This window comes from Emydura macquarii, unplaced genomic scaffold (assembly GCF_026122565.2).
Source record: "Emydura macquarii macquarii isolate MOO-44397 ecotype Brisbane River unplaced genomic scaffold, CSIRO-AGI_Emac_v2 contig_2636, whole genome shotgun sequence".
Taxonomy (NCBI): domain Eukaryota; kingdom Metazoa; phylum Chordata; order Testudines; family Chelidae; genus Emydura; species Emydura macquarii.
In genome coordinates, this window is record NW_027132773.1 from 37,507,897 (window position 1) to 37,991,739 (window position 483,843).

Genomic DNA, 483,843 nt, shown 5'->3' on the forward strand with positions numbered 1-483,843 from the left:
CGCCGATAAACCCTGCCGCCGCCGAATCCCCTTACCGCCGCCGATAAACCCTGCCGCCGCCGATTCCCCCCCCCCCGCCGCCGCCGCCGCCAAAAAACCCTGCCGCCGCCGCAAGTTCTATGCTCCCTGCCGCCGAAAACTGGGAAACGGCGGCAGGGTTTCGGCGGACAGCATTGATCCCTCCACGCAACCCCGTAATTTTACTGAGTCCTACTCGGGCCAGGTACAGTCAGGTGAAGCGGTACTTGACCCAACTGTACCTGACCCGAGTGGTACTCTGTAAAAAAAGGTTGAGAACCGCTGGGCTAGAATATAAAAAAGACTCAAATTTGATGTACACAAACCCTCACACTGCCTTTGAAAGGAATAAAAACTCCTGCATTCAGAGCAGAAGGATTGTCCCCACCAAGGGTATGTCTCCAGTGCACTGTAAACTCAGGTTTGCAGGACACGAGCTTGTGGACTCAGTGTTTCCAAGACTGTACTTGAGTGGCCAAACTGCATTGTAAACCTGGGCTTACAGTTGTTGGAGCTGGGTCTCGCTGAGTACATCTACACAGCAAGCAGACTCCCAAGGCAGTGAGTCAGAGCATGTGTAGGCTTGGGCCTTGAAGCCTGGGGTGGTGGGCTTCAGAGCCCAAACGTCTACACAGCTATTTTTAGCACTAGTCTGAGCCTGAGTCTGTAGACCCAGGCTCTGAGACTCACTGCTATGGCTTGCTTGCTATATAGATGTACCCATAGCTGTGCTAATGCATGCTTACTGTACATGTGCTACAGAGACCTTCTGACTCAGGTCTGTGACTTAGTTGTCTCCACACTGAAGTAATTATAGAGTTTAGTCACAGCAGGACTTTGGCACTGATCCAGGTCCTGAGTGCTTGCTAACCTAATTTGTGTGTGAATGGAAGGAGGATTTGGGCTCAGACCTGAGTCTGAGCCTGGTCTTAGTGTGTAATAAGCATCCTGACTGGCTGGCTATGGAAAGATTTAATGGAGGAGATGAAACTAAGTCAAAATCTGACTACTTGTAGAACACACTGCATGATCCAACTGCTTGCTAAAGCTTTCTCATTATAACCAGTCAAGAAAATAATAATAAAAAAGTAGAGCTTTCATGAACCCAGAAGAAATAAAGATCAGACTCCATTAGGCAGCCCTATACAGACAGCCACTATGCAGATCTAATTTAACTTGCTCAGTACAGAGATACTATGGTAAGGGCACACTAGAAATATATGAGAGATGCGATGGTCAGTCAGTTATGGATTACCATGGATCTGTTACACTCTCCACAGTGGCTCTCTGGGAACAATATCAGATGCATCTAACATTCACTGGAAGGGAAATAAACCGTGTTTAATTTAGAAATGTTTGAACACTATTTCAAAAACTGCATCATGTAGATGCAAAATATGCTACTCACTTTTAAGTTGTGTTAACTGAGAGTGTGGACAGGACTAAATAAATCCTTTCTGGCCTTGGCAAATGTCATCTTGCCCCTCCTCCCAATTCCGTTTCAAACACTGCTGCTAAGATCTTCTTCATCACTTGTCAAGCCAACTACTTTACTCCTCTCTTTGCCTGTCTCCACTTGTGCATCAGACACAAACTACTTTACTTGTCTTCACTTGTAAGCCCCTTCACAGCATACCTTCACTTTGTCTATCATCTTTTATTTGTTATCAAGCCACTGATCTTCATCTCTGCTTTGCCAGTGATGCCAGCCTTCTGTTCTATAAAGGTTCTTATATCATGTTCATCACTATAGTATATAGACCATTGAATGGATTGAAGCTAATGACTGAGACTGAACTTCATTCGATATTCCATGAGACGCCAGTGTAGGGAGCAGGGGACAGGTTTTGATATGTCTGTGGTAGCCAATGTTGCTGAAGAGACATGTGCAGTATTCTGCACCAGTTGGAGTTTTCTAAACACTGAAGGCTTCATGCCCAGGCATACTACATTGCTTTAGTCCAGCCAAGAGGTGACAAAAGGCGTGAATGAGGCCCAGTTATTGTTTGCCAGGGTCGGACAGAATCTCTTAGACAACCAGATATGGTAGAAAGTGTTACTCACAGATGCTGTTTTGTGGGAGCTTAGTGTCTGTGTGGAATGAAGGAGCACTCCTAAGCTACTAACTTGACCAATTGTGGGTATGTATTTTCAATCAAAGGCGCCAAAAGAGACTGCACTGTGGCTGCAAACTCCTCAAACTATTTTTCTCTGAGAAAATAATTGATAATAATCTTTTCCAATTCCAGTCATCTGTCATAATTTACTTTAGAACAATAACTTTAACAACTCTGTAGGAAAGATAAATGTAAAAAAAAAAAACTAGGTATATTACACAACATGAATTGCTACCAATCTTCACAGACTTCCTGTCAGGTACACAATATGAAACACAATGTGGAAGAAAGATCTCAAATGAGAATCACAAGAAAATTATCAGTCCATCACATTTAAAGTTATGCTGGATTAATTTCTATAGCATAAATAACATTTTCTGTTAGATCAGTTCCATGTTTTGGTGCATCTGAAATCTGGGGTATCCTTTGTAATGACAAAAAGCTTTTTTTTTCTGTCTTAATGTTAGTGTATCTTCAATTTTTCATGTCTCTCTTTTCAAATTCTTTGTCTCAGAGTTTTTTATGTTTATTTTCCTTTTCACATGTTAATATTTCTGCTGTCATACTTACTTTTCTTGTATTCGTTAAGGCCCAATTCCAGGGATCCAGTACCGAGCCCAGGACAAGCATCTGGGCTTAGGCACCCCATGGGGGATCAAAGGGAAAATCATCTCCCCAAAGTCATGAAGCTTTTAATATTATTCAAACCCTGAGAGTAGGACAACACAAAATGAGAATAAAAACCTTCTTAATCGTCTCAAATTGTCTTTATTTTTACTTCAAATGAGGCTTCTAGTTAAGTGGTGAATACAGGTCCATTTATTGTAATGGACAGAAATAAGAAGCTTCACTTCCAGGACTTTATTTCAGTAGATGAGGATATGTGGAAACTGGGCGATGAGCGGATGCCTCAGCCAGATTTCTCTCAGTTCCATTGAGGGAATAGGATAAAGTAAATGAGCTACCAGAGGCAGGGGCGGCTGTAGGGAAAATGGCGTCCCTGACGCCTCCCTGTTGCTCCTGGCCCCCATGGGCACACCCCATCATACTTGACACCCAGGGGCTCCCCATCCCTCCATGTCCGCTAACTCCCCAAGTGCTTAATTTTTATTGAAAGAGGTGCTGGGGCTCAGCCCCAGCAAGCCCTGGCACAAATTAAGCACTGGCTGGGTGGCTGGAGAGTGGCGGTTGCTGGCTAGGCACCCATCTCTGAAGGCAGTGCTGCCACCAGCAGCAGCGGAGAAGTAAGGGTTGCATGGTAGGAATATGGTATATTGCCACGCTTACTTTTGTGCTGCTGCTTCTGGTGGTACTGCCTTCAGAGCTGGGTGGCTGGAAGGCAGCAGCTGCTGGCTGACACCCAGCTTTAAAGGCAAAAAAACAGAGAACCGCTAAATTACAATAAATTTGTCACCCTATGTCACATCATGTGATTTGGGGGGCAAAAATTTCGATTTCAAAATGCTATACAGAACAACAGATCTTTCTGTACATTGTAAAAGACCACACTTCCTAGAGCTTGTCTCTTGTATCTGCTCTATCCAGCTGCTTTAATACAATGCCATGAGAAAGGATCATTTATAGATTGGCTTTCCTTCTTACTGGTCTGTTATTGCAAAATTAATATTTTAAAACAAAGAAACAGGATAAAGACTTATTTTACCTGTTTAGTTTTTGTATTTTTAATTTAAAAAAAAATGTAGGAGGTAAGTAATCCAAAACAGAAGTACACACTCTTTCACACATTCCAGTAAAATAGGATGGACACTGCATCATCTACTACAGGGATTTCCACTATCCATAGCTGTGGAATTGGAGTCTGGAGAGATTAAGGCTTAAAAAACACATTCACAATAACAAGTCAAACAGAATACAGAACACACAGCGCTTGCTTCTCCAAGGTTCTGTTGTTATAATTGTATAACTTAGCAACCACTTAGCAATTTCTAAGTTAGCTAAAAAATAAAAATCAATAATAAAAATATATAAACAAGTGCAAAAACATGGCCTAATTTGGACATACGTTGTCTGATATTTAACAGTCTTTACAAAAACAATAATTTGATTAGGCTAATCAATATTGAAAAAGTTGATTCCAGTGCTTATTCTGAACAAATTATCTTTATTAGACTACATGGATTCTACAATCTCCTTTGGTCACCTGTTCCAGTGCTTAACTATCCTTAGAGTTAGAAAGTTTTTCCTAATATCTAAGGTGAGTTGATTAGGGTTGGTCAGGTTTTTTTTCCACTCTTCTAGTGGAAAAGAGGAGTGGGGGAAAGTAAAAGAGAAAGGGAAAATTAAAAACCCCTGAAAATTTTAAACAAACATTTTTAAAAAATGAAATTAAAAATGTCATTAAAAATTCATTTAAAATGTTTGCATTGAAAAAATGTGAAATTTTTAAAACTAAATTACAACTGTTCATTTTCTTTAGGAAAATTTTTTCAACAAAACAAAATGAATTTTTGGCCAGGTATACAGGTGCTGTTTTGAAAAGTAATAGTGTGAGACTGCTTCAGGACAGCAGGAATTTTATGTATTGCCTTTCACCCATAGACCCACAGTTCTAATTCAATTCAGGACAGTAGTTGCTGAAAGTGGTTACTATTTGATGGTTGTTCAGTGGCCAGTGTGTAATTGGTTTGATGGTCTCAATCTAGTGCCCAATAAACAGACCTTCATGACACAGAAACGACTCTCACAACTATTAGTCTGGCTGGCAATCTCATCAGAGAAGTCAAGGACTCATTGAGCATAAAGACTCTTGAGGAAAGTTCTCTCCAACTCAGGGTGTGGCACATCAGCATGGCAGTATGGAGAAATCTCTCTGTCTTCTGTTCATAATGTACTTGAATTTTGGATAAAGAGAGGACCTCACTTTCACTGGGTGTCAATTCATCAACTTTCAAAAGACTTAAATTCACACAAAAAATATAAAAGGCAACTGTCAGGTTAAAAATCATGGCTAGAGTCATAACTAGTTGAAACTTGGAATTTCTGTTCCATGGAATGGTCTGACATTTAAAAAATGTATACATTCCAAATTGGAACAAAAAGTTGAAATTTTGAAATTTCCCATTAAATTAAATTTCCAAAAAAGTTTTATTTCAGGTCAATTTAAATGGTTTGGTTCAGTAAAATTGAAACAAAATGTTTAGTTTTGATTTGGACTTCTTTATTTTAATTTTATTTATTTTATTTTATTACTTTGTATATATTTTAAATGAGGGTATTGGTTTAGTAATTGATAATTTCCTGTTGTAACTGGTATAACATACTATATCATGACTTAATAGTCAAAATATTTCAATGTGTATATTATATAAAAATATAAAAGTCAAAACCATAAATCAAAACAAAATGTGCAACCATATCAAAATGAAACATTTCAACAAAGTTGAAACAAAATATTTTAATCTTATTGAAATAAATTGTTTTGATAATTTTTTATTAAAAAAATTGATGAAATCAGTATTTTCCCACTGAACATTTTATGTAGTCAAATCAATGTTTTCTGATAAAATCTGTTCTGTTGGAAAATTTCGATGATCTCTATTCATGCTCCCAAGTCAACTCAGGTTTACACTAGCTTCCCAAACACAGGGCCCCTGGGACAGAAAATCCACTGGTTACATTAGAGAGGAGTACAGTGGCAGGTGGGAATATAAAGCTTTTCTGGGATGGAGACATAGACAGGGAATGTTCTGAACCCATCTCTTCTAGTGATGCTTCTGCAGAGCCCTAAGCACGAGCTAAAGCTGTCCACATAAATTGGAAAAACCTAAGAGGGGAGAGCAGCAGTAACACCACCTGCCATTCCTCAATGTGAATCCCTTGGGGCACAGAGAACTAGGCTGATGATGTGTAATTTACACGTCTTTGCATCAGCTGCTATCAATTGACCTGATATTTTTCACTTATATAACTAATGATGTAACCCCAGAATCTGACATTACTGCAGTCAGCCATTTTGTGTGTTCAGCCATCGCTAGTTAAAAGCCAAATACCACATAGCTAGGAATAATTTTAGGACCCTGAGACGCAAGGCCAAACAGCTGTAGTTTGCGGTTTTGCTAATTGGAATGGGAGGAGGGGGAAAGAGTTAACAGACCATGAGAATGGAAGAGAATAAGTGGATGGTGATCTTGGATTTGTGTACCTCTAACATATAAGTTTATTATGGCTAGAAATACAAGGAATGTTTTGCTGATAACTAGCAATTTGCTGAATTTGCTGAAGCTAGGAGAACTGGTGACCCACTAGGGGTTACTATGAGTTATGTGTTTTGTGAGAGTTAACTATAAAAGATTAAGTAAAAGTAAGTCGGAGCAGTCAGAGGAATTAGGTCTGGCTGCCCACAACCTGGCTATAACAGATGTTCCCAAAACATTTAAAAAATGAACAACTTCTGATTTTTAAAACTCTCATCTCTCCAAAAAAGCCCATTGGCCAAATATTCTGCAACTTAAACAAAAAAAATCTTCAGAGAATACAGCAAACATGAGACATTTCAGGCGGAGATTTTTTTTTTTATTTTTATTTTTAGGAAGTTAGAGAAGTATGACCCTGATCTTCAAAGGTATTTAGACACCTAAGTCCCATTGAAATCAAGGGGAGTTAGGCTCCTGAATACCTCTTTAAGATCTGGGCCTCAGATGCCATAGTGATGCATGTGGCTTAAGAACCCATGCAGAGAGAGATGAAATTAAGTAGAATCTTAACTACGGAGTCTATGGTGGCTCCATAATATACATTTTCTTCTCATTCCTTTTCTTCCCTTCATTCTGTTTCTTGATTTTAAAAAGTTTTATTTGCGCTTTCTAGTTTTCCTTACAACATTTTAGAGTTACATAGTATTGTGGAGAAATCCTGGCTCCAATAAAGTCAAGAGCAAAACTCCCATTGACTTACAGGGAACAAGATCCGGCCATAATCATGATGGCGCATCTCTAAAGATGTTAACAGAAGCATTGTTAGAAATGAGAGGGACGCTGTCAAAGATTTGACAGACATAAAACTGAACCAGGTTATGACAAAACTCACAGTCTTTCAAAATAAGAACTGCCATACAAATAAATCTCATCTGGGCCACCCAACAACACTACATAAAGTGTGGGTGCAACTTGGCTGGCTGCGCTGTTGTGACTGCATCAGTCTGCCTTAAGCTAGGTTCTAACACAAGCTAACAGCATTATATGGTCTGCTTTAAAGAACATGGTTCTAAATTTTGAATGTCTGTTATGAGACTAGAAATTCTATCTGTAATACACAAAGACAGCTGTATTTTAAAGCCCTCAAAATCCATGTGTAGTCCTCAAGTGAATCAGAGAAATAATTTTCTGAACATGCAACTCCCTATCTCCAGGAGGCTCTATTATGTCAGTAATGGATAAGAATTAAATAGCCATCCCTTGATGTAACACATCAAACATACCATCCACAACTGTGAAAGCTTCCTACTAGATCAGAAATTGTAATGTGGTGAGCCAAAAGACCCAAAATATCCAGAGATACTAAATTCGCTAAACGATTCATAAAAATAGCTGATATTAAATTAAATTAAATAGTTTTGCCTAAAAAAAAGCTCTGTTGCTATTTCACTTTCAAAATATTTGTGGCACAATGGCAAAAACAGTGAATTGAATTTAGACATTGCAAAGAGAATGTAATGAAAAATAAATGAGATTGTCTAAACTTGGTACAATTGAAAAATTATTATCCTAAAGTTATTATCCTGTGATTTCTCCTACATCTCTAAATCAAAATTAAGATATAAAATAAAATATTCCTGATCTATTTCAAAATAAACTTCAGGCTATTTCTTATTTTATAGAAAAAGTCATTTGTTCTTGGAAAGTACAGAACAGGAGTCTGATAACACAGTTAAGCTAGTTATTCTAGGCACCCAGCTTGCCAGAGATGGAAAATAAAAACTAATTTTTGGAGGTAAATTGCCACCTTCTCAGATTCAGCGAAAATAAGTCAATCCAGAGACTGCTCCAAACAACATAAAATAATATATACTCCTGTCTGTTCTGAGTTTTGTATATTATAGCAATTCAAGCTCACAAGTACAATTTTCAAAAACACCTAAGTGACCTAAGTTCCTACATCCCAGTTTCAAAAGTGACTCAGGCACTTAGGGCTAAATCTTTAGAGGCACCTAAATATGCAGATAGGCACCTAGTGTGATTTTCAAAAATGCCTATCTGTATCTTTAGGTCTCTAAATACCTTTAAAATCTGGCCCTATGGGTCTAAAATCATTATTTTAAATGGGACTTAGGCTTGTTTTTGAAAATGTTCCCATATCTTCCTAAAGGAAAACCACATAGAAAAGAAATAAGATCAGCCCCTTGTAAAAACTACAGAAATGCTGTACAGAAGGCCAGTGCAAATTCTCTCTAAACTATTAACTAAGAACCAAACTGGCTTTAACAAAGAGGAAAATGGCAGATACTACTAAGAGAGCTTTGTGAATATTTCACTAATTCCAGACATTCTCAAGTACCTAGAACAGTTGATTGCTTACACTTGGCATTTTTCAATTTCAAATAAGGCTGAGGATTATGGTTTAGAAAGACGGCAAATACATAAGCACAAGGATGCAGAGATGAAGTTGCTCCTAAAAAAACAATTTCTGGACTGATACCAAGTACAAAACTTGTAGGTCAAGGGATAATTGTCTTGTAAAGTAGCAAGACAGTGACAATAGGATCTTAAAATGAAGGTACTATCACAATCCTCCTACTTATAGGAAGGAGTAGCTATAATTAAAAGAGGAAATGTAAGGATGGAACTACCATCAACTTTTGAGTGTTTAAATATATGTGGTGAATTGCTGACATATACAAACAGTGATTATTTCTTTAACTGGAGGACAGGCCTACAAAGCCCACACAAAGGAATCACTAGAGAAAGGGGAAATTAAAGATATGTCTCTTTAGAATATGAGGGGGGAAATCTGAAATATCTATATTGAGTTTTACTGTCTTCAGAGAAGTGATTGAAAAATTTGATCATTGTTAAAATTCAACTGTTTGTTTTCTAAAAACACAATATCCAACAAATCTATTGCAATCCTAACAAATCCAGTCTCTCACAGTGACCTAGGTAGTCTAGAGCCACTGCAGTATGTTGTCCCATGGAGGATCAGAGTTAGTCCTAGACCATCAAGGACTAGTAACACTGCAGACATAGATACATAAGCCATAAGGTAGGTGTTTTTCATATAAAGAGTAGCACCTATGGAGACTGAACCAGCCTTTTCAGAGAAATGAAGGGAAGGTCATTGTTGCACGAGGCCTTTGATACAGGGAGGAGCAAAGGAGGAAATCTGACTTACACTTACAAGCCATGACTGCTTTCCCTAGAAAAAGGCATGTTATGAAACCTTTGAAAGTTTCTGTCCCTTGTTTAAGGTATATCTGCATTACAGACTTAATTCAGGCTCTTTCCCAGGTTTTACCCCAACTCTCCTATCATCCATACATAAAACCTTTTACCCTGGTTTATATGTAGTTTGAGCTACTGATTTATTCTAGCTAGGATTTAACTAGTAACTCTGACAATCTTATTCAAAGCTGGGATGACAAGCTTATCATGAATAAATCCATCTCTATGTAATGAACACTCTTTATAACTATATTATATTGGTACTAGCATTACAGCAGTGTCACTAATTGTATATTCCTCATTTTCTGGGTGCCCAGCCTGAGACCCTTCAGCCTGATTTGCAGATGTGCTGGGCTTTCACAGCTGCAGCTGATGTCATTGGGAGCTGTGCTTGAACATATACAGTGCTTTATAATGCAAAGTACTCTGAATAATCAGGTCCTTGGTGTCTCCGATTGGGCACTCAACATCAGCAGGTACGTTTGACTTTAATCTCTCTGTACCTCAGTTCCTCATCTGTAAACTGGGGATAATACCCCATCACCTCACAGGAGCTTTGTGAAGATAAATTAATTAACACTTGTGAAGCACTCCTCTCCAGCTCCTAATTCCAGCCTTTCCTCTTCACTCCGCTCCCAGTCTCTTTGCCCAAGCAATCCCAGCCTTCTTCCCCACTTGCCCAGCCAGTCCCAGTTTCTGTCCTCCCACTTCCAGTACCAGTCTTATCAGCCTCCCTGTCCCAATCTATTCCTGTCCCTCACTTCAGTCTGGCTTTTGTGCTTTTTGCATTCAGATGAGAGCTTCCTCCTTCAGGCTGCCCGCAGGGGAAGGTCACTGAGGGTACCGAAGAGGCAAGCTTCCTGCTCTCAGCTCTGATACGCAACCCTTCCTTGGCCCAGAGCAGCCATTATAGGGAATTTCAGGGAAAGTCCTTCTGAACCTCCCTACTCCTGGGCTGAAGATGCTCAGTTGCTGTGTAGAGATGATGCATGCAGTCTGGTCAATACAAGGAGCTTTGAGGAGATGGAGCGTGCTCAGTGAGGATGGCATCTTTGGACAGTTTATCTGTTATCCTCCAGCAAGTTTCTACTGAGCATGTGAGAACTGTGGTTTTTCAAAGGCTTTTAAATTTGGCCATATTTCGGCAGATTTTCACAGGGACCGCAAAAGGCACATCCCTGACACAAAGGCCACCCTCCCGCCAAATTTCAAGTCCCCATACTACAGCATAGGGGCACCTGAGCTTTTTAAAAAGAAGGGCTCAATAATCTCTTAACATGGTCAAAACAACACATTTTTCTCTATCCTGGTTCTCAGAAATGGCTGAAATTTTCCAAAAAATTCAGCCTGAGGCAGACTTCTCTTATGGGAAATTTCCTTTCCAAGCAGTTTCCGTTACACCAAGTTATAAGCAATTGAAAACACAGTCTTATAATGGAAAGCATAGAACTACCTTAAGGCAATGCTAGCAGCCCTGCCTATACTATGCATGAAAACCCATTTAAGTTTAATTCTATGCATACTATAGCTATGAAAGATAAAACCATTATTTTGCAATACAATTACTTTTACAGAAGCAGACAATTGTCATATGACCTCAGAGCTAGTTTTTTAGTGTAGAAATAGAACTAGCTTGGCTTGTTAGCCAGCCAGTATTAATAACTCTTTGCAGCCTTTATAGAGAGCACTTATGAACTCAGTCAATTTCACAGAACTGCATAAAGATCAATTATCCACCTCCAGGCATTTAAAATTCCCTGTACGCCTACTGGAAATTCCACAACATCAAACAACACTGAAAACATTTAAAACAGTCAGTTGTATTTTAATCACGACCAGAAGCATAGAGGAGTGAACCATTCCATTTTCTGTTTGTACAGTTGTTTCTTACAGATAAATATAGTGAGTGTTATTCTTCAATTTTGATTTAGTATAGTTTTACATCCCCTTTGACTTACTTTGTCCTTGTGCAGATGACTATATAAGGTGCAAAACAATGAAGGTGAGGAAATATGTGCATACTCTTGGCTTCATAACTGAAAAGTCCTGTTACTGACACTGCTTTTTAAAAGTGTAAATATTGAAACTATGGCTTCACTGCAAAATTTTACCCAGGAACAGGAACCCAGGTATAGGCATCTGGGTTAGCCAAGGCCAACTGTGAGAATCCACAATGCAGAGATGCACTTAAGTCATACTTGTGTAGCTCTATCCACACTGGCACTTCAGTATCCCTGGTGTAGTGCTAGGATTTTAGGGGGCATATCCCAGAATTCTTAGTGCCTCATTAGCTGCTCTGATCTGAATGCAAAAAGCACAAAAGCAAGACTGAAGTGAGAGATGGGAATAGATTGGGACAGGGAGGCTGATACTTCAGTGGAAGACTGGTACTGGAAGTGGGGTGACAGAAACTGGGACTGGCTGGGCAAGAAGGCTGGGGTTGCTTGGGCAAAGAGACTGGGAGCCAGGTGAGGAGGAAAGGCTAGAATTAGGAGCTGGAAAGGAGTGCTTCACAAGTGTTAATTAATTTATCTTCACAAAGTTCCTGTGAGGTGATGGGGTATTATCCCCAGTTTACAGATGAGGAACTGAGGTACAGAGAGATTAAAGTCAAACGTACCTGCTGATATTGGGTGCCCAATCGGAGACACTAAGGACCTGATTATTCAGAGTACTTTGCATTATAAAGCACTGTATATGTTCAAGCACAGCTCCCAATGACATCAGCTGCAGCTGTGAAAGCCCAGCACATCTGCAAATCAGGCTGAAGGGTCTCAGGTTGGGCACCCAGAAAATGAGGAATATACAATTAGTGAACACCTCTGAAAAAATTGATTTAAGTAATTTGATGAGCATCACACAGGATCTCTGTTTTAGGTGCAGGGATAGAATCCAGTTTGCTCGGGCAGCATTCAACTGCCTTAAACATGAGACCCTTCTTTCTCTTCTGCAATCCGCTGACTCACTCACTTTACTCAGCCAGCTTCTGCAGCTAATGAAGCAGGATTCCTGTAGACAACATCCTGCTTTACTGCACAGTCCTGATTCATCCCCAGAGCAGGCCTGGCCTGTGCACTGAATAAGGCAGGTGTCTCATGGAGAAAAATCGTATGTGATCATGTAATTAAAGACTATATCATAATGCATATGCATGAAGGGGCTGAATTAATGTTGCATGGGCAATCTTAATTCTGGTATTTCCTAAATGCTGAGTGCTTGGCTTTACTTAATGTTCTTTTAGTTTTCTGTGTAATCTACGTAAAGTGTGCATGTACGTATATGTATGTATATATAATGCAATCATTCATTTACATTTGGGTAAAAATACATATGTGGCTTCTTCCCTCCCTGGATATGTTCATGTAACTCCAGTTGATGTTAACAAGAATTGTGCATGTTCATCTGTGAGAAACTAGATTATCTACAGCTCCAATCCTGCAAATGGGAGATATCCCCTGAAGATACCACAGTGGAGAACAAGCCTGTTGCTCCTTCCTGAATAAGTCAGAGGGTCCCACTGCATGCATGCATCTGTGCATGCATACATACACACATACTCAATCCCACCGCTTCTTCACAAAATTGGTCTAGGATTTTTTTAAAAATATTTTGTGCTTCCCATAGTTTGTTTCTGTCACGGCCTATGCCAAATCTTGCAATGATACAATGAAGGCAGATCTACATCACTGCTTAAGTCAATCTCACTTACACCACTAGGGAGTGAGAAAAAGACACCCCTCCCACCACCGAGTGACACAAATTACACGGACCTAAGCGCTATCCACACTGGCACTATGTTGGCAGGAAACACACTCCTCCAACATAGCTTCTGCCTCTCGTAGAGGTGGAGTAATTATGTCGACCAGAGAGCGCTTTCTCGTCTGCATACAGCGTCTTCACCAGATGCAATACATCATCACCCTGGGTTTGTACCAGTGAACTACAGCAATATAGCTATGCTAGGTGCATAGAGAAGTCCTTATTTTGGTGTGTGAATGGGAGCTGAGCTCTCTTGAAATCTAATCCTAATGGTCTGCATCAACTTCAGTGATTTTTTTAAATTCATCTTTTAAGTTTAGGACACGTTTTTCAGGACCACTGACATCTTTTGCCCTGTCTCATTCACCCAGTAGCCTTTGTCCACAATGAAGGATACTCTTACCTTGTGAGTATTTATGCCTTAAACGCTGTACTTTAATCTACCTTTGATATTTACTATTACGTACCTGCTTTCACATACAGCATTTACAAAACTCTCTCTATTTCTATTTTTCTTTGTCTAATTGTTTCCTTCCACTAATAATTATCATACTACTTAGTACTTTGTAGATCTTTCTCTGCCATTATTATTACTATTTACATGGTGAGTTGCATTTTAAGAGCTCTTTACAAACCTTAATAATCCTCACAACACTCCTGTGATGTGGATACATTTTATTATCCCCATTTTACAGATGAAGAAAATGAGTCACAGACAAGTCATGAAACTTGCATAAAGGAACATAGTGAATCAGTAGTAGAGCCAGGATTTGAGCTCAGGAGTCCCTGGCTTTCTGGTTTAGTATACAGAATTCCAGCTAGCCACATTTTTCTCAACTTGCAACACTTAGATGGCAAATTTCTGTTTCTAATTTGTAATTTGAACATATGGGTGCATTGCTCCTCTTAATGTTAATTGAAGTAACACATGTGCATTGAAGGGCCAACAAACCCTTTAGCTTTGATTGCAAACCTAAATAATTACTACAGCTTAATGCTTCCTATTTCCATATTTGTTATCTGTTTGTTATCAAAATTAAGCTGAGAATTTTCCTCTCTCTGGTTTGTTTACATACTATATAAGCATGCAGACTTGTAGCTTGAGAAAAGCATGTTAAAAGAACAAGAAATTGATAGACACGTCAGCAAACAGAAGTATCATACTATTAAGACACAAGGGAAATGAAAGAAAAGGAGACACACAACATGGAGGAGGAGAGAGAGTTGGACTTACAAGTTAATAAGATCCCTGATTTATTTAGGAGGCTCCTTTTCTGTGCATTGTCTCTTTCCTTCCTCCACCCCTATTTTCTTTCTTCCTCACCCCCCTGTGTTTCTTTCCTATTCTTGTTAGTTCCATTCTATGCAATAGCAGCAGTGTGTGACATTGGCTAATATCCTGATCTTGAGTGCTAGGCCTGTTTGGTTCCCATATACATGATGGATCCTTGAAAGGCCTCCCCCTCTCCAGAGAAGGACCAAGAAAAAGCACAGGGATCAACTGATTCAGGAGACAACAAATGAAAAAAACAGAAATGGGACTGAGGGTCATGGGTTTATAAGCAGAGTTCCGGGGAAAGGGAGGAGAATTAAGCAGACAGCCCCAGACAGCACCCACTGCTCCTCAAAGGAGCCCAAGGATCTAGTGGACACCACCCAGAAGAACTCTGCTTGGAGACGTGACTAAGAAGGGAATGGAAATAGGCCTCATAGTCGCAGAGCATGCCCCCATCCAGCTGCTTCCTGCTGGTACAGTGGATGGCCATCCTGGCCAGTGCTAGGAGGAAGTTGATGAGGAGATCCAATGACTTTGTGTGTGGTTCATAGATCAAGACGTCAGTTATTTTCATAGAGGATGCTACTGCACACTGAGGAAAAACAGCACTGAAATCAATTGGTACATAAATTAGAATTCTGGGGCAAAAAGCTTCTAACATTCCTTTGCTCAAGTACGAGTCTTGTAATATCCTCAGAAAGGAAGTAGACAGAGCAAATTTACAAAGCTACTACTAGATTTTTTTCCTTCCATAAAAAATTTACTCCAGCTTATATCCAAGTAACTGAAATCTCCCTGTGTAAGTCAACTATGTCAAGGTTAGATGAAAAGAAAGCAACCCAGACATTTTGGGTTGTCCTAACTGTATAACAAACAGATAAAAATGCATCTCATGGCTTATGTCTATCTCCTTCCTCCTCCTGTATCCATACAAATAGACAAATGACTACAGCCCCATGAAATTTTTAATGTTTTAAAATATTTTTTTGTTTTATTTAGAGGGAATTTAATTTTATTGTATTGTATTGCAGGAGGCTGGGGGGAGGGGAGGTTGAGTCTTGCTCCTGGGCTTTGGGAGGGCTCGGGGAGCTTGGGTCTTGCCCCTCTGGTGAGGTCCGGGTGTGGGTTGCAGAGAGAGCCCGCCCAGCACTCATCATGTAGTGGTGGCTGCTGACCTCCAGGGTTATGCCTGGCTCCCCGCTCCAGCTCCAAGCATGCAACCTGGCACAGATAGTCACAGTGCTGCCCTCTCAAATTTGGCCTGATCTCTCCCCACACCAATATGATGAAAGGGCAGCGAGGCCAAACCTGAGTGGTGCTGTGACCCCAGGCACTAAGTCACAATGCGTGTAATAGACAGCAGGGCACAGTCCTGGAGGACAGGAGCTGCTGCTGCAGAGTAAGTTTTTTGTTTTATTTGACATTTGCAAAATACATGGGTCTCTAAGAATAACTCTTACCTGCTATTGTCGCTTCTAACTGTGTAAGTTATACCATCTGAGCCTCGCAACTCCACTCCCCAAAATGAATCAGCTCCTAGACCATCCCTCAGGAAAAACAGACACCTGCTGCAGATATCCTCTCACATTCCATTGTTCTGAATTTGGTTATTTTAATAAACCTCTTATTTCTGTCTTCATGTCTTCAGTTTGTTTTCATTTTTGACCACATCATTTAATTTTAAAGAGACAATTTAAGCTATATCAAAATAGTATGTTTACTCCAGAATAAGAGTGCCCACACACAGAGTTGCACCGAAATAACAAAAGGAGTGAGTTAAAATTAATGTAGTTACTTTGGCACAAGTTTGTGCGTAGAGCCGTCATAAAAGAAATTCTTACTATCACCTTTCTTTATTGTCTGCAACTGAGTCCATTATATGTAGTCACCTTTCTCTCAATCGCTTTTAAACCTATGCCCTGATCCTGTAAACACTTAAGTACATTAGGTGGGATCCACAAAAGTACTTACCGGTAGGCACCAAGTCCCATTTGCAGGCACCTAAGTTCTATTTTTAGGTGCTACTATGATCCACAAAACTCCCGTTTGGCCGCCGCCTACCCCTGTAAGCTCCTAAAGCTGCTTGACGCATAAGTTTTCAGAGTAAAAGTTTCCTAGGTGCCTACATTTCTGTCTTTGAGCATGTGCAATGCTGTCCCACTCTAGGTACCTGGATGCCTGTCTCCTGACTAAGCTCCAAAGCAATCTATTAACCAGGGGAAAATATAAGCATTCGGCTGCCTAAGTTGCATGTGGGGCTGATCTGGAAGGTGTGCTCAGAGGCTGTCTAACTCCACACAAAACAGCCTTGAAGCTGGGGAGAGGAGGATCTTCCTTATAATATTTAGCTCAGTGGTTAGGGTACTCACCTGGGAGATGGGGAACCCTGCTTTGCCTGAGGTGAAGGGACTTGAACAGGGCTCTGTCACCTCTCACATTGGTACCCTAGCCACTAGGCTATGGGATACTCTGATAGGGGGTGCCCTTGAGCTGTCCTTTTGAACTTGTTCCACTTTAAGTAAATAATTGAATAATTAAATATTAATTAGAAAAAGTGTTTGAATGACTCTATAATCCAGTGGTTAAAGCACTCACCTGAGAGGTGCAGATCCTTGTTCAAATCCCTCCTCATTAGGCAGAGAGGGTACTTGAATGGGAGGGGGGGGGGGGGAGTCTCCCACATCTTGCATGAGTATCCCAACCACCAGACTAAAGATTACAGGGAAAGTCCTCCTCCTTCCTTACCCCCTAGCTGTTTTGTGTGGAGTTAGGAAGCTTCTGAGCATGCTTATGGGATTGGGTTTGGGCCTGCATAAGATTTAGGCACCCAAACACCTATTTTCCCCTAGTTCATGAATCACAAGCAGAGGTTCCGCACTTACCTGCAGCTTGGACAAAGCAGCCAAACTCTGAGAAAGGGGCAGGGTTTAGCACACATCCTCCTTACCAACATCTCCCATTGGCTGCATTAGGTGGCTTCTTACTTAGCATGTTGGCTGTGTGAATTGCATTTTGTAAAGGTGTCTAGGCTCCTAACTCAGGCTTTGTGGGTTGCAGTGTTGGGCCTGTGATTTTCTAGGTGCCTTAAAGTTAAGAGTTATGCACTGAGCATTGCAACACCCAATTCTCTTTGTGGATTTGGGCCATCCTGGGCCATCATAATTTTACTCATATGAGCAGTTTTCTTAACTTGAGTGGAACTACTTACATGAGTAAAATTTTGCACAAGCTTAATTGTTTGCAACATGTAGGGCATATCATCATCCTTCCATATTTAGCCATGATTGCCATTAATTTACCTACTAATATAGTTAAGTTCACATCATACGCCTCTGTGTACATGCATAGATTTAGAGTTCTCCCATTTATTTAGTTATATTTCTGTGTGAGTATATTATACTCATCCTTTGTATTGATAAATTGTATAATTGTATAACAGTATGAAATATACTCAAGAGACCAAATAATAATGTCAGTGAGGTTTATTGCTATAAGCCAATAATAATATAGTACAGGAAAAAGGTTCTCTAGACACCAGTCTCCAGGAAGCTGTCTTGTGCAACATTGTTATATTCATCTTACACAGAAGGTTTACTGTTTACAAGTAAAAGGTATTGTATATGTCATCTGAAACTAGAGTTAACCAATCAGCTTTCTATCTTGTTTTTCTGGTACCAAGCTATACCCCTTTGTGACACTCTGTGTCTGGAAACAACACCCAAGAAACCTCATATTCATCAATGTCATATAATTATGATATGTTCTGTGCAAAGTATGCCTTGTGTGGTATTATTTAAATAATCTTGATCTGCTGAACATTAATATCTTGTTGGATTGTATGTGTTATCATAATATGTGACGTTATAAAATATTGCCAAAATGCTATTAGGACATGTTGCAAGGTGGGAAACTCCCACAAATAGCCTTTCAGGTACAACAATGAAGAAGCCAGACATGCTAATGGACAATTAAGGAGAATCCACTCACCCAAACCCCATCACTAGAGACTTTATCAAGAAAGCATGTGCACAATGGAACGCTGACTGACCAATGAGGACGATCCACCAGGTCACAAGCACCAATTGTTCCAGCAAGCTGGAAAAGACTATAAAAGAAGGGAAGTGACATCATCGCTTGGTTTCACTTCTTCACAATGCAACATCTAAAGAAATGACTGAAAGACAAAAACTGGGGGAGGAGTGGTCCCAGGTTGCAAAGCAGGCAGCCTGTCTACTGAAGATCAGTAACTTTGCTTGTATCATCTCTCAGGGTGAGACATTTTTAGATTCAAATCCTGTCAGTCTGTAGATGTTAGACTGTGATCTTATTTTTGTTTTTTTTTGGTAACTACTTCTAGTCTCTTTACGCTTATCACTTACTATCACTTAAAATCTATTTTTCTGTAGTTAATAAACTTGTTTAATGTTTTATCTTAACCAGTGTGTTTTTGAGTGAAGTGTTCAGGCAATCTCAACTCAGATTAACAGGGGTGGGTGTATATTCTCCCCACACTGAAGGGGAGTGGACTCATTAATGAGCTTGTGCTAAACAATTCTTTGTCCAGTACAAAATGCTATAATCTCGGGGTGCATTCCTATATTGAAGAGCTTGGGATCTGTGGGGGTTACTAGCTGTCATCTCACTCTATGGTGGGTGCTGACTGGCTCAGACAGAATATTCATGTGACTCTCTTGGGTGTGTGGTGCCACCTGCTGTCGTATTGGGTGATAACAGGGTCTGGAGAGACTATGTATCATCAGCAAAAACACGGTGGAGGTCAACCCAAGCCACAAGGATAAGGAGGCTCAGCAGTATGCCAGATTCAAGCTGCAGCAGGCTGTACATCTGTGACACCTTGTTTTTTTGTTTTGAACATTTAAGCAGGGTCTGAATGAGCTGTCTCTGACATCTAGTGATACCCTGGTGGAAAGCCTTCATGAGCAGACCATGTTTGCATAGACATGCCTACTCTGCCTAGGTGCGCAGCATGCCTACTTCAGGAGCAGATCATGTTTGCACAGACATGCTTGCTCTGCCTATGTGCGCAGCATGGTGGAACTGCTTTGCCAAAATTATCAATTCTGGTTGGTTTTGGGTTACAAATCATTCTAGTATTTGAATGTAAGGGTAATAAAAAGTTGTTACCTTTATTGTACGAGTAAACTGAACCTCACTTGCTAAGCAGGAGGAAAGGATGCTAAATCCTACTGAAGATGAGTGGGTGGGGGCAGGTGTTCCAGTGTGGTCTCTGCCTGAAGAGTCCTAAATACTATTTGATATGCGTCTCTCCAGCATTTAATGATAGAGGTGATTAGGCTCAAATAAGAGTTCTTGTTTTCCAGTTGGTGATTCCTAGAGCTGTCATCATTACTGAGACTCTAGGGGCTAAGTTTTAGACCTAGTGTGGGAACAGTGAAAGGCAACACGTCAACTGCATTGGTATTGAGGTTCTCCACTACCTGCTGAAATCACTGAGAGCTAAAGTAAATGGTGGAACCTCAGAATGTGATGTTGCAACAATGGCCAGTGGCAGAGGCAGAAAGACAGTGGTAGCAGGGAGAGTGGCAGTGGGATGGCAGTAGTGGAGAGAGAGCAACGGCAGAGGTTGCCAGCAGTGGCAGAGCAAGTTGCAGAAGCATTGCTTAACGTCCCTGCAAGGGTGGGAGGTGAACTCTGTGAACGCATCTCTGAACTCTGAGGCTTTGCTAACTAGGGACAGCCAGCTATGAGTGGTGTGCAGTGAAGGGAATGGGGAATGATGTGTTAAAGGGACATTCATTCACTGGACTTTCCCATTGGTAGGTGGGAAACTGAGGCAAAGGACGCTGCCCAGCACACTGTGGGGTTTGCTGATGGTCACATACTTTTGAATGTGGTTGTGGCGTTTTCCCAAATTAATGCTTGGTTCCCTTTCCCTTTTAATAAATGTTCTCTTTTGTTATACACAGACTCTGGCCTCATCTGCACTACAAACTTTGTTCAACAGAAGCCACTTTATGTCGACTTTATAATGTATGTGTCTACACTACTGGATCCTTTTCGCCAATGTAACTTGCCTGTTATGTCAACTTAAGTACTCCACCTCTGTGAATGGTAATGATTCACCTGATCCTTGACTCGTTGTAGCATGCTTTGGAATTTGCTGGAGTCCCCAAGTCTTCGTGGTCATATCAGGATCATTGGTTTTTCTTGTTGTCTGAGTCCTGCATGGTCTCTTCCCACTACTTTAATAGGGTAATATTGTGACCAAGACCCTGGTAGGGTTGTAATGTCTTCTATCATGATATCTAGGCTGGAGATCACGTCCAGGGTGTGACCAGCTGTGTGGGTTGGACTAACGATGACCTGTGAAAGTCCTAGTGAGGCAGGTGAGGAGATGAATGTTGGGTGTACGTGCAGCCTCATCAGTATGAGTGTTGAAATCTCACAGGATGACAATTGTGGAGTATTTCATTACCATCACGGACAAGGTATCAGTGAACAACTTTATGAATCTTTTTGTCTGTGGTGGTCTGTAAATAAGCATAAAATCTATGTTGGCTTTGGTTCTGGCTTCTATTGTCAGATGAATGAATTAAAATGAAGTTGTCTTACCTGAAGCACATTTCTTGCTTTTCATATTTGCAGAGATGATGAGTGCAATGCCCACCTGCTTTCTTATCTTGTCTATGTCTGTGGTGTACTGAATATCCAGGGGAAGGTGTGAGATGGGCTAGCACTGGGTCTGCAGTGTCATCTAGCCAGGTCTCAGTGATGCACACTATATTAGATGCTTCATCACTGATGAGGTCCTGTATTGTTTGTTAGCGGCAGATCTTGCATTGATCAGCATCAACTTTAGTTATACAGAGCTGTCCCCCACAGCAACATCTGAATACTGAACCTTCAGTTCCACCACTTGATCTACCAGATTAACTACACTGGACTGTAACAGAGTAGGGTTTTTTTTTTTTTTTACATGAACCAGCCACTAGAGGATGTTGCATAACACTTTGAAACAATAGGTGACCTATGCACGAGTAGAAGAGTTGGTTGGCAAATATTTTTTTCCCCTCCCATGGAAAATGTTGGCAAAAAATAGAAAAACCAAAGTATTTAAATTCCACAGTGCCTGATGGGAGTTGTAGTCCAGATACCTCACTGTTCCCATTCTCCTCTATAGGCTGACTTCTTTGATCAGATTACAACTTCTATTACACACCATGGTCTCTTCTTTTGGGGTTCTTGTCCAGTTCTTGCTTCATGTGATATTCCAAGAGGGAAATGGGTGGTGTTTTTCTCTCCCTATTGTACCACCACAGATAAACTGGCAGCCGCCAGGAGGACCCTCTGTTCCTAGAAGTTCCTAGCTCAAGGTATGTGTGACTCATGCTGTGTTTGAGCTGTGTGTGGGGCATGGTGAATTGAGGGCTTTCACACTGTTGAGGGTTTGGGGAATGCTGCTAACTCAAGCCATAGTACACAAATCACACAGAGGAAATGGCAATTTTCAACAGTTTCTAAGTAGGTCAAATTTGAATAGAATTTCATCTTACTAGCAAAAGGCACCTCCCTGAACCCAGGGCTGCTCCCCTGCCAAAATCTAAGTCCTGCTGCAAGGAAAGGTGGTGTTAGAAGGGCTCCAAAAAAAGGGGGGGAGGGTTTGTACAAATATACATTGGATAGTGTTAGGCAATATGAACATGAGAGCACTGCTTAGAACTTGGTATAATATTAATGAGCAAGTGATTGAGAGAGGGAAAGGCCGGGGTCCAGTGGCCAGAGCCAGGACTCAAGCATAGTTTTTTCAGGCCCAGTACAAACTTGTAATATCAGCCCCCTCCCACATACATAATGGGGGGTTGCAGCCTGGGCCACTGGGCCCCAGTTAAGTGTACCCTTTCCCCCCACGTGGGGGCCTTGGCCAGATCCCCAGGTGAGGCAGTGGGAGAGCTGGGTCCTGTGCCTGGCTGTGAGCCGCTGGGGCAAGTAGCTGCCCCCCAGAGACCTGCCTTGTCTGTAAAGGAGCCTGAGGCAGGGCCTACCTCTTAGCACTGTACCTAGGGCTAAGGTACAGCGCCTAGCGCAAAGGGCCTCGAGCTTCGCGGGCCGCTGAGCGTCGCTGTTGGGACCCTGCGGAAGGTTGAGACACTAACGAAGCTAACCGGGAAGGGAGGGCGCTGGGGACCCGCGGGCTGGCCGGCACCTGCCCGCCCTCTCACCGCCCCTCCCCCTCTGTCCATCCGCCGGGCAGGCCCTGCGGGGGGGCGCGCCTGCGCGCTCGCTGGAGGGGGCCGGCGGCCGGGGCTGCCGCAGCTGTTGAGCTCGGTCGGTGCCCGGCGCTCGGCTCGGACCCGGCTCGGCTGGCGGGCGGCGGCGGCGGGGCAGAGCAGAGCAGAGCAGAGTAGAGCAGAGCCATGAGCTCCCGGAAAGGTACCGTCCCGGCCGGCTGCGGGAGCCCGGCCGCGGCACCGGCTCCTCGGAGGCCGGCTGAGGGAAGTGCCGCGCGCGCCCACTAACCTGTGCCCGTCTCTCCCCAGTGCTGGCTCTGCAGGCCCGGAGGCGGCGGCCCAAGCAGCCCGCGGCGGCCGGCAGGAGGGACAAGCACCCGCAGCAGCACAAAAAGTGAGTGCGCAGCCCCCCCCCCGTATCCCGCCGCGTCCCCATCCGTCCAGCATGGCCCCCCCGTATCCCGCTGCGACGGGACCTCCGGACCCCCCACATCCTTCCAGGGTAGCCTGCCCCCCGGAAACCCGCTGCTCGACATCTCTCCGGGACAGCCTCCGTCTCCCACGAGACTCTCCATATCTCTCCAGGACAGTCTGCTCCCCCCCCCACCGGACTCCCCGTATCCTGCCTGAACGGGGGACCCCCGGAGCCTCCCATATCCTGCCTGGACGGACCCACCGGGACCCCCACATTTCTCCCCTGGGATCGCCCATATTCCTTCAGGGTAGTCCTCCTCCAGCCCCCCATATCCTGTTGGATTAGTGCCTGGACTCCCCATATCGCCTGGGATGGGCTCTGTGGACCCCTACTTCTCTAGACAGCACCCTCAGGTCCCCATATATCCTACTGGGATACCCCCTATACCTTCGAGCAACCCCATATCTTTCCAGACAGCCCTCTCCCCTGAGCCACACTGTATTCTTCCAGGAGAACTTACCTGGTCCCCCCTATAGTACCCTGGAACCCTCCCATATTCTGCTGGGGTGAGCTCTTCCATATTCCACTGGGACAGACCCTCTGTTTTCCTGGGACAGCTTCCCTGGGATCCCCCAGTATCCTGCCAGGACAGATCTCCAGAGACACCCCCCCCAATATTCCTCTAGAACAGCCACTCTGAGAGCCTCCCATATCCTGCCTGGGCACACTTCTCCCTGCCTGGGTGCCCCCCACATATCACATAGGGAAGGATTCCCTCCTGGCCTGGAGGCCCCCCCTTCTTACTGGAACAGACCCCTGCTGGGGCACCCCCAATATCCTGCTGGGACAGATCTCCTTTGCCCCCACATCCCGCTGGAACATAGGGTACTCTGCCCATATAGCCCATTGGGTCAGGGTACCCTTCCCTGTGCCTCTATCCCTCATCCTGCTGGGACATGGCACCTGGCCAGTCCTTCATTCTTCCAAGGGAGATCCCTCCCATCCCTCTGAGACCTGCCTGGATAGACAGGACACTTCCCCACCCCCCAGTCCCTCCAAATTTCCTCTAGGACATACAAGGATAGGTGGTTTCTACCAGCACCAGCCATAATCCTCCCACTGGGATACCAGCCCCCCCATACTTCCCAGAGGACCCACTGGGATACTTACTTTCCCATTAATTCCTTCTAGCCTCGGGACCCATTAGAATATGTGCCCCCATCCACCTCTTCATATCACCCTCATATAACCCAGAACCCCATGTTTCTCCATAAAATCCCATCAAACACCCCATGTCTTTATTAGATTACTTTTTTGCCATGTTCTACATCTCCTCTCCCTCCCCTCTCCCCTGTACTGCTATATTTCCATGAGTCTCCTCCCAAGACCCTCCCTTTTTTTCCTGGATTTATGTAGAAAATTGTAAAGAAAAGGATTCAGTCATTTTGGTGCAGTTTTTTTCCTGCCCCTTCAGGGATGGATAAAAGCAGCAAAAGTTTAAAACTTCTGCTGATGGTGTTCTTTAGATGTTGATAGTAGCTGTGCATCCTCATCCTGTTCTGCTGCTGCTATGTTTCCAATGCTGTGTGAAAAAAATTTTCCTTTTAGCATTGTGCGTTGTCATATTAAACATTTTTTAATGTAAGAAACAAAGTTTTGTGGCATAGTTGTATGGTGTGGCTGTTCCATTATTTCCAAAAGCATTTTGAAAGGAAAATCAGTTTGTGATCATGTTATACAGATTTTGTATGGTTTTGTTTGTCACTTCAAAAACACAAATTTATCAGAAATGATTTGACATCATGTAGAAACTTAGTTAATTCTAGATTTTGTACATTTTAAAAAATGATTTTCATGAATCATTATCTGTTTAGGTGTAATAACCGCAAAGTGGAAACTCTAATTGCTGCTTCAGTAAAAAAATTACAATGATTAGTACGCTTTTGGTGAGTGCTGATTGACGTTGGTTGACTGAATGAATGAATGAATTAAATGACATTATGTTAAAACATACTTTTACCAAGCACAGAACTAGAATTTTTTTTAGCGTTAAATTGTTGGGCAAACTGGGTGCTGGTAGGTATGAGTATCCAATCAGTTGATGGCACAGTCAGTTGCTGGCCACTTGTCATACTGAGTTGGCATTTTCTGGTACAGTGCCCCAATCTATTCTGTTGCCTTGGGAAACAGTGGCTTTGCTACAGCAAACAGTGCTTTCATTTCTTGTCTACTGTGTATAATTTCTTGTCTCCTTAATTCTTTTATATGATCTAGTCCTTTTTCTCTGGCTTACTCTTTTGAGTAACAATATAACATCTTAAAGTAAAATTCTGAAAGATGTGTACTCTTTTGAACACTATTGTTTAGGCCCAAAATGTTGTTAGAGCTAGTATTAGATTTGATTTCAGGAAATAATATTAATAAATTGGGATCTTCACATTCCATTGCCTTGCTTTTAACTCAAGCACCACAGTATTGGGTACTGAGACTAATGGATGGATTTGGAATGCAAAAATTGCATATTTAAATCCAAGTGTGTGAGGTAAGGGAGTCATCAAAGCTGTTGATTGAACTCTGTGTGAAACAGTTCCTGTTGAACTGCAGGTCTATGTTACAAAGGGACTGAAATAATATCTTCAACAGATCTCCTTGTCTGCTTGTTTACTATTCTTTATTTCTCAGCTTTACAGAGCCAGCACAATTGTGGAAGAGAGAGCTGGGTTCTGTCTGGCTCACACATTCAACTGAATTATAAGGCCTTATCTACACAAAGATTTGCATTGGTTTAGTTAAACTGGTTCAGACCTCTGTGTGGACAGTCATATTTTGATTTAACATAAATCTTTTCCTAGCTGATTTTAGCTAAACCTACGTAAGCATGGTTTAAATGAAGAGTATCCACACAGGAGTTTTAACTAAATCCGTTTAAAATCACACCTTATATTAAACTGCTGCAATTCTATATATAGAAAAGCCTAGATTTTGTGCTTAATTGTACCTGGTACCCAATTACAGTTGATATTTCACACCTGTGATTGAAGAGGAAATTTAGTCTGCAGAATCTTGTAATGGTAATGCATAAACCTAAAAGAACATACACAAACTTTCAGAACCCAGTTTGTTTGTAGATCAGTCTTTTTTTACAGCATCTAACATTCTGGAGCTCAATCCTAATTGAGGCCCTTGTGCCCTGCTGTAATCCAAATGATGATGATGCTAATAGCTCCTTGCAGTGGTGAAGAAAACTTCCAGGGAAAAGAGAAGTGCCCAGATTTCCCTACTGTGCAAATATGAAATTAGGATGGCTGTTCTGGTGATGAAACTATCCAGACAACTAACATGCTTTTGGGCCTGTCTGCACTAACTATCCAGGTTCATATATTGGTGTCTATCTCTGTAATATTTTAATGCTTAGAAAAATGATCTTTTGCTGACGCTTGTCAACATTATGTTTTTTTCCTGTAGCGGACAAGTTTCTATGGATCACCTGGTGCCATTTAATATATTTATTCAGAATATGATATTGATATTAGCCATTGGGGACTTGTTAGCAAATTTCTTTAATAGCTAATTGTCTCCTGAGGAGGTAATTTGGATAGAGCTTGGTCATCAGGTGTCTAACTGAAGGACTGTTGTAGTCCTGCAATATACTAAGGACAAAATTTTCAAACTTTGGTGTTTAAAGTTAGCTCATTTGAATATGTGTGGATTTAAGTGTCTGACTTTAAGTACTTGTATTTGAAAATTTCAACAACTGTATGTAAACAAAAATGAGTGTATCCTGTAGTTGAATCTTTTCCCATGTATGTAGTATGTTTTTTATTTTGTTATTGAGAGAGGAGAACTATTGATGAGTGTATTAAGATTATAAAATAAAAAGTGAAGCTGAAACATGACTAATTTACACAGCCACTGCCCTCTGAAATTTTTCTTTTGAATGCTTGACACCCACTGGCCTAATGTTCATATTTCTGATGTGATGACTGTAATAAAACACATGGATACAAAAGTTGTTTGTGGAATCCATGCAGTGTACAGTAAATCTCATACTAAAAAGCAGCAAGTGTGTCTTGCACTTGGAATGTCTCATCCTAGGAAATCATTACAGGAATGCAACCATTGGTTTTCTGAAATAGGAAATGCTCCAGAAGCTGTAACATTTCATATAGAACCACTTTCAGGTAGGAGTGTTGGAACTAAATATTTTGAGTTAGGCATCAAGATGTGATGACTGTAATAAAATCTCTGAATTCCTTGATGAATGTCCAGTGCTTCCGTGATGAATTGTGAGATTTATTAGACTTATTAGGCTCAAAATAGTTAAATTAGTAAAGAGATATGCCGTGCAGAAAGTTAAATCTGAAGTAATTGTATTACATTTATGTAAAACTACATTGTTCTCAGTGGGACAGTTTATACAACTACAGGCTGGTTCAGCATAGGTCCACTAAAAACGCATTATTTTGGTTTGCCTTTGCAGGCATAGGGAAGTACAATTTACAGTTCTTTTCACATGCAGTTGGACTGGAGGATGAATCCATCATGGTGAATGGCAGGAGGCATTAGTGTACTGCAGTGGTGTATCTGATGTTTTGTTCTTATTTCTCTTTTTTATTCTATGCTGTTTTCTAAAAAAAAGTCTATAAAATAATGTAAACCACATGGCCAGGGTCTCGCTAAGGATTTTGAAAGGGGTGTCTCCCGTCCATCTATGATGCCTTCTTCTGCCTTTCCTCTCCAGAAGAGGACAACTGGAGTGGAAGCTATCGCCCTTCTCATTCATTTATTTTTTTCAGCTACAGCAAGGTTTCATGGAATGGGTTGAGGGTATCTCATAACCTGTGTTCAAATAAAATAAATCAGGTGGATAGTAATGGCAAGTTGTAACCATTGGACACTCAAGAACCACAGGCTGTGGAATGTGTAGTAGAAAAAATAAGGTGGTCAGTCTAGTTCTCTGCAATGCATCTTCCTGAATTCTTAATTTTTCTAATAGGTAAGACCTTTATATCTGGCCACATGCCAGTTTGCTTACTACAATATGAAAATATACTTTGTGATCACTTCAATAAAATTTACCTTAGCTTTTATGAGAAGAGGGTTAGATGGGGAGCAGAACTGTCTATGGCCTTACATAGATTATCAAGACAAAGCATAAAAACTGGATTCTAAAGGAGTCCCCACTACCAATAATAAATGTACCATACTGTGCACATTAGCTGCTCTACTGTATGACTAGGCTTGTCTCAGATAAAAGTTTCATGCCAAATTTCAGACATGTTGTGTCTGCTGATATTCTGGTGTGGGTTGGAGAGGCTGTTAGGCACAAAGTTTAGGCTGCCTAGTAAAGTGAGAGGCATAGCTGGAGAAGTGGATTGTTTCACCATTCTTCTACTATCAGAGTGGAGGAAAAGATCCAAGATACCTTTTTATGCTAATGACTTTCTCCATTGCCTCCTCCAGTGTCAATCTGCTGCTTCTATTTGAGGAGCACTAAACCTGAGACCTTTATGGTCTAGGCTGTAATTTGTAAGGAAAGCTGGCTTTTTGCATTGGTTTAAAAACCTATTTATCTTAGTTAAAAATATCCTTAACTTTTTGCATGAATACCATTTTTGGGTTTGGTCTCCGTTGGCTGAGGCAGTCAATGGCACAGGATGAAGTGATTTCTTTTACCTTCAACTAATGTCTCCTGGCATAGCAGTGGATGTTTCATGCCTCATGCAATGAACCCTGTACTATTAGCTAATCCAGCTTTGAGAAACATAAAGTAAACAGATTTTCACAATGGAGGAACAGATAATACCAAGTTTTCTGAACCTGTATGCACTGAAAAATACCGCTTATCATACTGACCAATACCAAATAAGGTTCCTGCAATCTTCCCTTCAGCCAGAAGAGATGGCCCTTATACCATGCTCCAAAAATAATTATTCATGATCTGTTAAACCAAATGGAGAGATTTTAGAGATAAGGGGTGTATAATTAAAATTGCCCTAATTCCACTATTTTATTAGTCTCTTGAACTGCCTTCAGTGTAGTAGGTACTAGGTGAATATGAAAGAAGGCATAATTCTTGTTCTGAAGGGCTTGTCATCTAAAAAGATACAGACAGTGGGGTTCACCATAAAGTAAAGTAGCCCAGGCCTATCAGAAGGAGCAGGTCAGCTGTATTGTAGTATAGAAGGAGAGACTGTTTTTTAGTCTTATAAAAATTGACTGAGGAGCTCTCTGGAAAATTAATGTTAATTTTAAATTAATTGTGAAAAACTGGGGCGGAAGGAAGCTGATGTCATGTCAATATTTAAAAAGGGCATACGGGATGATCAGGGTAATTATAGGTTGGTCAGCCTAACATTGATCCTGTGCAAAAGAATGGGACAGCTGTTATGGGACTCTGTTATTAAAAGATGGAAACATAATACCAGCTAGCCTGGTTTCATGGAAAATAGAAATGAACTCAACATTTATTTCCTCTTTTTGTACAAATCTCTATCATAATATTTCCCATGAGAATATTATTGGTTATAGCATTCAAAAGTGTGCTAAGATCTTCAAAGATATAAAGTAAGGCATGACTGCTCAGAGGACCTCACAAAAATACCAAATGTAAATGAAGGAGTGGGGAAAAAGATGTATCACTTTTTTTTATCCCTTTACCCCTGTTTTAATCCTGCTTAGCTTTCATCTTCTATATTTTTTTCTTGTACTATCATTTCAGTCATTATTTGTATTGCAGTAGTCTCTAGAGCCCACACTCAAGGTTGGGGCACCACTTTGCTAGACAATTTTTAAAAAATGTATACACTTCTCTATCCTTTCCCCACCCAACTTTAGTCCATATACTCGGTGTTCTATCCATTCCTAAATTTAATTTTTTATTTTACAATTGGCCTCAGCTTCCGTCCATTTCAACTGACTTACCCAGCTTCCTGTTCTCTCCACTGTTACTTTTCCCCACATCGCCTAGCCTCACTCTCTGGTTCCTCCCCATGGCTCTGCCAACAATCATCCCACTAGAAGTTCAAAGAGGAGTGACTTTGTTAATGTTGCTGGAGCACTGGTGTTGTGAACAACTGTGCTTGCCACTGCCTAAGCTGCTAAAGTGCCTCCATGGTGTCTGACCCCAACCACTGAGAGTAACTGTCCAGATGGTGTATGGAAGGTAAGGTAGAAGGGCAAGAATGGGCTAAAATATTATGTATGTTACTGTAACATTACTACATTACAATAATCTCTATGTACTGTTAAATGGCAAAACTGCGATCTGCCAAATTTTTGTCTGTTTGGGAAGACTGAGATTTTTAGACTAAATGTGTAGTTAAGATTAGTAAAAAGCACTCTATAAAAATAGTAACTTGTTACTGCATTGCATATTTTCTAAGCATTGCATAGACTTATCCAATAGCTGTCCTTGATAATAGTGGGAATCAGGTTGCTGGAACTCCATATGTTCATTAGAAAATGTAGCCCTAGGTTTTACTCATGCTTGTTGCTTTTCAGCACATAAATGGGCAAATTTTGATTTGGTACAGAAAAGGGATGACCAAACTGTCTCAGGAGCCGCATGTGGCGCTTTTACAGTTAAAGCACAGCTTGCAGAGCTCCCTGTGGCCTCTCTCCCCCTTTCTCTGCCTACCGGACTGGAGTGGGTAGCTTGGAGCTTCTGCCCTGCGGCAGAGGGTTTGGGCTAGAGCGGTGTTTCTCAAACTTTTCGATACCAGGGACCGGCTTTCTATACTGTGTCAGGAAGATCTCAGGCTTCCTCTACTATGTTAGAGAGATCTCAGGGACTGGTGCCGGTCCAGGGACTGGTTGCTGAGAAACACTGGGCTAGAGGATTCTGCCCAGCGGGGAGTAGGGTCTCGGGGGAGGGGGCAGGTGTCAGTAAGTTTGGCTATCGCAATATAAAAGTTCTGGATAAAGAACAAATGTGTTTCACTCAAGTGTCATGTTTGGCCTCACTTCTGAGAATCATATTTGGAGGGTGCCTGTAAAAAGCAAATATGAAAAAAAAATCACTAATTCTTGAGAAATCAAACTGCTTATTGACAGTGTAGCGTCAGTTTTTCTCATCTAAAAAAACTATCAGTAAAAACACGAACTTTTCTAAGATATAGGAGACTGAGTTTTTCTTTGTCCTCAGGGATAGGAAAATAACATTGACTTTAAACTATGGTATTGAGTGCCTCATTATCATTTTAGAATTCTGGCAGACAAGGCATTGACTATAGCCCAAGGTTGTTGAAGTCCTTGGTTTTGTTTTTGTTTGTTTTTTTGTTTGTAATCTTTCTGTTGTAGTTGCTGCAGTGATAGAAGTCAGAATTTGTACACCTAAAAAATCTGTATGTTAATTTGTAATATTGGACTCAGACTTTGAAAACTAGCAAACACAAATCTTAGTAAAAATTGTACCATATTAACAGTATATTCTGTTCATTGTTCAAAAGAGTTGCATCTCCCTTGTGCCATTTCTTGGAACAGTTGCCATTTTCACTTTTCCATTTCTCCCTTGGCCTTGACCTGACTAGTTTTAAGATGAAGTTAGATAAATTTATAAACAGGATTATATGACTGGTTTGTGTGCAATAGCAGCAGACTGGACTCCATTACCCAGGAGGTCTTTTCCAGTCCTATGTTCCTTTTCTATCTTTCTTCTCATCTCATCTTTTGTTCATACCTTTTGAAAACAGTTGAAAACAGGACAAGAATAGAAGCAGCAGTGGCCGCTATTTGCAGGATAGTCCACCAGGTGATGAGGCTATACAACGGCTATACAACGGGCCAGAAGTTGAATCTTCCAAGCAGGTTACAATCTGGGTGGAGAGTTGGACCTTCACACGGCCTTTAGCAGTGTTCTTATGAACAGTGGCAGACACAGAGGCAGCAGCAAGGACCACTTTAGCCAGCAGTTCCTTTGCTATTTGGGATTGCCATACCACCAAGGAAGTGTTGTCATTCCAGTGAAGATGCGGCCGGGCAAATGAATGTCACCCAGAGTGAAGGAGTCTGTAATCTATAGACACATGGAGGAGTTAGCTGGGACACTGTAGTGGGCCATAGTTGTAGAAGAAGAAGTATTCAAAGGGCAGAGGGTAGAACAAAAGCAAATAATATAGTCAGCAGTTTCTGTAGAACAGTCCGAAGTTGTTATGAGCATGCTGCCAGTGGGGGAGGGAGGCATAAAGCCAGAAAGTCCTATTCAATAGGCAGTGTTGTTAGACACATAACCAATAGATTTAAAATAAAAAGAGGAAGGAAAAACATGGGTGGGGATAACAAAAGGGTATGTAAGAAGAAAATCAAACGCGGGGGTGGAAGAGGCCTGAGGGGGCAGGGAGAAGGCAACAATCAACTGAAAAGATATATCTGCCAAGTTTGCAAGGGCAGAAGAAGAGAGGGTGTGGGAGTTCCTTAGACTGGAATATAGTCATATTGATCATAACATCGGAGGTTTTCTCAGTTGCTGTATAGAATCCATCCATGGCTGCATCAATAGCAGTGAAAGAGTATAATAAGCTAGCATTGGTGTATTTTAGGGCCGGGTAGTCTGTTTTTTAACCCAGGCATTGTAAGATCTATCCACATTGGCATTAAGTGAGTTTATCATGGAATTTTAGCTTCCAAATATTCATGCTCTGGTGACCAAGAGATGGGGTCTGAGGAGGCTTGGGTCCCTTTAAGAAGGTCATTGAGGGGTTGTGCTAAGGTGGAAAACAATGGGATATATTGTCTACAAAAGTTAAGGAGGCCCATTAACTTACATAATTCCCGAACTGTTGTCGACTGTGGGGCTGCAGCAGTTGCGATCCGGCGGTCTGAAGTGAGGGCTTTGGAGTCCTGGGAGACAACCCAGTTATTGAACCATAGGTAGAACTATTTGAGCTTTCTGAGGGTTGGCCTTTAAGCTTGCATTGGTTAAGGCCTGGAGCAGCATTTGGAGGGAAAGTAAGTGTCAGAGACAGTGGAGGAAGCAAGCAATAAATCATCAACATATTGGAAACAAGTAGAATTGGCAGACGCTCAGTCTACCGAAGAGAGGGCCTTTGCCATAACCTGGTGAAAGAGGGTGGGAGAATTATGATGTCCTTGGGGCAAACAAATCCAGCTGAACTGGGTGGGGCCAAAGGTAAACGCAAATCAGTGTAGTGACTCTGGATTTACGGGAAGGCTCCAAAAGCCGTTTGCAATGTCTAACACAGTGAAGATGCAGTAAGAATGATCAAGGACTGAAAGGGCGACTGATGGGTCAGCTATAATGGGGGCAAGTTTATCTGCATGGTGATTAACGGTGCGGTAGTCGATGGTAAGGCGCCATGAGCCATCAGGTTTTTTGAACTGGCCAGATAGGAGAGTTGGTAGGGGAGGAACAGGGAACAAGTATGCCTCATTGGTGTAAACTTGTTAGCTGAAAACAACCTCAAGCCTTACAATAGGGTGTTAATTTATACAGTTTCTGGTCATAAATGTAATAAGGTCCTAGCCTCTTTCTTTAGATGAGTATATCAATGGCTCATCAGTATGCTTTTTTTCCACTTTGTGTATTCAGAAATATTTTTAAGGCTAATGTGTAATTTTCTGAGAAATGCTCCAGAAATGGGTGAGAGAGATGCTCACATTGACATAATTTAGTAGTGTTTCACTTCAACAAAGTTTAGGCTCATGTATAGTGAATCTGAGTACTGGAACTGTCCAAAGTAAGTGTTTTTTGGAAATTTTATACTTTGACAGATTTATTGGTTTTATATGTGATTTATTTCATAATTGGTATTTACTTTTGTTATTCAGGACAGTGTCCCTCTGAATGGCCTCTTATTCCTCTTTATGTAAAATGTGTTGAAGGCAGACCAAATTAGGCTAAATTACTTACTTACAACAGCACTTGCTGTATAACAGTCATGTAAGCTCTTTTTCTGTTTCTTACAAAAGAATATACACCCCATAATAAGGGAGTAAACATATATATGGCAAATGCAGGAAACAGTATCAGCTAAAGTAAAATTTTCATAATGTGTTATGCTTTTTAAATATGGTAGAGAAAATTTTATTCTCAAAGCATAGATCTGCTTGTCTTTAGGAGCTTTAACATTTTTTCAATTACTCAGAATCTCAAATAGGGTTTCTTTCAAAGTAGTTTCACCTCTCTGTGATTCTTTGGGGTTATAGTATACACATCTACATTTCTCCTCCGCTGGGGCCCATGCTGTTAATTAAGGGCCAAATTCAGCCTTAAGATAACAGACAATGCATGTCACCAGACTTCCACCACTATTCCACTCTACTACAAATAATAGCTTATTGAGTCCAATATTTAAATCAGAATTGGCAGTAAAATTGTTGATTTATATTTTCCTCTAAATACAGAAAACCTTTAAAACTTAATTGCATTTGTATGCATGTATCAGAGGGAGAACATATTTATTTTTAGACTCATTCTGATATCTTAGCTCTACTCTCAGCATAATCTCTTTTATATATCAATGCTTAATTTGCACATTTTATATCTTCTAGACCACTGCTGATAAAATGAGAACATGATTTGAAAACTGGAATTGGAAAAAGTCAATGGGTCTGCTTTTATTTTCTGGTAACATTTTATTCAAGAAAATGCTCTACAACAGCGGTTCTCAACCGGTGGTTGGTGGTACTTACCGCAGGGCTGGGTGGTACGCGCGGCGCTGAATCCGCCGCTGCCGCCGGACGGGGCCTCCCACCCACCCTTGCGAAACTCTGCCGCCGAAAATGGGGAAACGGCGGAAGGGTTTCGGCGGCGGGCATTGTTTCCGCCACGAAACCCCGCCGCCCGTCTCTCCCCGCCGCCGCGAAACCCCGCTGGAAATCCCTCCCACCGCCGCCGCGAAACCCCGCCGCGAGTCCCCTCCCTTTTTTTTCCCGAGTGGTACTCGGGTCGGGTACAGTCGGGTCAAGTGGTACTTGACTTGACTGTACCTGGCCCGAGTGGTACTTGGGGAAAAAAAGGTTGAGAACCGCTGCTCTACAATGTATCACCCTATAAAGCAGAAATACAAGCAGTTTGATAAATGGTTTGAAAGGCTTCAGTGTAGCTTCATCCTTCTATCATGTGCAACTTCCTACAGAAATGCACCTCAAGGTTCCACAACTGATAACTATAACAGTGTCTTGGAGATTCTGCTTTTCTGTTCAGGGCTTCCATAAAATGGATTTATAGACTGCTCTTCCTTCTTTTGCCATCAGATAAAGCTCCAATCAGGATGAAGAAGCTTTTACCTCCCTCCCTCCTTCCGCAACATTCCTCCTTCTGGCTCACAAGTCTGTTCTCTTCTACAGAACCAGAAAACACAGATTTAAAATTTAAATCACTTAAAATTTAGATTGACTGTGGTACATCACTAAGGGGTGTGAAAAATTCACACTTAGCACCGTAGTTAAGCAGATCTAACCTCTGGTGTATCTGCAGCTAGGACAATAGAAGAATTCAGCACAGGGAGGTGGATCTACATTAGGAAAACCCCTCCCATTGAGGTAGGAAGCATCTAGGCATTATACCGGTAGAGCTGCAGTGCTTCAACTGTGCCACTGTGTCAAGCATAGTGTAGATATGCCCCAAGCAAGTTCCTGCTGTCAAGATGGCAACTCTTTCTGAGTGTGGGGGATGCCTATTTATGGAGCAGGGCTGATCTCCTCAATTGGCTGTCTGCTTCTACTCCTGCTTCCTGAACTAGTGCCTGGGAAGCAAAGTCTGCAATATACCTCTACTGAGTGGTTACTGAGTAGATGCTGCATGGAGACTGGGCTATACCACGGTCAAGCTTGGGCAGGTGCCGCATGGAGACTGGGCTGTACCAAGGTTGATTCTAAATTTTAAGCGTAGACCAGGACTCTGTGTTTTCTGGTTTTGTAGAAGAGAACAGATTTGTGAGCCAGAGTGAGGTAACAAAAACTAAACACAGACCCAATGTGTTAGTCAGAATTCCTTTTCCTGAGGTGCCTCCGTGGTGTGGTTTCTTAATTCAGACTTCCGCCAGGCCTTCTACAAGAAGGTAGTTCCTCCTCTCTCCTTTTTCCAAGCTGCTGCTGTTTCAGATAGCCACTTGATCCCATGGTTTCCTTGTCTCCTCTCCTGTCCTCACATCCTGCAATGGTTTTGTTCCAGTTCCTCTGCCCGTTCTGACTCTGTTTCCACAATTGCAATATTTCCTCCTAAGATATCAGGGCATGTCTTCCTCACTGCCATACCCTTGCTCTCTTATTAGTCTTGAAGGATATGTGTGCAGAACTAGTGTTTTCTCCCCTGCTCTTCTGAAGAAGAATGCTCCTCAGAGGGATCTGGCTGTCAACCAGTTGGCACTTAGATATCCTGGTGAGAGATGTGTTTGAAATACTGAAGAGATATGTAGCAAGACAGACTTCAAAGCCTTGACTGAACATCATCTCTGCTGTTAGTATCTTTAAAAATAAAAGTTAAGAGTGGAGAAGTTAAGAAAGGCAGGCCAATAATTTAAAGAGCCACTAGTAAAAGACGCAAAAATGAACAGCAAATTTATTTTTAAGTATATCAGAAGCAGGAAGCCTGCCAAACAATCAGTGGGGCCACTGGACAATTGAAGTGCTAAAGGAGTACTAAAAGAAGACAAGGCTGGTGTGGAAAAGTTAAATGAATTCTTTGCATCAGTCTTCACTGCAGAGGATGTGAGAGAGATTCCCTGACCCGAGCCATTCTTTTTAGGTGACAGATCTGAGGAACTGTCCCAGATAGAGGTGTCAGTAGAGGAGGGTTTGGAACAAATTGATAAATTAAACAGTAATATAACAAATCCCTAGGACTAGATGGTATTCACCCAAGATTTCTGAAGGAACTCAAATATGAACTGCAGAACTACTAACTATGTTATGTAATCTGTCACTTAAATCAGCTTCTGTACCAGATGACTGGTGGATAGCTAATGTAATGCTTATTTTTAGAAAAGGTTCCAGAGGCGATCCTGACTATTACAGGTGGGCAAGCCTGACATCAGTACTAGGCAAATTAGTTGAAACTATAGTCAGGAACAGAATTATCAGACACATAGAGGAATACAGTTTTTACAGTGGAGAGAAGTAAATAGTGGAGTCCCCCAAAAATCTGTGTTGGGACACGTGCCGTTCAACAGATTCATAAATGATTTTGAGAAATGGGTAAACAGCAAGGTAACAAAATTTGCAGATGATTCAGAATTACTTAAGATAGGTAAGTCCAAAGCTAATGTGAAGGGTTACAAAGGAATCTCACAAAATTGGCTGATTGGGCAAGAAAATGACAGATGAAATTCAATATTGATAAATGCAAAGTAAACACAAATGCAACTATACATACAAAGTGATGGGGTGTAAATTTGCTGTTACTATTCCAAAAAGAGATCTTTTAGTCATTGTGGATAGTTTTCTGAAAACATCATTCAATGTGCAGCCACAGAATGTTAGGAACCATTAGGAGAGGGATATATAATGATGCAAAATAGCATAATGCCACTATGTAAATCCATGTTATGCCTACACCTTAACTACTATATCCAGTTCTAGTTGCCCATTCTCAAAAAAGATATATTAGAAATGGAAAAAATACAGAGAGGGGAAACAAAAATGATTAGGGGTATGGAACAGCTTCCATATGAGGAGAGATTACAAAGACTGTGACTGTTCAGCCTTGAAAAGAGACAGCTAAGGCGTGGATATGATAGAGATCTATGAAATCATGAATGGTGTGGAGGAAGTGAATAAGGAAGTGGTATTTACTCCTTCACATAACACAAGAACTAGGGTTACCCAATGAAATTAAGAGGCAGCAGGTTTAAAACAAACATAAGGAAGTACTGCTTCACACAACGCACAATCAACCTGTGGAATACATTGCCAGGGGATGTTGTGAAGGCTAAAAGTATAAGTGGGTTAAAAAAATTAGATAAGTTCATGCAGGATAGGTTCATCAGTGGCTATTGGCCAAGATGGTCAGGGTCTCAACCCCATGCTGCAGGTGCTCCATAATCTCTGACTGCCAGAAGCTGGGCTTTGATGACAGATTGGATCACTTGATAAATTGCCCTGGTCTGTTAATTCCCTCTGAAGCATCTGGCTCTGGACACTGTTGGAAGGCAGAATACATGACTAGATGGACCATTGGTCTGATCCAGTATGGTCTATCTGATGTTTTTATGAAGTTACCACCATGTTGTACCATCTCAAATCCAGAAAGAAGCCAGAGCTCTCTTTCAATCAGTGTTGATATGCTGAAGATCATCATGGAATCCTGAGTGAAAACTTGATACCTGACCACATCTCCCTAGGAACATTGTGTTGGCTCCCTAAATATTGCCATGAGACTTACTTATGTTGTGTAGGGGGTAAGTTTGTCATTCAAGAAATCCATCTTAATGCAGAGTTCCATCTTTCTGAAGGATTCATATGACAGAAAATGAGAATCTTAGTTCAGGGGGAAAAAGAACATCTTGGCTATATTTCCCTTCAATGAAGCTTCGGCATTCTGGGGTCTAGATTCGATTCTACCCCTGCAATGTTCCACAATGCCCATCAGAGTAGGGGGGCTTGGGAAGTGATATTCCTGATGTGGAGTTTTCAATACAACAACTCCCTGTATTTAGTTACCTACGGTACTTTAAACTGAAGATGGACAAATGGAGACTGGTTCTAAACTCCTACATGAACTTAAAAAGGTGTTAACATTAGGGAAAAGATTGGGGTGGGTTAGCGTGCATTAGCTAATCCTCACCCAACCTCAGCTGCTTTTTCTAACCTAGACAAATTCTATTTGGGCTGCTTAATTGCTAAAATTAAGTGAGGATATTTCCTTTTTGAAAATAAAAATCAAGGAAATTAAATTAAAAAACCTACATTAATGCAGTTTCAGGTTGTGAATTTAAATGTGTGGTCGGGAATGAACTAGTTAAGTTTTTGTCTAATAAACCACTATTACTTGTGCTGATCTATAAGTTATTCATGTTAATTATTCATGTTACTATGAGAATCTTAACTTAATTTCCTGATACTATTTGAATGTTAAGTTAAGCTGCTATAAGTCTAAGATGGCATGATTGATTAAAGATTGGTTTTTGCAAAAAATTATTTTAGCATTATTTAGCTGTAATAACTTACACTTCTACAGCAACTATATCTGAAGGCCCTAAAACACCATTGAAAATTGAACATTTGAAAAATCGAATTTATTTTTCACTTTTATAGCTTACTATTTACTTTTTGCATTTCAGTCGTTTTGGATTAAACAAAACTAATACGACCTTGTGTTTCTATAGTCTTGATTGTGAGGATGTTGAAGTGGTTTAGAAATATTAATACATTAAGCCTCTAAACATCTTTTCTGAGTTAGAGTAAGTATTATTATCCTCATTGTACCAGTGAGGAAATCGAGGCACAGAGAGGTCATGGAGGAAGTATTTGAGAATGCTGGGATTAGTATACAGATGTCCCATGTCTTCACCAAAACCCATCCTCCTCAGTGAAATGTCACATGTTTGCCTTAATATCACCTTCTGGCTCACATGCACTTTAAAATGTTGCCATGTTTGGGTTGCAAATGCAGCAAAAGAATATTTAAAGGGACACAGTCAACTTGAAAATCAAATTTTTGTATGAAAAAAATTACACCCGCTATTAACTTCAGTAGCACCAAACACGTGACTGAAAAAAGTTAGCAAAAATTATCTTTAGTCTTGTCAGTTTGTCTATGCACTTAATAACACTTTGTGTATAGTCATTTTCATTGTCCTTCTGTATAGTCAGTCAATTTCTCCCTTAACATTAAGGTGAGAGGAAGAAAAACCTTAAACATTTTTTCCAGAATAAGTTACTTTAAAAAAATAATACAAGTTATCTTGCTTAATTAGGAAGTGGATTTTTTAAAATTAGTCCATTCAAGTTTACATTGTCCTTTTGAATCCAAATAAGCTCCTTATATTAGGATTAAAAACTATGGAACTATTACAATTGTTATCGTTTTGTAAATTAAACCTAAATTTTTAGCATTCTTGCTGATTCAGCCTGATGGTTTCTCTTTAACTATGGGACAAATAGAGAGAAATTACTTGATGTGCTGGTTTCTTCAGTTTTTCTTAGATTCAATTACCTTCATAGCCAGGTGGCTAAAGTAATGATTCCTTTCATGCCTAACAAATATATCTTTTGTGCATTTATAATCAATGCTATAATTAATGATCTTGCTTAAATGATGTAATTGGGTATTCTGTTAAATTATGGTTAAAGTTCTTGCAGTACATATTTCAGCTCAAGCTTGAAATGTCAATCACTAATAACTTATACATAAGAACATAGGTATTCCATTCCAGATCAAACCACTGGTCCATCCACTCCAGGATCCTGTCTCTGACAATGGCCAATGCCAGATTCTTTACTGGAAGATGCAAGAAATCCTGTAGTGAACAAATATGAAATAACCAGCCCATGGGAAAGTTTATGCCTAGCTTCCATCAGTTATATCTATCTGTACTTGCATGGCCTCTGTCACCATAGTATCTCAGCACTTCCTAAATATTTTAAAATAGAAATAACAATAACAGTTTTTTTTCTCAGCTTGTAGGGGAAATAGCTTTGAGTGGGTTATAGGAGTTTGCTTGCTTGCTTGTTTGTGGGTAGATGGATGTGTTTTGTGTGAAGAAATCAGGGTAATGGTTCACTTGTGACCTAAAGAATATTGGTTTATATCCCTTACCAACATTTATTTTATTCTATCTAGTGTAACTAATTCTCATTATCCATATAGATGGCTAAACCTTTTTGAATCCTGCTACACACTCTTGAACTCAGTGATATAGTGTAGTAGGTAGAGAGTTCCACAGATGGTTGAATTTAAAAAAAAAATCCTTTTATTAGTGTTAGTTTTTTCATTGACTGTTCTTATTGTCTTGTGGGGTGAAGTGGGGAGGGAAGTGCCTGGGGCTGGGAGTTAGGGAATACCAGTATACATTGGTCTCCAAGGGCTGCAGGACAAAGCTTTCTCTGCATATCCATATCTTTTTTCCATGCTCTTCCTTGTTAATTCTCTGGCCTTTTCTTTTTTTGTAAGAAGATCTTTCCTGTACCCTTTGTTCAAAGTCATCCTTTGGGATGCAGACATGAGCTCCCAAGACATTTCTTCTCTTTTTCTTCCCTGGAGATTTGTCAGGCATTCAGAGGATGATAACACACCTATCCATGGGGGCTATGGCACTTCAGGTGCAGGAGGTGAGAAGCAACATGGGCAGTTACTGTACTAATCCTAGTTTCCCTAGCAACAATGATGAATTTTGCTTTTTCCTCAGTTTTGGAATACCATGCCCATAGTCCCTTCCCAGTCTGTGGTGAATTTGAAGTTAAGACATTTTCCACCTTACTTCTCACTTTTATATGACCCCACTACTAATCCTGGGTTGATGGTGCACGGAGAATTTGGGTGGGGTGGGGGAAGAAAAGGGCTGGTTAATAACTAACTGTGTAGTTCTGCAGGTCACTGGTTGACTGGAGGGTTGGGAATCGAGGTGTAAGTGGGTGGTAGACAAATTAGTAAGTGTATGTGCATTCTGTCTTGTCCTTGGAGGATGTTACCCTGAGGTGTGTCATGAAGATTCAGAGAAGGGTCTCGTTCAAAAGACTAATGGGCAAACCAGCAAGATGTGCAGTGAAATTGTTCACCAGGATGTTGTTGTCCTCTCCTGACCAGAACTACTGAGGGAGTGGAATGACAACACTGCCTATATAGGTGGCCCTGAGAGGGATACATTGATTTTCAACATTTGTGCCACAATAGAGCACTATCTTTGACTTAAAATCTATGCTATACTCTTCTGATCAACCAAAAATGCACTGCAAAATATAGACTTCTGCAATACTTGTTCTGAATCCAAGGGGCAGTGGGAATTAAAGCTCTACCATGTTTATTTCTCTGATATATCAATTCCCCAACCATCGGCCAATCCAGCATCCCGCCCGCCCCATGTTCCTTCCCTCCCACTCCACTCTTTCCTTCTCACCCAAGCTGACAGGAGTTAAAAATCAAACACACTGGCATGTATGCATGTTTACTGAAATGGAAGATGCTTTTTCTCTTACTGTAGTATAAAAAAGTACTTTGTTTCACAGTTTGAGCAATGTCCTGAGTCTTTAGGTACCTTATCATTTTACGACGTATATTTCCCAATGCAAGAGATTACGAGGTATTCGTGGCTATTTTTAATCAGACTCTCATTCCTGTGCATGGATGCCATTTTGAGCATGAGGGTGGGGTGAGTGTCATAGCAACTCTCATGCTATCAGGAATGAGGGCCTGCAGCTGTGGCTGTCCAGTTATCAGGCAGCCAATGAATGCTCCTGGGCCACAGCAAAACCAGCTGATTGGGTAAGGCAGTCAAGTGGCTTGCTGTTAAGCCCAGCAGCTGCTCAATGCATATGCTTATGTATTCTCTGTTTCCCTATGCTCACTTCACTCCAAGTCCTGCATCCGGCTTTGCTCTAGTCTAGACCCTACCCTGCACATAGTCCTGCTTCTGCCTTCACTGACTCAGTAATCGGGTTTTGACCCTAGGCTCTGATCATAGGCATGCGTACGGGGTGTGCCGGGTGTGCCCAGGCACACGCCAATGCAGGGGTGTCCAACATACAGTCCGCGATCTGGCCCGCGAACTCTTTTTATCTGGCCCGTGAATCTTTTTGATGTGGCCCGGGGCGCCATCTTACTGTGTTGGAAGCCGATGCTGGAGTGTAGAGCTGCCGCCGAAAGAGTGGAGGGTGCGCAATTTCTCAGCGGACGGCAAGACACAGTGAGCTGCCGCCGAAAAAGAAGAAACTGTGAGATTTTGTGGTGGAGACTAGGACGTGGCGAGAGTTCCGCCGGTGGGTAATTCAGATGTGGCCCGCCAGTGGAATTGAGTTTGACACCCCCGATAAAGAATTAAAAAAAAAATTCCCTGCGTGCACACCCTAATGAAATGTGCTGCGCACACGTATGGCTCTGACTCTGTCTTAACCCTTGGCTTTGGCATCTGGATTGACTATGGTTCTGACCGTTGGCCCTCGTTCCTGGTTCATACTGTACCTTGACCTTTGGCTCTGGCATTTGGACTCTAACCACTAGGCATGACCACCTAGGATGCAGTCTCCTGGCACATCTGCCCAAGATGATGGTGGGCATCAAGTACTCAAAACAAAAGTTGTGTAATCCCCATGTACAGTTGTATTACAGAACATAATATTTACTGGAAGAGATTCCCTCTCCAGCACTATACTGCTAAGTTTAGGTTTAGTTAGGTTTTGGGAGCCATATCCCAAAAGACAGCAGTCTCTGTCTTTGGGTCTGCTTTGGGCTCTTGTTAGGGGAACAGATTCTGGCTTTCCAAGGAAATCTCCTCCTCATTGGCGGTCGGGTTCCTTAGTCTCTTGGGTGTCTTTGATGCTGTTCACAAAATACCAGGGTTTAGAGTGGCCTCCGTTGCAGAAATCCAGTCTGGTTTGTGATAGTAGGGGCAGATACTGGAAGCATTACTGGAGGTCTTGTTGCTGTTCTTGGGATTTTTTGTAATTCTGCTTGAACTCCTTTTGTTTGTTGCAGCACTGTCTCAGGAGTGACTCCTCTCTGTTTTTTGTTTTTTTGATATATGCTCCTATATGCATTCTAGTGGCAACTGTTAAGGCAGGACTGGATGGGCTTCTCTCAGCAGGTCTCAAGGAAATTCATGATCACTGCGGGGATCCATGTGGAAGCATGAGGCCTGGCTGCTATAATGCAGAGAAGGGTATGTGACTCCAGGAGTGTTTACTCACAAATGGGGTGCACCTGGCTTCAGATCATCATTTAAATGGAGGTGACATCTGGTCAGCATGACCCTGGAGGATTGGAGGGTACACAGGTAAACAGACAGGTCGATCCAGTTGTGAAGTGGATGATGATGTGATGGAGAAACCTCCTTTTTTAAAAATGTAAAGGTTGTTTGGAGCTGTTCAGGCAGTATTTGAGAAAAAACAACTTTCCTTGCCTACCTTGTTCTCTTTTTGCTGCTTACAGGTATAATTTTTTGTAAATTTCAGCTTGTATTAGCAGCCAGGGGAGGCAGCTGAGGCAGCACTTGCTGCAAAAGTCTTCTATGCTTAGAAGACCAGAAAGACTGGTATATTTTGGACTTTTAGCTCCCAAGAAGAGGGGTGTGTGTGGTGTAAACAAGCTTTTCCTCTAGCTCCCCACAAAAATAAATAAATATAATTCAGCCAGCCGGTCTGCTGCTGGGATGCTAGATATGAATCCCCTGGTACTTCCAAGAGACTCTGAAAAGCGTGCAGGAATTGGTGAGGTGAAGAGAATATTCTTTATTAGTGCCTCCAGTCCTTATTTGCCAGCTTCTTGAATGCGTCTTTTTGTGTTATAAAACACCAGCAGGCAGGGATTGTAAGCACTTGGGAACTTAAAACAGGCTGTGTTTCCTCTCCAGCCAACTGGATTGGATTCCCTTAAGTGGCCCAGAAGAGCTAGCACCTGGCCCTCACAGCAGTCTGAAATCCTCTGGGGACCACAGGGAGCTGATTTCCAATTTCCAGTAGGCTGACTGTAGAAGAGGTATGGATAACTTCTTTTATTCAGGGTGGAGGCTAAAGTTAAAAATAATATAATAGTTGTTGAATATTGCTTTAATGTGTAGTTTGTACCATGACTAAATTTGAGCGCTTTTAATAAAGTGATATAAACAAGCTTCTGTTTCAAACTCAGTGCTTTCTTTATTAATACAATGCCTATGCTTTTTTTAACTCCCCCTCTCCCTCCAAGACTACTGCTATAGGTATAATTTTGGATGGCACTTCTCCTTGTCCTCCAACCCTGGAGGGCTGCAATGGATCCTGAGGGGCTTTTTCCTCAGCTTTGCTGATCTAACTAAAGATTGAACTTTCCTCCACAGTAAATGCTTTTTCTTCCTTGTGACTGAAAACATAGTCAGAAATGGTGCCAAGGGGAATGGGTCTTGTTTCTGCCACTAGAAAGAAAAGAAGAAATGTCAAGGGACCAACTTATGAATTCATATGAAAATATAAAACTTAAAAAAAATAAAACAAAACTATTTGGTCTTTAACTTTGATATTCACTTTTAAAAAATGACTTCACAGATGGCACCTACAATGGTAAATAGTAGGAAAATACAAGACTTTTAGTTATGATGTAAATTGGTCTTGTCATGTCCTTTATAAATTCAAAGTCTTTGTTAAAGTGCTGATGGTCTGTGTGATGGCTTTTGGATTTATTTTCACATATAAAGTAGCTATATAGAACTCGATTAGAAAATTCGTGTTCATTCTCATAAGAAAACACCCTTTGTTTGAATCTGTCTTAATATACAAAGCACGAGAGGCTTTTATATTCAGAGTGGACAAAGCTATGTTGCATTGCATACTGAATAGTAATCTTTCTCTAGCAGAGAACTGAAACTGTACTTAAATAGCAAGTACACTGTATGGTTTTAAATACTTTATTTTTATTCTAGAAATAAATTCTATAAAGTTGGTCAAAGAAAATGATGAGACTTATATTTGGGCAGTAGAAGAAACACTGTTTAATATCTGAACTACTGGATGAAATGCTGGCTGTGGGTTTATTTGTGTCTGGTTTTCTACTTAACATGATTTTATTTAAGTGTGGTAGTAATGAAACCTGTAAATTGTTTATTCCTTTACGTGGAAACAAATATGGAAAACAGGAACAAAACGTAACTAAAATATCTGTTCTGTCAATCAGTCCCTACACAGATGGACGTTAAAAAGGGTTAATGGAGAGTGCCACCCAGTCTATGCAATCAGCTGTGTAACTAACACCACATAATTTTCTTGGTTACCAAGAGATACCAAATGTAGAGGTAATTTCATCTAAAGAGCAAACCGTGAAGTCAACAGAAACAATATTCTTTAGCTATAATTGTGTGTTGATGTGGATCAGAATAGGAAGGGCTGTTTGTAGGAGCAGCCAAAAGGCAAAACCTCATAAATATTAAATCATTTTATAATTTATTTTTACTCTTCAGTTATCTAACCAAATTGCCAGCAGAATGATGTTTAAATTGGTTCCTCTTTTTCATTGCATAAGCTCTCTCTCTCTCTCCCCATATTCTATCTTGTTTTTTGGAGAAGGGGTGTAAGATCTTCAGGGCAGGGACTGGTCAAGGTGGATTATCTATGGCAGTGGTTCTCAACCTTTCCAGATTACTGTACCCCTTTCAGGGATCAGATTTGTCTTGTGTACCTGTTTCACCTCACTTAAACTACTTGCTTACAAAATCAGACATACAAAGGCACAAAAGTGTCAAAGCGCACTATTACTGAAAAATTGCTTACTTTCTCATTTTGTCTGTAAGAATTTTTAGTTAGTACTGACGTGGCTGGCGCTTTTTATGTAGCCTGTTGTAAAACTAGGCAAATATCTACATGAGTTGATGTATCTCCTGGAAGATCTCTGCATACCCCAGTACCCTGGTTGAGAACCACTGATCTATGAATCTTGGCCCTAGGCTGCCAAGGAGTCCACTGCAGAATCAGCTTTGCAAGGTTTGCTGTTGATTACAGCTGTCTAATTGGTGATAGTTTGCACAAGCTGAATACAAAAAGCAGACTCCTCAGATGCCTGCCTACACTACAAGAAAGGCTGTGCTAAGAAATCGTTTTTTAAATTAGATTTTAATAATTTTTTCACCTAGTTCAGTTTTTGTCCCCAGCCTAGACAGAGGGTAATTCAGTATTGCCAACTTCAAGAGATTAAAAATCACAAATCGGACCCCACAAAATTATGAGATTAAAAAAAAAGATTATATTGTGTTTTTTAGGTTAGTCTCTTGATTTTTGTACTCCTTTTGCCCATCCCCAGGATGTGTGCATGTGACAATTGGTGTTGCCCACTCTCCCCCATGTACTGAATAAGGTGATTCTGACTCCTGTTGCGGGAGTTCTCACCCCCACATCTGCCTGTCTCCTGCCCAGGAATTAATCCTGTCCTCCAGTCCCTCATCAATTCTATCCCCATCCAACCCCCCTCAATTCAGTCCCCCTTCAATTCAGTTCACCAGCCTCCATCATCGCTACCCCATCAGTTCAGCCGCCTTATCCTATTGACCTCCACCACCATCCATTCACCCTCTCAGCACTCACCCCATCTCACCATCTCACCCCATGAATACAGCCCTCCGACCCCATCAGCCCCACCCTCCTCACTTCAACTCCCCCTATAGCTCCTAGAACATAGTCATTCCTCCCAGCCTCACTTCTGCTCTCTTAGGGTTCTTCACCCTCCCAGGCCTGAGGTGGCTACAGTGGGGTTCCCTCTCCCACTTCCCAGGATGGTGGGGGAGCAGCCACCTAGGGCTGTCAGTGGGAGCCCGGTCACGCCTCGGGCTGACAACTGGAGCCTGCGAAGGGGGCTCCTACTATTAGCCTCCTCTGTCCCCACCACATGGGGCTGACAGCGGGGGCCCTGGCTGCTTGGGGCTGACAGCGATTTCTAAGTAAAATTAAGCCTCGTGATTTTGGGGTAGAACTCTCAAATGTCAGGATTAAAATTAAATAATGGATACATTCGTGAGAGTTGGCATGTCTGGTAATGTTTTGAACATAATTCTGGAAATCCATTCAAGAGTGGGTTACTACCTAGCCTTAATCATTTTTTCATAATCATTTTGTGACATTATGCTTTATTCTGCCTGCCCACAGGAATAAGTCTTTTTACTTGGGAAGTGGAGAGTACTTCTTTAGGTTTAATAATTACATTTGTTATTTACGTTGTTCAGAACAGAAAGAACATTACAAAAAATGTTTGCATTCTGTAAAGCTAATGATGTTAGCATGATTGGTTATTAGAATGCTTAATAATGTTAAAATAAACCACCAGGTGGCAACATATAAATTTAAAAAAAAGTTCTTTCAAAAGGAACTACAACTCTATTGAATAATATGTGAAAGTAAAACAAAGTTTTGATTAAAAACACAAACAAACAGCTTTGCATCCAGGTTTTTTTAACTGTGATTAAGATAGTAGGCACTCTAAAAAATGGTATAGATGAAACTTAAAACTGGCTATATGCACTTCTACTTATGCACAGAGTATTTTAGATTTATTCTGTGTGTGAAAACATTTAATGGGTTTTAACCCATTCTTTTATGATGCTATTTGGTTTAGCCTGCTAGTTAAGAAAGAGTTAAACAACATACAGGTAAGCAAGTGGCTTAAAGACAAACACACTTTTTATAAGAGAAAAATTAAATGTTAATGAAAATATAAACACTTTAAAATCAGATGTTTGAAAAACCAGTTAATGTAAAAAATATATATATTTATTTAAATATCTCTAAGTAAATTATCCATAACTATTTAGGAACATATGCCTGATGCTACAAATACTTAATAGTGAATGTAGTGCTTACTACCATGTGTTCTGTCATTGAAGTCTGTGGGACTGCTCAGGTAGTAGGTGCTCCTGGATGATGATAGTTATGGTTCTGATCCTGCAGCAGTCATTGGCTGCTTAAATACTTAAATACACAGCACTCTTGAGAAGCAAGATCTGCAAAGTCAGATTCTATGTTTAGTGACTACAATGAAAGACATTCCTTTGTGTGCTGTAGTGGTATTTTTCTTTCTTTGCTTTTTCTTTGACAAAGAACAGAGAATACAGTTTAGATGCAGGGAATAATAACTAATTTAGCTGATACTGAATATGAACAAGAATAATTTTTTTTCTGTACTGAACATTTTTGTTGCATGTGTTTTAGTTCAGATTTTTTAATAAGGGCATTACCAGGTCGTTTTGGCCACAAATTAGGTTGCATTAAAAATAAATAAATACAAATGACAAAGCCTAATAGAAGTGTTTTCATTAAATACAAATTTAAAAGTTTTTAAATTAAATTTAAATATCTCTTATGTTGTTTACAACATAAATATTGCAACACTTTGCTACTGTAGGACAAAAAAGTGAAATTAGCTAACTGTTTTTATTATCTAGTATGAGTGAAATTCACAAAGTGAGCAAGTTGTACAAATGGTGGAAAATCACTGATACTGAATTTTAATACTTTAGTTATTTAAAGTGGTGATAGTAGTAAGAAATATAATGGCATTTTGTTTTTGTAGTGATTTGTAATCTTCCCATGTGTGTGTAACTTGCATAAGGAATGTTGAAAATCTGCCACTTTCCAAAATACTATATAAATAGATGTTTGTATAGAAGGAAAATTCTCTGAATTTTATAATCCTGGTGTCTGGTTATATAGCTGTCGGTTTTCATTACATTTAAGACAGATGTTACTAAGGAAAGCACCTGAATTTTTCTCAAACTTGTTCTGTACATATTAAAGCATTTTTTAATGTTTTTTACTCTGAATGTTGTGGAATAACAATAAAAACTCTGGTTAGAATAACAACTTCATATTTGTATTTTTCTCCTGATTATGGAAGGCTGACCCGTGTGAATTTAGACGTGTAAATGCAAGCAGGTAGCTATTTGTCTGTGATGTGATGAATAAATATGAGCCTAGATAAAGACAAATTTAAATAATGATAAAGGGAAGATGATTCCACAAAAGAAATCTTAAAGCTTAGGCTGCTAATACATTCATAACTTTGTACCATTGACTCAGTTATATAACTTAGTTGCTAATTAACATTTTTAGATGGGCTGTTTTGAGGCTTTGTGAAGAAATCACTGCGGTTTAACTTGTTCTTTTTGAACTGCATGTTTGACTTGATACATTTGATAGACTTGTCTCTGTTTAACACAGGTATGTTGTAGCATACATCCCAGAAAATTATGCACTGTTTGTGGTTTGCCTTTAGGAAAGGTATAAATAAAATGAATTCAGACTACTTCCATGATTATCATGAAGGTTTTCTCTTTCCTTCCTATCTGCAGAATGTAAAGCTAAAACAACATTTTATCTTGCTTGTTGAATAGAGAGAAAGTAATTGCAAAGCGCATGCTTTACTTAGGAATAGGAAGGAAACTCCAGACCCTTCATTACTGTGCCAGGCTTGCTATGAGAGATCCTTTCTCCTCCATGAAGTGTGTTTTGTTTTGACTGCACTCCTCCTTCCTGCACCTCTATATTACCTTTTAGTTTTGGTGGGGGTAGGAGCAGAGAGAGGATTCTTTAGAGTACATAGCTCGTTTGTCATCTGAAAGAGTGCTGTCAAGTTGGGAAGTTCTTGTATTTTCAGGCTAGGGTTTATTTAAATTCTTTGCTTATTTGCTCCCAGAGTTAGCAAAGGAAGAATCCACCTTCACGTTAACATGCGAAGGAAGTAGTGTTAGCTCTGCATGACGCTGGACTTTCCTATGAGTCTGATAGCAAGATACGGGCCAAGGATGGTTGTGGGTAACTACAGAATGTCTGCTATAGGTACATTTTGTAATTACTAGAGAGGAGTACTTGTCCCTTCAGAAGAGGGAGCAGTCCTTTTGACTGCATAGTCAAGAGAACTTGAAGAATTTCCACTGGACCAGAAGCCTTTCAAGCAATTTTTTTTCCTGGATAGGGCCTTATTGCAGACTTAACTTTCAGATGGAAAATAGATCTCTCCTGAGAAATCAGCAATACAGATTGGTGTGCTGTCAACACACTAACATTTTCTTTTAACTAAATCAATATAATATAATGATCAGTGAGATTGTGCAGTCTAAATGTTAACTTAATCTTAAAGGTGATCTGTCACCAAAAAAAAAAAAAAAAAAGGGGGATCCTTTGGGTCCTTTTTTTGCTTCTTTACAATATCTAAAGAAGGCACCTAAAGTATCCTCCTTCCTCAGACTTTTATCTGTTTTTTACAGAAAGTATCAGGAATGTCAAATTTGCTCTTCCTTTTGTTTTGTTTTGGATTTTTGAAGATGTTTGTGATCTTTAACCTCTTAATTGAAGAAGTGAGGATGTTAAATTGTTACCAACCGGCTTTTTAAAAAATCTAAAATGTCATTGTTAGACAGGTGTAAATAAAAAAGTTTTAAACTATCCACTCAGTTGCTCAATTTTCACTGCCTTGGCTCTTGTAATATCATAGTTTTAACAATTCCCTAGTCATTAGTCTTCTAATGTAGACATGACCTGAATTTCTACTGTATAAAACAAGGAAGCAGACCCCCTTTCCAACTTCCTCCTTTTCCCCCACTTCAGAGAAAACTACTCAGGCTTTTATTATGCATCATAAAGAGCAAAAGAGGACAAGTCCAATTTTTTTCCTGTACAGATCATTTTTATTTATTTTTAAAATATGATTCAAAATTGGAAGCCTGGGGGTGTTTTTTCAATTTCCTACTCTGCCACTTTATCACTGTGTGATCTTTGATAAATTACTTAAACCTGGTCAACACTTAAAAGTTAGTTCAGTCTAGGTGAGTTGCTCAAAGATGTGAAAAATTCACACTTCTGAGTGCTATAGTTAAGCCACTCTAACCCCTGGTATAGACATAGCTAGGTCGATGGAAGAATTTGACCTGGCTACTGCCACTCAGAGAGGCAGATGAACTGCAGCCACAGAACTACAGAGGCTGTAGTGCCTATAGTGCAGACGCGGCCTAAGGCCATATAAATGCTTCCTCCAGTGTCTTTATTGAGGTTAGGTCAACTTAAATACAGCACTCAGTGTTGTGAATTTTTCATACTTCTGAGTGATGTAGGTAGGTCATTCTAATTTTTAATGATAGACAAAGCCTTAATGCCTCTATCTCTGTTTCTTCTTCTGTAAAATGAGTTTGTAGTTTACCATTTTTTACATCCTTTTGACGTCTTCAGGTGAATGCATGGAGTGCAAAGCAATACCTTCAAACCACTGTACAAAAATTAATTAATCTTCAAACACACATGTGAGGGAGGTGAGTCTGTATTACTCCTCTTTTATAACACAGGAAACTGAAACAGAAGTTTCATGGTGTCACAGTTTGCTAATCGCAGAGCTGGAATTAGATTTAGGAATTCCTAGCTTCCTGCCTGTGCAGTCTGCTTGTCTGCTGTTAATTAAAACAGCCACCATCTTCTTGAACTTAAGCATCTTCAGAATGAAAAAATAAAGAGAAATAGTTGCATAGTAAAACAAACAAACAAACAAAACCTGACATGAGGATAAATATTGAACAGAGAAATAAAACAATCACATGAAATTCTTACCAGGGGAAGGTTTTTCTTGACATTTCCAATAGCTGCTTTAGATTTTTGTTGTTGTTTCTGCATTTATCCCTAATGTGTGAAATTGCAAGAGTAATTAAAAAGACAAGGAAAATGCTGGCATCTGGTAAAATGTGTAGAATAACCTATACATTCTTACTTCATTATTGTTGCAACTAAGATGGCAATAATTAGGAAAAAGAAATCTAATCCAGAATCTAGAACCTCTGTGTATCTTCTAGAACAGATGATGCAAAATAGGTGGTTATCTTTTAGTGAGACCTTGAATAACGAATGAGTAAGTAATTCTGTGTTTGTAAGAATAGATATTAAATTAACAGTATCTGAATCACCTTCATGCTATTTTGCTAGAATACTGACCTTTTACTTACCACCTCCCGCGGTTACCATCATAGTGACTTTATATAAACTTCCTTCTGACCCATCTTAGTACAGACCTTTAAACATACAATATCTGAATCCTTCATTTGTCCTCAGTTGATGCAGATTTTAAGTTTAAAATATTTGACCACATCATGCAGTTCATGTTAGAGCATAAACTACAGTATCTGGGCCAGTCTTTCTCACCCTGCAAGAATGTAGATTATATACATCCAGTAGTCAATCTCTTCATGCAGCCATCTTAATCGAAGAAAAGCTAAACTTGTTTTATAAGGTACTTGGGTACTTTGATACCTAGATAAAGATATCTTCTATCAATCAGGCTATGACTGAGCAGAAATCCTAAACCTACTATATCTATTCCCTTCCACATTGCTAGCTTTGTAGTGCAAATTGTGGCTTGAAAACCCAGTTATAATAAATCAGGTCATTAGGAAAATAAAGAATAGGCCAGGAATCTTTGGAAGAATATTTGAACTATAAATGGGCTAGTGATAGATACTTCAGGTGACTATTAAGCTAATTTTGTTGCAGACTTACATGGCCTATATATGCCAGCAGATGTGTGTCCAAAGTAAACTAGTCTTGAACTTTATTGCCTCCTTTTTTGAATTATATCTAAGAATGCTGTGCTGAAAAGGCTGATAGTTGAAAAGAAAATGTATTGTACTTACATATTGAAAGAATATTAAAATAACAGAGCAAGTACCTTATATAAAATGTTAATAAAGATATGCAGTCCTGGTAGGACAATGAAAATAAACAAAAGAATGCCAAGTTACAAAGTGCTCTAAAGTTGTAGAAAATTGTATTTGAGAAACAGTATGTGATCACGTAATTAAAGCTTACATTATAATGAATAAGCACAACAGGAAAAAATTTAGGTTATACATGTATCCTTTATAAAAGACTTAATTAAGTTAATATAATTAAGGATATATAATTATTGAACTAGCTCTCTCTGATATTTGTGATAAATTGTACTTATTTGGGGCTTATTTTTTTCTGAGCGTCATTTTGCATTACATGGCATCTTTAGATTTTAGAAGAATTATAAGGCACTTAGTTTATTTCCTCAATTTGTTTTTGAGTTTTTGCTTGATCCTCCCCCTCTCTTGCCCCCTCCCTCAGCTTTTTGATGAGGACACTTCATTATAGCAGAGCTAAAACTCTGTTACAGTTAAGGTTAAGACCAGCTTTCTGTTTAAAGATTGACTGTTCTAAGTGCTGTAAAATTAGTATTCTTAATCAGGTTGCCTTGAAATTCGATGTGCCTCATGGCAGTGTGAGGTATCCACTGATCCAAACTTGGGGCCATTTGACTAACAGTTCGTGAAATACAACCCCTAGAAAAAAAACAGAATCTCAAACACTCAAGGGTTACCCCCACAGAATGTATGGCACCAACGAGCCATTTGGGGGAAATCAAATTTAAACATTATTTGAAAGAGAATTTGCTTCTCCAGTTAGACATGCTATAAGGCTTAATGTACCTGTTCATGTGCCTGATGGATTACACTGAGGCATGGCTTACACTACAAAGTTAGGTTCATGTAAGTTGCTTGGCATCAACCTATTTGAGTATGTCTACACTCAAATTTGTCTCCGGCTGATGTGAGTGCCCTATTACAGCAACACAATAAATAAAATCTCCTCCCTGAATGGTGTGGAGCCATGGTCAACCAACTGAGATCTACGCAGTGCAACTGTAGACACTGTGCTACCTGTGTGAACCCTAATAGCCCTCTAGCAACTATCTCACAGTGCCCTATTTCCTGTGATAGTGACTACTCTGATCACAATTGTGAGCTTCACTGTCCTTGGGTCATGGAGACTGGAAACCAGCCACTTCCAGCTTCTTTTGAAATGTCTTTTCCTGACTGCCCAGCTTGGTGAGCACACCTAGCAGTATTCCCTTGTGTGCAACTGCCCAACAGACCATGCCTGCTCCACACCCTAACCATGCTCCTGCCTGGAATAAACAGGAAGTATTGGATCTCCTGAGCCTGTGGGGAGAAGAGATTGTGCAAACACAGCTATGGATCTGCTGGGGAAATGTGGATATTTACCAAAAGATTACATGGGGGATTCAGGCAAAGGGGTAACACAGGGATCATTAGCAATGTCGCATGAAAGCGAAGGAACTGTGGAAGGCATACCATAAGGTCAAGGAGGCTAACAATCAATCTGGTGTTGAGCTACAGACCTGCCACTTTTACAAGGTATGCTTGGTGGAAACCCTACCAGCACCCTGCAAACCACCATGGATACCTTAGAGCAACCTGAGACAGAATCCCCAGCTGTGAACAGCAAGGAAGGGAGAGAGTTGGAAGAGGCATGTTCCAGCCAGGCCATGAATGAGGGCCTGTTTGAGACTCTGCCACAGTCTAGCTTGTCCTACCAGCCAAGCAGGGATGAGCCTGATGAAGGGGAAGGAACTTGGGTAAGTGTGAGAGTGCATCTTTCCTTACAATGTTTAATTTTAAAGATGGTGCCTGCCCCATCCCCCAGTTAACAAGACACAGGTATTGACTTCTGATAGCTTTCCTCCTATGAGAAGAGGTACAACAAACAGAAGTAGAATTGGAATGTGTTTTTCATTCCCCTGTTGGGTTAGGTGGCGGGGAGGGAGGAAGGAGAGCATGCAGAGCAGTTTGTTTGTATCCTTGTATCTTCCTGAGAGATCTTGAAGAAATTTTCATGAAGGTCCTCTCCCTGATGTTTCTAGGGATGGCCACCTTATTTCTTTCTCTGTGGTAGGACACTTATCCATGCCACTGCATAATGAATTCTCTGGCACCCTTGCAGTAAACAGGCCAGTGGCATACAGGCCTGGGTGGCTTCAGGATGCCAGTAGCGACTATGCTTTCTGTGCCTTGATTACCCTCAGGAGAGCGAGATCAGGTGAAACCACCACCTGTGGAAAATAGTGCCAATATTCAGTGCTGTTGCCCTATAATCCCACCCATGGAATAGGGACCAAAATTGTATTGTACTGATGCAATTCCTTGTGGGCCATAATCTTGATGGCTGATACTGGAGAGCGGTGCTGTGCCGTGGCACTAAGAAGCTGAAGTGTCAAAATGCAAGTCTTATTAAAAAGTGTTTATGGGGAAAAGGAAAGGGATATCTGTAACATATCTTTCCCTTTCCACCGTGACTGTAAATCCAGTCATATATCTGTCTGTTTGTATCAGCAACTGCTGCCTTAGTGGCCTTGAGGGGTGCCACATCCAGACCTGCAGAACACCTGAACCTGATGTGGAGGATAGAGAAGAGGTCTAGGACAGACATGTTCAGTGAGATTGTGCAAGCCAGTTATGTATCGGACCATGAACAAAGGGCTTGGACATGATGGATTTTCTCAGGCAGCAAACCCAAATGGTGGAGACCCCCTAGTTGACCTACAGGCCCCAAAATCCTGAACTCTCCACTGTTTGCAATTCTTGTAGAACTCCATGCTAGCAGGTCCCTATACCTGCCCCCAGCACTTCATGTGGCATCATGGGCCACATCCTTATTCCTACAATTCCACACCAGGGGACAGCAAAGAAAACCCCTGCTTCACATAAACCAACTATGGTTTTCACAGGCTAGTGTATTTGTAGCCACAGGGGACTATATTTGTACACTCAAATGCACAGAAATGTTTGCTGCCTTTCCAATTTCAGTGTCCTAGTCCATTAATTTAATGTTTAAAGTTTGTATTGTGTTGCCTGTTTTTTTGCGCATTGTTTTTCTGCACTGTTTTTGCCCCTCAATATATTTCTATTTTTTGGAGAATAAAATTATCTTTATTAGTTCACAACAGGCATTGCAGAAAGCATAGGGTACTCAAACAACAAGCACCACATAACTCCTATACTCAGGAAAACAATACTATCTGTACATGAACAGCAGGCACTATGCAATTCCTAGCAGTGCCCAGAGCTCCAGGCCCAGAGAACCGTCAGTCCATCACAGAACATTATTGTGGCTGACTGTTAAAGTGCTCTTTTGAAGCCTAACTCAATTACATTGTTACCCGCACTCTAAGGCACCCTAACTTTGTCCCAGTCCGTAGGACTCTGGGGGAAGGCCACCTACCCTTACCCAGTTCACACTCTAGGCTGCAGGGTCACCCATTTGCAGTCCGTAGGGCTCCGGGCATAACCTGGTTAATTTAAGTACCCACCTTTTCCCAATTTGTAGGTCTCCAGGTGTAATTTTCTGCAGGCTTGCGGGGTCTTTTACCACTCCCAGTAAGGCAGACAAACTTCACCTGGAGACCAATCAGGATTAGATCATCTGGGGACTTTAGCTCCTGTAAAAACAGTTGGCAGGGTGTTGAGATCTGGCAGCTCTGATCGTGGGCTGTGTCCAGGGGTTAGGTTCCAAAGAACTTCTTTTTGGACCTCCGTTTATATAGTTGAAACTTGGGGTCCTGCTTAGCTATACTTTAACAAATCATTTAAAACTAAAATACTACAAAGCTTTGTTGATTTAAATATTGCATACTTAGTTATGCAACTGACAGAAACTATCAAAGAACCAGACAGAAATAATTCAGATAAACAATAGAGAAGCGGGTACCATAAAGACAAAATAAGAAGTGTAGATTTTAAAACCACAACTGTTGATAAGTGATTCTTTGCCACACAGAATGCTCACAAACAAAGTTTTCTTTAAACATCTTAAGATCTTTTTTTTATCTGGTAGTGGTAGGTACTATTAGGACAGTAGCATCTTCTTAACAGCCTGGTATTGCATTGTCTTGATGTAATTTTAGGAATGTGAAGTTGTGACTACATGCTTCTTAGCTGATGGCTACTGTCTCTCCTAATATGGATGCTACTGCTTAGCCAAAAAAACAAGGCTTCAGACATTACAGTCCCCTTCTTAATGACACTTTAACCAAAGCAGTCATTACTATTATAGGAATCCAGTACTCAGACCTGCTGAGCCTCGGCTTGCCTCCTGGGTATAGTTAACAAGGGCCTTATTTGACTTTGTGTGCCAGTTTCCTGTATTCTCCGAACAGTTCTTTACATCCAGCAAGCCAAAGCTTTTATGCTTACTAATAAAGCCAATTGGATTCCAATGATCACTGCAATAGGGTGAACCATTATATTTAGCATACCAGTTGCAGAAGGTGACCATCCTAATAGTATTTTCACCAAGACTGTTGTCCTGTGTCTGCAATAGTTTTCAGCACTGCATGATTTCTGGATTATCATGTTGTACTTCAATACGTATTTGCTTTTCTGTCTATGCAACATATTGTAAATGTGAATATAACATAGGATGGATTAACAGTATGCATGCACGCACATAAGTGATATACAAACTTCAGCTGCTAAACACCAATATAGCTTGCATCAACCAAAGTTTGTAGTGTAGACATGGCTTAAGATTGGGAGGACCTTCTTGTTTAAAGGATGACTTGTACTGCTCTAAAATCCATGTGTTTACACAGATTGCCTTGAAATTTATGCCTCCTAGATTGTATGTTAGGGTTAGTGATTCAAATAGAAAGTTATTGAATAACACATTGCTGAGATGCAGCCTCCCTGAAACAACAACATTTCATGAAGTTCACACGTTCTAGCAACTTTGAAGTTTGATATTCACTCTGGGCAAACATTTGAAAATGAACTGTGAACATTTGGGGAAAATCTGACTCCGTCAGAGGGGTGTGTGTGTGTTGTGTGTGTGTTAATTGGAGAAACAATCTGAGTACTGCAGAATATTTGGTAGGTGCTGAAACTGTTTTTAAAAAGGAAAATTACAGGAATGCTGCCTGGGAGGAATGAAGTGATTGGGGTGGAAGATCATTACCTTGCTGAAACCTGGGAAATAGCCACACTTACCTTTGAGCTGCAGACCGATTTCACTCCTAAGTGTCTACTTTAAGGTGCTTGTGCATCTGATTTCGCAAAGAATTTTACCATCTGTGGAAGGCATGTTAGCACCAGAGCAAGCTGGTTTTCACCATGGTCATAGTACATGTGATCAAGAGCTGCTGTTTACAATTTTCATCGAAAATGGATTCCAACATAAGCTGAAGACTGGTTCAGTTTTCCTTGACCTGACTGCTGCATACGATATGGTTTGGTACACAGGCCTTTTAGTGAAATTGTCTAGAACTATGCCAAGTTGACTTAGTATGTGCAATGGCTCTGTTTTTGAGAAATCACCATTTCTATATGCATATTGGTGATAGAAGAAGTGCTTGCTTGGAGGCACCAGAAGAACGGCCTTCCACAAGGATCAGTATTATCTCCAATGTTATTCAACTTATCTTCGAATGACCTACCATATACCAGATCTTGCAAGTTTATTTATGCAGATGACATATACCTCGGCACTCAGTAACAGTCCTTTGACTCACTTGAGAGTGTTCTGAATGCAGATATGGCGACTATGGCTGATTATGGTTGTTGTTGGTGCCTGATACCAAGTGGAAGCAATATTGTGTTGATTGTCTTCCACTTACATCATCCACAAGCAGGCAGAGAACTGAATATATTTCTCACTGGTTAGCAGATAAATCATAATTCACAGTTGGTCTATCTGGGAGTCACATTAGATAGAACTCTCTCATATCATGACCATCTTACAAAAATAGTGACTAAGGTCAAAACGTGCAATAACCTGCTTGAAAACCTATCTGGAACGACATGGGCTACTAATGCCCAAACGTTATGCACTTCGTCTTTGGCACTCTGTTATTCAGCAGCAGAGTACTGCACTCCAGTTTGGGCTCACTCATCTCACACAAAGATGATTGACGTACAACTAAATTCCACTGTGCGTATTATTTCAGGCACTCTTAAATCTTCTCCTTCACCATGGTTACGAGTTCTCTGCAATATTGCTCCGCCCAGTGTTTGAAGAGAGGAAAGTGTAGCAAAGCTCATGATGAAACTGCATGATATACTACATCTGCTGTTTAATTAAGACTTGTTTAATCCATCACATAGTTGGCTGCCCTTACAGCGTCCATTGTGGATAAGTTTACCGCGTGAGGGGTTTACAGTAGAGGATGCATGGAGAACTTCATAGTCTGCAGAGAAAGTGACAAATAATTATCTTGTCTCAGACCCTACTCAACATCAACCCAGTTTTCATTTACCACGAAGGCAATGGAGCCTTCTGAACCAGTTTCATACCAGACATGAATTTATGCTGCAGTGGAATTTCAGTGTTGTTTTAGAGACAGTCCCCTATGTTCATGTGGGCCTCCACACACCATGACACACATTGTTGAGGAATGCAATATGACTCAACTTCCTGGAGGTCTTCATGCCTTGAATACTGTTGATAAGAACTCTGTGTCTTGGCTTGGCCAGACCAGATTGCATAAACTAAATAAATAGTAAATATTGTGGGGGGAAGAAGGGTTTGACTCTGCAGCACGGGATAAGGGTATTATGGCGAGGGGGATGCATGGGAATGCATGGTGGGGGGGGGAAGAGGGATTAGGGGTTCAGGTAAGGGAGAGTGAGAGCGGAGGGTTGGAGAATGTGAGGGGTGTAGCAGAGGAAGTTGGGTGTTCAGGGTGTTCTTCCCTTCTGTCTGTGTACTAAGATCTAGGGGAGCCCTACCCTTCTGCAAGGGTCTGAACCCCACTCCCTACCTACTTTGTGTTTTGGGATCTGGGAAACCTTGCTCCTCTTGGTGTGTGAGAGCTTCTCTCGCTGCCCCTCCATGTGAGCTGGAATCCAGCGTGGGAGGACACAAGATAACTGATTTAAACATCTGAAATCCAGAAAATGAATAGTTACGGTACACATCACCCAGAGTGGTGTAGGGTGCGAGCTGGCCAGAGTGTGTGGGCGACTGTGTAGACCTGGGGGATGGCTGGGGAAGGCTGACTGAAGCAGGGGTAGGAGTCCCAGCTGGGGGTTGACACTGGGAGTGAGAGTCCCAGCTCAGTGTGCACCTTGGGCCACATAGCTGTTGCCTGTGATGTGTATACAGCAGCATAGGGAAGGAGACAGAAAGGAGCAATTTCTTGCATATTAATGGCTTAATGGGATGCTGGGGCAGGGGAGACACACACCAGTCTTCTGTCTTAAAGTAATTATAACCACCATGTAATAAAACTGTCAACACTTTGGGATGTAGACCATAGATAAGAGTTCTCTCAATGACCCTGTTAGCAGCTACATGTTGCGAACATTTCAAAAGACAGCCATTATCCCCCGTCCACTATAACAAAATGTGGAGGAGCGGGGAGGAGCATTTAGGAATCACATGACAACTGTGTCCTAGTGGAAAGAACTCTGACTGGGACTATTCCTAGCACTGCCACTGGCCTGCTGGGTGACATTGGGCAAGTCACTTCACCACTTTGTGCCTCAGTTTGCCATCTCTACAATAGGGATGATGATGTAAATTTCCTTGAGATCTACTGATGAAAAGCACTATATAAAACCTAGGTCTTTTACTTATTCTTAGCCACAGCAGCATATTTACTGCAAACCTAGGTGAGAATTACAGCTAAATGACCACTAATTCATACCAACAAACTTTTTTCTTTCTGTTCAGAGAAATTAGGAAAATAAATGTCACAAAATTTTGTTAAGATAGTATTAAGATTGCCCGGTGATAGCTAGAGCTGTGCCAGAAGCTTGAGTTTAGCCAAACTCAAACTTTTGAAAACCAGGAAATATAGAGTTAAAGTAAATGCCTACGCATCCTTAAGGTTGCCCTGTTTGAGTGATGCCCCAATACATTCATAACACACACACTGCCACCTAGCCTTTTCATTGTAATGGACTGATGCTCAAACATTGAGCCTGCTCCCCTTACTGAATACCACACTTGGAAAATTTACCAACCACGTTGCATCCTTTTACAGTGCTTTTATACTTAACGCAGGATATCACCTAAAACTATACTTTTTCCTATTCCTCATCAAATCCACAGTCTGCTGTCATATTCTACCTCACCACAGACGGTACCCATGTCAAGAATATCCAGTACCCTGCTACAGACACAACCTACATGATTCTGTGTTGAAATGATGCAGACTGGAACCTCAAGATATACATGCACCTCTTTCCTTTGACAACGAACGTGGGGGTTGGGGACGGGGACAGAATCAGATCTCCTTATATCACAATCACAGATCTTCCAAGCTGCTCCAACTTATTTCTCCACTATTCACTACAGCTCACCTAACACTAAATGCAGCTGGAGTGCAGGCAGATAATTTTCAGTGGCTATTGCCAGTTATGGGTGGCAGTGTTAAGGTTTTGCCATAACTCTGTATTTCCTGGTTTTTATAAGTTTGAGTTTTGTTAAACTTGATATTCTGGAAGGACACCAGTTATCAGTGGGCTACCTTAACTGTGTTAATGAAGCTTTTTGCCATTTGATTTCTTATAGTGGGACCTAGGAAGAAGTGGGCATCTGAGATGTCTATGTGATGGGGGTAAGTAAAACAATTTACTGGGCATGCCACTAGCAAGATTGAGGTTTCCATAGAATCAAGTTTAGTCTGCATCATATTTAGCACTCCCTCCTCATGAAGATCTAGTCTTCCAGTTGCATTTAATTCATATGATTTGGAGGAAGAGGTCCCATTGCATAATCTGTATAAACTGAATAAAATCATGAGGTATGTCTACACTTGTGATGACATGTAAAGTACAGACACTGCATGTCCAGTTAGCATGGTTATAAATAGTAGTGTAGACAGTGTGGCACGCTTATGTGAGTTGAGACAAGACATGCCAGACTTCTAGGTTACATACCCTATACGGCACTCCACATGCCCAAGCAGCGCCTTCCACATTTATACTATTTTTAGCAGCATAGTGTCCTGCTGCTGGGTGAAGGACTCCAGCAGCAGGGAAAGGCTCTGGCAAGCTCCCTGCTGCCACAGTCTTTCGCTACTGCATGTAGCTATGCACTGCAGTTTGGACTCAACCTGCGTTTTGCTGCAGCATGTGGCTACACATATCACGACGTGTATAGACAAGACCATGGATAGTAAATTTGATGCTGCGTTATCACAAGTGGGGAAACTTCAGGACTCCATGGAGTATATAGAAAAATTATTTATCTGCAATTAAACAATTAAATTAAAACAGTTGAAAAATGATGTAGACTATGATTAATTGGGAGAATGTTACTCAGATAGGTTGGAGTGTTGGAGCTGGCCCATAGTCATTTATTCGGGGGACACGTAGGAGCAGATAAGACCCTGGAACGAATCCTGAGGAGGTTTTACTGGCCGGGAATACAGGTGGGGGTCCAGTGCTACTGTGTCTCATGCTTGGAGTGCCAACTGCACAGTCCCCGGCCTCATTTGCGAGCCCCGTTAGTGCCCCTACCTGTTTGTTTGAGAGGATAGCTATGGATCTGGTAGGGCCACAAGAACAGTCGGCACGGGGCCACCGATGTGTGCTTGTCATTCTGGATTATGCCACACGGTACCCCAAAGCCATTCCACTAAGAAACCCCACATTCAAGGCAATCGTGAAGGAACTGCTCTAGGTTTTCGCTAGAGTGGGCACCCCTAAGAAAATCCTGACAGACCAAGGGACCCCCCTTTATGTCCAAACTAATGAAAGATCTATGTACCTTGCTCCACATCCAGGCCCTGCGGACCTCAGTATATCATCCACAAACCCTCAAGAGTATGATATAGAAGGTGGTGGCACAGGATGGGAAGGATTGGGATGCCCTGCTACCATACTTGATGTTTGCAATACAGGAGGTCCCCCAGGCATCTACTGGGTTCTATCCCTTCAAACTATTATATGGTCACCATCTGCAGGGTATATTAGATGTTGCCAAAAAGGATTGGGAGGAACAGCTCAACCCAGGGAAGAATGTCATTGGGCATGTGGCACAGATGCAGGAACAGATAGTCCAGGTGACTCCCATCGTGCAGGAACACCTGGAGAAAGTCCAGGAGGCCCAGCAGACCTACTACAACCGATGGACAAAGGCACGGAGGTTTCAGCCAGGAGAGCGGGTGATGGTGCTGGTGCCAACAGCAGAGAGCAAGCTCATGGCCAGTTGTCAGGGATTGTATGACATCGTGGAAGCCATTGGAGAGATAAACTATAAGGCAACTGGACCGCCGGATGCTGGTACCATGTCAACTTGCTGAAACCCTGGCAAGACCAGGAAGTGTACCTGGTCACCCAAGAAGCATCCCCCCAGACAAGCGTCCCACAGGGGAGGTGAGAATATCCCCCAAGCTAACCCCAGAACAGTGGACGGAAGTCATCAACATGGTCCAGCGAAACCGGGGTGTGTTCTCCAAGCAGCCCGGGTGTATGTCGGCAGTCCAACATCACATCATCACCAATCCTGAAGTGTGGGTGACGGTAAAGCCATACCGGATACCACAGGCCAAATGGGAAGAAATTAGGACAGAAGTAAGGACAGCCAGTGGTCCAGACCGATCGTCCTAGTCCCCAAGCCCGATGGCACCCTGAGGTTCTGTAATGATTTCAGGAAGTTAAATGAAATATCTAAATTTGATGCCTATTTGATCCCACGCATTGACGAGCTAGTGGATCAGTTGGGCAAGACTCGATACCTGACCACCTTGGACTTGACCAAGGGCTACTGGCAAATCCCCCTAGCCAAAATGCCAAAGAGAAAACCACCTTCTCCACACCCAATGGCCTGTTCCAATATACTGTCCTCCCCTTCAGACTCTATGGGGCCCCCACAACATTCCAGTGGCTGATGGATAAATTACTAAAACCCCATGCCAGGTATGCCGCCGCCTATCTGGATGATGTGGTCATCCATAGCCCTGACTGGGAAACGCACCTGGGGAAAGTAGAGGTGGTGCTAGACACACTCAGAAAAGCTGGCCTCACTGCAAATCTCCTCAAGTGCGCAATAGGGCTCGCCGAGGCCTAATACTTGGGATATGTAGTAGGAAGAGGCCTGGTAAAACCTCAGTGGGACAAGGTAGAGGCCATCCAGGCCTGGCCCCGACCGGTCCACAAGAATCAGGTCAGGGCATTCCTAGGAATAGGACTGAGATACTCCTCCAGGCACAGGGGTTTGAGTAAGGAAGCCCAGGCCAGGCGGCAAGGAAGCAGGGCCTGAGGAGCCATAAGGACAGAGGAGGAAAATTAGCCCAGGGGAAAGATTGCGGCCATGAATACGGTACCAGCAGCACATAGCTGCTACTCATAGGGCCCCTGGTCTGGGACCTGGAGGAGTGGGTGGGCCCAGGTCCCTACCCCCCCTTCCTGGGGAGACAGGATAACTGGTGACACCCTGGCCCACTACGAGAGGCAAAAGCGTGAGACCCACAAGGGCAAAGCTGGCTGTTTGCCACAGTTGTTACCGATTTTGGTGAGGCATACAACTACTTGTTATCCAAGATTCCAAATTCTTCAGCATCAGAAGAGTTTCAGGACTACTTAGAACAGACAGAAAACCTCTTACCTTCCTATATGTCAGGAGAAAGGTTTGTGCATATTGATTATATGGTTCAAATTTATGTTTTACAGTTGGAGTTCTGTTGCCAGTATTTTCCCCCTCTGTTTTTGGTGAACCAAATAACTTTTTCCATTCCAATTTAAATTTTTTTCCCCTTTGTCTTAATCTTCATGTATGTACATGTTTTGGCCACATTTTTGAAAGTCTGTTACTTAGTCTGTAATATTTAAAACACTTAATTAAGAATATTGCATGATAATAGTTAATTCTACATAATTATGACAAATGATCTGGTAAGGTGAAGGAAGATGAACACTTCAGCCCTTTGCTTGAATGGTGGGCATGAGGAAATCAGAAATAGTTGGGGTGGGGCCTAAAACTAAGACCGGTAGTTGGCAAATAAAATTACCTTCAAGGGAAATTTCCCTATATAATATTTTGTCTGACCTTCATGAAGGAAACACTTGGAAATAGTGTCCCTTATTAATCTTTTACTATTCTTAGGAATAAATTCACCACCAAATAAGGTGAAAGCTGGACAAAAAGAATAAGTGATAAAAAAGTCACTTTCAGAGTTGAGCAAAGAATATTTTTTAACCCCCTATCCTGTATAGAAACAGACTAAAAAACCACACAGGTGAAGTTTCATCACTTTTCATACTGAAAGTGCCCATTGTGCAGACTGTCTTATACTCCCAAAAAGATGATGAAAATATTGGAATGGCCTTTTTATCTCAAGAGTAAGTGCCCCCTTTTACTGTGTTTTCTTTTTATTTCTGGTTGTTAAGTTTTCACATTTTATTGATGAAATCAGGAATCTAGTAAGTTACGGAATGCAGTAGCTTCAGAACTGTCTAAGTTTAGCCTGAAATTGGTCTATGTTCTAATGGGTTTTATTTTCTGTGTAAATCAAGGGACAGGATTACATTGGATTTTGTTTCTAAAGATTGTTTTTACTTATACTGTGTGAATAAGAATGGATATCAGTTGGAAAATTCTCAGACTTTATTTTTGAGTCCCTGTGTGAAGAGAATTGAGGACTGTATTTGGCTGTTTGACTTTTGGTGAGATAAGAGCAGATTTATTCAATGTGATTTGCAGATGTGTGGGGTAGCAGGAACATACTGGTTTCAACTTGTTTATTATTTACGGCATTGTTGAAAAAATCTTTTAGTAGCATGGTTATCTTAATTTTAGTTTTGTTAAATGGAATTTAATACTGGCTTTTCATACAATAACTGGAAAAATAATTGCTTTTGGTCAGCAAAGGTGGAGATTTTGTAAAAGCACGTGCTCAGAGATTTATGACCTGGAGTTTGCTGTCTGGCTGCATCAGGGCTTTGAGCCAACTCTGCTGTGGATTTGCCTTACATTTATTTGAAAAGAAGCTGTACTGCTGTGGAGATTAACCTAGGGCTATGGTTGAGATGTGCTGTCTGGGAAAATAAAAAAATCCATAGAACTTTCATTACACTATCTTTGTATCTGGAACTTGTGTATGAGAGAGAACCACGTTGCTGTGGAGATCATTCTACGGCTGTGGCTAGGAAAACAAAAAATCTATAGAATCTGTCATTGCTCTATTTTTATATCTAGAACTTGATGAAGCAAGCTTTGGATATGACTATATAAACTATTATTTGACTATTAATTTAATATTGATTAATTTTGGTTCTTGGGTTTTAGAGATTTGAGTTTTCTGTCTTGGGTATTTCAGTTGTGCTGGTTAGCCAGCATGGCTGGCTCTGACTTTGTTGGATTGGCATTCTAGTGCTGTGTTTGCCATTTTTTGGTTACTGGGTTAATTTAACTGGGGGTCTGCAGTAATTACTAATTTTACATAGTTCTTTATTTGGGGTGGTATAACCACGTGATGGGATTGTAGAAATGAATATTATGAAGGGTATTATTATAGGCTTGAACATAGAAGTTTGTCAATTCATTATTCAAACATTCACATTTTTTAATATAATTTTGAAAAAGCCATTCTCTGAAAGTAGATTCCATAGATATGCAGCATAGAGGAAGGAGGTGGTAAATACTAAGTGTGGTAGGAATATTTCAAAGGATCATACTCGAAGCCTGGGTTATTTTGCCCTGGTGTCTCTTACAGTACAGCATTTGAAGTGACAGGTTTACAATATAATATGACAGCTCCAAATGGTACCATAGGACACTGCTTAATTTTAACGACAGAAGAACAATGAGAGGAAACTAACTTTAATTGTAATAAATTAGATTACTGAAGAGGTTGCTTAAGGCTTATTTAAAATATTGTCTATCAAGCTAATGGTAGAATATGGCTTATTAAATTTTTGTGGGTCAGATTTAGGAAAGGAAATTTTAAAACAGTGCATAATTTGAATGCAAGCTCTGATTTCTAACACTTGTCACTTTTGCTAGTGGAATTATAAAATTAAGAACTCTTCGTTTTTTTCACCATTGTGGTAATGATCAGAAAAAACAAGTCCTGGGTTGTCTATATTTATAGAGAAAAGGTCATATTGGCATCTTACAAGGAGCTAAAACATTGCATGTATGTCTAAAATATGAAATCAATGGATTATTCCATCACAAGCCTAGTTCTGGTTTAGCTATTTCATTATTTGATTGTGGTATTGCTGATACAGAACAAAAATCAAGCCTTTTGATAATTTTAGCAGATTCAGTACATAATAACTGATATGATTAGATTGTGTTTTATAATCTGGATGTTATTGTACTAATTTTGGCAGACTGTAGCTAGCAAACTTATTTGAATTTAGGCTTGAATAGTTACACTTTTTTCCTTAAGATTTCAATCAATAAGACAGTGTTTAATTGTGTGACACCTACATTTAATTTTAATTCAGATGCTTTAAATAGTTTGGTTTTTTGTTGCCTGTAATAAGTAATCTATATTAATAATATTTAGACTTTATGTAGTATTTTTTATATTTTATTATAGCATGTGTTCATCTGTAGATCTCAAAATCCTTTACAAAGGTCAGTAAGTGTCGTCATTTCCATTTAGCAGATAGGAAACTAAGGCACAAAGTGCTTAAGTGATATGCCAAAGGTCACTAGCACAAAACCAACTCTGTTAGGAACAAAATATCCATTTCCGTACCTGTCTAACACAAACATAAGCTAGTAGGACTCTTATAGAAAAATAGTCTTTTTTCTTACTTCCACACATCCCATTTGTGAAGTTTGACAAAGGTGTAAAATGAATCCTAGGATGCCTTCCTTTGCAAGGAATCTATCAGAACAGGAATCACATTTGCCAGGTTTTCCAAGGGAGACAAAAGGCTTTGATGTTCCTGAAATTTTAATTTTTTTAAAACCTTTTTGCAAATAACTTTTTTTGGCATCAAAGCAACACAACTTTCATAAAGAAGTGAAAAAGTGTCTCAGTTCCTGAATCAGGAGGTTCTATGTATGTGGGAGTGATCTGTGTCCAGCAGACATTCCTAGTTATCCCTCATCAGGAAAGCAACACATGACTGGACAAGCCAAGCTGATATATAAAAGATTCTTGTGTGGAGGCCTTAGATTGGAAAATGGTGGGTCAGATCTTTCTCAGACATTTTTAATTTATTTTTCAATATCCAGCTGAGGGTTATAATTTGTTTGAACAGTTGCATCTTTTACTTGCAATGGCAACAAAGGTAATTGAGAAGCAAGCCCACTCTGAGAATATGAATCTTTTGTATAAAAAATAAAGGCTTGTTTTGCCTGCATCATAATTTTGGATTATCCCTGCAGATTGTCCTGTAATGAGTCTATGAATAGGCCTGAGCTTCATCTGTGGTTTCAGGATCTGGGATTTTGACTGAGGCCATTTCTAATTTATACCAATTTTTATCCATGTATTACCAAGACAATGTATTTAATGTGGAGATAGTAGTCTAAAACACATTTTATTCCAGGAGCTGGCATTGTGATATGAAAGTCTGGATCTCATAAGAGGCTAATATACAGCCTAAAATAGTTTATGTAATTTAAATAGTAAAATAGCTTAAATGGAGGGGTTGAGGGCTATATTTGATTGGCATGTAATCTAATGCATGGGGTCTCAACTGATCAAATTTGGTTCTCTGCCCCTCCATCTATGGAGGAGTGGATGTGCCAAACCTGAGTCATTCTGCGACCATGTGGGACAGGTCACCATGCCAATTAAATTTGGCTCTCCACCCCTCTGTCTCCATCCATGGAGGGAGGGAGGGATGGATGTGCCTGAGTGCCCATGTGGGTTAGGCCGCATCATCTGGAGGAGAAAGGAGCCTCTATTGTGGAGATCATGTAATTTACTCAAATTCATGATTACTGTGAACATTATGACCTCTGCACGAAAATCATAGCCTTAAGAATGAGTAACTCTAGCCCTGATGGATTTCAGAGCATGTTTTTTATTTCTAAAATTTGAACCTGATAAGGGGGTTCCTAAGATGGGGGTGTTTAGGAGTCGGTAGGGGTCAGGGAGCATATTTAGATATTATGGGATCATCTTCTGTAATGAGGCCAGTTAGTCCAGGAACTGTATTTAAAACTTACTCAATTGGGCCTGGACATTGCCATAAGCTACAAACATGTAGCCCTTCAATATTGTGGCAAACAGCCGGCTCCACCCTAGTGGGTCTCATGCTCCTTCTGTTTGTAGTGGGCTAGGGCGTCTCCGGTCACCCCGTCTTCCCTGAGGAGGGGGTAGGGACCCGGGCCCACCCGCTTCTTCAGGTCCCAGCCCAGGGGCCCTCTGAGAAACAGCTGTGTGCTGCTGGCACCCTGTTTCCAGCTGCACACTCTTCCCTTGGGCTAATTTCCCCCCTCCTTCAATCCTTCTGGCTTCTTGAGCCTGGTACCTTCCTCCTGGCTGCTCCTCCACAGAACTCTGCACTCCAGTCTGCTCCTCTGCACAACTCAGCATTCCTATACTACACTACACTCCTCCTCGCTATTGTGCTGACTATTGGGAGCAGAGGGCTTTTATGAAGCACCTGGCTGGTCCTTAATTGGCCTCAGCTGCTCCTAATTGCCCCCTAATGGTTCTTAGTTAGTCAGCAGGGAACAGAGCCCTGAGCATTCTGCGGCTTACATATCTCCCACCCACTTCCTGTTTTGCAAATAGGACCACTCTCCTACTGCCCTCTGCCCTACCTATATCACAATATGAAAAGTTTATTTATAAGCTGGAGAGATGGATGCCAGGAGGAGAAATCAGTTTATCTATCTATTCACTTATTAATATGGTCCTATTGCAGAAAAGCTCAGCATTATATTAGTGAAGGGGAAGGTAAGTTCTGTGGACTGGAAAGATACCATGTCACAAATTGTACATGAGGACAGGTAGAACTTGGAGATCCTATGCTTTTAATAAAAAAGTCCATGAGTGGTAAATAGTATGATGTTAGCATTTCAAGTATTATACTTACTAGCATGTAGAACTGTAATAGCTTCTGTTTGTCTGACTTTGTGATGTGGTTTAATGTTTGCTAACTGTGAGTGAAATAATGTGTCTGAAACAAATTTAGCAAGCATAAATTTAACACAGATTTAAAAAACGTGTATGTTAAATGTATTTTACACTATCTGCATATTTTACTTCATTATGAATATTTATATTCAAATACAAAAGAGAGAAATCAAAATTGAAGGAAGCTTAATGTCAACAGTTTGGGAAAAAAGTTTTTGTTTCTGTGCAAAACACCAGTCCATATCCATTGGGTTATTTCTCCACCTTCTCTGCCATTTGGGCAGCCTCCAATGGTATATTCCTTTTAAATTATCTCTTTTGTCAAACAATCACCTCTTGATTAAATTTGTTAATTCAAGCCTTGTTTCATCAATGATGTTTGCACCACAGGCAGTTTTGTTGTTTATACTTTGATCCTCAATAAAAATAACTGTTCTGTTCAGTCATTTTCCTTATGTCAGATTGTTGCTAAAACAAAGGACATAATGTATGAATGGTGGCAGTAATACTGCAGCCATCTCAGGCTCCATTTCTTCAGCTTGCTATAGGGATGCAAAGCAAACATGCTTTCTAAAATACCTTCCTTTTAGGTTGAATTAATATGTTTATATGACATGAAACAGTGATCACAACTGTCTGATTTGCATATAGAATTTGCTTCAAAATTCAAAACTAATAATTTAAAAGTGAGTTAGGAACTGTTACTAATATTATTTATTTGTATTGTGATAGTGCCCAGAGGCCCCACTCAAAATCAGGGTCCCACTGTGATAGATGCTGTGCAGAAATGTAGACACAGTACTGTCCTGAAATGCTCACAGTTATAACACAGCACAGTGATTGCATTTATAGACCTTCTGTTATGTTGATTATGGCAACAGGATTGTCACTGTTGAAAATATAAGCTCTTGAGGGCAGGGAACATGAACTAATGTTTTGCAAATGTCTCCAGTGCATCCCAAACCTTGGAATAACTAGAGGTTTGGATATCCAAAAGTTTCAGATGTTTGGAGCTTCAGAGCTCCACAGGGCTGCAGTCTGTTAGTGCAACCACAGTGGACATAACTGGTAATCTGGAGTTTCTGTTTATTAGAGGTCAGTTAATCAGGGTTTATCTGTGTGTGTGTACATGTGTATATGTTTACACATTTTATTAAAAAATCTTTTGGCCAGATTTGCCCCATGTAACTTCACAGACTTTATTGAAGTTACACTAGTAATGAATTTGTCCCATGCTGTTAAGCAAAATCAGCTTTGTGTATTTTGGCATAAAATTTTTCCTTATATTTTAAATATTTTTTTATAATATACACTGACATCCTTGTGCTTTGTTTTCTTCCTTTTCTTTTCTCTTCCTTTCATTCACTTTTCTTTATTTATATACATTTCTTATAATTTTTGAAAATGTTCCTATTTGTTTTCTTTCTATCAATTTTTCTATAATAATTTTACTACTGTTTCTCTAGGGCCATTCTTTTTATTTTTGCTTCTTTGAGGTATAAATAGGGCTTCTATTTTGGGGGTTTATTAATATAATTTTGGGGGTTATTTTTAGCGATTTTTGAGTTGTACATAGATGTCCAAAAATCTAGGGGTTGGGGACTTTTTCTTTGTCTATACTGTAATAAGTAATGTCTTTGTAATGTTCTCCAGTATGCCATGCTATTACTGCTCTGGGTTGATAAGCCCTAAGGCAGTGGTTCCCAACCTTTTGGCTCGAGGGCCACAGATATCATTTTTACAACCCCGAAAAGCCAACAGTCTCTGCCAGCAGCCCTCCTCTCCCCCCCACTGCAGCCAGATGGAAGGAGTTCAGCAAAGAGGCAGCCTCCCTCCTTGCTGATCTCCTGTTTTTCTGGCTGTAGCAGGGAAACCACACCCGTCTTATAGCACTTATAGCCCTAGGCAGTGGCTCCCTTTTGCAGCCAGGGGAATGGGAGATCACTGCTCCTCTCCCTCTGGCTCCCGCAGGGACCCCAGCGCCTTGGGACCCAGGCAGAACACTTTGCAGTGCTCCCTGCTACAGCTCGGGGGAGGGGAGCGCTGATCTCCCCGTCCCCTTTGCTGCAGCAAAGAGCCTGCACCAGTCTTTCATCCCCACAGCAATGCGTTGGGCTTGGGTCCTTAGGGAGTGGCTCCCTATGCAGGCGGGCCACTTTAGAAAGCCTCCATGGGCCACAGGTTGGGAACTACTGCCCTAAGGCTTAGATACAAGTAACCATTTCCAGTGTTTTTCCATTATTTATTGGATAAACACCAATTTCATTTTTCTTTACATTTGAGCGTGTTTTATTGTGTTTATCAGTTAAAACAGAAAATCAGAAGCCCTAGGCATAAAGGAAGCTTGAAGGTTTTTTCACTCTTAGCCACTTCTCAGTTGCTTTTTTCCCTGTAGAAATATTAGGAATGTTAAGTCTTGTCTTCCTTTTCTTGTTGTCGAAGGACTGGTTTGATGACTCAGATATACATTGGGAGCTTTTCCAGCCCTTAATTAAAGGAGTGGAAGGAATCCTTAACAAAGCAAGTTTTTCTCCCAAATGTTGTATTTAAGGTAGGTATTAGGAAAACAACAACCACCAAACAAGGTTTTAAACAGCCTGAATAAAAGTCCCTCAGGTTTTGCTTCCTTGATGTTTATGATGTCATTCTACTGCTTCATTTGCCAGTCTTGAATATTCCAGGGTAGACAAAAATATACGTTTCAGATGTAATAATGAATTTTTTTTAAAGCTTGTTTTACACATGTCAAGATGCACAAAAGAGCTCAGCCTCCTTTTTTTTCTTTGCATTTTGTGTGCGCTTTTTTTATAAGGCCTCTAGAACATGAGGATTTGGGAGAGATGATAAGAGAGTGGCCACCTTACACTTCCAAAAACCTTTTCAGAAGCCCCCTTTCTTTTCTTCCCTCTTACCTCCAAAGCCCACTCACTTGCCCCTCTCTCTTTTCAATCCTTAACAAATGTCCCATGCTCTTGGTTCTTCCCTTAGAAGTTGCTGTCTACTATTCTCTCATCCTAGTTCCCCTTTCTCAATTCCCCACATTCTCTACCTATGTTTCCTCTTTCTATGTCCTCTGAAATGATCCACTCTTACTTCACCAGCACATCTTTTCTCCCATTCACTCTCTCTCTACCCACACAAGAGCATCTTATTCTCTCTCCTCCCTCTCCCTTAACCACTCCTGCACATTCTATTTTGTCCCCCATGTATCCCACACTGAGTCCACTTCACTTTCCCACCATTCTCTGAACTCTGTAGCGTCCATGTATCCCTACCCTTATTCTCAAATAAAGATTAGGTGTAAGAGAAAACTGTATTTATGAAGGAATTATTAGATTATTGTTCTAATTATTATTAGAAATTGTAGATGGGAATATGGGTACTGTTTGTAATTCCAAATAATACTAGCTTGTTGTTCTTGTATGTATGTAAATATTGGTTCTTCCAATAATTTTCTTGCTTCAGTTCTTTCCCTTTTTGATTACATATACATATAATCCATTACTGGTGCTAAATGTTGTAAATAGTTAGTATTTTTATATATTTTCCCTACTTGGTTAAAATAAAAATAGTAGTATTAAAAAAAACACATGTGAATTTTGTTTTATGTGACTGCCTTTGGAGCATGCAGCCTTCAGAGAAGAGGCAGCAGGGGATCTACCCTTCAGCCTTGTCTAGACAAGACTTTCTGATGCTGTTGTAACTTGAGTTAATTGATTGCCAACACATCATTTTTTTGACTGAAAATGTAAATATATGTTATGGGATGAAAATAGTGGGACTAGCTGAGAATAGTTCAGAAGATGTAATTTTTAGTGCTTTGTTATAATGTCTTTGATTTTACTTAAATTTGTTTCTGTAAATTAAAGTCTGCAACGCTTTTAAAAAATAAAATTCTATAAATATGGTATGAAAGATCACTTGTTGCACTGAGACCCATGCAATACCAACCACATCAGATAGGGAAGCAGCTGTAACTTTTGTGATAAAGTCATGCTTGAGAGCTATAAAAGGGTACTTTTTTTGTTTTGTTTTTTTGTTTCGGCATGTTTATTTCATTTACAAAATGGTACTTGAGGGCAGGTATGTCAGCCCTATGCTAAAGTTCCTTTTCCCTGCAGGCTAGGGAGAGGTTACTGCAGGGTAATTAGAAACACCTGAACCCAATCAAAGGCTACTCCAGACTTATTAAAAAGTGGCCTCTGCAAGAGAGAAGTCGGGGGAGAAAGACACAAGCTGCCAGAAGGCTTGTGGAAGCAGGAGGAGAGACTTCTCCATAGTAGGAGATAGTGCTTCTCCCCAGGATGGGAGCAGCAGAAGAAAAACCCAGGGACCAGCTTGGGAGAAAAAGGCTGATACTACTCTGACTTCAGGGTGATACAGCCCAGTCTACAGGTGCAGCGGAGGAGCCAGAGAAAGGTACTCCCTGGGATCTTGGTGATGTATTCTGACTGATTCACCCCCTCTCCTGGTGGGACAGAGGAGCATTCCACAGGCTCAACGCAAGGCCCTCTCCACACACGCTGACGGAGAGGCACTGAAGGGAGAAGCCAAGGACTCATCCAGGGTGGGGTAGATTTACCCCAGGTCCCTTCCGCCAGAGGAGACAGCCATCACCTGGCAAGACTGAGGGGATGCTTTGCCGCATGTGTAGTCAGGAGTGGGATTGCTTACAAGTGTGGAGAACCACCCCGTGGTAAGGTAAATCCACCCCAAAATGGATGACATAATAAAAGCCCTGGTGCAGGCCATTGCAGCCCAGCAAGAGGCTTCTTGGGTTCAGATTGCTGCCCAGCAAGAGTCAGTGCAACTCCAACAAAAATAGATCCTCTGTTGATAAGCCAGGCAGCCCAGGATTGAGCCATTCTGCAAGAGGCAGTGAACCAGCTTAAAGTCCTGACTGCTCTGTCCTGTGGCCATGATGGGGTGCATCCCCTGAGGGCCAATAGTTACCTGCAAAAGATGACGGTGGAGGATGATGTGGAAGCATACCTTCTCACCTTTGAAAGAACAGCCGTGCGGGAGGACTGGCCCCAAGATCAGTGGGCCAGCATCCTCGCCCCTTTCCTGTGCGGGGAGGCCCAAAAGGCCTACTATGACCTGACAGCTGAGGTTGCCTCAGATTACCCCCAGTTGAAGGCAGAGATCTTGGCAATGTCGGGGTGACGACAGCTATAAGGGCGCAGAGGTTCTACGAATGGAAGTACCGGGACAGCAGGTGCTGAGGTCACAGCTCTTCGACTTGTTGCCCATAACGTGGAAATGGCTGTGTCCCGAGGTCCACAGTGTGGAGAAGATCACAGAGATCCTAGTCTTGGACAGGTTTATGATGAGGCTGCCGCCAGACCTACGGGGGTGGGTTAGCCAAAATGACCCTTCCTCGTATGGCGATTTAGTTGCCTTTGTGGAGAGGTTGCTAGTGGCCAAGGATCTTTCTCGGGCTACTGGGGAAGAATGGCGCTGTAGCAAGAGGCTAGCCCCCGCCCCAAAGGCTTAGACTCCCAGTAGTTTCATCAAGTTGCAGGCTGAACATGCTGAAAGCGGAATGTTTAATTTCGTGCACAACTTGTTTTTTGATATCTTCAGACGTCTCACATATTCTGTGTTTCACAGTATCATTTGACATGGAAAATATATTAGGCTTTTTGGCAGTATTATTGCCAAGCATAAGTGACACAATATGTTTGCACGCTGGCAAAATAAGCTCCTCACCTATTGTATGCGGCGTTTTGGTATGGGTGATTCATAGTGACACAGCATAAGAGGCCTCCAAAGCTGAGGACGTTTGCTGTTGGAAACTTCCATCTGCATCAAGCCTGGCTTTCTTTGTTGCTTCTTTTGTGTTTCAAAAAATCCACGTTTTGATTTTTATGCTCAGGATGTCTAGTTTCAAGATGTCGCTGCAGTTTGCATGGTTTCATCAATTCAGCAGACAAAACTTCGCAACAAATGATGCATTGCGTTTTTTCAATACCAGAGCTAACAATGTCGGTAAAACCATGTTTTATGTAAAACTCCAGATACTTTTGGCTTTTAGCTGTTTTAACGGTAGAAGTCATTATTTTTAGGACAAAATATGCGCCTGTGTCTCTGACTGTTAAATAATAAAATACTTCTTCAAATCAAGCCTTCTAATGTTGTAATGTTGTTGTCTCAGTCCAGGACTCCCAGGGCTGGCCATAGGAAAAATGGTGCCTTGGGCAAACTTCTATTTTGGTGCCCTTTCTTTGAAGGCAGAGCAGGGCTGGCAGGGAGGTCAGTTAAAGCCCTGCACCTGGCCGGGCTACTGGCTCAATCACAGCCTCACCAGTGGCAGTCTGGGCTGCAGAAACTGATACCGGTCACAAACTCTGGCGGTAACCTGCAGCCAAGGTCAGGGCTTCCTGGGGTTGGGTCTTCTAACAACCTGCCTCGTGGTGGATGAGTTGGGGCTTCTGACCCAGATGGCGTCAGGGCTGATGAACCTCCCCAATCAGCCAGAGGTTGGGGCTGCTGCTGGTAACCCCAGTGCCGGAGAGGAGTTGGGACTGCAGACAGCCCTGTCACTGAGCTGTGGGTTGGGGCTGCTGCTGACAACACTGCCACCTGGCCGGAGGTCAGGGATGCTGGCAATCCCGTTTTCCAGCCGGGGCTCTCACACCCCCGCCGCCTGGCTGGGGTCTGATCTGCTGCTGGCAACCCTGCCTCCCAGCCAGGGCTCTCACAGCCTCGCTGCCCAGCCGGGGGTTGGGGCTGCTGAGAACCCACTGCCCAGCTGTGAGTAGGTGCTGCCGCTGACAACCCTGCTGCCTATTCAGGGCTGCTGGCTGCCCAGCTTCCTCCTCCTGTGTTTCTCCCCCTCCCTTTAGGGAAGGCAGGGTTTAAGTACACCTGGACTGGCCCTTCATTGAGTCCAGGTGTCCCTAATTGTCCTGCAACAATCTCTCCCTTGCTTGCAGGAACCAGGGCTTAAGGCATTCTTGGGCTCACACTCTGGCCCTGGTATGCCTTTTTGCAGCCCTCTGGTCTGACTTTATCACAGTATATAGATAGCGTTTTCGTTCCTATCATTGAAGGACTTCTTGTTCATGGGTTGGACGTGCCCCAATTCACAGACTTCAAACCTTGTGCCTCCTATGGCAAGCATGTGCCCGTGAGAGACCCGCATGCTAACTGCTTGAAGTGCCTGGAGGAATCTCACGTAAAGGACAAGTGCCAAATCTGTCAGGACTTCAAATCCTGCACAAAGAAGTACTGGGACATCAGGCTGAAGGCTATCCTCATGGAAGCTGCTCTCAGACCTTTCTCAGAGCCGAGTTGCTCTGATTCTGCACCGAGTATGTTGGCATCGGTGCAAAGTGTGCTACCAGCACTGAGCTCTTCTCGGCACTGTTCACCATCTCCAGTGCTGAGGAAGAAACATAAAAAACAGTGCATCGATAGGGTGCGCTTACAGGCAAAGAAAAGAGACAAATAGGGAGAGGGAATAAGATCCACACCAGGCCACTCTGTTACCCTGGAACCCACATCATCACTGTCAACTCCGCCAAGGGTTTCAAGTCCGGTGCGGGACTCTGCCAACTCTGGGTGGCCACCATAGTACCAGTGGTCTGGTGGTTTCATCAATGCCAGAAGCTTTTTAGGTGGCTAGAGACCTTCTCTCTTTGCCAGTCCCCCCCAGTCCAAACAAGGCACCTGGTGCCCATGGCCTCTAGGAGCAGGAAGGAGCAGGGAGCGCCGAGTACCTTCCCAGCACCAGGATCCCGGACACCTTCCAAGGGCAAGCCCCACTTGACTCCAGTGTCCCGATCACCAGTGTGCCCCTGGTTCCCTCTGCCCCCTCAAAAGGCTGGAAAGGCTCTACCCTCACATTCACGAACATGCACCCCCATGCTACTTAAATCTAGTCCTATCTAGGCTGACAGGACCTTCTTCGAGCCTTTACCTTCGTGCTCCTTCCTCCTTCTCTCTTGGAAGGTCACCTTCCTGGTGGCGATTATCTCAGCAGAAGGGTCTCTGAAATCAGGGCCCTTACATTAGAACCACCCTATATGGTATTCTTCAAGGAAAAGGTCCAGATGCACCCTTATCCAGCCTTCTTATCAAAGGCGGTGTCATAACAACCAGGACATCTTTCTGCTGGTCTTCTTCCCAAGTCACCTTTTATATTGAAAGGATTAAGTCCTTCTGCAAGTCCATGCAGCTCTTCCTCGCAATAGCTGAAATGATGAAAGGGCTACCGGTGTCATCCAAAAGAATCTCATCCTGGATAACTGCCTGTATCAGGGCTTGCTATGAGCAGGTGAATATCACGCCTCCGGTCATCATGACTGTCCATTCCCCAAGAGCCCAGACTCATCAACTGCATGTCTTGCAGTTAACCGATCGAGGACATTTGCACAGCTGTGACCTGTTTGTTGGTCCACACCTTTGTATCCCACTATCACCCAACAGGCCAGATTTGGAAGATCATTGATGCAATCACCACATACATGAGCCCGAGCCTGCCTCTGGGCTTACTGCTTGAGAGTCACCTAGCATGGAATGGACATGAGCAAATATTCAAAGAAGAAAAAAATGTTATTAATCTTTCGTAACTTGTTCTTCGAGATGTTGCTTATGTTCATTCTATTCCATGACCCACCCTCCTGCCCCTCTGTCGGAGTTATTGGTAAGAAGGAACTGAGAGGACACAGGGCTGGGGATGCCTCTTATGCTGGCGCATACACATGGAACTGCAGAGGGTGCAGCTCTATGAATACCACTAAGGGAAAAATCTCGGGCACAGGCACACCTAGTTACTAAAGGTTAGTAACTGTTTTTCTTTGAGATGTGTGGTCCCTATCTGTATTTCACTACTCACCCTCCATCCTCTTTGGTTTGGATCCTGTTGGATTTGCAGAACAGGAAAGGTGTCAATCTATATTGCCTGTTATACCCTTAGTTGGGAGCATTTGGAGAACTACTGCACATGTGCGGGCAAAAGGACACCGAAGAATTTCCAGATTTAGGCACATGATGAGCATATGGAATACAGATAGGGACCACACATCTCAAAGAACCTGTAGTTACATGTAAGTAACCTCCACTTCCCATGTAAAATTGATTAGTACTAGCAAAATCCCTAGTGGACTTTGTGGAGTGTCTGGTTCTTCTCCCTTTTCAAGGTTAAAATTCTATTTGGGGTAGGATGGGTTGTTTGATTGATTTGTTTGATAGGTTTAGGTCATTTTGTTTTGTGGGATTGTTTGTTTGTGTTTAGCAGTTACAGAGGTAACACAGCCAAATCACAGTGGTGAAGGAGTGAGGCAGAGTAGGAAAAGAAAAAAGAAAAAAAAAAGGGGGGGGGGAACAGGAGAGTCAGTAATTCTAACAAAGGACAGAGGAGGAGCTGAGAATGGGTTAGGAGATATATCTACAGGTAAGGAATGGGTTGAGAGGTCTGTATATGGTAGGGAGAGAGCTGAACACTATCTGGGATGTAGGGTTGTCATCTGTCTCAAAAACTGTAGGGCATACAGAATGAGAAATGTTCATCTGAAAGTTGTTACACTACATCAGGTAGGTTATCAAAAAGTATATGTACAAGTTTGCTTATTAATAGTAGGAAAGGTAGATTTTTGTTATCTGTGTATTTTATGGACTTCTCTCTTTCTCTCTCTCTTTAAAGGGACTGCTGCAAGAAATGATATGTCATTGGTTTCTCTCTTCCCCTTTATGTCAGGGCATCAGGCCCCAGTTTCCCAGATTTCTCAGAACTGGGGAACTCTTCCAGTGTATATCCAGAGAGAAATCCCCCATGGTCTTTCCCTAGTTTTGGTCTCCCCCTCTCTGACAGAGCACGCTGCCTCTTATAGGAAGCCACATGTGATGCTTGGTCATTGAATCCAATCAGCAGCCTTAACCCCAAGTACATCACCTGGGGGCAGATAACTAGGCACAAATGGGGCTGAGCCCAACTTCCCGTAAATGGCCAGTTCACCCTGTGACATTCCTATCTAGTGAATCTGTTCCTTTCTCTCTGAGAGGACCCAGAGGATAGTATTGAGTGTTTGCTTATCTGTTTCATGATCTGTCTCATGTGCACTATGACAGGGTTCTATTCTGTCACTCTTCCTTTCTGTGTGTACGTGAGGACATTTGGGTTGATGCAGTGTCATCTCTGCTTTATATCTCTGTTTTATTGGACTTGGATGGAGCAATGTATCAGCGTCCCCAGTACCTGATATGTGGGTCTTGAATAAGGCTTAACTGTCTGAAACTCAGTTCAGATATGATGTAATGACATTGAAATTGTGCTGGTAGATAGGGGAAATAAATTCTAGTTTGCAATTTAAGTTTTTTTATTGGATTCTCAGCTGTTTTTAGAGGTCCAGATCATGCTTTTTATCATTTATGCTTGGCCAGGAGATAGTGACCTTTTCTTTAGGATGTAGTCCTCACTATAGAATCCATGCCTTCTCTTTGTCACCTCCAGATTGGATTACAGCGGTGTACGCATCAGAACTATCTGAAAACCTTTGGTGAAAGCAGAAAACAGTTGCTTGTTTATTGAGCAGATCTTCTCTTGGAAAGTGCGTGTGTTACACCTATGCACCGTGATTAGGACTATACTCTATTTAATTTATAAATGTAATATAAGATTTTATTTTTGCCCAATGCAGCCAGAATGGTTTTGGGTTCTGAGTAGTTCAGAAATTGCATTTTGTGTCACAACCATTGAGCTCCATCAAAGCAATTGAACTAACAGCTCCTTCCATGAAATGGGAGGAAGGTAGAGGCAGGGCATTTCAATAAGGGTTGTTCACTTCTAGAATTTGCTTTCCCTGTTGTGTGTGGCAAATTTATCCTTTGTATTTGTGACACTGGGTGTATTAGGGGGACCATTTATGATACTATTTAACATCAATATTTCAAAATTACAATAATTCATATGAGATATGCCACATCAGGTACCGTTAGAAAGGTTATAGTTTGCTAAGGATGATATTGTTTATGTGTATGTGTCATGTGTGTTGGAAGTTATGGATATGTTTAATGTATCTGTATTTCAACTTGTGCTGTGTTTCTGGGCAACTCCCCAGACAGGATGGCTGCAGCACTAGCCTGTTTAATGGTCCATTAAGTAAACTCAGGTACAATGGGCCCAGGGGAAGAAGCCAGGGATACATTTGATGAGTCACCAGGACTTACTCATGTGACCCTTGACTCCATCTTATTTCTGTAAATTTCCACAAGTTGCATGGTAAAGACCAAGGAACAACAAAAGGCAGCCATGCCATATTCATTTTGTCTTCAGTCTTCAGTCAGTCTTCAGTCTTCACCTACCTCTGGATCAACTCATCTACAACTGAAGCTGTGAAACAAAGGTCTGAGACCTATCCAGGTACTGGATGTACACCTAGATGTACATATACAAGCCTGCAAACTCCACAATTCTACTGGAAACCTGATATATACGGACTTTCAAATCATTTGTATGTATCTGATTGCTTTAATCCTTGAACATTTCTCTTTTAGTTTGTTTCTTTCATTTTATAATAAACCTTTAGTTTTAGTTACTAAAGGATTGGCTGGCAGTGTGGTATTTTTGGGTAAGATCCAAACTTACATTGATCTGGTAATGTGGCTGATCCTTTGGGGTCAGGAGAACCTTTTTGGTAAAGAGCATAGAGTTTTAAATAACTTATCTCTTTACTGGACCTAGTGGCTGATTGGGAGCCAGAGAATGAAATGCAGTAAAGGGGGCTGTGTAATTTTTGTGTTTTAGTTTCTTGATAAGCAGTGTGGGGAATCAGAAGCACTGTTTGTGACTGGTTTGGAAGTCTGACTTCAGTGTCACCCACCAGTGCTGGGAGAATCTGCTCTTCTTTTACAGCCTGCCCTGACCTTGACATTTTCAGATAGCTACCCTAGGCACAGATGGGTCACAGTATTACGTTGCAATCCTTATCTGGTCTTTTAGACTATGTCTGGGAAGGTTAGTTGACTTGACAGTGCTTTTAACTTTTGACAGATGATGAGAAAGTTGCCAGATCTTCAACATCACCAATGAAAATCTGCATTTATGAGCAGCATATTCATAACACCGAAGGTATAGATATTCATTTATTAACAAAGTCCAAGCAGCTTTGAGGTTGTTGGTCACTGAAATAATCTTCTGTGGACCCAGTTCATTGATTATATTTTTTAACTGGTCAACAACATGTTGAGTTGTGTGGTGGTGCTCAGTTGTGCTTTGGAATGAGAAAAATATTGGTTGTGGGGTTGTTCCCATGAAATTGATGACTGAGAGACAAACTTAGAGCTAAATCAGGGTTGCTCGCTCAGCTGTCCCTCCGACAGAACTGCAGTAAGTCACCACTCAAGAATGCAGCAGCAGCCTATCCTAGAGTAGAACCTCCCCCAGAGTTGCAGATCAGTCTGTGCAAAAGCACTACCCAATCAAGAACCCTCCTGCTGCTTCACTGTCTATCAAACTCTCAAGAATCTCAGCCTGCTCTTGATCCTGTTCCTGACCCAGCCTTGCTCGAGCCCTGTTCCAGTCTTGTCCTTGTCCTACCTGACCTTGATCGAACTCTGTTACTGACACACCTCAGCTTTGCCTGCACTTTCTGACCCTCTCTGAACCCTCAGACTCTGACTTACCCGGCTTTGATCTTTGTCCTGTATCTGGATCCTGTGAACAATACTGACTTGGCTTGTCCCTGGACTCTGACCTCCCAGCTTTGACCCCTGACTTGCATGTGGACCCTGGCTCTGGTACTGATTCTGGCTTGACTACAGACTCTGATTTTGGTTCCTACCCTGGCCTGTCCCTGGATGTCTATTCCACTGATACCCTTGGCCCAGTCCTGACCCTATGTCAGCTTCAACCTCCGCTCCAATGACTACACCTGACCATGGGGCAGCATTTGACAATGATGCCCTCATTACAAGTATCTTGCCACCCATCAACCACTAGGGACATGTGAGGAGCTTGTGCAATAAGAACACCAACTCTTTTTCACATTGTCTGCTTCAGCATTCAGAAGACTTCCTGCAATTCATTTCCTACCTGATATTTTTTAAATTGGATGTAATTTATGAAAAAATATCTAGCATATAAGGATATTTTACTATAGGAAATGGTATATTTCTGGCATAAATGCCTCTAGCAAATGTACGTCAAGTTTGTTTTCTGGTCATCAGACATCTTAATTTGATGCACATCTGAAGGCTTTCAGGGAGTAGGAGTTTTCAGTGCTGAAGCAGATGGAGTAGCAGAATTCTTGTTAGAAGATGAAGAAATGAAATTAGCTTCGCTTTCATTGTCACTCATATCACTGTCCTCATCAAAAGACTCTGTGCTTCATGATGATGATGCCAAAGACAAAGTAGAAAGAGAATGCACAGAAGAAAACAAATTTTGATGCATACCAGTTTTCCCTTTCTTACTGTTTGACTGCAATAATCTACCTTTGACATCAGTGGGATATATATCTCAAGAATTCAATGAGTGTTTCTCCATTCTTTCTACATGTATCATGTATGTGGAAGAATAGAACTTGTCCTTAACTGTAACAGTTTTTCCATGCTCACGTCTAGCAAAAAATATTCATATAAATGATTTTTGTTGTCCTCTGCATAATTGATTATGTCATTAACGTCTTTCTGTTTCTGGAATGCTCTCTAGATTATAAGATATCTCTTATATTTTAGCCAACCAGTAGCACTTCAGTTCTATTTCTAACTGCTGTTGTGCCAGAAGATTCCAGCCAATCAAAATGTTTTCGGCCATGCTGCTCTATCTCTCCCAGGACCATTATAGACTGTTAGATCAGGGGCAGGGGCAGGGGGCAGGTGCCCCCTCCTCTCTGCAGCAAACACAATGGACTCATAAGCAGCAGCAGGAGCAGAGTAGGAAGGGAGGAGCCTCTATAAAGATATGATGTCACACCCCTCCATTAGCATAGAACTTTTTGTATTATCAGCAAGGTTTGGCTCTTTGTTATGAAGGGCATTTTTGTGGAGAGGGGAGGAGTAGGGGTTTATTTATGTGGGCATTTAATGTGGGTTGTTTGCTTTGTGGGGAGTTGGAGAAGTGTTAGGGGGAGTTTAATAGCTGGGAAAGTTTTGTTTGTTAAGGAAAAGACTTAGTGGCTGTGAATCTCTCCCCCACTCCCTTCTGAGTTAATTTCTATACATTTGTCTAGTCTCAGTTTAAACTGTAAGATCTTCTGGGCAGCAGCCATGTCTTTTAACTTGTTTAATGTGGTTTGTACATGCCATGTACACTGTCCGAGTGTACAAATATACACACACACGTACATACAGTGTTTGTTCTAGAATACTCCAGCCAATCAAGATGCTCAGCTTTCACTTAGTTTGCCTCTTTCCCAGCAGGTGGTATTAGCATATAGTAAAATGAGTGATGACATTTAAGTAGGCTTGCTAACAAATAGCACCATGCTACAGTCAAAAAGTAGGCTGCCAACTACATCAGGGCATTCTTGCTGGAATATTTGACAATATTCGACTGTGGTCAAAGAAATAGACAATCAATTGATTGGTCATTTGACATTATTTGACAGGTAAATAGACTGGCTCGGCAGGCCTACCTGTTAGTAATGTATTTATGTTAACTGCTGTGTATTTAATTGTTTCTTTCCAATTTGTTGTCTTTTAGAATTGCATTGGAAAGCTTGTTTGTTTTTCTAAGGTTTGTCTTAGAATGATGGCTGAGTAAGTGGTGGGAGAATTCTGGTTTGAGAAGGTTGAATAGCATAGCAGATGTGCATAATGACTTTAAAAATTGGTGGCATAAGTGGGTCTAGAATCTAAGTTTTTATTTAAAAAAGAAAATTCTTAGGCAGAGTTAATCTTCAAAGTGTGAACCACGTGAAAAAACACAGTGAAGTCAACGGGGCCGGATGCTATTCACCCGAGGGTGCTGAAGAAATCTCTAAACCACTGGCATTAATATTTACAATAATATTTACAAACTCATGGATGACAGGAGAGGTCCTGGAAGACTGAAGAAGGGCTAAAATAGTGCCTATCTTTAAAAAAGGGAAAAAGGAGGAGCTGGGGAACTATAGACCAGTCAGCCTGATTTCGATACCTGAGAAGCTGCTAGAGCAATGCGTAAAACATTCAATGTGCGAATACCTGGAGGATGAAAGGGTAATCACTAGCAGCCAGCATGGATTTACCAAGAACAAATCATGCCAAACCATCTTGATTTCCTTTTTTGGTAGGGTATCTGATTTGGTGGATAGGTGGAATGCGATGGACATAATATACCTGGACTTTAACAAGGCTTCTGACACCATTGCACATGACATTCTGATAAATAAGATCGAGAAATGCAGGCTCGACAGAACTACCATTAAGTGCATACATAATTGGTTAAAGAACTGCAAACAAACAGTAACTATTAATGGAATGATGTCAGATTGGAAGGAACACTGAAGTGGGATTCCACAGGGATCTGTTCTGGGTCTGGTGTTGTTTAACATCTTTATTAATTACCTGGGTGTAGGTATAGAGAGCATACTGATCAAGTTTGCAGATGACAAAAAGGCGGGGGAAGTGGGGGATTGCCAATACTTTGGAGAAGAGATCTAAGATTCAGAGGTATCTTGATAAATTGAAGAACTGGAAGAACTGAAGAACAAAATGAACTTGAACTGAACTTGAAAATGAACTGAAGAACAAAATGAAATTCAACAAAGACAAATGTAAGGTGTTACACTTAGGGAAGAAAGACAAAATTCACAAATACAGAATGGGGGATAACTGGTTTGGTATCAGCATTTCTGAGAAGGTCTGGGAGTTGTGGTGGATCACAACCTCAACAAGAATCAGCAATGCAATGCTGTGGCAAAAAAAAAAAAAAAAAAGCAAATGCAATTATAGATTTCATTAACAGGCATAGTATGCAAGTAACAGGAGGTGATAGTACAGCTCTACTAGGTGCTGGTTAGGCCTCAGTTGGAGTAGTGTGTCCAATTTTGGGCACCAATGTATAGAAAGAATGTAGAGAAACTGGAAAGGATCCAAAGGCAGAAGATGATCAAAGGGATGAAATGCAATCCATATGAGTTTGGAAAAGAGGACATTAAGGAGGGATATGATAGAGGTCTTCAGATATTTGAAAGGCTGTCATAAAAAAGATGGAGGAAAGTTGTTCTCTGTTGCCACAGAGGGTAGGACAAAAGGCAATGGGTTCAAACTACAGCATAGCAGATTTAGATTAAATTTCAGGAAAAACTTCCTAACTGTAAGAACAGTAGGACAATGGAACAGACTGCCTCGGGAGGTTATGGAAACTTCTTTACTGGAGGTTTTCAAAGGGGGGCTGGATAGCCATCTGTCTTGGGTGGTACAACAAATCCTGCATCTTGACAGGGGGTTAGACTAGATGACCCTTGCGGTCCCTTCTAAGCCTATGATTCTAAATCTCTGGACAGCTTGCGACAATAGCTCTGAGAGAAGCATGAACTGCTTCCATTCATCTCAAAGGGAGTCAATTCTGAAGCTCGATGATGTTAATTTAAGTTTTAACTTGGTTAAATAATTCATTAGTGATTATGTTAGCATGAACAAAGTGTTATTTCTGCTTACCTGTCATTGGACACAATGGCAGATATTGACGTATTTAATTGTCAGGTTTGCGGGTAGTGAGTTATTAATTTTGCATCCTCCTCCAGTTTTGTCACTTGCACATTTGTCCAAAAAGGAGAAGAAAAGAGTTATATGTCCTTCCCCAGTAAGGCTATGTCTACACTTAAAATGCTACTGCGGCATAGCTGCAGTGGTGCAGCTATGCTGTTGTAGCGCTTCAGTGTAGATGCTTGCTACAATGGTGGGGGGGATTCTCCCATCACTGTAGATGTACCACCTCCCCAAGAGGTGGTAGCTAGGTTGATGGAAGAATTCTTCTGTCAACCTAGTGCTGACTATACCAGGGGTTAGGTTTACTTAATTTTGCCTATCAGAGGTGTGGATTTTTCACACCTTGAGAGACATAGCTATGCCAATGTAACTTTTCAGTGTAGACCCAGCCCTAAGACTCTCCTGTCTTCTGCGTACAAAAATCACTTCTCATACTTACTTGGTGCCAAAGTCCCAACTGTCTCCCACTCAGCTGTCAAAATCTCTAGCTTTCTTTTCCTGCTCCCAACAATTTCTACAATAGTCTTTCATTTTCAATACTGACAGCATAAAATAGCATTTAATTTGGTATCAAAATAAAATAAAGAAAATGTGTATTAGAGATGAAAGTACTGTAAGGCGGGTGCACAACTGGTTGAAAAACTATATTCAAAGAGTAGTTTTCAATGGTTTGCCATCAAACTGTGAGGATGTATCTAGTGGGGTCCTACCTGGGGGTGGGGAGGTCTGTCCTGGGTTCAGTACTTTTCAATATTTTCATTAATCACTTGGATAATGGAGTAGAGAGTATATTTATAAAATTTGTGAATTACAACAATCTGGGAGGGATAGCTAGCACTTTGGATAATAGGAATAGAATTTAAATGACCTTGATGAATTGGAGAATTGGTCGAAATAAAAAAGATGAAATTCAAAGAGTGCAAAGCATGACCACTTAGGGAAAAAAATCAAATGCACAAACACAAAATGGGGAATAACTGGCTTGTTTGTTGTATGGCAGAAAGGGATCTGAGGATTACAGTGGATCACAAATTGAATATGAGCTAACAGTGTGGTGCAGTTGTGAAAAAGGCTAATATAATTTTGGTGTATATTACCTGGAATGTGGTATGTAAGATATAGGAGGTAACGGTTCTGCTCTGCTCAGCACTAGTGAGGCCACTGTTGGAGTAGTGTGTCCAGTTTTAAGTGCCACATTTTAAGACAAATGTGAACAAATTGGAGAAAATCCAGAGGAGTGCAACAAAAATGATAAAATGTTTAGAAAACCTGACCTATGAGGAAAGGTTAGAAAAACTGGGAATGTTTAGTGAATGAAAAGAAGTCTAAAGGGGGTTCTGATAACAGTCTTTAAATATGTTAAGGCCTGTTATAAAGAGAATGGTGATCAATTGTTCTCCCTGTCCACTGAAGGTAGGACAAGAAACAAGAAAGCTTAATCTGCTGTAAGAGAGATTTAGATTAGATATTAGGAAAAACTTTGAAATTATAAGGATAGTTAGGTTAGCCAGGGAGGTTGTGGAATCCCCATCATTGGAAGTTTTTAAGAACAGGTTAGACAAACTCTTGCCAAGGATGATCTTGGTATACTTGATACTGTCTCATTGTAGGGGGAAGGACTAGATGACTTCTTGAAGTCCCTTCCAGCTCCACTTTTCTATGATTCTGTGAAAATGAATAATACAAAGGATCCTGTCCTTATAGTACTTAAACTGGATCAGAGGGCAGAGGGATAATCAGTGAGGAGTGGGACTTGGGGGAGCAGTCTCATAGGAAGTGGCAGCTTGAATGTGGTCTATGCTTCAGAGATAACCAGGACAAGAGATTCTGAGGTGCTTCTAGAATCTGAGGTGAGTTTTATGTCAGTCACAGAAATTTCAGGTGAAATAGAATAGTTCATTATGTTTTTCCTTGGGTCAATGCAGAATTTTATTTTATTGTGTTCTCAAGTTCAGGAAAGATTTTAGGGTAAAATGGGATGGTTTGGGGAGAGATGCAAAAGACAGGTCCACATGATATAAATGAATCTTCGTGTGTGAAGGATGGGGAATGTACATCACGTCACACGTGCTGAATCCCATCACAGCAGCACCGCTGCATAAATTACTGCTTCTTAAGGATTTATGTAGAGCAGTGTTTCTCAACCTTTTTGATACCAGGGACTGGCTTCCTATACTGTGTCAGTTGCTGCGAAACACTGATGTAGAGTATTCATATAGAGTATTAGATGATATAGTTGGAGCAGTAGGTGAAGAGGTTTGCATTAATAGGTACCCTGTCCTATATTTGTTTTTAAGTGGATGAGCATTTGGGAACAGGTAGGGAGTTTTGAGCTAAGGGAAGGAGTAGATGTAGGAGCAGTTTGAGAGGGTGAAAGCAGATGAGAGAATTGGAGGAGTAGGGAAAAAAGAATAGTTGAGAGAACTGATGATAAAGCTTTCTGAGGCTGTCTTCACTGCCAAAAAAAGGTAGCTGATTTGCATTAGCAATCCCACTCTAAAGTCCTGATGGAGAAAAGGCACTGAAGTTTATTTTGTTATATCTAGTCGTGTTTACCTTGATGTATGTAGTTTCAGGCCTGGTCTACACTAAAAATTAGGCTGACCCAGTTACATCATTCAGGAGTGTGAAAAATCCACACCCTTGAGTGATGTAGTTAAACCAACTGAAAACCCAGTGTAGGCAGTATTAGGTCGATGGAAAAATGTTTCCATCGACATAGCTACTGCCCCTTGGGGAGGTGGATTACCAACATTGATGGCAGAGCTCCTCCCATTGGCATGCTAGCATCTACACTGAAGTGCTACAGCGGTGCAGCTGCAGCATTTCTAGGGTAGACAAGCCCATGCCATAGTAGGAGGGGGTATAGTGCTGACCTTGACTAGCTACATCAAGGTAAATCTACCAATGTATTGTTTCTGCTGGGAGTTTTACAATGAGGTAGCTAATTTAAGTTAGGCATCTCATTGTAAAAATGCACCTTTTTTGGCAACGAAGACATAATCTGAGTGTGAAACTGTTGGAGAGGCAACAGAGAGTGTGAGGATGTAGCAATGGGTATAAGGAATCACTAGGAAAGTTATAATTGGGATAAACATCTTATTAACTAATTTATGCAGTATGCCTGGTCAGGTCAAATCTAATTTAAATGGAGTTTACTGTGCACAATTGGTTAAATACTGTGGTTTCTTTTAGCTGTTTCTAGCTTCCATTGTGGGAAAACTAGGTAATTTAAGCTTGAAGTTATACTTGGTTTTATATATTAATACACAGAAAATATTCCCCCAGTGTTCTGAAATACCTAAACAGGCAGTTGAGCTTGATAGATGATTTTTAATATCAAATGAACACCCCAATACCAGCTCACCCCTAAACTATGCACAAGATTAATCTGAAAGTGTTTGTTTTTAAACTGGAAGATGATGTGCTTACTTTGATATGGTTATTTTTGTCTTACCTTTTTAGAATTTATAGTACTTAATTTTTTATAGTATTTACAGTACATTGCATATTTGATTTTTGTGATCAACATAATTTATAATACACTGTATACAAAAATCCTCCTATGTTAAAAGAACATGGTTGCAAAGTCAAGTAGTCAAAAGCTAGGAAATGCTGGAATTATGGTTGGGCATGCAGCATTGATTTGTCCCACGTATATGTATGCATCATAACATAGTCTTTAATTACTTGATCATGTATTTGTTTCCCTTGCAGGACTCCTGCCTCATTCAGTGAATGAGTAGTTATTTAATATTACCATTTAACCTACTCATTCAGTTTGTGGCCCCAGGTCTTACTTTCGATTGTGTGTTTTTATGGTGCTCTCACCCTTGTGTCTGAGTGCTTTACAAATATTATTTAATTTATCTTAACAACACCTCCGTAAGATTAAGTAGTAGTGTTATCCCCATTTTACAGCTGGGGAACTGAGCCACAGAGAAAGTCAGGTCAGAATTGTCATGTGTCCACTAATTTTGGGTGTCCAGCTTGAAATACTATAGCCTGATTTTTTTCAGTATACTTACTCTTTTTTTATAAAACTTTACATATTCAAAGCACAGCTCCAATTGACTTCAGTTGTAGTCATTGGCATTTCTGCAAATCTGGCATCTGGTGTCTCATGTTGGACACTCACAAAATAGAGAACACACAATTAGTAGACATCTGTGAACATTTTGGTTTAAGAGAATTATTCAGCATCACATAGAGACAGTGTGGCAGAGGAAGGGGTAGAATCCAGTTATCCACAGTGGCATTCAACTTCCTTAACCATAAGACCATCCTTTCTCTTCCTGCAGTCCCCTGCCTCAATCACTATATACCTTACAACTTTTGCAACAAATGAGTCAGTAGTCCTAAAGATAACAGCCTCCTTCACTACCCCACCATGATTCATTCCCAGAGCACCATCCATTTTGTGAGGGGAAAAAAGTATGTGACATAAGACTGTATTTTAAAGCACATGCATCTAAATAACAGGGACTAAATTAAGATGGTATGGGCAACCTTAATTCTGGTATTTTCTAACTTGAGTGCTTGAGTTTGTAATCTTAATGTTCTTTTAATGTGGATTTTTGACTGTCGTTTTCTAAGGTGTGGATTTTTGTTTTGTTTTTAAACACACTGGAAAAACAGAAATTCTATCATGTGGAACCATACTGATTCTCAACTTTAGTCATCAACAGATTTTGGACCTTTAGATCCATAGTTCAGACCTCTACCACTTGAGTTAACAAAGTGATAGTAGTAGATGGCTGTTGTCCTCTATGAGGACCAGCGACTAGAATGGATTCAGACACATGCTTTGCCAGTGGATTTCACTTCTGTTTGTTCACAACAGAAGGGTGTAGAGACTTAGGATTCCTGGGTTCAATTCCAGGTTCTGTAGGGAAGGATTCTCTAATGGTTATAGATCCTTCTGCCGCTGATTTCCCTCTCCCCCTGCCCAGACTGTCTCTGTTTCCTTCTGTTCCTGTCTGCCCCATTCCAGCTCCGGTCCCTAACTCCACTGGTTACTATCCCTCCTCCCTATGCTCCTATCCACGCTCCCTACACCTTGACTTCTGCCCTCCTCCATCTCTGCTTCTCTGTACCCCTGCACATTCCCCAGCTCTTGTGCTCCTGTGTATCCCAATGTCTGCTTCTTTCCCACCCAGCTTCTCCTTCCCACACTGCCTGCTCCTATCCGCCCCCCATCCCTCTTTTCCTCACTTCTATCCAACCATATGCTTCAGCTTCCCCCCACTCTGCTGCAGGTGGCTCCTGTCCCTCCAAAGTACATCTCATTTCTAATCCCTGCCACTTTAGTGACCCCTAATGGTTGGGAGAGGCAATATCAGGGAAAATCATGCTCAGTCCCTGAATCCCCACCATGGAGTATGCTCAGTTCAAACAGGAGGTTTGGAAAATTTCGCTACCAAATTCTAATAATCCTCTACTGAGCATGTGTGAACTGAGACTTTTTGGAGGCTTATAATTTAGTCAAATTTGCGTGATTTGGGGAGAGCAAAAGGCACATCCCTGACAGCAAGGTGACCCGTTCCCCCCACTGCCTGCTAAATTTCAAGCCCTTGCTTCAAAGCATGGAAATGCTAGAGCTTCTCAATGAAATGGTTGTAAGATTTTTTTTTAATATGGGAAAAACATGCTTTTTCTTTATCTCATGTTCAGAAATGGCTGAACCTTTTTTCTGCTGAAAGATTTTTTTTTAAAAAGCAGCACCTAAGGCAGACCCCTTGCATGGAAAATTTCAACCTGAACAGTTAAAATTTAGCAAAGTTATAAGCAATTGAAAACAGGGTCTTAGAATGGGAAGTGTCAGACAACATTATATATAGGTAGTGCTTCCAGCTCCACTATAATAGGATTTTAAAATTATAATCAATCAATTCTATTATCCTTTGGCTTTCATTTGAATAATTTAAATAACAGAGGTTCTGCCTACATGATACACATAGATTGTTTTAAAAATAAATTAAGATTATTTGGTTTTGGGATGGTCTCATGAAATACAAATCACAGATAGTATGGGGTTATTCCTTTCTTCTCCATCCTCCTCCTGTAGCAGCAGTAGTCTGTTAGTAAAATTGGTCTCGCTCTCAATATTTCTGTTCTAGATAGCATTGTAAGGTCATTTCTTTTAGGACAAGTGTTTTGTATCAGCCCAGCTCTGCTAATAGGTGTTGCTGTTCATTGGTTGTGAGCACTAGGAGGGGCAGTTAAGGCATTAGGAATGGAAAATTTAAATTTTGGCCTTCAGACTATCTTTGAGAGAGCACCCTGTAAACAATTTTAAATTAAGAAATCCAGACATTAGTATGTTCTGTTTATGATTTCTGATCCATATATTAAAATAGTGATTTAATGCTTCATGCTTTGTGAGAAAAATAATTCAAAGAGCCATATTTTTCAGGGCTTTAGAATTGAAGGTTCCTAAGGGTAGTAAATATGTTTAGGTAGCAAAGCTGCAGAATAATAAACTCCACAAACTATTTGTTTGATTTTTCTCAGAAGCTGGAATTTGTGCAGTGGTTTGTAATTCGTTATGTTAAGAATCATCTGGTAAACATGTTAGCTCAATCTCAAAAGAGGAACCACCCCTCTGCTTAAAAGAAATGGTACTTCCTGCTTTCATAAACAGTCATGTGCATAGTTTAGCAAGGCCTGATGCCTCTGGAGCTTTTTCCTTTAGAGCACCATTGAATGAATCAGTCTTTACAGAAGTACTGTGAATCTTGTGGCCTCATTCTGGACAAAAGGGATTAGGAAAAAATAATTTGATAATAAGACTTTGGAAAGCAAGGGCAGGCAATCTTGGTTGTGAATATTTTCTGATTTTTCCAGAAATCAAGCAGAAGATTGAGCTGCTGATGTCAGTTAACTCTGAGAAGTCGTCCTCTTCAGAAAGGTACAGCTACATCTCTTGCATGAACAATTAATGGTGTAGCATTGCAAGGAAGCAGCACAGGGCATTTTTTTTCTTGTCAAGTTTGCTAATATTGTTGATGTATTGCATGCTGGTTATTGTAATGTATTGAGTGAATCTGTGTTTTTAGTTAAGCTTTGTGTCTTTTTGCAAAGGGTTATTGATTTTTGTTTTTAATGAAGTCTAATCAGTGGCAGCATACAAATCATAATACAGCAGACTACAGATTTATATACACTATTGTTGCAGTCTGTGTTCTGGTTTTTGTTTTCACCCCAAAAGTATCTTGATTTCTAAATTCAGTTTAAAAAATTAGATTTTTTTGGTTTTGTATTAGAGGAAATCATTTTACAGTTACCGAGGTTACTGTGAAATTTAGGTTAGTAGAAAGTATAATTTGGTTAACCGTTAAATATCCTGTTACCTTGAAAGGGAGTTTCCTTTGCAAATAGCTTAGGAATTGCACACCCGCAAATTAGTTACATTCTGTAAGATAGATGTGATGCTTCTTCAAGTCTGTGCTAGGAAATGGAACAGTCACTGCATGCAGTAATAATGGTTCATGCCCGCAGGTAAGGACAAAATGACTCAGAAGTGTTTTTAAAGCAATTATTTTATCTGTCAATCAGATTATTATAATTATAAGTAGCAGTTTCATTTTAAATAGATATTTTTAATTATTAAATAAACATTGAGATATTTTACATGAAATGTCCTCTGAGTGACTATTTTGGTGCTTTTAATAACCAAACCTGCTCACTCCTGTTTTGCTGGAGATTTAATTTTAACAGAAACGTGTGTGTTAACAAAATTGTTTCAGCCAAGGACAACACCAGATCAATTCAAATAAAAATATTATTTGAATTAAATAATTTCATCTGTGTGCAGCAAAACATCTGAGTATTACATATTTTGGAAATGAGTTGCCATTCTAATGTTGCTCGTTGGCAAGAATTGTGTAATTATTAATTTAGTACATCTAAACAGGCTTTTTTAGCTGAAATGATGTTATCTAAAGTGTACTTGAATGAATGGTCGAATATAATAAAACATAATGGCAATGCACTGGAAACCTAAGTTAAGGGAACATAGGATACAAATAATTAAAAATGAGCAAGTGCTGTGCGGTGTGCATGGCTTTAAAAACAATATGAGCAGTTTAATTGGATTTATAAGTATAGTGAGGGAATACATGTGATAGTAAACCATGATATTGCTTTTCACTAGCTCTAGTATGACAAAATATCAGAGCAATGGGAGATACAGAAAATGGTGGGGGGAGTAGGTTGTTAAGTCACCTTTCCAAAATGGAGAAATGTAAGAAAAGCTTTGGGTTATTTTTGCAAGTATAAATTGAAACTCATGAAGAAAAGGCCTAAGATGTATAATGTTTTGTTTATCCACCCCCCTGCACCTTGATATTATATAAACTGTAAATGTTATGCCAATAAAATGGTGGGGGTGATAGGAGAGAGGATGATGGGGGTGAAAATAGTATAGGAAACAGTATTAACTGTGATTTTTAGGGTTTCTGTGGAGAATAGGGTGATGAAGTGGTGAATCCAGTTATAATATATTTTTAGCCTCTTGAATGGTATGATGAAACTGGTGGTTGATCAAAATATATTGTTGATCAAAATGTGTGTCAAAATACAGTATGAACATTCGGAAGAAATACAGTATGAACAGTTGATGGCAGAACAACATGAACCAGTTTCCCTAAAGAATAGTTATATTTGATTAGAAAAAGAGGAAAGGATTCTAAAGATGCATTTTATGCTCATGATCCATTAAACACACCCTTGATTTAAAAAAATAAAATGTGGCAAGTTTATAGTTCATAAAATTTCCTCATGGTCTTAAGTATTTTGAAGGCAAAAGAAAAATCTGAAGAGGTGAAGATAAGGATAAAAATTGGAGATTGTGTATGCACAGTAAACTTTCTCTAAAGTCTTCATAGAGATTTTTGAGTATTGTGAGGTACTACTTATATTTTAGTGATTTAAGTTGACATACATTAGTTACGCAGTTTATAGGGTCAGAAATCAGCAAAGAAAGGCTTTCACATAGTCTGTCAGATACAGTTTTTCATTATTATTATGAAATAATCACTCTCTTTTCCCCAAATTTAAAATATAGTGAATTTATTTGCTACACAGTAGGAAGCAATATTATCTATCCAATTAACTTTCAGATCCTTCCATGATCTTTAAAAAATACTGTTTAAAAAGCTGTTTGGTAAAAGAAATCTATATTCTCAAATGGGTGACATTAAACAATAAAAATAAGAGCATTTAAAGGGTTTGGAAACTCTATCTTTAACCTATTGTGCACAGGCATTGAATCTGTATATGGTATATACATAATGTTTACATGTAAATTTACTGTTTGGACACACATTCAGTGTTATGTTGTGTTTTGTTTCCAGTCTCACTTATGAACCTGGACTCCTGGTACTTTGAGCTGCCAGGTAGAAGATCTAAATTAGAGTCCCTGATTTGGTCCCATGTTTTCCAGGCCAGCAGGGGTTAAGAGACTATGCTTGCACTCTCAAGGGGAAGGAGGGCAAAGGTTAGGATTTGTGCATTGGCAAAACTACCCAGTGTGAGTGGAAGGGATGAGGCAGAGTTTGACTCTCTGCCTCTCTTCTCTTGGAAGAAGGTTTTTTAGTGTTTGCAGTTTCTACCTGAGGGAAAGGCATGTTATTTTTGTAAGATCAATATACTGTCCTGTCAGGCAGGAATAATCCTTAGTAGGAAAAAGGTTGGAATAAAAATGAAAAAAACTGCTGTGTTTTAAGAAGGCTCAGATTCTTAAAATACTGCTTTATGATTCTAGATTAGTTGCTGTCTCTCAACTTTTCCTTCTTTTTAAGAGGCCCTGATATGAAGCGAAACTAACAATGAAGTGAGATGATGGAGGCTTTAGGACAAGGAGGCCTCATGTTGCTTAGGAGGGCAACAACCTCAAAAAGGAAAGAAGTATGAGACACTTTTCCCCTATGAAATTCACTCAAAAATAATTGGAATTACTTAGTTGGATTTGGGGGGGGCTACTATATCAGCATTAAATTTTTGTGTGTGTATGATTTATTAAATATTTCATTTAGTAGACTCAATTAGATACACATTACAAATATAGGGTAGGGTTATAAGTGCCCCCAATAAAGGGAGATTTCAGCATATCCTCAGCGTTAACATGTATGTTTTTTTATTTTGCATGACTTCGAAGGACAGTCCTTCCTTAGGAGGAGATCATGTTAATGAGAAAACATATTACAAAATCATGTAATATTGGGAATAAGCTTACTTACTGTATCTCTTGCTGTATCCCTCTGCAGATACCCTAAGCCTGCATGTTCTTTGGCTATTCAATGGTGAATGCATGATGTTGCCAGCAGAGTTCATGATGCAGCCATTAGAGAGCTGGGACCTGTATTCATGGGGAGGGAGACTGTTTTTCAGAATCTGTAAAAGAAGGAAAACACCTCACATTCACATTGTAAATGTCCTGTCCCCCTTTTGTATTTTTTTGGTGCATTCAACATTTCAAGCGATAGCTGCACTTTTAAAAAAATGTGGATGTGTGCATGCTTATGTGTGTACCTGTATGTCTGTATACGAACCTATTGTGTAGAACTTTCAGAGGATGCCTGCAGACTATGCATTTTAGAGATAGAACAGTCAATTCGTCCACCTGTGTCATTTTACAGTCACTGAATATTCCCTAACAAATTTTACACACAGTTTATTAATCTATCTTGTAAATTAGAACAAAGTACTCAGTAAACTAGATTTTCAGCTGTGATTTCTGAATCCAGAATTCACAGTCTGTCTTCTCATTGATGTAGTTTGACAAAAGGTGTTATTGTCTAGCTAAAGGTCACTGACAAGGTTAATAGGTCTAAAATATTTAACCTGCTTTTTCCTTGTATCTTTTTGCAAAACTTTAAGTGTAGTTTACTTTTAAAATGAACTCGCACTTCAATGGTTTTATTTTGGTTTTTTAAAATATCAATATCAGGCCAGCTCTCATGAGCAGTCTTACAATAGCAAACAAGTGTATACGTATAATGGAGGGAAAAAAATTACTGTTCAGGTTCCAAGGTGTTTTATAAATAGCAGTGAGGGGAAAATATTTTCAAATCATAAAATACCTTGACAATGTCTTTTTTTAAATCCAAACGTGGAGTATTATTGATGGGGATTGTATAGGGACAGCTACTGGTTCTTTCTTGCTTTTTTATTTCCATTCAGTTTGTAGCCTTGAGCCTTTTTCACTGCTCTCTATTTTTGTAATTGATCTATTCAGAGCAAATGAAATGTATGCTTTTAATGCATTTACATTCTCACTAGATTGATCCAGCCCCAAGAATGTTATGAGGAAGAAAGAGAAGCAAGCAGGAAATCTAAAATAATGAAAAAGAAGGTGGAGGCCTAGTACTGTCTCTGTTTCCTTACTTAAGAAAAGAGCTTATGCATGTTGTTGCAAGATATGTTGTGAAAGGGGATGAGGATATTGTAGGGTTCTTTCATGAATAGCAACCAAGGTTTTTAAGGGTCCATCAAGTGAGTTGTGTTGTATACATGTACCCATTTCCCCCTTTATTCAGTATTGATGCAGCGTAGTGTCATTTGCTGATAACAAGTAGTAGGGCTATGACATACAAGTAGATAAATTAGTTTTAAGCAATATGCAGTTTACTATCTTTTGAATGACATGATATCAATATATGTGAGATATATATGTTTTGGAATAACTGCTAAATATTGGTGCATTACATGGTTATAACTATATTGTGGTTTTGTGACATCATAATAAGATTGAAGCTAGAATGATATATCATGTTCCTTGAATTGTTTCCTTTTAACTAGAGTAATAAACAAAAGTAAGTTTCTAATTGGTTTAGAGTCTAATTCAGAACAATTCTAATTAATTTTAAGAGCTCTTTGCTCTTCGCTGTGCTGCTTTTAACTTTCAGTTTTTATTAAAAATAAGTTGGGAGATTAACTTTTCCTTTTTTAAAACAGTGAACTGACATTGTTTAATAGTACTTCATGTTGGGTTGCTTGACATTTAGTGTAATTTTCACATTAAAACAATCAGCCTGTGATACCTTTCATATGCCAGATTTTTAATTTTATTTTAAGTGAAATTTGAAAGGGGTAGAGACATGAGCAGTTCTATTGTAATTTGCAGTTGCACCAATGTGGAAAAGCAGTGGAAATTGCATATTTGCATGGTAAAATAGTAATTTATTGATAAGGTGTTCTACCCATGAATTAAAAACTTTTTGGACATCACATCCATTGGCTGTAACTTAGAGTTGCTGGTCACTTGAGGACATAGTCCAAAATGCATTCTATATCGTGTTTTAAAAGGTAAACATTTCAAGGTTTTATTTTTTCCACTAAGGTCTTTTTTTTCTAACTGTGTTTTTGTCCTCAGTGACAGAATTTCACTTAATTTCTGATTCTTACTGAAATCTTTATCAGCTGTGACTTTAACATCAAAACTTATAATTTTAATATTTTTGCTGTAACTGTGTAAGGAGTGTTTTCATTAGCATCTTAGCTATTTGATCCTTGTTTGTATACCACTTTGTAGTTATTTTTTCCTTCTGATTTGAAATTCTTTTCTTTTTGAAAGGGCCTTCAGCGTAACTTTGTTGATGAGGTAGTTTCATTACAGGGGAGCACAATTTCTACATTCTGAGAAATACAAAGCACAGATAAGATGTTTGTTTGTATGTATAATTGGAGCCAAGATGACAGATCATCTTGGGGGAGATATTGGTGGCTTGTACAAGACTGTCCTTCATAAAGATTATTCTTCACTAGGAGCTAATGATGATCAATGATTGTGTGAAGGCAATTAATGATAGACATTTTTATAAATAGGTTGGAGGGAATGATTTGAATGGTGTAACTTTCCCTTCCCAATTCAAGTTAGATGTGTATCTGATTTATTCTTGTTACATTAAGGGGAAAAAATGTGGTTGGTAAATGAGGATTCGAGAACGTAGATACACTGTACATTTAACCTATTTTCATGAGTTGAAACTCTTAGCCTAATTACTGACTTAATCATGACTTCACTTAAATTTCTAAATATAAATTTCCAAACGAAGTTTAAGGGCGTACTCTCCTGCACATAGGCGTACATTGCTGAGTGCCCTGTAAAATCATTGCATTTGTGTGTGCATACTATATAAAGTTACTAATATTACAGGATAAATAATGCTGAGCTCTTGTATATCTGAGCACTATCAAACTACTTAAAAACAAATATACACACACGTTTGTGTACACACACATATATTCTATTATCCACACCCAATGATGTAATGTGGTGTAAAGCTTTTATTGGTGCGAGTTCGCAGTACATTACTCATGAGTAGCGAAACCACAAATAAACTAGGCAAGTCTTCCAAATAAGTGCTGATAAAACCTTTACATTGCTCCATATCATCATGTATTCTCTGTATATTATATATATGAAAGTACTATCTTAGAGAAATAGTGTGATGTCTCTCCTCTTGTGATGCTCATGTGCCTTATTTGCACTGAATCTCACTATAGGGTTCAGAAGAAGCCATAAAAAACCTCTAAATTTGACTTAAAATAGCCTTTCTGTACATAAAAATGTTGTGACCCTAAAGTTTATCGAAGAGCGAAGAATGAAGCGGTCTCTATTGCTCTCAAGCATGGTCTTCTCCTGCTTTTCCTGTGTTGTTATAGAGACAAGATGGGTCAGGTAATATCTTTTATTGGACCAACCTCTGTTGGTGAGACAAGCTTTTGAGCCACACAAGGTATGGACTACACAGCAAAGAGAAACCTGTGACTGGTGCGTGCCAGCCGACTTGGGCTTGCAGGGCTTGGGCTGTCAGGCTGTTTCATTCCTCTGTAGACCTCCAGGCTCAGGCTGGAGCCTGGACTCTAGGACCTTCCATCCCGCAAGGTCCTAGAGCCTGAGCTCAAGTTTGAACCCAGAAGTCTACACAGCAATGAAACAGCCCCGCAGCCTGAGCTCCATGAGCCCTAGTTGGCTGGCATGGGCCAGCTGTGGGTTTTTCTTTGCTGTGTGGACATACCCACAGAGCTCTACTTCAGGTCTAGGAAAAGAACTCCCAGCATCACAGCAAAATGCAAGGTGGAACAGATTGTTTAGCATAAATAGTTAGCCAAAATTGTAAGGGATCATTCAAGGTTGAGTGGCCGGCTGACACCTCTGCAGACATAGGACAAAAAAGAGAGGGTTATTGGATTACAGATTGTTGTAAATCCCATAAATCCAGTGTCTCTGTTCAGTCCATTATTTCCAGTGTCTAACAGAGTAATGAATTTAATGGGCCACTCTATCTTGCATGGTCTCTTACAATATATGCTAACTATTTATGCTAAACAATCTGTTCTACCTTGCATTTTGCTGTGATGCTGGGAGTTCGTTTCCTAGACCTGAAGAAGAGCTCCATTTGGTTCAAAATCTTGTCTCTATGACCAACAGAAGTTGGTCCAATAAAAGATATTACCTCACCCATCTTATTGCTCTAATAACCAGGCACCGAGACAGCTACAACTACATTGCCTTTGTTATGTTAGTACTGTTTAAAGCCCTCACTCTGATAGAAATAAGTTGCTAAAGACAGCCCTGGACAAAACTTCATTGGATGCTTTGTCAGACTCCTATCTAGCTCCCTCTGCTTTGCCTCCCGGCAAATAGCAACAAAAGTAATGACTGGAAGATATATGTGAATCAGATCTGGAAGTCATACAAGCCAGATAACTCACCTTCAGAATATATTGGGCAAGCTCTTTGGAGAACTTCTTATGAGAGTTCTCCAAGTTGCTGACTAGAAGAAATATCTTCCTTTTCTCAAGACCATTATTAATACAAAACCCTGTTTTTCTTCCTTGTCACATTCCCAAGGATCTTTGCCAAAGTGTTAATGACAGCAGCGGCTTTCAGATAGAAGAGGAATCACATCAGCTCCTTTCTTGTCAAAGTCCTGATTTGGATTTTTAAAGATCTACAATTAATGCAGGATACAAAATCCATGAACCTCTTACTACAAGTTTATGGTCTCCTGATAAGCTCCCAGAAGAGCCCGTTTATTCTGAAGTGTCGTACAATTTCATGTTAATCATAACCCCGGCTCAACTTATAAAGATATGTGTCTTTGGAAAGGAAGATGCAAGATTTTTTCACTAACCCATCCTATGCATACTCAACCTTCTTGCACATTCCAGACACACTCAAGCCTCCTGGGGATGTTTGTCTCACATTTATATTTCCTGACTTGGGCAAGGCCCAATACACAGTTACCACAGCAATTACTGCTATCTAGTTCTCCAAACACCTGCTTTTCCACTTGTCGCAAAATTTCTGTTCATCGAGCGGAGATCTTATTTCTAGAGTAGATACTTCCAAGGCGTGATTCAAGCAAGAATACCCCATCCTGGAATCAGATGTCAAAGTAACAGATGTCACACATTTCTGATGCGAAACCCATTCAACCCAACATATGGTACAGGGACATTGATATGTGTGGCAGGTATCCTGGAGCATAAATTGGTTGTCATTAAAGGCTATCAGTTTAGTCCTTCAAGCCCTGTAGAGAAAAGTGGAAAAAACCAGGATGTCTTGCTAATGACAGTCAATAGAATGGTTGTGGCCTATGTAAAGAAGCAATAGGATATCAAATTTCCCTTCTTTGAAAGAAAGCTATGTCTTTTCTAAGCTGGACTGAAAGTGCCCGACATCAGTCTGAACCCTGATTGTCAAGGGAGAACTCAGTTCCATGGCAAGGACAACGAGTAGGCAGAGAGCATATCCACAGAATGCACCAGTCATGGTTTAGCTACCTGACCTTTATGTTTGGAGTTCCAGGCTTGGATCTCTTAATTTCACAGGGGAACTGTAGGATAGTTATGAAATAAGATAACTTTAGTTCTGTAAACTTGGCTAAGAAAATAATATATTTGCTTTATGGCTTGCGGCTGGTAAGTAGAAAAAGGACCTAATCAGCAAGAAAGGCCGTGAGAATACTAAATTATAAGACCAGAATTTAGTGGCAAGGATGCATACATTAAAAAGTAACTAATAAAATAAAGGAAAGTTTTCTCTCAACGATAGGGGGCTGCAATAACAAGACAAAGAAAAACTATCTTGTAAGAAGCAAGCACAAGCCTTCCCACATATCAATGTTATCTTGAAAATGAGGCTCATGTGAAGTCAATGGCAATGGAAATAAAAAACAGTGGGTAAAGATAGGAAGGGGGAGGAGATCAGAAAAGAAGGCCTTGGAGAAAAGGATAGTATCAAGTATCAAGTATTCTCAAACTGAAATTTAGTGGAACATAGTGACTGGGTTTTAGCTGAAGCTAGCAATTATGTTGTTGAAAGGTATAAAGAAAGCCATGAATTTGAGGGTTTTTATCAGATCTGGCCCAATCATGCTGGGACCATGATGAAAGGACTCTTCTTTGGTCTGGTCCATTTGTAAGGATGAAACTGATCACATACTTATAAATATCTTGTATCGGATGGAGTAATGCTTATTAATTCGACTTTAGACGTGTGTAGTGCAATTGTATAGGCACCATTTGGATTTTGGATTTAATAAAGGAATTTATGATTAAGTTAATGTCTTGTGATGCCCTATGTTTTTAATATTCTTAAATAATAATTCCAACAGAATGACGACTATGAATGGATTTCAGTGATATTAACTTCAGTTGCTATGAATTCTCAGACACATCCAGGATAGCCATCTGACACAGTGACGTACCAAGGTGCGGGGGCAGAGGGGAGCACTGGCCCCCAAGCGCTGGCCTGTAGGGGCGGCACTTGGCTGGCCCTTCACGATGCGGTGAGTGCAGGAGGCTCTGAGGGGCACAGAGCTTCCTGTGCCCCCTACCCTCCACGAAGGGCTGTCCCAGAATGCACTTACCTGCTGCTCCAGCCCGGCGCCGGCTACATGGGGCGGTCTCACCCCCCGACCTGGAGGGCCCAGGCAGGTCTTTCACGACACATGGGGGAGCAGAGGGCGCGGTGCAGGAGTGGAAATGAGAGCAACCGCCCCTCAGTCTCCTGTGTCCTCCACCCATCCTGCAGAGCTGACCTGGTGCCTGCCCACCCCTCAGGTCGGTGGGTGAGGCTGCCCCATCTGAGCCGGTGCTGGGCTGCGGGGTTGGAGTGGCGGGTAAGTGCGGGGGAGGCGCACTGGGCTGGTCTTTCTCAACAGATGGGAGCTGGGGGTGCAGGAGTTTCTGAGGGGTGCCCCTCAGTGCCTTCCCCCACCTGCGTGTTGTGAGGGGCCAGCCCAGTCCCCCTCCCCAGGCTGGGGGAGTGAGGCTGCCCCATCCAAGCTGGCAAAGATCTGCGGGGCTGCAGCGGGAGAGGTGGGCGTTGCGCCAGGGAGGGAGGTGTGGCGCGGGAGAGCCAAGCCTGCATTTACACCCCCCTGCCTCATGCCCCCCCTGCAGGTACAGATCCCCTCCTCCCTGGGCAGTGGGGGGGCAGCGCTGGGACCCCTCCTGCCCTGCATGGGGGGGTGAGGCCTGGGGCGGGGTCACAAATGTAGGCTTGTTCCTCTGTATGCCACTGATCTGAAAGTCTCTGGAGCCTCTATAGGATTTTCCATTTAAAGAGAAACACAGTAACGAAGGGAAGTGGAAGGTGTAGTGGATACCTATGTGGTAGAATTTTTAGCTCAGCATAGTGGCAGTCCACTAAATGCTGCTGAGATTTTAAAGAATAAGAACCCATGGGCAGCCATGGAGTATATGTGGTACTTTCTTAAGTAATCCCAAGGCAAAGAAAGCCCAGATCAAGACAGCAGTTTTACAAGGACTGTATTTAGTCAGTACAGCCTTGCATGCTGTATTGATGAATGAATGCAAAGAGCATATAAGATAAATTTAAAGATGTTGAATTTTTCTCTAGACACCAGAAACAAGGAGCAGTTGCCCTGGATGCAGATTATCAATCCTAGCCAAGACTACTGTGTTCATTTTTACCAGGTATGCTCCTTTCTAGGGCTGTTAAAAGTTATTGTTGGGGTTTACCCAATCCAGCATCAACTGTGGTGTTGTGACTCAGTTTTCTCGTCTTGGGGTTCTCAAAAATTGCCCTGTGAAGCCTGTGTAAGTCAAGCACCCCTTTTGGGGGTTGGGTTGTTAAAAAATGTTCCCTTTTTTTGGCTCAACTGGTTAGCCAATATTCACGTTCTTGCCAGATTCTTCCTAATGGAAACAGAAACTAATTACATGAATCAGGAATTTCTTTGGTGCAGTCCTTTTTATTTGCAAAGAACATTCCCAGATTCCTGTTTCTCTGAATGCAGTATAAATAGCAGCAGATAGTGTCCTTGCTCACAGTTTCCAAGCCTGGCTTTTCAACAAGCCCTCTGCTAAAAATAAGCTCTGTCTCTCATCTTCTTCCTAGGGCGACACTCATGGCTGTGCGTGGCTTTCTGCAGTTTTCTGTTTCTCACACACAGTGGTGCAATCAACCAGTCCCTTAGCACCTGTGTTTTTACAGTTAGTCCCATTGAAATCCTTCTGCCCATAGCTTCAGTTTAGTGTTGTCATGTGGCCTGTTGCCTGGGGCAGTGGCTTCATATTGTTTCCAGCTATCATTATTGCATTGATGGGCATTTAATTGATCCTTCCGTTTAGTCTGAGAAGAAGGGTGAATAGCTTGCCCATCAGCTTTAATGAGGTCTGTCATTGTCTATAGATTAAAAGACCCACTTGATGGCAGCCGTTAACACTTTCCAGCATAACAGCAACATCACAGTTCAAATACTTTAAAACAGATCTTCCCCTAACTCCACAGTTTCTTCACTCAACACTTCTTTCCTCAAACCCAGGTCTTGTTGACTGCTGTTTCCTGAAGTCTTTTTCTCATAAGGCTCTTCCCCCTCACTATAAGTAGCTCCAGTTAGGCCTTTCCCCTTGGCTAATATGGAGAGTTTCTACTCCCCTTTGGTTTTAGGCCCCAGTTTGAGCAGGCTTTCTCTAGAGAATCTTCCTCTAGATCAGCGGTTCTCAACCTTTTTTTCCCCGAGTACCACTCGGGCCAGGTACAGTCAGATCAAGTACCACTTGACTTGACTGTACCCGACCCGAGTACCACTCGGGGAAAAAAAGGGGGGGACTTACGGCGGCGGGGAGGGATTTGCGGCGGCTTACATGGGGGGAACAATGCCCGCCGCTGAAACCCTTCTGCCGTTTGCCCATTTTCGGCGGCAAGGTTTCGCAAGGGCGGTTGGGAGGGCACTTCTGGCGGCGGATTCGGCGGCGCGGTACGGCTCGCGTACCACCCAGCCTTCTCGTAAGTGCGGTTGAGAACCGCTGTTCTAGATTGTTCCGACAGGTTAATGATCCCCGAGAGTCGATTAATGACTAAATGAATTGTATTATGAAACAACAAGAATAATATAGATTTTTAACTATTTCTAGACTAATACAATAGAATATGAAACAGACAATTACTTTACAATATAAACTGAATTTGAACTGACAATTAACTGCAAGACACAGAATGATTTTAAACAGACAGTTAACTGCCAGGTACAAACTAATTTTAAAAAGACAACAAACAGTTAACTGCAAGTTACAGACTGATAGGGAGACATGTAAACAGACAGCTAGCTGCGGAATACGGAGGAAGGAATGTAAAGCTGCAACACAGACTGACCGTTAACTCCTTACCATCCAGGCGAGAAGGGCACACAGCATAATAAACGTAAAAACTCGAACTCGTCCGGCTAACAGACGATTCGCGCTCGGAGGGGGGGGAGGGGACACGGGAGCGGGAGAGTCCGGACCAGGTGATCAGGCTGGTAGTTCGGGAAGGCTCTCAACCAGGGGCTTGGATAAGACCCCTTTTATGGGCTTCGTGCCAGCACCAGATTGGCCGGGGGATACTTGCAATAGGTTTAGTTTCCTGGTTGATGTTAGGTTTCGTTTCCCATTTATGACGTGGGAGCCGAAGGCACAGCCGATCGCATAGGCATACCCTAATAAGGTCAGGTCGTGGGTTGACTGTTAGCACCGAATGGGTGGGGGAGGGCGAGGGGTGGTCATGGCAGAATTGGTGCAGCGACATAGATCTTTCCTAATCCCTGGTCTTCCTCTCTTTCTGACAGCAGACTTCCTCTTATGGGAGTCCCTTCCCTGGGCTGCTATCATTTGATGCCTGATCATCTATCCAACCGCTAGCCTAAACCCAAATTCATCACCTTGGACTAGATAACTAGGTGCCTAGGCCAGTTCACCCTTTTATTATTATTTATTTGTATTACTGTAGTGCTTTGGAACCCCAGTCATAGACCAGGACCCCACTATGCTAGGTGCAGAACAAAAACATTCATTTTACAATCTAAGAATAATACAAGATACAACAGATGGATACAGAGAAACGAGAATTTGTGTAAACAATGCGACAGAATTAGTCAGCATAATAGGCAGTGGTCTCTGTACACGAGCATTCGTTGTTGTTGTTGTTTTTTTTTTTTTTTTTTTACATCATAGCAAAGATGAGCTTTGAGGAAGGATTTGAAGCTGAGTAATCAGGTAGCTTTGTGGATGTTCATATGGAGCATCTCCCAAGTCTGAGGGACAGCATGAGCGAAAGCATGAAGCTGCGTGTTTGAAAATTTGGCAAGTGGGAGATGGAAGCTGACTTCACAGGCTTTTTTTGAGGTGAGTCGATTGCGAATAAGAGATGATAGATAAGATGAGCATTGACCAGAAGAGCTTTGAAAGTGAATACAAATAACCTACATTTGATGTACTAGAGGAGGAACCAGTGGAGGGTTGCAAAGAGAGAGGCAACATGGTCAAAGCAATAGATTAAGAAAATGATCTTTGCAGCAGCATTCTGAATGGATATGAATGGGGCAAGATTGCATATGTGTAGATCAGAGAAAGATGTTGCAATAATTGAGATGATGAGAGTTTGGACAAAAATTTTAGCTGTGTGGATGGATAAGAAGGGCTGTATCTTGCAGATATGCAGAAAGAATCTGCAATATTTAGACGTAATATGGATGTGAGGACCCTAGAGAGAAGTCCAAGTTGAAGATAAAGCCCAGATTACAGGCTTGAGTGACAGGTAGGGTGACGATATTATCCGTAGTAATTGAGAAAGGAGATAGTAGGGAGGTCTTGGGGCAGTTGATTAGGAGTTCCAATTTAGCCATGTTGAGCTTGAGCTGACAGCTAGAAATCCATGGGGAGACAGGCTGAGATTTTAGTTTGGACAGGAGGAGACAGGTCTGGAGTAGAGAGGTAGATCTGTGAGTTGTCACCACAGAGATGGTGTTTGTGGGTGAGATTACCCAGAGATAAGGTGTATAGGGAGAAGAAATAGGGACAAAAGACAGAGCACCGTGGAACCCCATAGAAAGTTGGAAGGGAGTTGATGGGGATGCCCCAAAGGACATGCTGAAGGAGTGATTAGATAGTTAGGAGGAGAACTAGGAAAGGATAGAGTCATGGAAGCTAAGGGAGGACAAGATTTCAGAAGAGCATGATCAACTGTGTCAAAAGGCAGCTGACAGGTCAAGGAGGAGGAGGGGGAAGTACTGGATCTGAGCTTTGCTGGGATCCCCTTCAGTACCTTTTCCATTCAGCTTATCCAGAACACCTTATCCAGTTCTTCTGGGAGAGCACTTTATCCAGTTCTGTGGAATCCAAGAAATCAGTTCAACTCTGGACTTATCACTGCGGATTCTTTATTGGCATAAAATCAAACTACACTTGAGTTAATCAGGCTCAAATGTAGGGGCTGAGTACAGGGTATGTTACATATCCAGTGGACATAATCATGAATCAGCTTATATATACACTTACACTTAATACTATCGGTTGATACATCATATCAGACCCTTTGATTGGTCTGCTAATTTTTGTAACCAATCCCTGTATACAAGTTGCGAAATACGCTAGTAAGTAAAGCTGCATCTGCAAGCTTATCACACATTACTCTTTTTACTGTATCTTTATCTACTAACTACTTTATTTACTTCTGAGTTTATTCTTTGTCCATTGTGAACTTTGTTTCCTTACTTCTCTAGCAAGGGCTACAATCTTAATTAAGCCAATGTCATTGGAGACTTTGGCAAGAGCAGTTTTCAGTGAAATGCTGGGAGTGGAAGCTGGATTGGCAAGGATCTAAAATGGAATTGGAGTAGAGGAACTTCAAACAATGATTGTCGACAGTGTGTTCAGTGATCTTAGGGACGAAAGGGGGAGATGAAGTGGTAGTTGCAGAGGCAGCTCGGGTTAAGCTTGTTTTTTTTTTTAAAGATGGGAGAGTCTACAGCATGCTTGTATTGTGAGGGAAAGAGTCATTGGCGAGTTAGAGGTTAAGAAGATTAACGGAGAGGATGAGAGTGGGCATGAGGGAAACTTTTGCATCTGTGATGGGAGAAGGAACTGATAGATGTAGGAGGAGAAGGGAGAAGAGGAAGCAAGCTGAGAGGACGAGGAATATGTGACAATTTGGGAATCTGTTTGTATGACTTAAGAATTCTGTGTGAGATTTTGGACTCTCTGTATGTAACTGTGCCAGTCTGCAGAGGAGACTCTATTTTAGATGTGACGGTCTTTACTTTTTCCGTTAGCCCAACCTGGAGGGTAACAGGACGAAATTCCAAGGGGTAGTGATACAAGGCTGACAATAGAGGATCATTGACTTAAGTGCTCTCAGATTGAAATGTGATTGCTCTAAACAATGGGCCGATTCATCTCCCCTGATAAACCAGTTCTCCTTGGTAGGAGTTACCTGGTAAGAGATTGATCTAGGAGTCATCAAACAGAGGGACTAGAAAGTTATAAAAGTCAGGAGTTGATCTATTCAGGATCAGTAGGTGGACTGCAGGATTCCATTTCTTTGAAGGGGCAACAGACTGAGAGTCAATGCCCAGGAAATGTGCCAGAGCTGTCAAGCGAGGAAACAGCGCTGCAACCTACTGAGACTGAGGAAACTTAAAGCACATGGGGGATTCAGTGCCTGGATCTGCAGTCTGATGAGCCATTCTCAGTGGGAGCTTTACCAGATCTGTGACAGAAAATCTTCTTTTGGAGGAAACTGGTGTTTTTCTATGCAGAAAGAAAAGTGGAGGCAGAAGGAGCGCAGAGGGTTTGAGGAGTGAGTCAACAATGTTGAAAAGGCCGCTGGGATTGTGGGCATGGGCTTCAATTAAGTTGGAGAAGTAGAGTTGTTTAACAAGGAAAACGGCAGAATAGAAGAAGAAGAGACTGATTCAGTAGTGCAAGAAGTCAGTCTGGTTACAGGGTTTCAGACAGAGTCGCTTCACATCATGAGAGAAGGAGTGGAAGAAGCAGATGGGGAAGCCAGGGCTGGAGATAGGCAAGGCAGACCCTGTGACAAAAGGTTTCTGTTATCATGTGGGTTCCCTCCTAGTGCCATAAACTTTGATTTTCAGACTTAGTAATTCTAGCCACGCAACCGCCTTTTCATTTGCTTCTGCATAAATATCTTCTGACATAAGGACAACTGACTCATTCAGATCCAGGGAAGCAGCCAGGATGGTGGAAGGAGGCAGTTGGCAGAGAGACATTATTCTGATGCAGAAACAGTATATTCTTATATTAATGGAAAAATGTAGTGGCTCACAAGGTTGACGCCAATAATACTTAGTTATGCATCAGTGCAGTGGACAGGACTAGATGACCTATTGAGTAAATTAGGTGCTTGCTGCACCAAGATCAGCTAAAATCCCATATATTTTAGATTTCCTAAAGAATTTTTGTCTCATACTCAAAATAAGTATTTAATGTAAGAATGTCTTGGCCATCTCTATTATTATAAAAGTAAACAAACACGAATTTCTTTTAACTCTCAAATTAAAAGTATCTTCTCTATTAAATCTCGAAGCTCATGAAAACAGGGCAGTGGAAGCTTAACTTTGTTAACAAAATCTCAGTTTGCGATCCCTTTCATCGGTATCCTCCTACTACCTTTTCATCAAGAATTGCATTTTTAGTAGCAGTTAAACCCAAAAAATCTCTAAACTGGGAGCTCTGACAATGGAATCCCAGTTTTTCACTTTCCCTTCTGTGAAGATGGAAAGCTTTTATCCCCAAAGTAGGAACTGTGTTTTCATTTGCAAGTAATGGTCCTTTCTCCTCCTGTCTCAAGCCACTACATTTCAGGGAAGAGGAATGGTTTTTATTCAATGTGTACAGGGTTATTAAAAAATACCTAATCATTAAAGAAACATTAAAAAGTCCAGAGCCCTCTTTATTTTGTACTATCCAGCACTAAGTGCAAACAATGCATCAAAATCCTTGAGTTCCAGATGACTGAACTGTATATTAAAGAAGCTTGCAAAACTAAGGGCTTTACACCTGAGTCAGTCACAGCTCATTAAACCCGAGTAGTCTTCATTCTATGAGTACAAAAATCCTTTGCTTTCTTTGAAAAAATCTGCAAAGTGGCCACATGGTCATCCTTACACACAATTTCTAGACACTGTGTTAGATATTCAGGCCTCAGTGGATGCAGTCAAATAGATACTGTAAAAATTTCTCAGCAAAAATAAATCTAATTTTGTAAATAGACTTGAGACCCTTGGGGTTTCAATTTCTAGGTGGTGATTTCTGTGCTCTGAATGGCCAGGTTTGCCATTCTGCTGCTCCTTTGGTTAGAATCAATTCATTTCTTAATCTGGCTTTTTTGGGTTTCTTATACCTTCTGGAAATGCATCTCAGGAGATTGTGTTTTGGGAACCAATTTATGTAACATATTAAGTTTTTAAATTATATTTCAGCTCTGGAAGCAGTCTCATTTGGCAGTTTTTCTGGCTGGGTAGAGCCAAGGCAATTTGCTGTTTTTGAGAATTCTGGTCATATGTTCTAAACTGTAGCAGGAAACCCAGCTTTTGGAATCGGCTTTGCCACTTATGATTGAAATGACCATCTCAAATATTTGCCTATAAAATCTTTATATCACAGTACATTTCACTATCTTGTTTTATATGTGTATGTATATGTGTATATATTCTATCTAGTGCACCTTTCCATGCAGGAATTCAAAGTGTCCCATCAACATTAATCTTTATAACACCCTTGTGATGTAGCTAAATAGTAGTATCATCATTTTATATATGGGAAAACTGAGGTACAGAGACATTATGATTAATCTAAGATCACCTAGTACATGTGTGATAGAGCTGGGAATATACCTTGGGTCATCTGATTCTTATGCCTATGCTTTACCTATACCACTACCCTTTTTCTCAAATTTAAAAATACAACTATGTAAATTTATTAAGGTATGGTTTATATTATCATTTCTTAGGCCATTGAAAGGACTGGATTACTAATTATAATCTACCTTGGTATTTCAATGACATTCACAATGAAAGTACCATAAAGAAAAATTAAGAAAAATAGAGATCTCCATAATGGTTTCTGTTCTTCACCTGTCGTAGGTTCAGCAGCTTTGCTCACTGATTTTTAAAAATTTATTTTCTCCTTTCCTTCCTGTTGTAAATCCATGTCTTTAATTGTTACAGGAAGACTTTTTTGCAAAATTATAAAACTTATAAGATTGTTGTTGTGTAGCCTTTCTCATGAGTCTATTACCTAGCATATGCCAGCCAAACGATACAGAAATCATGCTTTTTCTGGACATTTCCCATCTTTGTTCACTGATAAGTATGTGGTTTAAATATCACTGTAGTGTTGATTTCTATGGAAACTGCTGTTGTGAGGTAACAGGCAAACTGTAACAAAGAGGTTTTTCACAATTAAGTAGATAAAAGCAACTGTCATATCTAAGTTTTCTATCTATTTTGTTATATTGAGCATATTGAAAATAATAGAAAATAAGGTGCACGTTAGCCATTACAAAAAATAGAGAATGCTCAACTCATTTAATAGACTTAGAGTACAGCCATGATAAATTTTGACATTTTAGCCATAATGTCTAAAAGATAGATACACTTTAAAATATATTTCGTGAAAAATATGTAATATCCATTTCACTTAGTCAATGTGCTACTTACTTATTTTCTTTAAGTAAAATTCTTGTTAGTAAAAGACCACTAATAATAATGCCATTGTTACTGTCATCTGAAATGATTTGGTACAGCTGGATGTGCCTTAATGCATGTTATAAATAAAGAATTTTCTATTTTTCTTTTGTTCCCTGTACTGGTTTCATAATTCTTAATTTTTTGAACTTTGGCATTATTCATACAGCTGTGTTTTGTGTCCTTGAAATTTCATCTAAGCATCAATGTGCAAAGGAATGGGGAGGGTTAAAGGAAAGAAATGTAGCTCATTCAGATAGTCCACTGTTTTAAAGTTAGTTAGAAGTAATAAATACTTTTTTATGGTAATCTAATGCAGTAGTTCTCAAACTTTTTGTATTGTTGACCTCTTTCACATAGCAAGCCTCTGAGCGAGACCCTGCCCCTAGCCCCCATGGGCTCCCAGCCCACCCTTTGCCTCTAACCCCTGTGGGCTCCCCACTCCTTTTGCCCCAACCCCTCAGGGCTACCTGTTTCACCCCTAACCCCTGCACTGTTCCCTCTTCACCCCTAACCCTTTTAACCCCCCTCCTGTGCCCACCTGGGGAAACAGACCTGCATGCACGGAGTGGCTGGTATTGCTGCTTGCTCCCTCCTTGAAAGCTGCTCCTCCACAGACCCCTGGGGGCAGGAGCAGGGGAGGGGGGGAGTGAGGAGCATCCAGCTCCCTGTATCCAGGTCACTTTCCCCACTTGGGCTGCCTAAGGGGAGGGAGAAAGCAGCGGCTCCTGATGCTTGCTAACAGTACTACCCAGGTGGGGAAAGTGACCTGGATGCAGGGAACCCTGGTGTTGCTTCTCACTCCCTCCCCCACAATCCCCTAGTGCGGAGGAACATTGTGGGGGGGAGGTGAGCAGTATCTGTGATTTGCCGCTCGCCCCCTTCCCCATGTTCCTCTGCCAGGAGGAAGCAGGGAGGCTCATAACCCGTGCCTGGCTGGGGCTCAAAGCTCATGACCCCCACATAACCATGTCGTGACCTCCTGAGGGGTCACGACCTCCAGTTTGAGAACCAATGCTCTAATGGGTTGCCAATAGTTTTTAGTTTACTTTTACATCTCAGAGATCCACATAATTCACAGTGGGGGAAAAAACTGATGATACCAAAAATTGGACCACCATTGTTATCTCCCTACTGCTTGTCCTCATCTATCTTTCTTCTCCTGTTAATCCTCCTTATTTGTGTTTCTTTACATCTGTCTTTCTATCTATTTGACAGCAGTCATGAAAGACTTGTAGTGCTCAAGAGAAGGAAGGTATTGCTGTATAGGTGTTGCTGGTTGTCCATTGCCTGACCTATATATTAAGGAAACATAACAAACAGCTAAGAATGAATGTGATTCTTACCATGTATAAATGATTTGGGGGAAATTGATGGGGTTATCATATTTTATGTGCTGATCTGGAGAAGTTAACTACAGAGTGCTGTCAAGAAACACTGGTGACTAAACAATAGTGTTGTTCATGTTATCTACAGCAAAGTTAATGTTGAGTTTCGAATTGGTGGTAAGACACTGAGCCAATAATTCTAACTGATAGAAATTTACACTTGGAATACATTGTTTTACACTCTACTAAAAATGCATAAATGGATAGCTCAGTGGTTTCATTGAATAAGGCGGAGGTCCCCAAACTGTGGGGTGCGCCTCTCAAGGGGGGCGGGGAGGAACATTTGGGGTCATGCAGTGGGTCCCAGGCCAGCCCCTACACGGTGGGGGGGGGAGGGCATGCCCACCCAGCCCTGTTCTGCTGCCCTAGCTCCTAGCCACAGCTCTGCTTCTGGCCCTATCCCCAGCTGCGACCCAGGCCTTGACCCCTGGCTCCCAGCCATGGCTCTGCTCCAGGCCATGGTCCCAACCCTGCCCTCAGGCTCTGACTGCAATCCAGCTGCAGCTCCACTCCTGGCCCCACTCCTGGCCCCACTCCTGGCCACAGACCCACCCACAGCTGCAGCCCTGGTCTCAGCCTCTGACTCCTGACCCAGCAGTGACTCCAGCCCCACTTCTGGCTCCCAACTGTGGCTGAGGCTAGAGGGGAGTGTGAACAGAAGGAGGAGCATGAGGTAAAAAGTTTGGGGGTCACTGGGTTAAGGGAGGAAGATATTGGTAAATCTTCTTCCAGAAAAATGATTTTATCAAGTGAAAATGTTGAAGGGTCTTCAGAAGTTGGCAATTAAAATTTTAAAATCTGAAGTGTGGGTGGAGACAGGATGGTATATAATAATGAGAGTTTTTCAGATTGCCCGTGGGCATTTTAATTGCTGTTGATAGCATTTAGTAGTCATTCAGTATGTGATTTGATCGTGACATGAAAGACTGCATGTACAATTAAGGTTTTACTGCTTGTACTAAGGATTGGCATGGTGGACTTCAGAGACTTAGGGTATGTTTACACTGCTGTGGCAGCAGACATTGCTGCAGTGGCATTGGTTGACTGGGTCTGTGTAGACCTGCTCAGTCGATCAAAGAGTGCTTTCCAGTTGATTCAATTATAGTCCACCTCTCCAAAAGTTGGAAGGCAGCATTGATAGGAGGGCATCTCCTGTTGATGCAGCGCCATGAAGATGCCACGGTATGTCAATGTAAGTACATTGACGGAAGATACACAAACTACATTATGTAACTTGCATATCTCCCATCGACCGTCACCACCAGAGTAGACCAGTCCTTAGAGAATATGATTCTCCACTTCAGGTTGGTACTTTCAGTGCTTTGGTACTTAAGACTATATTTAACTATGTGAAATGAAATAATGAAGGTAAAGTAGCTGTTAGCAACTGTTTGTAGATTTCCTTTATGCAAGCCAATAAAAGATTTTGAACTGTTTCCACAGAATATAATGGGAAATTGATTAGTTTAGAGAGAATGGTGAAATAGGTAGTGGTATTAAGATGGAGTGTTAAATATGTTCATGAGTCTGTTTGTTTATTTATATGTGCTTTTAGACCCCCACATTGATTTGACCTCAAAATGTCAAAAAGTAGTAATCTAAGCAAAGATACAAGTGGTGCAAATTTTAACAGATACTGTAGGTATAATTTAATATACATTTTTTCTAACTACGAAGAATGTTAGCATTAAATGAGAGAGAGAGAGTGTCTGTGAGGGTGTGGGTGTGAGGGTTTAAAAATAAATAACAGTGATAAATATCTTTGTAACTGACTTTTTTCCCTTGGAACATGATGCAAATGTAGCTTTAAACTAGATTTTGGTTACTGCTGCTCTGATATAATTGGCATAAATAGTTAATTTTAACAAATAAGCTAACTATTTAAGTTTATATTTAAAATTGTTGTGCTTATTTGGGATGATTTTCCAGTTTGAAGATTGAGAGTGCAATTTAAAAGAAAGTATATTTTTATATTAATTTTACACAACAAACAGTGTTTAAAACAAAATTAAAAAGGAAAACAAAATGAAAAATGACCTGAGGCTGAAACAAACTCATAAACCAACAAAATTAATATTTAAGGTTTAAACTCAGAGATTAGCTATTGTTAGGCACAGAAAGGCAATGAAAAGATGGCATCTAGGGGTACTTTGTACTTAATAAGCCTTTCAATTCACATTTAAGATCTCAGTGCTGGATGCACTTGTGCCATCCCATTAGGTTCCATGCAGGCATAGTACACTGCCTGCACACAGCAAATTCTGGGATTGGGCCTAAAATAATAAGGTGATCTGCATCCCTTACATGACTCTAGGAGAAGCCAAATTTGTTTTTTGTTTTAAAATTCGCCTTTTTTCTTCTGTGGTACATATATAGAGATATACAATATGCTCATATAAACATATAATTACCACACTATATACCCCCTATGCATTTTACTTTGTAAGCAGGTTTTTAATTTTAAATTAATTTAAATTGACATAAATATTGGAAATTAATGTGAAATTTCTATCGCGATTTTTGTTGAGTACATTTTTTTAAATTGTGCTCAACTGAGTATTGATTGGTATAGTTAAAAACATAATACACATGAATGTAATACTTTAGCTGGAATCTGTAAACAGATAACTAAGATGTAGTGATGTTATGATGTAATTAGGTTCAGTAATGATGTAAACATGGAGGGGGCAATATATTACACACAAAAGATGCTAATAGTGTTTTGTCCGTTTCAAAAGACTTTCTAAAGATTTAGTTTTTCTTAAGAACAAGTTACTTTGTAATGTTTTTTTCCATATAGAACATACCGTATACCTTGTGTTTCTTCAGTTCAGTATGATTAGTGAAAAGATATTGCATATGTACTTTCTAAAGAGAAGAGTCTTTTACATTTTCAGTCTCTGTATTTTGAAGAATAAGTTTGAATAATATAATATAAATGTTGTGGAAAATGTACCTTTTTCCCTTACTATAAAATGCATATATAACGGATTGTGAGTGTAGTGCATTAATTTTGAACTTAGCTGTTGATGGATAATTAGATGTGTAATGTTCTGAATTAAACAAAATGCATTAGTTTGTTACTACCTTTGTTTGAAGTGAAAGTGCCAGATTAAAATACGTATTTCCATGTTACTATCCTCACCCTCTAGGTACTGGATCATCTTGATATTGTCTGTCCAAGGAAAGCATGATGTTAGCTCCCTCTAGAACTCATCAGTGCTGTATTTGAATTGTCCTGAGGGCATTCTGCAGAACAACACAAGACATCACCTTCCCTCAGGGCCTGATTGAGTTGGCTCTGAAATGTTCATAGCTCCTGACAATCCCAAAACAAAGATCTCTGAAATGTTACCAGTATCAGAGTTAATTACTTAAAAGGACAAAAATTGACTAAAATGTACAAATGTAAGGAGGTTTAGAGGTAAGGATTATATTCCATACTTACTTTTAGTGCTCTGTTTATGTGGGTTTAAAAACAAAATTCTGTTATGATAGTGCCTAGAGGCCACAGTCGAGGCTGGACTCCATTATGTCAAGTCCTGAATAAAAGCCTAGAAAAAGACCCTGCTATGAAGATGTTACAGTTTAAATAGGCAAGACGACAGGTGTGAGGTAAAAAGTAAACAGAGATCAAATGATTTGATCAAGGACATACTGGGAATCTATGGCACATCTAGGGACTGAACCCATGTTTCCTGAGTCTCAGCTCAGTGCCACAACTGCACGATCATCTTTCCTCTGAAGTATGATGTTTTTAAATCGGTAAATTTTTATAAGTGAATTTTGGTGCTTGTGAAAAGTGCTGAATCACTGCACTAAATAGAAACTAAAATCCCTGAGTACAGGAACAGTACATGCTGGGTAATGGCATTGCATGCTTATCTAAAACACTGGTTCTCAAGATGGGGTCCACAGACCCCTACGAGTCCTCGAGCAGGTTTCAGGGGGTCAGCCATGCAGGGCTGGCGGTAGACTTGCTGAGGCCCATGCAGAAAGCTAAAGCCATAGCCCTGCTATGGTGGGGCTGAAGACAGAGCCCGAGCCCTGCTGCACCAGCTTGAGCAGTTTAGCTTTGCAGAGCGCCTGGGACCATGGGCTACTGCCCTGTTTGCCACTCTCTAATACCGGACCTGGCTGTTATGTGCAGAAAAACAGTTGTTATGGCACATGTGGGCTGTGGAGTTTTTATAGCATATTGGGGAGGTCTCAGAAAGAAAAAGGTTGAGGACTCCTGATCTAGACCACTCTGCCCATGTACCTCCCATCTAATATGAAGAGGTAAACAAGTAGCTCAGTTTCCATGTCCATTCAGTTGCTTGTTCCTCTGTGTACAAGGGTGCTAGTTATGTAGGTGCCTTTTCTGAGGAGGATGTATTTCTTCTAGAAAATTGACTGAGACTACTAGTTTAGATTGCATAAGGTATCAGCAGGTTCTCAGATGATAATGTTAGGTTGCTAGCCCATATTCCATGAGTTATCCAGTTCCTTTTCTTTTTGTTTATTGACAATAGTGTGCTTGTTTGGATTATTTAAAAAAAACTTAATTAAGAATTCCCTTGCAGTTGCTTTACGTTAAACTTAATAATACTTTATCATTGTTTTGTGGGGTTTTATTTTTATACTTCCCCGTTGTTATGATTACTGTTTGCAAACATTAAAACATTTTCTCTGAGCTAATCTTGTGAATTGTATTTTAGCACTTACAGAAAATAACTGGCAAAAAAGGAATGTGTTGATGGTTTAATTTTATATGCACTTCTAAATCCTGTCACTTATTGAACATATTTAATCATTGAATAATAAATGATAGGGTTGACAGAGACCCCCTTGGCCATTTAGTCCAAACTCTAGCATGGACAATGCATTTTCATTGTCAGTAGTTCTTCAAATGTTTTCTCTTAAACACTTCTAGTGACAAGTCCTTAACTTCTTTCATAGACAGATCATTCTATTGCCTTAACAATAGTGAGGTGTTTGAACTGTTTAGAGGCTATACCTGTGAATGACAGCCACTCTAAATGTGTCTGTTGTTTGGGGGAATCTCACGTCTCCCAGAAGTGCAATTTCTGCCAACCCCTCAAGTTGAGGGCAAGGAAGAGCAGGGAGATTAATCTCAGACAGTTAATGATAAAATGCTTACTTCTGAGTCAGGTCAAGAGATATCCTCCTGCCCGTACATCTGTCTCTGAAGAGACCCAGTGCTCCTTCCATCTTGGAACATGTTTCACTTAAAAAGGGGAAGTAATTGGACCCTTCTAAGAAGGCTGCCAGAAAGAGGAGTATGGACTCTAATCTGAAGGATCCTGCTCCAAAAAAGCTTGAGTCCCCTGCGAGTTCCATGGTCTCTAAAGCCTTGAGTTCTCGGCTCAGTACTGTTGAATTGAAGGACTCCTCTTCCCATACTCGTGGAGCTGGAAAGCCCTAGAGCTTGAGGGAGAGACATGGCTCCTTTTCTAGGGGAGCTCTTCCATTGGACAAGATTGAGGAAGATGAAGTTGGTCAGTCACTCTCTTCTATTTCAGTCCAGGGTTCCTCAGCATATCTTGTCAGGAACCCATTCTTTGACAGTCACAGAGAAGACCATGATTGTCATCGAGCTTGATGGAACCAACCCTGTATGCTATTCCCACTCTTATATGCCCCCGCCCCCTTTGACTACATTGGGCAGCTTACTGACAGCAATTCTCCAGAGCACCAGCACTGCCTCAAAGGGAGACTGGGGTTGTTCAGTCCTGTTCTCCCCAACTAGCCTTCCCCCCAGGAAGAGATGTGTGAGGAACAGGAGGTCAGGATGGATAAAGAGGCCACCCCTCAAACACCCATTTCATCCTTGTCTCCACAGGAATCAGTTATGCCTCTACTACCTTTAGAGGCTTACAGATTTTGCAATTTCAAGTCCTCATGAGGGTAGCTGACACTCTTCAAATTCCATTTGAAGAGGTCAGGGATTCACAACAAAAGCTTTTAGGTATCCTACAATTAGCAACGCTCTCCCATCAATGAGGCCCTCCTGGATCCAGCTAAGACTGAGTGGCAAACACCTGCTATTATTCAACAAATGTGTAAAAAGGGTTTACAAAATGTATTATGTTCCATTTAAGGACTCTGATTTCTTGTTCTCTTACCCCACACCTAACTCACGAAAGGTGGATGTGGTAAATGAGCAGGGCAGACAGTACTCCAGGTCTGCTCCTAATGACAAGGATGAAAAGAGACTGCATCTATTTGGACAGAAGTCCTATTCATCAGCAATCCTGCAGTTCAGGATTACAAACTATCAGGTGGTCATGGCCAAACACAATTTCACAAACTAGAATAGATTGACTGCCTTATTGAACACCTGCCACAGGAACATAGGGAGCAATTCCAGTCCATATTTCAGAGGGCCAATTATTGGCCAGGACCTCTCTTTAAGCATCCTAGGATGCTGCAGACACTGCTGCCATCAGCCATGTCCATTTCCATGGTGGTAGTTATATTCAGGGCACAATGGCCCTAGCTCTCTGGGTTTCCGAGAGAAGAACACTGTTGAGGATGTCCCCTTTGATGGTCGTAGGCTTTTCTTGGAGGTCACAGATGAGTCCTTGCATTCACTGAAGAACTGTAGAGCCACTTTATGTTTCCTGTGCATATATACACCTATAAATAAGAGAGAGTCCAGTAGGTCACAGACTGCCCAGAGATCATATAATACTCAGTTCTCTGGATTCCAGAAATCCACTGAACTCCCTCCTCCCTCCCCCCCCCCCATCCTCAATGATTACTCAACCATCTTCTAAGTAGAAATTTTGATGGGATTGTTGAGGGTTAAATCCTCCCACATTTCTGGTTTTACAGTTGCACCCATTTGCCCACTACCTTGTCTTTGGAGACCACCTTTCCCAGTTCCAACATGCCTGGAGATAGTTTACTACAGACAAGGGGTCCTAGAGGTAATAACATTGGGCTCTACCATCCATTTTACATCACGCCCTCCCATTTACTCCCCTTCCCTGTTCAGGGACCCCTTTGATGAGCTTGTATTAAGACAGGAGGAGCAATAGAGCCAATCCCTCCCCTTCACAGGTGAAGGGGTTTTACTCAAAGAATTTCCTCATGGATGAAGGGTAGAGACTGATCTTAGATCTAAGGCTTCTAAATAAGTTTGTAAATCTTCAGAAGTTCAGGATGGTGATTCTGGCAGCTATAATTCCTTCACTGGAGAAGGAGGATTGTTTTTTGACTCTCAACCTACAAGTTGTCTATTTCCATATAATGATACACCCTTTTCACAGGAAACATCTATGATTCAGTAAAGGCCAGAATAATTTCCCATACTAAGTTCTTCACTTTGGTCTCTCCTCGGCCCCAAGGATGTTCTCCAACGTCTTGGTGATCGTAGGTACTTACTTTTGACAGGAGGCAATTCTGGTCTTCCGGTACCTGAACAACTGGCTATTCAAGGGCCATTCTTCTTAATCAGTGCCGTCTTCCACCCAGATGGCTCTTGCTCTGTTTAAAGAGTTGGGTCTTCAGCTAAAGGTAAGGAAATGCACATTAACCCCTGTAAAGAAGATAGGATTTATAGGGGCTTCTCTGGACTCGTCAATAGCCAGGTCCTACCTTCCCTTACACAGGTTCATAACCTTCTCAGGTTTTGTATGTACAATTCAGGGGAATTATTGGACTGATATAAGGAACTGTCTTCAACTCCTGGGACACATGGCAGCTTGTACTTCCGTGACCAATCATGCAAGGCTGTGCCACCGCTGCTTTCAAGGTTGGCTCAGAATGACCTATTCTCCAGTCAGACACCTTGAACAGACTGGTGACGGTTCTTCTTCAAGTGAGAAACTCCCTGGATTGATTGAAAGAGCAACTCAACATCTGTGTGGGCATTCCCTTCTGTCACCCAACTTCATCACTAACTTTAGCAGCCTCGTTGTTGGGATGTGGAAGTCATCTCAATGCTTTCACGACTCAGGGCAGATGGACAACTCAGGAAATCAATCTCTACATTAATCTGTTGGAGCTCAGGACCGTCAGGAATGCCTGTCCATTTCCTGCCTTTCATCGGGGTATTCAGTCAGGGTCATGATGGATGTGTCCTGCATGTTCTATATCAACAAGCAGTGAGGCACAAGATTCCTGTTTCTGTGCACCAGAGCCATATTGGGAGTGTATGTCAGTGGGAAACTGAGTCACACATTCACCTAATTTAGGCATAATCAGTTTTGCCTTTGTTTAATATAATTTCAGACAGTTATTGTTTGAGATGTGTTGCACATGTCCATTCCATGACCCACCTTCCTGCCTCTTTGCATCGGAGCTGTCTGGCAAGAAGGATTGGAAGAAGTTCGGGTGCAGATGGGCCTTTTAAGCCAATGTGTAGTGATATTTGGCAGCAGAGGGTGCTCGAGCTGCCCTGATGGGTGCCATTGAGGGAAAATTTCCAACAACTCATGCACAGCAAGAGTGGAATGGACGTATGCAACACATCTCAAAGAACAACAATTTTTACTGAGTAGTAGGAAGAAGTGAGCCCATACAATTTAGCTGCAGAGATGGAACAAATTTTTCTATTTGGTGTTGTTGCCACTTCTTGTTTGGCTCTGTGCCTCTTTCCGTCTTCCTGAATTATCTGCTGAATCTGAAAAATATGGGGCTATCAATTATCTTCATTAGGATTCATTTGGCTACAACAACAGCCTTTCATTCAACTATAGAAGGGTTCTGCAAGTTTGCTCATCCTGTATCATCTAGGTTAATTAAGGGTTTAGAGAAGTTTTATCCCCAGACTTGAGACCCCACCCTGACCTGGGACCTGCTATTCAGTTATCTTATGAAACATCCATTTGAACCTTTGGCAACTTGTTCTCTAATCCATTTATCTATGAAGATGGTCTTTTAGTAACCATCACAATTGGGGAGATTGATGTCTTGATTGCAGATTCCTCCCCTTCCCGGTATTCAGTGATGAGTTTTCTTTACATTCACATAATAAATTCTTACCTAAGGTTCTCTTGGTTTTCCATCTTAACCAATCTATTCTTCTACTGCTGTTTTTCTTGAAGCCACATAACTCTGCAGGAGTCCTGTTTTCATACACTGGATGTTAGAAGGACACTGGTCTTCTTCTTGGATAGAACTAAGCAGTTTTGAGGGTTACCTATGCTGTTCATCAGCTTCACTGGTAGATCCAAGGGATCCAAAATTTCTGCCAGAGACTATTGAGATGGATATCTGGATGCATTGGTCACTTGTTATGAGATTGCAGGTATTGATCCTCCTCAAAAGGATGACAGTATTCTATGAGGTCACAAGCAATATCCACAGCATTGCTTAACAATGTCCTGGTGTCTGAGATATGTAGTACATACATTTTTGAAGCATTTTAATCCATGCCATCCGATCAGATGCAGTACTTGGTACTGCAGTATTATCTTCAATTCTGCACTCAGTTTTGAAGCTACCTCCTCCCTTTGTGGAAACTGCTTGGAAGTAACCTGAAGTGAAGCACCCATAGGGACATTACTCAAAGAAGAAGAAATTACCTTGTGCAGTAACTGCAGTTCTTTGAAATGTGTGTCCCTAGGGGTGCTCCACTACCTACCCTTCCTTCCCCTCTGTGGAGATGTTTGGGTGGAGAAGGAATTAAAGGTGGTTCGCCCGTGCATCCCTATATAGCTTCGGTGTCTAGCAGGAGGAGACGAAGGGTGCATGCGTGAGCTGAACAGGCATTGCTAATGGAAAAATCTCTGATCAGAGGCTCAAGAGGCACATGCACACCTGAAGTGGAGCACCTGTAGGGATACACATCTCGAAAAACTGCAGTTACTACACAAAGTGAGTAACGTCATCTTTCTGAAGACTGAAGAAGGCATCACTATTATCAGTTTATGCTTAGCTTTTTATTCTGAGACACTATTTATAACCATAAGGATCAGAAACGTCACTAAAAAAAGAAAAGTTCATATTCCTAACAAGTTGACGGCATTTAGATTCCCACTCTTATGCTGGAATGCAAGTGGACTTTTCAACCTTTATTTAGTCTTGCAGTTTAGTTACCTTTGTAATGTTTTAACTTGTGAAACATGCATATACCCCACACATTCACGTACACAGTGAAATCTCCATTTTTAGAAATGCAAATCTGCCAGAGGCAGAAACAAGACACTGGTAGCTCTATAAAAAACTCATATAAAATAATGGTGTATGCGCAATTAACACAACATACCTCTTGGTTGATCATGCATAGCAACAAATAGTTATTTGTGGAATGAGATAAAGTGTTTTTGGCTCTATTTGACACTGCAGCTTTTCTGGACAAATCTTAGAATGGAAAATTCCTCCAAACACTAACCCAACTTCCCAAACACTATTAAAAATACAGGAGCTACAGGGATTTCTGAATTGTACTGAAATATGGAAAATAACTTTACAATACATTTTCCCAATTCTGTGTCATTAGTACATCAGTTGAAAACTAGAGATCTAAATGCAACTCAAGTAATATTGAAAACATAAACATACTGATTGTAGATTAGAATAAAAATGTTAATGTTATTGTGCCCAAAAGCTATTTACGTAGAAGCAAAGATATATTATCTGTATTGCCTAAAAGAGGAGTACAAAACTAAGGCTGATAGATATAAAAAGACATCTGATCCAAAGCTTGCCTTACTAACCTCAGGTGACATCATAACCATAGTTGAAGGAGTCCTCATCAGAGATGGACAAAGGAGTACTTTCAGCTCAGCAGACCTCCAGAAAAGTGTGTCTCAGACATCTAGTCAGGATGGTCTTATTTATTTCCCCTTTAACAAAAAGATGATAAATTAAACACTTCAAAATTGCATTTTACAGATCTTCTTGCAAATAAGGAATGCCACTTTATTCAGTATCTTTATTAGGATGAAGATGATAGAGCCCTGCACGGATAAAAAGAACGTGGGTCTGCATCCAATCCACATCTGCCAGAATCAACTTTTAGCTGACCTGCCATCTGCAGTCTGTTTTTTATGTCTATCCTCACCACACCCACACCCCAAGGCCTCCAATCAGCTGTTTGGAGGCCAGTCCCTTCCCTTCTCCCCACTGATCAGCTGTTCCGCCGCCAAACAGCTGAATGGGTGGCCAGGAGGAGTGTGGGGGTGCCAAGCAGCTGATGGGTGGCCAGCCCCCACCCCCAGATCTCAAAGGCGGGGAAGCAGACAACCTGAGCAGAAAATTTGGCAACAGTCACGAGTGGAAATTACACAACACAGTCCTGGAAAACATTTTTCGTCACTGGTGTTACCCCACAATTGATCTATTTATGACAACGAAGAATCACAAATGCCATTACTTCTGCTCCAGAGCAGGTCTAGGTACATGTTCAAAGGGAAGCGCATTCCTCATCAACTGGAACACAGGTCTCCTGTACGCGTTTCCAACTATCCCCATGGTAGCCAAAACCATACAGAAAATACATAAGGACAATGCAAAGGTGATAATGGTAGCACCAGCATGGCCCAGGCAACCATGGTTCACTTGCCGATCCGCGCACCAATCGCTCTTCCACTAGTCAACGATCTCTTCTCCTAGGACAACAGAACCATATGCCATCAGCACCTGAAGAATTTATATCTCACAGCATGGTTCCTAACTGGTTCTGACAGGCTGAACTACAATGTTCGGAACCAGTATGGAATATTTAACTAAATAATAGAAAACTTGCCACAAGAGAAACACACTTTCAGAAATGGCGTAGATTCTCTTTATGGTGTCAACAGAAGCAGGTAAACACACTAACAGCATTAATCCCTACTATATTAGACTACCTCCTGGAAATAAAAAAATCTGGATTAGCAATTAGCTCAATTAAAGTACACCTAGCAACTCTCACCACCTTTCATGATCTCATAAATGATACCACAATTTTTACACATCCAATTGTCAAATGCTTCATGACTGGTATACAAAACGTGTACCCAAACATATGTTCTCCCATACATTGAGACCTCAGTTTAGTCCTCAGGACCATCATCAAGCCAGCATTCGAGCCTTTAGCAACTTGTTCATTAATGCACATGTACAGAAAGGTAGCATGTCTTGTCGCAATCATATCGACACACCATGTGACTGAACTCAGAGCACTTATGGCCCATCCACCGTATACAGTATTTCACAAAAATAAGGTGACGTTACAACCTCATCCTAAATTCCTTCCCAAAGTACGCTGGACGTCAGTTGAGCCATTGCGTTTTACTTAGAAAAACGAAACCTTTCAGGAAGTCTCCCAAACTTTTTGTATCAATTACAGAACGTTCCAAAGGCAACACCATATCCACCCAAAGACTTACAAAGTGGATTTCCGCCTGCATCCACACATGCTACACACAGTCAGGGATATCACCACCACAAAGGGTCAAGATGCTATTCAACCAGTTCAATCACTGCATCCACATCTTTCTTGCATAACGTTCTAATTACTGAAATATGCGAAGCAGCTACCTGGGCCTCGGCCTACACTTTCATAAAACACTATGCCATCGATCAGGCATCAAGACATTATGCAGCAATCGGACTATCAATACCCTCTTCCATTCAACCTAACAACTCCAAAGTTCCCTCCTCGAACTTAGGGCTCTGCTCGAGAATCACCTGGAGTGGAGCACCCATGGGGACACTACTCAAAGAAGAAGAGAAGGTGACTCACCTTATGCAGTAACTGAGGTTCTTTGAGATGTGTCCCCCTGTAGGTGCTCCATTACCCACCCTCCTTCCCCTCTACTTCGGAGTCAAACATTACGGCTCTACGGTAGAGAAGGACCAGAGGGGCTCAGGTTGCGCACACCAAATAGGGTGCCAGCGGGGCCAAAGGGCCTTGTGAGATATGGACGGTGCACGTGCAACCCAGATGGGTACTGCTGGCGAAATCTCCGATCGATGACGTGAGGATGCACCAACTCCTAGAGTGGAGCACCTACAGGGGCGGACACATCTCGAAGAACCTCAGTTATTGCATATGGTGAGTAGCCCATACTCACCAGCAACCATACACCCTACAAAAAATCCCACCCAGGGACCTATCCCTGCAATAAACCCCATTGCCAGCTCTGCCCACACATCGTCTCTAATGACATCATCACTGGTCCTAACCACATCAATCACACCATAAGGGACTCATTCACCTGCATATCCACTAATGTTATATATGCCATCATGTGCCAGCAATGCCCCTCTGCCATGTACATTGGCCAAACTGGACTATCACTACGCATAAGGATAAATGGACACAAATCAGACATAAAAAATAACATCCATAAACCAGTGGGAGAACACTTTAATTCCCCAGGGCATTCTGTCTCTGACCTGAAAGTTGCTGTACTTCTCCAAAAAAACCTCCAAAAACAGACTTCAAAGAGAAACTGCTGAATTAGAAATGATCTACAAACTTGACACATTCAAATTGGTTTAAACAGAGACTTGTAATGGCTATCTCACTACGGAAGGTAAATTACTGTGCTCACCCATTCTCACCTCCTACTCAATGGTTGTCATTAGGTCTTAAGTATCGGACTCCACCTCTCCCGTTGTTCTCAATGCACCTGGATACCTATAAGATACCTCTGTGTTACCTATTTTCTGTATTACTGCATCTGAAGAAGAGAGCTAAGTCTCTCGACAGCTTATGTTTACAAATATTAAATTTGTTAGTCTTTAAAGTGCCACAGAACTCTCATTGCCTCTCTTACATGTCTAATAAAAAAAAAAAAAAAAAAGCAGGAAAAATATTTAGAAGAAGATATCAAAATGAAAACTTCCAGACTTTTATACATTAAAAAGAACTTTTAAAAGGACATAGTCCTACTTTTTTTCTTTTGCGGACCACCTGTATGTTTGGCCACAAGAACCATCCCATGGCAAGCAAGTGCAAGATAGATTTCAAGGTGTATAGTATATAAATAGTGGTATCATATATAAGATAAAGACAGAGCAAAAAATGGAGACCACAAGAAACTGCAAAGCCTTTCAATATTTACTCACCTCTTTTACATACTGTATCAAGGTACAGAGTTTATTACATATTTTATTGCATATTTAATTTGTTTTTCAAGTGTTGGTCCCTACATGTATTCTACTGTGGGTACCTATGGGCTCCATGCACCTCATAACAGAGAATTCTAGTAGGTAGTGTCCATTGGTCCATGATTGAGCCCTTGTACTCCTCATTTTCTGTGCTGAGAATATAAGGGACAGTGCGGACTGACGCCTCACCAGTTCTATCTTATTGCTATGTGGCCTGAGATTGAATCTCCTATGTCTAGAACTGATTGTTTTTAGACGTTTATTCCTGTATACATTTCAAAGTTCTAATATAGTTAGTTGCTGTTGTTGGTAGTATTTATAAGTTCAGATAGTAGTTGGTTAGAATCCCCACTCTGGAGAATCCTACAATCCCCCTGGCTCAGGACTGAGATTATCTGGACTTCTGGGCTTTAAGCATTGCATCTCCTGTCCTTCCTCCTTTTTGGTCAGCATCGACCACCAGCACTGCTTCTACTGCCTCGGAAAAGCTCATGTTTCTGCTAAGTGCGGTATCTGACACTCCTTCCCTAGCCAAATGCAGCAGGTGCGAGAACTCTGACTCCAGAAGCACCTAATGGAATGTGCTAGGAGCCGTCAGTTAGATCCAGGCCAGAGAGACCCCCTGTACATCAGTCTGAGACATCAAGGAGCACACCTCCTACCTTGATATCCTTCTCAGGAGTGGGTATTCCTGCTTTATCTGGGCCTTTTATGAGAGTAAGAAGCACACTCATAAGCATAAAAACAGATCCCCTCTTTTATTTGCTAAGAGAAGGGCTCCATCCCCGACCTCATGCAGGTTGGGTGACTCTTTGCATGCAGGAGGTCTCCTGAGTCTTGTGGCTGTGATCAGAAGGTGCATAGGAGCAAGGCTCCTTCAGTACCGCTTCCCACGTCATCATAGACACTGACCACTGACATAAAACACCAGCAGTCGAAGGACTTTGAACTATTTGTACCATCATGACCATGCAGTTGGAGTCTTCTCCACTGGTGGTATACTCACAGCCCCATAAGGACCACTGACTGCTAAGAGTCCTTTTACTCTGACTCTAGTTGTGCAAGGTGATGAGATGCAGTCTCCTAAGCCTCCAGTATCCTACATCACTCTAGAGAATATTTGAATCCTCCTGGACCTGTTGTCTCCCCTTCTGTCAGAACTGACCCTCACCAAGGAGATTCTAACACCAGGGAGAAGCCCATCTCCCATTTCATCCACTAATCAATGATAGACAGCACCAATGATGGAACCAGATTCACCCTTCTCATCATTGGGAGAGTCGGAAGTACTGGTGGAACCATATTCCACTCCACCTGAGGGAGTTCAGACCAGATAGGGGATCAAGAGTCTTCTACTGTCCGCCTCATCTGTCCAATTGAAGGACCCTTTCCTCTCTACTAATGGTACCTGATGCCTTGACAACCACCACAACCTACTTTCACCCCCTCATATTGGCTTTATTGGGGGCCATGGAATCTATGAAATGGAATCAGAGTCTATGCAGTCCAACAGGGAGGCTTACCACTCCTCTGCAAAATGCCAGTTAGAGCCTTCCGAGCCTGTGGAGGAGGAAGATGAACTATATATGCTGGTACCATCAGTATTGACAGGTATATCATATTTCTTATCTGATGAGGTGGTTGCATCAGCCTTACTGTCTTCTGCGGATGACCACAGATAGTTCCAAGAACTGCTTCAAAGAATCCCCTTAGAGGAGGTCCAAGACTCATCACACAAACTTCTGGACATCCTCCAGCCTATGGGATCTAGCCAACTAGCACTCCCAGTGAACAAGGTCATGGTAGAACCAGCAGAAACTGAATAGCGCACACTGTCTGCCTATGCCCCTATCCCTAAAAGGGGAGAAAAGCGGTTCTTTGCCCCAGCTAAGGGAGCGGCGTTCTTGTTCTCCCATCCTGCCTTGAATTCCCAAGTTGTCGAAGCAGCCATGGAAAGGTCCAGACAACAGCACTGAAGGGCCATCCCCTGTGGATAAGGAGTCCAAGTGTTCAGAGCTTATGGGGAGAAAGATGTTTACTTTCCCCAGCTTCCAAATTTAGAATTTCCAACTATCAGGCCCTCCTGGCAAAATATGATCTTTTGAATTATTCTATGTTGTTGGACTTCACAGACAAATTACCCAGGAGGATAGGGATCATTTTCAAGCCCTTATTGATGAGGGCAGATTAGTGGCAACAACTTCATTACAAGATGCAGTTGACACTGCTGATACTGCTTAGCGATCCATGGTGACTGTCATAGTGATATGTCAGAAATCTTGGCCACAGTCTTTGGGGTTCCCTTGAGAGATACAGAACACTGTGCAAGACTTGCCTTTGATTAAATCAGTTTTCGAACAGAAGACAGATGAGTCTTTGCATTCACTAAAAGACTCCAGGGCAATCATCTACTCCCTGCGTATATATACCCCAGCCACAAAGAGGAAGTACCATAAGCAATCTGACAGGCCGAGACATTACCACATCCCTTTTATCACCGTGTTTTTATGAGCCACCTTGAAAACAGGAAAAGGTGCAAAAAATCGAGATACACTGCCCTATCCACCTCTGCTGCAACTACCCAGCCTCACCCTTTGACTTTTGACAGGACAATTAGGAGATGCAAACCAATGTTGATGCCATCTCTACCCAATTCGGAGATTCTCTGTGGTGCTCTCCTAGCACAATTTTCTCACAACTGGAGGGTGGTAATAACGGGCATGTGCGAGCTGGATGTCATTCATTTCAGATATACCAACAAGTGTCTCTACTCACCTCCTCAAAACCTCTTTCTCTGTTCCTCTCCCGGGATCACTCTCATGAAGAGATCCTTCTTCAAAAGGTAGAATCCCTTCTCCAGTGTGGAGCAGTAGAACTGATACCTCTTCAACGTCAAGGAACAGGGTTATATTCCAAATATTTTCTTGTCCCCCAAAAGACATGAGCATGGAGAGACCCATCCTCAACCAGCAGTGACTCAGGGTCTTTATTCATAAGCTAAAATTCTGCATGGTTACATTGGCATCAATAGTACCATCTTTAGAAAAAGACATGGTTCACCACTCTCAAATGTGAAAGACACATACTTTTATGTCGGTATTCATCCTTCCCACAGAAGATTTCTCAGGTTTGTGGTGGGTCCAAAGCACTGTCAATACAGAATATTCCAGTTCAGTCTAGCGACTGCACCCAGGGTCTTCACAAAAGTATTTTCTGAAGCAGCAGCACAACTCAGGTGGGGCAGTTTCACCATCTTCCCATATCTAGGTGACTGTCTTCTTACAGGCAGGACGTGTGCAAAATTCCTAGCATCGACCTCATCACTGCTCCATCTCCTATTATCCCTAGACTCTCTGTGAACAAGGAAATGTCTACTCTGACTTTGGCCCAGACTGTGGATTTAATAGGAGTGGCCAAGCCAAGCCCTGGGTCAAACTGATAGATCAGGTTATGCACAGTGCTTGGGCATCGATCTGAATTTGCCTTACTCTCCTGGGTTATATGTGTCATGTACTTACATAATGCCGTTTGCCAGACTCCACCTCCGCTGCCTGCAGGCTTGGCTTTGAACAATATATATACACTGAGTTAACATTGCATCAACACTGTCAAGACAATCACCATCAAGACATGGGTGTCTCTGACTTGGTGGAAAGTGTGCTTGGGCGTTCCTTTACTATTCCCCACATCCAAGAGGAAAATAATCACAGACAACTCTTTGTTAGTTGGGGCTCACATAGATGATCACACAGCACAAGGCACTTGGATGCTCTGGAAAACCAAGGTGCACATAAATATCTTGATACTCAGAGCAGTCCAAAAAGCATGCAGGGCATTCTTACCATTAATCCAATCTCAGCACATTCTCATAATGTCAGACAATATGACAACTGTATTCTACATAAACAGGGAGAAGCAAGATCCATTTCCTTGTGTATAGAAACAGTCAGTTTATGTGACTGGTGTATCAAGAACCATATCACCCTTTTTTACTAATAGCAGAAAGGACTCCCCACAAAAACGTTATTTAGCTAAGTGGAAGTGTCTCTCTATTGGTCCAGAAGCTCTGTATGACTTGAGACAATGGGTATTCCTGATATTTTGGTTTACCTCCTTACCCTCAAAACAAACAGGTTTTCCCTTAGCGATACAGGTTCTCTGGTGGCATTCAGTGTGCGTCACCCTCCAGTGGATAGCCACTCTGTCTTTATCTACCCAATCAACTCCCCTTTAAAGGACTTAATTAGAACTTTCCCACCAGTAATAAGACTAGCCTTTCAATGGGACCTTAATTTAGTACTTTGAACACTTACCAAGCCACCTTTAGAACCTTGGCTTATTTGTTCAGTGCTTCACCTGTCTATGAAGGTTGCCTTCCTGGTCATCACCACAGCTAGGTGAGTAGGTGAACTAGGTGCTCTAATGGCAGACCCCTCCACACACCTTACACAGTATTTAATGAGAAAATCTCACTACATCTGAAGTTCACCCCTAAAGTAGTTTGGAATTCCACATAAACCAGACTATCTACTTACCTATGTTCATCCTGAAGCCCCAAGCTTCCAGTATAGAGAAGATAATTCATTTCTTGACCTGAGATGAGCTTTGGTATTTTAGTTACAATGAACAAAACAGATCAGAAAGTCTAGGCTGTGTCTTGTCATAGCAGAATGAGACCAAAGTCAAGTTATTTCTTCCCAGAGGATCTCTGTCTATATCCTACTTTTGCAGGTGGCATACCTTCCTCCTCTACACTGGTTATGGACTCACTGTATGAAAGCATAGGCAGCCTCAGTAGCATCACTTCAAGAAGTATCTCTGCTTGATACTTGCAAGACAGCAACATGGAGTTCCACTCATACATTCACAAGATATTACACTTGGGTCCAAGTTTCCTCCACTGATACATCCTTTGGGACAGAGACTCTGCAACCATACTACCTGCATTCTTGCACCTTCCTCTTTGAGAACTGGTTGTCTCTCACCACAAGTGAAATATACATAGGGACCAACATTTGAAGGAGAAAGGAATGTTACTTTTACCCTTCATTACTGGAGTTCTTTGAGATGTGTGGTCCCTGTCTGTATTATACTACCTGCCCTCCTTCCCCTCTGCTTTGGCTTATCTCTGATTCACAGCAAGAGGCGGGAACTGGAGAGGCATTAGTCCTTGGCATGGAGGATAAGGAGAGCAAAGGCACAGGTGCAGATCAACACAGACACTACTTACTAGAATTGTTTGGGCTGAGATACATGGAGCACATGCCCACAGTGGAATACCCACAGTGGGATATAGATAGGGACCACAGATCTCTAAGAATTCCAGTTACAAAGGATAAGTAATTTCTGTTTTATTGCATTACTAACCGCATGCCTGTGCTATTGCGTGGGTGTAATTCATAAAGTCTTTTGAAGTGACGGTGACTGTTGGATGAAAATATTAGGCAACAAACATAGAATGAATATAAATGCAAAACAAAATTGTCAAATTGCAATGTACGCACATGTGACAATTTTGGCTCATATCACCTAACTCAAATATGCTCCCATCCTTCCTGGTTATTTGTTAAATTACTTACGATATTTCTCTATGTTTTCACAAAATGTTGAATCATAGATTTCATTAATTTTGAAAGCATATAAGCATTTTCATTTTGTGGCAGACATATGCTTGATTACTTGAGTATCTGACACCTCAGTTTTGAATTCAGCGTAAAACTTAATACCAAAGTATGTGTCGCCAATCTCGCTCTACCATCGTACCAATAACATACTTGTTGCTAAAGTATGATTCCACCATAGTTTGTCTTTGGACTTTAACTGCTTTCTATTTCTCTGCAGATGTTTATGCATGATAATTTCAGGTTAAAAAGTCAACCCTTAATGCACATAAAAATGCATGCCTCTCTGTTGCTGCTTATATGGAGACTTCACTTCCCATCTCCTCAACCCCTCAGCTGGGGAACTGCTGTCCATTTTCTGTTTCTGTCTTGACCCAGCAGCAACACTCCCTTGCCTCCTGCTGCCTGGAGTCATCTTCTGCCCAAGTCCCAGCAGCACCATTTCTCCAACTTCTCCCTCCCCTGCCTCTTGCTTCCCCAGTATCCGCTGTCTGCTATAGGGCCATACATAAAAGCAGGGATCAGTGTCAAGGCAGGTCTTCGTCCTCCGCCCCAGGGCTCTCACACAGAGCTCTGTCTGTGTGTCTGCCCTGAAAATCATGGAATCAGAAGAGCTTTTCACATTATTGCAACAGCTTCTCCTGCTGGCACCAATATCTTGCAACTTGTGATCAGTTCATGAGAGTTAACACTGCTGAACATTACCTTTCTCTGGCAGCTTGGAAGTGGCTCCCCTTACGTATCACTACCCCAAGGCTGCCATTCTATCCCCTCCATCTTGTACTCCCATCACTATCTTCTGCATTGTTCTCATGTTACCCTCCTTCAACCACTAAATCTGCCTCCTGATTCCCCCCAGTGCTCTGCTCCTCCTTATTCTACCCATCCACCTTTGGGGGTCTATGCTGCTGCTCACAGCCCCTGGGTGTTTTCTAGCCACCTGAACCAGAGAGGGGTAATCATTTTGGTTATGGGCATGGCATCGATCACATTGAAAACAGTGAGATGTGGCAGACAACTTTATTAATGGTAGCATCACTTCTTCTTTGAGTGCTTGCTCATGTCGATTCCATTCTAGGTGTGTGCACACCTCCATACACAGTTACTGGAATTTTTTTCTTCTTAGCAGTATCCGTACGGCTGATTCTGGTGCCCTCTGGAGTCCCACACACATGCCACGGTATATCGGGTGTCACCGGCCTTAGGCCCCCTCGGTTCCTTCTTTCCGCCCATGAAAGTTGCTGAAACTGTATTGCTTGCTATCGCAAGTGCTCCCATTGTTCTCTTAAGAAATGTTAACTAGATTTTGTTCTTTTGTTAGTTAAGTGTAGTCCATACAGGGACCTTTACCCTGGAGAGGGGCATGCCCTGGTCTCTGGGTGCCAAGCCCTGCATCTCCTGTATCAAGCCCTTCCCTCTTAGTGACCTCCACAACAGCTGTCTAAAGTGTCTGGAGGAGGTGCACAGGAAGGAGAAGTGTAAGATCTGTAAGACGTTCAGGCTGCGGACTCAAAAGGAGAGAGATATCCGCCTGAAGGCCTTACTGATGGAGGCAACTGTGAGACCAGCCTCCAAGCCATCCCGCTCTTCTTTGGTGCTGAGCATCGTATTGCACCCCCTGTGGCAGAGAAAACAGCGATCTGACAGGGGCCGCTCCCCTGCACTGACGAAGTCCAGGGATGCAGGGTCGAGCGTGGAACCCATACTGGACTGACCGGCTGAAGGACAACAGGAGAGGAACTCCCCACCCAGGAGTAAAAGCCCACTGAGAAAGCCACCTCCAACGCCTGGGAGTGGAAGGGAGCCTCTTCAGCTCACAGTGCCATTGACATAGGATGTGTTCTAGGCAGTGAGGGACCTGATGGCCCTGCCTTAGTGTCCTACTCCTAAACGTCTCCCAGTGCTGGCAAAAGAGAAGGCTCTGGTCTCGAGGGGGAAGCCCACGATGGGTCCTCCTCAATGGCTGCACTGCTCCCCTGATCAGAAGCATACATCCCTTTGGACCAAGTCGCCGCGCAGGAAGTCTTCATTGCAGCACAGATCCCCGAGGGTGCGTTCCCAGTCCCTATCTCCAGGGGGTTCCACGGTGGCCGAGTGCCATCAACAGAGGTGGTCTCCATTGCCAGCGCAGCACTGGTCTTGGGCACAGGCACTGAGGGCTTTGCATTCAGAGGGGCAGCACTGATCCCGCTCATCATCATGCAGGCGCTCGCTGGATGGGAGTCAGCACTGTTCCCGCTCCCCACCATGGCACAGAACCTGGTCGCTAGTGCGGGAATTCTCGCCTAGAGAGGATCAGTGATATCATAGGTCCACATCACTGAGGCACCTATCATCCACGGCACCGGTCCCACTCATCCTCCGGGTGCAGATCCTCGGCGACCTGGCACCATTCACAGGGATGGCACCGCCGGTCGCTGTCATCTCACTCCCCGATGCTGAGAGGTTTGTTGGTGCATCACAGGACTCGGGTGTTGAGGCACTGGTCCCCCTCTCTGTGGCACCACACTGCAGGAAGGGTGACAACTACTGTCCCCACATGGTCATTGGGCGGTGAGTCGTTTTCCTTGGGGGAGGACAGACAGGCTACCACTTGCTCTTGGCAGCACCACCTCTCAAAGACACAGGAGCAACGTCCCTGCCCTTCAGCTCCTGATTGGACTTAGGGCCAGTGGCTTGCGCAATGGCCGTATTGAGGACCCTGGGGGTTTCCGGTGGCCCCAGGACCATACTCTTACAGATCTTCTGGCAGGTAGTCAACGCCAGTAGCCCCAGAAGGGGCTCTCGATTTGGCATCAGGGGAGGATTCTGACCCCCAAGAGGAGGCGTCTGCATCAGCTCCCTGGCAGCAGGAGGGGATGCCACCACCTCCTGTGCCAGCTCAGTCTTCATCATCTTCCCCAGATGAAGCGGTCACATCAGGGTCGTCCATGCTTCTGGAGGATTTTCGGGCCCACCAGGAGCTCCTTAAGAGCATGGCCTCGAATTTAGGATTGGAGGCAGAGGAGCCCAAGGAGGCCTTGGACAACCTCTTTGATGTATTGGCAGCTGCGGCACTGGCCCTGGTTGCCCTGCCTGTACGTGAAGGGGTGCTTAAAGTGGTTAAAGCCCTGTGACAGACACCATCTTCCTTGCCACCAACGTCAAAGAGGGAGGGAAAAAAAGTACTATGTTCCTGCTAAGGACTTTGAATACTTGTTTACTCACCCTTCCCCGGGTTCTCTGGTAGTGGCGGCTGCCAGTGAGTGAGATAGGTAAGGCCATCCTAGCTTGACTCCCAAAAGTAAGGACAAGAAGCTGGACTTATTTGGGAGAGAAGTTTATTCAACGGCGAGCCTGCAATTTTGTATCGCAAATCAACAAGCGCTCCTGGGCAGGTATAATTACAATCTTTGGGACTCCCTCAAGCACTTTGGGGATGCCCTGTCCCAGGGGCAGCAATCTGACTTTGCCAGCATCCTGGAGGATGGTAGAATGGTGGCTAGAGCTGCTCTGCAAGCAACCTCTGATGCTGCGGGTTCAGCTGGGAGATCCATGGCCCTGGCTATCTGCATGCGTTGGTGCTCATGGTTGCAGTCTTCTGGTCTGTCCCAAGAAGTGCAGCAGTCCATACAGGACCTCCCCTTCGATGGGAGTGCTCTGTTTTCAGACCAGATCAACGCTAAGCTCCACGGTCTGAAGGATTCGAGGGCCATGCTGCATTCCTTGGGCTTTATACACCTGACGCCTCGAGGCGGCAGTTCTGTCCCCAACAGCAGCAGCTGCCAAGATACCAGCCTCCACGCTTTGCCCCCTACAGATGAAAGGACAAAGACAGACGTTTAGGAGGTGCCAATCAAGTGTGGCCTCCACTTCAGCTACCCAGCTGGGGCCTTTCAGGCGCTCGAATGGTCAGAGCCAATCCTTTTGAAGGTACGCCTGAGGATGGCATTCAAGTCTTGGAGCAGGATCCTCCTTTCCGTTCCTCAACTGACTCGCTCCCATCTTATCCGAATGGGCCAGAATAACATTGGACGATTGGGTCCTTGGCATCATCTCAGCAGGATATGTCTTGCAGGTTTCTTCCCCTCCTCCTCACAACCCTTTCTCTCCATCCCTCTTCAGGGACCACTCTCATGAGCAACTTCTTGTGAAGGAGGTGGAGATTCTTCTCAGTCTAGGGGCTATAGAGGAAGTTCCACCAGACATGGGGGGGAAGGGGTTTTACTCCTGGTACTTCCTCATCCCCAAGGTGAAAGGGAGTCTCAGGCCTATTCCTGACCTTCATCATCTCAACAAATATCTCAAGAGACTGAAGTTCCGCATAGTCTCCCTAGCCTCCATCATCCCTTCCTTGGATCCAGGAGACGGGTATGCCATCCTTGACCTAAAGGATGTGTACTTCCATATTGCAATCTTCCCTGGCCACAGACGTTTTCTCCGCTTTGTGGTGGCCTGTTCCCACTACCAGTTTATGGCTTTACCCTTTGGCCTCTCTTCTGCCCCGAGAATGTTTACAAAGTGCATGGCAGTGATGGCTGTGCACCTAAGGCACCAGGGTGTATAGATATACCCGTACCTGGATGACTGGCTGATTGAAGGCAGGTCCCAGTCTCAGGTCTGGAGCAGCCTAGACCTCATGTGTCACCTGTCACCATCTGGGTCTATTAATAAGCAAGCAAAAATCAATGTTAATGCCGGTACAGTGGATAGAGTTCATTGGAGTGGTTCTCAACTCCACTCAGGCCAAAACATCTCTACCCCATCCTCGCTTTGAAGCTGTGTCTTGGCATTATTACACGCCTCTGCAAGAGTCGCCTCGCAACAGCCAGAACTTCTCAGCTGCTGGGCCATATGGCGGCTTGCACGTAAATGGTGAAGTTCGCATGCCTAGAGCTCAGACCGTTCCAGTTGTGGCTGGCTTCGGTGTATTCCCCGAGCAGACACTCCCTGCACTGAGTGGTCATGGTTCCCCGCCACATCCTGTCCTCACTGAAATGGTGGCAAGACCCTTGCTCAGTACTGCAGGGTGTGCTGTTTGAGGAATTAGCCCCCTCAACCACTTTGGTGTCAGACGCTTCAGACTTGGGGTGGGGGGTCCATACCAGCCCCAACCACAGTACTCGGGATTTGGCTGCAAGAAGAGCAAAAGATGTACATTAATGTAAGAGAGCTATGCGTGATACGTCTAGCTTATGGGGTGTTTCTTCCCTTCATCTTGGGCAAGGTCTTGTCTGATGGACAATACTGCCGCAATGTACTATATCAACAAGTGGGGGCAGAGCTCGCTCGCCAGCCCTTTGCCGGGAGACAGTGTGTTTATGTAACTTTGCAGTGAGCCAGGACTTTTACCTCCTAGCCTCCCATCTCCCGGGCATCAAGAACCACGCAGCAGACCACCTCAGTGGGTCCTTCTTACCCTGCCACAAGTGGTCGTTCTACCCGAGGGTGGCCGGTATGATTTTCCAGAGGTGGGGTTATACTCAAGTGGACCTTTTTGCATCCAAGCTGAACAAGAAATGTCACCAGTTCTGTTCCATTCACGGGCTCGATTAGGGGTCGCTGTCTGATGCTTTTCTCTTACAGTGGATGGGAGTTCTGATGTACGCCTTCCCACCCATTCAGTTAATACACAGAGTCCTGTTGAAGATCAAAAGGGACAGGGTGAATATTATCCTGATAACACCGGCATGACCCACCAGCACTGGTTCAGCATGCTGCTGGAACTGTCAGTTGCCCCACATCTAGTGTTGCCCTGGTGGCACAATCTCCTCTCTCAGGACCAGCGTTGGCTCCTGCACCCAGATTTGGAGTCTCTGCATCTGACAGTATGGAGACTGTATGGCTGAACCCTGAAGAACAGGCATGTTTGTCACAGGTTCAGCAGATTCTGATGGGCAGCAGAAAGCCTTCCACTCAGGCATCATACCTTGTCTAGTGGAGAAGGTTCACCTGCTGGGCAGCGTCCCAAGAAATTTCTCCTTCTCTCTTCTCATTGGTTCAAGCTATTCTAGATTACTTACTGCACCTTAAATTTCAAGGCTTCGCTATTGCTTTGTTGAAGGTTCACCTGATGGCTATCTCAGCATTTCATCCTCTGAGAGATGGGAAAGTGTTTGTTTTTTCCCACCCTAAGACGGTTAGGTTCCTGAAAGGAGTAGAGAGGCTCTACCCTCAAGTTCAAGACCCGCTACCCCCTTGGGATCTGAACCTAGTTCTGTCCAGGCTCAAGGGGCTCTCCTTCGAGCCTTTGGCTACCTGTCCATTACTGTTGCTTTCCTGGAAGGTATCCTTCCTAGGAGCAATTATCTCAGCGAGAAGAGTTTCTGAGATTAGGGCACTTATCTCAGGACTGCCATACACGATCTTCTATAAGGGCAAGGTCCAGTTGCAGCTTCATCCTGCTCTCTTACCGAAGGTAGTGTCTCAATTTCACTACAATCAGGATATATTCCTCCGCATGGCTCGGAAAAGGAACGGAGGTGGCACACTCTTGATGTTAGGCGTGCCATAGCATTCTACACTGAACTCACTAAGTCATTCTGGAAGAACACGCAACTTTTTGTTGTGGTGGTGGATAGGATGAAAGGTTTACCTGTCGACTCCCATCAAATTTCTTCTTGGATAACTTCCTGCATCCAGTTGTTACGAGCAGGCAAATGTGCCTCTGCCAAGGGTTGTCACAGACCATTCCATCAGAACACAAATTTCTTCGGTGGCCTTTCTGGCGCAGGTACCTGTGCAGGACATCTGTAGGGCTGCTACGTGGTCATTGGTGCACACCTTCATGTCCCACTATGCCATCATTCAGCAGGTGCGGGACGATGCCAGCTTCAGCAGAGAGGTGCTGCAAATGATTCATCTGTTAACTCCGAACACGCCTCCAAGGTCCTGCTTGTGAGTCACCTAGAATAGAATTGACATGAGCAAGCACTCGAAGAAGAAAAGATGGTTACTTACCTTGTAAGTGTTTGTTCTTTGAGCTGTGTTGCTCATGTCCATTTCATTACCTGTCCCTGCTGTCAGAGTTGCTGGCAAGAAGGAACTGAGGGGGTGTAGGGCCGGTGGTGCCTGATATACCGTGGCATATGCATGAGACTCCAGAGACACCAGAGCCAGCCCTACGGATACTGCTAAGGGGAAAAAAATTCCGGTGCACAGAGGTTTACAGACACCTAAAATGGAATGGACACAAGCAACACATCTCAAAGAACAACAGTTACAAAGTAAGTAACTGTCTTTTCCACATAGACTAGGAAAATGGGGGCTACTTTGCTGGCTTCAGGCCCTTTGACAGCAGAGATGACTCATGCCAGCTGATAGTGGGGAAACACAATGTAAAGGGGGGGGGGGGAGCATGTGACCACGCCACATATCACCTCTGGCAGATGGACCCTGATCCCAGCACCTTCCCCAGAGATCCCCCTCTGTGCCCGGCTTGGGGCCACTGCATTCTCCCTGCCAGAGTTACCTGCGGGGGACGGGGACAACTCTGTCTTTCTTCTGCTGCGCCTCCCCCACTGGCACATTTCTGGCTCACTTTGCCCCTGTCCCCGGCAGCCGGGCCCAGGTGGTGTGTGGAAGGGGCATGCTGCCTCCCCAGCCGGGCTCTCTCACAGGCAACTGCTGTATTGCACAGAGGCAATGACCCTTAGTGGAGCCAGCTGGTATGAGAAGTGGCTCCATACTGCTTTCTTCACTTCCCGCCCGACTGCCAGGGGGAGGGGCCGAATGAGCTGGAAACATGGTGGGGGAGGAGAGGTGCAGCAGGAGGAGGACTGAGCCCTCCTCTCCCCTGCTGACAGGCTGAGCAGAGCAAACCCTGTATGGCAGCTTGGCGGTCACATAAATCTGGGGAAGGAGGGCAGGTGATCCCATGTGCCCCTCCCACACGTCACCTGATTGATAGTTGGGGTTGGTCCCGCTTTTAGCAGGAGGTTGGACTAGATGACCTCCTGAGGTGCCTACCAACCCTAATCTTCTATGATTCTATGATAGTAATAGAAGATGGTGGCCATTTTGAATCAGGGAAAATTCATGAGTTGAAAATGGTGATAACTTAAAAATTGGATGGCAACAGACTTAAAATCCCAGTGATGATTAATTTGGTGATATTCTAAACAAAAAGAGCTCTCAGTGATATTTGTAGCTTTTTCCATCGCTTCACACTGACTCCACAGACATTTCAGGCTTCAGGGTGACACACAAAGTGACAATCCTGGAATCTTATTATAAAGATGCAATATATTGGGTATGCTGCAGTAAACCTTTCTTTGTTTGCATGAGATTGCTTGACAACAAATGTTGAGAAAATGAGTTACTCAATAATCTTTCCTAAATCTGCTTGATACTTGACCAAACAGCCTAATATTGCAAGATAGCTATCGTGAATGGGATGAAAAAATCTTGGGTGCATTGGTGGTGTTGCCTTATTTTGAGAAGTGAAGAAATAGCCCTTATGGTCTTATTAATAATTTTAAAATATACCTAGATTTGTTTCCAGAGAGCCAGAAATTGAGAGAGAGATTATGAAATAAAATACTTGGAGTGGAATCCTTGTCCCAGCCTTTTATACCATGGGAAAAAGACAGATCGGTGTAAAGGGGCCCTAAAAGCCTTGTTTCAAGCTATTGAAGACTCCCCCAGCACAGGTGGAAGACAGCCTTAAGGACTTCCTTTTAAGCCCTGCTTTGGGGTCATACCAGGGACTGGATATCAAGATTTTTGTTCAGTGATTTGAAGGTAACAACATTTTAAGTGCTAAAGCTGCAGATTTGTGCTGTGCCTCTCAGAGGTGCATCACCAATTCACAGCTCAAGAGGATGGAGAATTAATGTGGCTATAAACTGAATCAGGGAAATCAAGTGACTTGCCCAAGAAATCTGTTGTAGAGCCCGGATTAGAATATGTAGCTCCTAGCTCACAGTCTTTTGGTAAATCCATTTAGTTTGATTTCATTGGCTGGTTCATCTTTTTTAATCATTGTCAGTTCTGAGAAGCAGAAATGTGCTTTAGCAGTATTGCATGCATAAGTATTGATTTAGAACCATCAATATTCTTAGTGCTGTCCTGGTGCTTACAATTTAGACTGGACAGACACGTACATTCAGATCCACAGAAATCCAGGGAATGGAAGGATCCAATCGAAGGCAGATTTTTTGTTCCATTATTTCTTTGTAGGGTTGTTGAAAGTCTTTCTGAAAGCATGTGAAAGGAATTTGAATGAAGATAGGTTGGTCATTTGGAGAAGATACTGTACTTGATGTTGAAGACAAACAGTAGCCAGAGAGAGGATTTGGACTGAAGAGTGATCCTGGGGGGGGAAGAAGAAAATTTTAGTAGCAATGTTTTGGACGGACATGGGAGAGCTGAACAAAGAAAACTAAGCTCTAGGTTAAAGTCATGATTTTCAGTTGTTCTAATCATGAAATTATTAATATCCTTTAAGATTAAACTGAATATTTAGCAGTTGCATCTTGCTCTCTAAATCTTTGGCCTCTGTTGCAGGTAATATGTTTTATAGCTACCATGTGCCTTGTTACTACTGATAAAATTTTTTAGAATCTGTTTCTATATTCATTGTAGGTGACTACTATTGCTACTGCCCTGTCTTTTTAGCATGCATATAACTAACTTCCAGGCTATTTCTAACATTGCCTATTTGCAGCAATTGCCAGCAGATGCAGCTTCCGGAACATCTAGGAATGATTGAACATTAGGGCAGTTTTTCAATGTGTTTTTCAACCAGCTTATACCAGTGATACCAGAATCTTGTAGGTCAACAGCAGTGTTCATCTGCCATTCTGCTGCTGTTGGATTTTGGAACCAGCCTCATAAAGGCAGATTTCAACCAACTCAGAGAAATAGTAGGCAAGGTCCCATGGAGAGACCAATTAGGAAGAAAAGGAGTCGAAGGGGGCTGGCAGTACCTAAAAGATATAAGACTAGAGGCTCAATATTAAGCTATTCCAATGAAGAGGAAAGATAAGAGCCACAGGAGGCCAGTGTGGCTGCACAACAAGCTTTTTAGCTATCTATAAAGGATACATACAGGAAATGGAAGAAGGAGCATGTCACCAAGGACATATATATGGGTACAGCATGAGCGTGTAGGGACAAAAATCAGGAAAGCCAAGGCAAAGTGAGTTACAGCTGGTAAGAAATATTTGCGACAACAAGAAAGGGTTCTATAAATATGTCAGACAAAAAAGAAAGAGCAGGGAAGGCATGGGTCTGCTGCTCAATGGAGAAGGTGAGCTGGTAATGGAAGATAATAGGAAGGCAGAGCTGTTCAGATGCCTACTTTGCTTTAGTCTTTACACAACTAATAATGTGTGCAGATGACGAGCGAAGTTATCATGGACAATAAAGGGATGTAGATCAGAATAAGTAAAGAACTATGTTAGAGTTCTCACTAATTTGAATGAATTCAAGTCAGCGGGGCCCGATGCTATGCCACAGGGTGCCGAAAGAATTAGCTGAAGAAATCTCGGACCCATTGGCAATAATAATTGCAAACTCATGGGTGATAGCAGAGGTCCCAGAATATTGGAGAAGGGCTAACATAGGGCCCATCTTTAATAAAGGGAAAAAGGAGGAGCCAGGGAACTATGGATCAGTCAGCCTGACTTCAATACCTGAGAAGCTACTATAGAATGTATAAAACATTCAATTTGTGAATACTGGGAGGATGAAGGGGTGATCACTAGCAGCCAGCTGTATTTACTAAGAACAAATCATGCCAAACCAACTTGATTTCCTTCTTTGACAGGATAACTGGTTTGGTGGATAGTGGGAAGGCGCAGGAAATAATATAACTGGACTTTAGCAAGGCTTTTGAAACAGTCTCACATGACATTCTGATAAGTAAGCTGGAGAAATACAGGGTTGGTGGAACAACCATTAAGTGGAAGAATAATTGGTTAAACAACCGCAAACAACACTATTAATGGACTGACGTCAGATTGGAAGGAGAACCGAAGTGGGGTTCCACAGGGATCTGTTCTGGGTCTGGTGTTATTTAACATCTTTATTTATGACCAGGATGTAGGAATAGAAAGCATACTAATCAAATTTGAAGATGAGACAAAGCTAGGGGGATTGTAAACATTTTGGAGAATAAAGCTAAAGTTCAAAGGGATCTTCATAAATTGGAGAATTGATCTATAAACAACAAATGAAATTCAGCAAAGACAAATGAAAGGTGCTACACTTAGGGAAGAAAAACAAAACAGAGAAATACAAAATGGGGGATAACTGTCTTGGCAGCAGCACTACCGAGAAAGATCTGGGACTTGTGGTGGATCAGAACCTCAACACAAGTCAACAATGCAATGCTGTTGCAAAAAAGCAAATGCAATTTTGGGTTTCATTAACAGAGGCATAGTATGCAAGTTTCAGGAGGTGATAGTACCACTCTGCCTAGTGCTGGTTAGCCTCAACTGGAGAACTGTGTCCAGTTTTGGTCTCCAGTGTATAGAAAAGAGGTAGAGAAACTGGAAAGGACCCAAACGTGAGTTACAAAGATGATCAAAGAGTTGGAATGCAAGCCATATGAACAAAGGCTGAAGGAACTGGGTATGTTTAGTTTGAAAAAGAGGAGATTAAGGGGGTGTAACCTGCACATTAGAGCACCCCACCTTTACCCCAATTGGTAGGACTCAAGGCATAACCTAGTTAAAGCACCCCCACCCTTTCCCCATCCATAGGGCTCCAGGGGAAAGGCACTTACCCTTACCCAATTCACACTCTTGAGCTCAGGGTCACCCATTCCCAGGCTGTCGGGCTCCGGGCGTAACCTGGTTAATTGAAGTACCCACTCTTTCCCAATTCGTAGGGCTCTGGACATAATTCTCAGGGGGTTTGCAGGATCTTTTATCAGTGAAGGAGCCTTACATAGTAATACCCTTATTCTCTATTAATTAACAATTACCAAAACAATACACATGCTAAACATACAGTGCTCACCACTTCCAAAACGGCAGACAGACTTCTGGTGGCCAATCAGGATTAGATCACCTGGGGACTCCAGTTTCTATAAATACAGTTGGCAGGGTGTTGAGGTCTGGCAGTTTTGATCTTGGGCTGTGTCCAGGAGTTAAGTTCCAAAGAACTTTCTTTTGGACCACAGTTTATACAGTTAAAACTTGGGTCCTGCTTAGCTGTACTTTATACAATCATTTGAAACTAAAGTACTACAACACACCAATTCTGCCCATTACGAAAGAGTTCTTTAACCAATCATATCCCAATCCTTAATTGATTTACATAGTGCACATTTAGTTATGCAACAGGCAGAACCAGAGAGAAATCATTCAGATAAACAGTAGAGAAGTGGGTACCATGAAGAGAAGTGATTCCTTTCTAGATAGAATGCTATCAAACAAAGTTTTCTTTAAGCATCTTAAGATCTGTTTCTTTGTCTTGTGCTAGTAGGTACTATTAGGACAGTATCATCTTCTTAACAGTCTGATACTACATTGTCTTGATATAATTTCAGGAATATGAAGATGTGACTACATGCTACTTAGCTTATGGCTGCTGTCTCCGCTAATATGGCTGCTACTGCTTAGCCCAAGAGCCAGGCTTAAGCTTAGCCAAAAAACAAGGCCTCAGACCGTATAGGGGGACATGATAGCAGTCTTCAAATAGTTGAAAGGTTGCTATAAAAAATATGGAGAAAAGTTGTTCACTCTTGCCACAGAGGGCAAGACAAGGGGCAATGGGCTGAAACTATAGCATAGCAGTTTTAGATTAAATCTCAGGAAAATCTTCCTAACTGTAAGAACAGTCAGACAATGGAACAAACTGTCTAGGGAAGTGTAGAAGCGTTGGCTCCGTGGGAGGCCACAGCGGCTTCCTACAGACAGGGAATAGCTCGCACTTGGCAAATAAGTAGTCCTAATAGTCCGTCCTTAGGCAGGGTGAGCAGAGGCGGATCGCTCAGGCCCTCAGGCAGGGCGAGCGAACAAGGAGTCTATGGCTCCAACCCTTAGGCAGGGTGAGCAGGCGGATCGCTCAGGCCCTCAGGCAGGGTGAGCGAACAAGGAGTCTATGGCTCCAACCCTTAGGCAGGGTGAGCAGAGGAGGCAACAGCTTCAGGTGGGGTCAGGAGAGCAATTCTTCTGGGGTGGCTAGGGAAAAGGGGAAGGGGAGGGGGACGCAGGCCCACCCGTCTCCACTGCGTCCCAGCCCAGGGCCCTAGCAGTGGCAGAAGCGGCTAGCACTGTGCCGGCGGGGCTCCCGCCGCAACACACCGGCAATACGGCGGCTTCAGCCACAGGCCATGGCTGTCCCTGGGCTACTTCTTCCCCACTGACCCTAGTACCTGTTGCCTCCGGGTCCCAAGGATGGTCCAGCTGGGGTAGCGTTATGAGTCCTTCCTCGTCGACCGGGGGCAAGGCAGGAAACTCCTCTTCAGGGGGCAGTTCCTCCAGGTCGTTGTAGGAGGGGAGCGGGTCGGCCTCGGGAAGCTCCTCCAAGTCCTGCCCCGCTGCAGGGAGGGGCTCGGCGGCCGGCAGTTCCTCCAAATCTGGCCCGGCCTCCGGGGGTGCCCGCCACTCGGGCTGCTCTGGGGTCTCAGCCCAGTCTGGTGGTCCCAGAGCACGGCCCCGGGGTCGGGGTAACTCGGCCCAGTCGTCCTGGCCGGGTTGCCTGGTCCAGCTCCTCGAGGTCCCTATCCAATCCCCGGGCCCAGATGGGGCCAGGGTTCGTCAGCAGCAGCTAGGCTCCGGCCTAGGCCGGCAGGGCAGCACATCTGTCTCTGCCGGCAGTCTGCCCTCTACTGAGCTCAGGGGCTGGGCTTTTGTATTTCCCCTTCCTGTTGGGGCTCCGCCCCGGGGCTGCCAATTGGTCTGGCCGGGTGGCCCTATCACGGCCCGGGTCCCCTGTTGCCGGGCAGACTCTGGGGCAGGGTGTGAGTGGGGCCAATCAGAGCTCTCGGGTCCTTCCCCAGGCTCTGGCTCCGTGGGAGGCCACAGCGGCTTCCTACAGGAAGTCATGGAAGCGTCTTCACTGGTAGTTTTAAAAAGAGACTGGATAGAGATCTGTCTTAGATGGTTTAAACACAACAAATCCTGCATCTTGGTAGGGGGTTATACTAGATTACCCTTACAGTCCCTGCTAACCCTGTGGTTCTATGATTCTATCTTAAATTCATTTTGTTTGGTCTGGGTTTATTCTGACAACCCTACTGTAAGAACCTCTGAAATTAGATATTTAAATGAGGCCCAATTCTCTTGATTTTGTATCAAATTTGTACACTAGGCTTGATTACAAATGTAAAATACTGTATTAGTCAGGGAGGACTGTAAGAAGAAAAATACTTTGGATAAATAATACTAGGAGCTTGTGTGTTTTTACTTTATAAAATGCCTCTTTCAGAGCTGAACAATCTTTTAAAATACTGAAAACATTAATTTTTTTTAAAATGTGGATTTTATGCATCTCACTTTTTCAGAGCAAGATTGAGAGGGCTTTAGTCAGACACTTTGGCAATATCAGGGGTGAAAATCCTGGCCTGATTGAAGTCAGTCAATTCCATATCCCTGTAAGCGTTTCTGGTTCCGCGGGAGGCCACAGCGGCTTCCTACAAACAGGGAATAGCTCGCGTTTGGCGAGTGAGTAATCCTACTAGTCCGCCCTTAGGCAGGGTGAGCAGCAGTTACTCGCTCCGGCCCCCGGTCAGGGCGGGCGAGCCAAGAGTCAGTGGCTCCAACCCCTAGGCGGGGTGAGCAGAGGCAGATCGCTCAGGCCCTCAGGCAGGGCGAGCGAACCAGGAGTCAGTTGCTCCAACCCTTAGGCAGGGTGAGCAGAGGCAGATCGCTCAGGCCCTCAGGCAGGGTGAGCGAACAAGGAGAGTTGCTCCAACCCATAGGCAGGGTGAGCAAAGGCAGATCGCTCAGGCCCTCAGGCAGGGTGAGCGAACAAGGAGTCAGTTGCTCCAACCCTTTAGGCAGGGTGAGCAAAGGCAGATCGCTCAGGCCCTCAGGCAGGGTGAACGAACCAGGAGTCAGTTGCTCCAACCCTTAGGCAGGGTGAGCAAAGGCAGATCGCTCAGGCCCTCAGGCAGGGTGAGCGAACAAGGAGTCAGTTGCTCCAACCCTTAGGCAGGGTGAGCAAAGGAGGCAACAGCTTCAGGCGGGGTCAGGAGAGCAATTCTCCTGGGGTGGCCAGGGAACGGGGGAAGGGGAGGGGGACGCAGGCCCACCCGTCTCCACTGCGTCCCAGCCCAGGGCCCTAGCAGTGGCAGAAGCGGCTGCCACTGTGCCGGCGGGGCTCCCGCCGCAACACACCGGCTATGATGCAGCTCCAGCCACAGGCCGTGGCTGTCCCTGGGCTACTTCCTCCCCACTGCCCCTAGTACCTGCTTCCTCCGTGGCACGGGGATAGTCCACCTGGTCTAATGCCGTCAGTCCTTCCTCGTCAATGGGGGGTAAGGCCGGAAGCTCCTCTTCCGGGGGCAACTCCTCCAGGTCGTTGGAGGTGGGGACTGGCTCGGCCTCGGGCAGCTCCTCCAAATCCTGTCCCACTGCAGGGAGGGGCTCGGCGGCCGGCAGCTCCTCCAAATCCGGCCCAGCCTCCGGGGGTGCTCGCCACTCGGACTGCTCGGGGGTTTCAGCCCAGCCCGGCGGCTCCCGAGCACGGCCCCGGGCTCGGGGTGGGGGTAACTCGGCCCAGTCGTCCTGGCCGGGTTGCCTTGTCCAGCTCCTTGAGGGCCCAATCCAATCCCCGGGCCCAGGTGGGGCCGGGGTTCGCCGTCGGCAGCTAGGCTCCGGCCTAGGCCTCTGCTGGCGGGGCAGCACGTCTGCCTCTGGCAACAGTCTGGGGCTTACTGAGCTCAGGAACCGGGCTTTTGTACTTCCCCTTCCTGTTGGGGCTCCGCCCAGGGGCTGCCAATTGGCCTGGCCGGGTGGCCCTATCACGGCCCGGGTCCCCTGTTGCCGGGCAGACTCCAGGGCAGGGTGTGGGTTGGACCAATCAGGGCTCTCGGGCCCTTCCCCAGGCTCTGGTTCCGTGGGAGGCCACAGCGGCTTCCTACAATCCCATTAAAGATTTTGCAGTGCGTTTTCATCACCATTTTACCCACTACTTCTTAGGGACCTTTTTAATGTAAACTTGCTACAAAAGGGATTGGATATTGTACAAAGTAAGGTGATAGAAGAGTTCCTTTAAAGTATATATAAGGAAGAGGTTCTACTCTTCTTTCTTACTTATTCTAAAAAAAGATAGTAGGAGTACATTTGGGATCTGTGAAAGCTAAAACAGTACATCAAAAGTTTCAGATTCCATAACTAGAGTCAAGTTATTTGAATCCAGGATTTATTTGTGACTCTTGACTTAAAAGATGTATATTTTCACATTTTAGTACAGCCAATTCAGAGAGAGTAATTTCTGCTCTGTGTGTGAAACAAGCAGCAGTGCAGAATTCTGCTGTTTGGTCTTCACATAGCTCCTCAGGGTCTATAATACCTGATTGTGGTAGCTGCACATGTTCATTAGGTCGGATATTCACAGGTACCCACATTTGGATAACAGGCGAATAGAAGATCAGTGTGCTCAAAAGATCACAAATTCACTTCAGATATGTGCTCACTAGTTTGGAAATTCTGGACTTTGAAAAAATGCACAAAAATCTTTGCCTTTTCTTAGGCAAGATTGGCTTTAGTCAGTTTAACTGAAAGTGCGTCTGCTAGCCATATTGTGCATCATTCTTTTATTGAAATGTGTACCATTTATCTGTCATTGAAAACTGCATTTTTAGCTGACATAACATCTGCTGGAAGACTCAGCTACACATTTTGAGAGCGCAATTTTTCATAAAGTGGTCCTTCTATCATCATCACAAAATTCCTATCTACCACTGTGGTTGTCATGGAATGTCATTTAAACTAATCAATTAACTGTCATCTTTCAAAAAATTCATAAATTAGCTGGGAGGATTGAGTCATTTGAGTCAGGAAATAATCTTTAAAAAAAATCTAGACTTTTCTGTGGCTTTTTGGAGGTAAGTCAGTAGGAGGGTGTATCTAAAGACTAAGTGAACTAGACTGCATTCACATGATTTGACTACTGTTCTTATTCAGGAAGGACTGAGGGCACATTCTTGTTGATTGAAAGCAGACTTGCAAATCTGTCACTGGTGTTCTAGTCGTAAGTTCCTGCAGCAGTCTTTTTTTATCTGGCATTCCATTTTAATGCTTGTTTTGGGAGAGCAGTTATGCAAAATGTGTTCTTTCTGTGAGTTGGACATCTGATTAATCTGTCCAAAGTGGGATCTGCAGAGGCAGTTCTTGTAAAAAGAAAGATTATTAGTCATTCACTGTTTTTTCAAATATATCGTCTCCATAGATCTACACTCTACTGCCCTAACCCCACCTTTTCCCATTTCCTAGGAGTCCTTTTTATTATTTTAAATTAGAGGAAAGGAATTAGAAATGCTTTGGTTCATGATACACTCTGTATCATTGGTTCTCAAGTTGGGGATAGCAACCCCTAGGGGTTCGTGACATGGTTATGTGGGGGTCACGAGCTGTGAGCCCTGACCCTGGCCAGGCATGGGGCTGTGAGCCTCCCTTCTTGAGGGAAAGAGAGAGTGGTGGGGGAAGGGGACAAGTGGTGATACAGATACTACTCACCTCCCCCCCCCAACCTACCTCTATGCCCCCCAGGGAACTGTGGAGGGGGAGGAGGGAGAGCAAGAAGCAACTCCAGGGCTCCCTGAATCCAAGTCACTTTCCCCACCTGGGCAGTGCTGTGAGGCAAGCATCAGGAGCTGCTGCCCTCTGCCTTCCCCTTACAGAGCCCAGGTGGGGAAAGTGACCTGGATGCAGGCAGCCTTGATGTTGTTCCTCGCTCCCCTTCTTACAGCCCCTTAGAGGTGCGTGGAGGAGCAGCGTTCGAGATGGGAAAAAGCAGCAATACCAGCCACGCCGTGCATGCGGGTCTGTTTCCTCAGGTGGGCGCAGGACGGGGTTGCAGGGGTTAGGGGTGAAGCAGGAGTGGGGAGCCCACGGGTTGGGGCGAAGGAGGAGTGGGGAGACTATGGAGGCCAGGGGCAGGCTCCCACAGTGGTGAGGGGGGTAGCATTCAGAGTTTTGCTATGTGACAGGGTCACCAATACAAAACGTTTGAGAACCATTGCTATATATATATATATTTAACCCCAAACTTTTGTCTCCAGAAGGGAGCACTCATCCACACCTGATGGTCACTTTTCTAGAAGGTTCTGAATCAGCAGTGGTTCAGCTTCACAGTGCAGACCTTCAAAGGCAGTACACCCTAAAAACATAGTTTTAAATAAGTAACTTTTCCCTTTCCAATGTGTTAATGTTGTTGATGAATCAGATGTGATTATTTGTTTAAATTAACCTCAGTGGAGCATGTATGAAATAAAAAATAAAATAAATTTGCGGTAAAATCTTTATGAACCTTTCCTAAACCTTTTTAGGTCTACTTGAGTGATCTAGGAATAACGCAATTTTAAAGTTGGGATACTGGATGGTTTTGGTACAATAGCATGAGATTCTTTCTGGAACTTTATTCGCAACGTTAGTCTAGGATTAATGTCCATCCTGTATGCAAACTTTTTGAATATTATAGTTGGGAAATCACATGGGACCATTTGCAAGACTTATGACAGCTTAGGCAGTATATCCATGTTTATAGAACTGATCCTTCCTATGAGAGAAGAGAGGAAGATTTTCCATCTCATTAATTTATCCTAAAAAAGATTGAAAATAATTTAACTGAAATAATTTCTTGAGAGGGGGTGATCAAGAGTTTGTTTTGATAGACAAACATCTGATTATTTTAGAATTTAAAATCTGTGCCTGTAAAACTGGTTTTTGGCAAATTTGACAAAAGTAAGATCTTCAGTTTATGCTTTCAGTCATGGAATCATCGGTTCAGTAGTTCAGCCTTGCAGAAGTTTTGCCAACTTTGGAAAAGAAATCTAGAAACTTCTCTTGCATATGCTGCTATTTTACTTCATTTTATTTCATTTTTGTGAGGGAAGAGAAATGTGTGGCGGCTGGCTTTGGGAAATTAGGACTGGCAAACTTCCATCATACCCTTATCTACGTCCCTGATGATGGTGAAAGAGCAGTAGAAAGTCACTTCCTAGTCTCCCAACTTGCACCTCTATTGGCCTGCTCTCCTTTTCCATGCATAAATCACTAAAGGAACACAGCTGTTTGCAGTCGGAAGTGGTTCCATGTGACAATCACACAAAATGTCAGATCAAAGAGCCAATTTTCAGTCATCTCAGGTGAGTTGATGAGTGGCCTTTTGCAAATTTACAACAATTAGCGCCTGTAAAGAGGCAAAATGGAATAACCATGTAAAGACAGCTTTATAGGGCTCATAAGAGATCCATTCACGTACAAACTAATGCACTGCAAGAACATTATGCATTAGCTTTAGTGAAAAATTATAATAATAATTGCATTCATGAGGCCAGGATGCATTTTCATGAGTGACAAACAGGTTTAAAAATTTGAATGTTTTTTCTTACCTTGGTTTTCTTTTGGATAATGTAACTTTTTTTTCAGGAGTGTGTGAGAGAGAGAAAGAGAGACATGGGGAACAAAGGCAGTAAAGCCTCTCTCCCCAGCATTGTGCAGCTCCATCTTTCAGTTTGTATCATTCTTCTATCTGAGATATACTTAATTAAATTGTGTTACATGGTAGTTGGCTGGTTCAGGGTTCACTACTGTGCATTTAGTTACCGCATATTGATCAGTCTGAGCTATATTTTCAGTCCCATGAAAGTCTACAGGCCACACACTGAACTTAGTGTTCAGGGAAAATATATTTTCCATTTTCCTAAATCTCAAGTTTTCAAAGACCCGTTAATGCCACATTTCTAATAAATATTTTGTGCTTCCAGTCGTCATAATAAGGAAGGTTCAATCCATAAGAAATGTTGACAACCAGCCATAAATAGCAGGCTTGCCTGCTTGGCTGTTTCTCTCTGTTAGTATTGGCCAGAAGTAGAAGTATTTAGTAAATAACTCTTGTTTTGCGTACCAACGTTCTGCTTTTGGAATCCATCTACTTTGAGTTGTTTTTCTCAGACCTCCATGCCTAGTACTAAGTGTTCTCCATTGGCTTGATTTAGCTGCAGGCTTCATTTTATTGCATGTTGCATTATCTCATACAGCTAGTTGTTTGCACATGTATTTTCATAATGTGCTTTATTTACTTGGGAGGCCAGAATTTAGAAATTTCATGTTACTTTGTGGTTTGACCAGCTATTTAATACTTTAAAAAAAAAATCTGTCTAGAGAATGAAACTGAACTGAGAAAAGCTCATAATTCATAAATAAAATGAACAGTATATTCTTTATTATGTAGAAACTACTGATCTTACCTATAAAATTATTTTTTGTGTATAAATCAAAAGCAATTCATCTGGTAGAACCACTTCAGTTATCTACTCAAAAATATGCATTAGTTTGATATACAAAGGTAATGATAATTTGATTTCCTTTTTGTATTCTAACTTTTAAATTTTAAAGTTTTCTGAATAAAATCTGTATGAAGTTTTAAAATGCTATATTTCAAAACAATAGTCGTAGTTTTGAGGCTTCTTTCTTCTCATAGCCTCTGCATCAGATATTCCATTTATTGACAGGACTTAGATATTCAGATCAGAAGCATAAAAACTCAAATGGGAAGGGCCATATGAAGTATCCTTTTCAGTATCCTCCGGCTCTGGAAAACTAGGTAGGTTCCAAAGAATTATTAGGCCTATAGCTTCCTGGCGTAGGCTCATTTATGAATGTTATAGTTAATTTGACATCTCCAGGTCTCCCGGGGCATAAATGGGAAAACATGACTTAAATAACTTCCCTTCTTTTGAAGTATATACTGTAAAACAGAAATTTCTAAAAATCATCAGGATGTGCTTTTCCTCTGGGGGCAACTTCATCATCATAGCATGGAATATTGGTTTTAAGGGCCATCTTTATATCAGCTTTCTTGAGTTCAAGTCGTGGATTGCCTTTTGAATTTACATTAATAAGTTAATGAAATTCTAAAGTAGAAAATCACTTGTGTATTTCAGATTATTATTAGGAACAGATAATCTTGATGTGTAATACAAAATAGATTTATAAAGGCAATTCCTGCCTCAGAGATCTTAAATCTGAAAGAGACATAGAGAAGGTGAGACACCCACAGGATGAATATAGTGGACAAAGGAGAGTTAGAAAAATGATTTGAAAAAATATTAACAAATAAAAACGAAATTAAAAATAATCATTGTATAAAGAAATCCTTAGTTATAATACTCTCAAATATTCTTTACTAACTTACCTTTTACTTTGATGTATTTTTAAAATATATGCAGTGTGTGTTAGCAGTTTGATATAAATACAAGAAATCCATTAAAAATACCCAGTTATGTTCCCAATTACTATATATCTGAGTAGCATCAACAGTATGCCACCTCTGTAATCTCTGTCCTGTTTTCCTAATCACCAGAGCAATACTAATAATATATATAAAGTATCAAGTGAAGGTTTACTCAGAAGAGTAATATAAGCAGTTTCAGTATTCATATTAGGAAGGAGAGAGAAAATCAATACATAATAGAACTAAATACCAACCACAATTATCGCATATAAAAAGATACTCTGTGTACTGTACATATAAAAACATTTAATAGTGAACAAAGGAAAAATACACAACACCTTAGCCCACGGTTCCAAAAAACATTTAAAATCTAAATAGTAGACACACGAGAAAACCACTCCATGAGATTTAATTGCAAATGGCTTTGTAACCTGCCAAAATCATTAACCTCCAAATAGTCAGTCATACCTAATCTTCCATATTCAAGAGCATGATATTTTGTACTTCCTAGTTAGAACACAATGTGGGAATTCTATACCTAATGAAGACAACTTAATCAACCATCAGTGATCTATTAAACTTGCACATTATCCAGCTGAACTTCCCTTTTATCAAAAGGAAGACTTACAAAGTAGCTTCAGAAAACAACCCAGTTTGACAGTATTCCATAACAGCAATATATCTTGAATATATGTCTAAAATATCTAACAAAAGGATATTAATAAAGAGAGAAAATATCACGCAAGAATAGAATCATTCCACAAATAGTTGATGGATGTCTTCAAGTCTGCTTCCATATTTTCTACATGTAAGCAGCAGACTTTTCAGTTTTCTGTGGCAAGTAACCTGCTGCCACATTCTTGATAAACTGCTAGATGAAGTATTGCTTACTTGGGTCTCAGGCCTTAAAAGTTTTTTGAAACAGACCAAAAGTCTATTGCTGCTTGATGGTTATGATCTATGGGGCAAAAAGGTGATCTTGTCATCAACAGGTTAAAGCTCGTTTTATCTTGTCATGAGTTCAGTGTAGCTGGATGACGAAGAGCTATGCTAAAATTGATGTCAAGTCTGAGAGTTGTGCAAAGTGTACATATTGCTTCTGTGGGTTGAGGGGAAAAAGTATTAAAAATAATGTACTCTTTGTACTGTTTGTGTTACTATTTGTATGTGTATTTATTGTTGCTTTGTGTGGGGCGGGTGTATTTTGGCATGTCTTTTTTTACTATGGTTGCACCCCTAATGCTGCTGTAAATCTTTTACATAGTCTTGAAAATTATTTTAAGAACTACATTTTTGCACTTAATTCTTACTGTAGACTGTTGCTGTGTTCTTCCTAAATGTAACTGACTGAATAAATTGACTTTGAGAGCATTCATGGTTCCCTAGGAACAGTGTTGTACTTGCTCAATTTTTAACTAACAATATCATCTGTTTTCAGTTCTATCAGTTTGAATCTACATACATAGCAGATGTTATTTTTTTAACTCCTGTTGACGTGGTTTTTATAATACGAATGCCGTAGGGTAACACTGATAATATATCATATAAACTCATGATATGTCAGCCCCATCGCACAATAGGCAAAACAAAAGTGGAACTGTGTAATATTATTCAGTTATTAAAATTGGTTGCCCCAAAGCGGAGAGACCTTTACAAATCTTGGTGGGAATTCAACGATCCGTCAACAAAACGAAGATATGTAGAAAGAACATGTGGTACTGTGGAACATTAAATTAAAAATCAAACCTGTAATAGTTACCAAGGATGAGGCAGACTTTTTTCTTTTATAGACTGGGTACATTTTCTATAAAATAAGATGGAGGAGGAATTTTTAGGGAAAAGTAGCTAAGCAAGTTATCTTTCATAATTTGAATGTGCTGAAACTAAAAAAAAAAAAAAAAAAAAAAAAAAGTTTACCAAACTGAATGTTGAATATTTCACCTTCTAAATTGGAGTTCAAAATGTAATTTGAAAAATTGGTAAATTTCTTTGATTTTGATTCTATTACAGAGTTACTGTATGTTGCGCACATTATTTAGTCAGTGATAATTTCACAGTTCCTACATGTGTCAACATACCCCATGCATTTACAGGCCCCAGTGCATGTCATTAAGTCATTTCTGCAGCTACAGCATTGTGATATGACTCCCTTTGACACATCCACAGGTAACAAATTTCTGCACAGTTGTCAGAGATTGGCTCCAGTGACATTGGCTTGGGTACCAGTTCTCCACTGTGATTAGTCCAACTCATATTCTCTGGAGAGGGTAGTGTGGGATTGTTGCAGTTTGCCTTTTTCCATACCATAGCTGGAATATGGGCTCTTTGTTGACAGAGCAATGCATCACTTTTTGGGGACAGTACTTCCGATGATCAATACTTGGTGAACAATGTCATCTGTGCCTTATTGCAGCTTTCCTCATCATTAGTTTAACTGTAAATGCCAATCTGCTCCCATGCACAAACCAGACATTATGTAATGGCAAAGGCACTGAATTCTAGATGAGTGATTAGGACATAATAAATGGAGTGAATTAAATATTAATTCATATATTGCAAAAATAGTAACTTACATGCAATTTAAATATTAGGTATTCCTACTAAAGTTCTTTAACACGGCTAACTTTTACGTTGCTCTTTATGCAAGTATAACTTTAATATTGCCACAGAAAGTTTCCCTTGATTCTCAATAGTAATAATTGCATGACCAAATATATCAAAACTATGGGTGGGAAATGCAGGAAATAAGTAGTGCAGGAAGAAAAGCTTAAAAAAAATCAGAACTATTCCTATTGAACAAGTACTTAAAGGGGAGAAAAAAGTTTTCTAAATAACTTTCATGTGTCTGAAATAACTAATAGCTGAGCCAAACTCTTCTGATTCATTGTTAACGCCTTCTTTGGTCCAAAAACTTGGGTGGAGATGATGAAAGCTATGATTGCTAATTATAATCCTTAACCTGGCAAGAAAAAAGTGGATTAAATTTAATTGCCAGTGTGTCTTTTTGTTTTTTTTCTTACCTACCCTAAATACTTTTCTTTTCGTTAGCAGAGTTAGAAAATGTTCAGGACGCAAAAGAACATAGTTTGCTTTTTAGAAGAGACGCTACTTTTTTGTGGTTCTTTAAAAATATCGTTCCAAAGATTAACTGCTCAGTAAAAGTATTGTGTTTGTGCGGCTTCTAGCACTTCGGGCTTCTACTTTTATTTGGAATTTTGGGTGCTACCACAGTACAAATAAATAGTCACATTAATGAGGGAAGCCCATCTTTTAAAAGTTTAATAATTTTCACTTCAAACAATGTTAGAAAATGAACCATGTTGGCATTGTATAAGTATGCTTCTTCCCTACACTGCCCCATCAGTATGCTTCTGCTCTGACCTATAGAGACCGCTGCCAGGCAGGTGGAGACAGTGAAATCATCAGAATAAACAGAGGCTTGAAAATGAACATCACTATCTTTCCTTCAGCCGTACCATCTTTTAACACAATTAGAGATTGTTGTGATGATAAAATGGAGTCAATTTAAGTCAGTTGGTAAGATGGTACCTTGCAATTCTGGAGGCAATACAACAGAAAAATGATTGCGAAGTCAGCTGTCCTGTCTAAACTTTGTAAGGAGATTTAAATGCAAAACAACATTTTAAATTTGAGATATTAACTCTCAAAATAAACATTCAGTTTTCATTTATGATGCCGGGACCCATTCAACTTGCTATGTTGTGTGTAATCATTGTAGCAGTCTTGATGCTTTACCAGAGGATCCTAAAATCTTCGTTATGGCCAGAAAAAATACATGTTTTGTCACTGTCTAGTATATAAAGATATCATTTTGTGCATTGCTTTATAAATATTACAATATCTTTGTAGAGAACTGAACAGAAGAGTTAACATAGTGTGTAAAGCTCCCACTTCTTACCTAACTGGTTTATTTTCAAACTTTGAATTATTTCAGTATGCATTTTCCAAGCATCCACATTTCATCAAGATACATTATTTATTCCCCTATTGAATTCAGTTGTAAACAATGTACTATTTTGAGAACAGTCTCTTCTCCGTACAGAAACTTATAAAGTTATGTTTTTTATATCAGTGGTTAAAGTTTCACTCTGCTGCTCTTTTGTAGGAGTCTTTACTTGAATAAATTGTTACCAGCTGAAAAATAAAAAAATACAAAAGTAAAAAATGAGAAAAGCCAGGTCTCCAACATAGTCATAAGAAATTAAACTAAAGCATGTTGGATTATGGAATTTAATAAATATATCCAAGTATTTTACATTGGTCTTGCAGTCACATTTTTAAATTCATATTCATTATACACATCATGTATCATAGAATGATTTCTACTGATTTAAAGTAATTTGTTGAATCAGCAAATATCAGTTTTAACTCCATAAACCATAGTTTCTCAACCTCTGGTACACATACCCGTGGGTGTACACAAGACGCAGGCAGGGGTTTGTGGCAAAAAACCCAGTGAAGGAAGGCGGGCAGCAGCCACCGGCTTCCCTCCCAGTTCCACCTTCTAGCTGGGAGGTAGATGGCAGCTGCCCCACTCCTGGGAAGCTGGGTGGCAGCTGCTGGACGCCAGGCGGCAGCTGCCCGGATCCCTCCTGGTCCCAGCTCCCAGGTGGGAGCCCGGCAGCAGCCTCCTGTGCCCTGGCTCTGAGCTGAGAGACAGTCTCCTGTACCGTGGCTTGAAGATGGGCAGCAGCTGCTTGCTGCCTGCCCACATCCCTGGGTCCCAGCCTGCATGGAAGCCTCCTTTGGCCCAGTTCAGATTGGGTGGCAGTCGCCCATCTCCTGGGCTGCAGCCAGATGGCAGCCACCTGTAACTTGCCCAGATAGCAGTTCCCCTCCCAGCTCAAAGCCCAGTGCCCAGAAAGCCAGATGGAGAGCCCAGCGACTTGCCTAGTCCTGGAGCCGGGCTCTTACCCACAGGTTTACTTGTCAGTTTCACTACTTTAGCTGAGCAGTGAAATTGATAACTATGACAGCCCCAGATTTTACCAGTATAAAAATTTTAAGAGGGGCCCACACAGTGTGATTTGCCCCAAGCCCACACCCCCTTAGACAACCACGGGGAGCGCTGCTATCCATTCTGGTTGGCCGTTAGAGCCTGCTTATCCCTCACAAGTTCCCACTTGTGTGAGGAGAACACCACGTGTCCCCGCCATCAGGCCATAGTGATTGGCTGGCATTGACCTTTGCTCGTATATGGAAGAAGGGGAGGAGGAAGGAGAGGAGAAACAGCAGGGGGTTTTGTGATCTGCCACAGCCACATAGCATTGCAGAACTGTCCTGCTTTACGAGAAATACAGTCATCCAGCAGTAAAGGAGAAAAAGATTGTATTTCTCAGAGTGAAAAATTGAGTGTTGGGGTAATTATTAAAATTTTCAGAAGTTAGGGGGTACTTGCTACTTAAAAGGTTGAGAAACACTGTCCTAAACAACCTATGCTATATTGGCTGATGAGATCCTGCTTCCTGTAACTGCCTTTAATACTGCTCTAGGTAGATAAATCAAGCTTGTGTGTTCTCTTCAAGAAAAATAACATAAATGGAAGTTTTTTTGGTGTTGCTCAATGGAATTTCCAAGTTTAAAAAATGGTTTTGCAAAAGTATATGATCTTTTTCAGGATGTTTTACAGCTACCATAGAAAATGTCTGCCAATACTGACTCAAGTGCAGTAATACATAACACTTTGAAACAATGTTTTCATATTTTAATCTCTTTACACCTATATACTTTAATTATGGAGTTGGGTCCATAATAGATAATTTTGTTTATATAAAGGCATTTCCTTTTAGGGTTATCGATTGATTTATTGATTCTCCATAGATAAACAGATTACAACAAAAGTACACTGTTAGGTTAGAAATCAAAGAATTAGAACTCTTGGGAGAGTCAGAGTTATACAAATAGAGCATCATAGCCTTCAGTGGTCAGCTCCTTGTTTTCCATGGAGATGAGAAGAGCATCATTATAGAGCTATAACTTCTGGGGCTATCGGTATTTAAATATATTCAATTCAATATTTTCATATTTAATGTATTCCTTACTAGCCATATGACCAAGTTCTTTTCACCAAACTCATGTGAGTAGTGCACTGAAGCTGTTGGGATTATTTATGTAAGGTGAGCATACCCACCATAGTCTCCTCTCTACTGTCTATCCGGAGGATGAGGGTTCTGTTTCATAGCAACTTTCAAACATTTTCTATTTGGTGGGTGGATGAGAGAAAGAGGCTGAGATTTTTGCACTCTATAGCCTGGTAATTAGGGTACTGGCTTGGATTGCAGGAGATCCAGATTCCAGTCTCTTTTCTCCTTGATTCAGAGTAGAATATTTCATCTCAGATCACTCTGAATCAGAGTGAGCAGGGACTTGAACCTTGATCTTCCAGGGCATTGCCTTAACCACCAAGCTATCAGAATATGGGAGTCTTTCTCAACAAAACTTCGCAATGCAAATGATGTCTAAGCCAAAGATGTCTCCATGAGTTGTTTCAGCATTGACTAAAATAGTTTGATAAGCACTAATGGTTGCTAGAGACAAGATTATATCTATCTATCTATATATTAAATAAAGTCTCTTATGGCATTCACTGTCCACAAATACTTTAGACAGGGATGAAAAACTCTTTATTATTCTAACCCATCTTTTTCAATTGTCCTTTAATTTAAATAATTTTGTTGGAACTGAAAATGTCTGTGCTTGGTCGTTACCTGGGGTGGGGAGAATTACTTTTTGAAAGTTTGAGTTAATTTTGCTTCTAGCCCTCAGTCCTGAGGCTGAAGCCTAGGCATGTCGATCCATTATACATAATATATTCAGAGGATAAGGATTACAGGTACATTTTTGTTTGTTTATAATTGCAGTGGTTTCTGTAGTCAGTTCACTTATAAAAAGAAAAGGGAGAGAGAAAAAGAACAAAATAAGAACTTAGATGTCATCTAATTAATTCACTGAGATTCCAGATAAGGCAAGTGCTATGTGTCAGAGTGGGAGGTCTTTCCTGTTCCAAGAATATCTTTAAGTTCTTATTGTGCTTTTTATCTGAGATAAAGCTTAGAGGTAGTCTCCCTCTCTAATGGTAAAAAAGTTCAATTTTGTCCTAATGAAGTGCAAAGCAAACCCAAGTTTATTCACCTGCACAGTGCTCCACTTGTCCATCTCTGTGACTGAAAATAAAACAGACAAGATTATAATAAGGTCCGCAAATATATATATTTTCAGTGCTATGGTTTTTTAGATTAATAATGTGAAGCTAATTTAGAGATCTGACAGAAACAAGATGAAAAACCTTTGAGCAAGCTTAATCAGACCTCAGGTCTCCAATAAATTTTAACAATCATAAGCCTAGTAAGTTTCTTCTGTTATATATTATATAAATATTGCTTAAACAATTTTTCTGCTTACATATGATGTACACTGACAGCTGGTGATGGCAGTAGAAACCACAGCCAGTTGCCATGGGAACATTATGAAGTACTGCAAGAAATGCAAATACTGCATGTACTGTGATCAGTTGGTGTATTATTCCTCCTATCTTTGTATATGTAAGAGATTCAGACCTACATTTTTAAACATAAAATGTATTGCAAGAGACATGGACATAACAATATTTTTAAAAGAATGTTGCAATAAATCATGGTATAGGAAAAGACAGATCTTTGTTGAGAGTAAAACTGAAAATTCAAGCTAATTGTTTCCATTAAAGATTAACCCTGATTCAGCCTCTAACATTATATAAGTAATAGCTAAATCAGAAATAATCTATCTGTAATTCAGCTTTACTGCTGTGTTTGCAGAGAAGTAGAAGTTATACTGTGTATTTCCAAATTTTAGAAATAAATTTTCATATATAGAAGCCTGAGTAAATTTTTCGTGAATGGGTATGAATAAGGACAGACCATTCATTGACTTCGCCTCCAACTTCATCTCCTATCCTTCCCAGCCTAGCTCTCACCCTCTCCACTCTGCTGAAATTGCACTCACTAATGTCTCTATGGATGTTTTTCTTGCAAAATTTTAGGGCCTTTATTCTGTCATTCTTCCTGAACTCTGATGTCTTATGGCAATTTCAATCATCCTTTTCTTCTTGACATTTTCATTGGGCTTTCAGTTTACTGTCATCTTGTTTTCATTCTATCTCTCTGACTGCTTCTTTGAGTGGGTCCCTCTCCTTTTTTCCACTGTGTGTGTATGGTGGTGGTGGACTTCCTCTTCACATATCCTTAACTCTGCCTTGCGGAGTTGGCAGTAGGCATGAGGACTAAACAAACCTCACATAATCCTAATAAAACCTGTCATTTTCTGTGTTGTGCTGTGCCCAGTACAATTCTTTACCATCATTCCTCTTCATACATTCTCATTTACACTCACTGTGCTAAAAATTAAGACGTAATAGCAACAGCTTGCCAGAACTTATGCTGCCAACTGAAGAGAAGTTAGAAGCTAGGAGTATCAGGAATATTTATTTTCTGGGCCGTCTTCCACATGCTCAGGAAGGATGCAATCCTATGATCTCTGTCAGGGACCTATTTGAGCATCGCTTGGAGGGTCAATTCCTTTTCCGCCAGTGATGGTTGCAGGCACTGCTTTCTCCCTTGTGATAGCAAGAGCCTTCATTCGTAGTTTGTCTTTGTTTGTTGTATATAGTTCTAATTAGTTTGTTAGTTAAGTAAGTTAGAATTAGTGGTCCCCTTAGGGATGTGTGCTCCAGGCGGGGCATGCCCCATTCCCCAGGCTTCAAGCTATGTTCCTTGTGTCATAAGCCCTTTCTACTAAACGACCCTTACAAGATTTGTCTGAAGTGTTTAGGAGAGACATGTCAGGGATAAGTGTAAAATTTGTAAGGACTTTTGACAATGAATCAAAAAGCCCTGTTGATGGAGGCAGCACTCAGACTGGCCTCCAAAATATCCCACTTGGAATTGATGCTGAGTACATCAGCATCGGTGTGCAGCACCCCACTGGCACTAAGCCCCTTGTAGTGCCCTTCGCCTTCGCTGGTGCCGAAGAAGTGCAAAAGAAGAGAGTGGACAATGAGCACTTCCCCATGCCAAAGGAAGATAAGAAGGTGGGGAAGGGCAGAAAACCCTTGTTGGGCCAATTGTTTGCAGAGGAGCAGCTAGAGATGACAATTCCCAGGGTTGAGAGCCCATTGAGAGAACCACCCCTGACTCCTGGGAGCAGAAGGGGGGCCCCTCCGCCACGTGATGCCGTCTACTTTGGAGGCATTTAAAGTGGCTAGGGACCTTATGGCCCTCCTAGTGCCACCTGCCCTGAGCACTTGGGTCTGAGTGACTAAGCTGGTAAAGGCACCCACCTCTGGGAGAAACTGGCAGTGGGACCGCCGCAGTGGCTATTTGAACGACACCATTCCCTGGAACCTCTGCACTGGTCTACAACACCTCCAGTTACCTACCCCGAGAAGAGAGTCCATGCACTCTTGATCCCAGTCTCTGGCTCCACAGTCACAATCTACAGTTCCAAGACGAGAGTCACTAGTCGCATACTGTCACTCCAGATCACCCCGATACCTATCATTTTCATCAAGGCACCGCTCACTGGAGGCATAGCATTTGGTTGCCAGATATCCGGCACATATCCTAGCACTGATCCCCAATGTCACACCACTTGCCGCTGTCTCGGACCACTCCCCACCTACACGGCACTTACACTTCCTCTGTGTGGCACCACTCTTCAGTCACACACTGGTCTCCACTTACACGGCACCACTCCAGGGATGCTCACCGGTGGTCACCCTCTCCGCAATACTGCTCTCCGGCACCCTATGGCATCAGGCAGGAAGAGGCACCGCCAGGGTCCCCAAGGGAGGATTACTCCTTGGATTCTGAAGGAGAGCCTACCCACCAGCCACAAAAACACAGCTCATTGAGTGCACCAATGTTGTGTGTTGGCCCTGTGGCAGGTTTCTAGCTGCAAGTCAATGGCCGACTCAATGGCCATATTGGAATCTCTGGGGGATGCCAGTGATGCTGGGGTTCATTTCCTACCAGTTGTCTGCAGCTGTGTCTGAGAAGTGGCCCATGGCTCTGATGGCCCCAATGAGGGATTTGGACCCAGAATCGGAACCCAGTGCCAACACCATTGACCCATTGGCCGAGGCAGTTCCAGTGGAGGAAGAGGAGGTACCACTCCCTCACCCCATTGCAAAGTCGTCCTCATTGTCACTGGACAAGGCTGTCGCTGGCCCAGGCCCCCAATGCCACCAGACGATTTCCGAGCCCATCAGGAACTCCTTAAAATGGTGGTCTCCAACTTGGGCCTGGAGGCTGTGGAGCCTACGGACCATCTGTTTGATATTTTGGCTGCCACAGCACCGGCTAGCATAATGCTCCCTGTTTATGATGGGGTGCTGAAGGTGGTCAAGGCCCTGTGTCAGACATCATTTTCCCTGCCACCAACTTCAAAATGGGCTGAAAATACTATGTCGTGGCTAAGGGCAATAAGTACTTGTTCTCGTACCCACCCCTGGGATCCCTGGTGGTGGCTGTGGTGAACAAAAGGGACAGGCAGGGTCAAACTAGCTTGACACCAAAAAATAAGGACGCAAAGAAACTGAATTCATTTGGAAGAAAGATCCATTCTGCAGCCAGTTTACAACTGAGGATCTCTAACCTGGGCAGATACAATTACAACATTTGGGCCTCAGTTACTAAATTCAAGGACTCCCTGCCTCAAGAAATTGGGCAGGAGTTTGTGTCCATTGTGAAGGAAGGGAAGGTGGTAGCTAGAGCCTCTCACCAGTCAGCACTGGACGCTTCTGATTCAGCATCCAGGTCAGTGGCCTCTTCAGGTTGATGAGGTGGTGCTCCTGGTTGCAGTCCTTGGGTCTGTCCCAGGATGTTGATGCAGGATCTTCCCTTCGAGAGCAATGGTCTGTTTTCAGAGCAAATGGACGCCAGGATTCATGGCCTGAAAGACTCTAGGCCCAGGGCCACGTTGCGCTCATGGGGATTGTATATCCCCCAGTATTCCTGGAGACAGTTCTGTCCCTCCCAACCTTCTGCCAGGTTCTCGGGCCAGTTGAAACAAGGGTTCTATAGCAGGAGAGACCAGACCAAAGAGTTTAAATACCATGGCACAAATCCTCCCTCCTCCATGTAAGGGAGCTCAAGACAGTATGTCTCACCTGCCAGGCGTTCCTTCCTTACTTGTTGGGCAGAGTGGTCCAAATCCTAACAGGCAACACTGCCGTGATGTTCTACATCAACAAGCAATGTGGGGTCCATTCATCAGCCTTGTGCCAAGAAGCCTTGTGGGACTTTTGCATGCAGAATGACATTCATATTGTCACTACCCACCTCCTGAGTGCCAGGAATGCACTGGCGGATCTCTTCAGCAGATCTTTCTCATCTCGCCACGAATGGTCTCTACACCTAGAGATTGCTGCTATGATCTTCCAAGGTGGGGAACTCCTCAAGTGGAGCTCACATCCTATTCCTGTTCACATCCAGGCAGAACAGTAAGTGCCACCGATTGGGCTCACTCCATAGGGGCTCACCAAGGACTTTCCATCCTGCGCCTTCTCTCATGGACAGGGGTACTACTCTACGTCTTCCGACCAATAACCTTGGCTCACCAGGTCTTTTGAAAATGAAGCGGAACAGGCCAACTATGATTCCCATAGCCCCTGCATCTCCATGACAGCACTGATTCAGTAAACTGCTGGAGCTATTGGCAGTACCCCCGTGGAATCTTCCACTTTGGCCGGACCTCTTCTCTCAGGATCATGGCTAGTTATTGCACCTGGACTTGACATCCCTTCCCTTGACAGCATAGCTACTGCGTGACTGAGTGCAGAAGAGTGGGGTTGCTCATTGCAAGTTCAGCAGATCCTGAAGGGCAGCAGAAAACCTTTCACCAGAGTGACATCTGGCCAAGTGGGAGGAGGTTTTCTGGTTGGGCCACAGACCATAACCTATCCCCCTTCCAGACCTCAGTTCAGGAAAATTAGGTTGGTAAAAATCCACACCCCTGAGCAATGCAGTTAAACCAAACTAACCCCCAGTATAGATAGTGCTAGGTCAACAGGACGATTCTTTGGGAGGTGGAGTATCTACGCCGATGGGAGAACCCCTCTCATCAGTATAGGTAGTGTCTTCTTCACTGAAGCGTTATAGTGGCACAGCTGCAGCAGTGCAGTTGTGCTGTTGCAGTATTTCAAGTGTAAACAATCCCACAGACACAACTCTGCTCTCCAAGGTGATGATTCACAAACATCTCTTCATACCAACTAATCTCAGCTTGTCTCTCTGACATCTTCTTTTGAATGGCTTACCACCCACGTACGTTTTACATGGCCAAAACTGAATTTTTTACTTTCCCTTCCACAGTTGCTCCATCTCTTCCCATCTCTGTCACTGTCAGCAATCATCCTTATTCTCATGTAGACCCACAATTTAGGAGGATTTTTTTATTCCTTTCTCTTTCTTACCCATATGTCCAGGCCATATCCAAATCCTGCTCCTTCTTTCCTCTTAAACATTTCAAAGATCTGTCCTTTTCTCTCCATTCCTACATCCCAATCTTTCTTTCAGGCCCTCATTATTTACCACTTTAACTACTGCAATATCCTTTCCTCTGGCCTGACAGATGCAGACCCGAAGAAAAGCTTGTCTCTTCCACCAACATAAATTGGTCCAATAAACACTGTTCTCTCACCCACCTTCTCTCACAAATACACACTTTTACTTCTTTCATTCCATAAGATGCAGCCACTACATTACATCGATCACGTCACTCCACTCTTGAATCCTTCCACTAACTCTCCTTCCGCTATTGCATCATGTTTAACCTAATTTAATCTGCTTCTCTTCACTTTTAAACTTTGTATCAGCCCCATCCTAGCATTTGGCCAATGTTTCCAATGTTGTTCATCCATTTGTCAGCTTCTTACACAGCCATCTCCATGTCTACTTCCAGGCAGTCCCCTGTGTATGAGTGACTTCCTTGAGCTCCTCTTCAAGGCCCCTACCTTGTTCATATATCAGTCCTTCTTGCAGACCCACTTTGGCAGGCTGCCCACAATGAAGCTAGTTGACTTATAATTAAAAACAAACATAAATAAATACAATCTGTATTTGTTGTTCCCTTCCTCTAAAACTCTGTCAAATTATAGTATTTTTACAAGTATCTGTCTTTACAACCAAAAATCTAAACGTTAAACAATTGTCTTGAGTCAGCATTATACTAGACAGTACTAGCACTGAAAGTTGTGTATTTGCTTCATTCATCTTAATAGAGCTAAAGGGAAGCTCTCCATTGTCACAGAACCTTAGAAATATAGGGCTGGAAGGGACTTGAAGAGGTCACATAGTCCATCCTCCTGCACTGAGACAGGATCAAGTATATCTAGACCATCCCTGACAGGTATTGTCTAACCTGTTCTTAAAACCTCCAATGATGGTGTTCCACAACCTCCCTTGGTAACTTATTCCAGTACATAAGTCTCCTTATAGAAAGAAAGTTTTTGCTCATTTCTAACCCAAATCTTCCCTGCTCCCTTTAGCCAGTTACTTCCTGTTCTACCTTCACGGGACATGGAGAAAAATTGATCATTGTCTTCTTTAGAACAGCCCTTAACACATTTGAAGACTGTTATAAGGTCCCCTAACAGTCTTCTTTTCTCAAGACTATACATGATCAGTTTTTTTAACCTTTCTTCATAGGTCATGTTTTAACCTATTATCGTTTTTGTTGCTCTCCTCTGGACTCTCTAATTTGTCCACATCTTTCTTAAAATGTGGCACCCAAAACTGAACACAACTTTCCAGCTGAGGTCTCACTTATGCCAAATACAGCGAAACTATTACCTCCTGTGTCTTACATTTGGTACTTATGGTAATATGCCCCAGAATTATATTGGTCTTTTTTGCAACTGCATCACATAGTAGATCACAAATTGAATATGAGTCAACAGTAATCCCCACATCCATTTCTGCAATACTAATGTGTAGCCAGTTATTCCCAATTTTGTACCTGTGCATTTGATTTTTTCCTTCTTAAGTGTAGTACTTTGCACTTGTGTTTATTGAATTGTATCTTGTTAATTTCAGACCAATTCTCCAATTTGTGAACATCATTTTGAATTGTAATCTTGTTCTCCAAAGTCCTCACAACCCCTCCCATTTTGATATCATTCACATATTTCATAAGCATATTCTCCATTCCATTATCCAAGTCATTAATGAAAATATTGAATAGTAATAGACCCAGTACAAATCACTGTGGGACCCTAGTAGGTACGTCCTCCCAGTTTGACAATGAACAATTGATACTACTCTTTGAGTATGGTTTTTCAACCAGTAATGCACTCAACTTGCAGCAAGTTCAGCTAGACCACATTTGCGTAGTTTGTTTATGAGAATGTGATGTGGGACTGTGTCAAAAGTCTTACTAAAATCAAGGTACATCATGTCTGCTTCTTCCCCTCCACCCTGTAGGCAGCAACCTTGTCAAATAAGGGAATTAGGTTGGTTTGGCATGACTTGTTGACAAATCTATGTTGGTTATTATTGATCATTCAGTTATTCTCTAGGTGCTTACAAATTGATTGTTTGATAATTTGTTCCATTGTTTTTCCAGGGATTGAAGTTAGGCTGACTGGTCTACAATTCTCTAGGTCCTCTTTGTTCCTCTTTTTAAGGATAGGTCCCTTGCGAAGTGTAATTCATTTTGTCCCTATTTGCTTGCACTATACCTTTGTTTCGTCTTTAGCAATTTGTCTCTTTCCACTTCTTGTAGGATTCCTTTTTGATTTTCAGGTTATTAAAAAAACCCTGATGCAGCCATATTGGTCTTTTGCTATTCTTCCTATCTTTTCTGCATATTGGAATAGTTTATTGTTGTGCCATTAATATTACCTTTTTGTGAAATTGCCAGCTCTCCTGAACTTCTTTTTCCTTTTCTTTTCTTTTCATGGGACCTTACCCTTCCAGTTTTCTGTTTGTTAAAGTCTGCTTTTTTAAAATCTGTTGCCCTTATTCTGCTCACTTCTTCCTTTCCTTAGGATCATTATTTCATTTCACTTTCATTCAGCTTGCCTTCTACTTTCATTGTGTTCATGTAAATAGTCTGAAAGTTGGAAAAGCAAGAAATCTTTTCAAGAAAAAAATACTATGGAAATTATTTGGCAAATAGGTTTTCTACTTACTGCTTCAGTAAGAGTAGCCTTGAAGGTCATTTAAAAATATTCAGCTAGTTCAGAGTGCAGCTATGTTTTTCTTTTGAATTGGATAAACCAGTAAGAATATATCACATTTGTGCTTTGTACCTGGCTGACAGTTTATTTCTAGGGTAAGTACTAGTTTTACTTCCAAACTATTTCTAAATTAGAAAAATTTTCTGTGTCTGACATTTGGGGATCAGAAATGGGTGCAGATGAACTGGAGCTGAAATATGATTTAGCCTCAAGTGTAGAAAAGACCTAGCTGCATTCCATCAAAGTTGTAGAAACCACGGTTAAAGCCTACACGTTGATTGACTGGTTTATAAAGAATATGTGTATATGTTTACATGTGTGGGAGTTTCCCTAACATGCACATATAACCTTAACTTTGTCATTTCCTCACTTCTAAGTCCTAAACTTTGCAACCTTATTGTTTTTTTAATGCAGTTTTTGTTATAAAATAGGCTATTTAACTTAATATCCAATAGTAATATTTATAGACTCAAAGATGTGTTCATATTTTGCATTCATAAAAATACTTTAAAAACTCATTATAAAGTTTGATATTTTGTATACATGTTTTTTTAACGCTTCACAAAACGCTTCATGAAAATGGAAAAATCTTAGCAAGTTTTGCTAGTGTGCTCCAGATTATTATTAGATGTTGATTATGTTTGTGATTTTTGTTTACTGTAAAGTTAATTAACATTTAAATTATTCTTATTTGGTTTGATCTTGGTGTTATCTAGTATTACAATTTATGAATCAGGATTTTTCTCTTTCCAATTTTTTTACCTTAATAGAAATTCTGAACAACTCAGTTGAAATCCTTATAGAATTATTCAGGAGGGAAAAAAAATCACATTTTTATTTCCTATAAGAAGTTCTAGAGCAGTTTACTTCTAATTCTTTAATTAAAAAAATCTAGTTCAAACATCCATGTGAAATGTTCATTCCAGTTCCTAGAAACCAAGTGTTCATATTCCAGTTGGTACTAATAGATGGCTCTAGATTTCACCCTTTTCCCCCAGTCACTGTACATAACAATGCCTGTTTATTATTTGTACATAGGCTGTTTGGTTGATAGCTTTCATCTGATTGCTGATTTGGTCTTCTCTGATCCCATTCCCCAAGCATGTACTTTTTTCCCCTGCCAGCCATGCACTCAACTTCTGGTGCATCCGAAATGTCCTCTCATTCCATGTTCCTAGCTAGAGTTTTCCTACAATAATCTGAGCAGATATTTCAAAGATTAAGTCAACATGGAGAATAAACAATTCTTTTTCACTTTGGGATGGTCATTTGAGGTCAAGGTTATATCCCACTGGTATGCCATTGGGGAAGGGGGACAGAAAATTACTCTGCTGTTGACTATGCTTGTTATTCATGAAATTCTACAATTTTCACTGTTTTCAGTCCCATTTTTATTAGGGTATGCACATTATTCTATAGTACATAAAAGGAGCCCAGGTTAATGATACTTTCCTCTCTGTATTACTCTGTCACTCAACATAACAGTTGTTTTAACATGTTTGCATTTAATTCACGTTTGTTCTATGCACAGGTAGTGCTCTAAGGGAAGTATCAGTATTTAACTATATATCTAAGTTAATATGATTTCCAGTTTCCACTTAAAACTGGACTAAAATCCCTGTGTTTTATACTTTGATTATTGAATTTAGTCTCCAGGTTTGACAGAATAATGTTTTAAAGGACAGTTGAGTTTTTTGGTAATGTTTTTACTAACTTTTGCAGAGGAAAATACTGTTTGATATTTTGCCTTTTTTTCCTGATACAAAACATAAAACTTTAATGCCAACAGCAAACATCAATTTTTGAAAAAACAAAATGCATCACTGTATTTCTTCATTACCTCACCTAAATAAAACCACTGGACACATTAAACATTAATTTCCCAAAATGAAACACCATTACAAATTATTTCTACTTAAAAAGAAATGATTGACTCCCTTAACAGACATCAAACACAGCACTTAACATAAGCACTATCTATGCTAGCTATCTCCTTCAGTGTGCACCAGTACAATATTGCCCACATCTAGAAAATCTCCATTTCTAAATATTCTTTATGGTCAAAATTAAACGTTTCATATTTTTTGTGAAGGTGGAGAGGAGGAAGCATGTGTGTGGTGAGTGGCTGATATGGATAAGATACAGTGAAGAAAGCAAAATCATATTTGTAGATTGCAAGGGACGGTTGAGGACTTAACTAATGAGTTCTTGGCTTTTTTATGATGTATTAGTGGAATATTCTCTTGAACAATCTTCACTGTTCTTAAGTGAAGTTTTTTTGTGATATATCCACTACAGGTGTATGTTTTCCTTCGTGGGCACCTGGTGCTTCATGATATATTACAACTAGTTTATTCCTCCTCCTCTTCCATACATGGTCTCCTCCTTCTCCTCTTTTTATTTATTTATTATTTATTTATTTATTTAAATCTCTTTCTAGCTTCACAATGTACTGGCAACAGGTGGAGATGTTCAAAGAAATGACTGCCTCAAACTCTTCAGTTTCTTGCCTCCACTTGGAGAAGTAGGAAGTTCCTTTAGGCCTCTTCTCTCTCTATATCTAGCCAGGAGCATTTTCCATTGTATTTTTTTTATTTTTCCCCCTCTTTTGGGCAACCTAGTAGGGAGAAGATTTCTGAAGAACATGAGTCCGCAGGAAACCAGTATTTGAGAAGAGAACTTGGTAGTGTATCTGACCCAGCAAAGATCAAAGGGGCTGCTGCACATGCCTAGCTATGCAGTAATGCAGTGCTTCCCTCACTGTGCCGCTGTGTCTGGAAAGCCTTTAGCAGTTTGGGGAAGAAATTCAGCAGCAGGACTACAAGCCAGAGATGCTTGGCACATTCCCCGTTCTGACTGTGATGAAATATGACATCCAGGAGTTTCTTGAAGAGTCTGGTATCTCAGTGGAAGGAAAAAACCCTGGCACAGGACCCTATCCTCTCAATCACCACCACCTCTTTGAGAGTCCCACAGTAAGCAGGTATTTTTGTCTTAGTTCCTTCAGGAAGGGCCTGAGCTGTCAGTATCTTGAGCTGCCAGCCCCTCAATAGTTTTGTTAGCCCCCTCTCCATCCAGGGTATCCTCATCAGAATGATGTTCTCTCAAAAATATCAGAGAGTCTTCCCACAGATTTAAGTTTCCTTTATTCCTCTGAATCAGTGAACAGGTAATGAAGGACAGCATTGCAAGTGTTAGTTCATGAGAAACAATATACCTTTTTGTGTTATAAGATTTTGTGGAAGTATTCCTTTTTATTCCTACCAGAAAGAGACTTTCTTTTGCCTGATACTGGTTATGTCTAGGCTGATTGATTGTGATGGTGTGCAAGGCCCATTTCTGTATTGAGTTCAGGCCTTTCTGATTGGGGTTGCTCCTCAGTGTTTTTCATTTTTCTAGAGGAAAGCTTGTCTCCATGTCCCAATTTGCCTTTGCCACCAATGTACATGCACTTTGCAACATTGAGAACCTACTGACAATTCCAGGCATTTTGCCCAATTCCTGGTTTTCTCACCAGTTCAGTGGTATCTCTTATAGTCAGTCTGTGACAGGAAGGTCAAAGATGACTTGTTGATAGTCCAGGCATATGAGATAATATCTGTACACACTGACCAGATATTTCAACTGAGTCCATTGGCTGTTTCATTTATTTTCAGAGGAGCACTTTAGTGCCCTCTCAGGGTCTTTCTTACTTCTATCAGACTTTCTTGGTTCTATTCCATTTGCATCAGGGAAGATTTCACAAGTTATATTAATTTTAGGAACTCCTCAAGTATTTGTCCTTTGGACACTCCAATCTGTGTAACATTTGTGGATGCTGAAACTGTTTTGTGATGATGATACACCTTCAAACTGTCCTATTTATCAGTGGAATTTCCAGAATCAGGAACCAGGTTATCTTTTGAACCATTGAGACAGTTCTGATAGGCTCCATTCTATTCAGGGCAAATGGTTGCCTTGAGAAACTAATCGATACAACTTACTACAGTTACAAACAGTTTAGAAGGTGGTTCTCTCTCTGTTCCTATGCTTCCCTCTGGATTTGGGGGCCATACATGAAAAGCAACAATATGACCTTCTTTGCATACTTGTACTTCCAGGCTGGAATGAGGAAGTAGAAGGTAAAAATCCTGTATGAATGAAAGGAAATTCTTTTGGTTCTGGAGTAGGAACTTTTGTTTGTTATTTATTAGGTATATTGTTTGTTTGCAGAAGAGCCTTTTGTATGCTGGGTATTTACCAATCCCTCATTAAGGACAGTGCACGCAATAAGGCAATTAATAATCAAGACAACATATATTTGAACAAAAGAGAACAGCCTGTAGGTCAGCTGAGTAAGCAGATGCCAACAGGACACATGAGAATGAGAACTCAATCATCAAGTCCTCAAGCAATTAATAGAAATTAGTGGTCAAAATATCCATAGTCTCACAGATTCTTACATTTGTCAATTCAGGATCCTTGAACTTCCTGGACTTGGAAGTGGGAAGCTTCTGTTCCAGGATCTTCAAACTTGCAGACTTACATTGCCTGAGGCTCTTGCCTTGGAGTGAAAGAGGTTTTACTTTTTGGAGCATGAATATTCAGGAGAGCTTGTGGATTTCATGTTCAAATCTAGAAATTATCAACTAATTGGAGCTTTTCAGGGAATTCAGAGAACTTGATCTTCATGGTGCTCTTGAAAAGACAAGAAAGCTAATTTTTATAATAACCATGGATATATTCGAGGTCCTTCTAGATGGACTCAGACCCAATGAAGAGCCTCTACATTCCTGAAGGTCGAAGTCTCAATGTTAGGCACCTTGTAGCACATTCTTTCTACTTCTAGCCCTTCTTTTGCAGCAGCCTCATACTTAATTCTTTAAAGACTTGTGTCTACAGAGATGCTGTCAGGAGACTAGTAGAATGATATATTTCAAATAATCCTTGAACTTTCTTTTATTAAATGTATGGAGGATATTCCTGTAACTTTTTATTAAATATTTTTTCCTGTTAGCAGTTAGATTGGCCAGGAGAGTTAATAAATTCAGGGGATTTATTCATCTGGAATCCGTGTACGCACTTTTTCCCTAGATGAGGTGATTCTCAGACCTGCACCAGAATTTTCTGTCTCTCAAAATTATTTTTACTTCAGCCAGTCTGTTTGCATTCCATGTGTACCAAGCCCTTCCACAACTAGGAGAATCAGATGCATAGTTTGGATATGATCAGGTCATTCAAATTTTGTTTACATAAAATTAAAAAAATTGGATGCAATTTCAGGATTAATTGAGAGACCTAAGAAAGGGTGCAAAGGCATCAATACCCACTATTTTCACATAGGTAAATACAGTAATTTTTCATTGTTCATTTTCATTTCAATTGTTCATAAAATATTTCCCTTCCTCTATGAGGGCTCATTCATTTAGGCACGTGGCCATGACGCATGCAAAATAGTGTTTCGTTCAGGTAATTTTGTTGTATGGCTGCCTGGTGCTCAGTGTATTCATCCATCACTTTAGAATATCTGTTTTGTCTTTGATATAATGTTTGGACAAAGAGTTCTGCAGTTTCTCTTGCTTTTCCTTTATTAAAACTCTTTATGTGGTATGGGAAGAAAGAAGAAAAGCAAAAAATTAGCAAACAAAAAATCCTCTCAAACAAAAGCCGTTTATCCTTTTGGTTAATTTTCCTGATGTTTAGTTTCTCATTTGTAAAGATTGGTTTTACTTCGCAATAATGGATCTTGGAGCACCAGTTGGCCACAAGAGAGAAGAGTAAAATTTACTTACCTATCCATAATTTTTTCTTCTCTGAAGTGGGCACCTGGTGCTCCATGAGACCCCACACAGGCCATCACCAAATTTTGCATTACATTCAAGCTGGAGAGGAAATACTTCAATCCTTTCTTTTTCCCTTTTTGAGCATTCCAAGAGAGAGAGAGAGATCTTGGGATCTGACTTTGCTGTAATTTTTCCTTTCTACTTTTTGTATAATAAATGTGTAAGATAAAGTATCCTGCCTGGAGATGTCTAATCTATTGTAAAGCTATTAAATAGAATTGATATTTTGTCATCTTAGCTTGGGCAGTTGATGAGGAAATGAAAAGGGGTCAGTTCTCCAAAGACCTCCACCTGCTGGCAAAATGTTGTAAAGACAGACAGTTTTTTATTTTTTAAAAAGAGGAATTTCCAGGCTTTGAAAGTTGAGGAGGAATAATCCAGTTGTAATGGACCATAGAGCACAGGGTGCCCCAGGTAGAAGGAAAAAATTACAAACAGGTAAGTACATTTTAGCATGTGTGTGTGTTAGATTCATATTTAGATGAATAGATGTTAGATTCATATTTGGGATGTTATAGAAGTGCAGTAATGTTAATAATCTTTAGTTGTTAGAAAGCTTATTACATTACATATGCTGTTTTTAAAAATATTAATTGAAGTTAGTATTTGTGCTTTTTGCTGTAATTTAAAACTTTAGCCCCTTGACCCTTTAATGCCAAAGGCATTTTAAAGTCCACTTAACAAATGTAAATTAAATCTTTTTAAAAATTAGCATTTCAGTAGTGTTTATAAATAAAATCACAGCAATAACTAATTTCATATTTATTTCATACATCTCAAAGAAGGTTACAAGAGTAGCTTTCATAGTATCTGATCGTTCAGTAAAAAGACATGTAAAGTAACTCTGTTAGTGCTCCTTCATAAGCCACTGACACAGCTGAGTATTGTGAAATTGTGTAGTAGCGGAAGAAAACGTAGCATTGGTAAAGTATCATAACTAGTTTTTATTACATCTTTGATGAAAATTCAGGCTGCCAAATAGTGTTAGATGGAGTCATCAGGTTTATGTGATCCGCCGCATGCGTTCAGTTTAAAAAAAACAAAACCCACAAAACTAGAGAAGTGCTTACATAGCTACTCACGCAGGTGTTGTCCTTCCCCATTCCCTTCTCAGGCAGCAAATAAATTTAGCCCTTCCAGAGAAGACAGTCTTACAGGCTCCATAGACAAAACAGAGCTCTCTCTAATTTTAAATCAACTCTATAACTTGTAAGTAAAATTCTAAATAACTAGAAAAGAAACTATTTCAAGACTCCTCCTTCCATCCTTCCTTATTCCAAAAATTGCTAATATAACTTACTCAAAGGGCAGTAAGAACAATCTATTCCTGAATTCCCAGTTAGCAAATATAACAAGGATTGCAAACAGAAAAAACTCCCAAATCTCTTCTTAAAACAAATCAAAGACAATAAGTTGGAAAAGTCTTAAATTAAGTTTCATTTTCCTAGACTGTTTCGCCAGAAATATCTGGTTTTTCAAATTCTAAAAGTATGGACTATTTGGGGGGCTTTGGAGAGAGGTTCTTGATGTCCTTTGGTGTTTACTTCAAGATGAGTAATGAAAAGTGAGAGTCTTATTTCTGAGATAACACAGTTCTCTCTTAAGTACTGTCAATATCTGATGCAGAAATAGAACTAATAGTAACTAATAGTACTAAATCACTGTTTTGTAGATTCATTGTCGCTCTAGCATCTTGCACAGTTTGGTCCTTCAGAGAGAGGGTTTTAGTTAATAAGGTAGTGCTAAATTCTATGGTGCCAGAACCCTGCCCATCTCCCACCTGCCCTCCACTCCCAATCTTGCAGCTTCCCCACCCCTTCTCTCCCCCACCCTTTCCACTCTGCTCCCCACCGCATACCTTGCCCCCTTACCCTTTCCCACTTCCTCTTCTCTCCTTCCCTCACCTATTGCTTTCCACCCCACACACTTGCCCCCTGTGCCCCACATTCTGCTCTACTTGCCCATTGGCATAGGTGTGTGGTGAAAATAGTCTTTGAGAGGGTGACGCAGAGTATTCTTACTGGATATCATTGCCATTCTCTTTGAAACATTAGTCAATGTGGAATCTCATGGCTGAAGTTAGTTACTATAGTTTCTAGAGTCATACCATCCAAAATAATTATTCCAAACATTCAAAAATATGCCCTTGTTGCCTGACTCACTGTTTTCAGGTATGCCAACCAAGTGCAAGTTCATGATTGTGCATTTGTTTTCTAGCTCATCAGTCTTAATGTTGAACTGTTTACAGTCCTTGACCAACGTATCCAAAATGGCCTCATGTCCAGAAGATGAAGTTTCAAGGTTTGTGACATGGAGCTTTACACTGTGAATTCATTTTTAAAATGGATTAGAGCTTTTTGTCAACATCCAAATGGGCTTGAATGTTATCTGTTCATTTATGTAATAAATCCAGACTTTTGGAGATAGTAGATCTCAGGTTCATTAATTGATCTTGTAGTAATATTCATGGTGATTGGGCTGAGGATATTCTTTTATGTTCCTTGGAACCTTGGGATTTTGTGAGAACAAATTCAGTTTTCTTTTCATTAGAGATGGCAGACCAGAGGTGCACAACTCTTAACAGAAAAGGAATAATAAAGGGAATAAAAATTAATCCAATTCCTTGAAAGAAATATTTAGAAACACAATTGTTACATGATTTATGGATGCATTTTTCCTTCCCTTCTTTCTGTTCTTCTTCAAGTGCTTTCTCATGTCCATTTAAAATTAGGTGTGTGTGCGCGTGCCACGTGCACCGGTGCCGGAAAACTTTTTCCGCTAGTGGTACCTGTAGGAGCTGACTGTAGCGCCTCCTGCAGCAGTGTGCACATGTGCCTGCATATAGGTGCTGTCGGCTCTCCCCATCCTCTCAGTTCCTTCTTGCCACCAGTGACAGTGCTGGAATGTCTCTTGTCTTCACAAGTTCTCTCGCTAAAACCTAGTGGTTTATTCGTTGTTCTAGTGTACATAGTTAATAATTTGGTTATAGTTAGTTCCAGTGGGTTAGCTGTTAGAGTCCCAGCATCAGGGCATGCCCCGTTCCCCGGGATTTAAACCCTGCGATTTCGTGTAAGAAGCCTATGCTGAGGAGTGACCCACATCAAAGTTGTTTAAAGTATCTGGGGGAAGCACACAGCTGTGAGAGGTGTAAAATCTGTAAAAGCTTTCGCCCACGGACTAAGAAAGATAGAGATCTTCATCTCAAGGTCATCCTGATGGAGTCGGCACTTAGACTGGTGTTGGAGCCCAGCAGATCGGACTCGGCACTGAGCATGATGACCTCGGCACGCAGTGCCGCTCCGGTGCTCTTCCTCATCTCGGCACCGTTCACCATCTCCGGTACTGAAGAAGAGGCCAAAGAAGACTTGCACTGAGTGGGGATGCTCCCCTGCAGAGAAGACGGGGACCAGGCAAGACCCGGGTCAGGCCGTCAATCCTCCCTGCCTCAGAAGAGTCCCTCACCTCTATGAGCGTCGACCCCAGCACTGGGCCCTCCACTATCTCCGGGTAACGGTAGAGGCCCTCACCACCTGGTAGTGCCATCGACTCTGGAGGCTTTCCAGGCCGCTGCACTGAGATTCATCACCGGCACCAGTGGGCAACATACCAAGAAACAGATCTGCCTAACAGTCCCCATCTTCGAGGCACCATTCACTGGTGCGCAGGCGGTCCCCGAAGTCGAGACCACGCTCTCCGGGTCATGACAGTGTCAGACCGGGCTCCTACCGCTGGTCTCCGGAGGACCGGCACCAAGCGGAACACTGCCACGGAGCTACGGAGCGACACAGTTTGCCGGATTCATGGCATGTTTTCCCGGCACTGTGACATCACTTGCCTAATCCATATAAGAAGACAAAGGATAAGAACTGGTCCCATCATTCCCATCGCTTGGGCTTTCCATACCACTCACTGGTGCATTAACGTGCTCCACACGGCACTGTGAGTTATTCAGATTCAGTGCCGTCCTGGCATCAAACGACGACACCTCGCTGCCCAGGGAGGTTATTCATAAGAGGCAAACCATGGCCCTGACGCCCGGCTTTCGTATGACGCCACCAATGGGTGCGTGGCCACAGAGTCAGTGGCCCGGACCATGGCCTTACTGGTGGGGGTTTCCATCGGGGATTCCACAGTTCAGTTCCATGAGAGGAGCATCGGTGCTGAAGTCCTCCATCCCTCAGAGTTCGGCACCACACCTGGACATGGAGTCCTACCGTGAGGGTTCACGCACCTCGAGCCCGAGATAATCCACCCCTCCTAGAGCAGAGGCCTCTCCCCCACCTCAGCTACTGGCCTCCTCATCCTCGTCACTGGACAAGGCAGTTGCGGGTCCTTCATCAGCAGTATTGCTAGATGATTTTAGGGCACATCAGAATCTGCTGTAAAGGGTCACCTCCAACCTGGAGATGTTCTTTTGAATACTGGACCCAGTGGCTCCCAGTAGAGTGGCCCTACCGGTCCATGAAGGGGTGGTTAAATTAGCCAAGGCACTGGGGCAAACCCTGGCCTCCCTGACCCCCACGTCGAAAAGGGCAGAGAGGAAATACTGTGTACCGGCAAAGGGGTTCAAATACCTTTACATCCACCCCGCACCGGGATCCCTGATGGTCACTGCCGCCAGTGAAAGGGACAGATGGGAAAGTGAGCTTGATCTCCAAGAATAAAGAGGCAAAAAGACTGGACTTATTAGGTCAGAAAATTTATTCCATGGCTAGCTGACAGCTATGACTGGCAAATCAACAGGCGCTGCTGGGAAGATATCATTTCAATATCTGGTAGTCGCCAGAAAAGTTTGTGGACTCATTGTCCCCCTCCTCTAAACAGGAGTTCGAGGCTGTCTTGGAGGAGGAGAGATCAGTAGCCAGGGCATCTCTGCAGGCAGCTTCTGATGCAGCAGACTCGGCAGCCAGGACAGTGGCCTTGGCGGTGTCTATGAGACAGGCATCATGGCTGCATTCCTTGGGTCTCCCATCAGAGGACCAGCAGTCAATTCAGGACCTCCCTTTCGATGGCACGGCCCTCTTTGCTGAGCAGAGGGAGTCCAGGCTGCATGGCATGAAAAACTCGAAGGGAACACTGAAATCCCTCGGCTTTTATACCTTGTCTTCCTCTAGGAGGCACTTCAAGCCTCAGCACCAGCAATGATTTGGGGAGCACTCCCGCAGGGACTCCTATAAGAGGAAGAGCAAAGGATATAAAAGATACCAAGCTGCTTGTTATCTGCCGGCCCACAACTGGCCTCTAGCCGCCATAATCGGAGAGGAAAGCAGGCCTTTTGAAGGTGCGCCCGAGAGCAACCTCCCAGTTCTGCCCGTGGATCCAGCCTCCCTTTTATTTTCTTCTCGCCTATCCCGCTTCCTCCCAGTCTGGGCCACCATAACTTCAGACCGATGGGTGCTCAGCATGGTGGCCATTGGTTATACCCTCCAATTTGCCTGACTCCCACCTTTCCACCCTTCCTCCCCGTCCCTCTTCAAGGATCCCTCTCACGAGCAACTTCTTGAGCAGGAGTTGCAAGCACTCTTGCAGGAAGGGGTGATGGAAGAAGTTCGACAGGACCTACAGGGTCGAGGTTTTTACTCCAGTTATTTCTTGATTCCAAAGGCAAAAGGAGGACTGAGGCCTATCCTGGACTTAAGGTGCCTCAACAAGTTCCTCCGAAAGTTAAAGTTTCATATGGTTTCCCTAGCCAACTTGATTCCCTCTCTGGATCGGGGTGACTGGTACGCCACTCTTGATTTAAAGGATGCTTACTTTCACATTGCAATCTTCCCTGGCCACAGGAGATTCCTACGATTTATGGTGGGAGGCCGCCATTACCAATTTGCGGTGCTGCCCTTTGGCCTCTCAACTGCACGAAGGGTCTTTACCGAGTGCATGTCGGTAGTGGTGGCATATCTCCGAAGGAGAGATGTGCAGTTGTTCCCTTTCCTGGACGATTGACTCATCAGAGGCAGATCAAGGTCTCAGGTTCAGGCCAGCATCATGATGACCTGAAACATTTGCCAGGCACTAGGTCTCCTAATAAATGAGCAAAAATCAACATTAGTCCCTGTGCGAAAGATAGAGTTCATTGGGCCAATGCTGAACTCATTCAGGGCCAGATAATTCCTTCCAGAGGAAAGATTCCTGGCAATGTCAGATATTATAACCCGCATTTTGTCCCGCCTCCTTACAACAGCGAGGATCTGCCTCAGCCTCCTGGGCCATGTGGCAGCCTGCACCAACGTAATTCCCTATGTCAGACTGCACCTCCAGATATGGTTGGCATTGGTGTCCACTCAGGCACCAGCTGGACAGGATGCTTATGGCTCCCCTGGAAGTACTTACCTCCCTGATATGGTAGACGGATCCACATTGGGTGCTCTCAGAAATGCCCTTCCAAGTGCCTCAGTTGTCAGTAATGCTGATTTCCGATTCCTGAGACCTGGGATGGGGAGCTCATTTGGGTTCCCTGAAAACCCAGGGCACGTGGACCGAGGGGGAACTGCGGGTGCACATCAATATTAAGGCGCTCAGGACAATTTGTCTAGCCTGTATGGTCTTCCTGCCACATCTTACCAACAAAGTAGTGCAGATACTCACGGACAATGCGGCCTCCATGTACTATATCAACAGATAGGGGGGACCAATCCCAGGCACTGTGCAAGGAGGCTGTGAATTTCTGGGACTTTTGCATCAGTCACGACATTCATCCAATAGCGGTACATCTCCCGGGAGTCAGCAGCTCTTTGTCGGACCATCTCTGCAGGTCCTTCAGCTCATGCCACGAGCGGTCCTTCCATTCGGAGGTAGTGACCCACAGCTTCTAAAGGTGGAGCAATCCCCAAATGGACCTCTTTGCTACTAAGGCCAACAGGAAGTGCCGTCACTTCTGTTCCTGTTAGGGACTCATTGCGGGCTCCATCACAGATGCCTTTCTCCTCTCCTTGTTGAGGAGCCTCCTGTACACCTTCCCGCCAATATCTCTAATCCATAAAGTCCTCCTGAAAGTGAGGAGAGAGAAGGTACGGGTAATCCTTGTAGCAACAGCGTGGCCCTGACAACATTGGTTCGGGATGCTTTTAGAGCTGATGGAACTCAGGCATTGGAACCTGCCACTGCGACTGGAAGTCCTGTCTTAAGATCAAGGTCGCCTGCTCCACCCGGAATTGATCTCCCTGCATCTGATGGCATGGATGCTCTGTGGCTGAGTCAGGAGTAGGAGGCCTGCTCAACCCAAATTCAGCACATGCTCTTGGAAAGCAGGAAGCCATCGACCAGATCAGCCTATAGGGCTAAGTGGAAGCACTTCACCTGCTGGGCGATCGAACACGGCGTGTCGTTGACAGCGGCATGGATCCCAACAATTTTGGCGTATCTGCTCCTTTTGGAACAAGGGGAATTGGCCTTCTCATCTATCAATGTCCATGTAACGGCCATTTCTGCTTTTCACCCTCCGGTGGAAGGTAGAATAATCTTTTTGAATGAAATGACGTCAGATTCCTTAAGGGAAGAGAGAGACTTTTCCCATAAATAAGGGAGCCTTCTCAGTGGGACTAGAACTTGGTCTTTTCGAGCCTCACCGGACCACTCTTCGAACCCATGGCCTTGTTCTCCCTTATATACCTGTCCTGGAAGGTCGCTTTACTGGTGGCTATTATGTCCACCAGGCGAGTTTCAGAGCTCAGGGCATTAACATCAGAGCCACCCTACATGGTGTTTTATAAGGACAAGTTCCAACTATGCCTGCACCTGGCCTTTTTGCCTAAGGTAGTATCTCATTTTCACCTTAACCAGGACATCTTCCTACCTGTCCTTTGTCCCAATCATCACAGCTCCAGTGAAGAGAGATGCCTACATTCTCTCGATGTGAGATGGGCCCTGGCGTTTTACATTGACAAAACCAAACTTTTTCGTTGTTTAACGCAACTCTTCATGGCTGTTGCAGACTGGATGAAAGGACTGCCAGTTTCCTCACAGCATAACTGGAAGTGGATCACGGCCTGCATCTGAGCCTGTTATGAGTAGGCTGGAGTCGTGCCTCCAGGGCCCTTGACAGCCCACTCAACAAGAACACAGGTCTCATCTGTGGCCTTTCAAGCACATGTCCCCATCCAGGACATCTGCAGGGCAGCTACCTGGTCATCGGTACATACCTTCATGTCCTACTATGCCTTAATGCAGCAAGCTCGGGATGGCGTTGGCTTTGATAGAGCGGTGCTTCAAATGTCACGTCCATGAACTCCTACCTTCCACTGGAGACACTGCTGGTGAATCACCTAATTTGGGAATGGACATGAGAAAGCACTTGAAGAAGAAAGAGGAGTTACTTACATTGTAACTGTTATTCTTCGAGATGTGTTGCTCATGTCCATTCCACACCCACTCTCCTTCCCCTCAGTCGGAATTCCAGCAAGAAGGAATTGGGAGGGATGGGGAGCCGACGATGCCTGTATGGAGGCGCATGTGTGCGCCGCTGCAAGAGGTGCTAGAGTAGGCTCCTCCGGATACCACTAGGGGAAAAAGTTTTCCGACACCAGTGCATGTGGCGCGTACACATACTTAATTTGGGAATGGACATGAGCAATACATCTCGAAGAATTACAGTTACAAGGTGAGTAACCATCCTCTCTCTCCCACTCCGATCCTTAATTTTAAAAAATTGTTAGTTCCTATCTATAACGTAGCAAAAAAAAGAGATTAAAATGTATTCAAAATTTTCTTTCTCCATTTCATAATTTACTGTAATAACCCTACTTTTTGTTTCTGGAGGAGGTGTAGGGAGGGATAAATTCGGTACTCAGTCAAGTTCTAATAATATTGCTTAGAGCAAAGGCATTGCAGCTGCTGTGCAATCTGCCCTGTATTGCCAATGAAATGTATTTCTGACCAACTGTACCTTGCTATTCCAAATGCTGTATTTTCCCAAACAGATTGTATATTGTACAAAAATGTGGAGGGGTATGTGTTGTGATATGGATATATGTAGGAATGAGATAAATTCACCTAAAGAATTTTTCGTTATGATCAAGGGAGTATTTGAATCTAGATTTCCAGAATTGAAAAGCTAACATGTTATGCCAATGTATTTTCAAGTCCTCAACTGTTGTGGTTTTAATGGAGAGACACTGATAATTGAAATGAGGTCTTTCAGATAGCTGGGATTTACAATAGATGTGAAAATAAGCATAGAGAATTATTGCTGATGTGATGGCAGGCTCAGGTCAACCTTTCCTATAGTAATATGATATATTGCGGATCTTTTTTTCTGCAAATAATATTTTCTGTATATTTGTGTAACTACGAATACAAAAAACGCCATAACATCAAACTATTTGAGAGTAAAAACCCCCCAGAAACGCAAAACAAACCCAAACCCCTCCCCCCGAACCATTAGCAGATAAGATGCCTAAATGTCCTTTTTTTCTTGTGTGTATAGGTGGTGACAACTAGAATGTGAAAATCTGACAAGATTCAAGATACTAATTGTAATTGTTCAAATTATTGTTTATGAAAGATATTCTAAATAGCTAAATTAAGAAGACATCTCACTTGTAGGTTATTTCTGTTCTTCAGAAAACAGAACAGTTATCAAAATGCCCAATGTCTTTAACAATTCATACTTTTAAAAACATATTTAGTAAAAATCTGTGTTTTTCCATGGATTGCGTATCTTGAGCAAAGGCTAGCTAAGAAGCTTCATATTTTCTTCCTATTTACTACTACTTGCTCCTTCCATATTAAGATGACTTTCTACATTAGTGACAGAAGTTAGATATGAAAAAAAATCCTATTGAGACATCAAATTTATTTTAGTGGTGATTGGAGGATTGCTCCCTTGCAATATGTTCTTGAAACTTCTTTATTTGCAGTCACAGGAGAGACTTGATATAACTTGTCCACCTTGGTAATCTTTGAGGGATATTCTTTCTTGATTCCACGTACTTCATATTCTAAAACATATGTGCAGTATTTCATGTACTGGTTAGGAAATTGTAATGTTCTTCTGTGAGTGGTGGTCCCTATGTGGATTCCTTATGTGGGTGTGCATGCGTGCCATGCGCCGGAGCTGGAACTATTTGATACTATAAACCTTTTATGAGCTGTTTCAGTGAAATGGTCTACTTTCACGTTCAAACTATATCTAGTTTTGCCATCTTCACCTACCTACTTTTTGGAAATACCTGGGCATTACCAGGTAATATAAAGAATAACAGTAAGAAAATACATGAGATGTATTTCACTAAAATTCCAAAGAGGGATTTTGTGGCTAAACCCTCAAATAGCATCCTGACTAAGCTTCTCAGTAAATGTACTTTCTTTTTATTTTCAGGCCAGAGCCTCAACAGAAAGCTCCATCTGTACCACCACCTCCACCCCCACCTCCACCCCCGCCTCTGCCAGAGCCGGCACCACCAGAACCAGAGGAGGAGATTCTAGGATCTGATGATGAGGAACAAGAAGACCCTGCAGATTATTGCAAAGGTTTGTGTTATTAAGCACTATATAAAAAGCTGAATATTAAGTAGTAAACATCTACATAACCCTTGACAGCTTTGGTCCTCAGGAGCCACTTGAACTATCTTCTTTTAGTGTGAAGCTTGTGGTTTTGTGTGGTAGAGACAGGGGTTTTTTAGTGCTCGTCCTAGATTATGGAATTTACTCCTTCAGGAGCCAAGTGTATGTCTACACTACAGAGACTATACCAGCATTGCTATGTCACTGTAGCTATGCTGGCATCACCCTGTAGTATAGATGCAGCCTACATCATTGGTGTCAGAACACTACCACAATGATAGTAGCTATAAATCAATTGACGCATCTGTGTGTTGACATAGCTTCATCTACACTATTGGTTAGATTGGCATAACTGTGTTGGTCAGGGTGTGTTTTTTTCACACACCTGACCGACATAATTATGTTGATCTAATTTTTAAGTGTAGGCCACAGAAGTCACCATTTTCTATCTATGCAGTGCTTATCACTTTTATTTATTTTACTTTTCCCCAGGCAAAGGAATAGAGAGAGAACTTTTCTTGGCCAACATTAGACACATAATTTTTTAACTTTGGAACGCTTTCAAATACCTTGGTGACTGAGACAATATAAGAACTTATATTTAAAATAGAATGTATATCTCTGATTCTTCCCTCTAACTTATCTACACTATCCCGTGACTCTCATCCACTCACTGGTGATCTTCTGATCCTGTCCCTGTGCACTATATTGAAACTTTACTCAGGCTGTTCTTATTCTGCTTTTCTACCTGATTTACGATAAGCATGGGCTGATTAGGTCCCATCAGCTAGTTTAATTGCCCCCAACTTCAGCAGGGAGTCTTGACACCATATATTTTTGTTCTAAATCCCTCACTACATCACTGGGAGTCTGGTAAAGTACAAAAGATTATTTTAGTGGAGAATGCAGATAAACTTAAATAAACCTCCATGAAACTAGTCTATAGCTATTCACTGTGTTAACCAAATTGATTGCATTGTGTAGTCAAAACAAGTGAAAGACAAGTAAATGCTGAACAAATAATGTTAATATGAACCAGGAGCAATACAAAAGTAAAGATTTGTTGCCTCGTGAAAACTCCTGTTCTTAGTGCTATGCAAGTTACAGCACATAGGCTCATAATTTTGTCAAATCATTCCATACACCAAATGATTTCTAAAAAATATTCTTTGAATTTGAATAAGACCAGAAGTAAAATCTTGTAATTGTTGAAGGTGTGTTTTGGTTGCTGTCAATCTTGCTTTGATTTTACCAGGTTTATAGTAAAATTCTTTGTGATGTTAAAAAAAAAAAATCCCCTGCTATCGTGTGACTTACTAAATGCCATGATAATTACTCTTACAAAAATATTCCAAATACCAGGTTTTTTCATGAGATGGGAAGGAGGGGTCCTTTAATCTCCAAAGATACCATTTTTACCAACTTCATTTCACTTCAAACCTTAATGCTCTACGTCTTGGTGACCATCATTCCTGTTTAGAAAGAAGTGGAGGCTGTACCCTATGAAACTCACTGCTATCTCCAAATCAGCCAGGAGGACTGCTGCAAAACAACAGAATACATACACCCTTCTTCTAAGGGCTGAGTGCCTTGCCAGTTTGTTCAGCTTCTTCTAGTCAAGCAAAAGAGGACCAAGTTCAATTCTTGATCTGATCATACATCTGGAAATGTACTGTGTTGCCAGTAAAGCCAGCCCATCCAGTTATAGGCTTTAAGAATATAAAAATAGCCATGCTGGGTCAGACCTTGTCTATCTAGCCCAGAATCCTATCTTCTGACAGTGGCTGGTGCCAGATGCTTCAGAGGGAATGAACAGAACAGGGGAATAAATGCATGATCCATCCCCTGTCTTCCAGTCTCAGTCTCTGGCAGTCAGACTATTTAGGGACACCCAGAACATGTGGTTGCATCCCTGACCATCTTGACTAATAGCCATTGATGGACCTAGCCTCCATGAACTTATCTAATTCTTTTTTGAACCCAGTTATACTTTTAGCCTTCACAACATCCCTTGGCAACAAGTTCCATAGATAGAATGTGGATTGTGTGAAGTACTACCTTAAGTTTGTTTTAAGCCTGCTGCCTATTTATTTAATTAGGTGATCCCTGGTTTTTGTGTTTATGTAAAGGGGTGAATAACTGTTCCTTTTATTCTCTTTCTCCATACCATTCATTCACCCATGACCACATGGTTTCTGACTCCCTCAAAGAATGGTAATAGATTGGTGAGATATGATTTCCCAGTCATGATTTTAAAGACCATTATCATATCCCCCCTTTGTTATCTCTTTTGTAGACTGAACAGTCCCAGTGTTTGTAATCACTCCTCATATGGAAGCTGTAGCTGTTCCATACCCCTAATAATTTTTGTTGCCTTTCTCTGTACTTTTCTCAATTCTAATATAACTTTTTTGAGATGGAGTGACCAGTACTATATTCAGTATTCAAGGTGTGGGCATACTATGGATTTTTAAAGTGGCATTATGATATTTTCTGTCTTGTTATCTATCCCTTTCCTAATGGTTCCTAATTTTCTGTTAGCTGTTTTGACTGTTGCTGCACATTGAACAGATGTTTTCAGAGAACTATCTGCAATGACTCCAAGATCTCTTTCTTGAGTGTAACAGCCAATTTAGTCCCCATCATTTTGTGTGTATAGTTGAGACTATGTTTTCCAGTATGCATTACTTTGTATTTATTAGCATTGAATTTCATCTGCCATTTTATTGCCAAGTCAGCCATTTTTGTGAGATCCCCTTGTAACTCTTCTCAGAAAGCTCTGGACTTAACTATCTGGAGTAATTTTGTATCATCTGCAAACTTTGCTGCCTCACTATTTATCCCTTTTTCTAAATCATTCATGAATATGTTGATCAGCACTTGTTCCAGTAGAGATCCTTGAGGACCTTTCTACATATACCTCTCTCCACTGTAAAAACTGACCATTTATTCCTACCTTTTTTCCCTATTTTTTAACCAGTTACTGAGCTATGAGAGGACCTTCCCTCTTATCCCATTATTGCTTTCTTTGCTTAAAAGCTCTTGGTGAGGGGAGTTTGTAAAAGGCTTATTGAAAGTCCAAGTACACTATATACACTGGATCACCCTTGTCCACATACTTTCTGACTCCCTCAAAGAATGGTAGTAGATTGGTGAGGCATGATTTCACTTTACAAAATCCGTGTTGTCTCTTCCCCAACATGTTGTGTTCATGTATCTTCAGCCAATTTACCTGGTACTAAAGTTAGGCTTACCTGCCTATAATTGCCAGGATTGCCTCTGGAATCATTTTTTAAAACTAGTGTTACATTAACTATCCTCCAGTCATCTGGTACAGACTCAAAGAGCTTGGCTTGTTTAGTCTAACGAGAAGAAGGCTGAGGGGAGATATGATTGCTCTCTATAAATACATCAGAGGGATAAATACAGGGGAGGAGGAGGAATTATTTAAGTTCAGCACCAATATGGACACAAGAACTAATGGATAAAAACTGACCATCAGGAAGTTTAGATTTGAAATTAGATGAAGGTTTCTAACCATCAAAGGACTGAAGTTCTGAAACAGGGGAGTATTAGGGGCAAAAAAGCTAACTGACTTCAAGACTGAGCTTGATAGGTTTATGGAGGGGATGATATGATGGGACAGCCTAATTTGACAATTAACTGATCTTTGACTACTAGCAGTAAATATACTAAGTGGCCTGTGATGGGATGTTAGATAGGATGTTAGATGTTACTACAGAGAATTCTCTACGTCTGTCTGGCTGGTGTGTTTTGCCCAGATGCTCAGGGTTTAGTTGATCACCATATTTGGGGTCAGGAAGGAATTTTCCCCCAGGGCAGACTGGCATAGGCCCCTGGGATTTTTCCGCCTTCCTCTGCAGCATGGGGTACGAGTCATTTGTTGGTGGATTCTCTGTGCCTTGAACTCTTTAAATCATTATTTGAGGACTTCAATAACTCAGTCATAGTTTAGGGGTCTTTACAGGACTGGGTAGGTAAGATTCTGTGGCCTGCATTGTGTAGGAGGTCAGACTAGATGATCATAATGGTCCCTTCTGACCTTTAAGTCTATGAGTCTACAGAAGTTGATTTAAACTATAGGTTACATACCTCAGTTAGTAGCTCTGCAATTTCATATTAGAACTCTTAGGTGAATTCCATCTGGTCCTGGGGACTTATAACTCTTTAATTTTACCAATTTATTCCAAAGCCTCCTCTGTTGACGCCTCAATTTGGGACCTCAGTTCCTCAGATTTGTCACATAAAAAGAATGGCTCAGGTTTGGGAATCTCTTGCACATCCTCTGCAGTGAAGACCGATGCAAGGAATTATTTTAGTTTCTCCGCAACAGCCTTGTCTTCCTTGAGTGGACCTTTTGCACCTAGGTCATCTAGTGGTCCCACTGATTGTTTGGCAGGCTTCCTGCTTCTGATGTATTTACTGTTTTTTTTTTTGCTGTTTAGTTTTTGTCTCTCTTGCTAGTTGCTCTTCACATTTGTTTTTAGCCTGCCTAATTATATTTTTACACTTGACTTTCCATAGATTATGCTCCTTTCTGTTTTCCTCAGTAGGATTCAACTTCCAGTTTTTGAAGGAGGTCTTTTTGTCTCTAACCACCTCTTTTACTCTGTTGTTTAGACATGGTGGCACTTTTTTAGTTGTTTTGCTGTTTTTTGTTTATCTGGGGTATAATTTAGTTTGAGCTTCTATTATGGTGTGTGGAAATTTTTCCATGCACATTGCAGGCATTTCACTCTTGTGACTGTTTTCTTAATTTTTGTTTAACTAGCATCCTCATTTTTGTGTAGTTCCCCTTTTTTAAGTTAAATGCTATTATGTTGAGCTTCTGTGGTATTTCCCCCTACAGGGATGTTAAATTGAATTACATTAGGGTCACTATTACTGAGCAGTTAAGTTATGTTAACTTCTTGGACCAGATCCTGTGCACCACTCAGGACTTTATCAAGAATTGCCCTTTGTGGGTTCCAGGACTAACTGGTCCATGAAGCATTCATTACTAGAAATTTTATCTCTGCATCCAATTCTGAGGTGATACGTACCCAGTCAATATGGGAATAGTTGAAATCCCTCATTATTAAGTTTTCTGTTTTTGTAGCCTCTCTAATCTTTCTGAGCATTTCATAAGCACCGTCACCATCCTGGTCAGGTGGTCAGTAGTATATTCCTACTGCTATACTCCTACTATTCAAGCATGGAATTTCTATCCATAGAGATTCTTTGGTATAGTTTGATTCATTTAAGATTTATACCAAATTTGACTCTATGCTTGCTTTTACGTACTATGCCACTCCCTCACCAGCCTGACCTATTCTGTCATTCCTATATAATTTGTACCCTGGTATTATCCTGTCCCTTTGATTATAATTGTTCCACTGAATTTCTGTAATGCCTAATATATTCAATATCTTCATTTAATACTAGGCATTCATGTTCACCCATTTTAGGATTTAGACTTCTAGCATTTGTATTAAAAAAAAACTATAAATATACTTACCTTAAATTTACTGTACTTAAAATGCTTTTCAAGGATATCTGACTCCCACAAATATACTTACTTCATAATGGTATAGCCTGATAACTGTAAACATCTAGAAGACCTCATTTGTCTCATTATCTCTTCACAGTGGGATATGAGTGTGCAAATTTTAACTTTTGGCTGTAAAATACATGTATCTTTTCACATGCTGTCTCTGATAGCATCCTCATTTTTGTTGTTTCTCTTCCCTGTTATTAGCATTCTTTTTGAGGTAACCTCATATTTTTAGCTAGGATTTTATTGATTTTTATGTTATAATAAAAAGCATTTTAATAGCATCTCATGACAATGCAGCCATGTCAATATGCACATTATACAACACTTGAGTCTGTGCTAATGCAGTTCCTAACAGTTAAGAACCTACTCTGACTAAGTTAAAGTAGTATTGCAAGAAGTGGAAAATATAATCTAACATTCATGTTATTCACCATTCACCATGATGGGAATAAATTCTTTATTAATGTTAAAAAAGGAAGAGGGAGAATAAATGGAAAAGAGAATGTGCTTAAACCAATTTGGGCATAAATAAATTATATAAAAAGAAAAAGCTCATTCTAAATATTCATCTGTGTAACAAATAGAGCAGTTCCAATACATATCTAATATCCTTAGAGCTTTATCCAACTCCTACTGAAGTCATTGGGACTCTTTCAATTTTCTTATTGGGGAATTAGTTTTAACTATATCTACTGGGAAAATAAGTGTTTTCTTATAAGAATAAAACTTACAAAGGACGTTTCATTTGAGCCTGGTATCAACACTTAGGCCTGTGTGATGTGGTCAGTGCAGAAGAGGAGACGGAAAGTCCCCAACTGGTATAGGCCTCTTCTTCCTCCTCCCCGGATGAACTTGTCTTGGGACTGAGTGGATCAGTGCCACAGGACAATTTTAGAGCTCACCAGGAGCTATTGAAAAGGGTGGTTTCTAAGCTGGGGTTAGACATAGAGGCTCTTAAAGAGTCCTCATACAGCCTCATTGACATTTTGGTCACGGTGGCCCCACCAAAGTGGCTCTATCCCTCAACAAGGCCATTATGGGTCTGGTCAGGTCCTTATGACAGACCCTATCCTCTCTGCCTCCCACCTCAAAAAACGCAGAGAAAAAGTACCATGTTCCTGTCAAGGGATATGAATACCTATATACTCAGCCTCCTCCTGGGTCCCTTTTGGTCACAGTGGCCAATGAAAGAGAGAGGCAAGGACTGCAAGGTTCAACCCCCAAGCAAAAGGACTCAAAAAAACTAAACCTCTTTGGTAGAAAGATTTATTCTACTGGTGGGTTACAGCTTCGCATCTCCAACAATCAGGCCTTGCTTGGGAGGTATGGCGATAATGTCTGGGACTCCATGACAAAGTTTCAGGACTTGTTGCCCCAGGAGTCCAGGCAGGAATTCTCTTCTCAAAGGGAAGGGAAGACAATAGCTAGGGCCTGCTTACTGGCTTCTCTAGATGCATTTGACACCACAGCTGGAACAGTGGCATCGCCCATGGTCATGCAGAGGTGCTCCTGGCTCCATCCTCGGGGCTGACACTGGAGGTTCACTAATCCATTCATGATCTTCCATTTGAAGGAATCTCCCTCTGAGCAGATGAACTTAAAACTCCATTTAAGATTCCAAGGCTACCTTCTGATCCCTGGGCCTCTACTCCCAGCACCTTTGAGGAAGCATTTCAGACCTCAACAGCTGACCTGCTTCTTGGCTCCACCACCTTGCCAGGACCTGTATAAAAAATGGAGCAAGAGTTACAAGTGTAGGTAACTGCCCCCATCTACCTCAGCCTCGCTACCAGGTTCACATAGATTTCCAGGAGGCCCCAAGCAGAACTTCTGAAGGGGCACCTGAGGGTGTTATATCAGTTCCCATGCCGGTCCTGGCCCCCTCCCCCCTTTTTTTTGTTTGTTTGTTTGTTTTCACACTGACTCTCCTACGTTAGCCCAGAATGGTCCCTCATCATCTCGGACTGTTGGGCAATGAGCATGGTGGAGGAAGGTTACACCCTTCAGTTTTCTTCTACCCCACCCTCCCATCCTGCATCCCCATCCCTCTTCAGGGGCCCTTCTCATGAACAACTTCTAGTCCAGGAGGTGGAAGCCCTTCTGAAGATATGGGCTGTGGAGGAGGTACCTCAGAACTTGAGAAGGAAAGGGTTTTACTCCCACTATTTTCTAATCCCGAAGGCCAAAGGGGTTCTCTGACCCTTCCTAAACCTACATTGCCTCAACAGTTATCTCAAGAAGCTGAGGTTCCGCATGGTCTCCATGGATCCAGAGGACTGGTATACTGCCCTTGACTTGAAAGATGCCTATTTCCACATCTTCGTTTTCTGGGGTCATAGAAGGTTCCTGAGGTTTATCATAAACCAGACACACTACCAGTTCACCATCCTTTCTTTTGGCCTGTTGGTTTTCACAAAATGCATGGCGGTGGTGGTGGCTTTCCACATAACATGAAGCGTTCGACTCTGCCCTTTCCTTGATGACGGGCTGATCAAGGGCCGGTCAGAGTTTCAGGTGAAAGCCAGCATTAGCCTGGTCCAAATTACCTTCTGTGCCCTGGGCTTATTGATAAATGAGCAAAAGTCAATTCTTGATCCCGTCCAGAGGATAGAGTTTATCGGGGGCAGTGCTCGATTCTACCCCAGGCCAGAGTCTTCCTCCCAGAGTCTCGGTTCCAGACAATGTTGGCTCTGATATCCAAAGTCAAGACCCAACCCATTACGACAGCCCCTTTTTGTCTCAAACTATTAGGTAATATGGCCACATGCACTTACGTGGTATGGCATGCAAGACTATGCCTTAGGCACCTTTGAGCTTGGTGGCCTTGGTGTACTCACCGGCTGTCACCACTTGGACTCAGTGCATACAGTTCCTGACCTGGTTCTCACTTGCCTCGAATGATGGAGTGATCCCTGATTGGTGGTTGTGGGCATTCCCTTTGTCACCCTTGAATCTTCAGTTTCCCTAATTTCGTCCAAGTTAGGTTGGGAGGCTCATCTCGAGCACCCCAGGACTCAGGGTCAGCACTCTTGCAGTGTGGATCAGTCACATCAATATCTTTGAAATATTAGTTACAAGTATCTTTTCTTTTAGTGTGTTGGGACTGAATTGTAGGGAACATCACCTTTTGTGTAAGAATACATAAAAATACATTTCTCTTTCATTCTCCACTCAATCTGTGTTTGGAGATTGAGAAAGATATGTCTCTGCATGGGGAACCCAGGATGGAGTAAGTAATTCTGCTGAAGAACCTCAAAACTTGCTTTTTCTTATATTGATTCCTACATTTTTTGTAATTTTATTAGTCTGAGTGTATGTATTCTGTCACCCTGTCTGGAGTGGCTCACAACTGTGAATGGCTACCTCAGGGCTGACTGTCAGAAGACAAGGGCAGAAACCCATACTGGTGGTATATTCTATAATTAGATTTCACCCAGCCAGTAACAAATTTGAACACCTGGATCACTATACCAGCCTTACCAGGGAGTTATAGACAATCCACTTAGACTCGCCAGGCTATCTTGCCACCCAGACAAACTGGACTTTGTGGTAATGGTCCCTTAAACCAAAAATCATACCACATCAGGTTTCTCCCAGTCCCAAAAGACCAGTCACTTACCCCAGATCAATTAGTACTCTGGATCTTACACCAAAGACAATGCTAGCAGCCAATTCTGTAATAAACTGACTAAACGGTTTATTAGCTAAAAAAACTAGAATGAGAATTATTTGAGAGGTTAAAGTGGGTAAAATATATGTACAGGTGAATCACAGTTTGTAACTCCAAATGGTGGCAGTAATGTAATAAATTACCAGTTTTCTGAAAGTCTTTCAGGGTACTCAGTTGTCTCTGGGAATCTCCACTTTGCATCTGGCACAGTTCTCTGTAAGCATTTAAACAGTTAAGAGATGAAGGATCTTTCTTTGAATGCATTCTTATATCTTCTATCAGAAGATAAGCTGACAGTGTCTTTACCCACATAGGCTTTTCCTTTGATGACGACAACTGAGGAATGCACTTTGACCTCAGGTCATCACCACAATGGCCATTTGCTTTGGAATTAGCACCTATTCTGATAAAGTTCTTAGCATTTCCCAAAGCTTCTGTCATGTCTGAGGAGTTATTTAGTTACAGGAGTATACATAATATAAATGTTTGCTATTACATTATAACAGACACAAATAAATGAAAAAATGCATGTAACATCCGTTTAGTTTTATGAAGATTAAACACTCAAAATACTAATCGCTTTGATCTATACTAACACGCAACTGAATTGACCTGAATGCACTCTGACATGACCTAGTCTGTAAGCATCACATATTCACCTTTTGCTACCTTTTCTGTTTCTGTTAATCTTAGCATACCTTATATTAAGGGGGAGGAATGTAAAAATTGGAACTTACCATATCCCACTAGTGTGTCTCTTCTCTTAACTCCGTCCTCAAAACCATCTGAGGCTCCCAAGTAAGTTTTAAGTGAAGCGTTACCATACTTTGTCAATATGTAAACACTGATCTGAAATCCCAAGGTGGGGCCGTTTGAGGACTCAGCAGCTAATTCGACTTCCATATACTTTAAACACTTGAACCTCTATTAACTGTGCCAACAAATGTGTGTAGTTAGTGCCTAATTGATTTTATTGTTAATTAATCTACTTAGAACTGGACTTGGGTCTCTAGTTCATTTCTAAGATTAAGATTCTGCCACGGGTATTTTTAGTAAAAGTCAGGGACAGGTTGCGGGCAATAAACAAAAATTCACAGACGCCATGACTTGTCCTTGACTGTTACTAAAAATACCCTGGAGAAGGGGGAAAACAGAGCTGCCAGGGCTTGCAGCTGTTCCAGCCCCACTATTCCGTGACTTGGTTGTCCGGCTGATCAGGTGTTTAGCGGCAGTCCACGGGGTTGGCCAATCGATCAGCTGTTCAGTGGCAGCCCTAGAAGTCACGAAGGTCCCTGAAAGTCACGGAATCCATGATCTCCCTGACCAAATCGTATCCTTATTCATTTCACGTTGACCAGCAAACATCTCTCAGGTGGTAATGATTTTCTCAGTCTCAAGGCTAGGATTGATTTGAACTAGCAAACTAAAGTGAAAAAGTGCTGTTAACAACCTGATGAGCCTTTTGTACTCCTAGGCAATCAGTCTAGAAGTGGAGCTGAAAAAACATTTCCAAAAGTATCTACTGTTGGAAATTAAAGAAGTAGACAAAGAAGTATAGTTAAGTTAGACCTCTTACATATTTCTATGAGGTGATGATCATTAGTTGATGTAATATCATGAAAGTAGGCAACTTCTTTTGTGAGCGAGAAATGGATTTAATTAGATCAGTTGCTGTTCCCTGAAGACTTGGTTTAAAGCCCATAGAAGTCGGTGGAAAGAGTCCACTTGACTTCAGTGAGTTTTACATCAGGCCTGTTTTAAACATCCACTTGTCTAGAAATGTAATTAAATCTCAAAATTCCAACTACCTGATTTGTGAAGGCATATATGAACCATGAAGCTATTATTCTCCTGTTTCTGAAAAACCTTAAATATTTGGAGATTACTCTCAAGAGACTATCATCAGCTGGAATACTTTGCCTCTCTGATTATCTAGTTTCTCCTCCAGAGATGTCTCTCATTCATTCAGTTCACAAAGGGGATAATTCTCTACACAAACGTGGAATTCATCAGCTACAGTTACTAATACATTCAAGAGACATTAAGGAATAATGATCTCTCTGATTTTTTTTCCTCTCTCTCTCTCCCTTGTGTGTTCAGCGATTGTATCAGAAACATCATTATTTTCTGTGGTGAACTGAAAAGCACAACAGAGTTATTGTCATGATCTGAGCAGTACTACTTATATACTGAATATTTACAAATACTGGTGCTTCTCCACGCAAAAGTACACAATTTCATTAATTTTCATTAAAATATTTCAAAAAACTGTCATGGGGTGCTCCACTCATCGCTAGGCTGACACCTCTTCTTGGCCACTCTGGGGATTAGTTCACAAGATTGATGGCCCTTTCTGCAGTCACACGCTGTCACTCCAGCATCTCTCTCTGGTCTGCAGCCCCTCTCTCACTCCAGGAACCACAGTGTCCTCTTTGTGACTTGGCCCTCTGGCCAGGTCACTCAGCGATCCCCCGTTCGGGATATAGTCCTTCAAAATCTCTGTCACTCCCACAGTGACCCAGGCAATCTTCCAGTTCACTACTCCACTGTAGCCATTTCCCAGTTGGGCAGGTAGGGGAACCTGGGCCCACCCTGTACTCCAAGTTCCATCTCAGGAGCCCTTCAGCATGCAGCCAAGGTCTGTTAAGTCACCAACCTTGCTGCTTACACCCTGTACTGCTTCCTATCCTGGAACTCCCCTCTCTCCCCTCAAGGTTTGCCGGCCTCTCTCTTGCCTCCTCTCAGGGGCAACCATGGGCTACTTGTCTCTGTAGCCCCCAATACACCTTCCTTCTCCCAGGGAGTGACTGCAGACTATCTTCCTGCAGCCCCCTTTTTGCTATCAGCTTCCTGGCTTTATGGAAGCCCCCACCTGTTCCTGCACAGGTGAACCTCCCCTAATTAGGGCTTTCCTCTCAGCCTTCAGCCTAATAGCTTAACTTGCCCATTTGGATTCCATTAACCCCTTCAGGATGAGTGTTGGGTGGACACCCTATCACATCTCCTAATTCTGTATGAATGTTTACTTATAACTCACTTGCCTATTGCTTTGCAAATAACCTTTTTTGCGATATGAAGCATTGAAATACATCCCATTAATCACAGCAAAGGAGACACCAATATTTATAATGCCTTTTTTCTACTATTGCTGTTACCTGATGCTGCAGAACCTGTAAATTAGCACCTCAGTGCTTCAAATGTGTACAGGAATAACTTTGCATATGTGAATAGTGTCACTGACTACTCCCATGAGTAAAGTTACTCCTGTGCAATTCTGCAGGATCGGGGCCTAGTGCAGCAGAAAAAGGTGCTGTGAAAAATGCATACAGAGTATTTGGGGCATTCTATTACAGCAATAGTTTTGAGAGTGATGTTGTAAAATAAACAATTTTTTCTACAAAACTGGCACTATTCTAATAATGTGGAGATCCTTTGTTGAAAGAGAACAATCCTGAATTGAATGAGACTCTGGCAGTTTCTGTCCATGAGACACACCTATTGGTGCCTCATAAGGTCCAAAATACTGTGTATTACATATCTTATTTAGGGTGAAGAATGACTTTGAGTCATATAGTCACTTACAGTAGGGCCCATTTATACCACTATAGCAGTGTAAAGGAATGTTAAAATGGGCACTTACTTTAATTTACATCCATTTTAATGTTCCACAGTGTTATAAAAGAATCTTTCCCTTTGTGTTCCTTGGTATGTCTGACACCCATTAGGAAAGGGGTAAGATATTTCAGATATTTTTCATCTTGTCCTGTTTAATTACAGAAATTTGCTGTGTAACATAAAGGTGCTAAAACTGAGTCTTATATATTTTCAGCTTCTAAAACTTCAGGAAACTGAGGAAAATTGCATCTCTTTGCCAAGAGAACGATTCCACAGAGAAACATATTTCATACTTCTCATTCTTTTCATGCAACAAATGGTGTGTGCATAAGAAAAGAAATGATTTAGTAAATTGTGAGCTAGTGATGTACATAATCTTGACTGTCAGCTCAACATAATTAATTCTTCTCACAAATGCAATCCTTTTCAAGAATAGGAGGTGGGATTGCTCTTTTCTCCCTCTTCCACTATCCTGAACCCCAAAATATGTCTCTTGAGATCTGTCTTTTTTTTTTCTCTGTAGTGGTTTAAACCTATAGTTTATGGAGCATTGGTATGACTCCTTTGATTAATCCAGTTCTGTAGTTTTTAGGAAGCAACTTAATATTTATCCAGATCTTCAGTTTCTAGCCTTCAAGTTATCCATTTAGGACTGTTAGTTAAAAGGCCAAACCAGTGCTTTGGTTTTGTTTGTAAGATGATCTCCATCAGTGTTTGCCCTTGAAGTGAATTTGTGTATCTGTGTGGACCAAATGTTTATGATGAAAGGAATAATATAGATGACTACAACAGACAAAGCCTTTGGGCTATTCATAGCTGTGCATGATCAGGGCTTCCCATCCTAAAAAGCCTAAGATGTCTGCTACCTTTGAATATGGAGTGGGCAGCAAAGTTTCAGTATTTTCTCTGAGTAAATATGCTGTGGGTTTTCTCTTGAAGAAATCTGCGGTGGTCCAGATTTGGAGGGCTACTATAAAAAAAATCTGTTGTTGCCTGAGTGGTAAGAATCTTAAGTTTTGGGAATGTGCCACATCTTTTATCAAAGTTACCACAGTACATTTTCAAAATTGAGACGTGTTCCCAGTTATGGGGAGTGTCGTGGATCACAGGGTGAAGCTCTGCCTTGTATCACGCTTGAGTGCATTCTTCCTAGAGATAGGCCCTGGGCCTCCACCTCACTTTAGGGAGAGTCCCAAAACTCTGCTATTCTTATACTGAATCACTACCCTAGTTTCTCACTGTGGCTCCGTTAGCGGAGCCAGTTTGAATTGGGTCCCTGCAGGAGTCTTCTGTCTTGGAAACTTTGTGATCAGAAAATATATGCAGTGATCGAGTGTTTTAAGAACAAAGTATCATTTAATAGTCAACAGGAATGAAGTAGTCAGAGACTTGTAATAAAATAATGAATAAAGTCTACAAACATGAATATTATCTGAACTTCATTCTTTCCTTGCAAGTTTTTGGTAAATTGCATTCAGCTTAGATACCTCTAACTCTGAGCTGGGAGAAATAGACAGTGCCTGCACGATTCTGTCAGGCCTGGTCTACCAAAAAATTGTAATTGCACAAATATTGTAATTGTAAAAGACTTACTGTAATTTCCTGATTTATAGTTTAGGAAAACTTTAAAAGTTGCTTGATATTAAAGGAATAAACGGATAAGGAGAAGTATCTGCTTGTTTTTCTGAATGTACTTTTTTATTTTTCTTGAAAGGTGGCTATCATCCAGTGAAAATTGGAGATCTTTTCAATGGTCGATATCATGTAATTAGAAAGCTAGGATGGGGACACTTTTCTACAGTCTGGCTATGCTGGGATATGCAGTAAGATATCTATATATATATATTTTTTTTTGCCTTTAAACTTTCTCTTTTCCATTTCTAATCAAGTAAATGTTGATTTGTTATATATACAGTAACTTCTGTATTAGATGAATGTTGAGGCTATCCAGGTGTTTTGTGTATCTTTATTGTTGTTTGGTAAGAAACTATATATAGAGATGTCCACAGAGTTTTTCTCCTTTTGGTCAAGGATGTATTTTATAAAACTTGTTAGAAGTTGAAATCTAATTTTATTTTCCTTGACAAATTATCAGTGCTTATTGAATTCGCATGTTCTCTTGAGCTTGAGCAAGCTAATGTTTTTATTCCTTCTGTATCCAGAATTGAAAACCTGATTATATTTTGATTGAGTGGTAAAATACATATTTGAAATTCCTCTTTTAAAGCCATTACTATTTAAAAGCATTAATAATTCTGTGATCTCAATATTGTAGAAACAATGCATAAAATACAATTCTAAAGATGTTGTTCTGTTTTTAATTGTTGTTCTAAATACTAAATTTTTTCAAATATTTTAAATACTATATCATTGAGATTTTAGGAGTTTCCCCTTCATTTTAAAATAAAATGATCAAAACTTTCCAGATATAATTCTCTGAAGTATGCATCATAACATCTTTCAGCTCCAGTCATTTGTTGAATAAGTTTTTATTGTTTTCAAGGGGGAAGAGGTTTGTTGCAATGAAAGTTGTAAAAAGTGCCCAGCATTATACGGAGACAGCTTTGGATGAAATTAAGTTGCTTAAATGTGTGAGTATTATGTCAATAAGTGCTCAACACCAATAATGGGAAATTAAATATAGATACATCATTATTTTTCCTAAATCTGTTTTCTAAATATATGACATTTCATTACTTTGTTATCATTATTTGTAAGACTCCATAATCTTGTTTAAATTTTTAGAAAATATATATTATCTTTCTAAAAAGATGAATTATTTCCACTATCTTCTTTCTTTGCTTAGGTTCGTGAAAGTGACCCTAGCGATCCAAACAAAGACATGGTTGTACAGTTAATTGATGATTTCAAAATATCGGGGATGAATGGAATACGTATCCTTTTGTTGCTATTCTACCTATATTAAGACTAAAATCGGGATGAATGAGTATTTAGTTTTTCTTCATTAATGTCCTAGTGTATGCAGAGCAGAGTAATTTTTCAAAATAATCTGCTTTCTTTAATTTGTTTTAAAAGTAAAATAGAAGACCAACACAGTGATATTTAGTAGTACAACGTGTCATTCACTTTCTTTAGTGAAAATAGTATAAAAGTTCTAAATATAATGAAGAATAAAAGATAAATACACATTTACAATTTGTTTCTTGATGAACAGCCTTGCCCACTAGAATATCAGAAGTCAGGGATATTTAAAAAAAAATTGAAATTTTACTTACAGTGATCAGTGTTACGGTTTCTGTAAGCTTTCCAGATAACATAGTTAAGAAACCTGTTGTGCATTAGTTAGTGTACTATACTTCCTCGTGAATTAGATACTGCAGTACATTCAATTAGTATAGGCTAGAAAATATTTTTTTCTAAAAACAAAGAAGCAGTTTATGTTGAAAGGTTATTAGATTCCTTTTTATGTTGTAATTTTGAGATAGAAACTTAAAAAAGAAGAGGTAATAACTCATTTTAGGTAAAGAAGAATCATCAACTAATCAGTCATTTTGTTTCTATCCTTTAAATTGTTTATAAACAATATAAATCTATAAAATGTAGATATGTGATTGGCTAGAATATTCTTTAATTCCCATAACTGGCTAGAAGAGGGATTCCAAGTGACAAATAGAAGACACTTGGTAACTGAATCTTTATGATGCTTTCTAGAATTATAATTTATAATGATTCCGATGAAAAGCCATATTGCAAAATATAGTAAGGATAGGAAATTTTAAATATGGAACATTGGATAGCTTAGAGGATTGGTAATAGGCTCTGGAGCCTTTTACCTGTAAATCATTGGTTGATATCCAACCCAGAGCAGTAGTGAGTATATGTTCCTCCTGTCTGATGAAGGCCATTGAGGAGATCCTGTTTTGGCTCCTGAAGAAGGTGGTTTATCCTCCTACTGTGAGGTATAAGTGCATGGAGATTCTCCTGTTGCCTATATGATCCTCTTGGCCAGTTACTGACCCGATGTTAACCTCCCTGTTTTTTGAAGAAATATTATTTACAAATATCTCCCAGCACATCTGGACTTGGTAGACTTTTTTTTGACATCTTTCAATGAGACACTGAAATGAAAATGAGACACTAAAATGAAACAGTCCTCATTAATATGCTTGGTAATTCTCTTCTGCTGCTGAACTATCCTTGCTGATCATATTAGTTCTTCTTCAAGTAGTGTCCATATGGATACTCTACTTAGATGCAATAGCGCCTGGGATCGGAGATTTGTGGTTTGGCCGCACATGCGCTCCTCCCTATCTTGCACTGTGAGCAGCGTCTATATAGCACTGTGCGGTCCAGCTGCCCTCAGTTCCTTCTCATCTGCCTTTGGTCTGGGACGGAATCCTGAGCAAAGTCCTTCATACATCCGTAGCCTTTAGTAATAGTAGTGTTTCTGTTATAACTTTCTAAATGTTAGCAGTTTCCTTTATTTTTCTCTTGTTGCTCTTCCCTCCCCATTATTCTTCACCTTAGCATAGGTTTTCTTTTTACTACACCCTTCCTGATTGGGAGGTCCTCCCTTCTTGGAGTTATGCCTGGATCTCCCATGTTCAACTAGTGCCTCTCCTGCCATGAGGCCATTCCTGTGAGCAACGGGCACTCATGGTGCATACACTGTCTTGATGAGGGACACGTTGCACAAAAGTGTACCCACTGCCTCAGACTGAGGGCTCAGTCCAGAAAGGACTATGAACTGTGGCTAAAACTTTTACTAATGGAGAGCTCTCTGCGACCACCCTCAGACCCTGTCCCCAATACCTCTTCTACATGGCTATCGCCATTGGCATGGTCATCAGCCGATGCTCATTCGCTGCGTACCACCAAGAGAAAATCTACTCTTTCCAGCACAGATTAAATGAAATGGGACACTAGTTCACTCTCTAAGGAGCCACCTCAAAGAAACACATCCCCTGTGAGGTCAATAGCTCAATGTCTTCAGGGGCGAAACTTAGCTCCTTCGATCATCTGGGCACCTCTGGTATTGGCACGAAGGTGAGGTGTAAGGACCCTAAACGGGCAGGACCTCTACACAATCAACAGTGCTGATGATGCTCCTGCCAGTACCACAGGAGTTTCGGTATCCACGAGACCTAATAGTCTCTGATACTCCAGAGTTGCCGATTCTCCATAATGAGCTCCGTGCAGTTTTTGCCTCTTCATTGGAGACACAACACCACTCACCTTCACCACCAGCGACCCTTCTCTAGCAAGGAGGAAGAGGAGGCGGAGGAGTACTCCATCCCACTATGCACTCCACCCTCATATCAGGGCAGCCACACAGAGAATTATCTTCTGATCCTCAATACCTGAGACTAGAAGCAATCCAGGGCTCTAGTATAGACCCCCATGGATGCATCCCTACATGCCAGTTCCTTCACATAGGGTCTATTGGGATCCATTGGCTGTGTGTAGGGTGCACTTTCCCAAACTGCCTGCGGGACAGAGACAAATGCGCTCTTCGTCGTCATCAGTATCTAGACCACCTAATACAGAACAAGAAGTGCTAGAAGAGAAGGAGGAAGAAATGGAGGAAGAGATTACACCACCAATCCACTTCTCATCTTCCCCCAATGAAGTCATAATGCCACCATCTCCAACATTGATGGATGATTTTAATCAATTCCAAGAATTATTCCACAGGATTGCAGATTCTCTCCAGATCCCTTTGAAGGAAATCAGAGAGCAACAGCACAAATTGTTCAATATCTCACAGGCCTTTAGATTGACAGAGATAGCACTCCTAATCAACAAGGCCTTGTTGGACCCCATCAAGGTGATCTGGCAGACCCCACCATCAGTACCATCCACCTACAAGCGAGCAGACAAGGACATGGAATTTATTTTTTCCCACCCTACTCTGAATTCCCTGGTTGTCAATGTGGTACAAGAGAAGGGACAACAATACCATTCTAGGACAATTCCCTACAACAGGGACAGGAAGATGCTAGACCCCTTCGGTCATAAAGCATACTCTTCAGCTACACTCCAGTTCCATATCGCTAACTGAGAGTCACTTCTGGTGAAATAGAATCACATAAACTATTCCAAATTCCAGGAATTCTGTCAACACCTACCAGATGACAAGAAGAAACAGTTTCAGGCACTGGTGATAGAAGGACAACTTCTGACCCATTCGGTGCTGCAAAAAAAGGGGGGGGAAAAAAAAAAAGACATTGATATAATCAGACATTAAAATTAAACACATGTTTAATTAATGTACTACATTAAATGAATGCAGTAGGGCCCAGATGCTGCTCTGAGCAATACAGGGGAAGCTGAGATATATTTGGGGTGCTTTACCTTGGTACCATGCCTGTATGCCATCTAATACAATTGTCTTAATCCGAATCAGGAATCAGGATTTCCAATATAGATATTTAGTAGTAGTAGTAGTAGTAATATTTTTCTCAAGAAAGAGCCATTATAAGTTCTTAAACAATTCTGTCAATCAATAAATGTTAGCTAATATATCACATTTAAAAAATATTCCTTACAAGAAAATATTTACTTTATCTTGAATTTTGGATAAGTGAAAGTGAGGGTTCTAACGTAGATGTGAATTTTTTTTACTCACTAAGAAATAAATTTATTTTTTATCTAGGGATTGTAAAACTCAATGGGATTACTCACATGTGCATAAAATCTTTGAGTGATTAAGAGCTAACTAGAGAAGACCAAGTATGGGGAAAAAGGAAGTATTAGTATTTCTTACTTTACAGGTAGAGAGCTGAGGCACAGAAATATTGAGGCTGCAATGCAGCAAAGTGCTTAAGCAAGTTCTGAACTAATGGGACTTCTCATGTGATTAAAATTAGGCATGTGATTAAGTGCTTTGCTGAATCAGGTCTGAAGTGATTTGTCCAGGTTAACCCAGGAAATCTGTTGAAGAGCCAGGAATTGAGCTCAAATCTCCTGAGTCCCAATCAGTACCTTAATCACAAGATATAGGTAAATACATTGCTATCACTTAGCAAACTTAACTGGCTATTTACCCAGTTTTTTGGTTTTGGAATTTAGGACTCGTGTGATTCAGGAAGTTATCTAAACACACATCTATTTTATAAGCATGTAATAATCCCATTGACTTCAATGGGATCACTCATATACTTAGAGTTAGGCACATGCTTAAGTACATTGCTGGATGGTGGTCTAAGGCCATCACAGTTATGCAGTTTTAAAAAAATATATATATGATGCTGTTTTGAGTATGTGAGTGAAAAATACCATCAGTGCAATGTTTTCATGCATAAAAATGTCTTTTATTGAGGTCTCTTCCAGTCTTACGTTTCTGTGATTCTATTTGTTCATGCATAAATCAACAGTTCCCAAGTGAAATTTTACAAACTTTAAAAAAAAAAATCATCTTTGGGCTAAGATGTATGGATGTTATACTTATAAAATAAACAGCAAGATCTTATTTAAAGGGACAAGGCAGTACGCCACGTTTATTGTGAATACAAAGATTTTAAAAAAACACACACACACACTCTCTCACTCACTCACTCACTCACACAAAGATGGAGTATAGTTACCAGCCTTAGTTGCTCCTGTTAATCCACTGGCCAGGTGGCTAAGGCACGAGGGAGGGAGCAGGAGTCTATCGGTGCACACTGATGCTCCTGGAAGATGATTGTAGAACCAAACCCAAAGTCTTCATTTTTTTGTCCCCTTTTTATAGGGGTAAACTCTTATGCCACTCTATGGGTTCTGCTTCGTCGTGCTGCATCTGCATCCTGGTGTGATTAATAATCATCCATGTTTTGCAAGCATGACCATTGTTGTTGTTTTTCATAGTTTATTTTGTTTGTGTTTTTTGAGGTGGATTCCAAGGTCATCAGGGTGGGCAGTCTTCGCCTTCTGGGTAAAAGTTGTTGTTTTTACTCCTTTGAACATTTGAGGCTAGCGCCTTTTCCTGTCACTCCCTGGTCTTACATACACACATTACTCATTTATTTATTTATACCCTAATTTCTTAACATTTACTTAAAACTTGTAACTGGAAGACACAAGTGTTTTTCAGAAACAATAACATTTCTTTTTATTTAAAACATTTACTACTATTACAAAACGTTCTTATTTAACATTGAATTTTTCTGCCTGAAAACAAAGGCTTAATCCCAAAGAGTAATTTGTTGTAGAAAATTACAGTAACTGAAAACAGAGGCTTATGTTGAAAGTTTTGATGTTTTTAGACATAACTATAATGTTGAAGGGTCAAGGGTAACTTGTTCACAGTCTGTAAGTACCTACATGGGGAACCGAAATTTGATAATAGAAGATTCTTCAGTCTAGCAGACAATGGTATAATAAGATCGCCTGGCTGGAAGTTGCTAGACAAATTCAGACTAGAAATAAGGCACAGTCTTAACAGTGAGGGTAAGTAATCATTGGAACAATTTACCAACGCTCTCTGTCAATTTTTAAATCAAGAGTGGATGTTTTCTAAAACACATAGGCTAGTTCATCCCCTATACACCTCAGCTTTTGGACTTAAAGCAGGAATTTATTCAGGGATGTCCTGTGACCTGCGTTATGCAGGATGTCAAACTAGAGGATCACAGTGGTGCGTTCTAGGTTTAACATCTATGAATTTATGAAATAGCATCCATACAATCTGAGCAAAATGCATATTCCACATCCTATTTATTATAAAGTTCTACAGTCTTGCAGCTTAAAAAGATATTGGCACTCAGTAAATTGACCTGCATTTACTTTTTCCAGCCAAATTAAAAAAAGATTTAAAAAAGATATTGTGTTCAGTACAGCTAATTTTCTGAAATATTTCATTACTTCAATCTTCTATTAATAAAACCCCTTAATTGTACATTGGAGGGAAGTCTCGATTGGGGTTCCACAGGGATCTGTTCTGGGTCTGGTGTTGTTTAACATTTTTATTAATGATCTGGATGTAGGAATACAGAGCATACTGATTAAATTTGCAGATGACACAAAGCTGGGGGGGTTGTCAACACTTTGGAGGGTAGAGTTAAAATTCAGAGGAATCTTGATAAATTAGAGAACTGGGCCATAGACAACAAAATGAAATTCAACAAAGACAAATGTAAGGTGCTATTCTTAGGGAAGAAAAAACAAACTCACAAATACAGAACAGGGGATAACTGGCTTGGCAGCAGCATTGCTGAGAAGCATCTGGGAGTTGTGGTGGATGGATCACAACCTCAAGATGAGTCAACAATGCGATGCTGCTGCAAAAAAAGCAAATGCAGTTTTAGGTTATATTAACAGAAGCATAGCATGGAAGTCATGGGGGGGAGAAAGAGGGTAATAGAACCGATTTACTTGGTGCTGGTTAGGCCTGAGCTGAAGTACTGTGTCTAGTTTTGGTCACCAGTGTATAGAAAGGATGTAGAGAAACAGGAAAGGATCCAGAGGTGAGCGAGAAAGATGATCAAGGGAATGAAATGCAAGCCATATGAGCAAAGGCTAAAGGAACTGGATATGTTTGGTTTGGAGAAGAGGATATTAAGGGTCGATGTGATAGCAGTCTTTAAATACTTGAAAGATTGTCATAAAATATGGAGAAAAATTGTTCTCTCTTACCACAGAAGGCAGGAGAAGAGGCAATGGGTTCAAACTATAGCTAGCAGATTTAGATTAAATCTCAGGAAAAACTTCCTAACTGTAAGAACAGTAGAACAATAAAAGACTGCCTGGGGAAGTTGTGGAAGCTCCTTCACTGGAGGTTTTCAAAAGGAGCCTGGATAGCCATCTGTCTTGGATGGTTTATACACAACTAATTCTGCATCTTGGCAGGGGGTTAAACTAGATGACTCTGGCAATTCCTTCTAACTCTATGATTTCATGATTCTACATAATTTAAAATATACTAAAAATAAAGGATACTTTTGGAAATTTTATTTTTAGCTGTTCTACAGTGACAACAAAAACAAAAAAGAATTATATTCATTTTCTTTTCTTTAAACATAGATACTATTTAATCTTTTACTGCTAGAACATATCATTCCCCCAAAAATAGTGGTATTGTAGTTCCTGTTAAAAGTAACTGACAGGAGCTGCATCTTTAAAACGTTGATTTAACTGGCTCATCAGTTAGGGCCTGATCTTGCAAATACTTATGTACCTGCTTAACTTCAATCACTTGAGTAGTCCCATTGAAATCAATGACACTGCTTGTGCTTAAAATTAAGCATAAGATTGTATTTGTAAGACTGAGGCTTGCATTATTTTTTTTATCAGTTAAACAACCAGTTTGAAAGCACCTAGAGGACAATAGGTTGACAAGTAGAAACCAATATGGATCTGTCAACAATAAATTATGCCAAAGCAACTTAATTCCATTCTTTGACAGGATTTCTGGCCTAGTTGGTGGGGGGAAACAGTGAACATAATAAATCTTTATTTTAGCAGGGTTTTTGACACAGTCCCTTATGACATTCTCATAGGGAAATTTGGTCTAGCTGAAATTATTAGAAAAAGGGTGCACAAGTGGGTGAAAAACAATATTCGAAGTGTAGTTATACATGGTTTGTGGTGAAACTGAGAGGACATATTTAGTGGGGTCCTGGATCCAGTACTATTCAGCATATAATAACTTGGATGATGGTGTGGAGAGTTCACTTATAAAATTTGCAGATGGCACCAAGCTGGGAGGGTTTTCAAGAACTTTAGAGGACAAGAATAGAATTCAAAATGACCTTGATAAATTGAAGGATTTTCTGTAATCAACAAGATGAAATTCAATAATGATAAGTGCAAAGACTACACATGGAAAGGAAAATCAAATGCACACCTACAAAATGGGGAATAAATGGTTAGATGGTAGTACTACAGAATAGAATCTGGGGTTTATAGTGGATCACAAACTGAATGCGAGCCAGCAATGTGATGCAGTTGCAAAAAAGACAGATATCTCTTTTTGGAGTATATTAACAACAGTGTCATATGTAAGACATGAGAGGTAATTATTTCATTCTACTTTGCACCGGTGAGGCCTCATCTGGAGAATTGTGTCCAGTTTTGAGCACCACACTTTAAGAAAGATGTGGACAAACTGGAGAGAGTCCAGAATAGAGCAGTACAAATGATAGAAGGTTTAGAAAACATGATCTATGATAAAATGTTTTAAAAACTGGTCATGTTTAGTATTAAGAAAAAATGTCTGAGGAGGGCCCTAATAATAGCATTCAAATATGTTAAGGACTATTATAAAGAGGATGATGTTATAAAGATAATTGTTCCCCATGTGCATGAGGGTAGGATAATAAGTAATGGACTTAATATGCAGCAAGGAAGTTTTGGGTTAAATATTGGGAGAAACTTTCTTTCTATAAGGATATTTAAGTACTGGAATAGGTTACCAAGGGAGGCTGTGGAATCCCGTTACTTGAGATTTTTAAGAACAGGTTAGACAAACACCTGTCAGGTATGATCTAAGTATAATTAATCATGCTTGTGTATGGGGGGACAGACTAGATGACTTTTCAAGGTTGCTGCCAGCCCTGTATTTCTATGATGCTATGATTTTCATTATGTTCATGAGTACTGTTTTTTTAGAGGGATAATGGACACTTTAGCTAAAGTGCAAAAAAGTATTATGGTTGAGCTAAATAAGAAGTTACTTTGAAAATTACCCTTATTTAAATCCCAGATGTCTGTATGGTCTTTGAAGTGCTTGGACATCATCTCTTAAAATGGATAATCAAGTCCAACTATCAAGGCCTTCCTATCCGTTGCGTAAAAAGTATAATTCAACAGGTAAGGCTTGCTAATGTTTTAATTTTTTTCTAGTGTTGCTTTACTTTGATTTTAATGTGTTGATATTTCAACTGCATATCTTAACAGGAAATATATAGTGGGATTCATTTCAGAGATCTTTCTATAGGTAGCTGTTATTATCTATTCAGATAACATGCATTTATGCATATTGCATGCTTTTTTGGTTTAGATATTCCATTGGCTACTGAGTTCCTTCACAAAACATATACTTAAACTTGTGAGTCAGTCTGTCTCATCGTACAGATTTAAGAGTATTTGAAAATAAGGAAATCAGTTTTTCTTGGTTAATAAATCGACCAAAATTTCATCTTTCATACTGTGCCATCTTGAGAATATACAACACAAGACCACTGGAAAATAATATAAACATAATATTAAAAACATTAATTACATCTTTGTCTGATTCTAAGGAGATATATATCGAAAAAACAAGGATAGGATTTTCAAAAGTGTCCAAACGATTCAGGAACACACATCAAAAGAGGATTAGGCACTTTTGAAAATCCCACCATTAGACTTCTCTCTCAACTGTGCTTTCCTTCATTGCACCATACAAGCCAAATTGCTGGGGAGATGATCTTACAGAAGTTGTGTGCCAGAGAAGGAAAAGATCAAACATGTTATCTTGTTGTATTTTTTGTAGATCATTATATCAGAACTAGTGATGGTCCAAATCTAGGTGGTTTCCAGGATGACCAAAATCTGTGATACCACGTAGTTTTTTGGAGTTTTGCACTTTCATAAATTGGTAATATCAACATTATGTATTTCATTTTTTAAAATAATAATCTTTTGAAATAATTTCACTTGATGGCCTCTCACCTCCTGGGGGTGAGAAACGACGAGGTTGACCACCTCAACAGGTCGTTCTTTCCCCACCATGATTGGTCACTGCACCCGCAAAGGGCGTCTCCAATCCTCAGGAGGTGGGACTTTCCCCCAAATGGGCCTGTCCGCATCAGTGTGGAGCAAGAAGTGTGCACAGTTCTGCTCTCTCCATGGTTGAAGGGCTGGGTCGATCACTGACGCCGTCCTCCTGCAGCAGGCAGGGGGCTTCATGTTTGCATTCCCGCCCATTCCCCTCCTGCATAGGGCCCTGCTAAAGATTAAGAGGGACAAGGCAGACGCCATCTCGATCGCTCCGGCCTGGCTGCACCAGCACGGGTTCAGCATGTTGCCGAACCTCCTGATTGCCCCGCCTTTGGAGCCTCCGAGATGGCACCATCTCAGATCCCAGGTTCACGGTCACCTTTGGCACCCGGACCTGGACTCTCCACACCTCACAGCTTGGTGGCTGAGTGAAGTCGAGCGACCCTATTTGGCGCAAGCCCAGTGAGTCCTGCTGGGTAGCAGGAAACCCTGCACGCAGGTTGTGTACCAGCTTAAGTGGAAGCGATTTTGCCTGCTGTGCGGAGTCCAGGGATATTCTGCCCAGTCTCTTCCCATTGCAGGTGATCCTGGAATATTTGCTAGAGCTAAAACTCCAGGGACTGGCTGTGGCTTCCCTGAAGGCCCACCTATCAGCCATATTAGCCTTCTATCAGCCGCTGGATGGGCTCTCTCCTACCCGATGATGACTAGGTTCCTGAAAGCGGTGGAGAGGCTTTATCCATAGGCCCGCGACCCAGTGCCTCCCTGGGATCTCAACATAGTCCTTTCGTGACTCACGGGGCTCCCTTTGAACCCATGGCTTCATGCCCTCTGCTCCTGCTTTCCTGGAAGGTGGCCTTCCTGGTGGCTATTACCTCGGCAAGGAGAGTCTCCGAGATTAGGGCGAGATTAGGATGTAATTCAAAGGATGTCTTCCTTTTAAAAGAAACAACAACCAAAATAAAAGCTTAACAACAGAAAGGTTCAATAAATGTTTGAACTTTTTGGTTGTCTCCTCTAATTCCAAAACTAGGTGAAAATCCTTAACGTTATCAAGTGGGCAATGGCAAACTTTAGCACCATGTATCAGAATCAATGAATTAAACTTCATTGAATTCCTTGTCTTTCTCGAGCACTAGAGCAGAGAGTTTTTGGGGGAAAAAAGATATGGCCTTTAATGTACTCTGAGAATCTTTGTCTTGGTCTCTGTGGTATATAGACATTGTTTAAGAGAGGAGATGCTGTAGTAGAAAGATGGAAGAGAGGAATCAAGAGTAGAGCTGGTCAGGAATTTTTCATTTAAACGTTATTAATTGGAAAATGCTGATTAATCAAAACCAAAAGTTTTCATCGGGAAAGTTTGTCAGGTCAAGGATAGAATTTCTGGTGAAAACAAGAAGGGCAGGGAGGAGAAAAAAAGAGGATTGACTCTACAGCTGATTGGTTAGGGTATACTTGGGATATGGGATAGACAGGTTCAATTCCTTTCTCTGCCTGATGTGGAGCAGGTTCTGGGGTGGGGAATTCTCTCCTTTTGTTTTTTTTGTGAAAAATTTCAAAAGTCCTGAGTTTTGTTCCAATTTTGCAAGATGTGAAAAACATTTTCCGACGAGCTCTAATCACAAGTGCTTTCTTGATGTGGATATTACTTCTAGTGTCATTTTTCTAAAACCTGGACAGCTTGTCATCATGTATCCTCCAAGGATAAACTGGGGTTTCTAGCCTTTGGAAGAGACAAATCCCTGCTCTTTCAGTTGGTTTTTCAAATAATTAAGCAAGTGTTGAAATTTAGTGGACCAGACTTGCATGCGCAAATCCAGATTAGCATCTGCAAACCAGTTAATTGTGTGTATATCCTTTACATAAAAACTTAATGTGAGTACATGTGCAAATATTCTATGTGCAGTTTTGGATTCCAGTATTATATTTTTGGACCCACACATTTAGCTGTTAAAATTAATCATATCTTGAATGATTTTGAGAAGGGTTGGATTAAGAATGTGCTGTGTAATGTTTTAATAAAATGTTTAGAGGGGCATGGTGTTCTTATGGATAAAGCACAGGAGACTGGTATTCTATTCTCTGCACTGCCATAGGCTTCTTTAGCGACATCAGATAATTCACTTAAACTGTCTATTCTTAATTGTGTTGTGAGGCCTAGTTCATTTGTGATTGTAAAGTGCTTTAAGATCTGCTGATGGACAGTGCTATAAAAATGCAGATTAATATTATGAGGGTGTCATTTTTTCCTTGTTACCCATTGATGCAGATTTATGTGATAACTTGCAGGGTACTTCCTGTATATAATGTAAAAATTGTGTCCTGGGCTAATTAATCTGTGAAGGCCAAGATTTTATAATAAATAAACTTGGAAGGCCAATAGTATAATATGTGGACAAATCACATAACATCTTTGTCACATTGGACGCTGAGATAATACTGTAAATCTAAGGAACATTACCTTTTGTTTAACATAATGCATAAAATATATCTGACTATTTGAACATTCAGAATATTAACAGATTATAAAATACTTGTTTACTACATTGAATTCAAGTTTTCATATATTACTTACTGCATTTGAATTAGAATAATTATTGTTTAAACAGTAAGAAAATGTATATATTTATCTTGGTCAGACTATTTTTCAACTGATTTTGTTGTATCTAGGTCCTTCAGGGTTTAGATTATCTACACAGCAAATGCAAGATCATCCATACAGATATAAAACCAGAAAATATATTGATGTGTGTGGATGATGCCTATGTGCGTAGAATGGCTGCTGAAGCTACAGAGTGGCAAAAAGCTGGTGCTCCTCCTCCTTCTGGCTCAGCAGGTACAGTAACAGAGTTAAAGTTGCTGTAAGTAAAACTACCTTGGAATGCTAATCCCAATAACAACATTTAACTTGTTCTAGTTAATCAATATTGTATGTTTTAAAATGACTGAATTAAATGTGTGAATGTTAATGACTTAGTGTATTCCTAGTAAATGTATGTATTAATTTAGACCACAGGAAAGCCATCTGAGGGATGTTTTCTGTCTCTCACATTTGTATGCTCCCAGCATTCAGAACACGTAATATAGGAAAGTGATGTGCTGAAACAATCTTTCTTGTGTTTCAAGTTGAGAACTCAAATAAGAGTTTTTAGCTTCACTGGAACCCTGCTATACTGCAGTATTTACAAGTTAATAATTTTAACTAAATTGTTTTCCAGTTCTATCCCAACTTCATTATCTTAAATTTCAAATTGTCTGACTGCTAGGCATTATAGTTAGATCTAGTGATGCTACAAAAGTCTTGGATTCCCTGGTCTTTTACCCATGAAAAGTGAATGTACTGTACATACATCAGTGTCCTCTTTTAGGCATTCTTCCCACTAGCATATAAAATAGTTTGTGAAATTTGCCTAGAGTTCAGATGGGACTTTACCATCTTTTCATGGTAAGGATTTGGATGGCTAAGAGAGTTTGCAATGAAACAATAAAGGGATGCTTATAGGAAATATGGCTTTCTAATGGTCATCAGTCTTGTGGCTTCTGGTCATTTGTCAATCCAACATATCAGCCACAGAGATGGGGAAAAGATAATATTTAAGAAAGTTATTATACTGTACTTTGGAAAAATGTATAGGGAGCAATAGTTGAGTTGTATTTTAATAATATAGACTATTACACCAGGAGTCTAGCAAACTTTGCAGTTAAGGTTCCATAAATGTTTCCACAATCTAGCATGTTGTTTTCAGATCTTTACAACTTTCCAAAACTTTCACCGTTTAGACTGAAACTTTTCAGGCTGAGTCTTTGCCTGAAGATGATTTTTTTTAAAGTTTGAGGAAGAGTGGTTCAGCCATCTGGAATATTATATGTATGATTTTAGACACTTGTATTTAAAGTTTTCAAAAAAATAATATAATGTGTTGGTTTTGAAATAATGTGTGATCATGTAACTGAAGGCTGTATAGTAGTTGAACATGGCGGCAATGAGGATTGTGCATGCAACCTTGATGCTGTTTTCTGATTTTTGATTGACTGACTATGCAACCATATCATTCTCTAATGAAGATATTTGATGGAATTCTTTATATAGTTTGTTCTTAGCCAAGTGTAATTGTTACTTGTAACACTCTCCCAGCACTAACCAAAGATGAGTGTAGTATTCAGCTTTTTGCATAGTTCCACTTGTGAGCTACATGGTATGATGGTGTTGAATTTTGGGAACCTGCTAAAAATCAGTACCCCTTTTAGATTCCGAGGAGCACTCTGACTGAACCAACCGTTCAGAACTGAAGCTGTAAAAGGGCTTTGCAGTCTCAGACTGCCTCACTTCTTTTCTTTGCATAGTTACCTGCAGTATTGGGACCTCTGCTCCGTGTCCAGAGAGCTTCTCTCAAGTTTTTCCATTTTTTGCCTTGTAGTTACTTGGTGTTTACAGGAGGTTTTAGATATTTCTTCTATGCTATTTCATAGTTAAAACCAGAATCAAAATGAACATAGCACATGGCTGATCTGGCTCTCTAAGACCCCCAAGAAGAGTTTAAATGATATGTTTTGTTTCTCTCTCTGTTCATAGAGTCAGATATATGCACAGATTAATTTGCCTTGGGGAAGCTCATTTTGTGGACCAATAGTTGGGCCCTTTACACCATAGGCCTTCCCAAATGCCTAAGGGCTTGTCTACAGTACAAAATTAGATCAAAATTAAGTTAGGTCAATCTACAACCATTGCAGAAATTAAATTGGCTGTTGGCGTCCACGCTGCCCTCCTTCTGCCGGTGGTGTGCGTCCTCACCAGGAGCACTTGCACCGATTGAAGTGGGGCATCAACAGACGGAGTGTGGGGCACTGACGTCCACGCAGGGCTCACAGCTGAGCCCTCCTCCCTGGGGCTGACAGCTGATGCCTGAGACAAAATGTGAAATAATAAGAGCCGTGAAACTGACAAGAATGTTAATTACACTGCTGGTAGGTTTTCCGCTGTGAAACTGAGCCCCAGGCTGGGCTCAGAGCTCAAGCTGTCAGTGCTGGGAGGGGGCTCCAGCTGTGAACTTTCACCCAGCTGATAGCTTGGGCTGTCAGAGTCAGGGGGAGTGGGAGGTACTCCAGCTGTCAGCCCAGTGCGGGACTGACAGTCAACAGGCGATGTAAGTAACACAGTATGTACATGGAAACTGTGCTGTCATAATTACATCGACCTAAGCACTTCGCCTCTTGCGCCTTTGTAACTATTAAGACAATGTAGTGGGCGACTTACATCGGTAAAAGCACCATCGTAGTGTACACACTGACAGTTAGGTCGATGTAAAATGCCTTATGTCGACCTAACTCTGTAGTATAGACCAGGCCTCAGATATTTGACCAGGCGTCTGTAGTGTAGACCAGGCCTCAGATATCTGACAGCCTGTATAGGCCACAGAATTTTCTTGAATTAATTTCTGTTTGAACTACAACATATCTTTAAGAAAAACACCAATCTTGAATTAAAAATTACCAGTGATAGAGAATCCACTGCATATCACTTTTGTTCCAATGAAGACAACTAATTGTTTTAGGTTTGTGGACACTTTTTAAAGAGACAAAATACTAACGTACGGATAAATATGAAAAAGTGCTGATTTGCAATAGATAATATTTTATGTTTTATTTCAGAATCCTTTTGTAAAAACACTTACATTCTCCTGTGAGTTTGACTTTCTTTTTTCTTTTTTAGTGAGTACTGCCCCCCAACAAAAACCTGTAAGTACACTTATATAACTCATATCAAAAGAATCTTTCTGTCCTGTAGTTATTATTAATTGTTAGACTGCTGTCATTTTACATTCCATACAGAAGGCTCCTCTGACTATATCTTTTGTCCTTAAATGAGCACTTTTTGTGCAGTTCTGCAGTCTTTGCTCATTTCTCATGATTTTGCAGCAAGTTATATCAAGCAATTATTTTTTAAGATACATTTTTTCTTTCATAGTAATGATACATTAGTTTCAAAAGCGAATTAAATATGAATTATAGGCAAAATATGTCATTGCATTTTTAAGCACAATATTTACCCTCTCATGAGCAGTCTCCAAAGCTATAATAATATCCTCATGCAGAACAAAGTTGAGGAATTGCTATTTTTCATCTTTCATGTGGAATAATTCTGATCCTGCAGTCTTAATATTATGCACTGTGAGCAGGCCCATTGACTTCAGTTATTTATTTCTGACTGTGCTGCACAATTGCTTGAAGATTATGGGATCTATACAAGAACCTTTGAGAGCAGAATTTTACCTTTCATTTCCCACACTTAATCAATAATTTTGAATGACCACAAGAAGAAAACCTTCATATATGTTAGAAAACTCAAAATTCAAATGATACCTAAATAAAAGTCAAAATGGAGTAAAAATGTTACAGTAAAACTACATCAGTCTGCTATCTCTGACCTGTTAATTTTTCTTCTGCGTGTTGATACTGCACCTGGCAGCTCCTTTTTTTCATGCCTTTTGGTATATAAAATTAGAGTTTTTATCACTTCCTTCTGCCATTAATGATGCATATGTTTTTGACAAGAAGTGGGTAATAAAACAGTTTTTCATTTTTACAGTTGTAACTAAACAACATGTAGATGATTTAAAATAATTTCTTCATCTTTTTACATCCATTTGCTGATTGTTAGCAGTTGTGTTTTTACTGAGTTGGAATACCAGAGAAGTAATAAAAAATTAGTATGTTATTAGCAGAGTACCTTCCATATGCATGAACATGATCAATAGTAGACTAAAGGTTAAGGATGTTGCTGTTCGCCAAGATTAGATGAATCAAGTGAATTTTACTGAACCATTTTCCATATAATTTGATTTTTAGTTTAATTAGCAGAGTATTCCTGGCCTGAGTTATGTAACTTTTTTTGCTTTATATAACCTGAAGTGCTTTTTGAGTTGAAGATTAAATGGAGAAAACAAATTCTTTAATATGGTATATAGTATCTAGAATTTGTAAATATTAAGCTATTATAAAATATCTTAAATTTTGATGTGAGATGCTTGAAAGAATAATCAGTTGACTTTATCTTCTTTAAATGTTGTAGATTGGGAAAATATCTAAAAACAAAAAGAAAAAACTGAAAAAAAAACAGAAGAGGCAAGCTGAGCTACTAGAGAAACGCCTGCAGGAAATAGAAGAACTAGAGCGAGAAGCTGAAAGGAAAAAAATAGAAGAAAATGTAACCTCAGCTATACTATCAAATGAGCAAGAAGATGAGTATCACCCAGAAGTCAAGCTAAAAACAGCTGATTTAGAGGAGGTAGCAGATGAAGAGCCTGGGAATGATGATGGTTAGTAACTTCTATTTTATTGATACTGAAACTAATTTGTTGTCTGAGATGGAAGTTTAATTGTACTTTCTGAGACTGGTTTATTTTAATTATTAATTAATCCCACAAAATCTTTAAAACTAATAGGTTTTATATTGTATGCAGTGTAGTTGGTTCCAGGTGGATGAGGTAATTTCTTTTATTGGTGATAGTGAGAGAGACAAATGTTAACATTTATACATTGCTGTTCTTCAGGTGCTTGTCCTGTAGCTGCGACATATGTCCATGCATGTGAGATGGTAGATTTTTTTTTTTCTAAATATTTTTAGATAGTATTAGGATATTTTTCTTTGTATATAGTATAATTAAGCTTGGAAGGATTGGATATTTATCAGTAAATGTTGATAAACATTGATTTCGCTGTACACTCACAAACTAACAAAAATAGATTCATTGATCATAATCACAATTTACAGATAGGCAAAGTAAGAAAAATGCTTCTTGAAAAGTTGTTAGGAGTTTGATGTAAGGATATATTGACATGATGTTGACAATTTGTGTTTTAATAGTTACAAAGTTTTAACTTTTTGAATCTGTGTCTACTGTCATTAAATAATTACTGTCTGACACTGCCCAACCGTGAAAATTTAAACCGATAAGTATTAAAAAAAAGCTTAAAAATTAACATTGATATTATCTGTCAAAATTATATTAAAAAAATCAAATTCTGCCAAGTCTAATTAAAATTTAGTATAGCTGTTGGCCTCTTGGCTGTAGCTGTAAATAATGTAGTTTTATTCAAAGGGTTTTACTCCTCCCCGAATTTTTTCCCTTCTCTTTCATTTATTCTTTTAATGAGGGAAGTTTCCTTTAGTGATGTCAAAATTCCCTAATTTTAAACATGTGACTTTTGTGTGAGGCTTTTCCCCTGGGTGACTATCGCACTACTGCCTTTTTTTGTTTAGGAAAGTCACACATCTCTGTCAACTATCGTGTCTGCAGATCATTCTCTAAGGAAAAATAAATCCAGGGAAGCAAGGTTATAAATGTATTTGTTAGCTTGTTCCACATGGATAGCCTCAGATCTGGATCCCTCTGACCCCGTGTTCAATGGACATCAGGATTGAAGGGTGGCCTATTTGACACTATATCCATTAGTTCTAGGGCACATTCCTCACAGAAATGTGGTAGGAAATCTCCAGGGGAGTTAAGAGAGCATGGTGGGAGACACTTTTCTAAGATGAGGAGGAGCAGACCTCCCCCCCATAAATCTTCAGGGCAACAGGAAGAGGGTGAAATTCTCTGCTGCTATGGGGATATAATGTCTCAATAAGGGTACTGGTGAGGCTTTGGAAAGGGTAGCCTCCCCCTGGTAAGGGTAAGCCTCCGCCTATGAAGGGTAGTATCTTTTAAATTTATGGAGAAAACAGAAATTTTATTTCATACCGGATTGGCGCTGGACCGGGTTAAAAACGCCCCCGCTACTAGTTTCGATGCCCCGGCTAGTAGTGTTAAATTGATTAGGGGTGTTATTCATAGAGCCGGACCAATGCTATCTCCTTATGCTATAGATAGAGTAAAAGATGGAATAGCTGGTTTTATGGATGATTTTAATCTCCGAGTTGGAGAGAAGAGTGTTGTTCGGGAGGAACAAGAGGATTTTAGTGAGAGCCAAGTTTTAGATTTTAATCTTTTACCGATGGCTTTTACGAATGTTTTATATAGTGACCTTAAGATAATCGATTCTAAATCTAGCTTTTATGACAAATATTTAGATTCTTTTGATGATCCATATTTAATAGAATTTAATAACCTTAATAATAATAATACCAATTTTAATAATTTACAACATGATTCTATGGAAAATAGAAGAAATATTTTAGGAGATAATTTTAATACAAATTTTATGAATACAGCTAGTTTTAAAGAGAGTAGTTCATTTAAAGAGGGAATATTTTATTTAGAATATCCCGTAGATTGTTTTAATTGCCCTATATGTTCACAAATTCTAGCTAGTTTCGGTAAATGGGCGAAGCATATAAATAATGTACATAAAAGCACTTCAATAAGAGTTATTTGCAAAAAATGTGGTAAATATTCGTAGTTCCATAACATAGCTTGCCACTACCCCAAGTGCAGGCCCAAGGAGGTGGATAACTCAGAGAAGAAGTATGCCTGCACGATCTGTGGGTCTGCCTTCTACACTTGCTCGGGGCGGAGTCAACACATCAAACATAGGCATCCTGCGGTGAGGAATGAGGAAAGAAAGGAAGCTAGAGTGGTTGGGAAAACAAGTCGCTCTCGGGTATGGACAGAAGAGGAAATTGAATTATTGATTCAGCTTGAAATAAAATATGCAGGGATTAGAAATATTAATAAGTGTATAGAAAGTGAATTAAAAACAAAAACAAATAAGCAAATATCAGATAAGAGGAGGGACCTGGCCAAGAATAAGGTTAAAAAGGATGAAGATTCTATGGTTTTATGGGAAGAGGGCGGGATGGGAGATATTTTAGAAGATATTCCTCCACGTGAGAAAATTAAACCTTTAAAAGATAAAATTTTAATTGATAGGTTTTTAACAGGAGTTAGGTGTAATGGGGCTCGTATTTTAGAGAAATTGGATTTTATTGAACAGCAATTAAATGCTTCTGCCACTGTCGCAGAAGGTTGGGGATTATTTGAGGAATTATGTAAATTGTTGATGAACTCTCCTCATGAAGATGTAGAGAATTTGGAAAATAATAAAGAAAATAATATACAGAATGATAATGGGAAACAAGGAAGAAGAGTGGGTAAGCCTCCTGATAAATATAATAGAAATAGAAAATATGCTGGGAGAAAAGCTAAATTTAGATTCTATCAAACCCTCTTTGAAAAAGATAAGAAAAGGTTGGCTAGGATCATTATGGGAGAACCTGATAAAGCGACATGTAAGATAGCAGTTAAGGAGATTGAAACCTATTATAAAGAAATTTTGGGTAGAGAAGGACATGGGAATACCAGAGGATGGCCAAAAGTAAAAGAAGTGGTAGATAATGAAATTTTAAATTGGCCTTTATCAATTGATGAAATTAGAGAAGCCTTAAGAGAGATTGATAATAGTAGTGCTCCTGGACCAGATGGAATTAAGGTTAAGGATTTATGGGATATTTATAATTTAGACAGTAGGATTTTAGTAAGGATTTTTAATATTTGGTTTTTAAATAGACAGATTCCAGAGTGTTTTAAAGGCAATCGTACAATCCTAATTCCTAAAGTCAAGGATCCACAAGAGTTGAAGAAAATATCATCTTGGAGGCCATTGACTATTGGTTCGATTTGGATTAGGTTGTATACAAAAGTTTTAGCTAAAAGATTATCAAGTGCTGTTAAATTATGCCCCAGACAAAAAGGTTTTATCGCAGCCTCTGGCTGTGAGGAAAATATATCGATTTTAGAAAAGTTAATTAAAGGGGCCAAGAAAAATAAAGACGAAATAGCTGTTGTTTTTATTGATCTTGCTAAGGCATTTGATTCGGTTGGCCATGGTCACATTTTAAAGGGGTTAAAGAGATTTGGGATATCAGAGAGTTTTATTGATATTGTAAAGGATTTGTATACAGATTGCTACACTGAAATTAGTGTTGGTGAGGATAAGACAGAACCTATTTTAATTAAGAGTGGAGTTAAGCAAGGTGACCCGCTCTCCCCTATTTTATTTAATATAGCCATGGACCCTCTTTTATATAAATTGGAAGATGAAGGAGATGGTTTTATAGTGCAGGGTAGAAAGATAACTTCATTGGCCTTTGCCGACGATATCGCTATATTAAGTAGGTCCTATAAGGGGATGGTTAAGAATTTAAAAATTCTTAATCAGTTTTGTAAATATTCAAGTTTAAAAGTAAATGTTAAAAAGACAAAGGGCTTTCATATTTTCCCAAGTATGGGAACATATGTTATCAACCCAAAAGATAAATGGGGATTAGGTGATGAATTAATTGATTATATTCAACCTGGTGAGTCTGAAAGATATCTAGGTGCAAGAAAAGATCCATGGGTGGGAGTGGCTAATAATTCCCCTAAGGAAAAATTAATTGATTGGTGTGAAAGTTTATGTAAGGCTCCGTTAAAACCTGCGCAGAAATTGATAATTTTAAAAGTTTACATTTTAACGAGAGTTTTTTATGAATTACTTTTAATCGAGCTGCCACTTTATATGTTAAATGAATTAGATGTTTTAGTTAGGAACACTCTTAAAAAGATTTTACATCTTCCCCAGTGTACAACTGACGGGCTGTTCTATGCTAGAACTAGAGATGGGGGTTTAGCAGTTACAAAATTTAGTACCCAAATTCCAAACATGTTAATTCGTAAATGGAGGAGACATATTGTCTCCAAAGATGATTGGATAGATTTCTCATTTTTATATGCTGGGGAAAATTTAGTGGAGAAAATTTTAATATATAGTGCTAAAACGGCTAATCCTAAAACGTGGAGAGATGAAGAGTTTTTAAAATGGAGTAATTTAAGATGTCAGGGAATTGGTATTAAATATTTTAAAAATGATGGTATTAGTAATTCGTTTTTAAAATATCCTTGCTTGGCCAGGTCCTCCTCTCTGATTGCGGCATTGCAAACGAGAGCGAATGTTTTTCCCACCAGGGAAGCTCTAGCAAGAGGACGGAAGATGGAGGAAGGGTTATGTAGATGGTGTGGTAAGGTCAAAGAGACAATTCCTCATATCTCTGGTCAGTGCATAAAAATGAAAGAAGCAAGAATTAAAAGACATAATAGAATAGTTAAAGCACTAATTGATAAAGTAGGAAATAAAGGATGTAAAATTTGGATTGAACCTTACCTTCATAATAAAGAAGGGATGTTGAGAAAACCCGACCTCACTTTTGAAAAGGAAGGAGTGGTAGCCGTTGTGGATGTCACAGTTAGATGGGAAGACAACGCTGACAGTGTGGAGGCAGCCCACATTCAGAAGGAGGCATACTACTCTGAGTTGGAGGAGGAGGTGCTGCAGCTCACTGGTGGGAAGATCATCCACTTCTTTGGATTTGTGGTTGGGGCGAGAGGTAAATGGAGTGAAAGAAATTATGAAATTTTTAAAATTTTAGGTATTGATAAATTTAAAAGTTTTAAAGAAAGTGTGTGCAGACTTGCTATGTATGCTACGACGGATATGTTGGCTCTTTTTAGCGATAAACAGTGAACCCGAACATTCATTTCGTGTATCCTGTGGATTTTAGATATATTTTAGATATATTTATTCTCCATTGTTGGGTCCAACGCGGGGCCGGATAAAGCACAACAACCAATATGATTGCAAGCAGAATCGTTTATTTCATTTTGCTTTCCAGCTTATATATCTTTTAATCCCCTTTGCTTACAATAATCACGCAATTGCTGATTGGCTGTTATATGATTTCACCTGCTTCACACGGGAACAGCTTACATATTACTGGTAGCTTCTTAGCTCACACAACTATCTTGTTTACGACCTTGAATACTTTCTACTATCTAGTGGATGGCGGCCAAGTCCTAGGAACTCGCTGCCAGTGAGGCGCCTGAGTGAAAGTGGCCAACTTCCAGCTCCTTGTAGGCAGCCTCACTTGACCCGGTGTCCACCACCAGGCCTGCTGTAAGTGTCCACTTAGGTAGCCATCAGGTCAGGGTACAAATAATACACTCCCACACTCCATATTTTAAATTTTATCAATGGGCTTTAGTTTTCATACTATTGACCTGTTGACTATGTTTAACTGTCCTTTCATGTAATTTAATTTAATTTTAAAATTAATTGAATAATAAATATTACTTATAGGTTAGATCTTGATTTTAGATTATCTTAGCTCCTGAATACTAGAATGGACGGCGGACTGGCCGCATAGTAACCAGGAAAGGGCAGGTATTTACACCTGTACAAATAAAAGATACTGTTCAGTAGCGAGACAAAATATCTCTGCACACAGAATCCCTCTGAGCATTACTGAAGAAGTCAATGCTGACTGCATCTGTTCCAATGGCATTGGGAAATCCTTCTGCACCATGTAAACCATTGGCTCTAGCAAAGTCACTGGCACTGGGTAAACAGTCTGCACCATTGGCTTTGAGGAAACACTTGACACCAATAGTTGGTCAGCACCGTATAAGTTGGTACCAAGTACTTTATTTCAGGGACCACACACCTTTGCCAGCACTGGTACTGAGGCATTTGCAGGTATCTAATGAACCTGAACACCATTATTGTTATGAGATACGCATTTACCCCAGGTACGAATTACAAGACTTTCACTGCTTTTGACTGACTCTCTGGTACTGACTGTAAGTCAGACTGTACTCCTTACCACTCCTGCCTCTGCTTCTCCTTCTTTTGAGTTTGATTTCTCATAGTGTTCATCAGACTCACAGCAAGGTGGTGTAGATTTGCCTAATTTCTCTCTTTGGGAGCCATCCCCTGATATTTAGTTTGAAATGGGATCTAGGATGTCGCACCATTCTGTGGGTAGAGTTTTCGACCTTTCCAAGTTCAATGGTACCCATCTCTTTGGGCCCATCCTCTTTCATCTAGAGTCCCTCAGTGGCCTTTTTAGAATCCCTGGGGTACTTATAGGAAGCATTACCTCATACATCCTCATGCACTGGGGGTTGACTCAGAGACGTCAGCCCACTCGGTATCAGGAATGTCCAGTTCAAACCCAACAATTAGAGGAACAGTCAGAGGAGGAAGAACATCACAAAGAGGAAGACATGTAAGTTCCACAAGCTGTTGCCTCCTTCTCCTCCTCCTCCTCTTCACGTCAGGCAATGATTCCTTCATTACCATCATGCCCAGACAGTTATAGGAGCTTTCAGGACCTAATGTAACAAGTAGCTGAGGCTTTCCAGATTCCACTGAAGTATATTCAGGAAGCTCCTCTTAAACATTTAGACATCTTACATACTACCATGCTAGGATGAAGTGCCCTACCTGTTAATAAGGTGCTATTAGAGCCTACTAAATCTGTCCGGCAGACTCCAGTAATTATTTCTCCAACATCCAAGAGAATGTACAGAAAGTATTATGTGCCATGTTTTCCAACCCGGTCCAAGGTTTACTAGTTGTGGTGGCTACAAATGAATGGAGTAAGCAACTCCACTTTAAGGTTTTGTGTACAGAGTGGGGCAACATGCTCTACAGGGGTGTGATTTCTAAAGTACACTAACATGCGGTGCATTAATTGTTCTGTGTAGACCTTGCTAATGTGCTTTAACATAGTGCTTTTTGAAACAGTACTGTGTTAAACCACACTATGGAACCTTTAATGCACACCAGCAGGCTCAACACAGATAAATTAATGCGCAACACATTAGCATGCTTTTGAAATCAGACGCCCGTGTAGCATGTTACCCTGTTCTTAAGACAAGCCCTTAGATGACACCACATAAAAAGGAACTGAAATGACTGGATGAAAAAATTACTCATCTGCAAACCCACAATTCAGGATTTCGAACTATCAGGTTCCCAAGACCAAATAGGATTTTATTTTTTACAACAAATTCACAGACTTTATTGATAAATTGCTACAGGGATACAAAGAGCAGTTCCAGTCTTTAATCATTGGAGGTCAGCTGATAGAAGGGTCCTTGTTGCAAACAGCATTATATGCTGCTGATATAGCTTCCCACTTGATGGCAACATTAGTAGTCATGCATCAAACTTTGTGGCTTCATTCATACGGAATCCAAAGGAAGTCCAAGCCACAGTGGAGGATCTTCCATTTGAAGGGCCCAACTTTTTCAGTGAGAAGTCTGAGTCCCTGTAAATTTTCAAGGCTTTCTGGGTGACACTATGATCCTTTTATATTTTTACCCTTACAATAAAGAGGAGATACAATACACCTCAGTCCTTCCTTAGACAGAGGATTATCGCACAATGACTTAGTAGCACTAGAGGCATTCTGAGCCCACAAGGAAGTGACAAAAATTCCAGAAGAGTCGATCATCTTCTGCCTTGCCTCCTTGTATTGGGCCATAACTAGTAAGCCTTCCTTTGATAATTCAGACAGAAGCTGTGATGATCATTCTACGAGATCCCCCGTCTCTCTTCTTGCCTGCCATTTGAGAACCATGTTTTCTTATTTTGGGATTGTAGACTATCCACATGTCACCTCATGGCTGCATGTGGCATAGCAGGGTCTTCTCCTCTGGTGCCTCCTGCTCACAGCCACTCTGGCCCAGCAGTCATCTATTTCTTATCATAACTTGGCCCTTCAGCCAGGTCACATATAGTTCCACCCCTTCAAAGGTAAATCGAGTCCAGCACAACTGTAGTTTAGCAGGCCTTACAGTCCTTCTCTCCAGGGATCTTCACCCCACCATCCTTAGTGGGCTCAAAGGGGAACCTAGGCCCACCCTTTACTCTTTGTTTCCAGCCAGGGATTCTGTAGTAAGCAGGTAAATTCTGTCTATTCTGTTAATTCCTCCCTCAACCTAACTCCGTGGACCCAAAATGGCTGGTAAGGCTTTTACTCTAGGGTCACAGGGTTCCGAGGGCAGAGGAGTTGCCTCGATTGAGGTACGGGGATGACCGTACAAGAATGCGAACAAGGTTTCAACTGAAGAAATATTGCTCATTTATTTATTCGTTAGTAAAGAACAAAGTACATAGACATAACTAATACAAACACAAAATCAGAAAGATACAAAGGTCTAATACTCTACCATGCATGTATTCATTTCTTATAGTGCACAATTCTGTTACTTATTTCCTTATGCTTACAGACAGATGGTCGTTTGTAAACTCCTTGTTACCTTATACAGACAGATGGTCGTTTGTAAACTGTGTTTACAGACCGATGGTCGCTTGCAAACTCTCTCTTATAGTACACAAATTCTATTACTTACTACCTTGTGCTTACAGACAGATGATCACTTGTAAACTCCTAATTATCCTCATGCTTACAGACAGATAATCGCTTGTAAACTCTTAGTTATCTTAAAGCAAGTGTACTTTCATTCATTACCAAAAAGCGCTTCTTTCCCTAAGCCCTTTGGGCCGAGTCGACTCTGATAAGTGTTAGCCGTCCCTCAGATGCTGCTGGTTCATAGAAGGGCTCAGTCCAGCTACCGAGGATCCCAGCAGGTTGCAGTCCAAAGTGCGACTGACTTCAGAGGGTTTAAATACCCTCAAACTGATCACCTTGATCAGTATGTAACCAACCAGTGAACAGTGTCACTTTTGTGGTCAGTTTGGTTACGTCATGTGACATGTTCACAGTGACCAGGTTGGCACTTCCTGTTTTTACCCAACCGGCTGTGGTCAGCTCATCCGTTCTTATTTTCGCCCTCTATTTGTGGTGTGTTAGCGTCCGGACTGCCCTTATCAGGTCCTTCCAGCCCTTTTCCCAAGCTATATACTTTACTATTCTATCTTAAAGCACAAAACCCATTAACTATTCTTTCTATAGTCTACGATCTCTAGGTCCTTTCTCATAACCCCTTCCTGGACTCACTCCTCTACAGATCCCCAAAGAAAAGTAACTCTATCCACATTGTTAAGGTTAAGATTCTGTTGCAGGTATTTTTAGTAAAAATCATGGACCGGTTGTGGTCAATAAACAAAAATTCATGGGAACTTCAATCTGCTCCTGACTGTTTCTAAAAATACCTTGAGGAGGGAGGAAAACAGAGCTGTAGGGGCTTGTAGCTGCTCTAGCTCTGCAGCTCCAGTGGGCTGGCTAGCTCAGCTGTTCAACAGCAGCCCGACCGAGCAATTGATCGGTGGTGCACCAGGATTGGCTAGCTGATCAGCTGTTCTGCAGTTGCACCAATCAGCTGTACTGTGGCAGCCCCAGGGAAGCTTGGCTGATCAGCTGTTCGGTGGCAGTCCCAGGGCTGACAGCTGCTCCAGCTCTGCCCCAGAAGTCCTGGAGGTCTAGGAAAGTCACAGATTTCATGACCAAATCTTATCTTTACACATTGTGCTCCACCTGTTCTAAACTTGCATACTAACAGTCAGCATAAAAAAGACTGCTTTAGTACCAACACAGCAGATAGAATTTATCGGGGTAAAACTAAATTCCAACACAGCCAGAGCATAGTTAAGGTTCATGATAATGTCCACTAATGTAAGAACCCAAAGTCAGTATGTACTGGAATACCCTATGTTCCTCCCCTTTCAACAAAAAACATAGTGACGGACTGGTTATTGGTTGGTGGGGAGCTCGCATAGACCACCATGAAGTACAGTACAAATGGACTGTTAGAGAATTCCTATTATATATCAATGTTCCGGACCTCAGAGCAGTTTGCAGTGCATGCACACAACTTCTCCATATGATCTGAAAACAATCTATCCAAACTGTGACAGGTAACACAGCAACAGTGTTTTATATCAACAGCCAGTAGCAAAATTGTCTCTCCTGTGCATGAGGTGGTGCAGTTATGGAACTGGTGCATAAAACATTATATCATGGTCTCAGCATTTAATCTGCCAATTCTCCAGAACACTTTAGCAGACAACCTGACCTGACATTTCTCTATGGATCACAAGTGGGAGAATAAAAATTCAATGCTTCAGTTCATCTTTCACAAGTGGGAGTGTCCAGCAGTGGACTTCATTGGGAAAAACACAAAGTGTCAAATGTTCTTTTCCAGGGGATGGCAGGGTCCAGAATCCCTGGTGGACGCATGGTCATGAAACTGATATATGCCTGTCTTTTCATTGCTCCCATTGCTCACAAGGGTATTGGGGAAAATCAAACAAGACAAAACAAAGGTCATCCTTATAGCTCCAGCATGTCTAAGACAGTTTTGGTTTCCAGACCTTATTTGCCTGTCTTCCAATTCTGTTGCTTCTAATGCTGGGATCTCTTGAGTCAGGATGAATAAGCAGCATTTCACCCCGTCAGACTTCCATCAGATCTTCTGGTGTTTGGATGGATGTCAGAGTCAGAAAGGCATGGTCTCCTGAAGTGCTGGACGTTCTGGTTAACAACAGAAAAACCTCCAATAGAAAGACTTGCCAGGCAGAGTGGTACAAATTCCAGTCTTGGTGTGAACAATATGGACTTACACTTGTCAAGTCATGTGTATTAGACTACCTCCTGTCATTAAAGACTGCAGGGCTTTCATTTAGTTCCTTCAGGGTACGCCTGACAGCTGTTAGTGTCTTTCACCCTCAGAGAGTTTTTGAGTTTCTTCCCATCCGATCATATCTAAATTCCTTATGAATCTGTAAAGGGTATTTCTGCCAATAAAGGGAACCTACTGCACGTTGGGACCTTAATTTAGTTTTGACAGTTGTTAGGGGGCCCCATTTAAACTGTTGGCTAAATGTTCTTTCTTACACTTGTCCATGAAGGCCTCCTTCTTTGTTGTGATAAAAAGGTGGGAACGAGAGGGGCACTCATGGTAGACTCTTTACAGAATATTTTACCCAGATAAGGTATCCCTGAGACCACACCCCAACATCATACCCAAGGTGGTGTCTGAGTTCCTTTAAAATCAGGATATTCATTTGCCAATATTTTTTCTTAAGTCACATTCCACTCATGACAAAGCTAGACTACATACTCTAGGTGTTTGAAGGGTTTTAGCTTTTTATCTGCAGCAAATTAATTCTTTAGATCTTACCTGAGGCTCTTTGTTTCATTTGCACATAGTGAAGGGTACTCCTATCTCCACCCAGAGATTATTGAAATAGGTCTTTGGATATATTAAGTCATGTTGTGAGATAATGAAAGTAGCCCCACCATCTATTCTTAGGGCTTGCTCAACCAGGGCTCAGGCAACCTCAGTGGCTGCCCTGAAAAACATTCCCATTGTGGATATCTATAAAGTTGCCCCAGGAGGGTGGGGGTGGTCCATGCACATTTTCTCCAGACATTATAAAGTTGCCCCAGGAGGGTGGGGATGGTCCATAGACATTTTCTCCAGACTTTATGCCTTCGTACAGGCTTCTAGAGCAGATTCGTCTTTTGGTAGTGCTGTCCTTCAGTCAATGATGGATAAGACTCTGGGCACCCACCACCTAAAATAGATCACTGACTGGGAGTCATCGACAGTGGATACACATGGACAAGCAATTATCTGTACAATAACTGGAGTTCTTCAGTATGTGTTGTCTATGTGTATTCCATGTCCTGCCCTTCTTACCTTCTTGCTTCAGAGTACCTTTTTATTATAATAGGGTCCATGATAGAGAAGGAACTGGAGAGTTGATTGGTCCCACGCCAGTCTTTTTATCCTTGGTATGGGTCATAGGCATAATCAGGGCACATCCATGGACCAGGCGTTAGCAAATAAATCTCTGATTGTGGGCACATAGGGTGCTCGCGCACCTTATTGGAATACTCATATAAACAACACATCTCGAACAACTCCAGTTATTGTGCTGGTAATAACTTTTCTTTGACCTGCACATCCTTGTTTATATGGGGATTGGAAAAGAAATGGCAAAGTCCAAGCTTAATGTGGAAAGTACTAAAAATGTTGCTAACAATCCAGCCATCAAATCACTCAAAAGCACAAACTGAAAATATAACGGAGGATTCAGTAGGTAGGACACATAGCCCTATAGTAATGTATACGTTAAATATAAACTTCAATTTGTCATACTTTTAATAAGTTTATGTTAATGAGATTTAATAAATAGATTTTGAAGCAGTTTGGCCTTGATAGAGCAAAATAATCTTTCACACACTTCCCCAGTGTCCCAGAAAGGGTGACAGTTCTGTGATTTCTTACTGTGGTCAGGAGGTCTTGCAGACCATGAGAAAGTGTTAGCATGAGATGTGTGAATGAGTAAGGAACAACTTTTTTAAGTCAAAGGACAATGGATCATAAATTAGACTAGGAAAGTGGCTAGGCCCTACTGGTCAACAAGCCATTCATGAGTTCTTACTGTTCACACAGATAAAGAGGGGTTGAGAGAGTTTTGGTGGGGTTATCATCTGTTATTCCTCTATTATTTTTTTGCTTGGGAAAAACACTTGAACTTGTGGATATGACAAAGAATCAGTCCCCCAGAAAGAGGGCCCCAAGAGTTGTTAGACTGATCTCACTGAATCAGGATCGATTGGACAGTAAAGTTGTGATGCAAAATCTGTGATCCCCAATTTGATACAAAGATTACTGAGGAGGTCTGTCCTGTGGGAAATTATCAGCTTGAATTTCAACCTTAAAGGACCAGATAAACAAGGAAGAAGTGTGCTCCTCCTGAAGTAACGACAACCACCACCAGATGGCTAATACTTCTGCCGCGCCCGCCCCCCCGAAAGTGGAGACAAAGACATTGCAGATCAGCTGGTTGGTCAGCGGATAACACCCACTGTATGATGGTATCTGAGCCAGAAGAGCAGATTCTTTTTCTTTTCCTGAGTAACTTTGCTTCTTTTTGTTTTCTTAGCAGAATACCTGAAGATCTGTGCAGGGATGCCTTCCAGGAAAGACTTCTCATAGCCCTCATAGCAGGGGAGAGAAAGAGAGAGCGCCTGCGCGCGCGCGCGTGTGTGTGTGTGTGTGTGTGTGTGTGTGAAAGAGAGAGACGCTAACTAAGTAATTTAATCATATGTATTATATTAGTTTTGTGAGTTGATTATTGATTGTGCCCGTAGTGATTTGATAAATTGTTGATCTCATTGTTTTCTTTTTAATTAACCAATTTTGATTTGTATTTTTGTTCACTCCTTGATTAGATTAATTCCATCTACATTTTTGTATTGTTTAGTACTTTAGGGAGTATAATAAATTAGGCTTATAGTTGTTTATGCTCTTAAATAAAAACCATAAAACACACTGAATTCGTTTGCTCTGATCAAATGGCAATGAGATAAAAAAAAACAACCCTAAATTAAAGAAACTTCAATTGAATATTAATAAATCATTTGACACAGGTCCTGAAAATCCTATTATTAGTACAAGTGCTGACATTACCACACATCCTGAGGACATAATAGGACAACAGGTTGAATCTTAATGACATCAAATTAATGTAGCTATAGAGTCATCTCAGATCCCACCTCTCTTTTTGTGCACATTCAAGTAATTTATTATTATAATTATCTGCAAATCTACTGCTTCTTCTATAACATTTCTAAGATGCCCATGTTGCTAAAAACACTGTTTCAGGGCCTCATTATGTCATGTCTTGATTATTGTAATCCAGTGGTTTTCAACCTGTGATCCATGGACCCCTGGGGGTCCATAGACTATGTCTAAGATTTCCAAAGAGATCCACACATCCATTTGAAAGATGAAATGCTTCTGCTATTGCTGGTATCACCTTTTTTGTCCCTCGCTCTGGCCATATCTTGCATTTCTTTGAGTCCCTGTACTGGCTCTCCATTTGCCACTGCATCAGATTCAGTGTTCTTGTTCTTATTTTCAAGGACCTCCACAACTCTACCCTTCCCTACTTACCCACTCTCACCTCTTAACTCATTGCCACCACTCCCTTCATTCTGCCAGTGATGCTAGTTTTGAATGCCTATTTGTCCTCTTCTCCCTCAGCCTTACTAGTTAGTGCTTTCTCTCACCCTCCCCCCTACATGTAGAATGTTCCTCTTGAACTGATCAGTAAGGCATTGCCTTCTTCTTCAGATCCCTTCCTGGGACACATTTTTGCTGGTCTTTATGTGATGCTTCATTTGTTTATACTAACAAATAGAGATTTGGAGTCATTAAGTTGCACACACAACTGTGTAACTTTATGATCTTATTTATGATTTCCCTTGTCCTTCCTCTCTCATTCTCTCCTGCTGCTTTTTATGTCGACGTGTTGTTTCAGTATAGACTCTGATCCTGTAAGCTGTCCTGAGTGGGCAGACCATTAGGCCCATGCAGAGCCTCTTTGAAGTCAGTGGGGCTCCACACAGGTACAGGTGTGCATACATAAGTAACAGTCTGCAGGATCAGGACTGCAGACCGTGAGCTCTTTGGGAATGGATCATTTCTTCCTGAGTGTTAGTGCAGCATCTAGCGTAATGTGACCTGTGGGCATTCCTGTAATACAAATTGTGAATAATCGTGATCACTTGTTAGCTTTGCTGAAAAATAACTTTTAAAAAACATAAAGATGAAAATGGAGAAAAATCAGAGTTGTAAAACACACACATTTCCAAATAAAAAAGTGAAATGAGATGACTAATAAATGAAACAAAGACTTTAAGTTAAAGTTGAAAATCTTTGTGTATTCAGGTAATACTCAGTGTCTCTTTACATTGATGTCCAGTAGTTATTGAGGAATTAAAGATCATAAAAACTCATAATTTAAAAAGAAGTATATTGATGTAAGATCTAATATGTTGTTCATTACATTCTTAAGGTGAAGCAGAAGATCAGGAGGAAAAAGAAGACACAGAGAAAGAAAATACTGAGAAAGATGATGATGTTGAACAGGATCTTGTCAACACTGACCCTATAGACCCTACATGGATAGATTCTCCCAAAACAAATGGCCATATTGTAAATGGCCCATTCTTATTGGAACAACAGATTGAAGATGAAGATGAGGAAGAGGAAGAATGTCCAAACCCTGAGGAGTATAACCTCGATGAGCCAAATGCAAAAAGTGATTATTCTTATAGTAGCTCCTATGAACAATTTAATGGTGAATTGCCAAATGGACGTCATAAAATTCCTGAGTCGCAGTTCTCTGAATTTTCAGCTTCAATGTTCTCTGGAGCTTTAGAATCTGTAGCTTGTGGTTCAGCTATTTCTGAAGGATCATCTGTAACCGAAAGAGAGGAGAGCAGCCCATCTCATGATAGAAGCAGAACAGTTTCAGCATCTAGTACTGGAGATTTGCCAAAAAGTAAGTACTTGCCTCCTCTTGTTAATGCTTTATGCATCTCAGAATTGTAGATGAAATCCAACTTTGGAATGAAATGATGGGGTTAAATGTTGTATGTTTGTCATAAGCCTATTCAGTGAGGTCTCATTGAGAGCTTACTTTTTATTTGGATACTGATGAAATTATTTTAAACTAGACTCTGCAATTTACTCCATGTATTAATTTAATACTAAATCTCAATTATAATTTTAAATTTAATATTTCTTCCATTTGGATGGTTGAAGTTGTCAGTTATGTCTTAATTGTAAAGCCGGGAGCCAGATTAGGGAACTCTCTTCACTTTAACTCCTTCATATTTAATGTATTTTTGAGAATAGGTTAAATTGTTGCTCAGGTGCTCAGATCTACAGGGATGAGAATCATATAAGTATGTAGATAGATGTGTAGTACAGTGCCATGTAAATGAAGCAGAATTTGCATAGATATTCATATATTTTGCAATGTTTACCTTATTGCAATACGTTACTAAAGTCAATATGGTATGTGCTTTGCACTAAGATAGAAAGAGCTTGTAGGATCTCCTTGTTAATTGAACCAGCCTCTGGCTCCATGAACCAGCTTTCATTTTCTAAAGGAACAAACAAACAATAATAATAAAAGTAAGCTTCTGTTCCTTTTAATTATGAAAATTACACCTCCCCCCCCCCCCCCAAAAAAAAAAAAAAGTGAACCACTCACTAGGCTAAAAGGTGGTATTGGTGGGGAAACCATGTGGCTCTACTTCCACTTCATTTGGCTTGGGGCACCCTCTGTCACTCTCCTTCACCATAATTTTTTATTACAATGGAATCAGTTAAATTTAAGCATCATGTCATTAACTCTTCCAAAGATTCTTGAGCCACAGGGATATGCAGTAATCAATACTGCAGGAGCCGCCTAATGGTGCATTCATGTGAGGATGAGAAGCCATGGTTGGGAGAATTACTGGGCTTGGATGGAAGTGGAAGACATTAGATTTTTGGGGGGAAGGATATAGAAATGATTGTTTGTGGGAGGTATGTTACTGAGGGATTGTCTCATGAATATTCCACTGTGATGGGACATTTTTGTGGGGGCTTCTTACTAAAAGTTTGATAGTACATCATAAAGTATTGGTGCTTTAGAAGTTCTCATTGGTAGTTAGCCTTTCTTTGGAAGTGATTGTTAGCAGCTATTTGCTAAAGAATGACTCTATTGATTACATTGTTTTGCTTGTGTTATTATACAGGATATCAGATATACATCTGGAGTAGGTTTGCGGTTATTCCACCTTGTCCTGCATGTTCTCCACTCTCTTTTTCACCATACTTGAAATTCCATTGCAGAAAAATCACATCTGTACTCTGGCTCCTGCACATGGCACTCAGAAATAGTAGTAAAACCTGAATGGGATATACCTCTGGTTACTTTCACTCTGGTTTTGCTGTTCCACAAAATGTTATGTGCAGGAGCAACACAGACCTAGCAAAAGATTCAGTGCTTCATCTTCTGCACAGTCTGCGGCAACACAATCTTCATTCACATCCTTTAGATTCTGAACTGCTCTTATTCCTGTCCTGGCTTCCTAGGGCTACTTGTGGGCTGCACAACAGTCCAGAATCTTTTGTAGTGCTCAGTGCTGTTCTGCTCCTCTTCCCATCCCTGTCATGCCCTCTGTGCAAGGGGCTGCAAGACATGCTGCTTGGCCGTTTACCTCTTTCCCTCCCCAGCATATCAGCAGTGGAGAATTGCCCCTGAGCTGCTCCTAGACAGAATAGTTTTCATCTGGTCCAGAGAGTGCAGAATGTGAACCAAAGAGAATGTTATTTTTGCTGCTGCGTCCAGCTCCACTGAGAAAGGAGGAGCAATAACCATGCATGATCTTGCAAGGGAAAACTAAAATAGAAGAGGGCGAACAGGAAATACGAAATGAGTGGAATCGGGGAGGCCAGCAGAAATGAGGGCAGTGTCAAGAATAACTTCTGTTTTGATCCGAATTAGGTGCAAGAGCTGAGTGTGAGCACTGGTGAGTGACTAATAAACATATCAATCAAAAACAATACAATAAAAGTCGGACAGTTCGCTTAGTTAGCGTAGAGCAGAAGACCTCAGATGTGCTTGTGAGGCTTTGGAAAAACAAGTACAGAGTCTGTATTTTCTGTATGAATGGCTGAGACAAAAATTCCTGGTTGTTTGGTGAGGTTTTTTTAAAGCTAGTTGGTGATCTGTTTAGCAGACTTCATTTAAAAATTGTGTGGGAGATTGGAGAACAGCCGGAGGTTTGTGAATGGTTACAAATGTGGATGTGGAACAGAGTCAGGCAGAGCAGTCTTTGAACATAGTGAAGAGCAAATAAATGAGTTCCTGATAATATGCACTTGATGAATTAGAGGATAATGAGACTGGGAAGAGGCAGGCAATAATAGGCTTTTTTGAACCCAGTTATACTTTTGACCTTCACAACATCTGTGGCAAGAGTTCCGTAGGGTGCATGTGTGTTATGTGAAGTAATACTTCCTTATGTTTGTTTTAAACCTGCTGCCCATTCATTTCATTGTGTGGCCCTTGGTTCTTGTGTTATGTGAAGGGGTAAAAACACTTCTGTATTCATTTTTTCCACACTATTCATGATTTTGTATGCCCCCCTTATTTATCTCTTTTCTAAGATGAACAGACCCAGTCTTTTTAATCTCTCCTTGTATAGAAGTTGTTCCATACATCTAATCATTTTTGTATCCCTTCAGTTTACCTTTTCCATTTCTAATATACCTTTTTTTAAATGAAGTGACCAGACCTAAATGCAGTATTCAAGGTGTGGGCAATACCATTGATTTATGTAGTGGCATTATGATATTTTGTGGTTTATTATCTATCCCTTTCCTAATGGCTCCTAACATTCTGTTAATTTTTTTGACTGCTGCTGCACACTGAGCAGACGTTTTCAGAGAATTATCCATGATGGCGCCAAGATCTCTTTCTTGAGTGGTAAGAGCTAATTTAGGCCCAATCATTTTGTATGTATAGTTGGGATTATTTTTTCCAGGGTGCTTTACTTTGCACTTATCAACATTGAATTTCATGTGCCATTTTGTTGCCTGGTCACCCAGTTTTATGAGATCCCTTTGTAACTCTTCACAGTCAGCTTTAGATTTTACTACCTTGAGTAATTAATATTGTTTGAAAATTTTGCCACCTCGCTGTTTACATCTTTTTCCAGATCATTTATAAATATGTTGAACAGCACTGGCCCCAGTACATCTCTTTGGGGGACCCTGCTATTTACCTCTTTCCATTGTAAAAACTGATCATTTATTCTTACTGTTTGTTTCTTAACTTTTAACCAGTTACTGACTCATGAAAGGACTTTCCCTCTTATCCCATGACTGGTTCATTTGTATAAGAGCCTTTGGTGAGGGACCTTGTCAAAGGCTTTCTGAAAATCCAAGGATCACCCGTGTCTTCATTCTTGTTGACTCTCAGAGAATGATAATAGATTGGTGAGGCATGATTTCCCTTTACAAAAGCTGTGTTCACTATTCCTCAATATATTGTGTCCATCTATGTGACTGATAATTTTGTTGTTTACTATAGTTTCAGCTAACTTGCCTGGTACTGTAATTGCCTGGATTGCCTTTGGAGCCTTTTTAGAAATTGGCATTACATTACATTACATTAGCTATCCTCCAGTCATTTGGTACAGAGGTTGATTTAATTGATAGGTTACAGACTGCAGTTAGTAGTTCTGCAATTTCATATCTGAGTTCCTTCACAACTCTTTAGTGAATATTGGGAAGGAAGGTCTTCAGATATACTAGCTTCCCATGCATCAGTAACTGGCTAAAAGATAGGAAACAAAGAATAGGAATAAATGGTCAATTTTTACAGAGGAAAGAGATAAATAGTAGGAAAAACCTTCTGTATTTGTAACAGTTTTATTAATACAGTTAGCAAAGTCGGAAACATTCCCACCCAACAAGGTAAATAGAGATAATATAGAATGTGCATCTGAGCATCCGTATACTCACACCATCCCTTTCAGAACAACCTGAAATTTTAGTTATTATCTTCTTCATCACTATCAGAAGTGGTCATCATGCTGTCATCACCTAAGAATTACATCTCTCCAGTTACATCTCTCACAGGCTGGGATATAATAATTTGTTACACTGACACCAATATCCCTAATTCACTATTCAGTACGGGTTACACCACCCACAACAAACCTTTCAAGAGCCATGGATCCTACATATGGCTATCACAACATGTGGCATACCTCATGCAGCTCACTGAATGTCTCAATAACAATTATGTGCGTGAAACCAGACAATCACTATGTTCTTGAATGAACTCACACAGGAGAATGATAAAAGATAAAAACACCATATCACCTGTGGGTGACCACTTTTCACAAAGCAATCACTCTATATCTGACCTATCAGTCTTCATCCTCAAAAGAAACCTGCACAGCACTTTCAAAAGATGAGCCTGAGAGTTTAAATTCATTACTCTGCTAGACACTAAAAATCATGGACTGAACAGAGACACTGGATTTATGGGTTATTACAACAAACTGTAACCCACTAACCCCTCTTTTTGTCCTATGACTGCAGAGGTGTTAACAGGACCCTCTACCTTGAATGATCCCATACAATATGTGCTAACTAGTTATGCTAAACAATCAGTTTCACTTTGCATTTTGCTGTGATGCTGGGAGTTCCTTTCCCAGACCTCAAGAAGGGCTCTATGTAGCTCAAAAGCTTTGTCTCTCTCATCAAAAGAAGTTGGTCCAATAAAATATATTACCTCACCCACCTTGTCTCTCTAATATCCTGGGCCTGACATAGCTACAACTACACTGCATGGGCAACAAAATGGCAGATGAAATTCATTATTAGTATATCCAAAGGAATGCACATTGGAGAAAAAAATAATTCCAATTATACATACAAAATAATGGGTTATAAATTAGCTGTTACCACTCAAGACTGTCCGTAAGCCTGTGACTGCCAGAAGCTGGAATTGGACAACAGGGAATGGATCACTCGATAAATTGCCTGTTCTTCTTCAAGTGATGGTTCCTATATATATTCCAAACATGGGTGTGCATGCAAGCCATGCACCAGAGCCAGATGATTTTGTAGCAGTGTCTGTTGGCCCACACGTGCACTGTATATAGCTTCGTGGTGCAGGTGAGGTTATATGAGGCTGTGTGGGACGATGCCTCTTCAGTTACCTCTTACCGCTGCATGTTCGAAGTTGTAATCCTTTATTCCTCCATACTTGTAGCTTGCCTGTGAGACTACTTGTTCGTTGTACATAGTGTTTCTCTTTTTTTCTCACTATAGTTAGTCAGTGAGAGTTGTTTGTTAGTGTAGTTAGTCTCGATCCATGCCCCCTTTGGGGCGAGGCTCTCCTCCTATTTCTCTGGGGGACTATGCCTTGAGTTCGGGGTTCAAGAACTGTGTGTTGTGTCCTCACTCATTCTCTGTAAATGATGAGCACTGTCGCTGTCTTTATTGCCTCAGGGAGGCCCATCTAGCAACCCACTGTGACATCTGCCTCTACTGTCCATCATGGACCCGTGAGGCTTGCTTATTCCACCTCTGCAAGTTCCTTATGAAGGCCGCTCTCTGGGTGCATACTCAGTTCAACCTAGGATTGTCGCCTCCAGCGGTGCAATGCCCTTTACCGGCGGTGAGCACCTCACTTGTCACTTCTTGTGCCTCAGATCTGGCAGTGCAGCCAGTTCCAGAGACACCCCAGCCTGAGAATCACAAACACTTTCATAGGCATCGCAGCAGTCCCTGTCGTGGACTGCTGCCAAGGGCAGTGTTCCTTCCTTGAGCTGCCCTAAGTTAGGTGAGACGTCACGTGCAGAAACCATCGTGTCACCACCTAAGCTCCTAAGCTTCCCCCTTCCGAGGGCAAAGCTAAGAAGAAGTGGGAGGTGGCAGTAACAGCGTCGGATGCACCGGCTGCCCACTGGGATGCACACTGCCAGTCCAACAGCTGTCTCCATGCTCCGTACTGCAGATGCTCCCATGTTCTGCCAGTGGTATTTTAGATGTCTCCCCAGATGCTGGCTGCATTGACCTCTCCTCCTGGTGGCACACCTGGATCTGTCCTACTCACCTTCTCTGCTGCTCATAGGATTGGAACCACTCTCTCTGGTAGGTGCACTGCTTCTACTGGAGCATGGACATTATTTGGTCCTCGGCCACAGACCACCCATACCGATGGCTCACATGCTTCCAGATGTCTCCTCTGACTCTGAAGCCTTCTTGGGGGAAGAACTGTCCTCCTCTCCTGTGATTTGGTGCAGTTCAGTGCATGTCCTCCCCCACCTTGGTACTGCTATCATTGGGGCCTACTATACCACCAGGACCCAACATCATTAGCAACATTGGCCATCCTGTAACCCTTACCACAAGCCTTATTCACCTTTCCAGATAGCCATCCTCTTTGGTCTGGGCCTCTGTACCACACCCATCCAGCTCCGACTCGGAAGCAGAGCTGGAGTCAGTATTGACAGTTCCTCTGGTTCCTACCATTGCCTCCTCCTTGCTGGATGATGCCCTGATTTCCTCCACCCTCTCACTTCCTGATGATCATAAGCAGTACCAGGAGTTGCTTCAGAGGGTTGCTAGTGACTTGGGCAAACCCCTGGAGGAAGTCCTGGACCACCACCACCAATTGCCAGCTCATGTCTCACTGCTCATCAATGATGCTATCCTGCAGCTGGCGTGAATGGTCTGACATATGACTGCCTCCTGTGCCCTCATGCCTAAATGGGCAAAACATCGGTATGTTGTTCCCTCTAAGGGAGTGGACTTTCTCTTCTCCACCGACCCTGACTTCCTTGGCGGTTCACGGGGTGACGGAACGCTCGAGGCAGCACTTACGTGACACTACCTTTCCTGAATGGGGAGGCCAAACACCTGGACCTTCTGGGACTGAAGGTCTACTGTTCTGTGGTGTTGCAGTTTCACATCACTAATTACCAAGCTCTGCTAGCAAAGTATTTCTTTAACAATTAAGCCAAGTTAGCAGAGTTCCTGGATGACTTATCATCGCACAAATGTCAACGCTTCCAGGCTCTTGTGTAGGAGGGTTCGCCTGACGGCCAAGGTGAGCCTCCAAGCAGTGGCCGATGCTGCAGACACATCCTCCTGCTCCCTCATGACCATCATAGTCATGCACAAGGGGTCCTGTCTGCAGTCCTCTGGCTTCCCACGAGAGGTCCAGACCACCGCCAAGGACCTCCCCTTTGAGGAGGACAAATTGTTCTTGGCAAAGACAGATGAGTCGCTTCATTCCCTGAAGGAATCGAGGGTGACACATTGGTCTCTAGGCATTTACACCCTGGCATCTCTGCAGAGGCAGCAACAACAACCAGATTGCTTATCCCTGCTATCAAGATGCCCTATGTCGATGACACTGGTTACAGCAGCCCCGGGCATCGGCCATAGCCACCTCTTCCTCCTTGCCTTGTCAACCACCCAGTTTTGACCCAGTTTTGATGTGCAGAGCAAGAACTGTGTGCCCCCTGCATCACCACCCTTGCACCATCCCGTCACCTTCGGGGGCTGTCTTGCCCTTTTGGCCCACAACTGAGGCAAGATCACCATGGACCATTGGTTGCTGGAGATCATACAGCACGGTTACTCAAGTTTCTCACCTTCCCATCACATTGTCCCTCACCTCCCAGGGCTCCCATGGTAGATACCTCCCACCATGTCCTACTACAACACGAGGTGGATGCCCTCCTCACCAAGGGCACGATAGAATTAGTGCTTGACCCCTTCATCAGTAAGGGGTTCTACTCTCCATATTTTCTCATCCCAAAGAAGGACTAATGGCTCTGCCCTGTACTTGATCTCTGCATTCTCAACACCTTCATCTATAAGACCAAGTTCTGTATGGTGATGCTCGCCTCGATTTTCTCTCCCTTCTCTGGGGAGGCTGGTTCGTAACTCTGGATATGAAAGATACATACATTCATATCGACATCCACGCAGCTCACTGCAAATTTATTCACTTCTGTGTGGACATCAATCACTACCAGTTCAGGGTCCTTCCATTCAGCATCGCGACAGCCCGAGGGTCTTCACAAAGTTTTTTGCAATGGCAGCACAACTCTGGCGGCTGGGGTACTCTATGATGTTCCCATGTCTGGATGACTTGCTTTTCATCATGCTCTCCTGCGCTGAGTTTATATCATCCATTCATACTCTCCTCGCTGCTCTCAGCGTTTGTGTCAATAATGTTCATCCTGATGCAGACAATCCACTTCATCTGTGCCCACCTCGATTCCATGGTGGCTCGGGCCTTTCTCAGTCAGATCACTTCTCTGCCCTGACAGCTGTGGTGGTGAACTTATGCTGCAACCCCCCCATCATAGTGCGCCCCTGCTTCTGCCTCATTGGGCACATGGCAGCCTGCACCTATGTTAAGCCGCATGCCTGATCACACATGCACTGTCTCCAGCTGTGGCTCCTGTCGGTCTCCTGGCCCCACGCCACGCATCTGGATGCCACACTGCTTGTTCTGCTCTCAGTTTGGGCCTTCTTCATCTGGTGGACCAACCTCCCCAAGGTGCTCATCAGCACCCCCTTTGGCACCACCTCCCGACTGTCACCTTGACCACGGACGCCTCCCTTGCTAGTTGGGGCACTCATCTGAGCAAGCGCACCACCCAGGGGGTTTGGACTCAGTACAAGGCCCTGCTGCACATCAGTAGAGCACATCAGTAGAGCTCACAAGTCCATGGGGCCGGATGCAATGCACCCGAGGGTGCTGAGGGAGTTGGCTGAGGTGATTTCAGAGCCATTGGCTATTATCTTTGAAAGCACGTGGGAACGGGGAGGTCCCTGAGGACTGGAAAAAAGCAAATATAGTGCCCATCTTCAAAAAAGGGAGGAAAGAGGATCCAGGGAACTACAGACCGGTCAGCCTCACCTCAATCCCTGGAAAAATCATGGAGCAGGTCCTTAAGGAATCCATTTTAAGGCACTTGGAGGAGAGGAAGGTGATCAGGAACAGTCAACACGGATTCACCAAGGGAAAGTCATGCCTGACCAACCTGATTGCTTTCTATGATGAGGTGACTGGCTCTGTGGATGTAGGGAAGGCGGTGGATGTGGTATACCTTGACTTTAGCAAAGCTTTTGATACTGTCTCACACAGTATTCTTATCAGCAAGTTAAAGAAGTATGGGTTGGATGAATGGACTATAAAATGGATAGAGAACTGGCTAGAGCATAGGGCTCAACGAGTAGTGATCAATGGCTCCATGTCTAGCTGGCAACCGATCACAAGCGGAGTTCCCCAGGGGTCGGTCCTGGGGCCGGTTTTGTTCAACATCTTTATTAATGATCTGGAGGATGGGGTAGATTGTACCCTCAGCAAGTTTGCGGACGACACTAAGCTGGGGGGAGTGGTAGATACCCTGGAGGGTAGGGATAGGATACAGAGTGACCTAAACAAACTGGAGGATTGGGCCAAAAGAAATCTAATGAGGTTCAACAAGGACAAGTGCAGAGTCCTCCACTTAGGAAGGAAGAATCCCATGCACAGCTATAGACTGGGGACCGACGAGCTGGGCAGCAGCTCTGCAGAAAAGGACCTGGGGGTAACAGTGGATAAAAAGCTGGATATGAGTCAGCAGTGTGCCCTGGTTGTCAAGAAGGCTAATAGCATATTGGGCTGCATTAGGAGGGGCATTACCAGCAGGTCACGGGAAGTGATTATTCCCCTCTATTCGGCATTGGTGAGGCCGTATTTAGAATATTGTGTCCAGTTTTGGGCCCCCCACTACAAAAAGGATGTGGACAAGTTAGAGAGAGTGCAGCGGAGGGCAACCAAAATGATTAGGGGGCTGGAGCACAGGACTTATGAGGAGAGGCTGAGGGAACTGGGCTTGTTTAGTCTGCAAAAGAGAAGAGTGAGGGGGGATTTGATAGCGGCCTTTAACTACCTGAAAGGGGGTTCCAGGGAGGATGGGGCTAGGCTGTTCTCGGTGGTGGCAGATGACAGAACAAGGAGCAACGGTCTCAAGTTGCAGGGCGGGAGGTCTAGGTTGGACATTAGGAAAAAGTTTTTTACTAGGAGGGTGGTGAAGCACTGGAATGGGTTACCTAGGGAGGTGGTGGAATCTCCATCCTTAGAGGTTTTTAAGTGAGGCTTGACAAAGCCCTGGTTGGGATGATATAGCTGAGGTTAATCCTGCTTTGAGCAGGGGGTTGGACTAGATGACCTCCTGAGGTCCCTTCCAACTCTAATATTCTATGATTCTATGATTCTAAGTGGTCTGCTTGGCCTGCTGCATGTTCCTGCCACTCATCCACAACAGTTATGTTCAGATCTCCTACAATACCACGGTAGTGACCTACCTAAACAAGAGGGCTCCAAATCTCTGTCTCTCTGTATGGAATCCATCTGCCTCTGGAACTGGTGCATCCAACACCATGTCACGCTCTATGCAGCATGCCTCCTGGGCATGTAGAACTCCCTGGCCAATGCACTCAGCCAACACTGGTACCTCAGTCATGAGTGGGAACTCTATGACCCCACTCTCCACTCGCTCTACCATGCGTGGGGTACACATCACTAGGACCTTTTCGCCATGCACGACAACTACAAGTTCCCCCTCATCTGTTCTCCGGGGCCCAAAAAACATGATGACTCCAAAGGCTATGGTCTCCTCCTGCCTTGGGGTGGCAAACTCTGCTATGCCTTCCCCACCATTTCCCTCCTTCCCCAGGTCCTACGGAAGATCTGTCAAGACTGAGCCACAATCCTGCTAATTGCCCCATTCTGGCCTCATCAGTTCTGGATTCCCAATCTCTTCCAGCTTTCTGCCCATCCCCTGCTTCACCTCTGCCCGATCCCAGATCACCCTATCCAGGACTGGGGCACAGTCTGCCACCCTACTCACGTCTCATGGCCTGGTTTTTGGATGGGGCTCCACGTAGACAACTCCTGCTCATCACCAGTGCACCTCATCCTCACGCACAGCAGGTAGGCCTCCACCAGTGCATGCTAAATGGCGAAATGGGCCCATTTCATCTCCGAGGCTCAGCGCCATAACCTTTCTCTGGATGCCGTCTCAATCCCTACCATCCTGGACTACCTCCTCGAACTTAAGATCTCCGGCCTTTCTCTTAGCTCTGTCCAGGACTATCTGGCATTGCTCAATGCCTTCCTCCCTCCCATGGATGGATGCTCAATTTTTACCCACACCACCACTACCCGCTTCCTGAAGGGCCTGCTGAACACCTTCCCACCAGTGATTGCACCCACATCCTTATGGACCTCAACTTTGTCCTCTTTGCCATCACCACACACCCCCTTTGAGCCCCTGGCCATGTGCTTCCTCTCCAACCTCTCCATGAAGGTCATTTTCTTTGTGGGTATCACTTACGCTTGGAGGTCAGTGAATTGGCCCCCATAATGGCTGACCAACCCTACATGGTCTTCCTTAAGGACAAGGTTGCCTTAAGCTTTCACCCCAAATTTCTTCTGAAGGTGTTCTCCTAATTCCACCTCAACCAGTTGATTCACCTCCCGGTCTTCCATCCTAAACTGCATGCCACTTTGGCAGACAGAGCCCTGAACTCGCTTGATGTCCGCCGCGCCCTCACCTTCTACCTTGACAGGACCCATGCTTTCTGTGCTTTTCCACGCCTCTCTGTGGCCATTGTGGACAGATACCAGGGTCAAGCCCTTTCCTCCCAATGTCTCTTGAAGTGGGTCTCTGCCTGCATCCGTGCGTGCTGTGAGCTCTCTAATGCCATGCGCTCAGCTGGATTATGGTGCACTCGACATGGTCACAGGCAGCCACCTCTACCTCCTTGGCAGATGTACCTGGCATGACATCTGCCAGGTGGCAACATGGCGTTCCGTCCATACTTTCACCAACCACTATGCTATAGCATGTGAGCAACAGCTGACGCAGCTGTGGGGTTGTGCCATCCTCCAGACTGTGATACCTCTCACATCCACATCCACACTGATCCCTCTGTACCAATATTCCAGTGTGAATTAATCCACCAAGTTTCTGTGATGCCAGTTACGTCATGATTGTGATTGTTCACTGGCATTTCTAGTTCTTCCTGTTTATTTCCCATATTTGTTGCTTTATTATACAAACTTCTGAGGTGGTCATTAGATTTTCTCTCTATATTCCTTCTTGTTTCTCCTTTATTCTTGTTGTGATTGCCCATGCTCCTTCCAGATTCCAACCCTTCATCAAGATCTCCATGTTTTGGACTTTCCCGTGGACTTTTGTGTCCTACCCCGTCGAACTTAGTTTTAAGCCCACCTCACTAGGTTAGCCATCATTTTAGTGTGTAGAGTTACTTGTTTGGTTACAGTTAGATCTAGTTTGTTAGATGTTCGAATCCCAGGGTCAGGGCATGCCCCATTCCCCAGGATTTAAATCCTGCACTTAGTATAAGAAGCCTATGCTGAGGAGCAGCCCTCATCAAAGTTATCTAAAGTGTTTGGGGGAAGCTCATGTCCGCAAGAGGTGTAAAATCTGTAAAGGCTTTCGCCCGCGGACTAAGAAAGACCAGTATATCCGTCTCAGGGCCATTCTGATGGAGTCGGCTCTTAGACTGGTGTCAGAGCCAAGGAGGTCAGACTCGGTACCGAGCACGATGCTTCAGCGCATAGTGCCCCGTCAGTGCCCTTTTCCTCCACTTGGCACCAACCTCCTTCCCCGGTTCTGAAGAAGAGGTCAAAGAAGACCCATGTGGAATGGGGATGCTCTCCTGTGGAGAAGGATAAGGGGAACCTGGCGAGACCTACGTTGGGTCGCCAACCCACCCTGCCTCAGAAGGGACCTTGGCCTCTGTGAATGTCGACCCTGGCATTGAGCCCTCCACCAACTCTGGGTAGTGGTAGAGGCTCTCATCGCCTATTGGTGCTGTCGACTCTGAAGGCCTTCCAGATGATGAAGGACCTCCTGTCACTGCCGGTGCCGCAGACGCTGAGGGACGGCAGGGCGCCGCACTGAGATTCGGTGCTGGCGCCTAGAGGCAGTCTATTGAGGGACAGATCTGCTCGACAGTCCCCACCACTGAGGCACCATTCACCAATGCGCAGGCAGTCCCTGGAGTCGAGACCACACTGTTTGGGTCAGGACACCGCCAGATCGGGCTCCCGCCACCGGCATCAGCACCAAGCGGAGCACTGTTATGGAGCCATGGAGTGACATAGGTTGCCAGACTCACTGCACGTTCTCTTGGCACAGCGACCCCACTTGACTAGTCCATATAGGAAACTCAAGGACAAGATATAGTCCCATCACACCCATCGTTTGGGGTCTCCATGCCACTCACTGGTGCTGTACATCAACGCATTTCGCATGCCACTGCAAGATATTCGGACATGGCACCACCATGGGCGTCAGACAGCGGCACCTCATCCTCGGACAGCAAGGCAGTTGTCCAAACCAGACAAGCCTGAGCCTCGGTGCCCAGTTTCCCTATGGTGCCATCAGTGGGAGCATGGCCACAAGGTCAGTGGCCTGGACCGTGGCTGTACTGGTGGGGGTTTCCCTCTGGGATTCCACAGGCTGGTTCTGTGCGAGGAACGTTAGTACTGCAGTCTTCCATTTCTCAAAGCACGGCACCACACCTGGACACGGACTCGGACCACAAAGGTTCACATGCCTTGGGCCCTGGGGGTTCCACCCCGCCCGGAGCAGAGGCCTCTCTCCCATCTTACATACCAGCCTCTTCCTTGGCGTCGCTGGACGAGACGGTCGCGGGACCCTCATCTGCAGTGCCATTGGACGATTTTAAGGCACACCAGGACCTATTGGAAAGGGTCGTCTCCAACTTAGGCCTCAAAATACAGGAGCTGGACAAGCCAATTGACGATCTATTTGGGATATTGGCAGCTCCCAGTAGAGTGGCCTTTCCCATCCATGAGAGGGTTGTTAAATTAGTCAAGGCACTGTGTCAAGCCCCGGCCTTCCTGCCCCCCACATCTAAGAGGGCAGAAAGGAAATATTATGTACCAGCGAAAGGGTTTGAATATCTCTACACCTGTGCCGGGATCACTGGTGGTCACAGCTGCCAACAAAAGGGGCAGACGGGAAAATCAGCTCGACCCCTAAGCATAAGGATGCAAAAAGACTTGACTTGTTTCGTCGAAAAATTTATTCCACGGCCAGCCTGCAGCTGCAAGTGGTGAACCAACAGGTGCTGCTTGGAAGATATCACTTTAATATCTGGCAGTCGCTGGACAAGTTTGCTGAGTATTGTCCCCTTCCTCCAAATAGGACTTCGAGGCCATCTTGGAAGATGGGAGTTCGGTCGCCAGGGCATCTCTGCCAGCGGCTTCTGACACAGCGGACTCTGCAGTCAGGACAATGGCCTCGGCGATATCTATGAGGTAGGCGTCATGGCTGCAATCTTTGAGTCTTCTGTCAGAGGTCCAAAAGTCTATTCAGGACCTTCCCTTCAATGGCACGGCCCTCTTTGCCAAGCAGACGGACTTCAAGCTGCAGGGTATGAAGGCCTCGAGGGCTTTTCTGGGGTCCCTCGGCCTTTATACACCATCTTCTTCTAGGAGACACTTCAAACCCCAGCATGAACATTGGTCTGGGTATCACCGCCACAGAGACTCCTATAAGAAGAAGAAAAAGGTTACAAAAGGCACCAGGGCTGCTCATCATCTGCTGGCCCTTGACTGGGCTCTAGCTGCCATAAAAGGGGCAGAAAGCAGGCCTTTTGAAGGTGCACCCAAGAGCGACCTACCAGATCTACCCATAGATCCAACCCCCCTTCTGTTCTGTTCTCATTTAGCACATTTTCTCCCAGCCTGGGCTACTGTAACATCGGACTGACGGGTGCTCAGCGTGGTGGCTGTTGGTTATACCGTCCAGTTTGCCTCACTCCCGCCTTCCCACCCACCCTCCTCGTCCCTCTTCAGGGACCCCTCTCACAAGCAATTCCTCAAACAGCAGGTGTGAGCACTCTTGCAGGTGGGTGCAGCAAAAGAGGTTCCCAGAGACCTATGGGGTTGAGGTTTTTACTCCCGTTACTTCTTGATTCCAAAGGCAAAAGAAGGGCTGAGGCCCACTCTGGACTTAATACATCTCAACAAGTACCTCAGAAAGCTGAAATTTCATATGGTCTCCCTAGCCACCATCATTCCCTCTTTGGATCCCGGCTACTGGTACGCCGCTCTCGATTTAAAGGATGCCTACTTTGAGATTGCAGTCTTCCCTGGTCATAGGAGGTTCCTGAGGTTTATGGTAGGAGACTGCCATTCCCAATTCGTGGTGCTTTTGGCTTCTTGACTGCGCCAAGGGTTTTCACCAAGTGCATGTTGGTGGTAGAGGCCTACCTCAGGAGGAGGGGAGTGCAGGTATTCCGCTACCTGGACGACTGGCTTATTGGGGCAGGTCAAAGTCTCAGATTCAGGCCAGCATCACATCTGAAGCATTTGTCAGGTGCTAGGCCTCCTGATAAATGAACAAAAATCAATATTAGTCCCTGTCCAAAAAATAGAATTTATCGGAGTGATGCTGGAGTCAGCCAGGGCCAGAGCGCTCCTTCCAGAGGAAAGATTTCTGGCAATGACAAATATTATAACCCACATTTCAACTCATCCCCTCACAACAGTGAGGATATGCCTTAACCTCCTGGGCCACGTGGTGGCCTGCACCTATGTGGTTACCCAGGCCAGACTGCATCTGAGACCTCTCCAGATGTGGTTGGCATCGGTGTATTCTCCGGTCAGGCACCACTTGGATAGGATACTCATGATCCCCCCAAAAATACTTACCTCCCTGGTACAGTGGTCGAGTCCAGGTCATGTCCTTTCAAGAATGCCCTACGAAGCGCCCCAGCCATTCGTAACACTGATTTCCAATGCCTCAGACCTGGAATAGAGAGCTTCTTTGAAGACCCAAGGCACTTGGGCCTCAAGGGAACTGCGGTTACACATCAATATCAAAGAGCTAAGGGCAATTTGTCTAGCCTGTGCAGTATTTCTACCACATCTTGCCAACAAAGTGTTACAGATTCTCATGGATAATACGGCCTCCATGTACTATATCAACAGACAAGGTGGGGCCCGGTCCCCAGGCCTGTGCAAGGAGGCCATGCGCATCTGGAACTTTTGGATCAATCACAATATTCACCCAATAGCAGTTCATCTTCCAGGGGTCAACAACTCTTTGGCGGACTGGCTCAGCAGGTTCTTCTGCCCTCACCACAAGTGGTCACTCCATCTGGAGGTAGCGACTCACATTTTCCAAAGGTGGATCAATCCCCGAGTGGACCTCTTTGCCACCAGGGCCAACAAGAAGTGCCGTCGCTTCTGTTCCCATCAGGCTCTATCTCCAATGCTTTTCTCCTCTCCTACTCGGGGATTCTCCTGTACACCTTCCAGCCAATACCTTTGATCCACAAAGTCCTCTTGAAAGTGAAGAGACACAAGACACGGGTCATCTTTATAGCACCATCATGGCCCCAACAACATTGGTTTGGGGTGCTTTTAGAGGTAGGCTGGACCTCCTGTCTCAAGATCAAGGTCGTCTGCTCCACCAGGAACTGACCTCCCTTCATCTGGTGGCATGGATGCTCCACGGCTGAGTCAGGAGGAGCAAACCTGCTGAACCCAAATTCAGCATGTGCTCTTGGAAAGCAGAAAGCCATCGACCAGATTGGCCTATAGAGCTACATGGAAGCGCTTCACCTGCTGGGCAACCGACGTGGCATGTCCCCGACAGAGCCGTTGATCCCCAAAATTTTGGAGTATCTGCTCCATCTGAAACAAGTGGAATTGGCCTTCTCATCTATCAAGGTCCATGTAGTGACCATATCTGCTTTCCACCCTCTCGTGGAAGGTAGAGCAGTCTTTTTGCACGACATGACCCTCAGGTTCCTTAAGGGATTAGAAGGGCATTTCCCACCAATAAGGGAGCCTTGTCCTCAGTGGGATTTAAACTTGGTCCTCTCCAGACTCACTGGAGCACCCTTCAAACCCATGGCCTCGTGCTCCCTTACGTACCTGTCCTGGAAGGTCGCCTTCTTGGTGGTTATTACGTCCACCAGGTGAGTTTCGGAGATCTGGGCATTAACATCGAAACCACCCTACAAGGGACTTTATAAGGATAAGGTCCAACTACACTCGCACCCAGCCTTTTTGCCTAAGGTAGTCTCTCATTTTTATCTTAACCAGGACATTTTCCTAGCTGTCTTTTTTCCCAAACCTCACTGACCCAGCGAAGAGAGGCACCTGCATTCTCTGGATGTGAGACAGGCCCTGGCGTTTTATATCGACAGAACCAAACCTTGTCATCATTTGACACAATTCTTTGTGGCCATTGCAGACTGGATGAAGGGACTGCCGGTTTCCTCGCAGGGTATCTCAAACTGGATCATGGCCTGCATCCGAGCCTGTTATGAGCAGACCAGTGTTGTGCCTCCAGTGTCTTTGATAGCCCACTCAACAAGAGCACAGGCATCATCTGTGGTCTTTCAGGCACACATCACCATCCAGGACATCTGCAGGGCAGCTACCTGGTCATCGGTACATACCTTCGCATCCCACTATGCCTTGATGCATCAAGCTCAGGATGATGCTGGCTTCGGAAGAGCGGTACTTCAAGTGTCACGCCCATGAATTCCTGCCCTCCAGAGACACTGCTGGTGAGTAGCCTAAATTGGGAATGGACGTGAGCAAGTACTCGAAGAAGAAAGAATGGTTACTTATCTTGTAACTGTTCTTCGAGATGTGTTGCACATGTCCATTACACACCCGCCCTCTTTCCCCTCAGTCGGAGTTCTGCAAGAAGGAACTGAGAGGGAGGGGGAACCAGTGGCGCCTATATGCGGGCGCATGTGTGTGTCACTGCAGGGGGCGCTAGAGCCGGCTTGTATGGGTACCACTAGGGGAAAAGGTTTTCCGGCACCAGTGCATGTGGCGTGCACACATACCTAAATTGAGAATGGACATGAGCAACACATCTCGAAGAACAACAGTTACAAGGTAAGTAACCGTTCTTTCTTAGCACATAGAACCTAGCAATTTATAATCTGCATGAGAGTCTTTCTTGTAAATTTTACATCTTCCAATGCAAGCTATTTATTTTCTTTAATCTGTAAATAGCAAAATTATTATTGTGGAAAGAGAGTTGTATTTGTGAATGGATACTTAGCAGTATCTTAATAAAGTATCTATTACATATTAGAAATTTTTTATCTTGATTGAAATATTAGGGAAAGATTAAAATCATGAGTACAATTTTTCACTGGTAGCATAGGATGGGAATGGGTGAATTTTCAGCCTGAAAAATTATGCAGGTTGTAAGACATTTTAAAATTCTTCGTTTTAATAATCTAATTTGCTGTTATAGAAACACTGGTAAGGAAACCTGAGTGTCCCATTAAATTCTCCTAACTGCCAGCTAAGGATTTCAGTACCTCCAAGTCTTTAAGAAACTGGATGAAGTGCCAAACCAGTGTTGTTTATAGATAATTAAAAACATGCCATAGATACTAACTGTTCTACTTCTTGTTTGTAGTAGCAAAAACCCGTGCTGCGGACTTATTGGTGAATCCCCTGGATCCAAGAAATGCAGATAAAATTAGAGTTAAAATTGCTGACCTGGGAAATGCTTGCTGGGTGGTAAGTATAGAAATTTTATTTTTAGTATTTAGCCTTCATTATTTAGAACAAACTTTTTTATTGTTCAGCTTTTTTCCATTAATGCAGTTCTTTCCATTTTAGCATAAACACTTCACAGAAGACATCCAGACAAGACAGTATAGATCCATAGAGGTTTTAATAGGAGCGGGTTACAGTACACCTGCTGATATCTGGAGTACAGCCTGTATGGTAAGAACAAAAATATGGTGTTATTTTATTATGTCTGTCAAACCTTTATTTTACAAAATAAAATCTATTGAGAACAGTTGCTTATTTACAGCGGGGACCTGGCTAAGATGGTTCTTATTATAAATTATGTAATCACAGGAGCAACTCTATAGCTGAGATAATAAACATGTTTTCACTGTCTGATTTTTTTTTCCAACCTCAACCTTTCCAACATTCTCAAAGTCGTAGCCTCCAGTCATTGTCCATGCATGTCTTTTGGCAGAGAGGAATATTTTGGGGAAAGTTTAATTCTTGTTTGAGTAGATGCAGCCATGTGTTCCATGCTGGTATATGTGCCCTGCATACTGGGACTGGAGAACTTAGCCTAACAGTATCTGTAGGGGCTGCACTGATGTTTTGTGGCCTGTCCCTGGCCATATAAGGGTGGTTCTGCCTGGCCCCTCAGTTCCTTCTCCCTGCCCATGGCTAGAGTGTGTTGTGTGTTGTCCTCATCTCACACTTTCACTTTGTTTTCTGAGAACTTTTCTTGTATAATATCTTAGGCTTAGTTTAAGTGTTAGTTTATGGTTAGTAGAGTGAACAGAACAGGGCACTCTATCAAGTGATTCACCCCCTGTCGTCCAATCCCAGCTTCTAGCAGTCAGAGGTTTAGGGACACCCAGAGCATAGGGTTGCATCCCTAACCATCTTGGCTAGTAGCCATTGATGGACCTCTCCTCCCTGAATTTATCTAATTCTTAAGGTGTGTAGGAACAGGGCCTTAGATTGTAAGATCTGATGCAAGTTACTTATTTTGCTTATAAATTAGGTAAATCTATTATACTGTAGAAGTGATTTTAAAACAAAACAAAATAAAATAATTTTTGCAGAGACCTCCTGAAGGAGCAAAGGAAATAAATTCAAAATTAACTGCCCAACCTTTTGAAAGATTCTGTGAACAAGATCTCATAAAGAACAAATGAATAAAACAAATCTTTATTTTCTAATCTAAGCCATTTATGAGATACTATATTTAAAAATATCTCCATGCACGACTATTTGAAAAGTGAAAACTTTTTTCTCCAGACACTTGTATTTCAAAAGCACTTGTCAAAAGATACTGGTTATGTGTATGGGATAGGAAGAGGGTTGAATTTTACACTGAATTTGTAAGACTGGAAGATGAGAAGGATTGTGGAGCTCTTATGCAAAGAAGGAAAAAATAAATATTAAAAACATGCAGAGATTAGGATCTTAGTAAATCTACTGTTTGGAGTAGTCATAGTCCTAGCCAACTGCCGCCAGTGGTTGAGGGGAGATAGTTTGCATATCTCCTGTTAACTTACTTACGTTGCCGTTCCATGGCATCTTCACTGCGCTGCATTGACTGGAGACACCCTCTCATTGTACCCTTTACTCCTTTTGGGGAGGTGGTTTGATCGTGTTGACCAGAGAGCACTTCCGGGATCAGAGACCCACTGCATCTATCCCTGCTGCTGTGTCAGTAAAGACATACCCTCAGTTTCCACTCTAAGCTAGATTCTGGCCTCTACTCTAAAAGCCACGAACGAGTATGAACCCCCATGTCCATGCGCACCTTGATTTGGTATTTTGGTTTTGAGGCAAAATGTGAATATTTTCTGCTAAATTGGAGGTGAATTGGAGCAACAGATCATGGAATTACGAGATCTTATAAATAGAAGTATTCACCAGTGTTAAAAAAAAGTAGTAGAGAGATCAAACTTACTTGTTTTCTTGACTCATATAAATTAGATCAGCTGTTGAAGGTAGAGTTCAGATAATTTAGACATTAAATACATAATTCCATCTTTTCAAATGTCTAGCTTCTTGTAAATTTAACCTTGACTCTAATTCCTTGTTCTTTAATGGTTGTTTTCTTTACTAACTATAAAATTCTTGTAGGAATTGTTTCTTTCTAGTTACTGATATATCCACTCAACCCTCCTTTGCCTTAATATATTCGTTTGTCTTTTAATAGTCTTTTTTCTTTGCCTTAAGGAGTTAAAGTTTGTAGGTGCAGCTTTGGCTAGCTTTGCAAGTGACTTTTCAGACTGGTATAGAGTTTATAAGGTCCACATGCTTAAGTGCCATATTTGCTGCTATGGACTCCTTGTACATTGCAAGCTCTATATGGCAACACCTTTGGATCCTGTAAGTTCTGTCAGTTATGCAATGGTTCAAGGAATGTAAGAGCTCTGCCACATCTGTCTGCATCTGAACACCTTATAAGTTTTAGAAGCCAAACATCTCCTGTGTAAAACATTAACAGCTCTGCTCTGTACGCTTGGTGCTTTAGACCTTTGGTGTAAAGGCCGGATTCTGAGAGGTGCTGAGCACATGCAATTTCCATTGAATCTAGTGGAAGCTGTGCGTGCTCAGCAGCTTGCAGGATCAAGCCATAGATAACATACAGAAAAGAGAGGAGAGGAGAAAATAGAAGTAGCATGAAAAATAAGCATTTTTGATTGTGTGTGTTAGGCATATGCTTTCTGTAAGTTCCCGAATTTTTTTAAAATAATTTTTATATATAATATAATGAAAAGAATGTTTCAATGTAATCAAGAGGTGGGAGGTTAGTTGTGGAAGGGAAACTGATAGAAGTGATTTTCAGAAAGGATTTAAGGGAAGAAAGTAAAAAAGCTTAGATAACAGGAGGAGGAAGGATAATTCAAGTTTAAGGGGCTCTATGAGTGTCCTGGCGACCAGTGGCAATGGTCAGGTACTTTATCGAAATGTTTATTTTCATCTTCCCCCCACATACTGTACAGTCTTAACAAGATTCAGTCACCTCACTACGAAACTTTTAAATCAAATAAGTTGCCTTAGAATATATGGTTAGGATTCATACAAATGGTAATTTGCCTTTCCTGGGATGTCTTTTCTATTTAAAAAGAAACTAGAATAAAATCATAACTCATGTCAGTAATGTCGTCAGAGCACTATATTTCACAAATGCATATTGTCATCAAGTATCTGATTTTATTTTAGCATGATGAAAAAATAGATTTCACTGGTTTTGTGTCCCTCTAGCTAGGCTTTCTATGGAAAAACTTCACAGGATCCAGCATATACTTTTGAGTCAGGATCCAGACTGGTGCACTGTGTTCCCAAACACACTTTTACCATAGTCTTGCCAAGCAAATCCCATAATGTACACATTTTTTAATTTTCTTTTTTTTGTTTTTTTATAAAATATAAACACATTATGAAACAAAACATATATAAATACATGCACTAGATGGAAATACCATATAAATAATAAAATGCAATGCTCATTATTTGTAAAACCTGGAGAAAACAAAACAAACAAACTAAACAGGAAACCATAGAGGTCATTTAGGGCATCAATAATTATTGTGACTAAATAGATAAATAAATGAGAACAGAGGCATATTGGGGATGAATTAACTGCAAATAGTTTTGTGTGTGGCCAAACATCCCCATATTTTTTCCAAGTGTTTCTATTAGACAGTCATTTTTTTCATTAATGCAGTAGTAAAGAGCTCACTAAGGCAGTCTGTGTCTGAGGGAGGAATTGCAGATTTCCATTTTCTCAAAATAACTCTTTTGGACACTTAAAATAGTTACTGCAATCCATTTCTTAATGTTAACTGGTAATACAAACTCATCCAGCACCACTAAAATAGACAAGCGTAGAGAAGGAAAGATAGCAACACTTAAAAGTTTTTGAGAGAGCACTGAACACGGTGTTCTAGAACACATGCCTTTTTTTGACAAGTATGGAGGATGTGTGAAAAGTTGGCACGTGGTTATTTGCATATCCAACATTCACTGTGTGTTGCCAGTCTGGCATTAAACAAACATTCTGCAGTCTGTTTAATGTTTAATATCTTATTCTGAAGGAATCACAGGGATAAAGAACTTGAAGTGTCTTTCGCATTAAACCAGATATCCTCCCAGGTTTCTATTGTGATAGTAAGGCTAAGGTTTTTTTCCCATTTTTCTTTGAGATGGAGTTTGAGAGAGTAATACAAGCATTAAAAGACCTATAAGTAATTCCTACAAAGTGACTTTTGTTCTTTTTTGAGTGTTGGTCCCTATGTGGATTCCAGACATGAGTGCGCATGCGCATCATGCACTGGAGCTGGAACTGTTTAAAATAGTCTCTGTTAACCTGCGTGTGCATCGTGGGTTCACCATATGGTGCATCCAAGGTGTTAGGATCACGTGGGTCGACACCCCCTCAGTGTCCTCTTACCGCAGGAGTTGGAACACTCCTTACTGTGTAACAAGCAAACAAACAAAAAAGGTTAATAGTTTCATAGTTTCAGTAGTTTTACTAGTTTAATATTTCTTTGTACTATTAGGAGTTTTAATTAGTTGTACGAATTGGTTAGCTAGTATCAGGTCAAGGTCCTCTATTTGGGGTGTCCTACAGGTTCCAGGGGACTGTGCCCAACCAAGTCGGCTTTAAGAACTGCGCTACTTGTCTCTGATCATTTTCAATAATCAACAACCATCAATATTTCCTCTACTGTCTCAGGGAAACTCACAAAGTAGCCTGCTGCTCTATGAGCCATTCCTTTCCAACTCGCATTCATGATGCATGAGAGTTTAGACTGAGAAAATATTTCATGGAGCAGGCTATGTGTCTGAGTGCACGAAGAAGTGGCCCTGCTGGCACTGCTGGAGAGACCATCCGTACCAGTGGTGAGTGCATTCCCCGCCAGAAAAACATCGGCGGTACCAATGACGCTGACCAAGTCCCATTGAGGACATAAAAAACACAGCCACAGGCACAAGAGCAGATCCCTGAGAGGCACCTCATTCAAACGTAGCGCTTTCTCCCTGAGTCGAGGGGACCTAGGTGAGAAATCGCGCGCAGATACTGTTACACCAGTACAGAAATGATCCAAGGTGGATCAAAAAACCAAAACATATGGACAAACCAGTGCCAACAGCCACCATAACAGAGGAATGCCCCCTCAAACCTGAGCACCATCTACTCCAACGTGCCTGCTGCCCCCACTACTGTGTACGCTGGATCGTCTGTCACCCCTGTTGGCAACAGCAGAGCTGTGCTTACCCCTTGGAAGCTCAACATGGCAGCACAGAACGTCCAGCACTGAGTAATCACCATCCCCAGCTAAGAAGCTGAATTTAAGGCCCTCATAGAAGAGGGTAAATTGGTGACAAAAATCTGTCTTCAAGCAGCAGTGGACACTGTGGATACAGCAGCATGCTCCATTGCCTCTGGCATGGTAGTCCTGAGGGACTCCTGGCTCCAGACATCTGGTTTTCCTAAAAAAAATCCAAACAGCTTTGGAAGACCTACCATTTGATAACAACAAGTTGTTCAGTGACAAAACAGATGAGTGTCCACTCACTGAAACACTCATGAGCTACACTCCGCTCACTAGGCTTATATACTCCAGCATTGGTTCACTATCAAAATAGACCAGCTTTCCAACCCTGATATCTCATCTGGCCCTCCTACCAACCATATCCACCACGACAACAGGAACAACCTCACTGCCACCAACATTTTTAGAGACCCGTATTTTCCACTGCCTCCACCTCTGCCACATCTTCCTTCCACCAATGCTTGAGACAGCCCTTTTGACTCCTTATCTATGAACCTCACCTCACATCTCCTCCAACCTCCCCAATTACATCTGGAGGCTGTTTTGCTCTGTTTGCCCATAATTGGACAAGATTACCACTGATTGATGGGTATTGGACATTATACATCAAGGCTACCTCATCGAGTTCCATGCCTTCCCTGAACAGATCCATGGATCTACCCCAACTAGACCTTCTAAGAAAGAAAGTGAATACTGTCATCATGAAAGGGGCCATAGAGAAGGTCCCACATCATTTTCGGGGCAATGGCTTTTACTTCCCCTATTTCCTTATACCAAAGAAAGGAGGGGACTTCTGCCCTATCCTGGATTTATGAGCCTTAAAGAGGTACATCTGAAAATTCCGCTTTCAGATGGTCACTCTCCAACAAATCATCCCTTCCATCCCCCCTGGAGCCTGGTTTGCAGCTCTTGATATAAAAGATGTGTATTTCTATGTGGACATCCACCCCACCCACCGCAAATTCTTCCGATTCACAGTTGGACACTCTCATTACCAATTCCGAGTCCTCCTGTTCAGCGTAGCAACAGCGCCTTGGGTCTTCACAAAGGTCTTTGCAGTGGTTGCGGCCTACTCCCTATTTCCATATCTCGACAATTGGCTCCTGGTAGCACCATCACGTAAACACATTCTCAGCCCCATCCATGCATTACAAACACTCCTCGGCAATCTGGGCCTCTGTATCAATGAGGTAAAGTCCACTCTCATCCCCACCACAGAGCTCACATTTATAGGGGCTTACCTGGACCTCTCAAGTAGCCCAGGCCTTTCTGACAAAAGACTGATTTGCCACTCTCAAAGCCCTCGTTCTCCCCCCACGTATGTATCCGACACTGCCTATCACTCCTAGGAGACATTATCCCACAGGCATGCCTCTGCGTGAGATGACTACAACTGTGGATTCGCTTGGTGTATGACCCACAGGAGGGACCATCTGAACAAATGAATTACCCTCATTCTATGTTAGTAACCTCCCTGGCATGGTGGTGAGACCTGACCAGAGTTATGACGTGAACCCCCTTCAAGTCCCCCCCTGCCAGAGTCTATCCTTACCACGGACGTTTACTTCTCGGCTGGGGTGCTCACGTTGGCAACCATTCAGCACAAAACCTATGGACACCTAGAGAGGCAAGCATGCACATCAACATCCTGGAGTTACAAGCCGTGCAATGTGCCTGTCAGGTGCTTCTTCCCTTCATCCGCTCCAAACATGTGCAAGTGTTCTCGGCAATGTAATGGCAGTCATATACGTGAACAGATCACCAAACCTATGCAGGGAGGAAATACAACAGTGGAACTGGTGCTACGGCACAACGTCAAATTACATGCAATCCACATTCTAGGAACAGACAACACCATAGTGGACACACTCACCCACTTCTTCCATCTCGATCACGAGTGAAAGATCCATGACCCCACTCTTCACTCCATCTTCCAACAATGGGGCAGGCCAACATGGAACCTATTTGTGACAGCAGTCAACCACAAGCTTCCCCTTTTCTACTCTTCTCCAGGGGATCCCTCGGGCTGGGTTTGCAAGGAGATTTCTTTCGCGTCCCATGGTCACCCGGTCTTCGCTTTGCCTTTCCGCCCATCCCATCCTCCCACAATTCCTCCACAAAGTGAGAACGGACCATGCTGTCCTCATACTCATAGCCCCCTACTGGCCCCGACAATATTGGTTCACAGAGCTCCTTCACCTCTCCATCTACTCCTCAATCTGTCTTCCCCTCCTTCCGGGTCTCCTCACCAAACAGGAGGGCTGTATCCACTACCGCATACCACACACACTGCATCTCACAGCCTGGTATTTGGATGGGGTTCGGAGATGGACATAGAATGTTCCACACCAGTGCGTAATGTGCACACCCATAGTAGGTGCTCCACTACTAGAGCCTGCTATCAGGCCAAATGGCATTGATTTATAGAATGGGCATCACCATTACACAACTAATAAAGTGTCCATACAAAATATCCTAGATTATCTACTCCATTTCCGCAGTTCAGGCCTCGCCCACTCCTCCGTTAGGATGCATCTGGTGGCAATCAGTGCCTTCATTCCACAAGTAGAATGCTTCTCCGTTTTTAGCCATCCAACTATGGCTCGATTCCTACGCAGTCTAATCAACATCTTCCTTCAGACCAGGAAGCCTATGCCCTCATGAGACCTCAACCTCGTCCTCTCCAACCTCACGAAACCGCCCTTTGAGCCCCTGGCTACTTGCTCACTCACCCACCTCTTTATGAAAGTGATTTTCTTGGTAGCTATCAAATCCGCCCGTAGGGTCAGTGAATGAGCAGCCATGATGACGGACCCACCCTTTACTATATTCCACAAGGATAAGGTTTCCCTAAGACTCCATCCTAAGTTTCTCAGAAAGGTAGCCTCTCCCACCCACCTCAAATAAATAATCCATCTCACAATCTTCTACCCAAAACCACATTCTTCCAACAGGGAGCATGTATTGCACTCACTCAGAGTCCATCACATACTGGCCTTTTATATCCACATACCTGTGTCTTTTGACCTTTGCCCAAACTTTTTCTCGCCATAGCAGAGTTCACTCGAGGACATGCTCCCTCATCTCAATGCATCTCCAAGTGGATCTCACGCTGCATTTCAGAATGCTATATCATTGCCAATGTTGATTCACCACTGGGCATCACAGCCTACTCCACCAGGGCACAAGCCACCACGTATGTGCTCCTCGCAGCTGTCCCATGGCAGGACATTTGTAAAGCTGCGATGTGGTCCTCTATTCGCACATTTACAGTCATTACACCATAGGTAGCACAGCGGCAGTGGACGCATCAGTCATCTGTGTGGTCCTCCAAACACTGACATATGGTGAGCCCTCGTGCCCAGCTCCATGCTGATTACTGCTTGCTATGCTACTCACATCTGGAATCCATATAGGGACCAGCACTCGAAGAAGAAAGGGAGGTTACTTACTGTAAACTGATGATTCTTTGGGAGGTGTGGTCCTATCTGGATTCCAGTCCCACCTCCTGTCCCCTCTGCTGTGGGCTCTGTGTCTGTTGGTAAGAGGGAACGGAGGGAGCGTTGATCCACACAGTCTTACAACATCTTGGACACACTATGTGGTGAACACACGACGCACATGCGGGTCAACAGAGACTACTTTCAATAGTTCTGGCTCCAGCGCATGGCACACGTGTGCACCCATATCTGGAATCCAGCTAGGGACCACATCTTTTGAAGAACCATCAGTTACAGTAAGTAACCTCCCTTTTCCATATTTCTTAACATGTTCTTTGAAAGGTGAGAGAGTTGAAACAGACCAATTGTCCCCTACCCTGGCATCAATCTGGGAACACAACTGCTGACAGAAGGAACTTTGAGACAGCGTTAGTTGATATTTATTAAACATGTAGTTGAAGGAGGCTCGCCCATCATTCTGTATTATATCTTTAATTTTTGTTAACCCTTTTTCTATCCAAATTGTCTTAAGTATGGAGTTGGCCTTGATCCTGCGACATGGGTTATCCCACAGTGGTTCGAGAAGAGAATTAGTAAGGTTAAATGCTGTAATTGTTTTAATGGGTTGCAGGATGTCCCATGTATAACATAGGATTACTCCCAGTAATAAAGTTAAGGGGCATAGCACTAAATTTAAATGTATGTAAGTGTTTGCAGATTCAGGACTGAATATATTTACTGACATTCTCTCCTCTGACAGATTGCACTAGTAGCTCTCCTCTCATATTCTTCTTATCGAGTTTTTTGGAGAGAGTGGATGTGTCTCTGAAGGCACCATATGAACATGATGATGTTATCCTGCTGGTGTATGTAAGAAGCACATACCGGGATGTGTAACAAATCTTCTCTCTCTGCACAGGAATTAGCATCTTTAAAAAGCTGGAGAATTAAAGTCTGGTTGGAAAACAGATGTGATCCTCATGGTTTCTAATGTGGTGGTAGTAATATCACTGAGGGAAAAATATGTTTAACAAATATAAAAAGTGGCAGAGTTAATATTGTTCTGTACGAAGAGGGGAGATAATAGAATGATACTGGGATCAGAGAAAGCAGCTTGCCTTTCATTTTGAAATAGAGGAAAGATGCTGCAAGCTTAATGTCACAGAACTAAGGCACATTTTGGTAACAGCTTAGAAATCAATTAAGTGAAAATACAATTTAGATTCCAGTAAGAGATGCTTTTCACAAAGAAAAAAACCCATCTGCACATTTTTCCTGCAGCAGGGATGGACAGTATTCATTGCTTTTATTAACCACTAACTGCTGTTTTGCTTTGAAGAATGCCATGCACATGCTGAAATATACTAAAGAAAAATACCTTCCAAAGGTATCATAATGGTAGACATAGTATAAGAATCTAAACAGAACAGAAAAGATGCCCAATGAACAGCCACTCGTGGCATTTGCATGGCTTTGAGAGTAGCCTGTAGGGAATAATAGAATCCTCATTTCCTTTCACATCCTCTGTGACTGCCTGTGCTTTGTGTATCAGGCCTTACTTATCAAGCTGTGACAAGGCAAAATTCCTTGTGTGTTTTTATGTCCTTTTTATTGCCTGATTTTGTAGAGAGAGTTTTACAGAAAACAAAGTGTTGCAGTGCACTTCTGTCATTTTTGTCCTTGCTTCCATGCCTCCCCTCACACATGGAATGCTTTCTCTGAGCTACTCCCATTGCTAAAATCGTTACGATCTCCTTCAGACCCTTACATCTAGACCTACTTCTCCCATGATACCATTGGAAAATTGCCAACGGATAATTCCAGGTAGAAGGTCAGTGAAGATCACTAAACTTGGGCAAGTCACTGAGCTTTCCTGTGTCTCAAATCACTTGTGTAAAATGACATGAACTAGACATAAATAGAGATTAACTTTTATTAACGTGAACATCAAGATTTATTGATCCAAGAGATAAACATTGATCCGTGTAAACTAAAGATCAATATTTACTTCAAGGAACAATGTAATCTTTATGTTCAAAGGAAAGTATACTCCTTATGTGTATTATTGCATACTTTCAGAAATACTTGAGTTGTAAAGCTCTTCTTTACAACCATTAATGTAAAAATAGATCTATTTTACTGAATGTTCTCCAGGGAAGGAGGTAAAGCTATGTAATAAATCTTTATTCATTCATCACATATGTTTTCAGCTACTCCTGAGCTAGGGACTTCCTTTTAGTATGTAACTGTGGATGAGTGTTGAGACTTATAGAAATTGTAAAGCACGCAACATTATTATATTATTGAAACTATTAGGTGCTCTCTACACTATGAGCTAGGGGAGGGATTCCCCTGCTTGTGTATACATACTTGTGCTAACTCTCCTCAAGCTAGCACAAGGGTAAATAGCTGTGCAGCCACAGTAGCACAGGTAGCAGCAGTGGAGACACGGCTTGGCTGTGCTGACTAAGGGTATGTCTGCACTGCAGAGTGAAGTCGACTTAAAGTCGACTTTCACCCACTGATTTTTAGAACTCGCTGGATTGTGTCCACACTACGCTCCTTGCGCTGGGCTCGTGCATCCACACTCGCCACGATTGTGTCGGCAGTCAAAGCAGTGCACTGTGGGTAGTTATCCCAAAGTGCAAATAGCTGTGGTGGCTGTTGGGACAAGATTATCGTCCCATGATGCAATGTTCCTTCTCCTCTCTTCTTCCCCAAAACAAACAGGAAACTGATTTTCGCACCGTTTGTTTATGCCATGCACTCGCCATTGCAGCGGAGAGATGGAGCCAGCTCAACTCTGTACTAATATTGTGAGCATCACAAATACATCTCGGCTTATCATGGAGTATTTTCAAAGAAGACCAGGAACCCAAGGCACGGGCAACCTCTATGCCACTGAGGCTGCCCTGCTACAAGCCATTGAGCGGAACAGTTCCTGATATCTTCCCATAAATGTCCCAGATTTCTTTTGCTGACTCTGAGCTGAGCCATAACGGACTCCTTGCCCCAAAGACCGATGAGATCTAAGACCTCTGGCCAACTCCATGCTAGAGAGCGTTTGAGCCTTGCAGTAGCCCTGAGGAGTTCAACTACAAGCTCCCTCCAAGCTGGCTGAACAGAAAATGAAAATTGAAATTTTCCTAGGCATGAAGGGAGGGGCCATTTCCGGTGAGCGTGACCACGTAACAGCAGAGTGCGAATGTCCAGAGCGGTCACAACAGGGCATCGTGGGATACCTCCCGGAGGCCATGAACGTCAAATTAAGTTACGCTCTGACGCAAAATCGAACCAATAAAATCATATTAGGCGCTATGCCACTTGTGGAGGTGGTTTTATTACGTCGATATTTGCCGCGTGTTAAGTCGATGGGACTGCCGTGCCAGCGTAGATGCAGGCTTTCAGAGATTGACGTAAGTGACGTTCCGTCGACCTCCATCGCCAGTGTAGACCAGATCTAGATATCCATCAGTTTCAGGCTAGCATGAGAATGTGTACACAATTATCTCCCTAGCTTGTAGTGTAGGCATAGCTTTCTTTTAAGTATTGATAGCACAGTTCCCCACCCTTGGGTGCACATGCTCTCTTGGCACTGAGTATTATGGCTCTCCATATGCTTTCTGGGGCACCAACAATTTGGACGTGAAGTTATGTAAGGAGAAGTAACTGAGACCCAACTCCAGAGCCTTTTGACTGCTACAGACAAAAACTTTGAATCCTCCTTCTCCTTGTGGCCACGTGTTTGCTTGCTAATATAGTTAGCTAGTTTTTAATTGTTATTCTGGTTGTTTCTTGTTGGTTGTTTAATAAAATATTTTAGTGTTAGGCTCAGCACTGCCATATGGCCTGGTCAAATCCATTCAGTTTGTGTTATCCAGTCAGTATACTCTACAAACAGAAACCTGCATGGTTCAAAGCATGAACACAAAGGGAGAAGCAGAATTAGTTTTGAGATGTCATTGAGTTTCTCCTCAGCACTGAGGTTGAACAGGTACCATGGATCTGATAGGGCTTGAGGCTCACACTGAGTATTCTCAGGTCCAAAACCCCTCCGCTTGAGGCTTCAGTACCTTAGATCTCTGTCTCCGCACTTCTGTTAATAGAGTTTCTGCAAGTCAGTTTTTTAATCCCACCCAGATTTATTCTGTTCCAGGAGCTTAATTTTAGCAAGACACTCAATCCCTACCTATATGGACTTTGCTGTCTGAGAATCAGTTTTTAAAAGACATGAATCCTTTGAAGTCCTCAGAGACCAGCTACATTTAACACATGTTCTCTTAAGAAATATGGCTCCAGCTATTGCATCAGTGAAGATGTCTCCACCTCAGGTCCAGGTGGCTCACTCTCATCTGATTGGGATAATGATTTTCTGGAGGATCCTGGTAAGAAGAAGTCTCAACTAATTGTAAAATGCCAATGTGGGATCCTCTTTGATTTCATTACCTTATAACTCCTGGAGCTGCTGAGATTTCTTTGCATATATGACAGGAGCTCTAGATCTTGAGTTTTCCAGGGTTGCGGACAAACCCATGAATCACAGTTGTTTCACTTTTTAGAGTTTCTTCAGCAGAGCAGGGTAGCAGTCCCATTGAATTGAAAGATACTGGAAATATCTGAGACAGTTTCCAGCCATTAGTGACTATTCTTTTGAAGATCACAATCTCCCTGGCATGATGGACAAAAATATTTGCATGATGAATAAAATTGTCTCAGTTTTCCTCAGCTACCAGATATTATTGTGACAGATGATTCTAGTGTAGGCTCATTTGCATCACCATGCAATATAAGACCTCTGGAAGTCAAGGACCTATAAATAGGTTAGAGTTCAGGTAATTCATCTATATTCAAATCTTCCATTCCATGAATTATTTTGGGAAGTTCTATGGCATGTGTTATACAGGAGGTGAGACCCAGTGATCGCATTCTGGACTTCGAATCTGTGAATGGGGTAAAACAGAATTTTGCAGACATCACCATGACCATGGAGTATAGTGAACTGCCAGAATGGAACTCGCTCTCAGACACTATGTCAAAAAGTCGTCAGGCTCTTGATGTATCATTCCTCTTCCCCTTCATCTACCCAGAAAAGGCAACATTTTGGAAGAGGACATATTGGAGATACAGTGGTCAGCGCAAGTAATCCTTCAAGTAATTTCAGTATTCAGAAGTTTGGGTTTTCCTTAAATAGACCTGTTTTTAATAAGGGAAAATATGACATGCCCATGATTTCCCTCCCTCAGGAGCAGGATTCAAGCAGTTGTCTTCTTAGGTTGGAGTCAAGAATTTTTGTATGACTTTTTATCTCTGTTACCAAAAGTCTTCAGGACAATCAGGCATGACAGAGTTGAAGTGATATAGCTCCAACTTGAGCTTGCCAGTTCTGGTTCTGAGACATTCTACCCTGACTTTGGAACTTCCAGTTCATCTTCCAGCTTTTCTGGGTCTCCCATCACAAACCCAGGTCCAGATTTTTCATCCAAACCTGAAATCCCTGAATTTTGTGACTTGGAATATAGCATGTTACTGACCATATGTGAATCACTGACCCAGTGTGATCTTGAGCAGTTCAGTTTAATGTTTTTGTTGTCTCAATTTCCTCATCAGTAAAATGTGTCTGACAACATTTCCCACTTTTGTAAAGTATTTTCATATATATGAATGAAAATGGCTGGTAAGTGTTATGGTAATGAACTGTTTTTAGTATTTATTACCATTTTATTATTAACTCTGATTTGGGATGTGCAGGTAACATGAGCAAATCTTGGTTTTTCCTCATAGCTTATTAGTCATATCTTAAAATGAAATGGATCTCTTGGAGTTGGATTTGAAGTTGCTCAGTTGCTCTGATACTGGACTGCTATCATTCAAGCATTCTGGAATATGTAGTACTACTAAGGTCCATTTCTTAGTTGTATCTGCCTAACAGCTCTCACTATAAGAATCTTCAGTATTTGCAGATTCTACTGTAACAATATTTTTGAAGGGACTGTATAATGTATTCATGTCTGTGCCTGGGGTTTGAATCACATGTTTTGTAAGTGGATGGAATCCTTCATTGTACATTTGGGTTAATGTTTTCTATATCATCTGTCCATAGAGATTATTTCTGGTAATGATAATATCATCTAGGAGAGTCACTGAGATCAAGAGTCTGATGGCTGACAAGCCCCTCTGTTTACCAAGTGTTTCATAAGGATAAAGTGACACTAACCCACTAAGGTGGCTATTTGTGTCTTACCTGAAGCATTCCATTAATCTTTTTTCTATTTTCCCATAAACACCAGTGACTGACAGGAGAGGCTAGACTATATAGTTTAAATATTACTTTCACTACCTAGAAAGAATTAAATGTTTCTGTAAATCACTTAGGTTACTTGTAGACTGTCAAGATAAATTCAGGGGAGAGACATAGTTTTTGCCCAGTGATTGTCTAAGTGGATCAAACTTTGTTTACAAACATATATGACCTTGCAGGTGTTTCTGTGCCTTGAATTTTTAGAATACATTATATTATAGAGTGAAATAGCATGAAATCTTGGCCTCATTGACCTTGAGGCGTTTTGTCACTGATTTCAAGGGGAGTCCATCTATAGATTTTAAGACATTGACAGATTATTATGATCATCTAATCTGACCATTGTATCATAAGACATAGAATTTCACCCAATGATTCCTGTATCTAGCTGAATAATTTGTAGTTGAACTAGAGCATATTTTTAGAAACACATCCAGCTGGATTTAGAGACCCCAAGTGATGAAGAATTTATCACATCCCTGGATAATCTATTCCAGTGGTGAATTACCATCACTGTTAAAAACGTGGGTCCTGTTTCCAATTTGAACTTTACCGATTTCAGCTTTCAGCCATTGGAAAGCTAGAGTCCTCCAGATGAAACTGCGTGTCTTAGGAGTGATTCTGTCTCTGAGAAGCATGAGATTGCTAACTGCTGTTTGAAACACAAATTGACACAGCATTACTTTCTTGATTTGGCTTCAGAATGTTGTGTCCAACTGAGGATAAGACTCTGCAATCTTTAACTGATTTTCTTCAGAATCTCCTTCTTTAAGGATTGATGCTGTTAATTAATCTCCCAACAGCAGGGATCTGTGATGATGATACTCAAAGGTGACAGATTTCTTATCTAGTCAATTCAAACTCCAGGAATTATCAATTAGATTGATACCATAGATCCACACTCCCTGTCTTACTTCTCCAATTCTTCAACTGAAGGCACAGATTCTGATGAAATAGAAGGAAATGGACTGGGGTTAAGGCTTGCTGCTCCTTGTGAAGCCTCGGATCTGAATCTTCAGTGTTGCAAGGGAGCATGCTCTCTAGAGGATTCTGACCATGGCACCAAGAGCACATGCATTTTCTCCCCAGACTGTCTCTCTATGCTGTCAGTGTACTCAAGGAACTACAGTTACTAGGTAAGTAATCTTCATGAGATTTAAGTCTAGTTATAGGTCCTTTGGAAACACTTGTGTTGAAAGTAATTCTCTCTGTTTTAACATTTGACATTTCATTCATTCATTAAAATAATTATTTCTGAAATAAGTTTCTGACATAATTGTGTCTGTTATTTCCTAGGCGTTTGAGCTTGCAACTGGAGATTATTTGTTTGAACCACATTCTGGTGAAGACTATTCCAGGGATGAGGGTACGTATCTTCTGAGGTGTTTGAGCAGCTTATGGTGTTGTTTATTTGTGTGCTTGAGTAAATTGTTCATAAACATGTTTTGATTTCCGCTTGTAAATTCAGATTTTTTCTTTTTAGTTTTAGGTCCCATTGATAGTATTAGGTGGGCAAATGCCCTTCAGCAGGCACATTCATCTTGCTTAACAGCAGCCTGAAGGAATTAGACTACTTTCTTGTAAGATTTGCATATGTTTGAAAACCCGATTGAGCAATAACAGAGCATTTTAGTTACAAAAAGCAACACAACTTAGTTCTTAATGCATCTTCTGTTTATTAGAGTGACACTGGACTATTTGTGTATATATTGTTAGAAGTAACTGGTTACTAATTTAAAAAAAAACAGAATTAACTCTTTATTCCATCTGTATACCTGTCCATTTCCATGCTTGTTTGCTTATAATGCCCTTTGCAGCGAACGTGGGCATCATTCATTGTTCTTAAATGCTACTAATGATGCCAGAGTTCCGCTGATCCTGAAAACCTCTGCATGGGTTTGCTGCAAACATTGTTGATTTGAAACTATTTCTGATTTTTTACTAATTCCAGTTTCTTTCCTCTTCTTTTTATCCCATCCTTTCCCTACCCTTCCCACTCCTGTGTCCTTTTTTTCTCTCCTTCATAGACCACATAGCACACATCATAGAGCTGCTAGGCAATATCCCAAGGCACTTTGCTCTATCTGGAAAATATTCTCGGGAATTCTTCAATCGCAGAGGTAGTACCTCTTATTTTTGAAAGGCGCCGTGATGCAGACAGAAGTGGAATAGCTGTTGGTTGTAACATATACCAATAAGGAGCATTTTCTCAAGTCATGTAACAAAAATCTATCCCTGCTAAATAAACATTAACAAATTAAAAACAAAAAGCTATGAAAAACTCCTTTTTTTAGTTGCACTTATTTAAAATGAACGATTGCAGACATCTTTTAAATCACTTTATTGGTAAAATATTACCTTTAAAGGCTGCGATTCACTGATTTTGGATGAAGAAGTTTTGCTGAAGTGCCTTCCTAAATTAGCCATTAAAAGTGTTTTGTCCACTCACTCATTATGTTTTTTTACCACGATCAATCTATTTCTGTCTGTACCGGGCCGGTGTTAGTGTGTGCATGCAATGTACTGATTAAACTGTTGTATGTTTCTGTTTTGCTGGCAATGTTCCTCCAATGCAGATCACATAGCATTGATCATTGAACTGCTGGGAAAAATCCCTCGAAAATACGCTATGTTGGGGAAATATTCCAAGGAGTTTTTCACCAAAAAAGGTAACGGTGTTTATGCAACACTAATTTAAAGCATAGTACTATCCAAAAGGAGAAATTGTGCCTTCATTTAAGATTACTGAAGAAATAGATCAATGTTAAAGAAGAGTCCTGATAAATGTGAACTCATCATTCTTTGAAGAACAGGAAGTTGCAGAATAAAGACTATTTCACTTTATCGTTTATATTAAAGTGTGTACTTAATGAAGTTGTGGATATTAAGAAACGTCTGTAAATTCCAGTTTAACTGCTTAAATACATGTAGAGTATCAAATATGTCCTAATGTTCATTCCATTTCAGCTGATGTCTTATATAAAGTAACTGTCTGAGAATATGCACTTTCTGGCACCATTGATAAGGAGTTAAAATACTTTCTGGAAAATATCAGTCATCTGTTTTTCATCTTATTTAGTGTTAAAGCAAACCCTCTTTGCATGGGTCAAACTGAGGGATGGGATAAGTGAGCACTCAACATACAAAACATGTATCCTGCCATTATCTTACCATTTGTGTATAGACTGAAAGCAGAAAAATTAGTTGTGTGATGCAAGGGTAGATATAGCTGCCATCCTCTGTCTGGATAGTACTATTTCACTGTAAGTATCACAGTACATTTAAAAGAAATCTAGTGTGTGACACAGTGCAAAAATTGGTTTTGGTGTGTGTCACCTGTGATTCCATTACCTTTTTGCCTTTTGTCTTTGATTAGCTTAGTACAATTAAATTAATATAAATTACTTTTTAAAATTTGTGATAATGTAGGCGAATCATTATATTGTCAAGTTTCAATATCACCTGTATCCATTGTTAATTCCACTCTCATTCTGTTGATCACATTCTTTTAACTGTTTATGGAAAAAAACCATAATGGGTAATCATTTACTTGTCTAAAATTAAATTAATAGATAATCTCAAAAGTTCTCTTCAGTGGGCCATGGAAAACACCAGTTTAGAATAGCATTTATAATGGCAGGGCATTACTTCAGACCTCATAATTAAATTAATTGTGGAAAGTGGTGGTGAAGCAGCAATAGGGACTTCTGGGGTTCTATTTCCAGTGATTCATTGGGGTGGTGAATTTAGTGCATGCATAAACTGCCATATTAGTTATAGCTCTCTTCATAAGGATTGTCATGAAGGTCATGTTGGCTGAAATATCAGTTTAGCACAGATTGACCAGGTTTTCGTTATGAAGACATAACACTTTAAAATGACCTAAAAATTAAGTCATTAGTTGCAGTTTTCTGTGGTGTACAGAAGAGGAAATTTTGCTGTTGAGGACATTTTAATCCTTTTGGACAGTTTGTAAAAGTAGTATAAGGTGGGAAAAGGAGTTCATTTCCTTCTCAGGAATGCTTGCCTCATTTTTCTTTGGTAGTCTCTCTTCTGCAGATTTCCACTTATGGGGGCACAGCTGTCCTCACTGGGGTCATGCACAATGCCCCCTTGTGGATCTGAATTGTTAGTGCAGGGATGGGTAAGGAATCAGCCACCACTTCCTTTCAGACCACCATCAGCTGCGTTAAAAAAAAGTAATAAGCCAATTAACTATTAGAAAGGAGAATGAGTTAAAGAGGATTTTAAGATTGATGCTAAAACTAAAAAGAAATCTTAGTCCAGTAGATATGAAAGGAGTGTTCTGGTGGCCTTTTCGAAGGAAACATTTATTTGTGATTGCTTCTTCTCTATTATGCAAGCTGTTCATTACCAACTGATGTTTCTGATTATATGAATTAGTATCGATCATTTCCAAATTGCTAGAAGAATTTTAGATTTTACATAGATTATTTTCTACTAAGAAGTTTTCACACATAAAATGCTCAGGCTGAAAAATACAAGTCCAAAGCCTTGTGAACACTCTGACTGTGAGAATAACATAAACTCATATACAAGATGGATAAGCAAATAGCCAGGCCATAGAAACTGCAAGCTATGATGGATGAGCAGTCACAATGGGGCATGTGCGCCTGAGTTACTTAGGTGCTTATGAAAATTTGTGAAAATTTCATACTTTCCTAGATATGGGTTTAGGAGCCTAATTTTAGCCTCCTGTTTTTGCAAATGTCCTGTACCAGAAAAGCAACTGTAGCCTCTCTTGCTGCAAACAATTATGCACATATTTAACTTTAAGCACTGGAGAAGTCTCACTGAAGTCAATGGGACTATTCATGTGAGTAAAGTTAATTACTCAGGGCCTAAATTTTCAATATGTCCATTTTTTGCCTGTAGCAGTTTTGTAAAATTCAGACAAGAGACCTTTGCATTAGTAGCATAAAAAAAAAAACAAAAAAAACCCTCAAACAAACCAGAAACCCACCAGCATTTATAATTTGGTTCATTGTCAGTTTAAGCTAAAGTCACGAAAGCCTCAACTTGATTTAAATTTTAAAAATCAAGTGATGTAAAACAGTGATTTAAATCAGTGCCCCTTGCAGCTGGCGCCCCAATCTGTATAACAACTCCCTAGAGTGCCTACTTGTAACCTTTACCACTCAAGGAAAGCCCAAGCTGCTTCTTATGGAAGAGATGTTGAAAGTCCAGAATGTCTGTTCCCTTCTCCATGTCAAATACTGTGGGAGAACTGATCCTCCTAGAATGTGACTGCCTCACATCTGAATGCTGTGAATAAATCTAGCCAGCCAATTAAATCAGAGCCCAGTGTTGAAGCACACACTGTTTAAAAAATCATTCACAGCAGAAGCCTAGGAAGAAGATTGTGTAAAGGGAACTGCATGTCAGGATTGAGTTTAAAAGGGTCTTTTGTTTCAACTGTCAGCTTAGACTGAAAAAGGGAAAACATGTTTACAAACTTTCAACTAAGATGTCTGAGCCACTGGCCAGAAAGCATCAGAGGAGTTATGGGGTTGGAATTATTAATAATATTTGAAATCATTAATAATATTTGAAATCATTAATATGGGAAACCACCAAACACTAATTTAACCATAAATTATTTTATTAAAGCCAGGGGTCAAATGGTACTTATATAATTGTCCTAAATATGCCTAAAAGCCTAAATAATAAGCGATTTACTACATCCAAACAGTAAACAAACATTTATAAACATTTGATCAAGATACTTACAAATGGGCTAAACCCAGAGGTGCATAGACCCATATTACTTGGCTCCAATGTGGTCAGGCAGGTATTATCAATGAACCCTTTAAGAGTTTATTTTTGTACCCTTTAACAAACAAGTGCTGTTATTGCTTTCAGCTAAAAAAACAATTTGAGACAATTCACCCTCATTTCCAGTCTTAATCCAGATAATTAATAAGATATGATAGTCTTCTTTCTTCCCAAGGCCTTTTCTCCCTATCTCATCCCCTCCTCCCTGCTGACCAAAGAACAGTGGGAAGATTTGTGCTTGATTTTTTTAAGTTATTTTTTTCTTTGGATTGTTACTGCAGCCCTAACCATACATCCGTCCCACATTGCAAGTAATAGTAGTACTGCTTATTATTCTCATGGGCTTCTTTTACTTGCTGTTTGGGGCCTTTCCCTTATTAGCCACAAACCATAAAGCAGACATTATTTTCTTAAGCAAACTTTAATTCTTTTAATTTCATAACCATCCCTACATTCCCCACCTTAAAACTATGTGGGTTTTAGTACATTAAGCATTTCAAACATACTTCTGTGATTTTGCAATATCTTGTACAACTAATAAACTTGACAATACAAAATCAAAATTACAGTTACCACAATCATATTGACAACAATCGACAAGCTTTGAATGACTATCTTCACCATGATTGTAATCCCACTTTGTATGCTTCTTCCCTCCAGGAGAAAAATTCCCTGTTCTTGGCTATTGAGCTTTTAAGATCCAGGCTCAAGAGAGGAACACGATGCCCAGACTTGAGCGCTGCTTTTAAAGCGTACTCTTATAATCTGAATTCAGGCTGTAATTCAGTTACATTATGAAAAATGGGTATGGGATGTAAGGTCCTTCCATTTATCACCACAGTGAATTTTGGCCCATCAAAATAACTGTCTTTGGGTCATACTGAAAGTGGTTATTTCCGGCCACAACTCCATTTTTACCATTCCCAGCATAAGCAATTTTCATGTCAGCAGTTCCCCAACAATTCAACTGTGCTGTGCTGTTTGGAGACTGCTCACGCAGAGTTAACCCACATGCCAGCAGCTCTGTAAAACATTCCCCCTGCACAGATAGGTGTACTCAAGTGTGAGCAACAGGACAAGTCTGGAACTTTCCAGACCTTGTCATTATCTTCCAACAGTATTTGAGGAGGAGAAAAAATGTTTAAAACCATATGGGTTGCAGTGTCTTCCAGTACTCCTACGGGTAATACTCTAACAATGGTTTGAATGACCTGGTGTTCTCCAGTTACTGGGATGAATAGCATAAGTGGCATAAGGAGCCCCATATCTTTTCCACAATTAAAGTCATGCTTTTGGACCCTTATAAGGTATTTTTTGTTTGTTTCTACACCAATCAGTACGATCTCTGCCATACCAAGTTTTAATTTTCTTTGTGGTGATAAAACAGGGAAATTTACCTTTCACTTTATCTGTGAGGGTGGCCTTGATTTTGTGTAATGCATACTCTCCATACACAGAATATGTTATGGCCTTGGCAATTGCGCTGCTTTGATGATCTTCATTCATTTGGTTAACTATTTCATTTACTTAATGCTGTACAAATCAATTATATCATGCATATTATGTACACATTCAAAAGTTCTTAATTAATAAGTTCTTTGATTTGCTTATTCATTGAGCTCAGTACATCCACAGACAGCTTGCGTTGGAATGCTCAGTCGTGTTCCCACGAGGTTTCTATGTCTGCCTGATTTCAGATTGATGCTTTTGATCCAAATCACTCTGCTACATCACCGATGGCGAGGCTCCACTGGCTTCATCTTTGAATTGATTCGGCTGTCTTTACTTCTGCATTTTTATTAACAAGGTCTTTCTAATAGTCCTGTATCATTTTGCCATAAAATTGGCCAAACTCTGGCAGACATTATCCTGTTATCCTCTTGGCAAATACAGTGAAATCAAATTAAACAATACAGGTATATGTATAAACTGAACATCAGAAGGGTATATATCAATAAGTCCTTGTTTGATTAAATTTTACAGGAAACACAAAACATGTATAATACCCATCATGCTTAGCATACACAGATTAAAAGTTCAAGGTACCATTCCCTAAATAGGAATTGATACTATGATGGTCAATTCTTACACCATCACCCTGTTTTAGCTTGTCCTCAGGCCATTTGCAGAATTGTATGCAATATCCAGTGATATTGTTTATTTTGCATCATAACTGAATTGAGCTTGCAGCTGTCATTTCAATGATGGAGGCTTCCTCATATCTCCAAACATGGATTGTTATTTCTGCATTTTATTGAGTCACATTCTCTATGCACAAGCACACTAGCCTCTCTGTACACTACCAACAACAAAACACAAGTTCTGGTGCTCCCTTTTTGGGAACCTGTAAACAGTTTTAACTGAGTAGTTTGTAGTCATCAATCCTTGCTTTTAGATCCTGATTGTATTTGTACCAGATAAATGGCAGCGTGGGCTATTTGTATTATATAGCAAGGGACTCCTCACTTTGGTGCCGGAAACGGGTTTTTCTGGAGTTAACTGCTCCATGACTTGTTTTTCTTGCATGCTTCCCCATGTCTGGAATGAGATTTCACTTTAGCCACATATGCCAATGAATTACCCAGTTTAGTTGTTCCTTTTGTGCTATGTATGGAAATGGCTTGATAGCATAAAAGCTTGTGATCTGCACAGCAAAATAAATTCGTACTCCACCAAGGGAGGTATATTGTCAAGGCATCACGGACTCTTTGAGAGTCTGAGCATATTAAACCAGCTGGGTCCTGGATCTTTATTATAGAGTGATAATGTCTCTGTTACAAAACCCAATTCCGCATACAGCACTGAATGTGTACTATACCTGTACTACACAGGTTCAGCGTAAACCGAGTGAGCCCAAATCCTTTTAGTGATTTTGACTAAATCATCCATGGTCAAATGATTCAAATCAGATTGCATCTCTGCCTGCAGCAGTCATTTATAGTTGATTATTTACAGACCATTCCTTTGGGAAAAGGGCCCATTTTTCTTCAGAAGGGCTGTAAAGGCTTCTGGGGCCAAAAACGGTGGTAGTAGCAACCACCTGACCCTGTTGTATAGGTTGTTTGACTACCAAGGTTCCACCTGGCATGACTCTACTGAGTTGTATTGCTATAACTGGGTTTTATTATCAATTCAAGCATTCTCTTCTTATAACACTTTCACTCTAAACATTTCTCCAACCCCTGACTGTTTAATTTCCTCCAAACTCTGCAGCATTAATTTGTGCAAAAGCTCCTTTTAACCCCTCACGCTCTTTCCTTAAATCACTTACTTATCTCCCAAAATGACACATTCATCATCTGATTTCTCTTGGGCACACTGAACTTAACTTTGTGCTTTTTTGCACTCATTCTTCTAGATGGTGCACTTTGCGAGCAAAGACTTAGCCACCAAGTACAGTCCCTGTAACACAGCTATCCTAGTCTGTGTTTTCTTTACCTTGGGATTGTTTAAGAAGGCAGTATTAATATTTGTCTCCATGGTTGTCCATGGGTCTTTTGCTTTTAAGATTTGAGTGGCATTTAACTGAAATCTTCCTTGCTCTGCCAATAATTTAGCCATTTATGGCAATCAACAGACCTTTGCTGTGCATTCTTTTACATAGGGATCAAAAATACCTCCCTCTATTCCCCTTGTGTTACTGAATTTCTCCTTAAGGAAGAGAGACTTTGGTACTGGCCCCAGAGGATAGATGGCTACCCCTTCACTCTGGATGTTTAGAGCAACTGAAAATAATGTTTGGGGTGCCTTCATGGGTCTCCAAAATGCTGGAATTATTAATATTTGAAATTGATATTAATATGGGAAACCACCAAACACTAATTTAATCATAAATTCCTTTATTAAATCCAAAGGATTTATACAATTGCTCTAAACATGCCTAAAAGCCTAAATAATAAGCACTTTACTACATCCAAACAGTAACCAAACATTTATAAGCATTTGATCAGGATACTTACAAATGGGCTAAACCCACAGGTGTTTTAGACCCATATTAGTTGGCTGCAATGTGGTCAGGAAGGTATTATCAATGAACCCTTTAAGAGTTTACTTTTTATATCCTTTAACAAACAAGTGATGTCATTGCCAAGTGAAGCCATTACTGACTTCAGTTGAAAACCAATTTGAGGCAACTCACCCTTATTTCCAGTCTTAATCCAGGTAAAATGTACTACCTCCTTTCTTCCCAAGGCCTTTCCTCTATCTCTCTTCCCTTCCCTCTTGCCAACCAACAGAACAGTTGGAAGGTTTGTGCTTGTTTCTTTTAAAGCTATGGCCACACTAGAACTTTTGTCAATCAGAGTGTGAAAAAACACACCCCGACCAGCATAAATTTCACCGGCAAAAGCGCCGGTATGGACAGCGCTATTTGGTGGGAGACTCTCCTGCTGACATAGCTACTGCCGCTCTTTGGGGGTGATTTAATTATGCCGATGGGAGAGCTTTCTCCCGTCGGCATATAGCTGTGCCCCTGTAAGATCTGTAGTTCAGACATAGCCTGAATCAGTTTTTCTTTGTCTTTTTCCTGCAAATCTAAATATGTATCCTTCCCACACTGCACGTAAGAGTAATACTACTACTTCTTCGAGTAGTGTCCCTATGGGAGCTCCACTGTAGGTATGTCTGTGTCCCTGCGCTTCTGATCGGAGATCTTTCAAGTGTCCATTGGGCCTGCATATGCTTCTTTCCTCCCTTGTTTTGTGCCTCAAGGTTAATTAGCATTGGGTGGGTGAACCACCCTCAATTCCTTCTCAACCGCCCCTGGCTAGAGATAGAATGATTAACAGTCCATTCATGTACACTTTAGATCTTTAGAATTGTTCTATTAGATAAACTTAGTGTTTTCCTTTGCCTTTTTCTTCTTAGTGCTATAGGGTTTCCATTAGTTTTTTCTTCCCTGTTTAAAAAAACAACAAAAACAAAAAAATAGTTTTTACTTTATTTTTTCTCTCCTCAAGGATTGCCTTCCCAATTAATGAAGTGCTTTAGGATCCGGCTAAAATTATATGGCAAACACCAGCCTTGGTCAAACCATCATGCAAAAGAGCCAATAGAAAATACTATGCACCCCCTAAAGATACAGAATTCCTTTTATCCCACCCTCCACTTAATTCCATCGTTGGGGATGTGGCATGCTCCCGTGGCCACCAACATCACACAAAATTGAACCCTTATAATAGGGACTGGAAAAGGCTTGACTTGTTTGGAAGGAAGGCCTTCTCTTCAGCGACTTTGCAATTCAGAATTGCAAATATCAGGTCTTAACAGCAAAAAAAGCCACATGATCTATGCAAATTTAACACTTTTATTGACCATCTGCCAGAATCAGAATGAGAACAGTTTCTGGCCATCATACATGAGGAGCAGTTAGGGGCGAGAACAGCACTCCAGACTACACTAGAGGCTGCAGATACAGCGGCCCACTTGGTATCAACAGCAGTCATGATGCGATGGCATTGTGGTTACAACTTTCAGGCCTGCCACAGGAGGTACCGACGACAGTAGAGGACCTCCCTTTTGAAGGCACAAAATTGTTTGCGGATAAGACTGATGCATTACTCCACACTCTCAAAGACATCAGGGCCACACTATGGTCATTGGGGACCTACATCATGGGTCAGAAAAAGAAATTTTGTCCTCAGTCTTCCCACAAAACACGTCCACCCCAGTACCCACTACAATGCTACTATGAGCCACAGCGGAAAAAGTCTAAATTTCAGAGGCGTAAACCATCAGCCCCATAATCCTCAACATCACAACCTTTCACCTGAAAATACCAGTTTTGACGCCTTGGTCAAGGCCCCGAGGGACCATTACCTACAGCATCGGCTGCAACTTTCAGACCTTCCTCAACCCTTCGGATGCTGCCTTGCTCTATTTCATCAAAATTAGGAACACATAACTACCGACAGATGAGTCTAGAAGATTATCCATTTCACCTCCCTCTCCATCTCTCTTCAGGAACCCTTCTCATGAGAGACTCTTAAGACAGGAAATAGATCACCTCCGATGCCTGGGAGCCATAGAACCTCTTCTGGTACATTTCAGAGGCAAAGGTTTTTATTCCCAATATTTTCTGATCCCCAAGAAAAAAGGAGGTTGGAGACCCATACTGGATCTCAGAGCACTGAACAAATACACGAGTGCACAAAAATTCAAGATGGTCACACTAGCAGCAGTTATTCCATCTCTGGAACAGGGAGTTTGATTCTCGGCCTTTGACCTCCAGGACACGTATTTCCACATATCCTTTGTACCATTCCATAGATGATTTCTCTGGCTTACCATAGGTCAGGACCATTACCCGTGCAGAGTACTTCCTTTCAGCCTCTTGTTGGCTCCCAGAGTATTCTCCAAGGTCTTCTCCTTAGTAGCGGCTCATCTGCATACCTTGGGGATCGTGATTTACCCATACATGGACGTTTGTCTCCTCAGGGCCCGCTCCTTTGACGATGTCCTACGGGCCACCCATGGAACTATGGACATATTCACGAAGTTGGGTCTACAAATCAATGTCCAAAAATCGACCTTAACGCTGGTACAGCACTTGGAGTTTATAGGGGCCAATCTTGATTTACTGCAAGTGACAGCACTTCTCCTACAACACAGATTTCACAGTCTGACCACGCTCATTGAGACAATTCAAGCACCCCACAAATGTCAGGCAGACATGGCCTCAGCTTCTGGGACACATGGCAGCAGGCACATTTGTAATATCTCATGCCAGACTACACACGAGGTGTTTACAGATTCAGATGGTTCAGATCTGTTTACAAACCAAACAAAAACAGATTAGACAAATCTCTCTCTATGCCTTCTGGGGTCAAACACTCCCTCCATTGGTGAAAAGACCCAACAAACATCAGTATGGGAGCCCTGTTCACACAATTCCCTCCTCCCCCTCCTCTGACATTGCTTCTAACTACAAATGCCTCTCTAATTGGCTGGGGAGCACATCTCAACAACCTCAAGACTCAGGGCAAGTGGTCACCCCCAGAGATGATCATCCACATCAACTTCCTTGAACTCATAGTGGTCAGAAATGCTTGTGCTCGCTTTCTTCCACTGATCAGAAATATGTGAAAATTATGACAGACAACATAGTGTGCATGTATTACATAAATTGTCAAGGGGACACCAGATCATGTGCATGGAAGCGCTGAATCTATGGAATTGGTGAATTTGCCACATTTTCACATCAGCAACCTACCTACTGGGCATGCAGAACATAGCAGCAGCGAATCTCCAAGTTGCAAGTTCTTACAAGACCATGAGTGGGAAATGAACCCAACAGTGCTCCACAGCATATTCTATCAGTGGGGGACCCTGACGATAAGACTTGTTTGCTACTTACCTAAATAGGAAATACCCACTATGTTGCTCCAGAGCCAGCCTCAGGAAACTCATTAGGGGATGTTCTTCTTCTCCCATGGGACAAGGGTCTCCCATATGCTTTCCCCCATTTGCTCTGCTGCTGAAGGTTCTGATAAAAATAAAAAGAGAAAACGCAAGCGTCATGCTGCCACCTATTTGAGCAGAGGTGATACTCGTTCCTGACATAGCTGGCGACATTTTCACCATTCCCTCTTCAACCCACCTCTTTCTTACTTCCTCTCACAGAACAAAGAACAAATTCTCCATCCCAATCTGCAGTTCCTCTGGCTCAAGGCTTGGCTCCCTTATGGTTCCAAAACATAGAGAGCTGCTATTCTGAGGAAGTGCAGGAAATGCTAATACACAGTAGAAAATTGGCTTGCCGACACCCTTACCTGAAAAAAGTGGACTAGGTTTCAGGTTTGGTGCAATTCCAGGCACATTACCCCAGCATCTTCCATCTTTCCTGTGGTGTTAGACTACATACTGGATCTCAAGAGATCAGGGTAATCCCTCAGTTCGCTCAAAGTACACCTTTTGTCCATAACGTCTTTTCATCAGCAAATAGAGGGATACTCAGTTTTTGCCCACCCAACTACAAAGAAATTCCTCAAGGGCATAGTGAACCTTTATCCCCAACCCAGACACCCCACTCCAATGTGGGACCTAAATCTAGTTTTAAAGAGCCTGACAAGACCGCCCTTTCAGCCTATAGCCACTTGTTCGCTTACATACCTGTTGATGAAGACAGTATTTCTGGTGGCCATCACCATGGCAAGGAGAGTATGGGGAGATAGCAGCACTAATGGCCCACCCCCCCCTTCACAGTATTCTTTAAAGACAAGGCTACTCTTAGACCACACCTGAAGTTCATCCCCAAGATGACCTTGTCTTTTCACATAAACCAATTGATTCACCTCCCAACCTTTTATCCTAAGCTTCACCGTGATAACAGGGAGTCTATAATGCATATGCCAAACCTTAGGAGAGCCTTAGCTTTTTATCTAGAGAGGATGAAGGCCTTTAGGAAATCTCCTAAGTTTTTCCTCTCCATTGTGGAAAGGTCAAAAGGCAAAGCAATACTGGCTCAAAGACTCTCTGAATGGGTATCAAACTATATTAACCACTGCTATCATGCTCGCAATGTGTTACCTCCATCCGGAATTTGCATGCACTCAGTCAGTTTCCACCTCTCTCAGATATGTTCCTATCTCGGAAATCTGTAGGTCAGTGACTTGGGCGGTTGCTCATACCTTTGCAGAACACTTATGAGATTACTGGAGACTCTGCTTCCAATGCTAGCTTCAGCTCCACAGTGTTACCATCCATAATAGACTTAACTCCAAAGCCCCAGCCTCCCATTGGGGATACTGCTCGGTAGTGACCTTCACTGGAGCACCAATAGGGACACTACTCAAAGAAGAAGAAGTTACCTTGTGCACTAACTATGGTTCTTCAAGATATGTGCCCCTATTGGTGCTCCACAACCCATCCTCCTCCCCTCTAATTTGGAGTTTTCAATGGATGTTTCACGGTAGAGAAGGAACTGAGGGTGGTTTGCCTCGAGGCACAACACGAGAGGCACAATACTGTTAACAAAGATCTCCAATCAGGCGTGCAGAGACGCTGACACACCTACAGTGGAGCACCTACAGAGAGAAACATCTTGAAGAATCATCGATACTGCACAAGGTACCTTCCTCTTTTTATTGTCAAGGCCTTCTTTTATTTGCTGATTGGGGCCTTTTCCTTACTAGCCACAAACCATAAAGAATTGTTCAGTGACAAGCATCCCTTCAACCCCTCCAAGCTATGACATGACTGGCAGGGCTTGCATGCCAATCAAGAATGGGCTCCATTCTTTCCTGTACTGTCTTGCTTCCTCGTTTCCATTCTCTATACAAACCATAAAGCAGACATTATTTTCCTACTTCAGTTGCAAGTGCTTGGATCTGGGAACCTTCTTGTTCAGGCTTTGATTCAGCTGGGATAGATCCACTGACTTAGCCAGGGGTTGTTGCTTCCATTAGCCATCTTTTGGAACTGAGGAGTTGTATAGGTTAGATCCTTCTGCTGCAGTCATCAGATCTGCAGTCAAGCATGATGATATGTTTGAAGATCCCTCGATTGCCCTGTCCTTAGGGTTCTACAAAAACTTTGATTTTGAAATTGATTTTATTCATCATAACCCATATTACCTCAATCTCCTTCTGTCCCTCAATTATGTATTAGATTTATTTATTATTTTTACTTAAGAGCTTAGTCTCAGTGTGGTCACCCCTTAGTTCCAGGCATCTCACTCCCTCCTCCTACAAGGTCTGGACTCTCTCCATTAAGGATTCCTCCTCCCTTGACAGTTTTGGTAGATTTCCCCCCCCCCCCCCCCCCCGAAGATGGCCCGGTATTAGGGGTAGAACCTAAAAAGCCTTGTGATGCTCAAGATCTCAGTCTTCTGTCTTTTTCTTCAAACGCTCTGAATGAACTGGTATTTACTAAGGCTACATTTCCTCATGAGTTAAATCTTTTTCATAAGATGCTGGCTAGACTGGCATAACTATTGAATACACATTTGGAGGTTGTTAGCGGGGGGGAAAACATTACTCACTGTTTGACATCTTGGAGCGGAGAGAAAGGAGTAGTGCAAAAACAGGTGGACCTTTACCCCAGAACCTCTTCTCCTGCTTCTATTGCAGAAAGTTCTTCAGAGGTTTGGGGGACCCAAGGCTGTACAAAAAACTTCTGCGTCATGCATCCCTAACTTTATGAGTTTTCTGGCAGGTGTCTCTGTGCATGGCCCTTTCAGAATTGGAAGTCTGTTTTTAGGAGTCTGTGTTTTCAAGAAAGTGCATGATCAAAGAAATTTCACAGTGAGATTGCTTCATAAAACCCCTGCCTTATTGTTGCCAACTGTCATGCCTCTGACAGTTATGGATTGCATTTCTAGGATAAGTTCATGGAGATAGGTCCATCAATGGCTATTAGCCAGATGGGCAGGGATTGCTGTTTGCCAGAAGCTGGGAATGGGCAACGGGATGGATCACTTTATTATTACCTGTTCTGTTCATTCTCTCTGAAGGACCTGGTATTGGCCACTGTCAGAAGACAGGATATTGGTCTGACCCAGTATGACTGTGCTTATGAATGCTTTTGAATTTTTTTCAGCTTTAATTATGAATATACTTTTTGTAGGCTTAAATTGGACATTGAGTGGCACTTAATTGTAGGGGAGGGGAAGAAGTTTCCATTAAATTATTGTAGGGATGCTAATCTGGCTGTAGTTAAAATTGAAGCCAGTCCTGTCACAAACCCAATTTTTAGCATAATTTTTTCTTCCCTAAATTTATCAAAACTAAAATAATCCTGGGCAATAGCTCATTTTATGGCAGAATATTTCTGGAAATTTTGGGGCCCATCACAAGGAATTTGAGATGCTTTACCATTTCCTCATTCTTCACTTTTCATAGATTTTACTAATGCATCTTTGACTTGTCATATCTCAAACATTCACATAAAGACTTCAAATTTCTACCCACCAAGCATCCCTAATGAGTAGAAGAGGCTGCCCTAGGTTCTGGGAGAGAACATGTAACTATTTAAAATCACATATATAGATACCTGTATGTGTTTGGAAGTGTATGTAATACACAAGAGTTAGATAATACATACCAGTTTGATGTCTGCATAATACATGTACCTCAGTTTGATACAGTTTGAAAAGTGTCCATGTGCCAAAAGACATAAGGCTAAGCGCACTTAGCAGGAAACCACATGGGGTGAAATAGGTTTGTTCTGTAAGGAGCAGAAAAGGAAAGAGAAATCAGACAAGAGAAAAGGAGTTAGTGTGAAGAATGGAAATGAGAAAGCAAGACAGTTTAGGAAAGAATGGAGTCCATTCCTGATTAGTTGGCAAGCTCTGCCAATCATGTCCTAGCTTGGTAGGGCTGAAGGAAGGCCTGTCACTGAGCAATTCTTAAAAGTCCTAACAGAATTTCTTGCAGAAAACTTTTACCTAGAGTAACACTGAGGTGTAGATACTTTGAGCACTAAGGCCCCCTAGAGAATGCTATAGTTTCCTCAATATGCACTACCCTGAGCCTGTACATATCATATTCAGGATTCATTTTACAAAAACATCCAAATGTTCAAAGTATGCCAACCTTTGCTCGGTCTTCATTAGTGACACCATGGGACCAATCAGAAATCTTATCCTGCCATCACATGAATTTATTAGATTTTGTTTTTGTCACTGGTGATGTTTCTGTGTAATGGATGGATAAGGATAAGGAGTTGTCTTGGTATAGTATGAGAAGGTGCAAAGCTAAGGTTGTTTGGGTAACCATATCTGCGATTGTTAAGGTTCCAAACAAACTGTGTGTGCAGTTGATTCTTAATTTGGGCTTTTTCTAATAGTTATGGGACTGGGCTTTTTTTGTTTGCTTTTTTATGAGAAAATGGGATTAAATAATTGTCCAGGTCTATTCGAAGGGAAAAACTCTATTTTGTGTAACACAAGGTATTCTCATTTTGTAAATGGTAATATTCGTAGCAATACTTGTGGAACTCAGCAGTATAAACTGGAATAGTGCTGCCTTTCTTTGTTTCAGTCGCATGATAAATGACTCTTTGCATACAGGGTTATCAATAGGACATGCGGTACCTACTGATACCAAACTAAAGTGCATTTCATTGTGTTTGATATTGTAAACAGCCACTGTTGCAAGCTGGTTTTATTAATATTAACTCTAATTTTATTTAGCTTTTCTTTGAGGTGTTAGTATTGTTAAAGCCACTATCTCTAAGTATATTGTAAGTAAATGTTTTGTTATAAAAAGAAGGCAGAATGCATGAAGGTAGGAACAAAACAGAAGTATGTTTTCAGGTCTAATATACCAATTTCAAAGGAAACAATGCCTTCAGAATGCACTTTAAGAAAGGTTTTTCATTTCTGGCAACTGAACTTAACAGTGGATGGGTTTATTTTCAGGGAGAACTGTGATAACGTAGTACAAAAGCCTGCCTCAATAGTTTAGGCATGCAGTGAGGAAGAGAGACTGAACAAGTAATAATAAGCAAGGATACCGAGAACTTTCTAACACAACATTTTTATATGCAGGAGAACTCCGGCACATAACGAAGCTAAAACCCTGGAGCCTCTTTGATGTACTTGTGGAGAAATATGGTTGGCCTCATGAAGATGCTGCGGAGTTCACAGATTTCCTGATTCCCATGCTAGAAATGGTCCCAGAGAAACGAGCTTCAGCTGGAGAATGCCTTAGGCATCCATGGTTGAATTCTTAGCAGAATCTTCAAATTTAACATTGAACCAGCAACCACTTTCCAGTGCATCGGACCTAAATGGTGACTGTCACAAATTCTTTAACAAGATCACAAGTGAGCTGGCTTCATCCTCAGACCTTTATTTTGCTTTGAGGTACTGTTTGACATTTTGCTTTCTGTGCACTGTGTTCTTGGGGAAGGGTAGTCTTTTTGTCTTCAGCTGGTAGTTTACTGACACACTCTTCAGAAACAGCTAACGTGTCTTTAAGCATCATTTCTTGTGTTGTGTGGCATTCAGATGTCAAAACTTTTGAACAAACTATTTCCTCCCCTCCCTCCCGTGTTTTGGCAGGTTTTGTAACTATTTATGATGAAATATTTTAGCTGAGTATTATATAATTCACAAGTTTGACATCAGGTCAGAACTGAGAAATGGCAAGGAATTGTACAATTTTATTTTCTGACAAAGGGACATCATTCTTGTATTATAGTGTATGTAAATGCACCCTGTAAATGTTTATTTCCATTTAAATATGGGATGGGGACTCAGATTTCAGAGTAAAGCTACTAAGTTTAGAGAGCTTTGTAGCATACAAATTGCATGTAGCAGACTTCAGGCTGCTTTAAAAATTTGTGTAAACTTTCAATTTTGTAGAAGTTCCTGTACATTGGATTATAAACAAAGTGGCTCTGGTTTACAAGACTTCATTCCCCAAATGGCACTTTAAAGGAAGGCTAGACTTCTTTCTAATGATAAAGTATGCATTATCATTTAGCACTCCCATTTAGAACATTTGCCTATTTTAAGTGCTTTTAAGGAGAAAATTGCAATTTCCCTTACAATGTGATAGTACCATATGGTGTTGCCTTTTTATAAGCACTGTAATTGTACTATACCCAAAAGATTAAAAGTGAGCATGGGAAATATTCTGTCTAAGATTATTAATCTTTTACAAGATGTGCTTGGGGTAAGAAAAGGATTGATGCAAAAGCAAATATAATTTATAGGACAAAATAATCCAACATTTTGGAGACAGAACTCACGCTCATTCCATTCATAGCTTTACATGTTCCTAAAACAAATTGCACTAGCTTTCTTTCCCCAGGAATTGACATCTATAGAAATTAGTTTGCCCTTTGTAAGTTGCACGCAAAATTGTAAATGTTTCTAGGGGGTGAAAAAGCTAACTAGACTCAAAACTCATAGGCAATACAGATTTTAGAATGTAAAATATGGAGGTGTATTTTGCCCTCTTTTAGAAGTCAGTGGGATGAATGTAAGTTTATTTCTGGTTTTACATATTAATTATGGTGCCACTTTTTTGACTGTCCATTTTAAATTTATTCACATGCCTTTGCAATAACTAGATTGTGAGAAGATAGCTCTGTGTTGTAACAATAACCAACTGTTTTGAGGTGCTTGCAGTTCTCTAATTAAAGTGTTTTGTTTTTTCAGACATTGTGCTGGTCTTTCAAATGCTTGATAATGATAAATCAAATTGTTTGATAGTTGCATTTCTCAGTAGGTTTTTTTTAGTTTAGCATAATGAAAATACCAGTTGACAATTAATTGGTAAACTTTCTGTATACTCGCTGAAAATATTTTACTTAATACACCAGAGCAAACTGTACATCAAGCTAAAATAGCATGTGCAGCAATTGCTTGTTCCGACTAGTCAAAACTGAGCAACAACATTCCACAGAATTTGAGTTAACATAACCTTTGCTTGCTTTTTGCCCTTCTGCATACTTCCAATAATTAAAAATGAGGATTATTTAAAACCTCTTGCTAGAGTGCAACACTATATACTATTATTCGGGAGACTCTCAGCCACATTTGGCAATGCCAGCATTTGGGTTTCAGAGCAGAGAACAATGGCCAGCCATCAGCTTAAGCACTTCATACTGGAACTTTTTTTCAAAAGGCACCAAGGATAATATTGATAGTGTGAAGACAAAATGCAGCAGTGAAAGTGAGAGAAGACAGAGGTAAAATTTTCAGCTTCACCATAGAGTTGCTTTAGGTTCATTCTGCTGCAACAAGTGAACATTTTTCAATACAGGAAGGAAAGAAAAACATAGGAATTGAAATATTAGGAAGTGACCAATACATTTTAAACTATGCACCAAACCAAATATTCAAATATATTACAGCCCTTTGCACTACTGTATTTATCTTTACAGAAGTTAGTGGTTTCCTAATATTCAGTCAATGGAGGTAACTTATTTAATACTATAATTTCAGATGCTGTCTTTTACCTGTATTTTTTAAAACCTGTAGCTACTCAATTTAAACTGACACAAAATGTATCTGACTTTACCTCTTAAAAATAAATATGAGTTGTTGCTTCCCAAGCTAGATAATGATCCACTCATTTTATGAATGCAATGGGTAGCGTGGTTCAACTGGCTTTAAACACCTCAGTAAAGTAATAAATTACAGCTCTATAGGGACAAATGCGTTGAGATAAGCAGGTCACTTGTTCAAAGTTGGTCCTGGTCATTGGTGTTGACTGTAAGTTATTACCTGATTGTTTGATGAATTAGTTTGGTCTTGGCCAATTTCTAGTAGACTTTGGTTGCTAGACTCAGGAGAAAAGACAAGGATGTGAATAGTCATGGAACTGAATTACCTTTCCTGGAGTAGTAGGAAGATCAATTTCTAAAGCTCTTACCAGTCCAATACCTTCTTTCACCAGTAGTAGTTGCACATTAAGACAAAGCAACAGTTCTTGTTTACTCAGCCTGACATCCTAGTTTTTTATAAATTGGTGGGAATATAATTGATCCTTAAAAATTTGTATATTAAATACAATTCTTATATATCTGAAAAAAATTAATATGCACATTGTTACAGTATAAATGTTGACACCCACATACCTTCAGCTAGTTTCACAAGGCTAATTAAAGTTTTGCTATTTCATTAAAATTACATACAGCCAACTAAATTAGTTTTAATATCAGAAATAATTTGTCTTTCTACCAGACTGGTATTTAATACATAGATGATAAAGGCTTGTCTTCATGTTCTAGAGCATAAAACTTGGTATTCTGTATTCAGTCACAGTGGCTGTATCTTAGCTACCATACAGATATCTTATCCTAGTTATATAGTAAAGTTAAAACACTGAACTTGCATTTTAACAAGAGGCTTTCTGGCTGTATTTATTTGTTTTTTGTTAAGTCCATTATCCTCTATATTAATCTTAAGCCACAAAAACATACCCACCTCCTCTCTTTTGGTAATAAAGTTCATAAATCTTTCATTTTAATGTTGAAGTGTCTTTTCTTCACAGTGTAGGTGGTCATTTATTGTAAGTATTGCACTATAACACTGTCTTAGATCATTTCAGGAATTGTTTTGCAAAATCTGACAAACCCTATATGTTGCAATAACTGCACTTCTACTTTGAACTTTTAGAATAGGAAACATACCTAGATATGTACTAAAATATGTGCAAATGTTACTGTGGTCTATCAAGATCAGAATAACCAATATTTGAAACATGTTTGGTATGGATCTAGTCTGTAACTGTATCAATGTATGAATATTTATCATGTATAATGCATAAAGTGTGTGGATTAGTTTTGTATAATGTAACGTTTCAGTAAACTGACAACACTGATATTTCAAGTAGTTTTTCCTCATCTCTAATCATTAAGATTGGCAGGAAAAGAACACACTAATCTTTAATGCAGTAGTTCTCAAACTTATTTGATCATCCTACTTCCCTTACTTTGTGTCTGTAGTAGTTTAGGCCCCTTCCAAGAGCGGCGGCTGCTAGGTAGCTCTGAAGGCTGTGCTGCTCCAGCAGCAGCGCAGAAGTAAGAGTGGTATTACCACCCTATGTCCCTTACTTATGCGCTGTTGTCGGGGGTGGTGCATCCTTCAAAGCTGGGCCACCCACTCAGCTCTGAATATGCAAAGCAAGATTCTCCCCCACTGTCAAAGCTTCTCATACACACAACCCCCATACATTTGGGAGGCACCCCATTTGAGAACAGCTGCCTTAATGGACAACTTCACAAATGAAATGTGAAGAGGAGTATGCAAGCAAAGATGCAGTTGGTCAGTTTTTCATGCAGGAAGAGTAAAATATCCACAAAATGGGAACACAGATTATTTTTCAAGAGGAAATAAATTATTGCCATAGCTTCTATTTATAGCACTCATAATCTTGGCAATTTTTTTAAATAGCTGGACACAGTCACTTACAACCTTATTTTTTCCTTAAATACACAACCCTCTCAGGACAGTTTGTTAAAACTGACATAATTGTGATTTATTAACATGAATTAAAATGCCCAACCAGTGCTGCAATGTGACAGTATATTAAAAAATTAAAGATCATATACTGTACTACTTCCACAAAGATCACACATTTTTGCAAAAGAGACTTGTCATTATGTACAGTACTATATCAAATGAAAGAAGCCTTAAGCAATTTTACACGCAAAAGAAATACAGTATTTACAGCAGTTGTCAGATATTAGAAACAATCTATACATTAAATTACATTTCTGCAAATAACTGATGAAACAAAAATCATGTCCACAGCAAACTATAAAAATCTGTATTGCATTGTTTTCTAGCTATATGCACACAAAGAACTGTTGACAGAAGAAAATGAAAAACCTATTCGTGCCATCTCTTATCAGTGTACTTATTTAATTACATATGTATAAAAAGTAATATAGAAAACATTCACTAAATGAATTTAACTGCAACAATAAAATTGAAAGATTATGCAGCATCAAATCTACTGCCAGAAAAAACAGCTGGAATGTTCACTTACAAAATAAAAAGAAATACCTAATACTGGCTTAACAGCACATTTTCAGGAATTTTAAAAAAAGAAAAAAATGGAAAGAATACAATGAAAGAGCACTGGTGTTTTCTTTATACAAAGTATCATGTACAAGCTTTAAAAAGTACCTTGAACAGGTACATATGAAATATACACAGTTTATCTTACAGAAACATTTTTAAAATGTTTAGGAGCAAGGGGTCCCATTTTAATGCCACCCTGAACCATGGTAATTATTTTGAAAAGTTGGTGGCACCTGTGCTCTGTGAATAGGAATTTGTCCAGGCACAGGAGATGCCTGCTGAGGTCCTTGCACCCCATGAGGAAGGGTTACAGAGCCAGGATGAGGACAGAACCCTGAAGCTGGAGGTGTTGGAATACTGTTTGGTCCTTGAGGTTGGAGATGAGGACCTTGACCTGGTAGCGGACAATGAGGTCCTGTTCCAGCAGGCTGATGTTGAGGTCCAGGTCCCAAGGTTGTATGATGTGGGGCTTGTGATGAATAGGAAGATACACTCGAAAGACCACTTGAAGGAAAATGTGGGGGTCCTTGGTGTGATGGGTGGTGTAAGCCTTGTGCTGATGCTGGGTGATGACCAGAGCCTAAAACATTGGAGGGTGGGGGTGGGGGTGGTGGTGGAGCTGAATTTACTACATGCTGGTGTTGTGCTTGCAGACCTTGATGTCCTGTTGTGGAATGAGGAGGCTGATGGTGGGGTAGAGGACCTGGGGGTGGAGGTGGTGGTGGCAAATGGTGACCAGCAGCTTGAGAATGAATGTGTGATCCAGGGGCTACTGCCACGGCATGAACTGGACCTACTACATGTGCTACAGAATGCTGCTGATGGGAACTTTGTTGCTGTACAAGATGAGGTCCTGGAGCAGGTGGCGGTGGAGGAGGAGGAGGAACAGCAGATGCTGAAGCCTGATGGTGAATACTGGGATTCTGAGATGGCAAAAAATGCCCTGCAGTTACATGGTGTCCTGGAACTGCTTGCTGGCCCGTAGTGCCAGGAAGTGCTTGATTTGGTCCAGAAGAGAAAACAGTTTGTTGGGGTATGCTACCCTTTAACTGACTATAACTCTGAAAGTTTCCGGAGGACTGCTGGTTTTGATAATAAGTAGAAGAAGGGGGTGGGGGAGGAGGTGGGGGCGGTGCACTGCTGTTCAAATGTTGTTGGTTAAACTGACTGTAAGTTGCTGAAGATTGTCCTGAAGGGGGCTGGTTGAACAACTGTCCACTCACCTGCTGCTGATTACCAGGCTGAAGGTTCTGTGCTGCTGGATAAAAACTTCTGTGCGTTTCTCTCTGAGGTGTTCCAACTTGAGGTGACTGTGAATGATGAGGTCTGTATGGAGATCCTAACTGCTGTGAGTGAGGCTTTGGTGAAAGATAACCATGCTGTACAGGTGTGTGAGGAGTAGATGATTTTGGAGGATTTTCTACATGAGGTGAAGGGGGACAATGTAGCTTCAAAGGTGCAGAAGGCAGCTTTTGTGAATGGGAAAGTTGCTCTGTTGAACTACGCAAATGCGACTGAGATGGATGAGTTTTTGAAAGTACTTGGACATTATTTGTCAATTGTTTTTGTTGCAGCTCAGATTTTGGATGATTCACGTTCTCAGCCTCTAGAGCATTAACTGCAGGTTCCCAGTGAGAATCTGGTTTCGTGGGTGTTCTCCCAATTGATTGCGCTGAACCTACAGGACCTGGTGAAGAAGGCTAGATAGATGAAGAGAAAGAACAAGTCAGTGTACGCTCCTTACACTAAAACATCTGAAAATGTATATATTAAAACCACTGTTTTTTAAAAATAACGTTCATCCAGCAAGTTCAATTGCTTCTCATAAAAATAGGTGAAAAATAAAGATTTTGCTTTCCTTTGTCAGGTGCACAGGATGTATGCTCATTATGTGAAAAATAAGAGAGTAGGAAGTCTAGACTTCCTTAATGGCAGCATTATCCTCATAATATAGTGTGTTACCAAAATGTACTGGCACTTATTCATACATCACACATCCTAAGTGTTTAAAAAAAAAAATTTAAAAAATGAGAAGACGGTCACTACTTGAAAGATCTTACATCTAAGTTATTTATAAAAGCCCTGACCTGCTGAAACTAAATTTAATTCAAGTTCCGTACAAAATGATTTACAAACAAAATAATTTTTAGGTTTCACATCAAAACTTCAAATCTTGAAACTAGGATGTGACCAAATTGACTGAATCTGAATTCCTCCATTTAATTTTATGTCAGTAGCTACTATACAACTTTCTTCACCTCAGTGCCACAACAATAAACACTCACATGTCAACAAACTTCTGTTAAGGTAAGAAATACTTAACAGCAAAATAAATTTATTAATATGCTATACACCTGAAATAATTTATTTTTAAACTACTTAAACTTCTATAAATATTTTTTTCAATAACACAAAAATATCAGTTATCAAATAGAAAGGTGTAAAATATATGACAAATACATCAAAGAAACAGTTGTGGATACAGAATCCTTTATTTGCCTAAGTGAAATGGCCACTTTAAGAAAATATTCTGTAGGGATGGGTCAGGATTTTACTTGGTACCTTCAGAACTGATTCCCAGATTCTAAGGCCAGAAGGGACACTGATCATCTAGTCCAGGGGTGGCCAAACCACAGTTCACAAGCTGCGTCTTTGACAGCTCAAGTGCAGCTCCTGAGCACCCCCTGCTCCCCCAATTCTCCCATCTACCATCCTGGGGGAGAGGTGGGGTCAACACATGGCTTCTGCCCTGTTGTGATGGGGAGCGAAATCTCAGCACCTCCTGCAGGCCAGAGGCTCCTGGCAGATGCCTCTTATGGGGTGAAGCCTCAAACCCCTCCTCCTCACCAGAGGACACAACACTTACGACCAGGATGGAGACCCACAAGGCCTCTAGTACTAGCAGTAATTAGCAGAGAAACAGTAAGTAGTATGTTAATATTTTTAAACATGCATGTGTAAAAGTTGTGCGTGTCTTGTGGCTCTTGAACTTCTCAAGGTTATTTATGTGGCTCTGAGGGTCAGTAAGTTTGGCCACCCCCGACCTAGTCTGACCTCCTGTATAAGACAGGCTATGGAACACGCCCAAAATAATTACTATTTGAATTAGTGCATATACTTCAGAAAAACATCCAAGCTTGATTTTAAAATTAACTGTGATGGATAAACTGTCACAACCCTTGATAAATTGTTCCAAGGGTTAATTACCTTCACTGTTAAAAAATTTACACTTTATTTTCCATATGAATTTGAACTCAGATTCCTTGAAAAATTATAAGTGATCTATTTTCTTTAAATCAAAATGCAAAACTGTTGAAACAATTTCTGTCTCCAAAAATATCACTGCAATTGTGACTTTGGTCACTACCATTCAACATAACACACACCAAAATTTAACTGAACTGAGACATAACCAAAACATTTTGGTGAGCCTGTGATCTATAATAACTGAATAGATTTTATTGGTTATACTCGAGAGAATTAGAATAGCAATAGATGAGTCAATCTGGTTCTTCTTTGGAATTATCAGAAAATCTTGATAAAAAATACCACTTGCAATGTGCTAAGGTATAACTATCTTAAATGTGCTTGTTGGTGTTGGTAAGTTCATTGCAATTGAGAATTTCTATCATGAATGAAATCAATGGTAATTTTTAACTTTGGATTAGATGAAAAATGTCTTGCTGCATATTAGATGGTTGCGAGTTGGCTAGTTAGTGCTGCTTGTATTCAACACAGATGTATAATAGATAAGAGAAAAACATTCTTAACTACCAATGTTTGTGTGCATCTACACACACACACACACACACACACACACACACACACACACACACACACACACACACACACACACACACACACACACACACACACACACAGAGTATTACCTTGCTTGATTTTGAAGGACTCTTGCAAGTCTTTTGAGAAGCATCTGGGGACGGACATTCAGTTGTGGACTCTGGATTTTCAGGATCAGGGTCTATAAACAAAATTGTAGTAAAATATTGAATGTGATAAACATGACTTTTGTAAACACTAAACAGTTTACATTCAACTCTAGATAACTATTTTTCAAGTTTTTCGAAGTGATACTATTCAACACTGCAAGCGTGATATGAGGTCATCTGCTTACTGACCTTCCATTAGTTCAGTGAAAGAAAAGATCTTAAGTTGCAACTGGGGAATGATATTTGAATGAGATGAATGTGGAGGCTGAATATGAGATGGTGAGTATGGGCTACAAGGTGATTTGCACCCTACAGATGAAGGGAACATAATATTAAATATTAAATTAATTAAAAATTAAATATTAAAATAGCTAAGAACTATTATGTGGATTGTTCGATGAATCCACTTTCTGGAGTGATAGAGTAAGCCAACTTACCACTGTCCTTGTCTTTCCTATGATCACTGAGAAGTAAAGCTCTTTGATAACTTCGCTCCCTCACTTGTTCCACTGAAGTTGAAGCAGTCCTTTAAAAAAGGAACAAAATATTCTTTAAATTAAAGAGGTCTAATTCCACTGAGCTCACCTGAATGGTTTCATACTGCTATTGTATAGATTCTCCTTACCTGACCTCTGATTGGCTTTGTTCTCAAATTATGGACATTTATGACTCTACTCACTATGGAAACTTACTCTCCAGGTCATGGAAAAAACAATAAGTTGATGTATCCAAAACAGCTAAAGTTGTTTTGTTTAATAAAAATAAATGTTATATGCTCTTTTGTGTGTTTAATTAAATTCCAGTTACCATCCTAATGCAGCCTGACATAAATCAAGAGCAAAATTAATTATCTAGTAAATAATCAGTATCATTCACCATTTTCTAACATATTAACATGTACAATTAATCAGAAACTGAAAAAAAACAGTTACTTACCTTGTAACTGTGTTCTTTGAGAGGTGTTGCTCATGTCCATTCCCAGTTTAGGTGCATGTCTATGCCACATGTACCGGTGCTGGAAAACTTTTTCCCCTAGTGGTACCCATACAAGCCAGCTCTAGTGCCCCCTGCAGCGGCATGCACATGCGCCTGCATATATGCGCTGCCGGCTCCCCCTCCCTCTCAGTTCCTTCTCGCTGGAATTCCAACTGAGGGAAAGGAGTGTGGGTGTGGAATGGACATGAGCATCACATCTCGAAGAACAACAGTTACAAGGTACGTAACCATTCTTTTTTCTTTGAGTGCTAGCACATGTCCTTCCCAATTTAGGTGACTCACCAGTAGCGTCTCCGGTGGTGATCACAGATGTAACACTTGAAACACCGCTCTACCAAAGCCAGCATTGTCTTGATCTTGCTACGTCAAGGCATAGTGGGATGCGAAGGTATGTGCCGATGACCAGGTAGCTGCTCTGCAGATGTCCTGGATGGGTGTGTGTGCTTGGAAAGCTGCAGGTGATGCTTGCGCTCTCGTCGAGTGTTAAAGATACCGGAGGCGTGATTCTGGCCTGCTCGTAACAGGCTTGGATACAAGCTGTGATCCACTTAGAGATTTGCTGCATAGAAACTGGCAGTCCCTTCATTCGGTCTGCGACCACCACAAAAAGTTGTGTCAAACGACGAAAAGGTTTGGTTCTGTCGATGTAAAACGCCAGGGCCCGTCTTACATCTAGAGTATGCAGATGCCTCTCTTCCCAGGAGTTGTGAGGTTCGGGACAAAAGATCGGCAGGAAAATATCCCGGTTAAGGTGAAAGAGAGAGACTATCTTAGGCAAAAAGCCCGGGTACAGGCACAGCTGAACCGTGTCCTCATAAAACACTGTGTAGGGGGGCTCCAATGTTAATGCCTTGATCTCCGAAACCCATCTTGTGGACATAGCCACCAGGAAAGCAACCTTCCAGGACATGTACGTAAGGAAGCAAAAAGCCAGAGGTTCGAAGGGGGGCCCAGTGAGTCTGGAGAGAACCAAGTTTAAATACCACTGAGAAGAAGGGTCCCTTAAAGCTGGGAAAAGCCTTTCTAAAGTCCTTTAAGAAACGTGGCTGTCATTTCTTGCAAAAAAAACCAAAATAAAACAAAACCTGTTCTGCCTTCCACCAAAGGGTGGAAAGCAACTATGGCTGCTATATGGACCTTAATGGACAAGATGGCCAGTCCCCCTTGTTTCAAGTGGAACAGGTACTCCAAGATCATTGGGACTGATGCCTCTGTCGGAGAAACACCACACTGGCCATCCAGCAGGTGAAACGTTTCCACTTTGCCCTGTAGGCTGATCTGGTGGATGGCTTTCTGCTCTCCAAGAGCATGTGTTGGACTTGGGTTGAGCAGGCTCAATTTTCCTGACTCAGCCACGGAGCATCCATGCAGTCAGATGTAGGGAGGCCAGTTCCAGATGGAGCAGGTGACCTTCATCTTCCATCAGGAGGTCCAGTCGCAGCGGAAGAGTCCATTGCCTGGGCCCCGCAAGCTCTAGAAGCATCCTGAACCAACGCTGCCTGGGCTATGCCGGTGCTACAGACTTTGTTGATCAGCGTATAAGAGGCTTCCTGGCCAGGAGAGGAGAAAGGTTTCGGTGATGAAGCCTGCCCTGAATCTCTGACGGGAACAGAAGTGATGGCACTTTCTGTTGGCCCTGGTGGCAAAGAGGTCCACTCGGGGATTGCCCCACCTCTGGAAGATACAAGCCGCCACTTCCAGATGGAGGGACCACTCATGATGAGAGCAGAAGGACCTGCTGAGACAGTCCACCAAAGAGTTGTTGATCCCCGGGAGTTGTACTGCTATCAGGTGAATGTTGTGACTGATGCAAAGTCCCCAAAACGCATGGCCTGTTTGCACAGGGCTGGGCACTGGGCTCCCCCTTACCTGTTGATATAATACACAAAGGTCATATTGTCCATGAGCATCTGCACCACTCTGTTGGTAAGATGTGGTAGGAAAACTGCACAGGCTATATGAATCGCTCTGAGCTCCCTGATATTGATGTGTAATGGCAGTTTGCCTGGGGTCCACATGCCCTGGGTCTTTAGGGGACCCAAGTGTGCCCCCCATCCCAGGCATCGAAAATCTGCGTTATCAACGGCTGGGATGCCTTGAAGGGTATTCCCAAGAACGCCTGCTGTGGACTCATCCACCATGCTAGGGAGGTAAGTACTTCCGGAGGAATCGTAAGTATTCTGTCCAGGTGGTGCCTGACTAAAGAGTACACCGATGCCAACCACATCTTGAGAGGTCATAGGTACAGGCCGCCATATGGCCTGGGAGGCTGAGGCATACCCTCACCGTCGTGAGGGGGTGGGTCAAAATGCAAGCTATAATGGCTGTCGTTGCCAGGAACCTCTCTTTTGGAAGGAATGCTCTGGTCGAATCCAACATTGCCTCCACAAACTCTATCTTCTGCACGGGGACTAATTTAGATTTTTGCTCGTTTATTAGGAGGCCTAGCGCCTGGCAAATGTTCTGGGTAATCACGATGGTGTCCTGAACTTGAGACCATGACCTGCCCCCTTGAGCCAATCATCCAGATAAGGAAACACCTGCACTTCCCTCCTCCTGAGGTAGGCCACTACTTCTGACATGCACTTGATGAAGACCCTTGGTGCCGTTGAGAGAAAGGGAGCACCATGAATTGGTAATGGCGATCTCTTACCATAAACCTCAGGAATCTCCTGTGACCAGGGAAGATTGCAATGTGAAAATATGCGTCCCTTAAATCGAGAGCAGCGTACCAGTTGCCCGGATCCAGAGAGAGAATGATGGTGGCTAGGGAAACCATACAAAACTGTAGCTTTCTGAGGTACTTGTTGAGGCACCTTAAGTCCAGGATGGGCCTCAGTCCTCCCTTTGCTTTTGGAATCAAGAAGTAACAGGAATAAAAACCTCGACCCTCTAGGTCCCGGGAACCTCTTCCACTGCATCCACATGCAATAGTGCTTGGACCTCCTGATTGAGGAGTTGGTCGTGAGAGGGGTTCCTGAAGACGGATGGGGAGGGAGGGTGGGAAGGCAGGAGTGAAGCAAACTGGAATGTATAACCAATAGCCACCGTGCTGAGCACCCATCATTCAGAAGTCACGGTAACCCAGGCTGAGAGAGAACGGGCTAGGCGAGATGAAAACGAAGGGGAGGTTGGATCCATGGGCAGAACTGGAAGGTCATTCTCGGGCGCACCTTCAAAAGGCCTGCTTTCCATCCCAATTATGGCGGCTAGAGCTTGGCTGAGGGCTGGTGGATGATGAGCGGCCCTGGTGCCTTTTGTATCCTTTATTCTTCCTCTTGTAGGAGTCCCTACGGGAATGATCCCCAAACCGCTGCTGGTGCTGGGGGGGCTTGAAGTGCCTCCTAGATGAAGACAAGGTATACAGGCCAAGGGACTGCAGAGTCGCGCTCTAGTCCTTCATGCCATGCAGCCTAGAATCCGTCTGCTTGGCGAAGAGGGCCATGCCATCAAAGGGGAGGTCCTGATCAATTGTTTGAGGATTACAGCCATGAAGCCCATCTCATGGATACCGCTGAGGCCACTGTCCTGGCTTCAGAGTCCGCTGCATCAGAAACTGCTTGCAGGGACGCCTTGGCAACCGCTCTCCCTTCTTCCAAGATGGCCTCAAACTCCTGTTTAGAGGAGGGGGACAATGAGTCCGCAAACTTTTCTAGCAACTGCCAGATATTGAAATGATATCTCCCCAGAAATGCCCATTGGTTTACCACTTATAGCTGTAGGCTAGCCTCGGAATAAACTTTGACCGAAAAAGTCCAGTCTTTTCGCCTCTTTATTCTTGGGGGTTGAGCTCACTTTCCCTGTCTGTTCCTTTCATTGGCGGCGGTGACCACCAGGGATCCTGATGCTGGGTCGGTGTAAATGTATTCAAACCCTTTTGCCAGTATGTAATGTTTCCTCTCTACCCTCTTTGATGTGGGGGGGCAAGGAGGCAGGGGTTTGCCATACTGGTTTGGACAATTTAACCACCTCTTCATAGACTGGGAGGGCCACTGTATGTGAGCTACTGAGGTCAGTACCCCAAAAAGCTCATCCACTGGTTTATCCAATTCCTTTATTTTGAGACCCAGGTTGGAGGCGATCCTTTTCAGTAGATCTTGGTGCGCCCTGAAATCATCCAGTGGCACTCCCAAAGACAGTCCTGCAACTGCTTTATATGGCGATGACAAGGAAGAGGCTGGTCGCTGTGGTGGAGGAGGGGCTTCTGCTCTGGGTGAGATGTTTCCCTGTATGCTTGAGGTGCAAGAACCTCCACAATCGGAATCCATGTCCAAGTACAGTGCCAAACTCTGAGGGATGGAGTGTGGTACTGAAGTACCTCTCACCAAACTGGCCTGCGGAATCCCAGAGGGAAACCCCCACCATCAGGGCCACGGTCTGAGCCATTGACATTGCGGCCACACCCCCACTGGCAGCACTGTAGGGAAGCTGGGCATCAGGGCCGGGGCTTGCCTCATATAAACAACCTCCTCGCTGTGTGAGGATGAGGCGCTGCTGTCTGACAGCCAGGGCAGTGCCAACTCCGAATATCTCATGGTGTTGTATGGAGCATGTCGATGCACCAGCGAGCGGCATGGAGATTCCAAATGATGGGTGCAATAGGACTGACTCTTGTCCTTTGGCTTCTTGTACAGACTAGGCGAGCGGGGTCGGGGTGCCGGTGAAATGTGCTGCGAGTCTGGCGACCTGTGTCACCTCAAGAGTCCTTAGTGGTGCTCTGTCTGGTGTCGGTCATCCAGAGACCGGCGGCAGGAGCCCGGTCTGGCACTGTCCTGACTCGGAGAGCGCGATCTCAACTCTGGGGACTACCTGTGCACTGGTGAACAGTGACTCAGTGAAAGGGACTGCCGAGCAGAATTGTGAGGTGGCTTGCCCTACAACAGGTTGCCCGCCTGTCCCAGTGCTGAATCTCAGTGCAGTGGCCTGCTGTCCCTGATCATTGGCGGCACAGGCAATGCCAGAAGATCCTTCATTGTCTGAAAGGCCTCTGGAGTCGATGGCACCACCAGGTGGTGAGGGCCCCAGTGCCGGGGTCGACACTTGCAGTGGTGAGGGACCCGCCTTAGATGGGGAAGACTGGCAGCTCGATGCAGGTTTCACCAGGTCCCCCTTGGTCTTCTCTGCTGGCGTGTGCCCCCGCTCCGTATGAGTCTTCTTTGGTACTGGGGAGAGTGATAGGTGCCAAGAGGAGAAAGAGGACGCCGGAGGGGCATTGTGCACCGAAGTCGTTGTGCTTGGCGCCAAGTCTGATCTGCTGGGCTCTGACACCAGTCTAAGTGTCGATTCCATCAGGATGGCCCAGAGACGAATATCTTGGTCTTTCTTAGTCCATGGACAAAAGCTTTTACAGATTTTGCAGCTCTCACGGCCGTGTGCTTTCCCCAGACACTTTAGGCAACTGTGATGAGGGTCGCTCCTCGGCATAGCCTTCTTACACAAAGCGCAGGTTTAAATCCTGGAGAACAAGGCATGCCCCAACACTGAGACGCTACCGTCTAAAGAACTAGAACTATAACAAAACGATTAATTATGTACACTAGAACAATGAACAAACAACTAGGTTTAGCGAAAGAACTTGTGAAGGCAAGAGAGGTTCCAGCACTGTCACTGGTGACAAGAAGGAACTGAGAGGGAGCGGGAACCAGCAGCGCCTATCTGTGTGCCACTGCGGGGGGCACTAGAGCCGGCTTGTATGGGTACCACTAGGGGAAAAGTTTTCCGGCACCGGTGCAGGTACACATAGACTCCTAAATTGGGAATGGACATGAGCAAGCATTCGAAGAAGAATATTAAGCTATATAATTGCTTAAATAAATGTACATAATTATAGTGTAACCCTCCCACGCAGCAAAAAGATGTACCAAATCTAGTGTAAAGGATCTGTTTCGTTGTAAACCCACATATTTTAATGGTTATATAAACCAATGAGAAAGGTACCTTTCTTTAGAAAGTAACTGAAGTACAAATGGAAAAATTGATTAGAATTGATGATTAAAATCAAGACTTTCCACTTGGTGATTTAAATAGCCCAGATTCAAATCAATCCTGGCTTTGATCCTGAAAGATACATATTCACTATAAGCAGGTCCTATGCTTGGCCAAGTTTACAGGCTCCCTCCTTTTTGGAGAAAATCTGTGTAAGGTGTTAGCTGAGAATGCAGCAAAATCCACTCTTCTCACTTCCCCACTAAGGGCCCTCTGGGGAGAATACAGACTGTCCCTCAGACAGAGGCACTCCTTTTCCTCCTCATCCACACAGAGGTACCAGCAAATGGACAGCAGATTCCCAAATAGAAACAGTGGACTCAAAGTCCAGAGGGACTTCAGCCCCCCCAAATTCCACTTTCTGACAAAGATCACATAGGCCTCCATCCAGAGCTCAAGCTACGGGGCAGGCTAGCTCATTTCCTAGAAGAATGGTTTTCATCGATCACAGGACAAATGGGTCAGGGAAATAATGAGCCAAGATACTCCCTCAAGCTAAGGGCTCTCCCTCATCCATTCTTCATCCAGTCAACCAGCTCCAATGAGCACGTAAAACGCAATCTGATCCAGAACAAAATATCTCATCTTGTGCATATGAAAGTGATAGAAAGTGTTCCCATAAAAGAAAGGTGCTCTGGGTTTCTTACCCCATCTTTGTCGTTGTATAGAACTGCATGGCAGGTATCAAAGTTATTCTCAATCTCTAAAGGTTCAACAAGTGGGTAAGAAAATGAAGTTTTGGATGGAGATCTCTCCCTCTCCTAAGGGAATTCTTAACTTTAGTAGGTCTAGCAGAAGCATATCTCCATACCCCATTCACCTATGGCAGGAACATCATTGGTACCAAATGCTCACCTTCAGCCTTTCCGCAGACCAAAATAACAGCCAGATATTGGTGATAACAGGCAGACTCAGGTTGCAGGGAACTCACCTGTACCCCTTGCTGGACAACATCCTCACCAGAGCTCCAGTACAGTAAGCAGTGCTTAGGGCCACAACTTGGACACTAAATCTTCTCCAGGCCCATGGCTTCATCATCGGCTGAGAAAAGTTCTCTGGTTCCATCCAGGAATTTATTTTCTTGCTCTAGAGCTGCAGCTACTATGCCTCCAACTCCTAGGACTTCTGATGTCACGGATAGGGATCATTCCATGGGCACAATCATGCATCAGAAGTCTTTAAGCTTTCATTCTAAAGGTGTAGGACCACTCCCCAGAACACGAGAGATCATGTACAGGTTCTGACACAGATCATCTCCTTACAACGGTGGTCAGACCAAAGCCATGTCTGCAAAGGCATGCCCACCTGCCTTCCAGATCCTTTAGTCTTTGCAACTGACGCTAGCCTGGAGGGTTGGGGAGCTCACTTAGAGACCCAAACAGCCCAGGGAATCTGCAGCAAGGAGGAGGAAATGGCTCACAGCATAAACCTCCTAGAGCTGAGAGCTACACTAAGGTTCCAACTCAACCTGAGGGTAAACCACATCCTGGTTCAATCAGACAATACTACCACAGTCACATATTTAAACAACCACAGGGAAACAACACATGAAAACAATGGAAATAATGAGGTGGGTAGAAAAGTTCCTTTTGCCCCCCTCAGAGCACTCTACATCAAAGGGAACCTGATCCAACAGGCAGACTGGGTCAGCAGGCGCAAGGTCAACAACTCCAATGGGTCAGCAACAGGGTCAACAACTCCTGATTCAGGAGGTTTCCAATCTTATTGTTCAGAAGTTCAGCCTCCCTTCAACCAAGCTATTCATGGATCATACAAACACAAAGAGGCCAAAATACTTCACAGAGGAGGCAGATCCCTAGGAACAGCTGTTGTATTGCATAGCTGGCTGCAGGGCCCATTCTGTGCATTTCCACCTTTTCCATTACTGGGGGAATTGGTTCAGAAAATAAAATGAGAACACTTGATGATAATACTGATAACTCCTTTTTGGCCAAGGAGACTTTGCTTCTTAGACCTGATACATCTGACATTGGAGCCCCAACTCCAGCTTCCACATAGAATGGACATCCTTTCAGAAGATCCTATTCTTCACCTGGACCCAAAATAGCTTCAACTAACAGCCTAAATACTGAAAGATCTGTCCTCCAGAGTAATTCAGATATTCTTCCTCTAACAGAGTATAAATGCTAAAAGTGTACTTCTCTAGTTTGTTCAGATTCAACAACATTGCCAAGAGATCAGTGCAAATCCCAGAACTCCAGGAATTCTAACTGTTCTGGACTTCCTACAAGAAGCATAGACCAAGACCTTCAGCCCAGTACCACTGTGCCTTAGACGTCTGCTCTTTGCAGTGCACTATTTGCAGGATCTTCAGATTCCCTGGCAGATTGAGCAATCTGATTAGCCAGACCAATGGTCAGGCCATTCTTCCGAAAACAGGACCTTTCACTAGTTCTGAGAGCCCTGACAAGTCATCTTTTTGAGCGTCTGATGTCAGAATCGGCCTTTTATTTGGCCATTACAACTTGTTTCTTAGTAGCTGTCACATCTGCCAGGCAAATGTCGGAACTGCCACCTCTATGCAGGAGCCTTACTGCATGTTACATGAGGACAAGGTGGTGTTCAGGATCCCTTTTTCTCCTAAGGTAAATTCCTCCTTCTGTGTTTCCCAAGAGGTTGTACTTTTTTCATTGTGTCCAAAACCACAACATCCAAATGAAAAGATGTGGTACACCGTAGATGTCAGAAGAGTGTTAAAAATCTCAAGCATAAAAAAACTCCGCAAGAAGATCAGGCTCCCTATTGTGCCATTCCACCCAAAATGCCAGAGACTCAGAGCTTTCAAGTCCTTCATCGTTAGGTGGCTGAGACTATGTATTGCGGAAGCCTACACATCAGAGATTTCTGTCCCAGAAGGGATCAAGGCAAATGTGGAAATTTCCAAAGCAGCCATGTGGTTTATAGTGAACTGCTTCATTAACCAAGCATTACGAGATGGACCTTCTATCTTCTGCAGAGGCCTCTTTTGGCAGGAAGGTGCTGCATGCAGTGACCCAGAAATCATAGACTTTTGAGCAAGCTCACAAAAAGGATGGTACTTCTTTCCTACCCAACTTTTGTTTCATAACCTTCCCTACATCTGTTCACTGTTTGCTACTTTCCAGATCTCCAGAATTGTGGGAGATGCTAGGCTGCAGAACGGAAAATTCCTTATAAATAATTTCCTTTCTGCTAGAAATTTCCTTTCTCCCATTATTCTACCCACCCTGGATGGTTCAGGAGTCAAGTGGAATCGTTACAATATGACCATTTTCCAAGGTCTAATGTACATAGCTATTTTGTTACTTCTGAAATATTTATTAATGATGTTATGCAAGTTTTTTAGCTTGGGAATAACTCATCCAGCAGCAAGCAGGAACAGAGGAGGCAGGGCCAGACTCTGCAGTGCCAAAATATTGATCCACCTCCAAGAGCTCCACCCCAGAATTGTGGGAGATGCTGCTAGCAGAAAGGAAATTATTGGTAAGGAATTTTCCATTCTCCCCCCTATCTTCTGTGTTGCTGGTTGATTTCTTTACTTCTGCTGTTCTTCAGCTACCTCCCTTTACATCCTACACTAATTACTAAATTACTAAATACACTAATTTCTGCATGATTCCTCACTACAAAGTTAATTTTTTTTTAAAAGTATTCCTTTAAAGACCTCCCAAAACTTTTGTGAAGTCCAGCTGTGCTCAACAGGCACAACCTAAGTACCATCTGAGCAGAGGTGGGTCTTCTTGCTCAGCTTCTCAACTCATGGTTGCATGAGGCTCTGGGGGGACTTCTCAACAGTAGGGAAACATGAGAAAAGTTTTCCATTTTAGCTAACATCATATCACCTCTACCTGTGCTAGCAACGCTGGGAACCCTAATGTATATGGTATGCTGCAAAAAATGCTCTGTCCAAAAAATGAAATTAAAAAATACTCTATCTAGGTAGGCCAAAGTTACAATCTTGACCTTGACAGCTTTCTTCCTGCCATCCTATCTATCTATGATTTTATAATCCACAGAAACAAGTAGTATTGATTTGTTTTACCCAAGCTAAAATATGACCATTTACTAACAGATCTCCTCACCATACTACAAGCTGCTGAATATTCCAAGTGTAAACTTTCAGTGACAGAAGCAAATGTGTATATCTATTCCAATCACTTCCCTAAAGAATCCAGTCTCTGATTGTGAGGAAAACAGAATTAAAACGTTTATTCACTCATTTGAAAGCAAGGCTTCTGGCCAAAACTTATTTTTTGTGAAGTAAATGTAGCTTAAGTATTCTGTTCAAACATGTATAATTTACGAATTTATAAATGGTATTCCATTGCTTTTGATTCCAAGTCAGCCTGCTGTAGCACACTAAGAAAGTATAAAATATCAAAATACAAGTCTGACAAAGTTAGATTCTATAAAACACTGCCATATGTGTTAATAAAATGAACTGATACTATCAGGAATTCATGACACTTAAAATTTTACATAATGCAGATGTAATATTTTCTAGACACTCTGCTACATTTTCACTCTAAATTTACAAATTTAGAGTGAAAATGCTTCTTTCATTGTCTATTTGGCTAAACAAACACATTTTCTGAACTTGCAAACTGTATTAAATGGCTTACCATTGAACTTCTGGTTCATTCTTCTCACTGGAAGAAGCTTCTTTAGTTGAACAGTTGTTGCCAGTTTCTTCTGGAGTTGTATTATAAACAGTAGCTGGCAATGGTAAAGATAGGTTAGCAGTGTTTTCAATTGGCTCCCCATTTTCACCACTGTTATACCCATCATTAGCACCGTTGTTACTGCTTATACTTCCTCCACCAGCAGCATGAGGAGATACCGTAACCAGAGAAAAGCTCTCTGTCTTGGAACCACTTTTTCTAGCTTCTCGTTGTCTCTTTCGGTATTCTAATAACGACACCTAGGGAAAAAACATAAGAGGAAAAGTTGACTCATTTTTCATTATGAACAGTTAAACTTCTGATTTCTGATAAATTAAAATAAATTCTACAGAGCAATTCTCTTTAAATAACTTCAAATGGAAATACCACTTGCATGGTCTCTAAAACTTAAGAAGAGTAAGTTAGTAGGGCTAATGATGTACCTGTCTGAAGATTTACAGAATTTTTTACTTTAGTTTCTGGTGAATAGAAATAGAAGACGTACAGGGAGAGATCTCTGCCAGGGAGAGGAAGTGTGTATTTCTTACCCTAGGAAAAGGTGGAGAATGGATCTGGGGCAGCAAGTGTGGGAAGGTCCTTCTATTGAAGCTGTACTGTTGGGGACTGCATTGTAAATACTGGGGACTCCAAGAATGCAATTTCCTGGGAGTTCCAGCATATCTAAATTGCTAGCTACCATGTGATAATGGTGGCCATTTTAAGCTATTTTATTTTCTTCTTTTTTCCACTTATGCATTTGCATTAAGAAAACCCACCATGCTGCTGGTTTATTCTCATCTACAAATCAAAGATTTGCAACACCCGTATTTGATTTCTATAATGTTTTCTTTTAAATAATGACTATGAATTATTTCCAATTCATGCATTTCGTTTTCAATTAACCCTTTATTGTATTTTAATAAAGGTAAAGACTCAGCATACATTGATACAAGATTATTTGTCAAAACTGGTTTTATTTCATTACTGAAGAACATGATGAAATTTAAGTAAGAAAATAGAATAAGAGTTTTTATATAAAAGTGCAACTTTTTAAAGTCTCCTTAAAATATAATAGAAACAAATGATGTTTTAAACAGACTGCTTTTGATGCTTCCTAGTCTCAAAGAGAAAAGCCTGTGCAAAGCTGCTTCTAGTGTGCACTTTTGGTTTTGAAACAAAAAGCAGAAATATTGACATTAAGGTCTGGACAGTATTTTTATTCATTAAAAAATTAGCTGTGTGTGCAATTTAGTTTTAACCCCTTTATGCTTTCATGTCTATTACTGATAATCTGCTTTGAGCCTTATTATTATAGAACCCAAACCCAGGGAGCACAAGTGCCACAATAGAAAAAGCATGAGATATTGGGGCAAATTCTCAGCTGGTATAAACTGGTACAGTGCTACTAAAAATTACGGAAGCTACAAACATTTATAATTGTTGAGATTCTGACCAACTGCATATAATAGTACAGCAAGTAGTGCTCTATAAATACCATAGCCAAGATTTTATAAAAATAGAAGCTGAAAATTAGTATACTGAATCCACATTTGGGCACATGACTGATTTTTTAAAATGCTGAGTACCAAAAACTCCCACTTAAGTCATTATGTGAGAAGAGGAAGGAGTTGAACTATGGATATCTCCATTAGGTCTGACAACTAGAATTAGTGTTGCTGTATCTTTTTTCATATGTTTACTGTTTTGTAAATTAAGAGAAATGGTGGGAATAATTATAGAAAAGACTGTGACCAGTGGTGTGATAAGGCACCCATCCAAGGGAATTAAGGTCATTTTATTTTGAAAAAGTTGGATAGTCCCCAGCATTTAGTTGGCTTGCAAACCATTCTACGGGTGAAGGCCTGGCACTTTTGATATTAGAAGAGACATGAAGACTGAGGACCCAAACACCTATCTGGTTTATTGATTGCTGACCAAGTCCCCTCTAATGTTTCTAAATCACTTGATTTGAAGAATTTACATGGAGAGTTGAGATTAGAAAAGATTCGGCCCAATCCAGGAAATGACTGACATGGATGATAGATCTTCTGATCTCTCTCTATTAATTGGTGTAAGATACTGCAGTCATGTCGGTCAACATATCACAACATGGGAGTTCAAGACTTCCTGTTGAAAGGTCAAGAGACTAGACTGCCTTCAATTCTAGAAAATATATGTTTAGTGTCAACTTCAACACCAGTCGAATGTCAACTCACAGACTAGAAGACTTGCATGAATTGTGAGGACTCTTTTCTAGAGAGGATGACTGAACACACTGCACTTCTGACATCATAACTAGTGAGATTACAGAATCTGCACTTTACTGTTCACAGAGTGGGATATTCTTGTATTCCTTGGGCAATAGTCTCTGAATCATCCTCAGGTGTAGATGAGACCATGCCTACACAAAACACTAAGTTCCAACTAATGGAAACAGAGCCTAATCATGGTAGATATAGAAGGAGATCTTGATAAAAGATCTTTCCTCGCTGGTACGTCTCTCCATGTGCATCTCAACTCAAGCTTGTCTACATATGAGTTATTCTGGAGTAATTCCATATGTGGCACTTTTATTCCAAAGTAAGTGTCCATACATAGTGTTTTATTTCAGAACAGCTATTCCATTTTATATTCAAACTCTACCTTATTCCATAATAAGTTTCATGTGCAGACAAGCTCTCAGACCTCTGAATTCATGAGCATCTTCAGAGTAGATAACTGCTTTGCTGAACAAAGTCTGGATTAACATATCACCTAGGCAAGAGTACATGTAAGCCTGGAGCCCTTAAGATTGGCTACTATCATTAACAGAATGTTTGTGAAAGCTCTGGGTGCAGATGGAAGACCGAAAGAGGTCCTGTATTGATAGCATTCTTGACCATAGGTGAATCTGAGGAAACAGCTATCACATTCTGGAATGATATGTGAAATTACACTCTTGCTTGATATATGGAGGGTTCAGTGTTGGGGTGCTAGAATCAGATTCACAAGGCTACAGTTCAATTCCATGCTCCACCACAGACTTTCTGTATTACTGCAGGCAAGTCACTTAGTCACTTAATCAAATATTAAATAAATGAAGTATGAAAACGAGAGACTGGGTGAAATTACTTTGGAAAGCAAATCAACTTTGGAGAATATCATTGCTGCACCATCTACAGGACCCCCTCTGGCTGTGGTGGGATTGTGCCATATGGGGAGAAAATACTAAAACAAGATGAGTAGAGACCATTCCTGTTATCATGCAGAGGATGCGGATGACCTCAAACCTCTCTACTCCATAATCTGTTTCTTCAAAACTTGAATCATGTCTGTTTAAAGGACAGCTTGAAGCAAAATGAGAATCTGAATTCCCTTTAGTTGTTTTATAGGAGTGTGGCGATCAGCGAGGGAGTCAGACAGGGCAAGACAAGCCATCTCGTTCATTTTATTTGATTACTTAGATTTTTTCCCCCCATATAGGTGTTAGAGAACCTGTACATTTAGAATAGACATTTGCAGTTCAAGAACGTAGCTAAATATTGCATTTGGTCCAGGATTTTGCAACAAAATGCACTCAATCTACAGAAACAGTGGCCATTAAGGATTTTCTTGTTCTAGACTGGTGCTTTCCGTTATTTGGAGGTCATCGTACCAAATCATGAAGTACACAGTGAATAAAACCACTGTAAACTGGCTGCTTTAAGACTTGACATCTTGTCTTAGTTTCTTTAAATTTTCCTTTGGGAAAATTTCCATCAGAAGGGATAAACCATGAATTTCACTAATGCCACCCTACTGTGTAACTATCCTTGAGATCCTGCACTTGGTAAAATTTTGGAGTTTGCACATTAAGCCTCTTGCCCAATCTTTAAACTCTTAGCCTGCCACAATAATATTAAACAACTACACACCTATAACTAATTTGATCCTAGAAGGAACGTACTTAACTTGACTCCTATTAGTATCCTTCTACAAAATACATCTTACATGCCTTAAGTTCAGTTTAGGTAATGACTTTTCTCCTCATGGTTTTAAACTTATTGAACAGGAAAAGATTTTCCTGCAATTTTCTCTCAGGATGCTCTCTCTCAGTTTTTAAGAATTCCTCTCTTTCTTGATACAGGAGGAAGAATAAAGAAATCTGAGATTTATTTTTGTGCTCTTTGGACTTTAGACCTCCTTTGATTTCTTAGCTTTTGGGGGAACAGTGGTGGGTGGAGAAAGGAGGGTTGCAACTTTGTCTGCTTTTTTGTGAAATTTTTCTTGAATATATTTTCTCTCTCATCAGGACATGATTAACTGGTATTGTAGACATAAACCCTACACTATAATACTTTTGAGAGCATTCCTCATCAGTGAAAGGGGTAGGAAATCAGCATGCTTTTTTCAAGTTATTAACACTCATTTTTGGATGGAACAGAGAAATCTCTTTGTTGCCTAACTGACTACGCCTGGATTTGAAGACAATGAGGCTCACTTAAGCATCAGAGGAGGATGAATGACAGAGTAGTTGTAGGAGTTTATAGCTATTTGGCTTCAGCTGAGATCAAGTTCCTTCCCTTCATCTTCAAGAAGCCTTGAAAGGAAGAAGGGCTGCAGTGACATGACTGGGAACAATCATGCCTATCAGTATCAGAGTCCCTTTCCCAAGCAGAATGAGAACACAGCTCGCCTTCAGTATCTAGCTGCAGATGTACCTCGCAATCTGAGCACAGCCTGGACTTGGATTTCCTTTTCCTGAGCTGGTTTGCCATCTTGGAGAGGGGTAAAAGAAGAGGAACAGAGAAAAGGAAAAAAACCCTGTTCATTACTGCCACAAAACGTTTGAAAAAAGGAGGAGGAAATCTAGAACTGCTACTATTAGGTGCAGAACTTCTGGCAGGGTGCCAGCTGAGACAGGCCATCATCCAGTGTTCCTGTTCCCCATTCTATAAGGAGACAGAAGGGGTATAAACTCAACACAGTCACATGTAGTGAAGACGTTATGCAGGAGAATTTTCAGTGCTGGTAATGACTGACAGTTACAAATGGGCCTATAGCCATACATAGCCTAAATATACTGTAACTTTTATTTAAATATTCTTTATAATTTAAAGGAGTAGTGTTAGTTAATGTTGTCAATTTAAAATTTGGCTCAAAAGCTGAATTTTCTAAAAGTACACTTTTATAACACCTAAAACCAAGAGAAAGGTTTCCTTGAATTCAAGAGTCCCCTCTTTAATTGGATGTAATTGGAGCACTAAAAACCTTAAAGTAAAAATGATTGGTGTCAGTTGATTTTCATTGTCCAAGCTGAGAACCAACAGGTTAAGTAACGAAATGTAAACTGGATTTTTAATAGTCTGTTCTAATAAACTCGTACTGTGGTTGGTTGGTTTGTCTGCAACATATGATTTTTAAGCTGACAGTGTCCCCTCAACTAGAGTATTCTGATATTTTGGAACAAACAAGTATATTGATTTTCAGGTCTGAAAATCAGAGTTTTTCTTTTTAAAAAGGGTAGCTGTAATCAAATTAATATCTATAATCAAAATAATATCTGCACTGTAATACCTGTAAAAATTGATCTATAATAAATTGGTTTTTATTAATATGGTTATTCTCATAACAGTTATGCATATACTTGGCTATATAAAATAAATCATGAATGATGCTTAAAGTTGTAACCTTTTTCTTTTGTGGAGGATTCTGGGGTGTGCAATTTCCATCCATCAAGATGTCGTTATTGACAGTCCTTCCAAAGCCAGATGCAATTCCATCTTCTGAAGTACAAAAGACAGATGCTTCCATAAACATGCCTCTTGCATCATCTTGAATTAGGCACTTTGACTCACTTATTCTGAATCCACCTCCTACTTCCAACTGATGTGAAGGTGTCAAGTCCCTCAAATTAGAATTCATTGAAAAATTTATACCTGTCCTGTCGGGGCTTTTTACCCATGTAGAATAAATTGTGCCCCGTCCACAGTGAGCAGTTTCTAGTTGGCTGTTAGAATCAGTCCTATCATGTGAGGAGGCTTCCAAGTTTTTATGCAGTGTACTTTGCTCAATTACTTCGAGTCCCAACTGGAGGTCTGATACAGATTCCTTTTCTCCAGTGCACTGCCTGGTGACATCGGTCCTATTCCTTGGACTAGAATATCCAATAGTCTTTATTTCTTGCAGGCCCATTTCTGTCAGACTGGAATTTCTGAAAGAATTCAGTGCTAAAATTGTGGATGATCTGTCATATCCCTGAAGAAAAAGAGTATATAGCACATGTTGACTATTTTTTCACAATATAACTTTTCCTCTTATACTACTACATGTAACATAATTGAAGCTTCATTAGTAACTGCATCCTTAAAGCAAAATTAAATATCTGTTAGTTATGGAAACAAATGTTTCTTATCAGAATTAGACCACATACTCTCAGGGGGCACATTTTGTATGAAGTTCGAAATTATGCCCCCCCCCCCCCCCTTTTTTTTTTTTTTTTTTTAAACAAACACCTTCCTTATTGCCACCTTAACACACGCATATTTTAGGGAGAGAAGGAAACAAGATTTCATGGACCGAGCAACTTAAAAAAAATAAACATTTATCATGTTTCTTCTTTTGGTACGTATGGTGAGAGATTAAAATGTTTTATCAAATGCATATTTCGGAATTGGTTTGCAATGTCAAAATACTGGTATTAAATTTTATATGTCTGCTTTTATGATAGAAAGCTCAACAGAAGAAGGGTTCCTGGTCCTAAAGAACTAAAATCACATATGGCAGGCTCCTTTCCAAATAGTGCTTCACCTAACAAGTGTAAGAGGGATTCCCTACTACCACTGACATTCTAAATGTCGTCAGGAGAGAAATGCCTTGCTTTTCTAGGCATCATAGAAGGCTAGTACCACATAAAACTTTGTGCTCAAAATGTTCTCTTTCCTATGCAAATTCCTAGAAGCCTTAAGTCATAGAAAAGTTTATGCACTTAAAGTTTTCCACACAAATATTCAAGATGCTGACACTGTTTACATGATAATAGAACCCACTTCCTTGGACACCTGTCTTTTTTTTTTTTTTTTTTAAACCCAACCTGGTTTTAACTTTCTATAAATTTCTAGGTTTTTTTTTTTTAAAAAAGTTCCCAAAAAACTTCATTAATGTAAATATAAGTCAGACAACATGATACAACCTTACGTAAAAACTAGCTACATAATTAAAATTATACAAGCCCAGTGTCTAAAAATAAGCAGTTTAACTCATTTAAACAAGGACTCTATTTTTTTTTTATAGTTCATACATTCAATTGACATGAAAATTCAACAACCATGTTAATTCTAACCTCGAAGATGTACTTAACATATATCAGTGACTAATTTTTCCCACACTTTCAGAGATAAATTTTGAATCATTCTTAAGATTCCCATTAGAATATACGAAGTGCCTAGAATATACTGCCTTTAGCTAAATATAAGAGACATAACAGTATTAGAATGTGTTGAGCATTTCCAGACATTTCAGTGCTTAGGGTTTTGGAATTTTTTAATAGTAACACTGCAGTTAATTATTATGCATAAAGATGAAGTATTTCACTAATTTCAACTCTTAAATTTTGTTGCTGGGATAATCTACAGAATAATGCAGTTTATGATTGTCCATTTCTGGATAAAATTTCATTTAGGCCTTCTCAAATGTATGGATCATGTTGCCCTCTAGTGCTTGTAGTCTACAGAGGATCTAAGCCAGGGGTCCCCAACCTACGTGCTGCATCCAGCCCACCAACACATTTTGACTGGCCCGCTGAGTCCAGTGGCATTACAGTTACATGCAGCCCTTCGTAACATAATGCAGGGGTCAGCAACCTTTTACAAGTGGCATGCCAAGTCTTCATTCCCCTCTTTCCAGCCCTGCCCCTTCCCCCCACTCCTCTCCCATGTGACAAGGCCCACCATAAGAGCAAGACTTAATGATGTGGCCCCGGCAGCTGAAAGTTTGGGGACCCCTGATCTAAGCTCTAAGTAAGTGGGATAGAGAAAGAGGAGGAGAATGGAAGGGAAGTGGGAGAATATGGAATTAAAGGAAAAAGATGAAGGGGAAGCCGATGAAGAGGAAGGGGAAAGATAAATAAAGAGAACAATGGGGAATGTGCAGAAATAGACAATGTGAGTGGGAAGAAAAATTACTATACTTGACACATTTTCACCAATTTACTAATTTTTAATTTATTTACTATTAGTTTTGCAAAACAGGTAAGATATTTTTCTACAAATGAAGATGTACAGATCAGACTTTTCTACAGTTTCTTGCAAAGATTCTTACCTCCTGACTGTAAGCTCGCCTCTTAATTTCTGGGGAACTGTCAGGAGAGGAAATATTCTGCAAATAAAAAAATCAGTAAGATTCTAATAAACTGGAGTGACAAAGAGAAATGAGAATAAAACAGCTTGAGTTTCCATTCCTCAAATTAGTGTATGAAGTGCTTCTGTTTCAATTTAATGACATAAAAGCAACTCTTCAACAACTGTTGTTGACAATAATCACAATATACAAAAGTTACCAGACTGCTAATTTTATATTACAATGCAACATATAGAAAAGCACATAATCCTTCATTCTTTTCAGATTTTGTACTGTTATCAAAAACATCCTGGATATAATTTTTAGGCCCTGACTGATTTTGCAATAAAGTGGATGTGTTCAGAGAAAACCCATTGAAGTCAAGGACCTTAATGCAAGCAAGGAGCTCAATTCACCCAGGTGATTTTGATTGCTGAACCAGGATCTTGTATAGTAACTTACAGTATAGTCCTAGTGAGCCCCGCACGGCACTGGCAAAGCATGTCACAGGGGATTTATAAAGGTCTAATGTGTTGTACTCTAACTGCCTAGATCTTGCTGGCGCATTCTAAAAACACAAACTAGGTACTTTTTAGAGCATGCTGGCAGATCTACATGGGGCAGAAAGAACGCAACATTAGAGCACTTTACAAAATCACACCCCTCTGGTGCACTTTGCTGTGCCATGTAAACAAGACCTTATATTCCTTGAATAGAAACCAAGCCTGATAATCTTGATGCTTAAAGCTAGTGGCTAAGCAGTTTTAAGTGCAAACCAAGACAGTAATTATACAGATCAGAAAATGTCTTATTTATTAATACATTGGGATAAAAATATATATTCAAATTAATCTGAAAATCTCACCTCAAAGTGCATGGCATTTCCATGTATACATGGAGTCACGGGGGTAACTGGTGAATATATGGGTTTGTAACCATTCCTACAAGTTTCATCTTCTGCTTTTATCCTAGGAGGAGTAGCAAACAATGATGGGTCTGTGGCAGTGATATCAACATGAGTTGGTGTGGCATATGGAGAAGGAGTAGGTGTAGAGGTTTCTGAATAAGCAGAATCCAGCAACTGATAGAGTCTTCGTTTTTTTAGTGGTGTTGTTAGATCTATATATTAAATAGAAAAAAAAAGACTAGGAAACAATGCTTTGCTGATTTGATAGTCACTTTTCTTCATTTTGTAAAGACCCTTGGGGCATGCAATAAAGTTATAAATACAATACATTAAGTCACTGTCAGCCAGTCAAAGAAATGTCTCTCTCATGAAAAGTGTTCAACATGAAAAATCAATTATAATCCTAACCAATTATTGAAGGCTACACAGACTTAAGAACTGAAATTTTCAATGCTAACTAAAATGGAAAACATTATTAAGTACCGAAGATACAAAAACACATCAGTTATTATATCATGAAATTCTTCAGCTAAAAAATGAAAACTATCAACATGTTTATAACTTTGGATAAGAGACACTTCACAGACTTCATATGCCAAGGTTGCTTAGTTTTACCACATTCTCATTTTATATTAAATAAATAATTTTAAGACAAACTAATTTTGCTGTTAAGTTTTTGTGCAAGCAACTCTCCCATTGAAACTATTAGGAATTTTAGATATACAAGGACTGCAGGGATGGGTCTATAATCCTGAGTATATCAATATGAAACACTTCCGCTATTTTCTCTTAGTGAAACCCTTAATATTCCAAAGCATAAAGGGTATCCATTTATACGTGGCAATTACACTAGATGGAGTAACAAACTATAATATACCACAAGTTATTTTAATCTCACATTTCAAGTGTTCTAAGACAAGCACAAATAAATCTGCATAATACTCCATATTAAGGAGGATTTTCCTACACTGTCCACTAGAACATTGTTTTTATATGGGCATGTATAGTTTGAAAACCAGTCTTCCTCTGTAATTTAAAAAATATTAAGCCACTTCAAAAGATTAAGACATCTTATAATATTTAGGTGTTAAAAGCTTCACCTGATAAGGAACAGCTGTCATTCAGTAATAATGGACTTTTATTTTCACCATTGATTGCAGGACTTCTAGATCTTTCTTGACATGGAGAATTAAACCTGTCAATCACTGTTGAGTTTTCTTCTTCCAAAGCTTGCTTCAACCAGCGCTGTCATAAAAAGAAAAATCTTTCATAAATTAGATGTAATTTCATAACTAATTAAAACCAGTTCTGAACATGCTACAAATGGTAGAGCAAGTTCCAACACAGGATTCATGCTTACAAACAAGAATTGTAACTAAATGAAAAGGAAGTTGGAATAAAAAGAAAACCCACACAAACAAGCAATTTGCCTTTAGTTTCAAAGCCAGGTTATGTCTAAGGATTCATTACCTTCTTGCAAGAGCCAGTAATGTTTTCCACAGATTCTTTTCTCCTCCTTTTTTCAGAAAGGAATGGTGAAGTAAAACGAATATAGTGCTTAGGAGTAGAATATACATGTGGACTGTAAGTGAGACCTGGTAAAGAATTCAGTTGTGTAGCCAGAACTTCAGGGTCTGTAGTTATACGCAGAGGCCTTTCTGAAAGGCTGTCTATAGGCTTTCCTGTCTTCTCATTCTTCTCACTTAACCATTCACTGACCAAGTGCTAGACAAAAAGGGGAAAATGTCAATGCTTATAATTATACATAAGCAGCATTTTGCAATTTCTTACAGAATGGTTTAGCATCTTAACCCTTCTGCACTTGATAAATCATATAGGCTTTATGGCTTATACAACATATGGATATCTAGTTTTCTGGACTGTAAACTTACACATCTCTCTAACATCCCACGTACAGATCATCTTTTAATTCCTCATTGATAATTTTCTTCCCACTTCCTAAAATTCTAGCTAGCTTGTATGTTTCTTACCATCCTTGAGATGGTTATTTTTATTAGCCATATCATCACTTTATGATGGATTGTCTTTTTCACAGTGAGTATGAATGAAATTAGTTATTTACAGAAGGCTTTCTACATGTTAAAGTGCTGGGTTCAGTTTGATTTCTCAGCAGATTCTGTTAAAAGTATGTAAAGCTTCATTAATTTATCATCCAGTAAATAGGTAGACTGGAGTGCGATTAAATCATATTATTTTATGCTAAAATGTCTTTCTACTGATGCTAACTTCAAATGTTCAATTTACATTTCATCAAAATTTGGAAACTGGTTCTTCATTTACTCTATATTATCCTCCCATTTCATCTAGTAACATTGAATTTGTATTCAATTACAACATAAACACAATTAAATAGATGTGCAAACTCATGAGGTCATATAAACCATCACAATAAAATGCTTTATTTTGATAACTGATGAAATAATGCAACAACAACAACAAAAAATCAACCAATCAAAATATTAAATATACTGATAACTAACCAAGTGGAATTAGTTACATGATTTTGAACTAGGACCATGGTGCTGGTTCTTTCATTTATATTATTGAAACATTTTATGCCACATATTTAGCTAAATAATTCATATTGTACTCTTTTTTTCTGTTTGGACAGCACCTAGCATAATGGGGTTGTGGTCCATGACTGGGGCTCATAGGCGCTACAATAATACAAATAATAATATATGCTGTAATGTTGTATAGGCTGAATGTTCTTATGACTGTAGGTATTTTGATTCCAGAGTATATTTCAAGACTAATCCCCTGGCACTCTGAGCCACCAAGCATGGGAAAATGCTTTCATTTAAATCAGTACAATACTTTAACCCGTATAGCTCTTCATTATCAGATTTCACTACTCTCCAGTCTTCAGCTTAATTAATTTTCACTGTTCTCCTTTGAATATACCCCCAACCCCCTCAAAAAAACATGTACTTTAAAAGTCAAAATAAACCACAAATGGCACTTTTCCCAAAGAGGCTTCTCTACATATATAGAACTGGAAAAGTCCTTAAGTCCTAACAAGGGGATTTAGCTCCAATCACAGGAAACAGGAAGCAAGACCGAATTCCAATATGTACATCACCATTTTCAATAACTTCCAAAAGTGCTGCATTTTATACTCCAACCTGTATCTCTAAGCCTGTAAAGTGACAAAAACTACTCGCTCCAATAAGGTGGCAATATCTCTTTACTTCAAATTGTTGCTTGAAAAGAGTACCTGCAGGAGCTGTTATGCCAAGTTTGAAAGAATTAATGAAAAAGCACTAGTTGGGAATTTATCTCAACTCAAAAAACTGACAAAAACAAACTTTCACTGTGCCAAAATTTTTTGTCATAGCGTTAATACCTAAAAAAAATATTTTAAAACGTATCCATTTAATTGAAAGGTCATTTTTTAAAAAAAAATTTCAATCGGCTATAATCACTGAGTGATCCAACAACTAATCTTAATGCTTAAGTATCTGTTTGCAATAAAAGTGGTTTTCAATCTTGTAAGATTTTTTGGTCTCACTCCCGAGTAAAGTATGCTACGTCACCGTTACAGACTATGCCTAAACTACACCTTTTCACCTAAAATTTTCTACCACTGCTTACACTAGTATTGTTGGGGGTGAAATGCTAGTGTGGATCACCCACCTGCATTTTAGCTATCATGTCATTTAGATTTACACCAAAATGCCTTTTTAAATAAAATCAAAGTCTCTGATATGCCAAAAATCAAATCACCTCTTTTAATCATGATTAAAATCAGAAAGCAGAAAAACTTAATTTAAATAACTGATTTTAACCTTGTTTTTCATTTTTACTTCATTATTTTCGTTCATTCTCATCGAATGGGATAACCATTAAAACATGTTGTTTTGCAAACAAATATAGATGTTGCACTAAATAGGTATTCTTTTTGCTAACCAGGACACACTATATCTACACGTTGATAAGCAATTATATAATTTAACATGCATTATTCAGATTCTTACTTTTTACATATATTTATATTAGAACATGACAAATGGCATATTTCTTATTTACTAGATGATAATTTTTACTCAGGATTTACGTCAAGAATTCCATTAACTATTTTAGTCCTTTAGATTACCAACAGTGAACATGCCAAAATCTGTAATGACGTTCATATACTACTTCAGTGAAGTCAAGGAGTTGCATAATATGCATCAAATTAACAAATTCTGGTGTGGTATTTATCATTTCTGAAAAGGTTTTTTTCCCCTTAATGTTCCTTTTTATAGACAGACATACCTTCTTTGTTTTAGGATACTTAGCAGGGCATTTATTAAGTGCTGGAGCTTCTGTTTCAGTAACTATTTCTGCAACAGTAGTTTCTGTTTCAGGCTCAGCTGGAAGTGCAGTGTTCTCAGTTTCATTCTGTTGTGAAGCAACTTCCACATCAGGAGAAGATGGCTGGATATCTGAACATGTGCTGACAGTTCTGTGTCGTCGACGCTGCTGTCCAATATGTGTTCTGCTCCGAGAGAAGCTTTTTCTCTGTTTAGCTCTATTAACTTTTGCAGAGGTTGGCTTGGTGGCAGTTTCCTCTTTTGCTGGTTCCTGGTACAAGATATAGCAGATAAAGCAGTTCTATAGGCACATACATGACTAAAAATAAAATAAGATGATTCCCTCATTCTTAGAGGCTTAAAAGCCTATTAGCCCAGTTCCTGGCTTTAAAATGGAAGTATTTAATACCTATACCACTCTCTCTAGACACAAATACACGTGCACGGGATTTCCTGTATGTTTCTGTGAAATATCAGGCACTGGCCACTGTCGAACAGGAGTGCAAGGTCTAATTGACTTAGTAATTCCTATGCTGAACTGAAAGAAAGTCTCTAACTATATTGGTCTATTAATGAATCTATTTATATCATAAAACTCTTTCAGTGCAAGGACTTTGTTCCCTTTTGTCTGCAATGCCCCAGCATACTTTTGGTGCTAAATAAATAATGCTCTTAAATATGAGACTGTGAATGTTTTGGACTTTTTCTTGTTTCTGTTACAGTATCTGCATAGTAAAGAAAGGCAAAATATTTAATACATAGGATGCAATACTATACAGCAAGGAAAGTATTTCCCATTGGCGATTAATGCTTTTAACAATGGCTGTTACAAAGAGAATAGTTATAATTTACTGAATTTTTATTTTACATATTCCTAACGAAGTTATTCTTACTTAAAATCTAAGCAGCTACAATGGCATTCATAATATTTAGTATATTTATAGCACTTTCTCTTTGAAGATTGCCAAGTGCATTAGACATAACAAACTACGCCTTATACACCTATCTCTCAAGAGTTTTGTACGTATTAGTTTTGTTAAAAAAAGAGAAATCAAGGTATAAAGAGGCTATGTGACTTCTCCACAGACACAATGGGAAATAACTGTTAGAGTTAGGATTAGAGTGCAGTCTGACTCAGTCTTGAACTCTGAATACTAGCCAATGCAGTCTCCAGGTAGCCATTGTGTGTATGTAATACTCTCTTTATTTAACTGCAGTTCTTCAAGTATGGTTATACTAATGTATCTATTCTTGAAAGATTAAAAAAAACCCACCATGTCATGTCAAAGCTCTGTACAAATTTTAGTAAAATATCAAGTCAAATTCAAAAAACAAAATATGGAATTAAAATTTCACAAGTTTTAGACTTAAAAATGTATTTTGAATTCCAAACAAACTTTAACGAGGTAATATTTAATACTTTAAGTTACAGATAGCTACCTGAATAAACTCTGTGTCATTGATAATCTGTACTTCCTTGCATTCTGATTTAAGCTCAGTTTTAGCTGTGCTGATTCTTTCCAAAGCCTGTTCTCTTCTTTTTTCTCTTTTTTCTAGTCTGGCAAAAGCTTGCAGGATAGCTTCCATTTTCCGTTCTTCTCTTGTCTGAAGGATAGAATAAAGATTTATCAGTTATCAAACAAAATTTATATATGAAATGCACAAGTTTTGATTTTAAAAAGGTGCTTAAAACATAGAATGATATACATAATATGCTCATGTGCACATCAGATTCAGCCAAAGCTCAGAGAAAAGGCAGATAATTACAATAACTGTTAGTATCATGAGAGACTATTTGAACAACACTTGAATTCTTATCAATCCCACCACACACACAAGCAGGATTTCCTGTTTTGGACTAGAACCAATAGCATACTAAAAATAAGCATTTATCAGTAAACAATTATACTAGACATGTGAAAATAGCATGTAGCTCCAGATCTGAAGCCCTCTGGCTATTATTTGTATGTTGCACCAAGTCAATTTCACAATGGGAATACTGCAAAGCTAATGGCCAGAGAAAAATGATTACTATTTATCAGGAATAATACAAATAAATATACAGAAAGAGTTTTTCAACATTACATATGCCAAAGCAATATTTTATTTTTAATTTTTAAAAATTGTGATACAACAAGGGCAGAAGGCAGTAGGAAAGTGCTGGAAGGGAGGTATATAAGCCCCAGAATGCTCAGGGCTCTGTTCCCTGCAGAATAGCTCAGAGTCATTAGGGGGCAATTAGGAGCACCTGAGGCCAATTAAGGGCCAGCCAGGTGCTTCATAAAAATCCTCTGCTCCAGACAGACAGGCCCTGAGCTAGAGGAGGAGTGCTGTGCTGTGCTGTGCATGGCAGCAGACTGGAATGCAGAGTTCTGTGGAGGAGCAGACAGGAGGAAGGTACCGGGCTCAAGAAGCCAGAAGGAGGGGGGAAGCTAGCCCAGGGGAAGTGATTGCAGTTTGGAACACGGTGCCAGCAGCACATAGCTGCTTCTCATAGGGCCTCTGGGCTGGGACCTGGAGAAGCCGGTGGGCCCGGATCCCTACCCCCCTCCTTGGGGAAGATGGGGTGACTGGAGATGCCCTGGCCCACTACGAGAGGCAAGAGCATGAGACCCACTAGAGTGGAGCCGACCATTTGCCACAAAATATATCTGTCGACATAGGTGCCCTACTTGTAAAGATTAATATACCAACATTAACATACAGTATGAATGCATGAGGAATTCATGTCTTGACTCTTGTGCATAAGCAGACCCCTGTACCCATACAGAGCTCCATTCAAGTCAATGCACAAGTTACAGGATCAGATGCTTAGATTCAAAAGCTCTGAGTCAGGGACCTGATCTTCTCATTTTCTATGAAGGGTCATGCATACCTAAAGCAAGGGATTTTTATTACTACTAGTAATGTTAAACTTGCTCCAGTAAAGACTGGGCATAATAGAGAAATACATTTTATATTAAAGAAATGGGGCACCTACAAATAACTATGCTAGTCTTGTTAGTGAAACAAAAGTGCAAAATAAAGCTCCAGCGCTGCACATGTTTTACTAATATCTGAAGCTAAAGCTTTATGTTATTTACAATTATGAGATGAGTTGTTGTTTAGATTTAATTCTATTCTCATTGTGCAGGACTATTATGCAGCACTACATGCAGGATAGTTAAAGTTGCTATACAGAGTTCAGCTTTAACAGTAGCTGTAAATGTTTATTCTGTACACATCTCATTGAAATGGCAAAACCAAAATATGTAATATAATCTGGGTTGCTGTATTTTTCATGATGGCTTGATGAAGAATAATAGGAGCTCAAATTTCACCCCTTTTAGTTTTCTATACTGTAGTTCAGAACATTTTAGCCATAATGGAAAATATGCAAGCAAAGGCAAATCAGCTGTATTTTCATTTGATGATAAATATGCCACAACAGGAATGGCATCAATCTTGAGAAAAAACTTTAAAAAGAGAGAGAAATTCCTTCGCCAAAACCCCTGTATATTGCAACTTCATCAAATCTGCACTCTAATGCAAAACTTTAACAGTTGCCTCAGCAACATTAAGGCAGAATAACTTCCCAAATGCCTGGGATATGAATAGCATATGTGCTATCTGTAGATCTAAAGCATATGAGATCTTAAAAGCTTTTAATTAAAATTCAAGTTTGATAAAGTTGGGGTACATATTGGGATTTTGTTTGTTTGTTTGTTTCTTGGGGATGGAAATGAAAAGACAGTTTACTAACCTTCTGTAACTGTTGTTCTTCGAGGTGTGTTGCTCATGTCCATTCCAATTGGGTGTGGGTGCACCTTGTGCACAGTTGCCGGAAAGCTTTTCCCCCAGTAGTACCCATAGGGTCGACTCTAGAGCCCCCTGGAGTCGCATGTCCATAGTGCTCCATATAAGGGCCTGCCGGCCCTGCACCTCCTCAGTTCCTTTTTGCCGAGAGACTCGAACAGAGGAGTAGGCAGTCGGATTTGGAATAGACATGAGCAACACATCTCAAAGAACAACAGTTACAGAAGGTTAGTAACTGTCTTTTTTCTTCAAGGCTTGCTCATGTCAATTCCAATTAGGTCACTCACAAGCACTCCTTTAGGTGGTGGAGTCAGAGTTCAACGTAGAACCTATTGCAGGACCGCTCCGCTTACTGCTGCATCCTCTCTGGTTTGTTGCGTGATGGCTTAATGCGCCGTTGAAGTATGAATGGAGGACCATGTCGCTGCCCTGCAAATATCTTGGACCTGGGCTGTGAAGAGCCTCATGGTTGCCTGGGCTCTTGTCGAGTGGGCTGTCAAAACACTTTTGCCAGCTCATAACAGGTCCTAATACATGACGTAATCCACGATGAAATCGTCTGGGAGGAGACCGGACAGCCTTTCATTCTGTATGACACCACCGCAAAGAGCGGGGGGGGGGTGTGTGTCGTCTTTCTAAAAGGCTTCATTCTCTCTTTGTAGAAGACGAAAGCCCTCCTAACGTCAAGTGAATGAAGGCTTCGCTCACAGTCGCTAGCATGCGGCTTAAGGAAGAAGACCAGGAGGAAAACGTCCTGAAAGTGAAACTGAGAGACTACCTTTGGGAGGAACGCCAGGTTCAGTTATAGACAAACCTTGTCCTATGATGGATAGCATATTGTGAAAACGAGAGTCTGGTAAGAATGCCCTGGACTTCTTTGAAGCCAGAACTGCCCGTAAGAATTCTATTGTCTGCGTGGGGGCAAGGACAGATTTGAGTGTTGACCAGCAGGCCCAGATGGGTGAATGTTAACTTTATGAATGCTATGTCCAATTCTACCTTTTGACTGGACTTCCCTTTGATCAGCCAGTCGTCCAGATATGGGAAGACCTGCATCCCCCGCTTCCCGAGGAAGGCGGCCACCACTGCCATGCATTTTGTGAAAACTCTGGGAGCGGTTGAGAGGCCAAATGGGAGCACTGCAAATTGTTAATGGTGACTGCCAACCATGAATCTGAGGAAAACATCTGTGTCTTGTGGCTATCAACACATGGAAATATGCATCCTTGAGGTCGAGGGTGACATACCAATCTCCTGGATCCAGGGAGGGGATGATTGACGCCAGGGAGACCATGCGAAACCTCTGCTTCTTTATGAACTTGTTGAGGTTCCTTAGGACTAGGATGGTTCTGAGACCGCCCTTAGCTTTTGGAATTAGGAAATACTGAGAATAAAAACCCCTTCCCCTTAATTCCACAGGAACCTCTTCCACTGCTCCCACTTCCAGAAGCTGCTGAACTTGAATTAGAAGTTGCTCATAAGAGGGGTCCCTGAAGAGGGATGGGGAATGGTGGGGGGAGGGCATGAGGATGGGAGGGAGTGGAACTAGACGTAGTATCCCAGTTTTACCATGCATAGGACTCACTTGTCTGAAGTAATTTGGGTCCACGTACGGTAGAAATAGGACAAACTGTTTGAAAATAATAGGGGTGGAGGATCCGAGCACTGAACTGCTATACTGTCCTTGGGCACACCCTCAGAAGTTTTCTTTTGGACCCAGAGGCTGCTTTGCGGGCCCCTCATTTCTACCCGACGAGGACTGGTAGGGCCTCCTCCTATTATTCTTGTTTCTGCCTCTCCTACTATTGGAGTCCCGCCTCTGATGTGGCTGGTAAAACCAGGGGAGAGGCTGTGGCCTGACGTGTCTTCTCCGGGGCGCTGGTGTGTGTAGCCTCAGTGACTTAAGGGTAGCCCAGGATTCCTACAAACTGTGTAATTTTGCGTCAGTTTGGTCAGAGAATAGGGACTGGTCCTAAAAGAGTAGATCCTCCACAGTTTGTTGGACCTCGTGAGGGAGGCCCGATGCCGGCAACCAAGACCTGCAATGCAGAGATACTCCCGAGACCATAGTACAGGCCACTGCATCCAAGGCCCCCCCCTTGTAACGACACTTTTGCTGTCCTTCTTAGAGTCAGCAGGGATAGACTTTGTGAACTTTTGGATAGACTCCCAGATATTAAAAGAGTATCTGCTCAGGACAGCCTGTTAGTTTGCCATACGGAGCTGCAGACCCCCCAGTGAAATACACCTTCCTGACGAATAGGTCCATTTTCTTGGCCTCACTGGCTTTAGGTGTGGGGCCTTAGCTGCCCTGCCTTTCCCTCTGGTTTGCAGCCGCTACGACCAGGGAACCCGGGGAAGGGTGGGTGTACAGGTACTCATAACCTTTAGATGGGACAAAGAACTTTCGCTCAACCCTCTTTGCAGTTGGGGGGAATGGAGGAAGGAGTTTGCCAAATTAATTTTATGTTCTTGTCATCAGTTGTTATTAATGGCAAGGCCACCCTCGATGACCCCGATGGGGACAATATATCCGTCATAAGGTCCAATTTCCCTTCAGCGACCTTCTCAACATGGATTTCCAGGCTCTGTACGACATGGCAGAGAAGGTCCTGGTGTGCCTTATTGTCCTCAGATGCTGGTGCCGGAGTGGCACCTGCCACTGCCTCATCCAGGGAGGAGGATGACAACTCAGTGGACCAGACTCTTGCCCCTCAGCACCCAGAAAGTCTCGCGGTACCAGGCGGCTCAACTCTCCCACAGTACCGGTGGCATCGGACTTGGTGCCAGCATAGGTGCCTCCATAATTGGTGCTGTGTCCGGGGTCGAGGTCCTGCTCAGTACTGGTGTTGGCGTTGGGACGGGAAACTGTCTCCGATCTAGCCCTGTACAGTCTGCTCCCCAATGCTGAGGATGAGGACCAACCAGATTAGGATTCCTATGCCTGATGAAAAGCCCACGGGGTCCAAAAGGGCCATTGAGGATTTTGCCACTGGGGTGGCCGTGGTATCGCAAACAGCTGAGGTCCCCAGTGTCGACAAGTGAGGTCCTTGTCCCCAGTGCCAACTCCTGTCCTGGTGCTGACTCCTCTGCGAGGTAAAGGATTCCGCTTCAGACTCTGATGCGGACTCACTTTCTGGAGACCATGGTGGTGCGGTGCCCCTCGGCGTTGGCGACTGGTGCTGAGGCAAAGGGTGATGGGGCAACAGGGTGGGTTTCCCTTTGGAAGGTGCCAACTTGCACAGCACCGGATCTGCCATCTCCTGTGGTCGCTGCAGCACTGTGCTCTTGATGAGCTCCCTAGCCATTTCAAATGTCTCTGGGTGAAGGATGACTGGATGTCCTCCATCACCTCATCCAGCTCCCTGACAGAGGGAGTGATTGGCACCGGACTCAATGTTACCCTTCCCGGGACTGAAGTCGATGGTGCCATAGTTCAGGAAGTAGTGCTCGAGTAGCCTAACATGGGTCTCGCTGCACTATCTCCCTTACGCCCTGCAGATTTTGGAGTGGGCGAGTGACCGCTGTCCGATTTCTTATACTTCTTCCTGGGGACCAGTGAATGCGAGCGGTGCCAAGTGCTTTCCACTTTTGGTACCAGAGACTCTTTACGGTACTGAGAGTCTCGAATACTTGAGTCCTTCCTTGGCACCGGGTCACAGACAGAGGTTGGGGCACTTCTGACCAATGCCGATGCACTGGGTGCCGGCTCCGAAGAAATCGGAGATGGTCTAAGAGCTGCCTCCATCAGGAGGAACTTCAACCTCTGGCTCCTGTCCTTCTGGGTGCGAGGATGGAACTTCTTGCAGATTTTGCACTGGTCTTTCTGGTGAGCCTCCCTGAGACACTTGAGGCACGTGAAGTGCGGGTCACTCTTTGGCATGGACTTCTTGCACTCCACGCACGGTTTGAATCCAGAGGACCAAGGCATGCCCCAATCCCTGGACTAACAGAGTGATCCCCTAAGGGGATCTGCCTAAATATCTAACTCCTCTTAACTGCTAATGATTAATGCTAAATGAACAAAGCAAATGAGTACTGGGAGAAAGGACTCGTCAAGCAAGAGGCGATGGATTCCAGCCGACCACCAAAGGCAGTAAGAAGGAACTGAGGCGGCGGAGGGTTGGAGCACTATGGATGCACGACTCCAGGGGGCTCTAGAGCCGAACCCATGGGTACTACTGGGGGAAAAGCCTTCCAGCAACCTTGCACGAGGCACGCAGACACCCAGTTGGAATTCACATGAGCAAACACTCAAAGAAGAACCTTATGGAGTATTGCAGTACCTTATCCATAGCTTTGTAGGCAATATGAAGGTAGAAAGAAATGCAAAAATCTTTTTCCTTATCTTAAATTGTTTAAGGTTATGGGAGGATGGAGCATATCCTGCTGCAATCTGAAAGACCACTAAACATAGCTCTTGAGTGCTATTTAAACAGAGTTCAGTGTCATATAGCGTTAACTTGCATTAACTCACTATGCAATAATTGCACCTGATGGTATTACAAATATTTTAGTCAAAGAATACAAATTTCTAAATCGGTGACTGACAGAAATTTAATGTTTTTAAAAAGAAATGATAGATCAAACATGAATGCTATATAATCAGTTTTTTTAGCAAGGGAAAAAGATATGTAATCTATTCTGTCACAACCAAAAGGAAGTGGTTTTGTGGCACAATAAATACTTGCTAACACAAAGTTACACTTAGGCAGTATAGAACATAATCCATGGACTGGCCACCACACGTCCTCCCCTAATTAATTTAGAGTTAAACTGATTTGGATACCTTTTATCTCTCCCTTCTTTTAATCTGCAAAGATTTAAGAGATGCTTTCATCCTCTCTTAATACATCTACGGAGCAATATTAGCTTTGTAGGATGTCACTTATCTCATGACCCTAGCCAAAGGCAAGGTAATATCATGACACCCACTAGAAGTTTACAAAAGAAAAAAAAAATTTCTCCGTAATAAATAACTTTAGTTGCACTAAAGATATTTACTTCTCCCCAGGTAAAACAGCAACAGTATGACACTAGACTTCGTAATCCATATTTTATAATCCTCATTTTGGCAAACGTGACTAGAAAATCAAAAGGCTAACTATTGACTACTAACAAATGTCATTATGCAACAATGAAAATTAAGTAACAGATTATATAGTACTTTCAGATGCACATTCTAACTTTGCATTGCCATGTTAGTAAAATCTACTAGATACTAATACACCCAATTTAAGTAGGTATTTCAAGTTGTGGGTGGTAGATCATTTAAATTTGGCTTTCAAGGGCTTAAAAAGTCTGGCTGGGGGGACTGATAATGAGGTATGAAGCCCCATTTCTTCAAATTCACCCCAATAGGTAATGGCAAAAAAGTTAGTGATGAAAGGAGTCCTATAGTGCTAACTTGTCCATCATGCCCATGCAAATGTATAATTACTCTCCATAGTACATTTTCTAGTGTTTTGTCTAATACAGTTTTAAATGTCTGAAAGCAATGAGTCACCATCATTTTCCCTATTGCACACTTTTATAGATACCTTTAGGAAGCATTTACTGATGTTCAGGGTATTTTTCTTTTCATACTTGTATTCCTACGTGTGTTCATTAAAATACTTTGGACAGAGTTGTCTAAGTTTCATTCCTGTCACACAACTGCATTTAACTGAGATATGCATGAATTAATTCAGTCTTTCCTCATATGCAACTGTGTGTGTATTCTGTAATTCTGTGGTATCGACTACTTGCTGTAGAATTACGTTCCAGATTCTAAATCTTCATTTAAAACCTTGAAAACATGATGAGAGTGTAAACGGATACAGCGTTATATTCTTTCGTCTGCACAGAGCCTGAAAAAGTTGAGGTATGAAGGGCCTCCTAAAACATTAGTGGGATGTTGACTGACCCCTAACAAAGACGATTTCAATGTCAGTGTTGTTAAAGTGTTAGTCTGTTTTTAGCAAAACAGCAAGAGTCCTGTGGCACCTTAAAGACTAACAAATGTATTTGGGCATAAGCTTTCATGGGCAGAATTGTCTGTATTGTATTCACCTGTTGTCACAGTTTTATATTTTGACTAAGTTATTTGGGGCAGGCATAGTCTTTGTTCTATGTTTGTACTGAGCCTAGCACAATGGGGTCCTGGTCCATGACTGGCACCCCTAGGTACTATAGTAATACTTCTACAACTAGTAATTAATAAAAGGACCCTCAGACAGATATAGTTAAACTACATATTTAACTTTGAGGGCTCAGTCTTTCTCATATCAGAAACTCAGGCCCATAGAGTCTGCATTAATGCATCAAGATACCCAGTTTTCAAGCAGACAAACATTCAGGTTCAGTGTAACTAAAGCAAAAACTACAATATAGTTTTTCTTAATTTGGCACTCAAAACTTTATATTCTCTTGAGAGGATCATAAACCTATGAGAACAGTTAAAAAGGTGGATTATGCATGTCAAGAGATAATGCACCCTACCAAACAATTCTGTGATACTAGAAGTACTAAGGAGATGAGTCCACTTTGAATTGGTAGCTCTCAGCAAAGAGAGTGTAAACATGGTACCTCTTTACACAATAGACCTGTTCCCCGTGGATGTTCAGAATAAAATTTGTTTAAATACTAAGGTTGACTTCTTAGTACTGCAGAGCAGACACAGCTACAAGTGAGAGTTGGGAGTCTATTCTTGCTCACACATCCCCAGAATTTAAGCAGATTCTAATTCTAGGGACAAATTCTGACCTCAGTTATACTCACATAGCCTTATTAAAAAAACATGAGTTGCACTGGTGTATCTGATGGCAGAATGTGAACCAAAGATCTTTACTATACAATACAGATGAGCCAGAAAAGCAGTCTGCCTTTTAGATCTTTGGTAAAGTCTCCTGTGCTGCCAGTTAAAAATAATTGTTTAGTGCTTGCAAACAAAGCAAATTGAATTCAGAAAACAATTAAACAAAACAAATAGAGCCTCACAATGCTGTTTTTATAGTCACTGTTTATAAAATAGACAGAGATCATAAAAGCTTATTGTTTGAAAATGAAGAAAAACAACAACAACAACAAACCAGAAAGCTTCACTCCTGTATGAAGAAATTTTTGACAATATAATTAAGATAAAAAAGATAGACAGCTACATGAAAGCCAAAGTACTCAATTTTTGAGACTAGGAAGATACCATCTCCAAGAATATCCTTGACACGAGTCAAGTTACGAATAAATGCCTGGAGACAATAAGAGAAGAGCATGTGAGGATATGTCTTTTCAACTGTTGCACACTAATAGGTGACTATACTTTCAGAGTAAAAAATAAGCAAAATATCTATTGTGGTGGGAATGTCTTAGGGAGGGAGGTGCACGGGACAATTTTGGTAGACTGCAGAGAGGTGATGACCCAAGTATTTTGACAATCAGGCAAAGGACCAACAACGCTATCTATATTAGAAAATTTTATACACGGGCTTAAAGTTTCAGCAGTCAAGCTTATGTCTAGAACATATCATGGCATGACTAAATTTTTAAAGGACAAACTGCACAAAGCTATTAAGTTATGGAGTGTAGATTATAAATATGAAATAACTGCAAAAGAAAGGAATGAGAAAATGCAGATGATAAATATTAGTTCTAATACTAACCAAGTTATGCAAGTTTAGTATTTTTTATTTACAGAATGTATGTTTCTCCATCTGTATATAAATAAAATACATAATATTGCCCCAGGTATCTGTGTGAAATGCAAAACAGCCAGGCCCTCTTTCACACAGGATGATGTGGGACTGCTGGATGATAAACATTTTGGGGAAAACCATCCTGAAAGAAATTTAAATTAGAGATAGAACTTGAACAGGACTGAAAGACATGGGGAGCTGGCCTGTCAAAAAGATTCAAACTGGAAATACTGTTCCTCTTTACAGCAAAACAAATAAACCAAAAAAACCAAACAACAACAACAATCAAATTTGTGGGCCAGGTAATGATTCCTAATGTAGATCACTGTAGAAAACTATTAATAGAATATCTAATAGAGGACTTAAATTTTGTGAAAACAGTTCCAAACAAACAGTAAGTAGTATACCTTGCACAGGAAAACAATACTGGTCACAAATACAATATAGAATTTAAGATGCTATGATATCAACACTATAATCCTATATTTACATGACAGTCAGGAAGGATATACACACAGAGGGTAACAATTACATCCCCACTTCCCCCCCACCAACTTTCTTTCTTTTTTTATTCTCCTGAGTCTCATGTCCCCGCCCCACAAAAAAGTTAATATGAACAGTTACATACACACAAAGATTTGTTAAAATAATTTTGAAAAAAGGGGGGAAATGTTAATTATAATAATAATACATAGTCAACATACATTACCAATATTGTTAATTCTGTATAAAGATATGTAACCATACAAGTCAAGACAATGTACTTTTAATGTGTTATTGTAAATGACTCAAAATATCAATAAATATCTTTTCCACACCACTAAAATTCAAGCAGGCAGAGGAAAGAGAAAGCATGAGCGTGCTCCTCACTCTTCTCCTTTACAACCAAACAATTCCCTTCCCTCTTCCTCTCCTGTCATTCTCTCCCATTTTAGAAAAAAACCTGGTATGTGCAATGGTTTTTTTGGTTTTTGTTTTTTAAATGGAGGGGGAAGTGTTACTTACCCACATACCTCCACCCTGAATCTCAATCTCTATGTATTTTTCTACCCTGAATCTCAAGCCCCCCCCCCCGTCCTTTTGTACAAGTAATCTCCCCCTTGATTAGTCCTATCGTTCTTGGTGTCTGTGTTTTGTTCTCATTTTTCTATTCCTTTGCCTTTTCCCCTCTTTTTTTCTTCCCAACCCCTGAAATCTACTCTCTTATTCTTCTATTTCTATCGCTCCCCTACCTATCTTGCATTCTCTAAGCCTTTTCTCTTCCCTTCCCAGCAACAGACTCCTTTTTGTTATCTTTACTCCCCATAGAGGAATGGCAGACAACACTGATATGATCAATTTAAAGTACCCTCCCTACAAACATGCTCACCACACACCGTTTGAAAGCTTATTATGTGTACTTTAAGATGAGGTATGATGTGGAGCTGTCAAGTGGTGCAGTTACAGTAGAAAAGGGGATAAACATTGACACCATTAACATATTAAAATGACCACACTGAAATATTTGCATTTGTTTCTCTTAGTTTAACTATGTATTATTTCAAGACACAAAACTGGATTTCTTTGTGACTACAAAGCATCATAACAACAATCTAAGGGGTAAAATAAAATCTAATAATACATTTGTACAGGTAGTCACTGAAAAAGGGGAATAAGGACAACCTGGGGAATTTCAGATCAGCCAGTTTAGCTTCAGTACCAGGAAAGATAATGGAGTAAATATTTAAGCAATCGATTTGCTAACATCTAGGTCAGGAGATGAGGTGATAAGTAACAGTCAGCATGGATCTGTCAAGAACAACGCATGTCAAACCAACCTAATAAGCTTTCTTTGACAAGGTAAGAAGTCTTGCATATAGAGGGAACTGGTAGATGTGATATAGCTTGACTTTAGTAAGGCTTTTAATAGTCTCATAGGACCGTCTCATAAACAAACTAGGGAAATATAACATAGATGGAGCTACTATAAAGTGGGTGCATAACTGGTTGGAAAACTGTTCCCAGAGACTAGGTATCAGTGGTTCACAGTCAAGCTGGAAGGGCAAATCAAGTGGGGTCCAACAGGATTGGTTCTTGGCCCAGTTCTGTTCAATATCTTCCTCAATGATTCAGAAGCTTCCTCAATGATTCAGTGGCATAGAGAGTACACTTATAAAGTCTGAGGATGATACTAAGCTGGGAGGGGTTGCAAGTGCTTTGAATGATCGGATTAAAATTCAAAATGATCTGGACAAACTGGAGAAATGGTCTGAAGTAAATCAGATTAAAGTCAATAAGAACAAACGCAAAAAGCTCCACTTTGGAAGGAACAATCAATTGCACACATACAAAATGGGAAATTACTGCGTAGGAAGGATTACTGCAGAAAGGGATCTGGAGGTCAAAGTGGATCACAAACTAAATATCAGTCAAAAGTGTAATGCTGTTGCCAAAAAAGCAAACATCATTCTGAGATGTATTAGCAGGAGTAAGCAAGACATGAGAACTAATTCTTCCACTCTACTCCGTGCTGATTAGGTCTCAAGTAGAGTATTGTGTCCAGTTCTTGGTGCCGCATTTCAGTAAAGACATGGACAAACTGGAGAAAGACCAGAGAAAAGCAACAAAAATTATTAAAGGTCTAGAAAACATGACCTAGGAGGCAAAATTGAAAAAAAATTGGGTTTCTTTAGTCTGGAGAAGAGAAGATTGAGAGGGGACATGATAACAACTGTTTTCAAGTACATAAAAGGTTGTTAGGAGGAGGAGGAAGAAAAATTGTTCTCCTTAACCTCTGAGGATAGGACAAGAAGCAATGGGCTTAAATTGCAGCAAAGGTGATTTAGATTAGGCATTAGGAAAAACTTCCTAACTGTCAGGGTAGTGAAGCACTGGAATAAATTACCTAGGAAGGTTGTGGAATTTCCGTCATTGTCTAACCTGCTCTTAAAAAATCTCCAAACACCTGTCAGAGATGGTCTAGATAATTCTTAGTCCTGCCTTGAGTGCAGGGGACTGGACTAGAAGACCTATCAAGGTCCTTTTCAATCTTACACTTCTAGGATTCCATGTGTTCCATTTTTGGAAAGTAGTAAACAGCAATGACCAAAACATCTATATCAGGTGACCTAATTCCTACGATTCCTTTAGCACCAAGAGACTCAAAAGCTATATGCCCACATGCAGAAACATCCTTCTCTGCTTCCTCTTGAGTACGGTACAAGTTTTGGGCTTCTTCAACACCTCTACTGGTGATGGACTTTGCTAGCAAGCCTCCAGCAAGGAAGAGTGTGTGTTGGGTGTGCACTTACATGCTCAGGTGCATTTTGATCCATATATTCACAGAGAAATTTTACAAGTGACTGTTTGTTGTATGCCACGTTTAGAAACTTTTTCCATGGAGCCCTACACATCTCCCAGATATTCAGCAACCATTTCATCGAATATGCAGAATGTGTCTCCAGCCATCGTTTGTATGACAGCCAGGGCATCTCTGGTATACACTATGGTTTCTTTGCTGCATGGTCTTAAACTCATGGATTCTTTCAGCTTGAGGTTCCATCTGATTCCCTAATTCAGCTGTATCTGTTCTTCTCATTCTTCCATCAGCATAGTTCCTACTGGGTGCAAAACAGCTGCCACTGAAGCATCATCTCTGCATCTTGCTAAGAACAGGGCTCTTTGGAAAATAATTTCTGGACTGATAGCTGTGGTGATATCCTTCCCTTGACAGTCTTAAATTTGGTCTTCTTGGCTATGTCAGCAAATGTGCTGATGCCAGATTTCTTGACTGGGCTGATGAAGTTGTGTGTCCTATCAGAACTAAGTGTACATCTCACAAATGTCTACATTTGTTTTCCATCAACATCTGCTATTTTCAGTAGAGACTCTTGTATATCTGATGTTATTTGCAGTCAAGTAGATATGTTGATAAAAATCCTCTGGATGTGACTGGGGGTCAAACAGGTTTCTCAGACTGTTAATGACCTGGCTGGTAAGAGTAGTAACATCCTTCTTCTGTACAGAGGTAAGGACTTTTTTGTGGACTTTGCCTCTCCTCTTCTTGTTAGGCCACTTCTTTCTTTCACAGCTTTTATATATTCAGAATATGAAGCTGTGTACTATCATCGATCACTAATACTGACCTGTGAATAAGTATTTCTGACTTAAAAACTAGTTTCTAGAATATTTCAATGCTAATACTGCATAGACAATTACGAATTAAAACCTTCTAACAGGCAGACTAGGTGCTACACTGTATGTACAAATGCTTACAAGTGGAGAAGCATTACATTAGTATTTTATGTACATTTACATCTACCCACTATGGAGTACAAACTATGGGCATGCAATCTACTACTTCTGGTGCACAACCTTCAGTGTGAAACTGAACTGATCAGCAAAATTTCAATAGAAAATATAGAAAACTATTATAATCAATTGTGAGATACTCTGAAAATTGAGAATAAGATGTGAAAACATTTCATGTTAGTATATTACAAAATGTTGATATTCAGCATTTTTGCCACATGCTAAACAGCTTAGACATTTCTGAAAAAATATCTGCCCATGCAAAACCAATAAAAATCTTAATACATTGTTGTTTGGTAGTTCTGATCAATAATCACCATATTAAGGTGCTGAAATTAACTTCATACTCCTGAGGTAATTCTGTGCCAAGTAATTAAAAATTTTGCACGCGCACGCACACACACACACACAAAATCTACATAGAGTTAAAATTCTAGAAATAAATGTGGAGGCTGCAGTGAGGAGCACAGGCCACTGTCTGCATGCACAAAGGTGGGAGATCACCCTACAGCACCCTCCTCCCACATGACAGGGACTTAGCAGTGAGGCTGCACCAGAACCTGACTCTCCGCAAGGGCCGAGCCAGTTCCTCTATGCCAGGCACACCAGGTGTGGGCAGGAGGCTCAGCCCAGAAGAATCCAAGTGTGGAGTGGCTTAGTGTGGGAGGTCCAGGTATGGGGTGACAGAGTTCTGTGTGGGGCAATCTGGGTGTGGGCAGCTTAGTGGGGAATCTGGATGCACAGGGCTCATTGAGGGGTTCTGGGTTCAGGGTCAATGGGACCCTGCAGGGGAGTCCAGGTGATGGTAGTTGGGGCTCAGAAGAGGCGGGCTGGGTGGATGGGCCTTAGAGGGTGGAGTCGGGGGTGGGGGGGGGGAGAATGGGGCATAGGGGGTGGAGGTGGGGGAGTGGGGTTTGGTGGGGGTCCGAATGTGGGGGGCTCGTTGGGATGGTCCAAGTGTAGGAGGGGTTGGGGCTTGTCGGGGTGGGGATTCGATAGGCCTGCCTAATGGAGGAGCCCCAGCTACTGCTGCCACCAAGGGGACTCCACATGCCAGGCTCCCACTTCCCCCCCATTCTCCTATTCCCTTCTTTTCCCTGCCATATCCCCATTCCCCTCCCCCCTGCCCCATCCCCTCTCTTTTCCTCTCCCCACTGTCCTCTGCCCTTATTACCTCCCTGCTGCCTCTTCCCCTCCCACCCCGACCCCCATCATCTTGGTCCTGTTCTGCCCCACCCCATCCCAAGCACTTGTACAGAAAATAGGGGGAAGGCCAGTGGCATGTGACCCTGCGTGTCCTCCCACACCTCAACTCCAGGGGAAATGTCCCCCTACCAACCTCCATGGTTTACCTCTTTGACGGCTCCTCTGGGCCGGAAAAGATGCACCTACTGCTGGGGAGGGGCGTGTGACCACTCAGGCAGCTTCCCTTTGCTTCCCCATCATTTTCTGTGGGGAAGCAAAGAAATCTTTGTGGGACATGAATTCTGCGTGCACACAGTGGCGCAGAATACCCACAGGAGTAACAAAACAGTAAAAACTATAGTCATGTTGCAGCATTTCTGGAACTGTGCAACAAAATGACACATTTATGATACCACTATTTCACCTCTCCTACAGACTTACAGCACCCCTTGACAGCTCCACATCATACTTCATCTGAAACATACATAAAGTAAGCTTTCATATGATATATGACATAGGGGTGTGTAGGGTGGGTACATTAAACTCCAAAAACATGGCCCTTTTTGGAGAACTGCAACATGTCTAATACTACACCACCATTTGCTATTCAACTCTGGTTCAGGGGAAATGTAAAATGTAGAATCCTGCTTTTAGGGCAGTGGTCCCCAAACAGTGGGCTGAATCCCCACGGGGGCACAGAAAAATGATCAGGAAGGGGTGTGGCAGAGCCCGGCCAGCCATCATGAGAAAGCAGGAAGGGAGCACTCCCCAGAGCCCCACACTTGGCTGGCGGCCCCCACCTACAACTCCATTCCCAGCCCAAGGGGGCATGAACACATTTTATTACTGGCAAGGGGGGGCACGAGAAGAAAAATTTGGGGACCACTGTTTTAGGGATATGCTTTCCTAGTGGTGTGAAATTATGATTGCCAATTCATACAAATATCCTGACTAACAAATCTACCAACCCCTGTCCCTGTTACCTCTCCATGCATGCCTGCCAGTCCCTACCTCCTCTTCTTTCTCACACTCTCACACAGAAAATGAAATGAAGACTAAACATGAGATTGTATACCTAAATTGCACAATATACTATATGATCTATGTATTAGGTTCTATACACACACTAAATTTCTTACAGCAATCCAAAGGTACTAGATATACCATATATGCAAACAACAGAGTCAATATTGCAATAGGAACTATTTTAATGCACTATTATTTGTATGTTTTCAACTTTAACAATGCATTAACATTTTAATTGTATATTAATATACATAATGAAACAAGTACCAGTTCTAGTATCAATCCCAGCATTTTTTTTTTTTTTGCGCTTTTATTTTACTGGAGGAAATTTGGACTAAAATGTCTGTATTATTTCCAACTGGTGAGGCTGGCAATATCCCCTTTCCAACCCATTGTTTATTGTAGTGGTCTACAGTATTAAATTTGAATTAGGTTGTCAGTTCCTTGAAGCAGGGACCTGTCCTTTACATTGGTCTGTGAAACACAAACTCCACACCTATGTTGCCATGTAATTAATAAATATGACCACAGGTACACTATACTATTGTGTGTAATTGGAAGGCTTATGTTATAGCAATTCTATTATCGCAAATTAAATGTTCAATTATTCATCTTAAAGCAAAGAAGATATTTTCTGTAAACAAATCTGTGTCCATAGCATTTGAAATAGTATTCAAATTCAATCAATGTAATTCCATTTCTTTAATGGTCAAATTTTCATAAAGACCCCAACCACTTAAACTGTAGGTACACATTTTAGTAGTACATTATCATATGACTATGATTGTGCCTGTACAATAAATAAGCCTTTATGCATACCATCTGTATATATGAACAAATCTGGTAGACATCTAACCAGATGTTTGAATGAACATTTCTCTCCTCCACCAAATTTTTGCATGTACAAGAACTGTGCATACTTACAATGCATTTTGAATGCAAAAATCAAATGGCTAAGTCTAGCCATATCTATCTAGCAAATTCATTTTAGGTATATATCAATGCTTTTGTGCAGGCAAAAACTTGAGTGAACATTCTCCTTCAAGCTTGTCTGTAAAAGACAGCAGCTGAAGTTTCGGAGATCACTTTTGCCTTTAAAAGAAGAATTATGTAGAGCAAGGATAAATAAGGAACTTTTCACACTGGTATTTAAATAGATTAAATATTTCCATTATACACCCTGGCCAAGATTTTCAAAAGTGACTAGTAATTTTAAGCATCTAAATTTGAGTGTCCAAAAGACAGCATCTCTAAAAAAGGTCTAATTTTCAGAAATTATTGAGCAAACAGACTGAAAATTAGGCCTCTTAAAAGGTTTTTAAGTTCAGCATCCAAAATCATTAGTCAGTTATGAAAATCTTGGCCCCTGATCGTATCTTACAAATAAGCAACCACTGAGGTGCACAATAATAAAAAGGTAGTCTTAAAGCCACGTCTAGTATTTTCTACAAGTAATGGCACCTATGCAGAGACAATAAGAAAGTATACACATTTAAAAACAAAAGCAGATTGCATGTTTGTCAGCAGGTGATGATCAAGCCAAATGGAAATGTTCTCACTCAAAAGCGCATATGGGGTACTGGCTTCATATATTCTCAGATTCTGAAAGCCTACAAAAAGGCAGCAAATTAGCATGGGAAGAGCAGCTGTCACTAAGTCCTAGGGACAGCTTTAAGCAGCTACTTGCTTCCCAACTTACCATCTTCCTTTTCCTTTCTGCAATCTGCTCCTCTGATTCCATTTCTACTTCATTGCTAATAGGAGTTTTTTCTTCTATATCATCAATAAAATCTGGCTCCTGAAAGATGGAAATGACTGCTTTACAGAAACTCCACTACTACTCTTTCAAACTAGGGAAATCTAAAGGCTACACAGAGCAAAGTATCCTCAAATCACTACTTCAAAAGCTACCAGCCAATTAACCAATGCAACATGTGAAAACTACATATCATCCTCTTGGATCCTTTTATGACTCTAGAAATATAGCCTGACTCAAATAGCTTCTCCAATCCAAACACAGAAACATCCACATAATTTTCTTTCATTTTAATCTCACTCAAGTTTTTTCAACCAAATTATCAGAAATAAGCTTCCAAGCCAATGGGCGCAACAGGGCACGCAACACTTATGAAGATCAGGCCACTCATTTAGGCAGCTAAATAAGAAATTCAGAGCCTAACTTTAGACATCTATTTTTGAAAATCTTGAACCTCATTTTTTCAGAAAAATGCAATGTATGTTGTCATATCAAACAAAATAGGTTGCCATATTTATATTAGTTTGCAGTCAACTCAAACGTACGTAACTATTAAAATAACCTTTTCTACTAATGTTATATTAAACTCCAATATAATCTAACATTAGTGACTTACCAGAGGGAACACAAAAGGTATCTGATTGATAAATGCTTGGTGTGGGAATGCGTCTTGGTGTTTCAGGTCTCTTACAATAGAAGAATAACATTCAAAAAACTTAAAATGTTAAAGAATAGTCCTGTGTGTGGTTTTACTTTTTAAATAACTGATCTGTTACCCATGTTTTACCATTTGTTCTTAGTTGTGGTTGCCTTAAAAATAAAGTTTAAACTATATTTGTTCCTTAATAAAACTATAATAAAGTTGAAATTAACATACTACAATTCTTGAGCACAGCACTAAAGCATCTAGACAAAGTACATATATAAGGTGTTATTCTAGTTGACTGAACTGCTTTTTTAAAGATCAGATGCTCTCATATTGATCCCCTTTTAGGTTGAAAAACTTCTAGCTTGTCTGTGACAGTTCTTATAAAAATGACATAGGATTCTGTGTGCCCAGGAGCAGGTTCCAAATACCAGTTATTGCTAGTGGCAATCTGGCTGGAAAAAGGAAAGTAACTTACCTGTAAAACTGTAGTTTGACTATATTGCCTCTGTGGCTCCACACCTGTAGAAGTCGCATGCCAGCCCTTGTGAACCCAGAAACATTCTTAAGCAAGTTAGCCTTTTGGGTAAGCCAGTCTACGATGCCCCATGAAAAAGACCACAAATCTAATATACGACATTTTTGCATAAAGTTTACATCAACTACATATTCATTACCAATTCCCTGATCTCCATCTCTCCTTCCTTCCTCCATGATGGACCCCTTTATTGCACTCTAGAAGGGTGAACAGAATTTGCAAACGGCTCCCACTAAGTAACCCAACACACTTTACATAACTCTCTTCCTTCCTTCAAATTACTCTCATAACCCCATGAAGTATTTACCCTCAGACACAATCAATTCCCACCTTCCTCAAAGAACAACAACAATCAATCCATCCAGCACTATGGTATCTCCCTAGTTTCTTTGTATAATTTCTCTTTATAATTTGCTGTGTGTGGCTCCTCTCAAATAAGGATCTCTGAAATTCATTACTGTATCATTTATCTGTTCTTCTATGACAATAAATTAAGAAGACCAAACCAATAACCAAAACCTCTGGTATCTCTCTCTGGAACTTCCACCTCCACTCAATAAATACCTGTTTATCATTACCCTCTCAGTTTACAATCTTTATGCCAGTGTTCAATTCATACAACAGCATACAAACAGGTATATGGAGGCTATTAGTGTGAGACCTGAACATCTTTTTGGGCTGATACCTTCCTAGCAGAAATTGTTATGGAAGCAAGCCTATTTATAATTGTGGCTAAAAGCATCAGAACTGCGGGGACAATGTACATGTGACTAAAACTGCTTCAGGATGGTTCTGAGATCTTGAGACATGGCATGCAGCTTTTTACAGATCTGCAAAGAATTTCAGGAGGCAGAATTTATGGTTTATGTTGAAACATTTCAGGAAGAGAAACAGCTGGTTAAAGAGAACCAAAATATCTTTAAAAGACAGTCATTTGAACAGAACTAGAAATAGAATACATACTTTAAGTAGCTAATCAAACATTAAAAATTCATAAAGAACAACTCTTTTCAATTACTTGTAAGATGTTTAAGAATTACTTTAAAGCAGAGAATCTTCTGGTTTTTTTAAATCTGACTATCTAGTAATTTTTGCTTTAATACCTGATTATTGGAAATGGATAGCCTGAGGGGAGAAAGTCTCCTCTGCTTATTATCTGCAATCTTTATTTTGGTGGCTGCTCCTTCACAATCGAGTGTGATGTTCTGATTTTGTGTTTCCTTTTCTCTTGAAATGTCTTTCTCTTTCTTTCCCTTTTTCCTTCTGGTCTCATATCCAGTATTGATGTTTTCTGTAGGTTCGGAACCATGTTTAAGAACTGGACATTCAGGATTTTCTTTGAGGCAAGCGCAATCCACTTTGTATTTACTAAAACAGTAAATACAAAAAAAGGTGTAAAAATATTTAACTGAATGCTACAGCAATATGATTTTTTTAAAATTAAACAACTCTTGTTCTCTTCACTGTAAATTAACATCTGCCATGATAAAGAGCTAATATTTTAGCATATTTGAAAAGGCTTAATTGAAGCTTTCACCAAGCTGTGCAACATTACATTTTATTACTCTCAGCCACAGGTTCTTAAACCCATTTCCCAGTTTACAGTTTGAAACTCCATTAAAACAAATAAAAATCTATTATAATAAATAAAATAAAAAGCAAACAAAGAAACATACTCTGGTGCAAAAATGAGCAGAAAAAAATAGAGCGAGCAACTTAATTTTGTACAAAACTGATTTGTAAACATCTTATACCTCTGGATAGGACACTGGGAAACACAACAAGTATTTATAAATCAATTGAGTTACTTTTACTTAAAGTATACAAGAGATCTTGCTAGTTATACAAATTTCAGTAATACAAAACTTTCTCTAGTAGCTTTTATAAACAAGCAGAATACCCAAATTGGTGAAAAAAAGCGCTCTCAGACTGCAATTCAATCACTCATCAATAGACTTTTGCCAGCAGAGAGTTTGCCCTGAATCCTGAATGGTGCAGGGGGGGTTCCAGGTTTATCAGCTTTCATGGATTTTCAGCTTATATTTGTTTACCAGTAGAATTTTTTTTCCCGCTTATTGCCAGTCTTCTATACTCAACCTGGGATGTGGAAATGAGTTGTGTTCTTTCTGGTTTGCACAATCACCAAGTGATAAGATGTTATAGGCCTAATTCTGCTATCAACTAAACCTATAACATCTCTACTTTCAAATTAAGCCCTAAATTACACCTGTGAAACTATATTAATGTCTAATGGGAAGTCTATTTAACAGAGCTTAGTTTTGTCTGTAGAATATATTTATTTATAGCAATGACAATGACAAAAGGAAATAACTCCTCTTGTATTTCAGAGATGATGTAGAGTCTGCAGAGCTTGCAGGTAGAAAACACCAAACAAGTTTTCTTGTAAATTGAGCACATTTTATATGAACTCACTGGGTCACTGAATCCAATGACTGCCTTTTAAAAAAAAAACAATAAGAACAATCAATTTTCAGGGGAACATCACTTTAATAGTAATAAAAACACTTCCTCCTATTGACTGAGGAAGGCATTACTAAACTATATCACCTAAAGAAAAAACTTTCCCTGTTATCCAAATATCCCACTGAAGTCAATGGAAATTGTTCGTGCATACCTGAGAACAGCACTTACCCTAATTACTTTACCATTTCAAAACAGTGGTGTCTTTCTATTAAAGCATTTCAAAATTCACAAAAGGAGAAATAGCTGTACCAAGGAGAACATTTGATGGATAGGTTATAGAATTTAAGAGACTATTTTAAGGAAAGACTAAATGGACTTGAACATACTTCTTTAATGATAGGTTAAAGCAAGAACAAAATTTATTCTCATTTCTACAGAGATTTACTTTAGGTCTTCTTCTAGTCCTAAATTATTTCAGCAGTTAACTATAGTATGTAAAGTTGTAAGAGTGGATTTCTTTTAAATAGGACATAACTGAATAGCTCTACATTAATTTACACTAAATATAATTTAGCGTACAATCCACAAAATGAATGCATGTTTGAAGAATTTAGCGTACAACAATCCACAAAATGAATGCCTGTTTGAAAAATTTTCACTGTAAATCCACATATGTATTATTGTGGATATATAAAAATCACTTATAATTTACAGGGAAGATATCTCTCTAATCCCAACAATAATAAAACATCCCTAAAGGAAAAGCCTGCAATGGCATACACTCCTATCACTGAGAACTTAATGGGCACCATACCATTCAAGTGTCTGAAAATAGTAAAAGAACATAGGAATATATCTATGATAACATGATAAACTCCAATTAATATATTACTACCATTTCAGAAGTATATTATCCTAAAATACAGGATGTTTAATACAACTTAAAGATACTTACCAATTTCCATAATCAAAATCAAATGCAATGGTAATTTCTGTTCCCTTTGGAATGTTTTGGATGGAGTAAATATAAAGATGAATTGTACCATCTTCAATAACATGTCTCACCTAAATCCAGGAGAAAAGTTGTACATTAATTTATAATGCATTCAAATGCACAATCATTCTTAAAAACCCAGATATGCTTAACCACTTTCTACAGGTTGTTCCTCCCCCCCCACAGCAAAGTCACCAATTGGCAGATAGATATAGATATATTTTCCTGATGCTGCCCTGCACAACAAATTAGTCTTACAAAATGCCCAAATGATATGAAAACCATGATCTATTACTTAATCTTTATATCTATTTACTCTTATTCTATGCATAGAATCAATGTTATGGTGAAAATATTTTATTAATTTTCTAAAGTAACATGCTAAATGTGAAGATACATGTTTGTTTTATTTATGTTTTCATTTGCAAAAGGGTGTCCGATCCTTTCCATCCATTAGAGACAATAAGAGGTGATGGTGCCCAGTGCTTCACAGTACTGAGGTTTAGTGTGTAGGCACTTTATAAAGTAATAATAATAAAAACCAACATATATAACTTGTTGACCAGAAACAATATTGGAAGATTAATTCACCATTATACTATATATCACCTCCATATTAAATCCCTTCAATCCAAAACCTAGGGGAACAAGTGAGCTGTATATCATATCCTGTACGCCTAGCAAGATAAATAATATCTAGGTTAACTAAGGAATTATTTCCTATAATTATAAGCCTACCTCAGCATTGGGTGTACAAGACCGTCTAATGAATCGAGCTTCATTTCCAAAAGTTCTTGCATCAACACACATTTCTAGTCCATGGAATTTGGAATAGAACAAAACAAAAGGGTATGGTCTAGAAAGAAAAAGAAGGAAAACCCTAGTTTGTAATTTTTTAATATGGTAGATGCAGATGTTTTTCCCTTTTAAAAGCATTAGGAGGACCTGTTTTTCACATTTACTAGTTTTGTATCACTATGCTGTATAACATAGTATTGATTGCACTTCTTGTAAGTCAGCGATGAAGAACTCTCTCAATCCAGATCTACTAAGATTTAGTAAGACAATAAAGAGTGGTTACTGACCTCATAACTGTTGTTCTTTGAGATGTGCTGCTCATGTCCATTCCCAATTTAGGTGTGTGCGAGTGCCACATGCACTGGTGCCAGAAATTTTTTTCCTCTTAGTGGTACCCGTAGGGACCGGCTCTAGTGCCCCTTTTAGCGATGCGCACATACACCCGCATATAGGTCCCCTCGCCTCTCAGTTTCTTTTTACTGGAACTCCGACTAAGGGGAAGGAGAGTGGGTGTGGAATGGACATGAGCAACAGGAGCATCTCAAAAGAACAAGTTACGAGGTAAGTAACCGTTCTTCAAGTGCTTGCTCATGTCCATTCTCAATTTAGGTGACTCACCAGCTGTGACCCTGGTGGCAAGTAGGAGTTCATGGACATGACACTTACAGCACCGCCCTGCCAAAGCCAGCATCATCCCATGCATGCTGGGTTATAGCATAGTGAGAAGTGAAGGTATGTACTGATGACCATATAGCAGCTCTGCAGATGTCCTGTATTGGGACATGCACCTGAAAGGCTGCAGATGATGCTTGTACCCTCTTTGAGTGGGCTGCTAAGGATCCCGGGGGTGTGATTCCGGCCTGCTCATAGCAAGCCTGGATACAGGCTATAATCCACTTGGAGATCTACTAAGAGGACATAGGCAGTCCTTTCATTCTATCCGTGACCGCGATGAAGAGTTGCGTAGAGCAACGAAAGGGCTTGGTTCTGTCAATATATAATGCCAGAGCCCTTCTCATGTCGAGGATATGCAGGCGCCACTCCTCGCTGGAGTTATGCAGCTTGGGACAGAATACTAGCAGGAATATGTCCCAATTAAGGTGGACATGAGAGACCACCTTTGGTGAAAAGGCCGAATGCGGGTGTAACCGGACCTTGTCCTTACAAAACACAGTGTATGGAGGCTCTGAGGTTAATGCCCTGATCTCCGACAGCCACCTTGCAGATTTAATAGACACCAGGAGAGGTGCATAAGAGAACACAAGCTAGGGGCTCAAAGGGAGGCCCGGTGAGTATAGAAAGGACCAAATTCAGATCCCACTGAGGAGAGGAATCACGCATTGGGGGAAAAGAGTCTTTCCAAGCCCTTCAGAAATATGGCCATCATTTCGTGGAAGAAAATTGTCCTACCCTCCACCAGACGGTAGAAAGTGGATATGGCTGCTAAATGGATCTTAAATAGAGAAGACAGACAAACCCCTTGCTTTGAGTGGAGCAAGTGATCCAAGATTGTAGGGAGTGACGCCTCCATTGGAAAAATGCCCTGCTTGGCCACCCAACAGGTAAAGCGTTTTCACTTAGCCCGGTAAGCCGATCTGGTGGATGGCTTTCTGCTCTCTAAGAGGATTCGCTGAACTTGGGTTGAGCAGGCTTGCTCCTCTCTACTCAGCCACAAAGCATCCATGTCGTCAGGTGCAGGGAGGTCAGCTCTGGATAGAGTATGCAACCTCGATCTTGGGACAGCAGGTCCAAATGTAACAGAAGTGTCCACTGCCTCGGCCCTGCCAGTTCGAATAGTTTCCTGAACCAATGCCATCGGGGCCATGCCGGCACCACTAAGATGACCCGTGCTTTGTCCCTCTTCACCTTTAGGAAGACCCTGTGAATTAAGGGTAGTGGCGGAAAAGACACATTAGATTCCCTGTCCTAGAGAGGAGAAAGGCATCAGATAAAGAGCCCTTGGTGGGAGCAGAACTGACTGCATTTTCTGTTGTCCTTGGTGGTGATGAGGTCCACTGGGATTGCCCCACCTCTGAAAGAGGCAAGCGACAACCTTCGGGTGGAAGGACACTCGTGATGAGAGCAAAAAGACCTGCTGAGGCGGTCCGCTAAAGAGTTGCTGATTCCGGGAAGATGCATCGCCTCCAGCTGAATGTTGTGGCTGATGCAAAAATCCCACAGATGTATTGCTTCCCAACACAGGGCTGGGAACAGGGCCCCACCCTACCTGTTGATGTAGCGTACGGAAGATGTATTGTCCGTGAGTACTTGTATGACCCAGTTGGAGAGCTATGGTAGGAAAACTGAGCAGGCTAGGTGAATTGCCCTGAGCTCCCAGACATGGATGTGTAACACCAGTTCCTTTGCAGACCACGTGCCCTGCGTCCTCAAGGGACCTAAGTGAGCCCCCAGCCTAAGTCCGAGACATCCAAGCTCAGAGATATCGACAGCTGGGGTGCTGCAAAGGGTATTCCTGAGAGTACTTGGCACAGCTCCGTCCACCACTTCAGAGAGGTAAGTACTTGTGGAGGGATGGTAAGGATCTTGTTTAGGTGATTTCTGGCTGGCGAGTATACCGACGCAAGCCACATCTGAAGCGGCTTAAGGTGCAATCTGGCATGCTGAACTACGTACGTGCAGGCTGCCATGTGGCCTAGGAGGCAGAGGCATAGCCTCACCATGGTGAGACGATGGGCTGAAATACGGGCTATAACCTCTGACATTGCCCGGAACCTGTCCTCCGGAAGGAATGCTCTAGCCTTGGTAGAGTCTAGGACCGCCCCGATGAATTCTATCCTCTGTACTGGGACTAACATTGATTTCTGTTAGTTTATTAGTAGGCCCAGCACCTGATAAGCACTCCGAATAGCTGCGTTGCTGGCCTGGACCTGAGACCTTGACCTGCCATTGACAAGCCAATCGTCCAGGTAGGGAAACCATTATACCCTTCTCCTTCAGAGGTAGGCCACCACCACCGACATGCATTTGGCGAAGACTCTTGGTGCAGTTGAGAGGTCAAATGGAAGCACCGTGAATTGACAGGGACGATCCCCGACCACAAACTGCAGAAATCTTCTGTGACCCGGAAAGATCGAGATGTGAAAATAGGCATCTTTAAAATCGAGGGAAGCATACCAGTTGACAGGATCCAGTGAAGGAATGATGGTGGCTAGGGAAACCATACGAAACTTTAACCTTCTGAGGTACTTCTTGAGGCATCTTAAGTACAGGATATGCCTCAGACCTCCTTTTGCTTTTGGAATCAGGAAATACCGAGAGTAAAACTCTTGTCCCCTTAAATCTGGGGAACCTCTTCCACTGCACCCACCTGCAAGAGTGCTTGCATCTCTTTTGCGAGAAGTTACTCATGAGAGGGGTCCCTGAAGAGGAATGGGGAAGGAGGGTAGGAAGGCAGAAATGAGGCAAACTGGAGAGCATAGTCGGTGGCCACTGTGTTACATACCCAACGTCTGATGTTATGGTAGTCCAGGCTGGGAAAAAAGGGGTTAAAGAAGAAGAGAATAGCAGGGAGATTGGCTCCGTGGTTGAAACTGGTAGGTTGCCATAGGGCGCACCTTCAAAATGTCTGCTTTCTGCCCCAAATATGGTGGCTGGAACTCAGTTGGGGGGCAGGAGATGATGAGTGGCTCTGGTGTCTCTTATAACCCTTATTCTTTTTCCTGTAGGAGTCACTACAGGAATGGCCTCCGAACCGCTGCTGATGTTGAGGCTTGAAGTGCCTTGTGGATGAAGGTAGGGTGTCCAGGCCAAGGGACAGCAGAGTTGCCCTCGAGTCCTTCATGCCATGCAGCCTATACGGCAAATAGGGCCGCGCCATCAAAGGGGAGGTCCTGGATTGATTGTTGGACTTCTTACAGAAGGCCGAGGACTGGAACCATGACACCCTTCTCATCGACACCGCCAATGCCATGGTTCTGGCTGCAGAGTCCACTGAATCGGAGGCTGCTTGCAGGGATGCCCTGGCTACCATCCTCCCGTCCTCCAAGATGGCCTCAAATTCCTGCCTGGAGGGGTGCGACAATAAGTCCATGAACTTTACTAGCAATTGCCAGATATTGAAGTGGTACCTGCCTGGCAGTGCCTGACGGTTTGCTACCCGTAGCTGTAGGCTAGCAGTGGAATAAATTTTCCATTTGAACAAGTCCAGCCTTTTGGCCTCTTTATTTTTAGGCATAGAGCTCACTTTTTCCTGCCTCTCTTTCGTTGGCAGCCGTGACCACCAGTAATCCTCTGGCAGGCTGGGTGAACAAGCACTCAAACACCTTTGCAGGTACATACTACTTCCTTTCTACCCTCTTTGACGTGGGGGGCAAGGAGGCCGGGGTCCGCCACAGTGCTTTGGCTAGTCTGACTACCCCTTCATGGACAGGGAGGGCCACTTTACTGGGTGCTGCCGATGCCAAGATCCAAAACAGATCATCCATAGGCTCATCCAGCTCCTCTATTTTGAGGCCCAGAATGGATGTCATCCTTTTCAAAAAGTCCTGATGGCACCTGAAGTCATCCAGCGGGGTTGCTGATGAAGGGCCCGCTACTGCCTCGTCCAGTAAGGAAGAGGCTGGTAACTGGGGTGGGGGAGGAGCTGTCGCTCTGATTGGGATAGTATCCCCCAGACTTTAGGTAGGGGGCACCACCTGGTCAAATTCCAAGTCCAGGTGCGGTGCTGAGCTCTGGGGGATAGAGGACCTCGGCACCGAGGCTCCTCTTCCGGAACCAGTCTGCGGGAACCTAGAGGGAAACCCCTACCAGTAAGGCCAAGACACCAGCCACTGTCCTTTCAGCCACGCCCCCATTGGTGGCATTGTCAGGAAGTCCGATGTCGGGGCAGAGGTCTGCCTCGTCTGAACCTCTTCCTCACTTTCCGAGGAAGAGGCACTGCTCTCCGACAACCAAGGCAGTGACGACTCTGAATATCTCCCGGTGTCGCATGGGGAGTTGTGGTGCTCTGGTGCTGGCAAACAGCACAGAAATCCTGACAGTTGGACATGATGGAACTGGCTCTGGTCCTTAGGTTTTTTGTAAAGACTGGCAGAGCGGGCTCAAGATCCCAGAGAAGCACATCAGAATTCCGGTGACCTGCACCGTTCCGACGTCCAGTACCGATGCTCCGATGTTCAGTGCCAGTCTTCCAGGGACCGACGGCGGGAGGACAGTCTATCACTGCCTTGGCCCAGACAGTGTGGTCTCCTATCCAGGGACTGGCTGAGCACAGGTGAACAGTGGTGGACCTGTCAGTCGGCTTGCCCCTGGACACAGTACCTGCCGGGGTCAGCGCCGAAATGAGTCTCTCGGTGTTGTTGGTACTGGCATTGCCAGGGGTCTTTCATTGCTAGAAAAGACTCCAGAGTCGATGGCACCACCAGGTGACGAGGGCCTTTTCCACTCCCTGGAATCGGCGGGGGGCCCCAGTGCCAGGGTCGAAGTTCGCAGTCGTGAGGGACCCTTTGGAGTTGGATGGTGTTGGCAGCCCAAAGTGGGTCTCACCTGGTCTCCTGTGACCTTCTTTGTTTTGCCTCCTGGCGAGCACCCTCGCTCGGTGCAAGTTGTCTCTGACCTCTTTTTCGATACCAGAGATGATGACCGGTGCCGAGAGGACGAAGATGGTGCTGGAAGGGCACTCTGTGTCGAGTCTACTGTGCTCGATGCCGAGTCCAATCTACCCGGCTCTGACACTGGCATGAGTGCCAACTCCATAAGGATGGTCTTAAGCTGACTGTCCTGGCCTTTTTTCGTCTGTAGGCCAGAACTTTTGCAGATTTTGTACCTCTCACGGATGTGAGCTTCCCGTAGGTACTTCAGGCAACTTTGATGCGGGTCGCTCCTTAGCATAGGCTTCTTACATGAAGTGCAAGGTTTAAAACCCAGGGAATGGGACATACCCTGATCCTGGGACTCTAACTACTACAAAACTATAACTAACTACAATTAACAGTAACTATATACACGAGAAAGAAGTAAAAACCACTGGGTTTCGAGAAAGACTTGTGAAGCAAGAGATGTTCCAGCAGCGTCACTGGTGGTAAGAAGGAACTGAGAGGCGGGGGAACCGGCAGTACCTAAATGCGGCTGCATGTGCGCACTGCTGGAGAGGGCGCTAGAGCCAGTCCCTATGGGTACCACTGAGGGGAAAAAAATTCCGGCACCTGTGCATGTGGCGCACACACACACCTAAATTGGAAATGGACATGAGCAAGCACTCAAAGAAACGTGTCCGACACACAAAGTTTCTCTCAGTTATGGAGGCTGAGTTTTGTAAATACTAAGAAGAGTTGGAAGGGATGGACAGTATCATGGCTAAACCTCAAGTGTGGAAGTTAGAAAGCCAAGTGTTTATACCTGGCTCTTTGTATAATCTTGAGCAAGTCACTTAGTCTCTCTGGGTCTCAATCTGTAAAATGGGAATATTATTTACTTACAACACTAGATGGTTTATAAATAGTAAATGAATACCCAAGATGTGTAGACAGAAGTTGTTATACAAGTTCAAAAGTAGCCGTATTATATTTCTGGTGTACTGGAGGTAACATATGCCAGTAATTGGCACAAAAAGAGCAACAAGATAATTGTAGAAAAGGAAAGCTTGTTGGTAAAATAGCACATTTAAGAAAGTTAACATATTAAAAGAATTCTTAAAAAAATATACCTTTTAAAGAAATATCCATTAGCTTCAAATTGTTCTCTCAACATGAATTTTCCTCTATATTCAATAATAAGCGCATCTGGAGGCAAGTCTTTGGCAGCTTTTAGAATTTTCTTGTTTTTTTGCACATAGCTCTACAAAAGACAAAATGAATTTAAGAAGCAAAATTAAACTGATTGTAATGGTGTTATTAACCATCAGATTACATTGCTGCAACCTTTCAAGCAGCAATTTGGTAACTGAAGCCATTTCCTTGCAGTTTAAAAAAAAAAAAAAAAAAAAAAGCTATCTGATTTTATAAGGCTTTTCCTACTATCAATGCAGTTACCTACAGATTTAAATTATAAGGAAATTATACCTATAATTCCCTTTAACATGACTGAGCATCAATGTAACAATGCTCTCATAATTCAGGTATTATGTTTAATAATGGGCATCTGAAGTGTTAGTCTTTTCTTAAGTTTTAGAATCATAGAGTTGGAAGGGACTTCAGGAGGTCATCTAGTCCAACCCCCTGCTCAGAGCATGACTAACCTCAGCTAAATCATCCCAGTGAGAGTTTTGTCAAGCCACAGCTTAAAAACCTCTAAAGACGGAGATTCTACCACCTCCCTAGGTAACCCATTCCAGTGCTTCACCACCCTCTTAGTGAAAAACGTTTTCCTAATGTCCAACCTAGACCTCCCCCCTTGCAACTTGAGACCGTTGCTCCTTGTTCTGTCAATAACCAATAACTATGCCTTTCATTGCACCTATGAACTCCCAGGATCAAAGACTAAAGTGGTTCATTTGCACCACAGAACTCTTTCTGTGTCCTTGACCAAACAAGGCAGAAACTGAAAGGATGCATTTTAAAACAAAAATTTTGAGAACAGGCAAAAGGGAATTGTAATTTCTAGTGTATTTCTATAACTTCAGATGGGAGGATGCCTGTTAATCAAAGGCTCATATGTACTGTGACACAGCAACTAAGGATATGTCTACACTGCTGGTTCCTTGGGGATTGATGCAGCGGGATCTATTAAGCGGGCTGCGGAGATCTGCTCAATTGATCCCAGAAGTGCTCTCCGGTCAATGCCTTTAATCCACCTTGCCGAAAAGAGTAAGGCTGCACTGACCGGAGGGCGTCTCCCGTCGACGCAGCGCAGTGAAGACACCGCAGTACAGCAACGTAAGTAAGTTGATGGGAGATATGCAAGCTACATTACGTTTGCCATGCTGATACTACAGTGAGAGAGAAGCAAAGATGCTTCTATTATAAGATCTGACAAGATAAGTTTTCCTTAAGATTAGCCTTTCCCTATGAAAAGTAAAGTATCCAATAGCTTGCAGATTCCTTCCATAAATTTCATGTAAGGCAGCTAATATTTATAATATATTTATTTTATATCGATGATAAAGAGTTTACTTAGATTATCTAATTTGACCGTGACTGGTAGTTTATTTTGGGAAAAAACTGTAGGACATCTGTGAAGATACTACTGATCTTATGGCTCTGTCCTGAAACTAAAGAGTTGTGTGAGGGTTAATGGTCACAGTTAATAAGACGACTGTGCAATCTGTTCATAAAGAAGAACCATTAGGAAATCACAAGTAGAGAATAAGTGAAACTGAAAAATTAATAAATACTGTGAAAGCATCCAAATCTTTTATGTACCCTTAAATAAAGATAAATGTAATAATGGGCAAGTCTTATGGGAGATACAGGATTACACAGCCAGGGCAAACTAGCCATTCACACTTATGCTTGTGTTTATGAAAGGTGCAAATATTTTGTAAATAAAATGTAATATGTTTAAGTGCTAGCTCAATTCCACTGGGATTAGGTGAACTACATTTTCCATTTTTAGTCTTTTTTAACTAAGTGTTCTTTGCTTGAGAACTGGCACTAACATGATTATGTTCTGAGACTTGCCAATTTATGTCCTTTGTATTCTATGAGTTATGTGGCATCAAGAACTGCAGGACTCGGCCCTAAATTGATTTCTTCTAAAGAAGACGGCAGAATATACACAAATAATATTAAAAAAAATAATAATGTTCCCAGTAACATGTATTCCATACAATACAGCTCTTCCCACCAATCTGATGCATTCAGCATGTTCCATTTGATAAATTAATCATCAATGGAATTCCTTCAGTTAAAATCTTTAAAATGCAATATATAATAAAATATTTTTAAAACACTTCTTACAGGTATCATGAGAACCTTAAAGATCAGTGGTCTTACAGGTGTCTCACTCTAAAATTCTTAAATGTAATCCAAAAGGGTGGGCTTTGTATCCCTTTTGGCTTCCTTATGATGCATAAAGAAGGTCTGAAAGCGTTTACTTTTTGTAAGAAGGGGAAGAGGTGTTTAGTGGGTCTCAAACTTTTATTAAATTGAACACACCCATTTGAAAGATTAGGCATAAAAAATTTCAAAAGTGCCTGAATCCCATTTTCAAACAAAGACTTAGATACTTAAAAATTTAAGTCTCACTGAAAGACAAACAAAAACATACTTCTCAGGAGGAAAGCTGAAGCTGTGTTACACAAAATAGGCTGTGGATTGTAATTTTGAGGCTACTGTATGTTAATATTAATGTGGCACACTTATCCACATATAAAGTTAGTAAAACAAAATGATTTCTTTTTGTTCTAAATATACATATGAATTTTGTCATAATACAGAACTTGAACTGTATACAGATTGTCTGCTGTACACAGGTAATCTGCCTTAGTTTACAGCTGTGAATTTACTAGTGTTTTTTCCCCACAAGCTCAATAAGGTTTAGTAGAAAAAAATTGTTTTATAAGCCTATTTAAAATTGTAGCATATAAGGTAAGCAGATATATCTCATAAAAGCCTACAAGTTTTAGTGCTACTTTCATCAGTCGTGTGTTTCTTTCCCTTGTTCCCTCTTCACATATTTACCTCTACTGGAGGTTTGAAGATCAGATTGCTGGTGCTAACTTCTTTTTTGTCATTTCCGTTGCCTAGTCTCAGAGCTATTCTTTGTGCCTCCCTCTGAACACCCTCACTGTACTGATTATTATTTGCTTCTTCATAACGATCCATCCATGCCTTGATTTTAGTTTCCCATCCAAAGTTTGAACTGTCAGAAGGATCAATCTCTGGAGCTGAACCCTACAAATCACAATAATCAGAAATTATAAACAAGATACATGATTTTCAACAGGGTTAACTTTAATAAATTATAAGCTCAAAAGCCAAATCTAAAATTTATGGCACAGGATAGAGGAAAGGCAAACATTTTCTACCAATTCAGCACAATCAATTAAAATGTATACAAAAGTGGAATTTTTAGAGAGGGAAGAGGCAGCAAACATCACTGGATCTTATCATAGTTGTATCTCATTCATATATTTTACATAAATCCACTCAACCATTTACTTCTAGAATACCCAATTTTTAAATTCTGCTGTACTTTTACGACGAACAGTTTGATTAATCCAAAAGTTTAATTCTCTTACAAAATAATACCACTTCATAAAAATCACCAAAATCAGTACAGCTCAGGAATATATTAAAGATATTATTCCAGAGGAAAAATTAAGTGTCAACAAGTTAAAAATAACCTAAGCCAATAAAAATAAGTACTTCTGTTCACATTAAGGAAGAGCTAGGAATTTTATGCTAATGTTGAAAAAGTGACAGAGTCAACTGAAAATTATCTGACTTTAAAATTACTGATCTTACTAAACAAAAGTATTTTTGGGAAAAAAGTGTATCTGCCTCCGAAAATGCTTTGAAAATGTTTTATTTAGACACAAAAAAACCCAGAAGTTTTCCAATTTTGTTTTTCTCTCTACTAATATATGTGACCAACACAAACGAGACAGAGTGCATGTGCAGAGCAGGGGGTGTCAGGGAGTGTGTACCAGAGCATTGAACCCCCCTGCTGTGCATGTGTCTCATGGAAAAACATCTAGAAGTAAGTTCCTGGCCCTAGCTAGTGGTTGGCTTCTACAGGAGGCAGGGGAGGCAGGGATTCCCCCTCAGTCTTGCTGTTGCCTCCTGGTCCCAAGGAGGCAGGTGTTGGAAGTTAGTTTCCCCCTTCATGTTAAACTCTTACGAAAGGGGCTGAATGCAGAGAATTCCCACCTGCCCTCTTCCCTTCCAGTCCCAGCTTTTCCCGTTCAGATACCATGGTCCTTTCTGTATCCTCCTTCCTTGACTCTGCAATGTGACCAGGGATGCCTCATGATCCCTCTAGTCTCAGTGCCACTCTCCATCTCCACACTCCAAATCCACAGAGGGGCCTGGAGTGACAGGTTTTTTTCTGTCCCCACCCCCCATTCTTCCATGAAGGACTTCTTCTCCCAGAATGGTCTTGAGGGGGGTTGGGGGGGAGGGGAAGAGTCCTTGTTGCTCCTTTTTTCTACTTGGCCCAGCACAGCAATTGATGGAGGCTAATAAATTAGTAGCAGCTGAATTACTAGTAGCTGAATTTATGTGTGTTGTTGCTTAACACCTTTTTGCAATGGATGAGAAAGATCATGCATGTGAGGTCCCTTTAAGAAACACTTAAGAGTGATAGAGTGCATAGAACTGGAAGTGAAACTTACCATCAGTAAAACTGCTTTTCCAATTTTATTCATTTGCAGTATTACTTGTCACAATGGTAAGTAGATCACTTCAGACAAATGATTTTTAAGTTGGCTGTGCTCCTTTTTTGGAATGTTTATACTGAACAGGTCGAATAGTTAGAATCAAATAAATAAAGACCAAAATACGGGAAGAATTCTGTAGTTCTAATTTATACAACAGGGATCTTTTAAAGTTCTCAAAGACCAATTGGGTTTTAAAGATAAAACTGTCAAAACAATCTCACACAACTGACATCCAGATCACTGTTTGACTTTCTAGAGGCAAGGAAAATTCTTCCTCAAGCTGACTCTTCTAAATTCTTATCCATCTTTTGCAATCTCATGTTTTCTTAAAGGAAAGAAAATTCTAGACAAATAGTATTGACTGCACTCTGCAGAGTCAGTGCCAACTGAAAGACAAATTGGTCATTTTCTAATTTTCTTGACTTATAAACAACCACAAAGTATTTATTCAGTACACTTATGCTACTAAAAAAGTATTTTTAGCACCTGTACATGTTATGCAGATGCATGCTGGATAAAAATAACACCAAGATATAAGGCGATAGTCTAACTACACAAACATGAGTTCTCATATAGACAAAAATAAGATTAGTAGTTAGCAGAAAGTTCAGAATATAACTGAATTAACACCTATAATTATCTATAATTATCATATATTTACATTTACCTTAACTCTTGAAGATTTCCTAGATCCTTCGCGAAAAGCCTAAAAAAAATATGCAGCTGTCATTTAAAAATATTTAAATTAACAGAGAGGCAAAGTTTTTCTGAGGGAAAATTATCTTATACTTATAAAAATGGTTAAATTCTTAATATAACTTTCTAATTAAAAGCAGTAACAGGAAGAGAATGACATTAAAAGATGAATAATAAAAGGAAACCACTTGTATTTTTCATTTTCTTGAAAACATTATATAAAGTTTGCCAATAAAATGAAATCCAAGGTTTCAAAGCAAGTAGTCCAATGGCAGCACTTGGTGGCATAAAAATTTGCCCTTTTCCAGAATTACAACCTCACCTTGATGCCTCAATCACTGTGCCAGTGATTCAACATTAACCTGCTCTGTGGGCATACAAAGTAAACTCAATAAACGACACACATTAGACAGCCTATGGATGTACATCATATGTCCTGTAAAATTAAATAAAAAACTTTCTCATATGGTATTTTCCATTCAGTTTGCCTTTTCAAACATCCTCTTGCACTATGGAAGAAGGTAACTACTGAATATCAGCACCAATCAATTTATATTCAGAACTGTCATTCAAGTGATATTTTAACAGCTTATCAGATATTTCTATAACTGCATTTGAAACTGATTTTAAAAAATAAATTAATGGCCTTAGACATTTGTTTCAAATGCCAAAACACTGCCTAATTATTGAAATTTTGGTTTCCAGAGCCAGTTTCTTTAATATTTTTGCTTGATTGTAACAGTTCTTTATTTTAACATGATCAGAAACAGAGCATTTTTTAAAATCATGGAATGATTAAATTTCTGCATTTTGCTACCATTCACAAAGTGTTTGATTTTTATATAAATCTAGAAAATCAAGGAGTCATATTTCACATCAATGTATTAGTTCTATTGTAGTGGTTCATCCATACAGCTACACTTAAGTTTGTTTTAATTTTTTACATACAAAACATTGTTATTTCTATGGTTAAAAGTTACATTTAAAAAAAAAAATCACATTTCACTTACTGAATTGTGTTGAGGAGGTTACTTTCTGGCAGCAGCTTTCTACAGAACTGCCACTTCAACAGAATGGAATGTCAGGTCATGTCAGGTAGAACTGACAACACCATCAATCATTTCTGAATCTTAATAGCTAAAGCGCACTATAAAAAGATTCGCCCTTTATTAGCAATGGTGGGAAGAAGAAATATTCTAACTATAATAGCATGAGACAAAAAAGGTCCAAATGTATTTATAAATATACTCCGCACAGGACTGCTGTGAGGTCTAGCTAATACCTGTATGGCACTTTGAAGTTATAAAGCACCATATAAGTCTTTACATATTGTATGCAAATATGTTATAAGTTTCAAAAGTTACTATCAACCAATTTCTAAAGGGACTTCGCTGTAAAGGTAACTGGATAACCTGAAAAAAATAAGTCTGGCACATCACTTACCATGATGAATGCTTCATACCATCTACATTCAGAAAGTAAAAACCTCCACAGCAACACAAGGCAAACGTTAAAAATGTCACACACCAGTAATTCATTCCATTCTATTAAAGCTCTGATAAGTGAAGAGAAATTAAGTTAACTTACCTTTTTACATTTTGCAATGCTCTGCTCTTTCTCCCCACTTTTTTTCCTTTTCTTGTCATTAACCTTAGTAACCCTTGTAGCAGTTAGAGTAATTGTAGTTGGTGTGTGTTGAAAAGCAGTATACAGTTCCACAGGAACTTCATCACCACTTTCTGTTGCACTGGTATCCCCATCTATCAAAACAAAATAAAACAAGCACTGTAAAAACAATCTGGTATTTAATCTATAATACTGGGTTTCCAAAATTAAAATAATTGCTGTCCCAAACTATAAACTGTTGCAAGTATCCACATGCAGAATTCAGCAAGTTGACATTTGTGATAAGAATGAGTCTTTTGGTGTCCCCAGAAAAATCTATTCCAATATAGCCAAGTTATAAGACTTTGAAAAATCTCAGTTCACACATGCTCAGTGGAGACTTTCAGCAGCTAGAGTCCTTGAAGATTCTGTCCTAAATGAGCATGCTTCAAACCACAGCTGAGCAAGACTTTTCCTCCAACTGCAACTCTTGGATTCTGCAGGCCATGTGGGGTCCAGGCACCTGAACTTGCTCTCCTGTATTCCCAATGACCTGCCACCCCAAGTCACCTGAAGGAGGAAGTTGCCTGAGACTGGGAGGGTAAGGAGATCAGGACAGGAAGCCCAAAACCTAGGAAATTACACACACAAAAACTTAAGTGTTAGAATATTATTATTAAAGTTACAAAATAAAACACTCATGTCAGTGCAATGCCAGTGCAACCTTAATTTGCATCCCCACCACCACGAGTATGCATTATGACACCATCTTAAAATATGCAATCACGTTATTTTTTCCACAGGACCCCTGCCTTATTCAACATACTAGATGGATCTACTCTAGGGATGAATGACAGTTATGTAGTGTGGGAAACGTTGTCTACTGAACCCGCTTCATTTGCTGCAGAAGCTAGAGGGTGTGAAATGAGTGCAGCTGAGGCAGGAGATTGCAGGAACAGAAAGAATGGTCTCATGGTTAATGCTGCCCTGGAAAACTGGATTCTATCCCAGCCATTGCCAAAATAGTTGCTATGGATGTTAGGCAAGTCCCTTATAGCAAACTTTTCACCGATGGTCACTAATTTGTTTGTTCCTCATTTTCTGGGTGCCTGACTTAAAACTCTGGGGCCTGATCTGCAGAAGTTCTGGGCACCCACAGTTACAACTGCTATCAAAAGGAACAGTGCTTTGAACATATGAAATACTATATAACATTAAGTTCTCTGAAAAATCATGTTTTAGATGTCTCAAAATGGGCACACAAAACTAATAGATACTCTTACCCTTATCTCTGAGCCTCAGTTAGCCACCTGCAAAACTGAGATAATACTGACTTATCTCACAGGGATACTGTGAAAAAACTCAGGCTTGGTCTACACTGGCAGCAGTGGTCGACAGGAGAAACGCAAGCTATGTAACGTAGCTTGCATATCTCCCATTGACGTACTTACGTTTATGTAGCGTGGTGTCTTCACTGCACTGCATCAACGGGAGACGCCCTCTTGTCAACACAGCCTTACTCCTTTCAGGGAGGTGGATTAATGGAGCTGACTGGAGAGCACTCTCCGATCGACTGAGCGGGTCTATACAGACCCGCTCAATCGACACCACTGCATTGATCCCTGCTGCCACAGCAGTGAAGACATACCCTCAGTATCTGAGAAGCACTTGAGTTACTACACTGATAAGTACCCAGAAAAGCCCATGAAGAAATCAATAATTCTGTTTTCAGAGTAGTCTTTGAATAGTGTGCAGTAAACAAGGCATCAGGCCACACCCTGAACAATGAGAAAACAAAATACTGAACAGATGATCATTCAAGTGAGAACATCCATCTTATACAATAAATAAAGCAAGGATCCTATAGAAGTAATATTGTGTGATCATGTAATTAAACTCAACTCAAAACATGCAGTCTACTGAGGACTCCTGCATCAGTCAGACTGACCATGATTGATGATGTCACTACATGATGCCTGGTAAAAAGTGCCCAGATCTGGCTGAATCCATGAATCTCTGGGGTGGTCCTGCGGGTGGCACCAGATAGGGTATTCCTTTGCACATCAATGGGGGGTCTGGTGGTTTTTGTCCATCCTGGCAACATGGCCAGAGAGCGTGCAATGCTGCTTTCAAATGTAATGAGTGATAGAAGGAAGGCCGCATATCATACCTAATTAAAGACCATCATAATGCATATGTACAAGGAGGGTGAATTAAGGTTGCACAGGCATTTCTGGTATTTCTTAACTTTGAGTGCTTGACTATGCAAAATTAATATTCTTTTAATGTAGATTTTTGTGTATAATATAAACATAAGATATCAAATTGATAGTTCATTTAATAAATAAGTTCAGTTATATTTAGTTATACATTAGAAAATCTCAATTTTCTGTGTCATGCACGAGTTTCGGGTTGACAATCAGTTTCAAAAAGACTGTGATTATGTACAAAGGGATGGAAGAACGAATGCCTGATATTACTCTGAAAGGTAAATCTCTTGGCGTTGTCAACAGCTTTTGCTAATTGAGTTCTACAATCAGCAGGAATCTTGACCTTCAGATTGAACTAATAGATTTGGAAAAGCCGCTAAAAATTTTGGGCTATTACAGAAAATTGCGTGGAATAACAGCAAACTATCAATTAAGGTGAAGATGTGAATTTATGAGACCTGCATGCTGTCATCTTCTCTTTGGGTCAGAAATATGGACTACATATACTAGGCACATCAGGAGACTGAACAGCTTCCACATGAGATGCCTGTGTAAGAGGCTGGAAATCAAATGGGAAGATAAAATACCAAAAACAGAGGTGCTGGAATGCGCAGAATTGACACACCTAGAAGCTATTATCAAGAAGAGAAGGTTGCAAAGGCTTGGTCATGTCAGGAGGGTGGGAGGAGACCACATCCCCAAGCAAGTGCAGCAAGACGACTCTAGAAAGCGGGGTCACCTTTTATGGCAGTACCACAATGTGTGCAAAAATTATCTGAAGTTGTTCAACATCAATGTAGACAGCTGGAGAGCACGCAAAACCCCGTTCAATCTGGAGGGAACATCTGGCACTGGGTGCAGCTTCACATGAAACGGCTTTGATCCAGAGGATGGAAGCAAAGCAAGAAAGAAGAAAGCAGCGTGCTATAATCTTGGACTCCAACTCAGACAACATATGGATCTGTGAAACTTGTAACAAGCTGTGTCGCTCTTGAATTGGGCTCGTCAGCCATAACTGGATTCATCAGGCATCTGATTAGCCCTTTTACATACACCATGATCCAATGGATCGACAGTTGCCTATACATTAGAAGATACATCAGCCAATGACATTTCCATAATTAGTTGCATCTCTTGGAACTGTTTTATAAATAGGCACCAGTAAACCATATAGAAATAACACATACCTTTGCAAACAAAAATGGCAATGAGTGGGAAATAATTAGACAACTAAAGAGTAAATGGAAGTCCAAGGCACTACTGGAAATATATCAGTGCTAAATTCCAAATAGTGAAGCCTACATAATTCCTAAATCAAAGGACAAAAACCATCATCCCGAGGGAAGGGACTACTTTAATATTAGTGTCTACCCCGAACACCAGTGGAAACATGTTCCCTCTTTCATGGAAGCACTCCCTCAACTCTCAAATTTATAATATATGTAGGACTACTTTGACATATTCAGTTCCCAACTATGGAACCTGGCTTCCAAGATAATGCTTGGCCTGCCATAAGTGCAAGGGACTGGACTAGATGACCTTGCGAGGTCACTTCCAGTCCTATGATTTTATGATTTTCAAGATTCTTTGGAATGCTGTATTAAAGGAAGTTTTGAATTCCAAATGATGAAACTTGGAGAATTCACATGAGATTCTGCTGTTAGTAAATCCAGATTCTTTTTTCAAGGACAGCTAGGTGATTTCTCAAACTCTACTTCCAGGACCAGATAGCTTGAAGTGACATCTTTGATTACAGATAGCACATCCAGACATATGGCACTTGCCAAGAAAGACGAAGAATAACACTCACAGGTGTCCTGCCAGAACACCTTTTTGGTGCTTGTAGCTCCTTTTAGAAGCAGAAAGTCATTTGTGACACACTGATTAATCCAATACACAAAATACCAGATTAAAACTACATTTTTACACTATCAAAAAATCAAGGTCCTTAAAACAAATACAACACGACCACCAAACAAATGAGAGTAAAAACAAAAATATGATCAAGTAGTGTGATCCAAAGAACTTCTCTCTCAGACGTGGAGCTCCTGTAGATGTCATTGTGGAAAAAAGGGTCTGATGGTTATGCATAAAAGTTTGACACCCTCTTTGAGGCATCTAGTGGTTTGCCTGTAGACAAAGGGCGTAACTAATTTAGCTATTAACTGCTCCCTTATGTCAAGCACCAGTGGCCACTGGACCAGAGGTGGGGATCCAAAGAAAATGCTTTCCTTCAGAAAGCAATCTTTTTTCATTATTTGTAATATAATTTTTGATCCTGTCTACACTTACCTCCGAGATGCGGCGGCAGTCGACGGGAGTTACGCAAGTTATGCAAAAAACCTGTGTAATTCCCGCTGACTTCTCTGTTTCTCTTCTGCGCGACGTCTTCACTGCACTGCACCGACGGGAACCATGTTCCTATCGACACAGCGCTGCGCCACCTCTGAAGGTGGTCTTAGTATGTCGATTTCTGGATCGACTGAGCAGGTCTTCACTGACAGCTCAGTTGATCCATCGAAATCGATCTGACGGCGGCAAATGTAGCTGTAGCCTTAAACTCAATACAGCAGAGCCTACAATAATATCTAAACAATAACCCTATTAATAAAATACACATACTCCAGCACTAAACCATAACATATGCCATGCTATATTAAAAAAATGCCTATTTAGAAAGTACCATATGAACAATCATTAGTAGATATAGTTATTCAAAAACAATGCTCAGTGAAATAGTTAAAGTAATTTTTTATGTTTACAGACCAAAAAAAAAAAAAACAAAAAAACACACCCCATAGTTTTTTCTCTCACTGCCTGCAACTATGGGGGGTAAACTAGCTATTTCACTAGCATCTGTGAGCTTTATCAACAAAAATTTACTACTATTTTTTATTTAGCATGTCCATTACTGGATGTTTGCAACCTGGATGTACCATTCTGTACAATCTGTGGCTAATCTCTTCGTAGTTTAATATCTTTTTGATCCATCCATGATACCACATCGTCCATCCAAGATTTTCTTTTTCTGCTTTGTGTTCCTCTGCCATCAACTTTCCCTTCACGTGCCTGTAAAGATGCATCACCTGAAGAACCGCTTAAATGTACGCTGCAAATGAAATCTTTCATTTCATAAGATCTCTAACTAGTATTTGTTCAGTTCCTGTCATCTCCAATACTTTTTATTGGTTACACAGTCTTATCCATATTTTCAGAGTTCTTTGTTAACACCATCATTCAAAAAAAAAAAAAAAATGTAATCCCGTTATTATTGTTTGAATGTTCATGCTTCACAGCCCATAATTTAACACAGACCAAATGTAAATATATGAGAGTCAGAATTTAGTTTTTGCATTTATGTCCCTTCTCATTAGATCTTTATTCTTTTAGAATGTTTCTTTCACTTTTGCTATTCTGGTGCTGACTTCAGTATCTGATCTTCTATAATTATGTTTCCTAAGTAGCAATAGTTTCTCATTTCCCATACAACTATGTTGTTCACTGGAAACTCGCATGTTGTCTCAGGTTCCTTGAATGCCACCACAGTTTTCATCTTGTCCATATTCAACTCTAGACCATATTCTTTGCCATACTAATATATAATCTCCACTAAACTCATCAGACCTTTTTCAGAATCAGTCTACAGTAGTAGGTCATCTACATAGCTAAAGTTATTTACCCATTTTCCATTAATCTTAATATCTTGTCTGTTCATTCAATTAATTTAATCAAATGCTCACTATCAATGCTGAATAAAGTCAGCTCTGGGTAAACTTCCCAGGGGCAGTGTCTTCTGCCACTAAGTGTATCCACAGATTTCAAATAGTGGAACAGCCTTCAGATATGGAGTCCAGCTGTGATATAAATAGGGAAACTACTGAAGAATAAGCAGTTGTGAACAATCTCACAAAATAGTAACAAGATGTCGTGGAGCAGCAGTGCCATCTGCTGCTCATAAAAATGTCACAAATGTCCAAAGATGGTACTGTGACATGGCAAGTACAGACCAGCATTCAATAAGCTTACTGCCAAAGTTGCCTTGTGCATTAAGTCTTTTGGCTAAAAGCTAGGATTCTAATCTGAAAAAACTGGCTGCACTTTATTCTTGCCGTCTTTGTGCAGTATTACCCCAAAAGTTAAACCAAGGAAACCTGACCTCAGTTGTCATGCAATCTGATTGGCCCTCAGCAGGAACTTGTGGCCCAGATGGTGTGAAACTAGCAATTGCAGGGATCCCCCATGGAATATAAGAGGACTGCATAAACCCAGGAAATTAGTGACTGTCTGCAGAGAAATGGGAAGGCTAGACATTACAATAATGGGACTAAGACATTCTGAAGTGATTAAGATGAACTGGGTTACAAGTCTTCCATGTGACAGAATACAGACCAGATCAGTCTAGATTTATATTTTATAGTAGTTTAATCAACCATATAAATGTTGTCTGAAGGTATGCAAATAGATCATTTACACAAACACCAGTGTGGCTGACCGACAATTGACAAGAGAAAGCATGCTTACACTGATTTAAAATAAAATCAAGATAGCTGAATTATAATTTATCATATATTAGTCATGCTGTATTGTTTGAGATAACATTACTATATACTTGCATTAAGAATTCCTTTATTTGCCTGGAGTCAAAGTAAAAACTATTCTTTTGACTATATTTTGATAGCAAGACTGATCTTTTGATATTTGTGTATATAATCTAATTTTCCTGTTCTGAAACTGCAGAGAGGCCTCACAAAAGCAGTACAACAAAACTAAACCAATCTAATTTTCAGAGCAAATCCTGCATATCTTATTCACAACAGTCCCTGTCTTCTTGCCTTATTCACAGGAGTAGCACAGATGACAAGGTACTCTGACATTGCCTCCTAAGACATCTCTCCAATGTTTCTCAAACTAAGGATCCTGACCCTAAAGGGGGTAGGCAAGACTATTGTGGGGGGAAGTTCACAAGAGCAGGGCTGCTGATCAGGCACCCAGCTCTGAAGGCAGTGCTGCCACCAGCAGCAGCACAGAAGTAAGGGTGGTATGGTATGGGGTAGAAGTGTCATCACTTCTTTTGGAGGGAGGTCATCACAGCCTGAAATATTTTCACAGGGGGTCCCAGCAAAAAAAATTTGAGAGCTCCTGTCTTAGACAATAAATGTCACCTATGCTGCATGTATATCTGCCTTTGTCCTAAGTACTATAAAATTCTTAATACCAAAATGAACATACTGGCTCTGATTAAAGCATTATAATTTGTTTTGTGATACTGTATTACAAGAGAAAAAATTTGAGGATTCATTTTAATATCTGAGAGAATAACTAGTATCAAATTATAAAAATTATTTAAGGATAAATCAACTAAAATTATGTTTATGAGGTTACATTAATCTCATTAAAATAAGCTTTCTTCCTTAATTTATATATATTCTAAATACAGTGTTCTTGGCTAAGAAATCAACCTTAATTTATTTAGTTTTAAACTAAATTTGCTGGACAAACTATGCATAAAGCGATTATCTTCGAAAACTCATGGGTGACAGGAGAGATTCCAGAGGACTGGAAAAGGGCAAATATAGTGCCAATCTATAAAAAGGAGAATCAAGACAATCTGGGGAATTACAGACCAGTCATCTTAACTTCACTACTTGGAAAGATAATGGGGCCAATAATTAAGCAATCAATTTGCAAACAGCTAGAAGATAATAAGGTGATAAGTAACAGTCAGCATGGATTGGTCAAGAACAAATCATGTCAAACAAACCTGGATAGCTTTCTTTGACAGGGTAACAAGCCTTATGGATGAGGGGGAGCGATAGATGTGGTACAGCTTGAGTTTAGTAAGGCTTTTGACACAGTCTCGCATGACCTTCTCATAAACTAGGGAAATACAATGTAGATGAAGCTTCAAGGTGCATGCATAAAGATTGGAAAACCATTCCCAAGGGCAGTTAACAGTGGTTCACAATGAAGTTGGAAAGGTATATAGAGTGGGGTCCTGCAGGGATTAATTAATTAGTTATGTTCAATATCTTCCTCGATGTAGATAATGGCAGAGAGTACATTTATAAAGTTTGCAGATGATACCAAGATGGGAGGGATTTCAAGTGCTTTATGGAATAGGATTAAAATTCAAAATGATCTGGACAAAGTGGAGAAACAGTCTGAAGAAAATAGAATGAAATTCAACAAGGACAAATGCAAAGAATTCCACTTAAAAAAGGACCAATCTATTGCACACATACAAAATGGGAAATGACTCCTTAGGAAAAAGTGCTGCAGAAAGGGATCGGGGGGTCATAGTGGATCACAAACTAAATATGCATCAACAGTGTAATACCGTTGCAAAAAAAAAAAAAAAAAGCAAACATTCTGGGATGTACATAAGAACTAATTCTTCCACTCTACTCCACACTGATTAGGCCTCCACTGGAGTATTGTGTCCAGTTCTGGGCGCCACCTTTCAGGAGAGACATGGACAAATTGGAGAAAGTCCAGAGAAGAGGACAATGATTGAAGGTCTAGAAAACATAATCCATGACGCATCAGTGAGTTTAGTCTGGAGAAAACTGAAGGGGGACATGACAACAGTTTTCAAGTACATAAAAGGTTGTTACAAGGTGGGGGAAGAAAAATTGTTCTCAATTGCTGAGGATAGGACAAAAAAACAATGGGCTTAAATTGAAACAAGATAAACTGTTGGAGAAACAACAGGTTAAAGCAAGGGGGTTGCATTCTTAAACTGAATATTCAGTAATGGCTTTGAGGACTTTTGGCAAGGCAACTTGGCACAGGACAGAGAACAGACAAAAATGATGCATCTTTGTAAGAAGGGTTATGAGCAGGGGTTCTCCATCTTTTTCTTTCTGAACCCCATCCAACATGCAAAAAAAACCCCAACAAAACAAAACCAGGGCCCACTGGTGGGGGAAGCACACTTGGGGCTTGAGCCCCACATATGGTTACCATGTTTCAGGTTCCCCAAAAGAAGACACTGCCAAAAAGGGGAGGAGGCTGCCCCAAACTCCCCCATGCATTCCGGGGTCCTCCCAAATTCCTCCCTCCAGTGCGCCCAAACCCCTCACTGCACCCCTAATCCCAACTATACTCCCTCATGGACCTAGCCCCTTGCACTCCCCCTCTGCCCTCCTTTTCCCCCCAGGCACTCCGTGGAACCTGTCTCTTACCTCCAGCAGCTCCACATAGCTCCTCCCCAGGAAACAGCCACATAGTCCTTTCCCCTTCTGCCCTTCCCACCAGCCCTGAAGCACGGGGAGCAGAGCCTCTGCTGTGAAGCGAAGCCCCAGCCAGAGTTACTACCCAGAGAAGGGTTTCAAGGTCTGGCAGAATGAGCTGTGCTGTGCTGGGGAGCTGTATGGGTGGGATGTGGCAGCTGCGAGGGAATGAATCAATGGGGCGCAAAGACAGCTCTTCTGAGATGCCTTTCCTCCTCAATTGAAGTCTTAAGTAACTAAGGACAAACCCACCCCAGCAGCAGACTTCCAGTTAGTTCAGAGGGAGCCAATAAAGCAGATGATCTAAGGCTGGCTGTCACACCATAGAAAATCAGAGAGGAAAAGAATCAGTAGACAGCAACAATGTTAACCTTAGGCTTCAGGAAAACTGCAAGAAAAAACAGGGTGTATCTGGAGAAAATATAGCATACAATTTAAGTGCTCAAGATGAAAGAATGAAGACAATTTAAATAGTATTCCCCTTCAGTATTAACATGGGCTAAAGTAAGGTGAAAAAAAAGCAAAGATTTACATAAGAATGGCCAAACTGGGTCAGACCAATGGTCCATCTAGCCCAGTATCCAGTCTTCTGACAGTGGCCAATGCCAGGTGCTTCAGAAGGAACGATCAGAACAAGGCAATTATTGAGTGATCCATTCTGTCATTCCTCCCTCGCAGACAGTAAGAGGCTTAGGACACCAGAGCACGGGGCTGATGCCCATTGATGGACCTATCCCCCATTAACTTATCTAATTCTTTTTTGAACCCAGTTATACTTTTAACCTTCACAACATCCTCTGGTAACAAGTTCCACAGGTTGACTGTGTGTTGTATGAAGTAGTACTTCCTTATATTTGTTTTAAACCTGCTACCTATTAATTTCATTGGATGACCCTTGGTTCTTGAGTTATGTGAAGGAGTAAACACTCCTTTATTCATTTTCTCCACACCATTCATGTTTTTATACACTTCTATCATATCCCCGTTTATTCAGCTCCTTTCCAAGCTGAGAAGCCCCAGTTTTTTTAATCTCTTCTCATACAGAAGCTGTTCCATACCTCTAACCAATTTTGTTGCCCTTTTCTGTACCTTCTCCAATTCTAATGTATCTTTTTAAAGAGGGTCAACCAGAACTGCATGCAGTATTCAAAGCGTGGCTATACCATGTGATACAGTGACACGATATTTTCTGTCTTATTATCTATCCCCTCCCTAATGGTTCCTAACAGTCTCTCAGCATTTTTGACTGCCATTGCACATGGAGCAGATGTTTTCAGAGAATTATCCATTATGACTCCAAGATCTCTTTCTTGAGTGGTAACAGCTAATTTAGATCCCATCATTTCATATGTATAGTTGGGATTATGTTTTCCAATGTGAACTACTTTGTATTTATTAGCAATGAATTTCATCTGCCATTTTATTGCCCAGTCACCCAGTTTTGTGAGATCCCTTTGTAACTCTTCAGAGTCTGATTTGAACTTAACTATCTTGAATAATTTTGTATCTTCTGCAAATTTTGCCACCTCACCGTTTACCCCTTTCCAGATCATTTATGAATATGTTGAACAACACTGGTCCCAGTAGAGATCCGTGGGAGGCCCCACTATTTACCTCTCTGTATTCTGAAAACTGACCATTTATTCATGCCCTTTGTTTCCTGTCATTTACCCAGTTACTTATCCATAAGAGAACTTTTCCTCTTATCCCATGCTTAAGAGCCTTTGGTGAGGGACCTTTTCAAAGGCTTCCTGAAAGTCTAAGTACACTATATCTACTGCATCACCGTTGTCCACATCCTTGTTGACATCCTTAAAAAATTATAATAGATTGGTGAGGTATGATTTCACTTTACAAAAGCAGTGTTGACTCTTCAACAAATCGTGTTCACCTATGTGTCTGGTAATTCTGTTCTTTAGTATAGTTTCCACCAATTTGCCTGATACTGAAATTAGGCTTACTAGCTTGTAATTGCCAAGATTGCCTCTGGAGCCTTTTTAAAAATTGGCATTAAATTAGCTATCCTCCAGTCATCTTGTACAGAAACTGATTTCAATAATAGGTTACGTACCTTAGTTAATAATTCTGCAATTTCACATTTGAGTTCCTTCAGAACTCTTTGGTAAATAGCATCTGGTCCTGGGAATTTATTACTGTTTAAATTTATCAATTTATTCCAAAACCTCCTCTATTGATATCTCAATCTGGGACATTTCCTCACCTGTTACCTAAAAAGAATAGCGCACGTGTGGGTCTGTCTCTCACATCCTCTGCAGGGAAGACCGACTTAAAGAATTAATTTAGCTTCTCAGCAATGGTTTAGTCTTCCTAGAATGCTCTTTAGCACCTCGATCAGCCAGTGGCCCTACTGATTGTTTGGCAGGCTTCCTGTTTCTGATGCACTTAATTTTTTGCAGTGAATTTGTGTGTCTTTTGCTAGTTGCTTTTCAAGTCCTTTTTTGGACTGCCTAATTATACTTTTACATTTTATTTGCCATATTATTATGCTCCTTTCTATTTTCCTCAATAAGTTTTGACTTCCAGCTTTTAAAAGGATGCCTTTTTGCCTCCAACTGCTTCTTTTACTCTGTTGTTTAGCTCTGGTGGCACTTTTTAAAAAAAAATCTTTTTACTATGTGTTTTAATTTGGGGTACACATTTAATTTGAGCATCCAGTATGGTGTTTTTAAAAAGTTTCCATGCAGTTTGGAGGCATTTCACTCTTGTGACTATACCTTTTAATTTCAGTTTAACTAGCTTCCTCATTGTTGTGTAGTTCCCCTTTTTGAAGTTAAATATTATGAGAGTGGGCTTCTTTGGTATTTTCCCTTCCACAAGGATGTTAAATTTAATTAAATTATGATCACTATTACCAAGCGGTTCAGCTATATTCACCTCTTGGCCCGATCCTGTGCTCCACTTAGGACTAAATCAAGAATTGCCTCTTCCCTTCTGGGTTCAGGACTAGTTGCTCCAAGAAGCAAACATTAGTCTTGCCATAAGTGCAGGAGGCTGGATTAGATGACCTCACATGGTCCCTTTCAGTCCTACGATTCTCTGATTAATGGAGTCTAGAAACTTCATCTCAGCATCCTGTCCTGAGGTGACATGTACCTTATACTCTGTTGTCATTAGAACTTTGGTGTCCTTTGGTCATAGAATTCCCACTCTTTCCAGTTATTCAACATTTTTTTTTATTAAGCTTTATCGAGACAGTAGTCTCCTTCATCCTGAAGCTTCAGGTTTTTGGTTGTTTTTTTTTTACTATCTTCCTCATCTTTTTTATTATTTGCTAATTTTCCTTTTTGTAATAGTGTTTTTGTTGTTTTGTCATTTGTTGATCACTTAACTGTACATACTGGATTTGTATTATGTTATGAAGGTATATATTATTTTGGGATATGATATTTTTCCTAAGCAGGAGTGATAATATTGTTGTAAGAACTCAGCTATTTTTCCACTTCTTCTGAATTCTTACTTAAAATGCATGTTATTCTGGTTGCTTTTAGTTAAGGTCAGCATTTGCTTTATTCTGTGGAAGTTCTAGGATTCAACTAGCAGCAAAAGTGAACAATGATTAATAATTGTATTTGCAAGAATAGTCCTTATTTTTTCTACTGTTTGTCCTAAGTTTTAACTATTTTAATACAAAGAATAAATAGTTACTTTATCATTCTTTGAGCATATCACCAGAAAAGTAATTGAGTTATTAAATATCTCCAAACATTACACGGCAAGGATATTTTCATGTTTTTTGTCACTCTTTTGTGGGTGAATTCCATTTGTTAATGTTGATTAATGCTAAGGTTCCTTATGTATCATGCAGTGAGTCCAGCATGGCTGAAACAAATTTGCATTGTATGTGACCTGTTCCTGGAAATAATCTGACCAAATGTATTTGACATGCATTGGCCTTGATGCTGTACTATTGTGAAATTTAACAAATAGTCATATTTGAGATAACATTTAGTAGTTCTTTTTTGAGGTTGAGCTTGTTCTCCTTTGCTATTTCTGTATCTCTGGCCCAATCTTAAGAGATGGGAATGAAAAAAAAAAGTATATAATTTAGACGCTTCAGCTAGTTTTTGACTGATGGATGAGTCATGTCTGTTTTGAAGTGGGGCAAATGGAAAATCACAGCAGTGTAGGGGAGGAGGATGTTATGGAATGAGGTGCAGCACAGAACTTGAAGTTCAGGCATAGGGATCACTAAAGTGGCCTTAAGCCACCCTTTGAACCCTCCTGATTCTGGGCTGCTCCACAAGCCACAGAGAGGAATTCTCAAGAAGTTCTGCCTCCATCAGATAGAACAGCAGCAGCTGCAGGCTTCTTTGGCTGAGAAATGATCCAATCTCTTTGTTGTTTTTTGTATATATGTACCTTCTGGTTCTTTCTTATTCCTTTGTTTTTCAGCCTTGTTCTGTTTCTCTCTGTTCTTCCTCAGCACTTCCCAACCTGTACTCCTGTTCTTGTGCAGTTTAAAATGTTAGAGGCTTTGAAGAGCCCCTTTGTGTGTAGATGTTGCTCCCAATATGAGGAAAGGATTTCTAGCTGTCTTCAGGGAGATGTCTTGTTGCAACATTTCTGGGTTTTACCTACAGCTGTTGGTAGAGTCTGGCTTTCACCACCACCCTTGTGTTGCCCACCCTTCAGCCCCCTCAAAAAAATGGTACTTTTGTGTTACATTATAAGTAGAAGACCAATCATGGTATTTCTGACATGGAGTGAGAGCTGGGCAGTAAGAAAGGCAGAGAATTCATGTATGGAATAAGTTCCTTGCCCCATAATCTTTGGCACAATTTTGGTTCTGCCCTAATACCTTTAAATATATTTCTGGCTCTTTGGAAAAGAGGCTGGTGGTGTTGTCAAGCCCAATTCTGTGCTGACAATCAGGATCCTGGATCATCTGCAGAATTTTTAAGTACTCTCTTGCTTTTTGAAGGACTCAAATACTTACCCATTCCCCTCTGAAAACCTTCTAGGACACGGACACAAATATTTATTTCCTAATCCCAACTCATCCTTGTAAAGGGGAAGAAAGATAAACCTAAAACATCTAAGAAATATAGAAGAGCCTCTAAGGAAAAGTACTGCTCATCTTCTGACAACTCTTTCTGAAAGGAGAGCAATTTGTTAGATTCCCTATGGAATTAGAAACAGATAGAGGAAAGAACACCAAAATTAGTGCTACACTGGAATTTATTTTCCATTATACATCTGTCAGGAAATTGGTTATGTCTGAATGAGAAATTCCACTAGAAGGGGATGTTCTGTTGACTTCAAAAGTCTGTGACATCCCTAGCTAAGGACTTCATTCTCTAAAAGTATTTTTTCCTCAATAACTAAACTGTAGGACAGTCTCATTCAGAAGAAACTGATATCTGTTGCAGCTTTCCCTTTCTGCCATCTCATTCTCCATAGTGACAGTTACATGGGCTCATGATCTTGAAAAGATCTCTAGAGAATAATGGATCAGGTTGATATTCTGAAAAATTACTGTAGCTTCACTTTTTTTTGTGAATGGAACCTCATTTGATGTGAACCAGTTTTATCAGCTGCATTGAATGCAGTATCTTGTAGGTGGCTCTGGATGAAGACCAGGAAGGCTGATGGATGTGTGAAGCAGCAGTTTTACTCCCAAAAGTACTCAGGAGGAGAACTATTGGGAGACCCAATAGATAGAGTGGCATAATCCAATGAAAAAAATTGTAACAGCCAGCCCTGAAACAAGTGAAGAGATGCAAAACTTTTTACAGAATAAGACCTCCTTTTCATGCTTGCTGCCCAAGACAGGAATGAAGGGCCTCCTCTTCTTCCTATGAGAAATTCTGGACTAAAAGAGAGAGACGCCAAGAAGCTGTTCTTTATCCTATCCCCTATTCCAGGCCTCGTTTTATTATTTATTTGTGTTACTGTATTGCATCCAAATCAAGTGTGGTAGTCCACTGTATTTTCCATTGTATATATCCCATCACAAATCTCAGAAGGTCATGAGATCTGCTCTGGACAGTCTTCCTCAGATTAGTGCTATGAAGAGGTATCTAAATTGGAGAAATTCTTTGGAATATAGTCCTATTTTCCATGTAGTTCCAAAACTAAATAGCAAAGTGAAAGAGCTGTTTCAGACTAGAAATGTATCAACAAGTTTGAGGTGGAGATACAAAATGTTTGGTTCTGCTAGCTATCAACTATGATGACATCCTGCACAGACAGGTACATATATTGATATTCTGATCACTCACTGTACCTCTGTTTCTGCTTTTTATATAGAATTATTACATTCAGCATTAGCATAAAAGCTTACATCACATAATAGCAGAAAACCAGCATTTGTATACAAGCACTTAGAAAATTTGTCACTTTTTAGAAGTCTAAATACTAAGATAGGTGAACTTGAGTGCATGGTATTAAATGAGTACATTGAATATAATAGTCATCAGAAATTTGGTGGGATGATAATAATTAGTCACTAATATCAGGGTACAAAATACATAGGAATGACAGAGTAGGTTGTGCTGGTGGGGGAGTGGCACTATATGTGAAAGAAAGCATAGTGTCAAATATAGTAAAAAATCTTAAATTAATCAAACTATATCATAGAATCTCTATGGATAGAAATTCATGCTTGAATAATAAGAGTATACCAGTAGGAATATGCTACTGACCACCTCATTAGGATGGTGGTGGTTATTGTGAAATGCTGTAGATTTGTGAGACATAAGTATAGAAAACTCAATAATAATAGTAATAGGGGATTTAAACTATTCCCATATAAGGTAATAAGGTAATATTCCCAGAATGGTAGGGAGAAAAATACGGGGTATATTAATAGAAGGATGAAGATACAGATCCCTCTTTGAAATTTCATGGTAAAATACAAATTTTGGTGTAAAAGTAATTTGATATACTATTTCTTTTCATCAAAGATGATAATTTTTATGGTAATACCAAGTAGAAGGCTATAAAGTTCTCTCAACACCAGTGTAGCATATATGCTATAGACTAACACAAACTCTACACTGAATGACTAAGTAGTTTTTGCTTCCTCAATAAAGTCCTCAGTGCAGTACAATCAAAATTTGGATAATTAATTTTTAAAAAACTGTATTAATAATTGTCATATAGATATGTCACATACATTAAAGTTAAGCACTGGAACAAATTGCCTAGGGAGGTTGTGAAATCTCCATCATTGTAGATTTTTAAGAGCAGGTTAGACAAACACTTGTCAGGGATAATCTAGATAATACTTAGTCCTGCCATGAGTGCAGGGGACTGGACTAGATTGCCTCTCGAGGACCCTTCCAGTCCTACAATTCTATGATTCTATATATAAATGAAATATAAAATAATGGAGATTACTTAGCTGTAACTAGAGGTCCTCTATGATGTATGGTCCCTACCTGTATTCCACACATGGGTATGCATGCACACCAGCACCTGTGTTAGGAGATTTTTAGTAAATAGCATCTACTGGTCCACATGCAGTTGTTCTCCTTGCACTCCAAATGGAAGGTATAAGGGGCAGCAAGCCACTCTAGTTCCTTTTCCTACCAAAAATCCAGTCATGATCCACAGCAGATCAAAACAGATAGGGACCACACATGTCTAAGAACCTACAGCTACAGGTAAGGCAGGGGAGCCCAGTCGAACAGCTGATTGCTTGACAGTCCGCAGGGGAGCCCCACAGAATAGTTGATTGGCTACCAGCCCCCACCCTCATCTCAAAGGGAAGCAGCTTCAAAACCTATGTATGAGCTGCAAATAGCTGCTTTCCTACCTTTGAGATCTGCATCCAATCCATCATCCACAAAAAATAATCTGCTATAACCTGGATAACTGCAAATTTGCAGGGCTCTAGTAACAGAAACTCGATCAAACACCCAGAGTGAATAATTGCCTGTACCCACTTGTCTGTTATTGCCCTCAATTACGTGCAAAGTGGGTAAGGTAAAATAGCCACCAAAAATCTGGGAGGTAGAATAGTAAGCCGTCAAGACAGAAACATGGATCTCAAAAGTCCTGTCAAAAGAAAATCTTCAGCTGTGAGTTGGGGTGAGGTGTGTCAGTAGATGTCGAGGATGCCATGTACCTCACTCTCTGTACCCTCCGTCATTTGCACAATGGTTTGTCAGAGCACTGATGACAAAACAGTTTAGGGGGGTGGTCTTGTTCTGTACCGTTTCTAATGCTCTCTCTTTGGGCAGATGTATAGATATCCAGAAAGAGAAATATTGTTTAAGTCTTTAAGAGAATGAAGAAACTTATCAGTCTTTTCATTAAAATAGTTAACTGAATCAGAGGTCAGGTCTTAATTGTACTTTGTACCTCGCTAGGGAAACCTAAGGACTGCAGCCAGGATCCTCTCCTCATAACTGTAGTAGCCATCCCTCTGGAAGCAGTATCAGCGGCATCTACTGCCTGAAGAGATGTTTTGGGCACCAATTTACCTTCATCAATTAAGTTATGGGAATTGGATTCTATCCACCTAAGGGAGTTTGTCTTTGAAGTCTAACAACTTTACATAATTGGTGAGATCGTATTTTGCTAACACGGCCTGGAAGTTAGCAATTCTGAACAGGAGACATCTCTAGGAGAAAGCTTTTCTCCCTAGGAGGTCGAGGTATCCTTGTCCATGGGTGTTATCTTGGGGGTGTTGCAGCATCGATCTGTCTATGGCTGCTTGTATCACTAGGGAGTTCAGTGCTAGATGTCAGAACAAAAACTCCTTTAGGTTGAATTAAATAGTGCTTCTCAGTCTTCTTTGGAGTGGGGCCGCAGGAGGCAGGAGTGTACCACACTACTCTGGCTGGGTCCATCATGGCCTCATTGATTGAGAAGACCACTCTACTGAGACCTGAGGATTCTAATATGTCTAACAGCTTATGTTGAGACTCGAACCTCTTCAAGCTGAATGTGGAGCTCAGACACCACTCTTTGTAATAGCTCCTGATAGTGCCTGAGATCATCAGGTGGAGATGGTGAAGATAGGGTGACTGCCTAATCTAGGGAAGACAATAAAATAGCTGCCAGATGTGGCTCCACTTCCTCCTTCTCATACTCCGATAATGCCTGTTGGTGTCAGGTAGGAGAGAGTAGATAAGATTCATGCATGAATCTGGGATGCTTAGATTAAGGATCCCACTAATGCCAGTACAAGGAGTCAACTGGTTGGGGAAGGCACCACTGCACTGGGAACTATCAGTCCCTTGGAAAATCATATCTGGGTGGACAACAGAATCCCAATTTCCTGGAGCTTCTCTCCGGGCTTGCCTCCTTACGTAGGAACAGAGGCTCATCTGGGGCCTCCAATATACCCAATGAGAAGGTTGGTTCTCAATTAACCAGCACAACCATTGGAACCACTGGATGGATACTCCAGTCTGCAGATGGAAGATTATCTTACTCTGGTGTAATGTCTCTAAATAAGATTGGACCCAAGAGAAGAGGGACATAAGGGAGAGCGAAAAGGTCCTCCAAGGAGATGTAGGTCTCAGGCCACTCTGTGACGCAGGGTGAATTGATGGTTGAGGCTGTCAGATTCAATTTTTCCAGGGTCACAGTGGATGTTGGATCCCTCTGGGGTCACATTGGTACCAGCGCAGAGTCTCGTGTGGATGTTGAAGATAAAGGCGGTGGACATCTTTTTTCGGGTTTATACATTAGAACAAAGATCGGAACTGACAGAGCCTTACTCCGGCACGCTGCATTTTCCTACTGCGGAGGTTTACCCAGGCTTAAGTCCTTAGGACAGTGCGTGAGGACTAACTAAGCTATACTAAGTACTAAAAGTTATAAATCTAAGAGTGGAAATCTAAAATACTAATTATTTAAAATATATGTATTTACACCAAATAATGAGGGGAGAAGCTGTGGACACAGAAAATTGACTGAGAGCACGCAGTGGTAAGAAGGAACTGGAGAGGTGTCAGTCTGCACTGCCACTTATACTCTCGATTTGGAGCACAGGGAGAAATGTGCACGTGCAGCCCAACGGACACCACTTACTAAAAATCTCCAAACTCAAGTGCATGGTGTGCGTACATACCCATGTATGGAACACGAATACACGAACACACACGAGAATCACTTGAAGAAGAAACTTGTTTCTTACAGAGTTTCATAAACTGACTAATAAATATATAAAATAAAAATGTGCTTTGTTTCATAAAATAAAATATGGTTAAAATATTTCATTCTATTCCAGATTTTATAACCAAGAATGTTAGTTACAACACAACTGCAAGGCTGCAAATTGAATAACTATAAAAAATATTCTCAGGATCTTTACAGTTAATTAATACACTCAGTATATATGACAACTTTTAATAAGTTTATTTTTATTTTTACTCACCTGACATATTTTCCCTTTTTCTTCGCTGCAGCAGCACTGCCCTTTCTTTATCTAAACTCCTGCATAAAAAAAAAGTTTTTTCAAAACAGTTTAGTCAACCCTTCAGAACATTAAGTGGTTGAACCTAGGTACAAAATGGAGCCAAATATTAAACACTTTAAAACAGTCAATTACAGTAATCAGTACACACACTTTTTATTCTGAAGTGATCAGTTAGTAAGTGGATGTAAGTCTGATACATAAAAATGTGTGGTTCACTGTTCCATTCTTCAATGATATGATCTGTGTGTAATAGCATCCCCAACTGCCATTCTCATCTAACTCACTTGAGAAGGTAGCAAATGTTGTACCCATATTTTAAAAAGAGGTTCTAAATTGATCCATGGAATTACAAACTAGGAAGTCTTGTATCGTTAAATGGGAAATTGGTCAAAAGAGTTATTAAAAATGGAATAAAAAAACACCTGGAACATCATAATGTGATAGTGTTCAATCAGCACAGTTTTGGCAAAGGAAAATCATGTCTCACTGATCAGAATTCTTTAAACATGTCAATAAAGTTGTGGAGAAAATAAATGTCAAGTGGTTTTCCTTAGACTTTCAAAAGAACTTTTGACAAGGTCCCTCAAAAGAAACTAAAAATTAAGATGCAAAGGAGGTCAAAAGAGTGTAATACAAAAAAGAAGCACAAATTCTTAAATATTTCAAAAATGCCACATCTAGTTTTCCATGGTTTTGCTGAAGAACCACCAGGTCTAACTGCATGTTTAAGCTCTACCATTTAACTAAGGGGGTGGAGGTCTTGAATCTTAGAACCTCAAAGTTACAAACTGACAGGTCAACCACACACCTCATTTGGAACTAAAGTACGCAATCATACAGCAGCAGAGACCAAAAAAAACCCAAAAAACCCACTACCAAATACAGTACAGTACTGTGTTAAATGTAAACTTAATAAACGTAAAAATAATAAAGGGAAAGGAAGATTTGTCTTCTGCACAATAAAGTTTCAAAGCTGTATTAAGACAATGTTCAATAGTAAACTTCTCAAAGAACAACCATAACATTTTGTTCAGCATTACAAACAACTTCCATTGCCGAGGTGTTCAAAACTCTGAAGTTCTATTATACTTTTATTTAAAATTTTAGTCAGTCAATCAAGAAAGTTGAATAGATGTTTAAAAAAATTTTGAACGGTCTCAAAATATTCCTGTCTCTCTTCTGTTTTTATTATCTTGACTTTTGTGATACAGCTTCCCTAATTTTCCAGTCATCATGAACACTTCAGGCTAGATTCACAAGCGATGCCTATGTCCAACATTTAGGTGTCAATGGCATTCACAAAACCACTGCTCAGCTGCTGCCTAACTGTGGGTGCGTATAGTCCCTAGATGGATGAGTTATCACCAATGAAGTCCTCAAGATGCCTAAACTTCAGCAGCTGGGCTTGCACAAAGCCACCTAAGTGCTGACACCATACAGCAGCTTGGTGCTTAATTCATGCCTAAACTCTAGTGGGATTCACAAAACTAGGTGTTCCCTTGCCTATCTTACCTTTGGGGCCCAATCCACTAGACGCACTGAGGACAAGGTTATCCCAAACACAAGACAGAGGTGGTGCTGATGCCCCCATTTAATTCAATAGTGGTTACAGCACTCACTCAGGATGCATGAGACTCAGGTTCAAATTCCAACCCTATCTGATGCGAAGCAGGGACTTGAACCCAGGTCTCTCACCTCCTTGGTGACTGCCCTAATCACTTAGCTAAGGGGTATTTTGCAAAGAGTCTCTCAATCTCTCACGCTGAAGTTGTAGAAAATACTTGAACATTCACTGTAAGCAGACTGGAACCTGGGTCTCCCAACTCCCAGATGAGTCCCTAACCACTGAGATACAGAGTCACTCTCACTGCTCTCTGGGCCAAGACAGACAGACAGGTGTCTAATTTGCATTTGTGAATTCTGCTAGATACAGGTCACTTAAAAGTTAAGTGCTGCAATAATACCCACTGCAGGACCTAAATTTCCCTTGTAAATTTAGTCTTTCCAACCTAGAAAGGATTCAAATTTCTAATGTAATAATTCCCCCCCCCCCCCCCCCCAAAAAAAAACACAACAAAAACCCATACCCCACATTCAGGCGTAACCCTTATCCTCCCCCCTTTTTTAAAAAAACTCAGATCAATTTAATACATCAAAGGAGAAAAACAAAGCATGATTTCTTCCCCCACTTCCATCAATCTTTTGTGAGGAACTTTGAAAAACCTTTTGCAAGCTCAAATAAATTAGATTTACTATTTCTCCTCCTCTTATAAATCTTTTTGGGGTGACATGGTTTTCTTTTTACAAAAGCTAAGCAGATTTGCACCTATCTAGCACGTTTATTTCACGGTTTCCTCAACCAACATACTTGGATTGAAATAGGGCTCATTGTTCTTTAATCCGCATGTCACAGGGTGAGCTGCATCTTTAAGAAGGTTGGTCAGCTATACCTGTGCCATGAACAGCTTGCCATCCTAGATGGAGGAAATGAGAAAAGTCACGTGACAGGGGAACATATGGCTAAGAGCAGGTCTTCTAGGAAAATAAGAGATGCTCCTGGTTGTCAGAGATGGGGAGCAGAACAGAGAGGAGCCCCAGGGTGAGCCACCTTGGGAACCAGTGTTTTAGAAAAAAGCAGGAGGTAGTCAGGAATGCTGGGAGTATAGGAAGAGACCAGCTGAGGCTACAGTGGAAGAAAGCCTAGTTGTTTAAGGCTCTGAGAGTGGATAAGCTGCCAACCTGTGAAGGGATGCAGCAACCTCTGCTAAAAAGGTGTGGACTGAATGGATGTGCCCCTTAGTGAGGTGATGAAGCAGTCCCTGTGAAAAAGGGGAGAACAGAGAAATTGATCAGCACTCAAGAGATATTACAGCTAAGTTCAGGGGAAGGGCAGTAATAGAAGAGAGACCCTCAGGAAGGAATGACAGTGCTCAGCTTACAATGGGGCAGAAGACACTTTCTGTTGTTTGCGCTTGCTATCATAGGAAGGGTGGACTTTTCATGACTTGGCTGGAGGACTACATCACTTTAGCAGCAAAACCATGATGGGAGAACCATGGGGGAAACTGAGACAATAGGTCCCTATTATACCCCTGTATCATCCTCAGTAAAGGTAGTTCTAACATTTGCTACCCTCCAACTAATTAATAAAATTTCATTTTAGGTTTATGCCATACAGTCTTAGTAACTTGCTGCCCTTTAATTTAATCAACCTTTCCAGCATCTCCTCTTAAAACCTCAGTTAGATAATGTCTGATCTTTACTACCTGAAAAGAGAAGGTATTTTCCTACTACATTCTCTGTAGTGAAGACTGAAGCAAAGAAATAACAATGGATGAGGCATCTAATTAGTCGTTTTATTTCCAGAAGATCCAGCAACAGACCCAATTCTTTTTCAAGCTTTCTGCTTAATATTTATAGAATTTTATTGTTATTGTGTTTGGTACGCTTCTTTATAACTTGAAAACCTGCTTGGTACTTTGTGATAGACTCACTTTCAATAAAATTGACATATTTCCCAGGCAACTTTTATTCATTTTATATTCTCTAAATATTCTAGTTAGAGTTTAAATTTGTATCCACGCCATTATTTGCCATTTGCTACTCACCTAGGTTGACAACGTTCACACAGATATATATCAGGAATATGTTGCCTGTCGATCCCCATGCAGTCAATGTGCTGCCAAACACTGAAAAAAATAAAAATTCCATGTATATAGTCTTCCGAAATGAATGGTTTTAAGACTGACACTTCTATAGTGACCGTGACACACTGGACATGTTCAGGCAAAAACAGTTACTTACTGTAGCTGTGGTTCTTCAAAATGTGATACAAACATAGCTTCCACTTAGGTGACTCATGAGCAGTACCCACCCCAGGAAGAAGGGCTCAGAGCCTACCTAAACAAGGATTGCAGGACTGCCCTACCAAAACTTGCATCCACCTTGAAAGATGAGGTAAAAGACACAATGGTTCATAAATGTATAGATGGATGACCAGGTAGCAGTTCTGAAAATGTCCAGTATCGAGATGTCAATAAGGAAAAACTAGTGACTTTGATTGTGCTCTCATAGAATAAGTTCGCACCTGCTGAGGAGACATAGCTGAAGCTATTTCATATGCAATCTTTATACATCATGTTATCCATTTAGAGACAGTCAGTGAAGGGACCGCTTGACCCTTCATATGATCTGCATATGACACAAACAGGCAAGGTGAAGCACGAAATGGTTTAGTCCTGTCCAGAGAGAAGGCTAGACGTCGCCTTCGGAGATGAATGTGGCTTATGAGAGAATACTGGTAAACATACCAACTGGTTCAAATGAAATTGAGAAACCACTTTACACAAAAATTTTGAGTATTGCTGTAAAGTCACTTTGCCCTTAGAGAACTGTATATAAGAAAGCCCTGCCATCAAAGTCTGCAACTCAAACACTTCTTCTGAATATTTTTGCTACCAGAAACACAGTTTTCACCAATAAAAGTGGAAAGAGAAGAAATGCCATGGGCTTGAAAGGAGGTCCCATTAGAGCTTCTAGGACCACGTTAAGGTCCAAAGAAGAACCGACTCTCAAACTGGAGGATAGAAATAAAAGTCCTTTAAAGAATCTTGTTACCATGGTATTGGAGAAGACTGATCTTCCCTGAATAGGGGGATGAACTGATGATATCACTGCCAGATGCGCTTTCAATGGAGTTAAGCACAAGTTGTAGAATCATAGAACATTACGGTTGGGAGGGACCTCAGGAGGTCATCTAGTTGGGACCAACCCCGACTAAATCATCGCAACCAGGGCTTAAAAACATATAAGGATGGAGATTCCACCACCTTCCTAGATAACCAATTCCAGTGCTTCACCACACTCCTAGTGAAAACGTTTTTCTTAATATCCAACCTAGACCTCCCCCACTTCAACTTAAGACCATTGCTCCTCATTCTGTCATCTGCTACCACTGAGAACAGCTTAGCTCCATCTTCCCGGAACCCCCTTTCAGGTAGTTAAAGGCCGCTATCAAATCCCCCCTCATTCTTCTCTTTTGCAAACAAACAAGCCCAGTTTCCTTAGACTCTCCTCATAAGTCCTGTGCTCCAGCCCCCTAATCATTTTTGTTGCCCTCCGCTGGACTCTCTCCAACTTGTCTACATCCTTTTTGTAGTGGGGGGCTCAAAACTGGACACAATACTCTAAATGCGGCCTTACTAATGCTGAATAGAGGGGAATAATCACTTCCCGTGACCTGCTGGCAATGCTCCTCCTAATGCAGCCCAATATGCCATTAGCCTTCTTGGCAATAAGGGCACACTGTTGACTCATACCCAGCTTCTTGTCCACTGTAAGCCCAAGGTCCTTTTCTGCACAACTGCTGCCTAGCCAGTCTGTAGCACTCATGCGATTCTTCCATCCTAAATGCAGGACTCTGCACTTGTCCTTGCTGAACCTCATCAGATTTCTTTTGGCCCAATCTTTTAATTTGTCTAGGTTATTCTGTAGCCAATTTCCTACCCTCCAGCCTATCTACCACTCCCCCCAGCTTAGTGTCATCCACAAACTTGCTGAGGGTGAAATCCACTCCATTCTCTAGAACACTAATGAAGATGTTGAACAAAACTGGTCCTAGCACCAACCCCTGGAACACTCCACTTGTTACCAGCAGCCAACTAGAAAACGAGCTGTTGATCACTACCCATTGAACCTGATGATCTAGCCAGCTTTCTATCCACTTTATAATCCATTCATCCAACTCATACTTCTTAACTTGCTGGCAAGAATACTGTGGGAGACCGTATAAAAAAGCTTTGCTAAAGTCAATATATATCATGTCCACCACTTTCCCCACATCCACAGAGCCAGTCATCTCATCACAGAAGGCAATCAGGTTGGTCAGGTGTGACTTGCCCTTGGTGAATCCATGCTGACTGTTCCTGATCACCATCCTCTCTTCCAAATGCCTCAACATGGATTCCTGCTCCATGATTTTTTCCAGTAATTGAGGTGAGGCTGACGTGAAGCCAGTGTTGGTTGAATTCCCTCAGCATCAATGACCAATGATCATACCAAAAACCATTTTACCAAATAGTCCATTCTTGTAGAGTTCTTTCTACTTTTGAGTAGGACCTGTTGAACAGCCACCAACTGCACTTCTTCCTCATTTTAGCCACAGCACAGCCACACCATGAGATGCAGGGAGCTGAACATAGGTGCAATGTGGGACCGTGATTCTGTGGCAGTAGGTTGGGATAGAGAACAACAGGTATGGGGAAGTTGAACTGACAACACAAGAAGGTTGGAAAATCAATACTGCCTCAGCCACACCACAGCAATGACAATGAGCTTAGCCCGATCTGCCTTCAATTTGAGGTTGACCTATGGGATGACTGGGAGTGAGGGAAAAGTGCACAGGAAAGCCAAGTGCCAGTTGAAATGGAAAGGATCCATCAAGGGAACCTAACTAAGGCCCCCTTGACAGTTTCTGTTGTCCCTCACAGCAAACAGGTTGATAGTCAGAATGCCCCAAGATGCAAAGATGACCCAGAAGATATCTGTCTTCAGAGACCACTTGTGACTCAGGGAGAAATTCCTACTGAGATGGTCTGAGAGATGATGCTGGAACCCAAGTAAGTGGTTGGCTATTGGAGTAATGCTCTCCTCAATGCAGAACTGCCATAACCTGACTGCCTGTTGGCAGAGCATCCTGGAGTGTGCTCCCCCTTGCTTGTTCACATAATACAGCATGGTGCTATTAAAAGTAGGTACGTGAACCACTGAGCCCCTGATATAGTCCAGAAAAGCGTGACATGAATGGTATATGGCCCGAAGCTCCACCATATTGCCATGCAGTGAGGACTCCTGTTCCGAACACAGACCTTGAAATTTCAGAGACCCCAGATGTGCACCCCATCAGTGATAAACCCGGTTGGCAAGAGCTGGGTGAAGGGAACGCCCTGGCAAATGTTCTCTGGACCACATCTACCATTGTAAGGAGTCCATGACCAGTTAAGGAAGATAGAACAATCTGTCCTGGAGGTGAAGAGTCAGACGGTAAAACCTTCCTGAGCCACATTTGAAGAGGGAGAAGGTGCAACCTTGCAAACTGTACCATCTGTGTGCAAATAGCCACGTGGCTGAACAGCCTCAGGTACATCTGAACTGTCATGGAAGGCTGAGACTGCAGACTGAGGCAAAAAGTGGTGAATCACCTGAAAACAGCTGGTCAACAGATACACACACAAACTCTTAGAGTCTATTAAGGCTATAATGAACTCAATTTTCTGAGTGGGAACCAAAGCTGATTTCCCAGTGTTTAGGATGAGACCCAGATGGTCGAGCAAGCGCAGTGCAGTGTCAATGTAAGAAAGAGCTTCCTCTCTGGACCTGCCCCTCAGTAACCAGTCGTCCAGTACAGGAAGATGTGGATTCCTTTCTTCCTGAGATACGCTATCACAATGACCATTCACAGAGTCTGTTCACTGAATGATCTGCAAAGTAAACACCACTCCTTGATGTAGGCTTCATCTAGGTACAGCAAGCACCACTGCTGGGGATCACTTCCCCAAACGACAGACAATATTTAAACCCTGGTGAGGGCATTACCAGGGAAATACTTAAACTACTGCTAAATAACACTAAATCTAACTAACACTATACTAAGGGTACTAATTAACTATATATAACTAGAAAAGCCACTAAAATAAGATGGACTATGAGATGAAAATGACACAGAGTTCTGATTCCAACCATGGGTGGTAAGAAGGAACTGTGGATGGTCTGGGTAGTGCTGCCTCATGTAGCCAGGAGAGGAGCTATAGCCATAAGGAGGAGCGTCACCCCCTATGGGTACTGCCTGGCAAAATTCTCCAGCTCGGGTGCGCTGGGCACGCACACATCTAAGTAGAATACACAGCTGCATCTACCGCAGAAAGCATATTTCCAAAGTCAGTTGCTATAAGGCTTGTGCTGTCCCTAAAGCAACACACAAATTGCTTTCTTTGTACTATGCCCTGCCCACCCTCGATCCCACTACCTGACTATTTATTTTACATTCCACTGATCCCTCTGCATTTCCAGCCCAATAGTGGTTTCTTGATTCTCATTGCTCCTTCAGCCACATTCCTCCTCTAGAAAATGCTCCTCCTTCATCACTTTGAATATTTAAGAAGCGTGTTATTACGACTGACAGAGGGTAAGACATTTCAATGAAACCAAGTGAATGTTGCAGCAGACAACAGTCTTTAGTAAATTCATTAGTCCATCTCAGCAGGGCTTAATTGCAATGTTCTCATAACAACATGATTCTTTATAAATTGTTCTTATAACATCTCCTTGTAAAGTGCTGCATGTAATATTCACTGCTAGTAAAAATGTTTAATTTTAATCAACCTAAATACTGTACACTAAAACTAATGTGCTTGTGCAAAATTATGATCATAATGTGCAAATATTTTGCATGAAATATGATAAAAGCATCACCCAGAACATGAAAGTATGCCTTCCAAAGGACTAGATTGAATTTAATGGATAACAGGAATAGCCTGCAAAAAGCTCCACTCCTGACAGAAAAGTGGACTCCTAAATATTTACAGTAAAGAGACTAGACACAAAATAGCTGATCGGAATAAAGTGTGAAACGCTTTCCCTCTTTGAACGTCTATTTTTCCAGTTAAACACAGTTACTTGGCCTATAATGGACTTGGAAGAGCCTCTGTGTTGATGGAGGTTCACCTACCCTAAAACTGAACATAAATCTAAAGTAATTAGTCATTTTAAAACTGCTTACTATTACAGTTTGATTAAAAAACAAAAACATGTAAATATGAATTAACATCTTAATTCATATAAAATATTTTACCTGCATTTGTCACAACAGATCATGTATCCATCATCATGGGTAAAACCACAAATGCACCTGGTAATATCAGTTCCATAGCTTCCATCCTCTGATGTGCTGATGGTAGTAGCACTAGAAGTTTCATCAAAATTGGGAGTGGTAAATATGCCTACTTCGTTTTTGCTGATAAGAACTGATGGAGGAGGAGATGCTGGAGGCGTTGGAGGAGGACGAGCACCATAGTTATGGTCCTGGATGATTTTTTGAAAAACCCACACAGTTATCTTGACATGGATCTGCACAGTAACCAATATTCATTTTCAAACTCCTCAGAAGGACTCCCATACCCGTTTTTGTTTGGAAGGCAGGTTTCTAAATTCATAGCCAGAATGAAAACGTTCAAAAACAAGATCCCAAAGTTATACCTCCTAAATCTACATTTAGACACCTACATAATGCCTACATTTAAAAAATGCTGTAATTCCAGAAGCTCCCATTGAACTTTTAAAATTAAGACCAGTTATGCAGGTGCCTAGATATCTAAATCCACATTTAACTTTACACAAACAAGCAAAGGGAGCTAAAGCAGCTTGAAAAATAAATAAGTCTCTTTATGTACCAATATCTATCAAAATCGTTCTGGAAGCACTACTTGCAAGAGCTAGATTTTATTACTTGTGCCTCAACAGCAGTATTGCACATTGCCTATATAGGCTCTGTATACACCCACTCAAACGTTCATTTGAGCAAAGCAATGTTTAGTCAACAGAAAAGAAAAAAACGGAATGGAAAGTTTTTAAGATTCAGCGTATTACAAACAAGTAAAAGAGCATTTAACAGAACTCTAAAAACTATGGTTTCTTTTTCGTATATCTGGCTTGTAAGTGATCCCCTCTGCACCCTACATACACAATATGGCATTTTAAATGTGCCTCAGAACTATTTGATTAAAAAAGTTGGACCCTCACACAAATACTCAAAGTTTTAAACTTACCGCATAAGGCAAACCAATGTAACTGTGAGAGTGATGAGAACTGCTGGTATATAATTGGTGTGGATAACTGTTTGATTTTTCAACTACCACAGGGCTAGCTTCCACAGATTCTGGTCTGAAAAGCAAGACGTGCACCATTACACACAATATTTCATATTTATTTGCTTTTACCTCTATTTTCTCATTTTATAAATGCAAAGTATTTAGATTTTGTTCCTGTTAGAAAGTAAAAAGACACATTTTTATAGGAAGTGCCCCCAAAGAAAGCATAAAATACAAACCACCGAGAAATAAGTTTCTAGAATGTCACATATATAGCTCACATGGATATTTGAGATATGAGATCTTATAATAGGCAGTGGCCCCAAGTAAATGCTGCAGCAGTTCAGACACCCTGAGCATAACTTGGTTTATCCTTAGATCAGGCTATGCAACATCACATAATTGTATAAAGTGACTGCAAGAAGTACATTAGCATCATTTATAACAACAGAAGCAACAAAGGACAATACATATGAAGCTGTAGAAGTCTATCAATATATTCATATCACCTGCAATTTCATTAAGTTCCATAATAACATCTAGTGATAACATCAATGCATTGCCAATAACCTACTAAACAGATAGGGCTGTGGTGCCAGTCAGGTTCTACTGCAGTTTCTGGTTGGGAAGGAAAGAACATGCACACAGATAATCAAAAACTAAGGCTGTTGATATTCAAAAATAAAAATTGGAAGAAAAATAAAAAGGGGATACTGGAAAAAACTACAAAAAAAGAGAAAAGAAGGTAGAAAGCAGGGTGGATAAAAATCCATGATTTTTTTTTTTTTAAATAAATCAGATTTTTTTTATTTAAATCGAATTTTTTTGATTTTTTAGAAATCAATAAAATACTAAATTTCTCATTTAAAAAATAATAGCTACAATTAAATCTCATCACAAACATGCTAAACCTACACTTACAATCTCATAAAAATGAATTAATGGCTCTAGTCTGTCCAGCCTAACTACCAGCTCTTGCTTCTTGAAAGTTCTGGGCTTTCAGTTTGTTTCTCAGCAGACTAAAGTCACAGGTGCCAAGACAGACACAGGCTGGATAGGATTGTTGTTGTTCTGTGCTTATGCGGTGGTGGAACTGGGCCAAGCAAGGCAGAGGAATTAGTTAAGACAGAGACACAAAGGATGGAGGCAGGGTAGAAAGGAACAGTAGAGTGGACCGGAAAGAAAAAGGGAAGACATTATTCAGTACACACACAGCTTCCTGTATTCCCCCACACTTTTGCCACAGAAAAACTATCCTGGCTTCTGGGCATAAGACAGACCCTGTCTGGGAATATTTTGAAGAAATTCCTTCCCTGGGTAAAAAAGGAAAAAGTGTCAAGTGTAAGCACTGCAAGAAAGAGATACAGGGTCTAAATCACTGAGAGAGAAAGAGTAAGAAAGAAAAACAAAACAAACCATTTATCACAGAATAATGGACTCTTTCTACTAGATAAATGCTGAGACTTGAAAAATGTGTTAAGGGAGCATACAAACACTTCCTAGGCAGAAGATATTTACTTTGTGACATACAGTCTATTACAATAATTTTCTAGTCACTGACTGGCTTTTCATTTTGGGACAGGGGTGAGAAAAGAGGTTCAGTAAAGAAACAGCAGGGTCAGCAGTGGTTCGCAACCTATTCCATATGATGTAACAGAAGCACATTTTTGGGGCATCCCTCCCATCTAGGGAGGTTACAACTCCTCAGGTTTATGAACCCATGATAGAAAGAAAAATTTGAAGAGGTATGTCAGATTCTCCACTACCCTCACAATGCCATATTAATGGTACAGTGTTTTCTGGTTGATGTTATTAAGTACTACTGCAATGGAAATAATACTAATCCTGAAGATTTGACCACTCAAAGCTTTGATGCACCAGGAGTGGACATTTGCTCAGTACAGCTCAGCTAAATTTCCAGAATTTCCAGCCACCTTCATATCCTTCTCTCCCAATTCAAGAAAGTGTCATCCATCCTTTAAGGTGTTTCCTAGCAGAATATTTTTAATACTTTTTGAAAGTGAAAGGAGGTAGCATGTCTACCGTTTTCCATTAAATAGTACATTTTCCCCTGGGATTATTTGTAACTTGTTTGTTTTCCCTAGTAACTCAAGAGCTATTTGATCTAATAGGCAATCTGAGTACCAAAACTCCCTAGGATAAAAAGGTTTTAATATGTAGTTTGCATTTCAATAACACTAAAGTCTATTACAGAAGCTTTCCTTTGTTAGGTATCATTATTGTGAGCCACACAAATAAAAATGTCAAGTTCTTAAATGTGAAAAACCTCAAGGAAAGATACTGATATTAGTATGTACTTAATCAAAAGTGCTGAAAAGTCTAATCACCAAAATTTCCTGCTCTATCTTACAATATCTATCCTGAAGGTGGCAGTCTGTGCATTTCACACAATCAAACTGGAGTCCAGAAAGTAACAGGACTTCGCAAGTGATTTAGAGTGATCTCTCTAAATTCAGACAATAAACTCCACTTTTCCTAAGCTGTTGGCTACCTATTCCAGTTCTTTAGGGATAATTGGTGGACTTGGCTCCCATAATATGACTGTCCCTGATAACAAGCACCCATATATTCACATAAAACAGTGGAAAGTATCAACTACCAAAACATGAAATTTAAAAACCAAAGAAAACATTCAAGAGTTATTGCTACCCATTTTAATACTAGAACAGGCTCAGGCTGTGACTATTTCTATGGATTTAAACTGGATAACTCACATGTTTAAAATTCAGCATGTATAAAAATGACTGGAGGATCAGGGCTTAAGTTTCACACAGGACAGAACAAGAGAGGGTGATACAGTATGGAGAGGATGCAATGTGCAAAGTCAAGAATCACATCAATGAAGTTACCCAATAAAGAGTATATACTTCTTGAAGGTTCAGTTAATTTTTTAAACATACTGGATCTCAAGGACTCTCTTATTGTAGGTATCTTGCAAAAAACAAATTGTCAAAAAAAACAGGGTCAAAAGAATGTATGTCTTGGCATTTCTCACTTGTGTCCTTGATATCAAATGCATTCCAACTCCAAAAAGATATGTGCTTGAAGCATTAGATTTAGAAATCTTTCGAACAGGCCTCATTCTGTAGCTTCACAGCCCCATATATCTGTCCTGACACACAAACACAATACTAAAAAAAACCTGCCACTGGGGTTTACAACCAATAGAATCATCTTATTTTTACTGGTTACTTTCCTAGTGCTTTGGGACATTCAAACTTCGTAACTGAAACTTCTTGTAATGTTGTCTGTCTATATATACACAGCATGAAATATACTATCACAGGGTGGCTAGCCTTTTAAGGAGGGCTGGGCTCAACCTCACCTGTGTTTCATAAGCAACCTCCTCATCTGAGAATGGTCAAGTGATTATAAAATCCACCAAGTAGCTCAGCTGAAAGGAGAGCTACAGAAAGCAAATGGTCTCCTGGTGCAGGCCCTGGAGCAGGGGGAAAAGATGCAAGGAAAATGCTTGCAGATTGCTGGGTTTATGTGTGAAACCCTATGTTGAACCAATTTATTGAGTTTGCTGAATAAACTGTAACACAGAAGGAAGGGCTTGTGAAGACTATGACCTTCCTGGGCTATGGAAAAAGACTTTAAAAACAAAAACACCCTCCCCCCCCCAACAAATTAACACTCACCATTATACCTTAAATCATGGTTTTAATTATTTAAGTAGGATACTGACCAAATTATTCTTCTGAATGACGTACACAAATCTCCTTGGGTGAGGTCATGTACATGTAGGTGGTCTACCAGCTGACAGAATGATGAGTGGTTAGAAATTCTTAAAATATTCAGAAGCATTCAGCCTAGAAAACTGTCACCAAAACCCAATCTCCCAATGGATTAAAGGATTTTCTACAATTAGAAAATAGTGCTAGATTTCCTCAACTACACTAAAAAACATTTTTAGCCACATTTAAGAGTCTCAATTCTAGTTTTGGGTCAGACAATTTGCATATCTAGAAGTAGATCACTTGAGAATTAACACTCAATTACTATATATAGCCCTACAAAGTGGTGTCTCAACACTACTCCATCCTACCAGCAGATGGCTCTAGTGAAATTAAATAAATAATGCTGAATAAGTAAATCGACATACCACAAGGCTGTTAAGTTCATGGAAATCCTGACTGATAACTTTAAGTTTTATGGGCTTATAGCTCAAACTATCTTCAGTCTGAATCATGGTTATAAAGTTTTAGCCAAAGAATTATTTTCTTTAAAAGAATTTTGGAGTGGGGTATGGTGTTGAGAGGACAGTTCCTTTTCACTATTGTTTTGACTATTAAATTATAAAAATTGAATCTGACCAAAAATAGTGCCAAAAATAAAATTTACATGAAACCTGGGGGCTCAAAAGGTTTTTTTAAATTGTGGATGTCAAAATATTGTGACACTCACTAAAGCTGGGATTTTCAAAAAAGCCTAAAGGAATTAGGTTCTCAGCTCCTTTGAAAGTCCCAGCCTAAAGTTTTTAAGAGATTATTTACCACAGCCTTATAGCTAAATAGCAGCATTTACTTATTAAAGGAAAAAAGTTCTTTGAAGACCACTTGTTCCTAGTGTACCTCAGCAGCTTTGCAAATTTCCTGGAAAAAAGTTGTTATACTTTTTATCATGACCTGCACCTGAAAGACCAGATTTCCACTGTAGTGATGAGTGGGTTTAAAAAACCCTAAAAAGTCATCTTAAGTGTTCATAAAGTTCCCTTTTATTCTAGATGTAGAACTTGCTACAGTGACCCACATCTTGTGATCATTAAGCTAAACAACAGTAATGTCTTTTATTTGGGGTTAATTCTGAAAGCCATCTACATACAGACTGTGGAACACAGCAGTATGACTTCCGCGGCACTTGACCATTAATATTCAGTATTGATGCTTGGAACTATATTGACTTCCTAGAAGTCAGTAAGAGCATTTCAGGTTACTAATAAGGCCAATCTATTCAAGGCAATGTCTACTGATCTCTGTCCCTTCACAGCAAAAGTTAGACTAAAGTCTTACTATCCCAAGATCCTTTTCCACTGAAGGCATATACTTTAAAAAATTCTCCTCTCCTGGATATTCACATTCAGTCCATTTAGTGTTCTCTGTATCAAGCTGAAAACTGTTTTTATGTGATGTACAATGTCTAGTCTTCTGTGGCTATTAAAGCATGTTGCCTTATATTTACACAATTTTGTGTATAAGATTTTGTAGGGGCACCCAGATGTACTCAGGTATATAGCACAGATAATGCCTTCTATTATACATGTCCTCCTCTAGTACAGCCTAATAAGGCAGTACCTTAACAGTGCTTAACTAGTTCTGAGTACAGGAGGATATGCAGTTTTATTTGACCCTCCTGTTATTCTCTCAATTAAAAAACACCCTAATATTTAATAGGTTCAAAGTGAATAGTATAATTGTATTCAACTTTATGCATACTATTCTAGTAACTAGCTACAATACTATTCTTTTTATGGGCCTCAGCCCTCTACTTGGAAGGGGATGAGAAAGGAGGATTGATTTCAGGTCTCCTTTTTCAATTAAGATTATTGTCCTGCATAGTCAAGTTTGCCATCCCCAGTTTTCCCCCATCCTTCAGCATCTTAGGAAACAGAACCAGGCCTGTCAGTCACAGGGAACTGGTTTGACTCCTCTCACTTGGGAAAAAGCACAAGGTATGTTCAATAAGGATCTAATGGTTACTGATGTAATCAATGTCCAATGCATCAGTCTCTAGGAAAAGCAGTGTGCTTGAAAAACAGGAGGTGGTTAGGTTAATTTAAAATTTCCCAGTGGCCCCATCACAATACTAGAATAGTGAATAGTTAAACTTGTTCTTGTGTACCAACTATCATGTATGTTTTTCCCCTTGACTGTAAATTAACATAATATAAATTAGTAATAGTCCAGCATGATCGAGGAAAACTAAATAAAACTGCTTGCTATTTCTATATATTTTATAGCTTCTTCTCTCCTGGCTACTCATTTTCCATCTGATGAAACCTATTTAAGAGCTCAGCAGTTGCAAGACAGATCTAATCAGTTTTTACATTTCCTTCCTTCAACAAAGAGTTTATGTACAGCCTCCATAGGACAGCAATCCACTACAAGATGTTACCTGCATCATGTTTCTCAGCAGTCCTCTCAAGGCAGTGATGGAAAGGGACGGTTCCTACATTTTATTTTAAAAATAGAACTTTTTGTGCATTATTCTGGACAAATCCACAAACTAAATGGAATTTTGAAGTTCAACTTCAAGAATGGCAAATTTTAAATTATCCTACGTGATAAAGCAACAAGCAAATCAAAATTTGGGGAGAAGACTCCTAAGGTAACAGGTTAAGAACATTTAATTTATATTCATTTCGACTAACATTCTACTGGCAAGTTTCAAAATGCAAGTTCTTTCAAAAGACCAGAAAGAAAAACTATTAACAACTTATAGGTCCAAAATTTGACCTTCCGATTGGATTCCAAATAATTTACATATGATCCAATACTTTTCAAAAATAAGTGACTAAAGTTAGACTCTGAAATAAATGATCCGACAGCAAAAAATGTGGAGTAACTAGCAGCTCTCCTTGACTTCATTTTTTTTTTTTTTTAAATCATGCCTAAGATTTATAAGCACATATAAATACCTACTGCTCATAAACAGGGAAAAACTGGTAGGGGAAGTAGAAGTGGGTAGGAACCTGGGCAGCAGCGACCATGAGATAGTTGAGTTCAAGATCCTGACAAAAGGAAGAAAGGAGAGCAGCAAAATACTGAAGCTGGACTTCAGAAAAGCAGATATTGACTGCCTCAGGGAAATAATGGGCAGGATCCCCATAGAGGCTAATATGAGGGGGGAAAGAGTCCAAGAGAGCTAATTGTATTTTAAAGAAACCTTACTGAGTGCACAGGAACAAACCATCCTGATGTGCAGAAAGATTAGCAAATATGGCAGGTGAGCAGCTTGGCTTAAAGGAGAAATCTTCTGTGAGCTTAAACACAAAAAGGAAACTTACAAGAAGTGGAAGCTTGCACAGGTGACTAGGGAGGAGTATCAGACAACTGGAGAGAGGCAAATATAGTGCCCATTTTCTAAAAAGGGAAGAAAGGGGATCTGGGAAACCATAGACAAGTCAGCCTCACCTCAGTCCCCGGAAATATCATGGAGCAGGTCCTCAAGGAATCCATTATGAAGCATTTGGAGGACAGGAAGGTGATCAGGAACAGTCAGCATGGATTCACCAAGGGCAAGTCACGCCTGACCAACCTGATTGCCTTCTATGATGAGATGACTGGCTCTGTGGATGTGGGGAAAGTGGTGGACGTGATATACCTTGACTTTAGCAAAGCTTTTGATACAGTCTCCCACAGTATTCTTGCCAGAAAGTTAAAGAAGAATGGATTGGATGAATGGACTATAAGGTGGATGAAAAGCTGGCTAGATCATCGGGCTCAATAGGTAGTGATCAATGGCTCGATGTCTAGTTGGCAGCCAGCATCAAGCACAGTGCCCCAGGGGTTGGTCCTGGGGCTGGTTTTTGCATAATGTCTTCATTAATGATCTGGAGGATGGGGTGGATGGCGCCCTCAGCAAGTTTGCAAATGATTAAGCTGGGGGGAGAGGTAGATACTCTGCAGGGTAGGGATAGGCTATATAATAACCTAGACAAATTGAAGGATTGGGCCAAAAGAAATCTGATAAGATTCAACAAAGACCAGTGCAGAGTCCTGCATTTAGGATGGAAGAATCTCATGAACTGCTACAGACTGGGGACCAACTGGCTAGGCAGCAGTTGTGCAGAAAAGGACCTTGGGCTTACAGTGGACAAGAAGCTGGAATGAGTCAACAGTGTGCCCTTATTGCCAAGAAGGCTAACGGCATATTGGGCTGCATTAGTAGGAGCATTGCCAGCAGATCAACAGAAATGAGTATTCCCCTCTATTTGGCACTGGTGAGGCCACATTTGAAGTACTGTGTCCAGTATTCAGCACCCCACTACAGGAAGGATGTGGACAAATTGGAGAGAGCCCAGAGGAGGGCAACAAAAATTATTAGGGGGCTGGGGCACATAACTCATGAGGAGAGGCTGAGGGAACTGGGCTTGTTTAGTCTGCAGAAGAGAAGAGCGAAGGGGCATTTGATAGCTGCCTTCAACTACCTGAAGGCGGGTTCCAGGGAGGATGGAGCTAGGCTGTTCACAGTGGCGGCAGATAACAGAACAAGAATCAATAGTCTCAAGCTGAAGTTGGGGAGGTCTAGCTAGGTTGGATATTATGAAAAACTTTTCCATTAGGGATGAAGCACCGGAATGGGTTATGTAGGGAAATGGTGGCATCTCCATCCTTAGAGGTTTTTAAGGCCCCATTTGACAAATCCCTAGCTGGGATGATTTAGTTAGCGCTGGCCCTGCTTTGAGCAGGGGGTTGGCCTAGAAGACCTCCTGAGGTCCCTTCCATCCCTAATCTTCTATGACTCTATGATATTATACAGAGACCCTGTCTCTATAAAGCCAACTTCTTTTTCTTGCCAAAATCAAAAATCAAACCCCCTTTCTTTGTTACATATTCAGCTAATGTAAAGGAAAAAGAGGAAACAAAAATTAACAAATGCTATTCTTAGACATGCAGCGATTACTGGGATGGTGCTGGTACTGCTACTTTGTGTAAATGTAAAAAAAAAAAAAAAATCATTTGTACTCCATGGAAAATATTTTGTACCATTTTTCATCCCAAAGGAATCCAGAAACATCATGGAAATGCAACTACCTTTTGTGTGGATAGTGGGAAACAGGTTGTCAGCACACCACAACAGCAACAGCTTTTTATTCAACTGGCAAGAATCCCCACTCTTAAGAAGAGTGCCATAAGTTCTTTGATGTCTACAAAGCACAGACTGAGCCAGACTTTAGGTATCATATGAATGACACCAAACAAAGCAAATAGAGTTTTGTGTAGTTTATCCACCTCAGAGATATGAAGGGCTGATTTGAACCTGTGATTCCTAGGACTCCGTCTTATTATTTTACACATATGCGTAATCCTTTAAGCTAGCCACTTCAGCTATAATAAGCAAAGATAATGACTACCATGTAGAAAGACTAAAATATTGGGAAAGTAGTAAGGGTAAAAGGTGCATTAATACAAAATTAAAATATTAACTATGTAAATTGTATTTGAAAACACCTTTCCTGATTATCAGTATTTTATGTACACAATTTTATGCACCAAAAGAGATAGTTATTTGGTTGTATTTTAGAGAAATAACTAGTATGCAGAAAGCCAAAACGATCATTTGAGAAATATTTTTAAAGCAGGAAAGTATATTTTATTTAAAACTATCCCCTTTGATAAGATGAACGGCTGACAAATACTGCTTCTTTCTTTCACAAAAAGAGCACTGACATTGAGAAGAAATAAAGCTACAGTAGATGAATAAAAATAGCTATTAAAAAAATCAAACAATTAAACAAAAACATTTTGTAAGTCTGCTTTGCTCTATTAAAAAATGTCCACCACAAAAAGAAAAAATAGCAAAGCTCCTAGTTATGTTAAAAATACTTACTCTGAGCCTGCAGCCATTTCCAAGTAAGAAGTTTCTGCTGTGTCAACCCCAAACGGGATCACTATGCTCATGACGTTCGTTTCTGATAAATTCGATTACTATGGAGTCCTGTGCATTGGTATCCAAAACACTGGGGCATGCCAGCCACAGTGCTCATTGCAAACATCTAAGTGCATCCACAAACCCTGTTTAAAAATAAGAAAAACAATGAAGTCAAATCATTTTAAGCAGGTAGTTCCATATTGCATTTTAAAATGGCACCGTGCTAAGACATCTTACAATATTTTCATTTTGCTCTCAGTATGAAGACAAAAAATATTCAGATTATGTCAAACATCAAACGTTTACAATTTGTTTTAGTATATTACCCCATCAACATGACTTTATTTTTAAAAGAAAATAAATAACTGAAAACTTTCAGGACACCCTCATTATATAATTTAAAATATTTCTGAAGCATTCTTCCCATAATTTCAACAAAAAAGTCTGAGACAAAAATCTAAACATGAACACACAGAGTATAGGATCAAACCTCAAAGTTGCGGAATTAGAAGGTAAAGGTCTGCATACAAAAGAGATTATATAAATGAACAAAACTTTCGCCACTATTTGAATAACTTATTGTTCAAAATAAAATCATGCTATTCATACACACATATGAATTATATCAACCACTACCAATACGCAAAACTCTCACTTCAGTCATGATTGGCCATTACTAGAGCAGACAGAGTACATCAACAGATGAGAATTGTGGCCATATTAGTTTATTTTAACCACTCAATTTTCAGCAAATAATCAAAAGTAAGGAAGAATGTTATTATTATGGGGTGGATAACGGATAGGTATCCTAACAGTTTTTTCCAAATTCTACCCAATAATTTAACATTCTGAAAGATCCTTAAAACCAGGACAATATGTTATTTTTAATTTTTTCATTGAAGAACTTTCATATCATCTGATTATAGACAGAGTTATGTAACATTTCTGATGGAATAATAAAACATTAACGTATTAAAATGACTGCTGGACTTTTAGGCTCAATGTTACTACCTGTAGTCTTGATTTATTAGCAAATAATGCAAAACTGAAAAAGTTAAGCTACTCAATTACAGATTCACAAATTCAAAAGGATTTAATGGATTTTAATGGTGAAGAAGGGATAAGATAACTCATTCATGCTTAAAGAACAGAGATCAGATTATCCAGACGGAGAGTTAGACAAGAGTTTATGACTATTTAACAAAGTAGCTCCTTTTTATTCAAGTAAACTCTGAATATTACATATTATACACATCTTCCCACAGGTTCTGATTAAAATAAGTTTGCTATGTTTTACTCTGGCTAGCACTATGAGCAGCTAACAGAATGAGCGAGAATCTATTTTGATTCATACATAAATCAACAGAGTCCCATCTCCACAGCATTGTACTTCCAACCTCCATCTCTTCCCTCTCCCCTGCTGCAGGAGTTCCACAAAGTATAGAATATGAGAACAGAAAGGGGTGAAAAGAATTATAGAATTATCATTGTACCCCTGTTTCTACTCCATGGAACTGTAGCAGTAAGTTAATGTGTACTGAGTCAGCAGTAACTTATCCAGCAGTGATTAGCCAAGCGAGGTGAGATTTTAAATGGAGAAGTGCCATTAAGGGTTTATCTGTCCAGCTGTATTTTTAGGGGTATACATCAGCACAGCTATCCATGTCTTCTTTACTTCCACACTGAATTACTGAAATGCACCTGAAGACCAGCCTTAAACGTTCAGTTGTGTAGAATGCAGATTACTGAGCAGTGCTTCTTGGATGAAGCAAGTAATTCCTGTGACCAATAAATTACATTTGCTTCCTGTTTAAGAGTGCAGTTTAAGCTGTTGACCCATAAAATCTTAAAAGTTTTGGGCTGTCTATTTTTAAGACCACTTTTCTCCTCATGGGATAACAACAATTAAGATTAAGTGCGGTACGTAAACTAACAGTGCTCTGATTTCAAGGAAGTGTACTAGTGACAGAGCATTTTCAGCAAAGAGTCCTAGATTTAGAACTGAAATCTTAATTTATTGACATGGCTAGTTTCTCAAGAATTTCCCTGAGGGTGAATTGGGAAGGACTTCACATTGATGTTGATCTAATTAGAAGATTTTGTATTTTTTTTAAAAAGTGTACATGCCTAGACCATTAGAAGGGCATATTTCATAAACTGGAAGAAAAAAATCTAGAGTAGTTCATATTAAACTTCCTTACAAGATGAGTAAGGCCTCTGGATATTTTACCACTCTCAACTCTCTTGTTCTTGTTGGAGCAGATGTCGTCTTTTTTAGCCCATAGACAAAATGACCAAACATAGTAACTGTAGAGAAGTCAGGTCACCTACTTCGTGGAGATAACCTGCTATACTTGTGTAAATACTGGGAATATGTTTTGTCAGATGCCATGGAGAGCAAACTGTATTTCACTCAGAGACAATGACTCAGGAACAGTAAGGATTCTTACTTTATTACAGTGAATCTACTGTTCCTGAGTTACCTAGAAAACAAAGTCCCCTGAGGCAAAGAAAAAGTACATCATAAACTTTACAGTGATGGAAGCACTAAAAATGAATGAGACAACAGGCAGCAGCAGCACAAATTCTCACACTATCCTACTTTTATGATAGAACATTAACTTGCAGGGAACCCCTCTACAACTGAGTGAAGTTCCATTTCCACTTAATTATCTCCCTTCTAAGACTCACAAAAAGAGTGACAATTCATACCAAAAGGGGACACACCATCCACTCATTTAGATAGCCACCAAACAGTAACAACATTGGGCTGAGTCTCTGCCAACCTCAGCTTGATTTGAATTAGCAACCACAAAATGAAAGGTTGCGCATTACCTATTCCCTGAACTAGTCAGTCCGCCAGGCAGCAATACTGATAAATTAACATCAGAATGTAACTAGGAAAACCTATTCTGAAAAATGGTTTGGGAACAAGAGGTTCAATGGTAACATTTTAGATGGTCTGGATGTGAATGCCTTATCTGCTATTTTTAGAGTTGTTCAGCCAACCAGTACACTAAAGATTTGGAAAGCCACATATGAGCAGAGACTCAAATAAAAGATGGAGTGCAAGGGATGTGGAGAAGAACTATGCCACCTGCCGCATGTGCTATCATGTCTATTTTTTTGCACAGAGCAACTAAGATTATCCAAAAATAGGACAAGATATTCGGGCTGGACTAAGTAACCCATGTCTGGACAACAATTATAAGAGGAAGTACTAAGGTGTGATTGGCAAAACCAAGGATCAAGAAAATAAAAACTACTAACCAGAAAATGTTCGATAAAGCAGGGAGAGAACAGCTTAGTTTTTTGAAGGTGTATAAACCTACAGGATTTATTGCCAACGTGTGACCCGAAGTAAAATTGTGATCATTAGCATGTTAGTGTCTGTCTAATGACCCAAAGTGATTTTTGCCTTGTTATTATGGCATTAATTCAAGAGGTGCTCCGACAGCACAGAAAAGTAATTGTGGGGTTGGGGGGAATCTTCAGCACTGATGAAACAGAAAAGGCAGGGGCACCATAAAATTCAAAATTGCCGTAACATAGGGGGAAAAAAAACAGGTTGAGAGACATCTCTCACTCTCACACACCCCCATTTATATGTAGGCCTTTCAGTATCAGACTAGTCCTTTAAATACTTGGCCCAATTCAATCATTTTGAACAAGACCAGAAAACAGATGAACCTCAATTAATTTCACCAGATAATATTACAGCCAAAGAACTTTCCTTATAAGAAGGGGAAGAGATCTACTTATCCACTTTGCGTAACTGATCAAAAACTCTCACATTGTACTTTCCACAAAGGAAGATTCTTCAAGACCACTTCATTATCATTATTTATCACCATCATCTTAAGATTTCAGGACATACCAGCCTTCCTTACTTCAGCAAAGAAAGCTGAAGTAATATTTGAGGGTGGTACATCCTTTGATCAGTAACAGCTGCTGCACAAGTGTGACATTCCCTCACCAGGAGCTGAATGCACTGCTTTTGCAACACCTGCATATCCCCAGCTAGCCCAGGAACAAAACCTGTGTTGCTTATGAACAATACTCCTCAAGGAACTCTTCATGTTATACCAGTCACAGATTGACATTTCTGTCCTTACCCTGGGAAGGTACTTAGCATAAGAAAAAACTAAGTAAGAACTCATCTATACCAGACAAGTAAACTGGTGAATGTATGTTTGCACATTGTGCCCTTGCAACATCACATCATGTCAAACACAGACATTTCAGACTAGTAAGGAAATCCTCAAGGAGCAAAAGGAATCATTTATAGTAAGTCCAGACTTAGAAATGTCCTCATCTGTTACCTCAGGAATATCACAGTGTATCTACCTGAGGATTCTTTACACATCTCTCTAGAATAAATGTTTGGACTACAAGAATTAACCTACAGGATCAAGCCAGCAGTCCAGTGGATGCTTCAGATGAAGGCGCAAGAAACCATGCAGAGGATAATGAATAACCTACCCCCAGAGGAACCTTTTTCCTAACTCCTGTCAGTTAGTGGCTGGCTCATTCCCTGAAGCATGAAGGTTTAGATTCTTTACCTGGAGTTACAGTGAATGTTTTTAACATTGTGAATATTCTTATCTATTGAGGGTTTGGTTTTGTTTTGTTAACCATAGTAGGATCTCAACGTCAGCATCTTAGAACAATAGGTTCCATGAGTCCTATTAGTCCCACAGATTCATTATGCAGTGTGTTTTTTAAAGAAGCATGGGAAGATGGCTGAAACCTTTTTAAAGTCCAAATCCAACACATCAACTGGCTCTTATCCAGTATTTTGTTGAAATCTCCAAGAATTTATAGATAGAGAGGCATGATATTCTTTCACAGAAGCTATGATGATTTCTCCCAGACCCAGTTATATCAGGATCACCTAGATTTTTTTTTAAAACCATCATTCCGACCAAGTGTACAAGGTAATGAAGAGTCACTGATCTGTCATTTCCAGAATCTTTCCTAGCACATTTGTTAGATATAGTGATAACGTTAACTATATTTGAGTCCTACAGTGTAGTAGATAACAAAATATTGCATTTTTTGTTAGTGTCTCAGCTATTTAATTCTTAGAGTTCTTTCAGAACTCTTGGATAAACACCATTCAGTCCTGCTGACTTCTTGATCTTTAGTTTATCTATTTGTTCCATCATCTACTCGACTATTATTCTGTCAATGCCTCATCTTTATTATCTGAATGGAGCAGGTATCTCTTAAACCAGTGTTTCCCAACCTGTGGCCTGTGGGGTCTTTCAGAGTGGCCCGCGGCTCCCCTCCCGCTGGCTGCAGAAAGCAGCCGCTGCCTAAGTACCCAGGCGGAGCACATTGCTAGTGCAAGCTCCTTGCTGCAGCCAAGGGGATGGAAGATCAGCGCACCCCTTCCATTGACTGTAGCAGGGAGCATGGTAAAGCACTCCACCTGGGTCTCTAGGCGATGGTTCCCTGCTGGAACCAGAGGGAGGGGAGCACTGATCTAGGGACCCAGGTGGAGCACAGTTTCCCTGATGCAGTCAGAGGGACAGGAGATCAATGCTCCCCTATCCCAGCTCCATCAGAGAGCAAAGCGCTCTGGCTAGATCCCTAGACGCTGGGTCCCTGCTGCAGCTGAAGGTAGGGGAGCACTGATCTTCCAACCCCCTGGCTGCAGAACGGAGCCACTGCCTAGGGACCCAAGTGGAGTGCACCGTTTCCCTGCTGCAGCCAGGGGGATGGGAGATCCTCCTCACTGAACTTCCCTCTGGCTGCAGCAGGGTGGGAGAGAGGCTGCTGGCAGAGACTGGTGGCCCTTCAGGGTTGTAAAAATTATATTTGTGGCCCTTGAGCCAAAAAGGTTGGGAAGACTGATACAAAGGACGCCATTCAGCTTCTATGTAGTTTCTTTATCCCTCTGAATGGCTCCCTTTAACTCCCTAGTAATCCAGAAAAACCACTTATTCTATTGCAGATTTTCTATAATTGAGAAATAATTGATTTGTATCTATTTAATAGCTTTTCAAATTCAATTTTCATTTTTAAACTACACGAGCTAAAATGTATACATCTCTTCTACTGACTTTAGTTGGGCTGAATTTCTATCTTCTGAAGAATTTCAGTTTGCTACAAAGAGCCTCATGAACCTAACTATTCAACCATAGTTAAGTTTTTTCTTGCCTTCTGTTTCCTTTTTTTGTTCAAGGGAAATGCATGCCTTTGGTGACTTAACTGTGGTATATGTAGCCTCCCAAGTCTATGGATATTAGTTTCTCATAATTTTAGTCTTCTTTATTATTTTGAAATCTCCTTTCAGACTTAGTCAGTGCTAGTTTTGAGGTTTTTTAAGTGATTTTCCATCCAAGGATGGAAAACTAGAGTATAGTAGGTTGTGAATCATTTTATCTTTGTGTACTAAGAATGCCATTTATGCATTAAGCTACGGCAAATAGTTACACATTACCCCTGAGATATTCCACTTACACAATATTATTTTTGGAGTCTAATGAAGTCTAACTGCATCCTGTGGTGCTATGTCATTATATTACTGATAGCGTGGAGTGATAGCAGAAAGAAATCTGAACCATCTTCTCCCAGTGTCTTTTAACCTGGCACTAAATGAGTGTAAGTGTAGAGGCAGCAAGCAAACTGGTCATATCTTCTGAAATTGCATTAACTATTCTTTAAAAGATTGCCACTGTTTGGGACCCAATCCCGATGTCCTATTTGCTTTGATGGGACTTTGGCTGAGTGAAGGCTGCAGGCCTGCTTTTTCAGTTGGCTAACAGTTTCTTCTTCCTCGTGTTCCACTCAGGATCATTAAAAAGAGAAGGCAAGTGGTGGGTGGAACATCTATGGAGCAGTAAGTCTGAAATACTAGATTTTCTTTCTAGGGGTGAGTAGAGGGAAGGCATTTGGTAGTTTGTGTTCTTATGGCATTTCAATAACGTTCCTTAATTCCCCAGCCATCTTTCAGATGTTCAATGCATGGGAAATGCATCTCATAGTCATCTTAGATTTTCCATGTAAGTTTCTAAAAGGATCATGAGGTTACTGTTTTAACTTTAGGTAGAATTTTTTGTTTAGAAAAAGAAGACAGGTTCCTATGGTTTTCTGTTTTGATGTTCACTAAATTTATATTGTTACTCTTTTTTTGTAATAAAAATTAAAATTAAAATTAATATGACAGTGAAAAAAAATGTATTACACATGCTGTTTCAAAAGCAGAGCTGAAGTCAAGGAGAACCTGCTGTACTGGTAAGGTTGCCAGTTCACATTTGAAATTCACCATTGCAGGATTTATCAGTACAGGTGGAGGTGGTATAAAAAACTTGCTCAAGTTAGTGCACTCTACATGTTGTGTATGAAAATATAAGGCTTGATAGATATTGGTAGTACCAGTGATTTTTTTTTAACCTAATGTATGGAAACCTTAAAAGGAAATAAACAGCAAAATCACTTCACATGGAAGACTATAACTGAAAAAAATTAACGAAGTCTGTTTTTATATTTTATTTAGTGCATTTAACAGCACTCTGCATAGGCAGTTTCACTGATTTACCCCCAATATAGTCAAACTTAAAAGGGGGACTCAGTAGCTCAAACTATTATTCTTTGTTTAAAAAAAATGGATTAAAGTTCATATTCCTTTAAGTGTACAAAGAGTTATTTCCTACCATTTATAGAGGACACAAGGCACTCAAATCTAAATAAGAGTCTCCACAGAAGGAAGTTGCACTAATTTAACTATATCAGTTTCTAAATCAGTATAATTTTCTTACGTAAGCACGTCCTTAGAAATAGAAACATCAAGTCTTCTCCTTCCATGTTTTTGTTGGAGGGCTCTCTGAATGACACAGATATACACGGGGAACTTTTTCAACTCTTTCTTTTCATAGATTTGAAGGCCAGAAGGGACTACTGGATGATCCAGTCTGACTTCCCACACAACACAGCCATCAAATTTCAACCATTTATTCCCATGTTGAGCCCAATAACGTGTGTCTGACTAAAGCACATCTTCCAGAAAGACATGCAATCTTAATCCGAAGGCTTCAAGAGATGGACAATCCACCATTTTCCTTAGTAGTTTGTTCCATTAGTTAATCACCTTCATTGTTAAAAGTGTGTGTCTTATTTCAATTTGCCCAGCTTCAACTTCAAGCTATTGATTCTTCAAGTACTTGAAGGGGCTGGAGTACTTAAATCCTTAAAGAGAGCTTTTGTGCCGGATGTCTTAAATAGAAGTTTACAGTTTAAACAGCTTGAATAAAATTCATGTTTCACATTTTTAGCAGACCATAAACTTAGTAGTTCTCTAGCCAGTCATAGTTTTAAAGAATATGCAAGACCTGAATTCCTAATGTAAAAAATCAAGCAGAAAAATGAAAGCTTTCAAACCTGCTTCTTCATACATCATAAAGAAGAGGGAAAAAAACCAAATTAGTTTTCCCTTTGCAGGTCATTTTTAAATAGCAAGTTGATAGCATTTTCATTTGCCATGTAGAAGACTGGACTTCCAACCATACACTGGGTTTCCAAAACTCAGAGCTAATAAAGTCTTGAACTGCAGAACAATGTGCTTGGCTGAAAGAAACTGCATTCTTGGCAAATTTAACTGAAATCACATGTAACTGCTACCAGACTGTTTGTAGACCACCACAAATAGATACTGTGATTATGTAGCCTATGTCCCAGAAAATCTGAGGATATTTTACCATAGTAATAAAAAACAAAAATCGATGATTGCACCTGCTATGTTCCAAATGGTGGAACTACATGTATTCTGTAATAAAAAAAGTCAAATTAAAGGTTTTAAAAAGCTAATTGTGATCAGATCTTAACACACTTAATATTAACAAGAAGGGGGAAGAAATACACACCATAATATGACAAGAGCAGGCTAAACAACATTCAAATAAATTAGATGTATACAAGTAAGCAGGGCCTGACAAAATTCACCCTAGGATACTTAAGAAACTAGCTGAAGCAATCTTGGAACTATTAGTGATTATCTTCAAGAACTCATGGAGGACCGGACATAGCATCAGTCATTAAAAAGGGAGAACAAAAAGAACCTAGGGAACCAGAGACCATCGACTTAACTTTGATTCCTGTAAAAATACTAGAACAAATTATCAAACAATCAATCAAGTTGTAAGTTCCTAGAGGATAACAGAGTGATATGTAACAGCCTACATTAAATGTGTCAACAAATAATCACGCCAAACCAATCCTATTTACTTCTTTGACAGGGCTTTTAATCTAGTGGCTGGGGAGGGAAACAGTAGACATGACATATCTTGACTTCAGTAAGGCTTTTAACACAATCCCAAGTGAATCTTAGAAGGAAACTAGGAAAATGTGGCCTAGCTGAAATTACTGTAAGGTGCATGCATAAGTGGTTAAAAAATCATATTCGGAGTTATAATCAATGGATTGCTGTTTAATTGGAGGGATGTATCTAGGGGGTCCTGCAGGTCCAACACAGGTCTCTACTATTCAATAGTTTCATTAATCCCATGGAAAGCAGAGTGGAGATCACGCTTATAAAATCAGCACATTACACCAAGCTGGGCGGGGTTGCTAGTTGCTTGGAGGACAGGATTAGAATTCAAAACAAGCTTGACAAATTGAGAATTGGTCTGAAATTAACAGGATGAAATTCAATAAAGACAAGTGCAAAATACAACACTTAGGAAGGAAAAAAATCAAAAGCATAACTACAAAATGGGGAATGACTGGCTAGATCGTAGTACTGCTGAAAAGGGGGTTATAGCGGATCACAAATTGAAAAAGAATCCAATGTGATGCAATTGCGAAAAACGTTAATATTCTGAGGTGTATTAATAGCAGTGTGGCATGGAAGACACAGGAGGTAACTGTCCCACTCTATTCAGCACTGATGAATTGTCACCTGGAGAAATATACAGAGTTTTGAGCACCATACTTTAAGAAAGATGTGGACAAATTGGAAACAGTCCAGAGGAGGGCAATAAAAATGATAAAAGGATTAGACAACCTGATCTATGAGGAAAGGTTAAAAAAACTGGGTATGTTTAGTCTTAAGAAAAAAGACTGAGGAAGATAAGGGGGGACCTGATAACAATCTTCAAATATACTAAGGGCTGTTGTAAAGAGGATGGTGATCAAACTGTTCTCCAAGCCCACTGAAAGTAGGACAAGTAGTAATGGGCTTAGTCTGCAGTAAGAGAGATTTAGGTTAGCTATTAGGAAAAAACTATCTTTATACTTAGAAAATTAAGTACTGGAGTACGCTTCCAAGGGAGGTTGAGGAATCTCCATCCCTGTAGGTTTTTAAGAATACGTTAGACCAGTCATTCTCAACCTATTTACCATTGTGGGCCGTATGCAGCTTTATGTGTTATATAGTACTTGCATGGCCCTGAGGATGTCACTTTGGCCACAGCTGTGTGCTAAAAGGGTCGCAAGTGGCCACGGGCTGAAAACCAATGGGTTAGACAAACACCTGTAAGGGATGGTTTAGGTGTATACTTGGGTCCTGCTTCAGTGTGTGGGGATGGACTAGATAACCTCTCAAAGTCCCTTCAACCCCACATTTTTATGATTCTGTAACTGATAAATCCACAGCTTGAGAAATAAAAACTAACTGGCATCCAATGAGCAAATGAGGAGGATAGAAGATAGGCAAGAGCCTCTAATTTTGATACAGCCTTCTATCAATAATAATAACGACCACCAACACCTTCTCTAAATAAAAATGATTATAAAATAGCAGAAAGAGGACCATTACATTTTAGGTGTTTTAAAACTTGGGGACTCAGTCATATTAAGATCTTCTACAGTTTCCATTCTATATATAGAAGGAATCACAATACACTATCACTGGAAGGTGTTCCCTGAGCAAAACAGAACAAAAGTCTGGGGGAGAAAAAAAAAGTCATATTTCTAATTGCAGATTTGCAAGAGGGAAGGGAAAAGGTGCTGGCTGCCAAGTAGAAAATTCACTGGTTCTTATACACAAGCAAGTATGCAATTTTGCCTCCCTAATTTAAGCTCTGGCATCACCACCATCTGAACAGGCAGTTGCTGATACACACACCAAGTTAGCACCTTTATTCCACCTTTTCAGAGAAAGGAGCATACCATCCAAAACATTTAATTAGCTGAAAAAATAAATAGGGAAAATTGCAGGAACCCCTCTCCTCCCAAAGCCAGGTGTTGAAAGAGGTAGCTTGAAATCTTTCCTCATAGGTGTGAAGGCTTTAATACAGTTTCTATAACAATTTTAATCAGAAAAATCTTGTACAGGATAGAAGTTAAGCGTTATGCTTGCCATAATTTATCTATTCATACTGGTAGGCTGAGTAGACTTTTTAAATCTTTCCAGTTGAGAATAATATTCATTCCTAAAATTTTGTTGTTATATTATGCTTTTTGTGATCACTATGGAGAAGCAAACTGTTATGGAAGGTTTGAGTGAATCATACTTCTTCCTCTGCACATGTACTTAGAGGAAATTAACATGTAAAACTGAAAGCGTAGGTAAAACTACTGCCCATGTTAATTTTGGGATGACTGGAGTGGTAATTTTCTGGAGGTAATCCGTTTGTATAATTGTCAAGGAGCACACGCAAAAAAGGACATGCAGTCCTTTTTAGGAAATATGAATAAAACAAAAGAAATAAGATGAATTTCAATGGAAGAGAGGTGTATTTCCTCCTATGTTACCCAGTCCCTACTCCCACTCCTGAGCACTGAATAAACATGCTTCCAAGGCAGAAAGTTACTTTCCCCTCCCTCCCCCCATTTATTTATACATTATTTTCTATAGGTTGGCATGAAATTTACCAAAAAAACCCTCCATTCTTCACTGCATGTTAGTGTTGGTGTTCAGCATAACACAACTTAGCCAAAAGCCACAAATCTTTACCAAACTCTCCCCCTCTTCCCCTGAAAATAGACCCAACCCTGCTTTATTCTAGAATATGAAAGCGAGGAGAGGGAGGAGGCACATGCCCAAGGGGGTAGAAACCATATTTTAGGTACAAATATTTAAAAATTCTCTCTTTGGTTAAACTTTTTAAGCATACAAAAACATAGATAACATTTTCCTATTTTTTCTCCACGTTAAGCCATTTAATAAACAGTTTTGTATCCATTAGCAAAAGCAATTTTTGTCACGGCCTCCTTCAAAGCCACATTAGTGGCAATGCCACCATACTTTTCATTCTCACTCCCTACCTTTAAATATTTTGGTAATTATAGAAAAAGCATATGCTAAATGAAAAACTTCATGAGAAGCAATTTTAGATGTGCATACACTACACCATCCTATCATTGTTCAGAACACAGTATTAGGAATACGTTTTCCTAAGTCTAGTTATTCTGAATACTAATACAGAGATTAGATCAGATGTACAATATTCCAATGATATGTGGAACAATTAAGTGAGGTACTCTGAATATTAGATGTTACTAAGGAAGTGCATTACCTTTGGCCAGACTTTGCAGAGAGCCCACCCTCCCTCAAAACGTTAAGGATTATGTTAGAGCTTAGAATGGGCATTCAATTCCCAGGGACCACAATATCCTTTACCATAGCGAAATCCAAGTAGTGTAATACAGATGACCACTAGTCCAGATTTAGACCTCAATTGGCTTTCTTGGGTAACCCTCTACAGAAACTGACTAGCATCCATCATTCCAAATTTCTGTGGCCAAAGAGAACAAAAGGATGAGGAAAAAAGGAAATAGAGGGAAGAGAAAATAAAGAACAGAAGGAGATGAAAGATAAAAGAACCATGACACTCCTGAATGAGGAATTTCACAGGGAAAAACAAAACAAACACAAAAGCCTATCACCTCCTCCCAAACACTCAATAAGCAGTTAAATAAATGAAAATTATGTTCAATAGTGGCAAAGTCAAACTGCCCCAGAACAAAGCTGCTCTTCTTGGTTTCTCCCTTAACTCAGTCGCTATATTCAGAAAAAACAATGAGAGTTCTGTGGCACTTTAAAGACTAACAAATTTAATTTTTGTAGGCATAAGTTTTCGTGAGACTCAGCTCACTTCGTCAGATGCAGAGGTAGAAATATACAGTAAATAGGAAACAGATATACAAGTGCATAGAGAACAATGGGGGAGGTGGATGAAAGCCGGGTACTTGAGGGCCAATGTCAAGTATCCGGCTTTCACTGAGGGAGGAGAAAAATAATATTCAGAGGAGGCCTATCTATATCCAAGTCACACCAAACATGTGGAAAGAGACAAGAACCGAGAAGGTAAAGTGGAGGGAGAGCAAAAAGCACAGTGGAAAAGTTTATTCTTTGGCATGGGCAGTACAAAATTTTGTTCTTTATTAATTTGCACAAGATACTGTTTAATACAAGTCAACCAGTATCAGCCACTTCTCTTACAGTAATTCAGTATCATAGCTATTACTGTTACATGCAAAATTATTTTAGGTAAGATCTCATAGGACACATCAAGATAACAGAATTTGTAAAGAAGTTGCACAGTAGTACAAAACTTGTTTTCCTAAATCATTCTTCCTACCAGTTGTTTCCTTCCAAACATATGATCTAACATACTCATTGAGCAGTAGATTAAAGTAGTATATTTTAAAGATGTTCATGAAACAATTTTCTGTGAAAAACTTCCATATATCTCAGTTTATTGGCATATAATGCTATCAAAATTCACAACGAGCATTTCAAATAAGTAGAGTATTTTTGCATTTATGTGCAATTAATATTCAATAAGTATGCTCAATAAGTTACATCTCTTTGACTGGGGAGGCTAGCTATGGATTTATTTTCTTTAATGTGTGACAGTTTACTTATCACCAGTTCATACACTGAAAGGTCTTGATTATATAACAAATATTTCAAGAAAAACATTCTCAGTCTCAGTTTCTGAATGCAGTATTTTTAGTTAGGATTGGAGGGGTTTTTTTGGTTTTTGCCTTTTTCTGTTATAGGCAGAAGAAAGTAATAAACTTTAAAGATATATTACTATTACTGTGATAAAAACATACCGAATATTTTACTGCATTCACCAGAAAGGTACAATTAAAACTATCAGTTGATAAATAACATGGAAAAAGCTCACAGGTATCAGGAGATTCTGGTACAGTTTTTGTTCCAGTTGATATAACAAATTTGATATTTTTATTATATTTAATCTGAATCAAAGACTGACCTTTTAGCTAAACTCTTCTATTTTATTCTAAATATTTTCACTGATGTAGGATTCCCACACAGTTTTCCTCCACTTCCGTATGTTACATTTGGTATGAACGGAGGTTGGATTGGAACTTCCACTTGTGTCTTGGGAAAAGGTTGGAAGAAGGTTTGATCTCCTTATGCTTCAGTCTGGTAACCCAAACCCAGGAAGACTGGAAGTTTTAATCCTTCAAATAAATAGGAGATTTTAGTTTTTTCTTGCTGTTGGGAGTTTCCTCTCTCTGTTGAGCAAGTATATTAAATACAAAAATTACTGTTTTACCACAAGTCCAGTCTGGGTAGATTTTTTGGTTATATCATCATGTTATACATATTCCTACATGTTTTAACCCCAAGAATTCTTTCAGTCATGTTCAAAAAAGTCACAGCACACAATTTAAGCATTTTCAATCCCCTTCAAAATATGGTTCCCATTTCCAGACACTGCACTGATCACATTTTGAGTTTTAATGTCCATCCAAAACTAAATTACGTGATTTACAATTGTTATATTTAGGGATTACAGATTCTATTTATTTTGATAGCTTGGTGCTTTCTCTTCTTAGAAAAAAAGATTTTTATAGGGTTTTTTTAAATTATGGCAGCATAATTCTGAGCTGACATCTGTTATATCATTAGCTCATGATGGTTTTAACATTCATTTCCAAATGACACAGGCAGAAGTTGTGACTTTTGACTACTTGGTATCTTTGCTGGATGCAAACACAGACATGTAGATACTTCCTAAGCAACTGTTCTGCGTGACCTGGAAGTGAATGAGAGCAAACAGCAGGGACAGGAAGTGAATGATTTAAAAGAATCCCATGAGGAAACATTTTAATTTCTATTATAATGGATTTTTTTAAAAATCAACATGATTATTAAAATGTTAGAAGTAGGGTTTTATCAGCTGCTTACAGCTTAAGCTGAAAATTGAACTCCCTCAACTACACAACTGAATGTTCTGCTATTAAAGATGGAACTCTGCCTTAACATACATTGAGACAATTACAGTACTTTTGAATCAAAAGTTGAAGATTATAAGTAGCAATACTTAATTTCAGATTTTTTATACATTCAACAATCTCATTCTACAACTGTATTCTGAGAAAATAGATAACTATGATAAAAAATTGTTACCCCACTTCATCTTCCCAAAAATACTAATATGTGGAAAAACCTCTTAACACTTCTCTACTGTAAGTCCTCTGCTCCCCAACTTCAAAATAGATAGTATCTACAGTGAAAAATATTTTCACAGCAGTGAAAGAGTGTCTCTAAGCCAACTGTTAAGATATGATCAGCTGTCTAAGGACAGAATATCAGTTGCCTGATGTAAAAGACAGATGGCTCTAAACATGCTCTATTATAACCACACCTACTAGTTTAGGAGTAACTTTCCTTTGACTAGTTAAGACATAATGAAAGTTAAAATTATCAATTATATCCAGCAGAATATTTCTAAAACTTAAGTTAGAAAAATTTAAGAAAAAAACCAATATTATGCTGAAACACCTTAAAAGCTTAAGTTGTTTAAAACAATCAGCCATAGTTCTTTGAATAAAGGAATCCAAGCCATTTAATATTTTTACTTCTTATAGTTCTGACTTTAGAAGTACATAAGATTGTCTTCATCCTTGAAATTTAACTTTCATCATCATTTTGAATAGAGTGAAAAATAGAGGGTTTTAATATATAAAAATAAATCAATGTAGTTCCTATTTCAGTTATAAAACATGCACAAGAAAGCTCACTAAAATTAGTCCTACTCTAGTTATATCATGTCTTGATTAATGTCAAGAATATTTTCTTTCACAGATTCTAAAAGATCAATTTTAGTTCAAGGATTACTGAAGTTCTATGACACCCAAAAATAACCTCCCCACAAAAAACCAAACCCAAGGGAGGAAACCCTTTCTTTCCAAATCAGAACTTGTGTTGTGTAGCAGATATTAAAAGAAAATAAAAGATAGTTTTTGAAAATCTGGGCCTAAAGTAAGTGCTTAGAGTTAGGCTCTTAAATCCATATTTTGGCACCTTAAAATGTGGCCTGATTTTCAAGAATGTTGACTGCTCGCTCAGCAGTTCCCATTTTAGTCTTCCATTAGTACATTGTGATCTGAACGAAAGACAATATGAAGGGAATGACAGGTCTCCCCTTTAAAAAAAAAAAAAAAAAGGAAGAAAATCATTAACACAAAAATTGTTCTACGGCCTGTCCATGATGTAAAGCATCATGCCCCTTCAGCATACTCTTTCAAAATGTGAAGTAGGTGTATCAGCAAATCGTTTGTTCAATCTCTGGAAACGTACTTCTTGGAGTAAGAGTTACTTCTCTTTCTTTAATTAAACCTCACTGACAGAGTAATAAAATAACCAGATATCTGATAAATCATAAGTTATCATGTTGTACATGAAACTGCAGTCTCGAAGGCTCAGTAATCATAAAGATGAATTTTTACTATTTTATAATACATTTTTAAGGGGACTGTTCTATAAATTTATCCAAGTAATTGTCTACCAAAACAACAATCTTTATGAAATTCGAAAGAAAAATCTCAGTGATCTCACAAATTTCTAGTAGATATTATATGAAAACTCAGCATCATTTATTTTATTTTATATACTGTTGTTTCTTTTAGAAATTATTGCTGTACTCCATTTTAACAAAGCTATAAAGACAGCATTAATGGAGTTTCATCCTGGGAAATTACAGCAAAATCAAAATTTCTTTCTTGTAGGGTGAAGGTGGTCCAAAATCTTGTGCAAGAGATGATCAGATGTTATTTCAGGAGGCAGGATAAACTTTTGTTAAAGTTTTTAGTTTGTGGCTAATAAGAATAGAAACAGAATAACACACAAATAATTGTAATTAGAGAGAAACATGCTTCTGAATGAAGTTAAAGTCTTAGCTTTCAAACTATGATAAACACAAATACAGATTCTGACTTAGTGCATTTAAACAAACCATGATACAGATAGCAGTATCTGTTCCAGGGTCACAGTCCCACAAAATTTGTTTCTGAGACACTTTTAAACTATAAATAAATATGTTGATGTCACAAAATCAGGAATCAATTTAGTAACAAACTGATTTCCCCACACCCTGGCCAAAGGTCTCCTTTAGGAACTTTCCTTTGACACTAGAACAATTTGTACCCTTATCAATATGTTAAAATTTGGTATATACCAATTCATAGTGTTCACATAATGAATGACTTATTTAAGTAAATTCAGAGAATTAATGCCCCAACTCTTAAGACGTACATAGGTACTCGACTTTATGCTCTGCTATTAATCCTATTGAAGTCATATTAAACAAAGCATGTGCTTAAGTCCTTTGGAAATGGGGCCTAACGATAATATTGCAGGCTTCTTAGGAACCTAAATTTGAAATCCATTTCTATATTCTGGCTGTTTCTCAAAGCCCAACTAAAAATAAAAAACTGTTAAATAAAAACAATTGTCAGCAAGATTCCAATGAAAGTTTAGTTTAACTTTAACAAAGTGCTTAATAAATATCAATCAATGCATCCTAAAAATATTAAACTAATTTTTAATTAGTTTAATTGGGGGGAGGGGGGGAGAGGGTGAAGGGAGAGGAGTATTTACCTCCTTCCCTCCCCTCAATATTTTTCTCCTCATAGCTTAAGGTATTTCCCAGATCACTAAAGTCATTCCAAAATGATTAATACTATCACAGCTAATCAGATGACCAAAAATGTATAGATGGCTTTAGTACTTGGAGTCCAGATTACTGAAAGACTACTCAAATATTAAGTCTGACATTTGGAAACATATTGGTACATATGGAACTTATAACAAAGTGTCAGAAATTTTGAGATTTCAAACCAAGTCTCATGGATATAGTCTCTATTACACAAAAAACAAAAACTATTTTTTAAATTTAAAATTTATCTGTGGAATTTTATTTATTTATAGACTTCACTGTGGTATTCATCTTATAATATCCAAGCTCCTCAAAAGCATTAATGAATTTGGCCTTGAAAACACCCTTGTGAGATAAAGTATTACTATCCCCATTTTACAGATGGAGAAACAGAGAGAGGAAAAGTGACTCTCACAAGGTCACCCAGAAAGACCTTCTAATTCCCAAGGAAGTTTCGTGGTAAAAATGTTACTTAGACTACAGAAGCTTTTCAGATCACTTTTATGGCATGGGATATTGTTTGTTTTAAAACAAGTGTTGCCATGTATACCTATGATTCTCCTTATGTGACCCTAATCATGTTGAAACTACCACCTATACGGACAAAATATACCCCTTAGCTTCTTGATATTTGCATACAAGTCCTATTAGCATTAGAAACTTAGGTAACAGAATCAAAAATAGAATCCTAAGGAAATTATCAGAATTCTAATCAAGTAAACCACACAAGTTTATCACAGACCCTATAGCCATCCCCAATTTATTAAAAATATATAATTTAGTGAAATATATGGATTTAAATTTTAAAAATTAATATTATAGCAATTTGTTCATCCAGTAACCCTGTCCTATTAACGCACTGCTTGTGTGGTTTAAGTCACTCAGCCTTTGGCCTTGCCACACACAGGACATGTATTACAGGACTATTAATGCATACCTTCAAAGTCTTATTTCTTGGCTGATACATATCTAAAGAACAGATTATCAATTCTTCCAAAACAGTGCAAAGTAATAATTGTAAGTTAAAATTATTCACACATCGAAGAATGGTTTGCTTCTGGAACAGTATTCCACATTTGGCTCTTAAAATCCAGAAAGTTCCAATATTCTACTCAAATGGGAAACAGCATCTCATAAAGCAGACACACCATGGGTTTGAATTTACATACTTCTATTTAACTTTTGCAATTTTAGTTTAACATACTAAAAAGACATGTTTCTTCAGATTTGTGGCTCACAACTGCATTCAATATATCAACTACTAAAAGAACATGTTCTTGCTTCTCCACCCTTTCCCCCCACACACACAAACACTATCATCTTTATGATGATACTAAAAGGTTCATGTTTCATTTGGGACAGGAAGTGAGAGAGTAGGCACTGTAGTTTCACTTAATTTTTTAGGTGCATCATCAGACAGTTTTTACACTTTCCTTTTTTGTTAACTCATTAAATATATATTGTATTCTCACGCTGAAAAATTACACATGGGGAAGAAAGCTTTACACCTGAAGAAGCAAAGTAACAGGTTTTAATCTTGCCTGGATATTTCCTTGAACAGTAACCTCAAAATGTTAAACTAGTATTCCTAAATTATAATGTTAGATTAACATTACCATCTCCAGTAAAGAAAGTATTTTGTCAAAGATTAACCTGACATTCACAAATGCAATGACTATTTAAGAATTTAGTTAGGATTGTTTTAATCTTTTTTTATAAGTATTATTGGTCCTTGTGTTAGTAACAGATGTATTGCGCTACATATTTAGGTTAACTAGCATGGATATAGGATTTTTTTCAAAATATTATTAAAACAAAAGTGAAGAGATTTACATGGCTTACATTTAACAATCACACATACACACAAAGATACAAACACACCCCCCAAGAAGCTACCTGAGTCTATCGTCTCCCCACCGGTAAGAGTGGTCTTGTTCATTTGCCTTTCACACTCTTAACCAATAAAACCTATCAGCTGGAATACAGCATTTTAATCATAGTAAAGTCAAGACATATTTTGTACATGACTTGAAGAAAATAGCCTTTTCATTTGAACATAACAAGCCAGTAATGTGCTGCAGACAAATGCACTGCAAGGGGTGTGGAGGACCCAAGCTGATTAGATTACCACAACATCAGCCTGGGGCCGCCATTTTTAGAATCTCTAAAGGACAAAAGAGGGAAATTACAATTTGTACTCCACATTTACTATAAATAACTTAAAAAGTACAATGTTTATGGTCAAGCATTTACATGCCCTACCTATGCTCTGAGCCAACTCGTTCAGTTCACTGAGGTAGGTCTCAAAAAACAAAAAAGCCTTTCGTTATTAATCCCTTTAGGTGATGTAAATAAACTAAAACATTCTTAAGTTCTGCCTTTAATATAATGTAGTGGATACAATTTTAGGGACCTCAGGGCTTTTATCTACCGCACATTCCTAAATGACTGAGCCTAAGGGAATACTGGACCTTGATAATCACACTATATTATGTTTCTTCTACCCTATTAGTACTACACAGTGGACAGTTTGTTTCTCCTCCCTTACGTCTGCAGCAATAGGGTCTACTCCACGAATGCCTTTCAAGAAAAAGGTTTAGATGTGCCACACAATGAAGCACGAGCGCTAGGTATAAAAACTACAAGGCAGCAAAGATAAGAATTATAAAAATATCTTAGGCTCCTTACCATCTCTACAAAGGGGGTGGGGAGAATCATCCTGTTTTAAATTGACACAGAAACTCTTTAGAACTGTTTTCCGTTTGTGCAGGTTACACCACAGACGAGATATTAAAAGGGAGGAGGAAGGGAGGGAAGGAGGTGGGGGTGTGGAAGGGAGAAAGATTAGGCCTATAATGAGCCATTTTAGTATCACAAAACAAAAATATACAGGATGGGGGAGAAACTAAGCTTCAGGAATACAACCCAATAAGCAATCATGTCATTACACATGCCTGCTCTTAAACCCTAGGTCTACAGAAATATATGTTGTGTATCATATAATATCCCCTCTTGGGTTTGTTTGGTTTTAATCAAAATGCATAAAACTGGCATAACTGCCAACAGAAATCCCCTCAGCGCCTCCAGATACAGTAACCCGCCATATTCACACGATATAACGACTCCCTTTCATTTTTAAACCAACCCATACAACATGAATCCAAAGCAATTTATACAGAATCACGCGCAGTTTAGGGGGGAGGGGACCTCACACCCCACCCCTCCCAGAGGTAAAGGGATACCTCCTTAACGTTTTAACCCTTACTAGGACCACCCCTCACCCTCCCGCACCCTCAGCACCCCTGGCAGCAGGACACACTCACTCACCATAACAGTACACAGGAGACTCACCTGTAATGGTCACAGGCCAGGCAGCAGGACCCCCTTAGCTGAGCCCCTTTCCTATCCCTACCAAAACAATGCAACAGCCCCACTGCGGATGTCCCTAGCCTGAACAGGACTCAGCCCTCAGCGAACTCTGGTAAAGAGGAATCAGCAGAAGGGTCCCCCAGACCACCTCGGTGCACAGAACCCTGCAGGGAGCAGCTGGGAAGCGCCTTTGCCTTGGGACCTGTGTACAAACCCCACTGCCGCTGCTGCTGCTACCGTCTCCCTCCTCTCAGCCTCCTACGCTCCTTCTATGTCACTGCCTCTCTCTGGGAAAATGGCGTCCTCCGCTCTCCCGTCCCCTCCCTCCCACTATACGGGGCTCACCCGTCCCGCCCGACAGGGGCAAGGTTACCAGGGCGAAGCCAAACAGCCGCCATTTTCCTTGTGGGCTGAAGAGCGCAGTCTGTGTCCGTTAAGTCCTCCCTCGTGCCGCCGTGTCCATTTTACGAAGGGGGTTTCCTCACGCTATTAAATTGTTCGAGGGCCGGGGCCAGAGAACGCGGCCCCCGAACGAAAAGGCGAGGGGGGGATTCCCCAAAGGGGCCGCCTAGGAAACGGCAGCGGGACGTGGGATGCTGGGGCGATCGTGCACCTCAGTGCACGGACGGGGGGAGGGGAAGGAGCTGGGACCCACGCTGATGCGGCGGGAGCCGGTGGGTGACCGAGCGCGTCTTGCGGACTGCGGCCGCGAGAATCTTCCAGTTCCTTCTCCAGGGACACAGACACCGAAACCTGTCTTTCAGCCTACCCCCAAGTGAGCCCTCGGCTCCAACCTGCCCTCTGACCTGCGTGGGGGACTCGGGCCAGCCAGCCAGACACGCACACAGACTGGGGGGGGGGAAGGAGGGAGGCCGCCCCAGAGCGAGGCAGAGTGAGACTGGCGGCAAGAGGTTTGCCTGAAGCCCATGCAGTGACATAGGGAGCGCTGCTGGCTGAGGGGATCTCCCCCGCTCAGTTAGTGAGACCTGAGGAAGTTTCTCCCCCAAGTGAATGAGGGTTTAGCGCAGGCCTGTCTAGGCGAATCGCCTCCAAGGGACGAGGCTGAGGCAGTAGGGACAGCTCAGCCCGCGAGGCTGCCCCTTAGCGTAAGAATTATGATGACACTTGTGGGGGCAAGTCTGGGGTTGCCCTGATCTCTGGACTAGGAGGAGGTAAGGAGTCGGCCTGTGTGAGACAGGTGCAGCCCCTCTCTTGCTGATGCTGGCTGAGCTCCCTTCCCTTCCCCCACCAGCACCATCACCACCCACATCTCCGCCCTGCGAGTACTGTGCTGCCCGCACAACGGCCCGCATCCACATTCCCTGCCTGGCTTTCAGCCCCTCCGGCGAGATGGCTGATGAGGGAGGGGAGGCGGCGGCGGCTGGGGTTTCATTCGACGCCCACCAGGGGCTGAGCGAGCCTCCTTCAGTGCGCAAGCTCGGGGCACCGCATAAAAGCTGGGCTGGCAGCTCTTACCGCTCCTCGATGGAGGGAGTCGCCACAAGCTGGTGATCGGAGAAGCCGCGAGAAGCGGCGCCGTAGCCTAGACCTTGGGCGCAGAGGCAGTGTGTGGGGCTGTAAAGAACCGCTGCTGCGGCAGGAGGGAGCTGAGGTGAAGGGCTCTGGATGCAGAGGCGGCGGCGGCTGTAACAAGGCATCGAGTATGGGGGGGGAGGGAGTGATTAAACGTCTTGTGGCCATGGCGGAGTCTGAGGGTATTTTTTCCTGTCTAACTGGTGTGTGTGTCTCTTGTTTCTCTCTTTCTCTCTCCCTAGGGCGCTTGGTTGGGCTGCTTGGTCGGGTTCTACCTGTTGTTGCGCGAAATGGCGGCTGATATCTTGGTGGGTTTGGTTGTTTAGTTTTGGCTTTTTTTTTTTTTTTCCTCCCCTTCCTATTCCCCTCCCCCCGCCTCTGCCTTGGCCACTTCTCCGCAGCGAACCGCGGTGAGGACTGAGTCAAGAGGAGGGGGAGCGGACCGCATTGAAGCCAATCGCCAGGCTGGCTGGGCTGCCTAGGCGCGCCCTGATTGGCTGTCGCTGACATCATCTTGCAGCAGGGGCAGCCGCAGCTGGGCAGGGCTGGGGAGCTGTCGGGGGAGGCTGGTGCGAAGGGAGAAATCGGGCGCCATGATCCCAGCGCTGGGGAGGCTTTGAGGGCAGAAAGGGTGAGACAACTTCATGAGAAGGGAACGAGACGGCCCCGTCACCCACCACCCAAGCAGTGCCGAGGCTGAGGCGAAAACTAAGCGGGGAGAGAGGGACAGTCTGTCCGTATTTGTAACTGCGTCAGTACAAGATGGCGCAGGGTCTCCCTGGAGAGGGACGGGAGCTGCACGTCCGCCGGAGGTCATGTGACCGCGTTGCATTCTTGTGGGGTTGTTTGGCTGCAGACCAACTTGGCGGAGACGGCGGCTGCTGCTGGGGAGAGTCCACGCTTCCTCCCCCGCCCCAGGCTCGAGAGTCTGGGTGGGTTTTTATTTGTTTTCCGCATTATTCGTCTGTAGGAGGGTGTAGCTCGGGGTGCTGCGGAAGGGTCTCGTTTCTCGTCCCCTTTCCCATCCCCAGGATGTGGCTGCGCCTTCTGGGGAGAGGTCATTCCTTTTCCCTTCACCTCGTCTGCATTGAGTTTTTAGTTGCTGCAGAAGAAAGTTCTCGATCTTTCTCTCTGTCCCACCCCCCCCCCCTTTCCGTGAGAGCATGGGGGCGGGGAGTAATTTTTTCCACTACTCCCGAACAAGGATGTAAGGTGCTTGGTTGCTGCTGTTATCTAAATTAGGTCACATTTGCGATCTAGTTTGGGTGACTAAAATGTCTGTGATTCTCCTTATTTCACTTGTAAGGGCAAGTCCTTTGTCAGTTAGGTTTCTAATAGTAATGCTTGTTGAAGTCTCAGTGAGACATTTAAATCTCCTAGTCCTCTGCACAGTTTGCAGATAGACCCATTTTTGTGAGCTTGTACCCTCTCCAAGCACTGGACTTTGATTTGCAGAGGTGGCTTACTAAGGAGGAATGCCGAAAGCTCTGTGTAGGATTGACCAGTCATAAAAGTTGACTAGTACTTTTTTTGGTAACATCCAGTTTTCCAATTGAACAACCTCAAACAAGTGTTCAGACCACAGACATAAGGGAAAAAATCTATGATTTTGAAGTATTGGAATTGCACCATGGTGTTAACACTTGGGATTTACTTATGTATATCAATAGTCTACAAATATTCCCTGGAAATGTTATGTGATCCTGTTAGTCTTTTAAAGATGCTGCATTTAAAACTAGACTGAACAAGGAATTAGGAAATTAAAACTCTAGAGAAGAAATCCCTGGACCTCTGAGGATAGGACAAGAAGCAATAGACTTAAATTGCAGCAAGGGCAATTTAGACTGGACATTAGGGAAAAACTTCCTCTGTCAGGGTGGTAAAGTGCTGTAATAAATTGCTTTGGGAGATTGTGAAATCTGTCATTGGAGATTTTTAGACAAATACAGTCAAGGATGGTCTAGATCAGGGGTGGGGAACCTTTTTTATGTCAGGGGCCTGATGGTGGCCCTGGTGGTGGGGGAGAATTCGGCGGCGGCGGGGTTCCGTGGGGGGGGGGGGGCAGTGCCTGCTGCCGAAAAGGGACAAACGGCGGCAGGGTTTTTCAGCGGCAGGCTTTCGGCGCCGGGCACTGCCCCCCACGGAACCCCGCCGCTGCCATGAAACCGCGCCGCTGCTGAATTCCCCCCGCTGCCAGGTCCAGAACAGATGATTTCGCGGGCCGTCCCGCCACGGGCCGGATGTTCCCCACCCCTGGTCTAGATAATGGTTGGGCCTGCCATAAGTGCAGGCAGGTGACTGGATTAGATTGCTTCACACAGTTCCTTCCAGTCCCATGTTTCTATGATTCTACCATACAGGGACTAATGTTATCCCTCTTAAATTGTTCATTTACATTCTGTTTGCCTCTGTCTTTCCAGAGAATGGTGGGAAAAGGGAGTTTAAAGTGCACATTGTCTGACCTCTGTTATCCTGGAGGTTGTGTAATCACTTGCGGTTGCTACCAACTTGCAAAAATCAATGCTTTTCTGTTCTGTAAGTCACATGAGTGAAGTGGAGTCTAGTTACATAACTGAATGGGATCCCTGTTACAGCCTCTTAGCCTGATCTTAACCCTGGGGTAACTGGAGTCTGTGCTACTTGGAGAGGTATTCTGAGTAGTTTTGCATAATTTGCAAATAACAGAAAAGAAGGGACCTCCTTATCCAGCATCAAGCAGTTGTCTCTTTTTCTCTGGATTACGTGTAGGAAATTAAGATAGAAATGGGGGGATTAGACCCTGAAATTTAGAGGACTAATTTTATGGGGCTCAAAGGTTCTTAAACTTGAATTGTCAAACAATTTATTGTTAATCCCTGATATGCTGTCTCAACTTTCATATTCTTTTATGAAAAAGATGTAAAGTTTGGAAGGCTTTCTTCCTTTTTTGAAAGGAACATATCAGCTGATATGTTCAGCAATGATGCTGATTGAAGCCAATGATCTAATTATATACATATCAAAAGTATTGTTCTAGAAATGTGTGCTTACACTTACAAAAGCATACTTGCTAAATTTATATCTTTGAAGCTAGTACAGTTGTGTTGCACCCAAATAAGATGATCTATTTCAAACTACAGAGACTTGTTCCAGAACCCCAGCAACTTTCTTACTATTCCTCTGCTGATCCCTACCACCACTATAGCAGAGAATGCCTGTGCTGTTCTTACCCAAAGTGTATATCCTTTGTCATAGGAGCATGGTGAACACAAATATAAATGTTTGATTCTGATGCTTTGTTATGGCTGCCACAAGATGTGTAGAGCCAACATGAGTAGCCTTGGCACAAGCTGGGAGAGGGATAAGTAGAAAGTAGTGAGGCATAAGCAGAGCCTTACAAAAAGGAGGGGGGAGGGAAGAAGGCCTGTCCAAAAGAGGGCCAGATAAAAAGTTGTTCACTTCCAGTAGAGATGCTCCTCTTTAGGTGTTACACTGAATAACTCAGTCCCATTAAACTGGAATCGTACCTCCTTGTATTCATGCACTTCACCTTAAGGAAAACTTTATTTGGTGGATGAGGTGCATTTAGGATTAGCTGGTGCCTCTTGGATTTCATGCAGATTCCTCTGCATGTAGACCTGTCCCATTCCTTTATGGTAGGTGGTGCCTGCCCAGCAGTATTTTTGTTTCTCTATCCAGCCCTTGTAGAGGGGTATCCAGGGAGCTGAGAGTGGGGAAAGGGTTAGGGTATGATGGACACAAAGGTGTGGACTTTTCTGTACTATAGAGCATAAAGAATCCTGGGGCAGCTGTTGGCTGATGAAACTCTAGTGCAGTCATTTCCAACCTGTGGCCCATGGGCCAAAAGTGGCCCCCATGGCCTTTCAAAGGGGCTTGCTGCTACTCTTCTGTTGGCTGTGGAAGGGAGCCGCTGCCTAAGGACTCAGGTGGAGTGCTGCCATGGGAGGTTATAAAACCGGTGCAGGCTCCTTGTTTCAACCAAGGGGATGGGAGATCAGTAGTTCTCTCTTCTTGGCTGTAGCAGGGATCACAGCAAAAATGCTCCACCTGGGTTCATGGGTGCTGGGGGTCCCTGCTGGAGTGAGAGGGAGGGGAACACTGATCTCCTGTCCCCCTGGCTGCAGAAGGGGTCCGCTGCCTAGAGGGACCCAGGTGGGGTGCCCAGAGCTACAGGACACATGCAGTTTCCCTGCTGCAGCTGGAGGGACTGGAGATCAGTGAGGAGGATGGCAGCCTCCTTGCTGAGCTCCTTTCATCTGGCTACAGTGGGAAGGAGGGGCTTCTGGTGGAGACTGTTTACCCTTCAGGGTTGTGTAACTAAATAAACTTGTGGCTCTGGAGCCAAAAGGGTTGGGAACCACTGCTCTAGTGGTACGGCTCCTCCTGAGTAATGGTGACTTGGATGGAGTAATCCCTAGAACTTGGGGGAACAAAGGGAAGGAGAAAATAGCAATAAGGCCTTAAATGCTCAAAAATATCAATTAGTCTGGGGTTGAGCATCCATATTTTTAGTTTAATATGGATCATAGTTTGGGTGTAGTAGCCTTATTAAAAATAGCAATTTTATAGTGTGGCTTTCTTACAAAAACCTTCAGTTGACTGACTAGGCTAAAAGGCACTGTTAATACAACTCCTTTATGTAACAAACTGGAACAACCAGGCAATGGGAGGAATGGGTTATTGACTTAACTGTTATCTTGACTTGAAATTGGGAGGTTCACACTGCAGGCCAGTAGTTAATAAAATCTTGGATTACCTGCAGCTACTGAAGTGAGGTGCAGCTCTTCAAAGTCTTCAAAACGGGGGAGGGGAAAGAGATCATCGTCCCCTCTGGGTTTTTACTAATATTTTGTATTTGCTCAACACTGAATAAGATCCAGTGCCTAATTTCCCCCCGTGTCCTCCACACATGGTAGGTAGAGGTTTCCTATTCCAGAGATACTGGCAGCTGCTGGATTAGTGAGCTGTCTATTCAGTGTTGAAGTATCACTTAGGCAAAAGGAACAGTTAAGCTAATAGAAGATTCTAGTGTCTGGCATGTTTATGCCATCAGAAGTATCTGGAATTCAGTTAGAAAGATGTCACTTACATTGAGCATTTTGTCTGAGTTTAAAGACTTACTGTTGATGGTGTGATACCTGGGATACCCTGGGCTCCAGGAAGGCTTTGAGTATGCTGGAGCCTAGTCTAATTGCAGTAGCTGATTTTTAATTTCTTGGTTTCTATTGGGACCAAAACATAATCAGTGATGTATCACGTCTAAAATACAATCTTAGCAGCTTCAACCAGTTAACAACTTTCCTACTCTTACGCAGGTGTCAAACTGCTTATAACTATAGTAAGATGATATGATCAAATGTGCATCCTTAATTCCTGCAATAATTCTTCTTCAATGCGACTTATTTCTTAATGCTTGGTCAATTCAGACCAGAGAGTATAATCACTAACTTGCTGTGTAACACAATCTGCCTATTAGCTTGCTACAAAAAACAAAACATTGCTGCCTACTGCTCTGGCACATCTGTACCTGACACTTCTCCCCCACTTTTTTGACTCTTCCACAGAAGGAGTTCAGTGAACTTCTTTTGCCTCTTTCCACTGTGCCCTTAATGCTGAGACACTGCCATAATGGAGACAGCATGAAATGCAAAACCAAGATAGACTGAGGAGTGTCACAGTATGTGGAGGGGTATCTCAACTGTAAGGGTGGGCTAAATGAGAAGAGATGGGCAGCAGGTTGTAAACTACTCCCCTACCGTAACTCTCCCTGAAGGTAGAGAGAGTCAGCCACTGGTACAGAGGGCCCAGTATATTTTTGTAGGTGGGAAGGCTTGCATAACAGAGCTTCTATGCCTTCTAAAGCTTTTTGCACCTCACTTTCCTTTACTAGAATTGCATGACCAGCAGCAAGGTAGAAAATGTGAACTCACTCCATGTGTGAAATGCTGCTCTTAAACTGTTTTCAAAGGGCTAACTTACAAAAATAGCCTAATGAACCTTACTAACAACCAAATCTCTCAAAGTTCTGACTGGAGGGGGTCTGTATACTAAACATAAGTAAAGTAGCATCCCCCTTCTTCGCAAATTGCTGCTTCCAGAATGGGCAAGTAACTGCCAAATGTCACTGCTTAAAGTAGTGTAAACATACACTAATTTATGGTGTATTTTAGAACTAAAATTGTAGTTAACTTCAATAAAAGAATCAAGTTTCATAATATTTGGCAAACGGTGGGTCTAATGAAAGGGGCCTGGGTTCATATTTTGTATTAAGGGGGGAATTTAAATGGTGGTTCAGATATTAAATATAAATGCAGACGTCTGCATTCTGAAGTCCTCTGTGCTGAATGTGCTGAACTAGGATGAATAAAAGCTATCAGATCAAAATCATGCCACTTCTGGTGCATTCTAGGGTGTGTCAGTTTGTAGCTATGGTGTCAAGGATTTTTTGTTGCTAAACATGGCATCTCATTCGTTTGACTAGTAGACTTTCTCCTTCCCCCCACCACCCGCCAACTAACTCAGTTGGGTCAATTCTGCTTCGCTTCTGCCTAGCTGCAGTCTTATTCTAGGCGCACTCAAGTTGGAGCCTTTTGCCTATTCCCAGTAAAAGGAGCTGCAGCCCAAATTAGGGACAGCTGTGCAGCTTTCACCTGGAGCTAGGGGTGTCCAGGCAAGACATTTTGCCTTTAAATATGTGTGATTGAAAGAACCAAACTTGGCTTCTAAGCCCCATCTAAGCTAGAACTATAGTTACACGCTAAACCAGGACTTCCCAACCTGTGGCCCCGGAGGCCAAAAGTGGCCTGGGGGGAGGGGCTACAGCTGGCTGCAGAAGGGAGCTGCTGCTGAAGGACCCAGGCAGAGTGTTTCCTCAGGGCTAAAAGACCAGTGCAGGGTCCTTGCTGTAGCCAAGAGGATGGGGAAATCAGTGCTCCCTTCTCCCTGGATGTAGCAGGGAGTATGGCAAAGCGTTCTGCCTAGGTCCATAGGTGCTGGGGTCCTGCTGGAGCCGGAGTGAGGGGAGCACTGATCTCCCATTCCCCTAGCTGCAGAAGGGAGCCATTGTCTAGAGACCGAGGTGGAGCACATGGGGCTACAGGGAGGTGCGTGGCTTCCCTGCTGCAGCCACGGAGGAGAGGTCAGCGAGGAGGCTGCGTCCTTGCTGAACTCTTTCCGTCAGGCTGCAGTGGGATGGAGGGCCTGTTGGTGGAGACTGATGGCCCTTCAGGCTTGTAAAAGATTACATCTGTGGCCCTGGAGCCAAAAAGGTTGGGAACCACTGCACTAAACTATAGTGGCCATACTGACTTGTATTCTGAACCATAGCTACTGCACCCTTGTCTACACAAACACTGTTCCAAGAGCATCCGGACACACACTAACTAGGATTTTTCTAGCCAAACTGCTCAGGCTCTTAAGGCTTATCTGTATGGGGATATTCAGGAAAGTTGAGGTAAACTAACTGAAGGTGTGAAGTCAGCACATACATTAAAGGATGTTAAAGCTGCCCTTCTTGAGTGTGCTCTCAGGAGTAAAGTGCCCGGCACTAGACTGCTTTACCCATGGTCATGACTGAGATCACTCACTCCATGGTTTAGCACCCTTTTTAATTTATATGCACTTGACTTTCACCTTCAGTTGACTTGCCTTATTGTAGACAGGGCCTTGGTTAAAGTGGTAACTTAAACCTATTTAGAATAGTGGCATTTGCCATTTAAAAATCTTCTAATTAAATATCAAATCAGAAATTATTTTGATAAAAGTTGTTTCTCACTTCCAAAAACATCTTTGTTTGTTTCACTAACATGTAGTGTTTGCATTTGTAGTTAACTTTAAAACTGCCTCTCAGGGGTTACCATTCCAGGGTGATATGCTGGAACAAATTCACATGCATATAAAGGCATAGTCTACAGTTGTTTTTAGGCTCTATTTTTAAACTTGCTCTAATAGGTTGAGCAATGTTTAACAAGCTCAGTTCCACAATCCTGTTGTGAAAGGAAAAAGCTACACTTCACATGGGAACCACAGTATCTGAATTAACTAGCTATCCACTCTACTTCCTTAAACTATAGTGTGGGGATTACACTACCATCACTACATTACCAGTAGTGATGCTGGTCCACAGTGTCACTAACTCGAAGAGCTATGTTGGTTTCTGCTGCAGAAGATACAGAAAAGGGGGGGAAATAAATGGCAAGAGTGAATACTATCTAAGTGACACAAACCTTTATTCTAAAAAGGAAGTGGGTTACTTTAAAAGGAAAAAAAAAAAAAGTCAAACGCTGCAGCGTGCAAAGTGCCAAATCTCACTTTTAGGTATAACTAGCTCTGTTTATCATAGTAGGGGAATTCCTTTGTGAGTGTCACAGTTGTCATCCATTTAACATACAGTGCATTTGTTTTATAATGCAATGCTACAAAGTCTCCTGCATTTTAAGTTTATTTAAAAAGTGGTATCTTTCATCCTAATAAACCTTACAACACACACTTTGCTCCCTAATCTAGACATGGAAATGCATAGTCTTGCGATGCATTAACAGCTACTGCAACAAACTGAAGACTTAGTGAAGGCTACATAATTGAAACTTCAGGGGGAAGCTAGGTGGCCAGAATGTAAATTAAAAAGAATTGGTGGGTTAAAAGAATGCATAGGATCTATGCACATGGTTAAGACTTTAGTTTAGTGTCTAATCTGAAAATGGACCCTATAGAAGTACAATATAACCTCTCTCCTACTTCAAGGTAGAAAGATTTCTGCTCATGTAAAGTCAGCCTTGCTCAGTCGAGGCATAGCTGCTGAGATCTTACTCAAGGGGAGTTGCTGGTGAATCTCTAGATGTGTTCTGGAAAGTTTGTGGTAAGTGCCCTTAGATGCCTGTGTAGTCAGTGTTTCCTGCTTACTTTATAGAAGCCTAATTGATAGCCATATCACTTAAATGTGAAGTGGCTGAGTTCTTTCAGAATGTCCTTAAAAAAACTTAAACTGCTGGATATGAACATAATATATTAAAATAAAAATAACATGTTGACAGTTATCAAATGAACCTATCCAGTCCCCACTACCCCTCTCTCTTAATTCATCCATCCCCTTATTCAGGCTTAAAGATCTCAGTGACAAGAAGAGAGTCATTTTCACTTCACCGAAGATGTTAATTTGGGCTTTGCCATAAGTAATAAGGGGAATAAAGTGTAAAATCGAGGGTCCCAGTCTAGCCTGGAGAATAGGCGGTATCCATGTGCTCTTCTAGCTTAGGGTGTTATAAGAAGCTTTCCATATCCTGGTTTAGAAATCAATTGAACAATAATTCTTGGTTCAGATCCCTGGGGCCCTAATGGCACAAGAGAAGTGAGGGCTGTGCTAAAATATCCAAACCATTTAGGCCTTCACAGTTCAAAATCAACATTGTTGAGTTGCATGTGTACACTTTCTGCCCCTCCCTTCTGGAAGCTGATCAAACAAAAGAACAGTTGCCTATAGACAGATTAAATGTTTGATTAAATTTGTCTTCTGATAAAATATGACGGGCAGGCCCTGCCTGAAGGTTTAAGTAGAATTTCATGATGTATGAATGTTAATGTACCAGCTACCTTTATCCTTCAAGTGTAAACATTTTTTCCCTTTTGACTCTTGATAGTGATTGCACTATCTCTTGCTGTTTTTTCTAAATCTCAAACTATGCAATAAGCATTCCTGTTCTTGGAATTACACCTGCTCTATCTTTATATTACCATAAACCTCAGGAAGCCCTAGTTGTGGAACAGTACCCCATTATGCTAGGTGCTGTACAAATACAGCTTGCTTCTACTCATTTCAGTTGTGCAACTCTTTATTTATTGTGGTGTTAGCTGCTGGTACCAAGGAGCAGCTGATGATTAACTCATGTTGTAAGGCAAATGTTAGTACTTACTCAGAGAAACTTGCTACTGGGCCTGCTATAGCTGTTGTGAGCAAACTAAAATGAGGGCAGAGGATATTTTTGGAAAATCCTACTCCTGTTGTAGTTACATTTTATTTTAAATCTGTACACATGCATACTAAAGAACCAGACTTAATTGACTTACATTTGGTTGATACAGTATTTGTATGGGGACTGTATATAAAGTGTATTAAACAATTCATAAATTTCAACTTTGATATTTAAAATAATAGACAAATAAGATACACCACTCCATCAGTGTGGCAGATCATGCAAATACACAATATTATGCATTTGAGTTTTCCTTCTGTCTTCTTTCTAGCTTCTCTAATGCAGACCTATCAAAACCCAAATGTTCATGACTTTGTAATTTTTAATGGATTGCTTCTGTTACGGGTTATGAGATTAACCTTTTCAAACTGCAATCCACATTTCTCTTCTGAAAATATTTAGCTGTTCTATAAATATTTAGACATAGGGAGTGGCACTTAAGATGCTAAGTTATTTTTTTCAAGCCTGTTACCACATGCTCCAGTGCATAAACCTTTAGGATTTTTAATAGGTTACTATCTCCTTAAATAACAGGAAGCATGTGGCTTCTTGTATTCTTTTTGCTTAACATTTCACTGTAGCACCAATTATGCAGACGTAGCTACTGCAAGGAAACTTGCATCCTGTTTACTATATAGCAAGTACATCTAAACCTGTGTAATGAACATCTGCTGCATGTTTGCAACAAGGTATTTTTAAAATACCTGAGAGGATTTTAAAAACCTCCCATTTGTTCATTGATTGCCTTTACTTCACAATCTGAAATCATTAAAGGGTGGCAGGATTACTTGATTACCTGTTCTATTCATTCCCTCAGTGGCCACTGCCAGCTGCTTGTCAGAAGACAGGCTACTGGGCTAGATGGACCATTGGTCTGAATTTGGTGACAGTTGCAACTGAACTGGCTTCCGGTTTGTGCATGGGCATGAGGGAAATAGGATATACTTGCAAAGGATGTGACTTGGTAATATGCCTTCAAGTAGTATGTGAGTGCCCTGGAGTATGCAAGTGCCATGGTTCTTTGAAGGGAATTCTAGACATGGAATTTACATGATACTGAGTTCAACCCTAAACTACAATAAAGTAAAACTGAAAAACACAGATTACAGACACTGCATGGATTGGTAATAGTAGCAGAAAATCATGTCTCTCTAATCAAAGTGGATATCTGATTCTCCTTTTGGTCCAGTCCTTCTGAAAGTTCTTCTCCAATCCTGTGGGTCCAGTTCAGCAGACCTTACTCCAGCAAAACTCCCACTGGCCTCTATGAAAGTTTAATCAGAGTAAAGACTGTCAGGCCCAGCATCTGAAGAGCGCTAAAGCAAAATAACTAAATATTTGCTCTCTTAATTAAAAGATGTCTAGTCTAGTGCTTTTGGTATTTTACATTTCTAACTATTCTATTTAGAAAAATCATTAGCTGGCATATGCACTACTTTTTTTTTTTTTTTTTTTTTTTTTTTTTTTTTTGGCGGCCCATTTGTCCTGTATATCAATGAGCCACACATTAAAAGGAACTTGAATGACAAACTAATGCTTGTTATGTAGCTATTGGGATCAGTCATCTGTTTTTAAATAATGTATGTAGACCAGAAAGGCTCCAAAGAAACCATTAGGGTCTGTGTGTACTCATGTCATTGACTGAAGAATATCTAAACAAAAAGTACTATTGGCTGTGCAAATCAATTTTACTTTATTACATTTGAGTATTTGCAATCTCGTCAGGGCAGGGTTAAGCATACTGTCAGCTCTCCCAAAATTACTTTGGGCCACACTACGGTCCACTACCAAGGTGAATGGTACACTTAGCCAAAGAATCCTGACCCCAAGGTCAGAAATGGGAGTGAGGCCACATCTACACTTCAAACTTTAACGGTCTTGGTTGGGGAATGATCCCTGACCTACATAACTGTGTCAGGAAAACTGTGCTGTGGCAGTATAGCTTATTTTCCAAGGGTGGCACGGGAATAGGTTTTACTTGTATAAGCTGCATACACCCTAGGACTGTTTTGCTCGTATAGTATACTGATATATTTGTATTAGCAAAGTGCTCCTAGTGTAGACTTTGGCCTGAGTCATTTTAATAGGGGTTTTTCCCATTACTCCATGGAAACTCCTGTAGACTCCATGCAAAAATATAGATGAAGGGGGAATGATACAAAGGTATCATTTTCTTCCTTTCCTTCAAAACTTTTGTAGTTAATTTAATGTGTGTGGTTTTTTCCCAGCCAACTCTTACTTGTCCAGTCTTTGTGCTGATGCAGGGTGTAGCAATTGGCATTTCCTGTCAATAGCTTTTGCAGGAGCCCAACAGCTAGATTTGGGAGCTGGTGTGAAAACACAGGGCCTCAGGCCAGGTAGCTTCTACTTCTGTGGTTTGTTGATCTGATCAGGTATATGCTTTTGCTCACCAATACCTATAGTAACATAGCGCTCCCTATAGAAGAGGAACTTCCGATACTAAAACTAATTTATTTTTTAGGTTGGTATACACACTGAGACACTTGACAACACTTTTGGAAGTTTAATATTAAGGGGAAAAACCACAAGAGTTACTGGAACATTTTCAACTTTTAGGCCCCAAATTTGTGGGGATGGGGGTTTAATTCCTAGTAGTATGGAAACTGTTTCCATTAAAGTGTATATAATTTACACTTAAGTGCTGAATGTCTCATTTTTGATATTTGGGACAGCATTTAAGGGTAGATTTTGAAAAAGGCTCAGCTCTTCTAATCTGGACTGGATTTTCAGTATAACTCCATGTCCAATATGGTAAGATCTTTTGAAACCCTGTGTGTAAGTGTCAATAGGAGCTTCTGGATGCTGAGCAGTTTTGAAAATTTAGTCCTTATATAGGTGTCCAAAGTAACTGAGCTCTTTGGAAAATTCTAGCTCTCCATAAATTACTTTTGCTGTTTGTAAAAGATTGTTTCTTTGTAGTGATATCCCAGAATGCATCAGTGGGATGTCCAGGCTGGAAGGAAGTTTTACACTTTATTTTAGGGTATCATTTACGTCAGTGTTTCTCAAATGGTGTTCCGTGGAACCCCAGGGTTCCGTGGGCTAGGTTGAAGGGTTCCGCGAAGAAGCGGAACCGCGCAGCTGAAAGTAACAAATTGTGCACCGCTGAACAGCAGTTTGCGCACCGCCGAAAAGAGGAAGATTTTCTCGACTTTTCGGCGGAGGGTATGGCATGGGCGCGCAAGGGTTCCGGGGGAAAATAAAATTGAGAAACACTGATTTACGTGAACTCCTTCCTAAATAAGATATAGGGCCCAATCAATATAGTAATTAAGTGCCACCCATGGACTTGTTCAACAGTCCAGCAAGTCTTTCTAGCAGCTGTGGATCGCTATCTAACGTGTTCAGGTTGTGGTTGCAGTGGAACTGTGTGGCATGACTTCAATTTGCCCAAAGAGGGAAAAACTTAAACTTACCTGTGACTTAAACTTACCTGTATATGAATTATACAGACTTATTTTAAAGTGACTAGCAAATGTTTTTTTAAAAGTTTTATTGCATTGGAAAAATGAACTTGAAACAGTCCTGTCCTACCTATGCTGCATCGCTGTTCATCTACCAGAGTATTTCTGAGAAATAAAAATAGTATTGCTCTCTGCTGGGAGGCTAATCTCTTCCCTATATGAGTATGCCAAGACAAGGTTGGAGTTGGTAACATTAATATGACTCTTCCCAAAGTCATCAAGGGCTTCAAAACTTTCTCATGCTCTAAGTCCATGGGTGCAGGGGAGAGGTACTGCTACAAAGACCATTCTTACTGAGCCCTAGTGTTTCCTGTTTTCAGGAAATTCACTGAGATGCAATTCACACTGCATAAGAGGAGTAGTGGGGGTGTGTGTAGCAACAACAGTGACTTGTCTGCACTGGGAAATATCAGGATAATATTACACATTAACCACCCAGTGTAAACAAGGACTGCTGTGTTTAAAATTGTCCTGGTTAACACTTGTTTGTTTAGTGTAAAGTCTTTTCAATGTAGAGAATCTCCAACTGTGATGGACGGGAAAGGGTGAAGAACTATCAGGTTTGGGATTGGTTTGCTAGGGATTTAATAGGCAAATTGGTCAAGATGCAATTGGGAGATAAGATTAGTAGGACACTGAGTTATTGTTGGAGGATGCGCCACAGGCAAGAACAACTTTTGGGGGGTGGAGAATGAGAAATTTAACTGAAGTACTGGTGTTTCGGAGGAAAGCAACAGCTGGTTGAGTTGGAAAGCAACGTGGTTGTAAATGTAGGCAGAAATTTAGAAAACATGAAAATGGAGTAGCATTGTACTAGTTGAGCATATCTGGAGGGATGTTTTCCTACTCTCCCATGATGAAGTGGGACTCAATCTCCTTTGCAGAAGCTTAATTTTCTTTACTTGCATCATGTGAAGGGTAGTCAAAATGATCTCTGTGTTAGGAGGAAGTAGATGGGCTAGGGTGTACACATTATTGCTCCCACTCCTACTTTTCATCCCTGAACTCGAGAGAAATGACATTGTGGACTTTTTTGCTACACTCCCATTTAAGAGGGATCCTGAGGTAAGCTGTGACTATAGTAGTTTCTGACAGGATGGCTCCATTTGACCCATGCTGCCAAGGAGCAGGGCAGGAGCCACAGCAGGCTGCAGAGCCACATGGAAAGTTTTGGTCTCCTGCTATTCTCTTGAGATCCCCGGTGTTTGGTGGTCCCTGCAATCTGTTCAGTGCAGCAGGGTGGGAAACTCCACTCCCTCCATCCATGAGAAAACAAGTAGGAAGAGTCATTTTAGACCCATCCCACTCCCTCCCCACCTTCCCCATCTGGTCCAGACCAATCAGGCCCAGTGGTACAATAGTGACATCATAATGCATCTTTATGTCTAAATGCAAAAAACAGCTCTTCACCCCTTCTGGAATATAAGACCCGTACTTCGAATTTTTATAGTACCTTTTTATTCAACGATCTCAAAACCTTTCATAGACATCAATAATGAATTTATCTAAACAACTTGCTGTGCAGTAGGTGGTATTATCCCCAATTTACAGATGAGGAAATTGGGGCACAGATTAAGAAACTGGCCATCTGTGGCAGGCTGCAAATAGTATCCAGGTTTCCTGACTCCAATATTTATGCCTCCTAACCACATGACCATCCTTCCTCCCTTGTGACTAGATTGTCGCTAGTACTGATGCAAGTACACAAATTCTCCCATGTGTACACACCCTCTGTATTTCAGTCCCTGTGTTCAGAGGAATGAAGGAACTGCTCTCTTGTTGTGCTCTTAAAAGCATGGAAAAGAGGGAACCATGGCCCCCTTCCCCTACCCCACACTTTGTTAGGTGCAGAGAACAGGAATAGTGCAGTTTGCACACTACCTATGTCTCCCTTGAGCAGCTAGGGAATTAAGCCTCACTGACACAATCCCTTTGGGAGTTCACATGGAGTATGGCAGGTCTGCACCATCATAAATGCAAGTTTGTACCTTTTAGGCACAGTGTGGCCCTTTATTATTTTTATGGCTAGAACGATACTAATTGTTTAGCTGCCATAGTGGTAAATGTAGATAAATGTGAATAGAAGAGAATATTAGCACCCAAGACTTGTCAAGTAGCAGCTGGGTGTACATATGCAAATATTCAACATGTATGAAGGAAAACTAATTGCAAAATAGAAATAAAAATTTGGTATGATTCCCAGAAGAATTTTACATATCTATTGTCTTATTAACAAATCCAAGGTTAGAAGGTGATTTAAAGTAACGGTTTTTTTGGATGTATTTCTTTAATTCTAAAATGCACTCAACTTCATTCCTTTATTTCTCTAGTGTAAATAAGGAGTAATTCCTCTAAAGTCAATGGATTTACACTGGTGCAAGACAAATATGTATATGTAAGAGGAGGGCCAGGCCTCCTATTTGTAAATCAAAACAGCTCTCTAATTTTGTAGTATGTAACAGACTGCCTTTTCAGTTTGTTTTCAAATCTGAGCAGAAACATCCGTCACATTTTATCAGTCTTCATTACTCAAACTTGATAGTCCCACCTTTCAGTCATACACATTTTTACATTTGAAAAGCAGATTAATTTTTTATTTTTTCTTGTAGTCACAATGTTTATGGTTGTATAACCACCCCTACATAGCATTTAGAAGGGACTCTGTGTGTGTGGGAGGGGGGGGGGAGGGATAGATAGATAGATAATAGGCACATTCTTTAAAAAATAAAGTTGTGTGTGGAGAAGAAACCTATTGGAATGTCTTAAACCTACCTAAAATGTATTGTAGTGAATACTCCTAGTTTGTTCAGGTTATGTAACCCCAACATCATGCATAGCTTGATTTGGGAGCGGGGTGCTGCCAAGAGACTGACTTGACAAACTGTTCCTGCCTCAGAAAATAAAAGTTGTCTTTGTATCATGCTGATAATTTCTGTGGATAAGTTATATAGCAAGTGCAATCACAGCATGCTCAATGCTTAATTTTGCTTTTGAATAATACAAAGAGGCTAAGCATGTACCGTGGCCATTAAAATTACAGTGTTTTACCTCGACTTCAGTCATGCACACATGACAAGCTCTAAAACATATGCCCATTAAACTTGTCTCTAACTTTTTTGCATTAACAGTTTTTAGGAATTGGTGACACACACCATTAGAATTCTTACACTGTTCACAGGCATCACTCATGGAAATCATAATGAAACTATGCTCCAGCTTCCCCTTGAATATGAGCTTGTTTATTATGACTACATGTGTAATAGCCATTGCTGTCTTCACATCAGCTGCTCCTCTGCTCTTACTGACAGTATGTACCCCTCCCATTTGCAGACTTTAGTGCTTGCCCATTTTATAAAGCAAAAGTAGCATATCCCTATGTACCTTCTAAAACAACTTCAATTTATAGTTGGAAAACAGTTATTAGGAGCAGAAGATCAATAAAATTAGGTCTAGTCCCATGTATGAACAGAGTTTCAAAGAATAGAATTTAACATTAGACTTCAGTCTAAATTTCCAAGGCGCAATCTGATATTCAATCTGGGGAGGCATAAGGAATTTGTAGGATTGTTTTGCTTTATGAAATGATGGGGGAACATGAGTGGTTCTAATTATTGCTACTGCAGAACTCTGTCATTTAACATCAGGTGCTCATATCATATACTAATGCCAGTTAATCATCTGCATGCCAAAGCCAAAAGAAAAATGGCTAAAAGAAGGCTACTACTGTGAGGTATTTATTTTTTCACACTGCACTTTAGTCATTGTTCAGATATCACTGGAGTACATAACCTCTTGTATTGATTTACCAATCTCTTTGGCAATCTGAATTGCAAGATGTGTACAGAACAGGCCTTGGCAGTGCAGGTGTGTATAGAGTTGACCTTGGAATCGCTCCAATAAAAGGCAGACAAACACTTGCTTCAGCATGCAGAAATGCCCCTAAGGCTGGAGATGCCAAGTATTGGTCTTGTCCTAGCCTGTTTTTTTTCCTTCTAGAAAGCCGTTTGTGCAACTACACAGAAATAGAACTAATGAAATTTTCATCCTCACTAGATGTAGTGTCTTAGGTGTACTCTATATCTTCATTAGCTTTTATATTAGTCCTTCTGTATTGTCTCAGAGTGAACTTTTGTACACTTACAAAAAAACTTGTACCAAAAATAGAGGCCAAGGTTTAACAAAGGAGTTTTTAAATTAGGCTCCCAAACCTGTATTTTGGCACCTGAAGGAAGGGTCAGAGTTTTCAAAAGCGTTGAGTGTTCAACAGGTCACTCTGGAGTTAGTGTTTGCTGCTGGATGTTCTGTGTTCTTGAAAATTAGGCTACTAATTTTAGTGCTTAAAACAGGACTTAGGTGCCTAACTGCCATTTAGGCACTTAAATCCAATCTAAGCACCATTGAGATCCTCAAAATCCCCATATGTGCTGCCTGACCCTAAAACCTAAGTTTCTGCTGGTTGGCATGCGTAGAACCACGTACGTTCTGAAACCACTGAGCTGCTTCATACTCCAGCTCATGCCTAAGCCTGGGCAAGATTCTCAAACTAGGAATTCCCTTATCTACCTTACCTGCAGGGCCAGATCTAGATCAGGCTTCGCACAAGAGATTGGGAGGGAAAAATTGGGGCGGGGGGTTCCAGCATACCTGCTGATGTGGAAGACCTGTTTTTTCAAATAAAGATAATCACATCTATATGTATTTGCAAGATTGAGGCCTTACTAATGCTCAAGTGTCTAGAAAACACAAACATCACATGGCCGTTGTAAAGGATTATAGGTGTCTGGTAGGCCCACCTAGTAAAATTGTCTGCTTCCAATCATGAAACCCTGTTTTCAGTTGCCTATAACTTTTTGCAAAACTTTAACCTTTTGCACTGAAATTTTCCATGCTGCATGTCTGTCTTAAGGTTTTGGGTTTTTGGTTGGCTGGTTTTTGGGGGTGTGTTTGTTTTTGTTTTTTTAAATTTCCGCCATTTCCAAGAATGTAGCTAGGAAAAAATGTTTTGCATGTTAAAACATTCTTGACGCCTTTTTCTTTGAAATGTTGTAGTGTCCCTATGTGTTGGAGCAGAGAGATGACATTTGTTAGCCTTTGTTTCTGGTGTGGGCCTTTGGCTGGCCTCTTGGTTGGGCAAGGAGGAAATGGGCCAGCTTGCTGGGGTGGGGAGAACATAGATCTGACAAGGAGCTGAGAGAAATTGGGACCAGCTGGACAAAGAGAATGGGACTAGGAATGGGGGAAATGGACTGAGGGTAGCAGAGACATACCCGATAGATGAATGCAGAGGGACTGGCTGGACGCAGAGCCTCGGGGGGGAGATAGCATGGAGAGACCGAAATTGCATTAGGTATCCAGAGACCAGGTAGGTGAGGTAATGTTTTATTGGACCAACCTCTGTTGGTGAGACACAAGCTTTTGAGCTCTTAAGAGCTCTGTGTACTTCAACAGCTTCTCTCTCTACAACAGAGGTTGGTCCGATTAAAATATTACCTCACCCACCTTGTCTCTTTAATATTCTGGGACCAGCCTGGATACAACCGTCCATACATAAGGAGCCCAGACAGCAAGACTGGGAGCCACTGCAAGGAGAGACAAGACACAGATCGGAAGAGGAACCAGGAGGAGGGTACTGGGAATGGCCGGGCAAGGAAACGGATTGGGATGGGAGCCTAAGGATTGTAAACAGCAACTGAGACCCGGAGCCACGAATGAGGAAAGGACAAGTTTTTTGAAGAGGATGGAGCAAAAGGAGTAAAGCCTGGGGTAAACTAGGAGATGTCGTCTGAACTGGAACTCAAGATTATGGTCTTTGTAAAGAACTTTAAGATCTATTGATGAGAAGTGTTTTGTAAGAGCTAGATATTAGTAAAATTCTTGAGTCTCACCATTTTTCTTCTGTCAGCAACTATCTCTAAAACCCATTGGCCAAAAATGTCTCATCCCCCTCTGGTCCACCTAGAGCAGGGGTGGGGAACCTTTTCCCTGCCAAGGGCCATTTTGATATTCGTACCTTCATTCGCGGGCCATGTCGCCGATTCCGCCGCCGAAAAGGGGCAAACGGCGGCAGGGTTTCGGCGGCGGGAACTGCCCGCCCCCCCCCCCCCATGTAACCGCGCCGCCGCCAACTCCACCCCCTCGCCGCCGAAATGCCGCCGCCGTTTCCGCCTTTTCGGCGGTGCGGTTTTACAGTGGCCGCGGGGTGCCGTGGGCCAGTAACCGCCTCCGAGCTCCCGTCGCCGCCGAAAATGGGCAGACGGCGGCAGGGTTTCGGCGGCGCGCACTTCCCGCCTGCCCGCGGGCCGGATCAAATTCTTTCGCGGGCCGGATCCGGCCCGCGGGCCGGAGGTTCCCCACCCCTGACCTAGAGGATGACAACCCCCTATTGCTATTGGTTACTCAGTTAGCTCAAGTCAGGGGTCTGTGCAGTGGATCTTAAGGTTTCAATCCTGCTGATGAAGCATATAAGTGTTTAACATGATGGAGTTTCTATATTTTAGTCTGCTTTTTAAAGAAACCTAGTACACACACAGCTGTTAAAAGAACACAAAGTTGCAAAGTCAAGCACTCAGTTAGGAAATGCCAAAATTAAGATTAGCTGTGGAACTTTAATTTGTCTCTGTCTCCTCCTCCTTCCTACAATTTTTAATTACATGGTTATGTACTGTTTTTCCTTGAGGTCCCTGTTTCATTCAGTATAAAGGGTGGACTTGCATTGGGGATGAATCAATGTTGTGCAGTAAAGGAGGCTGCTATCTGTAAGACCTCTGCCTCATTTGTTGTAGAAGCTGGAAGGTATATAGTGAATGAGGGAGAGGATTGCAGGAACAGAATAAGGTCTCATGGTTCAGGCAGTTGATGCTGGTTTGGAGAATTGGATTTTATCTCTGCCTTTGTTACAAAGTTCCTGTGTGATGTTAATCAAGTCAAACACCAACATTTTCACATGTGATCAATAACTGTTCTTTATTTTCTTGGTGCCCAGCTTGAGACCATGGAGCCAGATTTTCAGAAGTCCTGTAAAATCACAGCTTCAGCTAAAGTCAGTGGGAGCTGTGCTTGAATATATAATGTTAACTGTGATTGATCAGGTTTGGGTTCTCAAATTAGGCACTCAAAATTAGTGGATACTTTTGACCTGAATCTCTCTGAGCCTCAACTCCCTATCCATCAAATAAGGATAATACTGCCTCACCTCACCGGTTTAATGGAGATGTGTGTGAAGGCACTTGGATGCTGTAGTAATGAGCTCCATAGGAAAGCCTCTGAGTAAATTTAATAATTCAGCCTTCAGAATAAAGTTAGAATAGTGTGCTGTAAATAAGGTCTAGAGCCATATATTGAATAATGACAATAAAACAAAATATTGAATAGCTGTTCATTAAGTGAAGACCATCAATCCTGTGCACTGAATAAGGCATAGGTTCTATGGGAAAAATAGCATATGATCATGTAATTTAAAGATTGTATCATGGTATATATGCACAAGGGGGCCACATTGAGGTTACACAGGTTATATGTAAAGATGATTAAAATTTGACTATGCAAACTTAGTTTTTTAACAAGACACCATGAATGCTCTCCAGAATGATCTTATTGAATCCATTAAAACAATTAACTTACTGATGGGGAGAGCTTTACTTTTATAGCTAATTTTCATAGCAGTTCTGGTATTTTTTGGGTTAATGCTAGCAGTGGGACTGTTTTAAAATTAAAAAATTCTGAAGTTTTAGAGAAGTTTGAACACCATATGCAAACAATTAAAAACAGAAGTAAGCTGCATGGAATTAATTCTGTTTGTGGTTTGTGATGTCAAGAGAACTCTGTTTTTCATTGTTCTTTTTGGCTGGGAGTTGGTTTTTTTTTTTTTTTTTTATCTTGCTCCAGTCCAGTCATGATCATGTACAGTCTTTTTTTTTTTTTTTCCCCTCCCCCCCCCTTTGTGTGCCAGGGTAACTCCCATGAATCTTGGCTGGAGTCACAGATGTACTGAAAAGTTCTGCTTTATTGTTAACTGCTTTACTGCTGCTTGTGAGACTCACTACACTGAAAATGACTTGCATTAACAATATTCCTTAAAGATCACGAACTGACTCAATCCATAGTGAGGAATCATTTCACCAGTCACTGCAATACAGCCACCTCTGGGGTCGGGTGTTTGTAGTAATTTTAAGAGCATATAACAGTTCAGAAAAGAGAAAATTCAGATCCAAAGAAAGTGCAGGGAGACTTTAATAGATAGACTGTAACTTGCATTTTGGCCAGGACAAATTATTATTCCATAAGCTCTTTAATAGTATCTAGTTCTTATATAGTGCTTTTCATTTATAGCTCTCAAAGCCCTTTATGAAGGAGGTAAGGATCATTCTCCCATTTTACAGATAGCAAAACTGCTGATGCACAGGAAGATGAAGTAATTTGCCCAGTGTCACCGAGCAGGTCAGTGGTTGATCTGAAAATAAAGCCCAGGTCTCTTGAGTCCCAAAACAGTGGTCTGTCCACTACCCCACATTGCCCTGAGCCTGTGTATGGGGCTTCAAATTTTGGATCTCATCAGAAAGCCAGTATCTTGAATAACTAATACTGTGCTCATTCATTGGCTCAGTACTGTCTCTGGGGGAAAAATATCACCTCATTTCCCTCAGCCTTTGGGTTTTCCTTGCAGCTTTCCCATCCACATAAGATTTCTGACAAAATCATAGCTAAATTGAAGCATACAAAACAAGCTAAATGTAGAATGTAGCAATTTCTAATTGTCAGAGTGCGAGATGATGTTGAATGGAGTATAGCAGGGCTCTTTTCTGCTTCTAATACTACAGAATAATTCACAGCTTGAATAATGGAATAGATCATGTGTTAATCAAGTTCAATGATACAAAAGTGGAAAAGATCACAAATTTTGAGAGGTTCTTCATCCATTTTAAAAGTTAGTGGTTGTTTAAAAAAAAAAAAAAAAAGATGCTAAAATGCATTTTTTTTTCCAACTGCCCAATTACTAATAAATTGCTGAAGGGATTTCGTCTGCAACCTTTTAAAAAAAAAAACAAAAAACTCTTTTTGGAACAGAACAAAGTTTCTGAACAATTCTGCTTTGGATCTGGAAGTTGTGAGCCTGGGGAAAATACAACTGTACTGAAAGCCTCAACACAAAACTCACCTACAAGTGAAAACTATAATGAAGGTATTGCACCACAAATTTTTATCATTACAAAATAAATCCTTTTGGTGATGTGATATAAGATATTGCAATCTGTTACAATTTGTCCATAAATATCAAAAACATCTGTGCAGCAACTAATTGTGACCATACAAACACAATTAAAACTTCAATAAGAGAAGCAGGTGAATTCCTAAAAGAGGTCGTTTTCATGCAAATGATGCTAGCAATAGACTAAACATTTAAAGGTGAAACAACATACAACTGATATTTGTCCCTTGAGTGTTTGCTTGGACTAGTTTTATACCCCACACAGACACACAATACAAGAACGCAATGAGACACAGGTTAGACCACTACAAGGGTGACCTTCTGCTTCCAAGTGGGTATGCTCATTTGGTATCTATCCAAAGCTCATTGAAGTGATTTGAAGTATTTTCATTAACTTTATTTGTATTTGGTTCAGGCCCTGGAAACATTACACATATAATATAATGTATACCTTGTTGGTCACTTCTTTCCATAGCTAAGAAAAACTCTCTCCCTCTCTCACCCGCAATCAACAAAGACTATTTTAAAGATGAATGAAATGTTTTTGAAATAAAACAAAAAAAGCCCAGCTTAAGCTTCCAACTCAGGGGCCAATGTGGTGAAATGGAGGGGCTGTAGGCTGCCTTCTACAAAGGTTCTGCAGTAGCATATTTTTTCACTGCTCCTCTGCTTCATTGGGAGCAATGGCCGGAGTTGTAGTACTGGACTCTCACGGCACAGGAATCTACACCCCTTCATAATCTCCTTCAGTCTTGCTCCACCTTTTGCAAACCAAACTGGTTCTGGTGTAAGAGGGCCCTCCACACTTATAGAGGAGGGGGCAGAATTTGCCCCAGCAGAATGTTTGGGTTCCTTTTAAAATTACATCCATTTTAAACTGACATGATTGGAATAAGTGAGACTTGGTGGAGTAACTCACACGACTGGAGCACTGTCATGGATGGGTATAAATTGTTCAGGAAGGACAGTCGGGCGAAAGGGTGGAGGAGTTGCACTGTATGTAAGAGAGCACTATGATTGCTCTAAGCTCCAGTATGAAACTGGAGGTCAGCCAGTAGAGTGTCTCTGGGTTAAGCTTAGAAGCAAGAACAATAAGGGTGATGTCATGGTGGGTGTCTGTTACGGACCACCAGACCAGGAGGATGAGGTAGATGAGGCTTTTTTTACTGCACTAGGGAAAGTTTCCAGTTCACAGGACCTGATTCTCATGGGGGACTTCAATCACCCTGACATCTGCTGGAAGAGCAATACAGCAGAGCACAAACAATCCAGGAAGTTTTTGGATCGTGTCGCAGACGATTTCCTGGTGCAAGTGCTGGAGCAACCAAGGAGGGGCCATGCTTCTCTTCAGCTGCTGCTCACAAACAGGGAAGATTTGGTAGGGGAAGTAGAAGTGGGTGGCAACCTAGGCAGCAGTCACCATGAGATGGTCAAGTTCAGGATCCTGACAAAAGGAAGAAAGGAGAACAGCAGGATACGGACCATGGACTTCAGAAAAGCGGACTTTGACTCCCTCAGGGAGCTGATGGGCAGGATCCTCTGGGAGGCTAATATGAGGGGGAAAGGAATCCAAGAGAGCTGGCTGTATTTTAAAGAAACCTTATTGAGGGCACAGGCGCAAACCATCCCGATGTGCAGAAAGAATAGCAAATATGGTAGGCGTCCAGCTTGGCTTAACAAAGAAGTCTTTGGCGAACTTAAACACAAAAAAGAAGCTTACAAGAAGTGGAAGCTTGGTCAGATGACTAGGGAGGATTATGAAAATACTGCTCGAACATGCAGGAATGAAATCAGGAAGGCCAAAGCATAATTGGAGTTGCAGCTAGCAAGGGACGTGAAGGGGAACAAGAAGGGTTTCTACAGGTATGTTAACAACGAGGAAGGTTAGGGAAAGTGTGGGGCCCCTTAGAGAATGAGGGAGGCAACCTAGTGACAGAGGATGTGGAGAAAGCTGAGGTACTCAATGCCTTTTTTGCCTCTGTCTTCATGGACAAGATCAGATCCCAGACTGCTTCACTGGGTGGCACAGAATAGGAAGGAGGCCAACATCCCGCAGTGCTGAAGGAACAGGTCCAAGACTATTTAGAAGGATTGGACATACACAAGTCCATGGGGCCAGATGCAATGCATCCGAGGGTGTTGAGGGAGTTAGCTTAGGTGATTTCAGAGCCATTGGCTATTATCTTTGAAAGCTCGCGGCAACAGCGGGAGGTCCCTGAGGACTGGAAAAAAGCAAATATAGTGCCCATCTTCGAAAAAGAGAGGAAGAGGATCCAGGGAACTACAGACCGGTCGGCCTCACTTCAATCCCTTGAAAAATCATGGAGCAGGTCCTTAAGGAATCCATTTTAAGGCACTTGGAAGAGAGGAAGGTGATCAGGAACAGTCAACATGGATTCACCAAGGGAAAGTCATGCCTGACCAACCTGATTGCTTTCTATAATGAGGTTACTGGCTTTGTGGATGTAGGGAAGGCGGTGGATGTGATTATACCTTGATTTTAGCAAAGCTTTTGATACTGTCTCTCACAGTATTCTTATCAGCAAGTTAAAGAAGTATGGGTTGGATGAATGGACTATAAAATGGATAGGGAACTGGCTAGAGCATAGGGCTCAACGAGTAGTCATCAATGGCTCCATGTCTAGCTGGCAACCAGTCACAAGCGGAGTGCCCCAGGAGTTGGTCCTGGGGCCGGTTTTGTTCAAATTCTTCATTAATGATCTGGAAGATGGGGTAGATTGCACTCTCAGCAAGTTTGCGGATGACACTAAGCTGCAGGGAGTGGTAGATACCATGGAAGGTAGGGATAGGATACAGAAGGACCTAAACAAACTGGAGGATTGGGCCAAAAGAAATCTAATGAGGTTCAACAAAGAAAAGTGCAGAGTCCTCCACTTAGGAAGGAAGAATCCCATGCACAGCTATAGACTGGGGACCGGCGAGCTAGGCAGCAGCTCTGCAGAAAAGGACCTGGGGCTAACAGTGGATAAAAAGCTGGATATGAGTCAGCAGTGTGCCCTGGTTGTCAAGAAGGCTAATAGCATATTGAGCTGCATTAGGAGGAGCATTGCCAGCAGGTCACGGGAAGTGATTATTCCCCCCTATTCAGCATTAGTAAGGCCGCATTTAGAGTATTGTGTCCAGTTTTGAGCCCCCCACTACAAAAAGGATGTAGACAAGTTGGAGAGAGTCCAGCGGAGGGCAACAAAAATGATTAGGGGGCTGGAGCACAGGACTTATGAGGAGAGGCTAAGGAAACTGGACTTGTTTAGTTTGCAAAAGAGAAGATGAGGGGGGATTTGATAGCAGCCTTTAACTACCTGAAAGGGGGTTCCAGGGAGGATGGGGCTAGGCTGTTCTTGGTGGTGGCAGATGACAGAACAAAGAGCAACGGTCTCAAGTTGCAGTTGGGGAGGTCTAGGTTGGACATTAGGAAAACATTTTTCACTAGGAGGGTGGTGAAACACTGGAATGGGTTACCTAGGGAGGTGGTAGAATCTCCATCTTTAGAGGTTTTTAAGCTGAGGCTTGACAAAGCCCTGGCTGGGATGATATAGCTGAGGTTAGTCCTGCTTTGAGCAGGGGGTTGGACTAGATGACCTCCTGAGGTCCCTTCCAACTCTAATATTCTATAATTCTATAAAACAGAATGTTTTGAAAACTGTCCTCTTTTACTGTACCAGTGAGGACATATACTCCAGGTTTAGTGCTTTTACCAACAGCTAAATACCATTAGGAATAGCAGCTCCCTGCTCTGCTTCAGGTATGTGAGGAGTGGATGTATTGGAAAAACCCTGAACACAAGTCTTGAAGGTTTTAAAAAAAAAAAAAAAAAAAAACAACCTTTTTTACTATTAAAGTTCATTTCTTGTAATTGAGGGCATATGTATAGTCTGTTAATGATTTAAGATCTTAAATCATTTTAAAAAGTTTTAAAGCATACATTTTTGCTGATGGTGGCTGTATTTCACTGAACATGTGATTGCCTCCTTTATTGTATGACTATCCATTAAGGAAAAGTTTGTTTTCAGAGTGTGGTTTTGGACTTCCAGACAGTCAATAGTTCCAGTCAAACTCAATAGGACTCCACCCTACATCCTGTACAGAGAAGCAATATACAGGAATGTCCATTGTTCTTTTTGGTTATCAGTTACTTTGTGCTTTCTGCATGCATTCTGATTTTAAGTATGGAAAGTGGAATATGGAAAATTGTAATGCAAAGGAACTTTAGCAGCTTAATAATGTTCAATCCTGAAAGTTACTGAACACACTGCTCCTATGGAGGTCCATGGGAGTTGAAGGAAACTCAGCACTTGCAGAAGCAGGCCTTTTGAGTAGAATACAGCATAACTCTGCTTCCAGTAAAAGTACCTTAGACTGTTTGATGCTATTGGTAATTCAGCAGTTGTGTTAACTGTGTATGCACTTAGAGCATGACAATTTTATGTACGGAACTGAAGACAAAGTTCCAAAAAAAAGAATTCAGGCTGCTCCTAAGTACATAATTTCCATTTTCCCTATCACAGCACAGTTGCTGCTCAGTTATTACAGTGTAAAGCAAGTCGGGATCTAGAGAATGGCGCTATCTAAAACCAAGCTGGATATCAGTGGGTCTGATTCTGCCATCCTTATTTACACCAAGTAGTACCTTACTCAGCAAGCAGTCCCATTGAAATTAATGCACCTACTCAGAGTAAGTTGCTCTGAGGCAATTTGGTCTGTTAAAACAAAAAGAAAAATCAGCAATTTATTGTGGGTAAGAAGTATCAATAGCACAGTTTCCCCTGGTTTATGAGGGAAAAAAGCCACAACTTGTATAAGTTGGACAGTTCAGCGGGAGTTCTGTTGCATCTTAAAGGCTAACATTCATTTGGGCATAAGCTTTTGTGGGCAGAAACCCACTTCGTCGGATGCATGAAGTGGAAACTTAATTTTTTTAGGTGTGTATATATATACACATGCAAGAATGAGTGAGTTGCATCACAGTGAGGAGGGCGGTTTATCTGCTTGTCTTATTTGTTTGATAGTCGGTTAAACTATGGCTCAGGCAGTGTTAACATATTGAGGATTCAAGATTGCCAGAAGAATGTTTAAGCTGTGTTCTATCTTCGAGTGATTGCTCATATGCATTCCATTATAGGTGTGTGCGCGCCCCGTGCACAGATTCCCGGAACTTTTTTCCCTAGCAAGCCCCGCATGGCCAGCTCAGGCGCCCCCTGGAGTGCCGCGCTCATATCGCGGTATAAAGGGCGCTGCTGGCTCCGCGGGTCCCCAGTTCCTTCTTTCCGCCTGTGACGGTTGCTGGAACTATCGCCTCTTGCTGCGTGCAAGTAGCTCATTCCCTAGTTGTTTGACTGTTTTTCAAAGTTGTTGTTCTAATAGTTGTTATAGAGTTAGTTTAGGTTGTAGTTAAGCGTTCAGTTAGAACCCCGGACGGGGTTCCTTTTACGGGAGTCATGCCGGGCTCCACTGGCTTTCAGAACTGTGTCTTGTGCACCAAAGCCTTTCCTATCAGTGACCCGCATGACCGCTGTCTCCGGTGCCTTGGAGAAGAACACCGTCGAGACAAGTGCAGAATCTGCAAGTCCTTTAAGCCTCGCACCCAAAAGGAGAGGGATGCGAGGCTAAAGGCAATCCTTATGGAGTCAGCGCTCCGTCCAGCCTCTGAGCCGTCTGTCTCCGTCGGCACCGAGTGTGTCGTCGGTGCGGAGCGCCCCCCCACCGGCCCCGCTTTCGGCACCGCAGAAGGGCTCGAAGGGGCCCAAGAAGTCGGCACGGCCCCTGGCCGCACCGGAGATCTCCCCCCGGCCCTCGCAGGGCGGCGGGAGTACGGAGACGCCCCAGCCACGGGCCGTAGAGTCTACTCCGGCACCTGGGTCTCCGCGCGGGTTGCCTCCCCCGACTCCTGGGGGTGGGGGAGCGCACCCGCAAGGACTGTCGACGCCGGAGGCATTTACTGCGGCACGAGCCCTCATGGCTATGCCTATGCCTCCGTCCCCCCCTCGGCCGAGGGAGAAGGGACCCGCGTCTCGAGGCAAACCCGCCCTGGGTGGTCTCGGTGGTTGGAGACGTTCCCAATCCAAGTCTCCTTCCAGACGGTCACGGAGGGTGGAGAGCGTCGGCTCCCCTCCGAGCTCCGACTCTAGGTCGTCGAGCGACTCGGCACCGCGGCACCATGGGCGGTCCTGAGTCCGTCGCCGGAGCCGTGGGTCCAGCTCCAGTGCCAGCAGGGCCCGGAATTCGGACCACTCTCGGGCGCGGAGCCTGTCCCGGCACCGCTCCAGGTCACCGTCGGTAGTCTCGAAAGGCCCGGCACCGATGATGGGCCCGGCACCGATGATGGGCCCGGCACCGATTGGGCCGGCACCGACATCGGGGCGGCTGGACTCCCCTCAGCGTCGCCGTCATCGGCACCGCTCTCGGTCCCGGGCGGGGAAGCGGCACCGCAAGTCCTTTCGCCGCAGGGGCAGGTCGGCTACATCGTCATCATCGTCCCCGACCACCTCGTACCGCCGGCACCGCAGACGTCGGCACCGGTCCACGTCGTCCTCGTCCGACCGCTCCACGCGTCGGCGACATAAGCGACGCACGGCGGGCTCCGGCGACAAGAAGGCGGTGCGGCTGCATCAGCCTTCCCTGCAGGCCCCCGGGTGGACCCAAGGGCCTTGGCAGTGGCCGTATTGGGGACCCTGGAATGCCCCTATGCCCCAGGGCTCAGTGTCACTACAATCTGTGGTGGCTCCCCCAGTACCCCCGGCCCCCCAGGCTCAAGAACAGGGTTCGGAGGATTCGGACCCAGGGGAGGGACCCTCCACTGCGCCCCTACCCTTCTCTTCCTCATCATCACCTGATGAGGCGGCAGCCAGGGACCGTAGGGGGCCCCTGTTTGACTTCAGGGCTCATCAAGACCTCTTAAAGAGGGCTGCTGAGAACTTGGGCATGGAGTTTAAGCTCATGTCTGAGGAGGAGGACCCCCTCTTTGGGCCCTCGAGCTCTGTGGGACCCTCACGGGCGACCTTGCCAGTACATGACAATGTCATGAAGATCGCAAGGAAACTTTGGCAGACCCCCTCCTCTCTGCCCTCCACGTCCAAGGGGGTGGAACGTAAATATTATGTCCCCAAGGAACCATTTGAGTTCCTCTACAACCACCCTGCACCAAGCTCCCTGGTGGTCGATGCGGCCAACCAGAGGGACCGTCAGGGGAACTAGGGTAGCACGCCCAAGGATAAGGAGGGTCGTAAGCTGGATTTATTTGGGAGGAAGATCTACTCTACTGCGGCGCTGCAGTTTAGAGTAGCGAACCACCAGGCCCTCTTTGGGAAATACAACAAAAACCTGTGGGCCTCTATGCAGAGGTTTGCCTCCCAGCTGCCCCCTGACCAGGAGGCAGACTTTTCTACTATCCTCCAGGAGGGGGCCGCGGTTGCTACCGCTGCGCTGCAGTCGGCTAGCGACGCGGCGGATACCGCAAGCAGGGCAATGGCCTCGGCGGTCATGATGCGCCGCTGTTCGTGGCTTCGGGCTTCTGGCCTCACACAAGAGGTGCAGCAGGCCATCCAAGACTTGCCATTTGATGGCCTGGTCTGTTTGCGGAGAAGACAGACGACAAGCTCCACGCACTCAAGGACTCTCGGGCCACCCTGAAGTCCCTTGGGTTGTATACCCCCCAGGCCTCCAGACAGCAGTCCAGACCGCAGGCCCAGAGGCAACCACCACCCCCGCCCAGGCCGGCTCCTCGACCCGCCCAGCAGAGGAGGGCTCGTGAGCGCTACCGCGGTCCCAGCAGAGGAGGCCGCCAAGGGTCCTCTGCGGGGGGCCAGCAGGGGCCTGCAAAAGGGGGTAATTCTAATAAACGTTTTTGACCCAGAGCAGGAGGGTGGTACTCTTCCTTCTCTCTGGGATCTTGACCGGCCGTTTGCGGATAGGCTTCGCCCCTTCCTTATAGAGTGGGAAGCCATTACCACGGACCGGTGGGTCCTGGAGGTGATTGCCAAGGGGTACACCCTCCAGCTCACAGCCTCCCCCCCCAACACCGCTCCGAGGCTGTCCCCCATCGGGGATCCGGCCTTGGCCCAACTCCTGGTGCAGGAGATCGAGTCTCTCCTCGTGCTGGGGGCGGTGGAAGAGGTCCCTGTGCCAGAGAAGGGCAGGGGCTTTTATTCAAAGTATTTCTTAATCCCCAAGGCGAAGGGAGGCCTTAGGCCCATTCTGGACCTACATCGCCTAAATAAGTATATTAGGCGTGTTAAGTTTCGTATGGTCTCCCTCGCCACAATTATTCCGGTCCTTGACCCAGGGGATTGGTATGCCGCCCTTGACTTGAAGGATGCATATTTCCACATCTCAATATTACCGGCCCATAGGCGGTTTTGAGGTTTGTGGTAGCGGGACGTCATTATCAGTTTCGGTCCCTACCCTTTGGGCTCTCTTCAGCACCTAGGGTTTTTACTAAATGTATGGCAGTGGTGGTGGCCCACCTGAGTCGTAGAGGTGTTCAAATCTTCCCCTACCTGGATGACTGGTTAATCAGGGGGAAGTCGAGTTCACATGTGAGACATAGTCTGCTTCTCACACGCGAATTGTGCACTAGACTGGGGTTGCTTATTAATGAGCAAAAGTCCACACTCACTCCGGTGCAATGTATAGAGTTTATTGGAGCCAGGCTAGATGCGGTACAAGCCAGAGCCTTCCTCCCTCAAGCAAGGTTTGAGGCGATGGCAGCCATTATATCTGATCTCCACTTGTCCCCCATGACGACAGCCAGGCACTGCCTGCAGCTGTTGGGACACATGGCGGCTTCTACATATGTAGTAAGACTAGCACGATTGAGGCTTAGACCTCTCCAGACGTGGTTGGCTTCAGTGTATGTACCGCATAGGCATTCTCTAACTAGAATGGTCCTGGTTCCCCCACAGGTGCTGTCGTCCCTCGATTGGTGGAGGGACCCGAGGGAAGTGATGATGGGCGTCCCCTTCAGAGAGTTTACCCCATCTGTGACGCTCATCACAGACGCATCCGATCGGGGATGGGGAGCCCCCATTTCTCACGACCAGGGCACCCAGGGGCTTTGGTCACCGGAGGAGAGAGCTCTGCACATCAATGTGCGCGAGCTCAGAGCGGTCCGATTGGCCTGCAAGGCCTTCCTTCAATTCCTGAGGGGCAGGGTAGTCCAAGTCCTCACGGACAATACGGCAGCCATGTTCTATGTGAACAGGCGAGGAGGGGCACGCTCCTCGGCACTCTGCCAGGAAGCTATTCGCCTCTGGGACTTCGCGGTGAGACACGGGTTTCATTTATCTGCCTCTCACCTCCCGGGGGTACGAAACAGCGAGGCAGACCGCCTCAGCAGATCTTTTTCTCCCCGCCACGAATGGTCCTTACACCAGGACATAGTGGCTTTCATCTTCCAACGGTGGGGTACTCCCCGTCTGGACCTGTTCGCTACAGCAGAGAACAGGAAATGCCCAAGGTTTTGCTCGCTCAGGGGTCGCGAGCCGGACTCTCTGTCCGATGCCTTTTTGATTCCCTGGACAGGGGATTTAATGTATGCATTCCCCCCTGTCCCGCTCCTGCCCCAAGTCCTCCTCAAAGTCAAGAGGGACAGGGCAGACATAATCCTGATCGCCCCAGCGTGGCCGAGGCAGCACTGGTACAGCATGCTGCTCGACCTCTCCATCACCGAGCCGATTCCGCTACCCAGACGGTGCGACCTGATCTCCCAGGACCATGGGAGATTGTTACACCCCGACCTGGACTCCCTTCACCTCACCGCCTGGAGACTTTGTGGCTGACGGAGGGAGAGAGAGCTTGTTCCATGCAGGTTCAACAGGTCCTCCTGGGCAGCAGGAAGCCGTCCACGCAAGTAACATATAAAGCTAAGTGGCGGAGGTTTTCGGGGTGGGCAGAAGCAAGGGGGTTACACCCAAGCATCTCGCCTATACAGGCTATCTTGGAGTACTTACTGCAGCTTAAACTGCAGGGCCTGGCTTTGGCCTCCCTCAAGGTACACTTAGCGGCCATCTCGGCCTTCCACCAGCCCATGGAGGGCCGCTCCCTATTCTCTCACCCCATGTCGGTGAGGTTCCTTAAGGGGGTGGAGAGGACTTTCCCTCAGGTGCGGGACCCGGTGCCACCCTGGGACCTCAACTTGGTCCTCAACGGGCTGATGGGCCACCCATTCGAGCCCTTAGCTACATGCTCCCTTCTCCTTTTATCATAGAAGGTGGCCTTCCTGGTGGCTATCACCTCGGCCAGAAGGGTCTCCGAACTGAGGGCGTTAACCTCGGAGCCCCCCTACACGGTTTTTTATAAGGATAAGGTCCGGCTGAGGCCTCACCCGGCTTTTATGCCTAAGGTGGTGTCTCAGTTCCACTGTAACCAGGACATTTTCCTTCCTGTGTTCTTTCCAAAACCCCATGGGTCGGAGGAGGAAAGGAGAGGACATTCGCTGGATGTCAGGCGAGCCTTGGCCTTCTATCTCGAGAGGACCAAGCCTTTCCGGAAGTCGACACAGCTCTTCGTAGCTGTGGCAGATAGGATGAAGGGCTCACCTGTCTCCACCCAGCGCATCTCCAAGTGGATTACTGCCTGCATTAAGGCATGCTATGAGCAGGCAGGAGTACCCCTCCCAGGTGCGGTGAGAGCACACTCCACTAGGGCCCAGGCCTCTTCCGCAGCCTTCCTGGAGCGGGTTCCCCTGCAGGACATCTGCAGGGCAGCGACCTGGTCATCAGTCCATACGTTCACGTCGCATTACGCCATCGTGGAACAAGCGAGGGAGGACGCAGGGTTCGGCAGAGCCATGCTGTCAAGAGCAGGTCACCGATAACTCCTACCCTCCTCCAAGGTACGGCTACGCAATCACCTATATTGGAATGCATATGAGCAATCACTCGAAGATAGAAAACAAGGTTACTTACCAGTAACTGTTGTTCTTCGAGATGTGTTGCTCATATCCATTCCAAACCCACCCCCGTCCCCACTGTCGGAGTTGGCAGAAAGAAGGGACTGGGGACCCGCGGAGCCAGCAGCGCCCTTTATACCGCGATATGAGCGCGGCACTCCAGGGGGCGCCTGAGCTGGCCATGCGGGGCTTGCTAGGGAAAAAAGTTCCGGGAATCTGTGCACGGGGCGCGCACACACCTACATTGGAATGGATATGAGCAACACATCTCGAAGAACAACAGTTACTGGTAAGTAACCTTGTTTTCTCTTTTCCAGCGATTGGTACTAAAGGGTGAGTCCTTTCAGATAATCTCAGTGTTCAGCAATCCCAGAACATATGGCACATTATATAGGATTAGATGACAGGCCTTCAAGTGAACAGAAGTTCCCTCAAAATAAGATTTATTTTTAAAGTCCTTTAAAACTTGTGTGTGTTTCAGACTAAATGGTTCACTTACATCACTTTCCTTCTTTTCCCTCAGCCTTTTGCATACAAAATTATCTTAAAACAATGTTTTAGTCAGATCTGTGTGAAAACCAGGGATTTCAGAGAGGTTCCTGCAAATAGTTTTTGGTTCAAGTCCATCAGTTTGTACAAAATGTTCTCCCCCAAACTTCTGCTTTCAGTTTTGCAATTAAACAAATCCACTAAAACAAACAAAACTAAAACCAAATATGATCCACTGAGTTTTGCCTGGTTTGTTTTAGAAAAAAGTTGCAATTTGCAAGTTCAGTAAAAGAATTTCAGTAGAAGACTAGATGTTGGCCTAAGTTTACTGGAGACTTGGCTCGTTTTGCTTGGCAGATAATTAAACCTTAGCAAGCCTTTCAATTAATGTGGACTACATTTTGAATTTGTAACTAAACTTCCTGTGTCCAAGTCTGGTATCTGCACTTCAAAAAGGATGTTGAATAAATTGAAAAGGGTTCAGCAAAGCGCTACAAGAATGATTCAAGGTCTGGAAAACCTGCCTCAGAGAGAGGTTCGGTAAGACCAATCTATTTAGTTTATATAACAGAAGATTAATGGTGATTTGACCAAGTACTTACATAGCAGAGAGATTTCTGATAGTGAGGCCCAAGCTCTTTAATATAGCAGAAAAAGGCATAACAAGATCCAATGGTTCAAAGCTAAGACTAGACAGATTTAAAAAAAAAAAAGGCATTTTCTTTTTTAACAGTAAAGGTAATTAATGATTGGAACAATTACCTAAGTACTTGGTAGATTCTCCATCATTTTGAGGTCTTTAAATGAAGATTGACTATCTGTCTAGAGGAGATGCTGTATCCCAAACAGAAGTTAGTGTGTGTGGTTCTATGCCCCATATTATGCAGGTTGCTAGATTACATGATCGTAATGGTCCCTCTTGGCTTTAAAATTTATTAAACAAAACCAGATGAGTTTCCACATGTCATCTGGCCCAAGTTGCAGTTTCTTTTAAGCATCTCTGAGTATAGAGCATAAATGTTTATAAAAACCTTTCACAAATTTTACTGTAAGAAGTTCTTATGTCACTGTTTTGAAAATGAATTCCCGCACATCAAAAGCCATAACGTACCTTACTCCTGCACAGGCACAGAAGTGAGGAGAGGTACAAAGTACCTTCTGCACAGGGGCCAGGGACAAACTATACTCCTAGTGCTTATCTGAGCTCAAAAACTACATGAAACAATCAACACTAGCTACCCCAAACAACCCTTCTCCTCCCCGAGGTGGCTGTTCATAGATGGGCGCATGTACTGCACCTTTTAAAGGCTGTAATGGCACCAGTACATACCTGTGTGTTGGAAAGTTTAGAGATCTGTTGTGCTTCCCTGATGCACAATCTTTTCTGAAGTGTTTCCTTGGGTGAGTTGGCTGTATAGTGTCCTTGGAGAGATGCCCCCAGTAATTACTAATAAGAAACTGCATTTCCATTACTATATCTTTCACTTATGGAGTCCAACAAAGACCATTTCTCTTTCTGATCCTGTTCAACATCTATATGCAGCCACTAGGTAATCTGATCAGATGACATGGACTCAGGAGTAGGCAGATGATACAGCTCTGCTTATCCTTCACTACATGTGACCACACCTTTACTACCAAGATAAGATGGCCCACTACTTGGATAAGTTCAGTTCATGGATGAAGAACAGTTGGTTGAAGCTGAAATTGAGTCAGAAGTGATGCTGATGGACAGAGGAAGGCATTTTGAAGAGTTTGTACTGTGGCTGTAATCTCCTTTGGCTGAAGGCAGATACCCACAATTGGTCAATTCTGATTGTAGCTCCTGGATTCTACACTGATGCTAAGTTCTCACATAGCAGCATTCACAAGTATCCTTTCTACCATCTTGGTTGGCGAGTAGACTCCATCCCATCCTGGTGACCGATCACCTGGCCTCAGTTATTTAAGCCTTTGCCGCCTCTCTCGGCTGTACTAAAGCAATGCAGTATACACCCGGGCGAGACTTTGGAATGAACTCATCCAGGAACTAAGGACCATCACAAACCTCACCACTTTCTGCTCTATGTGCAAGGTGCATTTCTTTGACTTTAATTACATACATATGTTGCTATATGTAAGAGTATATAATATATTTATTAAAAATTCAAAACAAAAATGTTCCTTTGCACACTTCTCTTCCTGGGGAGAGGATGAGAAAACCAACACATTTGTTACAGCCCTGACCAAGTCGCCTGTGTGATGGCCACCAGTCTGCTGGAGTTCAGGTACTATTCAAGTCATGAGCATGGTATAAGAAACTATATTGAATAGGATGCAGGCTAGTGCCATGAAGGCACAATACAGTCATTTTATTTACTTCTCTTTAGAGGTGCTTCAGAACAACAAATGTTATAACAAATTTTAATATGTACTGTGCTTTGAAGATGTATATCACTTACACATGGAGCACAAGCCAAGATCATGGTTTTTCGTTTGTGCACAAGTGTCAATGAGGGTACAAAAAGCTTGGGGAACAGGGTGCCCAATCCAGCTCCCCTTGAAGTCAAAGGGAGTTTGTACTTGATTAGTTAAACTTATTCACATCTGCAGCAGCTGAAGAACAGCATTGTTTACTTTACATCCTATGCTAACAGTTATTTTATTTTCATTTGGTATATAGAGTGGAGGATTTGGCTTTTTAAAGATATTTAGAATTTGGAGGACACTTACAAAAATTCAATTCTGGGGTGATACTACAGGCAAGCAGTAAGTGCTAGTACATCAGGAATCATTGCCATAGTTTTAAACAGGTTTCATGTTCGGTTGGTCTGATTCTTCTCCCACTTACATACATCAGCAGTAAGTGAGAGGAGAATTAGGCCTTCTAACTGGGATTGCAGAACATTCAATAAAATTATCTTGTATGATTATTTCATGCCATTTGATGCTGAAGCTTGTTTTGAAGAGTACTGATTCCAATGTTCATTTCATATGAAAGTCTATTTAAAACTTCACCTTGAATTCATAATTATCTTTGCTTCCTAAAATCTCTTCACCCTACTCCAACCCTATCAGAGCTTTAAAAATTTAGATACTTGCTGTATCAAGTTTCCTACATTTAATGTAGTTTAGTTTTTTTTAATGTTCAGCGTTCTTCAGGATTTAAATATATTAATTTAAAATTTCATTCTGAATTTTAAGGGAAAATAATGACTTACATTTATCCTATAAATGCAATTATTGCATTTTCCAAACACTAGGCAGAATGTGATATTAAATTAATGGACTGAGAGGCTGTTCCAATTAATAACAGCAAGAGTTGACTGCTTATTACCTAATTTCTATATATTTCCCATTTTTATTTGATTTACAGATGCATTATAAAAAGACCTAAAGTAAAGAAACATTTCTTTCAAGAAATCACATGTAATTTGTTTTGATGTACACTATATACATTTTTATATTCAGGGTCAGATCAAAGCATAGCCATGTACCTGTACCACAGCTTCTGAAGTGATGTGGGAATATACATTTTAATTTAAAAAAAAAAAAATTACAACACAATGGTTACAAAGAAAACCTTAAAAACATGAACCAAGTGTAGTCAAAGCATTGATGTCTGCCTGAAGCAATAGCTCTAAGAAGTGTCTTAACAGAAATTACTTGAACTGGAAGAAGTAAGAAACAAGTTACTTTGCTGTTCTTTCTTTTGTATTAATTTATTTTGTATGTTTGACAGCACTTTGAGTAGTAAGTTTCACTGTTTCATGCATGTGAGGTTACACATCCTGACTCATGCACTAGCATACCGACTCATGCACTGCTCTGGGGGAGCAATGCTCTTCCCAAACCATGGCAAAAAGGCCTTTACCTCCGTCCCAGGAGCAGGCTTGCTGCTGTATAAGTCTTGGGTCCAAAAAGAAGCTCTTTTCTAGGCTACCTGCACAGAGCTAGGGAGCATCAGGAGGAAGGGGACAGTTGAGGGGAAAACCCCTTTTTCATTTGCAAACCAACTGCATAAGCCTGGGGAGCAATGGCTCCCCCTCAATACTTGGATCCCTTCACAAGGCCAAGGAGCAACTGGAACCTGGAGACCTGTTAGATGTAGGGACTGTGGAGTAACAGTCTGTGGAGCAATGGAAACTGAAGCAGGAAGCCCCAGGGTCTGGAAACATGGAGCAGTGGCAGGGAGCCCCCAGCTTCCCTCAGAGAACTATATAGAGCCAGGCAACAATGGAAGCTTGGGCAGGACAGCTAGAAAGTCCTCATACCTCTCCAAGGAGTGGAGAAACTATGGGAGCAGGGCAGCAAGGATTCTACAGATTCAGGGAGGAGTTTACAATCTGAGAAGCTTTGTCTTAAGAATGCTACTGCTGCTACCAGTATGGTTGCTGGGATGGTAGGAGAGAGAACGCATTTGGTGGTGGTACTCTCAGGCCTGCTCCTCCTACCATGTTGTAAAAATGTGGTTAAAGAAAAAAGACAAGCTGTGCTTTTTAAAGTGTACTGTATCAAAAGTTTAAAGTCTTTTGCAAATAGTTATTTTTTTAAAAGCAGGTGACCGTGTCTCTTTAAATCTCATTGAAAGGGCTCTCCAAGATGAGTCATCTGCAGCTGTAGAGGAACTTTAAGAGGCAAATTTCCACTAAAGCTTGCCTTCTCCCTTGAAACTGAATGGAGCTGTCAAGAGTTCCCAGAGGCAGAGGAGGAAGAAAAATACCCTGATTCATTTCTTCTGAGTTAGATATGCATAGGAGAATTCCCTAGTGTGCCAGTGGTGTTTTTGTTTTTATATCAGGCAGCTCTATATAGGCAACATTGTGCAGCCTCAAACTTTTACCCACAAGATTAAAATACCGAAAAGCCCATCCTCAGGAAATGCACAATAGTGTTATGCTTGTTGCTACTAAGGAAGTGGCTTCTGTTATAACCAACCAGCAATCTGCCAAAATTGATAGTTTGAACAGCTGCCAGGCTAAAAGTTTGTTTCCTTTTTAACTATCCTCTTAACAGATCTTTAATGTCTACTGTTTCTCTCCTCCATTTTAAAACTACCCACAAGTGCCAGGTTTTTGAGCTCCAAATACTCCAGCTTTTCAATTAAAAAAAAGACAGGCCCTCAGAGAATCAAAATTTCCAGTAATTAATGGAAATTACTCTCCAATATGATGCAATGGTAAGATGGAGGTTAAGGTATATGAAGCCCAGGAATTATCCCCTCCTGTATTACTCTCCTGTGAGTAATCCTTTTTTGACCTATAGTTGGCACTAGATATATGACATAGTACTGCAGAAAATGCAGTGCATTAAATCAGGCAATGTTTTGATCTTTGAGACATCAGGCGCCCCCTTGTGTACTTTTTCCTTTGAACATTTGAAACACGAACTCTCCATGGAGGGCTGCATACTGTACACATTAAAATATGGAAGTCGTTTCAGACCCATTTTTAATTTGCATGTATTGAATGATGACATATGCTTTGACTTTTTATCTCATTGTGCACGATTCTTGCTTAATTTTTTGACATTTGTAGGAATTATTTTTCCCCATGCATAAAATAAAAACGATTTCAAATATATTGTACACACAGTCAAATGCAATTCAATTCTCTTGGTTACACAGAAATGTCTTAAGTCTCACAAATAGAGAAAAATAAGATTTTAAATTACTCAGCAGTAGAAGCCATTGTTTAATTGATTTTTAGAGGTGCACTGAATTCAAAGTTAACTCACTACAACCATTTAATGTTAATATAACATGAGGTTTAGATTTCACATTAACCCTTAAGACACACACATTCCACAATCAGAAATATAGGCTGAATTCTCCAACTTAACACACTGAGAGGCATTCAGTACATATAAGTATAAATTAAACTTAAAACATTTGTTATAGGTCCCATTCAGTCTAACTCTTGTTGAAAACCCAGAATGCATCATTTCTACAGGTATGTTCCTACTAAGTAAAGGTGCAGAACTCCAGAGTAAATAAGAAGTTCATTTACAGAGTTAACAATAGAGCAGAAGACAAACTTAAAAGGCAAACTCTTTTCAGTTAAATTATAATGTGAAATAACCAGACTATTGGGTCTCTGAAAGCTGGATCTTTCAATGGCTTGTTGCCTACTGCAATAGTTTATATTGATCTTCATAGTCCTGTATCACCACAACTCATAGCTCTTGAGGATGTTTCCTTGTGACCATAACATTTCACTGTCAGGGTCATGATATGGAGCCCAAGTCCCTGGACACCTCTCTAAGGTGCAGAGACAATTTAAACATCTAAAATGTTAAATGTATGCTGTTGCTTCTGCTGGTTTTATTTTGTCATCTTGGACTTCTTTTGGGGATTTAAGTGTGCCAGTTGCCGTAGACAAGGCCTCTTATTCTATAGGGATTGATCAGCACAAGCACAGTTTTCTGACATCATGTGGTGCCACTTATGACCACCTGGTGATTGGCAAGAGGCAATTATTCTGCAGCTAGTTCTCTGAATGTAACTCTTTCAGATTGAAGAGCTCCTGAGATTAATGTTTCTTGTATCTTGCTTCATTTCAAATAGTAGCAATTGCAAGTAAACAAAAAATGGCTTACAGGATCTCATCATAAGTCTCATATGTTGCTCCATGCAAGTGCATCTCTTGTTCTCTGAGTTCAATGATTTAAGTTGATTTGATACTATACCTTTAAGGTGATGTCACTGTCATTGACTTATTGAGGGTAAAGATTACAATTATATGGTAAAGCAAAAGCCTGGCAGCTGTTTAAACAGACAGATTATCCTTGATATCTTTGCCATAGAAATCTATGTGCTAAAATTGTTCAATGAGGTGTCAGGATAGGGAGTCTGGTATAAAGCACGACAATGGAAGTCCTGGCTCTGTCAATGTCTGTGTAACTGCTTTGTGCTTCAGTTTCCTCCTTTGTAAAAATAGTTATATATAACCATTTTATTGAATTTTGTGAAATACTTTCAAATGGAAAATGCTACAGAAGTGCAGAGTATGATAAACATATTTTTTTACAATTCTAATAGCAGTAGTCATTAAGCACAACATAAGAGGGTCCACACTGAAGATAAGCCCCTTTGTGAATCCTAGGCACCTAGTTGCTCGTTAGGTGCCTACGTTCAACATGAAGGCACCATTAGCATTCACAAAATCCTCAGCTGCCACCTAACCCTGTAGGTGCCTAAAGTTCTCTAGGTGCCTAGGTATCCCCTGTTAAAGTCTCCATGGCACCTACATTTCAGCAGCTGAGTATGTGCATGGCCATGGAAGTCCTGACACCACCCAGCATATCTGAGCTCTAGCAGGATTCTCAACCTGGACATTCCCCTACTTTTTTTACATTTGGGATTCGATGCAGTAGGCATGCTCAGAGCATGTCTAAATTCATACAAGATGGCTAGAGAACAGGCAGGAGAGGTGGGAGGCCCATGTTCCAGCCCCCTGCTCCATTTTTAATTATTTATACACCGTTGAACATCTTCAGCTGGAGAAATTAAGAGAAATCAGCCCTAGAATATCCCACAGCCTGGTGTTTAAAGCACTCACCTGAGAACTGGAAGACCTAAGCTGAAATCCCTTCACATCAGGCAGAGGATGGAACTGAAACAGCCTTTTACATTCTGGATGAGTGCCCTCATCACTAGGCTAAAAGTTATAAGGGGAGGAGGGTCACCACCACATCATGCTGCTCCTGTCCTTTTCTTGGAAGAAAAAAAAAAAAAAAGCTGACCTGAGCAGAGCCATGCGCCTCCTTCCAGCTTGGTCGTCGGCACCTAACTTCCTGAGCGGGATGAGGTTTAGGCTAGATCCTTCTCAGCATTTCCTACTGGCTGGCTTAGGTAGCTCCCTGCTTAGCATGCTGGGCTTTTCTGAATCACATTCTTAGGTGCCTAACTCTTCTCATGCATTGTATAAGGAGATGGGCACCTAGTGGGATGTGAATTCCACTGAGCATTGCAAGGCCATTTAGCTGCAAGTGTCAAATTCTGGCTTTAGCTATTTTTGCACTACTTCCACTGAAGTCAGTGGGAGTTATGTACATGTACCCAAGGACAGACTAGAATTTGGCCCAGTGGCAGTTACTGGCTTCTTTGGTCTATAACAGTGGTTTTCAAAGTGGGGTATACGTTACCCCTAGGGGTACGTGTGCTCTTGATGGGGTACATGAGAAAAATCCTGTAATGATGGACAATGATTTTATAAGACTTGGCACTCTAGTCAACATTTAATCTGCCACTGCATTGGTGGGTTTTCCTTGTGCTGTGCAACTCAGAATCAGGTTCTTTGAGTGCTTCCTCATGTTCATTCCATGCTAGATGTGTGCGTGCCCCTGTGCATGGCTGTTGGAGACTTTTGCCTTAATAGCACCCATAGGGCTGGCTCTGGTGCCCTCTGGAGCCCATGCTGCGGTGTATGAGGCCCTGCCAGCCCTACGCCCCCTCACTTCCTTCTTTCCACCTGTGATGGTTGTTGGAATGGCTTTCTGTCTTGTGACCTGCAAGTGCCTGGTGTTTTTTTTTTACTAGGTTCTCTCTCCCCCCCCCGTAAATAGTTGAGAGTTCAGTTGTTTGTTAGTTGTTAGGTTAGAAGCAGTGGTCCCCTTAGGGACTGCTGCCCAGTGACAGGGCATACCTGGTCTGCAGGCTTTAAAAAGTATTCAGAGTGCCACAAGCCCTTTCCACTTAACAACCTACACGAAAAGTGTGAAGTGTCTGGAAGAGAAACACATGAGGGAACGGTGTAAGATCTGCAAGAGCTTCAAGTCTCAAACAAAAAAGGGAAAGAAATATTCGCCTGAAAGCACTGTTAATAGAGGTGGCATTCAGGCCAGCCTCAGAGCCCTCCCACTTGGACTCGGCACCGAGCATTTCAGTGTCGGTGCAGAGTACCCCACCAGTGCTGGGCTCCTTGTGACACCACTCAACATCACTGGTACCGAAAAATCAGCAGAAGAAGCAACAGGGCTGCTCCCCAGCACCGGGAAGGGATAGGAAGGTGGAGTGCAAAGGACACGTGTTAGGCCAATCACGGACTTCAGAGCGGCAGTTATTCCTGATCTGGGCCAAAAGCCCCCTAAAGGAGCCACCTCTGAGTCCTGGGAGTAGGACAGGGTTCCTCCGCTTAACATCCACTATCCACCCGACCATCCACCCAAAAGCCTTTCAAGCAGCCAGAGATTTGATGGCCCTGCCAGTGCCTCCCACTTCTTCCTCATCCTCGGGACCAGAGCCTGTGAAGGTGCCAGTCTCTAAGGGCAAACCAGCAATAGGTAATTGACTGGCACCGCTCCCCATCAAGGCATCAATTTGCACCACCACAGCCATGATCTCTGGTATCGCAGCAAAGAACCCTGCCATCTCGAACTTGCTCTCTGGCACCACATCCAATCCTTGGCACAGAAAAGAGGTCACCAGCAGTATGCCAGTATGCCACCAGCAGTATGCCACCTATCACTATCACCTCGGTGCCAGGTGTCTCCTCTGTGGCACCATTCACTAGCACGGCATTGGTTGCTGGATACCTGACGCCGGTCCCCAGCACCACGTTGCCCACACTGCAACAGAACACCGCCCAAGCGTCATTCCCCTCCAATACGGCACCTCTCAGGAGATTCTTACTGAGGGAACCCATTCACCCGGCACTGTTTCCCCAATACCGCACTGCAGCCACCAGGAAGAGCTGAGTTCAGCACCTTCGTGGTCCCCGAGGGAGGAACGGTTCTCCTTAGACTTAGAGGAAGAGCCCAGTCACCAACCCCAAAGGCACAAGTCAAGAAGCACTCTGGCACGGTCCACTTGTGGGGGCCTGGCCTCAAGGGCAATGGCAGACAAGCTCAACTCCTAAGAATAAAAAGGCCAAGTAGCTGGGCTTGTTTGGGAGGAAAGTTTTTATTCTACAGCCAGCTTCCAACTCTGGATCTCCAATCAGCAGGCATTGCTGGGGAGATACAACTACAATATTTGGGTATCAGTCTTTGAACTTGGCTACCATCTGCCCCAGAAAAGAGTCCTGTCTGCCCCAGAAAAGAGAAGTGCAAGATCTGCAGGGCTTTCAAACTGAGGACTCAAAAGGACCGAGAAATCCAGTTGAAAGCTCTGTTAATGGAGGCAGTGCTCTGCCTAGTGTCCGAGTCGACCCGCTCCACCTCGGTACAGAGCACACCATCGGCACCACCCTTGATTCGGCACCATGCAACATCACCGGCACTGAAGAGGAAGAAGCAGCGCGTGGAGTGTGGACACTCCCCTGTGCCATCAGTATTGGCAGGGTCAAGTACGGAGATGCACTGGATCCGGCCTGTCGAGACTTCTCCGGTGCCTGCATCTCTGGTCAGGGAGCCTCCCCCGACTCCTGGGAGTGGGAGAGTGCCCCTGCCGACGCTGTTGACACCAGAGGCTTTTCAGGTGGCAAGAGCCTTGTTAGCCTTGCCTATGCCACCTCCGCACCCCCCCTCTGCCGAGAGAGAAGGGGCCAGTGTCACAGGGGAAACCCGCGTTGGGTCCCCCTGAATGGCGGTGGAGATCCCCAGTATGAGGAGGAAGATCTCCCACCGGACGGTCTCCAAGGGTAGAGCAGAACCGCTCCCCCAGTAGTCGCTCCAGGTCGGCATCAGCACCTGTTCCGGCACAGGATGTGGAGTCTCCCTCCATCACAGCGCACTCAACCAGCACTCAAGCCTCATCTACAGCCTTCCTGGAGAGAGTGCCTCTGCAGGACATCTGCAAAGCCGCCACCTGGTCGTCGGTGCATACGTTCACGTCCCACTACACCATCATCCAGGAGGCAAGAGAGGACCCAGGATTCGGCAGAGCGGTGCTGAGGGCAGCTCACCGGTAACTCTGACCCACCTCCAAAGGTATTGCTTGTTAGTCACCTATAGTGGAATGGACATGAGCAAGCACTCGAAGAAGAAAACAAGGTTACTTATCAGTAACTGATGTTCTTCGAGATGTGTTGGTCATGTCCATTTCACAACCCACCCCCCGTCCTCGCTGTCGGAGTTGTCAGAAAGAAGGAACTGAGGGGGCGTAGGGCCGGCAGCACCTCATGTGCCATGGCATGTGCACGGGGTTCCAGGGAGCGCCAGAGCTGGCTCTACGGGATCTGCTAAAGGGAAAAAATGTTCCAGGTAACCGTGCATGGAGGCATGCTCACACCTATAGAGGAATGGACATGAGCAACACATCTCAAAGAACATCAGTTATTGGGTAAGTAACCTTGTTTTTGTCACATCTTGAAACACTGTCAGTAGGATATGCTGCATTGAAGTTACTGTGTTTTGATTCAAAGTGGTGCCTCACACTGATGACTTTACAAATGGACACACAGTGGTTTGGCATATTAAACAAAAAGGTTTTGTATTTAAGTGAGGTGGCATAGTAAAAAGAAAATCCACTGTCCACTTTGGGTTAAAAGCTCAATTTTTGCTGTCAACTTTGCATTCATTTTTTTGCTCCATTTCCATCACTAATGAATCCAGGTCCAACCTTAGGGAAAATAGCACCCTTTCTTTGAGCAGAGACCCTTGCAGTGAACTAATTATAAACACCTTTTTTTAAGGTGAGATGACCTCAGTTCCTTCAGATAGTCATCACTGAAGAGCAAGGGCTCTAGTTCTTTGCATGTCACTCCACAAGTGGACATGATCTTGATGTCATCTTATGACTCAACTATCACTTAAATGGACTTAAAAAGACAAGCTTCCATTTTGCTCTAAGATAGTATCCAGAATCCACATAGGATGGCAAGTAGTGAAACTTTTGGAAGAGACTGGTTCCTTTTGGGCCCAATTCTCTGTCTTTGGCAGGAGAGTCATGGTCCATCACATTTTTGCTCAGAAAGTCTTTAAAATTCTTTTAAAAGTCTTTTAAAATCCATTCTTGTAAAATTTGTTCCACTCACTGTAACAGGTACTACTGGTAGTTTGTGTGTCGCAAAGATTTGTCTGAGCTTTCACAGGTAGCAGTAGAGGACATTGAGGTCATCATATACACTGCTAACCATTTTGTATATGTATCCACTATGATAAGAAACATTTTTCTGAAGTATGGGTCAGCGAAAACTATGTGCGCAGAACCATGATGTCATAGCCATTTCTACAGGTGAATGGCTGCCAGTGCTGGAGTCTGCTGGTGTATTTGATATAAACGACATCCCTCTATTATTTTATCCAGGTCCTCATCCATGTTTGGTCACCATACATAGCTCCAAGCCAAATATTCCATGTGTGAAATGCTAGAGTGTGCTTCATGTAACTCTGTCAGGATGTTATCTCATCCTTATGGGGGAAAAACAACTCTTGTGCCCTACAATATACATCCATTCTCTATGCTCAGTTCTGTACTCCTGGCTCTAAATGGATGGAACTCTTCCACTTCATAATGACTTAGTGCAGGGTTGGCTATGTGCTGCTGTGCCCAGGAGAGGTTAGGAACCTGTCTAGTCCATTTGCTTATCTGTGAAGCCTTTACTGGCTTCTGGTAGAAATAACACATCTCTCCTAGATATGTAAGTAACACAAGTAACAGTCTCTCCTAGAAGCTCTGTGGAACCAGATGGTTCTGGTATTGGCAATCTACTGAGGAAATCTCTGTTGGCCTGGTGATGCCTTGCCTTATAGGCTATCCTATACTTATTAGCAACTAAGGTTAAAGCCCTGTAGGCAAGTCAGTTGCCATGGCAAGCACACTCTTATTAAATTGAAGAGTCACTGATCTGTCAGGTTGGTACATGGCTTCCTATACATAGTCCAAAAATAATAGCTAGGCTTTCTTTCTCTAGCCAAGAATAACCACATTTAGCTTTAATCAGTGAACTGGAGACACATCCAATTGGCCATTCTCTGACATCACTCATGCTATGGAACAAAACTCCTTCTACCTCATGTGATGAAGTATCACTTGACAGGATTAATTCTTCGCCTGGGTCAAAATGAACAAGGAGCTCTGAGGACTCAACTAGCTTTTCAGACTCCTGGAAAGTTCTCTCTTGTCTCTTTCCCAATATCAAGGGGTCTTCTTCAGGAGATGATATAAGGTCTTTAAGAGGTCTGAAAAATTTGGGAGAAACCTGTGATAATTATTCAATTTATGTAAGTATTCTCATAGCTCTGTTGTGTTCTGAGGTTGTAACAAATTCCTTGAGAGAGAGTAGATTTTCCTGCCACAGACTTTGAGGAAAATTGCTTTGTTTACCTCAGCTGCAAGAAAACAATGGCTCAATCTTTCAATATACTGCTGCCAATCCTCATTTTCTGCATTTAACTCCTCAATTTTCTTAACAAAATTGCCATTCTTATGTTTTTCCTCATTACCAGTTTTGTAAATGGTGCACAAGAAAAACTCTTTACTTATGTATTGCAGGCTAGCAACATGCTGCTTTTATTTAACTACATAACAGAGTGGGAGAAAACATGCAAAAACTAAACAGTAAGAGAAGTAGAGCATGGCTCTAAACCATAATATTCTTAGTAACCCAGTTAAGCCCTTGATGACCATTTTACTACATAAATACCCAATGTGGATTTATTAGTCAGGTAACTGCAAGTGAACATTGCTGATTAGGAACAGACCACACAAATCAAGTACTTGATTTAGATGTGTACTGATATCAGCATACATTATTAAGGTATACACAGATGTATATGCACAACTGCATATGCCTAACTTTGAAAATTCAGCCTATGATTTTTTTTAAATGTTTTGGGATCATTTGGATGCAAGATATTATTTATTAGAAAGAGGATGGAAAATATATTAAATGAATTTAGTTTGTTATTTACACTATCTCTTCCCACCCTTGCCCTCCATTTTCTGCAGATTATTTCATAGACTAAAAAAATTCCTTTCCAAGTAATTTAAATGTAAAACTTTAGGAGATGAAAGATGGCATTTAGAGTAATACGAAAGAAAATTGGCCACAAAGAACACTTTATACTTCATTAATATATAATTAATTATAAATTTATGCATTGCCGAAATGAATTTAAATTCTATTTCCTTATTTGTAGAAACTTAGTCTTGTGCTAACATTGCTGCCCCCAGGAATAACATTCTAAGAACGTAACGTTTGTTAATTAGACTCTTAGGGAAACAAAACCTTATAAGATTCCATGCACAGTTCAAACCAAATTATCTTCCCAAATCTCACTTCTGTCTTGATATTTTACTTAGGAAGGGTTTAGAATTCACTTCAGATACCTTTATAGTGGATTACAGGAGAATCTCTTTCAAACTAAACAATAAAATAAATCCAAAAAGTCATGATAATTTGTCAAGAAAACTACTTAAGCTAGTTTTTTTCTCTTTTACACTAATGAGAAGATAACCAAGAAAAAGCAGTTTCCTGACTGTGAATGTTCGATGGCATTTAATGTTAAAAAGAAAATGAGAGAAACAACTCAATACCACCATTTGTTATAATTTAATTAGGATACAGGTAGATTAATTTATGTAGGGAGCCTGTTTCCAAGATTACGAGCAGTATTACTAAATGAATCTCATCTGACAGACAATTGAGCTAGAAGGGCCTTGCATTGGAACTGTGCTCCAGAAGAATGTAAACAAGAAACATTGTTTAATGAGATCAGACAGAAAATGGAGAGCTAAACTATGGAAAGATTTAGTCAACAGCAGATAGTTAGGACTAGATCCCCAGCTAGTGTAAATTAGACTCCAGTATAGCCATACTGATTTACACCAGCTGAGGACTTAGTTCTCAGATTCTCTCTTCTGGGCACTGGGAAGACAGTAGAATTAAGAGGAGCCAGAGGAAATAAATTCAGAAGCCTTAGTAGGCATACAATTGTATGCAGAGACTGGAAATGCTCTAATTTATCCCAGAGATTTATGGATCATTTCCCTGCAATGCAATAATACAATCAGTTACAAATACCTTGCATGAGAATCCCCAAGAGAGGAAACTTAAGGATGAACTAAAAATTTTAAGACTTAAATGCCAATCTACAGCATTGGAATACCATACTGACTTCACAATTGGAAGCCTGGTATAACAAAAGGGGCAAGATGGCTTCCCTTGCCAGTGCTAGGCAGACTTAAACAGTTCTGTTTTTCTGATTGTTTTTCACAATGACAGGGAATTGCTTCCTTTACTGCACAAATGACTCAGCTAGAATTACCAATGACTAGTCAGACATCTTATTATCAATAGTTGTTCCTGATCCTTCCTCTGACTTATTTTGTGACCTTGAGCAAATTAGGATCCATTTACACAAGTTCCCGAAGCAGTCATTTTGGATATCTGATAATAATAGTGCCCTGTGCATATCAGGACATGATTTGGACTTGCCTGTATATCCAGGAGCAAACCTTGTTATAAGATTGTTCTTTTTCTCCACTCTCTTTCCCTGGTATATTGGCATTGGCTGTCATTTCCACTGATCCATGGTGATCAGTTCCATCATTTAGATAGTGTTTGTTACAGGTCTGGTACCAGTTATCTACCTATACACGTTTGTGAAAAGCTTAGCACACAATAACATAGCAGCAAGTAGTGAATTGTGTTACAGCTCTGTGATGGCCAGGTGTTGTATTCTGTCCACCCACTCCAGCAGTGTAGGGAGGTGATAAATAGTCTGCAAGGTTCTGAGGGAATTGCTCTGGTGCAGACAGAATGCTTGACTGCTCTAGGGAGCTCTGCATTGCCCCTCCGCAAGCCCTGGTGTGTGTGTGTGGGGGGGGGGAGGGGGGGGCATGCTGGGAATATGAGAACTGCTGCAGTCTTAGGAGTGCTACCTCTCCCTCCTTGCTCAGTTCACACAGTGCCAATCTTTGCCTGATTCACCTACTGCCATGGAGACCAATTTTGCTTCCCTTGCTCTCAGGGTGAAGTCTGTCTTCCATAAAAGACATTGCCAGCTGCTGAATGACCTGCTTGGTTCTCATATTCCAAATATTTAAAAAAAATACCCATTTGAAAGCATGATGGTTAATTAGATCAATCTACTCTTTGTCCCCTCTTCAACTATGCAAATAGTGCCCATCACGGGCCACTTCATTCAAGGATGGATTAAGGCTAAATGTGTGCTAGACAGATAAAGAACACAAGCCCCTAGCCCAAATCATGGGGGGAGGATGGGCCCGGCATCAAATGATCTATCCAATCATGCCACTGTTTATCAGAAAATAGACTGAGCTCTCTGTATTGTGATTCAGAATATAGTTTACCTTGGTTCATAGGAGTCCCTGCTAATCCCTTAAATGGAATTTAGTTATCTGATGGTCTCAGACCCAAAGCACAGGAGTTGCCAGATTGGATCAGGCCAGTGGTCCATCTAGTTCAGTCTCCTATCTTCAGCAGTAGCGAGAATCAGATGTTTCACAGGAAAGTGGAAGAAACTGCTTAGTGGACAATTATGGAATAAACTGCTATTAGGAGAATTTCCTTCCTGCAATCCATCAATTGGATTATGCCCTGAAACATGAGGTCTTATATCCCTTCTAAAAATATTTTTATCCTATCTATTGTAATTGAAAATGTTCTCATCCATATAGATGTCTAATCCTACTAAGCTCTTGGTCTCAAAGATACCTTATGGCAGTGAGTTCTACAGTTTAATTAAGAGTGTTTTCCCCCTTTCACCAATTTCATCAGTCTGAAATGTGTTGCCTTTCAATTTCATTGAGTGTCCCTCAGTCTTCCACTGCAAGAATGAATGAGCAGGAGCATCCAGTTTAGTTTCTCTATATAGTTTTTCTCTGTATAATTAATTACTTTGCATACTTGTGCAATGTTCCCTCTTATATGTGTCTCCTATAACCTAATTAACCCCTATCTTTTCAGTTTCTTCTCACAGAAGTCCTTCTATGCTTCTGGTAACTCAATACATATTTGAGCCGCCTCTATTTATGCTATATCCTTTCATATTGGATGATCATAACAATCCAGGTATGGGAATACCATTAGTTATATAATGGCATAATATTTTTCCATACTCTCCTTAATTCCTTTTTCATTCAAACACAGTTTGGTTTTTTGACAACCATTGCACATTGAACAGAGGTTTTCAGTGAGTTGTTCACCAGCATGGCCCTAACAACACTGGTTCGGATGCTTCTGGAGCTGGCGGGACCCAGGCACTGGACCCTGCCACTGCGACCAGATCTCCTATCTCAAGACCAAGATCGCCTGCTCCACCCGGAGCTGAACTCCCTACATATGGCATGGATGCTCCATGGTTGAATCACGAGGAACAGGCCTGCTCCACTTCTTGGAAAGCAGGAAGCCATCAAACAGATCGGCTTATAGGGTGAAATGGAAGCGCTTCACCATCTGGGTGACCGAACATGGCATGTCCCTGACAGAGGCATCGATCCTGACAATTTTGGAGTATCTGCTCCACCTGAAATGAGGGGTTGGCCTTCTCATCCATCAAGGTCCATGCAGCGACCATATCTGCTTTCCATCTTTTGGTGGATGGTAGAACAATATTTTCACATGAGATGACAGGTTCCTTAAGGGATTAGAAAGGCTTTTTCTATCAATAAGGAAGCCTTCTTCTCAGTGGGACTTGAACTTGGTCCTTTCCAGGCTCACTGATCCACCCTTCAAACCCATGGCCTCGTGCTCCCTTACGTACCTGTCCTGGAAGGCCACCTTCCTGGTGGCTATTACTTCTGCCAGACAAATTTCAGAGGTCCATTGAGGAGAGACGCCTGCACTCTCTCAACGTGAGACAGGCCCTGGTGTTTTACATCAACAGAACCAAACCTTTCGTCATGCAACACAACTCTTTGTGGCTGTTGCAGACCGGATGAAGGGACTGCCAGTTTCATCGCAGCATATCTTGAAGTGGATTACACCGTGCCTCCAGGGCCCTTTTGCAGCCCACTCAATGAAGCGCAAGCCTCGTCTGCGGCCTTTCAAGCTCATGTCCCCATCCATGATATCTGCAGGGCAGCTACCTCGTCATTGGTACATATCTTCACATCCCCTTATGCCTTAACGCAGCAAGCTCGGGCTCAAGGCACAGCCCAGTTAAGGCACCCTCACCCTTTCCCCATCTATAGGGCTTCAGGGGAAAGGCACCTACCCTTACCCAATTCACACTCTAGAGCTCAGGGTCACCCATTCCCAGGCTGTAGGGCTCCGGATGTAACCTGGTTAATAGAAGTACCCACCTTTTCCCAATTTGTAGGGCTCTGGGCGTAATTCTCAGGGGGGTTGCAGGATCTTTTATCAGTGAAGGAGCCTTACCCAGTAATACCCTTATTCTCTATTGATTAACAATTGCCAAAACAGAATACACATGCTAAACATACACTCTTCACCACTCCCAATAAGGCAGACAAGCTTCTCCTGGTGGCCAATCAGGATTAGATTATCTGGGGACTCCAGCTTCTGTAAATACAGTTGGCAGGGTGTTGAGGTCTGGCAGCTTTGATCTTGGGCTGTGTCCTGGAGTTAGGTTCCAAAGAACTTCCTTTTGGACCTCAGTTTATATAGTAAAACTTGAGTCCCGCTTAGCTGTACTTTAACCAATCATTTTAAACTAAAGTACTGCAAAACACCAATCCAAGCCCATTATGAAACAGTTCTTTAACCAATCATATCCTACCACCTTAATTGATTTACATAATGCACATTTTGTTTCTGTCTGTTGCATAACTATCAAAGAACCAGACAGAAATCATTCAGATAAACAATAGAGAAGTGGGTACCATAAAGACAGAACAATAAGAAATGTAGATTTTACAACTACAACTGTTAAGTGATTCTTTGCCAGACAAAATGCTATTAAAAAAAAAAAAGTGTTTTTTTAGCATCTTAAGATTTGTTTTGTTGTCTGGGGGTGGTAGATACTATTAGGACAGTCGCATCATCTTAACAGCCCAATATTACATTGTCTTGATGTGATTTCAGGAATGTGAAGATGTGACCACCTGTTACTTAGCTTATGGCTGCTGTCTCTCCTAACATGGCTGCCACTGCTTAGCCCAAGAACAAGGCCTAAGCTTAGCCAAAACCAAGGCCTCAGGCTCAGACCTTACAAACCAGCAAGCTATGCTGTGAAATTATTCACCACCATGGTCTCCCTAGAAGTGCTGCAGAAGTGGAAGGGGCTTGCAAGCTATACTGGGGGACAGGGACATACCACTGTTCCCTATCATGCAAAATTGAGTAAGTTCTCAGTCTTAAATTCTGCTATATCTCCCATGCAGACGCGGAGAAAGTGTATAGAAAAACAGAATGGGTGCTGCAGTGATTGCAGCTAGAATGTATGTTTCAGGGCACTTGTGCCTCTGGGGGCAGCAGCATTGTTTGTGCCTTTACTGGGCATGCAATGTCCATTTATTCCTCATGTAAACTATGAACAATAACCATATTTCTTTTCCTGTAAGCACAGTCTCAATAAACTGTTAACTTTTGCACAAGTGAATGCTTTAGTTATTCAAATCTATCACAGGAGTACAGGGTAAAGCAGAGGCTGATTGCCCAAGTGGGCAGCCACCATTTTGGAAACATATGGGGGGCAGGGTGCCAAGTGGACTGCATGGACTGAGGGAAGAAAAGAAGCAGGGACTGGATACTCAGAAGGGCTCCTACCTCACATCCACGTACAATGGCTGCAGCCCCAGGACCCCCAGAACCAAAGCCAGAACCACAGTATAGCACAATAAAAATACATTGAAAAGATGGGTACTTACATGCCAATGTTCTCTCCATGTGATCTGACTCTTTCGTCCCAGTCTGAGTTTCTGGCTGGGACCCTGGTTCAGCTGATGCAGGGCAGCAATTATAGTCTGTTGCAGCAGGGCAAGACCGGGGCTGGCTTTCCAGCTGGCTGGTGTCAGGATTCCGAGTCTTAAAATAATCCTGGCTCTCTGGGACAGCTCCTCTCCAGCACACTCCTGTTCACCCTCTGCGGGGTTTGGCTGGTCATCCTCAGTGTCAGGGAGAGCCCAGGCAGCAGGCTCTGAATGGTGTCTTGAACAGGTTGTACTAGAATTGTGTAGAATCCTGACCAGCTCATCAAAAAATTGACAGGTCATATGTCTGTTGCCGGATTGTCTCCTTGTGTCCTCCTTCTGAGCTGCTTGCTCTTTGCCTGGCACTGCTCAGTGTCTTAGTCGTGAGCCCTCCCAGACATCTGCTTTGCAGTGTCGTGTCCACAAAAAGGTCTTTATTCCAGTTGCTGGCTCCAGCAGCTTCCCGCAAGGACACTTCTCTGCAGATGGCAACGAGATCCAGGGTCTCAGCACAGCTCCAAGCGGCATGTTGTAGGGCTTCTGGGGTGCTATCGTGCTTGTGTTGCCAGAATAATGATCCACTGGGATCTAAGAGCAAAGGGGCAAAATCTGACTCTGTACTACCTTTTAAAAGGGGAAGTGTCAAATTGGGAACTTGACATGAGAGCATGGGAAGGCACACAGGTAACTGCACAGGTCAGTAATGGCCAACCTGCAAAGCACTGTGTGGAATAGCCATTGGAAGCATGCCAAAAAGTGGTGTGCAGCAATTGTGTCCACATGAACACTAGACCAGGCTAATTCAATTAGAAGCAAACCTGGTCCACTTTCCCAGAGGGCTCCAGAGCTCATGATAAATGTGGAAGTAGTGCACAGTGATGGATTGCATCAAGTGTTTTCAAACTGGATTAACTTGATTTGATCCGGTATAAAACCCCTGTGTAGACAAGCGTTAAGTGAATACCTGATTTATAAATACAGCCAGGAAGCAAGTGTTCAGATTGACAGCTGGGCAAATGGTCAAGCTGAGAATGAGCAACAACAACTTGAAAATTGTTACCCTCAAAGAACAGCCATGATCCTCCTATGTGGTGGACATTGTCAGTCAGAGGTGCTTGGAGATTTAGTTGAAAAACAGACATCCCAGATGCAGCTGGATGCAGGAGAAAAAGGTGAAAACTGGATACCTCAAGCAACAGGGCTGAGCCTGTGGTGGGGACTGCATGAGGAGCGGGAGGTGGGGATTGGGCAGTTTGTCCCTGACCCTCCATTTGAGAGGGCCCCCCCAAGCCCAAAGAACAATATGATGGAGGGGCAGGCAGGCTAAATTTAAGTGACTGGTATTGCAACCTGGTGCAAGGGGTCATGGTGCCACTAGCTAGAGAGACCCCTACATACAGCTTGCCAGGCCCTCACCTGCCAGCTGCCAAAACTACGGCAGCAACTCTTAGCACTGGGGACAAGCCAGGAAACATTGTGAACTCATCCCCCAAGGTGAGCCTCAACAACAGGGAGGGGGAAAATAAGTAGGGTGGAGGAGGCTCCTAGGAGTGAGTGGGTGTACAGGCTCATGGGCTGTGGAGCCACAGTTTCAGATTTTGCCCTGGGCCCACAAAACCCTCTGAGAAGCTCTGCAGATAAGGGACTAAAAGGCTCTGTGCCAATACCAAGACTGCTACAGACATCATTAGCGCTAAAATCAACTTCAGAACTGTTACAACACACCAACATCCTCTGAGCTGCCATCACAAGCGGCTCCAGGCTAGAACCACCACCAAATCAGTCTAGCCCTAGAATCCGTCATGATATGGCGGTGTCTTGAGGAAAATAGGCCAGGTACGTAAAGGACTGAAAGAAAAAGCAACTGACTTTTTCAAAATCCATGTTATTTCCAAGTTGGATGTACTGCCTTTGAAGAGTTGTGTGTCTAACAAGAGGATGTAAGAATAGGTGTCATGTTACTAGCATGGGAGTGACTGTACAGACCATGCAATACAATGTCAATATGGGAGTGACTGTGTTTATGCCCCTTATACACTAAGGCCCTGATCCAAAGTCCAGTGAGGTCAATGGAAACACCCTCATTGACTTCAGTGTGCTTTGAATCAAATGCTTCCTGAAACTCCAGGGGATTATTAACTTGTGGTGTTAAGAGAAAGTGCTGTGCCTTCTGTCCAGGTGATCTGACTCCTGAGTTGCACTAAACATTACAGTTGAAGGTTAGAAATATTGGACTGAGAAGAAGTGTCTTTGAATGCCACTCAGTGTTTATATTGGCATGTACCCAAAAAAACGCTTGGAGAAGCAGAAGTTTCCAGTAAAGGAGGGTGGGGCTCTGCAAGGGAAGGAGCTGTTATTTCCTGTACTTGGATCAAGAGTTGCTGCCAAACTCAAAATACAAAGCCAAATGGATAGATACTGGGATTTGCAGCAAGCGAAGGTCCCAGGTGTGGCAAGAGTGAGGACCATCCCACTCTTTTCCAGCATCCCTATATTCTCATCATTTACACAGGGACAAGCCAGACATTGGTGAGTGCATAGATGAAAAGGCCAGGCTTTTCTGTATCATAGTGAGGTGTGGAGCCTGGGAACTGTGGTCAGGAACTCTCCCAAGTTTCCTCCTGGTTGGGGTGCGGGGCCTTAAGTGACAATTTTTCTGTAGTCCATGTGAGATTGGGAAAAGGGAGTGCAGTCAAGTACATCCAGTGGGGACAGCAAGGAAGGGCTATTGTCCATAACAACAGGGATGGTCAGGTCTCTTCTTCTGGGACAGTTGAGAAGGGCAATTTATATGCTGCAAAAGCTGGGACTGTTTCAGATTTTGTCTTTTTTATGCGGGGGACATATTATGCAGGTTGATATTTACAAAACCAAAAGCACCTATAGCTGTTCAAGGTACAACAGTTGCATCTTTAAGGGCAGTCCACACCCTGCCCTCCACAAAGGGAGGGCTCAACAGTGCCTCCTGCTCTAGAACTAGATCTGCCAATCCAGCTGAGCTGTAGTTCAGTACAGAACCAGAGACAATTAGGGTCAGAGGGTAGATAAACCACTTTTATATTTACTCCCTAATCCTGGGGCTAGTCTGGTCCAGAGTGCTAGCTGCCTCAAGAGACGATTCTTGCATCTGATAGTATTGGGGAGGGGGCAGGGCGGTCATCCCAGTCACACCCTGTTTCTCCCAAGAGCCTAGTAGGGAGGCAGGAAGTGTGGGTTTAAAGTTATATGAATCCGAAGAATTCTTAAGTAAAGGGAATCCTCGAGTAGCTTATTAAACCAGAATTACAGCTGCTTTGTGTTGCTGGAGCAGGCCTGAGGATCTGGCCCATACCTGTCACTTAATTCTATAGCCTTTGTTATGCAAATCAGACCAGATGCTCATAACTGTCCCTTCCAACATTAAAATCTATTAATCTCTTCACTAGATTTTATCACCCAGGAGGGACAGGGGTCTAATTTTCATGTGGTAGCCTAAACTCCACAAGCCTCTCCAAAACCCCACTGAACAAAAGAAGGCCAAAACTAAACCGAGCTGATCTAGCATTTGTCTCCTCCAGGACCCTGACACACTGAAAGCCTGGTCTAAGGCTAAGCGACTTTATCCCCACAATAAACTGTGGTGAGATAAATTTGGCTGTGCTAAAGAAAGCAAGCAGCAAAGTTCCATCAAGCCATTCATCACTCTGAACATTTCCACTGTAGCTTACTGAGAATGTAATCTCTGCCTCAGTTCTCTTGCTCTTGCTGCCATAGACTAGTAGGGTGACTTGTACTTTGGCCCTTCACACAAAACAGAAATGCTCCTCTTCTGGCACAAAGATCCAAACAAAACAAACAGGCCTTCCACAAACATGCCCTTCATTCCTCATTTGAAGGGCCCCAGTAGCCTCTCCCATCTCAGAATAGAGGTTCTCCTTCTCCCCTTGGCACATGGATCAAATCTTCACATTCCCCAGGCGACAGCTTGACTTTTTTCACACCAGTCTAGGTGACACCATTGAGGAGTCCAGGCTCTCCCCCTCCTCTAGCCTCTGGCCCTGGAACCCTACCCAGCAGTAGCTGTCCCTCTCAAACTACCTGTCTGCTTCACAGGCAGAGGTGGGGAAAAGGTGAGGGCAAAAGGGGTAGTTTGCCCCTAAGTCCCTCATTTGAGGGGGTCCCAAACCCATAGAATTTGAGTGAGTAGCACTGAGACCTGGCGCATAGGGCCACACATGGTGCCACACAGGTTTGGCCTGGCCACCCCTGTTTACCCGAGTGGCTGTGAGACCCACTATGCCAGGTCATAACACCCAGATTGGGGAACTGAGCTGAGCACCGTGGAACGGGTGCCACTACTGTGGGGGTGAGTGCAGTGCAGGCTTGCTCGCCATCCTCCCCCCAGGGCCTTTCATTTCCATGGCAATTTTTTTGGAAGGGGTGGGGGCTCAGGTTCCGATTTCACCTTGGGCCCCAGAAACCTCTGTGCAATCCTTTTCGTGGGGATGCTTCTTGCATATCGAGTGGGGTCCTGCAGGGATCAGTTCTGGGTCTGGTTCTGTTCAATATCTTCATCAATGATTTAGATAATGGCATAAAGAGTACACTTATAAAGTTTGTGGATGATAACAGGCTGAGAAGGGGGGTTGCAAGTGCTTTGGAGGATAGGATTAAAATTAAAAATGATTTGGACAAACTGGAGAAATGGCCTGAAGTAAACAGGATGAAATTCAATAAGGACAAATGTAAAGTACTCCACTTAGGAAGGAACAATCAGTTGCACACATAAAATTGGAAATGACTGCCTAGGAATGAATACTGCAGAAAAGGATCTGGGGGTCATCATAGTGGATCATAAGCTAAATAGGAGTCAACCATGTAACACTGTTGCAAAAAAAGCAAACAATTTTGGGATGTATTAGCAGGAGTGTGGTAAGCAAGACACAAGAAGTAATTTTCCCGCTCTACTTCAAGCTGATTAGAGTGTTGCATCCAGTTCTTGGCACCACATTTCAGGAAAGATTTGGACAAATTGGAGAAAGTCCAGAGAAGAGCAACAAAAGTGATTAAAGGTCTAGAAAATATGACCTATGAAGGAAAACTGAAAAAAACTGGGTTTGTTTAGTCTGGAGAGGAGAAGACTCTGAAGAGTAGAGAGCATAAACAGTTTTCAAGTACATAAAGGATTGTTAAAAGGAGAAAAGTTGTTCTCTTTAATCTCTGAGCATAGGACAAGCATAGCAAGAAGTCTAAAATTGCAGCAAGGGCAGTTTAGGTTGGATATTAGGAAATACTTCCTAACTGTCAGGGTAGATAATCACTGGAATAAATTGCATAGGGAGGTTGTGGAATCCTCATCATTGGAGATTTTTAAGAGCAGGTTAGACAAACACCTGTCAGGGATGGTCTAGATCAGTGATTCTCAACCTATTTACCATAGTGGGCCACATATGCAGCTCTTTATGTGTTCAAGAAGGAAAACGAAGTATAGATGGAGGCTGGGTTTGAGCCTGAGCCAGGCCCATTCCATCCTGTAGGCCACAGAAGTAACAAAATCAGCACTCTGCCAAATGGCAAATGAAATGTTAGCATGGGACATTCTCTCTTTTGGGAATTAAAATTACTAGAGGAGTTGTAAATAAATGAATATCTCCTGAGCCGTCTAAATGATGGATCCTGAGCTGTATATTAAAGTGTTAAGTTTGAAAATTTGCAGTGTTATTTATGGTAAGGACCTATTTCCTGATCCACAACATTATTTAAGTTCCTAACTTCCACTGATTTCTTTCGTGGCTCTCTTACTCGCTTGCTACAGTTCATCGCCAGAAGCATGGTGGAATACTTACTGAACTATTCCCAGGGTTGTTTACTACCTTTTAGCATGTAGTTATTTGCTAACTTTTCTGTAAAGATAAGGAAGTGTAGGGCTCAAGTTCAGAGGTGACGTGAGCCTCCCTTGAAGACAGTAAAATTGCACGTCAACTAAATCTGACCTGAACTCTTTAAACCACATTAAAAGCTTGAGCTGACTTACATTTAAGAGCATATTCAATTAACAGAAATATAACATGTTGCACTAAATGGGGGAAGAGCTGAGCAGGTAGATCATAAGACATTATTTGGAATACGTTTCTTTGTTAAGTAATTTCCAATTGTACTGCACCAGTTCTCCTATCTCTCCACTATCTCAGGGTTAGAAGCACACTAATCATTCTCACCCTTTTATCAGGAAGGTGGGGTTGCTGTGTTTGGTTTAATGTTAAATATGGAATTGGAGGTGGTTTGTAATGAGCTGATCCTTGTTACAATGTGAAGCGAATCCTGCTCTGATTAGGTAGTTTTGTAAAGGGCCAAAATGCAGAAGCAGAAAATAAGGAACATGCCAGACATGTGATGCAGTTTCCCACCCCTCCCTATCACTTCCCCTTATCTGCATTCAGGCATTGTTTATGTATGCCACAATCTTTTCATAGGTTAGTGAGCAAGAGACTTCTCTCTCAGTCTGTTTTATTTTCCTGTTGTACTTTAGCTAATATTGCTCAGTCTTTCTGCCGCTGCTGGCAAGCAGCAGGCCAGCAGGCTGCAGTATTGCTCTGCGTGTGCAGTTTCTGCAGCTGTTAAGCTATCCCAACCTATACTCCTACTTGGGAACTTGAAAGGAGTTTAAAGTAATAGAATTGAAATGGGAGTTGGGTGTCTAACTCTTTGGGAGTTTGACAATTCCAGCCCTCATGTGTGGAGCAGAGGCAGCTGAAAGTCATAAGCAAAACTGACCAAAAAAGGTGAACTACTCAGCTAAGTTACTGGAGTAGGTGAAAAGCCTGCTGTGACTGACTCCAAAGAAAGTATGAAAACCCTTCTCAGCCTGTCCTGAGGAACTTCCTTTACCTCTGAGGTGGGGAAGGAGCCCCTACAAGCTCTGAGTATTTCTGTGGCTTCTGTGGCCAGGGAGGGGAGAAGTCACAGAAAGAAAGAAGTTGGAGGACCGTGCTCGGATTTCTGTGTAAATCAGGAATATCCTTTTCACACTGTAAACTCTTTGAGGCAGGGACTGTCACTATAGATTTAACAATGGGTGGTCAAGCTGGTTGTGGGCTCTCTTTTCCCAATAGACATGTTAATAAATAATAAACTCCAGTGAACTCCCTGTATAACCCTGCCATAAGTGAGAACACATTCAGGCTCAGACACAGAAAATGCTTCCTATATCATTCAGTCTAAGTCCCTGCCAATTCAGGGTTGTTCCTAATCCATTTTTTAAGTGGTTTGTATCTTTTCTAGTTTTAAAATCCCCATTTTAGTCCTTCTATATCACTTCCTTGAGGAGATTATTCCTCAGATGAATATATTTCAGTGTCAGGAAGATATTGTGATATTCAGCTTAAATTTCCCCTTAATGCCTTCCCCTTACTCCCAATTATACTCCCATGCATCACACTTGAAAGTAATTCATACTAAAAAC

The 483,843-nt window shown here is 41.4% G+C and overlaps 2 protein-coding genes and 1 long non-coding RNA gene across 11 annotated transcripts; 2 read left to right on the forward strand and 1 right to left on the reverse strand.

Annotated features, from left to right (window-relative positions):
* The first annotated feature begins 23,003 nt into the window (after positions 1 to 23,003).
* SRPK2 (SRSF protein kinase 2) lies at positions 23,004 to 291,549 on the forward strand. Of its 4 annotated transcripts, XM_067564493.1 has the most exons (20): positions 23,004 to 23,171; positions 44,657 to 44,781; positions 82,604 to 82,681; positions 94,093 to 94,156; positions 178,927 to 179,010; positions 187,025 to 187,176; positions 201,766 to 201,874; positions 202,555 to 202,642; positions 202,858 to 202,945; positions 211,696 to 211,802; positions 215,364 to 215,529; positions 218,404 to 218,429; positions 219,763 to 220,009; positions 235,287 to 235,775; positions 254,320 to 254,423; positions 254,526 to 254,633; positions 270,773 to 270,842; positions 271,504 to 271,596; positions 272,053 to 272,145; positions 287,760 to 291,549. In XM_067564493.1, the coding sequence occupies exons 3-20, from the start codon at positions 82,639 to 82,641 to the stop codon at positions 287,942 to 287,944; spliced, it is 2,316 nt and encodes a 771-aa protein (XP_067420594.1). In that variant the 5' UTR covers positions 23,004 to 23,171; positions 44,657 to 44,781; positions 82,604 to 82,638; the 3' UTR covers positions 287,945 to 291,549. The 4 variants fall into 4 exon arrangements, with proteins under 4 accessions (XP_067420594.1, XP_067420597.1, XP_067420595.1 ...); XM_067564496.1 differs by lacking the exon at positions 271,504 to 271,596 and having other exon boundaries at positions 23,005 to 23,171; XM_067564494.1 differs by lacking the exon at positions 82,604 to 82,681 and having other exon boundaries at positions 23,005 to 23,171.
* Positions 291,550 to 292,575: 1,026 nt separating this feature from the next.
* KMT2E (lysine methyltransferase 2E (inactive)) lies at positions 292,576 to 421,412 on the reverse strand. 6 transcript variants are annotated; one of them, XM_067564488.1, is made up of 26 exons: positions 421,100 to 421,412; positions 414,056 to 414,320; positions 399,843 to 400,027; positions 390,225 to 390,339; positions 389,252 to 389,481; positions 384,012 to 384,092; positions 380,362 to 380,420; positions 360,548 to 360,720; positions 358,932 to 358,970; positions 356,565 to 356,777; positions 353,651 to 353,781; positions 346,927 to 347,044; positions 346,150 to 346,259; positions 343,874 to 344,138; positions 341,530 to 341,628; positions 323,305 to 323,469; positions 321,827 to 322,135; positions 319,019 to 319,273; positions 318,649 to 318,793; positions 317,507 to 317,760; positions 316,624 to 316,680; positions 313,996 to 314,562; positions 308,308 to 308,606; positions 297,142 to 297,230; positions 296,645 to 296,736; positions 292,576 to 294,454 (listed from the first exon to the last, which is right to left on the reverse strand). In XM_067564488.1, the coding sequence occupies exons 3-26, from the start codon at positions 399,911 to 399,913 to the stop codon at positions 292,940 to 292,942; spliced, it is 5,451 nt and encodes a 1,816-aa protein (XP_067420589.1). In that variant the 5' UTR covers positions 399,914 to 400,027; positions 414,056 to 414,320; positions 421,100 to 421,412; the 3' UTR covers positions 292,576 to 292,939. The 6 variants fall into 6 exon arrangements, with proteins under 6 accessions (XP_067420589.1, XP_067420593.1, XP_067420587.1 ...); XM_067564492.1 differs by lacking the exon at positions 421,100 to 421,412 and adding an exon at positions 296,894 to 297,013 and having other exon boundaries at positions 414,056 to 415,660; XM_067564486.1 differs by lacking the exon at positions 414,056 to 414,320.
* A 981-nt stretch (positions 421,413 to 422,393) lies between these two features.
* LOC137163959 (uncharacterized) lies at positions 422,394 to 442,230 on the forward strand. Its single transcript, XR_010922886.1, has 3 exons — positions 422,394 to 422,729; positions 422,893 to 422,958; positions 441,630 to 442,230. It is a non-coding gene; the product is annotated as an uncharacterized lncRNA (long non-coding RNA).
* Positions 442,231 to 483,843: the final 41,613 nt, after the last annotated feature.

What these genes read in the sequence shown, in the direction of transcription:
- SRPK2 (XM_067564493.1), top strand. Translation starts at nt 82,639, where the DNA reads ATGAAAATCTGCATTTATGAGCAGCATATTCATAACACCGAAG. An exon ending in AGAGCCTGGGAATGATGATG is followed by an intron (nt 220,010 to 235,286) that starts GTTAGTAACTTC and finishes TACATTCTTAAG; the next exon opens with GTGAAGCAGAAGATCAGGAG. An exon ending in AGACTATTCCAGGGATGAGG is followed by an intron (nt 270,843 to 271,503) that starts GTACGTATCTTC and finishes TCTCCTTCATAG; the next exon opens with ACCACATAGCACACATCATA.
- KMT2E (XM_067564492.1), bottom strand. Translation starts at nt 399,913, where the DNA reads ATGAGCATAGTGATCCCGTTTGGGGTTGACACAGCAGAAACTTCTTAC. An exon ending in GAAATGGCTGCAGGCTCAGA is followed by an intron (nt 390,340 to 399,842) that starts GTAAGTATTTTT and finishes CTTGCTTTTCAG; the next exon opens with ACCAGAATCTGTGGAAGCTA. An exon ending in TTACTGGCTCTTGCAAGAAG is followed by an intron (nt 318,794 to 319,018) that starts GTAATGAATCCT and finishes TTTTTATGACAG; the next exon opens with CGCTGGTTGAAGCAAGCTTT.